Source organism: Pleurodeles waltl, chromosome 9 (assembly GCF_031143425.1).
Source record: "Pleurodeles waltl isolate 20211129_DDA chromosome 9, aPleWal1.hap1.20221129, whole genome shotgun sequence".
In the NCBI taxonomy this organism is placed as follows: domain Eukaryota; kingdom Metazoa; phylum Chordata; class Amphibia; order Caudata; family Salamandridae; genus Pleurodeles; species Pleurodeles waltl.
Window position 1 is genome coordinate 474183194 of NC_090448.1, and position 576716 is coordinate 474759909.

Genomic DNA, 576716 nt, shown 5'->3' on the forward strand with positions numbered 1-576716 from the left:
CACACCAACATCCACTGCCTCCACTGTGTCCCCTCCTCCTCGTCTCTCTCCTCCCTCCCTGTCTCGTCTACACTCACACCTGCATGCACTACCTCTACAGCCACTATGTCCCTCTCCAGCACACCAATCACCACACCCCGCTCACGTGCAGTCACCACCCCCACTACCATTCACACGTCCACTGTGTCCTCTCCCAGTGTGTCTGTGACGCCCCCTCCGAAGATACACAAACGCAGGCACACACTCACCCATCAGCCATCCACCTCACGACAGCCTCCAGCGCATGCACCTTCACCCAAAGTCAGCAAACGAACACCTCCTACAACCACAACCTCTTCCTCCACTCCCAAACCCCCTCCAGCTACCCGTCCCAGTGTGTCAAAAAAACCTTTCCTGTCCAACCTTGACCTCTTTCCCACACCTCCCCCACCCCGTCCGTCTCATAGGTCCCGAACTAGCACCCCAGCCACAACACCTCCGGGACCAGTGGTGCCTGTAGTCACCGGAATCTGGAGTGCACCGGCCACCAGCGCAGCCAGTGTGGCACGGAGCCACAGCACAGACAGTCCCCCACCTGTGAAGCATCAGAAGTTGGCCAGTGCCCGGCGGGAGAGGGGGAAGACTCCAGCCACCAAAGCCGCTCCCAGGGGTCCCGGTGGGAGTGTGGAGTCAGCTGTGACACCTTCCAAGGTGGGGAAGGGCCACAAGAAACCCGGCAAGTCTGGGAAGAGCAGCACAGCGGAGAAGACCGCCATCATCCCCGCTGCCCAGGAGGCCACCGCCAGCACCAGGCCAGCTGCCCAGGAGGCCACCGCCAGCACCAGCCCAGCTGCCCAGGAGGCCACCGCCAGCACCAGCCCAGCTGCCCAGGAGGCCACCACCAGCACAAGCCCAGCTGCCCAGGAGGCCACCGCCAGCACAAGCCCAGCTGCCCAGGAGGCCACCGCCAGCACCAGCCCAGCTGCCCAGGAGGCCACCGCCAGCACAAGCCCAGCTGCTCAGGAGTCCACCATCAGCACAAGCCCAGCTTCCCAGGAGGCCACCACCAGCGCAAGCCCCGCTGGGCCATGAAAGACCGCCAGCACAAGCCCCGCTGGGCCATGAAGGACCGCCAGCACAAGCCCCGCTGGGCCATGAAGGACCGCCAGCAAAAGCCCCGCTGGGCCATGAAGGACCGCCAACAAAAGCCCTGCTGGGCCATGAAGGACCGCCAGCAAAAGCCCTGCTGGGCCATGAAGGACCGCCAACAGCTGAGTCCCTGCAATGGAGACCGCCGTCTCAAGCACCGCTGAACAGGGCACCGCCGCCTAAAGCACCGCTGAACAGGGCACCGCTGCCTCAAGCACCACTGAACAGGGCACCGCCGTCTCAAGCACCGCTGAACAGGGCACCGCCGTCTCAGGCACCGCTGAACAGGGCACCACCGCCTCAAGCACCGCTGAACAGGGCACCGCCGCCTCAAGCACCGCTGAACAGGGCACCGCCGCCTCAAGCACCGCTGAACAGGGCACCGGTGTCTCAAGCACCGCTGAACAGGGCACCGCCGTCTCAGGTACCGCTGAACAGGGCACCACCGCCTCAAACACCGCTGAACAGGGCACCGCCGTCTAAAGCACCGCTGAACAGGGCACCGCCGCCTCACGCACCGCTGGCCCATGATCACCAAGGGCACTGACACTACTGAGTCCGTCACGGACAGAATGAAGCACTCTGGGCACAAGGCCCCCTCCAGAACCAGTGGAGAGATACATCTACTACCTCTGTCCTTAGCAGGATGAAGCACTCTGGGCACAAGGCCCACTCCAGAACCACTGGAGACTGTTATCCACTTGAGAGACTGAGGCTTTGCACTCCCCAGGGTTGAACAGTGGGCAACCCACCCACTGTAGAGACTTGAGAGACTGTGGCTTTGCACTCCCCAGGATTGAACAGTGGGCAACCCACCCACTGTAGAGACTTGAGAGACTGTGGCTTTGCACTCCCCTGGATTGAACAACACTGTAGAGACTTGAGAGACTGTGGCTTTTCACTCCCCAGGATTGAACAGTGGGCAAGGCACCCACTGTAGAGACTTGAGAGACTGTGGCTTTGCACTCCCCAGGATTGAACAGTGGGCAACCCACCCACTGTAGAGACTTGAGAGACTGTGGTTTTGCACTCCCCAGGATATGGCAGTGGGCAACCCACCCACTGAGAAGACTTGAGAGGCTGTGGCTTTGCACTCCCCAGAAATGAACAGTGGGCAAGGCACCCACTGTAGAGACTTGAGAGACTGTGGCTTTGCACTCCCCAGGATGTAACAGTGGGCAACCCACCTACTGTAGAGACTTGAGAGACTGTGGCTTTGCACTCCCCAGGATTGAACAGTGGGCAAGCCACCCACTGTATAGACTTGAGAGACTGTGGCTTTGCACTCCCCAGGATGTAACAGTGGGCATGTGGCCCCCTCGTGGATTTGGCATTGTGCACTCAACCGGCTGAGGTGCCCCCCCTTTCCCTCCCCCTGAGGTGCCTGTTTAGTTGCTGTCTGATGCCCCTGCAGTGTTCTCTCCGTCATGGTCGGGGATCTTGTGTGGGCCTCGCCCATACCGTTTGGGCCCAGCGTTCCACTGACTTAATTGGAGCACTACCTGGACTACTATGCTTGGTATATATTTTGTAAATGATGTATATATATATATATATATATATTTTTGCCTACTTGATTTTAATATATTACAATTGTTACACTCATTTTCTATTGTCTTTGCATTCTTCCGTGGGGGCTGGGGGGTGTAACTGTGATGTATTAATATGCATTAGTGTGTGTGTTGTAGTGGGTGGGGGTGTTGCGTGTTGCGTGTGTATGTCCCTGTTTTTTCCCTCCCCACTCCCCTGTGTCATAGGTGCAGTACTCACCGTGGTCTTCGCCGCCGGCGTTCGTGCTCCTGGTACCTCCTCGTTCCTCGTGGGGTGTGTAGAGGTGAGCGTTTTCCCTTCGGAATTCCTGTTTCCGCTGTGTTTTTATCCGCAGTGAATCCGCCCCGGAAAAGGTGGCAGATTGGCCTGTCATAATAGTGTGGGCGGTACATTGTCTCCCGCCTGTCTGTTGGCGGTGAATACCGCGCTGTTTGTTTGTACCGCCGTGGCGGTCGGAGTGTTAAAGTGTCTGTCTTTGTTGGCGGTTTCCGCCACGGTCGTAATTGCAACATTTTTACCGCCGGCCTGTTGGCGTTCTTACCGACGCTTTAACACCGTCCGCCAGGGTTGTAATGACCACCTGTATTTTTAAGAGGACTTGGAACTTTGTGTGTATGGCTTGCATGAACCCAATCGGAGGACCAGCACACTTCACAGCTGTTGTAGTCACCAAGATAACCTGGAACAGCCCTTTCCAGCGCGGTGTAAGCATGACTTTTTTAATGTTTCTTCACCAGAATACAATTACCTGGACATGTGTCGTGACACTGCTTTTGTGTGGGCTGAACAGTTGCTTCTTCAACCTGGCTAGACAAAGAGCGAACCACATCAGCTAGTCCTTTGCAATAATCCAACACTAAGGGGGTAATTTTGAGTTTGGCAGTCTTGTGGTAAGACCGCAGCGGTGGCGGCGGCCAAAAGACCACCAGTGTTGGTGGTATCCTGCCCACCGTATTAGGAGTCCACAAAGTATACAGCCTAAAAACAGCCACAAATCCGACACTGCCAGGACATAGGAGGGCGGGAAAGAGGCGGTTACACCATCAGCACCGCCACGCCGATCAGATTATGACCCACAAATCGGCCCAGCGGTCTTTCCTTGGCAGAAAACTATTGGAGGTACGAACCGTCGTGCTCAGAACTCACTCCTGTCAGAACACAACACCACATTGGACAGTTCGAATACCCCACACCTGACACACATACACACACCCGACACACCTACTCACTGCACTATATAACACCCCCCACACACCCACAATCCTCTGCAAACAGAAAAACACATACTGACAGCAAAAAACGCACAAACGGAGGACCCAGCACTGCTATACCATAGCCACCATCACACTTCACCCGCATCACACACCACACAACTGCACCAGTAAAACAATACACACATTGCCAGTGCACACAAACACCACGTACAACCAGCGCACACAACAAAACACCCCTTACCCCACCAACCACCCCACACTGCACCCTTGCACACAACACACAACACCACCCACAATATAACCACCATGTCATGTCAAAAGCACCCACCCTTCACAGATGATGAGCTGAGGGTCATGGTTGATAAAATCGTAAGGGTAGAGCCACAACTGTTTGGTGCACAGGTCCAGCAAACAACCATTGCCGTGAAAATAGAGTTATGGCAGAGAATTGTCGACAGGTTCAACTCAGTGGGCAACCATCCACGCACAAGGGAGGACATCAGGAAGAGGTGGAATGACCTACGAGGGACTTTCCATGGCATCACAGCACCAGATAGCCGTTCACAAGACTGGTGGTGGGCCCTCGCTACCTCCCCCAGAGTTCGCATCGTGGGAGGAGAAAGTCTTGGCAATCCTGCATCCTGAGGGCCTGACTGGAATATCTGGAGGACTGGAATCTGGTAGGTAACCATCACTCCCCTGGCAGTAAGTACACCTGTCCAGCATACCCCTCACTACCCTTTCACTCCCCAAGTCACCCCATCTACCACACCACCTAACACCCAGTCACCTAGTACCCCTCCCCTTCATGACACACCATCACCCTGCTGCAATGCCCACAAAGTCCCACCCAAGTGCAAGGATGGCACTGCCAAGAACAATCACTACAACTCGCACAAAGCACCTGTCCATCCACATCAATACCTACTAACAGCACTGCACAGTACAACTCCTGCATGTACAACCATTACACCCCCCACACCAACTGGATGCTTAGAATGAGGACCAACTCATGGCAATGGCAGCAATTCAATCCCCATGGCCCAACATTCAATGTAACATGTCATCTCGCTCACAATCCATTATCCATAAACAATGCCTGCAGTGCTGCATCTGTCATTGTGATAACTGGAAATCTAGTTAAGCCACTGTGTGTATCAGAAAACAAACAACCAATCACAACTTCACCAGTTAACAATCTTCCACTGGCACCATTGACACAGTGCCAGAGACTGCCAGCCTTCCCCAGGATGAAGCCCCAGTTGAGGAACCAGGAAAGATTAGACCCCCACCCGGGGTCTCCTTCCCAGCGGTGGAGGGACACCCTTGTCCTCAGGGTCCTTTTAGCAGAGAGTACACAAATCAGACAGAGTCACCAACTGGAGGAATAAAGAGAAGTTTATTATATGCAAAGAAGAAAGCAAAACCAAGGCACTCAAAGATACAAAAAGTAGTCCGTAGAAGTCCAAATTTCACACGAAGGTTTATTCTTTCGTAAGCAAGGCGTGATGTACTGGTTCAAGAAGTACATAAATCCATATATGAAAACAACAGAAAACAGCCAACACGTGTTTCGTCCTATTGGACTTTTTCAAGGCTGAAAACAAAATGAAAAGGGATCTATTTTTAAGAAATATATATACATTTGCTGACAGTGAGTGTGTACACACATCCAACTATGAATTTAGTAATATACAGAAAAAAGAGATGCACCACCAAGGTGCTCATATTAAAAAGTTGTGTGCACAAACAAACATTAGGAAAAATTAGTCCACTAGATAATTAAACAATACAACAGATGTCAATTTCAGTTGAGAAATTAAAGTATATCTATAAGATAGAATAGAGAAAAGGATGGTGGGAATCAGATACATGGAGTCACCGCGTGTGTGGATGTGACCTATTCTTGATACACACGACGTAACGAAGTGAAATAGTAGGCCAGTTAAAAGAGAACGGGAAAACGTAATAACTAGGAAATAAGAAAGGGACCATGAAATACCTCAGAAAATATAATATAGGTAAAGTGCTGACCATCGATATTATTGCCTCTGGGGTGGCATATAGTGTTAACCTGTATTTATAAGAAAGAATGAACAGGAAGGCAATAAGAATCAATAAATGACAAGGTAAATGTCCAAACCCTAGAAAGTCACTAATGGCAGTCAGCAAACTGCAACAGGACCTACCCAGATTATGAGACACGCCTTAAGGGGGTTAGAGTATGTCATCCAAACAACGGCGAGGGTTCAATTGCCCCTACAAAGTAAGGAGAAGTATGGGAATAATTAAATTACCGTAAGGAAAGTAAAACTGTGACCCAACCCTGTGTATATATAACATATGTAAACAGCTATCACAAGAGATCCCTCTGGGCAGCTAAATATTTACAACATATGTCCATCGAGAGGAGAAATTCTATAAACCCGCAATAAAACCCATTAAAAAAGATCTAACAAACAGAGGAACTTATTTAGGTGCCTATAAGTTACTAGTAAAGTCATTTAAAATATAAAAAACTAAAGCGACCGTGTTCAGTATGGCATTATGTGTCACTGAATCTATGAGTTGGTTGTTGGTCAAACGAAGAAAACTGCGTGCCAGCAGCAAAACCGACATCCAAATTAAATACCTGTATATGATGTATGTCTTAAATAGAGGTACGAGAAATCCTCGGTTGTAAAGTTTTATCGCAGCGTATGGTAACGCTCGTCCTGCGTTCAGAAACCCCGTTCAATGCTGGAGTGGCAGCGTATTATGAACGCGCCCTCCGAAATAAAAGAAGGACTAGGACTGAATTAACTGCAGGGCAATGCGGTGAATCTGTAAGAAAACGGTAGAAGCGTGTTTCTGGGCGCCATCTTGGGGGTATGAGGTGATGCGCGCCTCAGAACTCCGACCATGTAGTGTCGTGGAGGAGAAAATAGAGTAGAAAGGGCAGTTGAAATGCCTCTACCCATATGTCAGATGGATATCAAAAGATAGGAGAGGAGAGATGTATTTACTAGTCCAGAATAAAGATTAGCAAAGTATTAAATGCAAGTCTACCATATTGAGTTACATATATAAAGAAAACAACAGGGCATAGTGACACAAGCTAAACGTTACAGCACACACCAGCAAGTTCAGTAAGAGAATAGTCAATAAATTGAATGACAGCATGAACTACAAGGAATCATAATACAGACAGGATGGTATTAACATACCAGTGAAATATAATTTCTGTTATGAGATGGATTCCACAGTTTAGAGAATTGCAACAATTATGCCATAGAATTCAACACAAATGATGATAGCAACAAAGGAGGTATGTACATTAGTGTTTCCTTAAAATGTGGGGAAAAAAGGAAGGAGACGCCAGATAGTTTAACCTATCTGTCACGTGTAATGTGTTAGTCAAATAACAAGACAAAAGTCAAAAACATGACCTGATCTACAAGGTATGAATCACAAGCTGAAGTGAATCCAATTATAGAAACACATGCAAGTCCTTTTGTACATTAAGACCTAGTTCTACCGCCCGTAGCTTAATGATCCATCTACTTTCCAGGCGTCTAAGGGCCAGAGTACGGTTACCTCCTCGCGGTGTTCTATTGAGCGAGTCAATTCCGTGTATGGTGATATCTAGACGTTCCCTATGTTCATGTGCCTCATTGTAATGAATGGCAAAGGGGTAATTAATGTTAGAGGTGAGTATGGCTCTAAGATGTTCTTGAATCCTCTCTTTAAGTGGTCGAATTGTACTACCCACATATATAAGTCCACACGTACAGACAATGCAATAAACAACAAAGCTTGTATTACAATTGATGAATTGTTTAAGTACATGTGTAACAGAAGTGTTATATTGAAATTTGACTGTCTTGTCTTTGATATATCCACAAATGTTGCAGTGGCCACATCTATAAGTACCAGGGGGTGGTTTGGGCAACCAAGTATCTCTAACCTCAGGTGGTAAGAAACTATGACATAAATGGTCCCGTAAGGTGGTACCCCTTTTGAAAATGATGTTCGGTTTTTCGGAAATGCCCCTTTTAAGTGTATCGTCCATTAAGAGCAGAGACCAATGCTTGCGTATAATTTTTGATACTAAAGGACTCAGTGCACTGTGTTTGATAACGAGAGATATTTGATTGTGCGTATTGTTCTTCTTGGAATTAGTTAGTAGGTCGGAGCGTTTACTTTTTAGGATCTTATTGCACGCTTTTTTGAGGATCTGGGGGTGGTAACCCCTAAGTCTAAATCGTGATTCCATGTGGCGTAGTTCCTCATGGAAAATGTGCTCCTCACTGCAATTACGCCTTATCCTAGTACTTTCCCCATAAGGAATGGCATTAATCTGGGGCCTAGGATGTGAGCTAGAGGCATGTAAGACAGCATTGCACGCTGTTGGTTTCCTAAATAATTTGGTGCAGATTTTGCCGTGTTTGATATAGATGGTAAGGTCCAAAAAATCAATGGAAGATTGGCTGGCTGCATGGGTGAATTTGATGTTAAATGTATTGTTTTTAAGATGTTCAGTAAACAAAGTAAGAGAAGTAGAGTCACCTGACCAAAAAACTAAAATATCGTCAATATATCTGCCCCAGTACAGAATGTGTTGTGTCAAAGTCGGTGGGCATGTACGCCATAAGTGAGTTTTTTCCATATAGCCCATATACAAATTGGCATAGGACGGAGAGAATTTTGCCCCTATCGCCACACCTTGAATTTGACGAAACCAGTTACTGTTGTGCATGAAGATATTATTGTCTAGTACCAAGCTAATCATGTCCAATAGCATATTGGTATGGTCTAATACTGTAGCATCTCTCGTATCTAGAAAATGCTGGATGGCAGAGAGTCCCAAAACTCTTGGGATACTTGTATAGAGAGAGGTCACATCTAGAGTCACTAAGTAATGACCATCCGTCCAGTCAAAGTCCGTTATTTTACACAAAAGGTCTTTTGTGTCTCTGATATATGACGGTAAGTTTTGGACAAGTGGCTGTAAGAAGATGTCTATATACTCTGATAGCTTCTCTGTAGGGGATCCAATACCAGAGATGATGGGTCTGCCAGGGGGAAAAATACCTGTCTTGTGAATCTTAGGTAGAATGTATATGCACGGAATGGTAGGTGTGTTGTTATATAGATATTTAAACTCCATATCCGAGATCAGATTTTGATCCAGAAACACCTGTAGTTTCTGTAGAATGCAGCCAGTAACCTCTGGTATAGGGTTAGAGATAAGTTTCAAATAAGCGGTGTTGTCTGAAAGTTGACGGTCCAATTCTGATACGTAGTCTATTCTATCCATGACAACAATATTCCCACCTTTGTCCGCTTCTTTTATGACTAGGTCCTTGCACCTACCAAGGGCAAATAGGGCTTTTCTCTCAGCTACCGTGATATTGTGTGTAGGGATGGTCTTCTGTCTAAGGGAAAACTGCTCTTCCATGTGATAAAGCTTACGAATGAGCTTTATCACATGGAAGAGCAGTTTTCCCTTAGACAGAAGACCATCCCTACACACAATATCACGGTAGCTGAGAGAAAAGCCCTATTTGCCCTTGGTAGGTGCAAGGACCTAGTCATAAAAGAAGCGGACAAAGGTGGGAATATTGTTGTCATGGATAGAATAGACTACGTATCAGAATTGGACCGTCAACTTGCAGACAACACCGCTTATTTGAAACTTATCTCTAACCCTATACCAGAGGTTACTGGCTGCATTCTACAGAAACTACAGGTGTTTCTGGATCAAAATCTGATCTCGGATATGGAGTTTAAATATCTATATAACAACACACCTACCATTCCGTGCATATACATTCTACCTAAGATTCACAAGACAGGTATTTTTCCCCCTGGCAGACCCATCATCTCTGGTATTGGATCCCCTACAGAGAAGCTATCAGAGTATATAGACATCTTCTTACAGCCACTTGTCCAAAACTTACCGTCATATATCAGAGACACAAAAGACCTTTTGTGTAAAATAACGGACTTTGACTGGACGGATGGTCATTACTTAGTGACTCTAGATGTGACCTCTCTCTATACAAGTATCCCAAGAGTTTTGGGACTCTCTGCCATCCAGCATTTTCTAGATACGAGAGATGCTACAGTATTAGACCATACCAATATGCTATTGGACATGATTAGCTTGGTACTAGACAATAATGTCTTCATGCACAACGGTAACTGGTTTAGTCAAATTCAAGGTGTGGCGATGGGGGCAAAATTCTCTCCGTCCTATGCCAATTTGTATATGGGCTATATGGAAAAAACTCACTTATGGCGTACATGCCCACCGACTTTGACACAACACATTCTGTACTGGGGCAGATATATTGACGATATTTTAGTTTTTTGGTCAGGTGACTCTACTTCTCTTACTTTGTTTACTGAACATCTTAACAACAATACATTTAACATCAAATTCACCCATGCAGCCAGCCAATCTTCCATTGATTTTTTGGACCTTACCATCTATATCAAACACGGCAAAATCTGCACCAAATTATTTAGGAAACCAACAGCGTGCAATGCTGTCTTACATGCCTCTAGCTCACATCCTAGGCCCCAGATTAATGCCATTCCTTATGGGGAAAGTACTAGGATAAGGCGTAATTGCAGTGAGGAGCACATTTTCCATGAGGAACTACGCCACATGGAATCACGATTTAGACTTAGGGGTTACCACCCCCAGATCCTCAAAAAAGCGTGCAATAAGATCCTAAAAAGTAAACGCTCCGACCTACTAACTAATTCCAAGAAGAACAATACGCACAATCAAATATCTCTCGTTATCAAACACAGTGCACTGAGTCCTTTAGTATCAAAAATTATACGCAAGCATTGGTCTCTGCTCTTAATGGACGATACACTTAAAAGGGGCATTTCCGAAAAACCGAACATCATTTTCAAATGGGGTACCACCTTACGGGACCATTTATGTCATAGTTTCTTACCACCTGAGGTTAGAGATACTTGGTTGCCCAAACCACCCCCTGGTACTTATAGATGTGGCCACTGCAACATTTGTGGATATATCAAAGACAAGACAGTCAAATTTCAATATAACACTTCTGTTACACATGTACTTAAACAATTCATCAATTGTAATACAAGCTTTGTTGTTTATTGCATTGTCTGTACGTGTGGACTTATATATGTGGGTTGTACAATTCGACCACTTAAAGAGAGGATTCAAGAACATCTTAGAGCCATACTCACCTCTAACATTAATTACCCCTTTGCCATTCATTACAATGAGGCACATGAACATAGGGAACGTCTAGATATCACCATACACGGAATTGACTCGCTCAATAGAACACCGCGAGGAGGTAACCGTACTCTGGCCCTTAGACGCCTGGAAAGTAGATGGATCATTAAGCTACGGGCGGTAGAACTAGGTCTTAATGTACAAAAGGACTTGCATGTGTTTCTATAATTGGATTCACTTCAGCTTGTGATTCATACCTTGTAGATCAGGTCATGTTTTTGACTTTTGTCTTGTTATTTGACTAACACACTACACGTGACAGATAGGTTAAACTATCTGGCGTCTCCTTCCTTTTTTCCCCACATTTTAAGGAAACACTAATGTACATACCTCCTTTGTTGCTATCATCATTTGTGTTGAATTCTATGGCATAATTGTTGCAATTCTCTAAACTGTGGAATCCATCTCATAACAGAAATTATATTTCACTGGTATGTTAATACCATCCTGTCTGTATTATGATTCCTTGTAGTTCATGCTGTCATTCAATTTATTGACTATTCTCTTACTGAACTTGCTGGTGTGTGCTGTAACGTTTAGCTTGTGTCACTATGCCCTGTTGTTTTCTTTATATATGTAACTCAATATGGTAGACTTGCATTTAATACTTTGCTAATCTTTATTCTGGACTAGTAAATACATCTCTCCTCTCCTATCTTTTGATATCCATCTGACATATGGGTAGAGGCATTTCAACTGCCCTTTCTACTCTATTTTCTCCTCCACGACACTACATGGTCGGAGTTCTGAGGCGCGCATCACCTCATACCCCCAAGATGGCACCCAGAAACACGCTTCTACCGTTTTCTTACAGATTCACCGCATTGCCCTGCAGTTAATTCAGTCCTAGTCCTTCTTTTATTTCGGAGGGCGCTTTCATAATACGCTGCCACTCCAGCATTGAATGGGGTTTCTGAACGCAGGACGAGCGTTACCATACGCTGCGATAAAACTTTACAACCGAGGATTTCTCGTACCTCTATTTAAGACATACATCATATACAGGTATTTAATTTGGATGTCGGTTTTGCTGCTGGCACGCAGTTTTCTTCGTTTGACCAACAACCAACTCATAGATTCAGTGACACATAATGCCATACTGAACACGGTCGCTTTAGTTTTTTATATTTTAAATGACTTTACTAGTAACTTATAGGCACCTAAATAAGTTCCTCTGTTTGTTAGATCTTTTTTAATGGGTTTTATTGCGGGTTTATAGAATTTCTCCTCTCCATGGACATATGTTGTAAATATTTAGCTGCCCAGAGGGATCTCTTGTGATAGCTGTTTACATATGTTATATATACACAGGGTTGGGTCACAGTTTTACTTTCCTTACGGTAATTTAATTATTCCCATACTTCTCCTTACTTTGTAGGGGCAATTGAACCCTCGCCGTTGTTTGGATGACATACTCTAACCCCCCTTACGGCGTGTCTCATAATCTGGGTAGGTCCTGTTGCAGTTTGCTGACTGCCATTAGTGACTTTCTAGGGTTTGGACATTTACCTTGTCATTTATTGATTCTTATTGCCTTCCTGTTCATTCTTTCTTATAAATACAGGTTAACACTATATGCCACCCCAGAGGCAATAATATCGATGGTCAGCACTTTACCTATATTATATTTTCTGAGGTATTTCATGGTCCCTTTCTTATTTCCTAGTTATTACGTTTTCCCGTTCTCTTTTAACTGGCCTACTATTTCACTTCGTTACGTCGTGTGTATCAAGAATAGGTAACATCCACACACGCGGTGACTCCATGTATCTGATTCCCACCATCCTTTTCTCTATTCTATCTTATAGATATACTTTAATTTCTCAACTGAAATTGACATCTGTTGTATTGTTTAATTATCTAGTGGACTAATTTTTCCTAATGTTTGTTTGTGCACACAACTTTTTAATATGAGCACCTTGGTGGTGCATCTCTTTTTTCTGTATATTACTAAATTCATAGTTGGATGTGTGTACACACTCACTGTCAGCAAATGTATATATATTTCTTAAAAATAGATCCCTTTTCATTTTGTTTTCAGCCTTGAAAAAGTCCAATAGGACGAAATACGCGTTGGCTGTTTTCTGTTGTTGTCATATATGGATTTATGTACTTCTTGAACCAGTACATCACGCCTTGCTTACGAAAGAATAAACCTTTGTGTGAAATTTGGACTTCTACGGACTACTTTTTGTATCTTTGAGTGCCCTGGTTTTGCTTTCTTCTTTGCATCTTGTATCTACAGCACATACCATAGATGGTTCCATACTTTGTTTGGTCCACCTGTGGTCTTGTGTACCTATAAAACCCTTTGGTGGTTGGGTTTTCCAAACGGGATTGCACCTATCTCATTACCTGCTTTCGATCACTACAAGACTTTCAACTGTGCTGTGTCAGATGTGCAACGTTAGCATCAACCACCCTGCCCTTTTAAGTAGAAGTTTATTATATATGTTATAGCTCGAGCTAATACAGAGTCCCAGGACAGTCAAGTGACTATCCTACGGAGGCTGCCCCTTCACTCTGGGGCACCTAACCTTATATACACACAAAACTGCTTAGTCAGAGGACAACTCCTCCCCTGGCGTAATCAAGGTCTGTTCGTTGCAACATCTGCGGCCTTCAGAATTTTTCAGGGACACATGTGGTGGGGGAAGGTATAGGCCATTGTAAATCAGAACTACCTTTGGTTCTTTTTCTCCATATATCAGACCAGATAATCGGATCTATGCCATATTTAACATATATATCATGATTCGGAGTCCCGGCCGGAGGAGCGGGGCATGTTTCCTCCAGGCGGGAGTCCGTACTGCAAAGACAACAACATAATTTCCTGAAACAACTGAACGCTGGCATTTTTCAGTATTAAAATTTTAAAAATACTTACATCAGTGGTTTAAATACACCAAATAAATGGCAAACATGCCCTTTGCTTCCTATATATTTAAATGACAACTAGGGTCAGTCTTACCACTGACGTCGATCTTTGCAAAGAGCGATAGAAACGGTACAATACTCACAAACCGATTTTAGACAGGAATCTTTCAACTCTCGTCCTTACCTGACACTTCTGTTATGGTCCGACTGTTGGGGACTCCAGTAGTTCACAGGAAACAGAGACCCGAATTCAGACAGCGCCAGGAGAAGTCGAGCCGGCTGGAAGGCACACAGTGGAGATCCGCAGGTCCACGACAGAGAACGGAGCTCAGAATCTGGTGTGGGGCGCCTCCCTTGGAAGTCCAATTGTGAGTCCTCCGTCACCGGGCCGGTCCCCTGGATGCCTGACTCTGGTCCCTGCTCGGGCACCAACTGAGGAACCAGGAAAGACTAGACCCCCACCCGGGGTCTTCTTCCCAGCGGTAGAGGGACACCCTTGTCCTCAGGGTCCGTTTAGCAGAGAGTACACAAATCAGACGGAGTCACCAACTGGAGGAATAAAGAGAAGTTTATTATATTTGTTATAGCTTGAGCTAATACAGAGTCCCAGGACAGTCAAGTGACTATCCTACGGAGGCTGCCCCTTCACTCTGGGGCACCCAACCTTATATACACACAAAACTGCTTAGTCAGAGGACAACTCCTCCCCTGGCGTAATCAAGGTCCGTTCGTTGCAACATCTGCGGCCTTCAGAATGTTTCAGGGACACACGTGGTGGGGGAAGGTACAGATGCAGCTGCCAGGAGGTGGCAACGACTTGTACGAACCTGTTCTGGCAGTTACTGATTGAGCACGACAATTCTCAGATCTATGATTGGAAAAAGTAAATGGCAGCGATAAGCAGATTGCAGCCCAAGGCTGCGAGCACAAGGTCAAACATCAAAGTTCAGAAGGTTTGCCGATCACATGGCAATATAATAAAGATAAACAGATGCCTAGCAGCTATGGTGTATGATTAAGTTTATGTACATTTTCTCAATCCCTCCTTTTGCCATTGTGAGGCAAGTTTGAACGTCATTCAGTGTCTATGTTAATGGACATAAGGTCTTTTATCTCCTGCTCAAGGGACAGCATAGCCATGTGTTGAAGAGGGCGAGCAGGCCAGGAGGCAAGGGATGCCGTACAGCAACCGCACAAAGCAGGTAGGCACTGTACACAAAGACAACAGGTGAGGAATACAGCAGCGAGCACAAAAAGGAATATTAGTATCTTCCAGCCCCATTGGGAAATCAAACCCCAAAACCAGTCCGTTAAGGACCATGTTCCTTCGTCTTGGTGTATTGTGGAAGTTATCATATGCAACCTTTGAATAGCTTTATACACTGAAGGGGCATTGTCTGGTATATAAACGCAGCAGCTCGATCCGATCAAAGTACAAACTCCACCACGGTCCGCCAAGATGATGTCAAGAACCATTCTGTTTTGAAGAGTAACAAGGCGGTCAGCAGTGAGCTCTGCAGTGATGTTACTCAGAGCTCCTGCTGTTTCATTTATTGTTGCTTCCACGACTCGTGTGAGATGTCTGATATCCCTACTGTTCATCATAGGGCCCCAAAATGGAAGGACTCCTTTAAAGTAGTCCAATGCTTCTTGTGCTGAGGTATCTTCTGCAGATATTACCCCTCTCCGAGTCCTGTGGTGTTGAGGGCCAGCTGTGTAAGTTGGTGGTAGTAACCAAGCAATGTAACACGTGCCGGTCCAGGTGGGTACCAAGGAGGTGTAGGCATTATTACCACAAACAAAATACGAGTTTCGTGATGGTATCATGGTAGGCCAATTAGTTCCATTCAATATTACTGTAGCATTACAGTTGCTGGCACCTACACTTCTATTACCACTTTTCTGAAAACAAAGTGGAGCCTTGACCTGTGTTACAAAAAATCTTCGGCCAATCCAGGGTGTGGTATTAAAGGATAAAAAATATGTCAGTAGACCTATTACGTCGGTCAGCATATTCTGACTTTTCTTCCTTTGTTCCATAAACTCTCGTTCCAGTGGGCCAGCATAACCGGTATAGGTTGGTGACCAATAGTCCAGAATTAGTAGCATCCATTGAGGTAGCCCAAATGGCTGATAGTTCATACCAGGCGCTGCAGGAGCCATCAAAAGAAAAAGGGAATGAAATATATGGCAATCTTCTTTGCACGGAACTCGGTAGCAAGCCACATATCCAACAATTTGTTCTATTTACAGCCAGCTGATGTTGATGTAACATAGATATGAAGGTATTGTTTTCATATTCCTTACGTCGTCCTTCCTCATGGGGTGGTAAGGGAACATGGCTGTGTTCTGGAAGCGGGGACGTAGTTGGTGAGACCTCGGAGTCAGAATCATGTATTACCCACCCAATGCAAGACAGAAGAACCATAAATAGTACTGTTATGGTGAGACAAGCGATACGTGGGCCTAATAGTCTTTTCAGATGTTTTATTTTCTGCTTTTTCCTCTTGTCTTCCTGTATAACACCCATTTCTCTTTATTGCTTGTCCCACTAGCAGTTCAGTCCAACCTATGTGCTGCCCGTGACTGGTGGTTGCTTCACTGTGGGGTGATACCAGCAGTCCTATTGACACACTCTGGTCTGCCCCGACAGACAAAATCACGGCCCTGCAGCTTTCGTCAGACCTAGTACAGGGGACAAGCGATCAGTTCATTGTTCATTTTCTTATTTCGTGGGTGGAAATTGTATCTTGTGGACTGTGGTATGGTATGGTCAGGAAACAATTGTTCAGTGTGACCTAAATCTGAGGAAACCTTCTGCAGCGCACTGTTGTTCTGTTTTTTATCACTCCGCGTAGTGTTGCTGAAACTGTCCTTAGTCGTCGTGTGGTCACCACTTTTTATTTCATCAGAGGGTACGAACAGGGGTACTTTCTTACAGTGGGATGCATGTATCCAATTCTTAGCTCCCTCGACTTTAACTGCTGTTCGAGTAGCAAGAAGGACCTGTCGCGGACCTTTCCATCGAGGTTCGAGACTCTTTTTCTGCTGGAAATTCTTTGTGAGAACCCAGTCGCCAGGTAGTATCTTGTGACCTGGATCAGTGGATACAGATGGGAGTGCTTCACGCACCTGTTGGTGAATAGAACGCAAAGAATTAGTGAGTTCATTTAAATAGCCCATCAAAACAGGATGTTCTAGTTCTGAGTACTTGTGAGGTCGAGGGACCCCCCCAGACATTTGCTGGCCTTCCCATCACTATCTCATGGGGTGACAACCCTGATCTAGAGTGAGGCGTCATCTTGACAGACATTAAAGCCAGGGGCAAAGCGTCCGGCCACTGTATACCGCGTTCTGCGCATATCTTTGACATCTTCAATTTAAGTGTGCCATTATATTTTTCAACTAGTCCTGCTGACTGGGGGTGGTTAGCTGCATGAAACTTCTGTCGGAGGCCCAACCCTTCTCACACCCTTTTCATCACCTGCCCTACAAAATGGCTCCCATTATCTGACCAGACACACCTTGGGACCCCAAACCGTGGGAAGAACTCCTTCAGAAGTACCTTTGCGGTGGTAAGGGCAGTATTATCTTTAGTAGGGTAAGCTTCTACCCACTTACTAAACATACAGACCACAACTAGGACATATTTCAAGTTGTTACACCTTTCCATCTCAATATAATCCATTTGTAGTACTTCAAAGGGATACGTTGAAAAATGGTGATGAAAAATGCCCAGCGGGGACTGAGGCACCCTTCCCTATGTTATGTTATAAACAAATCATGCAGGATTGGACCAGTTGGTCAGCTACTCTTCTTATATTTTTATTAGACCAAACCGGATCAAGCAAATCACAGATACTTTTTGCACTAACGTGTGCAGGACCATGGGCCATAGTCACTACTGGCAGAACGAATGCATCGGGTAACATCCATCTTTCCCTCTGTGACAGATCTGTCCAGCACAGCGTATTTTCATCAAACTTGGCCTTCCCTTCTTCCAATTCCTTTTTCTCCTGTTCAGTTGCCTCATCCTGTATCTTCCTGACACTCTCTACCGTGTTCCCAAATATTTCATGGGGACGAACCTTCTCTGTACTATCTACCACATACATGTGTCCTGTCTTTGCATACGCTGTATCTTTTGCTGTCTGATCGGCTAGGGCGTTGCCCAGTCCAGTTTCATCTGTCACCTTTTTGTGTGCACTACACTTCATGATAGCTATTGTTTTGGGCAATGCCAGGGCAGAAAGTAAGTTAGTTATAAAAGTCCCATGTTGAATATGTTTCCCATGTGAGGTGAGGAATCCTCGTTCTGCCCACAAGCAACCAAAATTGTGTGCTACGCCAAATGCATACTGGCTGTCCGTGTAAACATTCACATTAAGGGCCTGATTCTAACTTTGGAGGACGGTGTTAAACCGTCCCAAAAGTGGCGGATATACCACCTACCGTATTACGAGTCCATTATATCCTATGGAACTCGTAATACGGTAGGTGGTATATCCGCCACTTTTGGGACGGTTTAACACCGTCCTCCAAAGTTAGAATCAGGCCCTAAGTCCTTTACTTAATTCACAGGCTTGTGTTAGAGCTATTAATTCTGCGGCCTGAGCAGAGTTATGTGGTATTCTAGCTGTTTCAACTACAGTGGTAGCTGTTGTAACTGCATAGGCTGCAGAGGTAGTGCCATTGGGTAGCTTGATGCATGAGCCATCTACGTATAATATGCCATCAGGGTCTTTCAGTGGAGTGTCCTGTAAGTCCACTCTCCCTTTTGTTTCATCCTCCGTCCGGAGAATGCAGTCATGTATGTCATCATAAGAATCTTTAGTTTTTTCAGTAATTGGCAATAAAGTGGCAGGATTGAGCGTGTTGCACCATTTTTTATGTTATATGACTAGCTAAAAGTGTTAGTTCATAAGTAGTTAATCGTGCATTAGTAAGATGCTGTGTTTTTGTTTTGTTTAATAGTGCGTCAACAGTGTGTGGGACCAACAGAGTGAGGGGTGAATCCATGACTATCCCGGCCGACTGGCGCACTGCGACCGCTGCAGCGGCTACTGCCCGTAGACAGCTCGGGAGTGCACGGGCCACTGGATCCAGTAGGGCCGAAAAATAAGCACAGGGGCGTTGTTTGCTGCCATGCTCTTGGGTTAACACTGATAGTGAACATCCATTTCTCTCGCTCACATATAACTGAAAATCTTTACGATAATCAGGCGTACCCAGTACAGGTGCTGTGCAGAGTGTATTTTTCAATTCATCAAAACCAAACTGAAAATCGTCATTCCATTCAATTGTTTCAGGACAATCTTTGTGGGTAAGATTGCAAAAACGGTTTTATCAAAAGAGAATAATTAGGAATCCATTGACGACAGAAGGAGGTAATACCTATAAAGGCCCTAACCTCTCTCTGTGTCCTTGGAACCAATATGTCTCGTATAGCTTGTATTCTCTCAGCCGTCAACGTACATCCCTCCTTAGACAGGAGGTGTCCTAGGTGTATAACCTCCTGTCTACAATATTGCAATTTGGAGAGGGAGACCTTATGATGATGGTGTGCAAGATGTTTCAATTAGACTACAGTATCTGTTTTACAATTTTGTTCTGAAGTGGATGCTATTAAAAGGTCATCCACATATTGAACCAGCGTCGAGGAGCAAGGAAAAACAAGGGTATCTAATTGACCCTTGAGGGCCTGGCTAAAAATGCTAGGCGATTCAGTATAGCCTTGTGGAGCGCGACAGAACCAGAAACTGCGACCACCCAGTGAAAACCCAAAGATGTGTCTGCTATCTGGATGAATAGGAATGCTAAAGAATGCATTCTTAAGATCGATAACAGAGAACCAAGTAGCGGAGGCAGGTATCATTGTTAATAATGTCGTAATGTCAGGAACAACAGGGAACTGGGGTATTACAATTTTATTGACCGCCCGTAAATCAATAACAAATCGGAGTCCTGGAGACGCAGTGCTATCAGATAATTTTTTATGAACAGGAAGGACAGGACTGTTGCAATCATTACCACGCGTTTCTTCAATGACACCCAAATCAATCAACTGGGTCACAATATTTTTGAGTTGTTGTTCAATGTGTTGGGATAATTTGTATTGGGGAAGACAGGGCAATTTGGCATTGGCTTTCAGGCGTATGACATTTGGTGGTATGTCCAGACATCCAACATTGTCTTTATGTATGGCCCATAAAATGTCTGGCAAATCTTGAAGTTCGGGTGGAAGTGGTTTTTACAAAAATTGTGACGGGGAAATATTGGGACCTAAAGTGACATCCGGAGAGCAATAAATGGTGGCGTACAATTTCTTTAATAAGTCCAAACCCAATAAATTCTCACTACAGGCCGAGGTAAGAATGAGAGGGGAGCTAATAGTGTTAGGACCTATAGCAACATGCAGCGGCTGGGAGACGGGGTTAGCCACCGGAACACCAGAAAAACCCATAGAGACGTTAATATTGCCAGACAGAGGGACCCCTTGGACCTCTTCACGTTTAACAGAACTTTTGGTGGCCCCAGTGTCTACCAAAACTACTACGTGGCAGTAGAGACTGGCCACGTACTTTCACACAATTTCAATTTTCCCTTTATGTCTGGTAATAAATTGTCAACAAATTTGTCAACAAAGAGTCCTATCCCCCCTTCAGTAGTCATGTCTTGGCCGCTGTAATCAGAAAAGACACCCTCAAACCTTGTATAAAAGTCCGAAACACCCTCGTCCTTTTTCTGTTTACAGGCGGCCAATTTATCCCAATTTATCCTGTGTGGTGCAAGTATGGTCTTCATTAAATCCAAGATACGCAGTGGGAGAGCCAATATAAGTGGGTCTGGTTTCGCTCCCCCAACCCTGCCTCTTTCTGCTGCTTCCAATTGGTTCCACGTGCCCCCCAGTCCAGCATGGTCACGCCTCCGTACTTTTGACCATACTTCCTGCAGGACTACTGCTGCCATTAACATGTCAATATCGGACAACGTCATGGTACAGGATTCAAGAATTTGTTGCAATTCTTTATAATATCCCGCAGGATTCTTACGGGGGTCAGGTAAGGCGGCTTTTAGGGTATATGTTTCAGATCTTTTCCATGGGGTGTGTACCCACATTTGTTGAAAATGCCCTGCGGTAATAACTTGGCCAGCGTTATCCATCACCGGCTCTCGCCAAACCGGCGGAACCTCTCTCATGGGAAACATGGATGCCCTTATAGAAGGGCTACATGTCCACAGGTGGTCCCTATATACGAGAAGAGTAACAACATAATCATGTAGACCAGAACCAAACGGCAGTCCAGTAGAGGCACGTTTTCGGAGGTCCACCAGTCCCGCGGGAGCTGAGGAACCATCATCCTCATATTCTTGTATTATAATGTTACATATAAGGGTAGCTGCATGTAACTGAACTAAACTATCCCATTGTTTCATAGTGTGGACAATGTCCCTGACCCCATAGTCATTCCAATTAGTCATCCACCTCCGTGTCATTTCTTCAATGACATCTTCCTCTTGTGAATTAGAGAACAAGTGTCCGCGGAGGGTGCGCTTTCGCGGGGTCATGGGACGGGGGGTATGGGTAGTGTCTAAACAGGAGTCAGGGGTGGGCCAAACAGGGGCCAGTCGAGGGGTGGGTACAGTCGGGCAGGGTGTATCCTCTATAGGTCTGGTGACAGGAGGGGTGGTGGTGGGAGGCGGAGCACTCGCCTGAGATCCAACCGGGGGTGGCACAATAGGGTCACCTGGTGCAGGTTGAGGATGTAGTGTAGGATATATTGGTGGAGTATATAACGGGGGTTTATCTAGCATATCGTTTAAAAGGGGGTCTTCCTCTTGTGGCCTATCCACTACTGTCCTGGAAGGGTAACACTTATCAGTTTGTAAGTGAAGCCTTCGGTCATGTTCTAAAATTGTCTGTTGATGTTCAGCTACGTCAGAGTCATATATCTTTTCAGTCACCGTCCTGGTCTTATGTCTCTGTAATTCTTTCTCTGCCTTCCTACGTCTTTGGTCTGCTTCTTTCTGCCAAGTCCGTAGTGAATCAAACATCCCTGGTCTACTTTTTGTCACAAACAAATGTTCCTGTAAATAGTCTAATTTATCTTTATCAAATGTCCCGTGAATAGGCCATTGTAAATCAGAACTACCTTTGGTTCTTTTTCTCCATATATCAGACCAGATAATCGGACCTATGCCATATTTAACATATATATCATGATTCGGAGTCGCGGCCGGAGGAGCGGGGCATGTTTCCTTCAGGCGGGAGTCCGTACTGCAAAGACAACAACATGATTTCCTGAAACAACTGAACGCTGGCATTTTTCAGTATTAAAATTTTAAAAATACTTACATCAGTGGTTTAAATACACCAAATAAATGGCAAACATGCCCTTTGCTTCCTATATATTTAAATGACAACTAGGGTCAGTCTTACCACTGACGTCGATCTTTGCAAAGAGCGATAGAAATGGTACAATACTCACAAACTGATTTTAGACAGGAATCTTTCAACTCTCGTCCTTACCTGACACTTCTGCTATGGTCCGACAGTTGGGGACTCCAGTAGTTCACAGGAAACAGAGACCCGAATTCAGACAGCGCCAGGAGAAGTTGAGCCGGCTGGAAGACACACAGTGGAGATCCGCAGGTCCACGACAGAGAACGGAGCTCAGAATCTGGTGTGGGGCGCCTCCCTTGGAAGTCCAATCGTGAGTCCTCCGTCACCGGGCCGGTCCCCTGGATGCCTGACTCGGGTCCCTGTTCGGGCGCCAACTGAGGGACCAGGAAAGATTAGACCCCCCACCCGGGGTCTTCTTCCCAGCGGTGGAGGGACACCCTTGTCCTCAGGGTCCGTTTAGCAGAGAGTACACAAATCAGATGGAGTCACCAACTGGAGGAATAAAGAGAAGTTTATTATATTTGTTATAGCTTGAGCTAATATAGAGTCCCAGGACAGTCAAGTGACTATCCTACGGAGGCTGCCCCTTCACTCTGGGGCACCCAACCTTATAAACACACAAAACTGCTTAGTCAGAGGACAACTCCTCCCCTGGCGTAATCAAGGTCCGTTCGTTGCAACATCTGCGGCCTTCAGAATGTTTCAGGGACACACGTGGGGGGTAAGGTACAGATGCAGCTGCCAGGAGGTGGCAACGACTTGTACGAACCTGTTCTGGCAGTTACTGATTAAGCACGACTATTCTCAGAACTATGATTGGAAAAAGTAAATGGCAGCGATAAGCAGATTACAGCCCAAGGCTGCGAGCACAAGCTCAAACATCAAAGTTCAGAAGGTTTGCCGAGCACATGGCAACATAATAAAGATAAACAGATGTCCAGCAGCTATGGTGTATGATTAAGTTTATGTACATTTTCTCACAGTGACGAGGATGCCTCGACAGTGACGACTCACCTGGCCCGTCGGGCACATCTCATCAGTTCACCACTCCCAGCCTCACCCTGCCCACATCCAACCCCCCCCACTTTGTGTCAAATACAGCACAGCCAACCACTCATCCCCAAACCTGTGTCACAAGGATTGGTCAATCAGTTGTGTGCCCCACAGTACAGGGACCAGAGTATAACCCACAAACATAAGACAATGAATGTCCTGGTGATTCTTGGTGTGGGCACACTGTGCCTGTGGCACAGGCACATGGGGCAGGGGGCGTGGGAGGGCACCTGTAGGCCAGAGGACAGGGCAGCCAAGGGACCCAACTGACCAGGAGGCCATCTACCAAGTCCTGGGTGCATACCAGCAATCCCAGGAAAAGACGGGCCAAATACTCACCATCTTGAGGGAAAACCAAAGACTGCAGAAGGAATACCATCAGGAGGCCATGCAACAGTGGCAGGCACTCAGTGCCTCCATGGACAGCATTGCAGGGTTGCTCAAAGACCTCCCAAACATCCTGCGTTCCCACCTCCAACCACCAGCAGGCACCTTCCACTGGCACCCCCTTATCAGAGCCATCTACGTCAGTGGCAGGCAGTGGACTGGGGGCCTCTGGCCTCTGCCTCTGTAGCTGAGGAACCTCCCCTGCAAACGTGGCCGTCCATCAAGGCATCCAGCTGGAGCTGATGCCAAGACCAATACAACTGCCAGGAAGTGAACCTCTCCTGAACATTCTCCCTTGTGTGCCACTGACACACCCTGTTGACTGTTCTATGTCACCTCTCACCTTTTCCGATGGCCCTTGGACACTCGACCTGTACTACCTATAGCTAGGCTATCTACTCAGATTAAAACATCCACTATGACCCCACTCATCAACTGTAGGATAATATGTGCACAATAAACACTGTAGAGCACAGCATATGCAATTGTGTCTTTTTTTATTGTATGATGTGTAAATGTGACCAAACTGAAATGTCATGTGTCGTAACACCCATCAACCTACAGCCAGTGCAAATCATAGTAGAGGGAGGCATCCACCTCAGGGAACATAGGACACCAGAGATGTCACATTAAATTCTCAAGGAGAGTTAGCAGTCCAGCTACACACCACAGTAGATCCAGTTATCCAATCTGTAAAAAGGACAACATAGGGACACAAATCAGGATGTGAGCCATCGTGCTACCCTATGTACACATATAGTAATCTGTAGCAGTGCCCCTTGTGCTTTGGCAAGGAAACAGGGTACAACACATTATACATCAACATCAAGAAACACAAGAATGATATAACCAAAAACCTGTAGCTGCCATCTGGAAAGGGCTTAACACAATATCTCTAACTGTTAGCAGACCCAATTTGCCATGAATGGCTCAGGCAACAGTTAGGATATGAAAGGAAACCCTGTACAGAACCCATAGATTGTCACACTTCTGGACAGGAGATGACATGACACATATCACACTGCAGGACTGTCCTCAGTAGATGTCAAACTAGCAACCTGCATGTTGTACAAATGGCTGTGTTTAGACCCCTGACAATGCTCCTGACATAAACTCAGTTGTCTATCACCACCCACATATGGTAAGTGTCAAAGTGACATCCCCACTGATATACCTGGCCAGGAAGGGCGGTTTATAGAAGCCAAGTGCAAATATTTTACCTGCAACATTACAAACACAACATACCTGTATGTCATTCGAAGTACTGATTGTTCAGCTCCGTCCTAGACAGTGCTGCACCATCATCATCTGCTTCCTCATCACTTTCCATGTGTCTATCAACACCCTCTGGTCCAGCGGCCATCTCCTCATCTGCCAGTAACGGGATTTGATGTCTTAGGGCCAGATTGTGGAGCATACAGCAGGTAACAATGACCTCCCATTGGCAAACCTTTGGAGATTGTAGAGAAGGGCACCTCCTGGGACATGGAGAAACCGTAATCTTGCCTTGAGTAGGCCAAAAGTCCTTTCTATAACACGCCTTGTCCTGCTGTGGGTTGATTTGTAACATGTCTTGGCATCTGTGGTAGGGTACCTCACTGGTGTCAACAGCCAGGGAAGGTTAGGATGTCCTGAGCCTCCTGTAGGAATAAAAGCAGGACCAGTTGGAAACCAAGGACAGGCACAGGGAAGGCAGTTATTGACAGGTGCAACAACTGAGACACATATCCACACTGATACCTACCAATGAGCCAAGCACTCTCTCTATGTAGACGTGCCATCATGTGTGGGACATTGCTGTTCCTCAATATGTAAGAGTCATGGACAGATCCCGGAAACTTGACAGTTACTTGGGAGATGTACTGGTCCGCCAAACACACCACCTACACGTTAATGGAGTGAAAGTTTTTCTGGTTACAATAGGCCTGTTTGTTGACCCTTGGAGGGACCAAAGCAATATGGGTGCCATCAATTGCACCTATCACATGAGGGATGTGTCCCAGCTCATGGAAGTCAGCCTTCACAATGTGCAAATTCACAGGTTGGAGGAACTTGATGTAACTGTCCAGGTGTTTTAGGAAAGCTGACAGTACATCCCAAAACACAATGCTGAACATGGGCTGTGGCATCCCTGCAGCCTAGCCCACTGTGACCTGAAAGGACCCGGTGGCAAGGAAGTGCACCACTGACAATACTAGGACCATGGGAGGGATGGCATAGGGATTGCAGAGGGAAGGCAGTAGATCAGGCTCCAACTGAGTACAGAACTTCATGATGGTGACATGATTCAGATGATAGGTCTGCATGATGTGTCTCTCTTCCAAGGTGGCGAGGTTGACAACGGACGGAACACAGGTGCATTTCTCCTTATCCTCATTACATGATATTTAGGATGTAGAGGAGAAAATGTAGCAAGTGATGAGCACTCCCAACATGTTAGAAGAGCAATATATCGTGCCACACACTAAACAATGCAGACATGCCTGAACAGGTGACAGTTACTTCATTGTGTATGCAGGAGTATAATTAATGTCATGCGTGCTGGCCATTGATGGGCCTGTACATTGCGCCACCCAATGCATGTGTTATGTACAATGTTGTGTGTATTTATGTGTCCCACGCGGACCATGCATGTAGATATGACAGTGATATAGGGTGCAACACTGCCTATGGGGCAGCATGTAGAGGCAAATGCACTTCAGGTGACACCCTTGTTGAATAGCACATGTATGTGCCCATACATGATGTAAATACATTGGCCTGAGCAGAATTATGGTCATTTCACTCTCACAACACACTTACATTTTATGGAAAATCCCATTAGCTGTAAGTAAAATGGCAGCCACCTGTCCTGCAGCACAGGACAGTTGGATGTGATGCAAGTCCACCGGCGTATGCCGTTATGGCGGTAGGCGGTCACAACAGCTGTGTAACTTCTCATTGGTTAACATTGCTGCCTATGGGGTACTGGAGCCAATGAGGATCACCGTCAGCGGTGATGGTCCTGCCGTCCAGCTCACTTGATTCCTGACACTCCTGCAAGCACCCATCCACGTAAGCGCCCATCAGATGGGGATGTGGCATGCAATCACCAAGCAAGTGCGGACCTGGGATTCCATAGTCAGCGGAGCACCCATTGCAGAGAGCAATGGGAGGACCTGAGACGCTGAGCCTGGAAGATCGTGGAGGCCCAGCTGGGGATGTCCTCCCAACAAGGGAGGGGTGCCCGTCGGACCTTAACCCCACTATTGGCCCCCATTTTGGCGGTGGCCTACCTTGAGGTGGATGAGAACTTGAGGGCAGCACAGCAGCCACAAGGGGGTGAGTACTGACTATTTTCTAACACTTGACAGGGCTTGTGTGGGATTGGGTGGCTTGATTCTGCCATACTGTGAATGTGGACATGGCAGTCACATAACTACGATGGTTATCAGTGACCCTGCCAGGGTACCCATGATTTATGTGTGACAAGACAATTCTGTCAGTAGAGTGCACTCCCAAACTTACCTTGTTTGGGGCTGTTTTGACTACCTATGCTTTGTATCTGAGCAGCTCTAACCATCGCCATCAGTGTATCAGAGCTGTAAAAGCAAATCCATCTGTGTTGGTCTCCTACTGGAACAGTGTATGTATTGGTTTGGTATAGTTGCAGCCTTTGACAGTAAGTGGATCTGCCTTCACATTTCCACCACAAGAAGGGCCTTGATGGGACAGGAGTATTGGCCTGATAGCTGACTATGCAATCATATGTCACCTTCTGTGTTTAGGGATGTGTAGGGACACAACAAAGGGATACTGCTAAATGATCTTACATGAGGGCAGATGGTAAAGCAAGTGCAGCTGTTGTGGATATCAGTGTGTGGACTTGGCATTACAACAATAGGATGGTACTAGATGTGTTAAGTGCCCAGGGAGGTCAGTGAAGTGACAACTTTGTGAATCCATTTGAGATTACATATTCCCCTGCAAAAACCCTGGTGTAATGCAGTGTCACTGCCTCGTCATGTCCATATTCCTACCTGTGTGCACACCTGATGTTAAATGTCCATTACAGCTTTGCAGGTGAAATAGGTATTGGCAGACTTGGAGTGGAATTGCAATGGCATGCCCTGACATGTGATGTAATATGTGATATGTACATGTACATATGTGTTCATGCAAGTTAGGTTTTGACCATTTCCCTACCTATCTTTCTCTCTCCCCCGTCTTTCTCTCTCTTTGTGTGCATCAGCATCATCTGGCGAAGTAGAAGGGGCACTGGCGAGTGGGGAAGTGGCAGCCCACGGGACCCATGAGGCTGAATCCAGCGAGGCTGTGGGACCCAGTGGGACAGAGGGCGAGGGGAGCTCCACAGGGGAGACCAGATCATCATCATCATCCTCGGAATCCTCCTCCAGTGGACACTCCCTGGCAGTTGCAGACCCATTTGGGACCACCCCAGCACCATCTTTGTCCACCACCACCCTTACTAGCACTGCCCTCCCTGAGCTCTCCACCCAGTTGCTCGTGCTTGCTCACCCAAGAGGGTGGGTGTCTCCTTCGCCTCAGGCACCTCTGCCCCTGCCCTGCAGCCCTCAGTGAGGAGGCTGTTGACCTCCAGAGGTCCACCTCTGTGGGTCAGATCACTAATGTGAATGCCATCCTGGGATTGGCATCAAGTGCAACAGAGCAATGCGTTCCTGGAAGGCTTTCATGGTGCCCTGTCTGGCCTGCAGAGATCCTTTCAGGCTCTGGTCTCCTCCCTGATGGCAGCCGGTGTCCCTTTGTCTACCATACCCCTTCCACCTACCCCTTACCAATCCCCTCTCCCAACACCAGTACAGGGCAATCCTTCACACATGCAGGCATCCAAACAAACAGCCACGATTGCACATGACAAACACAAGTACCACAAGACCTGCTAGCGGCATTCACACAGACAACACACACCTGGCGTGTATGTGTGCGTGTTGGTATGGGTGTTTGCATGTGGGTGTCGGTTGCTATCCATCCCGGATGTGTGTGTTGTATGTGCATTTCATCTAATGGCTTTCCCTCCAGTGTGTGCTAGGTGTGTGCACTTACGGTTGTTGTCCTCTTCGTCACCGCTGGTTCTGGAGACGCAGTGCAAGCAGGAGCATTGGGAAGATTTTGAGTTCTGGTTCCATGGCGGCTCCAGATGTGTCTGCGTTCCTGAATGTGATTGTCCCCTTTAATGTGGTTCGTTTCCGCCAGGGTATTGGTGGCAGGGCGACTGCGGCCCTGGCATTGTGCAAGCTCGTAATACGCTCGGCTGAAACATGGTCCCTGCCGGGCTGGAGATGCCTACCGCCATCCAATGCGGTCCATCCGCACTGGCGGTACTGGTGGTGAATTGGCTGTATTTGGTTCAGAAGACCGCCGTGGTCATAATATGCCAGTCTTCTCCACCGGGCTGGCGGTGTTGCGACCACCAAACTCATAATGAGGGCCCAAGTCATCTGAAATGTCCTTAAAGTGCATTTGCAGGCACAGCTGGCAACTCCATAGCATGACCCATGAGTATCTTGAGGGGGGACAGTCCTGTCTGCCTGTCAGGTGTGTTGCGCATGCTCATCAGAACAAGTGGCAATGCAGCCGGCCATTTCAAAGTTGTAGATTCAAACACTTTAGACAGTCAAGACTTTAGAGTTCCATTCATTTGCTCGACCAATCAAGATGCTTCTGTCTGTAACTGTAGTGCAATGTTTGCTCAATTTGTAGTGCCACACACAACAATTTTATGATCTCATTCTTAACATGAGATCCTCAGTCTGATTCCAAAGAAGCCAGTAATCCAAATATAAGTATCAACTCCCTTAAAAGCAGCTTTGCATTGGTGAGGCTATCATTCTTACAGGTTGGGTAAGCCTCTACAGAGTGTGAAAAGTCACACACCACCACAAATATATATCTCAATCCATTGCACGCATGCATTTCAATGAAATCAAGTTGCATTCAATTGAAAGGACCTCCAGAGCTACCTATGTGGTGCAGGTTAACCACAGCACGTTCTCTAAGTTCATCTGTTGACAAATTACATGTCTATGATACACAGCTTCTGCAACCAGTCTGAATCTAGGATTGTACCATGTCTGTCTGAAAGTCCTAATCTGTCAATGTGTGCATGCCACTGACACTAACAAACTATTTGGCAACACTGCTTTTCCTTCACTGGAAACCCAAACATCATCTTCATCTCTTTGAACACAGCCTGCTCTACTTCAACCTCTGCGTTCCTCTTCAGTCACCTCTTCCTCAATCTCTTAACCTCTACCCAGGTATCGATTGCTGTCTTCAAGAAACTTTGGTTTGTTTCACTAGTGCTACGTCCATTGCTTCATTCCTCATGGAGGACACGGTATCTGGACACTTGGTCAGCATAGGCATTGCCTAACGAGAAGTAATCACTTGACTTTTAGTGTGCTACACATTTCACAAAACTGCAATTTTCATAGGCAAATGTATCACTTTCAACAACTGATAGACTTTGTTGCCATTTCGGATAGGTGATCCAGAAGAGGTCATAAAACCTTACTGGGACCATAACCGTCCAAAGTCATGAACAACACCAAACCCATATTTACTATCCATGAAAATGGTCACTTTAAGCTCTTCAGAAACACAGAATGCTCTAGTAAAAGCCACCAATTCAGCTACTTGAACGGAAAAGACTCCTTGAAGCCATGAAGCTTCTATCACTCCTGAGATTGTCCAAACTGCACAACCAGCTCTCAGAGTTCCATCATTGTTTCTTAAACAGGAGCCATCAACGAACATGACATAGTCATTTTCGTCTAAGGGAACATCTTGAATATCAGGTCTTGGTTTGTTGTACAGTTCAGTCACATTGAGAGTCATGCTTCACTTCATCTTGAACATTAACATTTTCAACATTAATGGGCATAAGAGTTGCAGGATTCAACACTCTGCAAAGCTTGATGTTAACATTTGCTGACCCAAGAATTAACTGCTCATAACGGGTCAAACGGGCATTTGTCAAATGTTGCATTTTTGTTTGTGTCAAAAGGCCCTCTACAGAGTGGGGCACAAAAACGTTCAGGGGATGACCCATACCAATTCTTTTGCACTGGGCGATACTGACACCTATGACTGCCACTGCTTTAAAACAGCCAGGCAAAGCAGCAGCTATGGGATCCAGTGCAGCAGAAGAATAAGCCACTGGCCTGTTGGCTCCTCTGTGTAACTCTGCCAAAAGAGAAAGTGCATAACCATCACGTTCACAACAAAACAGAAAAACATTTATTACAATCTGGCATTCCCAGAGCAAGGGCTTGGCACATGCTTTCTCTCTTGGAGAAGGCTTCCATGCTTGTGTCATCAAAAGGTACTGGATCAGACACCTCTTTGTGTGGCAATTTCAACAAAGGATTGGACAACAATGAAAAATTTGGGATCCACTGGTGGCAGTAGCTGACCAGTCCCAGAAACATTCTGAATCCTCTTTGTGTTAGGTGGGGATTCATTTGCATGATTGTTGAAATTCTCTATGGGGCACCTCTCTTGCACCTAATGACCTAAGTACTTCACCTCTCTGACAGTACTGTAATTTTACAGAGGATGCTTTATGGCCATTCTCACCCAAATGATTCAACAGTGCATTGGTATCTGTCCTATAGGCTTCACGTGAGTTTGATGCAACTATCAAATCATCAATGTACTGAACTAGGACTTAATGAAATAGCATGTTCAGGGATTCTAAATTATTTTTCAAAATCTGATTAAAAATAAATGGTGACTCAGAATACCCCTTTGGAGTACGACAACAGAAATATACATGGCTTCCAAATTTAAGTGCAAACAAATATTGGCTGTCCTCATGGAACGGAACGGAAAAGAATGCCTGACACAAGTCAATGAAAAAGAACCACGCCACTTCATAAGAATTCTGGAACAAAATCACAGAAGGATTCAGTACTACTGGACAACAGGGAGCGCCAATCTCCTCCACCTTTCTCAAATCCTGGACTATGCAGTATTTTCCACTGGGCTTCCGCAGTCCTAAAATAGGGGAATTACAAAGACTTCCCATGATCTCTTTCAGGACACCTTGCTCAACAAAATTCTCAATTGCGGGTGTAATTCCTGCAATTACTTCTGGAGCCATATTATAGGGCAGTATCCTTGGAAACACTGTATTTGGCTTCACTGTGATTTTAACTGGCTTAACTCCTCTGATGAGTCCAATATCTTTCCTTGAAAATCCCAAACTTTCACTATAATTGTCTCTTGTAACTCTTCGGGCAAATCTTTAACTGTCATCTTTGGGAACAAGGAAATGAGAGGATACATTTCATCAGTTTTGCTGGATGTCTCATCATCAATATTTGTCTGACTGACTATTCTCCTATGGCTGCAACTAATGGAACAATTTAATTTGTACAACAGGTCACGCCTTAATAAGCTTACAGGACTTGAATCACAAACCACAAATTGATGCAAATCCTCAAATGACTCAATTTTAACTGGGATATGCTCTGTAATCGGGTTGGATACCTGTTGATTTGCTGCTCCTACCACCTGTACTTTCCTTCCTGATGAAGGCACGTTTGGGACTTTGGCGGTTCTGACAGTGGAACGTGTTGCTTCCAGTGTCAACCAGGAATGAAATCCACCTCTAAGAATGCAGCCAGTACACATTGTTCCTCACCTAAACTGGCACTGTTATATATTTCGGGAACTTCATCATCACTAAAATTAATTAGTGTATGATTAACTGATTCACATTTGCATTTTCTGTCTGATTCATGATTTGCTGAGGGACCATCACTTGCTGCTGTTGCATTGGGGCCTGAGGAACCTACATTTTCTGAGGAACTTGAATCTGTTGGGGACCTGCATCTGTTGTAATCCAGTAGGAAGTCACAACTTGAATTCGGGGTCTCTGGACTCTCTGTATTTGAACTTGACTACTGTCCAAGGCTGAGCAACACCACCATTCTGCACCACATTATTCACATTACTATATGGACACTCCCACTTCCAGTGCCCAAAACTACAGCAAGCATGACGTGGGCTCAGTTTCTTCAGTAACTGAACATCAACCGCATTACCACACTTATCTATCCAAACACCATGTCCTATACCTCTAAAAAAATGAGGGACGTTGTTAACCTGCTGTTGCATGACCTGCATTCCACTAGTGTTCACCATCACTTGCAGACTCTGGGGGTTATTCTAACTTTGGAGGAGTGTTAATCCGTCCCAAAAGTGATGGTAAAGTGACGGATATACCACCAGCCGTATTACGAGTTCCATAGGATATAATGGACTCGTAATACGGCTGGTGGTAAATCCGTCACTTTTCCGTCACTTTTGGGACGGATTAACACCTCCTCCAAAGTTAGAATAACCCCCTCTGTGTTCCTTTCTGGGCAGATATAAGTTGCCTCACCTTTAATTTCTCCTTCAACTTTTTCTGCTTTAATTCAATGTTATCACTACAGTTGAATGCTTGCAACAATCTCTCATAGTAAGCATGAACCCCTTTGTCTCTTATGCTGTTCTGTTAATCTTTTGCCAATCAACATATTTTGGGAAAACTTTATTTTCATAAACTCAATCACTTTATAGTACAGTTCCATCATCTCTTCAGATGGCACACCTGTTACTGGATCTCTCGGTGGTTCAAGAGTTGACCAATCCACACTTTGCTTGCATTCAACCCACAAATTGACTGGAACCACAATGTCAAATAAGGTGTTCAAATCTTCCAACGGGTATTTTGAAAGTTTCACAAACCTCTTTGTTTGCTTGTACCACTCTACTGGTTTCTCTATCAATCTTGGGTAATCATTTGTAAGTGACAATCTATCACTACTGCCTCAAGGGTTGTACATAACCTCTACCTAGAATCTCTCTCATTGGCAGCACTCTCATCAGCTTAATTTGCTCCATCCGGAGGCAAATTCTGCTTTGCTTCTTCGTCTGATCTATTTTCTTTGCCCATCTGCCTTCCCATTTATCTAATGCTTGTCATGTTTGAATGTTTGAAATCGATTCTTTAATGTGCTTTCTCATGCTGGGTGACCTCATGTTTGCAATGTCCTTTGAACTGAATTCTAATCTATAAATCCATTTTAAAGGCTTTGATTTCTCTAAATCCACATCATCATTTTCAGCCAATTCCACTCATTTCTCATAAGTCTGTCCTGCATGATTTGTAACATCTTTGCACACGAAGCGCAATTCTTCATTGCACATATCCAATCTTTCTAGCTCAAGTGTTCCCTCAATTCATTTAATTTTAATTTTAATCTTGGCAAATTCAGTGTCACTCTCTGGAGTCTCTTCTGTTCTGCCACTATTGTTTACCACACCTGTTGCTCCACTCAAACTGTCTAACCATTCAGTCAACTGCTGTGCTGCAAATCCTTGCAAACTGATGTTGTTACTCTGTGTCATGTTCAGAGGTGTATTACAAGGTACCCTTATAATCTGTTCTGGCACGAACATGTGCGTAACTGGGGTTCCTGAAGGATATCTCACATCTATTATTGGACCAGTTTAATCTAACATCTGGTTGGTATCTGCAATCCGCATGAGGGTCAAAGCTGGAACAGATGTAGCTAATCTTTCCATTTATGAATTAGTTGAATATACTGATTTCTACGTATCACACAGTGAAACCCTTGCAGACACTGGATTTGAGGTCCAAAGGCTACTCCCTTAATTACCTTGAGGATACATTGGGACAACTGGACTTATGGTTACGGGGACTGTCAATGCTTTGGGTCCTGTCAAAGTTGTCTGATTATGTGGAACCATCATCCCTGCACTTTGATCTGTTAATACTGTACTGAAAGTCTATCCTGATTGTTTCTGGCAATATTTGCAGTTGTCGATACTGGAGAATAGACGGCATTGTCTGTCTCTGATTAAAACTTTGCACAGGTATTTTCACATTAGACCTTGATGCAATCTGAATCATTTTCGTACCTGGCATAATTTGATTCACAACTGGGCTTGTAATTTACTGTGCTGTACTAACAACAGGAACTGCTGGATAAATTGCGAGTACCTTAATCACTGAAATGACAGATGTACCCGGGACTACCTGAATCGGACTCTGAGAAACTGGAGCGGTGGGCACATTTCGAGCTATGTTCTGAAACTCCCAACTGAATGATGTGGCAGGGGACAATTAATCAAAAGCTGATTTATAAACTTGTCTTCTGAGCCACTGTCATGTGAAGCTGTCTTTATATATTATCTGCTGCCTGCTCAGTCTGGTCTGTCGGCTTCTTTTTCGTTTAAGGTTTATCATCCCCATCTTCTGTAATGGATGGAAACATTCTCACTCCATCTAATGTTTCTTTTCTTCACATTTTTTGTTCCTTATCCCATCTAGCTTCTACTAATGTTTTCTCTGCTCTCCTCATTCTGTTCTGAATTTGTTTTGTTTCTTTCTGTCTTGCAACAAGTTCCTAAACAGCAAGAGGTTCAGATTGTGCAGGTCTTGGAGGAGGCTTTAAGTTGCCCAATACTCTCCTTAAGTTTTCTAAGTTTCTTAAATTAAAGGTTCTGTAACATGGAAAAGCCAATGAACTGTCTTTCTGAGTGATCTTTAAACACTGTTTAACCCAAATCCATGCTGAAAGTCTCATTGCCTCCGCCACTTCATATGCTGGTGTTCCTTGGGGTGCTTTCTGCTCACCCTCTTTAACTGGAATACACATCTCCTATCAGTGCAGTTTAAAACTTTGACAATTTTCATTTTTGCACTAATTTCAATCAATAATACAAATTTGAACAAAACCAAGAGGTAAATTCAATTCCACAATTTTTCCGCAAGCTATTCACAACCAATGGCAATGCACTACTGTCCATCAGTTCGTGCATGGCTTCTCACTAACAGACCTATATCAGTGCGGCACAACTAATGTCACACTCACTTCACTCAGCAAGTCGCTTTGCAACTGTCTCTGACACAACTCACACATACACTAAATGCAAAATATTGCGAGCATTAGAAAAAACAAAAACGTGCCTGCTAACTGCGGGTAGGACTCCAACTCTTTGAAAGCTGTAAGGCTTACACATCTGAATGTGGCTTTCACAATTACACAAGTAAAACTTGACCAGCAGATCTCACCCTGGTTGATACGGATCCTTCACGTGCACTCAGGATTCACCAAATACTAAACAATAACCCACACCCACTCAAGGAAAACTACTGGTATTGTCAATGGCACCTCCTGACCAATACCTCACTGCAGACAATAAATTAACCAAGTGTCTCCATGCACTTGTGCGTTACTCTGGAGTCTTAGGCCTCAACGGACCTGTCAAGAACAACATCCTCCATGGCCTTTTGTTTTACCACAAAGCACCATAATCACTTCAAGGACAATGACTCCATAAACACCTCACAACATTACACTTCACCACACTTTATAGCAAAAAGCACTGCAAGCGCAAATCCCTACTTACACAACTACTGCACATTTGTATCACAACCTCTGAAACTAACCACAGAACAACTCTACTCCAAAATTTGTCACCTTTAGCACTCATCAAATAAACGGTTCCCCTCCTTATGAGACTGAACCAACCTCTGCTACCAGCTTCTGCTAGCGCGTTTTCCCCTCACCCTTTGCAGGGTTCGGAAAATGCTTCCTTTCCCTCAGTACGATGGATCTTTTTACTCAGTGAACAATGTGGTTGCCATTTACAACTAATTCATCCCAAGCAACAACTTAAACACCATGACCCATATGGCCACAGAAGAAAACTCCAATCAATAAAAGTTTCAAAGCTTTATTTTTTACCACAAGGCACTAGACCGCTAACCTCAAGTATTAGTGCAGTAAAGTGTCAACATAAAAAAAAATGCTAGTGGTTGTCAAAATGTCTGACTCCCTGGAAAAAGAAGAGAGCAGATACCGCCTGGTCTTAAACAAATTCAAAGTCTATTTGACACTGTTAAGCTGTGGGCCAAGAGGCCCCACACATAGCAGATAACAGGCCGCATGGATGATACTGCCTGGAAAAAATGTCACTAATGATGGAAGTAAGGTGACTAAATGTAATATCAAGAGGTAGATACTGAGAGTGGTGGTCACAGGTCATTGGTAAACCTTCCGACAATAAGTCAATTAGAAGATCTCTATAGTGAGGACTAGGTTTTTGATTTTGGTCCTGATGAAACGTCAGTTGATGTCTAGAGACTTTTATAGGCATGAAACATGGTGACCTACAAACAGGGATAGAAGAAATCCTTTCTTTCCTTCTCTTTTTGCAGTGAGTGCGAATGCATTATCTCTGGCGGCATTCCGACTTTTGTTCTTAACCTTGACATAGACCCTGCAGGTATTAAATAAACACATATGTTTGAGGGTCCTATACTCAATTTTAATGTTCACGTTCCAGTCCTTCATTTTCCTCACCCACAGGGCCAGTATTTCCCTGCACTCAACCAGGCGGCATTGATCAAAAGATCTATGGCAAAGAGCCCCCTTTTGGGGCCTGTTGGGCTTTGCAGCGCCAGTCAGATGACAAGCAGGCCGAAGGATAAAGCATGACCCCCAATGGGATGTGAGAAAGCCCTTATTTCCATTAGTAGAAGTGCCTAGATTGACCTGAGTCCTATTTAGGGGTCCTAATTGGAACTCCATGCCTTCGGAACACGATAATTCTCTCCTTTCTCATGGGAACAGTTCCTTTAAACATTAGTACTACTCTCCTTTCAGTCATTATTAATAACATATCATTAAAGTATGCAAAAGCATTTTATTAATACTGGCAATCTTTGTTAAAACACATTAGGTATGACAGAGATGTGCATTTATTTTTTTGCAAACGTAACTTTAAACTAATAAATCATAAATCATTATAAATTGTGTTAATTTCTACTAATAATAATTCATTTTAATGATTAAAAAAAAATTCAACTTTGTTATATCGTGGTAGCACTTGTCAGTTCTGGTAGGCACAACGTCTGCCATTGCAGGCTCAATGTCTGCCATTAAATAAAAACATGAGTACTTTTCAAATACATATCAATGCAGCTCTCTCTAGGTTAGGCTCTTAACCATGAATATAAATGTTACCTGTGGCTGACTTCTGATGCACAAAAGCATTACTAAAATGTACGCTCCAACACCAGCTCAAACCTTTCAAAAGTTGCTAAAAATACAGCGACATGTGCTGCAGTGCAGTGAAATGCCCTTTGCAAAACTGAATTGGTCACCTTTCTGTAGTCTATTGCTATATTTAGGTGTTGAACTGGTACCAATGAGGTGCAATCAATGTCCAGGCAGTGTTTTCAAGTTTAAAAATGACAAAATAATGAAATAATACTATTACAAAACATGCCGGATTATGAAGCATAATTTGTGTTTTCTTGCTCTATAATTTACACTACCCTGCTACATAATTTGGCCCTCTCTTGCCATGTAATTCCAGTGGTTGTAATCAGGGCCTTAGATTCTCTGTTTAATTATGTGTGAACTGTATGAACAAAGTGCAAAATCTGCATGGAAAACATCTGTTCAGCTGTATTACTGACTGTTATCTTTCTGCAGCCAAGTGTGAGGGATGATGTAGCAATTACAAATCCCCTGGTTCCAGCACCAATGTGTTCATAAAAGTGGTTCAGGTTGTCCTTTTTCATCTGTTGATCTGTTCAACAGACATTCACATTTTTCCTTTATTCAATACGGCATATTGCATGGGGCAAAGGTTTATCCCACTTCAGTATTGGCTCTCTTGCACTGTGACTTGCGGCATTTTGTGTCATTACATGCGCACATCCTCCTAAAAAGAAGTGCCAGGCAGTGCCAGTGTTGGTCCCAATATTCTACTTTGCCAATGCCTTTTTCTTTTCATTCCTTGTCCTTTTTATGCTTTTTGTCAACATCTTTGTATGTTTGAACCATGTCTTCTGTTACAGTAATTCAAAGCCAATAGATCGAATATTCCTGGGAAGGGGATAAAATCATTTAAAAAGGTTTCTACACCTGTTTTGGGTTTATCTACCTGCTAGAAACCATCTATACAGTTTTAATAAAATTACATGTGATGGTTATTTCTTTTTTCACATGCCCAGTCTTTATTGCAAGCATGTGACTGCCATGTTTAGGCGGCAGGATGTTTTTCTTTGTTCTTCTTTTTATTTTTGTGCATATGCTTGCAATAAAAATAGAAAAGAAATGTAATCATCACACCAACTCGCCAAGACCTTACTTTTTGTCTTTGGTGATGATGCTTGTTTCACAATGGCACCAGCAGGGAACTGAAGGAGAATATGGAAAGTGTGACAAGGCTGATACGTCCAGGAGAGTGTGTAAACAGTAAAAATGTGATTTAACTCTAATTATGTTTAAATAGTAAACAATATAAAATATCTTAGGTTGCCATGGACTACTGGAGTACTTTGTTCAGTTTCCATAATCAACTCACTTGATCAGATGACATTTTGAATGTCATGTTTACTGCATTTATACAGCACATTGCTGTCACTTGTGCAGCGTTGAAGCAAGGTCACCTTAACTAGAAAATGCAGACAGGGGTGGCGATATGTGTGCATTGTGGATGTGGGCCAAATATGTCCTCTGGTAAAGTTCCAGTGGTCTTGGTGCAGCATAGGGCTATGGGAGTGGTCGAAAAGAGATGAGTGGACATCTGGCCAAAAACATGCATGTGAGGAAGCGAATAAGGGTGGCTGGCAGTGCCAGGAGCGTAATGCAGGCCTCTGCAGCCCACCCTTCCAGGGGGCCATTAACACTTCAAGGGGACCCCCTTTAGGCCACGTTCAATGAATATCTGTGAGATATGGGAGACTCAGGGGCCCCTCTTCACATTCACCATTGGGGGCTTTCTCATGTTGTGTTATGCCACTGGGTAGTGCTTGAGTACTAGAATGAAGAGTTGTATGTTAATTGTGTGCTTTAAGTGCATTGTGTGAGGGCCAGAGATGTGCTTAAATTGTGGTATTATGTACTAGACCCAGTGGAAAATAGCTGTGGAGGATTCTCACAACAGAAGTGTAAGGTGGCATGTGTGAGAGGCTAGAAGTGCATGACTATGAAAAGATGATTTTTGCGAAGGCTCTGATCACGCCGTATGCAAGATGTGACAACTGGATTTGGTGGTGGAAAGGGACATAGTATGTACCAGATTTAGGGAATAGTGGGAGGTGCCGCCACTTTGTGAAGATGGTGGATGTATGTTTCAAGAGAAGGAAATTATAGATATGCAGAGATATTAGCTAGTATTTGGCTTCATCAAGATAAGGGTTGTCAAGTCTGGAGTCAGGTCTTACAGTAAATACATCACCTGGAAAAAGTGTGCAGAGCCTTGGTAGGTGTCACGGTTAGTATGTAAGCTGGCAATTCTGGACCAGCCAGGAGAGGCCCTGAAAAGAGGGCAAGCAACAGAAACAAAGGCATTGAAGCAACTCAGAAAATAAACTGAACAATCAGCAAGGCAACACGAGACAGATATACTGTGTAGATTTTAATATGAAAGTAGAAGAATGGGGTGGAGACATGAGGACTTTGAAATCTAAGACATGAACACCAGGCCCAGGTCGATCTAAGCCACGAACCAGTGCTGGTGACACAATTGTACGACTGTAAATTAATGTCAGCCTATAACACTTAAGGTAATTCCCCAAGATCTACCACAACGTTTTAGTCGATCGGTGGCTTCTACATTATGAATTATAAATTTATATTTATTTTGTTTATATACTGTGAGATGCAAACTTGAATTGCTTCTAGACTGTATTAGTCAGGAATGAGCAGCAAGGGCAAGTTACATTAGCTATTTTTAGTAACATTTGGAGCTGAATGCTGTTGGGGCTACAGGCTGCTTTCACAATATACACTTTGCATTCATTTTCATGGTTGGCCTAGATATGGTGTGCAATAGAGGTTCCTACCAGAATGTCAGTTTATGGAAATTCCTTGTAAAAGTTATTCATGACTTGCTAACTTAGAGTTCCCAAGTTCTCAAGACTGAATAATTTAATTACTATGAATATCCCAGTGAACACAATGTTTGTTGCTGGTGTTCTAGTGTGTTTTTTTCTCCAGGATTGCTGTTATGGCTTTCATCTTTCACAAGGTTCCTTGGAGCCATGGGCTGGGGTACAGTGGGTTAAAGGAGTGGTCTTTAATTTAACCCAAAAGCCCCTGTGGTTTGACCACCCCAAAGGATGGGGGAAAGGTTGTTCCATCTGTATGGTTCCATGACTGAGCAGTCTTTTTCAAGTCTTTATTTGCATGTGGTTCTAGGGATGTTTAACTTGTTGGCCTGGGAAGAGCAGATACGGCCTTCAGGCTGGTGGGCTAATAATGTGTTCTGTAAGTATCCGGGGTCCAAGCTCTCCAGGTTTTTGTAGGTGAGATACGTAATTTTGAAATTGTTTCTGGCTGATGGGTTGCCAGTGGAGCCTTCTATTTGTCTTCTTAATAATGTATCTATGAATATAGGAACAGTGACAGAAACAAAAACAATTACATAATAAGGTAAATAACAATCATTATTTGATAGTATGTATTAAATATAAAGCATATTTGTGAAGAACGAAATAAAATAAAAAGTAAAAACAATCTACATATAATAATTTGTTAAGAACATTCATATAAGCCCCATATTACCCACCGGATTCATAAAGTTACAGTAAATATGACATATTCCCCAAAGATAGGCTAGCATCATAAACATCAAGAGCTTTCCAAAGCAGTTGATGGAAGAGTGAAGAGTTATGAAGTTTACCTACCAAAAACATCAGTGCCTTTTCTAGTTAAAGCTATTCAGGCCAACCCAGTGTGAACACATAGCAAATTGGCATTCATTGGCTTAACAGCAGGTGAAATGAGGAAATCAAATTATGTCATTTGCATTAGGGATAATGGAAATACAAGTGCACTTGTTTTATAGATAATTCATGTGGAATATTATCTAAAATACTGAAAGTTTTAGTATTTTGTTTCCATATTTGAATCCACAAAACAAATTGGCTATTCATATGATTGAAAGAGTCAATTGGAATCTTACTGTGCAACATATCACATTCGCTAATCATTTGGCTTTAAACAATTAGCGTAGTGCCCACAGACAATTACATCATTAAAATATATGGTATTGCTAACGCGTCCTTTTATGATAATTTGTTACACATCAGGACTCGTTTTAGGCCAATGAATCTTTTGACCCAGATGAGAGACACCTTAGGACGAGATAGCTAATCAATATGTCAATCAATACATCAATAATTTCATCAATATTTATCACGACAATACACTTCACTTTAGTCAAAGTCATTAATCAATTCAAGATTCTACCATGACCTTGCAGCCATGAATAACCACACCAGTTTAGTAGAAGTTTATACGTTTTATTCCCTATTAGTTACAATCTAGAAGCATATGCGTTAATCTCAACACCAAGAAACATAATAACATAGGAACGATATGACAGCTGTGATAAGATTTCATTAATGCGAGAATCACAAACATCAGAACATAACACGGCGTGAACATAGATCAATTTTAGCAGAGTGTCAATAATGCGTCAGTTCAACACAGCATAGTCTCGGTCATTTGTCTATTTGCGTCAGTTTATTGAGCACCTGTCCTAACCACTGATTTGCAAAAGCATGTTGGGCTTCATGCAAAACAATTTCGGACACTAATTTGGAAAACATCTATCTAAGGTCTCTGTCAAAAGTAAGCAGTTGGTACCTAGAAAGGAAAAGCAAACAGACAAATTACAATTTCATTGTCATAATTATCCTCCAAAGTTTAGGTCAGCGCACAGGTTCAGTCTTCGTCTTCAGGACATCAATCAAATCGCCATCAGTCAGAACTCAGCTCCGGGGCAAAAGGGCACTTTCCTCATAAGGAGGTAAAGTGTCACCTGGACAAATCTAAGGGCGAGGATGGTCTTAAGTAAACCACTGAGTCACCAAACAGAGTGACAAAGTTTCTGGATAAAATCAATAGCATTCCCTACCTAATTCTAAATGACTTCCCGTGACATGGGTTTTTATCGCTTTTCCATTATACATTCCCCCAAAATTCTATTGGACATTTGCTATACCCCACTATCTTTAACCTATCAGAAAACACATTAGGTAACCCAACTCTTCACCCCATATTATTTTACAAGTCTTTGATTGGTCTTCATAATTGACGTCTTCAGATGTGGCACTACTGGTATGATTTCATCTTTCTGTAATTCTTTGCACATCTTTTGGTCAGCAGTTCCATTGTCTTCACCAGTTTGAATGACCTTGTACATAACATTAATCTACACTGTTTTAATTTACTTTTAACATTTATTCTGCAAACGAGAGAAAACTGTGAGAAGGGATCTAACATGGTTACATTCATCTTCTGATTTGAAGGAAAAAAAGAATACGCAGGGTCATGTCCCTTTGTGAGTCAGCATACTGAAAAATAGAAAAATGCATTTAATATGAGAGCCAAGCAGCTAAGCTTCGGCTCATGCTAATTTAAGGCCTATGAGGATTTCAGTACAGATTCAATAACGCAAACATTAGTATAAACTTATTTAAACAAAATATAAACATTTTGATCATTATTATTAGTCTACCTATACATTGGTGGCCACTCCCCGTGGTCACAATTCAAGTGCCAATCCGTGAAAGGTGAAAGGTGGGTGAAGAGTGTCCTGGGAATTAAAGTCACTTTCTGATTAAATATAACAAAAGAAAAGACTTAAAGATGAACTTTGTCAAAGCTTTTAAGAGTGCTCTGAAAGGAGACACATACATTTACGGCGAGTGAAGGGGAGCCTACACCGCCTGAAGGAACTCCAGCTTACATTGTTATGGAGGAAAAGGGTGTCGCGCCTTGTTTATGGATGAAACAGTGGCGCAAATTGACAGAAAAAGAGATTTGTTTGGCGTTCCCAGAACATGGGACGTTCAATACGGGAGTTCTAGAAAATTTAAGGTGGATGTTAAGTGTACAGAAACCACCTCCGAGGCCAGCTCAGTATGAGGCTTTAGCAATTTGGGATTTAATGGCTCTTAAACAGAGACAAGAAAAATTCCAAAGGAGAATAAAAAGGGCAGAAAAGGCTTATGCGGAAGCTAGGTGGGATAATGAGAGCAAAATGTGGAGACGGGGAATAGTTGATGGATTAAAATTGTTCCCAGCAATAACACAGGGCGATGAGACGCAGGGAAAGAAAGCCACATGTAAAACAGACAAAGACTCTAGTAAGCCTAAAGAAACTAAGAGATCTCGGGAAGAAGAAGATGATTCAGACGATGAAGAATTTATGGATCGGACATTACATGATCGCCCGCCACCTTATGCGGTAAGCGACAATGTTCCGAGCACTAGCGCAGGTCCTGGGAACCAGACCAGACACAGGAGAAGGGAGTTACCGATACAGTACAGACTAGTGATACAGGTTTGATACAGAATAGTGTCAGCGTACCCACTGCACCAGACCAGATCGAGTGGTACCAACAAACAGATAGGTTTGTGAAGCTTGCGAAGTGTCTCTGGGAAGACTTGAATACCTTGTTTGAGATTATTGTTCCACCCGACTTATGGCTTGAGTGCAAGAGAGGAGTAGACTGGCCGACGCAGGAGCCGGCAAGGGATAAGGTGACCGGAGCACCCTCTGAGGATGTGATGAAGTATTATCATAAAGTGATTGAGTTTTTGAAGCAGAAAGTGTCGCCGAAGGTGACTGATTGGCAGAAAATCGACCGGACCTCACAGGAGGTTAAGGAATCAATGCATGCTTACTATGAGAGGTTGTTGAAGGCATTCAAACATTACAGTGGTACTGAGACAATTAGGACGAAAGACATGGACCATCTTGTGTTCAGATTTGTTGAAGGGTTGAGACCAGAGGTTAGCCAGATGATTAAGAATCATTTGATCTGTTGGCAAGCAAAGCCGACTGATGAGGTGTTGCAGTATGCAAAATACTGTAGTGATGAGATTGAGCTCAAGCAGAAAAAGTTGAAGGAGAAAGTGATGGTGATGCAGATAAGGGCAGCGCAGGCAGGAATGCAAGGAAATGGAATTCAGCAGATGATACAGCAGCAACTGCAAGGGAATGGTGCGTTTCAGGCACAACCAAGAGATCGAGGTCGAGGTTTTGTGAATTGCGGTCTAGATTTGAATACTGTTGTGGTTCAAAATGATGTACAAGGGTTGAAAAAGATGTCACCATGTCACGCTTGCGGGGCGTGGGGCATTGGAAGCAGGAATGCCCAAATGTGGTGCAGGATGGTGTCGTTCAACAAAGCACTAATGTCGGTACATTGCAAAATATGAGAGGTCCAAAATTGAGAAATCAAAACCCGAACTTTCAAAATAACATAGTTCAGATGCAAGGGTTACAGCCCATGCAGCAAATGCAAATACCGCGTGTTAAACCAGCGCAAATGCAGCAAGTACAACAGCAGGTTCCCATGATACCTAGATAGCAAATGCAACTACCAATGGCTCCAATGGGACAGCAACAGGTGATGCTTCCTCAGCAGGTCACAGGTCAAGTGATGAGCCAAAATAATACAGTACAGCAATTCCCATTGCGTGGTGAAGATGGAATCAATGAGGAATGGTCGGATGACAGTTCAGACAGTGAAGAGTGCAGGCTTGCAGCGTCCCTAGAAGTAGATCAGAGGGGACCCTATGTAGAGAGAAAGGTAATGGGTCACAAGGTTTCATTCTTGGTTGATACTGGAGCTACATGCTCCAAAGTCTGGAGTGCAGAGGTTCCGAAATTGCCACTTTCGGGACGTACCATAAGAGTGGTGGGAGTAGCAAACCAGTACTTGACAAATCTGATTACAGATCCAGTGCAAGTTGAGATTGGCAGCTTCCAGGGGCTGCATAAGTTTGTAGTCTGTGATTCAAGTCCGGTATCCCTACTGGGAAGAGACTTACTGTGCAAGACGAAATGCTCGATTACCTGTTCTAATGATGGAATTGAGGTGCAGACAAACAGTGATGATGAAGGGGATGATGGTCAGTTCTCAGAGTTAGAGACAGGAACAGCGAATGAGGATTACCCTTTGATAACATTATTCCTGATGCTTACAGTGACTGACTTACCAGCTGAATTACAGGGAACAGTGACAGAGAAAGTGTGGGATTTGACAGGAAAAGAAGTGGGACTAATAAAAGGAGTGGAACCAGTTAAAGTTCAAGTGAAACCAAACGCAGTGTTCCCCAGGTCCCGCAGTACCATATGGCACAAGATGTCCTTATTCAGGTGTCGCAAATAATTGCAGACTTTGTGAAACAGGGAGTTTTGAAAGAAGTATTGAGCAGCCCATGTAATTCACCGATAATGGGTTTGAAAAAGCCTTGTGGGAAGGTTCGAATTGAGCAGGACTTGAGAAAAATAAACGAGATTGTGGTGAAGTGTTGCCCCATAGTGCCCAATCCAGCAGTGATTATGTTTCAGGTCCTGTGTGATGCTGAATGGTTCACCATTGTAGACCTGTCACAAGCTTTCTTTTTGATACCTCTTCATGAGGACAGCCAGTTTTTATTCAGTTTCAAATTCCTGGACAAGGTGTACAGTTGGTGCAGAATTCCTCAAAAGTTTTCTGAATCACCGTCCATCTTCAATCAGATATTGAAAAAGGACTTAGAATCCTTAGTACTGCCTTTCAATTCAACCCTAGTACAGTACATTGACGATTTATTGATTGCGTCCTGGACAAAAGATGACTGTAAGTATGACACAATTGCCTTGCTGAATTATTTGGGAAAGAAGGGACATAAAGTGTCGCCAAAGAAGCTGCAGTACTGTCAGAAAGAGGTGAAGTACTTAGGACATTTAATTGAGAGAGGGTCCAGGAGAATATCGAAGGAAAGGGTGACAGCTATTTTGCAAATGAACCCCCGACAACAAAGAGAGATGTCAGGATGTTTTTGGGAATGGTGGGCTACTGTCGCCAGTTGATATCCAACTTCTCAATTATCTCAAAACCCTTGATAAAGCTGACAGGCAAAGAGATTAAGGATGAACCGTACACCATAACCCTGTCCAAAGAGGAGCTTGAGTCATTAATGGAATTGAGAGAGTGCATGTGCAGGGCACCAGCTTTGGGTATGCCTGATTACACAAAGCCTTTTCTACTGTTTTGCCATGAACGTAATGCTTGTTCTTTGTCTGTCTTAACACAGGTCCATGGAGGTGGAAACCGCCCTGTAGCATATTTTTCAGCTACCTTGGACCCCGTCGCAGCAGCCTTATCGGGTTGTTTGCACGCAGTTGCAGCAGTTGGTCAAAGACTCACGCAGTGTGAAGGCATAGTGATGGGACATCCCTTGACAGTAATGGTTCCCCATTCAGTTGAAATTCTGTTGACTCGAACCAAAACTCAGCACATGACAAATGCCTGACTTACCAGATATGAGACAATTATATTGGGGTCACCTAAGGTTTCACTGAAGCAATGTACTGTATTAAACCCTGCAACTCTACTTCCTATTGAGAATACCGAGATTAATAATGAATTGGAAGTGGAGCATGATTGTCTTGAGGTAACAGAACTATGTACCAAGCCCCGACCTGACATTCAAGATACACAGTTAAATGAAAATGACTGCATTATGTTTGTTGACGGATCCTGTTTTAGAGACTCAGTCGGAATGCTGAGAGCTGGTTACGCTGTATGTACCATAGCTGGTATCATTGAAGCTTCCTGGCTCGAGAGAGTGTATTCCGCACAAGTGGCAGAGCTAATTGCCCTTACTAAGGCATGCCACGCAGCTGAAAATCTGAGGGTCACTATCTATACTGACAGCAGATACGGATTCGGAATTGTACATGATTTTGGCCAATTGTGGTCACAGAGAGGTTTCATGACCTCCTCTGGTTCCCCTGTGAAAAATGGTGAGCAAATTAAGGATTTGTTACATGCGATTCAGTTACCTCTTGATATTGCTGTGGTGAAATGCAGTGCTCATGTTAAGTCACAAGACTTTGGGGGTGATTCTAACCCTGGCGATCGGTGTTAAGGCGGCGGCCAACCCGCCAACAGGCTGGCGGTCAAAACAATGGAATTCTGACCCTGGCGGGAACCGCCATCACAGACAGCCACTTTAACACTCCGACCGCCACGGCGGTACAAACAAACAGCGCAGCGGTCACCGCCAACAGCCAGGGGGCAGACAATGTACCGCCCACACTATCACAACTCACCAATCCGCCACCTTTTCCGGGGCGGGAGCACCGCCGATAAAAACACGGCGGAAACAGACTACGAACGGGAAAACGCACACCACTACGCACTCCAGGAGGAAGGAGGACAGCATGGAACCCGAATTAAACATCCTACCTGCTCTCGTCTACCTTCTCATCTACCACGAGTACGAAGTCCGGCGCAGACGACAACGGTGAGTACTGCACCTACGACACACGGGAGGGGTGAGGACGAAAGGTTACGGGCACACACATATGCGACCCCCCCTCCCCAACTATGTACACACCAATGCAGAGCAACAAGTCACAGTGACACCACCCAAACACCCCTGAAAAATGCTATGACATAATCAAATTTGGAATAAATATTTATGTACCAAAAAGCTCCTGAAAATTATCGTACAACCATGAAAGATATTTACAAGAAAACAAATGATATACACATCAGTGTATAACTGAAGTAACAAGTCCTGCACATCCTACGAATTCATCATGTCCGTGGGCCAAAGTTTTGAGAAACAAGGGCAAAGCCCACACAGGAGACCTGAGTCCTTTGGAGAGAACACTGCAGGGGCATCAGATGTAAAAACTACAGGCACCTCAGGGGGAAGGGAAGTGGGGGGCACCACAGCCACATGAGTCCACGACGCCAGATCCACGAGGAGCCACCATGCCCACTGTACCATCCTGGGGAGTGCAAAGCCACAGTCTCTCAATGTCTCTACAGTGGGTGGGCTGCCCACTGTACCATCCTGGGGAGTGCAAAGCCACAGTCTCTCAATGTCTCTACAGTGGGTGGGCTGCCCACTGTACCATCCTGGGGAGTGCAAAGCCACAGTCCATCAGGTGGATGACAGTCTCCACTGGTCAAGGAGGAGGCATGGTGGGCACAGTGAACCATAAACAGTGCTTGAGACGGCGGTGCCCAGCGGAGCGGTGCTTGAGACGGCGGTGCCCAGCGGAGCGGTGCTTGAGAAGAAGGGCCCAGCGGAGCGGTGCTTGAGACGGCGGTGCCCAGCCGAGCGGTGCTTGAGATGAAGGGCCCAGCGGAGCGGTGCTTGAGACGGCGGTGCCCAGCGGAGCGGTGCTTGAGATGAAGGGCCCAGCGGAGCGGTGCTTGAGATGAAGGGCCCAGCGGAGTGGTGCTTGAGAAGAAGGGCCCAGCGGAGCGGTGCTTGAGACGGCGGTGCCCAGCGGAGCGGTGCTTGAGATGAAGGGCCCAGCAGAGCGGTGCTTGAGAAGAAGGGCCCAGCGGAGCGGTGCTTGAGAAGAAGGGCCCAGCGGAGCGGTGCTTGAGACGGCGGTGCCCAGCGGAGCGGTGCTTGAGATGAAGGGCCCAGCGGAGCGGTGCTTGAGACGGCGGTGCCCAGCGGAGCAGTGCTTGAGATGAAGGGCCCAGTGGAGCAGTGCTTGAGACGGCGGGGCCCAGCGGAGCGGTGCTTGAGATGAAGGGCCCAGCGGGGCGGTGCTTGAGAAGAAGGGCCCAGCGGAGCGGTGCTTGAGACGGCGGTGCCCAGCGGAGCGGTGCTTGAGATGAAGGGCCCAGCGGAGCGGTGCTTGAGAAGAAGGGCCCAGCGGAGCGGTGCTTGAGACGGCGGTGCCCAGCGGAGCGGTGCTTGAGATGAAGGGCCCAGCGGAGCGGTGCTTGAGACGGCGGTGCCCAGCGGGGCGGTGCTTGAGATGAAGGGCCCAGCGGAGCGGTGCTTGAGACGGCGGTGCCCAGCGGAGCGGTGCTTGAGATGAAGGGCCCAGCGGAGCGGTGCTTGAGACGGCGGTGCCCAGCGGAGCGGTGCTTGAGATGAAGGGCCCAGCGGAGCGGTGCTTGAGACGGCGGGGCCCAGCGGAGCGGTGCTTGAGATGAAGGGCCCAGCGGAGCGGTGCTTGAGAAGAAGGGCCCAGCGGAGCGGTGCTTGAGACGGCGGTGCCCAGCGGAGCGGTGCTTGAGATGAAGGGCCCAGCAGAGCGGTGCTTGAGAAGAAGGGCCCAGCGGAGCGGTGCTTGAGATGGCGGGGCCCTCTTCAGCGGTGCCTATCTTCACGGCGGGGCCCTCTTCAGCGGTGCCTATCTTCACGGCGGGGCCCTCTTCAGCGGTGCCTATCTTCACGGCGGGCCCTGTTCAGCGGTGCTCTTCTGCACGGCGAGGCCCTGTTCAGCGGTGCTCTTCTCCACGGCGGGCCCTGTTCAGCGGTGCTCTTCTGCACTGCGGGCCCTGTTCAGCGGTGCTCTTCTCCACGGCGGGCCCTGTTCAGCGGTGCTCTTCTGCACGGCGGGGCCCTGTTCAGCGGTGCTCTTCTCCACGGCAGGCCCTGTTCAGCGGTGCTCTTCTCCACGGCGGGCCCTGTTCAGCGGTGCTCTTCTGCACCGCGGGCCCTGTTCAGCGGTGCTCTTCTCCACGGCGGGCCCTGTTCAGCGGTGCCTATCTTCACGGCGGGGCCCTGTTCAGCGGTGCTCTTCTGCACCGCGGGCCCTGTTCAGCGGTGCTCTTCTCCACGGCGGGCCCTGTTCAGCGGTGCTCTTCTGCACCGCGGGCCCTGTTCAGCGGTGCTCTTCTCCACGGCGGGCCCTGTTCAGCGGTGCTCTTCTGCACCGCGGGCCCTGTTCAGCGGTGCTCTTCTCCACGGCGGGCCCTGTTCAGCGGTGCTCTTCTGCACGGCGGGGCCCTGTTCAGCGGTGCTCTTCTCCACGGCGGGCCCTGATGTCCCCCATCCGCCAACCCACAGGGATTCCCCCTCTGGTGCAGGTTTTGTCAGTCCTCCATTTTTTGGCAAGTGGGTCATTCCAGACAACAGTGGCCATGTCATCTGGAATGTCTCAGCCTATGTTTTCTAAGATTTTGAGCAGAGTGTTGTCTGCCCTGATGAAACTCATGCGGAGCTACATCATTTTCCCAGAGGAGGGTGACTTGCCTACAGTGAAGGGTGATTTCTATGCCCTTGGACATATCCCCAACATCATTGGTGCCATTGATGGGACCCATGTGGCTTTGGTACCCTCAAAAGACGATGAGCAGGTGTACAGAAACAGGAAAAGTTATCATTCGATGAATGTCCAGGTGGTCTGTTTGGCTGACCAGTACATCTCCCATGTAAATGCCAAATGAATGGTACCTTAAAATCGAGAATGGCAAACCCTTGCAGTAGTCCAACACCATATCATCTGTGATATTCACAAGAGCATTTGCAGGTACTGCGGGCAGCCTCATAGCTCTACCCATAAGGATCTCGTGTGGTGATAGTCCTGTCTTCTTATCAGGGGTGTTCCTCATTAACATCAGCACTAAGGGCAATGCATCTGGCCATTTCATATTGGTAGCTGCGCACATCTTTGCCATTCTCGATTTTAAGGTACCATTCATTTGTTCTACTAGTCCTGATTCTTCAGGACGGTAGCTACAATGCAGCTTCTGTGCAATGTCTAATGCGGCACACAAGAGCTTAATCGCCTCATTGTCGAAGTGTCTGCCTCTATCTTATTCTATAGAGACCGGAAACCCGAACCTGGGTATTAGTTCCCTAAGCAGCAGCTTTGCAACTGTGAGACTGTTGTTTCTACGTGTAGGGTAAACTTCAATCCAGTGGCTGAAAACACACGCAATCACCAACACGTATTTCAATCCTCCACAAAGAGGCATTTCAATGAAATCCATTTGCATCTTGCTAAATGGACCACCAGCTCACCCTATGTGGCTCAAAGTTACCACAGTCCCTCTTCCGGCATTCATCTGTTGACAGATGATGCACCTGTGACAAGTAACTTCTGCGGCATGTCTGAATTTTGTGTTAAACCAATCAATCTTGAATGACCTGATCATTGCATCTCTCCCAAGATGTGCCTGTCCATGGTAAAGCCTCGCGAATTGTGATAGAAGACTGTTTGGCAAAACCAGTTTCCCCTCTGAGACCCATAAGTCGTCAGTTCTTTGTACACATTGCATTCTCTGCCAGGAGCGTTTTTCCTCTTTGCTAGCACAACACTGTTGTGTCTTTAGCTCGTCTAATGTATCAACCACCCTTAATGCAAGGTTCAAACATGTGTAATTTTCGGTTTTCTGTAACAATTCCCACTGATCCTTGAACGATATACAGTTCAATGAGCAAAATCTTGCGACTTGATCTGCATAGCCCTTTCCCATGGACACAAAGGGGGTGATTCTGACCTCGGCGGTAAAATGCCCTTACCGCCGGTCAGAAGACCGCCATAACACCGCCGCGGTCAACCGCCACGGTCATTCTGACCCATAACGGCCAAACCTCCAAAAATCCGTCCTCCACTGCATCCCGCCACATCGGCGGGCAGCGATAAACTGGAGATGACCAAACCTCCACCGTCACGCCAACAGAAATATGCCCATGCCATTACGACCCACGAATCCACACGGCGGTCATTCAAACGCGGTATTCCATTGGCGCTACACACCGCCGCGGTCAGAATACACACACATCACCAAAACACAGCCACATTGGACAATTTGAAAAACACACACCTGATACACATACACACACCACTCCCACACAATCAACCAACTATAAAACACACACCCACATCACCCACAAACCCCTGCGACCCCAAATACTGAGAGAAGGAGAGAGAGACACAGCAGACAATCCAAAGCAAGACACACTGAGGCACACTACACCATCACACACACCACATAGTAGCACAAAGCACCACTCACCAACACACTCCTCATCACATACACCACCCCACACCTCACCCACACCACCCCATGGCACCCCAAAGGCATCCACGCTTTTCGGACCAAGAACTCCGGGTCATGGTGGAGGAAATCCTAAGAGTGGAACCCCAGCTCTTCGGCTCGCAGGTGCAGCACACCAGTATAGCCAGGAAGGCGGAGCTATGGCAGCGGATCGTGGACAGGGTCAACGCGGTGGGACAGCATCCCAGGAATAGGGACGACATCCGCAAAAGATGGAACGACCTACGGGGGAAGGTCCGGTCGATGGTATCGAGGCACAACATCGCGGTCCAGAAGACTGGCGGCGGACCCCCACCCACCCCTCCCGAATTTACATCGTGGGAGCAAGAGATCTTGACCATCCTGCATCCTCAGGGCCTCGCAGGAGTAGCCGGAGGAATGGACTCTGGTAAGTCCCATCTCAACTACTATATCCCCCACACCCCACCAGCATGCCAACCCACACCCCCACCCTCACCCCCAACCCCCCAGCACACATCCTTCCTGACAATGTCTCACCAGCACAACCCACCCATCCCAACACCAACTCCTGCATGCCAACACAAACCATGGGCACCCATCACCTCAGCATGACCACTGCACTAACCCCTCCCCCCCACTAAATACCCTCACAACACCTCCCTCCAGGGAATGCCTGCACTGGGGGACAAGGGCACCCACAACACGCATGCCATTGCACACACAGAAACAATAACCAAACTCTCTTACCCCATGCAGGACCCGAACGACAACACACCAGCCAGGAGGGTCCAGAAGTGTCCATCCCACCACCGGAACAGGCCCACACTGAGGATAGCAGCTCTGTCGACAGTGAACCTGATGAACAGCCCGGACCATCGGGGACCTCTGGGCAGTCGGTTCCCCTCACCCAGACACAGGCCACACCAGACCCGACCCCCTCTGCCGACACCAGCACAGCTCCCACCCAGCGGGCCCATGCCTCTGTCTTTAGGACAGCTCAATCAGCGGTGTGTCCGCCACTACAGGGCACCCAGGCTAACCCGACACCCCAACAACAACAGGGACCTGGGGGCAGTGGGAGCGGGCACACCGGCCAGGGGACAGAGGCCGGGGGAAACCGGGCAGCTCGGAGGGCTGCTGTGCAACAGGGGGGGGAGGAGAGGCCCAGGGAACCCACTCTCCAAGAGGCCCTCACCACCCTCATGGGGGCCTACCACCACTCCCAAGAAACGATGGCGACGGTACTGGCCAGGTTCACTGAGATCCAGGCACAGCAGGAGGAACGCTACATGGGCTTCAGGGAGGAGCTGAGAATCATCGGGACCGCAATGGGGACCATCGTCCTGGCCCTCCACAGGATAGAGGACGCGTTGCGGGACCATGGTGCACCACACAGGGCCCCTGTCACTAGGCTGGACCAGGAACAGCCTACCACCTCCGCCGGCGCTAGTGGACAGGAGGTCCCAACACCTCGACAGCCCCCCAGAAACCCACCTCCTGCTGAAGAACAACCACCCCGTAAGAGGAGCCTGAGACCAAAGAAAAAGACAGAGTAGGATGTCAAGACCCCCGCCAGCAGGACATACCCCCTCAAGTCTTCCCACTGTCCCACATTGCCACCCTGTCCAACCATGAACTGCCTATGCTCCATCCTTCCACAGGCAAAAGAACAATGCACCTGTGAGACTGAGAACTGGACTCTGCCATGGATATTCCTCCACCCCCACCCATCACCCTTAGAATCACATGTACCGGTATCTAGCACTGTAAATAAATCACATTTTGCACACAAACCTGTTTTGAGTCATGCTGTATTATTAACAAAGGGATAACATATTACTGTTCAAATTCTGTTATGTCAATTAGTCATGACAACATACCAATGTCAATACGCTGTATTTCATGGGCGAACCAAGCAGAAGTCAGGTACTGAGTCAGACAGCACTGAGAAGGGAAGGGAAAGGCAGAAATTAATAAAAAACCTCTGTGGGGAACTACAGAAATTATAGATGCAGGAGGCTAGAAGCAATTGTGAAATGGCGTGGGTGATTCTTACCTGGGTGTTACTGGAAATACTGTTGTATCACTCTGTCCCTATTGTCTGTGTCGTCCTCAGAGTCTTCCTCCTCTTCACTCTCCACAGGCTCCACGGCTTCTACAACACCACCATCTGGACCATCCTCCTGCAGGAAAGGCACCTGGCGTCGCAAAGCCAGGTTGTGAAGCATACAGCACGCCACAATGATATGGCACACCTTCTTTGGTGAGTACATTAGGGATCCACCAGTCATATGCAGGCACCTAAACCTGGCCTTCAGGAGGCCAAAGGTTCGCTCAATCACCCTCCTTGTACGCCCATGGGCCTCATTGTAGCGTTCCTCTGCCCTTGTCCGGGGATTCCTTACTGGGGTCAGTAGCCACGGCAGGTTGGGGTAACCAGAGTCACCTATTAGCCACACACGTTGTCTCTGTAGCTGCTCCATCACATAGGGGATGCTGCTATTTCGCATCCCATACGCGTCATGCACTGACCCTGGGAACTTGGCATTTACATGGGAGATGTACTGGTCAGCCAAACAGACCACCTGGACATTCATCGAATGATAATTCTTTCTGTTTCGGTACACCTGCTCATCGTCTTTGGGGGGTACCAAAGCCACATGGGTCCCATCAATGGCACCAATGATGTTGGGGATATGTCCAAGGGCATAGAAATCACCCTTCACTGTGGGCAAGTCACCCTCCTCGGGGAAAATGATGTAGCTCCGCATGAGTTTCATCAGGGCAGACAACACAAACATAGGCTGAGACATTCCAGATGACATGGCCACTGTGGTCTGGAATGACCCACTGGCCAAAAAATGGAGGACTGACAAAACCTGCACCAGAGGGGGAATCCCTGTGGGTTGGCGGATGGGGGACATCAGGGCTGGCTCCAGCTGGGCACACAGTTCATGGATAGTGGCACGGTCAAGTCGGTATCGAAGGATTATATGGCGTTCTTCCATTGTCGACAGGTCCACCAGCGGTCGGTACACGTGAGGATTCCTCCTTCTCATCCCAAGTCCCAGCGGACGGTGCCTAGGAAGGACAACATGGAGCACAGAGTCAGCAAAACCACAGGTACGTACAGACAGCTTGCACAGTTAAAGAATGGCAATGGGTTGAAAGGCGTGTATGTGTGGCAATGCAAGGCCTAGGCCTGTGTGTCGCAGTCAAAATTAAGCCATGTGGGCCCTTGAAATGGCGGCTGCCTGACCTGTGAAGTGGGACAATGGGATGTGAGGTCACTGCGCTGGCGGGGCACACCGTGGCGGTAGGCGGTCGAAGACCGCGGCGCAAAGCCGCATTGGTTAACATTGAAGCCTATGGGTTTCAGGAGCCAATAACGAAGTGCGCCGGCGGTCGCGGTACGCACCGCCGCGGTACGCACCTCCGCGAACGTGACCGCCATTTTCTATCTGCTTAATCACTCGAAACCTGATCATCCACAGGAGAGGACCTATACTGCAAGTGCTGCTGTGACCTCGGTCTGGAAGATACAATGGCTGCTGTGACTGGGGAAAGGGCCCCTGCCTTCACGTCTGAAGAATTGGACAGGCTCGTGGATGGGGTCCTCCCCCAGTTTGCGCTACTCTACGGTCCTCCAGACCAACAAGTGAGTACCCCGGGTGCTAATGGAATGGGCTATGCCTGTGTGGATTGGGGTGGATGTAAGTTGGTGGGGTGGGGTGGGGGGCGAATGAGGAGTACAACGCCTGACAGATGAGAGCATGTGCCATATGGCAAAGTGGGTGGGGGGGGGCCAATTACATCTAACATGCAGGCCATTGATGATTTCCTCCTTTCCACCCTGTACATGTCTAATAGGTCAGCGCCCATCAGAAGATCGATATTTGGCGTGCCATCGCCAAGGAAGTCCGGACCTTGGGGGTCCACAACAGACGGGGCACCCACTGCCGTAAGAGGTGGGAGGACATCCGCCGCGGAACAAGGAAGACCGCTGAAACACTGCTGGGGATGGCCTCCCAACCTAGGAGGGGTGCCAGTCGCACCATGACCCCCCTGATGTCCCGGATCCTGGCGGTGGCCTACCCTGAATTGGATGGGCGCTTTAAGACATCACAGCAGACACAAGGGGGTGAGTATCAGCACATTCTCCTATCTTTCTGCGCAGTGGAGGCGTCTGGGTGGGGGAGGAGGGCTGTGGGTGACATTAGGCCAGGGCGCTTTCTGTAGTGTAGTCCTCTCCCTTAGGCATGGCCCTGTGCCCCCGGCCCCCACCTCTGTAGGGTGACAAGTACAGCCATTGAAGGTCCAGCATCTCCCATGTGCGCGTTTGACGTCTCTTGGCCTGTTGTCTTAGTCAGTAGTACTGAGTAGTGTACCCCGAATGCGCGGCTTAGTGCATTAGGCACCTGTGTCTGTCCTCTCCGCCAACGGTGTTGACATTGCATGCACTCAACCTGGTCTTCTTTTTTCTCCCCCCACCCTTTCTCTTCATCTTCTTGTGCATGTGTGCATTAGCATCATCAGGCGGAGGAGATATGGCATCGGAGCACGAGGGAGCTGCAGGACACAAGGCCCCGGTGGGCCCAGGAACAGACACCGAGGGCACCAGTGATCCGGAGGGCGAGGGGAGCACCACGACGGGGACCGCTGGTGAGAGCAGCGAAAGCGACACGTCCTCGGATGGGAGCTCCCTAAGGGTGGCGGCAACATCCGTGCCCCCCGCCTCTACAGGTACAGCCGCCACCCAGCGCACCAGCCCCGCCCTCCCAGCAGCCCCTCAGTCTTCGCTCCGTGCCGGTTCGCCCAGGAAGGCGCGCGTCTCCTTCGCCCCAGGCACCTCAGCCCCTGCCCCTGTTGCCCCTGCTGCCCTCAGTGCGGAGCTCATTGACCTGGTAAGGACGCTCATTGTTGGGCAGACGACCCTTCTGAATGCCATCCAGGGTGTGCAAAGGGAGGTGCAACAGAGCAATGCGTACCTGGAGGGCATTCATTCGGGTCAGGCTGCCCATCAACGAGCGTTCACTGCTCTGGCCTCAGCACTGACGGCAGCCATTGTCCCTGTTTCCAGCCTCCCTCTTCTGACTGCCTCCAGCCTGTCTCTGTCTCCTGTTCCTCAGCCTATCCCATCCACACCATCAGACCAGCCTGCACACACCTCAACACCCAAGAGCAGCTCATCCAAACACAAGCACCACAGATCCCGCAAACACTCACCCGAGCAACACCCAGATGCAGACATGCCAACAGCCACTGCCACCCCTGTGTCCTCCTCCTCCTCGTCTCCCTCCTCCCTCCCTGTGACGTCTACACTCACACCTGCATGCACCCCCACATCAGCCAGTGCTTCCATCACCACCTCACCCTCCAGTACAGTCCACACTCGTGCAGTCACCACCCCCACTGCCATGTACACGTCCCCTGTGTCCTCTCCCACTGTGTCTGTCACCCCCTCTTCCAAGACACACAAACGCAGGCAGCCACCCACCCAACAGCCATCCACCTCACGACAGCCTACAGCACCAGCACCTTCACCCAATGACAGCACACCTGACTCTCCTACAACCACCTCCTCTACCTCCACTTCCATCTCCACTACTCCTACCCTTTACCTTGGCCCTAAAAAACTTTTCCTGGCTAACCTTAACCTCTTTCCCCCTGATGACCTCCCCCATCCATCTTCAAAGAGTCCCAAGAGCACCGCAGCCACCACCAGCCCAGCTTCGGGTGTCACTGTTGTGCCTGGGTTCTGGAGCCCACCCTTTGCCAGCAGTGACACATCGAGCTGCAGCAAGGACACGTCCAGCCCCCCCCCCGGCAAGAGGACCCGCAAAACCAAAGACCGCCGTGCGAGGACCGACAGGGCTGCCCCCAAGGAGCAATGTGCGTCCACTTCACCACCCACACCATCTGGGGGAGGCAAGGGCCCGAGAGCCCCATCAAAGGAGCGGAAGGGCAGCAGGAGCGCAGAGAAGGTGGACCCCACATGCCACATCCCAGCTGCGAAGGAGGACACTAAGGAGGCCAGGAGTCCGTCCCCGAAGGGTCCAGATACGTCACGGTCCGAGGGCGACTGAACAGGGAGTCCAGGCCAGGTCTGGCTCCCTTGACCTGCTGGATAGGCACCGCTGAACAGGGCCCGCGGTGCAGAAGAGTACCACTGAACAGGGCCCCGCCGTGGAGATAGGCACCGCTGAACAGAGCCCGCGGTGCAGAAGAGTACCGCTGAACAGGGCCCCGCCGTGGAGATAGGCACCGCTGAACAGGGCCCGCGGTGCAGAAGAGCACCGCTGAACAGGGCCCCGCCGTGGAGATAGGCACCGCTGAACAGGGCCCGCGGTGCAGAAGAGCACCGCTGAACAGGGCCCCGCCGTGGAGATAGGCACCGCTGAACAGGGCCCGCGGTGCAGAAGAGCACCGCTGAACAGGGCCCCGCCGTGGAGATAGGCACCGCTGAACAGGGCCCCGCCGTGGAGATAGGCACCGCTGAACAGGGCCCGCGGTGCAGAAGAGTACCGCTGAACAGGGCCCCGCCGTCTCAAGCACCGCTCCGCTGGGCCCTTCCTCTCAAGCACCGTTGATGGTTCATTGTGCCCACCATGCCTCCTCCTTGACCAGTGGAGACTGTCATCCACATGATGGACTGTGGCTTTGCACTCCCCAGGATGGTCCAGTGGGCAATCCACCCACTGCAGAGACTTGAGAGACTGTGGCTTTGCACTCCCCAGGATGGCATAGTGGGCAGCCCACCCACTGTAGAGACATTGAGAGACTGTGGCTTTGCACTCCCCAGGTTGGTCCAGTGGCCAGCCCACCCACTGTAGAGACATTGAGAGACTGTGGCTTTGCACTCCCCAGGTTGGTCCAGTGGGCAGCCCACCCACTGTAGAGACATTGAGAGACTGTGGCTTTGCACTCCCCAGGTTGGTCCAGTGGGCAGCCCACCCACTGTAGAGACATTGAGAGACTGTGGCTTTGCACTCCACAGGTTGGTCCAGTGGGCAGCCCACCCACTGTAGAGACATTGAGAGACTGTGGCTTTGCACTCCCCAGGATTGAACAGTGGGCATGGTGGCTCCTCGTGGATCTGGCGTCGTGGACTCATGTGGCTGTGGTGCCCCCCCCCTTCCCTTAACCCTGAGGTGCCTGTAGTTTTTACATCTGATGCCCCTGCAGTGTTCTCTCCAAAGGACTCAGGTCTCCTGTGTGGGCTTTGCCCTTGTTTCTCAAGACTTTGGCCCACGGACATGCTGAATTCGTAGGATGTGCAGGACTTGGTACTTCAGTTATACACTGATGTGTATGTCATTTGTTTTGTTGTGGATATCTTTCATGGTTGTACGATAATTTTCTGGAGCTTTTTGGTACATAAATATTTATTCAAAATATGATTATGTCCTAGCATTTTTCAGGGGTGTTTGGGTGGTGTCACTGTGACTTGGTGCTCTGCATTGGTGAGTACATGATTGGGGGGGGGGGGTCGCATATGTGTGTGTCCGTAACCTTTCGTCCTCCCCCTCCCGTGTGTCGTAGGTGCAGTACTCACCGTTGTCGTCTGCGCCGGACTTCGTACTCGTGGTAGATGAGAAGGTAGACGAGAGCAGGTATGATGTTCAATTCGGGTTCCATGCTGTCCTCCGTCTTCGTGGAGTGCGTAGAGGTGAGCGTTTTCCCGTTCGTAGTCTGTTTCCGCCGTGTTTTTATCGGCGGTGCTCCCGCCCCGGAAAAGGTGGCGGATTGATGAGTTATGATAGTGTGGGCGGTACATTGTCTGCCGCCTGCCTGTTGGCGGTGACCGCCGCGCTGTTTGTCTGTACCGCCGCGGCGGTCGGAGTGTTAAGTTGGCGGGCTGTGTTGGCGGTTCCCGCCAGGGTCAGAATTCCATTTTTTGGACCGCCAGCCTGTTGGCGGGTTGGCCGCCACTTTAACACCGACCGCCAGGGTTAGAATCACCCCCAAAGTCTTGTGACTTAACATGAGCACTGCATTTCACCACAGCAATTTCAAGAGGTAACTGAATTGCATGTAACAAATCCTTAATTTGCTCACCATTTTTCACAAGGAAACCAGAGGAGGTCATGAAACCTCTCTGTGACCACAATTGGCCAAAATCATGTACAATTCCGAATCCGTATCTGCTGTCAGTATAGATAGTGACCCTCAGATTTTCAGCTGCATGGCATGCCTTAGTAAGGGCAATTAGCTCTGCCACTTGTGCGGAATACACTCTCTCGAGCCAGGAAGCTTCAATGATACCAGCTATGGTACATACAGCGTAACCAGCTCTCAGCATTCCCCCTGAGTATCTAAAACAGGATCCGTCAACAAACATAATGCAGTCATTTTCATTTAATTGTGTATCTTGAATGTCAGGTCGGGGCTTGGTACATAGTTCTGTTACCTCAAGACAATCATGCTCCACTTCTTCTTCATTATTAATCTCGGTATTCTCAATAGGAAGTAGAGTTGCAGGGTTTAATACAGTACATCGCTTCAGTGAAACATTAGGTGACCCCAATATAATTGTCTCATATCTGGTAAGTCGGGCATTTGTCATGTGCTGAGTTTTGGTTCGAGTCAACAGAATTTCAACTGAATGGGGAACCATTACTGTCAAGGGATTTCCCATCACTATGCCTTCACACTGCGTGAGTCTTTGACCAACTGCTGCAACTGCGCGCAGACAACCCGGTAAGGCTGCTGCGACGGGGTCCAAGGTAGCTGAAAAATATGCTACAGGGCGGTTTCCACCTCCATGGACCTGTGTTAAGACAGACAAAGAACAAGCATCACGTTCATGGCAAAACTGTAGAAAAGGCTTTGTGTAATCAGGCATACCCAAAGCTGGTGCCCTGCACATGCACTCTCTCAATTCCATTAATGACTCAAGCTCCTCTTTGGACAGGGTTATGGTGTACGGTTCATCCTTAATCTCTTTGCCTGTCAGCTTTATCAAGGGTTTTGAGATAATTGAGAAGTTGGATATCAACTGGCGACAGTAGCCCACCATTCCCAAAAACATCCTGACATCTCTCTTTGTTGTCGGGGGTTCATTTTGCAAAATAGCTGTCACCCTTTCCTTCGATATTCTCCTGGACCCTCTCTCAATTAAATGTCCTAAGTACTTCACCTCTTTCTGACAGTACTGCAGCTTCTTTGGCGACACTTTATGTCCGTTCTTTCCCAAATAATTCAGCAAGGCAATTGTGTCATACTTACAGTCATCTTTTGTCCTGGACGCAATCAATTAATCGTCAATGTACTGTACTAGGGTTGAATTGACAGGCAGTACTAAGGATTCAAAGTCCTTTTTCAATATCTGATTGAAGATGGACGGTGATTCAGAAAACCCTTGAGGAATTCTGCACCAACTGTACACCTTGTCCAGGAATTTGAAACTGAATAAAAACTGGCAGTCCTCATGAAGAGGTATCGAAAAGAAAGCTTGGGACAGGTCTACAACGGTGAACCATTCAGCATCACACAGGACCTGAAACATAATCACTGCTGGATTGGGCAATATGGGGCAACACTTCACCACAATCTCGTTTATTTTTCTCAAGTCCTGCACAATTCGAACCTTCTCACAAGGCTTTTTCAAACCCATTATCGGTGAATTACATGGGCTGCTCAATACTTCTTTTCAAAACTCCCTGTTTCACAAAGTCTGCAATTATTTGCGACACCTGAATAAGGACATCTTGTGCCATATGGTACTGCGGCACCTGGGGGAACACTGCTTTTGCTTTCACTTGAACTTTAACTCGTTCCACTCCTTTTATTAGTCCCACTTCTTTTCCTGTCAAATCCCACACTTTTTCTGTCACTGTTCCCTGTGATTCAGCCGGTAAGTCAGTCACTGTAAGCATCGGGAATAATGTTATCAAAGGGTAATCCTCATTCGCTGTTCCTGTCTCTAACTCTGAGAACTGACCATCATCCCCTTCATCATCACTGTTTGTCTGCACCTCAATTCCATCATTAGAACAGGTAATCAAGCATTTCGTCTTGCACAGTAAATCTCTTCCCAGTAGGGATACCGGACTTGAATCACAGACTACAAACTTATGCCGCCCCTGGAAGTTGCCAATCTCAACTTGCACTGGATCTGTAATCGTATTTGTCAAGTACTTGTTTGCTACTCCGACCACTCTTATGGTACGTCCCGAAAGTGTCAATTTCGGAACCTCTGCACTCCTGACTGTGGAGTGTGTAGCTCCAGTATAAACCAAGAATGAAACCTTGTGACCCATTACCTTTCCCTCTACATAGGGTCCCCTCTGATCTACTTCTAGGGACGCTGCAAGCCTGCACTCTTCACTGTCTGAACTGTCATCCGACCATTCCTTATTCATTCCATCTTCAACACGCAATGGGAATTGCTGTACTGTATTATTTTGGCTTATCACTTGACCTGTGACCTGCTGAGGAAGCATCACCTGTTGCTGTCCCATTGGAGCCATTGGTAGTTGCATTTGCTGTCTAGGTACCACGGGAACACAATCACAAAAAAGGGGAGTACGGGGTTGTATATAAAGAGGGGGGGTCAATAGTGTACTAATTGTGACGCTAGACCACTCGTAGTCCTCAACTAGAGGTGAAAATTGGGTGGGCTGTGTAGTGATGTTCGGTCTGGGGGGAAGGTGAGGAGTAGGGGAAAAAAACAAGGAAAGGAAAGTTTCCTTTACGGACTAGGTGGTCTCACACACTATATAGTGTCATGCTTCATCATATGACCACCTAGCCCCACCCAGGTAGGACAGTGCCACCTGGGCGGACTCAACCTCGCTGTTAAAAGAACAGGAGGGAGTGCGTAAATTAATCTTATTCCTGGAAATAGGGATCCAGCTAGACTAGGGAAATAAAAACACCTACTCAGGTACCCGGGTAACTTTAATGGGGTCCTGTGTGGTGTGGTTAAAAAGGATGGGGAACCAGTGTGAGAGCAATGACTCACAAGGTCACCTGTCTAAAATGGGGTAGCCGACATGTTTCTGCCCTTATGGTGGAGCTATGGAGAGTCTCTGGGCATTCATCAGGGCATTGGATCCCTGTAGTGATTCCTACTTAAACACTGCGAAAATAATCACATATGGAAGGGAGGGCCTACCTTAACCAAGAAAATATCTGGGGAGGACCTAAAGAAAAAGGGATGAAAACAGACCGAAACATAGTGAATAATAAAAAATAAAACACAGCACACCAATCCACACGTGTCAAAATTCATGCACGCCGCAGAAGTGCTGGTTGCAAAATTTTTAAATCGCAATAGCATCGAGGTAGATAATGCACGGTACGTATTAGGATGGGAAGACAATTTCTTACCCTCACAGTTGAGGCTACTGGCCTCTGGTATCCTGGAGAGGGAGCGTCCCCTTATAGTAAGACTCTAAGGTTCCAGGGGAAAAGGGAGAAGGAACAGGAGAGAAAACCGATAATCATAAAGGTGATTAAAGGAATGCAGGGGAGGGGAAGAGAAGAGGAGAGTGAGGAGAAAGGAAAAACAAGGGAAAAAAAGGGGGGGAAGGAGTAAAAAGAGAGGGGATCCAAGGACAGAGGGAAAGAGGGAAAAAAGGAAATTAGAGGCAAAGATTATAGATCAAGATGGAGAGGAGGAGATAAAAAGGAGAAAGAACAAGAAGAAAAAAGAGGAAGAAGAAAAAAGAAAGAAGAACGAAGAAAAAGAAGAAAAGGAAAAAAGGAAGATAGGAAAAAGGCGGAGAGGAAAAAGGGAAGGGAAAGGGAAGTGGGAAGATCAAATAAGAAAAATAAATTAAAAAATTATTAAAAAATAAAATAAATACAAGGGAACAGAGATGTCTTATCTGTGTCTCCCACGCTGTCTGACTCACTGCATCAAAGGTGGGCGCTCTCTGTGCGCCTATACCGACCTCTCATTCAGGACCGCTTGGATACAATGGTCTGGTGGAGAGGGGTAGATATAGTGGCCTTAATTAGGACAAGAGGCAGCTGATGTGAATCACCGTCGCGGCCCAGGGGGGCGGGGCCGGAAGTCCGGAGATATCCCTCCAAATATGGTCAAGCCCGAAGTGGCCCTTAATGGCTATTAGAGTGCCGGGGGCCGGAACCCATGAAAATCCCCTAGGACGTGCGCCGGGGGGAAAGGAACCTTGTCTCCGTAAGAGGAAAGGCCGGGATGAGGGCGCGTCAGCCTGAACTCCGCTGTCGGCGGCGGCGCTCGCCCCGCGAGTGCCGTAGGGAAATGTAGTTTCCCAACAGCACACGCGGAATGCCAGCTGAGCAGGCCGCCGGAAAACAGAGCCTTCGGGCGGCCTAGTGCGCTCAGAGAGCGCAAACTGAAAACGGGGGGGGGGAAAAAAAGAGGGGAAAAAAGAGAAAAAGGGGGGTAGGGGGAAAAAAAGCGGAAAGGGGTGGGGGGGGGAGGAAAAAAAGAAAAGAAAGAAAGGGGAAGTGGAAGGGAGGAAGGGGAGGGGGAAAGGGGAGAGACCAAGGGCAGGGGGGGAAGAGGATGGAGCTGAAAAAAGGAAAGATTAAAGATGAAAGTAAAAATAAAAATAAAAATAAAAGTAAGGGGATAAAAAGCAAATATATATATAAATTTTTTTTTTCTATACATATAATAAAATACCAAAACAAAGATGTAACTGAAAATAAGAAGGGGAGGGGGGTGGGGAACAGAAGAAGAAAGGATGGGGGAGGGAACAGAAAAAGGGGAGGAGAAAGGAACAACCAAGAGATGAGAAAGATAAAGAGAGAAAGAAGAGAGAAGAGAAGAGAGAGTCCGTGGGCAGAAAAATCTGGGCAGAAAAAGTTCTTCAAGTGGGTTCTAGGGTTGCAGAGAGAACCACGGTATCTCATCATTTAATCCAACCGTGTCTGTGTGCAACCTCCAAATCCAACGTTGCTCAGCCCTAAAAAGTTTTTCAGACATGTTGGTGGTCGAGGGGGAAAATTGTTCCAGGACTGTCCATGACATGTCGTCTGGGGAATGATTTTTTTGTAAGAAATGGCTGGTAAGTTTAGTAGCATCTCGTTTGCACCTGATCGTGCTCCTGTGCTCACAGATTCTGATGCTAACTTTTCTTGTGGTCATCCCCACGTACTGAAGTGGGCAAGGGCATTTGATTAAGTAGATTACGTTTTTGCTGTTACAATTGGTAAATGATTTTTGCACCCAAGGGGTTCTAAGGTTGAGGTTGATGGTGGTGGATTTTTGGGTAAAGGGGCAAACACTGCAGTTGCCGCATGGGTGGTGACCAGCAGGGGGGGCCAATTGCCAGAGTGTGGTCTGTGCGGGTCGCCGTTTCTCCTTTGGTCTGGTGTGGACCACCATATCACGTATATTACTTGCTCTCTTATACGCATGTAGTGGTGGATCAAAGGGTAAGCCACCTGAAGTCAGGATTTTCCAATTGTCTTTTATGATCTTTTGAATTTCATTAGATAAAGGATTGAATGTGGACACACAAACGATCTTGTCCAAATTTGACTTCGGTGCGTGGGGCTGTAGCAGCTGGTCTCTATTGTTATTGCGCGCTCTTTTTAAAGCCCTGCTCACTAGGTGTGGGGGATAGTCTTTGGTGTGTAACTTCACAGTTAATTTGTCTGCATGTTTGCGATAGTCAATCACTGAAGAGCAGTTTCGTCTTAACCGTAGGAACTGCCCAACCGGAAGGTTATCTCTTAGAGCTCGAGGGTGGAAGCTCTGATATTGTAACAGATTATTACAGTCCGTTGGTTTGTAGTATACCTCAGTGGCTAACCCTCCATCATTCTCATAGATAAGTAAATCCAGGAAAGGTAACTTGTTGTCGCCTATGTTCATTGTGAACGTGAGGAAAGGGTTTGCTCCGTTAAGCCAAACTGCAAACGCCTGGGCTTCTGCCCTACTTCCCGTCCATATTAGCAGTACATCGTCGATGTATCGCTTCCAGAGTTTTATCTGGTCACGGTAGGGGTTCTCCTCATTCAAAACAATTTGTCTTTCAAAATGGTCGACGTATAGACATGCTAGACTAGGGGCGAATGTGCTGCCCATTGATGTACCCTGTGTCTGTAAGAAGAAACTATCCTCAAATTTAAAGTAGTTTCTGGTGAGAGCGAGACGTGCTAAGTCCAGGATAAAACCCGGAGGGGTTTGGGATTCATTCATGTGAGTTTCCAGCAGGTCACTTATCACTTCCAAGGTAGCCTCTTGCGGAATATTGGTGTATAGTGACTCCACGTCAAGGGTAATCAGGAGCTCCTTGGTTTTGTCAAAGGTTATAGAATCCAGTAAAAGGAGGACATGGGTGGTGTCCTTCAAATAGGTCGGGATTCTTTTAACTAGTGGTTGTAGAAAGAAATCCACGAATTTTGACAAAGGCTCTAGTGCTGAGCCTAGACCGGAAACTATGGGTCGTCCGGGGGGGGGGAATCTTTTCTTTGTGTACTTTTGGTAAAATATAAAAGTACGGGATTTTCGGATTGGTCTGTATCAGGAAAGATGCCTCATGATCTGTAATCCAGTTGTTTTCTTTCCCTTTAGATACTAGGAAAGTGATTTCTTCTTGAACATCGGTAGTAGGATCGCGTGCCAGACGTTTATAGTGTCTGTTGTTCCCTAGTAGTCGCTCACACTCGTCTCTGTACATTTGTTGTGGGAGGATCACTGTAGCCCCACCCTTATCTGCTGGTTTTATAATGATGGTGGGGTCAGCTGTGAGGCCCTTCAGTGACTCTATTTCGATTTGGCTCATATTGTGGAATATTTTGTTGGGTGCTTTTGTGAGACCATTGATTCTTAGGGATACTGATTTTTCGAAGGCCAGTACCTCCGGGGGCATTTGCCCTGCCGGGGGACAGAAAGTAGATTTGGGACGTAGTCCCGTGTTCTGTGTGGGAGTGTCATATTCCTTCCCAAGGAAGAAGGTCTTTAGGCGGATCTTACGGAACAGGCCCGCTAGTTCTGTTCTAGTTCTGAATAAATCAACCTTCGGGGTAGGTACAAAGTTCAAACCTTTGTTTAATGCTAGAATTTCGGTTTGGCTCAAACTCCGGTTGCTTAGATTGATGATGTTGTTTGTCTTTTCAGGGGCCAGTTTCACTTTGTCTTGCTGGTCCCTGGGACGGGATCCCTGTGTAGTGGATTTTCCGAGGCATCCTCTTTTGGGCGCCACTGTACCTCTTTTCTCCTCCCCCTGTCCCTCCCGTGACCTCTGTCTAAAAAAGGCGGCGGGGGTTCGGGATAGGACCATTGGGCTGGGTGTTGCAGGTAGGGTGCTTGATATTGTTGAGGAGGGCCATATTGATTTGGCCAACCCCATTGTTGGTTAAAGTAAGGCGGGTAAACGGGAGGAGCCGGTGGAAAATTCCATCCTCCTCGACGTTGCCCACGCCGCCCACGGCGATATCGTATGTTTCCTGAAGAGTTACTGTCACTGTCTGAGCTGATATTGCCCCCGGATGAGGTGTCAGAAGTGTTGGTGGAATTCTTTGCTACATAATCAGGTTTTGTGTAGGGATATATCCTTTCCAGGGAAAAACGATTCAGATCTTTTTGGAATTTGGCTATTTTTTGCTGAGTTAGGTATTCTTTATATTCATTCATGTTTTTGTTTACCTCCTCCAGTTTCTTTTTGAAGGAGAGAATACTCACACCTGACTTCAGGTTGTTCTCACTGGTTTTTATCTGGACCAGTAGGGTTTCAGAAAGCCTAGTGGCTGTTTTTATAATTAATATCAGCCAATCTCGAGTGCATTTCCATGCTATAAGTGACCAATCTTTACGAAACTCAAAGTCGTCAAGGAATATGCGGGGCTCATTAGTAACGAGTAGTCCGTTTGGTGCAGAGTTACTACGGAGGTATTCCGTGAGAACGGCTCCATGTAGTATAGTCTTAACTTGGGAGCGTTTTAATTCCACTAGGGTGTCCCAGTCCCCCAGTTGGGACAAACTCTTTGACAGAGCCGTGTCCCCAAGAAGTGAAGGGGCTGCGTGGATAGCTGATACTTCCTCGTCATTGAAGGAGAGACCATCTGCCATGGTGTGGGTGGGGGGAAAAAAAGAAAAGGAGAAGGGAAAAAAAGGATCTGAATGTAGAAGACAGACGCGGGAACCGAAGTTCTAAGGGACGCAGACGAGGTAGGGGTGCTCACTGAGAAACAGCAAGCTATGACTCTCACAATCGAGAGATAAGGATAAGAAAGCTCTCGCAGCCGGGCGGCTGCTCTACTATCACATTACACAAGGGAGAGCGGATGGGAGCAACGGGAAAAAAACCAAACCGTACTCGGCTCCCACAAGAACACAATCACAAAAAAGGGGAGTACGGGGTTGTATATAAAGAGGGGGGGTCAATAGTGTACTAATTGTGACGCTAGACCACTCGTAGTCTCAACTAGAGGTGAAAATTGGGTGGGCTGTGTAGTGATGTTCGGTCTGGGGGGAAGGTGAGGAGTAGGGGAAAAAAACAAGGAAAGGAAAGTTTCCTTTACGGACTAGGTGGTCTCACACACTATATAGTGTCATGCTTCATCATATGACCACCTAGCCCCACCCAGGTAGGACAGTGCCACCTGGGCGGACTCAACCTCGCTGTTAAAAGAACAGGAGGGAGTGCGTAAATTAATCTTATTCCTGGAAATAGGGATCCAGCTATACTAGGGAAATAAAAACACCTACTCAGGTACCCGGGTAACTTTAATGGGGGTCCTGTGTGGTGTGGTTAAAAAGGATGGGGAACCAGTGTGAGAGCAATGACTCACAAGGTCACCTGTCTAAAATGGGGTAGCCGACATGTTTCTGCCCTTATGGTGGAGCTATGGAGAGTCTCTGGGCATTCATCAGGGCATTGGATCCCTGTAGTGATTCCTACTTAAACACTGCGAAAATAATCACATATGGAAGGGAGGGCCTACCTTAACCAAGAAAATATCTGGGGAGGACCTAAAGAAAAAGGGATGAAAACAGACCGAAACATAGTGAATAATAAAAAATAAAACACAGCACACCAATCCACACGTGTCAAAATTCATGCACGCCGCAGAAGTGCTGGTTGCAAAATTTTTAAATCGCAATAGCATCGAGGTAGATAATGCACGGTACGTATTAGGATGGGAAGACAATTTCTTACCCTCACAGTTGAGGCTACTGGCCTCTGGTATCCTGGAGAGGGAGCGTCCCCTTATAGTAAGACTCTAAGGTTCCAGGGGAAAAGGGAGAAGGAACAGGAGAGAAAACCGATAATCATAAAGGTGATTAAAGGAATGCAGGGGAGGGGAAGAGAAGAGGAGAGTGAGGAGAAAGGAAAAACAAGGGAAAAAAAGGGGGGGGAAGGAGTAAAAAGAGAGGGGATCCAAGGACAGAGGGAAAGAGGGAAAAAAGGAAATTAGAGGCAAAGATTATAGATCAAGATGGAGAGGAGGAGATAAAAAGGAGAAAGAACAAGAAGAAAAAAGAGGAAGAAGAAAAAAGAAAGAAGAACGAAGAAAAAGAAGAAAAGGAAAAAAGGAAGATAGGAAAAAGGCGGAGAGGAAAAAGGGAAGGGAAAGGGAAGTGGGAAGATCAAATAAGAAAAATAAATTAAAAAATTATTAAAAAATAAAATAAATACAAGGGAACAGAGATGTCTTATCTGTGTCTCCCACGCTGTCTGACTCACTGCATCAAAGGTGGGCGCTCTCTGTGCGCCTATACCGACCTCTCATTCAGGACCGCTTGGATACAATGGTCTGGTGGAGAGGGGTAGATATAGTGGCCTTAATTAGGACAAGAGGCAGCTGATGTGAATCACCGTCGCGGCCCAGGGGGGCGGGGCCGGAAGTCCGGAGATATCCCTCCAGATATCCCGCCGGAAAACAGCCCCCCCCCCCCGTTTTCGGTTTGCGCTCTCTGAGCGCACTAGGCCGCCCGAAGGCTCTGTTTTCCGGCGGCCTGCTCAGCTGGCATTCCGCGTGTGCTGTTGGGAAACTACATTTCCCTACGGCACTCGCGGGGCGAGCGCCGCCGCCGACAGCGGAGTTCAGGCTGACGCGCCCTCATCCCGGCCTTTCCTCTTACGGAGACAAGGTTCCTTTCCCCCCGGCGCACGTCCTAGGGGATTTTCATGGGTTCCGGCCCCCGGCACTCTAATAGCCATTAAGGGCCACTTCGGGCTTGACCATATTTGGAGGGATATCTCCGGACTTCCGGCCCCGCCCCCCTGGGCCGCGACGGTGATTCACATCAGCTGCCTCTTGTCCTAATTAAGGCCACTATATCTACCCCTCTCCACCAGACCATTGTATCCAAGCGGTCCTGAATGAGAGGTCGGTATAGGCGCACAGAGAGCGCCCACCTTTGATGCAGTGAGTCAGACAGCGTGGGAGACACAGATAAGACATCTCTGTTCCCTTGTATTTATTTTATTTTTTAATAATTTTTTAATTTATTTTTCTTATTTGATCTTCCCACTTCCCTTTCCCTTCCCTTTTTCCTCTCCGCCTTTTTCCTATCTTCCTTTTTTCCTTTTCTTCTTTTTCTTCGTTCTTCTTTCTTTTTTCTTCTTCCTCTTTTTTCTTCTTGTTCTTTCTCCTTTTTATCTCCTCCTCTCCATCTTGATCTATAATCTTTGCCTCTAATTTCCTTTTTTCCCTCTTTCCCTCTGTCCTTGGATCCCCTCTCTTTTTACTCCTTCCCCCCCCTTTTTTTCCCTTGTTTTTCCTTTCTCCTCACTCTCCTCTTCTCTTCCCCTCCCCTGCATTCCTTTAATCACCTTTATGATTATCGGTTTTCTCTCCTGTTCCTTCTCCCTTTTCCCCTGGAACCTTAGAGTCTTACTATAAGGGGACGCTCCCTCTCCAGGATACCAGAGGCCAGTAGCCTCAACTGTGAGGGTAAGAAATTGTCTTCCCATCCTAATACGTACCGTGCATTATCTACCTCTAAGCTATTGCGATTTAAACTTTTTGCAACCAGCACTTCTGCGGCGTGCATGAATTTTGACACGTGTGGATTGGTGTGCTGTGTTTTATTTTTTATTATTCACTATGTTTCGGTCTGTTTTCATCCCTTTTTCTTTAGGTCCTCCCCAGATATTTTCTTGGTTAAGGTAGGCCCTCCCTTCCATATGTGATTATTTTCGCAGTGTTTAAGTAGGAATCACTACAGGGATCCAATGCCCTGATGAATGCCCAGAGACTCTCTATAGCTCCACCATAAGGGCAGAAACATGTCGGCTACCCCATTTTAGACAGGTGACCTTGTGAGTCATTGCTCTCACACTGGTTCCCCATCCTTTTTAACCACACCACACAGGACCCCCATTAAAGTTACCCGGGTACCTGAGTAGGTGTTTTTATTTCCCTAGTATAGCTGGATCCCTATTTCCAGGAATAAGATTAATTTACGCACTCCCTCCTGTTCTTTTAACAGCGAGGTTGAGTCCGCCCAGGTGGCACTGTCCTACCTGGGTGGGGCTAGGTGGTCATATGATGAAGCATGACACTATATAGTGTGTGAGACCACCTAGTCCGTAAAGGAAACTTTCCTTTCCTTGTTTTTTTCCCCTACTCCTCACCTTCCCCCCAGACCGAACATCACTACACAGCCCACCCAATTTTCACCTCTAGTTGAGGACTACGAGTGGTCTAGCGTCACAATTAGTACACTATTGACCCCCCCTCTTTATATACAACCCCGTACTCCCCTTTTTTGTGATTGTGTTCTTGTGGGAGCCGAGTACGGTTTGGTTTTTTTCCCCTTGCTCCCATCCGCTCTCCCTTGTGTAATGTGTAGGTACCACGGGAACCTGCTGTTGTACTTGCTGCATTTGCGCTGGTTGAACACGCGGTATTTGCATTTGCTGCATGGGCTGTAACCCTTGCATCTGAACCATGTTATTTTGAAAGTTCGGGTTTTGATTTCTCAATTTTGGACCTCTCATATTTTGCAATGTACCGACATTAGTGCTTTGTTGAACGACACCAACCTGCACCACATTTGGGCATTCCCGCTTCCAATGCCCCACGCCCCTGCACGCTTGACATGGTGACATCTTTTTCATCCCTTGTTCATCATTTTAAACCACAACAGTATTCAAATCTAGATCGCGATTCACAAACCCTCGACCTCGACCTCTTGGTTGTGCCTGTAATGCACCATTCCCTTGCGGTTGCTGCTGTATCATATGCTGAATTCCATTTCCTTGCATTCCTGCCTGCGCTGCTCTTATCTGCATCACCATCACTTTCTCCTTCAACTTTTTCTGCTTCAGCTCAATCTCATCACTACAGTATTTCGCGTACTGCAACACCTCATCAGTCGGCTTTGCTTGGCAACAGATCAAATGATTCTTAATCATCTGGCTAACCTCTGGTCTCAACCCTTCGGCAAACCTGAACACAAGATGGTTCATGTCTTTCGGCTCAATTGTCTCTGTACCACTGTAATGTTTGAATGCCTTTTAACAACCTCTCATAGTAACCATGTATTGATTCCTTAACCTCCTGTGAGGTCCGGTCGATTTTCTGCCAATCGTCACCTTCGGCGACACTTTCTGCTTCAAAAACTCAATCACTTTATGATAATACTTCATCACCTCCTCAGAGGGTGCTCCGGTCACCTTATCCCTTGCCGGCTCCTGCGTCGGCCAGTCTACTCCTCTCTTGCACTCAAGCCATAAGTCGGGCGGAACAATGATCTCAAACAAGGTATTCAAGTCTTCCCAGAGACACTTCGCAAGCTTCACAAACCTATCTGTTTGTTGGTACCACTTGATCGGTTTCTCCCTCAACCTGGGATAATCATTTGTAAAAGATAGGATGTCTCCTCTGGACCACGGTACATGAATTAAAACCCCACCAACTGTCTCTCTCATTGGTAGCATTTTTACATATTCCGTATCTGGTACAGTTTTAGCTTTACTTAATCCTGAGCTGTCACCTTTCTCTTTGTCTCTTTTCTTAGCCCATCTGCCTTCCCACTTTTCTAATGCTCCCCAGATTTGCGCACTTTGCAAAATTTCCTTTAAAAAGCGCTTTCATTCCGGCAGACCTCATATGAATCAAAGTCTAACCTGTAACTTATTTTCAGATGTTTAGTATTCTCAATATCAATATTGTATTTGTCTGCCAGGTTCGCTAATTTCTGATGTACCTTGCCTACTTCCTTAGTGATCTTAGGGCACAAATATCTCAATTCTGCTTCTGTGTATGACTCTAATCTGTTCACCCCCATTGTTCCGTCCACCAGTTCAGCAGCTTCCAAGCCCAGTCTCACAAAGTTCAGGTACTAATCCCTCTCTGACCTTTCCGGTTCCACTGCAGTTACTGTAGTCTTTTGCGTAGTAAAAGTTTTCTCTAACCACTCATTCATCTGTTGTACCGTAAAACCTTGTAATGAAATGTTCCCTGCATGCATCATCGGCGACTGTGAAGCATTCGTACTTATTGTCTGTGGGGTTAACACTCCTAGCCCTGCCTGTCTCATTGCTTCTAACGGGGCTTCGACTAGGCTAAGGTCTATCAAAGGCCTTGGTTTTTCAACCACTTGCTCTCCTAAGGCCATTAACTGAGGGGTTCCTACGGACCCTCCTCTTATTACATCTTGGGTCATTACTCCCTGATCGCATACCCCAGGCTTACCTTGTGCATGCAATGGCACCGGCGGACCAACAGTAATTGGCAATGATATTGCAGCTGGTGTCTGAGCTGGTCCCAAACCTCGTGGAGCAGTGACCCCAAAGGTCTGATCCAGTGACGCCGGGGCAGGTATTAATGGAGGTCCTGCTGCTGGATTATACCCTGGTATCAGTTGTGGCTGCGGCTGGGGTAGAAATTGCAGAGTTGATTCAGTCTGTACTAACCTCGATTTTGTATTTATCGGGTCTTGTGGCACTATCAGGTTTGTAGTAGTCTCTAGTACCGGGACGTCTGGGTAGATTCTCTGTATCTGCGGTGGAGGTTGCAACTGTATCTGCATGTCTGGTGCAGTGGGTACGCTGACACTATTCTGTATCAAACCCATATCACTAGTCTGTACTGTATCAGCAACTCCCTTCTCCTGCGTCTGGTTCCCAGGACCTGCGCTAGTGCTCGGAACATTGTCGCTTACCGCATAATGTGGCAGGCGATCATGTAATATCCGATCCATAATTTCTTCATCGTCTGAATCATCTTCTTCTTCCCAAGATCTCTTAGTTTCTTTAGACTTACTAGAGTATTTGTCTGTTTTATATGTGGCTTTCTTTCCCTGCGTCTCATCGCCCTGTGTTATTGCTGGGAACTATTTTAATCCATCAACTATTCCCCGTCTCCACATTTTGCTCTCATTATCCCACCTAGCTTCCGCATAAGTCTTTTCTGCCCTTTTTATTCTCCTTTGGAATGTTTCTTGTCTCTGTTTAAGAGCCATTAAATCCCAAATCGCTAAAGCCTCATACTGAGCTGGCCTCGGAGGTGGTTTCTGTACACTTAACATCCACCTTTAATTTTCCCGAACTCTCGTATTGAACGTCCCATGTTCTGGGAACGCCAAACATCCCTCTTTTTCTGTCAATTTGCGCCACTGTTTCATCCATAAACAAGGCGCGACACCCTTTTCCTCCATAACAATGTAAGCTGGAGTTCCTTCAGGCGGTGTAGGCTCCCCTTCACTCGCCATAATGTATGTGTCTCCTTTCAGAGCACTCTTAAAAGCTTTGACAAAGTTCAACTTTACATCTTTTCTTTTGTTATATTTAATCAGAAAGTGACTTTAATTCCCAGGACACTCTTCACCCACCTTTCTTAACCTATTGCCTCTCACGGACGGCAGCCAATCCGTGCGCGACCCCTCTCGATAACTGACCTATCTCAGCGCAGCACCACTGACGTCACACTCACACACTGCAGCAGACAAAGTCTTGCGGCTCGTCCGCAGCCTCGCTGGATTCACACCTCACTAATGCAAATTACTGCGAGCACCTTTAACAACAACACAAATTTGTCGGTTTACTACAGGAAGGGTAACACATTCGCTTCAGAACTTTACAGAGATTTTACTTGAAGCCTCGGCGGCTACTCTCTCCTTCTCAGTTTCCTCACCCGCAAGCAGAATTCGACCCGCAAATCCTACTCTCGACTTGTCAATGGTTCGTCCTAGTGCACTTTAGAACTTGCCAAATCTCCATTGAAGGTTTCACACACACAATTTGACTCCAACTCGGCTTGTCAACCACGCCAGATTGACCTATTAAACTGCACAAATTACAACATAAACCCAAGTGTCTCCTACACTTGTCAATATACTCCGGAGTCTTAGACCACGACGGGTCCGTACATAAACAACCAACCACGTGGATAATTTTGAGCACAAAGCGCCACACTCATATGAAGTACGCCGACTTCCCTACTCTCATACTACGGAGTACGCCCACTCCTACTAAAACAACAATTACCTGGCCTAAAGACACACAAACTTCACAAATCATCTGCGAAATGCATAAACTGAGCAAGCGCAAATCCTACACCACACATGCTATGACGCCGAGAACATTCCCAACTCACTTAGGCAGGCTCCGAGATCCCGGGAAAGTCATGGTGAATTTAGAAACCCATCATACCTCCAATTTGCATTATCTCAGAAAAACAGTCCAAACAATGATTCTCCGTCCTAGGGCCCCCAAAGGGCCAAACCGTCGCTCTGCTACCAGAACTGCTAACGCGTCCTTTTATGATAATTTGTTACACATCAGGACTCGTTTTAGGCCAATGAATCTTTTGACCCAGTTGAGAGACACCATAGGACGAGATAGCTAATCAATATGTCAATCAATACATCAATAATGTCATCAATATTTATCACGACAATACACTTCACTTTAGTCAAAGTCATTAATCAATTCAAGATTCTACCATGACCTTGCAGCCATGAATAACCACACCAGTTTAGTAGAAGTTTATAAGTTTTATTCCCTATTAGTTACAATCCAGAAACATATGCGTTAATCTCAACACCAAGAAACATAATAACATAGTCACAATATGACAGCTGTGATAAGATTTCATTAATGCGAGAATCACAAACATCAGAACATAACACGGTGTGAACATAGATCAATTTTAGCAGAGTGTCAATAACGCGTCAGTTCAACAAAGCATAGTCTCGGTCATTTGTCTATTTGCGTCAGTTTAGTGAGCACCTGTCCTAACCACTGATTAGCATTAGCATGTTGGGCTTCATGCAAAACAATTTGGGACACTAATTTGGAAAACATCTATCGAAGGTCTCTGTCAAAAGTAAGCAGTTGGTACCTAAAAAGGAAAAGCAAACAGACAAATTACAATTGCATTGTCATAATTACCCTCCAAAGTTTAGGTCAGCGCACAGGTTCAGTCTTCGTCTTCAGGACATCAATCAAATCGCCATCAGTCAGAACTCAGCTCCGGGGCAAAAGGGCACTTTCCTCATAAGGAGGTAAAGTGTAACATGGACAAATCTAAGGGCGAGGATGGTTTTAAGTAAACCACTGAGTCACCAAACAGAGTGACAAAGTTTCTGGATAAAATCAATAGCATTCCCCACCTAATTCTAAATGACTTCCCGTGACATGGGTTTTTATCCTTTTTCCATTATACATTCCCCCAAAATTCTATTGGACATTTGCTATACCCCACTATCTTTAACCTATCAGAAAACACATTAGGTAACCCAACTCTTCACCCCATATAATTTTACAAGTCTTTGATTGGTCTTCATAATTGACGTCTTCAGAGGTGGCACGTCCGGTATGATTTCATCTTTCTGTAATTCTTTGCACATCTTTTAGTCAGCAGTTCCATTGTCTTCACCAGTTTGAATGACCTTGTACATAACATTAATCTACACTGTTTCAATGTACTTTTAACATTTATTCTGCAAACAAGAGAAAACTGCGAGAACGGATCTAACATTGTTACATTCATCTTCTGATTTGAAGGAAAAAAAGAATACGCAGGGTCATGTCCCTTTGTGAGTCAGCATACTGAAAAATAGAAAAATGCATTTAATATGAGAGCCAAGCAGCTAAGCTTCGGCTCATGCTAATTTAAGGCCTATGAGGATTTCAGTACAGATTCAATAACGCAAACATTAGTATAAACTTATTTAAACATAATATAAACATTTTGGTCATTATTATTAATCAACGTATACATTGGTGGCAACTCCCCGTGGTCACAATTCAAGTGCACGTCTAATCAAAATTACTATCATTATAGTTTCTATGCAGCATTATCACACATTGATTCATAAACATTTCATGTTAATATAGATTATATAAGCTACGCTCTCTCAGTATCATATGTAAGTGTATTTATTTATTAGTTAATAAAAACCATAAAATGCTCTGTCACAATAAAATCGCACAAAACATTGTTAATACAATAAAATATGACATGATCAGTGCAGTTGGCAGGTTAACTCCTCTTAGCTCTAATTACAGATATAGAACTTAATTAAAAGCATGTTAAAATAATAACTACATGGTTAACCACCCTACCTCCTTCCGACCTATTTCTCTCCCATTAGTCAGCTTTCAGGCATAGTAATATGGTTCATCTCCCCCGGCATTGTTCCTATCTCCTAGTGTTTGTAGGGGCGCACATGGCTTTATTTTGAGGTTTTTTTTGTATTGTTTTTTTTTAGGTCCGAAACTTGGTTTTCATAACTTAGGGTTAGGATACAATTTAGAGAGCATAGCCTCTAACCTATTTCTAGTGATCAGTTGAGTATTGAATAGTTACCTCTTAGCTATAGGATATGTGCTGGCCGATTCATCGCTTTCTGAGGTCCTTGAGTTTTTTGGGGGGGAATTAGTAAAACAAAAGTTTCTGGAAATTGGGCCAGCCTGATGTTAAATATGGTGTTACTTGGGTTAAGTGCCTCAATTAGGGCTTGTCTACAGGATCTGATCCCCAATTAATTTAATTCTTTCTTCAGCATTTGTCTTCTTTGGATGGCCAATGCTGGACAGATGCAGACCACGTGCCCTAAGGTTTCTACTGCCAGATGACATAGGCGACAATTCTGGTTGTCTCTTTGTGACACCATCTTCCATCTTGGCATGAGGTCTAGTGTGGGCATATTGTCCAGCCTTAGCTTTAGAAAGTGTTGTTTAATTTTCAGTGAGTAGGGAACAGCCAATGATGGTGATTCCTTGAGTGCTTAATATGAGTTAAGAACCAACCAGCCGTGAGACCTTTTACTTTTAGTTAGTTCCTCCCTGTCTTCTAGCCAGCTGTGTAGTTTACTCGATTTATTCACTGCTTTCTTAAAAGCTGGGCTAGAGAGCGACTGATCCCATGCATCAACTAGGTTCAAATGTGTTAGGCTTCTTTCCAGATACTTTTTTACAATTACTATTGCCCCTTTCCAAAATAATTTCCTGCCATGCTAAATTGGCCAACGTCCCTTTTGGGGCGTGACGCAATTTGTAACAGGATTTGATGAAGGCCGCGGGTCGTGCCAGTTACTGCTTGACCGGGGATGCCGAACCGAGTAACTTGAAAACATGCTTGTATGCCTTTACCAAATGTTTATCCAGGAGAGCTTCCTCCATCCCCTTTATAATTTCCGTTCCATATGTGAGCGTTGGGAGTAAGTTTGCTTTTCTTATAGCTGTCAATGGATTCAGACTGTGGCCACGAATGGTCTTAGCAAGGGTTCCAAAGGCATGAATGAGCACTTGTGCCTTAGTTTTTATTGCTTCTTTTTAACACGCATAGTTGCATCTATCATAACTCCTACATATCTGCAAGAGTATACTTCCTCCATAGTCTTTCCATTCATATACCATTTACGTTGGTTAGAGGGTCTGCGATTAAGGGCAATCATTTTTGTTTTGTTTTGGTTTATTTCTAGATCCTCTATTCTTGCATATCCTTCTAGGTTGTTCAACAGTTTTTGCATTCCTATTCTGGTGTTACTAAACAACATCAGGTCATCTGCATAAAGCATGTTGGATAATTGATGACCTCCAAGAGTGGGAGAATGGGCTGACTGATTATTTAGCTTTGTAGAGAAGTCTGCTATGTAAAGATTAAAAAGAATTGGTGCCAAAACACAGCCTTGTTTTAAATCAACTGCTGTTTTAACTGCCCTTGATAGATGTGAACCTCCCCCAAGTTTAACCTCCACACATGTATCTGCATAAATCACTCTAATAGCATTTAGAATGGTTGATGGCAGACCTCATTGCTGTAATAAAGGTAACCAGTCTGAAATGTTGCATGACATTATATTGTTCCATTGTTCAAAAGACAATATAGAACAGTAGTCAGCCTTCCACAAATCACAAAAATAATGTTCAGAATATTCAGATTGTTTGTATTATTAGTATGTATTAACATTCGTACATACCTTGAAAGCTAAGTATCCTGATAAATTACATACATTTTAGACAATCCTGGATCAGAAATCTGAGCAACCTATGAAATAGTATGGGATGCATACATCCCATACTATATGTATGTGTGTGTGTGTGTGTGTGTGTGTATATATATATATAATATATATATATATATATGTGTGTGTGTGTATATATATATATGTGTATATTTATATATAAATGTGTGTGTGTGTATATATATATATGTGTGTATATTTATATATAAATGTGTGTGTGTGTGTATATATATATACACACACATATATATATATATATATATATATATATATATATATATATATATATATATATATATATATATATATATTATTTTCAAGCAATCAAGAACACTCAAGTGTATCTGCAGATTCCTAGATACGCTAGACATGAGGGCAGAGTACTGGAAAAATATAGGGCCAGATGTAGCAAGGTTTTGCGAGTCGCAAATGGCCTGATTCGCTATTTGCGACCTCGCAAACTCTGAAATGGGATGCAAAAATCCCATTTCCGAAATGCAAATAGCGATGCGACCCAGCACTGACTCGCAAAAATTGCGACCTGATTTTGCGACCCGCAAATAGGAAGTCGCAAATTGCGAGTCGCAAACCATATGCAAAAGCCAGTCGCAAATTGCGACAGGTCGCAAAAAGACTATTTTGCACATCCAGATTACCACTGATTCAGAGCCGGTGGTAACCAGAACCAAAGTATAAAAGGAGACCCAGAAGGCATCTGGGTGACTCAAAATGGCTGAACTGTACGTGATAACATGGAGGAGGAGAGTCCAGGCCGCCCAGCAGAGGAGGAGGAGGCAGAGACAGGAGAGGATATACCCAGCGAGGCAGACACTATTTCAACAAACTGAGGAGGAGATATATGACAAATATAGACTGAGCAGTGCTGCAATCTTAGAATTAATTGAACTACTGATTCCTCAGCTTGAACGACAGACAATGCGCGGCAGCGCCATCCCTACACATGTGCAAGTGCTATGCTCACTGCACCTCTTGGCCTCGGGTAGCTATCAGGGGGTGATTGCTGTGGCAGGTGGGGTATCCCAAAGTGCACTCTCACGATTCTTTAGATGTTTCCTGGATGCCATACTCACACACATGTCCAGATATATATACCTACCCAGGAATGAGGCAGAAATTAACAGCACCAAGTTGGACTTCTACAGAATTGCCAACTTCCCCCATGTAATAGGGTGTGTGGACGGGACACATATACAAATTTGCCCTCCAGCAAATCTGGAATATGTGTTCCGTAATAGGAAATGTACACACTCACTAAACATCCAGGTGGTATGTGACGCCCATAATGACATTGTAGCTAAATATCCAGGGAGTACACATGACTCATACATATTCAGGCACAGTGGGATACACCAACGCCTAGAACGTGGGGAGTTTGGAGACGGATATCTATTAGGTATTGCTGACTACACCCTGAAGCCATACATACAGGTCACTGTGTAACCCATTGATGCCCTGCTAAATTTGCCTTTTTTATCAAACAGGTGACAGTGCATATGCCCTGAGACCATGGATATTCACCCCCACCTAACATCTGGGAATCAGAACGAGAGGCGATATGACAGTGCACATCGGCGGACCAGAACTGTAGTGGAGAGGACCTTTGGCTTGTTAAAGGCAAGATTCAGATGCCTCCACAAAAGTGGAGGTGCACTCCAGTATGCCCCAGAAACAGCATGCAAGATAGTTGCCGCCTGTGCCATCCTACACAACATTGCCACCAGATGTGGGCTACATCTCACCCCTGAAGACACAGACACAGAGGATGAGGAGCAAGAGCTACCGCACCGACAGCCTGGGGATAGAAGCATCGCAAATGAGGGCAGACAGAGACGGAACCACATTGCAACCCAATACTTTGGCAGGTACGTGGCAACCGTGACCACACTCACTAAGGTCAGACACACATAGCCCAGTTATGTAGTGAAACAAACAAAACCTTTTTATTTCTAAACTATGAAAAATATAGAATAGTGCTGTATGCCACAGTCTTGAATTGTCAATTGTCATTTAAGGCACATTAAATGCATGTGCCTTATTCAGAATCCAGTTTGGTGGCTCACACCCTCCTCCTACTGCGGCCACCATGGCTCATTCCTGGTGGGTCCCCTGACCCCTGCTGTGCACTGCTATTCCGCAGCACATGGGAATCGATGTCAGACACACTGCTTATGGTCGACCCCTCCTCACTGTCCTGCGGAGTATCCCCTGTGCCCCTTGCAGCCTGCCTGCCTGCCACCTTTTGCGAATTACCTCTAGGGTGCGGTGGCTTACCCCAATGGCATTTATTTTTTCTTGTATTTGTTGCCATAATCTTTTCTTCTGAGTGTCTGGGACACTCATTGCTGCCTTTCCAAAGAGTTCATCATGGTGCAGGCAGCACTCTTCTGTAAGGACCTCCAACTCCTTGTCTGAAAATTAAAATGTTCTCCTTCTGCCAGCACTGCCTGTCTCCTCCATGGTTGCTGCAGCTCCTCTCCCCTGGGTGTGGCTCAGTAGTTTGGGATGGGTGTGGTCCTCCCTCCTCCCAGTTCTATTTGGTGACTTCCTGGTTCTGATGTCATCACCAAGAGCCAGGAAGTGGGTTTCCCAACTGTTCTGTTGCACCTGCAGGCAATTTGCGAGTCAGTCGCAATTTGCGACACCCGCAAATTGCGACCTCGCTAAAAACGGAGGTCGCAAAATGCGGTGCAACACCTCTGCGACTCGCAATTTGGTATAGCGATTCTTTCTTGCATTTGGTTATGTGAGTCGGAAATAGCGATTCGCATGGAGTCGCTATTTCCGATTCGCAAAATTTTACCTACCTTTTTACCTACCTACATCTGGCCCATATTTCTTCCCCGGGAGGCCATTGGTTAGTTAAAGAAATTCACTGCAAACTGTCAGAATTCAACAAAATGGCTGCACAGAAGTTAAATTAATAGGTAAAATTGCAGCAGCTAGAGCCTTTGGGGAGGGGAGTACACTGGTAGGCCACTGACTAGAGTCCTGAGACCCATATGGGAGGTGGATAATAGCATATAAAATGCTGTTTGTGAAGGTTACACAACACTTTTAGCATAATAAATTGGCTCATTATAAGTATTATGGACTTTTATTTGTCTCCCATGTACCCTACTCAGAACCTCATATTTCAAATTATCTTAATAGAGGAACTATGGCATTGTTGTGAAACTTAGGGCGTCTCAAAATGATTCATGAGTAAGCCTTGTAAACTCTATTGTTTATTATAATCTTTCAGTTTATCCATCTGTTTTGAGATGATAGCTAGTTGATTTGAAATGTACAGTGCCAATGCATTTCATTAGTTCTTCCAAAATTATGCAAGGAACTGGGAGTTTCGATTAGCAACTATGGGCCTGATTTAGATCTTGGCGGAGGAGAATACTCCTTTCTGCCTGCCATATTACGATCCCAGTATAGCCTGTAGAGATCGTAATATGGCAGACAGGATATCCGTCATGTTTGAGACAGAGTATTCCATCCGCCAAGATCTAAATCAGGCTCTATGATTACAGGGGGCCATGCAATCTAAACTTGTGGTGCCATAAGTCTCTGCTTGTGTCCAAACTGTCACTATTTTGATCTTGGGAATAAAATGGCCTAACTCAGTGAAATAGCTCACAACTACTAATAATGTAGGGTAGCCATCAGATGAAGAAAGTTCTGCAACTAAGTTCATTGATATCGTCACCCATGGTTGATTAAAAGCTATTAGAGCTTATAACAACCCCACAGGCAATCCATGTTACATTTTTTTTAGTACAAAGATGGAACATTGATTAATGTATTCTTAAATTAACTGTGGCCACCAGAAATGTTGTGCCAATAATTCCTTTATTTTCATTTGACACAGGTTGCATGCTGGAGAGAATAGTGGAAACAAAGAATAGCCCTTTCTTGTAAATGTGTTTGTGAATAGAGAGAGTATTTTTTTAATAACAAATTACCCTTTTGCTCCTGTTTCCGAAGCTCTCGAGGCACCTACTATTTGACATCTAGATCTTCTTAAGCCCTTGTTAATTTTGTGTAGAAAAGCCATGAGACAATTTTCTTCTTCTGTTCTTATGCAAAGGAAGCTGCTGGGAGTAGTGGTTCTTGCATATCCCCTGTTTCTCTGAATAGAGAGTCAGCCTTTCCAAATCTATTCCTGATTTTGAAGGTGATGTGAAAATGGAAATGTGAGAAAAATAAGGTACAATGGGCTTGTCATGCATTGGTGTGTTTCATGGAAGTAAGGTATTATTGGTTCTTGAGGTTTGTCTACAAAGCTGATTTTGGGCTCCTTCTAGATTATGATGCGACGTGGTGAATGTTTTGTTAATTGCAATAAGCACCATAGTATAACTTAACTCTGCACTTTTGTGGGTTTCATTAATAATATGATAATAATATGATACATGATATAGACCCCCTTGACTAGGATCATGCATTTTCTTGTTTTTAGTCTACTTGAAAGGTTCCCCTTTTTTAGTTAGTTTGGTGATTGGAATTGTGATCACAGAAATGTCATGTATAAAAAGACAATACAATTTAGAAAATTGTAAGAATCTTTGAATAGCCTTCACAGTTGCTGGTTAAAGCCATTTCATACCTTTCCCTAGGCTCCATACTGAATCGATTGAGGCGGGAATCCTAAAAAGTTGATTTCGGCAACTTCATATTCACGTCTTCTTTGGCATACAATGAATGTTGTGAAAGATTTGATAGGATCTCATGCATGTTTGCTGATTCAGTTGTACATCTTTTAAAAACAGATATTCATCTAGATATATCACTAAAATGTGTCCATTAACTCTCTGAATATATCATTTACAAAATGCTCAAAGGCAGGAGGGATAATGCACAAAAAACGTCACATGACCATATTTTAAATCCACAATGTCCATATCTTAAAAGCAGTCTTCTGCTCACCCTCCTCACAAATTCTTATAAGACTATAAGATCCTTAGGGTTTAGAGAAGACTGCTGCTTTTATTTGGCCCAGAAGAACAAAAATAAGTAGTAAATGATATTGATTATGAATATTTATTGTATTAAGTTTCCTCAAATCGCTGTAAGGACTAGTCTCCCCATTAGGTTAAGTATGAAATTAGTTAACTTTTATTGGTATACCTTGATGTTGGAGTTTGTTAAAGGAAATTCCTGATGCGGGCTGAGAAGGCACGGGAGACAGCCATATAATATTCAGGTAATAGCCCCAAATTGGCTTCATTACATATCAACAAGCAGATAAACGACCTCAGAGTACATTGGCCGTCTTGGTGCATACACACTAATAGGTGGAGTGTGACTTACTCTTATTTTCAGAGCTTGAACATGAGACATATGATATATGTGAAGGCTGGAGAACTGGGGGACACTTCAGTCCAATAAGGATTTAACAAAGGAGCCTACTACAGTGGGGTGATATTCTGTAAAAGTAAGGGTGAGGTGTTGTGAGGAGTTTAAGTTTATGGAATACACATTTAGGCCCTCATTTGGACTTTGGCGGTCTTTTGCGAAGACCGCTGTCGAAGCAAGTGCCAAAAGACCACCAGTGTTGGAGGTCCCAAGACTGCCGTATTACGTGTCACCTAGGGATTTCTGCCCATAAACAGGTGGAAATCCGACACCGTCATCCTGACCGATGGCGGGTGAGAGGCGGTTCCAATGCCAGCACAGCCATGCCGGAAGTAGTCCGCCCGCCATATTATGAGCAGTGATATGGCATGCGGTCCTTGCACGGTGGTGGAACTGCTGACATCCACCCCCTCCCGGACAACCCCCTCGATGTGGGCGCTGTGTGGCCTAGACAGGTAGGTGGGCCAACCGGAAAGGGGTTTGTGTGTGTGTGGTAGGTGCATTTGTGTGGTGTATGCGTGTATGTGTGCGCACATGTGCGTGTGTGTTTTGGAATGGGTGTACATGTGTGTGTGTGTGTGACTGTATGCATGCGTGGTGGTTTGTGTTAATGTATGCGGAGGGTGGGTGTGTTTGTGTGAATGTATGCAGAGGGTGGGTGTCTGTGTGCAAGGTAGTGGGGCTGCATGTCTGTGTGTGAACGAGTGGGGGTACATGTCTGTTTGTGTTCGGTTGGGTGGGGGTGCATGTCTGTTTGCATTTGGCTGGGTAGGGGTGCGTGTCTGTGTTCGGTTGGGTGGGGGTGCATGTCTGTTTGTGTTTGGTTGGGTGGGGATGCGTGTATGTATGCGTGCAGTTGGGTGGGGGTGCCTGTATGTATGGGTGCGGTTGGGTGGGGGTATTTGGATGTATGCGTGCGGTCAGGTGGGGTGTGTGTCAGGAAGTGTGTGGGCGAGTGGGGGGGTGTGTCGACAAGTGTGTGGATGTGAGGGGGTGTGTGTCTGCAAGTGTGTGGCCATGCGTTTCCGCCAGGGTTTCCGTGGCGGGACGACCGCAGCGAAAAGCCTGGCAGTTTGCTGCTTCATAAATGCAGCTGGCGGTCTTAGGCATGCCGCCGGCCCGGAGGAGCTCACCGCTAGCCGTGCAGGTCTGACCGCTCCGGCCAAACAACTGAACTCGTAATGCGATGGTCTTTACTGCCAGGACCGCGGCTATAAGACCACCACCGCGAGTGTGGCAGTCTTCAGACCGCCACAGTCGTAATGAGGGCCTTAGTTATTGTGCATAATAGTACATTGATATTCTCCTCGTCATCTCATGTTACTAGATGGAAACTGTGACATATCATTAATTTACTCACTGTGCCACTAGGGATAGGAAACATCCATATACAAATCAGTGTTGGAGCTGCTCCAAAAAAGATGGGAGCAAAACATGCCAGGACATGAACTACTACACTGGGATAGCAAGATAATCACTGAAGCACAAAACTTCAATTTGCTCACTGTTGGAATTTTTGCTGGACAATTTAGGGGCATTGTTGGTGGAAGACCCTAGGAGTGTTTTAAAAATGATTTGAGACTGCAAGGAAAAGAAGGTTATGGTTTCTCTCATATATATGTCCAGATGTCCACACCAATCCAATCACATTGCCTAATAGTAAGCAAATTGAAGCTCACAAATTATAACACTCTGAAGTCCCAAATAAAGGGCACTCCCAGAGCCAGGTATGCAGGGTATCAGTGCAGTGGCTATTCATGAATAATGGTCTGCTGAACAAATTGCAGGGTCTTTTTTAGTAACTTCAAAAGAAATAAGTAATAGCACTCTCTTGCAAGTATTGTGACCAGTGCCAATCAATGATTTTTGTTTTTATTGTTATTGGCCCCAGTTGATGTGCTTAGAGGAACATTTTGCAATTTGGATCTGCACTTGTACACACACTTTAGGTCAATGTTCATGTATTTACATTTGAATTTACACGTTTCGTTCTTACTTTAGATTTGTTTGTATTCTTTTAGCTTTCTAGGGCTTTTGTTTTGTGAAAATTGGTTGCTGGGATTGAACTAAATGACAATCACTTGCTAGCCAGAGAAGAGTGAGGAGTAAATGGCTTTCTGGATATTCCCTCTCTAAAGTAAGCTACCAACACTGGATAATGGCCCTCATGGAGTAGTAGGCATTTCCTACCTCCCCTAACTTTGCAGTCCTTATTTTTTATAGTTCTGATTATTTAATCCTGATTAGGATTTCTTTACAAAAGAATGCTGACCCCTCGCCAACGCTTGGTGGGATTTTTCATAATTGGATTATTGCTCACTAGCCACTGCTAGTACTTGGCGGGCTCTCTGCAAGCTATTTGTGCAACTGTTTTTGGTGAATGATGCCTGATCATAACAATAAAATAATCTTGAAAATATGAGGGTGTTTCAGAGATATAGGTCCAATAACTGTTAAAGACTAGGAAACCATATTTTTTTTACCAGCTACAAGATTAGAATTGATGTGGGCTTTGTCTCTTGGTCCACAATCAAAGGACCCTCTATTGAGACTTCTTTCCATATTAACCCTACACTTCTACTATGTGTTCTGAGTAGTATAGGAATAATAGGAAAAAGATAAATATATGGCTTGATTCCAGTTTGAAGTTAGGTTGTCCATTTTTATTGTCCCCATTTTCAGGGGGCTGTTAGGATGAGGTACCCTTCTAAAGGGTAAAACCTGTTGTCTCTCCTGCTCTTCTGTCCACTTGCCACCGCTCCCCAGGACCACATTAAATTAAGCAAACCAGTAAAAACATAACTAACAACCTAGTCACGCATTGTGTGGGTGCTCTGACAATTTATTTTGAACATGGAACTATTTTGCTTGAGATAGTAATAATCCAACGGAACATGATAGCACTAATGGGCATATAAATATAGAAGCACCAAATGAAGAACTAAGTTGTAGCATCTAAAAGAGATAATAAGAAGGAGGAGAAGAGAAACAGCCCTTATTACAAATTCCTCCCTCAGAACAGATGCAGTTACTGGGAATTCACTCTTTTGTTAGATGACTATCCAGACATGCAGTGGTCTCCTGGAGATAAGACGTTTTTAATACAACTGATACTGTAGAGACAATTTCTGAATTGAATGGTACTGAATAGGAAGCAACTTTTTGCAAAGTGGGCTCTGCTTTCCAAAGGAACAACTATGATACCCTCATTTAGATATTATTTGCAATCAAAATTCAGATTGTTTATTCTAATCAAACTATGCATCAGATGTTACATTGGCCAACTACTTTTAAAAAATCCTTCACTCCTGAAGGGGTGGGTGGCTCAACCATCAACGCCTTGTCTGCTCAGGCTATAAAAGGAGAACTTTTTCTTGTATACGTCCAGTGTAAAGGCTAGAGTTGAGAAAAGAGGGGAACAGGGAGTGGAGGCAATAGATACGCTCAATTCTTTCTTTAGGCCACAAGAGGCAATGCAACTTCAAATCTCATAAATGAATGTGCTGACTCCCCTGCAAAACAAAATGTCAGTGGTGGTCTGTAGATAACTCTCAGGCAAGATATGGTTTTCACATGAAGATAAAAGCCCACCTCACAGCAAAGCCTCTAATCGTAGTCCATTATATATTTTACTACTTGAAGATAGAGATGACTTGAATCTCTCCCTGTTATGATGGAAGTTCAAATTTATCAATAGCTTAAGGAGGCTAGTGATGTTTACCCCTCTGAAGACAGCAGAAAAACCAAAGCAAAACGTCAAAGGCCAAGAGAGGCAAAAATGAAGATGATCCGGGAGAAGATAATCCAAGAGATTTTCAAATAAAGGGTGAAAAAATCTAAACAAAAGAGAGATAGAAAACCAAGTCTTCCTTAGTTGACGGTGATTTTTATTTGACTAGTGGTACAACAGATATGTTACTGGTGTATAAACAAGTTACAAAATATGAAATCCAAGGATATTTACTTGGTTTCCATTAGGAGGTAGACAAGAAGCAATGATTATTTATTAAACCATTGAAATGGTTTAATGCTAATTCATCCAAGTATCCCGCACCACACAATGTCCAAAAACATCCCACACATACCACCCTTGGGCTTACATTCCAAAACACTAGCAACATACCACCTAGTTGACTGCAAACAGAATGGTATAACAACACCTCCCATTGAAGATTATATAATTTCACTGCAAACCATCACTGCAATATAATTCATACCAAAGAAGTTCCCAACATCCCCATACAAAGGCATAGCTATCCACACTACACCACTAGCAAAACACTATATTATTTCTCTATCAGATGACACTTTTCCTGAATGGCAGGAGGTCTGTATAATTCAGTGCAGTGCACTCTCTTATGTCCTTTTGGTAGTTTACTCCACAGTACTGAAGGATTACCATTTGAACTACCACACCTCAGCTGGCACACCGCTGGGATCACCACATATTCAGAAGTTTCAAAAAGGTTGATAGGTTGGGTTTTTTACAAGAAAGTAGATGAAGTTTTCGAAATGATTGGTACTTTGAACTGAATAACAGGAAGAGTGGGAATAATGGGTAGATTCATGGCTGACATGAGAGAGCTCAATGGGTGACTATAAGAAAGGGAGCTAATTATGCCTGATGCCAAGGTGACTGCAAGTCTGTTACAGTTTCCATAGTGGATTAATTCGAGTTTTTTTTATCACAATCAGACTATTTTGCAACTGCCATTTTGGTTGGTGGCCTAGTTTCTCCATTAGGAGAAGACTATTTTAGGAAGATGGCAATGTGACCGTGGTGTTTGTGATACTGATGTTGTTGCTGCGTTTTGGTGCTCATGGTGCTGCACAGATAAAATAAAATAAAGTATATTTTGCACTCTAAACTCGACTTTTGCACAGGGAACTTTGTATTGATTTTATTCTTTGGAAATGTTTAAATAGAAGGACCATCAGACTATTTTGAAACCGCTCTTTTGGTTAGCAGTCTAGTTTCTCCATTAGGTAAAGACTATTTTAGGAAGACGGCAGCACATCTGCATCAGTGGCGCGCCGACGGTGCACCAAAGGCAAGCCTGTCTGCGCCCGTCCACGCACCAACTGTGCACACCGTCAGCCATGCTGCTGGTGGGCTTACTGAGGCCGGAAGGTTCTTAAATTGTAATACTACAGGTAGAATCTGCTATTCCTTAGATAAGCTCTTAGAAATAGGTCAGCAGTCTACAATGTATCACCCACTACTTTCTTTAAGGGTCCGGACCCTTATCTGTCCCTAATAAAAGTACAACAGATAAAATGAGGTGCGGTTTTATCAATGCGCTATCATTAGTTAAGCACTCCACAGAGATAAACATGTTGTTAGAAACTGATGAATGGGACAGAAACCTGGGCCTCTCAGGACTTACCTGTAGACTTGGGTGAGGCATGCCCACCCGTGTATTCAATTTTGCACAGGCCACAAAGCAATAGGAAAGGTGGAGGAGTAGGTATAATCTTTAGAGAAAAAATTAATTTTACTACTTTCGCCCTGGATGAGTTAATAGGCCCTCAATTAATGGGCTTTTCACTTAATTCTGGGAAAGGATACAGGGCTTCTTTGCTATCGACCTCTGGGCCTCGTAACACCTTACTTGCAGGCACTCATTGAAACTATCTCAAATCTAGTGTTAACATATTCCACATTTTTTTTATATTGGGAGATTTTAACAAGTGGGTAGATGGGGACTTATTACTTTTCTTTAGAGAATTTTCAGAATTCTATTGAAATCCTTGAGATGCAACAGTTAGTGCAGGGCCCCACTCACCAAGATGGTTACACCCTGAATTGTATTTTTGCTCCAGGGGAACTCATTTCTGTGGCCAACATTGTACCTATGTGCTGGACTGACCACGTGTTAGTTAAATGCTCACAGTATAGAACCAACCAAAATGAGTCAGACAAGAGTGTGGCTTAAATTATCCAGACTGATGACAATTTCTGAATATAAGTGAACAGCAGAAGACAACTATGAAGCCATGATGAATGATATTGGCAACTAGATAGAGAAATGCCTTTGATAAATTTGAAAACACGGTGGAGACCATCTGCCGAACGGTATAGTATTACATTAAAACTTCTAAACAAACATGCAAGAAATTGGAAAGCCAGTGGTGAAAATCCTACTCCGAAGAGGATAAAAAGTACTTAAAAATTGCTACCAATGCGTATAAGAATGAGGTCAGTATGGCAAAAGCCAATTACTGAGTAAATGCAATTCTTGAAGCTCCTAATAGTGCTGGAAAGAGCTTTGAGATTGTGCATGAATTGACTAATCCAAAATGTATAAAGCAAGTTATAGAATCCTCTCAGGCTCTATGTGACAACCCTGCAGAGTATATTGACAGTAAGATTAAAAAGATAATTGAAAATATAGGGAATATCCCTATAAATTCAAGCTATGATCCTGCTCAGACCCATGCCAGTCACATTAGTAAGCTGGAAACGTTCGAACCATTGAACAATGAGAGTTTCAGAGCCTTGGCAATGCCTATTACCCTGGTCACCTTTACACTGGATACAATGTAGAATCTGGAATGACATGGCAGAGGAATTATTTTCTTCAATAATGAAAGTTTTAATAACTCTCTGGAATCTGGTGTGGTCCCTCAAGCTTGGAAAAAGGATATATTGACTCTCTTGTTGAAAAAACCTTCAGCGGACCCTTTGGACCTTAGTAATTATAGGCCCCTATCACTTTTGCCTTTTCCGGTAAAAATCTTGGAACCCTGTGAGCAAAAATCATTCTTGCCATCTGAAAGACCAAAATCTCCTAGAGGAGGAGCAATTCTGATTCAGACCAGGTCATGGTATAGAATGTGCTCTGTTCTTAGCCATGGACGAGCTCCAGATGAGGGTGGACAGCAGCCAGTCAGCGGTGCTGATAATGCTCGATTTATCAGCCATTTTTGACACAGTGAACTACAAGATTCAACAAGCAAGACTGGCCAAGATTGAGGTCAGTAGGATGAGCTCCTATTTGTCAGACTACTCTCAAGGGGTCTCTATGTCCCTCATTGCTCTGACTTCAAAATCAGTGAGCATGGAGTTCCACAAGGATCGCCACTTAGTCCTATCCTCTTCAACATCTACATAAGACTCTTGATAACTCTCATAAAGTCACATAACATCAGGCTGCTCAATTACACTGGTGATACCCAATTGATCCTGTCTATTGAAAGTAACAAACTGGATGCTTTGATCGCCTTTTACAATTGCATAAGTGATATTGCAAGAGGGCTGGACTATAATTCTCTCAAATTTGATAGAGACAAAATAAAATATTTTATGCTATTCACCCACAAAAATCCCTGTGAAACTCCCCTCAAACTTTTGGCCACTGACCAAGGAAATTGAGGTAGAACAACCAGAAATGGTCTGCAATTTAGGAGTCACTTTTGATAACAAGCTTACCTTAGAACATCACGTTAATAAAGCAGGGAGCACCTGTTTTACCCTTCTTCAAGGGTTAAGGAAACTCCTACCATTGCTTCCACCATATACAAAGATCTTGATTGTGAGAAGTGTGATTCTTAGCAGCTTGACTATTGTAATGCACTGCTACTCAGAGTAGCAGAGTTTTTATTAAAGAGGTTGCAGCAAGTTCAGGCTTCAGCAGCAAAGTTGTCTCTGAACTGGCCAAGGAGATCATTTGCTTCCAGTGCCATGAGAGAACTGCACTGGCTTCCAATTAGGTAGAGAATAGCCTTTAAATCCATGTGTATAGTTTTTAAAGCACTCCAGGGAAAGATTCCACTACCTCTACAAAAAAGACTGAAAAGGTATGTCCCCAGAAGGTGTCTCCACTCTATAACTGCAAGCTTAATTGGTGCTGCAAAATTCTGCAAGAAAAGACATAGGGGGTCATTCTGACCCTGGCGGTCATGGACCGCCAGGGCCAACGACCGCAGAAGCACCGCCAACAGGCTGGCGGTGCTTCCGGGGGCATTCTGACCGCGGCGGTAAAGCCGCGGTCAGAAAAGGGAAGCCGGCGGTTTTCCGCCGGCTTCCCGCTGCCCCAGGGAATCCTCCACGGCGGCGCTGTAAGCAGCGCCGCCATGGGGATTCCGACCCCCTTCCCGCCAGCCTGGTTCTGACGGTTTTCACCGCCAGAACCTGGCTGGCGGGAACGGGTGTTGTGGGGCCCCTGGGGGCCCCTGCAGTGCCCATGCCACTGGCATGGGCAGTGCAGGAGCCCCCTAACAGGGCCCCACATAGATTTTCAGTGTCTGCATGGCAGACACTGAAAATCGCGACGGGTGCAACTGCACCCGTCGCACCCCTTCCACTCCGCCGGCTCCATTCGGAGCCGGCATCCTCGTGGAAGGGGGTTTCCCGCTGGGCGGGCGGGCGGCCTTCTGGCGGTCGCCCGCCAGCCCAGCGGGAAACTCAGAATGACCGCTGCGGTCTTTTGACCGCGGTACGGTCTTCTGGCGGTTCCCGCCAGGCCGGCAGCATCCGCCGCCGGCGGGGGTCAGAATGACCCCCATAGTGGTCAAGCTTTCATGATCAGAGCTGCCCAACTCTGGAATTAGCTCCTGGCAGCTCTATGGTCCTCTACGGAATTACTTCATTTTAGAAAGGGCCTGAAAACTTGGCTATTCCCAGTATCACCTTAGATCTACAGCTACCCATCCTGAAAACAGTATGAAAACGGTATGCACTTTGTCCATATACAAGCTTTTTAGGGTCAGGATACCTGTTGGGTGGCAGTGTGCTTTATAAATGCTTTAAATAAATAAATAATTAAAAGATTTCACCGTGTCTCCTATCGTCTCCAGCAACACTCTCTCGAAAGACCTTTGCAACAAATTCTCAGAATTCTTCTGTAACAAAATGACCTCGATATACAGCAACTTCAACCCCCAACTGGACATCTTCACTGTTGAAACTCAACTTCCCATCTCAGCCGAAGAAGGAACTCTGAACTTGTGGCCTACCATCTCCACCATCAAAACCACTGCTACAATAAAGATCATCCTCTCAGGGGCCCCATATGACCCTTGCCCCCACTGCGCACCCAAAGGACTCCTCTTGATCAGTGAAGTACTAACACCCATCCTCAATGCCTCCATCGACTCAGCCACATTCCAGGACACCTGCAAACATGCCACTGTCATGCTCCTGCTCAAGAAAACATCTGCTGACCCAGCCATGCTTTCCAACCACAGGCTCAGTGGTGGCTGGTGAAGTTAGAGAGTGGTGGGGCTGGGCTTATGAGGGGGCTAGGAAGCGGGCTGTTTGGGGTCCTGTTAGGGGGCACAGCATTTGTGGGAGCTCTCACTGTACTCAACAGCACAAGGTTATTGAACAATGAACTATGACTGATTTGGCTCTCTTGTCATTTAAATCAATGATGTGCATTTTGCACATATGCTTCACCAACGTCCTCATTAACTTGATCCCCCAACATTTAATCAAATACTGCTTGAAAGCTGCACTAGGCTGCCAGACCCTTGGGGTGACCCAACACTTGTACTTGTCTTGACCATGCAACATTCTGCCCATTAACCCCTAGTGCTATCCCTCTCTGGCATGCGCATACAACTGTCAGTTTCCACTTGGCACTTAAAGTTTGGGATGGGCCCTGAGAGACTGGGTGTTATCATTTCAAGGTGCTTTTAAGCTCCCTCCTTCTGATTTGCACGCACTTCTTTCTACATAAAAAGTGCACAAAAAAGTGAAATCAAAGCCTTAACATAAAGAAAGACAAATAGATAGCTGGTTACTGGTTGAGTTGTACAAAGATAAATCAGAAAACCTGGGTGAATCGCAGTTTCCCTGGTTAAATAGCATGATCTTAGGCAAATATTTTATTTAACCAAAACTCCTTTTTCCTCGTTATTGAATATGAAAGGACTTTCAAATATGACTTCAGAATACCAACTGTCCACAAAGCTATTGTGACGGATTTAAGAGACTAATGATGTTGCTGTATAATAATCTGAGATAAGTACAGAGTTTGCACAACTGTTTTGCCTTGTAGTTCACTCATGGTTTATGTTAAACACTATCCCTTTTCATAAGTACTTCTCAGTGCAGATGTTGCGGACGCCCACATCCTGGAGGGTCACTGTGGCCGCACTATCAATCTTGGGGAAAGCTGACTGCCAACGAAGCAGCTCTCAAACTGACCACTCCTTGTGCCTGCCACACTGCGCAATTTGTCCTCTTGTTACCGACAGGATAGCTCACTGGGTTAAGGACCACGCCCTTCATCATAGCACCCACAGTTGTCATGTTTGAAATATGGTACACTAGTTTATGCATTATTATTCACCTTTTTGAGAAGGAAAAACACTCGTGATTATTTAAGGCCCTGTCCCTTTGCTTGAACAAAAGAGCACACAATCTCTTTTGCTGCAATGAAGATTTAGGCTCCAGACTCTACCAGGTCTTTTTCTTTTTTAGAGAAACTGAATGTTTTCTAAATAGCAATATAACAATCATTTGGAACACAGAGGGATGTGTTTCCTCGGTACAATAAAAATAACACAAGATTAGCTTTATATCGCTTGCCACTACAGAAGACAAGGCACTAAATCACACATGCTTGCATCCACTCCTACTGCGTGACGAATGGGGAAAGTGTGGGATCTACACCTGTGAACAGCAGATGGCTGCCCTCATGCAGGCACGAAGACTCACATGCCCAAAATCATGACGCTAGAAGCGTTACTGGCCTATAGTGAATACTGCCATAAACTACAATGGAAATTAAGGGGTTTAAAGCAGTCAGCCCTGCATCATGCGTCACAGTGTAGAAAGTTGATTTACTGCCTGGGTTCCATCTCATGATTCAAAGCGAGGCATGGCAGGCAGCCTGGGACAGACATCCCAGACTTAAATGGATCGATTTGTTTAGAGTAACGATCGAATCTCTAAACAACTTGATCTATTTAATATTTTTTATATGAGTGTCCAGGAATTTCAGGGGGTGCAGCCCCTCAGTCCTAAAAGAGAAACTACCCCTGCACAGACTCAGCTCCCTCTCACCATTTCCGGCAAAGGTCTTAGAGAATCTAATCACCCAATGCCTCACTGACCGCCTCAGCAACCACCAGCTCCTCAACACCACACAGTCCAGATTCAGGCTCAAACACAGTACAGAAACAGCACTCATCGCTACCACAGATGACATCTACATGATCCTTGGCAGAGGAGACATGGCAGCCCTCATTCTCCTGAACCACTCTAAAGCATTTAATGCAGCCTCTCACCCATACTACTTGTGTCAGGCACCTGCTTAAGAGTGGCATCAACGCACCTGCTTTCCTCTGGATCTGCTATTTCTTAATGGATAGAACACAAGCTGTCAGCCTAGAACCTTACTCTTTGGAAGCCCACAAACTCATCTGAGGAGTGCCTCAAAGTTCATCACTCAGCTGCACCCTCTTCAATGCATACACGATCCTGCTAGCCAACGTCATCTACGCACACAGCATCAACATCCTCTCCTACGCCGAAGACACACAAACCATACTCTCCCTTCTTGGGCAAGACATTCAGCACAAAAAACACGTTAACAACCTGCATGACCGAGGTCATTAACTGGATGAAAGTCAACTGTCTCAAGCTCAACACTGACAAAATAGAAGTAGTTATCTTTGGCAAGAACACCTCACCATGGGACTCCAACTGGTGGCCGACTGAATTCAGACTCACACCCACACACAACACTCCAGCCAGGAACCCTGGAATCCTCATCAATAGCAAACTGCACATGATCTCACAAGTCAACTCCATCACTGATTCCTACACTGCAGATCCTGAGGAAAATCTTCAAATGTCTCCCAAGCTACACTAGAAAAACCATCACTCATGCCCTGATTATCAACAAATTGGACTACGGGAACATTCTGTACACAGGGATCAGCAGGCAATGCACCAGAAACCTATAAACCATCCAGAACTCAGCAGCTGACTCATCTTCATCCTCACACACACATTCAAAGCACTATGCAACTTAAGCCCCACCTGCCTGAACAGTTGCATCTCCTTCCACCAAATACTGACACACCTACGATCCATAAGACTCCTACTTACACACATCCCATGCATATGTAGAACCAGATGAGGAGGATGGGAGTTCTCTTATATCACTCCTAAAATGTGGAATGACTTCCCACTCCTCATCAGAGCCTCATCATCTTATCTTGGATTCTGCAAGAAGCTGAAGCCCTAGCTTTTCAATTATCCAACCTACCATAGGCAAGACAAAGCACACACTCCTGCTGAGTGCCAGTATACATGTGCAGGTGATAGTGTGCTTTACAAATACACATAACATATAACAAGTTCAACTATAAGTGAAGAGCAATCAAGGACACTCATTAGCTGATGGTAAGTGAACCATAGTGTACTAGAGTTGACTTAAGAGCTAAACAAGTAGGTTCAGTATCCTATCAGATCCTGGATGGGCTAAATAAAATGTATACTAATAGGGAAGTCGTTTCTATATAAGATTTAATCATTGACAGTAAGATGAACCAACTGCTCTATGAAAATGTTCATAAATTGCTGTCAATAATTTGCTATCCATAACCTCTATGGGAGTCTAATAAAAATGGAGGAAATTCACATAATCCTGTAAAATACTCACACAGCATGGTTTGATGCATAATGTTGAAGGTCTAAGTATAGATTAAGCTTTCAACCAAAAATACCAGCAAAGTTAGAAGAATCGAAGGAAGTTAAAGTTGAAGTATGAACACTGTTCCATCTGCAGCGTGCTCCTAAGAGACTGAATTGTCTGAAGGATAGAGTGGATGCAAAATTATCACAACATGTTTTAGGAGATGGTATATTTTAGCAACAATGGATGCAAGAACAATAAAGTGCCAGCAATGCATACATAGCTCACTTCTCCCTTATGTTTTTGTCCCGCACTGGAGAACAACAAATATGAATATGATCTAAACGTGCCAATAATGGATAACTATTTGAAATGTGTCAATTCCATAAAACTAAGGTAAGCAATGAGATCAGATGGTGTAAGGTCAGAATATATTTGTTACTGTTTTGAATGGAGAGTAGCCATAATGAACAGCCTGCCTAAGGTCATAAGTCAATTCAATTTTCTAAAATAAAGGCAAAAAATCAACGCTGAATGATTCAGACCCATAGCACTGTTTGATATTACTGGCACAAAGTACACCAGGTGGATCATAGTCAAGATCGAGGAATCAATAACTGAAGGCTATCTACTGCTCTTCAGCTGGGCCAATGTTCAGCAAAACTGCACAATCCTTCATAATTGTCTAGAACAATAAAATGTGTAGTGCTGCCTGAAACAGAAAGCTCTTTCAGCAATTATGATTGGCTGCCATGTGATAATCAGAACCATGGCTATTGTGGATAGTAAAAACTGTGTTTCTGTTTGGCAGAAGTATGCTCCCTGTCCAAGCAGGAACCACAATTTTAGTCAGGGTAAGTCAGATACACCCCCTAAATTAACATGTGCTCACCCTCTGGTAGCTTGGCACAGAGCAGTCACGCTTAACGTAAGAGGTAATGTATTCATTATTTGTGCAACACTTCAAACATTAAAACAGTGAATACACCGGACAAAAAGATATCACACCTGGTTAGAACATTAGAGCTCAATTAATTTAATATATAAAACAAGACCAAAATGACAAAAATCCACTTTGTAGAACTTGAGATACTAATTTTTAAAGAATAAATTGTGAAATAGCACTGAGAAGCAAGAAGTGGCAACCGGGCATATCCGTCACGCTGGTTGGGACAAAGTCAAATGTTCAGCCCGACACCAATGGAGTGCAGACCGGCTATAGGGACCCAGTGAGGACCACTGAATAAAAGCATCTTAATCCTGGTTGCACTGAGGTTGAAGATGCGGGGAGCCGGTTGAAGCAATGTGTTGGTGTGATACTCACAGTGAAGGTGGGGCGTCGATCCTTCCCACTTCATGCCAAGCTGTGATTTTAAATTGTGAATCCATAAACACTGAATTTTGGGAGAACTATATCTTCCCAATTGGAAATCACACTTAAATGTAATAAAGTAATCCCAATTTCATCCTACAGGGGAGAAAGGCCTCGCAGTAGTGAAAAACAAATTTAAGAGATTTTCACCACTAAGACATGTAAAACTTAAACGTACACATCCTACTTTTCAAATACACTGAACCCTACCCTTGGGCTGTCTATGGCCTACCTTAGAGGTAACTTATATGTATTAAAAAGGAAGGTTTGGGCCTGGCAAGAGGTTTAACTTGCCAGGTCGACATGGCAGTTACAAACTGCACATACAGACTCTGAAACTCTGAGACATGTTTGAAGAGTTACTGGAGTGGGTGGCACAATCAGTGTTGCAGGCCCAGCAGTAGCATTTACCTTATAGGTAGTGGACTTGAGTAGGGACTTGTAAGTAAATTAAATGTGCCATTGGTGAATAAGCCAATGTTACCATGGTTTAAGCAGAGGGCACATGCACTTTAGCGCTGGTTAGCAGTGGCAAAGTGCCCATAGGGGTCTGAAGGCAAAAAGTCAGGGGAAACCACACCAAGCATGTGAGTTCTAATACAGGTCACTAACAAATAACACTGAAGTAACTATCCTCCTGTTTGATCATGGACTAATTCATGACTGACTGGAGGGAAGACAGATTGTTAATCTTGCAGTGGTTTGTGGTTCATTGCAGAATATCATATCCCATGTGCTTCCCTCCAATGATTGGAGAAAGTGTATCAGCAGAATTTGTGGTTGTGCAACAAGATTAGATTCACTTTACCACTGAATGAAAAAAATATTTTACCTGACACTGCCCAAAATGAAAAAGTGTTATTTGTGAAATTAATATGTATTTTCCAAAACTGGCAACCTGATGTCTAAGGGTATAATAATTAAAGGTGGTATTAGAATGATAATTCATGTTGTGTTGTGGACAGTCATTGCTGATGTTTAGTTCCTTAATGCTAGAGGGCACTTGCTTGTGTTACTCTTGTTTCATGAGGAGACATTTAATTCTCTACATTGTTATAGCTGTTTACAACGTCATCATTTCTCCACTTTGTCCTAACAAAGTAGATCTAGAGTCCTGAATTTATTATGTGATACATAGGACTATAATTATCAAGTCACATGAAAAAATCCTGGACTTGATAAGGCACACATGTATCAAAACAGGAAGCTTGAGAACTCTGAAAGTTATAGCATTTGTCTGAGTATATAATGAGAAGAGATAGAATGGGCAAATTAAAGGGGTGGAAGTAGATATGAAGAAAGATACTGTATATATCTTGGACAAAATGCTGGGCCTTAAAGGTCAGCACCTCACCATAGGCTATGAACCAGGTTCTCGGTGCTCTCCCTCGAGGTACATATCTATAAAACTAAATGCTCTGAAGCACCCCTGATCCATGACCACCATGCACGTTTAAAGAAAAAACAAAGCACTTTTAGCTCATACATGGAAACCAGAATGCGGGGGGAAGAACTTGAAATACTTGTTCGAACCCTTACAGGGCTAGGGAAGTCTCACAAGAACTGGCGGCCCACCATGGAGGCAGCCTTTACTTAAGGCTGCGCCTATATTATTATATTATGGAAGTTGCTTGATATACAGAGACTGACCTTAAGAGGATTCGCGTCCGGTTGCTGCTCCTGCCTGCTCCATCGCTGAGCCTCCTCCACGCCTGGATACCTAAGTAGAAAAGAAAAGACGAGCATTAGGACAACAGGGAGTAACGAGTAACGCGCTGAGAGTTTAGCACGTAACTAAGACAAATAACAATTAATCATAACTTACTGTGAGCGCAAATATCGTACCTTTTTCCATGTAGAGAAAGAAAGACTAACATTAACCATTGTTTGCCTGGGGCATGTTGCTCATTTACAGTTATGTTTACCTGGACCTTGTTGTTCACTTGAATATTATTGTAATGTATTAATAGAAGTGTATACACATCATAATATTGGTACAATGAATTGTTTGTATTTGATGCTGTGAACTCTGAAACTATTGGAGTTAGAGTATTCCCATAGACACCATAAAATCTTCATGTTTAGGATAAGAACCTGTTAAGTACATCACATTCAGAAAAAAAGGAACATGGGGAGAAAACATAGTGGATTACTTAAAGAACAACTGGAAGACTAATTGCTGACATCTCTATTCAAAGGTCATACTATGATCATACCTAGATAAAGGAGAAAGAGTACATCAACTGCAGGAAAGAGAACCAATACGGGTACACAATAGTTTCTGAGGGGAGAAGGGAGAGGACAAAACTCAGTTTGAGTGCAAACTGTGTTAAAACGACTTTTACTATTGCAGATCACACGTGCCATTAAGAGAAGAAACAGCCAACTACTGCACTGAAGCACAGCACAACGAGAGATCATCCTCCTAGTCCAGGCTTCTCCAACCAGTAGCTCATGGGATCTGTAAGTAGCTCTCCTCTGTGCTGCTTAGCCTACCGCATTAGAAGGTTTTCCTAGTTCAATTATTGTATTTATACCAACATTTAAAAGATTGTAATTGAGATGAAAATGTGTATGTTTTCAGATCTCATTAACTGATTTTGGAGAAAAATAATATTACCCACATAAAAGCATTCCACATTGACAAAGCCTTCCCTGAAGCAGCTGAGTAGCTACCACAATTCACTGCTTCCAAATATTTGAATTAGATGCTACCCATTTACTCTAACATAATCCACACCTGCAGATCTCATAGTTGAGAGCTTACAATAACAGCCATTTAAATGATGACGGTAACCCAGTCAATGCTAGCAGACCTCTACTGGTGTCCTCCTCTCTATGATGCAGCTGACCACCTTCTCCAGTCTGCATATAAATTTAGACTTAGAACATAAAAAAATCATCAACATAATAACAAGTCCTATAGAGCAAATCACAGATGCCAGCACGCTACAAGTCATAAATTGTCTTTTTCTCTCACAACTTTCATCCACATTGTTAAGCACAGCATCTCAAAACAAGCTAAGAGCACCTCTCTGGTCACACACAACATACAAGCCCTCTCATACTGGCTGGCTCAAAACGACACACTTCATCTACAGACCATGCATGGTGTATCATGTAACCTGTGTGGCCAAGTGCTCCAGTGACCTACATGTGAGTGCTAATATAAATGATACAGTACAAGAAATGCACATTCAGAACTTACCATAAAACTATGGCATTTTTTTTTGTTAATAATAATTTGAAAAAAGGTACTTCCTCCAATGATTTTATATGTGGGAAGCTCACTGAATGCCTTGTACAGAGCCAGCATTAGGGCAGTGTGACCATTGCAGCCACACTTTTTTTAACACACACTTTTCAGCATTTTGATATAGGACAATATATGTAAACATCACTGTTCCAACAATGTGTTAGATACAGCTTGACAGTGTTGGTTATTCGCCATACAGACAATAGTAAGAAACATCCACTACAATATGCAATAGATTTTTAACAAACCCAGCCTCTGAACTAACTAGGCGTGTCACCTACTGAGTAATCCGTATAAGTATTCTGGGGGGTGCGAGAGAACATCATGTGTTATATAAACATAAGAGGTCACTACTAATTTATGGTTGAAAATACCTGGCAATCCGGAGTTATGTGCTGGCATCTGCGGGACAGAAACGAAAGACAGGCTCTGATGCAAACACTACAGACGCAGCTGTCACTGGAGAGAATTCCACATCAGTGGGGCCAGCTAGCAGCGAGTCGCCAGTGGTGGGCACTTGCTCTGTTCAGTTATTCTTCTTGTCCAGTTTCTAATGCTTGAGCTTTGTATCTCTCTAGTCGTGTGTCCCATGCCATTAAAATGGGTTACTTACGAAAGCCCCTGTATTCCTCCATTGCAACCACAATTGGTGTGGAGCCTGTGGGTGGGGACTATGGGTGCTGGATTTATAAATAACTGATTGGTCTAAAAGTACCTGCTGTAGAGCTCCTTGTGTGTCCAGCAATTTTCAGGCAACAACAAAACTGTCAATGTAGCTCTTGTGATTAATGTGAATATACAACGGAACAACGAATACTGGAACCACAAACGCCTGAACAATGTGGTCGGAACAACAACCTCATGTTACCACGAACGCCTTACCCACGAATGCCTTAACAATGATTTTTTGTTGTAAAAGCATGCCTGGTAAAGGCATGCGTGGAACGGCATGCATGGTTCCAGCATGCGACCCCCTGCCCCTCATCCCAGCCCCCAAAACAATCCTACCCTGACCCCGACCCACCCCTAAAAACAATCCTACCCCAACCCCCACACCTAAAAACTAAAACTACCCCGACCCCCCACCCCTAAAACTAAAACTACCCCTGCCCCTAAAAACTAAAACTACCCTGATCCCCCGTCCCTAAAAACTAGAATGACCCCCACAACCATGCCCCTAAAACTACAGCGACTCCCACCCCGCCCCTAAACACTAAAACTACCCCGACCCTGCACCCTGCCCCTAAAACTTAAACTACCACGACCCCCCACCCCACCCCAAAAACTGAAACTACCCTGACCCCCACCCCAAAAAACTGAAACTACCCCGACCTCCCACCCCCACCTATGAAAACTAAAACTACCCCGACCCCCCACCCCACCCCTAAAACTAAAACTAAACCTGCCCCTAAAAACTAAAACTACCCTGATCCCCCGTCCCTAAAAACTAGAATGACCCCCACAACCATGCCCCTAAAACTACAGCGACCCCCACCCCACCCCTAAAAACTAAAACTACCCCGAACCTGCACCCTGCCCCTAAAACTTAAACTACCACGACCCCCCACCCCACCCCAAAAACTTAAACTACCCTGATCCCCTGGCCCTAAAACGTAAACTTCGCCGACCCTCCACCCTGCCCCTAAAAACGAAAATTACTCCGACCCACCAGCCTGCCCCTAAAAGTACAGCGACACCCCACCCCGCCCCTAAAACTTAAACTAACCCGACCCAACCACTCCCACCCCTAAAACTAAAAATACCCCGACCCCACACCCCTGCCCCTAAAACTACATCGAGCACCCACCCTAAAAACTTAAACTACCCCAACCTCCCACCCCGTCCCTAAAAGCTGAAACTACCCTGACCCCCCCACCCCCTAAAAAACTAAAACTACCCTGACCGCCCACTCCTGCCACTAAAAACTAAAACTACTCCACCCCTAAAACTACCCTCCAACCCTACCACAGCCCCACTTACCTGACCACGTGCACTCCCGATCCTGAGTCTGTTTTCCTCTGCCTTAACCACGCATGTACTTTGTTCAGGACATGCGTGGTTAAGGTAGAGAAAAAGAGTTGTTGTTCACGAAATCGTTGTTCTGCTTTCGTGGACAATACGCCTCGTTGTTCAGGATTCGTTGTTTAGGCTGTTTCTCGATTGATGTTCCTTCTGGAGAGAGGGGTTTTGTCTAATGGTAGTTTTGACTCAACATAAAGTAGTGCATAGGTTTAATATGCCTACTACAAAGAACATGTATGATGCAGATCTGAGAATTATATTTTATGTGGATAGCTCAGTGGGTTGTCACAGAGATCACCAGTGCCTTGAAACCCTCAAAGGTGAGTACAAATACCGATTGATTGATCATTTTATTACTTGTGTTTCATAAGTTACAATCCTATTATAGCACAGTGACCTCTGAACTGTCATCAAAAAGCAGCCTTGTATAAGGGGAGAATTTTTTCTCCCAGCCTTTCATTATCCTAATGTTGCTAAAAAGGGTTAGTTTGGGTAGATATATAGTCTTATTAGTGTGTATAATGTGTGTGTGATTTGCTCTGACACTGTACACTGGTATGAGTAGCACTATAAAACAAGTGAAATGTGGGTGAGAGGGGTTATGGAGAGGTGAGAGGCACTCTTGGAGGGTGGTAGTGTTAACGTTGAATTTATTAATGAATATTCGTGTATTCTGAGTGTTGAATTTGCATAGAAAATAAATTTAGAGGAAAAAAAAGCACACATTTGAAGGTGCGCCCACCTGAGTGCCCGCCAATGTTCACGCAGTGTCCTTATTAATAGCTTATTAATGTGAAATGTTGAGCTTATGTTTGATTACTGTAGTAATATGTCATATTAAGGGTTATGCATTATGTATTAGCTTTATTAATCGTAGGCCTTAACTTAGCGAGGTCCGGCCTCATGTCAAGCTGCATTAGAGAATTAAATTGTGATTTTCCACTGTGCTGACCAAGTGCTTATAGCTAAAAGTCTTTCTCATGAGAACTGCTTGCAGAAGATGATGTACTAGCTAGGATACTTTGTATATTGTAATGTGTGTAAGACTGACCTTCCCAGGAGAGGACAATGGATGCACTGACTGGAGTATAAGCTGCAACAATATTGATACCTGACAAGCCAAACGATGGCGCAGGAGAAGAGGAGCCAATCATCAACATGTGAACCATGTACTAGCAGAAGTGTAGATTCATGGATTTGTTTTCATTGGACTAAATGTAAACATACTATTCTTTAACCAATAGGGACATGGGAAGTAGTTTTAGAAAATCTAACTCAGCCGGACTGCACTGAGAGGAAGACACCATTTGTCCATTTTTACGTTAGCTATACCGCCATTATTTTCCTGACCATCTCGAGAAGAGACGTGTTGAACTTTATTGCTTCAAGAGACTGCTTTTTCTGAACTTTGATGCTGAAGCCTGATGCCTTGCTGACTGAACTGATGTCCTATTGACTGCCACAGCTTGCTGAACTATATTGAGAACAGGTATAAGATGATGTTACTGATTGTTAGGTATATTTGCTTTTGTTTCTAGGTAGCCGCTACTTTGATAGAGCCATAGCTAGATGTTTTCCACATTTTTGTTGACTAAATTGTTTTGCATGAAGTCCCAACACGCTATTCTGATCTGATGTTAGTTAGGGTTCTCACTGATGATGCTCGCTACATGTAATAACAGTTGATGTCTTATCTTTGCTGAATTCTATATGTATATAGTTTTTGCAGTTATTATTGCTATTAATTTGTACCATAACCTTAGAATGTGTAGTAGCTCAAGCTCTGATTAGATTGCAATTATTTTGCTGCTTTGGTCAGCCAGTGTTGTTTCTGTATGTTTATCATTTGAGTTTGAGACTCAGTTATGTGACATTAATATTGTTAATATAGGAAAATAAACATTCTAACTTTTACATAAGGTGTGGCTATTCATGGCCGTGAGGTCATGGTGTGTGGAAATTACTGACTCCTATTGATTATTGATGTCATTGATTGTTATTGTTATTGATTTATATTGGTACGGGGTTCATGGTCGGAAAAACTCAAAGCGCAGTCAAAAGGTCTATCGGCCTATTCCCCTCTCCTTGTAAGTTTACTTATTAAGGTCTGACGCGCTAACAGTAGTGAGGGAATCTGTGGAAAAGAATATCATGGGGGGGGGGGGATAAAAAAAATTACACTAGGTTCCATGAGCGCTAAAGCCAGCCCTGACTTCATATTACCTTTTGCCCCAACCCAGGAATGTTTTGGAGTGTTTTACAGGACCACCGGTAATATTACACAAATTACATTCATATTTTTATTTTTTATGCAGAGGGAGATTAAGTGATTTGCACAGAATCACAGGATATTGAACTGAGGCAAAGAAGCGAGCCTGGTTCCCCAGTTCCAAAGTCGGCAGCTCCGGCCGCAACACCCTGTTCTCTCACTTTCAAAAGCCCAACAGCGTCAGTTGCCCAGCCTGCTTAGTATATATAGTACTATTGGCTGAATAAACAAACCTGACTGAAATTGACACCTCTTGACATGGTGCCACTTGAGAGCCATATTTATACGGGTACACTCCATGTACCCGCCAACCAGTGACGATCCACTTATCTTTGGAAAGCTTTCATCAAGGTGCCTATCCCCTTGTTTTCGGCTTTACAGCGCGATGCTTTATTTCATTCTACGTATATATATATATATTTTAATTATGTATGTACTTGCTATGTGCGAGCATCTGTTAACATTACCGATTGAAACATTTCTAACAACGTCTTTGGGAAAGAAACCCGCACGCTGTGCATAACCGAAAAAGGCTAAATCTAAGGCAGCAGCCTGGATAGAAAGTGCACTTTAACGGGATCGTCAAATTCACACAGACGTGTGCCATTAGAACACATATGCACACTTAATCCGACTGCTTTGTGCTCAGACTCTCGTCGTCTGGTGAGTTCACAGGAAGCCGTGCATTCCTCCTTTACAGTTACTGCACCAGAGTGTTTTTTTCTCTCGCTCAGAGGCATGGGGCGGGAATCTTCTTTGCCGAGTGCGGCCCATCCCCCATTCTGCCACAAATGGGTTAACGCGTTCACGTGGCCACGTGGCCACGCAGCTACTGCTGAAGGACAAGGGGGTAGATGCTTTCTGTGTTCTCCGTGCATTTGTACGACGAGGGGAGTTGTTTTAATGCAGCTTCACTCAACTGCAAACTGGATGATTTGGACGCCAGGAACACTTGCACTACCGCATACCAGCAGGGTACACAGAGCCCACCGTTGTTTCCCAGGCCTTCACTTGAAAGTCTATGGCAGGGTATCCAATCTTTTCTGTAGCAAGAGCTACTTCTGATCAGTGAAAATCATGGTGAGCAACTAAAGGCTAAAAAAACTCGTACATTATTACCAGACACCCCCTCGCCTGGCTTCCTTGACTTTAAGCTTAGTGTTGATAGAGCCAGATACTATGGTTTGAACAACATTCTTTTACTAGGGGCACTATGACAGGGCTGCCATGCGTTTCAGTGAGAGTGTGCTCTTTGGGGCTTTATGAACATGTGTGCAAATGGATGGGATATTTGTGTATGGGTAACTGAGAGCTTGTGTTGTATGTATTTGTGACGCAGCAACTTTTTGTCATGTGGCAGCATTACATGTATAACACAAACATGCAGCCATTTTTTTAAATGGAAACATTTTAAGTGCATAAAAAATCATGATGTGGAAAAGTTTTTGCACTTTACATTAAAAAAATGACTGTATTTTTCAGATATAAATATGGCACAGTATTCTACTGGCCACTGGGAGCGAGGGGCCTGCTGTTTGTAAATGCTACACTTTAAAAAAACATGGAGTAAATTAAAACTAAAAGTTAATTATAAGGTAACTTTTCATTTGAAATTTGACTGCATGCTTATTTACAAATTAACTCATGGCCACGAGCTACTCTAAAGGGGTCTGGGAGCTACTGGTAGCTAGTGATCGACTGGTTGGAGACACCTGGTTTATGGCCTGGTTACCTCAGTTAAGAGCGAGTTCAACTGGTTCTTCTTTGAAGTCTCTTTTATAGCTGCAAACTGGAATCCTGGGATGTGTGACACCTTCACTATTTTAGACGACCGCTATTTGAGTCCTTACGTGGATGACAAGTTAAATTACAAGTCCCAGAATACATCTTGCTGCTAGATGAAAAAATCCAGACCAGCTGAACGTGTTGCACTTGGTATAGGACCAGTCTTTGCTAGCTTCCTATGTGATAGTTTTCCTTTTCCAACATAGCTTCTTTACCTTTCTTTTGGCTGGCTGACTTTTGGGGAACTACTTCCATCAGAATGGATGTGCTTTCCACTATTCTCCCTCTTGTGTTTCTCTCTACCCCCAATCCCCACCCCCATGCTCTGTTTGCATTGTATCTCTTCTCTCTCTTTCATGGTTACTTTCTGTCTTTCCCTTTCCTGTGTAAATCCTCCCCCGCTCTCCCACCGCTCTGTATTGCGGTCTTTCTGGTACGCTCTATCACACCAACTGTGTTGCTGTCGTTCTGGTGTACTTCTCTCTCCACAATGCTCTCTCCCTTGTGCTCCTGCCCACTCTCCCTGCTTACCCTCAACATGCCGCCAATTCCTCCCTGACCCCTTCACCTGCACCATTCTTTTTTTTTTTAAATGATATTCTTTTGAGGGCCTGATAGCAACTTGCTGCCAACCTACCACAAAAACATTTTTGAATATTAACACATTCTTTTTATAGCTTTAAAGGGGGTCAATGTACCTTCCATACGAATGTTTGCTCTCCACTACGGAAAAAAATGGCTGAACAGAATTACACCAAGCTTAGCTTGCTAGAACATTACTGAAGGAAATTCTTTTGCTTCTGGTCACGCTAGATTAGAATCAGAGTTTGAAGCGTTAGATAAAATTCATACAGTTGATGGCACTGCTGAATCCCTGGATGAGACACACACTTAACTAGACATATACCAAGAAAAAGCACTAAAAAGCACTCAAAGTCCTGGGGAAAGAAGCAAGAGCTAGGATACACGGAGAGGGGGGTAGACCTGGTAAAACATTGGCAGGCCTGCTACGCCAACATAAAGCAAGCTGTGATTATAGACCTCAAGACAGAGAGTGGGCAAAGAGTAAATGAAACCACCAGCATAATAAAAGAGCTCCATAGATATTACACAAACTTATATCCATCCAGAGCCATCCTGGTAATAGCAGAACTAGACCAACACTAGAAACTATAGCACTGATATGGATGGAAACAACACATAGACAGTACCTAGGGAAGTCAATTACTGATGAAGAAATAGCTCACGCTGTTAAGAATTTACCTGATGATAGAGTCTCAGGCCCAGATGAGCTGCCAGCATAGTTTTAGAAGGAATATTTGCACCTTTTGGCACCTGCATTACTAGATGTATACAAAGAAGTACCTTAAAAGGGATGCCAGCCCCCATCCCTTACTACGGATATGATGATAACAGCCCATAAATCTGACAAACTCACAGAAAAAACAGACTTGTATAGACCCTTTTTGCTAATAAACACTGACAAGCTACTGTCCAAAATCTTAGGTACCGAAATATTGTCAGTGTTTCCTAGTTTAATTAGACCGGACCAGTCGAGTTTCATACCTCAGGACGTGCATCCTCAGATCGTTTTTTGCGCTGCTATCCCAACTAGATTCGGGGTCTGAGCCAGCAGCGGTCTTTCTCGACAAAGCAAAAGTGTTTGTCTCCAGTGTTATCTACTAGTTGCGGCAGATGGGCTTCAGTAGGGGATTCATGCTTTGGATAAAGTTACTCCACATACAACCAGTGGGCAGAATACAACAAAATGGAATGGTATCAACCCAGATAAACATCACAAAAAGCATGAGACAAGACTGCCTTTCTCGCCTGTTCTTTTTGCCCTGGTGGTGGGGCCACTAGTGGTACTCTCACTTTATGCTGATGCCACACTCTGTGTATGGAAAACAGACAGCAGTGTGGATCTGTTGGTCAGAGAATTTCTTAAATTTGGTAAGTTCTCTGTCATAAATGTTAACTGGGCCAAATCCACAGTACTGCCCCCACTGACGGTACCCACCGATGCAAGCTAGTGTACCTGCAGCTATGGGAAGAAACCTTACTGAAATACTTGGGCACACAAGTGAGCAGAAACATAAATTATATACACCACAATTACTGTACTGCCATAAAAAAACAGAACAGCAAATAGACAAGTGTGTAAAGTTGCCCATCTTGCTAGACAGGTGGCTAAAATTGGCAAAAGGCAAAAATGGTAATGTTAACGAAAATATCTATATTCGTATCTATATTCGTTCAATAATATACCCATACAGCTAAACACAGCCCTTTCTGCTGGACTGCGATTGTGCGTGATGTGTCTTGCACGGGCAGGTAAACATTCTCGATTGAAATTGGAAATACTGAAGCTTCCCTGCAGACAGGGTTATAGTTGTATTATCTGAGCGCATAGGTGCAATATATACACTATTGGCACCTCCCTACACCACACCAACTGCACATTGTAATCAAAATAGATAATGAGGCACCAATGCAGTTAAGCATCATGTTATGTTCTAAAAGGAGACGCCTAATGACGGAAATAGACACTGTGAGCTGCACAGAATGAGTTTGAAACAAACTCATGAACAGTATGAAATGACTGGTAATGTCTGCCCAAGTGTGCCTCTAGTCTTCAATCCGAGTATCCTCCTCGACAACCCGGATCACTTCACCTTGACCGCATGGGTGACCTTTATCAATGAGGTCATTTTTACAACCTGAGACAGTGTGGAATCAGGGCTGCCAGACAATACTGGACATCTTCCACTAGTCCAAAGTAAGAGATCCCGGTTGTAAGTGCAACGCTGATTTTCCCGCTTCATCACCACTGTTCCGTACTTTAGAACATGTCTTGGTGAACGCCTTTTCTAAGAAGTTAGGCCCATATTTATACTTTTTAGCGCCGCATTTGTGTCATTTTTTTTACGCAAAATCTGCGCAAACGTACAAAATTCAATTGTATTTTGTAAGTTTGCGCCGATTTTGCATCAAAAAACGACACACATGCGGCGCTAAAAAAGTATAAATATGGGCCTTTGTATCCTGCAATGATAAAGCAATACAAGATGGAGCCTCGATATGTCAACCACCATCTAGAAAGAAATGGGAGGAGGAGTTGCAAATGCTGATCATGGACACTCATCGGGAATACTGCTGCACACAAATCGGGGTAAAAAGTAGAAAGTAAGACTAATACACTACAAATTCTATGTCAGGACCGGAGGCTCAGATTATGCTTCTCTATCCATGCTTTATTTTTTAACAGCAGCCAATGAAAACCATGGAAAACAAAGAATTACATATCCCAATACTAGATATGCCATGTGATAACCATAGAGGAGGAAGCCTATAAAGTGTTGCTTCACACCCAGCCACTCCTCTTTCTTTGCTGCTTCGCAGCCAGTTAAGTGGTTTTACTTTATTTTCACATGGCTTGTGTGTAATGTTGCTTGTGTCTGGGAGCGGTGGTTTTCCCTCCCTAAAAGCGACCACTTGGTTCGCTTTCACTTGTGGAGTGGGAGCAGGGGACAGAGGACTCACGCGTCTCCGCGCAGTCCTCTCTTTATTGCCGGTAAGATCAATTTATTATATATTTGTTTAACGCGCTCTGCGTGAACCGCGTCTTTCAGAGTCTGCGTAGCTCCTTTATTGCGCGTCCGTGTACCCGAGAACGAGGATAGTTTTCCCCGAGGGCATCGTTTTCACAGCAGAGCCGCAGGAGCGTTTACTCTGCCCCAGCATTCTGGTGCCGGGCCGAGTTTGGTGTTTTTCTTTGCCCCGGGGGGCCCAATTAACTTGCACTCGTGTCGGAGCGTTTTGGAACATTTCCAGATTTCAAGCATATTCACAGAATTGCACGCTCGTTTGCGTAGAGCGTTTCTCTTGTGCTTTAAAGGTTTTCTCTTGTATTACACGCTCATAGCTGTGCGTCGTTGCTTTAAATAAAGAGACTTCACTGGCTCAGCTCCCCATCTACATCCCAGTGCCTGTACACTGTGGTTGCAATAAATTATTATTGAGGCTGGGCCTGCTCTAAGGGTGTGTTTTGTTTCATCACAGGGCAGCTCCCTCCACGTCCTAAACAGCAAAATTGTCTTTTTCTGCTCTGTTTTTACAACTGTTGATACTGCTCCTCTGGAGCCCATCTGCTGTATTACAGTATGGCTGGCTATGAAGACCAAGCCGAAGATTTGTATTATCTGGATGAACCGGCTGGTTCCTTTGATCAAGATTTGGTATATGCTCTTGACGCAGGAGTGCGTCATACTGTTAATCAAGCTTTAGCTCAAGCCATTCAGCCCATTAAACACCATCTCTTGGGTTTTGTGGAACAACATGGCTGGGTAGCCCCGTCGGGCGCCCAACCCATTGGGGAATCTCCCCTTTCGGCGAACACCCAGGCTTCTAAGCAGAGTTCTAACCCGCATGCTGCAGACTTTGAATCCCTTATCAGAAATATGGCAAGGGAGCATGATTATAATTCGGGATCACAAAAGAAAGCTATAAGTGACCCAGTTTCTTCTTCTTCTGAGCAATCCTCCGAGCAGGGAGATGTTCCCCATCGCAAGCGCAAGAAGAAGGTTCATCATCAGGAAGCGCCTACCCCTAAGGTTCTGACATTCGAGCCGGAAGACATCGTGCACCCCAGGTATTCGCTTTGGTTACCACCCCCTGAAGTGGCGGATTATGTGGAATCCCACATTAGACACAGTTTTGATAAGGAGGTCCGATCTAGGCTGAGGTCTGAATGTCCCAGACCAGATTTCCCCTCCAAGTTTACTGAGACTCACGAATTAGATCCTACTCTTGTCGCTTTTCTCAAGAAATCTGCAAAAGACCCAAAGAAGGGTATAGATTGTGCCTGGCACGGATGCCAGGATAAGCTGTTGGACATCTCCGGTCCATTAACTAAGATTTTGGAGTTGGCTTTTCAGGCCAAGGAGTCAGGTGAGCCTATCAACCCGGACATTCTAGTGGGTTGGGCTCAGAGAGCACTTTGCTTCCTGGGCAATGGCAATTGCGCGATATCTTCTGAATGTCGCAGATCAGTGTTGATGAAGCTAGACCCCAAATTGGCAGACCTCGCTACCTCTGAATCAGGCCCCGTGGCCTAGGGTTTGTTGTTTGGGTCCCCCTTTATGAAGGAATTTTCTAGATTTGTTTCTACAAGGTTCCATCAGAAGAGTGCTGCGTCCACTTTTTAGAGGGGCCGGACGCTACAGAGGGCGTGCCTTTGGCCGCTTCAACAAACAAGGCCCTCAACGTGGTTTCTACCAGCAAGGAAGAGGAGGCTTTCAGGAGTACAACTCCTCCTCTTCTACCTTCTACCCATCGAGACCAAGATCTGGTCGGGGCAGATTCCGCAGGGGAGATCCAAAGGCCATCAATCTTTCTCCCAGGAGTCGAGAGGCACAGGTGAGCTTAGTTGTAAGTTCAGATGTAATGTTGGGGGGCAGAACTCAGAGATTTGTGGGATCTTGGCGTCTGATATCTTTGGATGCTTGGGTTTTAGAGACCGTGCAGGGGTTCAAACTAGAATTTTACGAGTCCCCGTTTCAGCTGTGCCTTCCCAGGCCAGCCTATTTTTCCCATCAAGAACACAGGTGGTCATTACAACATTGGCGGTAAAAGCCGCTTACCGCCGTGCAGAAGACCGCCAATACACCGCCGCGGCCATGGAATTCCACCACAGCTATTATGACCCACATCTCGGAATCCGCCGAAGTTCAGACACCCACACAAGTCTGCCACACCAAAGGTCAGTGATAAACTGGCGAAAACAAATCCTCCACCGTCACGCCAACAGAAACACGCCCATGCTATTACGACCCACGAATCCACGCGGCGGTCTTTCTACCGGGGTATTCCATTGGCGGTACACACCGCCGCGCTCAAAATACACACACCTCCAAAACACCGCCACATTGGACAATTCGAAATACACACACCTGATACACGTACAAACACCACTCCCACACACCCAATTCAATATAAAACACACACCCACATCACCCACAAACCCCTACAACCCAAAATTAGAGACGAAGGCGACAGAGAGAGAGCACAGCAATAGACAACCCCACCACACAGAGGCACACAACACCATCACCCACACAACATCCACGCACAAAACACCCCACACCACTACACATCACCACACTCATCACCACATACACCACCCCACACATCACCTACACCACCCCATGGCACGCCAAAGACACCCCAGGTTTTCAGAGGAGGAGCTCAGTGTTATGGTGGAGGAAATCGTAGGGTAGAGCCACAGCTATTTGGATCACAGGTGCAGCACACCTCTATAGCTAGGAAGATGGAGCTATGGCGAAGAATCGTCGACAGGGTCAACGCAGTGGGACAGCACCCAAGAAATCGGGAGGACATCAGGAAGAGGTGGAACAACCTACTGGGGAAGGTGCGTTCCGTGGTCTCCAGGCACAACATCGCGATTCAGTGGACTGGCGGTGGACCTCCACAACTAACAACATGGGAGGAGCAGGTCTTGACCATTATGCATCCAGAGGGCCTCGGAGGAGTCGGTGGAGGAATGGACACTGGTAAGTCAAATCTTAACTATCATTTCCCCCACCCTACCTGCATGCCATCACATACCCCCACCCTCGCCCTCACCCCTATCACTCCAACTCCTCACAACTGTCCCAATATCACAAACCACCCATACCAACACCAAGCCCTGCATGACACAACAAAGCATGGACACCCATCACTAAAGCATGCCCACTGCACATACCCATAACACCCCCGAACCATCATCACACAAGCCCCCACACAGGAATGCTTGCACTGGGGTACACGCTCACCCACCCATTGCACACCATGACACACACAGATGCAATAATCATGCTTTTATACCCTGCAGGACCACTACATAACGTCACCAGACAGGAGGGTCCAGACATCTCTACCCCACACACAGAAGAGGCCCACAGTGATGACAGCAGCTCTGGCCAACTGGATCCAGATGACCAGCCCGGACCATCGTGGGCCTCGGGACAGTCGGTTCCCCTCGCACAGGCACAGCCCAACACTGACCTTCCACCTTCTGGTAACACCAGCACAGCACCCACCCAGCGGGCCCATACCTCCGGACCCAGGACACGTCAATCAGCTGTGTGTCCACCACTACAGGGAACCCAGGATAACCCACCACCCCAACAACAACAGGGACCTGGGGGCAGTGGTAGTGGGCACACGGTCCAGGGGACTGAGGCCCAGGAACACAGGGGAACTGGGAGGGCTGCTGTGCGACAGGGGGCGGACAGGCCAAGGGAACCCACTCTGCACGAGGCCCTCTCCTCCATCATGGGAGCATACCACCACTACCAGGAGACAATGGCTACGGTCCTGGCCAAGTTTCAGGAGACCCAGCGCATGCAGGAGGAACAGTATTTGGGGTTCAGGGAGGAGCTCAGAACCATCAGCTCTGCCCTGGGCACCATCGTAGGGGTGCTGAAGGACATACAGAAGACCATGAGGGACACCATGGTACTCCAAGGGGCCCCTGACACTAGCCTGGACGATGAACTGCCCACCACCTCCGTCGGCGCTAGTGGACAGGACACCCCGCCACAGGACCACCACACCAGCACCCCACCCCCTGCAGACGGAGAACCACCCCGCAAGCGGTCCCTGAGATCCAGGAACAGGATAGAGCAAGATGGCAAGACCCCCGTCAGGAAATGAGACCACCCTGATTGTCATCCCACTGTCCCACTTTGTTACCCTGTCCAGATTGGAACTGCCCCAGCTCCACTTCCTATGCCCATATGGGCAGTGCACCTGTGAGACTAATAGACTGTACTCTGCCATAGACATTCCTCCACCATCACCCATCACCATTTTGCCACCCCCTCCAATAATTAGCACTTCAATAAACACCCTTGAACCACAAAACAATCTGGAGTCAGTCTGTGATTTTTAAAATGCGTATTATCTATGACAATGACAAAATCCGTTCGAAAATGTAATGTCAACATACCTATTTTACACATCACAAGCCCATGAAGGATGCAAGCAGATGACACACGTTGGTAACCACACCTGTGAAACCGTAATGGAAATGTACCACTCAGTTAGCAAATACTACTTCAAATTGACAGACAGGATAGAGGCAGAAGTGTGAAAGTAAATGTAATAGTAAACAAATTGTTCTCACCTGTGTGTCACTGGAAATATTGCTGTATGACAGAGTCCCTGTTGTCAATGTCTTCTTCCTCTGCTTCCTCCTCATCACTGTCCCCAGGCTCCACAGCTGCCACAACACCGTCATCTGGACCATCCTCCTGCAGAAAAGGCACCTGGCGTTGCAAAGCAAAATTGTGAAGCATAGAGCAAGCGATGATGATCTGGCACACCTTCCTTGGTGAGTAGAATAGGGAACCAACTCTCATATGGAGGCACCTGAACCTGGCCTTCAGGAGGCCGAAGGTGTGTTCGATCACCCTCCGAGTCCGCCCATGGGCCTCATTGTAGCGTTCCTCTGCCCTGGTCCTGGGATTCCTCACTGGGGTCAATAGCCATGACAGGTTGGGGTAACCAGAGTCCCCTAATAGCCACACACGGTGCCTCTGGAGTTGACCCATCACATAAGGGATGCTGCTATTCCGCAGGATGTAGGCATCATGCACTGAGCCAGTGAACATAGCATTTACCTGCGAGATGTACTGGTCTGCCAAACATACCATCTGTACATTCATGGAATGATAACTCTTCCGGTTCCTGTACATCTGTTCACTCCTGTTGGGGGGGACCAAAGCTACATGGGTCCCATCAATGGCACCTATGATGTTAGGGATATGTCCCAGGGCATAGAAGTCACCTTTAACTGTAGCCAAATCCTCCACCTGAGGGAAAACGATGTAGCTCCTCATGTGTTTCAGCAGGGCAGACAACACTCTGGACAACACATTGGAAAACATAGGCTGGGACATCCCTGATGCCATGGCCACTGTTGTTTGAAATGACCTACTTGCTAGGAAATGGAGCACTGATAGCACCTGCACTTGAGGGGGGATTCCTGTGGGATGGCGGATTGGTGACATGAGGACTGGCTCCAACTGGGTACACAGTTCCTAGATTGTGGCACGGTCAAACCTGTAGGTGATGATTAAATGTCGCTACTCCATTGTCAACAGGTCCACCAGCGGTCGGTACACCGGAGGATTCCGCCATCTCCTCACATGTCCCAGCTGACGGTGCCTAGGAAGGACAACAGCGACCACAGAGTCAACCAATTCTGAGGTATGTACCCACAGCTACACAGAACACGACACAAAATACAAAATTCTTCCTGTATGTGTGTTGAGTCCAGGCCTAGGTATGTGTGACGCAGTTGTAAATGAAGCCATATGGGCCCCTGAAATGGCGGATGCCTGACCTGTAAAGTGGGACAATGCGATGTGAGGTAACTGCGCTGGCGTTGTACACCGTCGCGGTAGGCGGTCGTAGACCGCAGCGCAATGCTGCATTGGTTAACATTGGACCCAATGGGTCCCAGGAGCCAATGACAAAGTGCGCCGGCGGTGATGATACGCACCGCCGCGGACGTCACCGCCGCGGACGTGACCGCCATTTTCTATCTGTTCAATCACTCGATACCTGATCTTCGACAGGAGAGGACCTACACTGCAAGTGCTGCTGTGACCTCGGTCTGGAAGAGACAATGGCACGTGCGTCTGGGGAAAGGGCCCCTGCCTTCACTGCACAGGAGTTGGAGAAGCTCGTGGACGGGGTCCTCCCCCAGTACACGCTACTCTACGGTCCTCCAGACCAACAGGTGAGTACATAGGGTGCAAGTTGTATGGGCTATGCCTGGGTGGAGAGGGCTGGATGTAAGTAGGAAGGGGGCAGAGTTCTACGAGCATGAAGGAGTGTGATTGCATGTGCCACATGGCAAGGGCAGGGATGTGGGCCACTCACTTCAACGGTGCAGTTGCTAATGACTTCTCTTCTTCCCCTGTACATGTCATGTAGGTCAGCACCCACCAGAAGAAGGATATTTGGCGTGCCATCGCCAAGGACGTCCGGACCCTGGGGGTCCACCAGAGACGGAGCACCCACTGCCGTGAAAGATGGGAGGACATTCGCCGCTGGAGCAAGAAGACGGCGGAGGCTCATCTGGGGATGGCCTCCCAACGTGGGAGGGGGGCCCGTCGCACCATGACCCCCCTGATGTTCTGGATCCTGGCGGCGGCGTATCCGGAGTTGGATGGGCGCATGAGGGCATCACAGCAGCCACAAGGGGGTGAGTACACTCTCATTCTTCTGACTTTGCGCACAGTGGAGGGGTCTGGGTGGGGGAGGTGGGCTGTGGGTTTCCCTAGGCCAGGGCGAGTTCCGTAGGCTAGGCCCCTCCGGAATGCAGGCTATGTTCCACTCCACCCCACCTCTGTAGAGTGCCAAGTACAGGTATACATGCCCCTGTGTCATCTATGTGGGCAGATGACACTCATAGCCATGTAGGCCATATCCCAGGAACTGCATCTGTAGAGGCCAAGAGCACGGTGTAGTGCAGGGGGCTGCTGTGTCTGTATTGTCCACCAACGGTAGCGATAAGCCATGCACTCAACCTGTCTTTCTTCTGTTTCCCCACCCCTTTTTGCGGTCTCCCTGTTCTTTTGTGCATCAGCATCATTAGGCGGAGGTACAGTGGCACCGGAGCACAAGGGGGCTGCATCCCACATTTGGCCGTGGAGGGCCACACCACGGACTCAGAATACACCAGTGGGACAGAGGGTGAGGGGAGCTTCACGTCGGTCACCGGATCTGCAACCAGCGACTCGGCCTCGTCCTCCGATGGGAGCTCCCTTGTGGTGGCGGCACCATCTGTGCCCCCCACTTCTACAGGTACAGCCGCCACCCCCCCTACCAGCACCGCCCTCCAAGCAGCCCCTCAGCCTTCGCTCCGTGCCCGCTCATCCAGGAGGGTGGGCATCACCTTCGCCCCAGGCACCTCAGCCTCTGCCCCTGTCACCCCTGCTGCCCTCAGTGAGGAGGCCATTGACCTCCTCAGGTCACTCACTGTTGGGCAGTCTACCATTGTGAATGCCATCCAGGGTGTAGAAAGGGAATTGCAACACACAAATGCATTCCTGGAGGGCATTCATTCTGGTCAGGCTGCCCATCATCGAACCCTGCAATCTCTGGCCTCAGCACTGATGGCAGCCATTGTCCCTGTGTCTAGCCTCCCCCCTCCAACTTCCTCCACCCAGACCCAATCCCCTGTACCCCAGTCAGACCAGCCTGCACACACGTCAACACACAAGGGCAGCTCAGGCAAACATAGGCACCACACATCCCACAGGCACTCACACAAGCATCACCCACATACAGACACAACAACATCCACTGCCTCCACTGTGTCCCCCTCCTCGTCGTCTCCCTCCTCCCTCCCAGTGTCGTCTACACTCTCACCTGCAAGCACTACATCTACAGCCACTAGGACTCGCACCAGAACACCCAGCACCACACCCCGCTCACCTGCACTCACCACCCCCACTACCATTTACACGTCCCCTGTGTCCTCTCCCAGTGTGTCTGTGACGCCCCCTCCCAAATTACACAAACGAGGGCACACACACACCCAACATACATCCACCTCACGACAGCCTCCAGAACATGCACCTGCACCCAAATTATCTAAAGTTACACCTCCTACAACCACCTCCTCTTCCTCCACTCCCAGACCCCCTCCAGCTACCTGTCCCAGTGTTCGTCAGAAACTTTTCCTGAGCAACCTTGACCTCTGTCCCACCACCCCCCCTCCAATTCATAGGTCCCATACTAGCACCTCAGCCAAAAAAAGTCCAGTACCAGTTGTGCCTGTTAGAGGTATGTGGAGTGCACCGGGCACCAGGGCAGCCAGTGTGACACGGAGCCAAAGCACTGCCAGTCCACCCCCTGTAAAGCACCAGAAGTTGGACAGGGCCCGATGGGAGAGGGGGAAGACTCCTGCCGGCAAAGCCGCTCACAAGGGTCCCGGGGGGAGTGTCGAGTCAGCTGTGACTCCTCCCAAGGTGGGGAAGTGGCAGAAGAAGTCGCCAAAGTCTGGGAAGAGCCGCACGGCGGAGAAGGCCGCCATCCTCCCCGCTGGCCAGGACGCCACCGCCAGCCCCATTGTCACTGGTCCGGAGACCACCGCCAGAGTCAGTGCCCTGGGGGGCAGCACTATCGTCACTGGTCCAGAGACCACCGCCAGCGTCAGTGCCCAGGAGCGCCCCGGCAGCCACAGCCCCGCTGGGCACTGAGGGACCGCCATGCCACACACCGCTGCACAGGTCAGAGACAGCAAAGTCAAGCCCCGCTGACAGGGCAAAGACCGACATGGCAAGCACCGCTGAACAGGGCAAGAACCGCTGAACAGGGCAAAGACCGCCATGGCAAGCACCGCTGAACAGGGCTAGCACCGCTGAACAGGTCAAAGACCGCCATGGCAAGCACCGCTGAACAGGGCAAAGACCGCCATGGCAAGCACCGCTGCACAGGGCAAGCACCGCTGAACAGGGCAAGCACCGCTGAACAGGGCAAAGACTGCCTTGGCAAGCACCGCTGAACAGGGCAAAGACAGCCATGGCAAGCACCGCTGAACAGGGCAAAGACCGCCATGGCAAGCACCGCTGAACAGGGCAATAACCGCTGAACAGGGCAAAGACCGCCATGGCAAGCACCGCTGAACAGGGCAAGCACCGCCAACTCAAGCATCGTTAGCCCATATGCGGCTGGGACAGTGACGGAACTGGGACCGTCACGGGGAGCGTGATGCACTCTGGGCACCAGTCCCCCTCCAGAACCAGTGGAGAACAGCATCCACTACCTGAATCCTTAACAGGATGAAGCACTCTGGGCACCAGTCCCCCTCCAGAACCAGAGGAGAACAGCATCCACTACCTGAATCCTTAACAGGATGAAGCACTCTGGGCACCAGTCCCCATCCAGAACCAGTGGAGAACAGCATCCACTACCTCAGTCCTTAACAGGATGAAGCACTCTGGGTACCAGTCCCCCTCCAGAACCAGTGGAGAACACATCCACTACCTCAGTCCCTAACAGGATGAAGCACTCTGGGCACCAGTCCCCCTCCAGAACCAGTGGAGACTGTTATCCACTTGAGAGTCTGTGGCTTTGCACTCCCCAGGACCAATCAGTGGGCAAACCACCCACTGGAGAGACTTGAGAGACTGTGGCTTTGCACTCCCCAGGATAAAGCAGTGGGCAAACCACCCACTGGAGAGACTTGAGAGACTGTGGCTTTGCACTCCCCAGGATAAAGCAGTGGGCAACCCACCCACTGTAGTGACCTGAGAGTCTGTGGCTTTGCACTCCCCAGGATAAAGCAGTGGGCAAACCACCCACTGTAGAGACTTGAGAGACTGTGGCTTTGCACTCCCCAGGATAAAGCAGTGGGCACACCACCCACTGGAGAGGTCTTGAGAGACTGTGGCTTTGCACTCCCCAGGATACATCAATGGGCATGGAGCCCCGTCGTGGATCTGGCGTAGTGCTGTCATCCGGCTGAGGTGCCCCCCCTTCCCTTCCCCCTGAGGTGCCTGTTGTATTTCGATCTGATGCCCCTGCAGTGTTCTCTCCGTTTCTGGACAGGTATCGTGTGTGGGCCTCGCCCATGCATTTTGGGCCCAGTGGTCCATGGACATTGAATTGTGCATACCTGCACTACTAATCGTGATGTATATATTTGGAATGTGTATATATTTATGTATATTTGAGCATACTCTATTTAGATACATTACAATGGTTGTACTCATTTCCTTTTGTCTTTGCATTCTTCCTGGGGGGTTTGGGGTTGTTACTGTGATGTTTGGAAATGCATTGGTGTGTGTGTTGTAGTGTGTGAGGGTCGGGGTGGGGGTGTTGCGTGTGTGTGTCCCTGACTTTTGCCTCCCCCTCCCCTATGTCGTAGGTGCAGTACTCACCGTTGTCTTCGGCGCCACCTTGCTGATGTTCGTAGAGGAGCAGGAAGACAAGCGCAGGGAGTATTTGGAGTTCCGGCTCCATGGTGGCCTCCTTCCTCGTGGAGTGTGTTAAGGTGAGCGTTTTCCCATTGCAAAAGCTGTTTCCGCCCGGAAAAGGTGGCGGATTGGCCTGTTGTAATACTGTAGGCGGTACTTTGTCTTCCGCCTGTCTGTTGGCAGTGACCGCCGCGCTGCTTGTCTGTACCGCCATGGCGGTCGGAGTGTTAAAGTGGCTGTCTATGTTGGCGGTTTCCACCACGGTCATAATTCCCTTTTTTTTTTCGCCGGCCTGTTTGTGGTATTACCGCAGCTTTAACACCGTCCGCCAGGTTTGTAATGACCCCCACAGTCTCATTTCCGCAGAAATTTCAGCTCTGGTAAAGAAGGGTGCCATCGTCAAGGTACCTCTTCACCCTTCTGGTTTTGTCAGTCCAGTGTTTCTAGTGGACAAGAAAGGGGGCGGGTCTCGCCTGATTCTAAACTTAAAAGACTTCAACGTTTTTTTACTATATTGTCATTTCAAGATGGAGGGCATCCATTTGTTGAGAGACGTTCTCCAAGAGGGAGACTGGATGGTCCGTTTAGATTTAAAGGACGCTTATCTGACCATTCCTATTTTTCCTCCTCATCGGAGATTTCTCCAGTTCCAATGGGAGACTGAGTATTACTTGTACAAAGTTCTCCCCTTTGGTATGTCTTCCGCCCCCTGGTGTTTCACAAAGGTAATGCGTCCAGTCGTGGAATTCCTTCGTTCCCAAGGGGTCCGGCTAATAATTTATCTAGACGACATTCTGATCATGGCCCAGAATCGAGACCTGCTGCTTCCTCATCTGGAATGCACAGTGTCTTTGCTTCAGAGCCTGGGTTTTATAATCAATGCACAGAAGTCCATTCTGATTCCCTCTCAAAGGATAGATTTTCTGGGCTTCCAGATAGACTCAATACAATCTCAATTGGTTCTTGCCCCGGGAAGATTCATTCGATCAAGAGAGAGTTGAGGTCTCTATTATCCAAACAGACTATATCATTGAGGGCGATTGCCCGCATGGTGGGCCTGCTTTCTTCTTCGATTCAAGCAATTTTTCCGGGCCCCTTCCGAGCCCTTCAACGTTTAAAGATATCCCATCTTCAGAGAGGTCTCAGTTATGCGGATCTGGTTCTCTCTCAGAGAAATCTCGTGCAGAGATGAATTGGTGGTTGGAACATATGGAAGCCTGGAAAGGCAGAGCTATTTGATAGGGTAGTGATAGAGTCCGACACCAGTCGTTGGGGCTGGGGAGCCCTTTGCAGATCAGTGTCCACGGGAGGCAGATGGTCGAACACGGAGCTGAACCTCCACATCAATTGTTTGGAACTCCTAGCCGGCTCATTTGCGATCAAGAGTCTCTCTCCCATCAGGGCGAACTGTTGTGTTCTCCTTCGCTTGGACAATACCTCAGCGGTGAGATATGTCAACAAGTTGGGGGAAACTTGTTCCCGCATTTTAGCGGAGATAGCCAAGGAGTTTTGGCATTTTTGCCTTCAGCACAAGATTTCAGTCATCGCGGAGTACCTTCCAGGGGCCAGCAACATGGTGGTGGACTGGAATTCGCGTCACCTGAGAGACTTCAGCGATTGGAGGTTACACCCCAGAGTTTTCCGGGCACTTTCTGTTCGGTGGGGTCACTTTTCGATAGACCTGTTTGTGTCTCGCCTCAACCGGCAGATCAAACGTTTTTTCAGTTGGAGACCCGATCCGGAAGCATCGAAGACGGATGCCTTTCTTCAGGACTGGTCTCAAGAATGGAGTTACGCCTTTCCTCCCTTCTTAATGATACCCAGGGTATTGGCTCAGATCATACGTCAGCAAGCGGAGTTGGTCCTGGTGACACCTCTTTGGAGATCTCAGGCATGGTTCCCGTTGGCAATGGAGTTGAGTTGCGATCATCCGATCCTACTTCCCTTCCGGGAGAAACTTCTCCAGGACCCTCTGGATCTTTTGCATCCATTGATCCTGTCGGGTCAGCTATCCCTGGTGGCTTGGCGTCTTTCAGGGAAAGATGGAGCATCCCAGGACTTTTGCAAGAGTCTTCCGAGTTCATTGCAGGTTCCTGGTCCTCCAGTACTCACAAGAGATACGCTTCGGCTTGGAGGCGCTGGAGTTCTTGGTGTAGTGCTAGGGGTGCGGATCCTTCTTCAGCAGATTGCTGTCTGGTCCTAAATTTTCTATCTTCTTTAGCGGCATCAGGTTTAGCTTATCGCTCTATCAATAACTATCGGTCTGCTATATCAGCAGGACATTTACCAGTGGAGGGCAAACCCATTGGGGAGTCTCCCATTGTTTGTAAATTGATGAGAGGTATCAGATTGGCTAATCCTCCTCGCCCTCGCTATTCTTCCCTTTGGGATGTGAACATTGTTCTTCGTTTTTTAGAATCATGGCCTTCCAATAGATTTTTGTCTCGGAAACAACTTTCAGCTAAACTCACAATGTTGTTATGTTTAATTTCATGTAAGAGAGTTTCAGATGTTAGAGCTCTGGATTTGGCTGGGAGAGTTTTTTCCCCTCATGGGGTTACTTTTTCTATTTCACGTAGAACTAAATGCAATCTGAAGTCCATTTCTTATCCCTGTTTTGTGGACAACCCCAAACTTTGTGTTGTGCAGTGCCTTAGAGCTTACAAGGTGAGTACAGAAGAGTTTTGTTCTGATATGGGGGTTTAATTGCTCAGTTCCTTGGTTAAGCCTTATCATCCTGTTTCATCAGACACCCTTGCTAGATGGATGCGGTGGTTACTGAATGAAGCAGGCATTGATGTTTCTAGATTTGGGGCTCACTCTTCCAGAGGTGCAATGGCTTCAAAGTCTTTTGCTTTGGGTTCTCGTCTAGAGGACATTCTAAGGGCAGCGGACTGGTCTTCTCCTTCGACTATTAAAACTTTTTATTGTAAACCTATTGTAGATATTGCTTCGGTGGTTGTGAATCAGCTTTGAACAAGCATAATCTGAGCCTCCGGTCCTGACATAGAATAAAACATTTTCTAGCATTCGCGTTAAGAATTTTTCAATTCTATTAAGGACACGGAGGCGAGGATTATCCCACCGCACTGTTGTATATGTTATCTTGTGGTACATATTATTACTATGAAGTTCATGTAAAGGTTTACTGTATTCCAGTGCTAACCCACCCTATTTGGTAGTAGATATAAGTATAATTTTATGATGTTCAGTTTTTATGGCCTGAATTTTTCTTTTCTCCTAGGAAACGATGAGAAGTAAATTTCGGTCCGTTCTGACACCGTTCAAGTTTCCGGTCAAGTTGGATTCCAGTTCTTCCCTTTTTCAGGATTACGTTTACAAGATTCATGTTTAAAACTTTGACTTTATCTGTTGCGAATATTGGACAAAGAAAGAGGAGTGGCTGGGTGTGAAGCAACACTTTATAGGCTTCCTCCTTCATGGTTATCACGTGGCATATCTAGTATTGGGATATGTAGTTTTTTGTTTTCCATGGTTTTCATTGGCTGCTGTTAAAAAATAAAGCATGGAAAGAGAAGCATAATCCTCGCCTCCGTGTCCTTAATAGAATTGAAAAATTCTTAACGCGAATGCTAGAATTTTTTTTATCCCTGCATAGGACATACTGCACGCCAAATGAGTTATATAAAAACAGCGCAAGAGAAGAAACTCGATGTGAGGGATGAGTAGAGGCTGAGGCGTACCTTCTGCATTAAGCCTGGCGATGCCCAGCAATAAATAGCTACTGGGAGGAAAATAGGCAGAGCTACATCAGGCATTACTGCCACCCAACTCAAACTTACCCAGCTCCTGCCAGTGCTGGGACTAGTGAAAAACCTTCCACCTCACACAGAAAACATACTTTGAGCGCTTACTAAACGAAGAGTAGGAATGAGGCCGCAGCCCAGCACTGAAGGTTTCGGGCTGGACTGGCTTCACGACCTGGCATATTGTAACAAGCAATGAGTAGTTGGCCAAATACTGGGAATTAATTCCTCTTCATACCCCACTGAAAGACATATGGGCCCCAGCGTGACAGTATCTATTACAAAATGAGCAACAAGCAGACCGAGGCACCAATATAATGATAACAGCTAAACACAAATTGTATAAAAGCACGTAATTGGTGTGACCACCTTGGCACTGTTGATGTTGAACACACAAGTGACACTCCAAAACATTGCGTATTTAAAGGATTAATGTTGTAGCTGCCCATCAGTATGGTAACTGGCAATAGGTAAATGGTTGGCAACATTATGTATTAAGACATAGAGCGCTACTGTTGAAGAGATGTTGGTATGTTTTATTAACAATCAGTAAAAAATAAATAAGTGCTCTTGTGTGATTTGGGGTCAATCTGGCCAGTAGAGGATGAGAAATTGGTGTTTTACAAGCATTTTGGGGTTAACTTGTAAGGTCTAAAAAGTTAGGAATATCCGACTGTTAGTCTGCGGAGATTCTCAAACTCAAATTTTAAAATTAAAAAATGTGATTGAACAAAGGAGCTTTTTCTCTCATCGACCATTTCTGGATAGGGATCCGAAGCTCTGTTCTTCGAACTGAAGCTCTGTGATTGGCTGCAAAAGCAAGCCTCTGTTACAGGATGTGGGGCTCGGTCCCCATGTTCCTGAAAACAAATGAAGGAACCCTACGGGTATAGTGGACTCATCCTCTAAGGCATAGCTTAAGTGGGGTCCCCAAAAAGATTCCTTTGGGTTCAAAATAAAAAAAGGAGATTTTTTTGCCACGTTTGCAGACCCAAAGGCTTGGCTCATTGACCCACAGCGAGGCTATAAAGTTTTTTCACCCATGACAAAGGATTTTTTTTCCTTGTTGGACCACATGTTGGGTTTGCGATACCTGGCTATGAGTCTGCAAGTACCACACAGACTGTTGGGCCCTTGTTGGACATTCCGTTTTAATTGGTAACTATACCTGTACTTTAACCATGGTTTTTAACGGAAATTTTCTGCAGTTTTTTTAAAAAAAGTGTATGTTTTTTTACACCCTACCAATAGTTATGCTTAGGTCAGAATGAATATACTTTATTGAGGTTAATTAAAGTTAATTGAACTCATGTCCGTATGATTCTCGCACAGCACAGCAATTCTCATACGTTGTACAAACATAAGCCCTGAAAACCGTTCCTGCAAGTTGCAATTTACATACCTGCAAAACCGTTATCTACTACTGAATCATCATTGTTTCCACGACTGCCTCAATTCACCCAAATGAGCAACCAGAATCTGAGTGCCAGAACCTCTATTTTTACATCTTAAGTGATGAAACGTAGATGATTGTTTGCTATTGAACAATGTAATGTGTGCATCACAAACGTACTATTGCTGCTTCCTGTGAAGTTATCTAGAGTTAGTACACGTAATGACCGCTAACATTTGTGGCAGTGACCATTTAGACATCAAATACTGAATCTCTGATTGGCATTCAGTTCTTATTTCTGTTTGAGCAACTGCCCTGTTAAGGGAATCAATCTATAGGTTATCAGAACAATACTTATAGGATTGCCGTTCCTGCCAGAGTTTCAGTACCTGACTCTGCAGCTCTTGCCTGGAAACAAAATCACAAGAAATCACCATGGACCACGCAAGATTGCCTTATAAGGCAAAAGTCCATCCGAATTGGCAAGTGACTGGTGCTAGTTAGGAGCCCAAAAAGTGGTCTAAAAAACGTACAGGTAATGCAGTCCGTTGCATGGCCTGCGTTAGGGCCCTATTTTATATTCACATTTTTAGCTTGATATCTTTTTTCTAATGGTGACTTTTCACTTAGTTTCCTACTAACAAGAGAATGTGCTGCTGACACATTTATTCCTAGTAGGCATTGTTGCCCTGTAGTCTGCAGATCCAGTCCAGGAACATACAATCATTATGCAATGCCTGTTTTCCTTTTTCTGTGCTCGTTAGGAAGGAGACAACCCGTTTTTGCTAGACAAACCAAAGTGGCTGTTCTGCACCATTGTCACAGTACCATAGGGAGAGTTTCTTATTATAGAAACAGTGTTAGATCTACACACATTGAGTGGAGCACTTCATTCCAGCTGATAATGGAACCATTGCGAAAAGTGACTGAGATGCAGCCCTGCTGACTCCGACCTCCATTCTGGTAAGGAAGGTAACCTGTGCACTTACACCGACTTCCTGACACCTTAGACCAAGGTATGGGGTTAGACTATCTCAACTGATCTGGCAGGAGCGTACTCCAGCTATTCATTCTTTAGTATAGTATTAGATACAGATAGTAGTGAGCCAACATTAGTAAGAATTAATTGTTTATTTTGTTTACCATTCTAACAGTGCTGATTACAGTAATATGTCTCATCTTTCTAATAATTGCAGCTCATGCTTTCTCTGAAGAATACTATCATTTCAATAAATGTTTTGAAAATGCATTTTTGTACCCTTCTTGTGTTTACCTTGGACATGCTAGAGTGACCAATCGAAAGGGTAGCTTTGTTTCTACAGATTCCTTGGGTATCTGAGTGCACTGTTCAAGGTTGCGGACAACATCTGTTTCCCTGGTTAGTTTTAGGGGTTTGGATGTGGCACGGTGAGCTACATGCAAGAGAAACAAACACTTACTCAGTATATAGGTAGACCAAGGGCCTGATTTATATCCTGGCGATGGGGAATACTCCATCACAAACGTGACAGATATCCCTCCACCAAGATCTAAATCAGGCCTAAGTCTCTATATTCTGAAGTTATGACATTCCTACTAACCTCGCTGGAACCGTATAACAAGTCAAGCCATGGCTCAAGATCCCCAATAAAAGCTTCCAGACCATAGTTTAAGGCTGGGATAAACTTGGTTCATATCATAACCAGCAGTGAAACTAGGAGTTGGCCTTGACAAATGTTTTATTACTATTACTGTGGCCCATGGAGTAAAGTTGCTTGATGTGCTTGGTGCAAACCTTTATCATGGAATAGCATCTCTAAGCACCTACTTGTCATAGCACTTTCAATCTCTGCTTCTTGACGGATTCATCTTCCAGGCTTAGTTGGTTTGGCACCTAAATACTGCTATGTTTGATTTTGAATGGTACTTTGCTTAAAACCTGATTTAAACGAAGGCAGGAGCCCTTTTGTCTGACCTTAACCCTGTAGATCGTCTAAAGGAAAAGATACTTACTGCTTTGCCTTTACATTAAGAAGAGCTAGGAGCTGAGAATTGCTTTTAGACTCCTTCTGAAGAGAATGAATTATAGACCCCTTTAAAAAAGTCTGAGATGTGGCATAGAAATAGCATTAATGACATAATACTTCTAGGTTATGGTCCCAGAATTGATTGTTTGACATAAAACAAGGTTCAAAACAACACATTTAGGACTGAGTGCTCTTTGTTATTCTTCCTTTAATGCTTGGTTTTGCGGCTCTAATTTGTGGTTGCCTTTGATTATTACTGATTGTAGGGAAATGCCTCCCTTGGCATGGTTACCCGCTAACCTTTTGCCTCTTGTTGATGTCAGTTATGATTTAAATTGTGCTGGGACCCTGCTAACCAGACCCCAGCACCAGTGTTTTTTCCCTAAACTGTACCTTTGTTCCCACAATTTGCACAGCCCTGGCACACAGATAAGCCAGTTGTAAATGGTACCCCTGGTACCAAGGGCACTGTGGCCAGGGAAGGTCTCTAAGGGCTGCAGCATGTTTTATGGCACCCTGGGGACCCCTCACTCAGCACATGCACACTGCCTCACAGCTTGTGTGTGCTGGTGGGGAGAAAATGACTAAGTAGACATGGCACTCCCTTCAGGGTGCCATGCCCACATCCCACTGCCTGTGGCATAGGTAAGTCACCCCTCGACCGCAGGCCTTACAGCCCTAAGGCAGGGTGCACTATACCACAGGTGAGGGCATAGTTGCATGAGCAATATGCCCCTACAGTGTCCAAGCCAAACCTTAGACATTGTAAGTGCAGGGTAGCCATGAAGAGTATATGGTCTGGCAGTCTGCCAATTACAAACCTCACAGTTCCATAATGGCTACACTGAAATCTGTGAAGTTTGGTATCAAACTTCTCAGCACAATAAATGCACACTGATGGCAGTGTGGGATTTATTTTAAAATACACCCAGAGGTCATCTTAGAGATGCCCCTTGAATACCAGTCCAACTCCTAGTGCTAAGCTGACCAGTTTCTGCCAGCCTGCCACAATCAGATGAGGTACTGGACACATGGGGTGAGTGCCTTTGTCACTCTGTGGCCATGAACAAAGCCTGCACTGGGTGGAGGTGCTTCTCACCTCCCCCTGCAGGAACTGTAACACCTGGCGGTGAGCCTCAAAGGCCAGCACCCTGGACATTCCAGCTAGTGGAGATGCCCGCCTCTCTGCACACAGCCCCTACTTTTGGCAGCAAGTCCGGAAGAGATAATGAGAAAAACAAGGAGGAGTTACCTACAAGTCAGGACAGCCCCCAAGGTGCCCTGAGCTGAGGTGACCCCTGCCTTTAGAAATCCTCCATCTTGAGTTTGGAGGCTTCCCCCAATAGATACAGGGATGTGCCCCCCTCCCCTCAGGGAGGAGGCACAAGGAGGGTGTAGCCACCCTTAAGGACAGTAGCCATTGGCTACTGCCCCCCTGACCTAAACACACCCCTAAATTCAGTATTTAGGGGCAACCCTGAACCCGGGAAATCAGATTCCTGCAACTTGAAGAAAGAAGAAGGACTGGTGACCTGAAAGCCCTGCAGAGACGACGGAGACACCAACTGACTTGGCCCCAGCCCTACCGGCCTGTCTCCAGACTCAAAGAACCCACACAGCGACGCATCTAGCAGGACCAGCGACCTCTGAGGACTCAGAGTACTGCCATGCACCTAAAGGACCAAGAGACCCCCGAGAACAGCTGCACTGTTCAGAAACTGCAACAACTTTGCAACTTTGAAGCAACTTTTATAGAGACTCCACTTCCCGCCAGAACCGTGAGTCTTCACACTCTGCACCCGATGCCCCAGGCTCAAGTTTGGAGAGAAACCAACGCTGCAGAGAGGACTCCCAGGTGACTCCAACGACAGGGACACCCTGAGTCAACCTCCCTGCACCCCCATAGCGACGCCTGCAGAGAGGATCCAGAGGCTCTCCCTGATTGCGACTGCCTGGTAACAAAGGAACCTGACGCCTGGACCAAGCACTGCACCCGCAGTCCCCAGGACCGAGAGGAACCACCTACCAGTGCAGGAGCGACCATCAGGCGGCCCTCATCCTAGCCCAGCCGGTGACTGGCCCGAGAAGCCCCTCCCCCCTGTGCCCTGCCTGCATCGCCTAAGTGACCCCGGGTCCCTCCATTACTTTCTATAGCAAATCCGACGCCTACCATGCCTACTACACCCGGCCGCCCCTGTGCCGCTGAGGGTGTGTTTTGTGGGCTTGTGTGGACTAGGACCGGAGCACCCCTGTACTTCATAGGCGCCTATGTGTTTTGGGCCCTCCTTTGACTTCTGCACCTGACGGCCCAGTGTTGCTGGTTTGGTGGCTTTGGGGTTGCCTTGAACCCCCAGTGGTGGGCTGCCTATGCCCAGGAGGCTGACTGTGTAAGTGCTTTACTTACCTGCAAAAACTAACCAAACTTACCTCCCCAGGAACTGTTGATTTCTGCACTGTGTCCACTTTTTAAATAGCTTATTGCCTTTTTAACCAAAACTGTGTGTTCTACTGTTTTATATCAAAGTTCTATACTTACCTGTGTGAAGTACCTTGCATTTTATGTACTTACCTCAAATCTTGAATCTTGTGGTTCTAAAATAAATTAATATATTTTTCTATATAATAACCTATTGGCCTGGAGTTAAGTTTTTGAGTGTGTGTTCCTCATTTATTGTCTGTGTGTGTACAACAAATGCTTAACACTACCCTCGGATAAGCCTACTGCTCGACCACACTACCACAAAATAGAGCATTAGTATTGTTAGAAATGGGGTCTTTGGTTGACAGTCAGGTTACCCCCTGTTCAAGCAAGCACCCTCACTCTAGTCAGGGTAAAAGAGAATCACCCTTAGCTAACCCCTGCTTACCCCCTTGGTAGCTTTGCAGAGCAGTATGCTTAACTTCAGAGTGCTAGGTGTAAAGTATTTGTACCAACACACACAGTAACTTAATGAAAACACTACAAAATGACACAACACCAGTTTGGAGAAATAAGAAATATTTATCTAAACAAAACAAGAACAAAACGTCAAAAATCCGACATACACAAGTCAACTTATGAATTTTCAAAGATTAAACTCAAAAATAGCGCTTAGGAACACAAACTGCTTCGATGAGGTGTCAACACGGCGTCGTGACGGAGTCGTTCCCAACAAGCCGACAACCGTGGCGCCCGACACGGAGTCACGTAGACCCCCAAGTACAGTACCTTTGGTGAAGAGTGAAAACAAGTCGATGCACGAAGTCGGGGACCGCAGCGTCTGTTCGAAACATTGAATCCACGCACTTTGAGCGGTGTCGGTCAAGACATGGTGAGGCAACTTCCATGGAGTCACGGACTTCAGCGAGGCTACAGCGGCGTCGGCCTGCGAAGGTCGTCGAGTTCCAGCGAAGATCACGGAGTCGGTTGCAGGCGGCGTCACCGGATTCAGCAGCGGCGTCGGTCCGAAGTCGTCCGAAGTCGATTTCCTTGGATTTCCACCAGCTTTCCTTTCAAGGGCCCAGGGACTGGATAGGGCACCACTTGTCAAAGCAGGAGTCTCTCCAGAGACTCCAGGTGCTGGCAGAGAGAAGTCTTTGCTGTCCCTGAGACTTCAAACAACAGGAGGCAAGCTCCAAATTAAGCCCTTGGAGATTTCTTCACAAGATGGAAGGCACACAAAGTCCAGTCTTTGCCCTCTTACTCTGGCAGAAGCAGCAACTGCAGGATAGTTCCACAAAGCACAGTCACAGGCAGGGCAGCACTTCTCCTCAGCTGTTCAGCTCTTCTCCAGGCAGAGGTTCCTCTTAATGTCCAGAAGTGATCTAAAGTCTGTGGTTTTGGGTGCCCTTCTTATACCCAATTGCCCCTTTGAAGTAGGCCTACTTCATAGTAAAGTCTCTTTTGAATGTGAAATCCTGCCTTGCCCAGGCTAGGCCCCAGACACTCACGAGGGGCTCGGAGACTGCATTGTGTGAGGACAGACACAGCCCTTTCAGGTGTAAGTGACCACTCCTCCTCTCCCTCCTAGCACAGATGGCTCATCAGGAAATGCAGACTACACCCCAGCTCCTTTTGTGTCACTGTCTAGTGTGAGGTGCAACCAGCCCAACTGTCAAACTGACCCAGACAGGGAATCCACAAACAGGCAGAGTCACAGAAATGGCATAAGCAAGAAAATGCTCACTTTCTAAAAGTGGCATTTTCAAACACACAATCTTAAAATCAACTTTACTAAAAGATGTATTTTTAAATTGTGAGCTCATAGACCCCAAACTCCACAATGTCCATCCGTCTCAAAGGGAATCTACACTTTAATCAGATTTAAAGGTACTCTCCATGTTAACTTATGAGAGGGACAGGCCTTGCAACAGTGTAAAACGAATTTAGCAATATTTCACTGTCAGGACATATAAAACACATTACTATGGGGGTCATTCTGACCTTGGCGGTCCATGACCGCCATGGCGGAGTGCGGCGGAAACACCGCCAACAGGCTGGCGGTGCTTCCTGGGCGATTCTGACCGCGGCGGTAAAGCCGTGGTCGGAAAAGGGGAGCCGGCGGTTTCCCGCCGGTTTCCCGCTGGCCCAGGGAACCCGCCATGGCGGCGCTGCTTGCAGCACCGCCATGGGGATTCCGACCCCCTTCCCGCCAGCCTGTTTCTGGCGGTGTCCACCGCCAGAACCAGGATGGCGGGAACGGGTGCCGTGGGGCCCCTGGGGTCCCCTGCACAGCCCACGCCACTGGCATGGGCAGTGCAGGGGCCCCCTAACAGGGCCCCACAAAGATTTTCACTGTCTGCTGTGCAGACAGTGAAAATCGCGATGGGTGCCAATGCACCCGTCGCACCCCTTCAACTCCGCCGGCTCCATTCCGAGCCGGCTTCATTGTTGAAGGGGCTGTCCCGCTGGGCCGGCCGGCGGTCTTCTGGCGGTCGCCCGCCGGCCCAGCGGGAAAGCCGGAATGCGGTCTTTCGGCGGGAACCGCTTGGCGGGCAGCGACCGCTGACCGCCGCGGTCAGAATGACCGCCTATATGTCCTAACTTAACCATACACTGCACCCTGCCCTTGGGGCTACCTAGGGCCTACCTTAGGGGTGTCTGACATGTAGGAAAAGGGAAGGTTTAGGCCTGGCAAGTGGGTACACTTGCCAAGTCGAATTTACAGTTAAAACCGCACACACAGACACTGCAATGGCAGGTCTGAGACATGATTACAGAGCTACTCATGTGCGTGTCACAACAAGTGCTGCAGGTCCACTAGTAGCATTTGATTTACAAGCCCTGGCACCTCTAGTGCACTTTACTAGGGGCTTACTAGTAAATCAAATATGCCAATCATGTATGAACCAATCAACCATACAATTTACACGGAGAGCATATGCACTTTAGCACTGGTTAGCAGTGGTAAAGTGCTCAGAGTTCAAAAGCCAACAGAAACAGGTCAGGAAAAATAGGAGGCAGGAGGCAAAAAGATTGGGAATGACCCTGCATAAGCAAAAAAGGTCCAACACGACCCTCTACCAGCCTAATGCCAGGGGACAACAATCAATACCTTGATGTACTTCCCTGATTGGGGCGATAGAACAAGGACCTAGGCCCACAACAGCCGGGGCATGTTCCAGTTCTACGCCTTCCTGACTCCAGTTGGATCCCTCTGTCCATACTCTCAGGGCCCACTAAGCTAACGCATGGGGAACCCTTCTCCACATCCGCAGATACCATCTGTGCAGCACCTAACTTTACCTTGCTCACAGATGTATCCCAATGGGCAGATCGTACCACCAGGACCAACACAGTGGTGTTGCACACTCCACCCCCGGGGTGTGACTCTCGTCGCCCCCCAGGGGCAACTCTGTCCACCAGGACAGCAAGTCACAGTGACCCCTGACAACTGTCAGGTATGAGAGCCCAACCTCAAGCCTCTCCAACCACTGTGACTGTGGAGAGTGGGGAGCGGTAGCCCCAAGTGCCTGGCACCCTTTGACCACTCTCCCTTCCACCAGGTCAGGGATGACAACCTGACCCTGGTCCTCCCCTCTGGGGCTCTGTACCCTCCTTCCAGGAGCGGCAACCCCAGAGACAAAAATTGTCAGGGTGCTTGAAGAAGCAGTCCTGCACAATTCTTCCGCCAGTGCAGGGCTGTTAACCTGCAACTGGTCCTCCAACCTGGGGTATGTACCTTCAGGTTGGACCAAAGCCAGGGGTGAGGCTTCCCTCCCCCTGCCCTCTCTTCTGGGGTCCTGCACCCCCTAACTAGGAGTGCTCCCCTCAGAAGACAACATGGTAGGGGCACTGTTAGCAGTAGCCCCTTCCTCCAGGTCAGGGGGGACACCCTGAACCTGGCCTTCCAATCCAGGGGCTGTACCCTTAGATTGCACTGGGCTCAGGGCTGAGTCTCTCTCTCTCCCCTTCCCCTACTCTCAGGGTTCCACCCCCCCCCCCTCAGGGAGAGTACCCCTTGAAATCACACCAAGGGGTTGATTGGGCAAACTGACCCCCCTTTCAGGTCAGGGTTTACCCCCTGCACCTGATCCTCCAGTCCGTGGTCTGTACCCTCAGACTGGACCACTGCCTGGCAACCCAGGACGTCCTTGGGAGCACACCTACTCCCCATCAGGTCAGAGTTTACCCCCTAAACCTGATCATTCAACTCAGAGTCACCACCCTGCGGTTGAACCATTGCCTGGTGCACCAGGACTTCCAGGGGGGCACACTTACCCCCCTCAAGGGACACACCGTCCCCATGGGCCACACAAGAGTATGGCACGCAGGTCTCCTGACCTCTGCCCATCTGACAGAGTCTGGATTCCCCCAACCCAGAAATGGTCTCACCAGGTTTTTCCTGGGGGGCTCTGCTCTCAGAGCTGACCCCTGACCCTCCAGGTTCTCCACTGGGGTCCACAACCCCCTCTCAACCCTCTGTCTGGACTTCTGCACCCCCTCACTAGGAGTGGTACTGCCAAACACCAGAACTGGTGGGACGCTGGCTACAGCTGCCCCCCAAGTTCTCCTGATACTGTGAGATCTCCCTCTTCAGATGGCCCTACAGTACAGACTAGGCTCCCCTCCTGGTGTTCCCTCATGGAACCCTCCAGGACCTGGGACCGGATCTCAGGCACCCTGTGCCTCAGCCCATCCCCATTCCCTCTCCTCGGAGACTGGTCATGGGGTCCCTCACCCATCCCACTACACTGGGACCTACCTGGGACACTACAATCCTTCCCTACCTCACCTCGTTGGGAAATACCTAGACCACTGCTTTGAGGAGCACCCCCAAATGCCTCTTCAGACTCTCTGGCACTCACCCAGAGGTCTGCCTCCAGTGTAAGTTCCCTGTGGTCAGAAAACTCACACTCCACCTGGTGTTGGCGTAACTCTGGAAAAGAAGGACTAGACATATGCTCTCCAGCAATTACATCATACAGCCCATTACGTGAATTAACCAAACTACCCTTCACCCAACCATCCAGTGACTCTGCTTTGAAAAAGCACCCCACATCACCCTCCTGAGACTGGTGAGACAGTACCTGGCTGTCTCTGACACTCAACCCACACTCTTCTGGGATGTCTTCACACTCCATAACCAGGACTTCTACCTGGGGGGAACCCCTCTCCCTGTCACTCTCACCTAGAGTCAGTAGAGTGTCCCTCCCACCAGTAGGAATATGACTCCCCATGCCAGTTCCCCAAACCACCTCAGCTACCCTGTGCATCACTGGAGCTACCTCATACCCCTGAACCTCCTGGCGTGTGTTAACTCCCTCCTTCAAGTAGGGCACCACATCTATGGGCATGTGCACTTCTTCAGCAACACTGGATATGCAATTGTTGCTGCCACCATTCCAGCTGGGCTCAGCCCTCATGACTTCCAGCTCCTTCATTTTGAGCTCATAAGCCCAAATCCTCTTTTTGATCTCTAAGTCCCTCCTCCTTTCTTCCAACTCCTTTTCCCTTTGCATCCTCAACTCCTTGAACTTCATCTGGCGAGCCCTCTCTGCCTGTCTGTCCTGTAACTCTTCAGGAGTCAGACCCTTGGATGAGACCCTGCTACCCCTGCTGGGGACCCTCCCCCCAGGCGTAACAGGTACCTCCACTACACCACTGTGTATCCTCTGCACTTCCCCACCCACATTCTCCTCCTCTGTGTGCCCTCCAGCCTCCTTGACTGTCACCCAGGCCCTCTTTGCCTTTTGCAGCTCCACCTCCCTGGTGGAGCACTCAGTGGGACAGTCAAGATCGTTAAGGAACTGTTTCAATTGAGCAACTGAGCACTCCTTCAGTTTCTCTATTTCAAACACAGATCCAGCTGTTGCATCTCCAGATTGAGACATGATGGTCACAAGTGCAAAGTTCCAAAGGCCGAAAATAAGTTTTCAATGAAGTAAAAAGAATCAGTCAAGGGATCGGCAAAAAAATGGAAGTAGAACAAAAACAGTCCCAAAGAGAAAAAATCAAAGATCACCAAACAAGTAGTATGTGGTCACCCAGTGGTCTGAACTCAAACAGTAGTGTACACTTAATCACTGTATGTCAAGTACAAATACAAGTCCAAATCCCAACCGCTGATCACCAATGTTAGAAATGGGGTCTTTGGTTGACAGTCAGGTTATCCCCTGTTCAAGCAAGGACCCTCACTCTCGTCAGGGTTAAAGAGAATCATCCTCAGCTAACCTCTGCTTACCCTCTTGGTAGCTTGGCAGAGCAGTAGGCTTAACTTCAGAGTGCTAGGTGTAAAGTATTTGTACCAACACACACAGTAACTTAATGAAAACACTACAAAATGACACAACACCAGTTTAGAGAAATAGGAAATATTTATCTAAACAAAAGACCAAAACGACAAAATTCCGACATACACAAGTCAAGTTATGAATTTTTAAAGATTAAACTAAAAAATAGAGCTTAGAAACACAAAATGCTTCGATGAGGTGATAACACGTGTCTTGATGGAGTCGTTCCCAACAAGCCGACACCAGCGGCGCTGGACACGGAGTCGCGTAGAACCCCAAGTACAGTAGCTTTGGTGAAGAGTGAAAACAAATCGATGCGCAAAGTCGGGGATCACGGCGTCTGTGCGAAACGTTGAATCCTCGCACTTCGGGCGGCATCAGTCACGATGTGGTGCAGCGACTTCCACGGAGTCGCGGACTTCAGCCAGCTGCAGGGGTGTCGGGCCTGCTAAGGTCGTCGAGTTTCAGCGAAGATCACGGAGTCGGTTGCAGGTGGCGTCACCGGATTCAGCAGCAGCGTCGGTCCGAAGTCGATTTCCTTGGATTTCCACCAGCTTTCCTTTCAAGGGCCCAAGGACTGGATAGGGCACCACTTGTCAGAGCAGGAGTCTCTCCAGAGACTCCAGGAGCTGGCAGAGAGAAGTCTTTGCTGTCCCTGAGACTTCAAACAACAGGAGGCAAGCTCTAAATCAAGCCCATGGAGATTTCTTCACAAGATGGAAGGCACACAAAGTTCAGTCTTTGCCCTCTTACTGTGGCAGAAGCAGCAACTGCAGGATAGCTCCACAAAGCACAGCCACAGTCAGGGCAGCACTTCTCCTCAGCTGCTCAGCTCTTCTCCAGGCAGAGGCTCCTCTTAATGTTCAGAAGTGATCTAAAGTCTGTGGTTTTCAGTGCCCTTCTTATACCCAATATCCCCTTTGAAGTAGGCCTACTTCAAAGTAAAGTCTCTTTTGAATGTGAAATCCTGCCTTGCCCAGGCCAGGCCCCAGACACTCACCAGGGGGTCGGTGTAGGAAAGTACCATCTTGCCTCTCATGTTACCCCCATATTTCACTGTATATATGTTGTTTTAGTCTATGTGTCACTGGGACCCTGCCAGGCACTCATAAGTATGTGTTCCCTGTGTGATGCCTAACTGTCTCACTGAGGCTCTGCTAACCAGAACCTCAGTGGTTATGCTCTCTCTGCTTTCCAAATTTGTCACTAACAGGCTAGTGACTAAATTTACCAATTCACATTGGCATACTGGTACACCCATATAATTCCCTAGTATATGGTACTTAGGTACCCAGGGTATTGGGGTTCCAGGAGATCCCTATGGGCTGCAGCATTTCTTTTGCCACCCATAGGGAGCTCTGACAATTCTTACACAGGCCTGCTAGTGCAGCCTGAGTGAAATAACGTCCACGTTATTTCACAGCCATTTACCACGGCACTTAAGTAACTTATAAGTCACCTATATTTCTAACCTTCACTTAGTGAAGGTTGGGTGCAAAGTTACTTAGTGTGTGGGCACCCTGGCACCAGGCAAGGTGCCCCCACATCGTTCAGGGCAAATTCCCCGGACTTTGTGAGTGCGGGGTGAGGAAATTCGATTTTTAATACGATCGTATCGACCCGCCATTTTGTGGCCCGCCGCCATTTTATGTTGCCTTCACTCAGGCAGCACAGCGAACGCAGTCCATTCTGCCTTTTCTGCTTATTCTGCAACATGGTGTTCAAAACAGCCTTCTGCCTCTATCTTTACAAGGCTGGTATTAAGGTCTGACCGAGTACACTAATCCCTGTCTGGTTTTCTAATCCTTGTTTCAACTATCTGTAGGCTCACACTATTTTCCGCCGATCTTATCTTATCGTCTGGCCTTCGCTGTCCTTTGCTAGTATTCTCTCATTTCACAACTGTCTTCCAAACGCACACAAACTTATCGCACCACATGCAACTTCGTTGTGGATCGGTTAATGAATTAGTTCAAGGGAGGGGTGACAAACACAGCTGGAGGGGAGGCAACCTTAAGTCACTTGATACTTTGTTTTCCGATTCCTTCTATTGGTGCTGTCTTGTTTTCCGACATTTCTATTGACTCTGTTCTATCTTTACATTATTCTTACTGGCTCCTTTCTATGTGTTCTGGGAGTGTATGTAGTTAATAAATGGTTTTTATACGGTATAAAAGATTGTGCGCCACAAAGTAAAGTGGCAGTCTCCTGAGAACATACCTTGTGTACTTCTTGGACAACTGTACTAGCTGCAGCTAATAAAATCTGATCTTTTACGCCTGACAGAGTGTCCCGTGTCTCTGTTAGTTGAGGCAGGTGAATCCAAGGAGATTTCAGGCGTACCCTGCGCCGCCAGGCCCATAAGGTTCTGGTTCTTCAACTGGCGCCCAACGTGGGGTGGCTTCAGCGGTACCGGTTCTGCCTGAAGGTCGTGAGGAACCCCGCAAGAAAATTCTGGAGGAATCGCGAGCCACGTCAAGCGACCCCTGTATGTCGAAGTGGTCCGAAGGTCTTTTTCAGCGCGGTTACTCCTTCCTGACGGCTACTGACGACTGCTGCCCTGACTGCCGCCCTGCCTTGGCCCTTTCTTTGATGATGTATGGTAAAGCGAGACGATAGACGGGCCTCTGTTGGTGTAAGAAGACATCCTTAGTTAAGTATTTGGTGGGTCGCACCCACAAATTTTGGTCTTTGTTTTGTCCTTAGGTCCTTAGATTTGGCCATTGCAGTGGCCAAAGCCGAGGGGTAAGTGCATTTGTGCTGTGTAAACTGAAAGTTTTACCCCCTTGATGTTTGTGAACAGCCAGTAAAAATCGTGAGATGTCTGGTCTGACTAAGTTTGGAAAACTTTGTTGCTTTGGTTGTAATAGGGACTCCCAGCTTGAGGACTCCTGTCCGATTCCTTTGGTTGGAACTCCCACATATGAGCTCTATTCTAAACATGGTGTTGGTCCTATTGCCTTTAATAAGACATGGACCCGATATACAAAGAAAGATGGTGTTTTAAAATGGCCAGAAAATGGTAGTTTCGAAACTGATGTGCTAGATAATTTAGAAGCAACGTTATTTAAAAGAAAAGCCCGGCCGGCAATGTTTGACTCTTTTCGCCTTTGGCGTAAGGAAGCCAAACAGAGAGAAATTAAACAAGCGAAACGAGATAGGAAAACACAGGGAATGACGATTACACAGGCTGCTCAGCAATTCAAAGATGATGAAATAGATAATGCAATGGAAATTTCAGACAGACAGCATCGAATGGCAATAGATAAATGCTATCCGACGTTGCCTATCTCTTCCCTTGATAAGAGAAAAGATTTTGAGGAAGATTCCTTAATGTCCCACTTATTGAAATTGCCTCCGCCCTATGTACAAGGTGCTAATGCACCCCCGATGTTACAGCCTGTTCAGCCGCCAGTTGTGCTTCCGCCTGCTCCAGCTTTTCCACATTTGCCTCCTCAAGTATTGCCTATGCCAGCTTTGCCTTTAACTCCTTTGCCTTCTGCTCCTTTGGCAATTCCTAATGCTCCTTTAGTTAATTCACCTAATACCTTGTCCCCTATCCTTATGTCAAATTCTCCATCTATGCGTAAGCGATTTACCGATACTGTCTCTGGTCTCTTATCACCTTTCTTTGAAGCTTTAAATGTGTCTCCAGCTTTTTCTCGAAGACAGTCTCGTAGTCAATTCCCAGACTCCGAAGAGCGAGAAAAATTGGACTCACTTGCTTGTAGATGGATCAAGAAGGGTCCCCAATATAGTACGTCTGATATTATGTCCACCTTTCTGCAATGGAATGCACCTACGCAGAGATATGTTTTTAAAGTTATGTGCGATACTCTCGCTAAAGAATGGGAGGATATGAATTTGGGTTCGGTCCCACAGGATCTGTTAGATGTTCAGGCTGACTTTGACAAAGGACTTATTGTGGGTCCTAAGGTTGAAAACGCTGTCAGAACACTTATTTCTTTCAGATCCCTATTGTTCTCACAGACTTTTCCTGATTCTGATCCTTCAGTTAGGACAGCACTGAAAAACTATCCCATGAGAGAGGTTTCTCCAATATGGAAGGAAGAAGTTGCAGCAGCAGGTGCTAATCCAGCTATTCCTGCGCATTTTCAGCGCATATGGATACATGTCCCCTGGAAAAGGTCTGAAGTTTTAGCACTTAAACAGTCACTACCAGATTCACGCAAAAATCCTGCTGGTTACTATAAAGAGTTGTCGCAAACAGTTGATGCATGTACTATGAATCTAGCAGATATTGACATGTTGATGGGAAATGTAGTTCCACAGACAATATGGGCTAAAATTCGTAGAGAGGATCACGCTCAAGAATTAGGCGGCAATTGGAACGCTATTATTGCCGCAGATAGAGGTCAAGTAGGTGGTGCAAAGCCCGACGCTTTGATCTCAGAACTCCCTGGTAGGATTATTACATTAATGAAAACAATGATGCCTGCTTTGAGAGTTAATTGGGATAAGCTAGCAGCATGTAAACAAAAGAAAGATGAAAGTGTTTCCGATTTCTTTACCCGATTCGAGGAGACATTCATTGATCACAGTGGTCAAGATATGGCTACAGAAGGGGGACAGCGATTATTTGTGGATAAGTTCGTATATAACTTGCTTCCTGAACTATCACACAAGCTAAAAGACTCCGAGAGTTCATGGGCAGTTTCTTCTTCCGCCCAGATATTGGCTACTGCACAATATTATGAAAATAGAGACAAAGAAGAAAGGGAAAAACAAGAGAAAAAGACGAAAGAATTAAAAACTAAAGTTCTCTTGCAACAGGCTTATCCTCCTCGTTATGTTCAGCCTCAGTTTCAACAGCCTCCGCAGTTTCAGAGGTTGTATCAAAAGCCTGAACCATTCATTCCAAGACCTTTGCTAGGTCCCAATCAATGTGCTTATTGTAGGGAGGAAGGTCATTTTAAGAACAGTTGTCCGGCATTGTTGCAGCGTAATGGAGCAACATCTGCTTCACGAGGTCGTGGTGGTCTTCAGTCAGCAAATAGAGGTAGAGGTCGAGGTGTGTTAACCCAAGGGCAGTGTTCTTTTGTTCCTCCAAATTCCGGAAATTACTTTGACCAGCAAAATGTTAGGTCTACACAGTATTACAGTGAGGATCAGTATATTGAAGGAGGGAATGAAAGTCTTCATTTTGAATAGGACAGCCATGGACAAAGTAAGGGGGTTACGTCAATTCCAGTGGATCAGAATGGACCTTATGTTAATGTCACTACAATGGGTGTTTCAGAGCCATTTCTTTTAGATACTGGTGCCATGAGAAGCTCTATCATTCATTCTAAACTCCCTGGCGCACCTTTGTCTGGCTTAACGAATGTATCTGTAGGATTTTCTGGCGCCCCTGTTCGCAATCCAGTTTCTTGCCCTTTGCCTGTTTCAATAGGCCCTTATGATTTAGAAGCTCCGCTTCTTCTGACGAATGGTTGTGGTGAAAATCTGTTGGGTTTAGATCTATTAAAAAGAATGCATGCTACGATATATTGTTCACCTTCTGGTGTATACCTCACTCTAGGACAGAAAATGACTAGTCCAATGTACTTATCAAAAGATCAATTCCCACCTGAATTGCTTTCTCTTCCCGAAACGCTTTGGGCTACGGGTCCGAATGACGTTGGTTGTCTTGAGATCCCACCTTATGTTGTTACTCTTAAGCCCAATGCTGAAATGCCACGTATTCCGCAATACAGAATCTCTACTGAAGGTGAGAAAGCACTTCTGGAAATTGTCCATGATTTGATTCAGAAGGGTGTGGTTGAGGAAACGAGAGGAAATACATGTAACAGTCCTGTTCTTCCGATTCTTAAACGCACTGATCCTTCTCAGCCTCCTGTTTATCGTTTTGTAATTGATCTTCGGGAGGTAAACAAGATTGTCGTACCGCAGTTTCCTGTAGTCCCAGATATCACTGCTCTGTTGACGATGATACCTTCTACAGCGACTTGGTTTTCAGTTGTTGATTTAAAGAATGCTTTCTTTAGTATTCCCATCGCCGAAGAGAGTAGAGATATTTTTGGTTTTTCCCTCGGAGGCCGAAGCTTCCGGTTTAAACGCGCACCTCAAGGTTATTGTGAAAGTCCCTCTGTTTACAGTCAAGCTCTAAAATGTCATCTTGATGCCTTTTCCTTACCGTCCGGTGCCGCTCTCATTCAGTACATGGATGACTTATTAGTTGCCGCTGATTCAGAGGAGATTTGCAAAAACGTGACCGTTGCACTGTTGCGTCATTTGTTTGATCTGAATCACAAGGTTTCTCCTTCTAAATTACAATATGTCTGTCGCGAGGTGACTTATTTGGGTCATCTCTTGTCAAAGGAGGGACGACGATTGACCCCTGAACGAATTCAGGCAATTGCACAAATGTCAGTGCCATCCACACAAAGAGAGGTACGTGCCTTTTTGGGCATTACTTCTTATTGTAGACAGTGGATTCCGAGTTTCTCTTTATTGGCTAAACCGCTGTTGGCGCTAACTTTAAAAGATACGCCTCAGCCTCTTCCGTGGACTGACGAATGTCAGAAGAGTTTTACTGATTTGCGTATTGCTTTGTGTTCTGCTCCTGTATTGGGTACTCCTGATTACAGTAAGCCCTTTACGCTCTATGTCCAAGAAAGAGAGGGTTGTGCATTGTCAGTCTTAACGCAGCGTTTTGGAGATCAACAGCGACCATGCGCATATTTCTCAGCTACGTTAGATCCAGTAGCTAAAGCATTGCCTAGTTGTCTTAAGGCAACAGCGGCAGCAGCAATTTCTATTCGACAGTCTGCTGGAGTAGTACTAGATAATACTCTCATTGTTATGGTGCCACATGCAGTGGATATTTTACTAAATAGGACAAAAACGCAGCATCTTACGAGTGCTCGGTTGTCCGGATATGAGCTGACGCTTTTGGCTAGTCACATACACATCAAACGATGTAATACCCTGAATCCAGCTACTTTGTTGCCTCTTCCAGAAGAGAGAGATGTCTCTGAACAGCATGATTGTTTTCTCCGTACTGAAGAAGAGACTAAGGGTAGAATTGACCTAAAAGACACGCCATTAGTGAATCCAGATGGAACACTATGGGTAGATGGTTCTTGTTTCAAGCTCCCGAATGGAGATACAGTTTCAGCCTACGCTATTACCACTTTGCATACGATTGTGGAGACAGCACGCATTAGACATAACTCAGCTCAGGCAGCTGAATTGATAGCCTTAACTAGAGCGTGTGTGTTATCCAAAAGAAAAAGAGTAAACGTGTACACTGATAGCCAATACGCTTTTGGTGTAGCGTTTAACTTTGGGCGCTTATGGAAGGAAAGAGGATTCTTTACTTCCCATGGTACTAAGATACAACATGGTCAATTAGTGACTGAACTTCTTGAGTCACTTACAATGCCTACTCAGATAGCGATCGTGAAGTGTAGTGCACACAAAAAGATTGTGGACGATGTTGGTCGAGGAAATGCATTTGCAGATGAGGTAGCGAAAAAGACAGCCAGAGACAACACAAGTCGAATGTATGTTGCAGGTCCCGCAAACTGCGTAAGAGAAAAGGGAATGTGTGAAGATACAGTAGAGAGTGTGAAATCAATTCAAGGAGAGGCTACGGAGAATGAGTTGAGAAAGTGGAAGGAAAGTACAGGAATGTTAGATGAGATGGGATGTTGGGTTGAATTATCAGAACATCAACGTTGGCTGTTACCAGATGCTTATGTACTACCTGTTGTTACTATGGCACATGGTCCAGCTCACCTAAGTGCAAAAGGAATATGTAAACTTCTGGCTCCAGTGTGGCAAAATGAGGGGATCCCAAAGTGTGCAAATAATGTGGTAAAACATTGTATTGTTTGCTTGATGTACAATCCGGGAAAGGGAACCCCAACTCCAGCAGGTCATTTTGCTCCTCCAACATATCCATTTGAGGTGTTGCAGATCGATTATATTCACATGGAACGATGCAACAACCTCAAATATGTTCTGGTGGTAGTATGTGCTTTTTCTAGATGGGTAGAAGCCTACCCTCTGAAGGACAATACTGCTTTATCAACTGCCAAAATACTTTTGAAAGAATTCTTCCCTAGGTTTGGTTTGCCGCGCATTGTCTGGAGTGACAATGGGAGCGAATTTGTGGGTCAAGTCATGCAAAAAGTTTGTGCAGGTCTTGGCATAAAACAGAAGTTCCACGCGGCAAATCACCCACAGTCGGCTGGTTTAGTAGAATGCTACAATGGAACCTTGAAGCTTAAAATTGCTAAGGTGCAAGCTAGCACAGGACTTAATTGGCCTGATGCTTTACCATTGGCTCTTCTGTCCACCAGAACAGCAGTACACTCTCGTTTGGGGCTTAGCCCTTACGAAGTGATATTTGGTCGCCCAGCTAATGTATGGGGAGTTCCTCGCCCTAAGAAATACTCAGACTTGCCATACCCGATGTTGATTGACTACTTGCATGACCTTACAACTAAATTGCGTGTTCTTCATCAACAGGTTCAGAGTGCTCTACCAGAGGCTTCCACAGACCCAGGTCATTCCATCCGACCAGGTGACTGGGTCTGCACGAAAAATTTCCAACGACAGAGAAATTTGGAGCCCAGATGGAGAGAGCCACGCCTGGTTCTTTTGACCACAAGAACAGCAGTTAAAGTCGAAGGAAAGAAAAACTGGGTGCATGCCGTGCACTGCAAGAAAGTGCCTTTGCCCTTGCCTTTCGATCAGTGGGTCCGTAGAGGCATCAGTGACTCTGAAAGTGAGAAAGTTCCGCAATTTGTGCCATTCAGTGATGCGCGTCTAATTGGAACACTTTCTGAGAAAGAGGACGACGACATCCTTCAAGAAGCAATACCATCGCATCGTCGCTTGAACGCGACAAATCCAGGAACATTGTTTCAAAACCAGACTGCCTCTGGACAGGAACGCTATAATTTGAGACCAAGACCAAAGAACTTGTAAATTTCTCTCCTATGTAGTACTCTATCCCGGTTGCAGGGTCACGGTAGGAGTCTTAGTTACGACCTGAGTAAGTGGCAATAGGCCTGCAGGACCTCACAGTGTCATAGGACGGTAGATAATCGTGACTACAGTGATTGAGGAAGATTGCCGTGAGCATCCACTTAGAAAGATGGAGGCTACATTAGATAAAAGAGAAAGTAAAAATGTAAAGAATAATTGTAAAGAAATATATAGTCGTTGTAGTATTGCTCTATGCGTCATTATATTGTCGTGTATTCTTTTGGCATCTGTAAACTGGATCATTATTACTCTGCAGCAAAAAGTTGTCTCTTCTCCTACCTCTACATCTTCTTCTACTATCTCTCCGCACCTATTTCACACTCTTCCCCAGCATGAACTCATCAGAAGAACTGAATACTTTAACAATTCCTTCGTCCAGTTGTTACATCAACATCAGTTAGTGATCAATACAACTGACTGTTGGGTGTGTGGACTCATACCACATACGGTAGAAAAAGGAATGCCATATTTAGTTCTTCCATTCTCCTATGAAGGTTCCGCTTGGGCTTATTTTGTCATTTTCAATAATGCATATCAAAGTAAAATTAAACAACCTGTCAGTTCACATAGTGTTGGTTCAGATTTCAGTCATAGTTTATTGATAAAGGGAATGGTAGCTATGGCTAAAATCATGGAAAAAAGTGAAGCTTCCATAGATGAAAGAAAAGCATATACCAATTGGAACATAACTAATTACATTTCCAGCCTCAATGATAAGGTTGAGCAAGGAAAATCTCCTCCGATACGGGTCATACCCCAACAAGGAAATTTCTGTCTGCAAATAAATGGTAGAACTCCAAACACCGGACAAAGAGAAAGTTTATGTTCCCATACATATGTTTATTCAGCCCTGAATCCACTGCCGTTAGTACCATCTCAAGGTACATACTTCGTTTGCCACGATAGGGCTTATACATGGTTGCCAGCTGATTTCTCTGGTACTTGTTATATAGCCTTTCTTCTTCCCCCTACATACACCGCTCCTGCGAACCATCATAAAAATAGATATGGCAGAGGGATTGTGGATTCGAAAGACACAGCAGGACAAGAGGGAGGAGATTTCCTCAAAGGATTTCTTCCCTTCTGGGGTCCAATGGCCAACAGCAGAAATATAAGGCAATTGGTTCGTGTCGTAGAAACCACCATAGACATCACTGTAGGAGCTTTAAGTAACATTACAGCTGAACTACAGGCTGATCGTCTTATGACCTTGCAGAACCGTGTTGCCTTAGACTTTGTTCTTGCGGACCGTGGTGGAGTATGCAAATTGATCGGATCAAGTTGCTGTATTTTCATACCTAATGACGCTCCGACAGTATACCAAGCTATCTCTAAGTTACACATAATCTCCGAGTCGATTCATCAGGACGAAGGAGATTGGTCCTTTTCAGAGTGGTTTTGGGAATTACTGTCCAAATGGGGTTGGAAGGTATTGACATTCTTTGGAGTAATTTTAGCTTTTATATTCTCTTGTTGTCTTTGTATGCACTGCGGTCCTGCCATCTGCAACCTATGTGCTACTGCATGTATTCCCAAACCCAAGTCACAAAGAGCAGAGAATATCAAAATGATGGTACAGCAACAGCTTGATGACCTCATGGCCATAGACATCGACTCAGATTAACAGGAGTTTGTGTATCTTGCCTGATTTCTGGCAAAAGGAGGGTCTGAGGAAATTCGATTTTTAATACGATCGTATCGACCCGCCATTTTGTGGCCCGCCGCCATTTTATGTTGCCTTCACTCAGGCAGCACAGCGAACGAAGTCCATTCTGCCTTTTCTGCTTATTCTGCAACATGGTGTTCAAAACAGCCTTCTGCCTCTATCTTTACAAGGCTGGTATTAAGGTCTGACCGAGTACACTAATCCCTGTCTGGTTTTCTAATCCTTGTTTCAACTATCTGTAGGCTCACACTATTTTCCGCCGATCTTATCTTATTGTCTGGCCTTCGCTGTCCTTTGCTAGTATTCTCTCATTTCACAACTGTCTTCCAAACGCACACAAACTTATCGCACCACATGCAACTTCGTTGTGGATCGGTTAATGAATTAGTTCAAGGGAGGGGTGACAAACACAGCTGGAGGGGAGGCAACCTTAAGTCACTTGATACTTTGTTTTCCGATTCCTTCTATTGGTGCTGTCTTGTTTTCCGACATTTCTATTGACTCTGTTCTATCTTTACATTATTCTTACTGGCTCCTTTCTATGTGTTCTGGGAGTGTATGTAGTTAATAAATGGTTTTTATACGGTATATAAGATTGTGCGCCACAAAGTAAAGTGGCAGTCTCCTGAGAACATACCTTGTGTACTTCTTGGACAACTGTACTAGCTGCAGCTAATAAAATCTGATCTTTTACGCCTGACAGAGTGTCCCGTGTCTCTGTTAGTTGAGGCAGGTGAATCCAAGGAGATTTCAGGCGTACCCTGCGCCGCCAGGCCCATAAGGTTCTGGTTCTTCAGGGGACACCATTACACGCGTGCACTATACATAGGTCACCACCTATGTACAGCGTCACAATGGTAACTCCGAACATGGCCATGTAACATGTCTAAGATCATGGAATTGTCACCCCAATGCCATTCTGGCATTGGGGAGACAATTCCATGATCCCCCGGGTCTCTAGCACAGAACCCGGGTACTGCCAAACTGCCTTTCCGGGGTCTCCACTGCAGCTGCTGCTGCTTCCAACCCCTCAGACAGGTTTCTGCCCTCCTGGGGTCCAGGCAGCCCTGGCCCAGGAAGGCAGAACAAAGGACTTCCTCTGAGAGAGGGTGTAACACCCTCTCTCTTTGGAAATAGGTGTGAGGGCTGGGGAGGAGTAGCCTCCCCCAGCCTTTGGAAATGCTTTGATGGGCACAGATGGTGCCCAACTCTGCATAAGCCAGTCTACACCAGTTCTGGGATCCCCCAGCCCTGCTCTGGAGCGAAACTGGACAAAGGAAAGGGGAGTGACCACTCCCCTGACCTGCACCTCCCAGGGGAGGTGCCCAGAGCTCCTCCAGTGTGTCCCAGACCTCTGCCATCTTGAAAACAGAGGTGTCTGTGGCACACTGGACTGCTCTGAGTGGCCAGTGCCAGCAGGTGACGTCAGAGGCTCCTTCTGATAGGCTCTTACCTCTCTTGGTAGCCAATCCTTCTTCCTAGGTAGCCAAACCTCCTTTTCTGGCTATTTAGGGTCTCTGCCTTGGGGATCTCACCAGATAACGAATGCAAGAGCTCACCAGAGTTCCTCTGCATCTCCCTCTTCACCTTCTGCCAAAGGATCGACTGCTGACTGCTCAGGACACCTGCAAAACCGCAACAAAGTAGCAAGACGACTACTAGCAACCTTGTATCGCTCCATCCTGCCGACATTCTCGACTGTTTCCAGGTGGTGCATGCTCTGGGGGTAGCCTGCCTCCTCTCTGCACCAGGAGCTCTGAAGAAATCTCCCGTGGGTCGACGTAATCTTCCCCCTGCAACCGCAGGCAACAAAAGACTGCATCACCGGTCCTCTGGGTCCCCTCTCAGCACGACGAGTATGGTCCCTAGAACTCAGCAACTCTGTCCAAGTGACTCCCACAGTCCAGTGACTCTTCAGTCCAAGTTTGGTGGAGTTAAGTCCTTGCCTCCCCATGCTAGACTGCATTGCTGGGTACCGCGTGATTTGCAGCTGCTCTGGCTCCTGTGCACTCTTCCAGGATTTCCTTCGTGCACAGCCAAGCTTGGGTCCCCGACACTCTAACCTGCAGTGCACAACCTTCTGAGTTGTCCTCCGGCGTCGTGGGACTCCCTTTTGTGACTTCGGGTGGACTCCGGTTCACTTTTCTTCTAAGTGCCTGTTCAGGTACTTCTGTGGGTGCTGCCTGCTTCTGTGAGGACTCCCTACGTTGCTGGGCGCCCCCTCTGTCTCCTCATCCAAGTGGGGACATACTGGTCCCTCCTGGGCCACAGCAGCACCAAAAAACCCTAACTGCGACCCTTGCAGCTAGCAAGGCTTGTTTGTGGTCTTTCTGCATGGGAACACCTCTGCAAGCTTCTTCACAACGTGGGACATCCATCCTCCAAAGGGGAAGTCCCTAGTCCTCTTCTTTCTTGCAGAACTCCAAGCTTCTTCTAACAGGTGGCAGCTTCCTTGCACCCTCAGCTGGCATTTCCTGAGCTCCTGCCCACTCACGACACTGTCGCAACTATTGAATTTGGTCCCCTTGTCTTACAGGTGCTCAGGTCTGGAAATCCACTGTTGTTGCATTGCTGGTGCTTGTTCTTCCTGCAGAATCCCCCTATCACAACTTCTGTGCTCTCTGGGGGTAGTAGCTGCACTTTACACCTACCTTTCAGGGTCTTGGGGAGGGCTATTTTTCTAACCCTCACTGTTTTCTTACAGTCCCAGCGACCCTCTACAAGTTCACATAGGTTTGGGGTCCATTCGTTGTTCGCATTCCACTTTTGGAGTATATGGTTTGTGTTGCCCCTATACCTATGTGCTCCTATTGCAATCTACTGTAACTTTACATTGCTTGCATTACTTCCTTTTGCTATTACCTGCATAATTTTGGTTTGTGTACATATATCTTGTGTATATAACTTATCCTCATACTGAGGGTACTCACTGAGATACTTTTGGCATATTGTCATAAAAATAAAGTACCTTTATTTTTAGTACTTCTGTGTATTGTGTTTTCTTATGATATTGTGCATATGACACCAGTGGTATAGTAGGAGCTTTACATGTCTCCTAGTTCAGCCTAAGCTGCTTTGCCATAGCTACCTTCTATCAGCCTAAGCTCCTAGAAACACCTCTCCTACAATAATAAAGAATAACTGGACCTGGCACAAGGTGTAACTACCTCTGGTACCCATAACAAGCCAGGCCAGCCTCCTACATTGGTTGTGCAGCGGTGGGATAAGTACTTGTAACTACTTACCACTTTGTCATTGTGTACTTTTCATAAGAGAATAATATACAAAACAAGTTCAGTGTATGTACACCTAACCAAAAAGTTTTGCTTTTCTCCTCTTAAACTTTTTACAAAGTTTTGAAAAGTTTCTCTAAACTTCTAAAAGTTTCTAAAAAGTTTGAAAAAGTTCTTGTCTCTTTTCTTTAAAAAGTTCTGAAACTTTTTCTCTCTTCTCACTGTCTCTAAACCTTCTTCTATCATGTCTGATGTATAGTCTGCTCTTAAAATGGTCAATACTACCTATGAGAATTTGAATTACAAGAGCTTAAGGAGTCTCTGCTTAGATAGAGGTTTAGTGATAGGAAAGAACCCTACAAAAGAGTTTCTATACAACATGCTTATTGTCAATGATGAGTCTCTAGGAGGCACTTCAAATGAGAAGTTAATAGATGGCTCCAATTCTGACTCAGGGGATCACCTTGAGGGAGGTGGGGAGGGTTCTGTTCCAAATCTGCCCCTTAGCAGGCCACCTAGTAATGCTGGTAGTAATAGAGATTCCCATCATAGTAGGGGTGTCTTTATTCCTGGAGGCCAGGTTATTAGAGTCCAGTCAGTTAGGGACAGATCTCCCTCGGTTGTTTCCAATTTATCTTCTGTGTCCAAGCATTCCCAACCCACCCACCCTGAAGACAACATGTTAGAAAGGGAACTCAAAAGGTTGAGAGTGGAAGAAACCAGACTGAAGCTTAAACAGCAACAGCTGGCTCTAGATAGGGAATCCCTAGACCTGGAGAAGGAGAGACAGAGATTGGGATTAGGACCCCATGGTGGCAGCAACAGCAGTATTCCTGATAGTAATCCTGTTAGAGAGCATGATTCCAGGAATCTGCACAAGATAGTCCCCCCTTACAAGGAGGGGGGTGACATCAACAAGTGGTTTGCTGCACTTGAGAGGGCCTGTATGGTACAGGTGGTCCCTCAAAGGCAGTGGGCTACTATATTGTGGCTATCTTTCAATGGAAAGGGTAGGGATAGGCTCCTTACTGTTAGAGAAAGTGATGCCAACAATTTTGCAGTTTTGAAGGATGCACTCTTGGATGGATTTGGCTTAACCACTGAACAATACAGGATTAAGTTCAGAGACACCAGAAAAGAGTCCTCACGAGGCTGGGTAGACTTTGTTGACTATTCAGTGAAGGCCTTGGAGGGGTGGTTACATGGCAGTAGAGTTTCTGACTATGAAAGCCTGTATAATCTTATTCTGAGAGAGCATATTCTGAATAACTGTTGTCTGACTTGTTACACCAATATCTAGTGGACTCAGATCTGACCTCTCCCCAAGAAGTGGGAAAGAAGGCAGACAAATGGGTCAGAACAAGAGTGAACAGAAAAGTTCATACAGGTGGTGACAAGGATGGCAAGAAGAAGGATGGTAAGTTTTCTGACAAGGGTGGGGACAAAAGTAAAACTGAGGCTTCATCAGGCCCACAAAAATCCTCTGGTGGGGGTGGTGGGTCCAAATCCTCTTCAAATCAAGTTAAAAAGCCTTCGTGTTATTTGTGTAAAGTCAAAGGCCATTGGACAACTGATGCCAGTTGTCCAAAGAAAAACACCAAACCTCCCACTACCACAACCCCTACTGCAAATTCTAATGCCCATAGTAATAGCAGTGGTGGTGGGAGCAAACCTACTAATAGCCAATCCAAGGGAGTAGCTGGGCTCACTTTTGGTAATTTAGTTGGGGTTGGTCTTGTTAGGGAGACCACAGAGGCTGTGTTAGTCTCTGAAGGTGCCATTGATTTGGCCACCTTGGTTGCTTGTTCCCTTAATATGGATAAGTACAAGCAACTTCCCCTAATAAATGGTGTTGAGGTTCAGGCCTACAGGGACACAGGTGCCAGTGTTACCATGGTGATAGAGAAACTGGTACATCCTGAACAACACCTACTTGGTCACCAGTACCAAGTGACAGACGCCCATAACAACACTCTTAGCCACCCCATGGCTGTTGTGAATCTCAACTGGGGGGAGGGGGGGTTACTGGTCCAAAGAAAGTTGTGGTTGCCTCAGATTTACCTGTAGACTGTCTACTAGGGAACGATTTAGAGACATCAGCTTGGGCAGAAGTGGAGTTGGAGGCTCATGCAGCAATGCTGGGCATTCCTGGGCATATTTTTGCTTTGACTAGGGCTCAGGCCAAAAAGCAAAAAGGACAGGGTAACTTGGATCCTGGAACAATGGACCAAGTGCTCCCTAAAGCTAGGGGTAGCAAGGGTAAGGTATCCTGCCAGGAGTCCCCTTAGGGTGATTCATGTCAACTGCCTAAAACCCTACTATGACAGGGCTGATCTCACCCTGCTCATGGCAACAGATGAAGGACAGGAAGAAGAGAGTGACCCTCTCCCTGATCTCTTTTCCTCCACTGAAGAGGATGCTTTAGTGGAGGGAGTAGTTTTAGCAGATTGTCTGACTGCAGAACAGAAAGACAACTGCATAAATCTCCTTGGACAATTTTCTGAACTCTTTTCAACTGTGCCAGGCACCACATCTTGGTGTGAACACACAACTGATACTGGAGACAGCCTGCCTGTCAAAAGTAAAATCTATAGGCAGCCTGACCATGTCAGGGACTGCATAAAACAAGAGGTTCAGAAAATGCTTTATCTAGGAGTGGTTGAACCTTCTGAAAGCCCATGAGCGAGTCCTGTGGTGCTTGTACCAAAGCCTCACTCAAAAGATGGAAAAAGGGAGATGAGGTTTTGTGTAGACTACAGAGGTCTCAATCAGGTAACAAAAACTGATGCTCACCCTATACCCAGGGCAGATGAGCTCATAGATACACTGGCATCTGCCAAGTATCTAGGCACCCTTGATTTGACTGCAGGGTATTGGCAGATCAAATTGGCTGAGGATGCTAAACCTAAAACAGCATTTTCAACTATAGGAGGGCACTACCAATTTACAGTGATTCCCTTTGGTTTGAAGAATGCACCTGCCACTTTTCAGAGGTTGGTGAACACAGTCCTGCAAGGGTTGGAGGCTTTTAGTGCAGCATATCTTGATGATATAGCTGTCTTCAGCTCCTCCTGGGATGAGCACCTGGTCTACCTTTGGAAAGGTTTGGAGGCCCTGCAAAATGCAGGCCTCACTAACAAGGCCTCAAAGTGCCAGATAGGGCAGGGAAAGGTGGTTTATCTGGGACACCTGGTAGGTGGAGAACAGATTGCACCACTGCAGGGGAAAATCCAAACAATCATGGATTGGGTTCCCCCTACAACACAGACCCAGGTGAGAGCTTCCAGGCCTCACTGGGTATTACAGGAGATTCATTAAAAACTATGGCTCCATAGCAGCCCCACTTAATGATCTCACCAGTAAAAAGATGCCTAAAACGGTATTGTGGGCAGCTAGCTGTCAGAAAGCTTTTGAGGAGCTCAAACAGGCCATGTGCACTGCACCTGTCCTAAAAAGCCCATGTTACTCCAAGAAATTCATTGTTCAAACTGATGCATCTGAATTAGGGGTAGGGGCAGTCTTATCACAACTGAATTCTGAGTGCCAGGATCAACCAGTTGCGTTTATCAGCAGAAGGTTGACCCCTAGAGAAAAGCGTTGGTCTGCCATAGAGAGGGAGGCCTTTGCTGTGGTCTTTGGCTAAAACAAATGAAAGGTGAAAATCCTAAATTGTTGAGGTGCTCCATATCTCTACAGGGAATGGATTATACAATGGAACATAGGCCTGGGAGAACCCACTCCAATGCAGATGGACTCTCCAGATATTTCCACTTAGACAACGAAGACTCATCAGGTGATGGCTAGTCTTGTTGTCCTTCGTTTGGGGGGTTTTTGTAGGAAAGTACCATCTTGCCTGGCATGTTACCCCCATATTTCACTGTATATATGTTGTTTTATATAGAAAAGTACACTGTTCCAAAAGACGACAAACCTATTTACTATATAGGAAAAAAGGGGCGAAGAGAGTCAGAGATATAATTAATATCAGGAGAGCCCTCAAGCACCCAATAGGGTGACAGCTTTCATCATTGGGCTAGCTCCTCGTCAGACCGGTGCTGCAATGTCTGGCGGACCACCCACAAATTGGGATGGTACTCAACCGAAGGCATTTTGCCAGGTGGAGGTCTGGAACGAAAACTGACTAAGAAGATAGAGAAGGATGTGTGAGTGAAGGAGAGTGTGATTAAGATAAAATTGGCTCTGAGCCTAAAACATCACTTTAATGAATCAGAGGAAAGGTTCAGGACAAGATTAAAATCATTCAGAGTCTTAGCGGGAATAATGTCCCGCTGTCCTTTATAAAGAAGGAAGGGTAGTGTGCCTAATCCTGTCTATTTGTGGTCAACATGTTTCGCGTCTTTTTTTGGTCAATAAATGATCCCGTGACGCTTCGTCAGGACCCAGAAAACTACTTCTCCTATTCAAAAAATTATCATGAAGTGCTGGAATGTCACTTACAAACTGAAGACAAATTGTCAGAGTCAGTTGGTCAATCAGTCGCCCTGCATGAAAGTGAAAGACAAGTACAAATTAGTGCCAACGTGCAAATAAGCACACAGAACGGTGCAATCACAGTAGATCCACCCCCAAAGTGCCACATATAAAAATAAATGGAAGGGCTTACCATCCCATATTCGAGATTGAGCTTCCTAGGACCGCGCTAGCCTCAACCAAGGAGGTATTACTACGCATGGAAACAACATAGTGACAAACAACTGCACGTCAATATGTACAAATTAGCAGGTCATAGGGGAAGCGCCAAAAACATCAATTTGAAATGGTCACAACATTCATGAAATAAGATTAGTAATGTCAAAAAATCAAACATCAATCAATAGGAACTATTAGCCTAAAAAAATTCTAATTCCTACATGAGTTCAATCTCAACATTAAATGCAGGTACAAGGTCCCTGTGCATGGAGGAGAACTTACTTAGGAAGGAACGATATGGAGATAGCAAAGCAGAAGGGGTTAAGTAAGCGGCTGAGAGAAGCCTATGTATGCATAGTCAGGTGTAAACAGTCTGCAGAAAAAAGGCGCGTTCATCCGTGTACATATTGAGAAGCAAAACTGCAACCTAATGAGAAAAAGGGAGGGGGGGCGGGCTTCAGAGCCCCCATGGCTCCTGAAGACTTACTTCTACCGTTTCCCGGTCCAGCAGGTCACCTGCCCCGTGCCTGTAGACGCTCGAGCGGCGTCTTCGGGCTCCTTATATATGATTGTAGAGACGCTTCTACTCGCGTCTCGATCCGGAAGCAACCAGCCGGTTGCTTCGGGTTGTGGAAATAAAAGAAGGACCCTTGTTCTGGCCCGTCGGCTACCTTTAAAGAGGCAAAAATGTCTGCGTAAATGACAAAGATCGTGTCAAAACCACGTGAAAACCCGACATTGTAGGATCAGTATTAAATTAAGAACGAGCATGACAGCGCATGAGTATTATCAAGTACAAGTAATGTAAAAAATATAAAAAATGGTAGCCGGGCATAGTAGTCAAGCATAGAAGTCAAGGCACCTAGTGTACTAAAGTGGCGGCCATCTTACCAGAGGTGATTTTAGTTCAAAGCGAAAACATCTGCAATGTCAGGATCAACTTGGAATACAAGCTTAAGTAAACCAATTGTAGTCACCCAACCAAGCAAGTGGCGCATATCTACACTCAAAAATATGGATATTAAGCTCACTTCCAGGGGAGGGGAGTCCGAATCCACAAACAACTCAGAAAACAATTGTCCCCACCGAGTGAGGATATTATGGTATTTTAGTCTTGAGTCATAAAACTGTACATAAGTCATCAGAGAACCGAGGATAGCAAGGAACCAACGATAGGTGGTAAACAAAAAATTGCACATATAGGGGGTCATTCCGACCCCGGCGGTCAAGGACCGCCGGGGCCAGGGATGCGGGAGCACCGCCAACAGGCTGGCGGTGCCCCGCAGGGCATTCTGACCGCGGCGGTTTGGCCGCGGTCAGACCAGGAAAACCGGCGGTCTCCCGCCGGTTTTCCGCTGCCCTGGGAATCCCCCATGGCGGTGCAGCTTGCTGCGCCGCCATGGGGGATTCCGACCCCCTCACCGCCATCCTGTTCCTGGCGGCTCCGACCGCCAGGAACAGGATGGCGGTGAGGGGTGTCGTGGGGCCCCTGCAGTGCCCATGCCAATGGCATGGGCACTGCAGGGGCCCCCGTAAGAGGGCCCCACTTTGTATTTCAGTGTCTGCTTTGCAGACACTGAAATACGCGACGGGTGCCACTGCACCCGTTGCACCTACCCACTCCGCCGGCTCCATTCGGAGCCGGCTTCCTCGTGGGGAGGGGTTTACCGCTGGGCTGGCGGGCGGCCTTCTGGCAGTCGCCCGCCAGCCCAGCGGGAAAGCCAGAATGGCCTCCGCAGTCTTTCGACCGTGGAGCGGCCATATGGCGGCTCCCGCCCGCGGGGGTCAGAATGACCCCCATAGTCTTGTTTTGATCCCTCATCAAATCTCATCATTTAGACCTTCACTATAGGTCTTGAGTCTGAACACCCATCATTGTTCAATTTTAAATAAGAAGTTGTGATCGTTACTATTGTATCTCAATACCTTTCCTCTGATTCATTAAAGTGATGTTTTAGGCTCAGAGCCAATTTAATCTTAATCACACTCTCCTTCACTCACACATCCTTCTCTATCTTCTTAGTCAGTTTTCGTTCCAGACCTCCACCTGGCAAATTGCCTTCGGTTGAGTACCATCCCAATATGTGGGTGGTCCGCCAGACATTGCAGCACCGGTCTGACGAGGAGATAGCCCAATGATGAAACCTGTCACCCTATTGGGTGCTTGAGGGCTCTCCTGATATTAATTATATCTCTGACTCTCTTCCCCCCTGTTTTCCTATATAGTAAATAGGTTTGTCGTCTTTTTGAACAGTGTACATTTCTATATAACAGGTTATTTTGGGAGACCGTACACTGGACCAGTAATCTCCCTCTCCCTCTCTTGTATCTAATATATGTTGTTTTAGTCTATGTGTCACTGTATGTGTTCCCTGTGTGATGCCTAACTGTCTCACTGAGGCTCTGCTAACCAGGACCTCAGTGATTATGCTCTCTCTGCTTTCCAAACTTGTCACTAACAGGCTAGTGACTAAATTGACCAATTCACATTGGCATACTGGTACACCCATTTAATTCCCTAGTATATGGTACTGAGGTACCCAGGGTATTGGGGTTCCAGGAGATCCCTATGGGCTGCAGCATTTCTTTTGCCACCCATAGGGAGCTCTGACAATTCTTACACAGGCCTGCCAGTGCAGCCTGAGTGAAATAATGTCCACGTTATTTCACAGCCATTTACCACTGCACTTAAGTAACTTATAAGTCACCTATATGTCTAACCTTCACTTAGTGAAGGTTGGGTGCAAAGTTACTTAGTGTGTGGGCACCCTGGCACTAGCCAAGGTGCCCCCACATCGTTCAGGGCAAATTCCCCGGACTTTGTGAGTGCGGGGACACCATTACACGCGTGCACTATACATAGGTCACCACCTATGTACAGCGTCACAATGGTAACTCCGAACATGGCCATGTAACATGTCTAAGATCATGGAATTGTCACCCCAATGCCATTCTGGCATTGGGGGGACAATTCCATGATCCCCCGGGTCACTAGCTCAGAACCCGGGTACTGCCAAACTGCCTTTCTGGGGTCTCCACTGCAGCTGCTGCTGCTGCCAACCCCTCAGACAGGTTTCTGCCCCCCCTGGGGTCCAGGCAGCCCTGGCCCAGGAAGGCAGAGCAAAGGACTTCCTCTGAGAGAGGGTGTAACACCCTCTCCCTTTGGAAATAGGTGTGAGGGCTGGGGAGGAGTAGCCTCCCCCAGCCTCTGGAAATGCTTTGATGGGCACAGATGGTGCCCATCTCTGCATAAGCCAGTCTACACCGGTTCAGGGATCCCCCAGCCCTGCTCTGGCGCAAAACTGGACAAAGGAAAGGGGAGTGACCACTCCCCTGACCTGCACCTCCCAGGGGAGGTGCCCAGAGCTCCTCCAGTGTGTCCCAGACCTCTGCCATCTTGGAAACAGAGGTGTCTGTGGCACACTGGACTGCTCTGAGTGGCCAGTGCCAGCAGGTGATGTCAGAGGCTTCTTCTGATAGACTCTTACCTCTCTTGGTAGCCAATCCTCCTTCCTAGGTAGCCAAACCTCTTTTTCTGGTTATTTAGGGTCTCTGCTTTGGGGATCTCACCAGATAACGAATGCAAGAGCTCACCAGAGTTCCTCTCCATCTCCCTCTTCACCTTCTGCCAAAGGATTGACCGCTGACTGCTCAGGACGCCTGCAAAACCGCAACAAAGTAGCAAGACGAATACTAGCAACCTTGTATCGCTTCATCCTGCCGGCTTTCTCAACTGTTTCCAGATGGTGCATGCTCTGTGGGTAGCCTGCCTCCTCTCTGCACCAGGAGCTCTGAAGAAATCTCCCGTGGGTCAACGGAATCTTCCCTCTGCAACCACAGGCAAAAAAAGACTGCATCACTGTTCCTCTGGGTCCCCTCTCAGCACAAAGAACGTGGTCCCTGGAACTCAGCAACTCTGTCCAAGTGACTCCCACAGTCCAGTGACTCTTCAGTCCAAGTTTGGTGGAGGTAAGTCCTTGCCTCCCCACGCTAGACTGCATTGCTGGGTACCTCGTGATTTGCAGCTGCTCCGTCTCCTGTGCACTCTTCCAGGATTTCCTTCATGCACAGCCAAGCCTGGGTCCCCAACACTCTAACCTGCAGTGCACAACCTTCTGAGTTGTCCTCCGGCGTCGTTGGACTCCCTTTTGTGACTTCGGGTGGACTCCGGTTCACTTTTCTTCAAAGTGCCTGTTCAGGTACTTTTGCGGGTGCTGCCTGCTTCTGTGAGGGCTCCCTACGTTGCTGGGCGCCCCCTCTGTCTCCTCATCCAAGTGGTGACATCCTGGTCCCTCCTGGGCCACAGCAGCACCCAAAAACCCTAACCGTGACCCTTGCAGCTAGCAAGGCTTGTTTGTGGTCTTTCTGCGTGGGAACACCTCTGCAAGGTTCTTCACGACGTGGGACATCCATCCTCCAAAGGGGAAGTCCCTAGTCCTCTACTTTCTTGCAGAACTCCAAGCTTCTTCCAACTGGTGGCAGCTTCCTTGCACCCTCAGCTGGCATTTCCTGGGCTCCTGCCCACTCTCGACACTGTCGCGACTATTGGACTAGGTCCCCTTGTCTTACAGGTACTTAGGTCCGGAAATCCACTCTTGTTGCATTGCTGGTGTTTGTTCTTCCTGCAGAATCCCCCTATCACGACGTCAGTGCTCTCTTGGGGTAGTGGGTGCACTTTACACTTACCTTTCAGGGTCTTGGGGTGGGCTATTTTACTAACCCTCACTGTTTTCTTACAGTCCCAGCGACCCTCTACAAGTTCACCTAGGTTTGGGGTCCATTTGTGATTTGCCATAGCTACCTTCTATCAGCCTAAGCTGCTAGAAACACCTCTCCTACACTAATAAGGGATAACTGGACCTGGCACAAGGTGTAAGTATCTCTGGTACCCACTACAAGCCAGGCCAGCCTCCTACAGTCAGAGACTGCATTGTGTGAGGACAGGCACAACCCTTTCAGGTGTAAGTGACCACTCCTCCCCTCCCTCCTAGCACAGGTGGCTCATCAGGAAATGCAGACTACACCCCAGCTCCTTTTGTGTCACTGTCTAGTGTGAGGTGCAACCATCCCAACTGTCAAACTGACCCAGACAGGGAATCCATAAGCAGGCAGAGTCACAGAAATGGTATAAGCAAGAAAATGCTCACTTTCTAAAAGTGGCATGTTCAAACACACAATCTTAAAATCAACTTTACTAAAAGATGTATTTTTAAATTGTGAGCTCAGAGACCCCATACTCCACATGTCCATCCGCTCTCAAAGAGAATCTACACTTTAATCAGATTTAAAGGTACTCTCCATGTTAACTTATGAGAGGGACAGGCCTTGCAACAGTGTAAAACGAATTTAGCAATATTTCACTGTCAGGACATATAAAACACATTACTATATGTCCTAACTTAACCATACACTGCACCCTGCCCTTGGGGCTACCCAGGGCCTACCTTAGGGGTGTCTGACATGTAGGAAAAGGGAAGGTTTAGGCCTGGCAAGTGGTACACTTGCCAATTCGAATTCACAGTTAAAACCGTACACGCAGACACTTCAATGGCAGCTCTGAAAAATGATTACAGAGCTACTCATGTGGGTGGCACAACCAGTGCTGCAGGCCCACTAGTAGCATTTGATTTGCAGGCCCTGGCACCTCTAGTGCACTTTACTAGGGACTTACTAGTAAATCAAATATGCCAATCATGGATAAAGGATATCAACCATACAATTTACACAGAGAGCAGATGCACTTTAGCACTGGTTAGCAGTGGTAAAGTGCTCAGAGTTCAAAAGCCAACAGAAACAGGTCAGGAGAAATAGGAGGCAGGAGGCAAAAAGATTGGGGATGACCCTGCATAAGCAAAAAAGTCCAACAAGTATGATCTAATTTTGCCACTATCAACCTCTAAGGGGAATACTTGGACTCTGTGCACACTATCTCTCACTTTGAGATAGTATATACAGAGCCAACTTCCTACACTGAGCAATAAAATTTGATGGCAGCCACCTGGCTCTACTGAGGTGGATAATTAATAATAACAGAAATTTCCAGTGAATATGAGGATTGGGGCATCAAGAGAGCTGTCAGTTATGACAACATTGTGATCTTGAATGCAGGCAATCAAATCTGGGGCTACAGCATCCTCCGTAGAGATATGACAAGACTGTTTACACTGTTTGTTTCGGGGTTACCAGAGCCTATTTCCAAACTCCAAATAACCCTCTATTTGAAGCCCAGCTAATCTCTGCCATGTACACCCACTATTTGTCTACAAAGGACTTTTTATTTCTTCCCAGGTTGACCACTTTTATTCAGCTTTAATCACCTCAAGCGAGGAGAGAAATTCTTGATTAATGAGAGTGTTTCTTTGTTCTCCTTTAAGCTTTACCAAATGAGTTTTAAGCTTGCTTAAATCAGGAGTAAATTACGTTTTGTCATGTTGAGTTTAGTGAAACGCCCAAAGGAGTTTTGCTTGCTGAGGCATTATCTTAGTTATTAAAGACCATGGAGACTTCTGTCCACTGTTCCACACCTATTTCCGAAAAAAGCACCATATTAGATACTTTGTAGGCCTAATATTGGTTACATTAATTTTACTGTTGGAATCCACCTTAGGCTCTTCATTTGCCACACACCAGCCAAAGCCCCAATTCCATTAACATACTGGAGATTGGACTTATCCAAGTCCTGCATGGCGTTCTTCGGCATGTGCTCACTTATGGGTCTCAATTCAATTTTAAAATCTGAAATGAGCTCAAAGATTCTGTAAAGAGTCAAATGTGTACTCCAAAACAGCAATGTGGCTGAATGAGTAGTGAGTAATATTTTTTTGGACTATCACTAGGAAAATGACCATTTAAGGTGTGGACTCCTACTCCTAAACTGTGCTGTAAGTTCAACAATCAAGAGTTCCTGCTGTTGATAAATTGGAATGGTTGTCATATCGATCATCTAAAGACTTTACAGTTGGATGAAATCACCTGTAATTAGGGTCCCATAATCAGTGTGCTTAGGCAGTAAATCCATCAAGCCTCTAATCTAGTTTAGGATTGTTTCTCTTTTCTATTTGATTGCAGATATTCATAATTAACACTTTTTTATGGCAGCCTATCCCCCCCAGAAATCTTTCCCGGTAGAACACTGGAGAAGCCCATATGGATTGGGGACATCTCCAAGTCTAGACTGGATGAAATAATCACTATGCCATCTGCCGGTTGGCCTTTCCTTTCTTTTCTAACCACTGGAATAGAAAAGTTTTAAAAAGCCTGAAAAGATACATGGCTTCAGTACCATAATTCGTTAATACAATGTCAAGGGCAGTAAAAAAAGTTTAGTCATCGCGTCCTCCAATATACACTCTGCTAGCGCACCTGGTCCTTAGTAAGTAAATTTACAAGGGGACGCGTTTAGGCCGATGAACCTTTTGGATCGCATAGAGTATCCTAGCTATGCGGTAGACTACTGAACCATCAACATCACTAAAAATCAAGGATCAAACATTAATGAAACACAGAATAACCCTATCTAATAAGAAATACCATCACTCTCAAGAAGGTTAATTTTTTTATTCCCTGTTAGTTACAATTCTAATCAGAAACCTTATTTGACTATTATTATTAATCAAGCTTTAGTAATCATCATAGAAATGTTATTCATCCAAGAATCACAAAATCAAAGCACATTAAACTAATACTTTCTCAACACATTTTATAGTAATTCAGCAATTTTTCTCAGTCAATTGTCACCGTCAATGTCACCCCTGTCAGCCTACCTAACCAAGATTAGCATCAGCATGTGGGTCTTCATGCAAAACTAATTTGGACAAAAATTAATTTCGAAAAGTCTAACTAAATGAGAAATTCTATATAACCACACAGTTGGTACCTAGAAGAAAAGGCAAAAGTTAATCAGTTGCATTAGCATAGCTACCTATCCAAGATGGGTCAGCAACGAGTCAGTCTTCGTCTCCAGGTCATCAGAAGTCATCAAAGTATCAGGTTTACAGAGCGGAAGCCCAATTTATCAGCACTTTGGACAGCGTCTCCAACTTTATTCTTTCTGCTCTGATTTCTCTCCCCTTGTCATGACTTTTTATTAGGGTCTGTCAGTCCATCCCACTAATTGCTAATTGGTCAACCTTATCAGAGGTTATGACTCTAACCTACAGTTTTTCTTTACCGCATCTTCACGTCTACTTGGGATTCAAATTCCATTAATCTGATTGGTTCCTCTGTTGATGAGAACATCATCCGGCTCTTTAGGTAACAAAATTGTTGCACACACTCTTTTAGTCAGAGCTTCCATTGTTCAAGTCCTGGGAAAGTACGTTTAGCCTACACTACACATAATTGTATCAAATTGTCTTCATCATCTCCTGTCCCCTGGTACATTGCAGAATGTTCTAGCAGAGTCATCTGAACTCTACGCAGTTCAAGGTCCTCTGCTCCGGTTATCAGTCCTCGCAGGCCTTGTCGCGTCTTTACGTTATAAGCAGGCAAGGCCCAGTGAAACCAGGCCTTCAGTTTGGCTAAGTTAAGAATACGAATTAACATAAAACATAGGTCATACGTCCAAATATGACATATTAATATGATTTACACGAGAATTTCTCATTATTTAGCATCTTGTTAATACACATGGTGACCACTCCCAGTGGGCACATTATGCTTACACACGTTATTTTCAGATATTCGTTTTCTTCATTTAATTTTCTCATTAATAAACACACATTAGTCATTAGACATTTCTCAGATTAGCATATCTGCTCCATCAGACCCTCCTCTGATGACTAAATATGTCATCACTCCTTTCTTTGTCAACATTTCATAAATTCGTCTCAGCTACATTTTGACATCTTCTTGTATTTTCTCTATAAATTCTCCTTCTAGGTTGTTCTTCCCTCCTCTGATTATTTTTACCTCCTTTTAATTTTACTTTTTGCCATATTTTACATGCACTCCATAATCCTAATATGATAATGATCACAATTAGTATTCCTTGGACAATTTTCCATAGTATCCCACCCCAAATTTGACTAAACCAATTTCCCACAGCAACAAATCCATTCCCAACTTTCTCCCAAACTCCTGGTTCTTTTAATTCCTTCGAATCTTTACTCGCATTAGTTAAATTAGTAAGTAAGTCTTTTATCTCCTTATCATTCTCAGGTACATAGGAGCAGCTGTGCCGAGCATTAATCATTTTACAGCAAGCCTATTTTGAAGCGTCATAGCTCTAGTTCAGTGTTTAACAGAAGTATAGCACCTGTAAAGTTTGTCAGCATATTATCCACAATAGTAGACAATTTGTGTATCTTGTTTGCATTTAAAATAACTCCTACAGAAGGAATTATTGCCCCAAAAATATCCCCTACTATTGTAGAGGCGGTTTCTCTTTTTTGTCGCATTTGATGTAATTCAGTCACTTTTGGTATTTTCTTTAAGTCATCTATCTGATACATTTTAGGGAAAACTATCCCTAAATAGCACGTTCCATACCATCCTCTAGGAAGACGGTAATAGGCATTAAGTCCACAAATATAATATATTCCAGGAATCACAGGGTCCGCACCATTCAGCATAAATGTCCACTATACTCTTTGCAAGTTATGCCATAAGTTAGAGGCAAACTATGGTACATACCCCCTTCTTCCACAGAGGAAGGAATTTGTGTACACACAAGACAATTCTTCGCATCCATCGTCTCTACATATTCACTCAACAACCAATAGAAAACGTTAGATGATAGCTCTCCTTGCATTAGTATAATCATGCAAATATTTTTCATCTAACTTAAACCTCTCTAAAGCTGTTAGTGTAGTAGTCTCAGGTACAGCAATAATAGCAGCTTCTTTTATCTCATGAATAGACATTCCTACAATCATTATTATAAACATTATTCCACACACAATTGCCATTCCAACACTCAAATATCTACAATACCTAACATTTCTAATGTTATTATTTAATTCAGCCATGATCTGTAAAGAATCAGAAAGCAGGGATAACTCTTAAGTAAGGTGCAACAGAAAAATCAAAAAACGAAAAATAAAAAATATACTTCTTTCTCGCAATTCAGACTCATACGCAAGACCCCTCTTTCTTCCTTTGTCCAATCAGTTAGCAGCTTGTCTCATTCAGATTTTAAGATGTCATATCAGATTATCAGTGTATCTTCCGGTTAAATTTCGACAGTTTTCTCAATTGCTCTTTTAGATTAGCTCAACAATTCAGTTCATTGATTCCCTTCAGGTTGCATCAAAGTACTGACTCGGAACCTTTCTGTCAAAGCAAAAAGACATAAACTTGTTTTGCCAGTCACTTGTTGCTGCATATGCCCACTCAGGACCTGCACATCTTCGACTTGCTACTCTCTTTCTTTTGACCTTCATTCTCCTGCTAACTCTCCTTCACTTAATTCGTCTTTCCTTGTAGTGTCTACTTCCTCCTCTATTGTCTCATTTATAACCAAGTCTTTCTTCTTCCCTAGTTGAGATTCAGGCTGTAGTGTGGTCAGTTTTACGTATCCTTTGCGCATTAGCTTCAGGCTTTAGGCCTTTGTGCATTTTGCCCTTGATGTATTTTATTCCTTTGCTCGTAGCTTAGAGCCTTTGTGCACTTTGCTTTAAATGCTTTTTATTCGGCTTCGTATTGTTATTTTTCAAATAGCCAGTTCTACGGTTGTGTTTTATATTTCATATCACACTGTTTAGCCTACTTCAGCACTGGAGTTCTCCATAACGCTTTACTCTGTGCTTCAGTCCAGGGTACAGTCTGGTACATTGCCGATAGACGTGGTAGGAGTTTAGTCTTTGGCATTCCTGCGTAGGGACATTTTGTGATCACGCTGACATGTTAGTTATAAAAACACTTGCTTGTCCCAACACACTCGAGAGGGAGATTCCGACCAGGGAACCACAACTAGACGCTGACTGCCTCGTTGCAGATGCTGAACCAGATCACAGGCCTTTGCTCAGGTATGAGGGCTGATGTCTCCCGAGGGATTCAGAAAGGCAAGTTAGAAGCTTAACATGCTGTGCTCGAAATAGAACTAGCAGTGGGAGAGTAGAAATTATTAAACACCATGATAGCGTTGTTCTTATGTTTTACTCTCCTGTGACTATTTCAATCCTACTGTGTTGTATGGTTCTGGTTATTGCGGCTCACACCTTATTATCTAAAATGCAGTTGTTTTATTAAAACATTATATAAAACTTATACTGCCTTTGTCATTTGTATATGAGATCACACTGTAAATGAGAGAGTTGGTTTGGATCTGAGTGACCACGACTTCCCTGAGAAGTTCCAAAGATGTCATGCGCTCGGCTGCCCAATCATCTCTTCCCTTTGGGAGAAATGAGGCACTGCTAGTTAGCCGGAGCAAAACCGGATTTAGGGTGACAGAGGTCCTTCCAAGTGGGTCAGACTCAGTCCCCCACACCGTGAACGATCCTGCTGCCTAGAAATCCAGTAGTCTCATTTAGGATAATGAGAGCCCGCGCAACATGGTGCCGCCAACGATTGGTCTGGCTCTAATTTTTGGGTCCGGCTGACTCTCTCGGTCTCATATATATTTTGACTCCTCAGTTCCGTAAGCGGAGACGTCCGTGGGGCTGAGGATTTCCGCCGCCACGGGATATGTGCATCTTATTACTTAGTGGTCGGTTGTTCAAGCTTGAACTTTGAAAGGAAAAACCCAGTTATTGGTGTGCCTTCTCTACCCAGGTGCTGTTTTTCTATAGATGGCGAATCCTCTAGTGGTGCATGTAGCGCTTAATATGCGCCAACCGCTCACAGGACATCTGTTAACACATGGCCTGACGGTCCAGGGGGGTCCGGTCACTTTTGTGGTGGATGCCCATGCAGCCTATAGAACAGAACATTTTTATTCTTGGGTCGTGTTTCCAGCAGTTGATGGGGGTACAAACACTTTTCACAAATACACTGTTGCGAATGTCCCTGGTCAGTACAGGGCATATGCATACTTAGAGATACCTTTATCTTATCAAGAACACCATAATTGGCTTGATGGCGCCCTCCCACACACAGTAGCACAGGTAAGGTTAGGTCCACTGAGTAATGATGGTCCGACCTGGCCTTTATTGGCTACTTAGACACCATATCCTGCGGTTGCTACTTTGGCAGTGGCTGACGTGCATCGTTTATATATAGACTTAGCAACTACATACAGAAGACTGGTTCAGTTTGTAATGCAGGCATTAAATACTAATGCAGCGCGTGCTGCTCCGGCGCACCCACAGGCAGTGGTTCAGGATATCAATCCGGCCACTGTACACTCAGTTATGGGTAAGGTGCCGGCTAAATGTGAGGAAACTCCATTGTGGCTGGCGCAAAAAATTAATATGCTGGAAGCAGTATTTCCCCATACGGGACCTCAGGATAAACATAAAATATTGACGATGTGTTTGCAGTATGGTATGGTTCCTCCGGTGGACCTTTGTAATACCTGGGGCACGGTGTTTGCCGCGCTCTACACTACAGCACACGGTACACCAACATTAGCTAATGTGCCGGAAGTGCTTAAACAAATTCAAGATGAATATGGGGCTGCCCCGCCTTAGATTTAGGCATGCAGTTGATGGCCAATTTTGCCGCAGTTTCTTCTATTATTTTGAGTAATCTCAAGGGAGAGGCAGTAGCACTAGCAGTGCGTATGCGTCTTCGGGACGTTCCGCAGATTAATCAGCAGCGGGGACTCCCGAGAATAATAGCAGAAACATACTCCAGTATTGGTCGCGATAGCCTAGGGGCTAGACCGCAAAAACCCCAATTACAGGGTAAAAATAATAAATATAATGCTAAACAACAGCAACCTGAGGGTACTAAAAAGCGCTGGGAAAAGAAACAGCAAACACCTAAGAAAGATGGGGGACAGTCTCCGCAACCGGAGACCCCGCAGAATAGGTATAATCTCAGGAATAGGGATAATTTGAAAACGCCTGATAGATATCAATATACTGATACACGCCAATCTCGTTCCTTTCAGGACTCCTTGGATAAGAGAAGTGAGAGAGGCGGACGGTCAGAGCAGAGAACTGAGTACGTGAAACCGAGACAGGAATCACAACGCTCAACGGAGGTTTCTATTAAACAGGAAGAGAAACCACTCCAACAAAAGCAACAATTTAAAAAGAAGAAGGTGGCAGCAGTTTCAGTTAGACATGCCACTCAAGAAGAGAGTTCTCTTGACGAACAAGACTTGGGCGTTGGCACTGTTAGACAGCGCGGCAGAGGCCACAATAGTTCGCCGGAGTCTTCTAGAGCATCTGGAGGTGAAAGCAACTGATGACTTCATACAAGTCGAAACGGCAGATATGCGAGTCTCTGATCCTGATAGAGTATATAAAGTAACTCTGCAATTAGAAGGGGACATTGACCACATTGTACACGCCATCTTTTGGGACCATGTGGTGAAATCATATGATGTTCTGCTGGCCGAACAAGATTGGCCACCTGACTTTGTTTGCGACTGTCCGGTTGGGGAGGACGTTATTACACCTTCATTCTCACCACTTGCTCCGAGAGAACTGGTAGAGTCCTATAGTAAATCATGGGCTCTGGCACAGGCCCCCGCACTATATATAAATAACGTGGGGTGGGATAAACAATCACCTTATAATGTAATTCCAATAAAGGGCGAACCTCAGCCGCAGCCGCAGTATCCTATCAAATTTGAGGCTAGGGCATCGGTTAGGAAAATTCTTACACAATTGGAGCACTAGGGTGTAAAGAACCCTGTGTCTCTCCGATGAATAATCCCTTATTTCCAGTTGCTAAACCGGACCATTCATATAGGATAGTGGTGGATCACAGACACTTAAATGGACATACACGCACATATGCAATACAGAATTCACACAGCGCAGCGCTTATGAATAATATAGTGCGTAAAAAATATAAAACAACATTAGATATCTCGAATGGATTTTTCTGCCAGAATATAGCGCCCGAGAGTTGGGACTATACCAGTTTCAGTGTGTTTGGCTCTCAAAAGAAGTTTTGCCGTCTGCCTCAGGGGTATAAGAATAGCCCAGGACTATTTTCGGCTCGTGTGACTGAAATTCTGCACGAGTTGGACCCTGAAGCATTATCATATGTTGATGATATATATTTGACAGATGATGAGATTCTGCAACATCTAAGGCGTGTAGCATGCATTGTTGTGGGGTTTGCTGAAATTGGCTATAAGTTTAATTTAAAAAAATTAAAAAGATTGCCTTCCTCAGCGTCATTTTCCTGGGATATGAGTTGTCGAATGAGGGCAAGAGCTTAGCGCCACATTTTTTGGAGAAATGTGCTCAATTGCAGCCTCCTAATACGGTTCGGAAGCTCCAGTCATTGTTGGGGTTTCTGAATTTTGGCAGAACTTACATTCTTGATTATGCTACGCGTATAAAACCATTATACGAGTTGATTCCCCCGAATTTTTCGGGTAGATTTTGGACGATTGAGCATACACATATACTACGAGATTTACAAACTGATCTCTTAGCAGTTAAACATTTGCACACACGGGACAATAAAACGCATTTAGTCATCAGGGTTATACCTGGGGCTGTTGGGTTTACATATGTCACCTTTAATGAGGGTGAGACAGTCCCGATAGCATACAAGTCCCACTTGTATTCTGCTGCAGAACAATGCTTTGCACAGACTGAGAAAATACTCACTGCTGTACAGATGGCTGTGATTAAAGAAAGACCTCTTGCCCAGGGCCAACGCATTGTTGTCGTTTCCCCGATTCCAGCCTTGGAAGCTGTTACAAAAGCGAGTGTTCCTAATTCGAAAGCTTTACACCCGCGATGGATACAATGGGCTACGTCTTTGACGGCCACTGATGTAGATTACGTATTTGACCCTAAACTGCAGACTCAAGAATTTCTTCAATATGAAATGGAGTACCCAGTTCCCGCTGGCACATTGCCTATTGACCAATATCGGATGGTCATGTATACCGATGGCTCTGCGCAACCAGCGGTTGGGACTAAACAACAGTATTCTGCTGCATGTGCGGTGTTGAGCGGCACTATGGAGGGGGAAGTGTTCTGCCCCCAACATACTTATACACAGACCTTGGGAGATTGTAAAGCACAGTTGGCTGAGCTCAAAGCTCTATTGTTAGCATTGGAACACGCAGATCCGGCGATACTAACCTTGCTGGTCTGTGACTCCTACTACTGTGTTCAGTCTTTCAATGAATATTTACACTACTGGAGGTTGAATGGGTTCAGAGATTCTAAAGGCAACACCATTAAACACAAATTACTGTGGGGGAAGGTTGCGAATCTGAAGGAAACGCTTCCTAAAGTCCATGTTGTACATACACTTGGACACCAGCGCGTTGGAATACACGTTGCTGGAAATACTTTGGCTGATGAAGCCGCGAAGTCGGCAGTGGCAGTTGCCACTGTGGCTGCAATGACTCGTTCGAGTTCCAAACCAGACATAGAGATTCCGGCTGCCATAAAAGCTACGGCTGATGGCACGCCATTTCCTAAGGGATTCCCTTCTAAATATAGTTACTGCTTGGGTAGTATGCTAAATGCTGTTGTTAAAATTCCAGGCGTTGGTGTACGTGAAATGCCCAATAAAGTTGAGAGACCTCGATTAATATCTGCAGCACATGAGGGGGCGGCATCTGCACATGCTGGTGTGGCTGCCACGATTTCACTTTTACAGGCTCGTTACTGGTGGCCTGGTCTCTATAAGGAGACGAAGCAGTATGTCCTTTGTTGTGACGTCTGTCAACAAATTAAAGCTTCGACGGCTAGACGCCCGCAGCAGACGCCCCTTCTGATTTCAAATAAGCCTTTACAGTGTATGTACTTGGATCATTGTGGTCCGCTGACACCAGATAGTGCATACAAATATATTTTGGTTGCTGTAGATTCGTGCTCCAGATTTGTGTGGGTCTGGCCGCAGCGCTCAGCTGACGCTTGGACTGTTATTAAAGATTTGCGCATCTTTGTCGATACATTTGCAGTTGCGGCTTTCCATTCGGACCAGGGCCCTGCTTTTGCCTCTAAGGCATTCAGGGACACCATGGCTTCGTTGGGGGTCCAACTCCAATTCTCGTCTCCATTTCATCCCGAGGGAAATTCTGATGTGGAGAATTTAAATCGTCATTTAAAGCAATCCTTAACGGCCAGAGTTCTAGGTACGGGTCGTAGTTGGCTAGCCCACCTGTATGGAGTACAGAGAGCACTTAATAACTTGCCTAGAAGGTCCCTGGGGGGGTCGTACTTCATATGAGTGCCTGTTTGGAACACAAATGTATGTTCCTGATCTAGATGGTCCTGGTGTGGAGGCGGCAGATACGCTCTTTGACATAAATGATCGTGTCACTGTTTTGCAGGAATTACAACAATTCAGTGAAGATAACTTTTCTGCAAGTGCTGCCTCCACAGGAATTAAGGATGAGCCAGTAACGCCTACTGGTTGGATACCCACGATTGGGGATCTAGTGCGTGAAAAGGTCGCAGTAAAGAAAGAATTTGGTCCTTCTTATCGAGCACCAGTCCCTGTGTTAAGAGTTAGCGGCACGAGAACTGTAATTTTACCGCCGCTGCACGGGGCCAAAGGAAATCGCTTTGTTTCTATTGATAATGTCAAGTTACAACATGTGGCCGATTCTGCACAGCAGACCAAGGGGGACACCCAGTAGTTCCGGAATCCCTCTCACTACTGGGGAAGAAGTCCCGCTGCAGGTGATTTGCACCGATGCTGTTTCCTCTCTGAGCTTGGGGAGGGTGGAAGATGATCTTGCGATTGTTCCACAGACGACGATTAGTTTGGAGTCTTTTGATCAAGTTGCTGTACGTTCTACTGATATTTCTGAACATGTGGTTTATAGCGTGCCAAGGCGAGAGCCACCATCTGCTTCTTTGTTCACGGTTGCACCTTTTGCACGAACTGCCTCTGGCTGCTTCAACGACACTGATGATGCCGTGTCAGACTCCTCGTCCTCAGTATCTTCAATCCGACATCCACGTAAGCTGCTGTGTTGGCTTAAACACACATATTTTGTTTTTCCTTGGAACTATCTGTGGCTTTTTATGACTGTCATGACTCTTTTCTTGTGGTTGGGATTTGTGGTTACCTTTTTTTTGGTAATACATGGTCATTTTCTTCCTGAACGATCTGACATTAAGCACGTGGAGACGGTGTTGAAACCACATTTTTCATCTCATATGGTTCGAAGAGACTTGTCCAATGTGAACATTTCTGCAGTACCGATTCCGGATGGGATTGTGTGGGATAAAGTGATGTTTGATATATATGGTCCCACTGAATTGATTCAAATACTGTATGTTCTCAAGTTATCAATTAATGATATTGTTATACCAGGCATTGTTTCTGATGATTGGGATGTGAAGACAGTAGATTCTATGCTGACAGAATTGCAATATTATACTGTCTATGACGATGAAGATGCTTACCTATTTAGAGATAATCATGGTGACATGTTTTGCTACAATTATTATGGACACCACTTTATTCATAAAGCAAGTAGCCCTAAGTCGATATTTGATTATGTGCAATGGGAACATTGCCCGACTCCTCCACAGGGGAGTTCTAAAACGTATTATGATAAATTTGCATATTTTTCTGGGCATAATCAACAGAATGCTAAGTCTTACTATTTTAAAGTTACTCCGTATGCTAATAAGCAAATGTTATTGACCGATACTAAATTACTGTATTCGAATTTGTTTGTATCTAAACTTTCGGTTGAGGGGTATGAATATTGGTTTAAGACTGTTGATTTAAAAAGTGTCTGGGGAACGAAAAATTGGCAAATGCAAGGCAGGGGCACATTATTTAGGGCATGTATTATCCCTGTGCAGATGATTTTCCTCAATGACACAGTACAACAGACTAGCTGTTTGGGCTTAGCATCGATTAGAGAGTTGAATTTGCCTGGTATACCTGTCCCTTCCAAATTGAACAATTGGCAGCAATATGTTAATGCCACGTTTAGTGAGTTTACACACTGGGTCCAGAATGGTACGCTTAACACTTCATTGATACATCCGGGTGGGTGGTTATTATGGCCAGTAGACACTAATAAGTGTCATCAACGTTTTGTCACCTCTTCAGGGGGGTTCAGGACTAGTAGGGCGGACCCTCATATAACTACATACAGCGTGGGAACGCTTTGTCAGCAATGGTTAAAATCATCCACGCTGGATGCAGTTAAATCACATCTCACGTTGCTGTCTAATGATACTGACTTACAAGATTTTTTGTCAGGACCAAAGATGCCACGGAAGAAACGTTTTTTATATGAAGAATATAATGAGATTTGGAAGCTTTCACAACAAGAGGCAGCGGCCCAGTTGAGACAAATTGATCAGGAAAATCTGATACAGGCTTTGTCTGTTGTAGATAATGGGATACATACCCTTTCAGACCGTGTTTACACAATTGATAACATTGTTTCCTCTGCTATAGACATTATTAAATCAGATATGTCTTCTTTATGTCATGGGCAGAGTCAGACGCGGTCCATCATGCAGCTGGGTTGGACTCTACAGACCTTGAAGGCAGGTCGCGTCCCGTAGCAGCACATTCGTGCCAGGGAGATATTTGTTTCCTTTAATTTGACTCGTCAACAACAGCTGATGGCTAAAAAGGAAGCGACGTATGTTATGTTAAATATTGAAAAATTGGAGAAACTGCCTTTTACGGTTGCTGAGATTCCGTCAGCTGAGTGGTTGATTCATGGGATTATTAATCTGCCTATCTCCACTCTGCAATTTACTTCTTGTTTGAAGCACATTCTGGTGGGTAGATACGAACGGTTGGGAGACAGTTACATACACGAGGTGTGGGAGCTTCCCTTTCTATACAGATGTATTAATGGTTTGAGGGAGGTTTTTCTTAGCGGTAGCGAATGCGAAACTTCTGTCAGCCATTCCATGGTTTGTAAACAGCTGTCCTTGCACAGGGCGTGTAATGCTTCGATTGCTAACTTAGCTTGTTATCTGAAGGGAGTTCCAGTCCCAGTTATTAAAAACACTTTCCAGGTGCTTTCTAACGGCAGTTACATTCTTCTTAACAGCGAACACTGTTGTGGCATGCGTGCCAAAATAGTTTACGTAGTCGTTGTCACCAAGTCCGTTACGTGCTGCGGGAATGTGTTGTTTCCCCCCACTCAAATGAGGAAGGTAGCAGACATCTGGCCTCATATTGCTACTTCCAAGGTAAATTTTGACAAGTTGAGTCGATTAAAGGCTCTATTGTTTCAAAAGCATGTGGCCCTTACATCTGCTAGTGAGACCTACACACTCCAGGTGGCAAGGTCATCGGCGGAAATACAGTCCCTTTTGAATACTAACTTTCCGAGTCACTTTGGTGAACTTGTGGGACGTATATTTAATGCATCCAGCACTACTGGAATTGCACATTTTTTCAAAGCCATTGGTGTTGGTTTTACTCACACCTTCTCCTCCATATTCGTTTTAATACCTTCGGATATTCACTCTATTTTCGGAAGCATTTTTGGGGGTTTCCCGATTACTTTGGCTTTATTGGCTGGAGTCTTGCTATTGCTGCTGTTCTTCCGCAATGGCTGTCCCGCCACGTCGAGATCCCATATTGATGCTCCCGTCGGCGCAGCTGTGTCGTGAACGCATGATGTAACATTTTGGAGCAACACTCCTGGGTCATTTGGAGTGTGACTGGTCTCTGACATTCCGGCCGGTTTTGGATTGTGTGCAACCCGTGTTTCGGTGCCTCTGGTGCTCGTTTGAACATGCACTGGCTCTCTGTCTCTCACTGCAGCGCCCTCCAGTGGTCCATGCTGATCTGTTGATGTTCCCGATTAGGGCTCATTCCCAGACTTGTGCACTGCGGTTGCGTTTGCTTCGTGAGGCAGTTTATGAGATTCCCTTCCTGGAGGAAGATGGTATTGTCTCATTCATAGGCCCTGCACGGGGTGCTGCCCTGAATGGTTTTGGGGCTTTGGAACACACCTGCTCCATGGTTCTTTTTGGCGTGGGTCTTCCGATATTGACATATATCGAGGTGGAGGAACTCCTGCTTTCTATTGCTTCTGTCTGACAACTGGATTTTTTCTTCTCAATGAAGCAGAAATTGACATTACATTGAATCTGGCTTTATCGTCACATGCTTCCCAAATTTATGACTTTGTTGTCCTCTGACCTTATCGAAATGTATCTTGTTCTGTTTTGATTATATCTGGGGCATATTTTTATTCTTATTGGAACCACTTACTACTGACAAGGGGAGGGTGGAGTGTGGTCAGTTTTACGTATCCTTTGCGCATTAGCTTCAGGCTTTAGGCCTTTGTGCATTTTGCCCTGGATGTATTTTATTCCTTTGCTCGTAGCTTAGAGCCTTCGTGCACTTTGCTCTAAATGCTTTTTATTCGGCTTCGTATTGTTATTTTTCAAGTAGCCAGTTCTACGGTCGTTTTTTATATTTCATATCACACTGTTTAGCCTACTTCAGCACTGTAGTTCTCCATAACGCGTTACTCTGTGCTTCAGTCAAGGATACAGTCTGGTACATTGCCGATAGACGTGGTAGGAGTTTAGTCTTTGGCATTCCTGCGTAAGGACATTTTGTGATCACGCTGACATGTTAGTTATAAAAACACTTCCTTGTCCCAACACACTCGAGAGGGAGATTCCGACCAGGGAACCACAACTAGACGCTGACTGCCTTTGCAGATGCTGAACCAGATCGCAGGCCTTTGCTCAGGTATGAGGGCTGATGTCTCCCGAGGGATTCAGAAAGGCAAGTTAGAAGCTTAACATGCTGTGCTCGAAATAGAACTAGCAGAGGGAGAGTAGAAATTGTTAAACACCATGATAGCATTGTTCTTATGTTTTACTCTCCTGGTGACTATTTCAATCCTACTGTGTTGTATGGTTCTGGTTATTGCGGCTCACGCCTTATTATCTAAAATGCAGTCGTTTTATTAAAACATTATATAAAACTTATACTGCCTTTGTCATTTGTATATGAGATCACACTGTAAATGAGAGAGTTGGTTTGGATCTGCGTGACCACGACTTCCCTGAGAAGTTCCAAAGATGTAATGCGCTCGGCTGCCCAATCATCTCTTCCCTTTGGGAGAAATGAGGCACTGCTAGTTAGCCGGAGCAAAACCGGATTTAGGGTGACAGAGGTCCTTCCAAGTGGGTCAGACTCAGTCCCCCACACCGTGAACGATCCTGCTGCCTAGAAATCCAGTAGTCTCATTTAGGATAATGAGAGCCCACGCGACAAGGCCAGTTGTCTCCTTTTCTCGTTCCTTCTGTTAATAGTCTTTTTAAGATTGGACTTTTCTTCTTTTCCTTTATCTGTGGTGTTTCCTCTTGATGGACCTGCAACGGGTTCAGGAGGAGTCGAATCATCTTGGCTTTGATCCATCTCAGCTCTTTCCCGCTCTTGGTCTGGCACTTGGTCTGCTTGTGCTTTGGCACCATCTACTTCTGGGAGAACTCCTCCTGTGCTTGGTTCTCCTGCCGTTTCCGTTGGATTAGGCTCTTGCCCTGTTTCTTGGGCTTCTGCACCTTTGTCTCTCACTGGTGTGATCGATCCATCTTCCACCAGCTCTGGGTCCACTTCGGGTTCAGCCTGCTCCGGCTCTGGTTCAGGAAGAACCACTTGCTTTGCTGCTGTTGGTGCTCTTAACAACACTTCTTCATGGTCTTGGGGACTCACCACTCTCTTGGTATGGCTCGCGTGTATCCAATTAGGCAAACCAGCACATTTCACAGCTGTTGTAGTTGTCAGCACCACTTGATATGGACCTTTCCAACGTGGTTCTAGGCAAGTCTTTTGCATGTGCTTTTTGATCACAACCCAATCTCCAGCTCTCAAGTTGTGACGTGGGTCATGGATGGGTGGCAGGGTAACAGCTTGTACCTGCTGAGAGAAAGATCGAACCACATCAGCCAGACCTTTGCAGTAGTCCAACACCATATCATCTGTAATATTGACAAGGGCATTTGCTGGCATTGCTGGCAACCTCATTGCTCTACCCACGAGAATCTCATGTGGAGACAGTCCTGTTTTCCTGTCAGGTATATTCCGCATTGACATTAACACCAAAGGTAATACATCTGGCCATTTCAGGTTTGTTGCAGCACACATTTTGGCAATTCTTGACTTCAAGGTACCATTCATTTGCTCTACAAGTCCTGATGCTTCTTGACGGTAGCTGCAGTGAAGCTTCTGTTCAATGTTTAATGCTGCACATAAAAGTTTAATCACTTTGTTATTGAAGTGCATTCTCCTATCTGATTCTAAAGAGATCGGAAATCCGATCCTTGGTATTCATTCTCTAAATAATAGTTTTGCAACTGTGAGACTGTCATTCCTACGTGTGGGGTATGCATCAATCCAATGACTAAACACACACACAATCACCAACATGTACTTCAGTCCAACACATACAGGCATCTCAATGAAATCTAACTGAATTCTGCTGAATGGTCCTCCTGCTCTTCCAATGTGGCTCAAATTCACCACCGTCCCTTTTCCCACATTTAGTTGCTGACAGATCACACATCTGTGGCACACTGCTGCTGCTGCTTGCCTGAATTTTGGATTAAACCAGTCAACTTTCAACATTTGACCATGGCATCTCTTCCAATATGTGCCTGACCATGGTAATATCGGGCCATCTGAGTCAATAAACCGTTTGGCAGTACCATCTGGCCCTCCTCAGAAACCCAAATTTCATCTGATCTTTGAATGCATTTTAATTTCGACCACAACTTTTTCTCTTCCTTGTCTGCATTTTCTTGCAATGTTTTTAACTCTTCTAAAGTGTCAATTATTTTCAAAGCAAAACTTGCACAATTTGTTTCTTCTTCCTGCATTAGTTCCCACTTATCCTTGAATGATATACAGTTCAATGCACTAAACCTTGCAACTTGATCTGCATTTCCATTTCCCAAAGAAATGTAATCTTGTGTCTTTTGGTGTGCACTGCACTTCACTACAGAAACTTCTTCAGGTAACTGAATTGCATACAACAACTCTTTTATCCAGTCGCCATTTCTCACTGGTGTTCCAGTTGAGGTCATAAAACCTTGCTGCGACCACAATTGGCCAAAATCATGAACGATTCCAAATCCATATTGACTATCAGTGTAGATTGGGACTCGTAACCTAGTAGAAACATAGCAAGCTCTGGTAAGAGCAACTAGTTCTGCCACTAGCGCAGAATACACTCCTGAAAGCCATGAAGCCTCCAAGGTACCTGTAATGGTGCATACAGCATATCCTGCTCTCAAGGAGCCGGTCCCATCTCTGAGACATGAACTATCGACAAAGACAATTTGATAATTTTCTTCCAACCGAGTGTCTCTAATGTCGGGCCTTGGTTTTGTGCACAACTCAGTCACCTCAAGACAATCATGTTCAATATCCTCCTCTTTCTCAATTTCAACAGCATCACTTGGAAGTAATGTTGCTGGATTCAACATTGTACATCTTTTCAATGTTACATTTGGAGCTCCCAAGATGCTCGTCTCATACCTTGCCAGTCTAGCCCCGTCAAATATTGTGTTTTCGTTCTCGTCAGTAAAATCTGAGCAGAATGTGGCACCATTACCGTCACAGGGTATCCCATGACTACCCCTTCACTTTGGGAAAGACATTGACTAACTGCGGCTACTGCTCGCAGACAACCTGGTAAAGCTGCTGCAACCGGGTCCAAGGTAGCTGAAAAATAAGCTACTGGGTGATAAGCACCTCCATGGACCCGTGTCAAAACCGACAGAAAACAAGCATCATGTTCATGGCAGAACAATGTGAAAGGCTTTGTATAATCAGGCATTCCCAATGCTGGAGCTCTGCACAAACTCTCTCTCAATTCAGTAAATGCCTTCATCTGGTCCTTGTCTAGGGTAATAGGATCTGCAACTCCTTTGTGGGTCAACTGCTGCAGGGGTTTGGCTATCTCAGCAAAATTCGGAATCCACTTTCTACCGTACCCCACCATTCCCAGAAACATTAGAACATCCTTCCGGGACATCGGGGGACTTCTCTGTAAGATCATTGTTATCCTTTCCCTGGAAATTCTTCTCAACCCTTTCTCAATCTGATGTCCCAAATATTTGACTGACTTTTGACAATACTGTAACTTCACAGGTGAAACTTTATGATCAAATTCTCCCAAATGGTTCAACAGGGCAATCGAGTCATGCTTACACTCGTCCCTTGTTTTGGATGCAATCAATAAATCATCAATGTACTGTACAAGAGTCGATTGGCAGGGTAAATCCAATGACTCCAGATTCTTTTTCAGGATCTGATTGAACAGGGATGGTGACTCCGTGTACCCTTTTGGAAGCCTGCACCAGCTATAGACTTTATCTAGGAATTTGAAACTGAAAAGAAACTGACTATCCTCATAAAGTGGTACGGGAAAGAAAGCTTGTGACAAATCAACCACTGTGAACCACTCCGCATCACACGGAATCTGAAACAGTATCACTGCTGGATTGGACACAATCGGACAGCATTTAACCACCATGTTGTTCACTTTTTTCAAATCCTGCACAACCCGTACCTTCCCACATGGCTATTTCAACCCAATTATCGGTGAATTACATGGGCTGCTCAACACCTCCTTTAGAACTCCTTGTTTTAGAAAATCTCCAATTATCTGTGCCACTTTCATCAGCACATCCTGCGCCATGTTATACTGAGGAAGCTGCGGAAACTCAACATTCGGCTTCAAAGTAATTTTGATCGGTTCTACTCCTTTAATCAGTCCTACTTATTTTCCTGTCAAGTCCCAGATTTCCTCTCTCACAGTTCCCTGTAAATCTGCATGCAATTCTTTCATAGTGAACATTGGGAAAAATTCAATCAATGGGTATTCTTCACAGGCATTATTTAGGACCATTGCAGACGCCTGTTCCTCTTCATCATCACTGTTTGTTTGGACTTCTATCCCTGCATTTGTACAATTTATGGAGCATTTGGTTTTGCACAACAAATCTCTACCTAGTAGGGACACAGGACTTGAATCACATACCACAAATCTATGCAGTCCAAAGTAATTTCCAATTTCAACCTGCACTGGTTCTATGATGGAGTTTGTCAACTGTCACTCCCACAACTTGAACTGTCCTGCCTTAAAGAGGTAAGTTTGGTACTTCTATGCTTCTCACTGTAGAGCTCGTAGCTCCTGTATCAACCAAGAATGAAACCTTATGACCCATTACCTTTCCCGCTTCCAGTGTCCCACGTTTCCGCACAAATGACATGGCAACATCCTTTTCATACCCTGCACATCATTCTGAACAACCACAGCTCCTAAATCTGGACCGCGCATCATATCCATTCCGCGCCCTCTGCCCCTCACCCGGGGTTGAAACATGACAGCTCTTTGTTGCGGTGGCACAGGCGGCACTAAATCTCCTTGCGCTCCTGTTTCGGCTGCCTTAATCTGCATCACCATTGCCTTTTCTTTCAATTTCTTTTTTTTCAATTCAATGTCATCACTACAGTATTTAGCATATTGCAACACTTTATCAATTGGCTTTGCCTGGCAGCAAATTAAATGACTCTTGATCATCTGTCCCACTTCTGGTCTCAACCCTTCGACAAATCTGAACACAAAATGCAACATGTCTTTGGGTCCAATTGCTTCCTTACCACTGTACTCCTTGAAAGCTTTCAACAATCTTTTGTAGTAGGTATGTATAGACTCTTTAGACTCTTGGACTGTTCTATCAATCCACTGCCAATCAATGTTTTTGGGAGAGATTCTAGTCTTCAAGAACTCAATCACCTTATAATAATTCTTCATTACCTCGGGTGACGGCGCACTTGTAACCTTGTCTCTCTCTGGTTCACTCGTTGGCCAATCTACTGCCCTCTTACACTCGACCCATAGGTTAGCTGGAACAACTATCTCCAGTAACGTGTTCAAGTCTTCCCACAAACATTTAGAGAGTTCCACAAATCTCTCAGTCTGTTGATACCACTCAACTGGCTTCTCCCTCAACTTGGGATAATCATTTTGTGAAAGATAGTGTGTCACTCATGTGCCATGGGACATGAATAAATTGACCCCCTGGGATTTCCCTCATTGGAAGCATTTTAAACGATTCTCCTTTGTCCACTCCTTCTGCCCCTTCTTGAGAATCTCGCTTTTGTTTCTCTTTTTTCATCATCCATCTGCCTTCACACTTTTCTAACGCTCCCCAGATCTGTGCACTCTGCAGCAAATCTCTCAAGTGTGTTTTCATCCCAGCTGATCTCATGTGTTCAAAATCCTTTGCCTCAAAATCTAGCCTTAACTTCATCTCAGATGCTTTGTCATTTTAAGATTAATGTCATGTTTCTCTGCTAATTCTGCTATCTTCTGATGTATTTTTCCCACCTCTTTGGTAATTCTTGGGCATAAATACCTCAGCTCTTCTTCCGAGTAAGACTCTAGCCGGTTCACTCCCATTGTTCCCACGACTAACTCGTTTGCTTCTATATTTAATCCCACTCCGTTTAATTGGTCTTCACCTTTAGATGTGTTTTGAAGAGAATTTAGACTTTCTAGTCAATTATTCAACTGTTGTGCTGTTAACCCTTGCAATGAGATGTTACTTGCATTCGGGGCTCGTGTCTGTTGTGTCACTGTGCCCGAAGCTTGCGCTGTCAGAAGTCTCAGACTCTGATTTACATTTGAGACATTCACTGCATCCAGTAGTGCTACAAGAGGACTAAAACCCATAGAAGGTCTAGGTTCATTGAAAGCCTGCCCTGCAGATGATGTCAATTGTGCAGAATCTCCCACTCCCCTTCTCACAAGACTCTGCGACATGTCATTCTGCTCTCCTGTCTCTGTTTTCTTTTGTGCATATAAAGGTACCGCTGGCCCAACAGTAAACAGTAGCGATATTGCATCCGGGGATACTCTAGCAACTGCACCTTGTGTAAGTGCTACTCCCATTACCTGGTTCATAACTGGTGTGAGATCTGTCTGTATTCCTGTCAGAGGTGTAAACTTCGGCAAACCCTGTGCTTGGGCTGAAGGTAACAACATTGGTGCCGGGTCTGTCTGGACCAACATTGGCTTTGGAAGCACCTGCTCCCTCTGCACCATGATATTTGAAACAGTCTAACAAACTGGTACATCTGGATAAATTCTCTGTACCGAAGGTGGATGCATCTGTGCTTGAACTACGGTATTAGTTCCTGCAATAGGTGTACTCTGTACTATCCCTGCCAATTGTCCACCTTCTGCCAGTAGGGCTCCCCCAGCTCCCTGCCCCTGTGCAGAAGTAGCTGTAGGGCAGTAGCATTAGTACCGGGACCCCCTGCATCGGTCGTTAAAGGTGGAGGTCTGTCTCTTAACAATTGCGTAATAAGATCCTCAACATCTGAATCATCATCATCTACATAGGACTTTTTCATTTTCTTCTTTCCTCCACTTTCTTCCTCCTTAGCACTGTCTTCTTTCTCTTCCTCGTCTCCCTCAGTATTGGCAGGAAACATTTTAATCTCTTGCATTGTTGCCATTCTCCATCTCTTTTGCTCCCAATCCCATCTAGCTTCTGCTAATGATTTTTCCACTTTCTTCACCCCTCTATTAAACTTCAGCTCCTGCTGCTGTCTGGCCACTAGCTCCCAGACTGCTAAAGCCTCGAACTGTGCTGGTCTCGGCAATGGCTTCATATCATACAGTGATAATCGCAATTGATCCAAAATTCTCAAATTTAATGTTCCCTGTTCCGGAAACGCTAAAGTCCCTTGATTTTTCGTCAATTTACTCCATTATTTTAACCAGAGACATGGTGCTACACCTCGCTCTGCCATCACAAAGTAAGCTGGAGAATCCTCTGGTGGGGTCGGCTCCCCCACTGATTCCTTAATGTAAGTATTGCCCCTTATTGCAATCTTAAATGCCTTGAAAAACTTCATTTTACCTGTTCTTGTTTACGTTCGAGTCAATAAATGAAATGACTTTTACTCCCAAGATTCCCTTCGCCCGCTTACTCAACCAATTGCCTCTTTCGGACGGCTGCCAATCCGGTCGCGGCTCCTCTTACTAACCAACCTATCCCAGCGCAGCACACTCTGACGTCACACTGACACACAACAGCTGACAAAGTCTTGCTTCTTGTCCTCCTTAACTCAATTCACACAACTAATGCAATTTTATTGCGAGCACCTTAACCAACCAATAACTAAAACAAATCCTACTGGTTTACTACAGGAAGGGACACAATCGCTTCAGAGACCTTACAGATTTCCACTAATGGCTCATCTAGCTAGTCCTCTTTCTCAGTCTCCCACATTTTCAAGCAAAATTCGACCCGCAAATTTTACTCTCAACTGATCAATGGGTCTGTCCTGGTGCACATAGGATCCGCCAAATCTCAGTCAAATTTGTTTTGCTCAATTATCACACACCCCAACTTGTTGACCCCGCCTGATGAACCTACTAAACCAGACAGATTACAACATATAACCAAGTGTCTCCCACACATATCAAGATACTCCGGATTCTTAGACCACGCAGGTTCCGTACATCACCAACAACCACGTGGATAGTTTTTGAGCACAAAGTGCCACACACATATGAAGTTCGACGACTTCCCTACTCTCACACTGAGGGGTACGCACACTCCTACTAACCTTGGCTGGAGTACGTAGACTCCCTACTTTTCCTCCTATACATCACAATTCACCTACAATTTGCTTAAGCCTGTTCAGGTGCAATTCTACCACTTTCATACTACTTCAAAATATGCCGGGAACATACCCAACCTTACTAACAGGATCCAGGATCTCGGAAAGTCATTTCTGGCCTTAAGGGGACATCATCTTTGCTACAATTGCCATTTCAGAAAAATAAAATTCAAACCTCATAAAATACAAACAACTAAGGGGGTTATTCTAACTTTGGAGGAGGTGTTAATCCGTCCCAAAAGTGACGGAAAAGTGACGGATTTACCACCAGCCGTATTACGAGTCCATTATATCCTATGGAACTCGTAATACGGCTGGTGGTAGATCCGTCACTTTACCGTCACTTTTGGGACGGATTAACACTCCTCCAAAGTTAGAATAACCCCCTAAATCTTTACTTAAACTACTACCATAACCAATAGTCACCCCATAACTAGTTCCCCAAGGAAACTAACCATCAAACTGCTACCAAAAACTGCTAACGCGCCTGGTCCTTAGTAAGTAAACGTACACGGGGATGCGTATAGGCCGATGAACCTTTTGGATCGCATGGAGTATCCTAGCTATGCGATAGACTACTGAACCATCAACATAACTAAAAATCAAAGATCAAACATTAATGAAACAAAGAATGACCCTATCTAATAAGAAATACCATCACTCTCAAGAAGGTTAATTGATTTTATTCCCTGTTAGTTACAATTCTAATCAGAAAGCTTATTCAACTATTATTATTAATCAAGCTTTATTAATCATCATAGAAACGTTATTCATCCAGGAATCACAAAATGAAAGCACATTAAACTAATACTTTCTCAACACATTTTATAGTAATTCAGCAAAGCAATTTTCGTCAGTCCATTGTCACTGTCAGTGTCACCCCAGTCAGCCTACCTAACCAAGATTAGCATCAGCATGTGGGTCTTCATGCAAAATTATTTGGACAAAACATTAATTTGGAAAAATCTAACTAAATGAGAAATTCTATATAACAGCGGAGTTGGTACCTAGAAGAAAAGGTAAAAGTTAATCAGTTGCATCATCATAGCTACCTATCCAAGATGGGTCAGCAACGAGTCAGTCTTCGTCTCCAGGTCATCAGAAGTCAGCAAAGTATCAGGCTCATAGAGCGTAAGCCCAATTTATCAGCACTTTGGACAGCGTCTCCAGAAGTCATCAACTTTCTCCTTTCTGCTCTGATTTCTCTCCCCTTGTCATGACTTTTTATTAGGGTCTCTCAGTCCATCCCACTAATTGCTAATTGGTCAACCTTATCGGAGGTTATGACTCTGACCAATAGTTTTTGTTTATTGCATCTACACATCTACTTGGGATTCAAGTTCCATTAGTCTGATTGGTTCCTCTGTTGATGAGAACATCATCCAGCTCTTCAGGTAAAAAATTGTTGCACACAGTCTTTTAGTCAGAGCTTCCATTGTTCAAGTCCTGGGAAAGGACGTTTAGCCTTCACTACACATAATTGTATCAAATTGCCTTCATCATCTCCTGTCCGCTGGTACATTGCAGAATGTTCTAGCAGAGTCATCTGAACTCTGCGCAGTTCAAGGTCCTTTGCTCAGGTTACCAGTCCTCACAAGCCTTGTTGCGTCTTTACGTTATAAGCAGGCAAGGCCCATTGAAACCAGGCCTTCAGTTTGGCTAAGTTAAGAATACGAATTAACATAAAACATAGGTTATACATCCAAATATGACATATTAATACGTTTTACATGAGAATTTCTCATTATTTAGCATCTTGTTAATACACATTGTGACCACTCCCAGTGGGCACATTTTGCTTACACACGTTATTTTCAGATATTAGTTTTCTTCATTGAATTTTCTCATTAATAAACACACATTAGTCATTAGAAATTTCTCAAATTAGCATACCTTTTCCATCAACTCCCACCCTGCTAAGTTCCAAGAGCAACTTTTTAGTGTGGTTGTTGCACTATAAGGCCCATATTTATATTTTTTTAGCGCAGCATTTGCGTAATGTTTTTATGCAAAAGGAGCGCAAACTTCCAAAGTACAATTGTAGTTTGGAAGTTTGTGCCGATTTTGCATAAAAAAAGACGCAAATGCAGCGCTAAAAAAGTATAAATATGGGCCCAAGTATCCTTGTATTGGTTCACCTTGGGGCATTAATAGTGATATTTTTCTGGCAAGCCTTGCTCGAGAAGACCAGAAGTATCATCATGACTTAGGAACTCTGAAAGCCAATTCCAATCTACTGCTTTGTTTACTAATAAGCTTTAAAGTTAACACCTGGTCAGCAATTTCTATAGGGGTCCGAAACTTTTGGTTGTTTCTCGACAGTCTCCATTTCTCTATTTTAATTTACATCCAGTGCCGTCTCAGGAGGCAGAGTATACGGTGTGATTAATATTGTCATGAGGGCCTCAAGATTCATATAAAGGGCTAAATGCTCAGGTAACTCCCAAGCTTTGACCACGGGATCACCGGAGAAGTATTCTTTTTCACTTCTGGTTTAGTGATTTTAGAAATGGGCACATGCACATTCAGAGTTTCCACTAAAATGCTTTTTTTGTTTTGCTAATAACTGGCACCATTTGATGAAGCTGCCTGAAACTTTCCAAAAAAAGTTTATCTAGTTTGAGTTTGACTTGCAGAGTTTCTTCCAGATTTGCCAAGGGGAGATGGAAAATTAAGGAGGGGTCAAAATATCAGCATTTGCCATTTTAGCATCCATTGGAATATTTGCTCTTCACTATAGAATAAAAACGCTGAATGGAAACACATTGAACTTAACATGAAACTAGAACTTTACTCAGGGAAGTGCAGTTGCTTGGCTTGGTGTAAATCCAATCAGTAGTTTTTAGTGTTACAAAAATGTGTCTGAGCTTGAAAGGGTAAATAAATTAGAGATAATTTGACACTTTAAAGTGCCTTTCACTTTTAATTTTAGCAACATTTGACAAATGTTCACAAAATGTTTCAGAGATGTAGTATGTTTACTTACTCTTGGTATTTTTACATTTGCGCAGATTCGAAATGGCAGCACAGTTAACAAGCATTGGCACACAGTCGGTCTTGCCTATGCAAGATGTATTGGCTTCAGGAGCAGCTTACAGTGCTTTGAAGTGGCAGGTAGCTGCGTGCAGACGGGAGGGAATTAATAAAAAAAACAACAACAAAAAAACCACTTACCTTAACTTGCCACTGCAGCCACCACAGCCCTGCGGCCAATCCGAACGCTGCTGTCATGTTGCTGGAAGCATGACAGCAGCATTCAGATTGGCTGGAGTGTCCAGCCAGGGTTCTCCAAGGCAAAGTGAAAGTGTCTGCCTGCTCTCTCCAACCCAAGAACACAGTGCGGGGTTGGAGAGAGCTCAGTGCGCAAGTGCATTTGGCTGGCCTGAGACATACATACATGCACACTGAGGGAAAGTGCTGTGCACTCCCCCTCCAGCTCCGTCATAGCCCATGGCCCTGCTCCTTTTACTATATAATGATTATAAATATAGTTTATTATTGCTTCATAGTAAAGGTTTTGCAGCTGCTGCTGCTGGCTAGGGGACAACGCTTGATTGGCTTTGTCATTTTTTTTGTTAAGTTGCACACTATGCTAACATGGTATGCAATGTTATTATATAGGAAGGATTAAGATGGTATAACTTGTCATTGTTTAATATGGTATGGTGTGGTGTGGTGTGTCATTGTATGGTATATATGCAAAATCAGCATACATCTTCCAGATACTAAAATCTTATAAATTGCTGTACCTTGCATACTTGTCAATATTCACTGATGTTTGTGATCTCGGCTAACAAAAAAATACAAAAGGAATATAATGTAGAAATAGGTATAATGAGATCGACAAAACAGACAGCCTAGATAACCATTAAACTGAACATGTAAAATCACTCTCTGGGGTTCTAAATGACAGAGGGATGGAACACAAAGGTAAAAAGTTAATTGTTTCATATGGTGCAAATAGTGGGCAAATGAAGACAGGACTAGAGAAGGTTTGTGGTTATTTTGCTCTGTATTGTGAAAAATGTCAATTAAACACGTTTTAAAGTGGGTAGTGTGCAGTTGAGTTAATGGCAGTTTTGCACATTACAGAACTTTATTTAACTTTCCCCAGGAGTCGTCTTCTCCTTGCTAGCTCCTTGCTGCCCAATGTCAAGTTATCACTTCTGTGAATACAACAGAGCTGTACCCACAAAGTGTACAAATATATTTTGTTTTACTGTTTTCAATATGACATCACTGCATTGATTGCAGTTAGAGCAATTTATTTCATGCTGCTTGATTCCATGTAGTGCTTTGGTGAGTGTTTTGAATCTAAAGAAGGTGAAACTAAAATCCTCTTAAAGCTGTGATTAGCAAGACCGCAAAAATGAAACCAGCTGCCTCTGACCAGTGAGAGTGCAGTGTTGACCGAGTGTTGACACAGCTGATTCCCTGCAGAGCTTTGGTGTGTGTGTGTCGAATCTAAAGAAGATGAAACCAAAATCCTCCTAAAGCAGTTGGTAGCGAGACCCCTAAAATGAAACCAGCCACAGCTGGCCAACGAAAACAAAAGAAATTAGAGTGATGATGAAGCCAATTAGTGGTAAGTGATAGGCTACCTTTACCTCAAAGCTCTTTTTACCTTGGTTTTTTTTAGAACGAAAATGATCAGAAGTGACAGTGCATGCACTTTCTCAGGCAAGACCTAAAAAGGGTGTCAATAAAGTGTCAATATGCTGTGGCATCATTTGTCACATTTACATTAAGGGCCATATTTATACTTTTTGACGCAAAGCTGCGCCGGCGCAGTTTTGCATCAAAAATTTTACCGCCGGCTAACGCCATTTCGATGCGCCGTGCGGGCATCAAATTTATACTTTGACGCACGGAGGCGCAACCAACAGGTGGGAGTCATTTTTTTTGACGCACACCGCGGCGTCAAGTCGTAAAGGAAAACAACGTTAATGCAACGTAAATGACTGTGGGTCGATTTCCGACAGCGCAACCCGGAAAGCGCCGTTTTTTTTGATGCAATAGCGTCAAAAATACCCAGCGAACCCTGCCCTTTCAGCAGAGGAGAGCCAAAATGGATCCCAGATGCCACTACAGACCCCAGGAAGATGACAGCAGACCAGGAACCAGCCAGGATGATCCATACAGGAACCAGGACATATATATAAAAAAAAGAAAGTGTTGCTTCAGTGCAGAGGAGCAGGATCCTGGTTAAAGAGGTGACGGAACACCAGCACCAACTGTTCATCACCTCTAAGTTGCCAATCAGCAGGAGAGAGGCCATATGGCAACAAATTGTTGACAAGATCAACAGTGTGGCTGAAGTACGCAGGACAGTCACTGAGTGTAAGAAACGCTGGCATGACTGCAAACGTAGGACAAAGGAAAAAATGGCCAGGAACAGGAAGGCAGCACTGCAGACTGGAGGTGGGAGTCCAGCACACCAGGAGGCCCTTGACCACATGGTGGAGATGGTCGCAGCCGTCATCCATGAGGAGATCGTCACAGGGATTCATGGACAGGACAGCGCAGACTACCACGAGACAACGCACATGCAGGGTAAGTCGCATGGGGAATTATAATGCAATAATGTTAACTGCAACCGGGGTGGGGAATCTTTACTACACAATGCATGTAAGTCAGCATATATATGGAGTGGCATGGGTAAAGGGGCACAGCAGGGGGGCATGCCCAGCACAGACAGAAGCTGGGGCACGACATAACACAACACCAACAACAGTCCCATGGGGGCATCCTGTCATGACAACAATGGAGCTAAGGGAAAGCCTCGACAGGTGGGAAGGCCACTACATCAAACTTACATCCTGGCACTCGTCAGTCAAAATATATCCTACATCAATTAGGTCCCTATCAGTAATCCAGTAGCCAAAACAACAACTGCAATGTAACTGCGACAAGAGTTGACACTAACACCTCTGATCTCTGTGCAGCTATAGTAGCCAATGGCAGTAACCTCCCCATGGAACATACATACCTAAATTAGGGGGTGAGGATGACATCTGCAACAATCTCCAGAAATAAGACAAAGGCACCAGTACACTCAAATGTCAATGCCCATAGTTGACACATACATCAGCCAAAGTAAACAGCAATAGGAGCCACACAGCACTAAGGACACACACATGCTGCATACGTCAGGGTCCCTCACATGCCTGGCTAACAAGGCAACATCACAAATGTCATACTGCTCAGACAACAACATTGAGGAGGGGACACATGCAACTGGTCACTGAAATACACCTGCACAGTCAGAGGACCAAATAGGACATTGATACTATAAACAGGGCAATCCAATTAAACACACATTACCCAACATCAGCTGGAAACATTAACAATGTCTACATCCATATCACATCGTAACATTGCCATGCATAGGATATGCCACATAACAATTACAATTAGGTCAATGTGAACAATCAGATTTTGGGGCAGGTCCTGAGAGGCAAGTGTGCTGCCAGGGCAATCACAACACCCACAGCCAGTGAAAGGTCTCACCATACGAATAGATATACACGGAGGGTCGAGTAGGACAAAAAGATGGCTATTCCCTAATTGGTACAAAGCAACACCTAGAGGCGATTAGGCAGACAAGTCTGATAACTCTATATCATACATGTGACACACAGGTGGGCCATAGGCCTATAACAATGCCCATATGAAGGACAGCAGATACCAATACCAAACAAGATCACAAAGTAAAGTCATCCAAAGGCTTGCATGTTACGGCAAAATTGTCACAACACAGACACACTAATTGTACCCTTTTTCATTGCAGAGGAACATGGATCTCCTGCCGATATGCCTGTCCCTGATTTCCCTGATGACATGGATGACGAGCCCATAAACATTCCCTAGGAGACCATCCAAAAGGTCCTTGAAACCCTCCAGACCCCACCTTCAGTCACAAGGAGGAGCACAGAGCAAGCAGCCATCACAGAAGAACCACCCACCACCCCAATTGCAAGACCTGCCAGCTCCTACACAGCTGAGGACTCTGACGACACTGGCACCAGCTTTGAAAGAACTGTAGTTGGTGTACAGCGGGAGCTGGCCAAGGAGGTGCGGGTGGGGATGCAAAATATGGCAGCCAGCCTTGAGGGGGTGCGCTCGTGCATGTTGTCATCTGCAGATCAGGCAGCAGCTATGCAAGCCCTAACATCCATACTGCAAGGACTACAAGAAGCTATAAAGGAATTCACCACTGCAGTAAGGGAGTTGCCACAACACCTCGCACCCCAAACTTTCCACTGCATGCACGAATGCAATCATGACTCCCTCAGGGCCGACCTGGCTGCCTACCATCGTGATGTGGCTGCTATTCTCAAAAACCAGCAGGCCCTCCTTGCAGCAGTACTGCCCTTAAGAACTTCACAGGGAGCAGCCCCCGGGATGTCTGACTCCACGTCTTCTAACACTGAGGTGTGTGTTGCCCCTTCACAACCAACAACAACAAGGACAAACCAGGCAACACACACATCAGAAGAAGAAGACATGGAACAGATCACATTCTCACGGAAGAGTACCCGGAAGCACTAGTCCCTGCACCATGGCCTACTTTGACCAAGGTCCTACGTTTTGTCAAATGCCAGTCTCACTACAACTATACTCAATGACTGTTCTGCTAACCACTGTATGACTTGTCAGCATTGCCAGTGAATGTCTCTCTCTTACTATTCAGCAAATCCTGTCCCTCTGCACTGTCTGTTACATCACCCCAGCATGTCAGGAGCATCATCCACACCCCTTCTGTAGGATCACCATGTAAGAATGCACCAGAACGGACTCAGCAAACATGGACAATGTACATTTTGCACTACAGCACCTATCAATAAATAGCACTTGCACACCTAATATGTCTCTGTGTTATTTGACACATAAACTGTGCAGCAGATAACTCTATAGTGCCTGTGTGACAACCACGTAGCTTGTCAATACAAGTGTCCTGACATCATGTAGTCTGATACATCTGTGCAGTGGCCAGGATTGCATCATAGCCTGACCATCCTGAGGAGAATAACTGATGAAGGGACAAACTACACACAATGATGCTGTGTTGGACAGAATAATGCTCCATCTATAGCAATCCAAGTCAACTAATGGTGGCTGATAAATGTAGGCACCATGCAATACTAAAAAAATTAATTATGCAGCATAATCTAAGCAAACACAACTAAACACTGCATCAATCACCCTTTCTGAGTATACTTCCATGAAGGGAAGTCATGCTGAATTTTTACACACATGATCTATGTCAGCAATGAAGACAACAAGACAAGAGTGTTAACAACACCTCATCTACAAAGATGTCCCTGAACATCACACTGCAGTCCGACCTAATAAATTACCCACAATACCAAGTCTGGAAGCACACTTTGTGATGTAGACTACCTACTCATCAACACAAATCCTTGGTGATCCATGTAAACTACTAATGGTGGGTCTACCAAATGGTGGATACTTACCAAGTTAGCACAGGGGTTGCTGCCATGTTAAACCTCTATTTTCTGTGGTGTGTAGCATAGGACACAAATGTCATAGAAAAACAATCACCTACGCTGATGTCAAGGCCATGATCAAGTAGCAGTTAACGCATAATGCAAAGGGTTAACTATATGTTTATTCCTATGTATTCACACCAGAGGCAACTAAGGGAAAAGTCATACCTACACTAATCTAACCTGACTACTCCTAACCCACAACTGTCCCTAACTAACCTAAGCTAAACTTACTCTACACATATAACGAATCGATCTAAACATCAACCCCCCACCCACCATTATGAGACAGGACACATGCAGGACAACACATACTAACCTACACACATACTATACTATCCTAAACAATCATATATTTTTTTGTATTTTTTTTTTTTCTAAACAGACAGGAATCCCAACATTGACCCCCACCCACCCACCCACCCACACAAAAATGAAAAATAGAAAGTATAAGGACCCCCCACCCTCCTCCCTAACACTAACTAAGCTAACAACCTACACTAACCTAACACTAATCCCCAAAACCCAACTATCATGACAAAAAGGAAAGAGGAGAGAGGGGAGGGATAAATTTAAAACAATCAATAAAGTCCTAGAGGTTGGCCCTCCGTAGGGTCCGCCTGATGGACCGAACCCTTTTCTTAATGTAGGCCACATCCTGGCTTAGCTTGTCCACCTTACTAATAAACTTGTCAATTTTCCTGTCTAAAGCCAGGAATGCTGCAGGGTCAATAGGAGGGGCTGCTGCTGTCTGTGTGCTGGCAGAGGTGCTTGGTGTGGGAGTTGTTGTTAGCCCACTGGACTGTCCTGCAGCTCTGAAATTGCTGGGTCCAGGTCGTGCTGCAGAGGCAGGGTCAACTGTCCCCGCCGTTGCTGGGGCCACTTGGGGAGAACTGGTGGATGTGGTGGTGGTGGCTGTTGTGAGCAATGTTGGGCCACCCTGTGGTGAGGCCCACCATGCTCCCGAGGCCCGATCCGCTTGGTATTTTCGGGCCATCCTTCGGAACCCCGACTGCACCTGCAGAATGTGCCGGTATCTCATTGCCCGCCTTTCAAACTGATGTCTCTGTGCGGCACTCATGTTTGCAGCTGTGAAGAGAAAGGGCAACTATTTACCATAGGAAATGCATTGGGTGGAATAGCACAATGGGTCAATTGCACATTACTTTTACTGTAGTTGTAACAGCTATTTTCACAACATAGATCATTGAAAGTCTCGGAGGAAGTACATGGGAAGCCTGCATACAAAAGGGCATCTCACACCTAGCATATCCATGTCTCTACATGATGGGTGACATCAGCCTAAACTTGTCATCCAAATAATGGGTAATGCAGCTGACATTATGGCTGTACCTCTTCCGCCTACTGACTTCACTACATATGTCACTCTATGTGATAACAATCACAACCCTCAATATCTGCCATTTGTAATTGTTTTTTGCTAATATAGAACTCATGTGCCATAACCGAGTGTGTACACTAGGTTCAAAAAAAAGTTGCAAAAGGTCACAAGTATGTATAACATACTGGTTGCTACAGTCCTAGGTACCCTTTTCCCAAACACATGGCAGTCTTTGAGGGTGGGGTGGGAAGAACAATCAACAATCCCATATTCAATGCACACCCAGGAGTGTATAGAAAGGTCAACAAGTATTTGCCTCCACACACAACACCAATGAAGGGCTAGCAACAAATTGGAGTCAGCTAAACCTTTTCCTATCCAAGGTCCACACATGTCAAAATGTACTGACTTAGGCCAACATCACATACTACCAGTGAGGCATATTTTACCACACACACAGAGGAGCAAGAACACCCATGATCATGAGTAGAATGAACACCTAGGCCATTGCACTCTAGTCCCACACACTTCTAGTTCAACTTGTGGAAGTACAAGCCCCCGGAAGATCCAACCTACAGTGTACTCAGTCCATCCTCAATTAGGGAAGCTGCATATTTCAGACAAGCCTTTTGCAGAAGCTATCTGGGAGAATGTCAGTCTGAAATGCAGACTCAGTCCAAGCCAAGTCCCAGAGCAACTCTTACATTAACCAGTGTATTCCACATGACTCATCCCATTCCCCATAGCGGGCCCGACTGGAATGGCCTACAGACCCAAAATCTGAGAGATGGATAAGCATAGGTCTACTAAAACTGAAGTGATATTTGAAATCCCACTAATGGAACAATACTAATGAATGGGCAGCGCATCAAACCTTGAATTCTGTTGAACACACAGTAGTCCATCATGCATCACCAGCAAACAATAAAAATAGCACACATGCAACACTCACTGTAGGTGTCGGGGTCCGCAAAATGAGCCACCTCTCCCACATTGTACGGTACAGGTCCACCTGTAAAGCATGGAAGGAAGAATATACTCAGAATCAGTGCACTGACAAACAATTGCAATTACAAAGACAATGTGAGAATATGACATGCGTAATGAAACACTTTCACACATGCTCATACTGCATGGAATAATTCTTGAGCAACATTTACATTGGATGAGTCTCCTGCTACAGTTACACACCCTACTACACACATGCAGTGGCCTGGACAGTCATGTGGTGTCAAAGATGCACCTCCATTAGTATGCCCCAACAATATAGAGGTGCATTCATCTCATCATGTGCATCCAAGAGAGACATCCAAAAGCTGGTTACTTGAGGACTGCATGACCCCTCAAACTCAAACAGCCTATGTGGTCATTTTCAACACACACCAGCCAGACTTATGACATATGTATGGACAACATAGCTAACTTCAATTGACGTGAAGGCAGCACTCATTTATAGCATCATATTGGGTTTACAAATGTCAGTCTAGCTATGGCGTCTACATATGTAGGTATGATGTTTCAACATCCATTTTTCACTGGCTATTGTGACCTGTAGAGTTCAAATTGAGGCATTAACGTGTCGCTTGTCTGACACAAAGGCAACACTACATTACATACTGCTACAGGCAACCGGTATGTGTAGAAAACATGAGCTACCTGACTGCTAGCATTTGTCTTCCTTCACATTGTGCACAATTACCCAGTAGGTTTCCCTAGCATTACACACAGTCAGCTAATCATCTAGCAGATTGGGTAACAATCATCACATGTCCCCACACAGCTTTAAATTGTTCACATGTAATTGATGTGTACTCACCAACATGGCCACCAATCCTGGTTCCCAGGTGGTCCAGCAGATCTTGCTCCCTGGATATCAGATCAGCCCAGCGGTGCTTAAGTTGATGGTCATTCCTCAGGCTACCATAGACACGGACCAAGTGATGGCGCACCTTCCCCGCCGGACTTTACGGGCCTCCGTGTGATACCCCGGTATCACACGACCCCCAGCCTCCAGCATGAGTGGGAGGAAATGGCAAACAAGCCATATAAATCCCCCCAATTCCTCCTCACCCATCCTGGCAAGCCGTGGCCTACCTGACATCTCAGCACGAACAAAGTGGAAAAAGTTGGAGAAAAAGGAAAAGGGGGAAATGGGGAAAGGTAGAGTAGTGAAATACAAAGAAAACTTAGGAAGAAGAGCCCAACTAACCCCTAAATTACACTACCCAGAACAGACTCCCACAGACAATAAAAGAAACACTGGACTTGACAAAATTATACAATACAGACTCACACAGTATTCAACAACAAGACAATGATGACAAAAGCACAATAGAGAAGGTACACTGGACACAAAAGCACTAAAACACAGGACAACACTTTCCACACAGCCACATAGTCCAGAATAATCTGAGACTGCAAAGTGAAAGTACACCCACAGTACAGATTCTGTAAACAGGATATCCTATTACATCACATCCTGCATAAAATGGCCGCGTTTTTTTTCCCCGTTATGCGTCATTTTTTCACGCATACAGATAGTGCGTCATATTTTTTGACGCATAAGAGTGCACATAATGCAGAGTCAAAAATGTTTTCATCATTGTTCCCTTATATTTGTTTGAGGCTTATTTTACAGTTCTAGAGTTGAAATTTAAGCCGCTGGCAAATATGATGAGCAAATATGAAAATTTATTTTGACTCTGCATTATATGCACTCCTGTGCGTCAAAAATTATGACGCCCAAGCTGTATGCGTGGAAATATGACGCATTATAGAAAAAAATGGTGGCCATGTAATGCTGGTTATTAATATATTTATTTTAATTGGATTTTTTTGACTCAGCATTATGTGCACTCCTGTACGTCAAAAAATTATGACACCCAAGCTGTATGCTTGGAAATATGACGCATTATAGAAAAAAATGGTGGCCATGTAATTCTGGTTATTAATATATTTATTTTAATTGGATTTTTTTGACTCAGCATTATGTGCACTCCTGTACGTCAAAAAATTATGACACCCAAGCTGTATGCTTGGAAATATGACGCATTATAGAAAAAAATGGTGGCCATGTAATTCTGGTTATTAATATATTTATTTTAATTGGATTTTTTTGACTCAGCATTATGTGCACTCCTATGCGTCAAAAATGATGATGCACAAGCTGTATGCGTGGAAATATGACGCATTATGACAAATATGTCTTTAATTTGTCAAATTGTGAAAAGAATTTTGTCATGACCAAACGGTGCTAAGTGATACACATTTGGGGTTAGCTATGGCACATGTCCCTTATAAGATGTATAGAAGGTATTCACAGTGCAATAGTAATGATTGCTCAAAATGGTTATTACCCATAATTGTACACATATTTTGGGTAATTGCTGATGGCTAATTTCAAATGATGAATGGGATACCAGGATGTATTCCTTAGCAAAAAATGTGTCCACATTTATCACGGTAATCAAAATTATATATAGGCCAAATAGGTAGTGCATTTGTCACCTACACTTTTTATGGGGGTAACCATGTCCTAATTATGAGTTTGTGTATCTTATATGTGTTTTACTTTTGACATGTAGGCCACACATGCGCCTTATGCATGTGTGTACTTCACATGTGCATATTTCATGTATATTTGGGGGGCGGTAGAGGTGGACTTAGGCCCCCAGCACCCTAGGGTTTGCCCTTCCAGACTTGCTAATTTATCCAAGGGTTTCCCTAATTCAGTAATGCTAAACCTGCAGCAGCAGGCTCATGGAAGCCCATATAGGGTATGATTCACTGTTTGCCATTCAATAATCCCATTTGCCCATTTGACTTTTGCCCTATTGATTCTTTGGAGCAATCTGACATACCATTTTGCATTGATATTTTTTGCTAAATCTCAACGTTCCTCATGTGCTGATGACAAATAGGTTGTTGATGTATGTGGCCCTTTATGCATTACCTGGTTTAGTGGCATGTTTCATTCTTCCTGCTAGGTTCCAACTGGGACACTACTGTGATCGGCTGCTTGCAAATATTTTGTTGATTGGATGGTACATGTTTATATGTGTGGTCCAATGTAGATCCACTATCAACTGTCAGGGTGTATGTTGTCACTGTAACTTCCAGGTCTCCTCATGAGTTAGTGGCAGCTAATCTTGTTTCAATTGGGCATTGTTTGTAGCAAAAATGGAGAGAAGCCATTGAGGACATGGTCACCTACACATGGATGGTCCCACCCTGTCACTGAACACGTGTAATGAGACTTTCGAATGGGCAACCTTTTTGTGCTGAGTGAGAGAATGTCTCAGGTGTCTGGATCTGGCATGTGTCATTGCCACATTTCTACTCCAGTTGGCCTCTGTGGATGGTAATGTATCATGAAACATCATAGCCTCTGTGCAGAAGTAAATGGCTGGTATTCAACACACGACTCATCTTTATCATTTGAAAAAGTGTTACTCAGCGTTTTGAACAGTCAGGGTCCTCATATGTGTTGACTTTTCATGGACATTATCTGAGGTTGCTGGCTTTGATGGAGGCCATTTACACCATCATACACTATGGTCCTGGTCCACTGTCACACTTTTAAGTTTAGGCATTAATGAAGGTCAGACAACGGAAGGGCCAAGATTTGGCTATTCATGGGCACTATCACAAGTCTGATGCAAATGACAGTCAGATGATGCACTACTATGTATTTGAGTATACATTGATGAGGATAATGACAAATTAGTGTCTGAGGTACAAAAGGTTTTGGACAGCATGTGTGGTCCATAGGTGGACCCCAGGTATCTGTAGAGTGACCCACGGACAGGTGCCAGTCAGGCTGACAGGATGCTGGGTCAATCAGGAGCAAGCTCTTTCAGTAATCACATGATCACGTGTTCTGACTAGGACTGGTCAGAGGGAGCATTAGACAGTTGAGATGTCACACTGTGTATGTCCTGTGTTGCTTTGAAGGTGACACATGAACCCTGATAAAGTGTTACACGGCAACATTAGTGTCAAAGCTTAATGATGTAATGGCTCACATTCAAACATGTATGCAGTAGGAGGCATCAGCAGGGACGGGGCATGTACATTTGGGTGGTGTGCATGGAGGGGATCACAGGTGTGGCCTCCATCTGTGTCTCACTAGTCCTGTCAGATGGGATTAGCTGATAAATAGCCTACAGTACCTTTCACAGAAGAATCAATCTACAGGTGATACCAGGCCTTATAAACTCCAAGGCAGTGTATTATATGAGCTGTGTTCCATGCAGTGAGATGGTAGTATGACAATGGTCGGCATAGTAAAGGGTGAGGCACACTGGATGACTCTTGTGAGTGTGTGTGTGTAGATGAGGGAATCTGAGTGTACACAAATCGGCATTCCAGGGACCTCTTCAGACAGGTGGGGTGTGAGCAGCTGCAAGTGTGTGTAATGTTTTTAGAAAAGGGCTGACATGTAGATGGGATGTGATGTGCTGGATGCTTGTCATAGGTGTAGCACTTGTGCTGTGTATGTTCTGCTTATGTGTAACTCTAGTGACAGATAGTCATTGCAATGATAGTAAGTAGTTGGAATTACTGTTGCCAAGAGTCTAGTACTACATTCCTGTTCCTGAAGCATTAGCATGTGAACTGCCTGATGTATGAGGCCTGTTTTCCCCTAGTTGAGTGATGGTGTTTTAGTTGTGTGCCATCTGCTGCGATGATCCATGTTTCCTACATGTATGTGAGTCATATGTGTGGTCCTCAGCTATTGCCCTTCAAAGGTGAACTGTACAGGATGTCTGTCATTTACATGGTGTGTGTATTTGACCATTGTATGGTGGCCATTACATTTGTGGTGTATATTTTTTGTGTGATGATTGTTATATCATTATTGCTCAATGAGACGACATTCTTCTTCAGCAATTTCAAACTAAAGGTGGGCAGAAAAGAATAGGCCAAACCATGATGTGGTGTTTGTTATCTGTGTTTATTTACAATTGTGCATTAAGTGGCGATAGTGATAATTAAGAAAATAAATTATTTACAATCTGTTGGCGCCTACGCACTCCAGCAGCCGTGTTTGGTTGTTCCCCCTCCTGTTGCAGGCCAGCACCCTCCTCTTCGTCGTCTTCAGGCATGTATGGGTCTGGTTCCAGGAGGGGAATGTTCCTTTTTACACAAATGTTGTGCAATATGGCACAAGTGAGTATGATCCTACAGACCATCTCTGGGGAATATAGTAGGCTACCGCCAGTGATGTCAAGGCAGCGGAACCTTGACTTGAGGATCCCAAAGGTGCACTCGACAATGCTGCGTGTCCTCTTATGGGCATCATTGTATGCCCGCTCTGCAGCAGTATTCGGGTTCCCAAATGGTGTCATTAGCCATGGCTGGATGCCATACCCCTGATCAGCTGAAAGAAAAACACAGAATGGGATCATGTTGATGTAGCTGGCACTATTGAAAAGACCTTTAATGGCAGTAGTTGTCTTGTGTTGTCTGTGACTCTTTTGTGTACTAATGTGACAACCTATACTTGTAGGCTATACCTTCTGCATTGTGTTTTTTCCTTGGCTGAGCAAGTGTTTGTCTGCTAACCGTTTGTCAGCAGTATGTTTTGGGATTTGCAATAGAGTGTGTCCTCCCTAGCATTGTGACTTGTGATACAGGTGTCCGTGTGTCTTCAGTGAGGGTGAGATGATAGTTCCATGCACATTTAAAATTGAAAGTGTTGTTAACACGTTCATATCAAAGTACCCTGGACATCCCATACCTTGAAACTTATGCAATGTATTAATGTAAAGGTTATTGTGACACTTACAATTTGCAAGGTGACATTTAGGCAACCACACTCATTAATGTCTTCACATTAAGCTGTACAGTAAATTCCAATGTGTGACAGGTTCAATGGTGAGTTAAGAAACATGGCTAGTGATGTGAGGACCTCAGTGTGTTCCTGTCTAGATGTTGCTGTTGTGGTGTATGTGTTGTGTGTTCTAGAGGGTTGCTGTGCAGTGTGTATATAAGTAGGTTTCTGTACTTACCAACAAGTAGTCCATTGCCATACCGTCCATCCTGGAAGTGTTGGTTGATGGTGCTGTGACGGAAGATGAAGGAGTCATGTACACTCCCAGGATATTTAGCCACAATGTTGCTGATCAATCCCTGGTGATCGACTATGGCCTGCACGTTGATTGAATGTGTGTGCTTCCTGTTGCAGTAGAGGTGTTCAGTTGCAGCAGGTGGCACAAGGCGTATGTGTGTGCAGTCGATTGCACCAAGGACGTGTGGGAAGCCACTGATGGCGTATAACCCCTGTTTAGTTTCCTGCTGCTTCTGCAGTGTGTTAGGGAAGCAGATGTGGAGGGGTGTCAGGCGAATGATGGCATCCAGTACTTTTGGCAGAAATGCGGAGAATGATGGTTGTGATATTCCGCCAACCAGGGCACCAGTTGTTTGAAACGAGGCACTTGCCAGCAGGTGAAGTACGGCAAGCAGCTTTGTTTCTGTTGGGATAGTGCGGGGTGTCACCAAAGTGGGGGCCAACTGCTGTTCAATGTTTTGCAGCAGCTGCTGAATGGCCTGCCAGTTCAACCGGTACCTCTGTATGATGTTGTGTTCCCTGAGGCCATGCAGGGTTGTTCTTGGGTGGAATATCCTCTCCTGCCTTCTGCGCTGCCTTTGGGGTCCCTGCTGTTGTTGTTGTAGCTGCTGTTGTTGCTGCAGGGCTCTGCGTCTACGTGCACGCTGGATAAAAATCACCTCCATGTCTCCCTGTTGCTGCTCTGCTGCTCTGCTGCTCTGCTGCTCTGCTGTTTGTTCTGTGTGTTCTGATTAAATACAGGTGTGTTTGCCCCATTTTAACGCTTGCCCTGACCCAGGCGTTAAATTTTGACGCACATCGGGCTTTGCGTCATTTTTTTGCTCCGCCTCCCAGCCGAGAGTCATTTTTGCCCGGAAGCATAAATACGACGCACGGCCGTGTGCGTCGTTTTTTTGGACGGGAACGCCTACCCTGCATATCATTAACGCAAGGCGGGTTGCCGCATCCAGAAAATGACGCACACAGTGGATTTTTGTCGTCCGCGGGCTCGGGCGTCAGGGTTTTAATATGGGGCAACGTTTGCGCTGATTGTGCGTCAAGTTGGGTTCATAGAGCTGAAGACTGTTTGACTGGCTGCAGCAAAACGTTCTGTTGCAACCACCATTACATGTGCTGGATCGTCACAATCTGCAAAGAAAAAACTGAGATGAGTCAAAAGAGGACAGATAGATCATTGTCTATCCCATTGGATCATGAAGATGGTTTCCAAAGGAACTTCACATTTGTTTAAAAAACGCTAAAAAGGACATTTTGACACAGGGTTTCCAGGATAGGGTTCACCAACCTCTAACTGAGAGTCTGGAGTTCACAAACTCTTCTCCTAGTGCATTTTCCCCAAAAAATGGCTCTTGGACACTTGTTGGACCCTTTCCTTGGGTTCAAAGAACTGGGTCTAAGGTTATGCAGGAATACGAGAGGCCCAACAAAAACCCACAAGTATTTAACGACTCGCCAACCCAGAATAGGGTTTGTGCCTTTTGCCTTTAAAACTAATAATACAGAAATAATAATAGTAACTAAAATATATATAAATAATACAACAAAATAAACCAAAGGGGCAAGTGCCTGCTTGTTCATTCGTGCTAGACTGTGGCCAACCCCCGTTGTGCGAATCCAGGTCATGAGTCATGAAAGGAGAAACAGAAGTGCCCCATGATGCCCCTCCCATTCCTCAGAAGTGTTACTAAATATATTGTTACCAAATAGGGATGTGCATACTTTGCTTCGGACGTGCTACAAATAAAATCATTTTAACGAGAATAAGGAATACAAGGGTTTAAATTCATGTCCTGAGTTAAAATCACACTAAATAGATTTCCTATCAGCAGAGTTGTATTCTTTGTTCAAGCCATTGTAACTAGCATTCTTTGAAACAATAAGAACTGTTTTATTATGTCAGTTACGTCATACTGTGGAAATATGGAATTTGACTTTTGTTCTGTAGTAAAAAAATATTTAGTGCACTTGCTTTAAATAAGGTGTTATTGTGCCACCTATATTTTTTATGTCATAGCATACAATTGCATTTACTTAGAAAAACACAGCTAAAGTGCGGTTACGGTTGTGAATAGAAACCGAAAAACCACTGAAATTTCCCAGTTTGTGTCCGCAACCTTGATGTAAAAGATGCAATTAGATACTTTATGAATGATCTTACAGGTCAGATTGCATTTAACCTCAACTAATGAAATGACTAGGAATATAAAATTATTTGTTGATTTGAGTATGTGTCATTATGTAATGATGGGAGTCAGTGTAAATGTAAATTTTATTTTACAGATATTAAAATCCATTACAATTTAAAACCGAGGACAATTGAATAGTGCAAATACAAAAACACACCCATGTCTTAACACATACACAAAATCCCATGCTACTAATAAAACACAATACTAATATCAGACATTATAATCACAATAAAATTGTCAGTTGCATTAAATACTGAACAAAAAAATTTATGAGCTGAAAAGAATGTACATTAGTGTCAAAATTGGAACATTCCAATAATAGCATGAGGTCCAAACTGCGGAATAGGAATTGCACATAATTGTTACTAAAATAACTTGAAGGATCTATAAAGTGCTTCCCTACATACCATGCACCCTTCCCAAGAGCAATAGACGTATTCAATTTCTAATGCTTAAACATGGAGCAGACAACTGCATACGTCTTTAAAGTGCTTAAGTGCTTTGGTTAATCCATCATAAAATAGCAGCCATCAATATGATAAGAAGCATAAAAAACTAAAAACTCAGCAACTGTGGAGAATTGGTTCAAAGCCCGAAAGAGCAAGAGCAGAGAAAAGTTTTCATATGCCATTAATCACTGCTCGCAGTGTCCTTAGCAAACTTGACCTGAGCAACATTGATAAATTCTGTCAACAAAACATTCAACATCATATTATCTGGATCCAATGACTTAATGCCGCCCTGCCAGAAGGAGCGGACCTCCAATTCATTCCACTTGTTCCCCAGCAAGAATCTACACTCCTTCTGCAAAGCTGGACACAGACAGACCACATGTTAAAAAGTGTTTTCCCAGCTACCGCGACCCCTAAACATTTCACCCTCCCCAGGGTTGAGCAACCAGGTGGAAAGCCCAATCACTCATCCTAGGGCCATGAATTTCTCTTTCATATGGATGCCATAAGAGCAGGAGAAATAACCAGTTGGGGTAGCTGGCAGGAACGTATTAGCAAGGAGGGCTCAAGCCAAGTGGAAAGACCAATACTGAACCCTGTTTTTAATACCAAATTTAAAAAGTGACTGTGGTGGATTATTAACCCAAAGTAGCTCATGAGAAAGTTTCAAGAAGGCATCCGCACCTACTGCAAGCTTATCTAAAAGGCCAAATTCCAGCTGAACCTGCGCAGGGGATAAGGATTGCGGTAAACGGAACAGCCTCTTATATATCTTGGTAACCGACCTATTTAGCAAACATGTACCTCTACCCAATCTGACTTCCAGACCATAGGTTAATGAGGGTGTAATCTTTGCTCTCATGACTTCTAATAGCAGGAAGAAAATTGACCCACTGAGGGTTTCAAATAATTTTGAAAGAGACATCTGCAGAGCCACGGCTTTGACTTCAACCTCCTTTCTGTGCCTAACAAAACTACCCCTGGTGTCAAAAGGCACCCCTAACTATTTATAACAGGGATCCGAGATAAGTTTGTTGCTCTTATAATGCCAGTTGCTTCCCAAGAGCCTTTTCCTTCCAAAAGAAACCACTTTTGTTTTTAACAGATTTACTTCCAAGTGGTTTAGGGCTGTGTAAAGTGCAAGTTGGTTTAACAGCCACTCTAGGCCTACCCTGGTATAGCTGAACATTGCCAGATCATCAGGATAAGGCAGGTGACTAAACCGAAGACCACCAATCTTGGGTGGATGAGAATTAACGACAGGAAGAGCAGATGACAAGTTCGTAATAAACAAATTAAAAAGCAAGGGAGCAAGCACACAACCCTGCTTCACACTACGAAAAGTGGAAATTTTCCTGGAGAGGGAGCGTTCATCTCCAAGTTTAATGCGGACCCAAGTGTCGGTATGTAACTCTATTATAGCCCCCAGGGGCACAGATGGGATGCCACAATATTGTACTTTGACCCACAAGGAACCCCTGGGGATCCGATCGAATGCTGCCTTAAAATCCACAAAACAGCAGTGTAGCACCTGATAAAATTGCCATGTCCATCAAAATAGTTAGAGCTAATAAATTGGTGGATGTGCCCAATGCAGCAGAAAACCCCGTTTGGCATATTGGAATTAAGCCCTTCGACTCCGTCCAGGATAGTAGATCTTCTAACAGATGGCTGGCATAATACTTAGCCTCTTTATCAAGCAGTTCTATCAGACTGGAACTGACCTTGAGCCACTTTTATGTAATTGGTGAATTATAGCACCACACCAAGACTCAGGAATTCTTGAAGACATGGCACAGTAGTCAAAGAGGCTCACAAGGTGACCTGCCTAAAAGGTTGTATCCTGTTTGAACAGCGTCTGCGGAAGGCCATTGGGACCCGGGGCCCCAACCCGTTTTGCCCTGGAGATAATGCGATAAAGACGATGCAAAGAAAAAGTAATTACTTCAGATTGAGTGTATGGGGGCACAATAACTGAAGATGGAATTTAATTGGTGCTACTATGGAGGTCTGCACCCTCCATGCCAGGCTGATATTCTTCAGGCACGCTAACAGAAACATGTCTGGCCAAAAAGGATGCCCATTTCCCCTCTGAGATGTTAACAGTACCAAACCCCCTTGACCGTTTGTTGGTTTATTAATAAGGCACCAACATTTTCTTGAATTTTAATCCTTGCTGGCGTTATAAACTATGCCCAAAGAAGGTCAGAGCGTCTCTGTTTTTCTTCATAAATGGCCTTCCTGTAGTATTTCTGAAATTCCTTAAACTTAATCAGTAAGGTCTTTGAGACAGGGCTCTTTCTGATTGCCCTAGCAGTTTTGTTGCGAGCTTTATTTAACTCCTAAGTCTCCCTTGAAATAGCAAACAACATGGTTGGAATAGAGTTATTTGGAGATTTATGAAATCTTAACCATAGGAAGGAGACACAATTAGCCCATAGATTAATTGGAGACGCACTGCCTGCCACTACAGAGTCTAAGTAGTTAACACATTCAGCCATTACTGCGCCACTAGTGGAGAGGCTCCATTTTATGCTCTTTAAAGTTTCAATACATATGCCACCACCTACAGCCCGAGTCATAGCATGGTGATGCAGACCAGATTTTATAACTACGGTCTGGGGGTGTTGATCACTCTCACACTGAGTGGTTTTCGAGAATTTTTCAATGAAGGGGAACATTTCCACATTACAGATGGAATAATCCAAATAGGAACATGTGCGCCCATGGAATCTCGTCTAACTCGAGGGAGTGTCTTGCGGCAAGTGACTGTTCAAAACTTTGAATCCCATGCTATTCAAATGCATTACCACATGCTCACCCAAGGACCTACGAGAGCAGTCCCTTGGCCTTGACTGTTTGGGAACTGACAGATAATTACAAACATCAGGACCCTCGAGCACTTCAGAAGTATTGAACAGATTTGTGTCAAAGTCCCCAGTTACCCAACAATCAGCATGGGGATGTTCACTAGCTAAATCACCCAGAATCTGCATCAGACGATTCAACTTCCCCATTTTTTTTTTTTATCCTGGAGCATTGCAGACATTTATCAAAAAGAGGGTTTGCTGCAATCTCCAACCACTAACCTTAATACCCTGAACCCAGTTTTCCTCCCAAAAAAGTGGCATAATGCAACCTTTTAATTTAACAGCAACATAGATAGATAACCCACCCCTAGCACGGCCACTTTTATACTCTTTGTAAGCAACTTTCCAAATTTCCAAAAACCCTGGCAACGGACAACTTGCCTCTGCCCATGTTTCCTGGAGTGCAATTATTTCGTAACAATTTAAAAACTACAATAGATCCACAGATTCCATCTTCTGAGCAACCCCACTGATATTCCAAGAACATAGTGTCAGGAGTTCGTACTTTAGCAGAGGAGACACCTCCCACAGATATCATTCAGACCGCAGATGTAGTAGGGCTAAAGGCAAGCAATCCCAACTATCCCCCATCTGGTTACCAACATCTGTCCTTCCCATACCACTATGTGTAATAGAACTGCCTCAAGCACCTTTCAAAATTGAAAATGGCTTCAACTCGAGGGGGGCCTTAGGACTTGATGGTTCAGACATCAATACTGGGTAGCCAGGATTCTTATGGGGAATTTTCGTAATACCCCAGGAATTAAATATATCTTCTCAGGCAAGAATTGACTGTGCTAGGGCAACAGAGACCAATGTCTCCAGAGTGGTTTCCCCTGTCTGTAAGCCCTTTTGGGGAAAAAAATAATTGGAAACAATATAGCCAGATCCAAAGCCACTCAACTCTGGAGTAGCTTTGAAAAGTCTTAAAATGTTCCCTCTATTCAAGGTGTCATGGGCACCTCTTGAGCAGTATTTCGACTTAAAAAGTAATTTTGAGCTGTGCACTCAGATAGATACAATGGAAAGCAGAATGATGGCCTTAGATGGAACTGGCCAGCCAGCATAGAAACGCCTCTTGGATCCCCTGGCCCCATTCCCAAACGATCAGCAAAAGGAATAGAATCTTGATGACTTGGAACTGCTGGGGGGAGCTTGCTGCTTTGAATTTTAAGAGGCATCCTAAAAAAGCTATCACCTCTCGGTCTCGCTGTATCACAACTAACTGTTTGCTAAGCCGTAGTTTGATTCGCTGACATTACTATGATATCAACAAGACAGTCTCCCCCAGAACTTGTAGTAGTAGATGCAGCAGAGTGATCAACTATACTTTTTTTGAGGGGGCCCAATACTTCTTCAGACATGATTCTATCCGTGTTAACAGGGCCATTAGTCAATAAACTTTGCACAGGCTCATTTAATGGTAAAAAATCACCCTGTTTAACCAAAGATGGACCAGTTGGCAAGGTCAAATTTGTCACCTCCTTCGGCTGTCGTAAATCACTTTGAGTCAGTTGTTTACATTTATTTGCATTTTCAGCTAAGGAGAGACTCCGCCTTTTGTTCTGTTGTTTTCGGACCCTTTTCTTTTCTCTCTTGCTTAGTGTATGCTGCTTGCAAGGATTTACCTCTAATAAGGATGATTTTAGTAAACTAGTTTATGGAACACAGTGAAAATGGGGAGATCGAACTGGTTCCATGAATTCGACTCCAGATGGGCAACCCTTTTGACAGTTTGAGCTAGCCGAAGCACCTTGCTCGGGAACTTCAATAGCTTCATGCTGGTTTGGTTTAATGTCTGTTAAGCTCTTTACAGGGAGGAAGTAATCGCCCAATGTTTTAATTTTGATTTTCTTTCATGCCAAATCTGGGTGGGGCCCCAAATTCATCAAAGTGGCTGAAGACACTTAACAGGGTGAAAACCTCTTGATTTTGGATAAAACTGAGCGTAAAAGGGTAGGAAGGGATGAAAGGCTTTCTATAATTGGAGAACAGCAGCAGGCTGCTTGAACTAAATTAGCGCTAACATGTGCTCTGATAATTAACTGACTTAAATTATCAAATTTTTGATCAATCCCTGCCACATAAGTGGCTAAGGTATTCAACACTTCAACTTCCACATCCAGCTTGCCAGAGTTACAATTCGAGGCCAGAACAGTATATTCTAAAGTTTGCAAAATCTGATACCAAACAGGGCCACAGGGTTCAGTCATCACATAGGGCACAGGCTTAGGTTGAGTATCTAAGCACTCCACAGATTCTGTTAGAAAACAAGATAGATCTAAGAGCGATTGGTCGTTGGGCTCTCTCTTACTGAACTCTGTTTGAGATTTGCCCCTGCCTGCCCCAGTTAGTAATGGGAAGCATAGGTAAAAGGATGTCGGTTGGACTGCAAGTCTATTGTGCAGCCAGTGGACTAATCAAATGGACCGTACTATTGTCCTGCTGACAAACCTGACTATCGAGATCCTGCACATACTGCAGTGAAAACACTAGTGGGGAAGAAACCCCCTCCAAGGCGTCAAAGGAATGATCACTTGAAATATCTATTGGAGAAATGTCATGCTTCAGTGGAACCACAGACAAATTAGTAACCTGTGACACAAGTGGAGCTATTTTTTCTTTGGTGACTGACACATTTATGTCAATTCCTCGATCTCTAGGGTACTAGCTGGGCCAGAATGATTCACAAAAATAGCTGCTACTGCATGATAATGCATTTGTGCATGTATTTGAAGAGACCGGGTGTAGGAGGCTGGACTGGCTTGTAGTGAGTACCAAGGGGTACTTGCACCTTGCACCAGGCCCAGTTATCCCTTATTAGTGTATAGGGTGTCTAGCAGCTTAGGCTGATAGATAATGGTAGCTTAGCAGAGCAGCTTAGGCTGAACTAGGAGACGTGTGAAGCTACTACAGTACCACTTAGTGTCATATGCACAATATCATAAGAAAACACAATACACAGTTATACTAAAAATAAAGGTACTTTATTTTTATGACAATATGCCAAAGTATCTTAGAGTGTACCCTCAGTGAGAGGATAGGAAATATACACAAGATATATATACACAATAGCAAAAATATGCAGTATAGTCTTAGAAAACAGTGCAAACAATGTATAGTTACAATAGGATGCAATGGGGAAACATAGGGATAGGGGCAACACAAACCATATACTCCAAAAGTGGAATGCGAACCACGAATGGACCCCAAACCTATGTGACCTTGTAGAGGGTCGCTGGGACTATTAGAAAATAGTGAGAGTTAGAAAAATAACCCTCCCAAGACCCTGAAAAGTGAGTGCAAAGTGCACTAAAGTTCCCCTAAGGACAAAGAAGTCGTGTTAGAAGAATAATGCAGGAAAGACACAAACCAGCAATGCAACAACTGTGGATTTCCAATCTAGGGTACCTGTGGAACAAGGGGACCAAGTCCAAAAGTCACAAGCAAGTCGGAGATGGGCAAATGCCCAGGAAATGCCAGCTGCGGGTGCAAAGAAGCTTCTACTGGACAGAAGAAGCTGTGGTTTCTGCAGGAACGAAAAGGGCTAGAGACTTCCCCTTTGGTGGACGGATTCCTCTCGCCGTGGAGAGTTGTGCAGAAGTGTTTTTCCGCCGAAAGAACGCCAAAAAGCCTTGCTAGCTGCAAATCGTGCGGTTAGCGTTTTTGGACGCTGCTGAGGCCCAGGAGGGACCAGGAGGTCGCAAATTGGACCAGCAGAGAGAGGGGACGTCGAGCAAGACAAGGAGCCCTCTCTGAAGCCGGTAGTACCCAGAGAAGTGCCAGAAACAGGCACTACGAGGATGCGTGAAACGGTGCTCGCCGAAGTTGCACAAAGGAGTCCCACGTCGCCGGAGACCAACTTAGAAAGTCGTGCAATGCAGGTTAGAGTGCCGTGGACCCAGGCTTGGCTGTGCACAAAGGATTTCCGCCGGAAGTGCACAGGGGCCGGAGTAGCTGCAAAGTCGCGGTTCCCAGCAATGCAGCCCAGCGAGGAGAGGCAAGGACTTACCACCACCAAACTTGGACTGAAGAGTCACTGGGCTGTGGGGGTCACTTGGACAGAGTCACTGGATTCGAGGGACCTCGCTCGTTGTGCTGAGAGGAGACCCAAGGGACCGGTAATGCAGCAACTGGACAAAGGAAAGGGGAGTGACCACTCCCCTGACCTGCACCTCCCCTGGGAGGTGTCCAGAGCTCCTCCAGTGTGCTCCAGACCTCTGCCATCTTGGAAACAGAGGTGCTGCTGGCACACTGGACTGCTCTGAGTGGCCAGTGCCACCAGGTGACGTCAGAGACTCCTTGTGATAGGCTCCTTCAGGTGTTAGTAGCCTTTCCTCTCTCCTAGGTAGCCAAACCCTCTTTTCTGGCTATTTAGGGTCTCTGTCTCTGGGGAAACTTTAGATAACGAATGCATGAGCTCAACCGAGTTCCTCTGCATCTCTCTCTTCACCTTCTGATAAGGAAACGACCGCTGACCGCGCTGGAAGCCTGCAAACCTGCAACATAGTAGCAAAGACGACTACTGCAACTCTGTAACACTGATCCTGCCGCCTTCTCGACTGTTTTCCTGCTTGTGCATGCAGTGGGGGTAGCCTGCCTCCTCTCTGCACCAGAAGCTCCGAAGAAATCTCCCGTGGGTCGACGGAATCTTCCCCCTGCAACCGCAGGCACCAAAAAGCTGCATCACCGGTCCCTTGGGTCTCCTCTCAGCACGACGAGCACGACGAGCGAGGTCCCTCGAATCCAGCGACGCTGTCCAAGTGACCCCCACAGTCCAGTGACTCCTCAGCCCAAGTTTGGTGGAGGTAAGTCCTTGCCTCACCTCGCTGGGCTGCATTGCTGGGAACCGCGACTTTGCAGCTACTCCGGCCCCTGTGCACTTCCGTCGGAAATCCTTTGTGCACAGCCAAGCCTGGGTCCACGGCACTCTAACCTGCATTGCACGACTTTCTAAGTTGGTCTCCGGCGACGTGGGACTCCTTTGTGCAACTTCGGCGAGCACCGTTTCACGCATCCTCGTAGTGCCTGTTTCTGGCACTTCTCCGGGTGCTACTTGCTTCAGTGAGGGCTCTTTGTCTTGCTCGACGTCCCCTCTCTCTGCAGGTCCAATTTGCGACCTCCTGGTCCCTCCTGGGCCCCAGCAGCGTCCAAAAACGCCAAACGCACGATTTGCGTGTAGCAAGGCTTGTTGGCGTCCTTCCGGCGGGGAAACACTTCTGCACGACTCTCCAAGGCGAGAGGGATCCGTCCACCAAAGGGGAAGTCTCTAGCCCTTTTTGTTCCTGCAGAAACCTCAGCTTCTTCTGTCCAGTCGAAGCTTCTTTGCACCCAAAGCTGGCATTTCCTGGGCATCTGCCCATCTCCGACTTGCTTGTGACTTTTGGACTTGGTCCCCTTGTTCCACAGGTACCCTAGATTGGAAAGCCACAGTTGTTGCATTGCTGGTTTGTGTCTTTCCTGCATTATTCCTCTAACACGACTATTTTGTCCTTAGGGGAACTTTAGTGCACTTTGCACTCACTTTTCAGGGTCTTGGGGAGGGTTATTTTTCTAACTCTCACTATTTTCTAATAGTCCCAACGACCCTCTACAAGGTCACATAGGTTTGGGGTCCATTCGTGGTTCGCATTCCACTTTTGGAGTATATGGTTTGTGTTGCCCCTATCCCTATGTTTCCCCATTGCATCCTATTGTAACTATACATTGTTTGCACTGTTTTCTAAGACTATACTGCATATTTTTGCTATTGTGTATATGTATCTTGTGTATATTTCCTATCCTTTCACTGAGGGTACAATCTAAGATACTTTGGCATATTGTCATAAAAATAAAGTACCTTTATTTTTAGTATAACTGTGTATTGTGTTACTTATGATATTGTGCATATGACACTAAGTGGTACTGTAGTAGCTTCACACGTCTCCTAGTTCAGCCTAAGCTGCTCTGCTAAGCTACCATTATCTATCAGCCTATGCTGCTAGACACCCTATACACTAATAAGGGATAACTGGGCCTGGTGCAAGGTGCAAGTACCCCTTGGTACTCACTACAAGCCAGTCCAGCCTCCTACACAGATAAACCACCTTACCCTGCCCTATCTGGCACTTTGAAGCCTTGATAGTGAGGCCTGCCTTTTGCAGGGCCTCCAAAACTTTCCATAGGTGGACCAGGTGATCATCCCAGCTGGAGCTAAAGACAGCTATATCGTCCAAATATGCTGCACTGAAAGCTTCCAGCCCTTGCAGGACTGTGTTCACCAACCTCTGAAAAGTGGCAGGTGCATTTTTCAAACCAAAAGGCATTACAGTAAACTGGTAATGTCCTCCAATGGTTGAAAATGCAGTCTTAGGTTTAGCATCTTCTGACAATTTGATCTGCCAATACCCTGCAGTCAAGTCAAAAGTGCTTAGATACTTGGCAGATGCCAGTGTATCTATGAGCTCATCTGCCCTGGGTATAGGGTGAGCATCAGTTTTGGTTACCAAGTTGAGACCTCTATAGTCTACACAAAACCTCATTTCCTTCTTTCCATCTTTGGAATGGGGTTTTGGTACCAGTACCACAGGAGAAGCCCATGGACTGTCAGAGTGCTCAACCACTCCTAGTTCTAACATTTTCTGGACCTCTTGCTTTATGCAGTCCCTGACATGGTCAGGCTGCCAATAGATCTTACTTTTGACAGGTAAACTGTCTCCAGTATCTATAGTGTGCTCACACCAAGAAGTGGTACCTGGCACAGTAGAGAAGAGTTCAGAGAATTGATCTAGGAGATTTATGCAATTATCTTTCTGCTCAGCAGTAAGACAATCAGCCAAAACTACACCTTCCACAAGAGCATCTTGTTCTGTGGAAGAGAAGAGATCAGGTAGAGAATCACTGTCTTCTTCCTGTCCCTCATCAGTTGCCATGAGCAGGGTGAGATCAGCCCTGTCATAGTAGGGTTTCAGGCGGTTGACATGGAGCACCCTAAGGGGACTCCTGGCAGTGCCTAAGTCAACTAAATAGGTGACTTCTCCCTTCTTTTCAACAATTGTGTGGGGACCACTCCATTTATCTTGGAGTGCTCTTGGGGCCACAGGCTCCAAGACCCACACTTTCTGCCCTGGTTGGTACTGAACCAAAACAGCCTTCTGATCATGCCATTGCTTCTGGAGCTCTTGGCTGGCCTGAAGGTTTTTACTGGCCTTTTTCATGTACTCAGCCATCCTTGATCTGAGGCCAAGTACATAATCCACAATATCCTGCTTAGGAGCTTTTAAAGGTTGTTCCCAACCTTCCTTTACAAGTGTGAGTGGACCCCTAACAGGGTGTCCAAAAAGAAGTTCAAAGGGGCTGAAGCCCACTCCTTTCTGGGGTACCTCCCTGTAGGCAAAAAGGAGGCATGGTAGAAGGATATCCCATCTCCTGCGGAGTTTTTCAGGGAGACCCATAATCATGCCTTTGAGAGTTTTATTAAATCTCTCCACCAGTCCATTTGTTTGTGGATGATAGGGTGTTGTGAACTTGTACGTTACACCACACTCCTTCCACATGGCCTTTAAGTATGCAGACATGAAATTGCTTCCTCTGTCTGATACCACTTCCTTTGGGAAGCCCACCCTGGAAAATATTCCCAGGAGGGCCTTTGCCACTGCAGGTGCTGTAGTGGTCCTTAAAGGAATAGCTTCAGGATATCTTGTGGCATGGTCCACTACCACCAAGATAAATCTATTGCCTGAAGCAGTAGGAGGGTCAAGGGGGCCAACTATGTCAACCCCTACCCTTTCAAAGGGAACCCCAACCACAGGCAGTGGAATAAGGGGTGCCTTTGGAGTGCCACCTGTCTTGCCACTGGCTTGACAGGTTTCACAGGACTTACAAAATTCCTTTGTGTCCTCAGACATCCTAGGCCAATGAAACAATGGAACCAGTCTGTCCCAAGTTTTCATTTGACCCAGGTGCCCAGCTAGGGGAATGTCATGTGCCAGGGTTAGGAGGAACTTTCTGTACTCCTGAGGAATCACTAATCTCCTGGCAGCTCCAGGTTTAGGATCCCTATGCTCAGTGTACAAGAGGTTGTCCTCCCAGTAAACTCTGTGAGAGTCACTGACATCCCCATTAGCCTGTTTGACAGCTTGCTGTCTGAGACCCTCTAATGTGGGACAGGTTTGCTGTGCCACACTCAGCTCCTCTCTGGCAAGCCCCCCTTCACCCAAAAGCTCAGCAGTGTCTGCTTCCAGCTCCTCTGGTGTAGGTTCTGCACAGGGAGGGAATTCTTCTTCCTCAGAAGTTGAATCCACTGTAGAGGGAGGGATAGTAGGAAGTGGTTTGCTTCTACTAGCCCTAGCTTTAGGGAGCACTTGGTCCATTGTTCCAGGATCCAAGCTTCCCTGTCCTTTTTGCTTTTTGGCCTGAGACCTTGTCAAAGCAAAAATATGCCCTGGGATGCCCAGCATTGCTGCATGGGCCTCCAACTCCACATCTGACCAAGCTGATGTCTCCAAATCATTCCCTAATAGACAGTCTACAGGTAAATCTGAAGCTACCACAACTTTCTTTGGACCAGTAACCCCCCCCCCAGTTGAGATTTACAACAGCCATGGGGTGGCTAAGTGTGTTGTTGTGAGCATCGGTTACTTGGTACTGGTGACCAAGTAGGTGTTGTTCAGGGTGGACCAGTTTCTCTATGACCATAGTCACACTGGCACCAGTGTCCCTGTAGGCCTGAACCTCAACACCATTTATTAGGGGTAGCTGCTTGTACTTATCCATATTAAGGGGACAAGCAACTAAGGTGGCTAAATCAATAGCCCCCTCAGAGACTAACACAGCCTCTGTGGCCTCCCTAACAAGGCCAACCCCAACTAAGTTACCAATAGTGAGCCCAGCTACTCCCTTGGATTGGCTATTAGTAGGTTTGCTCCCACCACCACTGCTATTAGTAGGGACACTAGGTGTAGCAGTAGGGGTTGTAGTGGTAGGAGGCTTGGTGCCTTTCTTTGGACAACTGGGATCTGTTGTCCAATGGCCTTTTATTTTACATAAATAGCACCATGGTTTCTTTTCCTTGTTCTGATTAAAAGAGGATTTGGGCCCACCACCCCCACCAGAGTGTTTTTGTGGGCCTGATGAAGACTCATTTTTAGATTTGTCCCCACCCTTGTCAGAAGACTTACCATCCTTCTTTTTGTTGCCATCTTTGTCACCCCCTGTATGAACTTTTCTATTCACTCTTGTTCTGACCCATTTGTCTGCCTTCTTTCCCAATTCTTGGGGAGAGGTCAGATCAGAGTCCACCAAGTACTGGTGCAACAAATCAGACACACAATTATTAAGAATATGCTCTCTCAGGATCAAGTTATACAGGCTTTCAAAGTCAGTAACCTTACTGCCATGTAACCACCCCTCCAAGGCCTTCACTGAATGGTCAATGAAATCAACCCAGTCTTGTGAAGACTCCTTTTTGGTCTCTCTGAACTTTATCCTGTACTGTTCAGTGGTTAAGCCATAACCATCCAGGAGTGCATTCTTAAGAACTTGGAAATTATTAGCATCATTTTCTTTCACAGTAAGGAGCCTATCCCTACCTTTTCCACTAAATGATAGCCATAGGATAGCAGCCCACTGCCTTTGAGGGACATCCTGTACAACACAGGCCCTCTCAAGTGCAGCAAACCACTTGTTAATGTCATCCCCCTCCTTGTAAGGGGGAACTATCTTATGCAGATTCCTGGAATCATGCTCTTTTGCAGGATGACTATGGGGAATACTGCTGCTGCCACCATGGGTTTCTAAACCCAGTTTCTGTCTCTCCTTCTCTACTTCTAAAGTCTGTCTATCCAAATCCAGCTGTTGCTTCTTGAGCTTCAGTCTGGTTTGTTCCACTCTCAATCTATTGAGCTCCCTTTCTAACAATCTGTCATCAGGGTGGGTGGGAGGGACATGCTTTGAAACAGAAGTATGGTGAGAATGGACAGAAGGAGACCTGTCCCTTACAGAAGCCACCCTAACAGCTTGGCTAACAGAAACATCACTACCAGTATGGTGAGAATAAATGCTTTTGCTATGATGTGAGACAACACTAATATATGGTGTGGCACATCATCATTACCAACTATGCTAGACTGTCTAGTAATGGGCAGGCTAGGAAGTTTCTTTCCTAAATCTTTTCCTGGGGGAGTCCCTGGATCAGATTGAGAACCATTAGCTACTTTTTCAACAGATTGGGCACTTATGGCCTTATCCTGTACTCTAAGCATGTTAATTAACAGTTCTAAGGAAGGATTCTTCCCTACACTCAAACCTCTCTCTATGCAGACTCCTTGCTCCTTTCCAGCTAAGGTGATCATATGCAAGTTTGGACAGATCAACATTTTGGCCTGTGCCAGACATTTTTAGAGAGAGTTAAAGTGATAGTACAAGAAAAAAAAGTTTGTTAGAGCTTTTAGAAAGACAGAGAAAAAAACTTTTTAAACTTTTTAGAACTTTTTAGAAAGTTAGAAGTACTTTTCAGCACTTAGAAAAGAGTGAAAAGAGGAAATGCAAAACTTTTTGGCTATGTGTATATACACTGACCTTGTTTTGTATATTTTTCTCTTATGAAAAGTACAATGACAAGAGTGGTAAGTAGTCTCAAAGTACTTATCCCACCGCTGCACAACCAATGTAGGAGGCTGGACTGGCTTGTAGTGAGTACCAAGGGGTACTTGCACCTTGCACCAGGCCCAGTTATCCCTTATTAGTGTATAGGGTGTCTAGCAGCTTAGGCTGATAGATAATGGTAGCTTAGCAGAGCAGCTTAGGCTGAACTAGGAGACGTGTGAAGCTACTACAGTACCACTTAGTGTCATATGCACAATATCATAAGAAAACACAATACACAGTTATACTAAAAATAAAGGTACTTTATTTTTATGACAATATGCCAAAGTATCTTAGAGTGTACCCTCAGTGAGAGGATAGGAAATATACACAAGATATATATACACAATAGCAAAAATATGCAGTATAGTCTTAGAAAACAGTGCAAACAATGTATAGTTACAATAGGATGCAATGGGGAAACATAGGGATAGGGGCAACACAAACCATATACTCCAAAAGTGGAATGCGAACCACGAATGGACCCCAAACCTATGTGACCTTGTAGAGGGTCACTGGGACTATTAGAAAATAGTGAGAGTTAGAAAAATAACCCTCCCCAAGACCCTGAAAAGTGAGTGCAAAGTGCACTAAAGTTCCCCTAAGGACAAAGAAGTCGTGTTAGAGGAATAATGCAGGAAAGACACAAACCAGCAATGCAACAACTGTGGATTTCCAATCTAGGGTACCTGTGGAACAAGGGGACCAAGTCCAAAAGTCACAAGCAAGTCGGAGATGGGCAAATGCCCAGGAAATGCCAGCTGCGGGTGCAAAGAAGCTTCTACTGGACAGAAGAAGCTGTGGTTTCTGCAGGAACGAAAAGGGCTAGAGACTTTCCCTTTGGTGGAAGGATCCCTCTCGCCGTGGAGAGTCGTGCAGAAGTGTTTTCCCGCCGAAAGAACGCCAACAAGCCTTGCTAGCTGCAAATAGTGCGGTTAGCGTTTTTGGACGCTGCTGAGGCCCAGGAGGGACCAGGAGGTCGCAAATTGGACCAGCAGAGAGAGGGGAAGTTGTGCAAGACAAGGAGCCCTCTCTAAAGCCGGTAGCACCCGGAGAAGTGCCAGAAACAGGCACTACGAGGATGCGTGAAACGGTGCTCGCCGAAGTTGCACAAAGGAGTCCCACGTCGCCGGAGACCAACTTAGAAAGTCGTGCAATGCAGGTTAGAGTGCCGTGGACCCAGGCTTGGCTGTGCACAAAGGATTTCCGCCGGAAGTGCACAGGGGCCGGAGTAGCTGCAAAGTCGCGGTTCCCAGCAATGCAGCCCAGCGAGGTGAGGCAAGGACTTACCTCCACCAAACTTGGACTGAAGAGTCACTGGACTGTGGGGGTCACTTGGACAGAGTCGCTGGATTCGAGGGACCTCGCTCGTCGTGCTGAGAGGAGACCCAAGGGACCGGTAATGCAGCTTTTTGGTGCCTGCGGTTGCAGGGGGAAGATTCCGTCGACCCACGGGAGATTTCTTCGGAGCTTCTGGTGCAGAGAGGAGGCAGACTACCCCCACAGCATGCACAAGCAGGAAAACAGTCGAGAAGGCGGCAGGATCAGCGTTACAGAGTTGCAGTAGTCGTCTTTGCTACTATGTTGCAGGTTTGCAGGCTTCCAGCGCGGTCAGCAGTCGATTCCTTATCAGAAGGTGAAGAGAGAGATGCAGAGGAACTCGGCTGAGCTCATGCATTCGTTATCTGAAGTTTCCCCAGAGACAGAGACCCTAAATAGCCAGAAAAGAGGGTTTGGCTACCTAGGAGAGAGGATAGGCTACTAACACCTGAAGGAGCCTATCAGAAGGAGTCTCTGACATCACCTGGTGGCACTGGCCACTCAGAGCAGTCCAGTGTGGCAGCAGCACCTCTGTTTCCAAGATGGCAGAGGTCTGGAGCACACTGGAGGAGCTCTGGACACCTCCCAGGGGAGGTGCAGGTCAGGGGAGTGGTCACTCCCCTTTCCTTTGTCCAGTTTCGCGCCAGAGCAGGGGCTAAGGGGTCCCTGAACCGGTGTAGACTGGCTTATGCAGAATTGGGCACCTCTGTGCCCAACAAAGCATTTCCAGAGGCTGGGGGAGGCTACTCCTCCCCTGCCTTCACACCATTTTCCAAAGGGAGAGGATGTCACACCCTCTCTCAGAGGAAGTTCTTTGTTCTGCCATCCTGGGCCAGGCCTGGCTGGACCCCAGGAGGGCAGATGCCTGTCTGAGGGGTTGGCAGCAGCAGCAGCTGTAGTGAAACCCCAGGAAGGGCAGTTTGGCAGTACCAGGGTCTGTGCTACAGACTACTGGGATCATGGAATTGTACCAACAATGCCAGGATGGCATAGAGGGGGCAATTCCATGATCATAGACATGTTACATGGCCATATTCGGAGTTACCATTGTGAAGCTACATATAGGTAGTGACCTATATGTAGTGCACGCGTGTAATGGTGTCCCCGCACTCACAAAGTTCAGGGAATTGGCTCTGAACAATGTGGGGGCACCTTGGCTAGTGCCAGGGTGCCCTCACACTAAGTAACTTTGCACCTAACCTTTACCAGGTAAAGGTTAGACATATAGGTGACTTATAAGTTACTTAAGTGCAGTGTAAAATGGCTGTGAAATAACGTGGACGTTATTTCACTCAGGCTGCAGTGGCAGGCCTGTGTAAGAATTGTCAGAGCTCCCTATGGGTGGCAAAGGATATGCTGCAGCCCATAGGGATCTCCTGGAACCCCAATACCCTGGGTACCTCAGTACCATATACTAGGGAATTATAAGGGTGTTCCAGTAAGCCAATGTAAATTGGTAAAAATGGTCACTAGCCTGTTAGTGACAATTTGGAAAGAAATGAGAGAGCATAACCACTGAGGTTCTGATTAGCAGAGCCTCAGTGAGACAGTTAGTCACTACACAGGTAACACATTCAGGCACACTTATGAGCACTGGGGCCCTGGGTTACCAGGCTCCCAGTGACACATACAACTAAAACAACATATATACAGTGAAAAATGGGGGTAACATGCCAGGCAAGATGGTACTTTCCTACACCGGGAGCCCCTTACTGATGCCTCAATGGCACCAGTTGTCAAAGATGCACTCAAACCCATTGAATGCTGAGTGCCACCACCGTCCACATTTTTAACAACTTACGTTTTTTTAAATAAACCAACAAAGGTGACTCACGAAACATCGATGAACTCGGTTGAGGCATATTTGTGGCAGGAGCCAAAGGATTCAAAACTGCAGTGGAGAAGTGTGGCACAATGGTTAGAGTGGCAGACCCTGATGCAGAGATCTGGCCCGGGACCAGCGTTCAATTCCCACCTCGGCGGGTCTTGGGCTCAATTCCCTTGGACCTTAGTCCTCGGTGCCTAATCTAATTAATGGGTCCCACTCTGTAACTCTGGGCAATAGCTTGCTTAATCTCCACAACGGCCATCACAGCGCTTGGATGCCTGACTTCACCCTGGGGCTGTCCAGGAGTGGGCACCTCACAGGGAAAAGCCAGGAGGGGTTCCACAGCAGTATGCGTACAGCACCTTGATATCCTAACGGGTGAGTAGTGCGCTATAAAAGTGCGAAGTTTTACAGTTTATGAAACAGTTCCATATCTTGTGAAGTGGTCCGAGGGGGCCACTGGCGCAGTAGGGCTTAAAGGTGAGGATTGTAGCCCATCTCCTTAATCTGGCAACAGCTAGGCCATGGCATTGTGCACTGCATCACCTTGTTAGCACTTCTTACGCTTTTGGGAGATGACTGGTTCCCTTCTTGCGTTACCAGACGTCATGGTCTTCACAGTTCGTGTGACACCCCCCCTTCAGAGCTTAATCAATGGGGTGTGAAAAAAGGTTCTGCGTACTGCAGGCCCCTCCAATTTTAAGTGGCAGTATTGTGACGCAGCTGCAAGGCAGACGGGGGAGGGGTTAAATTGCTTGAGGATTTGAGGATTTAGGGGGGACAGTGGGGACAGGGCAACCAATTACAGCACAGCCTATGAAAGCCACACTGGCCTAATGCCAGCCACCTCTGCCCAGCGCAAGCTGCCTGCAGCCTAAGCTTCTTCCCGCCCAACCGCCCCCGCTTTCCTTGCACTTGCCTTGAGGCTTCCAACTTCACCCACCAAGGCTCAAGTCCTCCACTATGTAATGATGTTGTGCTTTTAGGTGTGTTTTATTGACATAAATATTGTGAGCATTGAATTTGATGTAAGATTTATATGCTTTGCAAGCTGCTGCATGGCTGTTATGGATTGCAGAGCTAATCCTAACCAGAGAGTTTCACTGACGTTTCAGTTTTAATTCGTAATTGTAACTCCACTTTAACTATTTTTTCTCGCAGTGAATTTCAACTTGTTATGATATACTATGTAGAATGTCTATAAATTATTTAATTTCCTCCTGTTCACAATCATTAGCCAGCCCCTATCTCCAACCCCCAAGGGAAGTGCACAGGGGGGATAGGCCACGAGGCATTGCCTGTTGCCAGCCAGAGCCCCCAATATGTAATAGTGACAAGTTACTTTATCTTTTTTTATTGGTTCCTAAATATTTTTTTTGTGTTTAGGTTTTTGTGGCTTTATTTGGATTTTGTGATTTTTGTGTGTTTTTACTGGTGTTTTTGGTTACATTAGTGGCCCATCAGTTACTTGTAAACTCTTAACCTTTTTTCCCATTGATGTGGTGTGTTTCTTCTCCTACTTCAGATGTTGGTTTTGCACTGCATAATAGAATGCAAAGATTCTGAGGTTCTTCCAGAAACTTGACATTCTCATTTTGATGTTTTGACTTGATGTGGTGTCTCAAGGTGGAAGTCCTAAAGGCATAGAGTATTCTCAGTTCTCTGCTTGGTTTCTGGCTGCAAAGATACAGGTAACCATATTCTGCTGTTGTGTTACCTCCAGATTATTGGGGTTACACCAGGTAGAATTTCCAAGAGCTAAAGGACATTGTCAGAGAAAAGAAAAACTGATAGACAAACCAGGAGTCAGAAAAAACCTGTCAGAAAATCTCTCCTCTAGCGGTTTTTTATAGAACCCATACCATGAAATCATTATGCACACACAATGCAAGGAAGTATGGCTTACTGCTTAAGACTTAGCAGGGATCATACTACTTCAAACCTGCTTGTGCTGAATCCATCTCAGAGAAGGAGAGATGGTGGTCCCTTCATAGTGTCAGTGCTGACAGGTGTGAGGCAGAGCATGTGTGGAGAATGCACTATGTGAATGAGCCCCAAAGACGAACTACATTTCCAGCTGTCGATTAGCTCTTACAGTGTTTGTAGATGGAGGCAGTCGTCTTGGATTATCAGGTGTAACTTCACTCGTATTTCAGAGTGTCCCTGTCAATCAGTTGCAATCCAGGTCACTGGAATTATGTGGCATGAGAAGGCCAAATTATACAGCAGTGTTTACTAAATTATGCAGCAAAAAATGCATATTATGCGGAATAATGCAACACATTTTATAATAGTATCAGTTCATTGTTTTCCCATTGTTTCACTTTTTAACACTACCTGGACAAAGGGTTCACCTCATTAATAATAGTGTACCAACAAAATACAGCAATATGCAACGAAAGGTGAACAGTCCACGTTTGTGAAATGCCGTACGCTGTGCAGCAACTCGTGCTGCAACACTTTTAGTAACTTTAATGCATTTGAGCTAGAGACAATTTTTTGGTTAAAATCTGCAAATCATGCAGCAGATGATGGATTGTGTGGCAAATGCGACAAATCCATAGCTATGTGTAAAATGCCACAGAATCGCATCATTCCATCAGCCCTGATTGTAATACAATGTTGCTGCAGACAGGGTCTTGCTACGTGGATTTAAGATTTTCAAGGGATCATTGCTTTTTTTGAAACTTGTTGGAGGACATTTGAGAATACACAAAAGTATTCTGAAAGTTGAGTAGTGTAGTGAAAACAAACTTGAACTATTTTCACCCCTTCAGTTTGAACATGTCTAAGACTGTAAAAGATGTTGTATTACACTTGGGGGTTGAACCTGCAACAGAAGACGAAACATTCTCTGGACAAAAATAAAAAAAATCATGTATGTATAATGTATTCATAGTTCTTGTAAGGAGTATAACATTTGATAAGATAGGGACCATAGAAAATTAAGGCCTGTTAGTTACCTTTTGTCATGTTACAAGAGTCAGGCAGAAACCAGATACCTCTTCTGCAGGGACGGTATAGTTACGAACCTTGAGGTAGGTATTTTACTAACAAGGAGAAATTTTGCACTTACTGTTAACTCCGCAAGGGCCCTGCAAACCATAACTCACACACCACTTGCAGTGCTTAAGGACTCAAAATATTTATACCAACAACTAACAAAGTAACACCAAACATCTGGAAGCGTTACATCATTCAGTGATAACACAGTCAAACCAATAAAAAATACTGTATTTATTGAGTCTCATTGATAGTGTTAGGTTAATGCTAATGCAATTCCTAATCTAGCCTGTAAGATTGTTAATAATATATGTATGCATGTATTACACAGAGTGGCGGTGTCACCACTGAATATCTATAGTTCGGTCAGAGTTTCTGTAGGAAGAGCATTTTTGTTTTTCATATAACTATGGTGCAGTTTGATGAATCTTCATAAAACTATTTAAAAAAAAAGTTCATCCACCTCAGCTGCTTCGTGGAAAAAGTCGGGATAATCCATCACGTGGAAAGAGAGAAAAAGTGGGGTTCCAAAACGCAATTTACATATGCAATTTCCATAGGGAATTTTAGACAGTACTGCAGCCAAAATAGCTAAACACAATTACACTAAGGCCCTTATTACAACCCTGGCAGTCAGTGTTAAAGCGGCGGTAATACCGCCAACAGGCCGGCGGTAAAAAAAATGGAATCACGACCACGGCGGAAACCACTAACACATACAGCCACTTTAACACTCCGACTGCCACGGCGGTAGCAACAAATACCGCAGCAGTAACTGCCACAGCCAGGCAGAAGACAATGTACTGCCCACCCCATTACAACACGCACATCTGCCAGCTTTTCCGGGGCGGTACCAACGCCATCAAAAGCAAGCCAGAAACAGTACTTGGAAGGGAAACCACTCACCTCTCGGCACTCAAGGAAGAACCACGACGCCATGGAGCCCGAGCTGCACGTCCTGCCCATGCTGGGTTGTCTTCTCATATATCAGGAGTACCAATGGTGGCGGCGATGACCACGGTGAGTACAGCACTTAGTAGACAGGGGAGGGGGGAGGGGGGAGGAAAAAGAGAGTGACACACACACGCAACATCCCCACCCCATCCTCACCCCCAACACCATACACACAAACACATGCAACAACATTACATATATACGCCCCGTAACCCTCTGGAATAACGCAAGGACAAAAAGAATGGAGTAAAATTAGTGTTATATTAGAAATACTCAGAAATGCGTTAATATCTCAAAAACTGAATTTACAAAATATACAATATGTACAAAAGGCGGGACAATGTCCACCCAAAATGTCCGTGTCCCACTGGGCCAAAACACATAGGCCAAGCCCACACTTGACTCCTGCCTCAATACGAAGAGAACACTGCAGGGGCATCAGGTCGAAAACACACAGGCACCTCAGGTGGATGGGGAAGGGGGGCACCTCAGCCTGGAAGATGGGACAATGCCACTGCTCCTGGAGGGGGCTCCATGCCCACAGTGATGTCCTGGGGAGTGCAAAGCCACAGTCTCAAGTGGGTGGTCTGCCCACTGCTTGGTTCTGGGGAGTGCAAAGTCACAGTCTCTCAAGTGGGTGGTCTGCCCACTGCTTGGTCCTGGGGAGTGCAAAGCCACAGTCTCTCAAGTAGGTGGTCTGCCCACTGCTTGCTCCTGGGGAGTGCAAGGCCACAGTCTCTCAAGTGGGCGGCTTCTCCACTGGTTCTGGAGGGGCCTTTGTGCCCAGTCTGCTTCATCCTGCCAAGGATAGGGTGAGTGGATGCCTTTCGCCACTGGTGCTGGAGGGGGCTTTGTGCCCAGTCCGCTTCATCCTTCCAAGTATACTGTGAGTGGATGCCTTTTACCACTGGTTCTGGAGGGGGCTTTGAGCCATCCTCCAGTGTACAGACCCCTGGTGGACCTTGCAACAATGGAGGACAGACACATTATCCCAACATACAGACTTGATCAGGCCACAATCCAAGAACTGTGTGCCCAATTGGAGCCAGACCTGATGGCAGCTATCCACCAGCCCACAGGTATCCCCTCTCTAGTGCAGGTCCTGTCAGTGCTCTATTTCCTGGCAAGTGATTCCTTCCAAACAACAGTGGCCATGGCATCAGGGATGTCTCAGCCAATGTTCTCTAACGTGCTGACTAGAGAGTTGTCTGCCCTGCTGAAACACATGTGCAGCTACACCGTATTCCCCCAGATGGAGGATTTGTCCACAGTGAAAGCTGACTTTTATGCCCTGGGACATATCCCCAACATCTTTGGTGCCATCGATGGTACACATGTAGCATTTATCCCCCCCGGAGAAATTAACAGGTGTTCAGGAATAGAAAAAGCTATCACTCTATGAATGTGCAGATGGTGTGTTTGGCTGACCAGTACATTTCCCATGTGAATGCCAAGTATCCTGGCTCTGTGCATGATGCCTTTATCTTGAGGAATAGCAGCATCCCATATATGATGGCTCAACACCAGAGGCACCGGGTGTGGCTAATAGGTGAGCCCAAGGTCCCCACCCAGTATATGTTGGTGTCTGGGCATGGGGATGTCCCTAAGGGTTAGTGTGTGTCTAACAGTTGTCCCTCAATATTTGCAGGTGACTCTGGTTACCCCAACCTCTCATGGCTACTGACCCCAGTGAGGAATCCCCGGACAAGGGCAGAGGAACGTTACAATGAGTTACATGGGTGAACAAAGAGGATTATTGAGAGAACCTTCGCCTCCTGAAAGCCAGGTTCCGGGCCTCCATCTGACAGGTGGATCCCTGTACTACTCACCCAAGAAGGTGTGCCAGATCATCGTTGCATGTTGTATGTTGCACAACCTGGCCTTGAGATGCCAGGTGCCTTTTCTGCAGGAGGATGAGCCTGGCGATGGCCTTGTGGCAGCGGTGGAGTCTGTGGACAGTGAGGAAGAGGAGGCAGAGAAAGAAGATGTGGACAACAGAAGTAATATCATACAGCAGTACTTCCAGTGACACACAGGTAAGACACTGTAACTTCACTTTACTTTTCAGTTTTCTGTTGGACATTGTACATGGCAGCATGATTTCCCTGTGTCTATGGCCACTTACTGTACCCTTTGGCATCTCTATTTTCAGATCTCTGTGCCCCCCTCTGCTCCTGGTGTGTTTACTTCTGGCCACTACAGGTCATACCAATGTATAAATTGCTGTACATATGAATTGCAATATTTTCAGAATGTTGTACTAATACATAATTCTATCAATTGACAGACTCCAGAATTGTATTTGTTCCAAAGGTGTTTATTTAAGTGCTAATAAGTAGAGGGGGATGTGTAATGGGCTGGGGTGATGGTGGATGAAATGTCCAGTTAGAGTCCAGTCTCTTGGTATTACAGGTGCATTGTCCAATGGGGCATTGGAAGGGGAGCAATGGTAGTTGAAGGTGGACAGGGTGACAGAGTGGGACAGAAGGGTGACAATCAGGAGAGTCTTATTTCCTGGTGGGGGTCTTGGCAATGTTCTCTGGCTTGTGTCTGGATCGCAGGGACCGTTTGGGGGGTGGTTCTCCTTCTGCAGGGGGCGGGGTGTTGGTGGCCTGTTGTTCCAGTGGTGGGGCCTCCTGTCCACTAGCGGCGGCAGAGGTGGAGGGCTGTTCTTCGATGTGGCTAGTGTCAGGGGCCCGTTGTTGTGCCACTGCCTCCCTCATGGTGTTGGCCATGTCAGCCAGCACCCCTGCAATGGTGACCAGGATGGTGTGGATGTGTTTGAGGTCCTCCCTGATCCCCAGGGACTGTCCCTCCTGCAGCCGCTGGGTCTCCTGCAACTTGGCCAGTATCTGGCCCATCGTCTTCTGGGAATGGTGGTATGCTCCCAGGATGTTGGTGACTGCCTTGTGGAGAGTGGGTTCCCTGGGCCTGTCCTCCCCCTGTTGCACAGCAGTCCTCCAAGCTTCCCTGTTGTCCTGTGACTCTGTCCCCTGAACCGTGTACCTACTTCCACTGACCCCAGGTCCCTGGTTGCCTTGGGTTTGTGGGGTTGCCTGGGGTCCCTGTAGTGGTGGACATACTGCTGATTGACGTGCCCTGGGGACAGAGGTATGGGCCGGCTGGGTTGGTGCTGTGGTGGTGTTTCCTGAGGGGGGAGGCTCTGTGGTGGTATGGGACTGTGGCAGGGCAACCGACAGTCCAGAGGTCTCTGATGGGCCAGGTTGGTCATCGTGATCCAGGCGTGCAGAGCTACTGTCATCACTGTGGGTTTCTTCTGTGGGGGGACTGGATGTGGCTGGCATCTCCCCTCTGGTTACGTTGAGTGGGTGTCCTGTGGGGATGAAAATGCAGTGTTATTGTATATGCGTGTGCCATTTTGTGCATAGGTGTTTTCCCTGTATGGTTGTGATTGCCCTGTCAGCTTTGCCTTGTGTGCGTGGTGGTTTTGTGGGCTAGGTGATTCTCTCTAATGGGCATGCTGTGGTGATGGGTGCTCATGCAGGTCTGTGATAGGGGTCCATACATTGGTGTGGCATGCAGGGCTTGGTATTGGGATGGGTGAGTTGTAATAGTGGGGTACGTGTGAGGTGGTGGAGTGATGGGGTGAGGGTAGGGGTAGGAGTTTGTGATGGCATGCAGGTAGGGTGGGGGATATAGTAGTAAAGATTTGACTTACCAGAGTCCAGTCCTCCTGCTACTCCTGCGAGGCCCTCAGGATGCATGATCGCCAAGACTTGCTCCTCCCATGTTGTTAGTTGTGGGGGAGGAGGTGGGGGTCCACCGCCAGTCCTCTGTACAGCTATCTGGTGTCTGGATACCACGGAACGCACCTTCCCCCGTAGGTCTTTTCACCTCTTCCTGATGTCATCCCTTGTTCTGGGGTTATGTCCCACGGCGTTGACCCAGTCCCCGACTCTCTGCCATAGCTCCATCTTCCTCACAATGGACGTCTGCTGCATCTGTGATCCGAATAGCTGTGGCTCTACCCGGATGATTTCCTCCTCCATGACCCTTAGCTCCTCCTCTGAAAACCTGGGGTGTCTTTGGGGTGCCATGGATGTGGTGTGAATGGTATGTGTGCGGATGTGTGGAGTGAAGTGTGGGGTGATGTGTTGTGGTGTGTGCTGTGAGGTGCGTGGATGGTGTATGGGTGATGGTGTTCTGTGGCTCAGATTAAGTGAGTGCTCCTGGCTTGTCTCTCTCTCTCTCTCTCTTTGCAATCTTTTTTTTCGTTGAAAGGGTTGTGGGTAATGTGGGTGTGTGTTTTATATTGGATTGGGTGTGTGGGTGTGGTGTGTGTATGTGTGTCTGGTGTGTGTAGTTTGATTTGTCCAATTTGGTGTAGTTTTGTTAGTGTGTGTGTGTATTTTGAGCGCGGTGGTCTGTACCGCCAATGGTTTACGGCGGTTAAAAGACCACGGCGGTGATTTGTGGGTCCTGATACTGTGGGCGTATTTCTGTTGGCGTAATGATGTGGGTTTTGGTACCGCCAGTTTATCACTGACCTTTGGTCTGGCGGACTTGAGTGGGTGTCTGTATAGTGGCAGATTTCTCTGTGTGGGTCATAATGACTGTAGCGGTATACCGCCGCTGTCACAGTATGTTGGCAGCCGTCAGCACAGCGGTAGGCAGCATTTACCGCCAGGGTTGTAATGAGGGCCTAAATGTGTCAGAAAGCTAGATCTTACCCAGAAAGCATGCTTTTGGTCTAAACCCGTTCTGTAGTTTTTAAGAATTTAGGGGCATATTTATACTTGTTTTGCACCGAATTTGCATAATATTTTTAACGAAATTCAGTGCAAAACTAACTCCATATTTATTCTTTGGCAAATTTATGGAGTTAAGGTCATTTTTGCTAAGTAGGCATTCCTGTGCAAAAAATGACTCTATGGCCTTAGCGTCATATTTACCCCTGTGCTAAAATCACGCACAGGGAGGGATTATGGGTCAAATAATGGTGCAAAGCTTGCTTTGCTCCATTATTTAACGCCTTGGTCAGGGTAGGCCTTAGGGGACCTGTGAGCCTATTTCCATGGTGGAACACCATGGAATGAGCCCACAGGAGCCCTTTCTAGGCACCAGAGGCACCCCCACCCACACCAGAGGGGCAGCGGAGGATGGGGGACCCCATCCCAGGTAAGTATAGGTAAGTACAGGTAAGAATTTTTTATTTTTCTTAAAGTGCCATTGAAGCCCTGAAGTGGGCCCCCTACATGGCACTGGGTGCAATGGTCATGCCCAGGGTCCCCTGGTCCCCTGTGCTGGCCATTGGAGTGATGGGCATGACTCCTGTCTTTTCCAAGACAGGAGTCATGTGGTATGTTTGGTTTTGCGTCAGAAAATGACGGTAGGCTGGTTAGAGCCATTTTGTTTACTCTAACCTGCCTAACGTAATTTGTTGGTGCAAAACCCCCTTCTTCCATACCGCCAACCCCACCCGGCTAACGTCATTTTTTTTTCTGCTAGCCTACCCTTTGCACCGGCTTGCACCATTCCATTAATATGGTGCCTGGCTGGTGCTCAGTAATGGTGCAAGCCAGTCCTAATCGTTTTGGTGCAAAACTGCGTTGGTGCAGTTTTGCATCAAAAAGTATAAATCTAAAGGTACAAAATATATATGTTGAAAGTGTGTTGAAATTCAAAAAATTCAAGCCTTCTTTTTTGGAGCAAGTGCTCTGATCGCAACATGAACAGAAATGTGGCAGCCCTCATTAAATGACTCAAGGACTTGTGGAGGTGCTTGTCGGGTGTTTGTGGGGCCCTCGAGGCTGTCAATGGTAGATGGCATCCTTGGTGTGGCCTGTGGCCAGGATCGTAAGGAGGGGTGTGTAGCCCCCACCTCACCATCTGCACAACTATCTGCTCAACTCCAACCTACCTATGGCTAAAGGTTTGCTTTTACCAGCATAGTACCAGTACAGTGCAGCTGCACAGTGCCAGGATTAACCTTTGAGTAGTGAGCAGTCATTACTCTTAGCTCTCAAACTTTGGTCGTACCTTCCTCCTTATGAACTCACTAGTGCTTGGCTGGCATCCTATATGGATCCTGAATGGTGCCCTACAGTAAAAATAATAGGAGACATAAACTCAAACATAACCTTACTCTAAAGGAAGAGAGGAGAAAGCAAAGGAAACGCTGGCGTACGTTTCAGCGAAGGTTCATAATAAAATCAGTTCATTTAAACTCTGAAGGTCAATTCAATTCAAATAAATTTAAATCAGCTGCCACACTTGCAATCTAGGAGCCCAAATAACAACCACACAAGATGTATGAAGTACATTGGCCATTAGAAGTTGAACTTTTTCACTTTGATGACTGACAAAATCTGAAACTTAACAGAGGTAATCTACTAGGCAGTGCACAATCTGTGCGGTTTACGTCTATAGATACATATAATACTATTTCAGTGATCCATCCACGACACAAGAGCTCCAGAAAACTCAGGCAAACCTGCAAAAAGGCACATTGACACCACTGTGCACTTAAATCATGGCACATGTATGTTAAAATCTGCTTTATGCCCATAAGCCAGTTATTTACTCCAAAGCGATTACCAAAACTGGAATTGGTTGCACTGAAGCAAAGACCCATGACTGAGCTGCCAACTATTATCATATCTAATTTCTCAGTTCACTGTGGGGAGTTTAGGGTCCCTGATGGGTATGCAGGGAGGGAAATGAATGTGGGGGTCACTGCAATTTAAGCTGGTTTACCTTGCGTGGTATTGAATTTAAGCTGTCAAACAATCTGAGAACGTATGTGTCCCATGTCATTGCCGCTGTGCCCCCTCCACACGGTCTACGGTCCTGTATCATGGCATCAGTCTCTGCAATGGCCCATTTGATCGTGGGTGGGGAGCTTTCCAGGCCATGGCTATTAAGCGCTTGAAAAAGAACTAAGGCTAGATCTACTAGGTTGAGATAGTGTTTGGTGTGTTTTGTGACCCCTGAGAGACAAAGGAGTGGGTCCAGTGATAACTAGACTTTGATCACCGTCAATATATTTTCCATGACCTCAAACCACAAGGGCATCAGCGGTGGGCAATCCCATACCTTATGTATAAACGTGGCATCTATATAGCCACATCTCAGGCATTCTGTAGATACCCTTGGAAACATTTTGTGTAGGTGGTGCGGTGTGAGGTAAGTTTGATGCAAGTAGTTAAGTTCTGTGAATTTCAGACGGGCATTGCATGAAACTTGCTTCACTTTCTCCAAGGCCATGGTCCCCTGTTTAGTGGTCGATTCCGTGCTGAGGCCGACATCCCTTTTAGGCATACTCTGAATTAATAAGCCTGTGCACCCCCTGCAGGCTGCATATAGCTCAAAATCAGCTCGACGACCTAGTCCGTGTGTTAGAAGGCACTGCAATCCTAGGTGCTAGACAATCTGTATTATGTTGCTATTTAGTTACACAGCACGTAGTGGACAATTTGTAAGAGACTGCTGCTCAAGCATTAGACACTTTATACAATTAGGAGTAAAACCATTTTGGTTGACCTACAACAAGTGATTTCTTTTATCATTCAGTAGTCCATATGTAAATTTCTATCACATCGTTATGTGCTTATACAAACAGCCAGTACCAACTGGCTTCTAAATCATCCCTCTCCTAATCTCTAATTTCACCAAACAAATGAGCAGGACTCGAGATGTACTGGAGATATTGCAACACATTGTTACTTAAATCACATGGTACTTATTGAATAATTTGTAACATGCAGTTTGTGAATTGATAACATTTGATTTTCCAATAGCACTCTGGTGTTTAACTTCTAAACTGAAATCCTAGTACTTTTTTAGACCAACTTTTAATTTTCAGTATCTTTTTATCTTGTTTTTAAATTGCAATCGCTTTTATTAACTCTATAAATTAAAATTTGTTTGATTATTCGCATGAGTACCACAGGACCTCTGGAAAAAAAAAGAAAAAATGGGGAAAGTCCCTTTTTGTTAAAATTCCTCTGGGGTCGATGTATGTTTTTAGTATTAATGTGGGGAGGAAGTGTGTAGCTTCCTTGGCCCTGCATACACCACCCCTTAGGGCCCAATGTAAGTTAAAAGAGTCCTGGGGGACCTCATGCTTCCAGGACAACACAGTGATGTTGCAAGCAGTTTGCCCAAACCCCACGTCTGTGCCTGGGGGAGTGAGTTGCCCAGGCCAATTTCCACTCTGCCCTCAAGGAGCACAGCAGGAGTAAAAAGAAACTGCTCCCGCTGGCAGTAGCGAAAGAATTAAGATGCGGCTCCCACAGAGCGCAGCAAGCCAGGTGCCCTTGGTGGGGCTAGGGCACCTCACACAATGAAGATTCAGGCTCCTGCAATGTTCAGGGAGCTGGCAGGGTCGTGGGGGCAACCAAACAAATAAGGCTGATTGGTGCCCCACATGGGTCTGGTGCACCATAATAAAAAAAAGGTTAGAGGACATCCAAAAAGGGTAAACATTTTATTAGAAATTCACTTCTCCCAGCCAGAAGCACCCCATAATGCCCTTCGTTATCTGCATTTGTTGCTGCTTTTTGGTGGCCCAGTCTGAGTGAGGGCACCACTAACATGTTCTCAGAGTGTGTGGGAGTCTGCAGGGAGTTGAGCAGCCCCACAGAAATAATTAATTAAAAGTAACTATGTTTCCTGGGGCCTATGGAACGTGACCCAAGGAAAGGTGTGTGATGTTTTCAAGCATTCCCAGACCTGGAGCTTTTGTTCTTTAGTTTGGGATTGCAGGGACCCCGTCTGGTTGGTCTTATGGCTGCAAAGTGTGGCTTGAGGAGTGTAAAAGGAAGACTCTGACACATGTTTATCATTGTTTTGGAAAAAAATACTTTATTAGATTTATAAAGATTTATTGATACACATTGCAATGCTCATTATGAATGAATGCCTTTGTATAAGGTTTCAGATTTTATTGGTTTTAATGTTGAATCTTAACATGTGATTACTGTTTTATTAAGGTAAGGATCTCTTCTCATCTCAATTATGCAATTTCAGATTTTGCTTTGATATTATCAATGATGTCATTGAACATGTCATGAGTGATATATTATGTGAGGTGCTAAGCAGTGCATGGTTAGGACGTAAGTAATAGTTAATTTAATTAACAATAATTGGTGAATTTCAATGTTTTTTGGAATTTAAAAAGTGATGTTTTGACTGACATTTTCAATTAAATGTAAATCACGTTAGCCATAATTTTTTTCAGTGAATTTCTTAGTATTCTTTAAAAGAAAAATAACGTTACTTTCACCTGAATTACTAGTTTTTTTTTTAACCTAAAGCAATATTTTATTACCATATTTAACTATGCCTATTACACGCAGCGCATAGCCTTTGGCTGTGCACAGCGTAGGGGTTGGCCAGGAAGGCCTGGCCTGTAGCCATACTCTGCATGGGCAGGGGGTGCAAGTCAGCATCTCCCATTGTGTTTGCTTCTGGGACAAGAAGATAAATTCCCTATATATACCAGTCCCTGGGGAGATGGGGCCCGCAAGGGCATCTGCCAGTATGGAGAGGGGGGCTAATGCATGCCCTCTCCCCAAATTTGTTATAAAAAAAGAAAAATGTGCAGACCCACACGGGCCCTGGCCCACCCTCAGGGAATATTATAGAAGAATGGTAGGATTACCCTTTTGTTAAAAATGTTTATTGTGGTACGACAGTAGTACCGCTAAATATTTTTTTTGATTTTGCTCCAGGGAGCAGGAAAGGGTACCTTTGGGAACCCTCACCCCTACAAGGTCTAGGTGGCAAAGGTATGCCTACTTTCCCCCTTACTTGTTTTTTCTGTTTTCTTGCTACAATACAGGGGCTGAGTCTCCAAGTCCTAAAATGACTGGTAAACTTCTTTGTTGATGTTGGTGGCAGCCAATCAAATCTTATCTTCTGATCTGCAAGTCCTGCTAACGCAGAAGATTTAATGAAAATTACTAATGAATATTCATGTATTTGCGTGTTGGATGTGCATAGAAAATGTACTATTATAGAGAAAAATAATGTACTCATTTGAAAGTGTGACCACGTGAGTGGCCACCAATGTTCATGAGGTGTATTTATTAATGGCTTATTAATACGAAATATTGAGATTATTTTTGATCAATGTAGTAATATGTCATGTTGAGGTTTATGTATTATGTTTTGGCTTTATTAATTGTAGGCCTTAACTTAGCAGAGGTCTTGGCCTAGTTGGACGGCCTCATGTCAAGCTGTATTCTTAGGCGTTTAATGAAATGTCTGCTTAGAGAATTAAATTGTGATTTCCAACTGTGCAGACCTAATTTGCTCGTAGCTAAAAGACTTTCTCATGAGATCTGTTTGTTAGAAGATGCTGTTCTTACTAATGCAACATTGAAAATGTAATGTGTGTAAGACTGACTTTCCCAGGAGAGTACAATGAAGACACTGACTAGAGTATAAGCTGCAACAATATTGTTACCTGACGAGCCAGATGGATGAGAACAGTACAGAAGGAGCCAATTATCGACATGTGAACTGTGAACAAGTAGAAATGTAGACTTGAAGTTTTAGTTTTATTGGACAAAGTGTGAACATGCGATCCCTTGACCAATAGTGACTTGGGATGTAGTTTTAGGAAATCTAACTTAGCCAGACTACACAGAGAGAAGGCAGCCCATTCTTGTCCATTTTCCATCTTGAGAAGAGACTTTCTTAACTTTATTGCTTAAAGACTTTGCTTTTTCTGAACTTTGATGCTGAATCAATCCTGATGCCTTGCTGACCAGACTGATGTCCTGATGACGAAGACTGTCACAGCTTGCTGGTCCAAACTGAGGATAGGTATATTAACTATGATACTGTTTTCTATGTCTATTTGCTTTTGTTTTTAGGTACCAACCGCGCTATTTAATAGTGCCATAGTTAGATGTTTTTCCAAATTTGTGTTGGCTAAAATTGTTTTGCATGAAGCCCAAACATGCTATTCTAATCTGGTGTTAGTTAGGACCCTCAATAATGAAATTCAATATTTGGAGTAACCTGTAATGTCTTTTCATTGCTGAATCTAAATGTATGTAATATTGTTTGCGCAGTTATTCTATTATTTTGCACTGTAACTTTAGAATGCAAGTAGCTCAAGCTCTGATTAGATTGCGATTCTTTCGTCGCTTTGGTCAGCCAGTGTTGTTTCTGTATGTTTATCATTTGATTTTGAGATTATCTTATGTGACATTAGCATTGTTAATATAGGGAAATAAATATTGTAACTTTTACATAAAGGTGTGTTTATTCATGACTGTAAGGTCATGGTGTGTGAGGTGTGTGACAATTACTGACTCCCATTGATTACTAATGTAATTGATTGTCATTGCTTATTGATTTGCTTGTACAAGATATATGGTGGGAACATCTTAAGCGCAGTCAAAAGTTTCATTGGCCTATTCGCGTCCCCTTGTAAGTTTACTTATTAAGGTTAGACGCGCCAACAGGATGGTAGCAGACTGATGATTCGTAAGAGCTCATTATAGGTGACCGTTACATGGTTTGTCTCATCATGCGGTCCAGAAAGAGACGTAGTAGAGTATTTGGTCAAGGAGACAGTAACAGAAAAATAATAGGTGTCCCCAGAAATGCTAGTAGCTTGATGGTTTTGTCTTTTGAGAGCTCATCATCACTGAGGATTTGGATTTATTTTTTGATGATACAAATTGGAGCGAAAATGTGCCCCTAAGTCCTTAAGATGACTTTCCCAGAATCTTGGAGCTTGCCAATGGTTGTTTGAAAATGTTCTCGGCGTTCTAGTTATAGTGTGGATGAAGTAGGTTGTGCGCTTGCACAGCTTATGCAAATCGCAGGTGAATTGTAATGTTTGTGAGGTTTAGGGAGTTTGCGTACTCCAAATGAAGTTGTAGAAGGAGTGTGCGTACACCGCAGTGTGAGAGTAGGGAAGTTGTCAAACTTCACATGGGTTTGGCGCTTTGTGCTCAAAAATTGTGCACATGGCTGTTGATGTACGGACCCTGCGTGGGCTAAGACTCTGGAGTATATTGAAAAGTGTATGAGACACTTGGTTTTTGCTAATTTGTCTGGTTTAATAGGTCGATTGAGCGTGGTTGACAAGTCAGAGTGTGAGTCAAAGTGGGCGAAATCATTTTTCGACTGAGATCTGGCAAGTCCTATGTGCACCAGGACAGACCCACTGATCAGTTGAGAGTGAAATTTGCAGGTGGAATTTTACTTGCGAATCAGGGAAGCTGAGAAAGAAGCTGCTAGAGCAAAAGCCGTCAGTGAAAATTCCGTAAAGTTTCTGAAGCGTTTGTGTGACTTTACCTGTAGTAAACCAATAAATTGTGTTTTGATTTTGTTTAGTGCTCGAATATCTTGCATTAGTTTTGTGTGAATCTGAGTTTAGGAGGACAAGACGCAAGACTTTGTCAGCCGCAGTACGTGTGAGTGTGACGTCATTGGAGCCGTGCTGGGATAGGTTGGTTAGTGAGAAGGGTCGCTCACGGATTGGCAGCTGTCCATGAAGCGCAATTGGTTGAGAAGGTGGGCGAAGAGAATTCTGGGATTAAAAGTCACTCCCTGATTTGATTTGAATAACATAAAGGTTGAAAAGATTAAATTTATAAAAGCTTTAAAGAGTGCTTCAAGGGGAGATACGTACATTTCAATGAGTATAGGGGACATTACACCGCCAGAAGGTACACCAGCTTACATTGTAATAGAAGAAAAGGGTGTTGTGCCATGCCTTTGGCTAAAGCAGTGGTGACAGAGAAAGATGGGAACTTAGTGTTTCCTGCTAACGGAACATTCAATTTGAAAAGTTTAGAGAATCTGAGGAGGATGCTGTATGATCTGAAGCCCCCTCTGAGACCAACACAGTTCGTGGCATTAGCGATCTGGGAGTTAGTAGCCAGACAGCAACAGCAGCAGAAATTTGAGATGAGAATGAGAAAGGCAGGAAAAACACTAGCGGAGGCTAGGTGGGACAGTGTCCAGAGGCTTTGGAGAACTGAGACTTTCCAGGGGATTAAGTTATTCCCAGCAATTACACAAGACAGTGATAATGAAGGAAGGAAGGAAGGAAAGCTTCCAGAAAGACTAATAAAAGCCCTTCCGAGAGTAGAGAGGCTGGAAGATCTTCGTCGGTGGAGGAAGAGTCAGACGACAATGAGTTTATTGTGCAGTTATTGAGAAATCGTCCACCACCATATGGAGCACATAAGAGTGGTCTGAGTACCAGTGCTGATACTTCGGCTCTGACACAGGTTGATGGGACCACGAGTCCGGTACAGGTTAATCCTAGCCCGACACAAAATCTGATGCAGTGCAGTCTTAATGCACCTATTACTCCAGTGGTACAAACTCAGGTGCTACAGCCAAATGTCCAGAGAACTTACCCTGATGTGCCTATTGTGTAAACTGCCACAAACTTAGTTGTACCTACAGGACAGGTTTTCCTAGGACCGATGTTGTTTCAGACAGAGCCAACTCCACTCTTACTGCCGCAAGTGCAGCCACAGGTAATGCCAAGATACACTCCGACAACAGGGAACAAGACAGATATGTCTGTACTGATAAGCCAAAATATGGGAGCTACGCAACCACAGAACTTAAGCGCCAGGCCAAACCCAGATGCTGTATCTGTACCTGTTACTATAGGTCAGATTGTGCCATTGTTCGCACAAGAAAAACCAGGTGCAAATGGACAGGGAGTCCTGAGTCAGAATTTAACGAGGGGAGGACTTAATGAGAATATTCAAGTAGCCTCTCCTGTGGGACAGACTTTTGATGGATCCAGGTCCTTGCTAGACCTTAGTCCGTTTGGAGTTCCTCTGGATACTGTGATAGGGTGGAATATTAGTCAGAGCCTGAAATTACTGACACCGCAGACCCGGAATGCAGTTGTGCAACAGGTACCACCAGTCCAGGCCTGCAATATTTTGTTGCAAGGTTTGACTGCCTAGCAATTGACCGAAGGGTTGGACAAACTGAATACCCCACAGAGTGCTCCAAAGGGAAAGGAGTACTTGAACTACACTAGACTAAGCATGGAAGTGGGTGAGCTCATCGAGGGAACTATGGATATGAACAGGTTAGATCCTACATAGAAGCAGACTTGAGATATCTGTGCCCAAAAATCACGAGGAAAGTGAGCAATGTGCATCAGAAGCTAGCAGACCTGGCAGATAAGTACGGCATAGAAATAGAGAAAACAAAACATTTGAAAAGGAGGTACAGGTTAGATTTTGAGGCTAAAGATTTTGAACACATGAGGACTTCTGGAATGAAAGCACACCTTAGGAAGTTGCTTCGAAGTGCCCAGACTTGGGAGCATTAGACAAATGGGAAGGCAGATGGGTAAAGAAAAGAAATAAGAGAAAAAGGGATGCTGCTGAGCTGACTGCAAATGCGCAGCAGGACAAGGATCCAGTGAAAATTTTACCAATGAGGGAGATTCCCGGAGAGAATTTTGTTCATATCCCTTGGAGCAGAAGTGACATTCTGGTGGTCATTACAACCCTGGCGGACGGTGTTAAAGCGGCGGTAAAACCGCCAACAGGTCGGCGGTAAATAAATTGGAATTATGACCGTGGCAGGAACTGCCAACAAAGACAGCCACTTTAACACTCCGACCGCCACGGCGATACAGACAAACAGCGCGGCGGTCACCGCCAACAGACAGGCGGGAGACAATGTACCGCCCACAGTATCACAACCTACCAATCCGCCACCTTTTCCAGGGCGGATTCACCGCGGATAAAAACACGGCAGAAACAGCCATTTCAAAGGGAAAACGCTCACCTCTACACACTCCACAAGGAAGAGGGACACCATGGACACGGAACTCCATATTCTGCCAGCGATAGTCTTCCTGCTCCTATACGAGGATCATCAACGCCAGCGGTGAAGAGCACGGTGACTACTGCACCTACGACATAGGGGAGGGGGGAGGCAAAAAACAGGGACACACACAACCAACATCCCAACCCCCACCCCGACCCTCACCCACTACAACCCACACACCAATGCATATCTATACATTACAGTAACACCCCCCAACCCCCCTGGAGGAATGCAAACACAAAAGGAAATGAGTTGAACCATTGTAATATATCAAAATACAGGAAGCAAATATATACACATATACACTATCAACAAAATATACACCAGGTTTAGTAGTGCAGGTGATGCACCATTCATTGTCCGTGGACCACTGGGCCCAAAATGCATGGGCGAGGCCCACACAAGATACCTGATCAAAATGGAGAGAACACTGCTGGGGCATCAGATAGAAATACAACAGGCACCTCAGGGGGAAGGGAAGGGGGGGCACCTCAGCCGGTTGAGTGCACCACGCCAGATCCACGAGGGGGCTCCATGCCCATTGATGTCTCCTGGGGAGTGCAAAGCCACAGTCTCTCAAGTCTCTGCAGTGGGTGGGTTGCCCACTCTACCATCCTGGGGAGTGCAAAGCCACAGTCTCTCAAGTCTCTACAGTGGGTGGGCTGCCCACTGTACCATGGAGTGCAAAGCCACAGTCTCTCAAGTCTCTGCAGTGGGTGGGTTGCCCACTGTACCATCCTGGGGAGTGCAAAGCCACAGTCTCTCAAGTGGATAACAGTCTCCACTGGTTCTGGAGGGGGCATTGTGCCCAGAGTGCAGCACACACCCCGTGACGGTCCAAGTTGCGTCACTGCCCCTGCCGCAAATGGGCTAGCGGTGCATTCCATGGCGGTCTTTGCCCTGTTCAGCGGTCCCTGGCCTGTTCAGCGGTGCTTGCGTTGCCAGTGTCAGACCTGTTCAGCGGTGCATTCCATGGCGGTCTTTGCCCTGTTCAGCGGTCCCTGGCCTGTTCAGCGGTGCTTACCGAGGCGGTCCTTCATTGCCCAGCAGGGCTGTGGCTGGCGATCCTTCATGGGTCAGCTGGGCAGTGGCTTGCGGGGCCCTTCTGGCCAGCTGGGCTGTGGCTGGCAGTGGCCTCCTGGCCAGTGACTCTGGGGCTGGTGGTGGCATCCTGGCCAGTGACGATGGGGCTGGCCTCCTGGGCAGTGACTCTGGCGGTGGCCTCCTGGCCAGTGACGATGGGGCTGGCCTCCTGGGCAGTGACTCTGGCGGTGGCCTCCTGGCCAGTGACGATGGGGCTGGCGGTGGCCTCCTGGGCAGCGGGGATGATGGTGGTCCTCTCCGCCATGCTGCTCCTCCCAGACTTTGGAGATTTCTTCTGCCCTTCCCCACCTTGGGAGGAGTCACAGCTGAGTCGACACTCCCCCCGGGACCCTTGTGAGCGGCTTGGCTGGCTGGAGTCTTCCCCCTCTCCCGCCGGGCACTGTCAAACTTCTGGTGCTTCACAGGGGGGGGGACTGGCTGTGCTGTGGCAGACACACTGGCTGACCTGGTGGCCGGTGCACTCCACATACCTGTAACAGGCACCACTGGTCTCGGAGATTTTTTGGCTGAGGAGCTAGTACGGGACCTATGAGTTGGACGGGGGGGGAAATAGGTTAAGGGGGGCCAGGAAACGTTTTTGGGAGACACTGGGATGGGTTGATGGAGGGGGTTTGGGAGTGGAGGAAGAGGTGGTGGTTGTAGGAGGTGTACGTTTTGTGGATTTGGGTGCAGGTGCATGGGCTGGAGGCTGTCGTGAGGTGAATGGCTGTTGGGTGGGTGTGTGCCTGCGTTTGTGTATCTTGGGAGGGGGCGTCACAGACACACTGGGAGAGGACACAGGGGACGTGTAAATGGGAGTGGGGGTGGTGGTGGGTGTGCTGGTGCGGAACGTAGTGGCTGTAGTGGTAGTGCATGCAGGTGTGAGTGTAGATGAGACTGGGAGGGAGGAGGGAGACGACGAGGATGGGGACACAGTGGAGGCAGTGGATGTTGGTGTGTCTGTATGTGTGTGATGCTTGCGTGAGTGCCTGTGGGATGTGTGGTGCTTATGTTTGCCTGAGCTTCCCTTGTGTGTTGACGTGTGTGCATGCTGGTCTGTAGGTGTGCTTGGGATAGGCTGAGGTACAGGGGATTGGGTCGGGGTGGAGGAAGTTGGAGGGGGGAGGCTAGACACAGGGACAATGGCTGCCATCAGTGCTGAGGCCAGAGTTTGCAGGGTTCGATGAAGGCCAGCCTGCCCAGAATGAATGCCCTCCAGGAATGCATTTGTGTGTTGCAATTCCCTTTCTACACCCTGGATGGCATTCAAAATGGTAGACTGCCCAACAGTGAGGGACCTGGGAGGTCAATGGCCTCCTCACTGAGGGCAGCAGAGGTGACTGGGGTGAAGGTGATGCCCACCCTCCTGGGTGAGCGGGCACAGGGCGAACGCTGAGGGGCTGCTGGGAGGGCGGTGCTGGTAGGGGGGGTGGCGGCTGTACCTGTAGAAGTGGGGGGCACAGATTTTGCTGCCACCACAAGGGAGCTCCCATCGGAGGACGAGTCCGTGTCGCCGTGGTGCTCCCCTCGCCCTCCGTCCCACTGGTGTATTCTGAGTCCATGGTGTGGGCCTCCATGGCCATGTGGGATGCAGCTCCCTCGTGCTCCGGTGCCACTGTACCTCCGCCTGATGATGCTAATGCACACAAGAACACGGAGACCACAAAAAGTGGGGGGACGACAGAAGAAAGACAGGTTGAGTGCATGGCTTACTGCTATCGTTGGCGGACAATACAGACACAGCAGCCCCCTGCACTACGTCGCGCTGTGGGGCTCTACAGATGCAATTCCTGAGATATGGCCTACATGGCTATGGTCGACATCTGCACACATAGATGACACAGGGGCATGAATACCTGTACTTGGCACTCTACAGAGGTGGGATGGGGTGCCACATGGCCTGCATTACGGAGGGGCCTAGCCTATGGAACTCGCCCTGGCCTAGGGAAACCCACAGCCCTCCTCCCCAACCCAGACACCTTCACTGCACGCAAAGTCCACTGAATTATAGTGTACTCACCCACTTGTGTCTGCTGTGATGCCCTCAAGCGCCCATCCAACTCAGGGTAGGCCACCGCCAGGATCCTGAACATCAGGGGGGTCATGGTTCGACGGGAACCCCTCCCACGTTGGGAGGCCATCCCCAGCTGAGCCTCCGCCGTCTTCTTGCTCCAGCGGCGAATGTCTTCCCATCTTTTACGGCAGTGGGTGCTCCGTCTGTGGTGGACCCCCAGGGTCCGGACGGCCTCGGCGATGGCTCGCCAAATATCCTTCTTCTGGTGGGCGCTGACCTACATGACATGTACAGGGGAAGAAGAAAAGTCATTAACAACTGCACCATCTAAGTGATTGGCCCCCATCCCTACCCTTGCCATGTGGCACATGCATTCACAGTCCTTCAGGCACGCAGAACTGTGCCCCCTTCCTTCTTACAACCAGCCCTCTCCACACAGGCATAGCCCATACAACATGCTCCCTGTGTACTTACCTGTTGGTCTGGAGGACCGTAGAGTAGCGTGTACTGGGGGAGGACCCCGTCCACGAGCTTCTCCAACTCCTCTGCAGTGAAGGCAGGGGCCCTTTCCCCAGACGCACGAGCCATTGTCTCTTCCAGACCGAGGTCACAGCAACACTTGCAGTGTAGGTCCTCTCCTGTCGAAGATCAGGTATCGAGTCATTGAACAGATAGAAAATGGTGGTCACGTCCGCGGCGGTCACGTCCGCGGCGGTGCGTACCTTCACCGCCGGCGTACATCGTCATTGGCTCCTGGGACCCATAGGGTCCAATGTTAACCAATGCAGCATTGCGCCGCGGGCTTCGACCGCCTACCGCGACGGTATACAACGCCAGCGCAGTTACCTCACATCCCATTGTCCCACTTTAGAGGTCAGGCAGCCGCCATTTAAGGGGCCCACATGCCCTAATTACCAACTGCGTCACACAGACCTAGGCCTTGTCGCACAACACAAATACAGGCCAAATACAGGCCACATTTTGTGTATGAATGGTGTTCTGTGTAGACTGTGGGTATATGTCTCTGAGTTGTTCTGTGTAGACTGTGGGTACATGTCTCTGAGTTGTTTGACTCTGTGGTTGCTGTTGTCATTCCTAGGCACCGTCTGCTGGGACATGTGAGGAGATGGCGGAATCCTCCGGTGTACCGACCGCTGGTGGACCTGTCGACAATGGAGGAAAGACATTTGATCATCACCTACAGGTTTGACCGTGCCACAATCCAGGAACTGTGTACCCAGTTGGAGCCAGACCTGATGTCAGCAATCCGCCATCCCACAGGGATCCCCCCTCAAGTGCAGGTGCTATCAGTGCTCCATTTCCTAGCAAGTGGGTCATTTCAAACAACAGTGCCCATGGCATCAGGGATGTCCCAGCCTATGTTTTCAAACGTGTTGTCCAGAGTGTTGTCTGCCCTGCTGAAACACATGCAGAGCTACATCGTTTTCCCTCAGGTGGAGGATTTGCCTACAGTGAAAGGTGACTTCTATGCCCTTTGACATATCCCCAACATCATAGGTGCCATTGATGGGACCCATGTAGCTCTGCACCCCCCCCCCCACAGGAGTGAACAGGTGTACAGGAACCAGAAGAGTTATCATTCGATGAATGTACAGATGGTATGTTTGGCAGAACAGTACATCTCCCAGGTAAATGTTATGTTCCCTGGCTCTGTACATGACGCCTACATCCTGCGGAATAGCAACATCCCTTATGTGATGGGTCAACTCCAGAGGCACCGGGACTGGCTATTAGGGGACTCTGGTTACCCCAACCTGTCATGGCTACTGACCCCAGTGAGGAATCCCAGGACCAGGGCAGAGGAACGATACAATGAGGCACATGGGCGGACTAGGAGGGTGATCGAACGCACCTTCGGCCTCCTGAAGGCCAGGTTCAGGTGCCTGCATATGACAGGTGGATCCCTATTCTACTCACCAAAGAAGGTGTGCCAGATCATCGTGGCCTGCTGTATGCTTCACAACTTGGCTTTGCGACGACAGGTGCCTTTTCTGCAGGAGGATGGTCCAGATGACGGTGTTGTGGCAGCTGTGAAGCCTGTGGACAGTGATGAGGAGGAAGCAGAGGAAGAAGACATTGACAACAGGGACTCAGTTATCCAGCAATATTTCCAGTGACACACAGGTGAGAACACATTCCTGCCTACTACAAGTACTTTCACACTTCTACCTCTATCCTGTCTGTCGATTTCAACCAGTATATGGCAACTGAGTTGTACATTTCCCTTACGGTTTCACAGGTGTGGTTTACAACGTGTGTCATCTGCTTAGATTCCTCATGGACTTGAGATGTGTGACATTGGTATGTTGACATTACATTTGAAAACGCATTTTGTCACTGTCATTGCTAATACACATTTTCTAAATCACAGACTGACTCCAGACTGTGTTGTGCTTCAAGGGTGTTTATTTAAGTGCTAAATATTGGAGGGGGGTTGTAACATGGTGAGGGGTGATGGTGGAGGAATGTCCATGGCAGAGTCCAGTCTATTAGTCTCACAGGTGCATTGCCCATATGGGCATAGGAAGTGGAGCTGGGGCAGTTTAAATATGGACAGGGTTACAAAGTGGGACAGTGGGATGACACTCAGGGTGGTCTCATTTCTTGGCGGGGGTCTTGGCATCGTGCTCTGTCTTGTTCCTGGATCTCAGGGACCGCTTGCGGGGTGGTTCTCCGTCTGCAGGGCGTGGGGTGCTGGTGTGGTGGTCCTGTGGCGGTGCCTCCTGTCCACTAGCGCCGGCGGAGGTGGTGGGCAGTTCATCGTCCATGCTAGTGTCAGGGGCCCCTTGGAGTGCCACAGTGTCCCTCCTGGTGTTGAGTATTTCCTTCAGCAACCCTACGATGGTGCCCAGGGCGGAGCTGATGGTTCTGAGTTCCTCCCTGAACCCCAAATACTGTTCCTCCTGCATGCTCTGGGTCTCCTAAAACTTGGCCAGGACCGTTGCCATCGTCTCCTGGGAGTGGTGGTATGCTCCCATGATGGAGGAGAGGGCCTCGTGGAGAGTGGGTTCCCTAGGCCTGTCCGCCCCCTGTCGCACAGCAGCCCTCCCAGTTCCCCTGTGTTCCTCGGCCTCCGTCCCCTGGACCGTGTGCCCACTACCACTGCCCCCAGGTCCGTGTTGTTGTTGGGGTGGTGGGTTATCCTGTGTTCCTTGTAGTGGTGGACACACAGCTGATTGACGTGTCCTGGGGACGGAGGTATGTGCCCGCTGGGTGGGTGCTGTTCTGGTGTTACCAGAGGGTGGAAGCTCTGTGGTGGCCTGTGACTGGGTGTGGGGAACCGACTGTCCCGAGGCCCATGATGGTCCGGGCTGGTCATCTGGATCCAGTTGGACAGAGCTGCTGTCATCACTGTGGGCCTCTTCTGTGGGTGAGGTGGAGATGTCTGGACCCTCCTGTCTGGTGACATTGGGTAGTGGTCCTGCAGGGGTGTAAAAGCATAATTATTGCATCTGTGTGTGTCATGGTGTGCAATGGGTGGGTGACCCTGTACCCCAGTGCTAGCGTCCCTGTGTGGGGGCTTGTGTGATGATGGTTCAGAGGGGTGTTATGGGTATGTGCAGTGGGCATGCTTTAGTGATGGGTGTCCATGCTTTGGTGTTGCATGCAGGTCTTGGTGTTGGGATGTGTGGTTTGTGTTATTAGTACATTAGTGAGGAGTTGGAGTGATAGGGGAGGGGGTGAGGGTGGGGGTCTGTGATAGCATGCAGGTAGGGTGGGGGATGAAGTAGTTAAAGGTTTGACTTACCAGAGTCCATTCCTCCACCTACTCCTGCAAGGCCCTCAGGATGCAGAATCTCCAAGACCTGCTCCTCCCATGTTGTTAGTTGTGGGGGAGGAGGTGGGGGTCTGCCGCCAGTCTGCTGTACCGCCAGGTGGTGTCTTGAGACCACGGAACACACCTTCCCCCGTAGTTCGTTCCACCTCTTCCTGATGTCGTCCCGATTTCTTGGGTGTTGTCCCACTGCGTTGAGCCTGTCGACTATTCTTCGCCATAGCTCCATCTTCCTTGCAAATGAGGTGTGCTGCACCTGTGCTCCAAATAGCTGTAGCTCTACCCGGACAATTTCCTCCACCATGACCCTGAGCTCCTCCTCCGAGAACCTGGGGTGTCTTTGCCGTGCCATGGGATGGTGTAGGTGATGTGTGGGGTGGTGTATGTGGTGATAAGTGTGGTGATATGTAGTAGTGTGTGGTGTTTTGTGCATGGAAGTAGTGTGGGTGATGGTCTGGTGTGCCTGTGGATGCTTGGTAGTAGTTTGTAGTGTCTCTCTCTGGCCTTCACTCTGTAATTGTGGTCGTAGGGGTGTGTGGGTGATGTGGGTGTGTGTTTTATATTGCATTGGGTGTGTGGGAGTGGTGTGTCTATGTGTATCAGGTGTGTGCATTTCGAATTGTCCAATGTGGCGGTGTTTTGTAGAAGTGTGTGTATTTTGAGCGCAGCGGTGTGTACCGCCAATGGAATACCGCGGTTGAAAGACCGCCGCGTGGATTCGTGTGTCGTGAAAGTGTGGGCGTATTTCTGTTGGCGTGACGGTGGAGGTTTTGTTTTTGGCAGTTTATCACTGACCTTTGGTGTGGCGGACTTGTGTGGGTGTCTGCATTTTGTCGGATTCCGAGATGTGGGTCATAATAGCTGTGGCGGAATTCCACAGCCGCAGCGGTGTGTTGGCAGTCTTCTGCACGGCGGTAAGCGGCTTTTACCGCCAATGTTGTATATAGGGCCTCTGTCTTTTACAACTGACAATCCCAGGTTGAAAGAGGAGCCAGTAGAATGGTACCAGCAGACAGACAGGTTAATTAAACTTGCATAGTGCCTGTGGGAGGACTTGAACACTCTATTAGAGATAGTAGTTCCTGCTGATCTGTGGATGGAGTGTAAGAGGAGTATAGATTGGTGGACAAAAGAACCAGAGTGAGATCAGGTTACAGGTGCGCTGTCTCCTGAAGTAATGAAATATTATTACAAGGTGATTGAATTCCTAAAAATTAGAATATCTCCCCAAAACTTTGACTGGCAGAGAATAGACAGGACAGCTCAGGAAGCAAAATTGTCACTACATGCGTATTATGAGAGTTTGTTGCAGGCGTTCAAGCATTACAGTGGGAAAGAAACCATTGAGCCGAAAGACATGATTCATTTTGTGTTCAGATTTGTGGAAGGATTGAGACTTGAAATCAGCCCGATGATTAAGTCATTTGATTTCCTGTCAAGCGAAGCCGATTGATAAGGTGTTGCAGTATACAAACTACTGTAGTGACGAGATTGAGTTGAAGCAGAGAAAGTTGAAGGAAAGGACAATGGTGATGCAGATTAAGGCTGCACAAACGGGGATGCAGGGATGTTTTCCACAACAGCTACCACAGCTACAGCTGGGAAACATAGGCCCTCATTTCGACCTCAGCAGTCTTTTTTAAAGACCGCCGAGGTACCGCCATGCTGAAGACCACCAGTGCAGGCGGTTTTCCGTGCAGCGTAGTATGACTGCTGGCAGCCCGCCGTCCTTTTTCAGACGGAGAGCCGCCAGCAGCCATACTGGCGGTCGGCAGGGAAGTGGAGGCTGCTCCACCTCCACCGCCCGTCTTCAGAACACCGCCCACCGAATCACGTCGCATGATTTGGTGTGGCGGTGTTCTGGTGACGGGGAGCTGACGGCGGAGAAGCCCCCATGGATCCTGCCCCCTCCCGGAGGATCAACGGACAAGGTAAGTTGATCATCCGTTAGGGGAGTGGGGTGGGGAGTGTTGTGTGTTGTGTGCGTGCATGGTGGTGTGCGTATGAGTATGTAGAGGGGGTGTGTGAGTGCATGTATGCATGCAGGGGGTGTGTTGTGTGTATGGGAAATGTGTGCGTATATGTCTGTGTGCATGTGTGTGTGTATGTATGCGGGTATGTGTGCGAGTATGTGTTGTTGTAGTGTATGTGTGCGTGTAGGGGTGTGTGTATGTGCATGTTGGGGTGGGGGTGGGGAGGGGGTGTGTGTATGTGCATGTCGGGGTTGGGGGTAGGGAGGGGGGTCCTGCCACTTTTGGGAGGTGGCAGGGGGCGGGAGGTGTGGGGCGAGGACTCGGGGGTGGGGGAGACCCCTATCAGTGCCAGGGAAGGAATTCCCTGGCACTGATAGTGCCTACCGCAATGGATTTTGTGGCTGTTCCAAACCACCCGAAATCCATGGCGGTATGCAGGGTCCTGATACCGCCGGTGGTCTGGTGACGGTCGCTGGGCTGGAAACCGAAGTCTTCAGCCCAGCGGTCGTCACCGCCCTGGCGGTCGGAGTGGAGAAGTGGCGGATGACCATGGCGGTAACCGCCATGGTCATAATTCCATTTTTTTTCCGCCGGCCTGTTGGCGCTTTTACCGCCACTTCTCCCCAGTCCGCCAGGGTCATAATGAGGGCCATAGTATTTCAAAATCAGATGAGAGGTAGAGGTCATGGAGGTAATGTAAACCGTGGTCCAGACTTGGGTACCATAGTGCTTCAGAATGATGTGCAGGAAATTAAGAGATTGTTGCTTTGTCACACTTGCACAGTGGTCGGACATTGGAAACAGGAGTGTCCAATGATGGTGCAGGAAGGTGTTGTTCAGCTAACCAATGACATCAACTCTTTTCAGAACATGAGAGGATCGAGAATGAGAGATCATAATCTGAATTTCCAAAATAATGTGAATCAAATGCAGAATTTTCAACCCATGCAGCAGGTGCAAATGCCACGTGTGCAAATGACACAGTTGCAGCCAATGTCACAAAAGGTTCCAATGGTACCTAGACAGCAAATTCAAATACCTCAAGCCCCAATGGAACAGCAACAGGTGATGCTTCCTCAACAGGTCACAGGTCAGAGGCTTAACCAAAGTAATAACACAGTTCACCAATTCCCGTTACACAGTGAGATTGGAATAAACGATGATTGGGTGAGCGAGAGTTCTGATGAGGAGGAATGTGAGCTTGCAGCTTTCTTAGAAGTAGATCAGAAAGGTCCCTATGTGAAAGGAAAGTCATGGGTCACAGACTTTCATTATTGGTTGACATGGGAGCTACATGTTCTACAGTCAGATCTGCAGAAGATCCAAACTTGCCCTTTCAGGAAAGACAGTCCAGATTGTACGAGTAGCAAATCAGTATTTGACCAACCCAATTACAGATCCAGTACAATTTAAGATTGGCAATTTTCAGGGATTGCACAAATTCGTAGTCTGTGATTCAAGTCCGGTATCCCTACTGGGAAGAGACTTGCTGTACAAAAACAGGCGCTCAATTACTTGTTCAAATGATGGAATTGAGATACAGACGAATAGTGATGATGAAGATGACCAAACCCCAGAGACAGAGTGTGAGACTACAAATGAGGAATACCCTTTGACTGACTTCTTTCCAGTGTTCGGAGTGAAAGAGCTTCACCCTGACTTACAGGGAACAGTTAAAGAGAAGGTGTGGGACCGGACAGGGAAAGAGATAGGTCTGATAAAGGGAGTTGAAACAGTTAAAGGTTCCATAAAACCAAATGCAATTTTTCCTCAGATTACCCAGTACCACATGCCACAAGATGTCCTTTTGAAGGTCACCCAAAAAATGGCAGAATTGGTGAAACAAGGGGTTCTGAAAGAAGTGTTGAGCAGCCCATGTAACTCACCGATAATGGGATTGAAAAAGCCCGGTGGGAAAGTTTGTATTGTTCTGGATTTAAGGAAAATAAATGACATTGTGATCAAATGTTGCCCTGTGGTGCCTAATCCAGCTGTGATTATGTTTCAGATTCCTTGTGATGCTAAGTGTTTCACTGTTAATGATTTATCACAAGCTTTCTTTCTCTTTTGTTTCAAATTTTTAGACCAAGTTTACTGTTGGTGTTGTATTCCTCAAGGGTTTTCAGAGTCACCTTCCATGTTCAATCAGAACTTGAAGGAGAATTTGGAGTCATTGGAATTGCCTTTCCAATCGACCTTAGTACAGTACATTGATGACTTGTTGATTGTGTCCAAAACGAGGGACGAGTGCAAGTATGACACAATTGCCTTGCTGAACCATTTAGGAAAGAATGGTCATAAAGTGTCTCTTCTTCAATTGCCATACTGTCAGAAGGAAGTGAAATACTTGGGTCACCAAATTGAGAAGGGATCATGGAAAATATCCAGAGAAAGTATCACAATCATATTGCAGATGAATACGCCAGCCACACAAAGAGATGTCAGAATGTTTCTTGGGATGGTAAGTTATTGTTGCCAAAGGATTCCCAATTTTTCAGTCATTTCAAGACCGTTGCAGAAGCTGACTCATAAGGAAGTCACTGATCCCATAGTTTTACACCAGGCTGGTATGAAAGCATTTTCTGAATTGAGAGAGAGTCTGTGCACAGCTCCAACTTTGGGTATGCCTGACTACACGAAACCGTTCACATTGTTTTGTCATGAGTGCGATGCATTTTCTTTGTCTGTCTTGACACAGGTCCATGGAGGTCTAAACCGCCCAGAGGCATATTTTTCAGCTACTTTGGACCCAGTTCCAGCAGCTTTACCAGGCTGTTTTGTGCAGTTGCAGTGGTTAGACAGAGCCTCACAAAGTGTGACGGTGTCGTGATGGGACATCCCCCAACAATAATGGTCCATCACTCAGTTGAAGTTCTCCTTACCCGCACCAAGACCCAATATTTAACAGGTGCAAGGTTGACCAGATACAAGATGAGTATTCTAGGGTCACCAAATGTGTCTTTGAAAGGCTGTACAGATCTGAACCCGGCAACCTTACTTCCAAATGAAAATGTTGAAATTAAAAATTGGAAGACATTGAGCATGATTGTCTTGAAGTAACTGATCTGTGCACAAAACCCAGACCTGACATTAGAGACACCCGACTGGAAGAAAGTGATCAAATTATCCTTGTACATGGTTCTTGTCTAAGAGACAATACAGGGACACTGAGAGCAGGATATGCTGCGTGCACAGTTTCTGGTATCCTGGAAGCGTCTTGGCATCGGGGAGAGTATTCTGCTTAAGTAGCGGAACTGGTAGCCCTTACTAGAGCATGCCATGTTTCCGCTCAACTGAAAGTTACCATTTATATGGATAGCCAGTGTGGATTTGGAATAGTCCATGATTTTGGCCAGTTGTGGTCACAGAGAGGTTTTGTGACCTCTTCCGGCTCACCAGTGAGAAATGGTGAGAGAATTAAGGAATTGTTGAATGCTGTCCAAATGCCCGAAAAGATTGCAGTGGTAAAATGCAGTGCACATGTGAAATCACAAGACTTTGGCGGTCATTCCAACCTTGGCGTTAAAAGGTGCATACCGCTGTCAGAAGACCGCCAACATACCGCCGCGGCCGCGGTAAACCGCCACGGTCATTCTGACCCACAACATGCAAACCGCCAAAATACAGACATCCACAAAAGTCCGCCACACCAAAAGCCAGCGAGAAACTGGCGATAACCAAACCGACACCGTCACGCCAACAGAAATACGCCCACACTATCACGACACACGAATCCACGCGGCGGTCTTTCAACCGCGGTATTCTATTGGCGGTACACACCGCCGCGCTCAAAATACACACACACATACAAAACACAGCCACATTGGACAATTCAAAATACACACACCTGATACACATACAAACACCACTCCCACACACCCAATACAATATAAAACACACACCCACATCACACACAAACCTCCACTCCTAGAGAATCGGGACCACGCACAGAGAAATAGAGATCCGAGCACCCAGATGCGCATCATACCATCACCCAGCAATATTACCACGCACTTCACACAACACACCAATACACATCACCACACTTAGCACCACACAATCCACCCCACACATCACACACACCACCCCATGGCACCGCAAAGACACCCCAGGTTTTCTGAGGATGAACTCAGGGTCATGGTGGAGGAAATCATACGGGTAGAGTCACAGCTCTTCGGAACACAGGTGCAGCACACCTCCATTGCCAGGAAGTTGGAACTATGGAGCAGAATAGTCGACAGGGTCAACGCTGTGGGACAGCACCCAAGAAATAGGGATGACATCAGGAAGCGGTGGAACGACCTACGGGGGAAGGTGCGTTCAACGGTATCCAGGTACAATATCGCGGTTCAGCGGACTGACGGCGGACCACCACCTCCTCCCCCAGAATTTACAACATGGGAGGAGCAGGTCTTGGCGATCCTGCATCCTGAGGGCCTCGCAGGAGTATCTGGAGGAATGGACTCTGGTAAGTCTCATCTTCACTACTTCAACCCCCCCACCCCACCAGCATGCCAACTCATACCCCCACCCTCACCCCATCACACCTACTCCTTGCAAATGTCTCACCATCACAACCCACCCATCCCAACCCCAAGTCCTGCATGCGACCATAAAGCATGGACACCCATCACCAAAGCATGCCCACTGCACATCCCCATCCCCCCCCCAAACCACCGTCACAAAAGCCCCCACACAGGAATGCAAGCACTGGGGTACACGGGCACCCACCCATTGCACACTATGGCACACACAGATGCAATAATCATGGTTTTATACCCCTGCAGGACCCGAACGCCACGTCACCGCGCAGGAGGGTCCACAAATATCCACTCCACCCCCAGAAGAGGCCCACAGTGATGACAGCACCTCTGTCGACCTGGATCTAGATGACCAGCCCGGCCCATCGGGGACCTCGGGACAGTCGGTTCCCCTCAGACAGCCACAGGCCACAGCAGACCTTCCCCCCTCTGGGAACACCAGCACAGCACCCACTCAGCGAGCCCATCCCTCTGTCCCCAGGACACGTCAATCAGCAGTGTGTCCACCACTACAGGGCACCCAGGTTAACCCACCACCCCAACAACAACAGGGACCTGGGGGCAGTGGTAGTGGGCACACGGTCCAGGGGACAGAGGCCCAGGGAAACAGGGGAACTGGGAGGGCTGCTGTGCGACAGGGGGGTGACAGGCCCAAGGAACCCACTCTCCACGAGGCCCTCTCCTCCATCATGGTAAGCCTACCATCATTCCCAGGAGACGATGGCGACGGTACTGGGCAGGTTTCAGGAGATCCAGCTCCTGCAGGAGGAACAGTATTTGGGGTTCAGGGAGGAACTACGAACCATCAGTACTGCCCTGGGCACCATTGTAGGGGCTCTGAATCTGGTAGTCACCACATTGCGGGACACTGTGGCACCACAAAGGGCCCCTGACACTAGCATGGACCAAGAACTGCCTACCACCTCTGCCGGCGCTAGTGGACAGGAGGCTCCGCCACAGGACCAACAGGCCACCAGCACCCCACCCCCTGCAGAAGGAGAACCACCCCGCAAGCGGTCCCTGAGATCCAGGAAGAAGACAGAGTAAGATGCCAAGACCCCCGCCAGGAAAGGTTACCTACCTGATTGTCATCCCACTGCCCCACATTGTCACCCTGTCCATCCTTAAACTGCCCCAGCTCCACTTTCCACAGGCATGTGGACAATGCACCTGTGATACAAATAGTCTGGAATCTGCCATGGACATTCCTCCACCATCACTCCTCACCGATTTGCAACCACCCACCAATATAGAGCACTGTAATAAACACAGTTATTGCACAAAACAATCACGAGTCTGGCTGTGATTCTGAACAAATGTATTAGACATTACCGTGCCAAAATGCTTATTTACATTGTGATGCCAACATACCAATGTCACACACCTGTAGTCCATGGGGAAACAAAGCAGATGTCACACAGTGGGGCCCACATCTCTGAAATCAGAAGGGAAAGTCACAACTCAGTTACCATACACTGGGTGAAAAGGACAGACAATAGAGAGGTAGTAGTGTTTAAGTATATGTAATATGCTGGTGTGTATTCTTACCTGTGTGTCATTGGAAATACTGCTGTATTACTGTGTTCCTGTTGTCTATGTCATCTTCTTCAGCTTCCTCGTCTTCACTCTCCACAGGCTCCACAGCTGCTACAACACCACCATCTGGACCATCCTCCTGCAGAAAAGGCACCTGTCGTCGCAAAGCCAGGTTGTGAAGCATACAGCAGGCCACGATGATCTGGCACACCTTCTTTGGTGAGTAGAATAGGGATCCACCTGTCATATGGAGGCACCTAAACCTGGCCTTCAGGAGGCCGAAGGTCCGCTCGATCACCTACCTAGTTCGCCCATGGGCCTCATTGTACCGTTCCTCTGCCCTTGTCCTGGGATTCCTCACTGGGGTCAGTAGCCATGACAGGTTGGGGTAACCAGAGTCACCAATTAGCCACACATGGTGCCTCTGAAGTTGACCCATCACGTAAGGGATGCTGCTATTCCACATGATGTACGCGTCATGCACTGAGCCAGGGAACTTGGCATTAACATGGGAGATGTACTGGTCTGCCAAACACACCATCTGCACATTCATCGAATGATAACTCTTCCTGTTTCTGTACACCTGTTCACTCCTGTGGGGGGTACCAAAGCCACATGGGTCCCATCAATGGCACCTATGATGTTGGGGATATGTCCAAGGGCATAGAAATCACCCTTCACTGTAGGCAAATCCCCCACCTCAGGGAAAACGATGTAGCTGCGCATGTGTTTCAGCAGGGCAGACAACACTCTGGACAACACCTTGGAAAACATAGGCTGGGACATCCCTGATGATATGGCCACTGTTGTTTGAAATGACCCACTTGCTAGGAAATGGAGCACTGACAGCACCTGCACTAGAGGGGGGATCCCTGTGGGTTGGCGGATTGGTGACATCAGGTCTGGCTCCAGCTGGGCACACAGTTCATGAATAGTGGCTCGGTCAAGCCTGTATGTCAGTATGACATGTCTTTCCTCCATTGTCGACAGGTCCACCAGCGGTCTGTACACCGGAGGATTCCTCCATCTCCTCGCATGTCCCAGCGGACGGTGCCTATGAAGGACAACAGCGAGCACAGAGTCAATCAACCCACAGGTACGTAACCACAGCTTGCACATAACACGATTCTCAATCCATTGAATGGTTTGTATGAGTGTTGATGCAAGGCCTAGGTATGTGTGACACAGTAAAAAGTAAGCCATATGGGCCCCTGAAATGGCGGCTGCCTGACCTGTAAAGTGAGACTATGGGATGTGAGGTAAATGCGCTGGCGTGGCACACCGTGGCGGTAGGCGGTCGAGGACCGCGGCGCAAAGCAGCATTGGTTAACATTGAACCCTATGGGTCTCAGGAGCCAATGACAATGTGCACCGGCGGTCGCGGTACGCACCGCCGCGGTACGCACCGCCGCGGGCGTGACCGCCATTTTCTATCTGCTTAATCAATCGATACCTGATCTTCGACAGGAGAGGACCTACACTGCAAGTGCTGCTGTGACCTCGGTCTGGAAGAGACAATGGCTCATGCGACTGGGGAAAGGGCCCCTGCCTTCACTGCTCAGGAGTTGGATAAACTTGTGGATGGGGTCCTCCCCCAGTACGCGCTACTCTACGGTCCTCCAGACAAACAGGTAAATACACTGGGAGCATGCTTTATGGGCTATGCCTGTGTTGAGTGGGGTGGATGAAAGATGGTGGGGAGGGGAGCGATTGAGGCATGTATCAAATGACGGTGAGAGCATGTGCCACATGGCAAGGGTAGGGATGGGGGGGCCACTCACATTGAGGGTGCAGAAGGTGATGACTATTCTTCTCCCCCTGTACATTTCACATAGGTCAGCGCCCACCAGAAGATCGATATTTGGCGTGCCATCGGCAAGGATGTCCGGACCCTGGGGGTCCACCACAGACGGGGCACCCACTGCCGGAAGAGATGGGAGGACATCCGCCGCTGGAGCAGGAAGACGGCGGAGGCTCAGCTGGGGATGGCCTCCCAACGTGGGAGGGGTGCTAGTCGGACTTTGACCCCCCTGATGTCCCGGATCCTGGCGGTGGCCTACCCCGATTGGGATGGGCGCGTGAGGACATCACAGCAGACACAAGGGGGTGAGTACAATCTCATTCTGCTGACTTTGCGGGCAGTGGAGGTGTCTGGGTGGGGGAGGAGGGCTGTGGGTATCCCTAGGCCAGGGCGATTTCTGTAGGCTAGGCTCCTCCGTAAGGCATGGCCCTGTGCCCCCGCCCCCCACCTCTGTAGGGTGCCAAGTACAGCTATTCATGGCCCTGTGTCATCTATGTGTGCAGATGTCGTCCATAGGCTTGTAGGCCATGTCCCACGGATTGAGTAGTCGACCCCAAGTGCGCGGCGTAGTGCAGGGGGCTTTCTGTGTCTGTCCTGTCTGCCAACGGTGTCGCCAATGCATGCACTCAACATGTATTTATTCTCCACCCCCACCTTTTTTGTGGTCTTCCTGTTCATGTGTGCATTAGCATCATCAGGCGGAGGAGAAGTGGCATCGGAGCACGATAGCATAGCCATAGAGGGCCACGCAACGGACTCAGAATTCACCAGTGGGACGGAGGGTGAGGTGAGCTCCACAGCGGGGACTCGGGCAGACATCAGTGACACCGACTCGTCCTCTGAAGGGAGCTCACTTGTGGTGGCGGCAACATCTGTGCCCCCCGCAACAACAGGTACAGCCGCCATCCAGCGCACCAGCACCGCCCTCCCAGCAGCCCCTCAGCGTTTGGCCCGTGCCCGCTCACCCAGGAAGGTGGGCATCTCCTTCGCCCAAGGCACCTCAGGCCCTGCCCCAGTCACCCCTGCTGCCCTCAGTGAGGAGGTCATTGACCTCCTGAGGACGCTCACTGTTGGGCAGTCTACCATTTTGAATGCCATCTAGGCTGTAGAAAGGGAGGTGCACCAGAGTAATGCATACCTGGAGGGCATTCATTCTGGTCAGGCTGCCCTTCAGCGATCGTTCCAGACTTTGGCCTCAGCACTGATGGCAGCCATTGTCCCTGACTCTAGCCTCCCCCCTCCAACTTCCTCCACCCATACCCTATCACCTGTACCTCTGCCTATCCCAGACACACCATCAGACCAGCCTGCACACACCTCAACACCCAAGGGAAGCTCAGCCAGACATAAGCACCACACATCACACAAGCATCCACACAAGCAACATCCACATACAGACATACCAACACCCACTGCCTACACTGTGTCCCCCTCCTCCTCGTCTCCCTCCTCCCTCCCTGTCACGTGTCCACTCACACCTGCATGCACAACATCTTCAGCCACTACGTCCCTCAGCAGCACACACACCAGAACCCCCCGCACACGTGCAGTCACCACCCCCACTGCCATTTACACGTCCCCTGTGTCCTCTCCCAGTGTGTCTGTGACCCCCTCTTCCAAGATACACAAATGCAGGCAGCCACCCACCCAACAGCCATCTACCTCACGACAGCCTCCAGCCCAAGCACCTGCACCCAAAGCCACCAGACTTACACCTCATACAACCACAACCTCTTCCTCCACTCCCATACCCACTACACCTACCCGTCCCACTGCTCCTAAAAAGTTTTTCCTGTCTAAACTCAACCTCTTTCCACCAACTCCCCCACCCCGTCCATGTCATAGGACTACAGTCAGCACCTCAGCCACGACAAAACCGGCCCCTGTCATCACAGTCTGCCATGGACTGTGGAGTGCCCCACCCTCCAGGGCAGCCAGTTTGGTGCGAAGCCAAGGCACGAGCAGCCCACCCTGGAGAAACATCCCAAGATAGGCAGTGGCCGGCGCAAGAGGGTGAAAACACCAGGGACTAAAACCCCTACCATGGCTCTGGCAGGAAGTGTAGAGACAGCTGGCACACCGCCCAAGGTGGGGAAGGGCCACAGGCGATCAGGGAAGGCTGGGAAGGGCAGCACGCCCGACAACACCGCCATCAGCCCAGCTGGCCAGGAGGGTCCCACCAGCCCCATCCCAGGTGGGCAGGAGGCCACCAACAGCCCCGGCACAGCTGCCCAGGAGGGCCCCGCCAGCCACAGGACAGATGGGCAGGAGGGCCCCGCCAGCCACAGGACAGGTTGCAAATGACCTCCCGGAGCCGGAACCGCTGAACTGGGCCCTTCAGCTCAAGCACTGCTGAACTGGGCCCTTCATCTCAAGCACCGCTGAACTGGGCACCGCCGTCTCAAGCACCGCTGAACTGGGCCCTTAATCTCAAGCACCGCTGAACTGGGCACCGCTGTCTCAAGCACCGCTGAACTGGGCCCTTCATCTCAAGTACCGCTGAACTGGGCCCTTCATCTCAAGTACCGCTGAACTGGGCCCTTCATCTCAAGCACCGCTGAACTGGGCCCTTCATCTCAAGCAACGCTGAACTGGGCCCTTCATTTCAAGCACCGCTGAACTGGGCACGCCGTCTCAAGCACCGCTGAACTGGGCACCGCCATCTCAAGCACCGCTGAACTGGGCCCTTCATCTCAAGCACCGCTGAACTGGGCACCGCCGTCTCAAGCACCGCTGAACTGGGCACCGCCGTCTCAAGCACTGCTGAACTGGGCCCTTCATCTCAAGCACCGCTGAACTGGGCCCTTCATCTCAAGCACCGCTGAACTGGGCCCTTCATCTCAAGCACCGCTGAACTGGGCACTGCCGTCTCAAGCACCGCTGAACTGGGCACCGCCGTCTCAAGCACCGCTGAACGGGGCCCTTCATCTCAAGCACCACTGAACTGGGCACCGCCATCTCAAGCACCGCTGAACTGGGCACCGCCGTCTCAAGCACCGCTGAACTGGGCCCTTCATCTCAAGCACCGCTGAACTGGGCCCTTCATCTCAAGCACCGCTGAACTGGGCACCGCCATCTCAAGCACCGCTGAACTGGGCACCGCCGTCTCAAGCACCGCTGAACTGGGCCCTTCATCTCAAGTACCGCTGAACTGGGCCCTTCATCTCAAGTACCGAACTGGGCCCTTCATCTCATGCACCGCTGGCCCATGAGCGGCAGGGGCTGGCCCGCATCTGTGTCGGGCAGGGCTGCACGAGGCACTCTGGGCACCAGTCCCCCTCCAGAACCAGTGGAGACTGTTATCCACTTGTGAGACTGTGGCTTAGCACTCCCCAGGATGTAACAGTGGGCAGCCCACCCACTGGATGGACTTGTGAGACTGTGGCTTTGCACTCCCCAGGATGTAACAGTGGGCAGCCCACCCACTGTCTGGACTTGTGAGACTGTGGCTTTGCACTCCCCAGGATGTAACAGTGGGCAGCCCACCCACTGTCTGGACTTGTGAGACTGTGGCTTTGCACTCCCCAGGATTGAATAGTGGCCATGGAGGCCCCTCGTGGATCTGGCGTCGTGCACTCATCTGGCTGAGGTGCCCCCCCTTCCCTTCCCACTGAGGTGCCTGTAGTTTTGCTATCTGATGCCCCTGCAGTGTTCTCTCTGTTGGAGTCAGGTATCCTGATTGGGCTTTGCCCATGTGATTTGGGCCCAGTGGTCCACGAACAATGCCTGCTACAATGCTCGGACTTGTACATATATGTATATAAGAGTTTTTGATGGGTATATATATATTTTTGGCAGTAATACAATATATTCCAATGTTTAGAATCATTTCCTTTTGTATTTGCATTCTTCCGGGGGGTTTGGGGGGTGTAACTCTGATGTGTTGCTATGCATTGATGTGTGTGTTGTAGTGGGTGAGGGTGAGGGTGGGTGTGTTGCGTATGTGTGTACCCGTAATATTTTCCCCTCCCCTGTGTCATAGGTGCAGTACTCACCGTTGTCTTCTGCGCCGGCGTTTGTGCTCCTGGTAGAGGAGCAGGAAGACTATCGCTGGAAGTATGTGGAGTTCGGGTTCCATGTTGTCCTGATTCCTCGTGGGGTGTATGGAGGTGAGCGTTTTCCCTTCGTAATGGCTGTTTCCGCCGTGTTTTTATCGGCGGGGCTGCCGCCCCGGAAAAGGTGGCAGATTGGTAGGATGTGATACAGTGGGCGGTACATTGTCTCCCGCCTGTCTGTTGGCGGTGACCGCCGCGCTGTTTGTTTGTACCACCGTGGTGGGCGGTGTGTTAATGTGGCGGTCTCTGTTGGCGGTTTCCGGCAGGGTCGGAATTCCATTTTTTTTCCCACCAGACTGTTGGCGGTTTTGCCGCCGCTTTAACACCGACCGCCAGTGTTGGAATGACCACCTTTGTGTCAATGGGAAATGGATATGCGGATCAAGTTGCAAGGATTTGCGTATTGAACTGTATATCATTCAAGGATAAGTAGGAATTGTTACCTGAAGAAGATGAAGCATGTCCGAGTTTTGCATTGAAAGTAATAGATACATTGGAAGAATTGCGAACACTGCAGAATAATGCTGACAGGGAGGAAATACAATCTTGGAACAAAATGAAATGTGTACAGCAACAGGATGAATTGTGGGTTTCAGAAGAGGGACAATTGATTTTGCCAAATAATCTGTTGTCTCAAATGGCCAGGTTTTTAGCATGGTCAAGCACATGTTGGGAGGGATGCCATGATTGGTTTAACCAAACGGTTAGACAAGTTGCTGAAGCAGTTTGCCATTGTTGCGTCATTTGCCAGCAGATGAACGTGGGAAAAGGGACAGTGGTTAATTTGAGCCACATTGGAAGAGCAGGGGGTCCATTCAGCAGAACGCAAATGGATTTTATTGAGATGCCTATGTGTGGGGGTTTGAGATATGTGTTGGTGATTGTTTGCATCTTTAGTCATTGGATTGAATCGTACCCTAAAAGTAGAAAGACAGTCTCACAGTAGCGAAACTACTGCCTAGGGAACTGATACCACGTTTAGGGTTTCCGATCTCTTTAGAATCAGATAGGGGAAGTCAATTCAACAATGAAGTAATTAAATTACTACATGCAGCATTGAACATTGAGCAGAAGGTGGAATGGATGAATGGTACATTAACGCCATGAGTTGCAAAGATGTGTGAGTCCACGAATCTGAAATGGCCTGAAGCACTGCCTTTGGTTCTGATGACAATGAGAAACACACCCAACAGGAAGACAGGATTGTTGCTACATGAGATCCTCATGGGCCGAGCCATGAGGTTGCCAGCGGTGCCTGCAAATGCACTTGTCAACATTACAGATGACATGGTGTTGGACTACTGCAAAGGTCTGGCTGATGTGGTTCGCTCTTTTTCTCAGCAGGTGGAAGCCACCACACTACCACCGATCCATGACCCAGGGCACAACCTGAGAGCCGGTGACTGGGTTGTGGTCTGGAAATACTTAAGGAAGACGTGTTTGGAGTCTCATTGTAAGGGTCCGTTCCAGGTAGTTCTGACTACTACCAAAGCTGTGAAGTGCGCTGGAGTTCCGAACTGTATCCATGCCAGCCACAAAAAGAAAGTGGCATGTCCTTTGGATAATGAATAAAAGTTGTTGAGAGTACCAACAATGAACAAACAAGTCTCAGAACCGGAAGGAGAAAAAAGAGGAACTGAGACCAGATCTGAGCCCATTGAGGGCGGTTAATTCACTCCTGTGAGAGATGAAGGAGAAGACCTCCAGGAAGGTGATAGTGAGCCTATCTCAATTGAGGCAGCAGGAGAGCCTAGTCAGAGGAGGGCTTTCCCTGAAGCAGATGATATTGAGAGACAAACAGAGCAATTGCCAGACCCCGAGGGGGAAGGAGTTGAGGCAGATCAAAGCCAATGTGGTCTGACTCCTCCTGAACCAGTTGCAGGTCCGTCATGAGAAAAATCGCAGATCAAGAAGAAGTTTCAAGTTCAGCTCTGAAAAGAGCCTTAACCAAGGGTCCACTGAAAGGAGATAAGTGGCCGGAGTCACAAGCAAAGAGAAAGGAAGCAGTTTTTGAGACAACAATCAATGAAGAGGTAGATACAAGGAAAGAAGATCTAAGTGAAGGAGAACTGAATGGGGATTGAAAGCTGAAAAGAAGGAGAATAGCAAGTTGAAGGTACACAGATCCTGAATGGGCGTATGCAACTACAAGTAAATGGCAGAAAGAGTATTTGTCTTTTTGTTTTGATCGAGACATTCCAGGTCAATATTTTGGCACTCGAAGGAAGCTGACGAACTGAACTGTTGAGACAAATTGAATAAAAGTGCAAAGAGACTGTTGGAAAGATACTGGTAAAGACTTTGATGACCTGATTTTCACTGTTGAAAACCTGATTTGAAGCTGCTAAACCGATTTTGTCAAAGGATCCTTGAAGTGAGACTGAGAGCTGTAAATAACTGCTGAAAGAAGATTTTTGTTTTTGGTTTTTGCTGCATTTTTCTAAAATTTCCCTTTTGTTTTCTCATTCTTTACAGACCATGAGTAACATTAGCCAGCAGGGTAGGAAGAACAGGTGCTGTAAATACATGAATATTGGTTTGGCAATTGTGTGTGGGATATTGTTTGTGATTTTGATTGTGGGTATGTCTGTTCTTGACAAAAGGGAAGCCAACAATACTTCAACTTTTGAGACTACTACATTAACAGCTATAGAGAAGTTTGGGTTAGAAGTAGCTACACGTAGGCAGTAATGTACAAGGGGAACTTTCTTCTAATGTCTTCTATCGCTTATTGAGTGAGTACGTTGAGACAATAGATGCAAAACATCTTTTTGTGTGTATGCAGATTCCTTCATCAGCCTAAGAAGGAGTTAATTATCATAGTTTGCCTCTGAATTCCCTGTCACTGATAGTGCCTCCCACCATGGTTTTAGTGGTGGTAAGGAAGCCACAAAAACCATGGCAGTAGGCGGGGTCATGATCCCGTGGGCGCAACAGTCACAGCCGCCGGGCTGGAGATAGATATCTCCAACCCGGCGGCTCTCACCGCCATGGCCAATGGTACATTGGCCAATGTCATAATATGGCGGTAGGTACCGCCAGCCTGATGGCTGTACTTACTGCCATGTTACCACCAACCGCTGGGGTCATAATGACCCCCATCTTATTAGTTAGGGGTTTCTTTGAACCTACATTAACTTTTGGCACAGCTTATGCGCACAGAAATAACTTAACATGCTTGCTTACACCTTTAGAGAAGAGCTTCGTAGATCACACAGATGACAGGAGAAAGGCATTGAAGGAGAATTTAGAAAAAGGCTTAGAGAAAAGGACTTACACGAATGACTCTGCTTTTAGTCCAATAAAAATGCAAGTGAAATTAGCTTTAGTTGTGCAACATGTAGGGGAGCTTTGTGTATATAGGTCTTAATCTTGCACTAACACTTTATTTGTGGGAACGAGTGAAGGTAGACGTGTTTTTGTTTCAGAGTAAATGGACATTTATGTTGAATGGACAGGATCCAGCGATTCCTGGGATATTTTGCATCTGTGGTTCTAATGCTGATTACCATCTTCCAAGAGGATGGTATGGGACATGTTATTTGGGGATAGTTTTCCCAAAGGTTTATCAATTCGATGACTTAAAGAGATTTCCGAAAATGACTGAGTTACATCACATTAGAGAGAGGAGGGACTTTACTCTAGTATAGTGGGAGATATATTTGGAGCAATGACACCTTCAGTGGGAGTTGTTCTGAATTCGATGAACATGTGAAAGTTGTCAACTATTGTGGATAACATGCTGACAAATTTTTTAGGAGCCATACTCCTGATAGATACTGAATTAGCTGCTGACAGAGGTATGACTCTTCAGAGCCGCCCTGCAGTAGACATTATTTTAGCGAAGGATGGCGTAGTTTGCAAAATGCTTGATTCTTGACATTGCTGTTCATTTATTCCTGACAATAGTAAAGAAATTAGACGCTTACTTACTAATCTGATTAATGATAGTGCTGATTTGAAAGAATTGAAGGAACCAGGTGTTTGGGAGAAAGTTGGCAAAGGAATTGCTTCAGTGGGAAATTGGCTCAGCAACATTGGGAAATGAATGTTATTGAAAATTATACAGGGAATATTGGTTATTGTGGTTTGCTTAATTGCAGTATGGGGAATATGTAAATGGTGTAAAATAATCAAATTGAAGAAAACAAAGATTAATCAGCGGAGGACAGAAAAGAAAAGGGAAAAATAGTTTAGGGCAAATTCGAAAGGGGAACGAAGATTTGAAGGGTGTTGAAATGGCAGAATTTTAGCAAAAGCAAAAATTTGTGAGAGGTTTAGTGTGATGACACATTTAGGGCCTGATTCTAACTTTGGAGGACGGTGTTAAACCTTCCCAAAAGTGGCGGATATACCACCTACCGTATTACGAGTCCATTATATCCTATGGAACTCGTAATACGGTAGGTGGTATATCCGCCACTTTTGGGACGGTTTAACACCGTCCTCCAAAGTTAGAATCAGGCCCTTAGTCATCAGAGGAGGGATTGCTAACGCAAAAGATTTAATGAAAATTACTAATGAATATTCATGTATTTGAGTGTTGGATTTGCATAGAAAATGTATTAATATAGAGAAAAATAATGCACGCATTTGAAAACGTGACCATGTGAGTGGCCATCAATGTTCACGAGGTGTACTTATTAATGGCTTATTAATATGAAGTATTGAGTTTATGTTTGATTAATGTAGTAATATGTCATATTGAGGGTTATGCATTATGTATTGGCTTTATTAATTGTAGGCCTTAACTTTGTGGAGGTCTTGGACTAGTTGCACGGCCTCATATCAAGCTGTATTCTTGGGCGTTTAATTAAATGTCTGCTTGGAGAATTAAATTGTGATTTTCCACTGTGCTGACCTAATGTGCTCATAGCGAAAAGTCTTTCTCCTGAGAACTGCTTACTAGAAGATGCTGTTCTTACTAATGCATCATTGTAAATGTAATGTGTGTCAGACTGACTTTCCCAGGAGAGTACAATGAAGACACTGACTAGAGTATAAGCAGCAACAATATTGGTACCTGACAAGCTGGATGGATGAGAACAGTACGGAAGGAGTCAATCATCGACATGTGAACTGTGAACAAGTAGAAATGTAGACTTGAAGTTTTAGTTTTATTGGACAAAGTGTGAACATGTGATCCCTTGACCAATAGGGACTTAGGAAGTAGTTTTAAGAAATTTAACTTAGCCAGACTGCACAGAGTTAAGACAGACCATTCTTGGCCATTTTCCGTCTTGAGAACAGATGTGCTTAACTTTATTGCTTAAAGACTTTGCTTTTTCTGAACTTTGATCCTGAATCCTGATGCCTTGCTGACCAGACTGATGTCCTGATGGCAAAGACTGTCACAGCTTGCTAATCCAAACTGAGGATAGGTATATTGACTATGATACTGTTTGCTATGTTTATTTGCTTTTGTTTCTAGGTTCCAACCTTGTTATTTGATAGAGCCATAGTTAGATGTTTTTCCAAATTTGTGTTGACTAAAATTGTTTAGCATGAAGCCCTAACATGCTATTCTAATCTGGTGTTAGTTAGGATCCTCAGTAATGAAATTCATTATATGTACTAAGCTGTAATGTATTTTCGTTGCTGAATCCAAATGTATGTAATATCGTTTGCACAGTTTATTCTTGCTATTACTTTACACTGTAACTTTAGAATGCGTAGTAGCTCAAGCTCTGATTAGATTGCAAGTCGTTTGTCGCTTTGGTCAGCCAGTGTTGTTTCTTTATGTTTATCGTTTGAATTTGATATTATGTTATGTGACATTAGCATTGTTAATATAGGGAAATAAATATTCTAACTTTTACATAAAGGTGTGGTTATTCATGACTGCAAGGTCACGGTGTATGACAAATACTGACTCCTATTGATCACTAATGTTATTGATTGTCATTGTTTATTGATTTGCATGTACAGAATATATAGTGGTGGGAACATCTTAAGCACAGTCAAAATGTTCAACTGCCTATTCGTGTCCCCTTGTAAGTTTACTTATTAAGGTCAGACGCGCCAACAGTCCTGCTGTACTAAAGCGACCTGAAATATCTATAAAATTTGGACCTTAATTTCTCAAAAACTACTGATTAGAAATACAACAAATCACAGAAAACACATTTTCTGGTTAAGATCTTCCTGCTAAAGTTTGTTCAATTCCTTTCACTCGTTTAGGCTGTAGTCTGGTTCAATTTTCCTATGAAACATTGCATGAGGAAAACACGTTTTGGAACCCTCCTTTTTCTTGGACTTCACTTGACGGATCACCCTGAATCTTTCCGGAAAGAAGCTGAGGTGGATGAATCTTTGATTTTAAGAATGTTTTGTGAAGATTCTTCAAATTACACCACTCTTATTAGCAAACCAAAAATCTATTTCCCACGGGAGCCCAGCCCTAACTATAACTACACCCTTGGCAATATGTATTGCTTCCTCCCCGCATATCAAAAAGAAGAGTTTGCACAATAATGATGTAGCTCAGTATTGAAAATGTATTTCGTATTAAAGTGACTATAAAAACATGTTTCAGCTGCTCAAAAGTCTTGTTCACAATAACCACTATATTGTTTACAGCTATTAAAGATACCACACATCATAGCAGTGGTGGTCACATGGTCCAACAGACAAAGAAAACATACATATCAACAGGAGTGATCATTTTATTATCTCATCAAAAAATAATGGCAGTAATTATTGCTTGATTAAGGATAACAGAAAAAGCACATCAATTTCAGCCATTGCTCACATCACAATATATAAATTAAATTTCACCCTGACTCATAAACATAGAAAATTACTTTGATCGCTTGCATACGCATCATGTCAGTAAATCTCATAATAACCAGTCCTTCAACATACGTCCAAATAAAATACACAAAACAGTAAAAAGTGAATTTGACTGCATGTGCATTTAGTATTCTGCAGTCTACGTAGCTGAAAAATATAGAACACAGTCATATTTCATGAAAGCCAGTCGCTCATGGTACACCCACTTTTAGTGGAACATATTCTCTTTTGTTCCCATTGGTACATGAATAGTGCACTAAGTTTTGTTTACCCAGCATCTCACAGGACCCATTGAGCCCCAGTCGGATTAATCATTGTATCCTATTATAATCTCCATGATCTGGTTGGATTAGAGTCTATTGATCAAGTACTCACACTACCACTTAGTGTATAAAAATAAGAAAAAAGAAGACAAAACTATTGTGAGACAACCAAATGCCCTAATCAATGCTACTTAAAACAACAACTGGTTTCTATTAAAGAAAAGAGAACACTATTAAAATCATAGATGATAAAACAATTCTTCATCCAAATATGGACTACATTATTCCTTAGCACTCACCTCTGGGATATGTCTGGATTACAGTTTACTGAGAATATTTTTTCTATCATCCCCTCAAGCTGATTTAGGGACAGTATCTTTGACTGAAAAGGTCAACAGATTTTAATTGCCGTTTCCTTTCTTATGACTTTGTGCCTATGTAATAATGTGTCTCTAGTTGCTTTCACGCTTCTGGTAGTTAGTGATGGTTCCTTAGGGATGAGTTTGCCAAAAATGCGGTCACCTTTGGCTTGGTGTTTTGTAACTCACATTTTCTTGCTTTCTTTTTGTTCCCTTTATTTGCTTCAGGCTGTCCAGCATGTCTTTGTCCTTCTAGAGCATAGCCTGTTCACCACCTCTTTGACTGGCTCCTTGTATTTTTCCATGAGTACTCCCTTTCTGAGAACCCATTTTGTTTCTTTTTTTGTGAGGCTGTCCAGGAGACTTTGGCCCTCATTATGACATTGGCGGTCTTTTCCAAAGACTGCCGTGGTGACGACCACCAACAGACTGCCGTGGAGGTGGCAATCCGCCCGCCAGATTGTGAGACACAAACACAAAACTGACAGAAAGCAGCCACAACAACAATTCCGCTAGACCCAACGAAGGCGAAAAAATTTCAGACCCACCACTCTTCCAGCTATGCCTGCAGCGGACACTGAACAGTGGTTAGCCATTGGCGTGCAGACCACTGCAGTCGATTTAGCCACTCCACACCAACAAAAGCCAACATTGGCCAGATTACCGACACCTGACACATATATACACACCGTACACACCCACAAACAGCACTATAGAACACCCCCCCACACAACCCACAATTCTTTGCAAACTTTACAATCCTGCTACACATTGCCAACACATACATTGACAGAACTGCACACATACACCACAACCACCTGTACAGCCGTCACGCATCACACACCACACACCATACCTCAACACCTAAGACCCGCTGCACAACACACACACTACACAATAGGCATGTTCCCACAAAAGAACCCCTGTTTCACTAATGAGGAGTTGCGGGTGATGATGGAAGAAATCATCAGGGTAGAGCCACAGCTGTTTGGTGCACAGTTCCAGCAGATATCCATTGCCAGGAAGATGGAGCTATGGTGGAGGATCGTGGACAAGGTGAACTCCGTGGGAACCTATCCATTCACAATGGACGACATTCGAAAGAAGTGGAACAACCTACGGGGGAAGGTGCGTGCAGTGGCCTCCAGGCACCACGTTGCCACCATGAAGACTGGCAGTGGATTCTCATCTCCTCCACCACAGTTGACAGCATGGGAGGAGAAAGTCTGGGCTATCCTGCATCCAGAGGGCCTCACTGAAATCATTGGAGGAGTGGACACTGGTAAGTCACCATTACCACCTCAACACCACTGATACCTGCATGGCTTGTCACCCCCTCACCCTGACTCCCTTCAACCCACTCCATCCCATACAGAGAACCACCCCCATAACTAACCTCAACTGTATACCCCTGGATGTTCTACCCACTGCAAACACACCCCTTCTAGTTTTGCATGCACACACAACAGTAATGCATGGGCAGCATGTAGCACTACCAATCCCACAATCCATCACCATACACGAACCAAAGGTGGAAGGACAACACCCATCCCATAGGGAAAGCCAGAAATGCTGAATATGTAACTGACAATAACTGTAACAAATCCCATACATGTCCACAGGTACCCCAGCCAAGGACAGAGGCCAGCATGTGCCACGGCAACCCAGTCCTCCACCAGAAAAAGCCTTCAGTGATGACAGCAACTCTGGATGTATCGATCTGGATGTTCTCCCTGGCCCATCTGGGACCACTGGTCAGTCGGGCACCACAGCCAACACCCAGTCTACCAGAGGTCCCCCCTCATCGAACTCCAAAACCACAGCAGCCACCCAGCATCCCCAAACCTCTGTCCCAGGACACGACAATTAACAGTGTGCCCACCTGTACAGGGACTCAAGTCGATACCACACAGACATGACAATGAAGGTCCTGGTGTTAGTGGGAGCGGGCACACACTTCAGGGGACACAGGCACAGGGAGCCAGGGCCAGTGGGTGGTTAGTTGTGCACCAAGGGGAGGCCCAACCCAGGGAACTGACTGCCCAGGAGGCGTTCACACATGTCCTGGGAGCCTCCCAGAAATCCCTGGAAAGGATGGGCCAGGTACTTACCATCTTGTAGGAGAACAAGCGGCTGCAGGAGGAACAACACCAGGAGGTCAGGCAGCAGTTGCAGGGCTTAAATTCCAACATGGCCTCCATTGCAGGGGTCCTGGGTGATATGTTGAACATCATGCGTGAGTACACAACACACCAGCAGGCCTTTTCCAATAGCCAGTGTAATCACCAGCCTTCCACATCTGCTGCAGCTAGTGGACAGGAGGACCTGCCGCAAGACTCACAGGCCACCAGCACTCCTCCCTCTGCAGCAGGAGAACCACCCTGCAAACATTCCCTGCGACCCAGACAGACACCAGAGACTGTAGCCAAGACCCATACCACCACCAGGAAATGAGCCCCTCCTGAATGTCTCCCTTGTGTGTCACTGAGACACCTTGTTCACTTTGGACTGCCAATGCTCATTTTCCTATGGCCGCATGGATACTGGACCTGTGCTACAAACCAACTGGGCCACTACACTCAAGATTTCATCTACCATCACCCCACTCTATTGCCCTATCCCTTCCTTTTTGTCACTTCAGTAAACACACTTGAACACAACTGAAGTTTCTGTGCTTTAATTACAACAACATGCAATGTCTTGACCCAAATCATACTGTGCAAATGTCATGTAATTTGTGAATCCATATAATGGTCAGTTTGGGATACACATAACCACTGTGTAAGCATGCCACAAGTCACCATCCTCCAAACTGTGTGAAAGCAGTCTGTAGTCATCACATTAGTTCACAGTTGTGACCACACCAACATCCGCAAAAAGGGAAAGCATCAGTGACAGTCATTTGAGAAGTAAAGGAAGTAGAGCAACATAAGCCCCTGTAACATAACAGTCTATATTCAGCTGGTCACTTCTACTCAGTAATTTGTGGCCCTGCCCCGCCCCGGAAATCCTGGCGATGTGCTGTGTCATAATATGGTAGGTAGGGAACGGTGTTCCGCCAGCCTGAAGATGGCAACCGCCATGGACGATGGCCGGACTGCACTGGCGGTTCAGATGGTAAATTGGCTGTAAATGGGAGGGATCACCACCATGGTCATAATTTGGCAGTCTTCACTGCCAGCCTGGCCACGGAACTACCGCCATCGTCGGCGTGGCGGTCAGCTGGCAGCCAATATCATAATGAGGGCTTATGTGTTTTTAGCTGCCTACTGTATGCTAGTTCACACCAGTAAACATGCTGTATTTCTTTGACAAGGTTTCCTGCCTCCTGTCTTTCTGCTTGACTGATTCTACTTATCTCTGCCAGTACATTGACCTCACATGTCTGTGAGGAACGATGTTCTGCCTAAAAGTAAGTTTGTTTATTTTCATCATATATAGCTCTTTTATAATAGCAGTGCTCTTTACTAATAGCATAACTTAAACAATCCTCTTTCTTAATTTCAGGCCATAGGTACAGGAGAAAGGGGATTGTGGGGGGGCTTAAAAATAATCGTGCTGGAGATCAGAAGTGAATGAGCAATAAACAGGCCTTTACATTTAGTTTTTTATTTTGTTACTGAGCCAATGTGGGATTTATTGAAAAATGCACACAGAGGGGACTTTCAGACGAGTTTCTGACCACATGGGGTGAGCGCCTTTGTGCACTCTAAGGGTCAGAAACAAAGCCTGTCCTGGGTGGAGGTGCTTCACACCTCCCCCTGCAGGAACTGTAACACCTGGCGGTGAGCCCCAAAGGTTCAAGCCTCGTATTACAGTGCCCCCAGGGAACTCCAGCTAGTGGAGATGCCCACCCCCCCCGGACACAGCTCCACTTTTGGTGGCCAATCCGGCTGGAAAATTAGAAAAACAGGGAGGAGTGACCACCACAGCCAGGACCACCCCTAAGGTGTCCAGAGCTGAGGTGACCCCCTCCCTACTAAATCCTCCATCTTGGGTTAGAGGACAGGGACCAATAGGGATAGGAATGTGCCCCCTCCCCAAAGAGAGTGGGCACAAGGAGGGTGTAGCCACTGCCCTCTGACCCTAACACACCCCTAAATCTAGACTTTAAGGGCCTCCCTGAGCCCAGCTCACCAGAGTCCTGGTGACCTACAAAGAAGAAGAAGGACTGCTAAGCTGAAACCCCAGCAGAGAAGGGGGATGACAACAACTGCTTTGGCCCCAGCCCACCAGCCTGCGCCTGCTTCAAAGAATCTGAAAAAAGACAGTGTCCAGCGGGCCCCGCGACCTCTGCCAACTCCAGAGGACCGACCTGCACCCAAAAGGACCAAGAACTCCTGAGGACAGCGGCTCGTTCCTAAAGAAGCTTTCTACCAAGGACTCTCACCTCACTCCCGAGGCGTGAGTCCTGACTCCTGTGCACCCGATGCCCACGTCCTGTGTCCAGGAGGTCCACCCAGCAAGAAAGGGTCCGCAGCCGATTGGGAACAAGAGCTCACCCTGGGTTGACTCCTCCAAGCCCCCATGATGATGCCTGCAGAGAGAATCCAGAGGACCCCCCCCGACCACGAGCTCCGGACGAAGATATCCGACACCTAAAGGACACACTGCACCTGCATCCCCAGGCCTTGGAGAACCTGACCCCCAGTGCAGCAACGACCAGCCAGCATCCCTCTGCCCTATCCGACCATTGGTGTGCGCCGAGACACCCCCCCCAGACCTCGCCTGCAGCCTCTGAGTGACCCCCGGGGTCTCCCCATTGATCTGCATTGGAAATCCAACGTCCTGTTTGCACCCTGCACCCAGCCGCCCTTCTGCCGCTGAGGGTGTGTGTGTGGTGCCTACTTAGTCCCTCCAGTGCTCTCCTAATCCCTTCTGTTTTGCCCTCTATTTGCAGGTAATTACCTTCTGGTGGACCAGATTCCGAGTACCCCCTATCTCCATACGAGCCCATGTTAACTGGGCTCTCCTTTGACCTCTGCACCCGACTGGCCCTGTGTTGCTGGTGGTGGGTGTTTGGGGTTACCTTGAACCCCCAACGTCAGACTACCTAAAACCTGGAGATAAGAACTGTAAGTCGTGTACTTACCTGTTACACTGTTCAATCTTTTCTTCCCCAAGGAACTGTTGAAAATTGCAGTGTCCACATTTTAAATAGCTTTTTGCCATTTTAAAGAAAACTGTATACATTGTTGATTTCATTCAAAGTTCTAAGTATAACTATGCAAAGTACCTTACATCTTATGTACTTACCTGCAAACTGAATCTTGTGGTTCTAGAAATAAATTAACAAAATATATTTTTCTATATAAAAACCTAATGGTCTGGAGTTAAGTCATTGAGTGTGTGTTTCTTCTATTGCTTGTGTGTGTACAACAAATGCTTAACACTACCCGCTGACAAGCCTAACTGCTCGACCACACTACCACAAATAGAGCATTAGTATTATCTATTATTGCCTCCGTCAAGCCTCTTGGGAACCCCTGGACTCTGTGCACACTATGGGGGTCATTACGACCCTGGCGGTATAAGGTGCTTACCGCCATGCAGAAGACCGCAAATACACCGCCACGGCCGCGGTAGACCGCCACAGCTATTATGACACACATCACGGAATCCGCCGAAATTCAGACACCCACACAATACCGCCACACCAAAGGTCAGCGATAAACATGCGGAAACAAATCCTCCACCTCCACGCCAACAGAAACACGCCCATGCTATTATGACCCACGAATCCACGCGGCGGTCTTTCAACCGCAGTATTCCATTGGCGGGACACACCGCCGCGCTCAAAATACACACACCTCTCCAAAACACCACCACATAGGACAATTCAAAATACACACACCTGATACACATACAAACACCACTCCCACACATCCAATACAATATAAAACACACACTCACATCACCCACAAACCCCTACGGCCACAAATTAGAGACGAAGGCCAGAGAGAGACAGCACAGAATAGATAACACCATCACACAGAGGCACACTACACCATCACCCACACAACATCCACGCACAAAACACCACATACCACTACACTCACCACACTCATCAACACATACACCACCCCACACATCACACACACCACCCCATGTCATGCCAGAGACACCCCCGCTTCTCCGAGGAGGAGCTCAGGGTCATGGTGGAGGAAATCATCAGGGTAGAGCCACAGTTATTTGGCGCACAGGTACAGTACAGATCCATAGCCAGGAAAATGGAGCTATGGCAAAGAATAGTCGACAGGGTCAACGCTGTGGGACAGCACCCAAGAAATAGGGAGGACATCAGGAAGAGGTGGAACGACCTACGGGGGAAGGTGCGTTCAACGGTATCCAGGCACCACATCGTGGTACAGCGGACTGGCGGCGGACCCCCACCTCCTCCCCCACAACTAACAACATGGGAGGAGCAAGTCTTGTCCATCTTGCATCCTGAGGGCCTCAGAGGAGTCGTCGGAGGAACGGACACTGGTAAGTCTAATCTTCACTATCATATCCCCCACCCTACCTGCATGCTATCACACACCCCCACCCTCACACCCTCCCCTATCACCCTAACTCCTCACTAATCTACCCATAACACCAACCACCCATCCCAACCCCAAGACCTGCATGACACAACTAAGCATGGACACCCATCACTAAAGCATGCCCACTGCACAGACCCACAAAACCCACAACCATCACCACACAAGCCCCCACACAGGAATGCCTGCACTGGGGTTCACGCACACCCATCCATTGCACACCATGAAACACACACATGCAATAATCATGTTCACATACCCCTGCAGGAACCCGAAGGACCGTCAACACACCAGAGGGTCCAGACAACACCACTCCACCCCCAGAAGAGGCCCACAGTGACGACAGCAGCTCTGCCCTACTGGATCTTGATGACCAGCCCGGACCATCGTGGGCCTCGGGACAGTCGGTTTCCCTTGCCCAGCCACAGCCCAACTCCGAACTGCCACCCTCTGGGAACACCAGCACAGCACCCACCCAGCAGACCCATACCTCCCTACCCAGGACAGGTCAATCAGCGGTGTGTCCACCACTACAGGGCACCCAGGCTAACCCACCACCCCAACAACAACAGGGACCTGGGGGCAGTGGTAGTGGGCACACGGTCCAGGGGACGGAGGCACAGGAACACAGGGGAACTGGGAGGGCTGCTGTGCGACAGAGGGAGGACAGGCCAAGGGAACCCACTCTCAATGAGGCCCTCTCCTCCATCATGGGAGCATACCACCACTCCCAGGAGACGATGGCAACGGTCCTGGACAAGTTGCAGGAGACCCTGCGCCTGCAGGAGGAGCAGTATTTGGGGTTCAGGGAGGAGCTCAAGACCATTGGCTCCGCCCTGGGCACCGTCGTAGGGGTGCTGACGGACATTCAAAAGACCTTGAGGGACACCGTGGCACTCCAAGGGGCCCCTGACACTAGCCAGGACGACGAACTGCCCACCACCTCCGCCGGCGCTAGTGGACAGGACGCACCGCCACAGGACCAACACACCAGCACCCCACCCCCTGCAGACGGACAACCACCATGCAAGCGGGCCCTGAGATCCAGGAACAGGACAGAGGAAGATGGCAAGACCCCCGCCAGGAAATAAGACTACCTTGATTGTCCCCCCACTGTCCCACTCTGTTACCCTGTCCAGATTGGAACTGCCTCAGCTCCACTTCCAATGGCCAGATGTGCAATGTACCTGTGAGACTAATAGACTGGACTCTGCCATGGACATTATTCCACCATGTCCTCTCCCCATTTCACAACCCCCCTACATTTTTATGCACTTCAATAAACACCCTTGAAACCTCAATAATATTGGAGTCAGTCAATGATTGTGAACTTTGTATTGTCAATTACAGTGTTAAAAAAGGTTAGCCTTTGGAAGGTCAACATACCAATGTCACACATCACAAGCCTTTCAAGGGTGCAAGCTGTTGACACGTAGGTCAACACATTAGTGAAACCGAAATGGAAGGGGACAACTCAGTTAACAAATAGGGAGTGAAATGTAGGTACAGGATAGAGGTAGACGTGTGAAATGTAATATAATGTGAAACTTGAAATTGTACTCACCTGTGTCTCATTGAAAATATTGCTGTATGACTGACTCCCTGTTGTCGTTTTCATCTTCATCAGCTTCCTCCTCATCACTGTCCACAGGCTCCCCAGGCTCCCCCCCTGCAACAACACCGTCATCTGGATCATCCTCCTGCTGAAAAGGCACCTGGCATCGCAATGCCAAGTTATGGAGCATGGAGCAGGCGATGATGATGTCGCACACTTTCTTCGGTGAGTAGAATAGGGACCCACCTGTCATATGGAGGCACCTGAACCTGGCCTTCAGGAGGCCGAAGGTCCGCTCGATTACCCTCCTAGTCCGCCCATGGGCCTCATTGTAGCGTTCCTCTGCACTGGTCCTGGGATTCCTCACTGGGGTCAGTAGCCAGGACAGGTTGGGGTAACCAGAGTCCCCCAATAGCCATACATGGTGCCTCTGGAGTTCACCCATCATATCAGGGATGCTGCTATTCCGCAGGATGTAGGCGTCATGCACTGAGCCAGGGAACATTGCATTTACCTGCGAGATGTACTGGTCTGCCAAACAGACCATCTGGACATTCATCAAATGATAACTCTTCCGGTTCCTGTACACCTGTTCATTCCTGCGGGGGGGGACCAGAGCTACATGGGTCCCATCAATGGCACCTATGACGTTGGGGATATGTCCCAGGGCATAGAAGTCACCTTTCACTGTAGGCAAATCCGCCACCTCAGGGAAAATGATGTATCTCCTTACGTGTTTCAGCAGGGCAGCCAACACTCTGGACAAGACGTTGGAAAACATAGGCTGGGACATCCCTGATGCCATGGCCACAGTTGTCTGAAAAGACCCACTTGCTAAGAAATGGAGCACTGACAGCACCTGCACGTCTGGGGGTATTCCAGTCGGATGGCGGATTGGTGACATCAGGTCAGGCTCCAACTGGGTACATAGTTCCCGGATTGTGGCACGGTCAAACCGGTAGGTCACGATGACATGTCGCTCTTCCATTGTCAACAGGTCCACCAGCGGTCGGTACACCGGCGGATTCCGCCATCTTCCAATATGTCCCAACTGACGGTGCCTAAGAAGGACAACAACGAAAAAACTGTCAGCATTCCTCCAGGTATGTACCCACAGTCATACACAAGACTACACCAGACAATTAACCCATCCGGGAAAGGTTTTGAGTGTAGGCCTCGGTATGTGTGACGCAGTAGTAAATGAAGCCATGTGGGCCCCTGAAATGGCGGCTGTCTGACCTCTAAAATGGGACAATGGGATTGTGGGGTAACTGCGCTGGCATTGCACACCGTCGCAGTAGGCGGTCGTAGAGCGTGGCGCAATGCTGCATTGGTTAACATTGGACCCTATGGGTCCCAGGAGCCAATGAACAGGTGCGCTGGCGGTGATGAGGCGCACCGCCGCGGACGTCACCGCCGCGGACGTCACCACCATTTTCTATCTGTTCAATCACTAGATACCTGACCTTCGACAGGAGAGGACCTACACTGCTAGTGCTGCTGTGACCTCGGTCTGGAAGCGACGATGGCTGCTGCGTCTGGGGAAAGGGCCCCTGCATTCACATCGGAGGAGTTGGAGAAACTTGTGGATGGGGTCCTCCCCCAGTATACGCTACTCTACGGTCCTCCAGACCAACAGGTCAGTACACAGGGAGCACGTTGTATGGGCTAGGCCTGGGTGGAGAGGGCTGGGTGGATGAGGGAAGGGGGCAGAGTACATAGAACAGTCATGCATGGGGATGAATGGGCCACAGGGATAGAGTTGGGAGGGGGCCAATTACAACGACGGTGCAGTAGGTAATGACTGTTCCTCTTTCCTTGTGCATGTCATGTAGGTCAGCGCCCACCAGAAGAGGGACATTTGGCGTGCCATCGCCAAGGAGGTCCGGACCCTGGGGGCCCACCATAGATGGGGCGCCCACTGCCGGAAGAGATGGGAGGACATTCGCCGCTGCAGCAAGAAGACGGCGGAGGCTCAGCTGGGGATGGCCTCCAAACGTGGGAGGGGTGCCCGTCGCACCATGGCCCCCCTGATGTTCCGGATCCTGGCGATGGCCTACCCGGAGTTGGATGGGCGCTTAAGGACATCACAGCAGACACAAGGGGGTGAGTTCAACCTCATGCAATGGACTTTGCGTGCTGTGGAGCTGTCTGGGTGGGGGTGGTGGGCTGTGGGTGTCCCTAGGCCAGGGCGAGTTAGGTAGGCAAGGCCCCTCCGTTATGTAGGCCATGTGGCACTCTACCCCAGCTCAAAAAAATGGCAAAATGATGTATAGTAGCCCCTTTGCCATCCATGTGGGCAGATGTCTACCATTGCCATGTAGGCCATTTCCCAGGAATTGCATGTGCAGAGGGCAGGAGCACGGCGTAAAGCAGGGGGCTGCTGCGTTTGTCTTGTCCGCCAACGGTAGCAGTATGCCATGCACTAAAACTCTCTTTCTTCTGTCTCCACCCTTTTTCTGCTCTCCCTGTCCTTCTGTACATCAGCATCACCAGGCGGAGGTACAGTGGCACCGGAGCACGAGGGAGCTGCATCCCACATGGCCATGGAGGGCCACACCACAGACTCTGATTTCACCAGTGGGACGGAGGGCGAGGGGAGCTTCACGTCGACCACAGGATCACCAAACAGTGACACGGACTCGTCCGCCGATGGGAGCTCCCCTGTGGTGGCGGCACCATCTGTGCGCCCCACTTCTACAGGTACAGCCGCCACCTCCCCTACCAGCACCGCCCTCCCAGCAGCCCCTCAGTGTTCGCCCCGTGCCCGCTCACCCAGGAGGGTGGGCATCACCTTCGCCCCAGGCACCTCAGGCCCTGCCCCTGTCACCCCTGCTGCCCTCAGTGAGGAGGCCATTGACCTCCTCAGGTCACTCACTGTTGGGCAGTCTACCATTGTGAATGCCATCCAGGGTGTAGAACGAGAGTTGAAACACGGTAATGCATTCCTGGAAGGCAATCATTCTGGTCAGGCTGTCCTTCAGCGAACCCTGCAATCTCTGGCCTCAGCACTGATGGCAGCCGTTGTCCCTGAGTCCAGCCTCCCCCCTCCAACTTCCTACACCCAGACCCAATCACCTGTACCCCAGCCCATCCAAAGCACACCTACAGACCAGCATGCAGACAAGTCAACACCCAAAAGTAGCTCAAGCATACATAGGCACCACACTCACCATAAGCACTCACACAAGCATCAGACCCATACAGACACAGCAACATCCACTGTCCACTGTGTCCCCCTCCTCCTCTTCTCCCTCCTCCCTCCCAGTCTCGTCTACACACACACCTGCATGCACCACATCTACAGGCACTAGGACTCGCACCAGGACACCCAGCACCACAAGCCGCTCAACTGCACTCACCACCTTCACTGCCATATACACGTCCCCTGTGTCCTCTCCCAGTGTGTCTGTGACGCCCCCTCCCAAAGTACACAAACGCCGGCAATCACTCACCCAACATCCATCCACCACATGACAGCCTCCAGTACCTTCACCCAAAACACCTAAAGTGACACCTCCTACAACCACCTCCTCTTCCTCCACTCCCAGAGCCCCTCCAACTACCCATCCCAGTGTACGTCAGAAACTGTCCCTATGTCAAATTGACCTTTTTGCCCCCACCTCACCCCCCTCCAATTCATCAGTCCCGTCGTAGCGCCTCAGCCAAAATGCCTCCAGTACCAGTGGTGCGTGTTCCAGGTTTTTGGAGTGCTCCGTCCACCAGGGCAGGCAGTAGGACCCGGAGCCAAGGCACTGTCAGCCCACCCCCTGTGAAGGCTCCGAAATTGGAGATTGGACGACGGGAGCGTGTCAAGACTCCTGGTGGTACAAACAGTGAAATGGGATCCAAGGCGATTGGTGAGTCATCTGTAACTCAAAAGAAGGTGGGGAAGGTCCCGAGGAAGTCTCCCCAACCTATTGTGAGTGTCACGGCGGAGAAGTGCGCCATCATTTCCGGCGGTCCAGACACAACCGCCAGCACCCTTGTTACTGGTCCGGAGACCACCGCCAGAGTCACAGCCCAGGAGGGCCCAAGTATCGTTACTGGTCCAGAGACCACCACCAGAGTCATAGCCCAGGAGGGCTCAAGTATCGTTACTGGTCAGGAGACCACCGCCAGAGTCACAGCCCAGGAGGGCCCAAGTATCGTCACTGGTCCAGAGAACACCGCCAGAGTCACAGCCCAGGAGGGCTCAAGTACCGTTACTGGTCAGGAGACCACCGCCAGAGTCATAGCCCAGGAGGGCTCAAGTATCATTACTGGTCCAGAGACCACCGCCAGAGTCATAGCCCAGGAGGGCTCAAGTATCGTTACTGGTCCAGAGACCACCGCCAGAGTCATAGCCCAGGAGGGCTCAAGTATCGTTACTGGTCAGGAGACCACCGCCAGAGTCACAGCCCAGGAGGGCCCAAGTATCGTCACTGGACCAGAGACCACTGCCAGAGTCACAGCCCAGGAGGGCTCAAGTACCGTTACTGGTCAGGAGACCACCGCCAGAGTCATAGCCCAGGAGGGCTCAAGTATTGTTATTGGTCAGGAGACCACCGCCAGAGTCATAGCCCAGGAGGGCTCAAGTATCGTTACTGGTCAGGAGACCACCGCAACCGCCGGAGTCACAGCCCAGGAGGGTCCAGAATCTCAGCCCCGCTGGGCAATGATGGAACGTCATGCCACACACCAATGTCCAGTGTGGAGATCGTCATGCCACACACCAATGTCCAGTGTGGAGTTCGTCATGCCACACACCAATGTCCAGTGTGGAGATCGTCATGCCACACACCAATGTCAGTATCTGTACCGCCATCTTAGGCTACCGCTGCACAGTCCATAGGCAGCCATGGCAAAGCACCGCTGAGCAGTCCATAGGCAGCCATGGCAAAGCACCGCTGAACAGTCCATAGGCAGCCATGGCAAAGCACCGCTGAACAAGGCCAAGACCGCCATGGTGAAGACCGCTGAACAGGGCAAAGGCCGCCATGGCAAAGCACCGCTGAACAGTCCATAGGCAGCCATGGCAAAGCACCGCTGAACAAGGCCAAGACCGCCATGGTGAAGACCGCTGAACAGGGCAAAGGCCGCCATGGCAAAGCACCGCTGAACAGTCCATAGGCAGCCATGGCAAAGCACCGCTGAACAAGGCCAAGACCGCCATGGTGAAGACCACTGAACAGGGCAAAGACCGTGTGGGTATGAATAGTCCGGCACATCAGGCATCGTTCTCCCATGTGCAGCTGGGACAGTGACAGGACAGGTACTTTCACAGGGAGACTCATCCAGTCTGGGCACCAGTCCCCCTCCAGGACCAGTGGAGACCTGCATCTACCTGAGAAACTGTGGCCTTGCACTCCCCAGGATATGGCAGTGGGCAATCCACCCACTGTAGAGACTTGAGAGACTGTGGCTTTGCACTCCCCAGGATGGCACAGTGGGCAACCCACCCACTGTAGAGACTTGAGAGACTGTGGCTTTGCACTCCCCAGGATGGCACAGTGGGCAACCCACCCACTGTCGAGACTTGAGAGACTGTGGCTTTGCACTCCCCAGGATATGGCAGTGGGCAATCCATCCACTGTAGAGACTTGAGAGACTGTGGCTTTGCCCTCCCCAGGATGGCACAGTGGGCAACCCACCCACTGTAGAGACTTGAGAGACTGTGGCTTTGCACTCCCCAGGATATGGCAGTGGGCAATCCACCCACTGTAGAGACTTGAGAGACTGTGGCTTTGCACTCCCCAGGATGGCACAGTGGGCAACCCATCCACTGTCGAGACTTGAGAGACTGTGGCTTTGCACTCCCCAGGATATGGCAGTGGGCAATCCATCCACTGTAGAGACTTGAGAGACTGTGGCTTTGCCCTCCCCAGGATGGCACAGTGGGCAACCCACCCACTGTAGAGACTTGAGAGACTGTGGCTTTGCACTCCCCAGGATATGGCAGTGGGCAATCCACCCACTGTAGAGACTTGAGAGACTGTGGCTTTGCACTCCCCAGGATGGCACAGTGGGCAACCCACCCACTGTCGAGACTTGAGAGACTGTGGCTTTGCACTCCCCAGGATACATCAATGGGCATGGAGCCCCGTCGTGGATCTGGCTTCACATTCATGTGGCTGAGGTGCCCCCCTTCCCTTCCCCTTGAGGTGCTTGTAGTGTTTCTATCTTATGCCACAGCAGTGTTCTCTCGGATTTTGGTCAGGTATCTATTGTGGGCGTCGCCCATGCATTTTTGGACTGTTGGTGCACGGACATTGTTGTGTACATATCTGCACTACTTCTTGTTTGGTACATTTATTTTTGACAGATTTCGTGATATATATCCGTATATTATTTTAATGAGTAGTATATTGGCACAATACAAAGTTTGGGCGCTATTCACTTTGTCATTGTATTCTTCCGGGGGGGTTGTGGGTTGTTACTGTGATTTTTGTGACTGCATTGGTGTGTATGTTGTAATATGCGAGGGTGGGGGTGTTTGGTGGGTGTCCCCGTAACTTTTGCATCCCCCCTCCCCCGTGTCGTAGGTGCAGTACTCACCGGTATGTTCTGCGCCTACGTCGCTGTTGGTCGTAGATGAGCAGGAATGCAAGGGCAGGTAAGATTTGTAGTTCCGGGTCCATGGAGTCCTCGTTCCTCGTGGGATGTGTTGAGGTGAGGGTTTTCCCATAGCAAAAGCTGTTTCCGCCGTGTTTTTATCCACGGTGAATCCGCCCCGGAAAAGTTGGCGGATTGGTGTGTTGTGATGGTGTGGGCGGTACATTGTCTTCCGCCTGTCGGTTGGCGGTGACCGCCGCGCTGTTTGTCTGTACCGCCGTGGCGGGCGATGTGTTAAAGTGGCTGTCTTTGTTGGCGGTTTCCGCCAGGGTCATAATTCCATTTTTTTGTCCGTCGGCCTGTTTGCGCTATTACCACAGCTTTAACACTGTCCGCCAAGGTTGTAATGACCACCTATATCTAATTTTGATATAGTATATACAGAGCCAGCTTCCTACATTATGCACACCTTCTAGAGTAAGTGTTAGGTCCATGTACCAGCTATCAACACCCCAGGCGTGTTTTTACCACTTTTGACCTACAGTCTGTACTCCAGGTTATCTCATCTCTGATCTGCAACATTTAGAGCTCCTGTGTGTTTCTCTCTCCCTTTCCAGTTTTCTCATTTTTTCTCTTGTAGGGTATCCTAACATAATACCTCAGAGGGCATGAGGGATAGCTGGTACTTTTGGTGACTCCACATCTTTCACTGAAGTTTTGACTATACTCAAACCAATGAATAATAGCATTTGTTTCAGAGCATTACGTAATTTCATCTGTATGTTTATTTGAGGTATTTGTACTTGCATCTGTCACATCAAGGGTGAGCTCATGAGCCTTGCATTTGGTGAGTGAGGTATTGTTTGCATGGCTCTTGTGCGTGTTATGGATTGCGATCCTCACCATAACTTAAGAATGTGTATATATTACCCCAGTGGCAGTCCCCACTGGATAGTTATAGTTACTTCAGCATTTCCACAGGAAGTCCCTTTTTTGTTTTACTAATAACTTTGGCTCAGTTTGACAAATCTTCATTAAAAAATCCATATGAGAGCTATTGTGTGCCCAGTTTGTGCAGGGAAAGTGATTCCTCTAGTGGGGGTAGAGGAAACTATGGGGTCCCAAAGAGCAGAATCCTAATGCATTTCTTAAAGACCTTTTTATGAAGCATTACCGCAAAAACTGCTCAACAGAGTTACCCCAAATTTGGCAGGAAGCAAGATCTTGGTCCCGGAATAGTGCTTTTTGTGATTTGGTGTAAATCGGCTTAGTAGTTTTGGAGCTATTAAGCTCTAAAAATATTTGTATATCTGGACGGTTGGGTGAAAGGGTCTCTCGGGGTAGGGGGCACACACACCTCCACCTTATATTAATTTATTTGGCCCTGAGAGATGGGGTCCCCGGTCCTCTTAGGGCTTGAGAAGGGAGCAGTGCCCGCCTTCGCCACTAATAATATATTTTTTAGTTCTGGGGGATGCAGCACCTGGGCCATTTGTGACTTGGGGAGAGTGGTTCAGGGCCTCCTCTTATTTTTTTAAACAAAAAGGCCCTGCAGGCTGGGTCTCTGGGGCCAATAATGGCTTGAGAAGGGGGGCTACGTGTGTTGGTGCATCTTACCTTAATAAGTACATTTACAAGGGGACGCAAATAGGTCGATGATCCTTTTGACTCGCAATTAAGATGTTCCTACCATAGGTCCAGTACAGGCAGATCAATAATCAGTAATCAATCAATAACATCAACGATAATCAATGACATTTATAATCAATGGGGTCAGTAATTGTCACACACCATGACCTTTAAGTCATAAATAACCACACCTTTTAGTAAAAGTTAGAATATGTATTTCCCTATATTAACAATGCTCATGTCACGTATGTTAATCTCAAAATCAAATGATCTAAAGAAATTGGAAACCCAAAACTTGGTATCAGTTCCCTAAGCAGTACTTTCGCTACTGTGAGGCTGTAATTTCTTCATGTAGGGTAAGCTTCAATCCACTGACTAAAAATGCAAACAATCACCAACAAAAATCACAAACCTCCACACACAGGCATCTCAATAAAATCCATCTGCATTCTGTTGAATGGATCTCCTGCTCTTCCAATGTGGCTCAAATTAACCACTGTCCCTTTCCCCACATTCATTTCCTGGCAAATGATACAACAATGGCAAAGTGCTTCAGCAACCTGTCTAAACCTTGGGTTGAACCAATCGTGCTTGAACAACCAAATCATGGCGTCCCTCCCAAAACATGCTTTACCATGATAATACCTAGCCATTTGAGACTATTTGGCAAAACCAATTGACCCTGTTCTGAATCCCACAATTCATCTTGCATTTGCACACATTTCATTTTACTCCATGAATGTTTCTCCTCCCTGTCAACATTATTCTGCAACATTTTCAATTCCTCAAAGGTCTCAGTTACTTTCAATGCAAAATTAGTTTCATCTTCTTCAGGTACAGTTCCCACTTATCCTTGCACGATATACAGTTCAATGCGCAAAACCTTGCAACTTGATCTGCATATCCATTTCCCAATTACACAAAGTCCTGTGACTTCAGATGTGCTCTGCATTTCACCATGGCAATCTTTTCAGACATTTGAATAACACGCAACAGTTCTGTAATTCTCTCACCATTTCTCACTGGTGAACCAAAAGAGGTCATGAAACCTCTCTGTGACCACAACTGGCCAAAATCATGAAGTATTCCAAGTCCATACTGGCTATCCATATAGAAAGTAACTTTCAGTTGAGCAGAAACATGGCATGCTCTAGTAAGGGCTACCAGTTCCGCTACTTGAGCAGAATACACTCCTCGAAGCCAAGAAGCTTCCAGAATGCCAGTAATTGTGCACACAGCATATCCTGCTCTCAGTGTCCCTGTATTTTCTGTGAGACAAGAACCATTAACAAATATTGGCACTCATTCTAACTCTGGCGGGCGGCGGCTGGCGTCCGCCAGGCGGGAAGCGCCATTTGGCCGCCATGCGACCAAAATACCGCTTCCCGCATTCTAACATTCCCGCTGGGCCGGCGGGCGCTAAGCAAGTTAGCGCCCGCCGGCCCAGCGGGAATGAGGGCCGCAACACAGGAGCCGGTTCCGAATGGAGCCGGCGGTGTTGCGGCGGTGCGACGGGTGCAGTTGCACCCGTCGCGCTTTTCACTGTCTGCTAAGCAGACAGTGAAAACCCACCCTGGGCCCTGTTAGGGGACCCCTGCACTGCCCATGCCAGTGGCATGGGCAGTGCAGGGGCCCCCAGGGGCCCCAGGACACCGGTTCCCGCCCACCTCTTCCTGGCGGTGAAAACTGCCAGAAACAGGCTGGCGGGAAGGGGGTCAGAATCCCCAAGGCAGCGCTGCTTGCAGCGCTGCCCTGGCGGCTTCGCCCAGCCGGGGGTAAACCGGCGGGAAACCGCTGGCCCCGGTTTTCTGACCGCGGCTTTACCGCCGTGGTCAGAATGGGCTAGGAAGCACCGCCAGCCTGTGGCGGTGCTTCCGTCATCCGCGGAAGACCGCCAGGGTCAGAATGACCCCCATAATTTGGTAATTCTCTTCTAAACGAGTGTCTCTCATGTAGGGTCTCGGTTTTGTGCACAAGTCAGTTACATCAAGACAATCATGCTCTATGTCTTCCAATTTCCCAAGTTCAACATTTTCATTAGGAAGTACGGTTGCCGGGTTCAGCACTGTACATCTTTTCAATGACACATTTGGTGACCCTAAAATACTCGCTTCGTATCTGGTCAATCTTGCACCAGTCAAATATTGGGTCTTGGTCCTTGTAAGTGGGATCTCAATAGAGTGAGGGACCATTTCAAGGGGTACCCCATCAAAATGCCCTCACATTGTGTAAGGTTCTGTCCAACCGCTGCAATTGCGCGCAAACAACCTGGTAAGGCTGCTGCAACTGGGTCCAAAGTAGCTGAAAAATATGCTACAGGGAGGTTTACAAATCCATGGACCTGGGTGAAGACAGACAAAGAACATGCATCACACTCATGACAAAACAATGTGAAAGGTTTTGTGTAGTCAGGCATACCTAAAGCTGGAGCTTTGCACAGACTCTCAATTCAGTAAAAACTTTCATTCCAGCCTGGTCTAGCACTATGGGATCAGCTTCTGCAATGGTCTTATAATGACTGAAAAATTGAGTATCCATCGGCGACAACAGCTTACCATCCCAAGAAACATCCTGACATCTATCTGTGATCGGGGGATTCACCTGCAATGTGGTCATAACCCTTTGTCTGGCTATCCCCCTCGATCCCTTCTCAATCTGGTGACCCACGTATTTAAGCGGAGACACTTTATGACCATTCTTTCAAAAACGGTTCAGTAAGACAATCGTGTCATACTTGTACTCGTCCCTTTTTTTGGACACAATCAGAAAGTCATCAATGTACTGTACCAAGGTTGATTGGAAAGGCAATTCCAATGATTCCAAATTATTTTTCAAGATCTGATTGAATATGGAAGGTGACTACGAAAAGCCTTGAGGAATTCTGCACCAACAATAAACTAAGATGCACAGAAAAGAAGGCTTGCGACAAATCAATGACAGTATACCACTCAGCATCACATGGAATCTGAAACATTATCACAGCTGGATTTGGTACCACGGGACAACATTTAACCACAATGTCATTTATCTTTGTCAGATCCTGGACAACTCGAACTTTCCCACAGGGCTTTTGCAAACCCAATCCCCGAGAATTACATGGGCTGCTAAACACTTCCTTCAGAACCCCTTGTTTCACAAAGTCTGCAATTATTTGGGCGACCTTCATAAGGACATCTTGTGCCATGTGGTACTGGGGAGTTTGAGGGAAAACTGCATTCGGCTTTACAGTAACTTTAACTGGCTTAACTCCCTTTATCAGACCTATCTCTTTTCCTGTCAGATCCCACACCTTCTCCTTAACCGTTCCCTGCATGTCAAGATGAAGCTCCTTCACTCTGAACACGGGAACAAATTCAATCAGAGGGTATTCCTCATGTATTGTCTCACATTCTGTCTTTGGGGCCTGGCCACCTTCATTATCGTTATTCATCTGGATCTCAATCCCATCATTTGAACAAGTAATCGAGAATTTTGTTTTACACAGCAAGTCTCTCCCCAGTAGGGATACTGGACTTGAATCACAAACTACGAATTTGTGCAATCACTGAGAGTTGCCAATTTTAACCTGAACTGGTTCTGTGATCGGGTTAGTCAAATACTGATTCGCTACCCCTAGAATCTGAACTGTTTTACCTGAAAGGGGCAAATTCGGAACTTCTGCACTTCTCACTATAGAGCGCGTAGCTCCTGTGTCAACCAAGAATGAAACTCTGTGACCCATGACTTTTCCCTTCACGTAGGGACATCTCTGATCTACTTCTAAGGAGGTTGCAAGTACACATGGCTCCTCATCTGAACTTTCGCTCACCCAATCATCGTTTATTCCAATCTCACTGTGTAACTGGAATTGGTTCACTGTGTTACTTTGGTTAAACCTGTGACCTGTTGAGAAAGCATCATTTGCTGCTGTTCCATTGGGCCTTGAGGTATTTGAATTTGCTGTCTAGGTACCATGGGAACCTGCTGCTGCATTGGCTGCGACTGTGTCATTTGTACACGTGGCATTTGTACCTGCTGCATTGGTTGAAAATTCTGCACTTGATTCACATTATTTAGAAAATTTGGATTATGACCTCTAATTCTTGGTCCTCTAATGTTTTGGAATGAATTGACATCATTACTTTGCTGAACAACAACTTCCTGCACCATCATCACACACTCCCATTTCCAATGTCCAACAGCTCCGCAAACGTGACAAAGCAACAATTTTCTTCATTCCCTGCACATCATTCTGAACCAATACAGTACCTAAATCTGGACTGCGATTCACATTACCTCCACGACCTCTCATGTGGGGCTGAAACTCCATGTTTGCCTGCTGCTGCTGTGGTAGCTGCTGTGGAAAATTCAGTTGCATGCATGTGTGAGCAGCTTTAATCTGCATCACCACCGCCTTCTCTTTCAGCTTTCTCTGCTTCAACTCAATTTCATCACTACAATACTTTGCATACTGCAACACCTCATCAATCGGCTTTGCTTGCCAGCAAATCAAATGACGGTTAGTCATCTGGCTAATTTCAGGTCTCAATCCTTTCACAAACCTGAACACAAAATGAATCATGTCCTTCACTTCAATTGTCTCTGTACCACTGTAATGCTTGAATGCCTGTATCAATCGCTCATAATACGCATTTATTGACTCTTTTGCTTCCTGAGCTGTCCTGTCAATTCTCTGCCAATCAATGTTCTTGGGTGAAATTCTCGCTTCCAAAAATTCAGTCACCTTATAGTAATATTTCATTACCTTCGGGAGACGGTGCACCTGTATTTTTATCTCTCTCTGGTTCGCTTGTTGGCTAATGTATACCCCTTTTACACTCTATCCACAGATCAGCTGGGACCTCTGCCTCTAGTAAGGTGTTTAGATCCTCCCACAGACACTTTGCAAGTTTTACAAACCTATCTGTCTGCTGGTACCACTCTATTGGCTTCTCTCTCAATTTTGGATAATCATTCGTAGATTGTCACTTCTGCTCCAAGGGACATGAACAAAATTCCCTCCTGGAATCTCTCTCATTGGTAAAATGTTCACTGGATCTTGGTCTTGCTGCACATTTGCAGTCAGCTCCACAGAATCTCTTTTCCTTTTGTCTCTTTTCTTTACCCATCTGCCTTCCCATTTGTCTAATGCTCCCCAGGTCTGGGCACTTTGAAGTAATTCCCTAAGATGTGCCTTCATTCCGGCAGATCTCATGTGTTCAAAATCTTTAGTCTCAAAATCTAATCTGTAACTCCTTTTTAAATGCTTTGTTTTCTTTATTTCTTTGCCGTACTTCTCTGCCAGGTCTGCTAGCTTCTGATGCACCTTGCTCACTTCCCTTGTAATCTTCGGGCACAAATATCTCAACTCTGCTTCTGTGTAGGATTCTAACCTGTTCACACCCATAGTTCCCTTAATGAGCTCAACCGCTTCCACGCTTAGCCTAGTGTAATTCAAGTACTCCTCTCCCTTAGGAGAACTCTGCGGGGCATTCAGCTTGTCTAACCGTTCAGTCAACTGCTGTGCAGTCAAACCTTGCAACAAAATGTTGCTGGCCTGTACCGGTGGCACCTGCTGTGGAATGGCATTTTGGTTCTGCGGTGTCAGCAATTTCAAACTTTGGCTAATGTTTGACCCTATCGTAGTATCTGGAAGTACTCCAAATGTACTAAGGTCTAGCAGTGATCTTCATATGTCAAAAGTCTGTCCCACCGGAGAGGCTATTCGAATATTTTCGTTATGTCCTCTCCCCATTGCATTCTGTGTCATTACACCCTGTCCACATTGGGTTTCTTCTGTACAAATAAGAGTACGGCCGGGCCAACAGTAATAGGCAGAGATATAGCATCTGGGGTTGGTCTGGTACTCAAACTCTGTAGGAGAGTAACTCCCATACTCTGATTCATCTTTGAAGACAAATTTGACTGTGTCCCTGTTACTGAAGTTAATCTTGGCATGACTTGCGGCTGCACTTGGGGCAGTAAAAGTGGAATTGCTTCTGTCTGGACCAACATTGGTCTTGGAAAAACCTGTTCCGTAGGCACCATTAAGTTTGTAGCTGTTTCCATATCTGGTACATCAGGGTAAATTCTCTGGACCTGTGGCGGTTGCACCTGATTTTGTACCACTGGAGTAGTAGGCTCATTAATACCACCTTGCATCGTGTTCTGTTTCAGGCTAGTATTAATCTTCACCGGACTCACTGTCCCATTAACCTGAAGGATATAGCACTCGTGGTCGGATCACTCTCATGTGCTGCATATGGCGGTGGGTGATTTCCCAATAACTGTAAAATGAACTCATCATCATCTGATTCTTCCTCCACTGTTGAAGACTTTTTAGCCTCTCTACTTTCGGTCAGACTTTTGTTAGTCTTTCTAGTAGCTTTCCTTCCGTCCTTCTCATTGTCTTGAGTGATTGCTGGAAATAGCTTAATCCCCTGTAATGTCTCAGCTCTCCAAAATTTCTGTTCCTGATCCCATCTAGCCTCTGCTAGCATCTCTTCTGCCTTTCTCATTCTCCTCTCGAATTTCTGTTGCTGCTGCTTTCTGGCTACTAGCTCCCAGATCGCTAATGCTTCAAACTGTGCTGGTCTCGGAAGGGGTTTCAGATCATACAGTACCCTCCTCAAATGCTCTAAAACCTTCAAGTTAAACGTTCCATTTGCAGGAAACGCCAAGCTCCCATCCTTCTCTGTCGCTTTACACCATTGCTCTAGCCAAAGACATGGCACAACACCATTGTCTTCCATTACAATGTAAGCTGGTGTACCTTCAGGCGGTGTAGCCTCGCCTATACTCGTTGTAATGTATGTATCTCCCCTTAAAGCACTCTTTAAAGCTTTGAAGAATTTCATCTTTTCAAACTTCATGTTATTCAAAATCAAATCAGAAAGAGACTTTTAATCCCAGAGTTCTCTTCACCCACTTTCTCAACCAATTGCTTCTTATGGACGGCTGCCAATCCGTGTGCGACCCTTCTCACTAAGGGGGTTATTACAACTTTGGAGGAGGTGTTAATCCGTCCCAAAAGTGACGGATATACTACCAGCCGTATTATGAGTCCATTATATCCTATGGAACTCGTAATACGGCTGGTGGTATATCCGTCACATTTGGGACAGATTAACACCTCCTCCAAAGTTGTAATAACCCTCTAACTGACCTATCCCAGCACGGCACCAATGACTTCACACTCACACGTACAGTGGCTGACAAAGTATTGCGGTTTGTCCTCCCAAACTCTGATTCACACAAACTAATGCAAAAATTGTGAACACTAAACCTATAATAAAAACTTAGAGCCTGATTACAACTTTGGAGGAGGTGTTAATCCGTCCCAAATGTGACGGATATACCACCAGCCGTATTACGAGTTCCATAGGATATAGGGGGTCATTCCGACCCCGGCGGGCGGCGGGCGCCGCCCGCCGGGTGGAAACCGCCCAAACACCGACCGCGGGGACCATTCTAACTTTCCCGCTGGGCCGGCGGGCGATCTTCAAAAGATCGCCCGCCGGCCCAGCGGGAAAGCCCCAGCAAAGATGAAGCCAGCTCCGAATGGAGCCGACGGATTTGCTGGGGTGCGACGGGTGCAGTTGCACCCGTCGCGATTTTCAGTGTCTGCCAAGCAGACACTGAAAATCTTAATGGGGCCCTGTTAGGGGGCCCCTGCACTGCCCATGCCAGTGGCATGGGCAGTGCAGAGGCCCCCAGGGGCCCCACGACACCCATTCCCGCCAGTTACACCGCCAGGAACAGGCTGGCGGGAAGGGGGTCGGAATCCCCATGGCGGCGCTGCATGCAGCGCCGCCATGGAGGATTCCCCCAGCCGGGGGAAATCCGGCGGGAAACCGCCGGACCCGGCTGGGCGATCGCGGCTTCACAGCCGCGGTCGGAATACCTGATGTAGCACCGCCAGCCTGTTGGCGGTGCTACCTCCGGCCTCCACCCTGGCGGTCTATGACCGCCAGGGTCGTAATGAGGCCCATAATGGACTCGTAATACGGCTGGTGGTATATCCGTCACTTTACCGTCACTTTTGGGACGGATTAACACCTCCTCCAAAGTTGTAATCAGGCCCTTAATCTGCTGGTTTACTACAGGAAAGGTAGCACAATCGCTTCAGAAACTTTACGGATTTTTCACTGACAGCTCTTCCCGCCCTTACAGCTGCTCCTTCGTTCTCAGTTTCCCTGATTTGCAAGCAACATTCGACCTGCAAATTTTACTCTCAACTGATCACTGGGTCTGTCCTGCTGCACATAAGACTCTCCAGATCTCAGTCGAAATTCTCTTTCACTCACTTTGTCTCACACTCTGACTTGTTGACTACGACCGATCAACCTATTAAACCAGACAAATTACAACATAAAGAAAAGTGTCTCATATACTTTTCAATGTATTTTGGAGTCTTAGACCATGCAGGATCTGTACTGCAACAACCACGTGGACATCCTTTTTCTGCACAAAGCGCCACACACATGTGAAGTTTGACGATTTCCCTACTCTCACTCTGCGGAGTGCGCACACTCCTTCTACCACTTCATTTGGAGTACGCAAACTCCCTAAGCCCTCACAAACATCACAATTCACCTGCGATTTGCATAAGCTGTGCAAGCACAAAATTCTACTTCATTCATACTATCACTAGAACGCCAAGAACATCCTCAAACAACCACTGGCGGGCTCCAAGATTCTGGGAAAGTCATTCCTGGACTTAAGGGAACATTTTCTCTCCAATTAGCATCATTGAACAATAAATTCCAAATCTCAATAATAGTGAACTCTCAAAAGACCGAGGGGGTCATTCCAACCTCAGCGGTAAAAGGCGCTTACCGCCGTTCAGAAGACCGCCATAACACCGCCGCGGCCGCGGTAAACCGCCACGGTCATTCTGACCCACAACAGGCAAACCCCCAAAATACAGACATCCACAAAAGTCCGCCACACCAAAGGGCAGCGAGAAACTGGCGATGACCAAACCTCCACCATCACGCCAACAGAAATACGCCCACACTATCACGACACACGAATCCACGCGGCGGTCTTTCAACCGCGGTATTCCATTGGCGGTACACACCGCTGCGCTCAAAATACACACACACTTACAAAATACAACCACATTGGACAAATCAAAATACACACACCTGAGACACATACACACACCACTCCCACACACCCAATTAAATATAAAACACACACCCACATCACCCACAAACCTCCACTCCTAGAGATTCGTGAACACGCACCGAGAAAAGACATCCGAGCACCCAGACGCCCAATTCACTGTCACCCAGCAATATTTGCACGCACTTCACACAACACAACAATACACATCACCACACTTAGCACCACACAATCCACCCTACACATCACCCACGCCACCCCATGGCACCGCAAAGACACCCCAGGTTCTCTGATGATGAACTCAGGGTCATGGTGGAGGAAATTGTACGAGTAGAGCCACAGCTGTTCGGGGCACAGGTGCAGCACACCACCATTGCCAGGAAGATGGAGCTATGGAGCAGAATAGTCGACAGGGTCAACGCTGTGGGACAGCACCCAAGAAATCGGGACGACATCAGGAAGAGGTGGAACGACCTACGGGGGAAGGTGCGTTCCATGGTATCCAGGCACAACATCGCGGTGCAGGAGACTGGCGGCGGACCCCTACCTCCTCCCCCAGAATTTACAACATGGGAGGAGCAAGTCTTGAACATCCTGCATCCTGAGGGCCTCGCAGGAGTAGGCGGAGGAATGGACTCTGGTAAGGCAAATCTTAACTACTTCTCCCCCCCACCCCACCTGCATGCCTACTCATACCCCCACCCTCACCCTCACCCCCATCACATCCTACTCCTTGCAACTGTCTCACCATCACAACCCACCCATCCCAACACCTAGCCCTGCATGCGTCCACAAAGCATGGACACCCATCACCTAAGCATGCCCACTGCACATACACATACAACCCCCCCCAACCACCGTCACAACAGCCCCCACAAAGGAATGCCAGCACTGGGGTACACGGGCACCCACCCATTGCATGCTATGACACACACAGAAGCAATAACCATGCTTTTATACCCCTGCAGGACCCGAACGCCACGTCACCGCGCAGGAGGGTCCACAAATGTCCCCTCCACCCCCAGAAGAGGCCCACAGTGAGGACAACAGCTCTGTCTCCCTGGATCTAGATGACCAGCCCGGTCCATCGGGGACCTCTGGACAGTCGGTTCCCCTCACCCAGCCACAGGCCACAGTAGACCTTCCCCCCCTGGGAACACCAGCACAGCACCCACCCAGCGGGCCCATACCTCTGTCCCCAGGACACGTCAATCAGCGGTGTGTCCACCACTACAGGGAACCCAGGCTAACCCACCACCCCAACAACAACAGGGACCTGGGGGCAGTGGTAGTGGGCACACGGTCCAGGGGACAGAGGCCCAGGGAAACAGGGGAACTGGGAGGGCTGCTGTGCGACAGGGGGGGGACAGGCCCAGGGAACCCACTCTCCACGAGGCCCTCTCCTCCATCATGGGAGCATACCACCGCTCCCAGGAGACGATGGCGACGGTCCTGGCCAGGTTTCAGGAGATCCAGCTTCTGCAGGAGGAACAGTATATGGGGTTCAGGGAGGAACTAAGAAACATCAGTTCCGCCATGGGTACCATCGTAGTGGCCCTGAATGAGGTAGTCACCACATTGCGGGACACTGTGGGACCTCAAAGGGCCCCTGACACTAGCATGCACCAAGAACTGCCTACCACCTCCGCCGGCGCTAGTGGACAGGAGGCCCCGACACAAGACCAACAGGCCACCAGAACCCCACCCCCTGCAGAAGGAGAACCACCCCGCAAGCGAGCCCTGAGATCCAGGAAGAAGACAGAGTAAGATGTCAAGAACCCCACCAGCAAAGGATACCGCCCTGATTGTCAACCCACTGTCCCACATTGTCACCCTGTCCAACCTTAAACTGCCCCTGCTCCACTTCCCACAGGCATTTGGACAATGCACCTGTGAAACTGATAGTCTGGACTCTGCCATGGACAATCCTCCACCATCACCCCTCACCGATTTGCAACCACCCATCCAATTTAGAGCACTTGAATAAAAACACTTATTGCACAAAACAATCTGGACTCTGGCTGTGATTTAGGACAAATGTATTAGACATGACCGTGCCAAAATGTTCATTCACATTGTGATGGTAACAAACCGCTGTCACACAGCTGTAGTCCATGGGGAAACAAAGCAGATGTCACGCAGTGGGGCCCACAGCTCTGAAAACGGAAGGGAAAGTCACAACACAGTTACCATACACTGGGGGAAAAAGTCAGACAGTAGAGAGGTAGGAGTCTTTAAGTAAATGTAATATGCCGGTGTGTACTCTTACCTGTGTGTCACTGAAAATACTGCTGTATTACTGTGTTCCTGTTCTCTATGTCGTCCTCTTCGGCTTCCTCCTCTTCACTCTCCACAGGCTCCACAGCTGCTACAACACCACCATCTGGACCATCCTCCTGCAGAAAAGGCACCTGGCGGCGCAAAGCCAGGTTGTGAAGCATACAGCAGGCCACGATGATCTGGCACACCTTCTTTGGTGAGTACATTAGGGATCCACCTGTCATATGGAGGCACCTGAACCTGGCCTTCAGGAGGCCAAAGGTTCGCTCGATCACCCTCCTAGTCCGCCCATGGGCCTCATTGTACCGTTCCTCTGCCCTTGTCCTGGGATTCCTCACTGGGGTCAGTAGCCAGGACAGGTTGGGGTAACCAGAGTCCCCTAATAGCCACACCCGGTGCCTCTGGAGTTGACCCATCACATACGGGATGCTGCTATTCCGCAGGATGTAGGCGTCATGCACTGAGCCAGGGAACTTGGCATTAACACGGGAGATGTACTGGTCAGCCAAACACATCATCTGTACATTCATGGAATGATAACTCTTCCGGTTCCTGTACACCTGTTCACTCCTGCTGGGGGGGACCAAAGCAACATGTGTCCCATCAATGGCACCTATGATGTTGGGGATATGTCCAAGGGCATAGAAATCACCCTTCACTGTAGGCAAATCCCCCACCTCAGGGAAAACAATGTAGCTCCGCATGTGTTTCAGCAGGGCAGACAACACTCTGGACAACACCTTGGAAAACATAGGCTGGGACATCCCTGATGATATGGCCACTGTTGTTTGAAATGACCCACTTGCTAAGAAATGGAGTACTGACAGCACCTGCACTAGAGGGGGGATCCCTGTGGGTTGGCGGATGGGTGACATCAGGTCTGGCTCCAGCTGGGCACACAGTTCCTGTATAGTGGCTCGGTCAAGCCTGTATGTCAGTATGACATGTCGTTCCTCCATTGTCGACAGGTCCACCAGCGGTCTGTACACGGGAAGATTCCTCCATCTCCTCGCATGTCCCAGCGGACGGTGCCTATGAAGGACAACAGCGAGCACAGAGTCAAGCAACCCACAGGTACGTAACCACAGCTTGCACATAGCACGATTCCCAATGCATTGAATGTCTTGTATGAGTGTTGGTGCATGGCCTAGGTATGTGTGACGCAGTTGGTAATTAGGCCATGTGGGCCCTTGAAATGGCGGCTGCCTGACCTGTGAAGTGCGACAGTGGGATGTGAGGTCAATGCGCTGGCGTGGCACACCGCGGCGGTAGGCGGTCGAAGACCGCGGCGCTAAGCCGCATTGGTTAACATAGAACCCTATGGGTTTCAGGAGCCAATGACGATGTGCGCCGGCGGTCGCGGTACGCACCGCCGCGGTACGCACCGCTGGGGGCTTGACCGCCATTTTCTATCTGCTTAATCACTCGATACCTGATCTTCGACAGGAGAGGACCTACACTGCAAGTGCTGCTGTGACCTCGGTCTGGAAGAGACAATGGCTCATGTGACTGGGGAAAGGGCCCCTGCCTTCACAGCGGAGGAGTTGGAGAAACTTGTGGATGGGGTCCTCCCCCAGTATGCGCTACTCTACGGTCCTCCAGACCAAGAGGTAAGTACACTGGGACCATGCTTAGTGGGCAATGCCTGGGTTGAGTCGGGTGGATGAAAGATGGTGGGGAGGGGAGCGATTGAGGCATGCATCAAACGACAGATGAGAGCATGTGCCACATGGCAAGGGTGGGGATGGGGGGGCCACTCACATCGAGCATGCAGAAGGTGATGACAATTTTTCTCTCCCTGTACATGTCACATAGGTCAGCGCCCACCAGAAAGTCGCGATTTGGCGTGCCATCGCCAAGGACGTCCGGACCCTGGGGGTCCACAACAGACGGGGTACCCACTGCCGGAAGAGGTGGGAGGACATCCGACGCGGGAGCAGGAAGACGGCGGAGGCTCTGCTGGGGATGGCCTCCCAACGTAGGAGGGGTGCCAGTCGTCAATTGACCCCCCTGATGTCCCGGATCCTGGCGGTGGCCTACCCCGATTTGGATGGGCGCGTGAGGACATCACAGCAGACACAAGGGGGTGAGTACAAATACATTCTGCTGACTTTGCGCGCAGTGGAGGTGTCTGGGTGGGGGAGGAGGGCTGTGGGTATCCCTAGGCCAGGGCGATTTCTGTAGGCTAGGCCCCTCCGTAAGGCATGGCCCTGTGCCCCCGCCCCCCCACCTCTGTAGGGTGCCAAGTACAGGTATCCATGGCCCTGTGTCATCTATGTGTGCAGTTGTCGTCCATAGGCTTGTAGGCCATGTCCCACGGATTGCGTAGTGGACCCCAAGTGCGCGGCGTAGTGCAGGGGGCTTCTGTGTCTGTCTTGTCCGCTAACGGTAGCGGTAATCCATGCACTCAACATGTCTTTATTTCTCCTCCCCCCCTTTTTTGTGGTCTTCCTGTTCATGTGTGCATTAGCATCATCAGGCGGAGGAGAAGTGGCATCGGAGCACGAGGGAGCTGCATCTCACATGGCCATGGCGGGCCATGCAACTGACTCGGATTTCACCAGTGAGACGGAGGGCAAGGGGAGCTCCATAGCAGGGACTCATGCTGATGTCAGTGACAGCGACTCGTCCTCTGAAGGGAGCTCCCTTGTGGTGGTGGCAACATCCGTGCCCCCCGCAACAACAGGTACAGCCGCCACCCAGCGCACCAGCACCGCCCTCCCAGCAGCCCCTCAGCGTTTGCCCCCTGCCCGCTCACCCAGGAAGGTGGGCATCTCCTTCGCCCCAGGCACCTCAGGCCCTGCCCCTGTCACCCCTACTGCCCTCAGTGAGGAGGTCATTGACCTCCTAAGGACCATCATTGTTGGGTAGTCTACCCTTTTGAATGCCATCCAGGGTGTACAAAGAGAGGTGCACCAGAGTAATGCATACCTGGAGGGCATTCATTCGGGTCAGGCTGCCCATCAGCGATCGTTCAACGCTCTGGCCTCAGCACTGACGGCAGCAATTGTCCCTGTCTCTAGCCTCCCCCCTCCAACTTCCTCCACCCAGACCCAATCCCCTATACCTCTGCCTATCCCAGACACACCTACAGACCAGCCTGCACACACCTCAACACCCAAGGGAAGCTCATCCAGACATAAGCACCACACATCACACAAGCATTCACACAAGCAACATCCACATGCAGACATACCAACAGCCACTGCCTCCACTGTGTCCCCCTCCTCCTCGTCTCCCTCCTCCCTCCCTGTGACGTCTCCACTCACACTTGCATGCACAACATCTTCAGCCACTACGTCCATCACCAGCACACCCACCAGAACACTCCGCACACGTGCAGTCACCACCCCCACTACCATTTACACATCCCCTGTGTCCTCTCCAAGTGTGTCTGTCACCCCCTCCTCCAAACTACACAAACGCAGGCAGCCACCCACTCAACAGCCATCCACCTCACAACAGCCTCCAGCCCAAGCACCTGCACCCAAAGACACCAGACTTCACACTCCTACAACCACATCCTCTTCCTCCACTCCCATACCCACTACACCTACCCGTCCCTCTCTTTCCAAATTGCTTTTCCTTGCCAACCTTAACCTCTTTCCAACAACTCCCCCACCCCCTCCATCTCATAAGACTCCAATCAGCACCTCAGCCACCACAAAACCGGGACCTGTGAAGACTGTTGTCCATGGACTGTGGAGTCCCCCACCCTCAAGGGCATCCAGTTCAGCTAGGAGCCAAGGCACGGCCAGCCCACCACCGGAAAAGCATCCTAAGATTGCCAGTGCCCGGCGCGAGCGACCAAAGACCCCAGGGACCAAAATCCCTACATTGGCTCCGTCAGGAAGTGGGGTGCCACCTGGCACACCGCCAAAGGTGGGAAAGGGCCACAAGCGTGCAGGGAAGGGTGGGAAGGGCAGCACGCCCGAGAAGTCCGGCAGCAGGCCAGCTGGCCAGGAGGGCCCCACCAGCCCCATCCCAGGTGTGCAGGAGGACACACACAGGCCCGGTACTGCAGCCCAGGAGGGCCCCACAAGCCACGTCCCAGGTGGGCAGGAGGACACCCACAGGCCGAGAACTGCAGCCCAGGAGGGCCCCGCAAGCCACCAGACAGATGGGCAGGAAGGCCCCGCCAGCCACAGGTCAGGTGGCGAGTGACATCCATGCCTGGGCCGGATCCGCTGACCAGGACACTCATCTCAAGCACCGCTCCGCTGGGCACCGCCGTCTCAAGCACCGCTGAACTGGGCCCTTCATCTCAAGCACCGCTGAACTGGGCCCTTCATCTCAAGCACCGCTGAACTGGGTCCTTCATCTCAAGCACCGCTCCGCTGAGCACCGCCGTCTCAAGCACCGCTGAACTGGGCCCTTCATCTCAAGCACCGCTGAACTGGGCCCTTCATCTCAAGCACCGCTCCGCTGGGCACCACCGTCTCAAGCACCGCTGAACTGGGCCCTTCATCTCAAGCACCGCTGAACTGGGCCCTTCATCTCAAGCACCGCTGAACTGGGCCCTTCATCTTAAGCACCGCTCCGCTGAGCACCGCCGTCTCAAGCACCGCTGAACTGGGCCCTTCATCTCAAGCACCGCTGAACTGGGCCCTTCATCTCAAGCACCGCTCCGCTGGGAACCGCCGTCTCAAGCACCGCTGAACTGGGCCCTTCATCTCAAGCACCGCTGAACTGGGCCCTTCATCTCAAGCACCGCTCCGCTGGGCACCGCCGTCTCAAGAACCGCTGAACTGGGCCCTTCATCTCAAGCACCGCTCCGCTGGGCACCGCCGTCTCAAGCACCGCTGAACTGGGCCCTTCATCTCAAGCACTGCTCCGCTGGGCACCGCCGCCTCAAGCACCGCTGAACTGGGCCCTTCATCTCAAGCACCGCTCCGCTGGGCACCGCCGTCTCAAGCACCGCTGAACCGGGCCCTTCATCTCAAGCACCGCTGAACTGGGCCCTTCATCTCAAGCACCGCTGAACTGGGCCCTTCATCTCAAGCACCGCTGGCCCATTGGCGGAAGAGGCAGGCCCGCATCTGTGTCGGGCAGGCCTGCACGAAGCACTCTGGGCACTAGTCCCCCTCCAGTACCAGTGGAGACTGTTATCCACTTGAGAGACTGTGGCTTTGCACTCCCCAGGATTGAACAGTGGGCAAACCACCCACTGTAGAGACTTGAGAGACTGTGGCTTTGCACTCCCCAGGATTGAACAGTGGGCAAACCACCCACTGTAGAGACTTGAGAGACTGTGGCTTTGCACTCCCCAGGATGGCACAGTGGGCAACCCACCCACTGTAGAGACTTGAGAGACTGTGGCTTTGCACTCCCCAGGATATGGCAGTGGGCAAGCCACCCACTGTAGAGACTTGAGAGACTGTGGCTTTGCACTCCCCAGGATGGCACAGTGGGCAACCCACCCACTGTAGAGACTTGAGAAACTGTGGCTTTGCACTCCCCAGGATATGGCAGTGGGCAAGCCACCCACTGTAGAGACTTGAGAGACTGTGGCTTTGCACTCCCCAGGATGGCACAGTGGGCAACCCACCCACTGTAGAGACTTAAGAGACTGTGGCTTAGCACTCCCCAGGATGGCACAGTGTCGCTTTACACCATTGCTTTAGCCAAAGACATGGCACAACACCATTGTCTTCCATTACAATGTAAGCTGGTGTACCTTCAGGCGGTGTAGCCTCGCCTATACTCGTTGTAATGTATGTATCTCCCCTTAAAGCACTCTTTAAAGCTTTGAAGAATTTCATCTTTTCAACCTTCATGTTATTCAAAATCAAATCAGAAAGAGACTTTTAATCCCAGAGTTCTCTTCACCCACTTTCTCAACCAATTGCTTCTTATGGACGGCTGCCAATCCGTGTGCGACCCTTCTCACTAAGGGGGTTATTACAACTTTGGAGGAGGTGTTAATCCGTCCCAAAAGTGACGGATATACTACCAGCCGTATTATGAGTCCATTATATCCTATGGAACTCGTAATACGGCTGGTGGTATATCCGTCACATTTGGGACAGATTAACACCTCCTCCAAAGTTGTAATAACCCTCTAACTGACCTATCCCAGCACAGCACCAATGACTTCACACTCACACGTACAGTGGCTGACAAAGTATTGCGGTTTGTCCTCCCAAACTCTGATTCACACAAACTAATGCAAAAATTGTGAACACTAAACCTATAATAAAAACTTAGGGCCTGATTACAACTTTGGAGGAGGTGTTAATCCGTCCCAAATGTGACGGATATACCACCAGCCGTATTACGAGTTCCATAGGATATAGGGGGTCATTCCGACCCCGGCGGGCGGCGGGCGCCGCCCGCCGGGCGGAAACCGCCCAAACACCGACCGCGGGGACCATTCTAACTTTCCCGCTGGGCCGGCGGGCGATCTTCAAAAGATCGCCCGCCGGCCCAGCGGGAAAGCCCCAGCAAAGATGAAGCCGGCTCCGAATGGAGCCGACGGATTTGCTGGGGTGCGACGGGTGCAGTTGCACCCGTCGCGATTTTCAGTGTCTGCCAAGCAGACACTGAAAATCTTAATGGGGCCCTGTTAGGGGGCCCCTGCACTGCCCATGCCAGTGGCATGGGCAGTGCAGAGGCCCCCAGGGGCCCCACGACACCCATTCCCGCCAGCTACACCGCCAGGAACAGGCTGGCGGGAAGGGGGTCGGAATCCCCATGGCGGCGCTGCATGCAGCGCCGCCATGGAGGATTCCCCCAGCCGGGGGAAATCCGGCGGGAAACCGCCGGACCCGGCTGGGCGACCGCGGCTTCACAGCCGCGGTCGGAATACCTGATGTAGCACCGCCAGCCTGTTGGCGGTGCTACCTCCGGCCTCCACCCTGGCGGTCTATGACCGCCAGGGTCGTAATGAGGCCCATAATGGACTCGTAATACGGCTGGTGGTATATCCGTCACTTTACCGTCACTTTTGGGACGGATTAACACCTCCTCCAAAGTTGTAATCAGGCCCTTAATCTGCTGGTTTACTACAGGAAAGGTAGCACAATCGCTTCAGAAACTTTACGGATTTTTCACTGACAGCTCTTCCCGCCCTTACAGCTGCTCCTTCTTTCTCAGTTTCCCTGATTTGCAAGCAACATTCGACCTGCAAATTTTACTCTCAACTGATCACTGGGTCTGTCCTGCTGCACATAAGACTCTCCAGATCTCAGTCGAAATTCTCTTTCACTCACTTTGTCTCACACTCTGACTTGTTGACTACGACCGATCAACCTATTAAACCAGACAAATTACAACATAAAGAAAAGTGTCTCATATACTTTTCAATGTATTTTGGAGTCTTAGACCATGCAGGATCCGTACTGCAACAACCACGTGGACATCCTTTTTCTGCACAAAGCGCCACACACATGTGAAGTTTGACGATTTCCCTACTCTCACTCTGCGGAGTGCGCACACTCCTTCTACCACTTCATTTGGAGTACGCAAACTCCCTAAGCCCTCACAAACATCACAATTCACCTGCGATTTGCATAAGCTGTGCAAGCACAAAATTCTACTTCATTCATACTATCACTAGAACGCCAAGAACATCCTCAAACAACCACTGGCGGGCTCCAAGATTCTGGGAAAGTCATTCCTGGACTTAAGGGAACATTTTCTCTCCAATTAGCATCATTGAACAATAAATTCAAAATCTCAATAATAGTGAACTCTCAAAAGACCGAGGGGGTCATTCCAACCTCAGCGGTAAAAGGCGCTTACCGCCGTTCAGAAGACCGCCATAACACCACCGCGGCCGCGGTAAACCGCCACGGTCATTCTGACCCACAACAGGCAAACCCCCAAAATACAGACATCCACAAAAGTCCGCCACACCAAAGGGCAGCGAGAAACTGGCGATGACCAAACCTCCACCATCACGCCAACAGAAATACGCCCACACTATCACGACACACGAATCCACGCGGCGGTCTTTCAACCGCGGTATTCCATTGGCGGTACACACCGCTGCGCTCAAAATACACACACACTTACAAAATACAACCACATTGGACAAATCAAAATACACACACCTGAGACACATACACACACCACTCCCACACACCCAATTAAATATAAAACACACACCCACATCACCCACAAACCTCCACTCCTAGAGATTCGTGAACACGCACCGAGAAAAGACATCCGAGCACCCAGACGCCCAATTCACTGTCACCCAGCAATATTTGCACGCACTTCACACAACACAACAATACACATCACCACACTTAGCACCAAACAATCCACCCTACACATCACCCACGCCACCCCATGGCACCGCAAAGACACCCCAGGTTCTCTGATGATGAACTCAGGGTCATGGTGGAGGAAATTGTACGAGTAGAGCCACAGCTGTTCGGGGCACAGGTGCAGCACACCACCATTGCCAGGAAGATGGAGCTATGGAGCAGAATAGTCGACAGGGTCAACGCTGTGGGACAGCACCCAAGAAATCGGGACGACATCAGGAAGAGGTGGAACGACCTACGGGGGAAGGTGCGTTCCATGGTATCCAGGCACAACATCGCGGTGCAGGAGACTGGCGGCGGACCCCTACCTCCTCCCCCAGAATTTACAACATGGGAGGAGCAAGTCTTGAACATCCTGCATCCTGAGGGCCTCGCAGGAGTAGGCGGAGGAATGGACTCTGGTAAGGCAAATCTTAACTACTTCTCCCCCCCACCCCACCTGCATGCCTACTCATACCCCCACCCTCACCCTCACCCCCATCACATCCTACTCCTTGCAACTGTCTCACCATCACAACCCACCCATCCCAACACCTAGCCCTGCATGCGTCCACAAAGCATGGACACCCATCACCTAAGCATGCCCACTGCACATACACATACAACCCCCCCCAACCACCGTCACAACAGCCCCCACAAAGGAATGCCAGCACTGGGGTACACGGGCACCCACCCATTGCATGCTATGACACACACAGAAGCAATAACCATGCTTTTATACCCCTGCAGGACCCGAACGCCACGTCACCGCGCAGGAGGGTCCACAAATGTCCCCTCCACCCCCAGAAGAGGCCCACAGTGAGGACAACAGCTCTGTCTCCCTGGATCTAGATGACCAGCCCGGTCCATCGGGGACCTCTGGACAGTCGGTTCCCCTCACCCAGCCACAGGCCACAGTAGACCTTCCCCCCCTGGGAACACCAGCACAGCACCCACCCAGCGGGCCCATACCTCTGTCCCCAGGACACGTCAATCAGCGGTGTGTCCACCACTACAGGGAACCCAGGCTAACCCACCACCCCAACAACAACAGGGACCTGGGGGCAGTGGTAGTGGGCACACGGTCCAGGGGACAGAGGCCCAGGGAAACAGGGGAACTGGGAGGGCTGCTGTGCGACAGGGGGGGGACAGGCCCAGGGAACCCACTCTCCACGAGGCCCTCTCCTCCATCATGGGAGCATACCACCGCTCCCAGGAGACGATGGCGACGGTCCTGGCCAGGTTTCAGGAGATCCAGCTTCTGCAGGAGGAACAGTATATGGGGTTCAGGGAGGAACTAAGAAACATCAGTTCCGCCATGGGTACCATCGTAGTGGCCCTGAATGAGGTAGTCACCACATTGCGGGACACTGTGGGACCTCAAAGGGCCCCTGACACTAGCATGCACCAAGAACTGCCTACCACCTCCGCCGGCGCTAGTGGACAGGAGGCCCCGACACAAGACCAACAGGCCACCAGAACCCCACCCCCTGCAGAAGGAGAACCACCCCGCAAGCGAGCCCTGAGATCCAGGAAGAAGACAGAGTAAGATGTCAAGAACCCCACCAGCAAAGGATACCGCCCTGATTGTCAACCCACTGTCCCACATTGTCACCCTGTCCAACCTTAAACTGCCCCTGCTCCACTTCCCACAGGCATTTGGACAATGCACCTGTGAAACTGATAGTCTGGACTCTGCCATGGACAATCCTCCACCATCACCCCTCACCGATTTGCAACCACCCATCCAATTTAGAGCACTTGAATAAAAACACTTATTGCACAAAACAATCTGGACTCTGGCTGTGATTTAGGACAAATGTATTAGACATGACCGTGCCAAAATGTTCATTCACATTGTGATGGTAACAAACCGCTGTCACACAGCTGTAGTCCATGGGGAAACAAAGCAGATGTCACGCAGTGGGGCCCACAGCTCTGAAAACGGAAGGGAAAGTCACAACACAGTTACCATACACTGGGGGAAAAAGTCAGACAGTAGAGAGGTAGGAGTCTTTAAGTAAATGTAATATGCCGGTGTGTACTCTTACCTGTGTGTCACTGAAAATACTGCTGTATTACTGTGTTCCTGTTCTCTATGTCGTCCTCTTCGGCTTCCTCCTCTTCACTCTCCACAGGCTCCACAGCTGCTACAACACCACCATCTGGACCATCCTCCTGCAGAAAAGGCACCTGGCGGCGCAAAGCCAGGTTGTGAAGCATACAGCAGGCCACGATGATCTGGCACACCTTCTTTGGTGAGTACATTAGGGATCCACCTGTCATATGGAGGCACCTGAACCTGGCCTTCAGGAGGCCAAAGGTTCGCTCGATCACCCTCCTAGTCCGCCCATGGGCCTCATTGTACCGTTCCTCTGCCCTTGTCCTGGGATTCCTCACTGGGGTCAGTAGCCAGGACAGGTTGGGGTAACCAGAGTCCCCTAATAGCCACACCCGGTGCCTCTGGAGTTGACCCATCACATACGGGATGCTGCTATTCCGCAGGATGTAGGCGTCATGCACTGAGCCAGGGAACTTGGCATTAACACGGGAGATGTACTGGTCAGCCAAACACATCATCTGTACATTCATGGAATGATAACTCTTCCGGTTCCTGTACACCTGTTCACTCCTGCTGGGGGGGACCAAAGCAACATGTGTCCCATCAATGGCACCTATGATGTTGGGGATATGTCCAAGGGCATAGAAATCACCCTTCACTGTAGGCAAATCCCCCACCTCAGGGAAAACAATGTAGCTCCGCATGTGTTTCAGCAGGGCAGACAACACTCTGGACAACACCTTGGAAAACATAGGCTGGGACATCCCTGATGATATGGCCACTGTTGTTTGAAATGACCCACTTGCTAAGAAATGGAGTACTGACAGCACCTGCACTAGAGGGGGGATCCCTGTGGGTTGGCGGATGGGTGACATCAGGTCTGGCTCCAGCTGGGCACACAGTTCCTGTATAGTGGCTCGGTCAAGCCTGTATGTCAGTATGACATGTCGTTCCTCCATTGTCGACAGGTCCACCAGCGGTCTGTACACGGGAAGATTCCTCCATCTCCTCGCATGTCCCAGCGGACGGTGCCTATGAAGGACAACAGCGAGCACAGAGTCAAGCAACCCACAGGTACGTAACCACAGCTTGCACATAGCACGATTCCCAATGCATTGAATGGCTTGTATGAGTGTTGGTGCATGGCCTAGGTATGTGTGACGCAGTTGGTAATTAGGCCATGTGGGCCCTTGAAATGGCGGCTGCCTGACCTGTGAAGTGCGACAGTGGGATGTGAGGTCAATGCGCTGGCGTGGCACACCGCGGCGGTAGGCGGTCGAAGACCGCGGCGCTAAGCCGCATTGGTTAACATAGAACCCTATGGGTTTCAGGAGCCAATGACGATGTGCGCCGGCGGTCGCGGTACGCACCGCCGCGGTACGCACCGCTGGGGGCTTGACCGCCATTTTCTATCTGCTTAATCACTCGATACCTGATCTTCGACAGGAGAGGACCTACACTGCAAGTGCTGCTGTGACCTCGGTCTGGAAGAGACAATGGCTCATGTGACTGGGGAAAGGGCCCCTGCTTTCACAGCGGAGGAGTTGGAGAAACTTGTGGATGGGGTCCTCCCCCAGTATGCGCTACTCTACGGTCCTCCAGACCAACAGGTAAGTACACTGGGACCATGCTTAGTGGGCAATGCCTGGGTTGAGTCGGGTGGATGAAAGATGGTGGGGAGGGGAGCGATTGAGGCATGCATCAAACGACAGATGAGAGCATGTGCCACATGGCAAGGGTGGGGATGGGGGGGCCACTCACATCGAGCATGCAGAAGGTGATGACAATTTTTCTCTCCCTGTACATGTCACATAGGTCAGCGCCCACCAGAAAGTCGCGATTTGGCGTGCCATCGCCAAGGACGTCCGGACCCTGGGGGTCCACAACAGACGGGGTACCCACTGCCGGAAGAGGTGGGAGGACATCCGACGCGGGAGCAGGAAGACGGCGGAGGCTCTGCTGGGGATGGCCTCCCAACGTAGGAGGGGTGCCAGTCGTCAATTGACCCCCCTGATGTCCCGGATCCTGGCGGTGGCCTACCCCGATTTGGATGGGCGCGTGAGGACATCACAGCAGACACAAGGGGGTGAGTACAAATACATTCTGCTGACTTTGCGCGCAGTGGAGGTGTCTGGGTGGGGGAGGAGGGCTGTGGGTATCCCTAGGCCAGGGCGATTTCTGTAGGCTAGGCCCCTCCGTAAGGCATGGCCCTGTGCCCCCGCCCCCCCACCTCTGTAGGGTGCCAAGTACAGGTATCCATGGCCCTGTGTCATCTATGTGTGCAGTTGTCGTCCATAGGCTTGTAGGCCATGTCCCACGGATTGCGTAGTGGACCCCAAGTGCGCGGCGTAGTGCAGGGGGCTTCTGTGTCTGTCTTGTCCGCTAACGGTAGCGGTAATCCATGCACTCAACATGTCTTTATTTCTCCTCCCCCCCTTTTTTGTGGTCTTCCTGTTCATGTGTGCATTAGCATCATCAGGCGGAGGAGAAGTGGCATCGGAGCACGAGGGAGCTGCATCTCACATGGCCATGGCGGGCCATGCAACTGACTCGGATTTCACCAGTGAGACGGAGGGCAAGGGGAGCTCCATAGCAGGGACTCATGCTGATGTCAGTGACAGCGACTCGTCCTCTGAAGGGAGCTCCCTTGTGGTGGCGGCAACATCCGTGCCCCCCGCAACAACAGGTACAGCCGCCACCCAGCGCACCAGCACCGCCCTCCCAGCAGCCCCTCAGCGTTTGCCCCCTGCCCGCTCACCCAGGAAGGTGGGCATCTCCTTCGCCCCAGGCACCTCAGGCCCTGCCCCTGTCACCCCTACTGCCCTCAGTGAGGAGGTCATTGACCTCCTAAGGACCATCATTGTTGGGTAGTCTACCCTTTTGAATGCCATCCAGGGTGTACAAAGAGAGGTGCACCAGAGTAATGCATACCTGGAGGGCATTCATTCGGGTCAGGCTGCCCATCAGCGATCGTTCAACGCTCTGGCCTCAGCACTGACGGCAGCAATTGTCCCTGTCTCTAGCCTCCCCCCTCCAACTTCCTCCACCCAGACCCAATCCCCTATACCTCTGCCTATCCCAGACACACCTACAGACCAGCCTGCACACACCTCAACACCCAAGGGAAGCTCATCCAGACATAAGCACCACACATCACACAAGCATTCACACAAGCAACATCCACATGCAGACATACCAACAGCCACTGCCTCCACTGTGTCCCCCTCCTCCTCGTCTCCCTCCTCCCTCCCTGTGACGTCTCCACTCACACTTGCATGCACAACATCTTCAGCCACTACGTCCATCACCAGCACACCCACCAGAACACTCCGCACACGTGCAGTCACCACCCCCACTACCATTTACACATCCCCTGTGTCCTCTCCAAGTGTGTCTGTCACCCCCTCCTCCAAACTACACAAACGCAGGCAGCCACCCACTCAACAGCCATCCACCTCACAACAGCCTCCAGCCCAAGCACCTGCACCCAAAGACACCAGACTTCACACTCCTACAACCACATCCTCTTCCTCCACTCCCATACCCACTACACCTACCCGTCCCTCTCTTTCCAAATTGCTTTTCCTTGCCAACCTTAACCTCTTTCCAACAACTCCCCCACCCCCTCCATCTCATAAGATTCCAATCAGCACCTCAGCCACCACAAAACCGGGACCTGTGAAGACTGTTGTCCATGGACTGTGGAGTCCCCCACCCTCAAGGGCATCCAGTTCAGCTAGGAGCCAAGGCACGGCCAGCCCACCACCGGAAAAGCATCCTAAGATTGCCAGTGCCCGGCGCGAGCGACCAAAGACCCCAGGGACCAAAATCCCTACATTGGCTCCGTCAGGAAGTGGGGTGCCACCTGGCACACCGCCAAAGGTGGGAAAGGGCCACAAGCGTGCAGGGAAGGGTGGGAAGGGCAGCACGCCCGAGAAGTCCGGCAGCAGGCCAGCTGGCCAGGAGGGCCCCACCAGCCCCATCCCAGGTGTGCAGGAGGACACACACAGGCCCGGTACTGCAGCCCAGGAGGGCCCCACAAGCCACGTCCCAGGTGGGCAGGAGGACACCCACAGGCCGAGAACTGCAGCCCAGGAGGGCCCCGCAAGCCACCAGACAGATGGGCAGGAAGGCCCCGCCAGCCACAGGTCAGGTGGCGAGTGACATCCATGCCTGGGCCGGATCCGCTGACCAGGACACTCATCTCAAGCACCGCTCCGCTGGGCACCGCCGTCTCAAGCACCGCTGAACTGGGCCCTTCATCTCAAGCACCGCTGAACTGGGCCCTTCATCTCAAGCACCGCTGAACTGGGTCCTTCATCTCAAGCACCGCTCCGCTGAGCACCGCCGTCTCAAGCACCGCTGAACTGGGCCCTTCATCTCAAGCACCGCTGAACTGGGCCCTTCATCTCAAGCACCGCTCCGCTGGGCACCACCGTCTCAAGCACCGCTGAACTGGGCCCTTCATCTCAAGCACCGCTGAACTGGGCCCTTCATCTCAAGCACCGCTGAACTGGGCCCTTCATCTTAAGCACCGCTCCGCTGAGCACCGCCGTCTCAAGCACCGCTGAACTGGGCCCTTCATCTCAAGCACCGCTGAACTGGGCCCTTCATCTCAAGCACAGCTCCGCTGGGAACCGCCGTCTCAAGCACCGCTGAACTGGGCCCTTCATCTCAAGCACCGCTGAACTGGGCCCTTCATCTCAAGCACCGCTCCGCTGGGCACCGCCGTCTCAAGAACCGCTGAACTGGGCCCTTCATCTCAAGCACCGCTCCGCTGGGCACCGCCGTCTCAAGCACCGCTGAACTGGGCCCTTCATCTCAAGCACTGCTCCGCTGGGCACCGCCGCCTCAAGCACCGCTGAACTGGGCCCTTCATCTCAAGCACCGCTGGCCGATTGGCGGAAGAGGCAGGCCCGCATCTGTGTCGGGCAGGCCTGCACGAAGCACTCTGGGCACTAGTCCCCCTCCAGTACCAGTGGAGACTGTTATCCACTTGAGAGACTGTGGCTTTGCACTCCCCAGGATTGAACAGTGGGCAAACCACCCACTGTAGAGACTTGAGAGACTGTGGCTTTGCACTCCCCAGGATTGAACAGTGGGCAAACCACCCACTGTAGAGACTTGAGAGACTGTGGCTTTGCACTCCCCAGGATGGCACAGTGGGCAACCCACCCACTGTAGAGACTTGAGAGACTGTGGCTTTGCACTCCCCAGGATATGGCAGTGGGCAAGCCACCCACTGTAGAGACTTGAGAGACTGTGGCTTTGCACTCCCCAGGATGGCACAGTGGGCAACCCACCCACTGTAGAGACTTGAGAAACTGTGGCTTTGCACTCCCCAGGATATGGCAGTGGGCAAGCCACCCACTGTAGAGACTTGAGAGACTGTGGCTTTGCACTCCCCAGGATGGCACAGTGGGCAACCCACCCACTGTAGAGACTTAAGAGACTGTGGCTTAGCACTCCCCAGGATGGCACAGTGGCCATGGAGGCCCCTCGTGGATCTGGCGTCGTGGACTCATCTGGCTGAGGTGCCCCCCCTTCCCTTCCCCCTGAGGTGCCTGTAGTTTTCCTATCTGATGCCCCTGCAGTGTTCTCTCCGTTGGAGGCAGGTATCCTGTGTGGGCTTTGCCCATGTGTTTTGGCGCAGTGGCCCACGAACAATGGCTGATAGACATATCGGACTGGACAATTTATGTATATAAAGTTATAGATGTGTGATATATTTTATACTCAGTCTTACAATATAATTCTATATTTATAATCATTTCCTTTTGCCTTTGCATTCTTCCGGGGGGTTTGGGGGTGTAACTGTGATGTGTTGCTATGCATTGATGTGTGTGTTGTAGTGGGTGAGGGTGAGGGTGGGTGTGTCGCATATGTGTGTCCCCGTAATTTTTTGCCTCCCCCTCCCCTGTGTCGTAGGTGCAATACTCACCATTGTCTTCTGCGCCGGCGTTCGTGCTCCTGTTAGAGAAGCAGGAAGACAATGGCTGGTAGGATGTGTAGTTTGGGTTCCATGCTGTCCAGATTCCTCGTGGGGTGTATGGAGGTGAGTGTTTTCCATTTGAAATGTCTGTTTCCGCCGTGTTTTTATCGGCGGGGCTACTGCCCCGTAAAAGGTGGCGGATTGGTGGGTTGTGATAGGGTGGGCGGTACATTGTCTCCTGCCTGTCTGTTGGCGGTGACCGCCGCGCTGTTTGTTTGTCCCGCCGTGGCGGGCGGTGTGTTAAAGTGGCGGTCTCTGTTGGCGGTTTCCGCCAGGGCCGGAATTGCATTTTTTTTACCGCCAGCCTGTTGGCGGTTTCACCGCCGCTTTAACACCGACCGCCAGGGTTGGAATGACCCCCCAAATCATTTAGCTACTACCATCTCTGGGAACACCTATGACGGGCTTTTAAGGAGACGAACCATCAATCTCTATCTCTGTTAATACCTGTTATTCTGTACCAGACGTCTGTGATGGGCTCTTAAGGAGACAAACCATCCGTCTCTGCTTCCATCTCTGTTGGCGCGTCTGACCTTAATAAGTAAACTTACAAGGGGACGCAAATAGGTTGATGAACCTTTTGACTCGCAATTAAGATGTTCCCACCATAGATCCAGTACAGGCAGATCAATAATCAATCAATAAAATCAATAATCAACGATAATCAATGACATTTATAATCAATGAAGGTAGTAATTGTCACACACCATGACCTTTCAGTTATGAATAACCACATCTTTTAGTAAAAGTTAGAATATGTATTTACCTATATTAACAATGCTAATGTCACATACGTTAATCTCAAAATCAAATGATAAACATACAGAAACATCACTGGTTGTCCAAAGCGGTGAAAGAAATGCAATCTTATCAAGGCTTGAGCTACTAAACATTCTAAGATCACTGTGCAAGTCAATAACAAGAATAATTGTGCAAACAATATCACATACATTTAGTTTCAATAAAGAAAAGACCTCAAACGTTATTCCCTATATCGAATTTCATTAGTGAGAACCTAAACTAACACCAGATTAGCATCAGCATGTTGAGCTTCATGCAAAACAATTTAGCAAACACAAATTTGGAAAACATCTAACTATGGCTCTATCAAAACGGTGCAGTTGGTTCCTAGAAAGAAAAAGCAAATAGGCATAACAAACACACGGGTAAAAGAATACCTTTCCTCAAATGGATCAGCAAGCTAAGATAGACTTTGTCACCAGGACATCAGTTCGGTCAGCAAGACATCAGGATTCTGCATCAAAGTTCAGAAAACGCAAAGACTTTAAGCAACTCGAAAGAAGAGAGGTAAACCGTCAAGAAGAATGGTGAGAATGGCGATGTCTTCTCTCAGTGCAGTCCTGTTAAGTTAAATTTCCTAAAACTAATTCCCAAGTCCCTATTGGTCAAGGGATCGCATGTTCACACTTTGTCCAATAAAACTAAAACTTCAAATCTGTGATGTCTACCACTACTCCGTTCACATGTCGCTGATTGGTTCCTCTTGTAATGTCCTCATCATCCGTCTCATCAGGTAACAATATTATTGCAGCTTATTCTCCAGTCAGTGTTTCCATTGTTCTCCTCCTGAGAAAGTCAGACTTACACATATTACATTCATAATGTTACATTTAACAAGAACAGCATCTTCTAGCAAGTTGTTCGCATGAGAAAGACTTTTAGGTACAAGCATATTTAGACAGTACACTGGAAAATCACAATTTAATTCTTTAAGACAGTCGACTATTAATCGGTCTAGAAATACAGCTTGACATGAGGCCGTGCAACTAGGCCAAGACCTCCACTAAGTTAAGGCCTACAATTGATAAAGCTAATACATAATGCATAAACCTTAATATGACATATTACTACATTAATCAAACAGATGCCCAACATTTGATATTAATAAGCCATTAATAAGTACACTTCGTGAACATTCGCGGCCACTCATCGTGATCACTTTTTCAAATGCGTGCATTATGTTTCTATGTTATTACATTTTCTGTGCAAATCTATTACTCAGAATACATGAATACTCATTAATATTTTCATTAATACACCTGCGCTATTGCGTGCCCATTCCCTGTTAGTAAAAAGAAGGCCCCAGGGGATGGGATCCTGAAGGCCACTAGAGACTCAGGGAGGGGGTATTATGGCAGATGTCCTGTTTCATCATTAACAAGGGGATGGAGGACTTTGGTCAAAAAGGGACTGGACATTATGGGCCTGATTACAACTTTGGAGGAGGTGTTAATCCGTCCCAAATGTGACGGATATACCACCAGCCGTATTACGAGTTCCATAGGATATAATGGACTCATAATACGGCTGGTGGTATTTCCGTCACTTTACCGTCACTTTTGGGACGGATTAACACCTCCTCCAAAGTTGTAATCAGGCCCTATATCTACTATGTATCGGGAGATGTCATTTAGGATTGGTTGCACACAGTCCATCCAGTCTTTTAGTATAATTGTTTTACACTTTTTTGGTCTCATATGCACTTGATTTCTATTGATGTATTTTGACCTCCATTATTGTATGTTTCCTAATGTAGCCCACTGCAGCATAATGGGGCGATGAGGAGACAGTTAAATCATACATCTGTTGATACACAGGCATTGCATTGGTACACTATGTAACTGTGAATCATATGTATGAACTAGTGTAATTACATGTGAATGACATCTGTGCCTCTATGTTCCCTTATATTTGTATTTTTATGTGAAGTACAGGGTTTATACAGCCGATGACCCCAGGGGAGCAGGGTGCATGCAGCTCGCTGCAGAATGGGCAGCTATATTTACTGCATTCTTGGGCACACCTCCTTAGGACCTATATTTGTTTATAGTGTTGCTTGCCATAAGGGTTTTTTTGTTCCCCATCTCCATTACAAGATGGCACCCGTTTGTATGTGTTTGCACTTGTCCTTTCATATTGTTCATGATGTTTTCAGGTTATTTAGAGGTTATTATGTGGCACTGCTCATGTGATCAAGGCCAGGAGACCGAAACACGTTATGAGTTTTTGCCAAAATAAACTCAGTGCAAAACAAAATTAATATCCAACACTGATCCAAATAATTGATTATGAAATCTCTAAATTTAGGAACTGGAAACTGCTGCAGAGGGACCGAACACTAACAATATGGGGAAAGATGGATTGCAGAAGTCGCAGCCTCAAAGTATTCTGCAGAAGTATTTTTTCCATTATGTGTATTTTTATTGAAACCCTGGTTTTTAAACCACAAAAGTTATCATTAGTTATACAACAAGTGTTAAACTCCCATAAAAATAATATAAAATAACATGCAAAGTCTTCGTATGCAAAAATTATTAAAAACCTTCCCACCACAGAAGTTACATCAAGCAATTGCACGTTATTAATCAGCTGTATTACATCACTTGCTTTTATCACATATGTAATAAAAACAGGTGTTAAAATTGGGAGCCTCTATACAATAAAATATATGCAATCAAACAATATTTGTACAACAGGACTATGTATTCTTAACTCATATCAACACTTCACATTATCATCTAAAATATCATTTACTGCTTCCCAGCGAGCATGGAATAGGTGTAAACCAATCTAAAATTTGAATACGACTGTTCGCATTTGGGATTTGGTTGGCTCTGAGAGATATGGATACACTGTTTTGTATTACCAAGATTCACTCAGATGGCGTGTAAATCTCTTTGTGGCCAAGTAACTCAGGACTTTTAGCCAAGACTCCCTAGAGCAAATTTCACTTAGCTCCTTCTTCGATAAACAAGGGAGGTCATAAACTTTTAAATCACAGTTTTAAAATTCTTAGTGATCCTTTTAAATTTAATTCTTACTTTAGTGCCCACTTTAGTTGACTATGAATTATTTTATTGGTGCAAAGAGATGGTAGTCGCAGCTTAGGAGCAGATAGTTGTTTATACCAAAAGTGCAAACGAAGGTTCATAGCTATTAGGTTCCAAGATTTCATATTGTTTACCACTCTTACCTCTTGGTCCTTTGCACATCATTAGAGGTCTAGCATATTTTAAGGCATTTTCTTTCACTCTTTTCCCAAATACAATGTTAACAAAGTGGGTGCTAGGACGCATCCTTGACGGAGGCCATTCTCTATTGAGATTTTATGGGATAGTGAACCATTCCTGTGTAATTCCACCTTAAGCTGAGTTATTTCTATAAAGCTCTTTCTTTGTAAACTGCTGGGCATGTTAATGTATTCTAATTTATCTCATGAGGTAATTTGATTTACTGGATTGAATGTGGAGCAAAATTACTGGATTGAATGTGGAGCGAAAATCAACGTTAACAACAAAATTAATTCCCTATTGTTTCTAATGTTTTATGTCCATTACCATAGACTAAAACAATGATTAATCATTTAATTCCCCTCCTTAAAACCACCTTGCTAAATCTGGACTACATTTTTGCTCTCTATCTAATAAATAATTTAAATAATGAAGGATAGCATTTGTGGAGATTTTTACTCCCACATCTATCAAACATATTAGAAAGTAGTTTTTAGGCTTAGAAGAATCATTTCTCTTGACAAATGATTTGATAACTGTGCCTTTTCAGCTAACGTGGTATTTGCCTGCTTCAGTGATTGATTGAACACTGTTAAAAAAAAACGACATCACCAATTTTGATTTGTTTTTATAATAACAGTAGTATGTTATCTCGACCCGCAGTCCTTGATCAATTCAGAGTATTTATTATCTTTTTTTAAAGAATTAACTGATAATTATGACCATGAATCCTCCTAAGGCCTATGTCACTCACTGGTACTAAAGTTATTTCTTTTTGCATAGATGTCACTCAAATAATTCACCCAGTGTTCTATGGGGCATAAACACCAAAGTGTTTTCATCTCTTTGAATGATATAATACTAAGCATTTCATCCCAATTTAGTTTGTAATAGAGCATCTTATTTACCTTCATAAAGTGGCATATTTTCCTCTAATTTCGTTAATATTTTTTCACAACTCATCATTTTGGATTAGACATTTTTTGGCTTTAGTTTTCTTAATTTCTGTTTAACTCACCGCACCAGGAATTATACAAGGCTGGGACTTTACCTTTATGGATTTCACTTTGTAATTATTGAGAGTTACTAAATCATTTGTTAGTACCAGTGCACCATATCCCCTTGTTCAAGATGTTTATTATCTATGTGGCTTGTACTGTACTTTGGGAAACTAATTTGCAGATTAAGTAGGTTTCCATTGCCTAAATTCAAGGTCGATTAACGCCCTTAAAGCCCAATGATCAGTTCCTCGATTTTTAATTGCCATGAAGCTATAACACATCTCAGAATACCAGGATTGTAGAAAAATATAGTCCATTGTACATTTCTGATTCCTATAAATGTTTGTCTAGCCGGTCTATATTCCACCCAGGCACCCATTGGGACAGGTAAAACTGCCTTCTGCTAAACCTTATTTGCATCTTCCATGCATTTTTCTGAGTTGTGCATTCTGGAAATACAGCCTGAGGAATATTATGGGATTCAATGCTATCTGTCGGAGCTCTATCTTCCACGGAAGGACACAAGTGTAAATTAAAATGCCTCATAATTAGAACCGAAGGTTAGGATTCGGTGCACTCAGTTTACATATGTTGCTGTTAAACATATGCATTTGCTTTAAACTGGAACAATTATCACTGGGCGCAACATATATGTACAATTGATGCTTTTATAGCTACAAGTGCTTTTGTATAATTCCATTGGTAAAGAGAGCAGTGATCCGTTACAGGAAAAATACTCTAACAACAAATGCATAGAATTACAATGCGTCCATGTATAAACAAAACAATAATAATGTATTTTGAGTAAAGAGTTTAAATACATTATCATTTTAAATTCAAGACAAACAAAACAGAAAATGTAATTTCCATGCAAGCTGTTTTTCATAAAGGCCACGCCATATCATTTTGATACCATACCTATGAATAGACACAGGCCCTGATTTATACTTTTTGATGCAAAACTCAGCTAATGCAGTTTTACATCAAAAAGGTTAGCGCTGACTAGCGCCATTTTTCAACGCCACACGGGTGGCGCAAAAAAATGTTTGGAGTAATTTTTTCCGACGTTAGCCATTGCGCCTTGTCGTAAGGCAAAATTACATTAATGGAAGAAAAATGACTCTAATCCGGTTTATGACATGGAAACACGTCACAAAGCAGAAATGCACCATTTTTGCCTGCAATAGCGTCGAAAACAGACGCTAACAGAGCAAACAGTGCCAAGGAGCCCCAAAATGGATCCCAGAAGCCAGGAGAGACCCCCGGGAGACCACAGTCAATCAGGAACCAGCCAGGATGACAGAGACAAGACCCAGGGAAGGTAGAAGAAAAAGAGGAAGAGTCGTTTCAGCACAGAGGAGCATCAAATACTGGTGAGAGAGGTGACGAGCATCAAAATCAACTCTTCGTCACCTCCAAATTGCCAATTGGAACGACAGAGGCAATCTGTCAGCAGATTGTGGATAAGATCAACAGTGTAGCAGAGGTTAAGAGAACTGTGACTGAGTGCAAGAAACACTGGCAGGACTGCAAGAGAGGAACCATGGAGAAAATGGCACAGAACAGGAAGGCAGCACTGCAAACTGGAGGTGGGAGTCCAGCACCGCAAGACGACATGGATGAGATGGAGGAGATTGTTGCAGCGGTCATCCCGGAAGAAATCGTCACAGGGATACAAGGACAGGACAGGACAGTGCAGAATCCCAGGAAACACCACAAATGCAGGTTAAGTTGCATGGGGGAAATATATGCTTAAATGTCAAGTGCAAGAAGGGGGAGGCACATAGGACTCACACAAAGTATGCCAAAGGAGCGCAGAGGGATAAAATGCACATTAAGCAACTTTCACCATGTGTTGTATTGACAAGGTAGCATTAAGACACTTTTTATGGTATTATGGCCTGGCGGTCGGTGATAAAGTGGTGGTAATACCGCCAACAGACCTGCGGTAACTATAGCCAAATTATGACCATGGCGCAAAGACCTCCGGTAGACAGCCAATGTACCACACTGACCGCCAGGGCGGAAACAACAGCCACCACAACGGTAGCCGCCTACAGCCAGGCGGAAGTCAATGATCCACCCACAATATTAAGACATTGCAAACCGCCACCTTTTCCGAGGCGGTACCAACGACATCAAAAGCCTGGTGGAAACTGAGCTCAGAAGGGAAAGGACTCACCTTTGGAGACACAGGGAGGAACCACGCCGCCATGGAACCTGAACTGCATGTCTTCCTGATGATATTCTACGTTCTGCTCCACCACGAACACCAATGCCGGCGAAGACGACGACAGTGAGTACAGATGCCTAGCACACAAGGGAGGGGGGAGGAAAAAGAGAGTGGCACACGCACGTACAACACACGGAGGGACCTCATGGGGACGGGGGCACCTCAGCCGGGAGGTGTAACAAGACCAGTGGTTATGGAGGGGGCAATGTGCCCTGTGACTGGTCCTGTGGAGCGCAAGGTCAGAGTCTCTCATGTGGGTGTCTCACCCACTGGTTCTGGAGGGACCAACATGCCCTGTGCTTGATCCTGGAGAGTGTTGGGCCACAGTCTGTCATGTGTGGGCCTCACCCACTGGTTCTGGGGGGGACAACGTGCCCTGTGCTTGGTCCTGTGGAGTGCAAGGTCACAGTCTCTCATGTGGGTGTCTCACCTACTGGTTCTGGAGGGGGCAATGTGCCCTGTGCTTGGTCCTGGGGTGTGATGGGCCACAGTCTCTCAGGTGGGTGTCATACCCACTGGTTCTGGAGGGGGCAACATGCCCAGTGCTTGATCCTTGGGAGTGACGGGCCACAGTCTCTCAGGTGGGTGTCATACCCATTGGTTCTGGGTGGGGGGGCAACCTGCCCTGTGCTTGATCCTGGGGAGTGATGGGCCACAGTCTCTCAGGTGGGTGTCATACCCACTGTTCTGCAGGGAGCAGCGTGCCCTGTGCTTGATCCTGGGGAGTGATGGGTCACAATCTCTCAGGTGGGTGTCATACCCACTGGTTCTGGAGAGGGCAACATGCCCTGTGCTTGATCCTGGGGGGTGCAAGGCCACAGTCTCTCAGGTGGGTGTCTTGCCCATTGGTTTTGGAGGGGGCAGGATGCCCAGCAGCCCATGGAGGCAGGATTACATACCGTCCGCTGGTGGTGACGGCTGCACAGTGGTGGTGGTGTTGGTGGGGGGAGGCTCCTGCCCATCCGCTGCAACCTTGGATGGCTGCACAGTGGTGGTGCTGCTGGTGGTGAGAGGCTTCTTCCCATCCCCTGCAACCTCGGACGACCGCACAGTGGTGGTGCTGTTGCTGGGGGAAGGCTCCTGCCCATCCCCTGCAACCTTGGACGGCTGCACAGTGGTGGTGCTGCTTGTGGGTGGAGGCTCCTGCCCATCCCCTGCAACCTCAGATGGCTGCACAACCATGGTTGGGGGGTAGAGGGTCCGTCACAGTTCCTGGTTCAGGTCCCTTGCTCTTCCTGCCTGCTGGTGCAGGCTCCTTGGCCTTTTGGGTGGCAGGTGCAGGCTCCTTGCTCTTCCTGACTGCTGGTGCAGGCTCCTTGGCCTTTCGGATGGCAGGTGCAGGCTCCTTTCCCTTCTTGTCTGGTGGGGCAGTCTCCTTCCCCTTTAGGGTGCTGGTGCAGGCTCCTTCCCCTTCAGGACATGTGGCCTAGATCCCATTCCACCATGAGTGCCTTTGGACTTTGTGGCTTAGGTGCTTGGCTGGGTTCTTCCTACCCTGGCCATACGTGCAGGACGGGGGAGGGGTAGGGAAGAGGTCAGTAGTGGATAGGAACAGTTTTTTAGGGACATTGGGGTGGGAAAAGGGAGAAGGAATGGGAATGGAGGATGAGGGAGTGGTTTTTAGAGGTGTCTGCTGCTTTTGAGTGAAGGTGCATGGGCTGTATGCTGTTGTGAGGTGGCTAGCTGTTGGGTGTCTTAGTGCTTGCGTTTGTGTACTTTAGGGGGGGGCAAACACAGTGGGAGACGACACAGGGGACGTGTGCATGGCTCTTGTGGAGGTGTCTGCCAGTGAGATGTGTGTTCTGCTTGGTGTGGTGATGCTGGTAGTGGATGATGATGTAGTGCATGCTGGTGTGAGTGTGGACGTAACTGGGTGGGAGGTGGAGGAGGAGGAGGAGGGGAGACAGTGGAAAAGGTGGATGTTGTTGTGTCTGCAACTGGGTGGTGTTTGCGTGAGTGCCTGTAGGATGAAGTGTGGTGCTTGTGTTTGAATGTGACACTTTTGGGTTTTGCCTTGTGTGCATGCTCGTCTGTATCTGTGCTTGGGATAGGTTGGGGTTGAGGGGAATGGGACTGGGCAGTGGAATTTGGAGTGGGGATGGTAGGAACCGGGACAATGGCTGCCATCAGAGAGGAGGCCAGAGCTTGAAGCGATCTCTGTTGGGCCGCCAATCCAGTGCGAATGCCCTCCAGGAATGCATTAGATTGTTGCATCTGGGCTGCCAGCCCCTGGATGGCATTCACAATGGTTGACTGCCCTACAGAGATGGATCGCAGGAGGTCAATAGCCTTCTCACTCAGGGCAGCAGGGCTGACTGGGGCAGGGCCTGGGGTGCCTGGAGCGAAGGAGATGCCCCCCCTCCTGAGTGAGCAGGCACGGGCAACACAATGAGGGGCTTCTGGGAGGGCATTGCTGGTACGGGGTGGCGGCTGTACCTGTGGTGGTCACAGAAGTGTCCGTCACTACCAGGGAGCTTCCATTGGAGGAGGTATCTCTGTCAGAAATGTCCCCTCCAGTCTCCGCCGTGGTGCTCCCCTCGCCCTCCGTCCCACTGGTGCCCTCACCGTCCGTGGACTCTGCCTCCTGGGTCCTTTGGGATCCAGCTCCCTCTGCCGCCGGTGCCTCTGCTCCTCCGCCAGATGATGCTAATGCACATAAGGACAGGATGACAAAACAAGAAAGGGGGGAAAGAGACACCACAGTTGGTGTACACAGCACCCTCACACACAGGGAACAGCCCTTTGAAATGTGCATTGCACTACTAGAGAAATAGTTAGCGGCCAAGGCATGGGAGGGGCACACACCGCCAAATGCAGCATACCTGGGACCCACGCCGACCTGACTAGTAGTGGATGCCTACAAGCTAGGTTGCAAGATTTTCCCTTCTGAACCCTAACCACCAGGGGACCTATGCTGCAATGTCAGGCCTGACTTAGGGGCACCCACTCACACACATCCTCCACCCAGATACCACCCTACCATGCATAAGTTGTAATGATGGGCACTGTACTCGCCCCCTTGTGGCTGCTGTGATGCCCTGAAGCGCACATCCAGCTCAGGATAGTCCACTGCCAGTATGCGGGCCATAAGGGGGGTCAGGGTTCGACGGGCACCCCTTCCTCGTTGGGAGGCAATCCCTAGCTGGGCCTCTGCGGTATTCCATGCGCAGCGTCTCGGGTCCTCCCACCGTTTGCGACAGTGGGTGCTCCGCCTTCCATAGACCCCCAGGGCCCGCATCTCCTTGGTGATGGCACTCCATATACCCTTCGTTTGATGGGCACTAACCTGCGAGGCAATAGACACAGGAAAATAGATTTAGACAAACAGTCCTGCCTGTTACACATATGGCCCACTATACCCATTTCCATTACCATTTACACACACATGGCCCAGCACGCAACCTGTACATCGCCCGGAGGACATCCACCCAACCCCAATAAATGAGGCCTTCACAAACACAACTCCATGCTTTCATGCCACATGCATCGTGCTCACAGTGCACTCACCTGTTGGTCTGGAGGCCCATACAGCAGTCCGTACTGGGATAGGACCCTATCCACCAGTCTCTCCAGCTCCTCCGAAGTGAAGGCTGGGGCCCTTTCCCCAGTCACATGGGCCATGGTAGGTTCCAGACACAAGTCACAGCAGCACATGCAGTGTAGGTCCTCTCCTATGGAAGGTCAGGTAGCAAGTGAGGAATCAGATAGAAAATGGCGGTCCCGTCCACGGCGGTGCATACCGTCACCGCCGGCGTAGATCACCATTGGCCACTGTAGCCCATAGGGCCGAATGCTAACCAATGAGGAAATGCACGGCGGTTCCCGACCGCCTCCCGCAACGGCGCACAATGTCAGCAGAATTACCTCACTTCCACCTGCCCCTCCACACAGGACAGGCGGATGCCACTTCAAGGCGGGGGCAGGCCCTGGAATAATGCTGCGTCACATGGTATATTAGGACATACTGGACAAATCACAATGACCCATTACATGTTTACAGGATGAAAAGTTCTGTTGTAACTCCATTGTTCAGTTTGTGACCGGATCCTCACTCTTGTGTCCCTTGGATTGCTACTGCTGCGGATGAATAGGAGATGGAGACATACCCCCGTGTACAGACCCCTGGTGGACTTGGCAACACTGGAGGACAGGCACATTATCCTCAACTATAGACTGGACAGGGCCACAATCACAGAGCTGTGTGCCCAATTGGAGCCTGACCTGATATCTTCGATCCGTCACCCCACTGGGATTCCCCTTCTTGTGCAAGTGCTATCTCTACTCCATTTCCTGGCAACTGGTTCTTTCCAAGAGACAGTGGGCTTGGCAGCAGGATTTTCACAGCCAATGTTCTCAAAAGTGCTGTCAAGGCTGTTGTCTGCCCTGATTCTTCCCCCAGGTTGAAGATTTGTCCACAGTGAAGGCCGAGTTCTATGCAATGGGACATATCCCCAACATAATAGGAGCAATTGATGGGACACATATTGCATTTGCCCTCCCCCCCCAACCAGAATGAACAGGTGTTCAGGAATTGGAAGAGTTTCTAGTCAATGAATGTACAGATGCTGTGCCTTGCGGACCAGTACATCTCCCACGTCAATGCTAAGTATCCTGGGTCGGTGCATGATGCCTTTGTCCTGAGGAATTGCAGCATCCCAAATATGATGGCCCAACTACAGCGGCACAGGGTGTGGCTAATAGGTGAGCCCTGGTTCCCACCCAGTAGCTGTTGGTGTATGGGTATGGTGTGGGCCATATGGGATAGTGTGTGGCTAAATGTTGTCCCTCAATATTTGCAGGTGACTCTGGTTACCGCAACCTATCATGGCTGCTGACCCCTGTGAGCAATCCCAGGACAAGGGCAGAAGGACGTTATAATGAGGCACATGGGCCAACCAGAAGGATAATTGAAAGGACCATTGGCCTCCTGAAGGCCAGGTTCCAGTGCCTCCATCTAACAGGTGGATCCCTGTGCTACTCACCAAAGAAGGTCTGCCAGATAGTGGTGGCATGCTACATGTTGCATAACCTGGCCCTCAGACGCCATGTCCCATTCCTGCAGGAGGAGGAGGCTGGAAATGCCCGTGTGGCAGCACTAGACCTTGTGGATAGTCAGGATGAGGAGGCAGAGGAGGAGGATGAGGACAACAGAACATCTGTGATCTGACAATACTTCCAATGACACACAGGTAGGACAGTGTTACTTCACATTTCAATGACATTTGTTTAAATTTGTGTGGCAATGGCATGCTGATATTTCACACTTATATACCCAGTTACTGTTCCCTCTGGCAATTCATTTTGCAGATGTTGGTGACCTGACATATACTCCTGGTGTGATCACTGCAGCCAGCTACAGGTCATTAATCTATGCTCATTCTTTGTACAGTTGATTTGCAATGTTTGTACCTGTTTCAATGAATACATATTTGATATACATGACATACTCCAAAATTCTTTTTTTTCTAAGGGTGTTTATTGAAGTGCTAAAATATGGAGGGACAAGTGCAATGGGATGGTGTGATGATGGAGGAAAGTCCAGAGTATTGTTCCTGTCTGTTTGTAGCACAGGTGCATTGTCTATGGGTACATAGGAAGGGGAGCAATGGCAGTTCAAGGTGGACAGGGTGGGACACAATGGTGACAATCAGGAGTCTCATTTCCTGGAGGTGGTCTTGGCTCTTTGGCTTCTGTCTGGATAGCAGGGAACGTTTGTGGGGTGGTTCTCCTTCTGCAGGGGGAAGGGTGCTAGTGGCCTGTGAGTCCTGTGGCTGCAGCGAAAGTGGAAGGCTGTTCAGATGTCTGGCTAGTGGCAGGGGCCTGCTGGTGTGAGAGTGCCTCCCTCATAATATTGGCTATGTCTGCCAGCACCCCTGCTATGGAGATCAGGGTGTTGTTGATGGCCTGCAAGTCCTCCCTGATCCCCTGGCACTGTCTCTCCTACAGCCGCCTGTTCTCCTGCACATTGTACAGGATCTGGCCCATTGTGTACTGGGAATGTTGATAAGCTCCCAGGATCTCTGCAAGTGCCTCCTGGAGAGTCAATTCCCTGTGCCTGTTCTCCCCCTGGCACACAGCAGTCCTCCCAGTATCCCTGTTGGCCTGTGCCTTTGTCCCCTGAACCATGTGCCCACTGCCACTGACCCCAGGTCCCTGACTGTCCTGTGTGCGAGGTGTGGCCTGGGATCCCTGTAGAGGTGGACACACTACTGATTGACGTGTCCTGGGGACAGAGATGTGGGTACGCTGGGTGGATGCTGCGGTGGTGTTTCCTGATGGGCGAGGCTCTGTGGTGGTGTGTGACTGGGCCTGGGTAACTGGCTGTCCAGTGGCCCCTGATGGGCCAGGGAGGTCATCCAGATCCTGAAGACCAGAGTTGCTGTCATCACTGTGTGCCTCTTCAGTTGGGGGACTGGATAGTGCTGGCACCTCCTCTCCGCTGACATTGGCTGGGGTATCTGTGGGGATGTAAATGATGTGTTATGGTTTCTGTGTCTGACATATTGTGCATCCGTGGCTTGCCCTCTTTGGTTGGATTTGCCCTGGCAGCTTTCACTTGTGTAATTTGGTGTATGGTGGGATAGTTAGTTCTCTATAGTATGAATGCTTTAGTGATGAGTGTCCATGCTGGGCTGTGAGTGGTGTCCATGCATTAATACAGCATGCAGGGCTTGGCATTGGGATGAGTGAGATGTGATGGTGGGGTGTATGAGAAGTGGTGGAGTGATGAGCGTGAGGGTGGGATATGTGATGGCATGCAGGTAGGGGAGTGATAGTAGTAGAGAGTTGACTTACCAGAGTCCAGTCCTCCTCCTACTCCGGCCAGGCCCTCAGGATACCGCATTGCTAAGACTTGCTCCTCCCATGCTGTGAGTTGTGGGGGAGGAGGTGGGGTTCCACCACCAGTCCTCTGGATGGCGAGCTGGTGTCTTGCTGCAATGGAACGTACCTTCCCCCGTAGGTTGTTCCACCTCTTCCTGATGTCATCCCTAGTTCTTGGGTGCTGTCCCACGGCGTTGACCCTGTCCACGATTCTCCGCCATAGCTCCATCTTCCTAGCTATAGATATCTGCTGCACCTGTGCTCCAAATAACTGTGGCTGTACCCTGAGAATTTCCTCCACCATGACCCTTAGCTCCTTTTCTATGAAACAGGGGTATCTTTGTGTTGCCATGGGTGTTGTGTGAGGGTGTGTTGAGGTGTGTTGGTGAGGGTGTGTTGGATAATGTGTTGGTTTGTGTGATGTGGGGTGCGTGAGTGGTGTACAGGTGTGAATAGTTTGTGGCGCGAGTTGTGTCAGTGGTCTTGGTGTCAATCTCCTGCCAGTAATTGTTGTTTGTAAAGGGTTGTGGGTAATGTGGGTGAGAGTTTTATAGTGGTGTGGGTGTGCGGGTGTGGTATGTGTATGGGGGTCAGGTGTGTGTTGTTTGAAGTATCCAATGTGGTGTTGTTTTGTATGTGTGTGTCCATTTTGTGTCCATTTTGAGCGCGGCGGTATGTACTGCCAATGGTTTACCACCGCTGAATGTCTGCCGTGGTGAATCGTGGGTCATATTGTGGTGGACGTTGTTCTGTTGGCATAACAGTGTGGGTTTTGATATCGCCAGTTTATCACTGACCTTTGGTCTGTTGGATTTGTGTATGTGGCAGTATACTGACGGATTGGTGTGTGTCATAATATGTTGAACGGATATCCGCCATGGCGGTGGTAAGTTGGTGGCCGTCAGCGTGGTTGTAAGTGGGATTTACCGCCAATGTCAGAATGAGGGCCTATGTCACCTTGTAAATACGTAGCAACCTTATCATGACACTGCGTGGAAGGTGGTACAATGGGTGTTGCTGTGGGAGTGCCACAACAACACACAATATACTTCAATGCTGCCTCAGATAAATGGAATATTGTAAACTTGAGGTAGGGCCAAACCTATTACGACAGCCCCAGGGGTGGCATTAGCAGGGTGCAACGAGGAGGAATACATTTGTACCTCCTTCATTACTGAATTCCAATGTCTGCTGCATTCTGCAGCATGCATAGGAAGAGCAAAATGCCAGAAAAGATTGTTTAAGACTGTGAAGGTGTTCCTCCATGCACATAAACAATCATATGTAAATGACGATTTGGCTCTTCCGAGTGTTCTCCATTTTACAGCTCACACAGAAGTGCCAAAGTGCCATTGGTGATTGTTAATGTGCATGAAGGGACACTTTCACTCACATTAACAGTCACACCGCTGAATGCATACATCCTTGCACGATGGTGCAAGGATGCCTGCAATTATGCTGGCAGCTGAATCTTGCACTAGTATGGGGGATAACACAGGGGTGCCCCATAATCACTTGCATACAGTGGAATCTTGTGTCACCAAAGTGAAGCAGTGTGGCGCAGATTATTAATGCACAGCACCGTGATGCACCACTTTTACATCAACATGGGCCTATTATGACAATGAGCCTTAAATATCAAGTCAATGACGTGACTTGTTAACTGCCACAACACAGATAGACTGATTTTACGCCATCTCATTGCAGAGGGTGATGGCTCTCCTGCGGATCTGCCTGTCCTAGAGTACCCTGATGACCTGGATGACCAGCTGGCAACTATCAGCCAAGAGACCCTCCAAGAAGTCCTTGTGAACATGCAGACACCACCTCCAGGCACAATGAGGAGTACTGAATTATCAGACATCCCACAGGCCCCACTTAGGACCCCAAGAGTACGACCTGCCAGCACTGACCCAGCAGAGGACTCCGAGGACACAGGCACCAGCTTCGAGTGGACAGTGGTGGGAGTCCAGCGGGAGCTGGCCAAGGAGGTGTGGGTGGGGATGCAAACAATGGCAGCCAGCCTTGAGGGGATGTGGACGTGCATGGTCACGGCAACAGAACAGACTGCAGCCTACCGAAGCACACACTCCTCAATGAGTAGAGTCCAGGAGTGTCTGAGGGACATAGCTGCTGCCATGAGGGAGAGGCCACAACAACTGCCCTCTCAAACCTGGCAGCAGTGTGCCTGAGGACAATAAAGACTCCATGCACTGGGAATTGGTGTTCCTCAGGGCCGACATGGCTGCCTACCACAGGGATGTTGCAGTTATACTTAAAAACCAGCAGCTCCTCCTTGCTGCAGTAATGCCATATGTAGTGCCACAGATGGCAGCTGACGGGAATTGGGACTCCACATCTGCAAACACTGAGGTGTGTGTGGCCCCCTCTACCTCCCCACTACCACCATCAAGGATGAAGATGTGGAACAGATCATCTTCACCCATAGGAGTACCCGGTAGCACCAGCCCATGCCACATGTGCAGTGTTTTCCTTAGTCCTGTGCTTGACATCATGCCAGTGTTGGCACTCTGACTGATATGCACTCCACCTCAACACACTGTTGATCTCACTGCTATGGACTGCAATAGTTCCTAACTTTCCATTTGGCAATTTATGTACTCCTGCACTGAAAGACAATTTACCTAAGCATGTCCCATTATATGTCCCTCAACCCTGGACTTGTGTAGTGTCCCAATTGGATGGATTCCACAAACGGGGTCACTGACCTGGACATTGTATATACTTTGCACTGTTACACTTGTAAATATACACCACCTACACAACCAGAATGTTTTTGTGTGTTGTGACACTTCTACTGTGCCTAGTGTTTGTGATGTGTGTAACATGTCTCAAGTCACAGAGTGTCAGTACAAGAGTGCATGAATATATGGGCACATATCTATGCACATAGTACCTTCATGTTGTACGTTGATGTTGGCCTCATCGCCCACAATGAAATCACTGAATATGTGATATATGTTGAAAACATGTATTCTACACCCACTACATACTGCAACAATGGGTGTGAATCAGTAATCGGGCAATTTTGTCAGCTGGGAGTACCAGCAGAACACATTGGTGGGAAACAGAGGGACTCAACTCATCCATTATTGCCACTGGTCAGTTTAGCAGGATAGGAATGACTTGTAGGCAGTTGTAACATGTCCCACAGTGCCCAACATCCCAAAGCAAAACACCTACAATGTTAGCTGAATTCCCACACCTATCCTGCTCTATACATGGTCAACATAGTCAAGTTGAGTAGTGGGAACCCTGGATTGCAGGTGCACAGGTAAGTAGATGTGCTGTAGCTGCCAATGTCATAACTAAGTCATAAGGAGGTGTTGAAAATGTCAAGAGAGGGATTTGGATGCAGGACGGAGTCCCCAGGACAACACACAATTTGCACTGTACACCCATGGGAAGATCCTGAGACCCAATCATATGACACATGAAGTAAGGGAGTGCACAATAATATTTATTATGATAATTACATCAATTAAACAATAATAATTAACACCTATCCTAATCTAACCTATCCTAACTATACATAACCCACAACAGACCCTAACTACTCTATGCTACACTTACCTTACACATTTAACTACACACTCTAAACATTCGCCCCCCCCACCCTACTTATATCACAGGACACATGCAGGACAGCATGCACTAAACAACACATTTACTAACTATGACTAAACAAATATATTTCTTTTTGTAATTTTCTTTTTTATATATATTTTTTTTTTGGATAAACATATAAAAGCCCCATCATCACACCCCCAACCACATAGTAAAATATAAAAAGTAGTAAACCCACCCCCAACCTACTTATCCTAAGTAACCCAGTAACCTATTCTAACCTACAACTAACCCCCTAATACACACAAAAAAACTAGAAAAATAGGAGGGAGGGGAGTTAAGGCGGAGGAGTGACATAATGTCATTCAGAGGTTGGCCCTTTTGAGTGTTTTTTTTATATACTTGAGGGCCTTGCTATTCTTGGCCACCTGCTGCTCAATGGAGTCGAACTATTGGAGAACCAGTTGTACATCCCTCTGAAGATTTTTTATGGCACTCATGTTGATGGCAGCTGATGTGGTGACTGTGTGATGGTACTTGTGGGTGCAACAGCTGGAGCAATGTTAATGTTGGCAGCTGTGGGCCACTGCACTGATGTGTACATCACATGAAACTTGATACTGTTATTGTGAGTATGGGATGCTATTGTTTACCATAAGGGTTCAGTGTTGATAGGTACACATGCAAGCCTGATCAAAAGGACTCTCACCTACACAGTGAGCATCACATCTACCTACACATTTGTTGATCCCACCCCCCTGCACCCCCGGGGTATGGCCATGCAGGCCATGCAGATCAACATCTCAACTGTCCAGGTCATCCATCAATGCATGCCCACTCATTCATGGAGTCAGGGGGTGGACCATAATTTGAGTGATGACAGAATATGAAGCTGGTATCCATAGGTCTATCACTTCTACATTCATGTGTCCAGGTGTAGACACCCATCAGAACCTGATCAGCACACGGTTGTACTTAACCTGCATGCACGCCTATCACATTCCATTTAGTTGTCACGTAGGTGGACTATAAGATTGTTGGCACCGTGCTGGTGGACAAATGCCCACACTTTCCTACATGTACATCACAATACAGGGATGCTCCAGTTTGTCAACAAAATGGTGCATCACTGTGTTGTATGACTGACGGTGTGTTCCAGTGCCAATGCATACACAGCGTGCACATCTAAGTCACATAAGGAGCTATATGTGGCTTGTCATCACCTTGTTTACACAATGCTGGCCATTAAGCGCCAGAAGCCTCACAAGATATGACTCTCTGCTCGTGCATGGGGGACCACTTAAATGTGACACATTGTCACCATCCATCCTACTCTGCTTTCTGATCATTTTAAGCTCATCACTCCTAGCATTGGGTACTGAACTCATGACTCACTCACACTAAACACTTCCACACTACACAGGACAGACAAATTCACACTTACTGGATACATCTGGGTCCTCAAATCTTGCCACTTCACCTATGGTATAGGGTGGAAGTCCACCTGAAATATATGGATGGAAAACCATGGTTATTATTGTATCACTGCCACTACTAGTGGACAACATTTTGCAGTATGTTCTATTTCAGAAGAGTGGGGTATTCTTCCAGGTTGTGAACAGTGCAACAGACACACCACTGCATACTCACAATGAGACTGTCACTCTGGTGAATGAGAGCCATACATTTGCACTCTTAGACTGGGCCTGAGACTCATGTAGTGTTACACCCTGCAGCCACCATGTGTGGCCAATCTGTAGAAGATGGAACTCCATGGTATGAAGGGGAGTTGGGTGACAGAAAAATGATAAGACCCTTGTGCTCTGCAAGACAACTGATTCAGGTATTCTGGCTTGTCCTGCAAGGCACATAGAGGCCCTTTGTGGAGGACAAGCGGCTAAATAGTTAGTCTGCAATTTACATGCATTGAGTAATCCATGATTTATTTGTCACAGTTGGCTGATGGCATCACATGGCCCATTGTCAGTGCCCCCTAAGGCGAGTATTCCCCCTTTGTAAACATAATGGCAGGGCTGATGTATGTGAAACTCTGACATTATTGCACCATGCATGGATTGCCGTACTTAGTTATCGCAATCTACTCACAAATGGTATGCTGGCAGTGTTTAACCTTATCATACATGACACAATGCTGGGGCACAAATGTTGCCAAGGCCCTTGAAATGTGTGACTTAGTGATGGATGTGCATGACTATCCTAACTTCGGACTTGCATTGGTTAAATGTTAGGATATGTGAAGCCCATGTCTATACTGGCACAGTGACACTTCATTCTGGTTGCGTGCAACCTTTCCACAAGCATTGCATGCAGCACGCCAACACATCTGCTACTGTCATTCAAGTGCAGTGAACACTAATTAGTTAGCCAATGGGGTACTCACTAACAGGCCCACCAATAACCACACCAAGATGGTCCAGAAGATCCTGCTCCCTTCCCACAGGATCAGCCCAGCGATGCTTCAGCTGATGGTCATTTCGACTGCTGTGGTACACCCTCTTCAGGTGTTGGAGCACCTTTCCCAAACGCAGCCCCCTTGCCTCCGTATGGTAGCCCTGGATCACACGGCCACCCATCTCTAGCATCAATGGGAGGTAGTGGGCTACCAGCCAAATAAAGCCTCCTAGCTCCTCCTCCCCCATTCTGGTCAGCCTCCCCCTGCGAGACATTGCACTGGGGTACAGGTAGAAAAATTTTTTAGAAAGTACAATGGAGAAACAGAAATAATGAAAGGAAACTTAACACCCAAAAATTCACTAACCCACCTATAGAACTAACCCAGACAGACACCCGACAGCACAAGTACAAGGTAAAATACACTAAACACACAAATTCACAGACACTGGGACAAATGACAATGAAATACAACAGTAAACACGACAGGAGGGACAGCACAAGATAGACTAAAACGCAGGAATACACCACCAACACCAAAACACAACCACACAGTCAAAAGAGGCACAGACTGTAAAAAGAAAGTTAAAGTACACCCACTGTACTATGCCTGTAAACAGGATATCCTATTACATCACTCCCTGTGCCCTTGCAACACGATTCTGTTATACATGTATTTTTTTGATGCATCTGATGTTTGCGTGAGTATTTCTGACTCATTACTTACGTGCTTCTATTTACATAGACGCATTACCGTTATGCACCGATTTCACAGTAAATCAGAATTGCGAGGATTGCGAAGGTGTCAAATACGCTAAGGGCCCATGGGTTATTTAGTTTGTGTTTGCAGATATTTCCGGCGCATTTGCATCATTTGTGTTTACTCTAATTGTGATTGCGTGATTTTGAGATTTGTTAATGTATGCATCCTGTATCAACATAATAATTGTATGTGCTGGGCTGCAGTGTGGCATTTTGTGTACGGCCACATGTGGTAGTCCATTGTACAATGTGATTTGTGCATGATTGTTGTGTTACACCAATGTGTGTCTTACAGAATCAACAGTTTGCAAATGTATAAACGTCATGCATATGTCTACATGTGTGACAACAGCGTATCCACATATGTATGGCAGTCAGTACTATGCAAGAGTCATGGTATGTGATTGTGATTTGTGTTCACTTATGTGCTGTGTGTAGTTGTGTTACAGAGCATCACATTTCATACGACATTCACAGCTCAGGGATTGTTGATGATGGCTGATGCTTGCAAATTGGCAAATGTTATGCGACAAATGTCTCCATATGTTGATCTTGAGTATTTAGATGATTTGTGTGTAGACTACACATATGTCTGACATGTGTACATCTTTGCTACATACTTGATTGACTCACTCTGCCTACATTCTAACCATATCATATATTGAACACAATAGACAGTTGAAAATCATAACATTTTGCTTTGTAATTACAATTACTTTTTGGTGGACCTGCAGCCATAGCTGCATATGTTCTCATCCATTCTGATGTGCATTCCTTGGACATGTCCTTGCAAAGTGTGAGGTCATGTGTACCGTGTGACAGGATTGGGTCCCATGGCAGTGGCAGGAGTGATTGCCATGGATGTACTGCACATGCTCCTTTTCTCCCATTGCTTGTCCTACTTGGGCTAATCATGCTAGGCATTGTCACCAATGATGTCCCCACCTTGTCACACATGCTCCATGTAGCCATTGCAAATCTCACACTGAGTTGTGTTAGTGGTATGTTCAAACATTACAGTCTCACCATATTTTGACATCCACTGCCTCATGTGTGGATCCCTTATTTAGGTAATTTTTTACATTTTGTTGTTGTGTGTGATGTGCTATTGTTATACAAGTTGGCAATGTAAATGTAAATTATATGTTGTGGTCCATAAACTGTGTCCTTCAGTTGTCACATTCAAGTGATGGGGATAATAGTGATGTGTGTGATGGCAGCAGTTCACTCTTAGGCTTTACATGTGATTTTGCTACAGTACTCTTCAGATTTGTATTTGTGATATGCTCCCTGAGGTTAGACTCATAATCCTAAATTATATGTTGGAGAGATTGAAGACACCAAAGCCAGATTGTGTGGATCAGTGAGATGTTTACTGACAAAATTTACAAGGTGAGTTACTTGATGATTATGTGAAGAAGTTCTGTACAATTTGCAGTCTGCGGCGTAAACCAGTAGCTGTGTTGTGGTCTTCCCTCTCATTTACTTCTCCACCATCGTCCACCTCCTCCTCAGGCAGGTCATCAACCTACTCATATAATGGTACGTTCATCTGTACACATATGTTGTGCAGGATGGCACAAGTCAATGTGATCTTGGAGACCATTTCTGGGGCATATAGGAGGCTCCCTCCTGTGATGTCCAGGCACCTGAATCTGGACTTCAGGATGCCAAATGTCCTCTCCACAATGGTCCATGTCCTCTGATGCCCCTCATTATATGCATGCTCTGCTGCTGTGCTTGGGTTGTGAAATGGGGTCATTATCCATGGCTGTATGCCGTAACTCATATCCGCTGCAAAAGATTACAGGAGTAAATCATTGAGAGGGCTTGCAAGAGGTAAGTCATGTAGCATGGCAGTTGATATTAGGATCTGGTTGTGGCTCATATGTATTTGTGCTTTGGTGTGAGTTACTAACCTTGTGTGATCTTTCCTCAGCACTAGGTTGTTGGACATGACAATTTTGTGTTTGGGTCAAGGACCTAGAACACTTGATTTTGATTCCACACTGATAGTCATTATGTATGTACCTTGCGTTTTGTAGTGCACTTTTGTATCAGTGTGCTATCAGTAGAAGAGACATGACACATCCTGACAACACAATGGGATCAGATGTGGTGGCAACATGGTAGCACTACAGTGCCTGGACATTACATCCCTTTTGAGATGTGTCATTGCAGATGAGGTGTGACACTTAGGTAATATGAAATTGGTTAGTGTGAATGCACAACATGTCTCCTAAATTGGCTGCTGTGTCCTGCAACGTTTCAACAATGCAAGGATGCCCCATGTGTGACATGTTACTTGGCAACCCTTTGTTGTCTCCTGCACCAGTTGCACATGTGTAGCCGTGCACCAGCGCTACCTATCCTACACCAGGGTACTTGGCTATCTGCCATGTGGAGGTGGATGTATCTGTGCTGTACGGAACACCGCCCTGAACACAAGCTTTTTTGATGGCCAATTGGCTCTTTCTGTACGTGCAGCCGTGTGCAGCATGCATTTGTGCCACATTCATCTGAGTTCATAGGACCGTCTACCTCCTATGTGCAAACTGCATACTGCACCCCTGGGTGGGTAATTTTTTGTTAGCCCTTCCTCAGTTCTTAGGGGACAGCAACATGTGAGTCTGCAACTTCATGCTATGTATCTTGTAGTGACAGACCTACAGCGAGAAACATTGCACACCCCTTCCACGCTACATGCTGCAGTTGTTGCTGTCCTCTGCGCCGTCTAGCAAGCTGTATCAGTATCACCTCCATCTTCTCCTGTGGGTTGTAATGTTGCTTCTGTGTGTTTTCCTTAAGTAGTGGTGTGTTTGCCTCATTTTAACACCTGCCCTGACCCAGGCATTACATTTTGACGCAAATCAATGTTAACATAATTTTTTGGGTCCGCCTCCCACCTGTGTGTCTTTTTTGCCCGGGTGGATAAATATGGCGCTAGGGTGTTTGAGTCATTTTTTTGTACGGTAACGCCTACCCTGCATCTCATTGATGCAAGGAGGTTTCACGCATCTGAAAAATTACGTTAACACCATTATTCTGATGCTAGACGGATCTAGTGTCAAAATATAAATATAGAGTTAAGTTTGAAGCGGATGTTTGTAAAAAAAAATATATATACGCAAATCCGGCACAAACAGAGTATAAATATGCCCCTCATATTTTTCGTACTAGCACAGTAATAATAGTAAATCACTGCATAGTCCAATTACTCAGGCTGTTCATCAAAACACATTGCAGTACAAAATGTACATGTCAATTATAAATAGTACCCATACTCATACAAAAACCATATTGAGAATTTACACCTGAGTCATGGTACAGTTGTTCACGTAGCGTTTCAAACCCCAGAACCTAAATAGACAGGATCAGCATCAGGACAAAAAAATGAGCCAGAGAAGGACAATTTTCAGTGTATTTGCCTGACTTAGACAAATGGGCAAGACTTCCTAGAGGCACCTAAAATAAGATTAGCTGGATCACTAGCAGTCGGGAATTCTTGTAGAAAGTAGCTATGAACATCAATATCCTAAATACCTAAGTAAGGCATCCAAGGCCGATGTGCCTAAAACCCACAGTGTCACGATGTTCCAACTCTGGGCACTGTGTACATAATCCACTGCCCCCAGCATTGGGACTGACCAAAGTTCTATGGCTGCATCAGCATTGATTGGCTCATTGTTTGGGACAGCCTATTTCTGTTGGATCATGGACCAAACAGCGATTCATTCATACTAATTAGTGTCCCTCCGCTGCTCACGCTGTCATTGAGGTACTATTGGTTCTTCTTCCCCTCCTCCCACCCACCCCCATTTCCATAATGCTCTTCCCCCTCCAACCCAACTCTTTTTTCTGCCCTGCTTCTTCCCCTCCCAGCCACCTATTCACTGTCTTGCTACTGCTCCCTAACCCTACACCTCGTTGTCGTCCTTGTTTTCCTGTGCTCCGATCCCTTTCCTTCGTCCTTACTTGCTCGTACCTTATAAAAAAAAAGCAATATGACACGGCTCCAGCGCTTGCTGCATTGAAGTGCTTTTTCTAAACTTTACTTTTAGTCCTGCTGCTGTCCAACACGGCTAAAAGACATTGAAAGAAAATGTGACCCTAACCAGACAGGAATGCAAACCTCTTTCTTCCCTACCTCCACCCAGTTGACCTGCTTTACTTTGTGCCCCTAGGAGGATTACAAAGATTCTTTGGCTTTTAACGTGTTGCAAGGCCCCTTTGTGCTGCTGGTAAATATATTCGAATTTCAGTAGTTAAAGCCTGTGCGTTCGATGCTCTGTAATGGCGTTTTAAGATGTGCACCAAAGACCGATGCAGATTCTTGTAATCTCATATTGTAGAGACGTCATCAGTGTCACAAAACAGGTATGAACAACTCCTTATTAAAATACGTAGTGAGTAAAATCAAAACTCGTGTTTAACTCGTTTGCTCACAGTGCATTCTTCGGCGAATTCCAGGATTACATTTCTGTGGGCTGCTTTAGTAAATCTCTTGCAGTGATGGGCCTGCTGTACACAGTTTGTGAATGCTCGATGTTTCTTTTAGGAGTCTGGATGTTTGTCTTTTCCAGAATGAGCCGAAGATTTTTTAAATATATTGTATTGTGTGTTTTCTTTTCTTAAACAAATTTTTAAGAAAAAACAGATCCAGACAAAATGCCAATATTGCCTGGTTGCGCACATTTTATTACGTCTTAATGCCATAACATCAGCATTCTCATTGGCATACTACATCCTCTACTGTTGATCTCAAATATTTGCAGACATTGGGCCAGATGTACATAGCTTTGGGTTTGTGATTTTCTAATAGCGAATCTTTGCCATTAGGAAATCGCAAACAGCTATGTACAACAGTGTGTTTTACACTGTTTGCGGTTCCCAGTGGGTCGCAATTGACCTACCTCATTAATATTCATGAGGTAAGTTGCAATTTGTGACCCATTGGGAATCACTAAAAACACAGGGATGAAGGCCCGCTGGGGGCAGCAGACCACCATGTCTGTATTTGCTTTTGAATAAAACAATGTTTTATTAAATGCAGCCTGTTTTTCTCAAAGGAAAACAGGATGTATTTCAAAAATAAAAATTAAAAGTTTTTTTTTTATTATTTAAGAGTAGGCAGTGGTCCATGGAACCACTACCTTCTCTTGAAAAATGTTTCTATGACCATTCACAAAGGGGAAGGGGACCCTTGGAGACCCTTCCCATTTGCAAATGAGTTACCACCAAATTGAATATGGTGGTAAAAAAACAACTATTTTGTGACAGCATTTCAGTTCCAAAACATTCATACATACCACTGAAAGACACTGTTAGGAAGGGACTACCTTAACACGCCTATTAAGATAGAGTTCCCAGTAAAGCAGCAGGCGAACACAGGCACTTTACAACGTTGGAGACTTTATTACTGTCTCATGAATGAAAAGGCCCTTGACCGACCTCCTGCACTGCCTGGCACACCAGCAGAATTACCAATATACTGATCGTAGCCAAACAGCCACAGGAACTCAGAAAGCAGGCCTCAATTGAAAGCAAACAACTATACATAATATTGTGTGTGGATCTTGTGGCGCAGCACGAGATACACACTGTATAACCACCAAGACATAATATGTATACATATACAACATCACATTACCTTATAAAAGCTCAATAACAAAACAAAAATGCATTAAAGAATATAACTATACTAGTGAAAAATGATTGTAAGTTATAAACTTTGAATCGGATTGGAATAGAAACATTACGGTATACACTACTGACATTATGTAAAGGACATGTTTCAGCGGTTTCCTCCACATTGACAGGCTCAGAAACAGAAGTGGAATGGACTCTGAACTAGATTCTGCACATATATTATCACTGCCGCAGGACTCTCAAGAATCAGGTCTAGAACAATTATTAGAACATTGGAATGTTTGCGCTCCATTGGAGACAATGGAGTGCTCTGTGCTTTTACTGGCCGGTAAAAGCCCGGAGCACCAACATTCCAATCTTCTTTGTTCACAGCACAGCTGTGAACAAAGCCTCACAGAGCCTGAGGCGATTTTAATGCCCTCTGGTTTCGTGAAGCCTTTGTTTTATTTATTAGATTATTCTGCCCTCTAATGGCAGAATGTTCTAATAGCCTTAGAACCCGCCGTAGTGGGCTCTACCGGCTATTAAAGGCCCTCTCGCTTGTTAAAGGCCCTTGCCTTCAGCTCGGGCCTTTAATGCGGGAGCAGGCCTTTATTAGCCGGTAGAGCCCACTACGGCGGGTTCTAAGGCTATAGTAATCTGTTGTACAGTCTGTACAAGGAGAATCAACGTTCTTATGAAACCAAAATACATCAGTATCAAGCTCATTGAGTGTTGTGATCCCATTTTTTAACTTCTTTAATCTTCTTGGCTTGCTCGGGTAAGGCTTTTACCAAGCTCCTCCTATTACCTTTCACCAATATCGCACCCTTTGAAACCTTAGAAATTCTGAAAGGTAAAGAAAATTTTGACTCCCTTTTTCTGACTTTTTTGGGTTTCTTGATAATTACCAATCACCCACTTTGAATTCAGCTACTTTTGTGTTAGGTTTATTATTAAGTTAGTTCTCAACTGCATTTTGTTTACTTTTAACCACACTTTTTATGTTACATTGGGTATCCGATCCAGTCAGGTTTTGAACTGAATCAGGACCCAGACTACCTCTAAGTAACCTGTTGTGAAGTAATGTAAAAGGTGAAACACCCGTTACACTGTGTGCAGTCACTAAATAGTTAAATGTTTTCTTTCTTAAAAAACTCTCTACCTATTCCCCAGCAGACAAAGCTGTTTGGACCCATTCCTTTAAAATCTGTTATCTGGCTCAACCAGACCATTGGAAGTTGGTAAGCATAAGGCAACTTGCATGTGCTTGATGTTATAGCTGTCTACAAATTTCCTAATCTGATGAGGCTTGAAATGTGTACCATTGCCTGTAGTAAATTCTCTGGGAAGCCCTTCAATATCAAATATCGTACTGAAGAATAAAATAACTTAATTTGTGTCTGGTCAGGTAACAAAAATGAAAGTAGTACCATTTTGAAAAGTAGTCAACCAAAACAACATATACTTTTTTGAACTTGACAATAGATCAAATGGTCCTGCAAAATCAAGGGATCTTTTACCCACGGACCCAGGAAAAGGAACTATGTGTAACATGGTTTCTGATGTTTTCCAATTCTTATTAGATACCAAGCATGTTTCACAATTAGAAACCCATTTGTTCACTTGAGCATCCATATTTGGCTACCAGTAATATTTTTGGAGATTGCGAAGTGTGGCCGTCATTCAAGGTGACCTTTGTGCACAAAATCAAATACAAATGTTCTCAATACTATGGACGAAACCAAAAGATCATGTCTTAACAGGAGCCCTTCCATAATGTACAATTCACTGGCAACTTGAGCAAAGATCTTCAAATTGGATCACAAATCCTTTCTTTGGGCCACCCTTCTCCAACAAATTTGAACATTGAGGTTAGAAGAAAATCATTTTGCAAAGCCTCTGACCAATCTGTTTTTTAAATGGAATTATTATAATTTGTGCATCTATCATCAACTAGCGCCACCACTTATTCCACATAATCCATTTGAACCTCTGACATATCAGCTTCTAAAGGCATGCGGGAGAGGCAGTCAGCTCTGACTTTTTTTTTTCTCCTTGTAGATTCTTAAGAGAAAAGTTGAACTCTTCCAGTTTGTACAGGATTCTCACTAACCTTGCTGATGCCTTAACAGCACCATTGCCATTGAGCATGTAGATCAGCCTCTTGTGGTCCCTAAGTACTTCAAATTGGGTTCCCCACTAAATGACCTAAATTTTGCAGTGGCCCAAGAACAGTCCAATGCTTTGCGTTCGATGGTCCTGTAATTAGATTCGGCAGCTGCGAGGGTTCGAGAAGCAAAGGCGATCGTCCATTTTGATTATCCAACCATTGAGACAGGATATCTCCCAGCCCTATATGGCTGGCATCCACCAATAATACACAAGGTTTACAAGCAGTAAACGCTGACAGTTTGGATGCAGAAGTGGTAAGGGCTTCGATCTTCAAGAACTTTTCATCAGCTTCAGTAGATCACACAAACTTCTGACAGCCTTAATGGTTGTACTAGCTGTGCATATCCATGAATAAAGCATGAATAGTGTTCATAGAGGGGAAACACCCGGAACAACGACTCCGAAACCACAAAGTCGTGGAAAACAAAAGCGAAACAACGGTTTCGTTTTCCACGACTTCCTGGTTTTCGTACCTTAACCACGCATGTCTGAACCACGTACATGCGTGGTTAAGGCACAGAAGAAGGGAGTCAGAGTTGATGCAGTGAAGGAGGAGGTAAGTTGGGCTAGGGCTGGGGCTAGTTTTTTGAGGGGTAGGGTGGAGTGGGGGGCTCTGGTGATTAGGGTTTGGGGAGGGGGGTCAGGGTTTAGTTTTTAGGGGTGGGTTGGAGGTTGGGGTGTTTAGGTTTTTGGGGAGCGGGGGTGGGGACTCAGGGTATTTTTAGTTTTTGGGGTGGGGTGGGGGCTCTGGGTGAATAGGGTTTGGGGGTGGGGGTGGGGGGGTCACAATTTAGGTTTTAGAGGTAGGTTGGGGTCTTTAGGTTTTAGGGGCGAGGTGGGGACTCTGGGTATTTTTAGTTTTTGGGGGTGGGGTGGGGGGCTCGAAGTGATTAGGGTTGATGGGGTAGAGGGGTTCAGGGTTTAGGTTTTAGGGGTGCATTGGGGGTTGGGTGCTTAGGTTTTAGGGGCGGGGTGGGGACTCAGGGTATTTTTAGTTTTTGGGGGTGGGGTGGGGGGCTTGGGGTGATTAGGGTTTAGGGGGGAGGGGGGTCAGGGTTTAGGTTTAGGGGTGGGTTGGGGTGGTTTAGGTTTTAGGGGAGGGGGTTGGGGTTGTGGTAATTTTGGGGGTGGGGGGTTTTGGTGGTTGTGGGGGTGGGGGGTTGTGGTAATTTTTGGGGTTGGGGGCTAGGGGGGAAGCATGCTGGAACCGTGCATGCTGATCACTAATGCCTTTACCAGGAATGCGTTTACAATGAAAAATCGTTGTAAAGGCATTCGTGGTAAAGGCATTAGTGATACCAACAAGTTTGTTGTTCCGAACTCGTTGTTGAGCCGTGGGTGCTTGAAGCACTCGTGGGTTTGAGATATAACCTTCAGAGAGGCCTAGAAAGGAACAAAGTGTGTCTTTGTTTTCAGGAGGATTAGTATCTTGAATAGCCTTGATTAGTGACATTTTAGGTTTGATGCCGTGATCTGAAATACAGTGCCCTAAACAATCCAATTGGTTCACCAGGAATTTACATCTGTCTTTCCTCAAAGTTACACCAATTTCTTGAAATGTACATAACTGTTTCTAAAGTATAAAACTGTGCTCCCTGACCGTCTTTGCAAGACCATCATCCTGGAACACTTGAAATCCAGGAATTCCCATTAAAATGGTGTCCATGAACCTCTGGAACATGCTTGCTGCAGAAGCCAAGCCAAAGGGCATCCAAAGGAATCTGTAAACACCAAATGGTGTGATGAAAGTGGTGAGGTCTTGGCTGTCTGCAGCAAGCGATATCTGTTGGTATGCAGTCTCATATCGGACAAAGAATACATCTTGGAGCACCCTAAATTTGCCAATAGTTCCTGCACCTTTGGTAATGGATGGCAATCCGCAACAATGTTCTTGTTTAATGTACTGAGGTCCACACATAAACAAACCTCACCAGTTTTTTTTCCTTACAATTTAAACTGGACTGACCCACTCAGAGGATTCTGTGTGCTGAATGACACCCTCAGTTTATAATCTATGCCACAAAGTTTTCAATTCAGACCTGACACTTACTGGAAGTGGTCTGACCTTGTGTACCAAAGGTATAACTGATTCTTTGAGTTTAATGCAATGTCCAAATTTTGTCCTATTTCCAATGTTCTTCATGAAAACACCTGGAAATTTGGTGATAATTTTGACAACCATAATCTGTTCATCAGATTCTATGAAGAAGATGTGAGTATTGGGTAATACCACAGGAGTTTCAGAGCCAGAAATAAGCATCATACCACGACTCGCTTGATCTTGCCATCCTATGAGGTTACAACCCCTCAGAGCTACATACATTTTTGTGATAACCTTTCTGCCTAAACAAGTAAGAGTGTCAATAAATACCATAGCACATCTATGCCTTGCTCTCTGAAGTCTTTCAGGTTTGCACCTGTAGCGACTAATAGAGTCTCACTCCATTTGTCATGCTACAGAGGCCAAGATTTATACTTGCTTTGCGATGAATTTGTGTAGTTTTTTTTTTTACACAAATTCGTCACAAACCTAACTCCATATTTATACTTTGGCGCTAGACACGTCTAGCGCCAGGGTTTTGGAGTTAAAGTAATTTTTTGCTTGCGGGAAACTACCTTGCGGCAATGAGATGCAAGGTAGGCATTCCCGTGCAAAAAATGACAATATGGCCTTAGTGCCATATTTATCCATCTTTGCTAAAATCACGCTTGGGGGAAGGGGACTTTAAATAATGGTGCTAAGCTTGCTTAGTGTCATTATTTAATGCCTGGGTGAGGGCAGGCGTTAGGGGACCTGAGGGCCTATTTCCATGGTCAGAGACCCTTCCCTAGCCCCAGGGACACCCCCACCGAAAGCAGAGGGACACAACAGGGTGGGGGGACCCCATCCTAGGTAATTAAGGTAAGTACAGGTAAGTATTTTATATATTTTTCAAAAGTGCCATAGGGGGTCTAACTTGAGGTCCCCTACATGGCACTGGACCCAATGGCCATTCCCAGGGGACATATGGCTGGGAATATGGGTGTGGCTATTGGGGTGGTGGGCATGATTCCTGTCTTTACTAAGACAGGAGTCATGTCCATGGGGGTTTTAAGTAAAAAAAGGACGCTAGTCTGGTTAGAGCCATTTTTATGCCTCTGACAACACTAGCGTCATCCCTTGACACACAACCTTCTGTTCCCCCTACTCCTCCCCCACCCAGCTAGCGCCCTTTTTCATGATACTAGCTGAATCTTACCGCTGGCTACTGTCATTCCATAAATATGACACCCAGCCGGCGTCTTGGAATGACGCTAGCCGGCGATTTACTTTTTCACGCAAAACTGCGTTAGCGCAGTTTTGTGTAAAAGAGTATAAATCTGGGCCAGAGTGTCAATGATAATCATAATCAGTGCCCCTGAATCTGCCATCATACTTAGGGACACTTCTTTAATGTGAGCCACTCACCAAGGTCCCTTGGCTTTACGTGGGGTATCTTCACATTGGAGAGGGGCCGTGCAGCCCCCCTCGTGAAGCCACAGTTGGCCTTGGTGACCGCCACCCCCCTTGGCCGGCTCCTGCTATGTCCTGGTGGTCCCACCTGTTTCAGCCAAGCCACAGCAAACACTCTGCTGTTTGACATCGGGACCTTCAAATCAGGTCCCACTGTCAAACAGCAGAGCTTTCATCTATGTCCCCTGCACGCATGCAGAGGACAGAGATGAAATGCTTCAGCAAGCACGGAGCTGCTGTCAAAGCCTCTCCGTGCTTGCTGAAGCATGAGCACAGCCTTAAGGCTTCCCCTACAGTGTTAGGTAGCCGTGAAAGGCATTTTATTTAAACATTTAAAAAAAAAAAAATATATATATATATATATATATACACACACATATATATATATATATATATATATATATATATATATATATATATAATATATATATATATATATATATATATATATATATATATATATATATATAACAGTAGGGTCTGCGGGGGGCCCTTAAGGGCTCCCTTGCAGTCCCAGATAGCCCATAAAGAGCATTTTAATAACAAATGGTTCTTAAAAAAATCAACAAATTTAGGAGGGACCACGGGTAGCCTTTAAGGGCTCCCTTGCGGTCCCAAATAGAACACAAAGGGCTAAAAAACAAAAAAACACTGTAGCTCAAGTGTGAAGGCCGCAGACCTTCACACTGAGCTTTAGGGGTTTAAGTCCAGCTGGACTCATTTCAATAGTTTTTTTTTATAAAAAAAAGTATTAAAAAAAATTACATTTGTGATTTTAACTTGGAAAAAATAACTCTTTCTAAATATATCAGACATCAAAAACTAAACATTTTTTATCTCTCCCTCTCACTTTCTTTGGATCGCTCTGTCTCTCTTTCAATCAGTTCTTCCACTCACACACCCACTCAGACACTTACGAACCCACTCACAGTCCCACTCAGGCACTCATGTACCCCCTCACAAATCCTCTCAGACACTCACACACCCACTCACACACCCATTCAGACCCTCATGCACTCACTCACAGCCCCAGTAACATCTTCATGCACCCACTCTGACCCACTCAGACAGCTGTGTACCTAATCACACCCCCACTCAGACCATCACACAACCACTCACAGACCCACTGACACCCTAATGCACCCACTCACAGACCCACGCACACACTGACGCAGCCAGTGAAACACTGATATGCGCTCTCTCACACCCAGACAGTCTTTTAGCCACTCTCACTCCCAAATAACCCTTTTAAACCTATTCTCACACCCACAGAAGCTGCGGGCAACTCCCGCTGCGCACAGCCAAAGCGCACACATTGTGGTTTTGGGTGGTTAGGGGGTATTGGCCGCAGGGTCGGGCTCCAGGCCATGTATTGCAAGCAACCTCCCCTGTGCACGGGTGAAGGCTGTGCAGGTGCAAGGTTGGGTGCTTTTAGGGGGCAGTGGTTGTATCAACATAGAGGGGGTTATTCTAACTTTGGAGGAGGTGTTAATCCGTCCCAAAAGTGACGGAAAAGTGACGGATTTACCACCAGCCGTATTACGAGTCCATTATATCCTATGGAACTCGTAATACGGCTGGTGGTATATCCGTCACTTTACCGTCACTTTTGGGACGGATTAACACTCCTCCAAAGTTAGAATAACCCCCATAGTAATTAAAATTACTATACGTTAAAAAAACATAGAAATTCACTGAAAAAAACAAAGGTTACAGGGACGTTATAGCCAGGCTGAGATTTTAACCGTACCAAACCATAGAAATGTACCAGTTAGAGTTAGAGTTACCACAAGTAACTATAACTCGCTCCCTCGCCATGCACTGCCAATTACCACACAAATTACGACAATCGTGCCATCTTTCAGAACATTGTTGATAATATCAGTGTAATATTTGCAGTAAAATTTTGGACGAAAAGACTGTGCATGTGGTTAGAGTGACTTGGTGATTTTTAATAATATTTGGAAGTGTAACATGCTTTGAATTATCTGTAAATGTTGTAATTGAGGACTCACTTAATTAGTGCTGGTAAGGTAACATTGCATAATGCAGTTTGCAAGCAGTCAAAAATTTGTCCAGTCCATTTTTGACTGCTTGTAAACTGCATTATGCAATGTTACCTTACCAGCACTAATTAAGTCGGTCCTCAATTTCAACATTTACAGACTTTTGTTCTCTTAGGGGATTTGTGCTCCATACCCCTACTTGAGTTCCCACAACCTAATTCTTTAATCTCTTACCGGGCATTTACACAGGAAGGAAATCTGGACCTTCGCTACTCATGGTAAAACTGCTTTGAATTACCATTTGCAGGCACTTACTTTGTATATGAATTTTTGAGAGCGCGATACGAAGATGTGGTTCAACGAGGACAACCCATTTCCAAAGTATATTTGTTAGTTTCAAGAAATGTGTTTAGGCTGAATGTTTTGGAATTAATTTATTGCATTTTTTTTACTCTTTTGAAAATTACACTCTCTGTTGTTGTTAAGTTACTATACATATGTTTTATTTATTGATTTTTAAATTTGTATTTTATGAGCAACAGCCCTGAAGAAGTGCGGTGCGTGTGAAACACGTGTTGGCTGTAAGTCTTGTACAAAGAGACTCCGCTGACAATCAAAACAAAGAAAGAATAAGGCAGAATTACAACTGAATCTATATCTCAGTGTATTAATGTATGTCTCAGTATTATAATTCATGATATATACATATATATATATATATATACACATATATATGTACACAATTTAAATACATCTTTATTTTTAAAGACGTAAAAAACAAATATATATAAATATATATATATATATATATATATATATATATATATATATATATATATATATATATATAACCCTATCATCCCACAACCCCAAACCCTAAGAAATCCCTTGCCACACTAAAAATTCCCTCACCACCCAAAATCCCATACAACCCTAAAAATTCCATTGCCACCCAAAACCCCATACCCACCCTAAACCCTAAATAATGTCTTACCACTACAAGACCCATACCCACCATAAACCCTAACAATTCCCTTACCACCCTAACACCCATACCCACCCTACACTCTACAAATTCCCTTACCACTCATAAACCCATACCTGTTGAAACTGGGCCACTCACCTGAAAAGCAGGATGTCTGCAGGAGCAATGGTATGCCCCCGACCTCCTGGAACACCTCTCGGCACTTCCTGGTGGTCACAGAAACCCCAGCAGGTGTCCCAAAAGGAAAGGGGAATGAAAAGAAAGAGTCAAAACACTGCCACGTCTTGCCGGTCCAGCCAGGCACCCTGCATCTTCGGGGGCAGATCGTTGTTGACAGAGTGATAGTAGAGTTAGTGCACTCAACTTCCTTGAAACTGAATCTCTCTTTCTGATATGGGCACAGGAGTGGTAGAAGAACACCAGGATGCTCCAGCACATTTCTTGGATAATAATACCTATTGGCACAATTACTAACACTACATTACCAAACACCCAAACTGAGTACCATAACAATAAGTACTGCGACACTAGGGCTGGCTTCACAGAGATTCACTGTTGCACACTACAATTAGAACTGTGGTTGCACTTATCATGCACCAGAAAGATAAACAAGGGCATTCATTATATCACATATAACTTTCCTGCATGCATAGGGTTCAAACAAAAGGAACAAAAACAATCCAAGAAATACAAATGTCCACTCTGGGTTTAAACAGTTAGGGTGGCACAGTTTGGTTTGGTTTCACTGTGTTTGTGAAAAACCCTTCAAAAGCAAATTCCTCAAACCTGAAACACAGGGGCATGAATGACATAATTTAAATCCAAGAGGTATGCTATTAGAGAAAGAAAAGTCACATAAATGCTGTTTTAAATTTGCACTGTCACTTTTTGTAGTACTTGAGCTCAAGCAGATTTCCTAAAGCACATTTAGGCAAGTAACTACATTAATAATGTAGAATGTTCAGAAATGCATTTGTCTCTTCAAAATAAGCGCTCTGCCAAAATACGAGGTCTGAAATACACCAGTTGTTCTAGTAAAGCGTCAGTAGTTCAGGATGTTGATGGCCCATCAGTCACACCTACGCTTCCTTTGTGTGTGGCTGTCTAGAGAGAATGCACAAGTCCAGCTGCCACCTCACCTTAGGCATGTATTGTAGACAATCTGCAGGCATGCTGGGCTAAAAGCGGGAAAATGCCAAATCCGACTTTACCATTAAAGGTGATTTGCCATTACCCTCTCATAGGTAATAAACATGACAGGTCTATTCCCTCTCAATCAGGAATTACAAGTTATTAAATGTAATAAGGAATTTGTAATACTATCCTATGAGGGGGATAGGCCTCACAGTAGTGAAAAATTAATTTGAGAGTTTTTCACTACCAGGAGATGTAAAACTAAAAAGTATATACCCTGCCTTTTAATTACATAGCACCCTTCCCTACGGGTTACCTAGGACCTACCTTAGGGGTGATGTATATGTATAAAAGAGGAGCTTAAGGCTTGGCAAGGGGTTTTGAATGCCAAGTCGACATGGCAATGTAACACTGCCTTCAGGCTGCAATGGCAGGTCTAGGACATGTTTTAAAGTGCTACATAAGTGGGTGGCAGAATCAGTGCTGCAAGTCCACAAGTAGCATTTTATTTACAGGCCCTGGGCACATGTAGTGTGTTTTACTAGGGACTTATAATCAAATATGTCAATTAGGTTACCTCTGCTGAATCCCACCAAACTCTTTTGCACCTCCCATGACCTATCTACCAGGGAAAGATTTATCTGTTGGCCACACAGCCCCATGTAAGTATTTAGTAACGCCTTTGCTTGGGCTTGCTGTATCTCCTCTTGGTTATCTGTGATTAATCCTATTCCCTTCAGCTATTTCTCTAAAGTTTGAATTAGGTGTTTTACCAGCCGAGAACAGAACCCCGACTTTATCATTTCTCTTCTATTCTTAAGGGTTGGGCATTTCTGGAAAACATATGAAAGATTAAGGGCCTCATTACGAGTTTGGTGGTACCAGGACCGCCATGTTGGTGGTCACTCCGCCAACAGGCTGGCGGAGAAGACCGCCATATTATGACCAAGGTGGAATTCACAACCGAAAATAGCCAAAGCACTTCCGGCACCACCACTGTGGTCTGGCTGCCACGGACGATGGCAGACACCTGCAGGCCGGCAGAGACCATGTTTCTGCTGGACAGATTATGAGGTTGCACACTGCAAAGGTTTCAGCCGTGGTCGCACTACCACTGAAATCCAGGCGGAAACCAACTGTATAAAAGGAGACACTCAACTTCAGGAAACCATACTCGTCCAGAGCCGGAATGGAACCTGAACTGCACGTCTCCTGCTGCTCCTACTTGCCCAGAGACACCGGAATCAATGCCGAAGATGACAACAACAACTGTGAGCACACGCACTTACCTGTCACTGTTGTAAGTTTCCAAAGTTTGTATGCTCACACAACATACCAATAGGGAACTGGGAGCTAGGGCGACACACATACGTAACCTGACACTGATTCACACACTCTCACAGACAGCCACATACACACATGCTTATGCTTAGTACACACACTACGGCCATCACACAAACACACATGTCAAAAACACACACTTACTCCAAGAAACACATTACCAGCACAGTCACACACAAAAACATACAACACCACAAAACATCACTACAACACCACAATCGTAACAGTATTGATGCATTGGCGAGCACCCACACTAGATACTACCCATTGACAAATAACACATACAACACAACGTACCACCAACAGAGAACGAACACACATAATCATGCAAACATACAACGTAGCATTCAACATACTGAGCAAACACACATCACAATGTATCTGACATACCATTCAACAAACACGTACATAGTCAAAGCACACAAAGCACACAGTAGTGCAACAAACACGTCAACACACACACCACTCAATACCATGACAAAAACATGTCCCCAACATACACACGACCACCGCACTACACACAGCCATCACTGGGGGACAAATGGATTGTACACAACCTACATGCTGCCCAGACAAAACAGGTAGCACAAGCACACTTACACACAAATACTCACACACAAACAATGTCAGCCATTCACAATTATGCCCTAAGAAAAGAAATGCAGGACAAATATATAACGTCAAAGTCAACAACTGCTTGGTCCAATTATCTATTAAAAGTGAGAATAAATATGAAAATGTCCAAGGTCATTGGCCAGTCCAAATAGAAGTAGTGTCTCATGCACTTGATGCACATCTGGGTGCCCCGAACTTGACTCCTGTCGCCATGTAACCTCCACAGGTAGGGCCATCAAGGGGGCAGGCAAACACCCCAGGGATTATCAGTGGGGTGGAGGAGAGGCGTTGGGCTTAGGCTTGGGAGGGGGTCCTTTGGGATTGGGCTTGGGGGTTTAGGTCTAGGCTTAGGGGAGGGGAGGGTTCTCTTGTGAGGGGTAGACTTCTTGGCAGGGGGAGGGGCATGGGTATTTGCAGGGGGGTGGGTGAGGCCTAGGAGGTAATAGGAACAGGCCTGGGGAGGGAAATGGAGTGTTTAGGCATCTCACGGGGGAAGAGGAGTAGGAAAAAGTCAAAACATGAAAGGAACACTTTTTTAGACACATGGGGACAGTCATCAGAAGAGGGTTTAGTAGGAGAGGGTGAGGGAGTGGTTGTCTGACGTGTCGGTATAATTGTCGTGGGTGCATGTGTGTGTGAGGTATGCTTGTGGGTATCTGTTGGGTGGGTGAGTGAGGACGTTTATGTGTACAGGACTGGGGGTGGAGGTACTGGTGGATGGATGACTGTCTGTTGGGGTGGTGAGTGCAGGTATGGTGGATGTGCTGCATGTAGGAGTGTCAGTGGTTGTGATGTCTGCGGTTATGATGACTGGGGTGGGTGTCTGAAGGTCTTCTGTGGTGCTGCCTGTGGGTGATTGGTCTGGTGGCTGTATCTTTGAATTTTGGTGGGGTGACTGCAGGTGTGTCACATGTGCTGTCAGTGATGCTAGGGGTAATGGGGGTGTCAGGGCAGGTAGTGACAGTTGCTGTGTGAGCTGGTGTATGTTGCTTGTGTGCATGCCAGTGGTGTGTCTTGTGGTGCTTGTGTTTGTCTGAGATACCCTTGGATGTTGAGGTGGAAGCATGCCTGTCTGTCTGTGTGCTTTGGCTGGGTCGGGGAGGAGGGTTTTGGGAAGAGGAAGGCAGAATGGGGACTGGAGACACAGGGTGACTGGCTGCCATCAGTGTGGAGGCCAGAGCCTGAAAGGATCTCTGTAGGCTAGCCAGTGAAACATGAATGCCCTACAGAAACCCATTACTCTGTTGTATTGGAGATGCAAATCCCTTGATGGCATTCACGATGGTCGACTGACCCAGAGGGATGGACCTCAGGAGGTCAATAGCTTCCTCACTGAGGGCAGCATGGGTGACAGGGGCAGTGACAGAAGTGCCTGCAGTAAAGGAGATGCCTATCCTCTTGGGTGAGCAGGCATGACCATCTGGGTAGGGAGCTACAGGGAGGGCAGTGGTAGTAAGAGGGGCACTGGACTTAGATGGGGCTGGGGTGGTCCCAGATGAGTCTGCCACCATGAGGGAATGACCACTGGAGGAGGATTCCGATGATGAAGACATGGATCATGTCTCCCCTGTGGCACTCCCCTCGCCCTCTGGGCCACTGGGTCCCTCTGTGTCTCAGCACTTCCAGTCCCGTGGCCAGCAGCTTCCCCACTGGGCTGTGCCCGTCTCCTTTACCTGCCAATGCTGATACACAGAAACTGAGTGAGAGAGAGAGAGGGTCATCAAATTTTAACATACACATACATCACAACATACACAACAGTAACAACACATCTATGTCAAGCCCCAAGTAGAAATCATTCAAAGCCTACATCATGTCACACCTAGATACTTCCAATATTCCCATATGACCACAGTCTCATGCACAACATAAGCCAACCATCTGACCCCTACATCACCATCAATTCACCAGTATCTCAAAAGCATTATGCACAAGACGAATTGCCTATAATTAAAATCTCGCCCCATACAGATCATCACTGTCTATAAACAAATCATTTTAAGGAAATGTTGTTTACTGACAACACAATATCATGCCTCCCCCTACTCCACACCTGCCCAGTCCATCACCAGTAGTCATGTTACAAGAAAGTAAACTCATCTTGCTTCAAATACAACACAGCATGTTGCTTTCCAAACACATGCCTAACTTATCATTCTGTACACAACTTGTACAATCTCAAACACTTCAGATAAAGACACTACATATGACATACCCAAACAGTGTGCCTCACAAAATGACATAGCACGTCAATGAAAAATGTATTTGAATATTATGAAAAGATTCATAAAGAGTATCTGGACCCACTTATCTAACTCATTGACACATAGGCCCTCATTACAGCTTCTGCGGTCTTTTAAAAAGAGCACCGAAGCTGCGGGCGCCACTATACCGCCAATGCTGGCGGTATATCTGGCTCCCTATTAAGACTTTTCCGCTGGGCCAGCAGACAGAAACAGCATTTTCCGTCCGCTGGCCCAGCGGTAAAGCCACATACACTTTGCAGCCGGCTCTTAATAGAGCCAGCGGCAATCTTGATGTGCAGCGGGTGCAGCAGCACCTGTTGCGCGCAATGGGGCTGTGCCTGGGGGCCCCTGCACTGCCCATGCCAAGTGCATGGGCAGTGCAGGGGCCCCCAGGGGCACCCCAAGTCCCTCTTACCACCAGCACTGCCCATGCCAAGTGCATGGGCAGTGCAGGAGCCCCCAGGGGCACCCCAAGTCCCCCTTACCGCCAGCCTCTCCATGACGGAGTTTACCACCATGGACAGGCTGGTGGGTGGGGACTCATAATCCCCAGGGCAGCGGTGCTTGCACCGCTGCCCTGAGGATTATGACCGCCAGGTGGAAGCCTGGCGGTATGTTAGAGGGGCAGACGGTATGGCCGTTGCTAATGTGCCACGGTCATAATACGCTGGCGGTACACCGCCAGCCTGTTGACGGTGTTACCACCAGCTTACTGCCGGTCGCCAGGGTCGTAATGAGGCCCATAGACAGCTATTACATGTCCTGCAACAGAGGCCTACTTAGCACACAGGATACATCCTCAGACAACCTCAAGGACCATAGTAACACCATCAATACAATGGACACACACCAAACAATGCACATGAAGGACTCATAGCATTCCACCATACAAAACTGATTACATGACTATACCTAAACACTCTAATCTATAACAACTGTCCAGACATGTGATTGATATTACCTTAGTCCAGAATGAACAGTTAAACAACTAATCACTAAGGTAACCCTGAATGACACATACATCTAGAGTCAAGCTAAATTAATTACAACATATCCCATAACACCAACATGTGTATGTCAAATAGAACAACTTCCATTAAGTCAGGCAGAAATTAGCTGATCCAAAACGAAAACTGTCCAAACAGCCTCGGATTCACAAAGGTAAGTGCGGCAGAGAAGAGGTTTCAACATTACAATAGTCACAAAGTATTAATGGACACATAGGGGGTCATTACAACATTGGCGGTAAATGCCGCTTACCGCCGTGCAGAAGACGGCCAACACACCGCAGCGGCAGCGGAATTCTGCCACAGCTATTATGACCCACAGCTCGGAATCTGCCAAAATCTAGACACCACACAAGTCCGCCACACCAAAGGTCAGTGATAAACTGGCGATAACAAAACCTCCACGTCACGCCAACAGGAATACGCCCACACTATTACGACCAAGGAATCCACGCAGCGGTCTTTCAACCGCGGTATTCCATTGGCGGTACACGCTCAAAATACACACACATTTACAAAACACTACAACATTGGACAATTCCAAATACACACACCTGATACACATACACACACCACTCCCACACACCCAATACAATATAAAACACACACCCACATCACCCACAAACCCTTACTACCACAATTGCGACTGAAGGCCAGAGAGAGACACCACCATCTACAAACTAGCATCCACAGGCACTCAACACCATCACTCACACAACATCCACGCACAAAACATCACACACCCCTAAACATCACCCCACACATCACAACACACACCACCCCACACATCACCCACACCACCCCATTGCACCGCAAAGACACCCCAGGTTTTCTGAGGAGTAGCTCAGGGTCATGGTGGAGGAAATCATCCGGGTAGAGCCACAGCCATTTGGAGCACAGGTGCAGCACACCACAATAGCTAGGAAGATGGGGCTATGGCGCAGGATCGTGGACAGGGTCAACGCAGTGGGACAGCACCCAAGAACATGGGATGACATCAGGAAGAGGTGGAACGACCTATGGGGGAAGGTACGTTCCGTGGTCTCAAGACACCAGATTGCAGTTCAGAGGACTGGCGGCGGACCCCCACCTCCTCCCCCAGAACTAACAACATGGGAGGAGCAGGTCTTGGCTATACTGCATCCTGAGGGCCTCGCAGGACTAGCTGGAGGAGTGGACTCTGGTAAGTCATATCTTTACTATTATATCCCCCACCCTACCTGCATGCTATCACATACCCCCACCCTCGCCCTCACTCCCATCACTTCAACTCCTTACATATGTCCCCCTATCATAAACCATACATCCCAACACCAAGCCCTGCATGCAACAACAGACCATGGACACCCATCACCAATGCATGGCCACTACACATACCCACACACACCCCTAAACATTTAGCACACAAGGTCCTACACAAGAATGCAAGCACTGGGGTACAGGGTCACCCACCCATTGCATACCATGGCACACACAGATGCAATAATCATGCCTTTACACCCCTGTAGGACCCCTACCCAATGTCACCGGACAGGAGGGTCCAGACATTTCCACTCCACCCACAGAAGAGGCCCACAGTGATGACAGCAGCTCTGTCCAACTGGATCTAGATGACCAGCCCGGCCCATCTGGGATCTCGGGACAGTTGGTTCCCCTCACACTGGCACAAGCCACAACACAGCTTCCCCATCTGGAAACACCAGCACAGCACCCACCCAGCAGGCCCATACCTCTGTCCCCAGGACACGTCAAGCAGCAGTGTGTCCACCACTACAGGGAACCCAGGCTAACCCACCACCCCAACAACACCAGGGACCTGGGGGCAGTGGGCACACCGTTCAGGGGACAGAGGCACAGGAACACAGGGGAACTGGGAGGGCTGCTGTGCGACAAGGGGAGGACAGGCCCAGGGAACCCACTCTCCACGAGGCCCTCTCCAACATCATGAGAGCCTACCACCATTCCCAGGAGACAATAGCAACGGTACTGGCCAAGTTTCAAGAGACCCAGTGGCTGCAGGAGGAACAGTATTTGGGGTTCAGGGAGGAACTAAAAATCATCAATACCACCCTGGGCACCATTGTAGGGGTGCTGAAGGAACTCATCAACACCAGGAGGGACACTGTGCCACAACAAGGCGCCCCTGACACTAGCCTGGACGATGAACTGCCCACCGCCGGCGCTAGTGGATAGGAGGCAGCGCCACAGGACCACCACACCAGCACCCCACCCCCTGCAGATGGAGAACCACCCCGCAAACAGTCCCTGAGGTCCAGGACAAAGACAGAGAACAATGCCAAGACCCCCGCCAAGAAATGAGACCACCCTGATTGTCATCCTTTTGTGCCACTTTGTCACCCTGTCCATCCATCAACTGCCCCAGCTACACTTCCTATGCCCCTTTGGACAATGCACCTGTGAAACAAATAGACTAGACTCTGCCATGGACATTCCTCCACCATCACCCCTGACCATTTTAAAACATCCTCCAATATTTTGCACTTAAATAAACACCCTTAAATCACAAAACAATCTGGAGTCAGTCTGTGCTTTCGAAAATGTGTATTTGCAATAACTGTGGAAAACTGCTATATCCATTGTATTGTATTGTATTGTAATCGTATTTATATAGCGCTTACTACCCCTGACGAGGCGTCGAAGCGCTTTTCGATGAGTAGCACCCAACAAGAATTAGTGATGGATTAATATCGTTTAATAATGAGTACAGTTTTAGTAATATTAAGAGTTAATTTGAGCCGCGGATATGAGAGTTTGTTAGTTAGATTGACTGGAGTAATGGAGGGGTGGAGGAGGAAAAAATCCAGAAGTGTTAATTGGGAGTATATCCTTCATTTACTCAACCCAAAGGCTTGGGATGAATAAAGGGGGGCGGAGGGGGAAGATTATGTGGAAGGGTTAGGGAGAGCATAGTAGCAGGGTGAGATGAATGCAGGAGAATTTAGTAGGGTTGTGTTGGAGGTCACAGAGGTAGAGTGAGGTTTGGTGAGTTAGATGTGGAGGTGGAGGGAAGAGCTTAGGCAGAGATATTTAGGAGATGAAAGTGGTAGAAGGGATTTGGGATGAGTCAGAGTGAGAATGGAGGATAGTTTGATAGAGACATGACATAAGAGTGATGAGTAGATAAGTGTGATAAGATGAGAGCAGGAATTCATAGATATCTAGTATAACAACCCAAAACCAGGAGCCATGCAATGATCCACGAACATGCCAAGCACAGAAACAACATATACACATACATACACATATATATATATATATACACACACACACACACATGAATACACACACATATGCACATACAATACATAATTAGAATCAGGGGTAAAAAAAAATACTTATGGGGTCATTCCGACCCTGGCGGTCATGGACCGCCAGGGCCGGGGACGGAGGAAGCACCGCCAACAGGCTGGCGGTGCTTCTGGGGCAATTCTGACCGCGGCGGTAAAGCCGCGGTCAGAAAAGGGGAACCGGTGGTTTCCCGCCGGTTTTCCCCTGCCCCAGGGAATCCTCCACGGCGGCGCTGCAAGCAGCGCCGCCATGGGGATTCCGACCCCCTTCCCGCCAGCCTAAACCGCCAGGAAGAGGCTGGCGGGAACGGGTGTTGTGGGGCCCCTGGGGGCCCCTGCAGTGCCCATGCCACTGGCATGGGCACTGCAGGGGCCCCCTAACAGGGCCCCATTCAGATTTTCAGAGTCTGCAAAGCAGACACTGAAAATCGCAACGGGTGCCACTGCACCCGTCGCACACCAGCAACTCCGCCGGGTCCATTCGGAGCCAGCTTCATCGTTGCTGGGGCTTTCCCGCTGGGTGGGCGGGCGGCCTGCCCGCCCAGCGGGAAAGCCAGAATGACCGCCGCGGTCATTTGACCGCGGTGCGGTCTTCTGGCGGTCTCCGCCCGGCGGGCAGCGCCCGCCAGGGTTGGAATGACCCCCTTAGTCAGACAGGTTTAAAGAGTATGTGTGTATTTTATTGTTATGACAGTAGCAATACATATTTTCCAAAGAAACTATAAATAAATAGAAATATACATATAATCTGAAAAAAATATTTATCCACATAGGCATATGCAGTTCATAGTTGTTTGAAAAAGGTGGTTATGAAGGAAAGAGCCAACTCTTGAGTAGTTTTCTGAAGACAAGAAAGTTATCTGTGGCTCTTATAGTTGGGGGTAATGAATTCCGTAGTTTGGCTGCTTGGATGGAGAAGGATGTACCACCTACAGTCTTTTTCTTGTATGGTGGTGTTCTAAGGCGGGGTGCCAGTCTTGAGCGGAGGGTTCTTTGTTGGATGTATTTGGTAATTTTCTTTCTGATAAAAAGCGGTCCTGTTCCATGTATAGCTTTGTGGGTGATACAAAGCAGCTTGAAAGTGCATCTTCTGGCAACGGGTAACCAGTGTAGTGCTCTCAAGGCAGGGGAGATGTGGGCTTGCGGCTTTATATGTAGTAGTAGCCTGGCTGTGGAATTCTGGATACGTTGTAGTTTTTTCATAACAGATAGAGATGATCCATGGTAGAGGCTATTGGCATAATCCAGTTTGGATAGTACAAGCGAGATAGTAGCTTGCACCTTGTGTGGAAATCCGAGGTGGGGGAAGATGCGTCGTAAAGTCTTTAAGGTGATGAAGCTTGTGTGTGCTAATTTGTCTACTTGGGCATTCATGGTTAGCTTGGAATCCATGGTGATTCCTAGGTTTTTAACTTCCTTGGATAATTGAGGAGGTGGTCCGAGATCGTCAGGCCAGACGCACAGAGGGTCATAATTTTTCCAGTCACCACATATGAGTATTTCTGTTTTGGAGGTATTTAGTTTGAGATGGCTCCAGGTCATCCACTGATCAACGGCTGTGAGGCAACTGAAGATTTCTGAGTTTTCAATGTTTTTGGGGTCTTCTAATTTAAGTAGTATTTGTGTGTCATCTGCATAGTTGTAGCACGTGAGATGGAAATCATTGATCAGTTCTGGTAAAGATATCATGTAGATGTTGAAAAGCAAAGGTGAGATGATTGACCCTTGGGGGACCCCTGCTTTTGTGAGGTAGGGTTCGGACGAGAAGGGGGGCGAGTGGATGATATTCGCTCTTTTTTGGAGATAGGAAGTAATCCAGTCGAGAGCAATCCCTTGTATGCCGGCTTCGTGGAGTCTTTGAGTTAGGGTGTCATGGTCAACCGTATCAAAGGCAGCTGAGAGGTCCAAGAGAAGTAGTGCAGCAACTCCATTTCAGTCGACTGTGTTTTTAAGATCGTCCCAGATTGCCATGAGTGCCGATTCAGTGCTTCTTCCTGGGCGGAATCCAGTTTGGAAGTCTGAAAGTATAGAATTGTCTTCAATGAATTGTGACATCTGGGTGAATGCTGCTCTTTCTATCAATTTGCCCAGGAAAGGTCCATTTGTGATAGGTCTGTAGTTGTTGGGGTCTTGCGGGTCTAGGTTTGTTTTCTTTAATAATGGTCGTATGTATGCCTTTTTCAGGTATGTAGGAAAAGTTCCTGAAGTTAAAGAGTTGTTGATGATTCTTCTTACAGGTGTGGCAGCAGAAGTAAATAGCAGGATGTTCTTGAAGATTTGTGGTGGACAAGGGTCAGAAGGGGCAACCAGATGGTCTGCTTGCTTTGACCAAATCCATAAATTCATCCTGGGATATTTGTTTGAAGGACTGTAGAGGTTGGGATGGTTTTTTCTTAAAGGGTATTTTAGTAAAGGGTTTGGTGCTGATGGTTTTCTTCTGTTTTAAATAGGAGTCCAATGTGTCTGCCTTGGTTGTGTAGTGAGTTGCCAATTTGTTTGTGAAATCTTGAGTGGTGGGATGACTTCCTTCCATACATGTAGGTTTTCGAAATTCATTGAGAATTTTATAAAATTCCTTGGTTGTAGATTGAGCATTTAGAATACTGTCTGAGTAGTATCTTTTTTTAGCTTTTTTTGATTGATGATTTGTATATCCTGTTAAGTTTGTGTAGCTGCAGTTTGTCTTGACTGTTGTTTGTTTTGAGCCAGGTCCGCTGCAACTTTCTGATTGTTGCTTTATCTTTTTAAGTTCTGTGTTTCTCCAAGGTGTTGGTTTTCTTTTGTCGTGTTTAGTTTTTCTGAGTGGTATTAGGACATCAAAAGCTTCCTGTAGCCACTCATAAAGTTTTAGTACAGAATTAATTGTATCTAGATATGTGTTTGCTGTTAGTTGTGTTTCTAAGTGATCCAAATTGAGTTTTCTCCATGTTCGATAGGTGTATGTATGTAAGTGGTTGTGGGGTGTGTTGATTTGTAGAGTTGTCTGTCGGAAAGTTATCAGATGGTGGTCTGATCAGGTGGTTGGTGTGATGCTATGAATAGTAACGAGTTCAGGCTTAGCAAAAATGACATCTAGGATGTGACCAACGAAGTGTGTGGGATTGTGTACAATCTGATGTAGGTTCAATGCGAGTAGGCCAGTGGTGATAGCTTTTGGATGGGGCATATTGGGTTTGTCAAACCAAATGTTTAGATCCCCAAGAATGCATAGATTGTAGTATAGTGTAATAAGGTTTGAGACTGTGTCAAGAAAAGCATCTGGGAAAGTGGAGTTGTTAGGTGGAGGTCCGTAAAGGAGGAGAAAGTTACAGGAGGAAGTTGGAGTAGGGTGGCATCTGGTAAGGAGGGCTTCACAACCTTGTATGGAGATGTTGTCTGTTTTACTGAGGTTCATTGCCTGTTTGAATATAATAGCTAGTCCACCTCCTCTCTTGCCTATACGGTTTTGTGTGATGGTTTGATAGCCCGGAGGAAGGGCTTCGTGCAACACTGGTGCCATGTCATCTCCCAACCAGGATTCCGTAATGAATAGTAAGTCAGGTTGTGTGTCTGTGAGCAGGTCGTAGATGTGGTGCTTGTTTTTTGAGAGTGATCGATCATTTATGAGCTGGCAGTTTAGATAAGGTGTGTTAGTGGTAGTGTTGTTTTGTGTAGTAGAAGGGTAAGTAGTGTAATGTGAGTTTGAAGCAGGAGTGTTGCTAGTTGTGATAACTGTTTGAGGCTCACAATAGTCTTGCTTTTCAATATAGTGTTCCTCTTCCAGCAGGTTAAGGAGGCATTCCACAAACTAGCAAGGGAATTCACACAGTCACGGCAAAAACGATTTTTTTTAAAAACACCACTTTAAAAGAGGCCAGGCTGCCTGAAACAGAGAGTCCACAGTAAAACAAACACTTTTTGAACAAATAATACTATTTAACCAGAAATATCTTTGGGCTCCTTACCTAGGTCTTTTTGCAATCCTTGAACACTGGGCTGTATCAGGACACAGGGGAGATGCACAGAGGAACACAAAATGGAGGTGCCTGTCTTCGGCCTTCCCTCCACAAACTTAAGGAGCCAGAGCAGGTGGGGGGGGGGGGCGGGTCTCAGGTGCAGCAGAGACTCAGGGAGCCAATCAGCTAAGTCCAGTCCCTGTGGGCAGGGGGAAAGGCAACTGCTGCTCTATTCAGTATCTCCTTGGATACAGACAGGTTGAATCCACACTTCCAAGCTAGCAGAGTCTACTTTCCAGGTAAGGGGGAGATTGTTTAAGAGACAAACACTGCAATAGTGCTGGGCGCACACTCTAAAATCGGGCTTTTTTTAAGGCAAAAATACAGGGGGGCAGACAGTTTTTAAGCACAATTTAAATCACACAGATTAAAACAGTCTCCTAAAATCACACTCTGAAAGATGTATGTAGCCTTTTTACTAAGAATAGGGGGAAACAAAGGGGGGCAGGGGGGGGCAGGGGGAGGGGTGCCACAAACTAGCAAGGGAATTCACACAGTCACGGCAAAAACTTTTTTTTTTAAAAACACCACTTTAAAAGAGGCCAGGCTGCCTGAAACACAGAGAGTCCACAGTAAAACAAACACTTTTTGAACAAATAATACTATTTAACCAGAAATATCTTGGGGCTCCTTACCTAGGTCTTTTTGCAATCCTTGAACACTGGGCTGTATCAGGACACAGGGGAGATGCACAGAGGAACACAAAATGGAGGTGCCTGTCTTTGGCCTTCCCTCCACAAACTTAAGGAGCCAGAGCAGGTGGGGGGGGGCGGGTCTCAGGTGCAGCAGAGACTCAGGGAGCCAATCAGCTAAGTCCAGTCCCTGTGGGCAGGGGGAAATGCAACTGCTGCTCTATTCAGTATCTCCTTGGATACAGACAGGCTGAATCCACACTTCCAAGCTAGCAGAGTCTACTTTCCAGGTAAGGGGGAGATTGTTTAAGAGACAAACACTGCAATAGTGCTGGGCGCACACTCTAAAATCGGGCTTTTTTTAAGGCAAAAATACAGGGGGGCCGACAGTTTTTACTTGTCAACATGCCTATGTCACACAGCTCTAGTCCATGAGGAAACAAAGCAGATGTCACACAGTGGGACCCACATCTGTGAAATGGAAAGGGAAAGTGAGAACTCAGTGTCCATACACTGGGTGAAAGTGACAGACAGATGAGAGGTAGGACAAGGGTATCAGATGTAGCAGGCAGTGAAGTCTGCTTACCTGTGTCACACTGGAAGTATTGATGAATCACAGTGTTTCTGTTGTCGATATCCTCTTCTTCTGGCTCCTCTTCTTCTCTGTCCACAGGCTCCACAGCTGCCACAACACCTCCATTTGGACCATCCTCCTGCAGAAAAGGCACCTGTCGCCGCAAAGCCAAGTTGTGAAGCATACAGCAAGCCACGATGATCTGGCACACCTTCTTTGGTGAGTAGAATAGGGAATCATCTGTCATATGGAGGCACCGGAACCTGGCCTTCAGGAGGCCGAAGGTCCTCTCTATAACCCTCCTAGTTCATCCATGGGCCTCATTGTAGCATTCCTCTGCCCTTGTCCTGGGATTCCTCACTGGGGTCAGTAGCCATGACAGGTTGGGGTAACCAGAGTCACCTGCAAAAGTCGAGGGACAACTGTTAGACACACACTAACTCTTAGGGATATCCCCAGACACCTAGTCACACTGTATAGGGTCCATGTCCTCACCTAATAGCCACACACGGTGCCTCTGGAGTTGACCCATCACATTAGTGATGCAGCTATTCATCAGAATGTAAGCGTCATGCACAGAGCCAGGAAACTTGGCATTCACATGGCAGATGTACTGGTCGTCCAAACACACCATCTGCACATTCATCGAATGGTAACTCTTCCGGTTTCTGTACACCTGTTCACTCCTGCGGGGGGGACCAAGGCCACATGTGTCCCATCAATGGCACCTATCATGTTGGGGATATGTCCCAGTGCATAGAAGTCACCTTTCGCTGTAGGCAAATCCTCCACCTGAGGGAAAACGATGTAGCTGCGCATGTGTTTCAGCAGGGCAGACAACACTCTGGGCAACACGTTGGATAACATAGGCTGGGACATCCCTGATGCAATGGCCACTGTAGTTTGAAAAGACCCACTTGCCAGGAAATGGAGTACTGACAGCACCTGCACTACAGGGTGGATTCCTGTGGGATGGCGGATAGCTGACATCAGGTCTGGCTCCAACTGGGCACACAGTTCATGGATTGTGGCACGGTCCAGTCTGTATGTGACAATTACACGTCACTCCTCCATTGTCGACAGGTCCACCAGCGGTCTGTACACCAGAGGATGCCGCCATCTCCTCACCTCCCCTAGCGGACGTGCTCTATGGAGAACAGCGAGCAGAGAGTCAGCCAACACTGAGGTACGAAAAAACAACTTAATTCAACATTTTTTAAAATCCTCTATGTGCTTGTATTAGTGTGTATGCAAGGCCTAGATATGTGTGACGCATTTAAAATAAATGCCATGTGGCCCCCTGAAATGGCGGCTGTCTGACCTGTAATGTGGGACAAGGGGATATGAGGTAACTGTGCTGGCGTTGTACACCGTCGCGGTAGGCGGTCAAAGACCGCGGCGCAATCCTGCATTGGTTAACATTGGACCGTATGGGTCCCAGGAGCCAATGACGATGTACGCCGGCGGTGACGGTACGCACCGCCGCGGACGTGACCGCCATTTTCTATCTGTTCACTCACTTGATATCTGAGATCTTCGACAGGAGAGGACCTACACTGCAAGTGCTGCTGTGACCTCTGTCTGGAAGAGGCAATGGCTCATGTGTCTGGGGAAAGGGCCCCTGCCTTCAGCATGGAGGAGTTGGAGAAACTAGTGGATGGGGTCCTCCCCCAGTACACGCTACTGTACGGTCCTCCAGGCAAACAGGTAAGAACACTGTGAGCATGCTGAATGGACAATGCCTGTTTGGAGTGGTGTGGATGGAAGATATGGGGGGAGAATGAGGCGTGCATGAAACGACGGTAAGTGCATGTGCGTCATGGCAAGGGTAGGGATGCGGGCCAATGACTGTGACGATGCGGACGGTTATATCTTCTCCTTTTCCCCTGTACTATTCCTGTAGGTCAGCGCCCACCAGAAGAAGGATATTTGGCTTGCAATCGCCAAGGAAGTCCGGACCCTGGGGGTCCACCACAAACAGAGCATCCACTGCCGGAAAAGATGGGAGGACATTCGCCACTGGAGCAAGAAGACGGCGGAGGCCCAGCTGGGGATGGTCTCCCAACGTGGGAGGGGTGCCCATCGCACCATGACCCTCCTGATGTTACGGATCCTGGCGGAGGCGTATCCGAAGTTGGATGGGCGCTTGAGGGCATCACAGCAGCCACAAGACGGTGAGTACACTCTCATTCAGCTGATTCTGCGCGCATTGGAGGTGTCTTCTGTAGGTTCCCCTAGGCCAGGGTGAGTTTAGTAGGTAAGGTCCCTTCGTAAGGCAGGCCATGTGGCACCCCACCCCACTTGTGTTCAGAGCCAACTACACCTAGTCAGGTTCCTGTGACTTCCATGTGTGCAGAAATCGGGCATAGGCCTTGTAACTCATGTCCCTGGGACTATTTAGGGAACTCAAAGTGCACGGCGTACTGCAGGGGGCTTCTGTGTCTGTAGTGTCCGCTAATTGTAGCGGTATTGCATGCACTCAACATGTCTTTCTTCTTTCTTCCCCCCCTTTTTCTGGTCTCCCTGTTCTTGTGTGCATTAGCACCATCAGGCTGAGGAGCAGTGGCACCTGAGCAGGAGGGAGCTGCATCCCACATGGCCCTGGAGGGTGACACAACGGAGTCTGAAGCCACCAGTGGGACGGAGGGCGAGGGGAGCTCCACGGCGGGGACAGGAGCTGAGACCAGCGACACAGACTCCTCCTCTGATGGGAGCTCCCTTGCGGTGGCAGGCCCCTCTGTGCCTCCCGCATCTACAGGTACAGCTGCCACCCCCCTTACCAGCACCGCCCTCCCAGCAGCCCCTCACTGTGTGCCCCATGGCCGCTCACTCAGGAGGGTGGGCATCTCCTTCGCCCCAGGCACCTCAGCCCCTGCCCCTGTCAGCCCTGCTGCCCTCATTGACCTCCTCAGATCCCTCACTGTTGGGCAGTCTACCATTTTGAATGCCATCCAGGGTATAGAGAGGCAGGTGCAACAGACAAATGCATACCTGGAGGGCAGCCATTCTGGTCAGGCAGCCCAACAGCGAGCTTTTCAGACTCTGGCCTCAGCACTGATGGCAGCCATTGTCCCTGTGTCCAGAATCCCCCCTCCAACTTCCACCACCCAGACCCAAACACCTGTACCTCAGCCTATCCCAAGCACACCCTCAGACCAGCATGCACACACCTCAACACACAAGGGAAGCTCTGGCAAACATAGGCACCACACATCCCACAGGCACTCACACAAGCATCATACCCATGCAGACATACCAACAGCCACTGCCTCCACTGTGTCCCCCTCCTCCTCGTCTCCCTGCTCCCTCCCTGTCTCGTCTCCACTCACACCTGCTTGCACTACATGTACAGCCACTACGTCCAGCACACCCATCACCACACCCCGCTCACGTTTACTCACCACCCCACTACCATTCACACATCCCTGTGTCCTCTCCCAGTGTGTCTGTGAGCCCACCTCCCAAGATACACAAATGCAGCCACACACCCACCCAACAGCCATCCACCTCACAACAGCCTCCAGCCATGCACCTTCACCCAAAGTCAGCAAACGTACACCTCCTACAACCACTACCTCTTCCTCCACTCCCAAACCCCCTCCATCTACCCGTCCCAGTGTGTCCCAAAAATTTCTCCTGTCCAACCTTGACCTCTTCCTCTCACCTCCCCCACCCCTTCAGTCCCCTAGGGCCCGCCTTTCCAGGTCCCAACCCAGCACCTCAGCCACCACATCAGCGGGAACAGTGGTGCCAGCAGGAACCGGCTTCTGGAGTGCGCCAAGCAGCAGGGCAGCCAGTGTGCCAAGGAGCCAGACCACGGACAGTCCCCCACCTCAGAAGCATAAAAAGTTGGCCACTGCACGGCGGGAGAAAGGCAAAACCTCTGTCACCAAAGGCTCTCCCAGGAGTACAGTTGGGAGTGGGAAGACAGCTGCGCCACCATCCAAGGTGGGGAAGGGGCACAGAAAGAAAGGCAAGTCGCCGCAAACCTGCACGGCGGACAAGACCGCCACCAGCACCGCTGCCAAGGACACTGCCGCCACCAGCACCGCTGCCAAGGACACCGCCACCACAAGCACCGCTGCCAAGGACACCGCCGCTAAAAGCACCGCTGCCAAGGACACCGCCGCCACAAGCAACGCTTCAGAGGACACCGCCGCCACAAGCACCGCTTCTGAGGACACTGCCACCACAAGCACCGCAGGCCAATGAGCGCCGAACGCTCCGACGCTGCTGAGGCCGCCACAAGCAGGATGAATCACTCTGGGCACCAAGCCCCCTCCAGAACCAGTGGAGAAAGACATCCACTACCTCAGTCCTTGGCAGGATGAAGCACTCTGGGTATCAATCCCCCTCCTGAACCAGTGGAGGGATACATCCACTACCTCAGTCCTTGGCAGGATGAAGCACTCTGGGCACCGAGCCCCCTCCAGAACCAGTGGAGAAAGGCATCCACCTCCTCAGTCCTTGGCAGGATGAAGCACTCTGGGCACCAAGCCCCTCCAGAACCAGTGGAGAATGGCATCCACTACCTTAGTCCTTGGCAGGATGAAGCACTCTGGGCACCAAGCCCCCTCCAGAACCAGTGGAGAAAGGCATCCACTACCTCAGTCCTTGGCAGGATGAAGCACTCTGGGCACAAAGCCCCCTCCAGAACCAGTGGAGAAAGGCATCCACTACCTCAGTCCTTGGCAGGATGAAACACTCTGGGCGCAAAGCCCCCTCCAGAACCAGTGGAGAAAGGCATCCACTACCTCAGTCCTTGGTAGGATGAAGCACTCTGGGCACCAAGCCCCCTCCAGAACCAGTGGAGAGATACATCCACTACCTCAGTCCTTGGCAGGATGAAGCAGTCTGGGCACAAAACCCCCTTTAGAACCAGTAGAGACTGTTGTCCACTTGAGAGACTGTGGCTTTGCACTCCCCAGGATAAAGCAGTGGGCAAACCACCTACTGGAGAGACTTGTGAGACTGTGGCTTTGCACTCCCCAGGATAAAGCAGTGGGCAAACCACCCACTGAAAAGACTTGAGAGACTGTGGCTTTGCACTCCCCAGGATAAAGCAGTGGGCAAACCACCCACTGGAGAGACTTGTGAGACTGTGGCTTTGCACTTCCCAGGATACAGCAGTGGGCATGGAGCCTCCTCGTGAATCTGGCATTGTGCACTCATCCGGCTGAGGTGCCCCCTCTTCCCTTCCCCCTGAGGTGCCTGTTTTATTTCGATCTGATGCCCCTGCAGTGTTCTCTCCGTTTTGATCGGGTATTGAGTGTGGGCCTCTCCCATGCATTTTGGGCCCAGTGGTCCACGGACTTTAATGGTGCAATACCTGGACTTGAATTATTGGTGTATATATTTGTTTATAGTGTATATATACTTTTGTGTGTGTCACTCTCTTTTCCTTCCCCCCTCCCCTGTGCAGTAGGTGCAGTACTCACTGTGGTCTTCGCCGCCGGCGTTCGTGCTCCTGGTAGAGAAGCAGGAAGACAAAGGCAGGGAGTATCTGGAGTTCCGGTTCCATGGCGTCCGGATTCCTCGTGGGGTGTGTAGAGGTGAGCATTTCCCCTTCCAAGTCCTGTTTCCGCCGTGTTTTTGTTCACGGTGAATCCGCCCCAGAAAAGGTGGCGGATTGGCCTGTTGTTATACTGTGGGCGGTACATTGTCCTCTGCCTGTCTGTTGGTGGTTACTGCTGCAGTGTTTGTTTGTACTGGCGTGGCAGTCGGAGTGTTAAAGTGGCTGTCTATGTTGGCGGTTTCCGCCACGGTTGTGATTCCATTTTTTTTACCGCCGGCCTGTTGGTGGTTTTACCGCTGGTTTAACACCGACTGCCAGGGTTGTAATGACCACCATAATGTACGCAGGAAATAGTTTTTGTTGTCATGTAGTTGTGGTATTGCCCTATGTAGCACAGACAAAATACATGGACTAAGGAATCAGGAAACTAGCCACCTACCAGCTCAAAATCATTCATATTAGACTAAGAGATGTTAGTACACATGTCAATGTTATGACTTGAAATGTCAATGTATTATTACCAACATGATTTCCACTGTGTAGGATGTACACTGTGTACACCATGATCAAAAGTCACATTTCCCAATATATAAATCTGACCTGACAATGAGGATACCTCCTCAGACCTCATAGGGAGTGTAGCGAGTTTGACATAGCTAAATTCTGCTAGGGATGACAGCCTTACATGGAGTTTCCATCTATTTCAGTATACAGGATTAATTGGACCTGTTCCTCATCTGTCAGACCCAATGTTATGTTGCACATAGAGCAATATCCAGTGGAATAGGACTGATCTGAAACCAAAGAGCTATACAACTGATCAATTGGGCAAATTGACTTGGGAACACTAGGTGGGTAGGATGACAGAGCTGGTTACACATATGTATTGCTGAGTAGAATTACACATATGACACAGTCACATCTCCATCTCCACATGCAATCATATTATTTGGCTAACATAGTTTATGAACATGTCCATATACACAATACTGTGGTCACACCTCTGTTTCTAAATTGCCAACGGGAATACTATGGGCCTGATTACAACTTTGGAGGAGGTGTTAATCCGTCCCAAAAGTGACAGTAAAGTGACGGATATACCACCAGCCGTATTACGAGTTCCATAGGATATAATGGACTCGTAATTCGGCTGGTGGTATATCTGTCACTTTACCGTCACTTTTGGGACGGATTAACACCTCCTCCAAAGTTGTAATCAGGCCCTATGTCTACCTAGGTGACACGTTACCTGTATGACTTACCACATTGTCACAGATGAGATACTTATACATCATACACTGAACTTGCAGAGGCATGTACATGGGTTCAGTCAGTAATTACCCCCTTGTGGCTGCTCTGCTGCCCTCAAATACCCATCCACCTCAGGGTAGGACACTGACAAAATGAGGGCCATTAGGGGGGTCAAGGTCTGACGGGCACCCCTTCCTCATTGGGAGGACCTCCCCAGCTGAGCCTCTGCAGTCTTCTGGGCCCAGCGTCTCAGGTCCTGTAACCGCTTCCTACAGTGGGTGCTCCACCGGCTTTGGACCCCAAGGGTCCACACTTTTTTGGTGATGGCACGCCAAATTCCTTTCTTCTGATGGGCGTTGACCTGCATGGATGACACAAACAAAAGGAAAAAGTAATGTCCGCATGCATCATGCCAATAGTAGTGGATAGAACACTTCAGTGACAGCAAGTAGACAAACATTCCCATCCTCTCAGCTCACACTCACTTAGAAATTGGCATCTGCATGCATCAACACCTTCACTACTCTACATTTCAGGTACACCATCATACACCACAACTATCACACATTGGTTTTGCATTGGACTCACCTGCTCTTCAGGTGCACCATATAGCTGTTCATAGAAGGGTAGGACCTCCTCCATGAGCTTATCCAGCTCTTCGGGGGTGAAGGCTGGGGCCCTATCACCTGCAGGATGCGTCATGATAGCTCCCAGAGGCAGTACAGAGCAGCTCAGGTAGTGGAGGTCTTGCAGGCAGCAGTGTCAGGAGTCAAGTGAGCAATACTGCAGAACAGGGCAGTCACATCTGCCACGTACATGACTGTCACTGCTGGCAGACATCGCCATTGACCCAAGTCCGCCAAAGGCAGAAATGTCTTCTAATGGCAATTTCCACTGTGGTTGTGACCACCTACTGCCATGACGACTTTCGCTGGTGGACTTGGGGCCCCTTCCACATGTCTGGTACGGTAGGTCAGACAGCTGCCATTTTAGGCATATTTTATGTATGGAAGACTTTTAAAATCTGTGTCATGACCTTTACCCGACATTGTGCATTATATCTGTATGTACTGCCTTCATGTTTAGTTGTCCATTTGCGCATCTGTGCAGTAAGTGCTGTGTAACTGGAGGACATGTGGTGATAACAATGTACACCTACTTTGAAGTTTATGGGGGTCATTCCAACCCTGGCGGTCGGTGTTAAAGCGGCGGCCAACCCGCCAACAGGCAGGCGGTAAAAAAAATGGAATTCTGACCCTGGCGGAAACCGCCAACAGAGACCGCCACTTTAACACTCCGACCGCCACGGCGGGACAAACAAACAGCGCGGCGGTCACCGCCAACAGGCAGGCGGGAGACAATGTACCGCCCACCCTATCACAACCCACCAATCCGCCACCTTTCCCGGGGCGGTAGCCCCGCCGATAAAAACACGGCAGAAACAGACATTACGAAGGGAAAACGCTCACCTCTACACACTCCACGAGGAATCTGGACAGCATGGAACCCGAACTACACATCCTACCAGCTATTGTCTTCCTGCTCCTCTACCAGGAGCACGAACGCCGGCGCAGAAGACAACGGTGAGTACTGCACCTACGACACAGGGGAGGGGGGAGGCAAAAAATTACGGGGACACACATACGCGACACACCCACCCTCACCCACAACTACATACACATCAATGCAGAGCAACAACTCAGAGTGACACCCCCAAACCCCCCGGAAGAATGCAAAGACTAAAATAAATGACCATGAAATTGAATTATATTGTACGGCTAAGTAAAAAAATATATCAATCATCTATAAATATATATACATATGTAAATTGTCCTGTCCAAATTGGGTATCAGCCATTGTTCGTGGGCCAATGGGCCTAAACACATGGGCAAAGCCCACACAGGATACCAGGCTCCAATGGAGAGAACACTGCAGGGGCATCAGATAGCAAAACTACAGGCACCTCAGGGGGAAGGGAAGGGGGGGCACCTCAGCCAGATGAGTCCACGATGCCAGATCCACGAGGGGCCTCCCTGGCCACTGGTCAGTCCTGGGGAGTGCAAAGCCACAGTCTCACAAGTCTCTACAGTGGGTGGATTGCCCACTGTGCCATCCTGGGGAGTGCAAAGCCACAGTCTCACAAGTCTCTGCAGTGGGTGGATTGCCCACTGTGCCATCCTGGGGAGTGCAAAGCCACAGTCTCACAAGTGGATTACAGACTCCACTGGTTCTGGAGGAGGCATGGTGCCCAGAGTGCTTCGTGCAGCCCTGCCCGAAACAGATGCGGGCCTGCCCCTTCTGCCAATGGGCCAGCGGTGCTTGAGACAGCGGTGCCCAGTGGAGCGGTGAAGAGACGGCGGTGCCCAGCGGAGCGGTGCTTGAGTTGAAGGGCCCAGCGGAGCGGTGCTTGAGATGAAGGGCCCAGCGGAGCTGTGCTTGAGATGAAGGGCCCAGCGGAGCGGTGCTTGAGATGAAGGGCCCAGCGGAGCTGTGCTTGAGATGAAGGGCCCAGCGGAGCAGTGCTTGAGATGAAGGGCCCAGCGGAGCGGTGCTTGAGTTGAAGGGCCCAGCGGAGCGGTGCTTGAGATGAAGGGCCCAGCGGAGCGGTGCTTGAGATGAAGGGCCCAGCGGAGCGGTGCTTGAGATGAAGGGCCCAGCGGAGCGGTGCAGAGACGGCGGTGCTCAGCGGAGCGGTGCTTGAGTTGAAGGGCCCAGCGGAGCGGTGCTTGAGTTGAAGGGCCCAGCGGAGCGGTGCTTGAGATGAAGGGCCCAGCGGAGCGGTGCTTGAGATGAAGGGCCCAGCGGAGCGGTGCTTGAGATGGCGGTGCCCTGTTCAGCGGTTCTTGACTTGAAGGGCCCTGTTCAGCGGTTCTTGACTTGAAGGGCCCTGTTCAGCGGTTCTTGAGATGGCGGTGCCCTGTTCAGCGGTTCTTGAGATGGCGGTGCCCTGTTCAGCGGTTCTTGAGATGGCGGTGCCCTGTTCAGCGGTTCATGAGATGGCGGTGCCCTGTTCAGCGGTTCTTGACTCGAAGGGCCCTGTTCAGCGGTTCTTGACTTGAAGGGCCCTGTTCAGCGGTTCTTGACTTGAAGGGCCCTGTTCAGCGGTTCTTGAGATGGCGGTGCCCTGTTCAGCGGTTCTTGAGATGGCGGTGCCCTGTTCAGCGGTTCATGAGATGGCGGTGCCCTGTTCAGCAGTTCTTGACTCGAAGGGCCCTGTTCAGCGGTTCTTGACTTGAAGGGCCCTGTTCAGCGGTTCTTGACTTGAAGGGCCCTGTTCAGCGGTTCTTGACTTGAAGGGCCCTGTTCACCGGGTCTTGAGATGGCGGTGCCCTGTTTAGCGGTTCTTGAGATGGTGGTGCCCTGTTCAGCGGTTCTTGACTTGAAGGGCCCTGTTCAGCGGTTCTTGAGATGGCGGTGCCCTGTTCAGCGGTTCTTGAGATGGTGGTGCCCTGTTCAGCGGTGCTTGCCTTGGCAGTCCTTGCCATGTTCAGCGTTGCTTGAGTTGGCGCTCCTTCATTGCCCAGCTGGGCTGTGGCTGGCGCTCCTTCATTGCCCAGCTGGGCTGTGGCTGGCGGGGCCCTCCTGGGCAGCTGGGCTGGGGCTGGCGGGGCCCTCCTGGGCAGCTGGGCTGGGGCTGGCGGGGCCCTCCTGGGCAGCCGGGCTGGGGCTGGCGGGGCCCTCCTGTGCAGCTGGGCTGAGGCTGGCGGGGCCCTCCTGTGCAGCTGGGCTGGGGCTGGCGGGGCCCTCCTGTGCAGCTGGGCTGGGGCTGGCGGGCCCTCCTGGGCAGCTGGGCTGGGGCTGGCGGGGCCCTCCTGGGCAGCTCGCCTGCTGCCGGACTTGTCGGGCGTGCTGCCCTTGCCACCCTTCCCTGCCCGTCTGTTGCCCTTTCCTCCCTTTGCCGGTGTGCCAGGTGGCACCCCACTCCCTGACGGTGCCAGGGTAGTGCTCTTGGAGCCTGCTGTCTTTGGCCGCTCGTGCCGGGCACTGGCTTTCTTGGCTTTTTTTGCAGGGGGTGGGCTGGCCGTCTCCTTACTCCTAGCCGAAGTGGCTGGGCTTGAAGGTGGTGGACTCCAAAATCCTTGGACTACTGTTTTTGTTGGTCCAGGTTTTGTGGTGGCTGAGGTGCTGATTGGAGCCTTATGAGATGGAGGGGGTGGGTCAGTTGATGGAAAGAGGTCAAGGTTGGAAAGGAAAAGCAATTTAGTAAGACAGGGACGGGTAGTTGTAGTGGGTATGGGAGTGGAGGAAGAGGATGTGGTTGTAGGAGAGTGAAGTCTGGTGTCTTTGGGTGCAGGTGCTTGTGCTGGAGGCTGTCGTGAGGTGGATGGCTGTTGGGTGGGTGGCTGCCTGCGTTTGTGTGGTTTGGAAGAGGGGGTGACAGACACACTGGGAGAGGACACAGGGGACGTGTAAATGGTAGTGGGGGTGGTGACTGCACGTGTGCGGAGTGTTCTGGTGGGTGTGCTGGTGATGGACGTAGTGGCTGAAGATGTTGTGCATGCAAGTGTGAGTGGAGACGTCACAGGGAGGGAGGAGGGAGACGAGGAGGAGGGGGACACAGAGGAGGCAGTGGCTGCTGGCATGTCTGCATGTGGATGTTGCTTGTGTGAATGCTTGTGTGATGTGTGGTGCTTATGTCTGGATGAGCTTCCCTTGGGTGTTGAGGTGTGTGCAGGCTGGTCTGATGGTGTGTCTGGGATAGGCAGAGGTACAGGGGAGTGGGACTGGGTTGAGGAAGTTGAAGGAGGGAGGCAGGAGACAGGGACAATGGCTGCCGTCAGTGCTGAGGCCAGAGCGTTGAACGATCGCTGATGGGCAGCCTGACCCAAATGAATGCCCTCCAGGTATGCATTACTCCGGTGCACCTCCCTCTCTACACCCTGGATGGCATTCAAAAGGGTAGACTGCCCAACAATGATGGTCCTCAGGAGGTCAATGACCTCCTCACTGAGGGCAGCAGGGGTAACTGGGGCAGGGCCTGAGGTGCCTGGAGCGAAGGAGATGCCCACCTTCCTGGGTGAGCGGGCATGGGGCGAAGGCTGAGGGGCTGCTGGGAGGGCAGAGCTGGTGTGCGGGGTGGCGGCTGTACCTGTTGTTGCGGTGGGCACGGATGTTGGCGCCACCACAAGGGAGCTCCCTTCCGAGGACGTGTCTGTGTCGCTGGTGTCACCACGTGTCCCCGCTGTGGAGCTCCCCTCACCCTCCGTCTCACTGGTGAAATTAGAGTAAGTTGCATGGCCCTCCATGGCCATGTGAGATGCAGCTCCCTCGTGCTCCGATGCCACTTCTCCTCTGCCTGATGATGCTAATGCACACATGAACAGGAAGACCACAAAAAAAGGGGGGGGGGGTGGAGAAACAAAGACATGTTGAGTGCATGCATTGCCGACACCGTTGGCGGAGAGGACAGACACAGAAGCCCCCTGCACTACGCCGCGCACTTGGGGTACACTACTCAATCCGTGGGACATGGCCTACAAGCCTATGGATGACAACTCCACACATAGGTGACACAGGGCCATGATTAGCTGTACTAGGCAACTTACAGAGGTGGGGGGCGGGGGTACAGGCCCATGCCTAATGGAGGGGCCTAGCCTACAGAAAACGCCCTGGCCTAGGGATACCCTCCTCCCCCACCCAGACACCTCCAATGTGTGCAAAATCAGCAGAATGTGCTTGTACTCACCCCCTTGTGTCTGCTGTGATGTCCTCACGCACCCATCCAAATCGGGGTAGGCCACCGCCAGGATCCGGGACATCAGGGGGGTCAAAGTACGACTGGCACCCCTCCTACGTTGGGAGGCCATTCCCAGCAGAGCCTCCGCGGTCTTCCTGCTCCCGCGGCGGATGTCCTCCCACCTCTTCCGGCAGTGGGTGCCCCGTCTGTTGTGGACCCCCAGGGTCCGGACGTCCTTGGCGATGGCACGCCAAATGTCGATTTTCTGATGGGCGCTGACCTATGTGACATGTGCAGGGGGAGAAAAAAAAAAAACATCACCTTCTGCATGCTCGATGTGAGTGGCCGCCCATCCCCACCCTTGCCATGTGGCACATGCTCTCATCTTTCTTTTGATGCATGCCTCATTCGCTCCCCTCCCCACCATCTTTCATTCACCCCACTCAACCCAGGCATTGGCCACAAAGCATGGTCCCAGTGTACTTACCTGTTGGTCTGGAGTACCGTAGAGTAGCGCATACGGGGGGAGGACCCCATCCACGAGTTTCTCCAATTCTTCAGAAGTGAAGGCAGGAGCCCTTTCCCCAGTCGCAGCAGCCATTGTCTCTTCCAGACCGAGGTCACAGCAGCACTTGCAGTATAGGTCCTCTCCTGTGGATGATCAGGTATCGAGTGAATAAGCAGATAGAAAATGGCGGTCACGCCCGCGGCGGTGCGTACCGCGACCGCCGGCGCACATCGTCATTGGCTCCTGAAACCCATAGGGTTCAATGGTACCCAATGCGGCTTTGCGCCGCGGTCTTCGACCGCCTACTGCCACGGTGTGCCACGCCAGCGCATTGACCTCACATCCCACTGTCGCACTTCACAGGTCAGGCAGCCGCCATTTCAAGGGCCCACATATCTTAATTTCTACTGCGTCACACATACCTAGGCCTTGCATCAACACTCATACAAGCCATTCAATGCATTGAGATTCGTGTACTCTGCAAGCTGTGGGAACTTACCTGTGGGTTGATTGACTCTGTGCTCCATGTTGTCCTTCCTAGGCACCGTCCGCTGGGACTTGCGAGGAGATGGAGGAATCTTCCCGTGTACAGACCGCTGGTGGACCTATCGACAATGGAAGAAAGACATGTCATACTGACATACAGGCTTGACAGAGCCACTATACAGGAACTGTGTGCCCAGCTGGAGCCAGACCTGATGTCACCCATCCGCCAACCCACAGGGATCCCCCCTCTAGTGCAGGTGCTGTCAGTACTCCATTTTTTGGCAAGTGGGTCATTTCAAACAACAGTGGCCATTTCATCAGGGATGTCTCAGCCTATGTTTTCCAAGGTGTTGTCCAGAGTGTTGTCTGCCCTACTGAAATACATGCGGAGCTACATTGTTTTCCCTGAGGTGGGCGATTTGGCTACAGTGAAGGGTGATTTCTATGCGCTTGGACATATTCCCAACATCATTGGTGCAATTGATGGGACACATGTTGCTTTGGTCCCCCCCAGCACGAGTGAACAGGTGTACAGGAACAGAAAAAGTTATCATTCCATGAATGTCCAGGTGGTCTGTTTGGCTGACCAGTACATCTCCCATGTAAATGCCAAGTTCCCTGGGTCAGTGCATGCGAAATAGCAGCATCCCTTACATGATGGAACTACTTCAGAGACACCGTGTGTGGCTAATTGGTGACTCTGGTTACCCCAACCTGTCCTGGCTACTGACCCCAGTGAGTAATCCCAGGACAAGGGCAGAGGAACGGTACAATGAGGCCTATGGGCGTACTAGGAGGGTGATCGAGCGGACCTTCGGCCTCCTGAAGGCCAGGTTTAGGTGCCTCCATATGACAGGTGGATCCCTAATGTACTCACCAAAGAAGGTGTGCCATATCATCGTGGCCTGCTGTATGCTTCACAACCTGGCTTTGCGACGCCAGGTGCCTTTCCTGCAGAAGGATGGTCCAGATGGTGGTGTTGTGGCAGCTGTGGAGCCTGCGGAGAGTGAAGAGGAGGAAGACGAAGAGGATGACACAGACAACAGGAACACAGTAATACAGCAGTATTTTCAATGACATACAGGTAAGAATCAACACCGGCATTTTACATTTACTTAAAGTCTCCTGCTTTTCTACTGTCTGAGTTTCCCCCCAGTGTATGTTGACTTTCCCTTCCAATTTCAGAGATGTGGGCCCCACTCCGTGACCTCTGCTTTGTTTCCCCATGGACTACAGCTGTGTGACAGTGGTATGTTGTCATCACAATGTAACTGGACATTTAGGCACGGTTCTGTGTAATACATTTGTTCAAAAATACAGGCAGACTCCAGATTATTTTTGTGCAATAAGTGTGTTTATTAAAGTGTTAAATCTTGGGAAATGGTTGCAATTCGGTGATGGGTGATGGTGGAGGAATGTCCATGGCAGAGTCCAGATTTTCAGTCTCACAGGTGCATTGTCCATATGCCTGTGGAAGGTGGAGCAGGGGCAGTTTAAGGTTGGACAGGGTCACAATGTGGGGCAGTGGGATGACATTCAGGGGGTATCCTTTCCTGGCGGGGTCTTGGCATCCTACTCTGTCTTCTTCCTAGATCTCAGGCCCCGCTTGCGGGGTGGTTCTCCTTCTGCAGGGGTGGGGTTCTGGTGGCCTGTTGTTCTTGTGTCTGGGCCTCCTGTCCACTAGCGCCGGCGGAGGTGGTAGCCTGTTCTTGGTCTATGCTAGTAACAGGGGCCCTTTGTGGTGCCACATGGTCCCGCAATGTGCTGACAATCTGATTGAGAGCCACAACAATGGTGCCCATTGCGGAACTGATGTTTCTGAGTTCTTCCCTGAACCCCATATACTGTTCCTGCTGCAGTACCTGGATCTCCTGGAACCTGGCCAGGACCGTCGCCATCGTCTCCTGGGAGTGGTGGTATGCTCCCATGATGGAGGAGAGGGCCTCGTGGAGAGTGGATTCCCTGGGCCTGTCCCCCCCCCTGTCGCACAGCAGCCCTCCCAGTTCCCCTGTTTCCCTGGGCCTCTGTCTCCTGGACCGTGTGCCCACTACCACTGCCCCCAGGTCCCTGTTGTTGTTGGGGTGGTGGGTTAACCTGGGTGCCCTGTAGTGGTGGACACACCGCTGCTTGACGTGTCCTGGAGACAGAGGTATGGGCCCGCTGGGTGGGTGCTGTGCTGGTGTTCCCAGAGGGGGGTAGGTCTGCTGTGGCCTGTGGCTGTCTGAGGGGAACCGACTGTCCCGAGGTCCCCGATGGGCCGGGCTGGTCATCTGGGTCCAGGGAGACAGAGCTGCTGTCATCACTGTGGGCCTCTTCTGGGGGTGGAATGGACATTTCTGGACCCTCCTGGGCGGTGTCGGTGCGTTCGGGTCCTGCAGGGGTATAAGAGTATGGTTATTGCTTCTGTGTGTGCCATAGCGTGCAATGGGTGGGTGCCCGTGTACCCCAGTGCTGGCATTCCCTTGTGGGGGCTGTTGTGACAGTGGTTTGGGTGGGGATGGGTATGTGCAGTGGGCATGCTTAGGTGATGGGTGTCCATGGTTTGTGGTTGCATGCAGGGCTTGGTGTTGGGATGGGTGGGTTGTGATGGTGAGACATTAGCAAGGAGGATGTGTGATGGGGGTGGGGGGTGAGGGTGGGGGTATGATTTGGCATGCCGGTGGGTGGGGGGGGATGAAGTAGTTGAGATTAGACTTGCCAGAGTCCATTCCTCCAGATACTCCTGCGAGGCCCTCAGGATGCAGGATCGCCAAGACCTGTTCCTCCCATGTTGTAAATTCTGGGGGTTGAGGTGGGGGTCCGCCGCCAGTCTTCTGCACCGCGATGTTATGTCTGGATACCATGGAACGCACCTTCCCCCGTAGGTCGTCCCACCGCTTCCTGATGTCGTCCCGATTTCGTGGATGCTGACCCACAGCGTTGACCCTGTCCACTATTCTTTGCCATAGCTCCATCTTCCTGGCAATGGTGGTTTTCTGCACCTGTGTCCCGAAGAGCTGGGGCTCTACCCGAACTATTTACTCCACCATGACCCTGAGTTTAGTGTCTGAAAACCTGGGGTGTCTTTGGGGTGCCATGGGGTGGTGTGGATGAGGTGTGGGGTGGCGTTTGTGGTGTTGAGTGTGGTGAGTGTGGTGTTTTGTGCGTGGATGTTGTGTGAGTGATGGTGTTATGTGCCTGTGAATGCTCTGTACTAGCTGGTGGTGTCTCTCTCTGGCCTTAGTCACTAAATGGTGGTCGTAGGGGTTTGTGGGTGATGTGGGTGTGTGTTTTATATTGTGTTGGGTGTGTGGGAGTGGTGTTTGTATGTGTATCAGGTGTGTGTGTTTCAAAATGACCAATGTGGCAGTGTTTTTGGAGCTGTGTGTGTATTTTGACCGCGGCGGTGTGTACCGCCAATGGAATACCGCGGTTGAATGACCGCCGCGTGGATTCGTGGGTCGGAATGGAATGGGCGTATTTCTGTTGGCGTGACGGTGGAGGTTTGGTCATCGCCAGTTTTTCACTGCCCATTGGTGTGGCGGACTTTTGTGGATGTCGGATTTTTGGCGGTTTGCCTGTTGCGGGTCAGAATGACCGTGGCGGTTTCCCGCGGCCACGGCGGTGTTATGGCAGTCTTCTGACCGGCGGTAAGCGCCTTTTACCGCCGAGGTCAGAATGACCCCCTATATGTGCTTTGAAAATGTAGATAATGTGCAACTATGTGTAAGAGTCGGTGGGACTTACAATCATATTCAGTAACAGATTAATATGTATGTGTAGTTCAATAGTTAGTTGAGGGAATGTGCACCAAGGAGGGGGTGATCGGATGCATAGCTATGTGCTGTACTGTAGATGTCAGGGGTTGTTCCTGACCTCGACAACGGATATGTGTGAGTTGTTTATTTAACTTTACATGATGTGTGCATGCTGCATTGTCACATACTATGTTTACATCTTTTCACATAGTTACCCTGCCATGAGGAGAGGAAGACAACCACCAGTGTACCTTCCACTAGTAGACCTGCACACCATTGAGGAGAGACATTGTATCCAGCCATATTGGCTGAATCGTCATACTATCATGGATCTTTGTGATCAGTTGTAGCCAGATCTGATGCCTACCATTCACAATCCCCATAGCATACCTGGGTCTTGTCAGAATACAGTAGCCCTAACTGCAGGGATGTCTCTGCCCATGTTCAGTTTGGTTTTGAAGGATGTACTGTGTGCATTGTTGAAACACCTGGACAGCTACATCAGGCTTCCCCCAACGTGCGGATTTGGCCTATGTGAAGGCAGAGTTTTCTGCTATGGGATACATTCAACATGTGGTTGGAGCCAAAGATGGCACCCATGTAGCCTTGGTTCCCCCCCAGTGCCAATGAACAGGTGTATAGGAACAGGAAAAATAACCACTCCATAAATGTTCAAGTGGTGTGTCTGCCAGACAATGTTCCACTGCTGATGACACGACTTCACACAGAGAGGGACTGGCTGGTTAGTAAGTTACAAATCAAATGTGTATTTGCAATGTATGTCTCCTGCCATCACAATGTTGCATGTTCGACATACATGTTTGTAATTGTTCACAGGTGACAAGGGCTATTCAAACCGTCCTTGGTTGCTGACACCAGTGAGGTACCCAACCACACCAGGGGAAACACACTATAATGAGGCCCACTGGAAGACAACGTTTGTCGTTGTGTGGCCTTTTGGGCTCCTGAAGGCAAGATTTAGGTGCTTGGACATGTCAGGAGGAGCCCTCCTCTACTCACCCAACAAGATATGTCAGATACTACTTTCCTGCTGCATGCTCCACAATCTTGCCCTGAGGCGACAGATACCATTTATAACAGATGAGGGGGAGGCAGCAGAAGCTGTGGGTGGAAATGCAGATTTGCCAAGTGATGAACAGGCAGAGGAAGATGAAGCAGGAGACTCTAGGACAGATCTCATCAATCAGTACTTCAACACACTAAACGTTATGTCAAGTTGAAGTAATGTTGTGATGTAAATATGTAACCTGAAGTAGATGGGTAGCATGTCACCTCCTTTCTTTCATTATCTGTGAGGTTGTTTCTAGATAGCACCAATGCCTATGAGTGAGTTGTGCATGCAGACTGAAAGTTTGTATTGTGTACAGGAGTGGTCTACTTTATCATTGTAAGGAAATGCCTCCTTGGCATGGTTACCCCCTGACTTTTTGCCTTTGCTGATGCTATGTTTTGAATTGAAAGTGTGCTGAGGCCTGCTAACCAGGCCCCAGCACCAGTGTTCTTTCCCTAACCTGTACTTTTGATTCCACAATTGGCACACCCTGGCACCCAGGTAAGTCCCTTGTAACTGGTACCCCTGGTACCAAGGGCCCTGATGCCAGGGAAGGTCTCTAAGGGCTGCAGCATATCTTATGCCACCCTGGGGACCCCTCACTCAGCACAGACACACTGCTTGCCAGCTTGTGTGTGCTGGTGGGAACAAAACTAGTAAGTCGACATGGCACTCCCCTCAGGGTGCCATGCCAACCTCACACTGCCTATGCAGTATAGATAAGTCACCCCTCTAGTAGGCCTTACAGCCCTAAGGCAGGGTGCACTATACCATAGGTGAGGGCACCAGTGCATGAGTACTGTGCCCCTACAGTGTCTAAGCCAAACCTTAGACATTGTAAGTGCAGGGTAGCCATAAGAGTATATGGTCTGGGAGTCTGTCAAACACGGACTCCACAGCACCATAATGGCTACACTGAAAACTGGGAAGTTTGGTATCAAACTTCTCAGCACAATACATGCACACTGATGCCAGTGTACATTTTATTGTGAAATACACCCCAGAGGGCACCTTAGAGGTGCCCCCTGAAACCTTAACCGACTATCTGTGTAGGCTGACTGGTTCCAGCAGCCTGCCACAACCGAGACATGTTGCTGGCCCCATGGGGAGAGTGCCTTTGTCACTCTGAGGCCAGTAACAAAGCCTGCACTGGGTGGAGATGCTAACACCTCCCCCAGGCAGGAGCTGTAACACCTGGCGGTGAGCCTCAAAGGCTCACCCCTTTGTTCCAGCACCGCAGGACACTCCAGCTAGTGGAGTTGCCCGCCTCCTCTGGCCACGGCCCCCACTTTTGGCAGCAAGGCCGGAGGAAATAATGAGAATAACAAGGAGGAGTCACTGGCCAGTCAGGACAGCCCCTAAGGTGTCCTGAGCTGAAGTGACTCTAACTTTTAGAAATCCTCCATCTTGCAGATGGAGGATTCCCCCAATAGGGATAGGAATGTGACCCCCTCCCCTTGGGAGGAGGCACAAAGAGGGTGTACCCACCCTGAGGGCTAGTAGCCATTGGCTACTAACCCCCCAGACCTAAACACGCCCTTAAATTTAGTATTTAAGGGCTTCCCTGAACCTAAGAATTTAGATTCCTGAAACTACAAGAAGAAGAGGACTGCTGAGCTGAAAAACCCCTGCAGAAGAAGAATAGAAGACACCAACTGCTTTGGCCCCAGTCCTACCGGCCTGTCTTCTGCCTTCCAAAGAAACCTGCTCCAGCGACGCTTTCCAAAGGACCAGCGACCTCTGAATCCTCAGAGGACTGCCCTGCTTCAAGAAAGACAAGAAACTCCAGAGGACAGCGGCCCTGCTCCAAAAAAACTGCAACTTTGTTTCAAAGGAGCAGATTTAAAGACCCCTGCAACTCCCCGCAAGAAGCGTGAGACTTGCAACACTGCACCCGGCGACCCCGACTCGACTGGTGGAGAACCAACACCTCAGGGAGGACCCTCCGGCGACTCCAAGACCGTGAGTAACCAAAGTTGTCCCCCCTGAGCCCCCACAGCGACGCCTGCAGAGGGAATCCCGAGGCTCCCCCTGACCGCGACTGCCTGAACTCTAATTTCCCGACGGCTGGAAAAGACCCTGCACCCGCAGCCCCCAGCACCTGAAGGATCGGAACTCCATGGCAGGAGTGACCCCCAGGAGTCCCTCTCCCTTGTCCAGGTGGTGGCTACCCCGAGGAGCCCCCCCCTTGCCTGCCTGCATCGCTGAAGAGACCCCTTGGTCTCTCATAGGAAACTATTGAAAACCCGACGCTTGTTTGCACACTGCACCCGGCCGCCCCCGCGCTGCTGAGGGTGTACTTTTTGTGTGGACTGGTGTCCCCCCCGGTGCCCTACAAAACCCCCCTGGCCTGCCCTCCGAAGACGCGGGTACTTACCTGCTGGCAGACTGGAACCGGGGCACCCCCTTCTCTCCATTGAAGCCTATGTGTTTTGGGCACCTCTTTGAACTCTGCACCTGACCGGCCCTGAGCTGCTGGTGTGGTGACTTTGGGGTTGTTCTGAACCCCCAACGGTGGGCTACCTTGGACCCCAATCTCAACCCCGTAGGTGGTTTACTTGCCTGCTAAAACTAACAATACTTTACCTCCCCCAGGAACTGTGAAAATTGCACTGTGTCCACTTTTAAAACAGCTATTTGTGTTTTATGTGAAAAGTACTTACCTGCAATACCTTTCAAATGAGATATTACATGTAGAATTTGAACCTGTGGTTCTTAAAATAAACTAAGAAAAGATATTTTCTATAACAAAACCTATTGGCTGGATTTGTCTCTGAGTGTGTGTTCCTCATTTATTGCCTGTGTGTATGTACAACAAATGCTTAACACTACTCCTTTGATAAGCCTACTGCTCGACCACACTACCACAAAATAGAGCATTAGTATTATCTTTTTGCCACTATCTTACCTCTAAGGGGAACCCTTGGACTCTGTGCATACTATTCCTTACTTTGAAATAGTGCATACAGAGACAACTTCCTACAATCATGCATTGTTAGCAGATGTAAAGTCACATTTATGGGCATGACTTCTTTGATTTGAGGAGTGTATTTTGCTATGTCCTATCCCTTTTCCCCTTCAATCACATATTTGCCTAGATTCTGTTTGGCACATCATCCTTGGCAAACAACAGACAGTGTCAGAAGCACATAGGCATTGCAGACAGACATGAGAAGTGGACATGGCTGAAACCAGGTACTATTGGTCTTGATTATTTGCAGTGTTACAAACATTGTTAGATTCTCAGGACACTGGGGTGGTAATATGTTTTCCCATCAAGTTCACATGTAGGGTACAGGAGGTCATCAAACAATTTCATTTGTGTCTGGATATGTGTCTGGCAAATGTGTAAATGCAGGACCATAGTCTCTCCCATCACAACTGTTTCTGTAGTATGTAAACTACCTTGAATCTATTTGTCAGTGTGTTCCTACTTTGCAGACCAATGTGCATGTCATTGTGGACTGACATAGGTGAATGACAAGCCCACAGGCATGTGACCAATGTGAGTGAAAGGTCCCAGGACAGGGGACATTAGTACTGATCACTGTCTGTACAATGGGATAGGATATTTGGAAGGTATGGTAGGCTTTACCAGGTGATACAAAGGACCAATCTGTGTGTCTCCTGCATTATTGGCAGACTAACATGACCCTAACTTCTGTTTCTTGTGGTTTAGCATTGTGTGACACCTTAGCAAACATCCTGATGCTACTCTCAGTCATGCTCTAATTGCTGTTTGAATATCTATCAATGATTGTGTGTAGTTGTAGTTTACAACCTTTTAGGAATCTGTCCTGTTACTATCCTATTGTAATGAGTCTCCTGCTGATGGAGTCCATATTTGATTCCATAACAAAGGGTGTACAATACAGAGGGGCATATTCAGATTGGAACTGGCAGGTATAACTATTGTACATGGATGATAAATGACCCATACACAGGACCTGTGTTTAAGTGTGATTTATTGTGAAATTCAAACAACATATGTGAGTATGTAAAAACAAAACAAAAAAACAATGATTGGTTCAGTCATGGTGGGTGGAATTGTTAGGGTAGCTGCTACACCATCAGAATACACAAGTCCAGTATCCTTGCAACATAGGAAAATGAAGAGTGGTTAAAGAACAATCAACAGGGTGCATCTGTGGCACACAAGGGGTACAAGTCAGGAGCGGTTTACTTCCTGGCAGTGGGTTTGGTCTTGGCATCTGCTCCTGTTGGATGTCTGGGTGGATGTCCATGTTTGTGGGAGGGATTCTTCAGCTACAGAGGGTGGGGTGTCTGAGGCATGTCCTTCCCCTGGCAGGGCCTCCATTCCACTAGCGGCTGCAGATGTAGAAGGGCCTGATGTTTCATTGCTAGTGGAAGGGGCCAAATGTTGTGTACAAAACCTACTCAGTGTGGTATTCATGTCTCTAAGCTCCCCTGCAATGGAAGACAAGTGGGCATTTTGTGCCTGCCACCGCTGCATGACTTCCTGGTGGTTGTCCCTCTGCATTTTTTCGGATTTCCCCCAACATGGTGATAACTTGGCCTATCATGCCTTGGGAACTTTGGTAGGCTCCCAAGATTTGGGAGATGGTTTCCTGGTAAGTATTGTCCCTTTGAAACACCATCCTCTGGCCCTCCCACATACCCTACCCCCATGTGCCTGTGACCCTGGCACAGTGTACCCACTCCCAGTGGTGGCAGGTCCATCATTATCAGGGGAGAGGCTCAGGTACCTGTATTGTGGAGTACACAAAGGATGAAACAGTACTTGGAAACAGGTGTGGGGGTGAATGGTTGCCTGTGATGTCGATGCAGCAGGGCTGGGAGGAGTTGATGTGGGCAGAGTGAGGCTGACAGCTTTTGACTGACCAGGTGTCCCAGATGGGCCAGTGTCCAGACATCCATCAGTGTTGTCCTCACTGGGGCCTTCATCCAGAGGGGTAGGGACAGTCTCTGGTATCCTCTCCATGGTGACAATGGGAAGGTTACCTGTGGAAGGAGTGATAGGCAGAGTTCGGGTTAAATTGGGGTTATTGTTGCAGTATTGTGAGATGCAGACATTGCCTTAACATGATCCCCAGCAATGACATTGACAGCTGATACACAGAATAACTTAGTACAACAGACAACTCAGTGATTTGAATTCCATACTCCATGTATTGAGTTGTTAGACTAGGTAGGTACTGTTTGTACTGCTGGTGGCATTTGATATTGTCTGATTATTGATGTGACTGTAAACCTCTGTTACCTAGTGGACTGTCTAGCATGATAGATGGCACAAATAAGAGCTGTACAATGCACATGTTGTGTCCTTGTAGGAACACAGTATGTGAGTAAGCAATGGACATTGATCTGTATCAGGATGTATTGCATGTGCATCTACTCAGCCATCTGAATTTCCAAACCAGGTAAGTATTTTTCTAGCTTGGGATATTCCATCTGTGGCTATTTTAACTTGGCACTCAGCTATAGCTGGGATGCTAGTGTGAGTGAAGCATTGTATTGCTGTCATTGCTGTGTTCTGTCCCACACTGGAACAACCAAGAAGGTGTAGATAGAAAATGAGTTTAACATGCATGACATGTACTATTTGATGCAGTGTCCAGGTTATGAAAATGTTGGGATATTGCATTCTGGAAGTTGTACTGCTATCATTTGCCAGTACATCACATGCCATTTCCAAGGGCTGTGGAACCAGATGAGTTGTGGCATGCCAGAGAGTGGTATTAGGTGATTAGGACAGAGTTGTAGTGAGTGGTGTGTTTATTGGGGTGGGTTTAGGTGGTGAGGGAGCATGCAGGACTAGACAATTGGGTGACATAAATGTTGTGGGTACCTACTAGACTCCACTCCCCTAGGTATTCCTGTCAGGCCCTCAGGATGCAGGATGTCTAAGACTTTCCCCTCCCAAGATGTGAAAGTAGGGGGGCAGAAGGTGGGGTCCCACTGCCAGTCTTCAGTACCAGAAGCTGGTGCCTGGATGTCATTGAACGGACATTCCCCCTGAGGTCTGAAATATGGGTGTTTTTGTGGGTACGTGGTAGTGGCTGTGAAGACGGGGTGGTTGTGTTCAAAGTGAAAGGGTGCAGAGTTTGGTAAATGGTGAGGTGTTGGTGCTGTGATTGGGTGATGGGTGTTGTGGATTGTGTGTGCTACTAATATATGTGTTTAGTATGTTGTGCAGATGTATGGTGTGTGTGTAGTGAAGTGTAAAGGGGTGCCTATTCTTGCTAATTTGAACTCCCTGGATGTTGGTTGTCTATGGCTGTGTGTGGCGTTTTGATTGCAAAGGAGGATTGTGGGTTGTGGAGGGGTGTGTTATGTAGTGCAGTGAGTAGGTGTGTCGGGTGTGTGGATGTGTAATAATGTAGTGTTCAGTGTGATGTGAATTGCGACTGCCTCGGTTCGCACTGCCAATGGTTTTCCGCCATGCAAGAACTGATGTCGTGATTTGTGGATTGTAATCTGATGGAAGGATTTCTATTGGGCTGGCGGTGCTGGTGGTGGGACCTCCTCTTTTCCATCCTCCAATGTCCTAGCGGTTTCAGAAATTTGGCAGTTTTTTGGGAGATTTCACAGTGTAACTCTTAATACGGCGGTCGGATTACTGCCAACATGGTGGTCTTTTGGCAGCCGCCACCATGGCGGTCTTTCTGAAAGACCACCAAACTCTTAATGAGGCCCCAAATCTGTTTAGGGGATTCCATTTTGATTTTTTTACCTTCTGTTAAAATGTCAAGTGCAGACAAAGGTTTTCATCCTGTATCCCATGAGATTAATTCATATCACTTCTCACATTTACAGGAAGATTTTACTAATCTAAATCCACTCCCAGCATATGATCTAATTCTCATGCTATATACTGTTTTTTTAGGTTTCTCCCTATTCTTTGTTACGCAATGGGGGGTCCTTTACATTCCAGACTCTCTCCTAAAATGTTCTTATTTGACTCAGTTTTCTCTTTATTTTGCTGAATAGAGCTTTCTGCTATGGCTATTCTTGGGAGTACTTTTTTAAGCTCATTCTTCATACTCCTCATGCTTGCTAAATGTACATTCCTTCTTCCATTACCCTCATTCTTCCGATTTAAGGTCGTCCTTCCTCTTTTGGAACACCTCAGGCTCCATCTACGAGGAAACAATGGTTAGTTATAACATGTGGGATTGTTTGTCCTTTTTGTCAGCATTGGTCTGCTAAATATTTAGACCCATGGGCTCCCATCATCTTTTTCTCTCTGTTGTTAGCCACCAGTGTTTTTCTCATCACTTCCTGGCTTGAGCATCCGTCTGACTATGGAGGACAGAGCATGCATTTAATTTATTTCAGCACTTGAGCAGACCTGTCTGAGTTTTCATATTATTATTAGTTAACACAACCTCTAAAGTGGTCATAACTTATTTGTCAAGGAGATTGCTTGAGTGATAATCTGGCCCATATTTATACTTTTTTAGCACCACATTTGCGTCATTTCTTTACGCGAAAGCGGCACACACTTACAAAATACAATTGTATTTTGTAAGTGTGTGCCGCTTTTGCGTCAAAAAGTGGCGCAAATGCGGCTCTAAAAAAGTATAAATATGGGCATTTGTTTGTTATTGCATCTCTCCTCTCCTCTTGGTTAAAGCTTGGGAAGGGCATGTGTGATAAACATAGGGAAGAAGATTGGTGAGGTTCTGGATTTTCTGTCACTGAATCAGATTGGAAATGTAATCCCACTAATTGATGAGGTTATACTGTGAATTGAAACATGTTGCTCGTGCAGGTCTTTGGATGTAGGAAACTCACACACAATTTTTTGTCTCAGATGTTTCCCTATGAGATCCCTTATAGCTGATGCTAAAGTACTACGAGGGATGGGGCACATGAGGCTTATCACCTTTATCAGGTTATTGCGATTGAACGCCGAATGCTGTTGACGCTGTGAAAGCCGGCACAGTGTGGCTTCCAGCAAGGAGAGGAGGCAAGGAAAGGAGAAGGGCCAAGGTGCTGCAGGTGCCGCGGGGTGCCGTGGGTGTTGTTGCTGCGCCCACAGCATTGTAGGGGGGCCAAAGCACAAAGTTACGCAGCAAGAGGAGAAGTGCTGCAGTTGCCGTGGGTGCCACTGCATGATACTGCTGCAGGTGAGCCGGGAGCTGCAGCCATGAACATTGGGCTGAAAGCAGAGTGGAGACGACGCTTCCTGCCTGCCTTACCTCGCCTGTTGTCCATCAGCCCACCTACCCATAGCCTGCCTGCCCATTTGCCTGCCTGAACGCTTGGAGCTACGTGTGTTTCCCTATCCCCCTGGACCCACCTCCTGTTTCTGTTCCTGTCATAACCTTGTTGGCCCTGTGGGCCTGTGTGCGGCTACCCGGCCAGGTCTTGACATGCAGGAGAGCAGTTGGTGGTCCAGAGGCTTGGCGAGGATTGGAGTCTCAGTGCAGCAGGTCTAGTCGCCTAAGGGGAAGATGGCGAATGTGGTTCCTGGATGGAGAGTGCTGAGTGTGGCAGTTACGGGACATCTTTGGAGGAACTTCGGTGGATCCCCCCCACACCTCCCAGTCCACTTTGGCTTTGGGCTCATCAACCTTACCGACCACCTGGTTCATCTTTGGCTATTTTTGCATATGTTGCCTCACCGACTCATTGGAGAACATTAGAGAACATTGTGGTACCGGGTCTCCGGGGGTTCTCGATTTGAAACAACGAAGAGTAGACCCTGAGAGAAGCAGAGGGCTGGAGGAGAAGGCCCTGAGGAAGAGGAAGTGCTGAGTGTGGCATCTACTCTGCAGAGAACAAATTAAACGTTTGGGCCTGATCTGGCTGTGATCGTGAACATAAAGAGATATAGGGCTCAAAGAGGGTACAGACCGTGCAAGTGGGGACAAGGCTTGGGGGGTGAACTGTGGATTGTGGAAGCGGTCCCTGACTAGGGGTGCAGCTTGCAATCAGAAAGTGGTGGCAAACTACAATAAACTTTTCTTTCACCACTCCCATTCCCCCTCAACTAACAGATTCCTGCATGCTCGTGCCCCTCAACTGTTGGAGTGTCAAGGTGTGGAGGCACACTCTAGTATACTCAGTATACTTTAGTAATCTAAAATCTCCCCAAGTTTGCAAAAGCTGTAGAGTTATTACAGGTGGAAATTACAGTGTAAGAATTAATAATTCTTCACTTGGGAGAATGCGCTCGGGGATAGAGAGGTCATCTCCCCCACTAGCAAAAAGAAATAAAAGGAAACAAAAGTTCCCCTAATTTGCAATCTGTTACTCAAAGCGATCAAAAATGACTGTGGAAGAGTGCTCGACCTTGATTTCTACCATCGCATGTATGTTTCGGAAGGAAGTGAAGATGCCACATAAATGTGACTTCTTGGCGGACACAGTGGAAGTGCTTTTTTCCACCACCAAAGATCAAAGAGCCCTTCCTCTAGTTCCCCAATAAAAAGTTAATGTAGCTTTGTATATGGAAAGGGGGGTAATGTTGGTTCAGACGTGGTGCAAGGGAAGTCAACAAATACCCAGGGCAAATCTTTCATTCTCCAAATTTTCAAAACCCAAGGGGCACTTCACATACCGATTTCTTCAAATGTAAGTGATTCAACTGGTGCAATCTGAAATACCATCATGGGGATCAACTTGAATCAGAAGTAGATGGGGAGGGGGAATTTGATTGAAACAGTTGGTAAAGCAAATGATTAGGGATCAATTAGTGATTTGGAATTACTCACCTTGAGATCACTGTCTCCACCAGCATCCCCATCTTCTAACAGACCCAAAAGCTCCTTGGAGAGAAGAGACACGATTCCCTTAGAGTGTGACATTATTATCAAGAAGGCTACGGCCACGGAAAACTCCAAAACGTCGATAAGCAAAAAGTTTATGAGGTGTGGTCAAAGATGTTATAACAAGTAACATCCAATTACCCCTCATTCTCTTGAAACTGTGGTCGGACGTCCCAGTGTGGGCAGTGGGAGTCAAGTTAACGACTGTCAGATTGGCACCTATTACTGCTTAGGCAAATGTTTATCCAGTAATTTTAAAATTGGTATCCTATCTGTGCCTGAAAGTACGCAACATGTAGTGCAGGTCAGGTGGCTATTAATCAGACAAATATATTACAAATATATTACTACAAGGTCAAAAAGTTGTAAAAGAGAGTGACTCAACGCAAGTTCAACAATATGACTGTCCCAACCTTGAAGGTCATAGTGAGTGTCGTTGGTTTCCACAGAGCCCATCAGGGTCCATAGAGCAAAATAAAGTGTGGGACATCTTTTTTAATACCTCACAACTAACTCTAGACGCCTTGTCTTACCAATCTACAAAAATGGATTACTAAATATAATGGCTCAATTTGTTTCAGGGATTGATCAAAAACTGGCAGATCTAAATGCTTTGAGCTCAGAACTATGCAGAAAAAATAGAGCATGACTACACCTGCACTCTAATAATTAGCAGGCTAGCTGCTCTTCCAGAGGTCATAAATACTTGGATGTCTGAATTCAAAGCCAATCTTAATAGCTTGAAAAGATATGATGATGAATTAGGGTTGAATGTGGATAAACAGATGGGTAGCGCTAATGGCGAAAGGGAGGGAGTGGGTACAATAGACCAAGGTGTAATGGAGGATTACCAATGCCTTGTAAACAAAGGTATTATGGAGATACCAGCAATAGAGATATTGGAATTCCAGGAAGGATCACTTAATCAGACCCTACCATCCCCTTCTTCACCGTTCTCCTAGTCTTCAAAGACCCAATCCCAAAATGCATTAAAATTACTGGTAACTAAAAGACAAAGAAAAAAGCAAAGAAAAGCCAGGAAAAAGTTGAAGGGTGTCCAGGGTGCCACCGGTGAAGCCATGATCAATATTCCAGCCTTCACAAGTATCAAAATCAAGAAAGGGAAAATATAAAAAAATGACACAAATAATAAGAGTAGTACATCAACGTCTAAGGTGTACCTGTTATTTAACATTCAAAAATGGGGGGATCCACACCCGAGTTTCTAGTGAGTACATTCCACACTCACAGGAGGCAGTGGCTATACCCAATATGGAAACCATAGGTTATGGGGAAATGGATGCTCAAGTGCCCCAAGACCCGGGTGGAAATGTTAAAAACAAGGGTCCGACTCCGAACTCAGGACAGAAGAGGGACAAAGAAGGAATCTTAGAACGATGGTAGCTGAAAATGGTTCTGAAATTGTAGTTCCTATAACAGACGCCAATGTAAACAGGGGAAATGGGTCAGTAGGTAGAGTAATGCCCCCGTAGTGTTTGAGCCCCACAGAGGAGGGGGGTACCCAGAGCCCTCTCTAGAGCAGAATATGATAGCCAGCTCAGACATAGGTCTGGATCAAGACTATCAGCCATCAAATGGTAGAGAATGGTTCCCACCTGCCTTTACGAATGTCCAGCATGGTCAATCTTGTGAAGTTAATCAGGATACCATATTGCAGGGTTATTGTCAGGGTCTACTCGGAAGCAGAAATAAGATAATCTTTTATCCAAGATATCAGACTAGGAGCCCACAAGATATATTAAATCATTGGAATATATTAAAACTTTTGCTAGCAGTACCCCCGTTGGAGAATATCCAATCAGTAGAAATTGACTCCATAGAATTTCTAACCATGGCAGAGACAGCAAAAGGTTCCACCAGAGAATCCACCTTGGTGACTTGGATTTCATCACTTGTCGCCAGCAGGGTCTTTAAGGAGAAAAATGTTTTTCACAAATGGGGAATTGAGCTTAAAACCCCCCAACAGATTGGTTATCCAGAACCCTTGGATTCTAATAATTGGTTGACTGAACTTACTGGAAAGAATAAACCTCAAAAACCATATTCAATTATGAGAACCGCAACTGGAAATTCCACACCGGCCATCTACCATCCACTAAGCTATACACTAGATAAGGGGCACGGAATCTGGGCAATTAAATATTGGATGGCTTTCCGCTGCTCTTCCCAACAGTGGGAGCCCCTGACAATATCTTACCTTATTCAGATATCCCAAAGTTACACACCATCGTAATTTACTAAAAATCTGTCCTGGATTCTAAACTGGATTAGTGCTAACAATCAATGAAAAGATCTATCCCTGTAAAAAGATTTTTAAATTGTGTTACTACAGGAGACCTGGGAAATAAAACTGTAGTGTGGTTAGTTTTACGTATTCATTGCGCTTTAGCTTCAGGCTTTAGGCCTTTGTGCATTTTGCCCTGAATATATTTTATTCATTTGCTAATAGCTTAGAGCCTCTGTGCACTTTGCTCTACATGCTTTTTGTTAGGCTTCGTACTGTTATTTTTCAAATAGCCAGTTCTACGGTGTTGTTTTTTATTCATATCACACTGTTTTGCCTACTCTGCACTACAGTTCTCCATAACATATTTACTCTGTGCTTCAGTCAAGGATACAGTCTGGTACATTGCCGATAGACGTGGTAAGAGTTTAGACTGTGCATTCCTGCGTAGGGACATTTTGTGATCTCGCTGACATGTTAGTTATAAAATCACTTCCTTGTCCCAGTACACGCAAAAGGGAGATTCCGACCAGGGAACCACAACTTGACGCTGACTGCCTCGTTGCAGATGCTGAACCAAGATCACAGGTCTTTGCTCAGGTATGAGGGCTGATATCCCCATAGTGATTCTAATAGGCAAGCTAGAAGCTTAACATGCTGTGCTCTAGATAGAACAAGCAGAGGGAGAGTAGAAACTGTTTGACAATATGATAGCTTTGTTTTTATGATTTACTCTCCTGGTAACTATCACAATCCTACTGTGTTGTATCGTTCTGGTTATTGCGGCTCACGCCTTAATATCTAAAATACAGTCGTTTTATTAAAACATTATATAAAACTTATACTGTCTTTGTCATTTGTATATGAGATCATATTGGAAATAAGAGAGTTGGTTTGGATCTGAGTAACCACGACTTCCCTGAGAAGTTCCAAAGATGTCATGCGCTCGGCTGCCAAATCATTCCTTCCACATGGGAGAAATGAGGCACTGCTAGTTACCCGGAGCAAAAACCGGATTTAGGGTGACAGAGTTCTTTACACGTGGGTCAGACTCAGTCCCCCACACCGTTATCGATCCTGCTACCTAGAAATCCAGTAGTCTCATTTAGAATAATGAGAGCCCACGCGACATGGCGCCGCCAACGTTTGGTCTGGCTCTAATGATTAGGTCCGACTGACTCTCTTGGTCTCATATATATTTTGACTCCTCGGTTCCGTATACGGAGACGTCCGTGGGGCTGAGGGTTTCCGCCGCCACGGCATAGGTGCTTCCTGTTGCTTAGTGGTCGGTTGTTCAAGCTTGAACTTTGAAAGGAAAAAACCCCGATATTGTTGTGCCTTCTCTGCCCTGCGGCTGTTTTTTATAAAATGGCGAATCCTAATGTAGTGAACATAGCGATTAATATGCGACATCCGCTCACGGGACATCTATTGACACATGGACTGACAGTCCAGGGGGGTCCAGTCACTTTTGTGGTGTACGCCCATGCAGCCTATAGAACTGAACTTTTTTATTCTTAGGTCGCTTTTCCAGCAGTGGATGGGGGAACAAATACTTTTCACGAATACACAGTTGCGAATGCCCCTGGACAATACAGGGCTTACGCTTATTTAGAAATACCTCTATCTTATCAAGAACACCATAATTGGCTTGATGGCGCCCTCCCACACACAATAGCACAAGTAAGGTTAGGTCCACTGAGTAATGATGGTCCTACCTGGCCTTTATTGGCTACATATACACCACATCCTGCGGTTGCTCAATTGGCAGTGGTTGAAGTTTGTCGTTTATATACAGAATTAACGGCTACATATAGACGATTAGTTCAGTTTGTGATGCAGACATTGAACACGAATGCAGCGCGTGCTGCTCCAGCGCACCCACAGGCGGTGGTTGCGGGTCTTAATCCGGCCACTGTACACTCAGTTATGGGTAAAGCACCGGCTAAACGCGAGGAGACTCCGTTTTGGCTGGCGCAAAAAATTAATACGCTGGAAGCAGTATTTCCCCATACGGGACCTCAGGATAAACATAGAATTTTGACGATGTGTTTGCCGTACGGGATGGTTCCTCCGGTGGACCTTTGTAATACCTGGGGCACGGTGTTTGCCGCGCTCTACACTACGCACACGGTACACCGACATTAGCTAATTTACCGGACGTACTTAAACAGATTCAGGAAGAATATGGGGCTGCCCCTGCCTTGGATTTGGGCATGCAGTTGCTGGGCAATTTTGCCACAGTTTCCTCTATTATTTTGAGTAATCTCAAAGGAGAGGCAGTAGCACTAGCAGTGCGTATGCGTCTTCGGGATGTTCCGCTGCTTCAACAGGAGCGGGAGCTTCCGAGAATAATAGCAGAAACATATTCTAGTATTGGTCGTGATAGCCTAGGGGCTAGACCACAAAAACCCCAGTTACGGGGTAAAAATAATAAAGATAATGCTAAACAGCAACAACCTGAGGGTTCGAAAAAGCGCTGGGAAAAGAAACAGCAAACACCTAAGAAGGATGATGGGCAGTCTCCGCAACCGGAGACCCCACAGAATAAGTATAATCTCAGGAATAGGGATACTTTGAAGACGCCTGATAGATATCAATATACTGATACATGCCAATCTCGTTCCTTTCAGGACTCCTCGGAAAAGAGAAGTGAGAGAGGTGGGCGGTCAGAGCGGAGGACGGAGTACGTGAAACTGAGACAGGATTCACAACGCTCAGCGGAGGTTTCTATTAAACAAGAAGAGAAACCGCTGCAACAGAAACAGCAATTCAAAAAGAAGAAAGTGGCAGCTGTCTCAGTTAGACATGCCGCTCAAGAAGAGAGTTCTCTTGACGAACAAGACATGGGCGTTAGCTCTGTTAGACAGCGCGGCAGAGGTCACAATAGTTCGCCGGAGTCTTCTAGAGCATCTGGAGGTGAAAGCAACTGATGACTTCATACAAGTAGAAACAGCGGATATGCGAGTCTCTGATCCTGATAGAGTATATGAAGTAACTCTGCGATTGGAAGGGGACATTGACCGTGTTATAAACGCCATTTTTGGGACCATGTGGTAAAATCATATGATGTTCTGTTGGCCGAACAAGATTGGCCACCTGACTTTGTTCGCGACTGTCCAGTTGGGGAGGAGGTTATTATACCTTCCTTCTCACCACTTGTTCTGAGAGAACTCGCGGAGTCCTATAGTAAATCATGGGCTCTAGCACAGGCTCCCGCCTTGTATAGAAATAATGTGGGGTGGGACAGACAATCACCTTATCATGTAATACCGATAAAGGGCGAACCTCAGCCACAACCGCAATATCCTATCAAATTTGAAGCTAGGGCATCGGTTAGGAAAATTCTTACAGAATTGGAGTATCAGGGTGTTATTGAGCCCTGTGTCTCGCCGATGAATAATCCCTTGTTTCCGGTTGCTAAACCGGACCATTCATATAGGATAGTGGTGGATTACCGACATTTGAGTCGAGAGTCGGGACTATACCTGTTTCAGTGCGTTTGGCTCTCATAAAAATTTTTGTCGTTTGCCTCAGGGGTATAAGAATAGCCCAGGACTGTTTTCAGCTCGTGTAACTGAAATGCTGCATGAGTTCGACCCTGAAGCATTATCATATGTTGATGACATATATCTGACAGATGATGAGATTCTGCAACATCTAAGGCGTGTATCGCGCATTGTTGTGGGATTTGCTGATATTGGCTATAAGTTCAATTTTAAGAAATCAAAGATTGCTTTCCTCAGCGTCATTTTCCTGGGATATGAGTTGTCGAGTGAGGGCAAGAGCTTAGCGACACATTTTTTGGAGAAATGTGCTTTATTGCAGCCTCCTAATACGGTTCGGAAGCTCCAGTCATTGTTGGGGTTTCTGAATTTTGGCAGAACTTACATTCCTGAATATGCAACGCGTATAAAACCATTATACGAGTTGATTCGCCCGAATTTTTCGAGTAAACTTTGGACGATTGAACATACACACATACTGCGAGAATTACAGAGTGATCTTTTAGCAGTTAAACACTTACACACTCTGGACAATAAGACACATTTAGTGATCAGGGTAATACCTGGGGCTGTTGGGTTTACTTATGTCACCTTTAATGAAGGGGAGACGGTCCCGATTGCATACAAATCTCACTTGTATTCTGCTGCAGAGCATCGTTTTGCACAAACTGAGAAAATTCTCACTGCAGTACAGATGGCTGTTATTAAAGAAAGACCGCTGGCCCAGGGTCAACGCATTGTTGTCGTTTCCCCGGTTCCGGCCTTAGAGGCTGTTACCAAAGCGAGTGTTCCTAATTCGAAGGCTCTACACCCGCGATGGATACAATGGGCTACGTCTTTGACAGCCACTGATGTAGATTATGTATTTGACCCTAAACTGCAGACTCAAGAATTTCTTCAATACGAAATAGAATACCCTGTTCCTGCTGATACATTGCCTATTGACCAATATGAAGTGGTCATGTATACCGATGGCTCTGCGCAACCGGCGGTTGGGACTAAACAACAGTATTCTGCTGCATGTGCGGTGGTGAGCGGCACTATGGAGGGGGAAGTGTTCTGCCCCCGACATACTTATACTAAAACCTTGGGAGATTGCACGGCACAGCTGGCTGAGCTCAAAGCTCTATTGTCAGCGTTGGAGCATGCGGATCCGGCACTTTTAACATTGCTGGTCTGTGACTCCTACTACTGTGTGCAGTCTTTCAACGAATATTTACACTATTGGAAGATGAATGGGTTCAGAGATTCTAAAGGCAACACCATTAAGCATAAAATGTTATGGGGTAAGGTTGCGGATCTGAAGGATACGCTTCCTAAAGTCCATGTTGTGCATACACTTGGACACCAGCGCGTTGGAATACACGTTGCTGGGAATACTTTGGCTGATGAAGCCGCGAAATCGGCAGTGGCTGTCGCCACTGTGGCCGCAGTGACTCGTTCGAGTTTCAAACCAGACACAGAAATATCGGCTGCCATAAAAGCTACTGCTGCTGGCACGCCTTTTCCTAAAGGATTTCCTTCAAAATATAGTTACTGCTTAAATGGTGCGCTAAATGCTACTGTTACAATTCCAGGCATTGGTGTACGTGAAATTCCCAATAAAATTGAAAGACCTCGATTGATTTCTGCAGCACATGAGGGGGTGGCTTCTGCACATGCTGGGGTGGCTGCCACAATTTCACTTTTACAGGCTCGTTACTGGTGGCCTGGTCTCTATAAAGAGACGAAACAGTATGTCCTTTGTTGTGACATTTGTCAACAAATTAAGACATCGTCGGCTAGACGCCCGCAGCAGACGCCCCTTCTGATTTCAAATAAACCATTACAGTGTGTGTACTTGGATCATTGTGGTCCGCTGACACCAGATAGTGCATACAAATATATATTGGTTGCTGTAGATTCGTGCTCCAGATTTGTATGGGTCTGGCCACAACGCTCGGCTGACGCTCGCACTGTTATTAAAGATTTGCGCATCTTTGTCGATATATTTGCAGTTGCGGCTTTTCATTCGGACCAGGGCCCTGCTTTTGCCTCTAAGGCATTAAGGGACACCATGGCTTCGTTGGGGGTCCAACTCCAATTCTCGTCTCCATTTCATCCCGAGGGAAATTCTGTCGTGGAGCGTTTAAATCGTGATTTAAAGCAGTCCTTAACGGCCAGAGTTATAGGTACGGGTCGTGGTTGGCTAGCCCACCTATATGGAGTACAGAGAGCACTTAATAACTTGCCTAGGAGGTCACTGGGGGGTCGTACTTCATATGAGTGCCTGTTTGGAACACAAATGTATGTTCCTGATCTAGATGGTCCTGGTGTGGAGGCGCAGATACGCCCTTTGACATAAATGATCGTGTCACTGTTTTGCAGGATTTACAACAATTCCGTGAAGATAACTCTTCTGCCAATGCTGCCGCCTCAGGAATTAAGGATGAGCCAGTAACACCTACTGGTTGGATACCCAGGATTGGGGATCTGGTGCGTGAAAAGGTCGCAGTTAAAAAAGAATTTGGTCCTTCTTATCGAGAACCTGTCCCTGTGTTAGGGGTAAGCGGCACGAGAACTGTGATTTTACCGCCACTGCGAGGGGCCAAAGGAAATCGCTTTGTTTCCATTGATAATGTCAAGTTACAACATGTGGCCGATTCTGCACAGCAAACCAAGAGGGACACCCAGTAGTTCCGGAATCCCTCTCACTACTGGGGATGAGGTCCCGCTGCAGGTGATTTTCACCGACACTGTTTCCTCTCCGAGCTTGGGGAGGGTGGATGATGATCTTGCGATCGTTCCACCGACGGCGATTAATATGGAATCTTGTGATCAAATTGCTGTACGTTCTACTGATGTTTCTGAACATGTGGTTTATAGCGTGCCACGGCGGGAGCCTCCGTCTGCTTCTTCGTTCAGAGTTGCACCTTTTGCTAGAACTGCTTCTGGCTGCTTCAACGACGCTGATAATGATGGGTCCGGCTCCTCGTCTTCGATGTCTTCTGTCCACGGTCCACGACGGCTGCTGGGATGGCTTAAACAAACATATTTTGTTTTTCCTTGGAACTATTTTTGGCTGTTTTTGGCCGTGATGACTATTTTATTATGGTTGGGATTTGTGGTTACTTTTTTTCTGATAATCCATGGTCATTTTCTTCCTGATCGATCTGACATTGAGCACGTGGAGACTGTGTTGAAACCACATTTTTCGTCTCATATGTTTCGAAGAGACTTGTCCACAGTGAACATTTCTGCTATACCAGTTCCGGATGGAATTGTGTGGGATAAAGTAATGTTTGATATATATGGTCCCACTGAATTGATTCAAATACCGTATGTCCTCAAATTATCAATGAATGATATTGTTATACCTGGCATTGTTTCTGATGATTGGGATGTGAAGACAGTAGATTCTATGCTAACGGATTTGCAATATTATACTGTCTATGACGATGAAGATGCTTACCAGTTTAGAGATAATCATGGTGACATGTTTTGTTACAACTATTATGGACACCACTTTATTCATAAAGCTAGTAGCCCTAAGTCCATGTTTAATTATGTGCAATGGGAACATTGCTCGACTCCTCCACAAGGGAGTTCAAAAACGTATTATGACAAATTTGCATATTTTACTGGGCATGATCCGCGTAATGCTAGGTCCTACTATTTTAAAGTTACACCGTATTCTAATAAGCAAATGTTATTGACCGATACTAAATTACTGTATTCTAATTTGTTTGTATCTAAACTGTCGGTCGAGGGATATGAATACTGGTTCAAAACTGTTGACTTGAAAAGTGTTTGGGGTAAGAAAAATTGGCAAATGCGAGGCAGGGGCACGTTATTTAGAGCATGTATTATCCCTGTGCAGATGATTTTCCTCAATGACACAGTACAACAGACTAGCTGTTTGGGCTTAGCGACGATTAAGGAATTAACTTTGCCTAGTATACCTGTCCCTTCTAAATTAAAAAATTGGCAGCACTATGTGAATGCTACTTTTAGTGACTTTACACATTGGGTCCAGAATGGTACACTTAACACTTCATCGTTACATCCAGGCGGGTGGTTATTATGGCCTATAGACACTAATATGTGTCATCAACGTTTTGTCACCTCTTCAGGGGGGTTCAGGACTAGTAGGGCAGACCCTCGTTATGTTTCACCAGAACATGCTGATATTATAACTACATACAGTGTGGGGAAGCTTTGTCAGCAATGGTTGAAGTCCTCCACGCTGGATGCAGTTAAGTCACATCTCATGTTACTGTCTAATAATACTGATTTACAAGATTTTTTGTCAGGTCCCAGAGTACCACGGAAGAAAAGGTTCTTATACGAGGTTTATAATGAGATTTGGAAGCTTTCACAACAAGAGGCTGCAGCCCGGTTGAGGCAGATTGATCAAGCAAATCTGATGCAGACTTTGGCCCTCATTCTGACCTTGGCGGTCTTTTCGCAAGACCGCCGAGTTACCGCCGCGGTAAAGACCGCCGACCGCGGCGGTATGCCGCTGCGCGTATTCCGACCGCTGGGAGCGTTCCGCCGGAATACCGCCAGCAGCCACACTGGCGGTCGGCGGGAAAGTGGAGACTGGTCAACCTCCACCGCCACGCCAGCAGAACACCGCCCCCAGAATTACGACCCACATTTCTGTGTGGCGGTCTTCTGTTGGCGGTCTTCTGTTGGCGGTCACGTCCCTATGGCTCCCGTCGCCTCCCGGAGGACCAACGCACAAGGTAAGTTGATCGTCCGTGAGGGGAGGGGGTGGGGGGGTGTTGTGTGATGTGTGCGTGCATGGGGGTGTGCGTGTGAGTGTGTAGAGGGGGTGTGTGAGTGCGTGCATGCGGGCGGGGAGTGCTGCTGTGCCTATGGGCGATGTGTGTAGTTCGGCGGGTGCGCATGTCGGCATGTATGTGTGCGGGTATGTGTCCCCGTTGTGTATGTGTGTGTGTAGGGGGTGTGTATATGTGCATGTTGGGGGTGTGTGCATGTCGGGGTGCGTGTATGTGCATGTCGGGGTGGGGGTGGGGAGGGGGTTCGTACCACCTCTGGGGGGTGGCAGGGGGGTGGAGGGTGTGGGGGGAGGACTCGGGGGGCAGTGGGGGGTGGGGGAGACCCCTATCAGTGCCAGGGAAGGAATTCCCTGGCCCCGATAGTGCCTACCGCCATGGTTCGCATGGCGGTTCCCGAACGCCAGAAACCGCGGCGGTAAGCAGGGTCATGATACCGTTGGCGGTCTTGGGTCGACCGCCGGACCGGAGTGCGCAGACTCCAGCCCGTCGGTCATGACCGCCGTAGCTGTCGGAGTGGGGAAGTGGCGGTCGGTCGCGGCGGTGACCGCCGCGGTCAGAATGCCATTTTTAATACCGCCGGTCTGTTCGCGGTCCGACCGCCGCCTCTCCGCCGACCGCCAAGGTCAGAATGAGGGCCTTTGTCTGTTGTTGATAATGGCATGCATACCCTTTCTGAACGTGTTTACACGATTGACAGCATTGTGTCCTCTGCTATAGACATTATTAAATCGGAAATGTCTTCTTTATATCATGGGCAGAGTCAGACACGATCCATCAGGCAGCTGGGTTGGACTCTTCAGACCTTGAAGGCGGGTCGCGTTCCATGGCAGCACGTTCGTGCCAAGGAGATCTTTATCTCTTTTAATTTGACTCATCAACAACAACTGATGGCTAAAAAGGAAGCGACATATGTAATGTTAAATATTGAAAAATTAGAGAAACTGCCTTTCACGGTAGCTGAGATTCCGTCAGCTGAATGGTTGATCCATGGGGTTATTAATTTGCCTATCTCTACTTTGCAATTTACTTCGTGTTTGAAGCACATTCCGGTGGGTAGATATGAACTATTGGGAGACAGTTACATACACGAGGTGTGGGACCTTCCCTTTCAGTACAGATGTGTTAATGGTTTGAAGGAGGTTTTTCTTAGCGGCAGCGAATGCGAAGCTTCTGTCAGCCATTCAATGGTTTGTAAACAGCTGTCCTTGCACGGGGCGTGTAATGCTTCGATTGCTAACTTAGCTTGTTATCTGAAGGGAGTTCCAGTCCCGGTTATTAAAAACACTTTCCAGGTGCTTTCTAACGGCAGTTACATTGTTCTTAACAGCGAACGCTGCTGTGGCATGCGTGCCGGAATAGTTTACATCGTCGTTGTCAACAAGGCCGTTACGTGCTGCGGGAATGTGTTGTTTCCCCCCACTCAAATTAGGGAGGTAGCGGACATCTGGCCTCATATTGCTACTTCCAAGGTTGATTTCGACAAGTTGAGTCGACTAAAAGCTTTATTGTTTCAAAAGCATGTGGCCCTTACATCTGCTAGCGAGACCTACGCACTTCAGGTGGCAAGGTCATCGGCGGAGATACAGTCCCTTTTGAATACTAACTTTCCGACTCACTTCGGTGAACTTGTGGGACGTATATTTAATGCATCCAGCACTGCTGGTATTGCACATTTTTTCAAAGTCGTTGGTGTTGGTTTTGCTAATACCTTCTCTTCCATATTCGGTTTGATACCTTCGGCTATACATTCTATTTTCGGAAGCATTTTTGGGGGTTTCCCGATTACTTTGGCTTTATTGGCTGGAGTCTTGCTGTTATTGCTATTTTTTCGCAATGGCTGTCCCGTCACGACGAGATCCTGTACTGCTGCTCCCATCAGCGCAGCTGTGTCGTGAACGCATGATGCGGCATTTTGGAGCAACACTCCTGGGACATTTGGAGTGTGACTGGTCTCTGTCATTCAGACCGGTTTTGGATTGTGTGCAACCCGTGTTTCGGTGCCTTTGGTGCTCGTTTGAACATGCACTGGCTCTCTGTCTCTCATTGCAGCGCCCTCTAATGGTCGATACTGATCTGTTGATGTTCCCGATGAGGGCTCATTCCCAGACTTGTGCACTACGGATGCGCTTGCTTCGTGAGGCAGTTTATGAGATTCCCTTCCTGGAGGAAGATGGTATTGTCTCTTTCATAGGCCCTGCACGGGGTGCCGCCCTGAATGGTTTTGGGGCTTTGGATCACACCTGCTCCATGGTACTTTGTGGCGTGGATCTTCCGATATTGACATATATCGAGGTGGAGGAACTCCTACGTTCTATTGCTTCTGTCTGATGATTGGATTTTTACAAAATTGACACTATCTTGAATTTGGTTGTGCTCACATGTTGCCTAAATTTATGACTTTATTGTCTTCTCACCTTGTCAAAATACTTGTTTTAGATTTGGTTTATGTTTAGGGCATCCTTTTATGTTATTGGAACCACTTGCTACCGACAAGGGGAGGGTGTAGTGTGGTTAGTTTTACGTATTCATTGCGCTTTAGCTTCAGGCTTTAGGCCTTTGTGCATTTTGCCCTGAATATATTTTATTCATTTGCTAATAGCTTAGAGCCTCTGTGCACTTTGCTCTACATGCTTTTTATTAGGCTTCGTACTGTTATTTTTCAAATAGCCAGTTCTACGGTGTTGTTTTTTATTCATATGACACTGTTTTGCCTACTCTGCACTAGAGTTCTCCATAACATATTTACTCTGTGCTTCAGTCAAGGATACAGTCTGGTACATTGCCGATAGACGTGGTAAGAGTTTAGACTCTGCATTCCTGCGTAGGGACATTTTGTGATCTCGCTGACATGTTAGTTATAAAATCACTTCCTTGTCCCAGTACACGCAAGAGGGAGATTCCGACCAGGGAACCACAACTTGACGCTGACTGCCTCGTTGCAGATGCTGAACCAAGATCACAGGTCTTTGCTCAGGTATGAGGGCTGATATCCCCATAGTGATTCTAATAGGCAAGCTAGAAGCTTAACATGCCGTGCTCTAGATAGAACAAGCAGAGGGAGAGTAGAAACTGTTTGACAATATGATAGCTTTGTTTTTATGATTTACTCTCCTGGTAACTATCACAATCCTACTGTGTTGTATCGTTCTGGTTATTGCGGCTCACGCCTTAATATCTAAAATACAGTCGTTTTATTAAAACATTATATAAAACTTATACTGTCTTTGTCATTTGTATATGAGATCATATTGGAAATAAGAGAGTTGGTTTGGATCTGAGTAACCACGACTTCCCTGAGAAGTTCCAAAGATGTCATGCGCTCGGCTGCCAAATCATTCCTTCCACATGTGAGAAATGAGGCACTGCTAGTTAGCCGGAGCAAAAAACGGATTTAGGGTGCCAGAGTTCTTTACACGTGGGTCAGACTCAGTCCCCCACACCGTTATCGATCCTGCTACCTAGAAATCCAGTAGTCTCATTTAGAATAATGAGAGCCCACGCGACAAAACGATTCACAATTGATGGCTATCTGGGCTTTTTTTCCCCCAGCCCATAAGGTGAAGAAATGTAGGCGCCCGAAGAGTGGTTTGGCAACTTTTATAGCAGCTGGGCTGAAAGTAACCTGTACACAGCTAAAAGAAGACTATGCAGATTTTATGGTAGTGAAATTGCTAAACTGGCATAAAACCATAGGGAGACCTCTTTTTGATAATAAATGTTTATATACAACCCGATGCCCACTCTAAGAAAATCTTTGTCCTCCAAATTTGTAGAAGTAATTTTAGTCTGGTTCCAAGAACTAGACACCCCGGAGCTATTAATTGCAGGAGATTTTAATATGAAACTATTGCAACCCTATGAAAGAGAGGAACAGATTGTTCAGATCAGAAGGATTTTATATTGTCTGTCCCTCAGCAATCCTTGGGGAACAAAGGTAGCGTCATTATATATGCTAAGGCGGCTACTTTTGTTACGAATTTGGAGGTGTCTGGTCTTAGAATCCTGAACAGGAGGTATCAACAGGACACTCCCCCAGTGGCCTCTTGCTATGACTTCAGGAAGCAATCCCTAATTGATTATGCATTGGTTACCTTGCCACTTTTAGCCTTAGTTGCTTCCTACCGTATCGTAAGGACTGAACTAAGTGACCATGGTTTGCAAAGTATTGAGATTAATCATAGTTATCCAAAGCATAACCCAGCTGCTACCTTTTCCAGGAACCTTGCCTCAACCAATTATAAGGAACTTCGATGGAGTGGAGATTCAATTGAAGTTATTGGAAAAAAGTCAGAGGCACTATTTAACAAATTTAGATGTGATCTAATTGATGATCCAATAATTTTATGGTCAGTATTCTTGGAGCAATTTGCAGTCATGTTTCTCTCTGATACCTCTAATACCCCCCATAAACCTCACCAGTATTATGTGCTAGAAAACATAAGAAACAGAGAAAAAATAAAAACAACAGTGTTATTGTGAAAAAAGAGGAACAGATTATTAAGACTGGCAAAAAAGCACCAACCGACCCTTGTATACATAAAGACTTCTAAGTTATAAATAGTTTATATCGGAAAGAGATGTGGGATGAAAATGCAAGGGATAGGCAGGAATTCTGGGCAAAGGCCTTATTTTTAAGCAAACAAAGGAATTCTCAGGCATTCTGGAAAATTGTAAACAACCTAAACAAAGCCCCTACAATCCTGACCAGATCAGATATTTCTGAATCATCTTGGTATGATTTTTTAACCCAATATTTTAACCAAGATAACAATTGTAAAGAGGTGCTCTGTACTGGGAGGTTGTTAGGAACTCATGGCCAGTAACCTGAAGATAATCTAATCCGCTATAGGCCTACGGAAGAAAATGATCAAATGTTCTCCGTTGCTCAGATCACTAAACTCATTAAGAAAAGCAGGCAGGGTGTGGCACCTGGCCCACATGGGGTCCCAAATGCCTTATATAAAACAAACCCAGGTTTCTGGGAAGAGAAGTTGGTTGCGGTTTATAATAATGCCCTGGAGCTTGAAACTATTCCAAACTCCTGGAAGGGTGGTATTATCCATCCGATCTTTAAAGAGAGTAACCGCATCAACCCTGAGAATCATCGTCTTATTACTTTCACAAGCTCAGAAGCATAATACTATGCTGGCTCTGTTTTGGAAGACCTTCAGTCCTGAGTTATAGGAAATAATATTATTCCGGTCAATCAGACAGGCTTTATTAAAGTTCTGGGAACAGCTGTAAACATCTTATCCTTTACCATCATTATAGACAAATGTAAACAGAAAAAACAATCCCTGTATGTATGTTTTGTGGATGTTAAATCCGCTTTTGACTTGGTACAGCGCAGCCAGTTATGGGCAAAACTAACCTCCTGGGGTATCCCGGTGAAGCTCTTGAAAGCAATACAGATGCTATACACAGATACATGGGTTAGAGTGAAAACTGAGGACGGTACGTTTCTTTCAAGGAAAATTGGAACTGAACGTGGTCTTAAACAAGGCTGCATGCTTGCACCTTACCTTTTTAACCTTTTTGTATCAGATCTGTCCTCCATGTTAGATGAGATAAATGCACGCCCACCAAAGATTGGCGACTTACTCATTTCGAATTTGCTCTATGAGGACGATGTAATCCTTCTAAGTCATACAAAAATTGAACTACAGCGTCTGATAGCGAAATTGTCAGAATTTGCCGTACAAAACTGATTGGAAATAAATGAGAAGAAAACAAAAACCATGGAAATAAGCAGCGGAATACACAAAACAGATCAGTAGTTCCTCCAAGGCAAAAAACTTGAACAAGTTAAATTATACAGATACTTGGGGGTACTATTTGATGAGCTGTGGTCCATTACTCCCCAGAAACTTGACTTAACCCGCAAAGGAAATACCCTGCTGCTTGCTTTCCGTACCCTGCTAAGATCGCTACACAGTCCTAGCTATAGACCTCTGTTATAAGTGATAACCACTTAATTAATTTCAAGTGTCACTTATGGTAGCAAAGCTTAGTGGGCCAGGGACACAGTTACCCTGACTGGGATAATCTGGAAAATTTTCAGAGCCCTTTTTCATCTCCCAGTGAAAGCCTCTGAGGCCCAAATTAGGATGGGGTTTGAATATAGGAACCAAACTATTGCAAGACAGGGCACCTATATTAAAATCTGAAAACATGTACAACAATCTAAGGGAAACGGGTTAAGCCAAGCACGCTGGAAAGAGAGGAGTGTGAACCTAAGGGCCCCCTCACGGTTGTATGTAGACCAGGCCCTTGACGAGCTCGGGGCCCACTCACTGTAGGAGAAGAGTTTACCACCTGATGCTTTTAAAACAATCATTAATCGTATCATGAAAAAAAGTCGTTGGCTGTGGATAAGAATCTTTTTGCTGGTAGATCTCATTCTTGGGTAATAATAAATGAGTATAAAACTCTTAAACGTCAGTCGTATCTGGACTTGGGCTAGACAAAGAACGAAAAAGATTTATTTATCAAATATCCATTTGGCCTTCTTCAGGGAGGTCAAAACTCTGCACCATGGTGTAAGAAAGTACCACCTTTCTTGGCAAGTTACCCCCAATTTCTGCCTCTTTGTCAGTGTGTTTTGCCTGTCTCCCTGGGATGCTGCTAGCCAGGACCCCAGTGCTCATAGTTTGTGGCCTAGCTGTGTTGTCATTATGCTTAACTGTGACAGTGAAGTTCTGCTACCCAGAGCTCCAGTGCTTATGCTCTCTCTACTTACCAAATATGTCACTACAGTTTAGTGACTCCATATTCCAATTCTGATTGGCACACTGGACCCCCCTTATGAGTCCCCAGTATATGGTACCTAGGTACCCAGCGCATTGGGGTTCCAAGGAGATCCTTAAGGGCTGGAGCATTTCTTTTGCCACCCATAAGGAGCTCATACAAACCTTTCTTCAGGACTGCCACTGCACTAAGGGGGTCATTCTGACCCCGGCGGTCAAGGACCGCCGGGGCCGGGGTCGGCGGTAGCACCGCCAACAGGCTGGCGGTGCTCCGCCGGGTATTCTGACTGCGGCGGTACAGCCGCGGCCAGAAACGGAAAGTCGGCGGTGTACCGCCGACTTTCCGCTGCCCATGGGAATCCGCCATGGCGGCGCAGCTTGCTGCGCCGCCATGGGGATTCCGACCCCCTCACCGCCATCCTGTTCCTGGCGGTTCCGCCCGCCGGCATCCTCATGGAGGGCTGTTTCCCACTGGGCTGACGGGCGGCCTTTTGGCGGTCGCCCGCCAGCCCAGTGGGAAACCCAGAATAACCACGGCGGTCTTTTGACCGCGCAGCGGTATTCTGGCGGTTCCCTCCAGGCGGGCGGTTCCCGCCGCCTGCCGGGGTCAGAATGACCCCCTAAGTAACTTATAAGTCACCTATATGTCGAACCTTCATTTACTGAAGGCTAGGTGCAAAGTTACCATGTGTGAGGGCACCATTGCACTAGCAAAGGTGCCCCCACATTGTCCAGGGTCACTTCCCCAGACTTTGTGAGTTCGGGGACACCATTACAAGAGTGCACTACATATATGTCAATACATATGTGTAGCTTCACAATGGTAACTCCGAATATGGCCATGTGAGGTGTCTAAGATCATGGAATTGACCCCCCAATCCAAATTTGGTATTGGGGGCCAATCCCATGCACCCTGGGGGCTCCACCATGGACCCCCCAGTACTGCCAAACCAGCTCTCTGAGGTTTCCACTGCAGCCCCAGCTGCTGCCACCTCACAGACAGGTTTCTGCCGTCCTGGGGTTTGAGCATCTCAATCCCAGGAAGGCAGAACAATTCATTTCCTTTAGGAGAGGGGTGTTACACCCTCTCCCATTGGAAATAGTTGTTACAGGCATGGGAGGGGTATCCGCCCAGAGCCTTTGGAAATGCTTTGAAGGGCACAAACGTTCCCTCCCTGCTTAATCCAGTCTACACCAGTTCAGGGACTGCTCTGGCGTGAACCTGGACAAAGGAAGGGGGAGTGACCACTCACCTGTCCATCACCACCCCAGGGGTGGTGCCCCGAGCTCCTCCAGAGTGTCTCTGGTGTCAAGCCATCTTAGTTTCCAAGGTGTGGGGACCCTCTGGAGATCTCTGATTGACCAGTGCCAGCAGGTGACGTCAGAGACCCCTCCTGATAGGTGCATACCTGAGTAGGTAGCCAGTCCCCCTCTCAGGGCTATTTAGGGTCTCTCCTCTGGGTGTTTCCTCAGATTCGGTTTGCAAGATTCCTCTGGGACTCCTCTGCATCCTCTGCTTCAGCTTCTGACCGGCGGATCAACCACAGACTGCTCCAGGAACCGCTGTAACTGCAACAAAGTATCCAGGAAGACTCATGTGACCTGCAACTTCAGCCCCAGCCAGCAATTGCAACAGTTTCCATGGTGTGCACTCTGAGGACATCCTGTCTTCACTCTGCACCAGAAGAACCAAAGGAATCTCCAGTGGAGTGACAGAGTTACTTCCCTGCTTCAGCAGGCACCTCTCTGCGACAAACAACCGGTAATCTGGGACTCCTCTCCTGTCGACGAGCATGAGCCCTGGAACACAGGTGGTGGACCGAACTGACCCAGACTGCCCAAAGGTCCAGCTGTCCAAATTTGGTGGAGGTAAGATCTTTCCTCCCCCTTCTGCAACAGTACCCCTGTGCACTGCGTCTTCTGCAGCTCCTTGGGCTTCTGTGCACTTCTTCCAAAAGTTCTTTGTTCACAGCGTAGTCCAGGTCCCCAGCACTCCATCCTGCGACGCACAGCTTTCTGAGTTGTTCTCTGGCGGCGTGGGATCCTCCAGTGTAGTGCTGCAACGACCTCACTTTGCATCTCCTTTGTCCCCATGTTCTGGGACTCCCATGGGTGATGCCTGGTCTTCTGAGGGCTCTCTGAAGTGCTGAGAGCTCCATCTGTCTCCTCAGTCTGAGTTTAGAACCCACGTCCCTCCTGGGTCCGGGCAGCTCCTCTTTGACGCAAACCATGTACTTGCTTGAACCAAGGATTGTTGGTGGAATCCAGCGACGCAAACAGCCTGCATCCAATAACTCGACATGGGACATCTCTTGTGCCAAGCAGGAACCCACAGCTATCTTCTTAGGTGCATTTCTATACTTTTCTTCCAACCGGAGAATCCACTTTTGCACCTTCATCCAGGTTGGCAGGGGCTCCTTTTCTCCCTGGACTCTTCTTCGACTTCTGGACTTGGTCTCCTCTCTCCACAGGTCTTTAGGTCCAGGAATCCATTGGTTGTTGCTTGCAGTCTTGCTTGGTTCTTGAATAATTCTTCATCACGACTTGTAGTGTGTTCTGAGGAAACTTGCTGTACTTTATTCCTGCTTTCTTGAGCTCTGGTTGGGGTACTTTAAATACCTTTGGGCTTTCCCTACACTCCCAGCGCCCCTCTACACACTACACTTGCCTAGGGGGGAATTCGACATTCGCATTCCACTATTTTAGTATATGGTTTGTGTTGCCCCAGGCCCATTGCAATCTATTGTACTATCTACTGTTTGCACTATTCTATGACTGTTTACTTACCTGATTTTGGTTACTAGTGTATATATTGTGTATAATACTTACCTCCAGAAGGAGTATTGCCTCTAAGGTATTTTTGGCCTTGTGTCACTAAAATAAAGTACCTTTATTTTTGGTAATACTGAGGGGGTCATTACAACATTGGCGGTAAAAGCCGCTTACCGCCGTGCAGAAGACCGCCAATACACTGCCGCGGCTGCGGAATTCCGCCACAGCTATTATGACACACATCTCAGAATCTGCTGAAATTCAGACACCCACACAAGTCCGCCACACCAAAGGTCAGTGATAAACTGGCGAAAACAAATCCTCCACTGTCACACCAACAGAAACACGCCCATGCTATTATGACCCACGAATCCACGTGGCGGTCTTTCAACCGCGGTATTCTATTGGCGGTACACACCGCCGCGCTCAAAATACACACACATCTCCAAAACACCGCCACATTGGACAATTCAAAATACACACACCTGATACACATACAAACACCACTCCCACACACCCAACACAATATAAAACACACACCCACATCACCTACAAACCCCTATGACCAAAAATTAGATACAAAGGCGACAGAGAGAGCACAGCAATAGACAACCCCACCACACAGAGGTACACAACACTATCACCCACACAACATCCACGCACAAAACACCCCACACCACTACACATCACCACACTCATCACCACATACACCACCCCACACATCACCTACACCACCCAATCGCACGCCAAAGACACCCCAGGTTTTTGGAGGAGGAGCTCAGGGTCATGGTGGAGGAAATTGTACGGGTAGAGCCACAGCTATTTGGATCACAGGTGCAGCACACCTCTATAGCTAGGAAGATGAAGCTATGGCGAAGAATCGTGGACAGGGTCAACGCAGTGGGACAGCACCCAAGAAATCTGGAGGACATCAGGAAGAGGTGGAACGACCTACGGGGGAAGGTGCGTTCCGTGGTCTCCAGGCACAACATCGCGGTTCAGCTGACTGGTGGCAGACCCCCACCTCCTCCCCCACAACTAGCAACATGGGAGGAGCAGGTCTTGACCATTATGCATACAGAGGGCCTCGGAGAAGTTGGTGGAGGAATGGACACTGGTAATTCAAATCTCAACTATCATATCCCCCACCCTACCTGCATGCTATCACACACCCACACCCTCACCCCCTCCCCTATCACTCCAACTCCTCACACATGTCCCAATATCACAAATCACACATCCCAACACCAAGCCCTGCATGCAACACCAAAGCATGGACACCCATCACCAAAGCATGGCCACTGCACATACCCATACACCCCACTAAACCATCATCACACAAAGTCCTACACAGGAATGCAAGCACTGGGGTACACGGTCACCCACCCATTGCACACCATGGCACACACAGATGCAATAATCATGCTTTTATACCCCTGCAGGACCACTACCTAATGTCACCAAACAGGAGGGTCCAGACATCTCTACCCCACCCACAGAAGAGGCCCACAGTGATGACAGCAGCTCTGGCCAACTGTATCCAGATGACCAGCCCGGACCATCGTGGGCCTCAGGACAGTCGGTTCCCCTCACACAGGCACAGCCCAACACTGACCTTCCACCCTCTGGAAACACCAGTACAGCACCCACCCAGCGGGCCCATAACTCCGACCCAGGACACGTCAATCAGCTGTGTGTCCACCACTACAGGGAACCCAGGATAACCCACCACCCCAACAACAACAGGGACCTGGGGGCAGTGGCAGTGGGCAAACGGTCCAGGGGACGGAGGCCCAGGAACACAGGGGAACTGGTAGGGCTGCTGTGCGACAGGGGGCGGACAGGCTAAGGGAACCCACTCTCCACGAGGCCCTCTCCTCCATCACGGGAGCATACCACCACTCCCAGGAGACGATGGCCACGGTCCTGGCCAAGTTTCAAGAGACCCAGCGCCTGCAGGAGGAACAGTATTTGGGGTTCAGGGAGGAACTCAGAACCATCAGCTCCACCCTGGGCGCCATCGTAGGGGTGCTGATGGACATACAGAACACCATGAGGGACACCGTGTCACTCCAAGGGGCCCCTGACACTAGCCTGGACGATGAACTGCCCACCACCTCCGCCGGCGCTAGTGGACAGGATGCCCCGCCACAGGACCCCCACACCAGCACCCCACCCCCTGCAGATGGAGAACCACCCCGCAAGCGGTCCCTGAGATCCAGGAACAGGACAGAGAACGATGGCAAGACCCCCGCCAAGAAATGAGATCACCCTAATTGTCATCCCACTGTCCCACTTTGTAACCCTGTCCATAATTAAACTGCCCCAGCCCCACTTCCTATACCCATATGGGCAATGCACCTGTGAGACTAATAGACTGGACTCTGCCATGGACATTCCTCCACTATCACCCATCACCATTTTACCACCCCCTCCAATAATATGCACTTCAATTAACACCCTTGAACCACAAAACAATCTGGAGTCAGTCTGTGATTTATAAAATGTGTATTAGCTATGACAATGACAAAATCCGTTCTCAATAGTAATGTCAACATACCTATGTCACAAATCACAAGTCCATGAAGGATGCAAGCAGATGACACACGTTGGTAACCACACCTGTGAAACCGTAATGGAAATGTACAACTCAGTTACCAAATACTGCTTGAAATTGACAGACAGAATAAAGGTAGAAGTGTGAAAGTAAATGTATTAGTAAAGAAAGTGTTCTCACCTGTGTGTCACTGGAAATATTGTTGTATGACTGAGTCCCTGCTGTCAATGTCTTCTTCCTCTGCTTCCTCCTCATCACTGTCCACAGGCTCCACAGCTGCCACAACACCGTCATCTGGACCATCCTCCTGCAGAAAAGGCACCTGGCGTCGCAAAGCAAGATTGTGAAGCATAGAGCAGGCAATGATGATCTGGCACACCTACCTTGGTGAGTAGAATAAGGAACCACCTGTCATATGGAGCCACCTGAACCTGGCCTTCAGGAGGCCGAAGGTGCGTTCGATCACCCTCCTAGTCCACCCATGGGCCTCATTGTAGAGTTCTTCTGCCTTGGTCCTGGGATTCCTCACTGGGGTCAATAGCCATGACAGGTTGGGGTAACCAGAGTCCCCTAATAGCCACACCCGGTGCCTCTGGAGTTGACCCATCACATAAGGGATGCTGCTATTCCGCAGGATGTAGGCTTCATGAACCGAGCCAGGGAACATAGCATTGACCTGGGAGATGTACTGGTCTGCCAAACATACCATCTGTACATTCATCGAATGATAACTCTTCCGGTTCCTGTACACCTGTTCACTCCTGTGGGGGGGGGACCAGAGCTACATGGGTTCCATCAATGGCACCTATGATGTTAGGGATATGTCCCAGGGCATAGAAGTCACCTTTAACTGTAGCCAAATCCTCCACCTAAGGGAAAACGATGTAGCTCCTCATGTGTTTCAGCAGGGCAGACAACACTCTGGACAACACGTTGGAAAACATAGGCTGGGACATCCCTGATGCCATGGCCACTGTTGTTTGAAATGACCCACTTGCTAGGAAATGGAGCACTGATAGCACCTGCACTTGAGGGGGGATTCCTGTGGGATGGCGGATTGGTCACATAAGGTCTGGCTCCAACTGGGTACACAGTTCCTGGATTGTGGCACGGTCAAACCTGTAGGTGATGATTAAATGTCGCTCCTCCATTGTCAACAGGTCCACCAGCGGTCGGTACACCGGAGGATTCCGCCATCTCCTCACATGTCCCAGCTGATGGTGCCTAGGAAGGACAACAGCGACCACAGAGTCAAGCAATTCAGAGGTATGTACCCACAGCTAACAGAACACGAAACAAAATCCCAAAAGTTGTCTCTATGTGTGTTGAGTCCAGGCCTAGGTATGTGTGACGCAGTTGAAAATGAAGCCATGTGGGCCCCTGAAATGGCGGCTGCCTGACCTCTAAAGTGGGACAATGGGATGTGAGGTAACTGCGCTGGCGTTGTACACCGTCGTGGTAGGCGGTCGTAGACTGCGGTGCAATGCTGCATTGGTTAACATTGGACCCTATGGGTCCCAGGAGCCAATGACGAAGTGCGCCGGCGGTCATGACACGCACTGCCGCGGACATGACCGCCGCGGACGTGACCGCCATTTTCTATCTGTTCAATCACTCAATACCTGATCTTCGACAGGAGAGGACATACACTGCAAGTGCTGCTGTGACCTCGGTCTGGAAGAGACAATGGCTTGTGCGTCTGGGGAAAGGGCCCCTGCCTTCACTGCACAGGAGTTGGAGAAGCTCGTGGACGGGGTCCTCCCCCAGTACACGCTACTCTACGGTCCTCCAGACCAACAGGTGAGCACATAGGGTGCAAGTTGTATGGGCTATGCCTGGGTGGAGAGGGCTAGATGTAAGAAGGAAGGGGGCAGAGTTCTACGAGCATGAAGGAGTGTGAATGCATGTGCCACATGGCAAGGGCAGGGATGTGGGCCACTCACTTCGACGGTGCAGTTGCTAATGACATCTCTTCTTCCCCTGTACATGTCATGTAGGTCATCGCCCACCAGAAGAAGGATATTTGGCGTGCCATCGCCAAGGACGTCCGGACCCTGGAGGTCCACCAGAGATGGAGCACCCACTGCCGTAAAAGATGGGAGGACATTCGCCGCTTGAGCAAGAAGACGGCGGAGGCTCAGCTGGGGATGGCCTCCCAACGTGGAAGGGTTGCCCGTCGCACCATGACCCCCCTGATGTTCCAGATCCTGGTGGTGGCCTACCCTGAGTTGGATGGGCGCATGAGGGCATCACAGTAGACACAAGGGGGTGAGTACACTCTCATTCTGTTGACTTTGTGCGCAGTGGAGGTGTCTGGGTGGGGGAGGAGGGCTGTGGGTTTCCCTAGGCCAGGGCGAGTTCCGTAGCCTAGGCCCCTCCGTAATGCAGGCCATGTGCCACTCCACCCCACCTCTGTAGAGTGCCAAGCACAGGTATACACGCCCCTGTGTCATCTATGTGTGCAGATGTCCACCATAGCCATGTAGGCCATATCCCAGGTACTGCATCTGTAGAGCCCAAGAGCGCGGCGTAGTGCAGGGGGCTGCTGTGTCTGTATTGTCCGCCAACGGTAGCGGTAAGCCATGCACTCAACCTGTCTTTCTTCTGTTTCCCCACCCCTTTTTGTGCTCTCCCTGTTCTTTTGTGCATCAGCATCATCAGGCGGAGGTACAGTGGCACCAGAGCACGAGGGGGCTGCATCCCACATGGCCATGGAGGGCCACACCACGGACTCAGAATACACCAGTGGGACGGAGGGCGAGGGGAACTTCACGGCGGTCACCGGATCAGCAACCAGCGACACAGACTCATCCTCCGATGGGAGCTCCCTTGTGGTGGTGGCACCATCTGTGCCCCCCACTTCTACAGGTACAGCCGCCACCCCCCCACCAGCACCGCCCTCGGAGCAGCCCTTCAGCCTTCGCCCCGTGCCCGCTCACCCAGGAGGGTGGGCATCACCTTCGCCCCAGGCACCTCAGCCCCTGCCCCTGTCAGCCCTGCTGCCCTCAGTGAGGAGGCCATTGACCTCCTTAGGTCACTCACTGTTGGGCAGTCTACCATTGTGAATACCATCCAGGGTGTAGAAAGGGAGTTGCAACACACTAATGCATTCCTGGAGGGCATTCATTCTGGTCAGGCTGCCCATTATTGAACCCTGCAATCTCTGGCCTCAGCACTGATGGCAGCCATTGTCCCTGTGTCTAGCCTCCCCCTCCAACTTCCTCCACCCAGACCCAATCCCCTGTACCTCAGCCTATCCCAGGCACACCATCAGACAAGCCTGCACATACCTCAACACACAAGGGCAGCTCAGGCAAACATAGGCACCACACATCCCACAGGCACTCACACAAGCATCACACACATACAGACACACCAACATCCACTGCCTCCACTGTGTCCCCCTCCTCGTCGTCTCCCTCCTCCCTCCCAGTGTCGTCTACACTCTCACCTGCAAGCACTACCACTACAGCCACTAGGACTCGCACCAGAACACCCACCACCACACCCCGCTCACCTGCACTCACCACCCCCACTACCATTTTCACGTCCCCTGTGTCCTCTCCCAGTGTGTCTGTGACGCCCCCTCCCAAAGTACACAAACGCGGGCACACACACACCCAACATCCATCCACCTCACGACCGCCTCCAGAGCATGCACCTGCACCCAAATCATCAAAAGTTACACCTCCTACAACCACCTCCTCTTCCTCCACTCCCAGACCCTCTCCAGCTACCCGTCCCAGTGTTCGTCAGAAACTTTTCCTGAGCAACGTTGACCTCTTTCCCACCACCCCCCTCCAATTCATAGGTCCCGTAGTAGCACCTCAGCCAAAAAATGTCCGGTACCAGTGGTGCCTGTTAGAGGTATGTGGAGTGCACCGGGCACCAGGGCAGCCAGTGTGACATGGAGCCAAAGCACAGCCAGTCCCCCCCCTGTGAAGCACCAGAAGTTGGACAGTGCCCGACCGGAGAGGGTGAAGACACCTGCCAGCAAAGCCGCTCACAAGGGTATCAGGGGGAGTGTTGAGTCAGCTGTGACTCCTCCCAAAGTGGGGAAAGGGCAGAGGAAAGTGCCAAAGTCTAGGAAGAGCAGCACGGCCCGCTGCCCAGGACGCCACCGCCACTCCCATCGTCACTGGGCAGGAGACCACCGCCAGAGTCAGTGCCCAGAAGGGCAGCACAATCGTCACTGGTCAGGAGACCACCGCCGGAGTCAGTGCCCAGGAGGGCAGCACACTCGTCACTGGTCAGGAGACCACCGCAGGAGTCAGTGCCCAGGAGGGCTCCGGCAGCCACAGCCACCGCTGGGCAATGAGGGACCGCCATGGCACACACCGCTGCACAGGTCACAGACAGCAAAGTCAAGCACCGCTGAACAGGGCAAAGACCGCCATGGCAAGCACCGCTGAACAGGTCAGAAACTGCAAAGTCAAGCACCGCTGAACAGGGCAAAGACCGCCATGGCAAGCACCGCTGAACAGGTCAGGAACTGCAAAGTCAAGCACCGCTGAACAGGGCAAAGACCGCCATGGCAAGCACCGCTGAACAGGGCAAGCACCGCTGAACAGGGCAAAGACCGCCATGGCAAGCACCGCTGAACAGGTCAGGAACTGCAAAGGCAAGCACAGCTGAACAGGGCAAAGACCGCCATGGCAAACACCGCTGAACAGGGCAAGCACCGCTGAACAGGGCAAAAACCGCCATGGCAAGCACCGCTGAACAGGTCAGAAACTGCATAGTCAAGCACTGCTGAACAGGGCAAAGACCGCCATGGCAAGCACCGCTGAACAGGGCAAGCACCGCTGAACAGGGCAAGCACCGCTGAACAGGGCAAAGACCGCCATGGCAAGCACCGCTGAACAAGTCAGGAACTGCAAAGTCAAGCACCGCTGAACAGGGCAAAGACCGCCATGGCAAGCACTGCTGAACAGGTCAGGAACTGCAAAGTCAGGCACCGCTGAACAGGGCAAAGACCGCCATGGCAAGCACCGCTGAAAAGGGCAAGCACCGCTGAACAGGGCAAAGACCGCCATGGCAAGCGCCGCTAAACAGGTCAGAAACTGCAAAGTCAAGCACTGCTGAACAGGGCAAAGACCGCCATGGCAAGCACTGCTGAACAGGGCAAGCATCGCTGAACAGGGCAAGCACTGCTGAACAGGGAAAAGACCGCCATGGCAAGCACCGCTGAACAGGTCAGGAACTGCAAAGTCAAGCACCGCTGAACAGGGCAAAGACCGCCATGGCAAGCACTGCTGAACAGGGCAAGCACCACTGAACAGGGCAAAGACCGCCATGGCAAGCACCGCTGAACAGGGCAAGCACCGCTGAACAGGGCAAGCACCGCCAACTCAATCACCGGTAGCCTATGTGCGGCAGGGGCAGTGACAGAACTGGGGCCGTCACGGGGCGAGTGATGCACTCTCGGCACCAGTCCCCCTCCAGAACCAGTGGAGACTGTTATCCACCAGAGAGTCTGTGGCTTTGCACTCCCCAGGATGGTGCAGTGGGCAAACCACCCACTGTAGAGACTTGTGAGACTGTGGCTTTGCACTCCCCAGGATGGTACAGTGGGCAAACCACCCACTGTAGAGACTTGTGCGACTGTGGCTTTGCACTCCCCAAGATAAAGCAGTGGGGAATCCACTCACTGTAGAGACTTGTGAGAATGTGGCTTTGCACTCCCCAGGATAAAGCAGTGGGCAAACCACCCACTGAAAAGACTTGTGAGACTGTGGCTTTGCACTCCCCAGGATGGTACAGTGGGCAAACCACCCACTGTAGAGACTTGTGAGACTGTGGCTTTGCACTCCCCAGGATAAAGCAGTGGGCAAACTACCCACTGAAAAGACTTGTGAGACTGTGGCTTTACACTCCCCAGGATTGAACGGTGGGCAAACCACCCACTGTAGAGACTTGTGAGACTGTGGCATGGAGCCCCGTCGTGGATCTGGTGTGGTGCTGTCATTCGGCTGAGGTGCCCCCCTTCCCTTCCCCCTGAGGTGCCTGTTGTATTTCTATCTGATGCCCCAGCAGTGTTCTCTCCGTTTCTGGACAGGTATCGTGTGTGGGCCTCGCCCATGCATTTTGGGCCCAGTGGTCCACGGACATTGAATGGTGAATACCTGCACTACTAATCGTGGTGTATATTTTTGGAATGTGTATATATATATATATATATATGTACATATTAGCTTACTGTATTTTTATATATTACAATGGTTGTACTCATTTTATTTTGCCTTTGCATTCTTCCGGGGGGGTTGGGGGTTGTTACTGTGATGTTTGGAAATGTATTGGTGTGTGTGTTGTAGTGTGCGAGGATGGGGGTGGGGGTGGGGGTGTTGCGTGTGTGTCCCCGTGACTTTTGCCTCCCCCCTTCCCTATGTCGTAGGTGCAGTACTCACCGTTGTCTTCGGCACCGGCGTTGCTGATGTTCGTAGAGGAGCAGGAAGACAATCGCAGGGAGTATTTGGAGTTCTGGCTCCATGGTGCCCTCCTTCCTCGTGGAGTGTGTTAAGGTGAGCGTTTTCACATTGAAATGGCTGTTTCCGCTGTGTTTTTATCCACGGTGAATCCGCCCCGGAAAAGGTGGCCGATTGGCCTGTTGTAATACTGTGGGCGGTACTTTGTCTTCCGCCTGTCTGTTGGCGGTGACCGCCGCGCTGCTTGTCTGTACTGCCGTGGCGGTCGGAGTGTTAAAGCGGCAGTCTATGTTGGCGGTTTCCACGACAGTCAGAATTACCTTTTTTTTACCGCCGGCCTGTTTGCGGTCTTACCGCCGCTTTAACACCGTCCGCCAGGGTTGTAATGACCCCCTGAGTATTGTCTTTTATTGTGTATAAGTACTGTGTAACTATAGTGTTATTGCAGGAGCTTTGCATGTCTCCTAATTCAGCCTTTGCTGCTTGAACAACTGGACCTGGTATAAGGTGTAAGTACATTAGGTACCCACTACAAACCAGGCCAGCCTCCTACACATGGGTAGGCTCTGGTTTAAATTCTCCTTGTTTTCTATGTGGAAGTGGAGTCGGGAACCTATTACATTTGATTTGTATATGTCAAGGTTTCAGACAAGAACGAAGAAAATATCTTAAGGATGCATTTAACCAGAGATTCATACGCACATGCAGGCAAGCCATGATCGCTAGTTTTAATTCCTCAGAAACTACACTGAATACCAGACTAATACAATTTTTAAGTCAGGCCTAAAAAAACTGGGCGCTCAAATGAATATAATTCCAGTTGAGGGTGTGAAATGAGTTTGTGTACTGTCAGTTCATACTTTTATCAAATTTCAGGGATATAGTTAATGAGGTTTCAGCGGACGTATAGCTGTCCTTATTATATATGGCTTCAGTTAATAAATTATTGGTCAGGTCTGGATGCACCTTACACAAATCAATCCTAGAGGACTGATTTTATGATTAAAAGAAAAGTATTGATCGTTTTATATTCATACTACTCAAAGGATATGACAACTTTTCTTAAACCCCTTTAATACATTCCTCCCATACACTGTTTTCCCTTTTCCAAAAGCTATTTGATCCCTCCCAATCCTTTTTTTCAACAAGCATCTCTGAATCGTAAGTATGTTTGTCGACAACAATTTCGATTGTTAGACCACTGCCTTATAAACATTTGGGGGTTGTGTGTTTTTTTTTGTTTTTTTAGTGGGTCAAGAGCCAACAACTGGTTTAAATTGGAAAGGATCCATAGGTAGATCTACTCATTTCCTTATGCCTGGGCAACCTAATTCATGATATTTAATGTCCGTATACTGCTTATTGTTCCCAAGAGTTGAAAGTGATGCTCAATCCTTCCATATTTTTAGCAGTTAGGTCAAGTTGCAATAGGCAAGAAACTCCATTTACATTCTCACCGGTGCTCTGCTGCTGCTGCCACCACCACCCCAAGGACTGTTGAGCACTGCAGACACTTATAGTTTTAGAAAAGAATATAAATACACTGGCAACAATGGGAACCGCTCCCAAGGCTCCTCACAACCTGTCTCACGCCTGCTCCCCCCTCCCACGGCTCCCACAGGGGTCAGGCTCAGAGGCAGGGAAATCGAGGCATGTTCCTTCTTTCCTTTTTGGGTCCAAACTTAACAGCAGTGAAGGGAGAAAAAACATGTGAATCCAAGTATGTATCTTTCAGAGCTTACAGAGTTTTCTGGCAATTTCTGTTGTTAGGAGACCTGCCCAACACTGGCTCCCACTCAGTCAGCTCAGTGTTGATCAGTTGGCGTTTGGAGCATGCAAGCATGGCGCAGTGTTCAGTGTCACACAAGCTGAAAGAGGGAGGAGCAGAATTATGTTTTTCTCAAAGTGGTAACATGAAGGAGCCTCCTGAGACAGACCCACACAGGCTCAACTGGGTCCTCTAGAGGGATCAGGTTCCATTCTTAATAATATGCTTACTGACGTGAAAGAATCTAAAATGATTCTCAAACAGAACATTATCACTGTACCATGCTGGTCTTAATTTGCTGAGGGCTGACTTCCCCATCATTGGACAGAGACAAAGCAGTGGCAGTGGAAAAAATGTCACAAAAAATCTGAAAGTAAATCAACAGGGGACCCTAACGTGAAAAAAATCCAGTAAGCAATAATCACAGCAAAATACCAGATTTAACACAAAATACACATTACAACATAATAAGCGACAAAGTAGATACATGTAACAAACATTCTTGGTGCTTTCATAGGTACGATACACACTAATAAATGTGATCAATGGTGTATCATATGCCAAAGAACAGCACAGCCCCTCGATTGTAATATACAATTCTGTGGGTCCACTTGTAAATCAACAACGTTTCAATCCTATTACAGATCAGAAATCAGGATTGAGTAAGTTAGAAGGCCCAAGAGAGAGTGTTGAAAATACCAAAGAAAGTGGAGTCAGAGACACGCAGGGATGGATCCTCCGGTAAGGTGGAGGAGCGTCTCCCGCTGCTTTCAGCAGAAGAAAAATGAAATGATAATAATGGATCATTATTATCATTTTTGTTTGCTGAGCCAGTATAGGAGGGGGCCAGGTTGGAGGGGCTGGAGGGAGGAGTGATGGTATGTGCACCTTAAGTGCACATGTCTGTTTGGCTGGCCGTGTTGGGCTAGCCAAACAGACATCCCCACTTTGAATTTCTCCACCCGGCTATATTTCACAGCAGGGAGAAGAAAGTGCACAGGGTGCCCCTCGCTCCGTGAGCGCCAAACCAGGCCGCTCGCACCAAGCATGGCACTGCAGTCATGCTGGTGACAGCAGCGTCATGATTTGTTGTGGGGAGTCTGGAAGCCTGTTGCTTCCGGACGAAGAGGAAAACAGAGGAGAAAACCGTGTCTCCCGACCTGACCTGGTGAGTCGGTTTAAAAAAAAAAAAAAAAAAAATGTATCCCCGCCCCACCACCCCCGTTCAGTCCCTGCCACCACTGGAGTCAGGCAAGACCTAAAGAGTACACACAAAAAAACACAGTGCAAACAGTCTGTAAGTCCTTCAAGGATTAGACACTGAAAAGTAGAACAAGAGGAAGAAATATATATCAGAAGATTAGTCACCCTAACCACAAAGGTTGGCAATGGAAACAATTGTGATCAATTGGGGGCAGCACAGATAGCCAAAGCATGGATGCTGTGAGAGCACAGAGGGGAAATGGCATCTCCAGGTATCTGTGGAACACTTCAGGCAAGGTACAAAATATCACGTAAAGGATAACAAAACTGTCATTAGGCACCTTTTAATCTCCTGCGAGTGAATCATTACAGCACCAAATGTGATGGTGAGAAACTAGGACACAATGGTGGTCATTCTGACCCTGGCGGTCTTTGACCGCCAGGGCGGAGGACCGCGGGAGCACCGCCGACAGGCCGGCGGTGCTCCAATGGGGATTCCGACCGCGGCGGTAAAGCCGCGGTCGGACCGGCACCACTGGCGGGGTCCCGCCAGTGTACCGCGGCCCCATTGAATCCTCCGCGGCGGCGCAGCTTGCTGCACCGCCGCGGGGATTCCGACCCCCCCTACCGCCATCCAGATCCCGGCGGTCGGACCGCCGAGATCCGGATGGCGGTAGGGGGGGTCGCGGGGCCCCTGTGGGCCCCTGCAGTGCCCATGCCACTGGCATGGGCATTGCAGGGGCCCCCGTAAGAGGGCCCCTACATGTATTTCACTGTCTGCTGCGCAGACAGTGAAATACGCGACGGGTGCAACTGCACCCGTCGCACAGCTTCCACTCCGCCGGCTCGATTCCGAGCCGGCTTCATCGTGGAAGCCTCTTTCCCGCTGGGCTGGCTGGCGGTCTGAAGGCGACCGCCCGCCAGCCCAGCGGGAAAGTCAGAATTACCGCCGCGGTCTTTCGACCGCGGAACGGTAACCTGACGGCGGGACTTTGGCGGGCGGCCTCCGCCGCCTGCCAAGGTCAGAATGAGGGCCAATGTCCTGTAATTCTATATGAAGTGCTGTACTAGTTGAGAGCAAATGGAGTGAAATTAACCCATGTGACTGGGATAGGGTTGTGATCACTTCGGGTCAAACAAAACAAAAAGAGAGGCAAAATCTCCTCTGGAGAAGGTGGGGAGGCCGAGGATATAAGGACAGAAAGTAGTTCCACCAGTGCGGGTAGGCGTTTCACTAAATGTAATTACTGACAACCTTTGTTATGGAGTGGCCATGTTGAAGTGGGGAAAAGCCAAAAGGATGAAAGGAGATAAACGGTGGGAGAAGATTAGAAATGTAGACTCATAAAAGGAAGATGCAATTATAGAATTATTTGATGTCATTCCTAAGTAACTAATTGGCAGCTGGGTTGGAATGAATAAAAGTAGAGATGAAATGAGGACCAAGAGTAGTAAGCGGCCATGTTGGAGACAAGAAAGCACAAGAATATTGAGAGAGACATATAGAACGCCAATGTGAAAATAGCCTTCTTGAATTAGTATAATATATATGAGAACATAATGGAGACACCTATAGCAAGAGAAAGACTCATGCAGAAGACACAACAGACAGAACAGATCTTAAGAATAAACGTTTGTGCGATCAAAATAATCTAGATTCAGTTACAATTTTTTGGACTGTGTAGTAAAGGGAAAGGCCCATGAAAGGAAGTATGAAGGCAGCAGGAGCATAAAAATGACAGAAATGACATAAACAGCTGGATGTAAGCATCATAGAACAGATCAGGTTGCTGAAAAAACGTAAGAGTTAAAAAATTACGCCTTATCTAACACACAGTTCTTCCGCTTCCTTCAATTACGACATGCCCTATGCGCCTACTTCACTCCAGATGCCCAACTCCCTGACTTCAGCCCACTTGAGCCCAAAATACTTATGGAACGCTTGGGCCAGGGAGCCGTATCTGTCATTTACCACTCCTTGATTATCAATGCTCCCGATGGCTTTTCTTCCCTTTGACGTAGGTGGGAGGGTTGGCTGGATAATGATGATTGGAGGGAGGCATGCCTGGCCCGTAGGGAGCTGACGATGTCTTCATGACTGTGCACGGTCCAGATCAACTACCTACATGCGACTTACCTGTCCCCACACCACATACAACAGATGACCCGTCAGTGCAAACTGCATGTGCACGCTGCGCTGTTTCTGCTGCTGACTTCTATCATGTGTTGTGGGACTGCCCAGCATTATACTCCTTTTGGGGTGGAGTGGGTTGTGAAATCTCTGCAGTTCTGGGCTGCTCAATTGAGCTGGGTCCCTAGATAGCCCTGAAAACTGGGGGGCCCGCGCTTCGAGAGAATCTTTATAGGGCTGGCCTGTATGATAGCCAAAAGAGGCATTGCCAGCCTGTGTGGGCAACCTTCACCCCCCTCAATGCAAGGAGTTCACTGACGCACACACCACGAGAAACCGATATATGAGGCACATGGTTGTTCCCAAAAGCATGACAAAGTATTAGGAAAGTGGCGGGCTTATCATGGGATACCGTCATTGTGGAATCGCTGTTTGAAATAAATATTTCATGTACTATTGTAATCCAGAGAGGCTCTGCTATTGATGATTGTATCAAATTGGAGGATTTCTGCACTGTAAGCATAGTACAAATTATGTTACAAAAAAAAAGAATTCAAAAAGTTCTAAGAATTCAAATTTGTTGAGCCTAGGTCACCATCAACAGTTAAACATAATGTGTGGTGTTATAAATAGTGCCTGGCAAGGGTACAACTTATATTTACCATAAGGCACAAGTTTTATTTACTTGAGATAACTATAGCTGGTGAATTTCATTGTTTTTTTAGATTAAAACATTATTTTGTCTCTGTAATTTTCACCATACTATAATGTAACTTTAATCTTTGTTTTTTTAGTGATTTTATATATATTTTTTTAATGTAAAGTAATATTTTATTACCATATGTAAAGACAACCCACCGCAGGCAGCCAACCCCACCCAAGGCGCAGCCTCCCTACCTCAACCACTTTGGGCCCGAGAACCCATCCTTAGGGCCTTTGTTACTTTATTAAGGGGAGGGGGCTGCATACTCCCCTCCTAGAGCCAATAGTTGTCCCTGGTGACCCCAACCCTGTGACCGAATTCCATTAAGAAGCATTAATAAGGGTAGGGAGCATGCAGTCCCTCTCCTTGAGCCTTAGCATGCTCTGGTGACATCGTCCCCGAGGCAGAATTCCCTTAATAAGGGGAGGGGATACACAGCCCCCCTGAGCCTTGATAGGTCCCTGGTAGACACGAACATCCAGGGCCCCCACAGCTCAAAGCTGGCTCCCTTCATGCTGCATGCTGCAGGAGCAGACACTGCTCCCGCCCAGCAGGAGCAGCCGTTTTTTGCTTCCCTCCACCGGATGGGAGCGAGGTGTGTTTCCCTGCCTGCAGGAATGCGGGCAGGGATAGAAAAGTCTGATACAAACCAGCACAAGCATTTTCAAAGCCCTCAACGAGTGAGAGCAAATATGCTTTCCCTGCCCGCACTCCTGCAGGCAGGAAAGGCATATCTGCTCCCACCCGGCAGAGCTTTAAAAAGGCTCTTGCTAGGTGGGAACAGACATATGTTTCCCTATCCATGCTAATGCAGGCAGGGAAATTACTGCGTCCTGCGGGTGGGCTCCCTGGGACACAGTAAATGAGCCATCCCCAGGGTATCCTTTTCAAATTTGCACCAAACTTTAAAAAAAAGGTATTTGCCCCCAGTGGTGTCCCTCTGAATGCCACCACCAGGCATAGTGGGTCAGGGTATCCCTACCCTGCCCCCTTATGTCTTTTTAAATCTTTTTTAGGACTCTGGACTCCCAAGTCCTAAGATGGCTGCTGCAACATAATTGCTGTTGTGGTTGCAATCAGATCTCACCATGAGATCTGTCGGCCCACCAGATCCTCTTCAGTGTGAAATGTACTACATTTGTGAGCCTTATTTGCTAACAAAACAACTGAATGGGTGCTTTCTGCCAAATTTGGTGTGAATCTGTTCAGCCATTTGGGCTGTAGCTGTGTCTAAATTTCCTATGGAAAAATTAATGGTAAAAATGTGTTTTGGGAATCCCCCTTATTATAGGTCCTCGCTTGACGAATCACTGTGAAATTTTCCAGTAAGGTGCTAAGGTGATTTTTTTTTCTTTTTAAAAGTTTTGTGAAGATTCCTCAAAGGGCGCCCAAGATATAAGCAAACATAAAAATGCTTTTCCTTTTGTAAGTATACCTACCCAGTGGCGACTGCCACTATGTGTTATATGTATATATCTATAAGTTTAGTGGCAGTCGCCACTAGGTAGTTATAGTTAGGACCATGTTTCCATAGATAAAGCATTTTTTGACTTGCCTGTATCTTTGGGACCGTTGGACGAATATTCACTAAATTTTACCCCAAAAATATGCCCCAGTATTTCTTGTTGTGGACGGAAAGTTTCAGGGTGATGAGTCAAGTAGGGGCCGAGAAAAAGGGGGGGGTCAAAAAAGTTGCATTTCTCATGTTAATTCACACAGGACCTTTAGACGCGACTACAACTCAAACCACTGGACAGAATTACACCAAATGTGGCAGAAAGCTAGCTTTTGGTACGCAGATTACACTTTCACTTATTTGGTGCAAATCTGTCCAGTAGTTTTGGAGATAATATAAGGAAAATAAATGTGTGTATCTCTGGACGCAACAATTTCACGAATAATGGCAAACTCATGCAGGAAAATGGACAGCTCTGATTGGCTGTCAACACTTCAACCAGGAAGTGTTGGCTGCCATCTTGGAGCATGGCTTCAGCTGAGTCCCACCCAAAAAAGTAGGCCTGGGCAGAGTTCACAGAGTCCTACTCCACATAATTCCACAGAGCCAGGCTGCCATTTCAGGCCTCTTGTGCCAGTCCTGTGTGCAGACCCCACTTTTTTGCTTCTTCTCTCTTCCCGCTTGACCCATGCAACTTCCCACAGGGATTTTAGACTCAACTACAGCCCAAACCGCAGTATACAATTACATCAAATATGTCCGAAAGCTAGATCTTGGTCCAGAAAGAACTTTTTTTGTAATTTGGTATAAATCTGTTCAGTAGTTGTGGAATTATTAAAGAAAAAAGATTTATGTAAATCTAGAGACGCAAATCCACGTGCCAACAGCAATACCGCAATTGGCTGGCCACAACATGATAGGAAAGATGCAGCCGCCATTTTGCCAATCAGTTCACGGTTCCTGGCAGGAAAAATAAAAGTAAGAAATGATGTAAGGGGTCAGGATAGAGGTATCCTGGCCCCAGAGGACAGATCGAGGGGTCACTGAGGGACCCATCAAGGGCAAGAAATTGACCCAATTTTTTTTTTTGTGGCACATGGTTATCTGCAGATCTACTGCGGTGCTCAGCGGGCCCCTCCATGTGAATTTATGATAGATCCACAGATCCAGACCACAATGAAAATGAATACAACACTCACGGACCTACTCACACATTCACTCACACCCATTCACATACCTACTCACAGACTCATAAAAACACTATCACACCCAGTCACAGATCCACACAGCCACTCACACACCTACTCACACACTATCACACCCACTCACACAGCCACTCACATGCCCTGTCACACACCCACTGACACCCACACACCCATACAGCCACTCATACACCCACTCACAGATCCACAGTGTGGGGTTGGCTGCATGAGTTGGATGTAGAAATTAACTGGAAAAAATCAAAGGTTAGTAAGGAAATAGAATTGAAAAAAACATTAGAAAATCAATAAAAACCGAAAGGTTTACAGGGGCAATATAACTAGGTTCAGATTTTACACACAAAAAAGCATAGAAATTCAGTAGTTATAGCAATACATATATAAAAATAATTATAACTTGTGCCCTAAGGCTACTACAACTTGTGCCTTCGCCATGCACTGCTAATTACCCTACATACTACATTAGTCATGACATCTTCTATGACATCATTGATAATATCACTGGAACATTTGCAATAAAATTATTGAAGAGAAAGCTGTGCATACTCTACTCCACTGTATGACAGTGTACAACACCGTACACTACTGTTTGATGCGCCATTCCACTGCACAACTTGCTGCTTCACTCTATGATACTTGACTCCACTATATGTGACACCAGGGCACTACACTAATTAACACTTTACTACACTGTACAATTCGCTATTACACTCCACTCCATTCCAATCTACAATACTCCATTGTATGACAATAGACTGTACAACACTCTCCTCCACTGTACTGTATGACACTCCACATAACAACTCTCCACTTGCGACACTGGACCCTACGATATGAAACACATTTTTATGAAAAATTGAAAAAAAACATTAAATTCAATGAAAAAATAAATGTTGAAACATAATTATAGTTAAGAAAACCTAAATTTCCTTATGCAAATCAGGTTCAAACTACACAATCTTTAAAAATTCTAAAGTTATAGTTATGACTCATTCAAAATGTATCCACCTCTGCTAATTACCCCACATATTACAACACTCATGACATCTCTGATAACATCATTGATAATATCAGTGTAATATTTGCAGTGAAATTACTGAGGCAAAAACTGTGCATGGCAGGGGCGTGAGTTATAGTTCCCTTAGGGCAAGAGTTATAGTAACTTCAGATAACCATAGCTGTAATTGCTGAATTGCTATGGTTTTGTGTATGTAAATCCAGAACCTAAATATAATGTCCCTGCAACCTCTGGGGTCAGATGTATCAAACATTTTTGTGATTGCAAAAATGCGTTTTGTTATGTAACAAGTCCAATTTGTGATTCGGTAACTTGTTACCAAATCGCAAATTGGATTTGCTATTACTTACAGATTCGGTATTAGGAAGGGGCATGTCAAGGGCGTCCTTTCCTAATACCGAATCGCAGAGATATGTATGATTGTTTTGTGACCGTGAATGCGGTTGCAAAACAATCACAGTTACCACCTACTTCAAGAAGGTGGTAACCCATTCGCAAAGGGGAAGGGGTCCCCAAGGGACCCCTTCCCCTTTGTGAATGCATGCAAAAACGTTTTTTAAGAGCAGGCAGTGGTCCCACGGACCACTGCCTACTCTTAAAAAATGAAAGAAAACTTTTCATTTTTCATTTTTAAACGCATCCCGTTTTCCTTTAAGGAGAACGAGCTGCATTTAAGAAAAAAAAAGATTGCTTTATTGAAAAGCAACCACAGACATGGTGGTCTGCTGAGCCCAGCAGGCCACCATCCCTGTGATTGTAGCCATTCGCAATGGCTCGTAAATTGCGACCTACCTCATGAATAATAATGAGGTAGGTTGATTTGCGAGCCCTTGCGAATCGCAGTATGAAACCCCTGGAGTTTCATACATTCCAATAGCGATTACTTAATTGCGATTTGCTAAAAATCACAATTAGGTAATCGCTATTGTGAAAAATGATACATCTGGCCCTTGGTTTTTTAAATGAACATATATATATATATATATATATATATATATATATATATATATATATATATATATATATATATATATATATATATATGTGATATATATATATATATATATATAAATATATATTATTATATGATATATATATATATAAAGAGAGAGAGAGATTGAAAGCCTCATCAGAGATTTGTATGAAGTCATATATAAAGTCCTTTGATATGTAAAACAACAACACAAATGCATTAAGTGTTGTAGAAAGACGTTGTATAAAAATATTACACATATCTACATCAGTTTTTCTCTCAATTCTGTTCATTAGAGAATCATATATCTTAGAGAAAATTGATAAAGTGCTGCAACGCAAAGTGCACAATATATTATGCATGTTCTCATTATCCAAAACATCATTTGTGCAAATAATGTAATTTGCAAAATGAGGACTTTCAATATTCTAAAGTGCATGATAGATGAAGATGAAGCTGTGCATCCACATTATGTACTGTTGAGATTTTCGTACCGATCAGTAATATCAGTTTCAATTCAGCTCTTCTCAACATAATTTCTTGATTACCTCCTATTGTTTTCTTAGCAATGTGTTGGATTCTATAGTAACTCAGTTTTCTTGTATATTCATTGTGTACTTCCCATATATGTTTTGCAGCAGCATAGAAGAAATCCTTAATTTTGATTGCCTATAAATGTTGTAAAATTCTCAACTTTACCTTGTTGGTTGTGCTTCCTACATATTTCTTATCACAACCACATTCTAATATGTAGACCACAAATCTAGTCTCACAGCCGATATGTTCCTGAATCCTTTTCTTCTGTCCATTTTGAAGATCATAGGATAATTCCACATTCACAAGCTTGAACACTTCCATAAGCCATATTGCTTTTATTGAACAACCACATTTTCTTTAATTTACTTTGTGGCATAAAACTCTTTGTAAGCAGACCTCTCAATGAGACAACCTTTCTATAGGTTATCTATGGTTGATCGGATAACAACTCTCGTGTTTGTCCGAACTTAGTATTTTCCAATTTTTCTTGAGTATTTTTTTCATATAACCACATGACAGATTGTAATCCATGATGTATCGCTCACAGGTTTTTTTTCATCCTCCTTCTCTTTTGTCTCATTACCTAAAGACTTTATTCTTTATTCAGGCGCTCCTCATTGCATTCTACAGAACAACTAATGGATAACCTCTCCGCTGACATCTGATAACGCGTCCTTCTATGTTAATTTATACATTTTAGGACTCGGTTTAGGCCGATGAATCTTTGGACCCAGTGGTGAGACACCGTAAGACGAGGTAACTGATCAATATATCAAGCAATATATCAATAATATTGTCAACATATATCACCACAATATATCTCAATTTAGACGTTAGTTAAGATCGTTAACGCAACCATGACCTTTCAGTCATGAATAACCACACCTTATTAAAGTTTTGTGAATTTTATTCCCTATTGATTACAATCTAATAGCAGATGTATTAATCTCAAACCCAAGAAGCAAAAGAGCATAGTCACAATGCAGCAACTATGATAAGGTTTCAACAATGCAAAGATCACAAACATAAGATAGTAATATGAAGGTAAACAAATCAAAATGCATAGAACCTCATATATGTCTTAGTTCAGCATAGCACCACGTCAGTCACGTCAGTTACGTCCGTCAAGGTGAATGCCTCATCTAGCCACTAATTAGCATCAGCATGTTGGGCTTCATGCAAAACAATTTAGAACATCAATTTGGAAAACATCTAACTAAGGTCTCTAATCAAAAATACAGCAGTTGGTACCTAGAAAGGAAAGGCAAATAAACGAATTTCAATAACAACAGTCATAATTACCCTCCTCGGGATAGGTCAGCATACAGGATCAGTCTTCGTCTTCAGGACATCAGTTGAATCGCCGTCAGTCTATCTAGTCTAAGGGCAGGGGACACTTCCCTCATAAGGAAGAAAGTGTAATGGGGCGACTAAGGGTGAGGATGGTTTTATTAAGTCTCAAGTCACCAAACAAAGTGACAGAGTTTCTGGATGCAATCAATATCATTCCCTACCTAGTTCCTCCGAGTCTCCTGTGTCATGGGTTTTTATCCCTTTTTCATAATACATTCCCCCAAAATTCTATTGGATAGTCACTACACCCCACTATGTGTAACCTATCAAATTATACATTAAGTAATGCATTTGTCATCTCGAGATAAATTATAATATTTTGATTGGTCTTCATAATTGACGTTTTTCGTAGGAGGCACGTCCGGGATTACTTCATTCTCTGGCACGTTCTTCGGGTCAAGAGTTCTCTTTTCCGTGGTTCAATGTCCTTGAAAGTGCCCATATTTTGTTGCAAAGCGTATAACTTTTAGACTAAAGCAGCTAGCATGCAGATGAGAAAAACTAGCAATGTTACATAAAACGGAGAAAAGAACAATTGCTGGGTCATGGCCTTTTGCGAGTCAGCACACTGAAGAAACAGAAAAATATGCTTTAATATGAGAGTTACACAGCTAGTTTTCGACTCACGCTAACTTAAGAGTTATGGATGCTAATAAATACAATCTTCGTAGATGTTAACGTATTCAATTAATCATAGTACAAGCAATTATTTCTTACAGTCGATATTAGTTTATGCATACAATAATTCTTCACGTTTATAGGCATGTTAGAATACATTTCAAATGAATAATATTTTATAACTATTAATGCAGCTTTGTTAATTGTAAGCATTTCACATCTAGATATATAATATTTAAACTACGCTCTCTCAGTCCCTCCTCTGATGACACTCGTCATCACACAATTTTCTTTTTTGATCTTAATTTTTCACCTTGCGCATAATACGCATTTCAACATCTTGCCCTTTATGTGAGCTTTCCCATATTTCATTGAACATTTTCTCTCTTTCACTTTCTTCATTTCGTCGGGCTCTTTTATTCAAATTTCTTTTTACTTTGTCATTGATTTTACATGCCCCCCATAATCCTAATAGACAAACCAAAACAATTAATAGACCTATCATAATTTTTGCAAGTACCCCATTCCAAATGTTGGTAAACCAGCTTCCCACTCGGGCAATTCCTTTCCCAAATTTCTCCCAAACACCAGGTTCTTTCAGATCCTTCAAGTCTGTACTATCTCTAGTAAGGTTAGTAAGCATGCTTCTAATTTTCTTACTGTTATCTGGTATGAATGAGCAACAATGACGCTCATTAAGCATTTTGCAAACACCTCCACTCTTTGCTAAAAGAATGTCTAAAGCAAGCCGATTTTGTTCAGTATCCATCAGGAGTATGGCTCCTGTAAAATTTGTCAACATGTTATCCACTATAGTAGACAACTTTTGAATTTTCATAGAATTCAAAATAACCCCTACTGATGGTATTATAGCTCCAAATATATCACCAATGACAGCCGCCACTGATTCTCGTTTTTGTCTAGAATGTTGCAATTCGGACGTTTTAGGTATTTGTTTTAAGTCATCAATCTGGTATATCTTTGGGAATACTATTCCCAAATAACATGTCCCATACCATCCCTTAGGGAGACGGTAATATGCATTTAGTCCACAGATATAATAGATTCCAGGGATCGCTGGATCTTGTCCATTTAACATAAAGGTCCATTTACTCTGAAACAAAAACACATGTCTGCATTCACTCGTACCCACAAATATATTATCTTGATCAGATTTTGGCCTATATATACAGAGCCTTCCTACGTGTAATGCGTCTATAGCTAATTTGCCTTGCGTTTTGATTGCAGTGTAAGCATAATCATTTGCATAAGTACGTTTTTCTAGTCCTTTTTCTAACCTTTCTTTTAACGCCTTGCGTCTATCATCTGTGTGATCTAAAAAGCTCTTTTCTACCGGCGACAGCAAGCAAGTCAAATTGTTGCGATGTGCATAAGCAGTTCCAAATGTAAGTGTTGGCTCAAAGAATCCTCTAACTATTTTTATATCATGCTCTTTTGCTAATCTATTTAGGAATTCAATCACAGGCACAAAAGAAAACACAACATCCAAGTTTGAATAAAAGTATTGCACATGCTCTTGATTATAGAATCTTGTTAATAGCAAGCTGCAACTAATTCCATAAGTAAGAGGGAGGCTATGATAAGTAACTCCCTCCTGCACAGATGAAGGAATTTTAGTACATACATAACAATTTTTCACATCCATGGTTTCCACATACGCATTTAATAAGCGATAGAAGACATTAGTAGATAGTTCTCCTTTTGCATTAGTCCCTTCATGCATATGTCTTGCATCTTGCTCAAATCTCTCCCACGGTGTTAGTTTAGTAGTGGTAGTTTCAGGTTTCGAAGTTGCATTAATAGTTTCGTTCTCTCTCCATGGCATTCCCACAATCACTCCCACAATCATTACTGCACATACAACACCTATTATAAGACCTAACCAACCACACACCCTACTCCCTTTGCTACTATTCCTATTGTAAGCCATGTTACCTTTTTCGTATGACTGGCATGTATCCAATTGGGAACTCCAGCACATTTCACAGCAGTGGTAGTCGTCAATATTACTTGATACAGCCCCTTCCATCGCGGCTCAAGACACGATTTTCTCACGTGTTTCTTGACAACCACCCAATCTCCAGCTTGCAGAGAGTGACCTGGATCGTCAATCGGTGGCAATGTGTTAGCTTCCACCTGGTGAGAAAAAGAGCAAATTACGTCAGCCAAACCTTTGCAGTAATCCAACACCATACCATCTGTAATATTCACTAGTGCATTTGTAGGTACTGCTGGTAATCTCATAGCTCTGCCCATGAGAATTTCGTGGGGAGATAATCCCGTCTTCTTGTCTGGGGTATTTCTCATAGTCATCAGCACTAGAGGTAAGGCGTCTGGCCACTTCATGTTTGTAGCTGCACACATTTTTGCCATTCTTGATGTTAAAGTACCATTCATCTGTTCAACTAGTCCTGATGCTTCAGGGCGATAGCTACAATGCAGCTTTTGTTCAATGTTGAGTGCGGCACACAGAAGTTTAATCACCTCATTGTCGAAGTGTCTCCCCCTATCTGATTCTATAGAAACCGGAAACCCGAATCTTGGTATCAGCTCCCTGAGTAGTAGTTTTGCAACTGTAAGACTGTCATTTCTACGTGTGGGATATGCCTCAATCCAATGACTGAAAACACACACAATCACCAACACGTACTTCAATCCTCCACAAACAGGCATTTCGATAAAATCAATTTGCATTTTGTTGAATGGACCTCCAGCTCTCCCAATGTGGCTCAAAGTTACCACAGTTCCTTTTCCAGCATTCATCTGTTGACAGATGACGCACCTGTGGCAAGTGATTTCTGCGGCATGTCTGAATTTTGGATTGAACCAATCAATCTTAAAGGACCTGATCATGGCATCTCTTCCCAGATGTGCCTGGCCATGATAGAGCCGGGCAAACTGTGATAAAAGACTATTTGGCAGAACCAATTTTCCCTCTTCTGAAACCCATAGATCATCTGCTCTTTGTACACATTGCATTCTCTGCCAGGAACGTTTTTCTTCTTTGCTAGCACGACTTTGTAATGTTTTCAGTTCGTCTAAGGTATCAACCACTCGTAATGCTAGACTTAAACTTGTGTCGTTTTCAGTTTGTGGTAACAATTCTCACTGCTCTTTAAACGATATACAGTTCAATGCACAAAATCTTGCGACTTGATCTGTATAGCTGTTTCCCATAGACACAAAATCTTGTGATCTGATGTGAGCACTGCACTTCACCACGGCAACTTCGAGAGGTAACTGAATCGCATGTAACAAATCTCTTATTTGTTCACCGTTTTTCACAGGAGAACCAGAGGAGGTCATGAAACCCCTCTGTGACCAGAGTTGGCCAAAATCATGAACAATTCCAAATCCATATCTGCTGTCAGTATAGATAGTGACTTTCAAATTTACAGCTGCGTGGCATGCCTTAGTAAGAGCTATTAATTCTGCCACTTGTGCAGAAAACACTTTCTCGAGCCAGGAGGCTTCGACAATGCCAGTTATGGTACATACTGCGTAACCGGCTCTCAATGTTCCTGCTGAATATCTTAGACAGGACCCATCAACAAACATAATGCAATCGTTTTCTTTTAACTGGGTATCCTGTATGTCTGGGCGAGGTTTGGTACAGAGTTCAGTCACCTCAAGACAATCATGTTCAAATTCTTCCCCATCTTTGATTTCAGTATTTTCATTGGGAAGTAAGGTTGCCGGGTTCAGCACAGTGCATCTCTTTAGTGTGACGTTTGGTGACCCCAGTATAATCGTCTCATATCTAGTGAGACGTGCATTTGTCATGTGTTGTGTCTTAGTTCGTGACAACAGAATTTCAACTGAATGTGGAACCATTACTGTCAGAGGGTATCCCATGACTATGCCTTCACATTGTGAAAGGCTTTGACCAACTGCTGCAACTGCCCGCAAACAACCCGGTAAGGCTGCTGCGACAGGGTCCAAGGTAGCTGAAAAATATGCTACAGGGCGATTTACATCTCCGTGGACCTGTGTTAAAACAGACAAAGAACAAGCATCACGTTCATGACAAAACAACAGAAAAGGTTTCTCATAGTCAGGCATTCCCAATGCTGGTGCCCTGCACATGCATTCTTTTAATTCTACAAATGATTCAAGCTCCTCTTTTGTCAAAGGTATTGTGTATGGCTCATCCTTGACTTATTTTCCTGTCAATTTTATTAAAGGCTTTGAGATGATTGAGAAGTTGGGTATCCACTGACGACAGTAGCCCACCATTCCCAAAAACATCCTGACATCTCTTTTTGTTGTTGGGGGATTCATCTGCAAAACAGCTGTTATTCTTTCCTTTGATATTCTTCGAGACCCTTTCTCAATCAAATGTCCCAAGTATTTCACTTCTTTTTGACAGTATTGTAACTTTCTGGGTGACACCTTGTGTCCATTCTTTCCCAGATGATTCAATAATGCAATGGTATCATATTTACAGCTGTCTCTGGTTTTGGATGCAATTAGCAAATCATCAATGTACTGCACAAGAGTCGAATTAAAAGGCAGCACAAGAGGTTCCAAGTCCTTCTTCAATATTTGATTGAAGATGGATGGTGACTCTGAGAACCCTTGAGGAATTCTGCACCAACTGTACACCTTGTCCAAAAATTTGAAACTGAACAAAAATTGGCTGTCCTCATGAAGAGGTATCGAAAAGAATGCTTGTGATAGGTCTACCACAGTAAACCATTCAGCATCACAAGGAACCTGGAACATTATTACCGCTGGGTTAGGTACCACAGGGCAGCATTTTATCACAATTTAATTTATTTTCCTCAAATCCTGCACAATTCGAACTTTTCCACAGGGCTTCTTTAAACCCATTATAGGAGAGTTACACAGACTGCTCAAGACTTCTTTCAGGACTCCCTGTCTGAGAAAATCTGCAATTATTTGTGACACCTCAATGAGGACGTCTTGGGTCATGTGGTATTGGGACACTTGTGGGAACACTGCATTCGGCTTTATCTGAACCTTGACTGGTTCTACTCCTTTTATCAGTCCTACTTCTTTCCCAGTCAAATCCCACACTTTCTCTGTCACGGTCCCTTGTAGTTCAACAGGTAGGTCGATCAAAGTATGCATTGGGAATAAAGTAATCAAAGGGTAGTCTTCATTTGTCTCTCCTCCTTCCTCTATGAATTGACTCTCATCTCCCTCATCGTCACTATTTGTCTGTACTTCTATTCCATCGTTGGAACAGGTAATTGAACATTTTGTCTTACACAGTAAGTCCCTTCCTAGTAAGGATACTGGACTTGAATCGCATACAACAAATCTATGCAGCCCTTTAAAGTTGCCAATTTCAACCTGCACCGGATCAGTAATCGGATTAGTCAGGTACTGATTTGCCACACCAACCACTCGTATAGTACGCCCTGAGAGAGGTAATCTCGGGACTTCTGCACTTCGAACTGTAGAGCGTGTAGCTCCTGTGTCGACCAAAAATGAAACCTTATAGCCCATTACTTTTCCCTCTACGTATGGGCCTCTCTGATCCACCTCTAGAGATGCTGCAAGCCTGCACTCTTCACTGTCTGAGCTGTCATCTGACCAATCCTCATTCATGCCATTTTCACCTCGTAATGGGAACTGTTGTACAGTGTTATTTTGATTTGTTACCTGGCCTGTGACCTGCTGAGGAAGCATCACCTGTTGCTGTCCCATCAGAGCCATTGGTAATTGCATTTGCTGTCTAGGCACCATAGGAATCTGCTGCTGTACTGGTTGCATTTGTACTGACTGAAAACGCGCCATTTGCATCTGCTGCATGAGCTGTACCCCTTGCATTTGTACCAAATTATTCTGAAAATTCGGGTTTTGATGTCTCACTTTTGGACCTCGTGAATTTTGTAATGTACCAACATTAATGCTCTGCTGAACTGCACCATCCTGCACCATATTCAGGCACTCCCGTTTCCAGTGCCCCACGCTCCCGCACGTGTGACATGGTGACATCCTTTTTACTCCTTGAACATCATTTTGAACAACAACATTATTCATATCCAAACCACGGTTCACAAACCCTCGACCTCGGACTCTTGGTTGAGCCTGAAACACACCATTCATTTGCGGTTGTTGCTGTATCATTTGCTGAACTCCATTTCCCTGTATTCCAGCTTGGGCAGCCCTTATCTGCATCACCATCACCTTTTCCTTCAACTTTTTCTGCTTCAACTGAATCTCATCACTACAGTATTTTGCATACTGCAACACCTCATCAATCGGTTTAGCTTGCCAACAAATCAAATGAGTCTTAATCATTTGGCTAACCTCTGGTCTCAACCCTTCAACGAATCTAAACACCAGGTGATTCATGTCCTTCAGTTCGATAGTCTCAGTACCACTGTAATGTTTGAACGCTTTCAATAATCTCTCATAATAAGCATGTATTGACTCCTTAACCTCTTGAGAGGTCCGGTCGATTTTCTGCCAATCGGTCACCTTCGGCGACACCTTTTGTTTCAAGAACTCGATTACTTTATGATAATATTTCATCACCTCTTCTGAAGGTGCTCCAGTCACCTTATCTCTTGCCGGCTCCTTCGTTGGCCAATCTACCCCTCTCTTGCACTCGAGCCACAAATCAGGCGGAACAATGACCTCAAATAAAGTATTCAAGTCTTCCCAGAGACACTTTGCAAGTTTTACGAACCTGTCCGTTTGTTGATACCACTCAATCGACTTCTCTCTTAATCTAGGATAATCGTTCGTAAAAGATAAAATATCTCCTCTAGACCACGGCACATGTACTAAAACACCACCAGCTGTCTCTCTCATGGGTAAGATTTTTACAGATCCCAGGTCAGGTGACGTCCTAACTTCATTGGACCCTGAACTGTCTCCCTTTCCCTTATCTCTTTTCTTTGCCCATCGGCCTTCCCATTTCTCCAATGCACCCCAAATTTGTGCACTTTGCAACAGTTCTCTCAGATGTGCCTTCATGCCTGCAGATCTCATGTGTTCAAAATCTTTGGAGTCAAAATCTAATCTGTAACTTCTTTTCAAATGCTTAGTGTTTCCGATATCAATATTATATTTATCTGCCAAATTCGCTAATCTCTGATGTACTTTGCCTACCTCTTTGGTAATCTTGGGGCATAAGTACCTCAATTCTGCCTCAGTGTATGATTCCAACCTATTTACTCCCATTGTTCCTTCCACTAACTCAGCAGCTTCTGCCCCTAGTCGTACAAAATTCAAGTATTCATCTTGTTTTTCTTTCTCAGGTTCAATGGTAGTCATTGCAGTCTTTTGTGAGGTACAAGTTTCTCTAACCACTCATTTAACTGCTGTACTGTAAAGCCCTGCAGTGAAATATTCCCTGCATGTATCATTGGGGTGTGTGAGGTATTTGTACTCATAGTTTGGGAAGTTAAAACTCCCAACCTTGCTTGACGCATCGCTTCGAGAGGTGCCCCTACTAGACTAAGGTCCATTAAGGGTCTCGTGGCTCATTTACTTGTTCTCCCGGGGCCATTATCTGGGGTGTTCTCATAGGCCCTCCTCTTATCGCTTCCTGAGTCATCACTCCCTGATCACACATCCCTGATTTACCTTGTGCATACAATGGTACAGGGGGACCAACAGTAATGGGTAACGATATAGCGGCAGGTGCCTGACCTGGACCCAGACTTCTTGGGGCCTCAACACCATAGGTCTGCTCCAGTGTACACAGTACAGGTACTAACGGTGGTCCCGCTACAGGGTTATACCCTGGTATCAACTGTGGTGGTTGAGACATTAGCTTCGGAGTCGATTCAATCTGTATTAACTTTGGCTTTGTGTATATCGGGTCTGGCGGCACTATCAAGTTTGTAGTAGTCTCAAGTACTGGAACATCAGGGTAGATTCTCTTTATCTGCGGTGGAGGCTGCAACTGTATCAGCAAGTCTGGTGCAGTGGGCACACTGACACCATTCTGTATCAAAGCTGTATCGCTAGTCTGTACTGTATCAGTAACTCCCTTTTCCTGCGTCTGGTTCCCAGGATCCAAGCTAGTGCTTGGAGCACTGTCGCTCACCTCATACGGTGGCGGACGATCATGTAATAATCTATCCATAAATTCCTCATCATCTGAATCATCTTCCTCTTCCCAGGACCTTTTATTTTCTTTAGTTTTGCCTGAATCTTTGTCGGTTTTATAGGAGGCTTTCTTTCCCTGTGTCTCTTCTCCCTGGGTTATTGCTGGGAATAACTTCAACCCATCTACGATTCCCTTCCTCCACATTTTGCTCTTGTTGTCCCACCTAGCCTTGCATATGATTTTTCTGACCTTCTCAGCCTTCTCTGAAACCTTTCTTGTCTATGTTTAAGGGCCATCAAGTCCCAAAGCCTCGTATTGTGCCGGTCTCGGAGGTGGCTTCTGTGTACTTAACATCCACCTCAGATTTTCTAGTACCTTTGGATTAAATGTCCCATGCTCTGGAAACGCTAAACACCCTTCTTTTTCTGTTAATTTGCGCCACTGTTTCATTCATAAACAAGGTGCGACACCTTCCTCTTCCATAACCATATAAGCTGGAGTACCCTCAGGTGGTGTAGGTTCCCCATCAGTTGCTACAAGATATACATCTCCCTTTAGAGTGCTCTTGAATGCTTTAATAAAATTAATTTTTACGATTCTCTTGTTTGTATTTAATCAGAAGTGACTTAGTTCCCAGGACACTCTTCACCCGCCTTATTCCATCTATTGCCTCTCACGGACGGCAGCCAATCCGTGCGCGACCCCTCTCGACAACTGACCTATCTCAGCGCGGCACCACTGACGTCACACTTACACACACAGCAGCTGACAAAGTCTTGCGGCTTGTCCGCTCTTCACTGACCCCTACAACTCACACAAACTAATGCAAATGATTGCGAGCACCTTAAAATGACAACACAAATCTGTTGGTTTACTACAGGAAGGGTAACACATTCGCTTCAGAACTTTACAGAGATTTCACTTGAAGCCTCGGCCGCTACTCTCTCCTTCTCAGTTCCTGCATACGCAAGCAGAATTCGACCCGCAAATTCTACTCTCGACTTGTCAATGACTCCTTCTAGTGCACTTTAGAATTTGTCAAATCTCCATCGAAGGTTTCATTCACACGTTACAACTCAAACTCGACTTGTCAACCACGCCCGATTGACCTATTAAACCGTACAGATTACAACATAAACCACATTTGTCTTCAATACTCCGGAGTCTTAGACCTCGACAGGTCTGTACACAACAACCAACCACGTGGATAATTTTGAGCAACAAGCGCTACATTCACATGAAGTACGCCAACTTCCCTACTCTCATACTGTGGATTACGCCCACTCCTGCTAAACAACACTTAATTTGGCCTAAATACACACACATTTTTCACAACCACCTGCAAGATGCATAAGCTTAGGCAAGCGCAAAGACCCTAACCACGCACACTATGGCACCGAGAACATTCCCAACTCATTTAGACAGGCTCTGAGATCCCGGGAAAGCCATGGCGAACTTAGAAACTCATCATATCTCCAAATTGCATTATCACAGAAAAACAAATAAAACAATGAAACTCCGTCCTAGGGCCCCCAAGGGCCAAACCGTCGCTCTGCTACCAGAACTGATAACGCGTCCTTCTATGTTAATTTATACATTTTAGGACTTGATTTAGGCCGATGAATCTTTGGACCCATTGGTGAGATACCGTAAGACAAGGTAACTGATCAATATATCAAGCAATATATCAATAATATTGTCAACATATATCACCACAATATATCTCAATTTAGACATTAGTTAAGATCGTTAACGCAACCATGACCTTTCAGTCATGAATAACCACACCTTATTGAAGTTTTGTGAATTTTATTCCCTATTGATTACAATCTAATAGCAGATGTATTAATCTCAAAACAAAGAAGCAAAAGAGCATAGTCACAATGCAGCAACTATGATAAGGTTTCAACAATGCAAAGATCACAAACATAAGATAGTAATATGAAGGTAAACAAATCAAAATGCATAGAACCTCATATATGTCTTAGTTCAGCATAGCACCACGTCAGTCACGTCAGTTACGTCAGTTACGTCAGTCAAGGTGAATGCCTCATCTAGCCACTAATTAGCATCAGCATGTTGGGCTTCATGCAAAACAATTTAGAACATCAATTTGGAAAACATCTAACTAAGGTCTCTAATAAAAAATACAGCACTTGGTACCTAGAAAGGAAAGGCAAATAAACGAATTTCAATAACAACAGTCATAATTACCCTCCTCGGGATAGGTCAGCATACAGGATCAGTCTTCGTCTTCAGGACATCAGTTGAATCGCCGTCAGTCTATCTAGTCTAAGGGCAGGGGACACTTCCCTCATAAGGAAGAAAGTGTAATGGGGCGACTAAGGGTGAGGATGGTTTTATTAGGTCTCAAGTCACCAAACAAAGTGACAGAGTTTCTGGATGCAATCAATATCATTCCCTACCTAGTTCCTCCGAGTCTCCTGTGTCATGGGTTTTTATCCCTTTTTCATAATACATTCCCCCAAAATTCTATTGGATAGTCACTACACCCCACTATGTGTAACCTATCAAATTATACATTAAGTAATGCATTTGTCATCTCAAGATAAATTATAATATTTTGATTGGTCTTCATAATTGACGTTTTTCGTAGGTGGCACTTCCGGGATTACTTCATTCTCTGGCACGTTCTTCGGGTCAAGAGTTCTCTTTTCCGTGGTTCAATGTCCTTGAAAGTGTCCATATTTTGTTGCAAAGCGTATAACTTTTATACTAAAGCAGCTAGCATGCGGATGAGAAAAATTAGCAATGTTACATAAAACGGAGAAAAGAACAATTGCTGGGTCATGGCCTTTTGCGAGTCAGCACACTGAAGAAACAGAAAAATATGCTTTAATATTAGAGTTACACAGCTAGTTTTCGACTCACGCTAACCTAAGACTTATGGATGCTAATAAATAAAATCTTCATAGATGTTAACGTATTCAATTAATCATAGTACAAGCAATTATTTCTTACAGTCGATATTAGTTTATGCATACAATAATTCTTCACGTTTATAGGTATGTTAGAATACATTTCAAATGAATAATATTTTATAACTATTAATGCAGCTTTGTTAATTGTAAGCATTTCACATCTAGATATATAATATTTAAACTACGCTCTCTCACATCTATCAAACATATCCGTGGCCTGTGCCTCAAAACCTTCCTCTTCAGATCAGTTTTGTCTTGCTCTGATGAACTCTTCCTATGGCACACTCCATTTGAGGGCTTTGGGATGTCCATTATTAGCATGGAGAATGCTGTTACAACTAGTGGCTTTCCTAAGGATTTTGAAACATATCTTTTGATTTTTTTACAGATATCTTGATATTCCAGAAGTTTACAGATTATTCACTGATTTTGTATGTGTTCTTAATTTGAAATCATTATTATTTAAGGAAACAATAAAACTTTATAGATCTCTCCTGGTTCCTTCCCAAATAAAGAGATCATCAGTAAAGCGAACTCTGGATTTCACATGCTCCAATACTTCTAGATTATGATCTGTCCAACCCACTTCAGCTTCCCACACCCCTCTAAATGATATTCACATATGTCAGAGCGAATTAAGTACTAATGGCTGTTGCTTGGTTTTGTATAAATTCATTGCCGTTAAACAAAAACACACTGTGGTTTAGGCAAAGTTTCAAGATATATATTGACTTTGCTGAGTATTCCATGAAACATATTGATCTAGATCTTAAAAAGTATTCACATATATTAATTCCATGGGAATGTTAGATTATCTGCACCTATATTTGCCATAAGATAATTAGACCTCCATGGGATCTCATTAGTCTTATTTAAGAAATCTGAGGAGGCACTATTAGTAGTGATAAGATAAACAGAAATAAGAAAATGCCAATGAATATAGATGTATTCTTCAACAGTCAGCCAACAGACCTAATAATGGGACAACCCTAAGGGTTTTCTACATTTTTCTGGATTTTTGGCATAAAATAGATGGCTGGCATCACAGGATGATCTGTTTTCAAATATTTATATTCATCATCATCCATAAGGTTTCTCTCCCTCCGAACCATCAACATCTGATGATAGATTTTGCATATTCAGTGGTAGGATCCTCTTTCATCTTAGTGTAGTGTAATTGTATATTTAACTTCCGTTCAGTGCCCTCAATGTATTTTTGGTGGTCCAAGATTCCTGTATTCCTTCCCTTACCGGAGGCTTTATTAATTATACTTTGATCCTTTTGTGGATCCTTAATAGGGGACCAGTCCTCATTGATCATGTTTGAGTGACCTTTTTTGTCTCTCCTAGTTGGTTAGTTGAATGAGTTCTTCTGTCATGATTTCCTAAAAAAGATCAGCAGGTAACTGTGGACAAAAGATTGATTTTAACTTACACCCACTATCTGTTGATTCATTAGTGGTGATACCTATTGTCTTGCAGAACTCTACTTCACTTGACTCATTTACAATATCTTGAACACTCATGTCACATGGTTGTGCTTCTAAGTTAGAGATTTAGGCCCGTACTTTTCTAGCGCCGTATTTGCGCCACTTTTTGACGCAAAAGCGGCGCTAATTTACAAAATGCTATTGAATTTTGCAAGTTTGCGCCGCTTTTGCGTCAAAAAATTACACAAACCCGGCGCTAAGAAAGTATAAATATGGGCCTTAATGTGAGGGTTGTCCTTTACTGTTAGAATAGAAATACTTGACTCTTCCTTCTTATGTGTTTTGTTCTTTCTCCATGCAAATTATTTCTTAAACGTTAAGGTGCATGTTTATCAGCCCCTCTGCTTTGCTTTTGCACCACGCAATGTGGTGCAAGAGCGACGTAAATAATAAATGAGATGTATGAAGCCATACAAGGCCACGTTGCGTCGCCCTGCGTGGCTTCATAAATCTCGAGTAACGCAATGCAGTGCACATTGCTGTGTCATATTACTCTGCACCAGGGAGGTGTTTCCATGGGTGTTGAGTGGGTGTTTCTCCTAGCTTTTTCCTCTTCCAATCTGTGCTGTATTCTGCAAAACATTAAGAAAGAGGAAAAAGCCTCTCTAGATTGTTTTTGTAAAGGAAGGTGTCCCTTTTTGCACAAAAACAGTCATGCAAAGGAGACACGCTTGGACCATGCTGCAAGGGAGCCTGCATTGGCTCTAGGCAGCCCATTCTGTGCCAGGGAAGAGAAAAAGACAGGAATGAGCCATATTGCCCTAAATACAGTGCACTACTGCCTTCAGCCAGTGAGGCAGCATGCAGTAGGGTGACTTGTTGTATTACACTGCACCACTTTTTCATAAATATGCCCCTGATTTCCTAGAAAGTGTATATGTCATTTCAAGCATTAGCTACTGGCATTTTGTTATCAGGGCAAAAGTCAATCCTTTGTTTAATATCTGGAGATCTTAGTCCAAAAACACTTTGTAAGATATGTTGATTACCAGTTTTTATTCCATTATAGATCTTTTTATCTTTTCTTTCCTCTTTTTTCCTTTTATGTTGTCTTCTACTTCTTCTGATCTTATTGTTTTTTTGTTAATTTTGTGTGTGTGTATATATATATATATATACATACATATATAAATAAATACATATATAAATATATATATATATATATACACATATATATTACCTACTGGTGGTCGCCAGTAAATAGTTATAGTTAGGACCATGTTTCCATGGAAAAGGCATTTTTTGATTTGCCTATATCACTGGCACTGTTTGACGAATCTTCATTAATTTTTTTCAGAAAGTGTGCTAGTGATTCTTGTTGCACTTGAGAAATTTTGGGGTGATCCATCAAATGGGGGCTGAGAAAAGTGTGTGGGGGTCAAACAACATGTGTTTTCCACGTTAGTTCCCAGAGGAATTTTGAACAAGACTACAGCCCGAACCGCTGAAAGGAATTACACCAAATTTGGCAGAAAGGTAGGTTTCAGTACACAGATTATGCTTTTGGCTATTTGGTATGAATCCATTCAGTAGTTTTTGAGATGATAAAGTTGGAATAAATTTGTATATTTAGGGCAGCGGATCAGTTGCAACGTTTTCGTGATTATCTCGGCCTATTCGCAAATGCACGCACCAACAGAAATGCTGTGATTGGCTGGCCGCAACCCAACCAGAAAGTTGCAGCCACCATTTTAGGTAACTGGACACAGTCCATGAGGCTGAAAAATCAAATAAAAAGTGGAATAAGGGGTGAGGGTATAGGTACCCTGACCTCAGGCCTGTGATATAGGGGTCTTTGAGGGTCAAGTTATGACCTTCAAAATATTTTGTTTCACGCCTTGCGATATTCGCAAATACATCACGATGTTCAGCGCAGTTCCCCATCTATTGTCACAATGAATTTGTGAATATTGGCAAAAAAATGAAAAAGAAACATTCTCAGATTCATTCTTTCAGCAAATCATTCACTCATTGAAGCACTCAGACACTCATGTACCCACTCACAGACCCACTCAGAGAGTCATACACCCACTTTCAGACCCACTCAGACACTCTAGCATCCACTCAAAGACCCACTCAGACCTTCACACACCCATTCAAAGACCCACTTAGACTCTCACCCTCCAACTCAGAGACCCACTCAGGCTAAAATGCACCCGCTTACAGAACCACTCGAACACTGACGCACCCACTCATAAACCCACTCAGACACTTATGCTCCCTCTCACAGACCCACTCAGTCCATCACACATCCACTCACAGAACCACTGAGGCCCTCACATGCCCACTCTCACACCCAGACAGACACTCTCACACTCAGAGACAGCCTCTTATACTCAGAGAGGCAGACCTTTCGGCCCTGCATTGTGCGGGGTTGGGTGGTTATTGGGGTGACCATAGGGCCTGGGCACAGGCAGTGGTTGGATTAATGTATAATAATTAAAGTTACTTTAAGTTAAAAAAGATAGACATTCACTAAAAAACAAAGGTTACAGGGAAGTTATATTTAGGAAATAGGATTTAAAAAACATAGAAATTCACTTAAAAATCAATGGTTACAGGACGTTATAGTTAGGTTCTGAATTTATTCATACAAAACGATTAGATATTCAGTAGTTATAGTGAGAGCTATTTCACGTAACTATAACCTCGGTCTAAGATAACTATAACTTGCACAACCGCCATGCACTGCTACTTACCTTAGACATTACAACACTCATTACAACTTCTGTAATGACATTAAAAATATAAACGAAACATTAGCAGTCAAATTATTGAAGAAAAAACTGTGCACTGCGGGTGCACAAGGTATTCTTACCTTAGGCCGTAAGTTAAAGTTACTTGAAATAACACTAACTATAACTGCTGAATTTCTATGGTTTTGTAAGAGTAAATTCAGAACCTAACTATAATGGCCCTGTAACCTTTGGTTTCCCTGCCTGCATATGTGTGTGGGCAGAGAAAGAGATGAAACCTGTTTCCAGCGGGCGAGGGAAGTTTGTCAACTCTTGCCCACTGGAAGCGGAGTGTTTGCTCTGACTTGATGGGAGCTGTCAAAGCTGGGCATCCTGGGACATAGCAGGAGCTGGCCCTAGGGGATGGGTTGACTCGGGGAGGGGTGCCCAGCCCCCCTCCTTTAATGTTCAGGGCTGGCCCCGGGGAGGTGGTGGTCCCTGGGGTCGTATGTGGCCCAGGACAGGGGCCACGTGGCCCCTCTCCCATTCTTTAGAACATTTGGCCCCGGGAAGTGGTGGTCCCTAGGTCTGCAGGGCCCCCATTACATGTTATTTAGACCAGGGGAGGTTGTGGTCCCCGGGGTTCAGGGGGTCTGTGTGACCCCAATTACTGCTTATTTAGCCCTGGGGAGGTGATGGTCCCTAGGGTTTATAGTGACACCTGTTTTTTAAAATAATGCCCCCAGGACCTGGCCCACCCAGGGGCTGTTTTCAAAACAAGTTAGGGAGCCCACACGTTTTAAAAAATTTCACTGGAGTTAAGGATCCGCAGAGATTTTTGGCACACATAAAAAAAATGCTTTTTTGCACCACAGCTAAGGGGGCAGGGTGTCCCTACCCTGGCCCCTTTTCTTTTATTTACCTTAGGATGGCCGCAAATATTTCCTGGTTGAAGTGTTAGCAGCCAATCACATCTCAGCACAAGATCGGGAGGGTTCGTGGAGCCTTTGTCTCCCTATATATACAAATTTGATTTTTCTTTAATATATCAAAAACTGCCAAATGAAATTACACCAAATAACAAAAAGGGCACTTTCTGGCCCAACAGCTACCTTTCTGCCAAATTTAGTATAATTCCGTTGAGCAGTTTGGGCTGCAGTTGTGTTAAAAAACCCAATTGGAATTAACATGGGGAAAACATGATTTGCCCCCCCCCCCCCTTTCCCTTTTTCTCGGCTCCCACTTTATGGATCGCCCAAAACTTTCCAAACAGCAGCTGAAATGACCATCACATTTTTTCAGAAAATTTTGGGAAGATTCATCAACGGGCGCCAAAGATATCGGCAAGGCAAAAACACTTTTTCTATAGAAACTAGGCCCTAACTATAGCTACCTAGTGGCGACCACCACTAGGTTATATAGCCCTACGACGACAGGAAACATCCACATCGGAATCGAGCGTGGAGAATATATCAGACCTGGAAGAGACCCCGGGCCCAAGCACATCGGTGGGTCAACCTTTTACTACACTGGAGGAATATCGTTTTTTACAGATGAGTTCAAGACCACAGAGAAAACCTCCAAGAGACAAAGGCGAAGGCGCAGAAATAAAAAGATTAGGAGAGGGGGCAGGTCAACAGGACAACGAGAATTTGGTTGGCAGAATTGCACGACAAACCAGGAGAAATAAACAATGAAGGAAAGAGAGCTGACAGTAGTCAACATCTCTTCTCATACTTTATCACAGGATGAACGATCAATATTGGAGTTAGGACTATCATTCTGCCCAACAGCGAATTTTAACTATACGAAAACACAAATTGATATCTTTCACCTGATCAGGAAGTTGAAGTTAATGAAAATCTTTGCACAACAAAAGGACGTAACCATATCACATACAACGGAAATGAACAGATCAGAGTTGGCTTCAGAATTAATGATTAGCGATATAGACGGTTTAGCTGCCTTACGTGAACTGGAGATAGGAGAAAGAACATGGGGAACAGATATGGAGCTACTAGAGGACTTAGACCTACAAACGGATTGTGCCAGCGGTAGCAGTTTCAAAGCTAAATTGAGATGTAATCCAGTTTTACCACATGATAATATTGATGCTTTTCATGAAGCAGTAACTTTGGAGCTGCTTAATTTGTGGAAGAGGACAAAAGATGCTTATGCACGGAATCTAACAGCAGGTCAACGAACAGCACTGACATCTCTTAAGAAAGCAACCTCATTTGTGATAAAGCCGGCGGATAAAGGCGGCAATGTAGTGTTATGGGATGCTACTAAATACCAACAAGAAGTTAAGATGCAACTGCTTAATCCAGCCTGTTATGAGATATCCACAATATCAGCTTACCGACACTCTAAGCAGGTTTCATGATTTGCTCTTTGATGGTGTCAGTAGAGGTTTACTCTCGGATGACGAGTACAAGTTTTTACTGGTACGGAAACCAGTGGCACCTTGCTTCTATCTGCTACCCAAGATTCATAAGGATATTGATAAACCTCTGGGTCGTCCTATAGTATCAGCAAGAGGCAGTCTTTTGGAGAATGTTTCCATCTACTTAGACTATTTTTTGAGTCCGTATGTATTGAATTTAAACTCATATTGCAGAGACACTACAGATTTCTTAACAAAAATACAGGATACTCCTTGGCAAACTAACTATATCATGGTAACTATAGATGTAGTATCGTTGTACACCTGTATCCCACATGAGAAGGGAATTCAGGCGTGTCGACATTTCTTTAGGGACAAACCAATCAGATTGTTGGAACACTCTGAACTACTTCTGAACATGTTAAAATTTTGCTTGGAAAATAATTTTTTCATATATGAGGATCAATGGTATAGACAAATAACTGGGACTGCGATGGGAAGTTGCTTTGCTCCCAGTTATGCCTGTTTATTTATGGGATGGTGGGAAACACAATGGGTGATGGCAGATGAAAAGATGGAATGGTTCCAACATATCATATTTTGGACAGGATATATCGATGATATATTTATGATATGGGAAGGCCCAGAATCAGTGTTATATGATTTTTTGAATTCGCTACCGAATAGGGACCTAAATGTACAATTTTCCTATAAAATACATAAACAGGTAATGGAATTTTTAGACATAGAGGTCTGTGTGAAAGAAGGCACATTACATACAAAACTGTTTAGGAAAAGCACATCAGGGAACAGCATTCTACACGCCACAAGTCACCACCCTCCGAATGTAAAATGGAGCATACCCTATGGGGAATTATTAAGAGCTAAGAGAAACTGTAGTACCCCACAAAGTTTTGAGAAAGAACGATTAACAATGACACAGAGATTCAGATCTAGGGGATACCCATACAGAGTAGTAAAAAAGGCATGCCAAAAGACAGCAGTAGTTCAAAGGGCAGAACTATTGATTCCCAAAAAGAGAGGAGAAGGCACTAATACCCCGAGATTTGTGACAGTCTTTAATGCATATTCGTCAGAAGTCAAAAAGATCCTTATAAAATATTGGCATCTTATCAAGGCTGACAGAATAATTGGGCAGCTAGTCAGCCGTACTCCTTTGATAACTTACAAAAGGAGTAGTTCTTTAAGGGACATTTTGGTACATAGTTATACAAGGAAGAAGAAAGAAACTTTCTTAGATAAATATCAAGGCTTCTATAAGTGTGCCAAGTGTAAAGCATGCAGATACAGTTCAAACCGGAAGCAATATGAGTTACCCACGGGTAGGCAAGCAGATATTAAAAAGTATATCAATTGTAACTCAGATTTTGCTATCTATGTAATAGAATGTCCATGTGGATTACAATATGTCGGCAGCACAATTTTTCCTCCGAAGAAACGCATTCTTGAGCACTGGAGAGCGATATTGAACAAGGATGCTGCGTATCCAGTAGCGAGACATTGTAATCTTGAGCATGAGGGGAAAGTTGAGAAGATGAAATTTTTTGGTATAGACAGGGTCTTGGCCACTCCGAGAGGAGGGGACAGAGAAAAACAATTGAGAAGATTGGAGTCTGAATATATTATTCAGCTTAATAGCCGTTATCCTTGGGGATTGAACAAGGACGAGGAACTTTCTGTTCATATTGGTTAATAGGATGATGTCAAGGCAGGGTCCCATTAGAACAATGTTAGGTCAGATTACCTCTTATTGTTTGATTGAAAGGCCTAAATATTTATTTGATGATTCATTGTGTTACAATAGTGGCTCATCCGATTAGTGATATGATTTTTGGTTAAATAGGAGCATTATACTAAAATGGGAAGAGTATATAAAATGGACATTTAAAATGATATTAGAATGTATATTCCTATGGACATATATAAATATACATATATTAAAAAAAATAAAAAAATTAAAAAAAATGTATATATAGATATATATCTTCTATGTCTATTGATGATGGTATATATAGCAGATGGGAGGGGCCACATTTTTTCTGTTGTATAACTCTGTAAGAAGGGCCAAGGAAGAAGACCGTGAAGGTTGAAACGCGTTGCCCTATGTTCTGTTTTATGGATTTTTTAAATAAATGAAGGCCATTGTTTTGCAAGGAGTGCCAGATTTTGAATTGTTTTTGGCGTGGATATATATATATATATATATATATATATATATATATATATATATATATTCACTGAAAAACAAAGGTTACAGGGACGTTATACTTAGGATCAGATTTTACAGATTTTACACGCACAAAGCCATAGAAATTCAACAATTATAGTTAAACTTATCTCAAGAAACTATAACTCATTCTCTAAGGTGCCTCGCGCCTCAACCATGCACAGTTTTATCATCAATAATTTTATTGTAAATGTTGTAGCTATATTATGAAGGATGTCATAGAAAATGTAATTACTGATGTAATATGTGGGGTAAGTAGCAGTGCATTGCGTTGGTGCTGAGTTCAGCACCACCCTGGCTGAGTACAACTCAGACCGCCGTCAGCCTGCTGGGAACCAATTTCATGGCAGGGACGGCGGTCTCGTGAAAGATCCGCCCGCCAGGGTTGTAATGTGGCAATTTGACTGCCACAGTTGCGGCCATCCAACTGTCACTGAGGACCGCCAGCCTCGTAATCAGGCCCATAGTTTCTTGAGATAAATACAATAGTTGAATTGCTATGGTTTTGTGCATGTAAAATCTGAACCTAACTATAATGTCCCTGTAGCCTTTGTTTTGTCAGTAAATTTCCAAGGCTTTTTTTATGTCTGTTTCCTAGCCATATGGTTTCTGTAACCTTTATTTTTTTCAGGGAATATCTAGGCTTTTTTTTAGTGCTACATAATATTAAATGACCTTACATTAATCCAACCCTCGCTGTGCAAGGCCTTTGGCTGTGCGCAGCAGGGTTTGGCAGCAGGGCCTTTTGGCCAGTTCCCCGATAGGCACCCAACTCCGTGCCACGCACAGCCTTTGGACGTTTATGGTGTGGCTTGGCCAAGCGCCCCTCTTTCCTTGGCCGATTTTGACCCTGGGGACCCTATCCCCCAGGGCCCTGCCAATTTGAAAAATGGGGGGGCACGTGGTACCTCTCCCTGGGCTGATTTTGGCCATGGAACCGCATCCCCCGGCGCCCAGCCAGTTCATGAAAGGGGGAGCAACGTGGTCTCCCTCTCTGGACTGATTTGGCCATGGGGACTCAATTACCCAGGACCAGACCAATTAAAAAAAAAAAAAGATTGAGGGCCATGCGCTCCCCCTCCGCAAACCGATTTTGGGTTTGGCCCCAGGGACCACATGCTCTGGGGCCCAGTCAATTATTGGAAGGAGAGGGCGGACACAAGCCCCTGGGCCGATTTTGGTCCAGAAGACAACATCCCTAAGAGCCCAGCTGTTTCATGAAAGAGGAGGGAACTGCGGGGCCCTGGGGAACACATCCCCAGGGGTCCAGCCAATTAAAAAAAGAAAAAGAGGAGGGTCGACATTGCATCCCTCCCTGTTCGATTTTAACCTTGGGGACCCCATTCCCCAGGGCCTGTCCAATTATTGGAAGGGGGCCACCGTTCAAAAATGTAATGGCCTAAAACAAAAAAAATGACATGGCACCCTGTGCCTGCTGTGCACGTGGCTCGTGGCAGGCACAAAACATAAAATAAATTAATGCCACCCTGGACCCACTTTGTGCCCTGGGGAGGTGGTTGTCCCCTAGGGATAGGGGGTCCACAGGACCCCCCTCATATCTAATCTGTCTGTTGCCTCAGGTAGGTGGTGGTTCCTGGGTCCCCAGGGATCCTCAGGACCTTCCTATTAAATGTATATTTTGGCCCATGGAGGTGGTGGTCCACAGGGTGCGGACCCTTAAAGCACCCGGTATACTATATAAACATAGGCCCAGGGAGGTGGTGGTCCTCGGGGTCCCTGCGGCCCCACCCCAACATATCTGTAGCATATAACCCCAGGGAGCTGGTGGTTCCTAAGGCTTCTCCAAGCCCTAGGAGGGCTCCTATTTTGCCCACAATGCCCCTGGGACCTTGCCAATCCAGGTCACAATTGGGAGACCGTGCTTTTGTTTTTTTTTACATCACTGAGGAATTTGCGAATATTCGTGATTTTTGCTGGGATAAAAAAAAACATAAATCGTTTTAGCCTGGAAGGGGAGTCAGGTCCCCGGGGTAACCCTGAGCCAAGGCTAGTGGGGTAGGATAACAGTACCCTGCCCCCTTTTCTTCTTTTTCATTTTTTTTTTTTTAGACTCGGCTGATGCTGAGTCTCTTAATGGCTGCCCACACTTCCTGGTTGAAATGTTGGCAGCCAATCAGATCTCTGCAGGAGATCGGGAGGATTTGCGAAGTCTTCGCACCTCAAGATATACAAATTCGTTTTTTGTTTAATTTCTCTTAAACTACTGAACGGATTTACACCAAATAACAAAAAGCATAATATGTTTACCGAAAGCTACCTTTCTGCCACATTTGGTGTAATTCTGTCCAGTGGTTTGGGCTGTAGTTGTGTTCAAAACTCTTAGGAGAATAAACATGGGAAATGCACTTTTTTGTCCCCCCCTCCTTTTTCTCGGCCTCCTTTAGAAAGATCGCCCTGAAACTTCCTGTACACAACAAGGTTCTTAGGCACACTTTTTGGGAAAATTTCATGAAAATTCATCAAATGGTGCAAAAGATATAGGCAAGTCCAAAAACGCTTTTTCTATGAAAACTTGGCCCTAACCTTTAACTGCCTACTGGCGACTGTCAGCAAATATATATGTGTGTGTGTGTGTGTGTGTGTGTGTGTATATATATATATATATATATATATATATGATTTACTCTGGGATAATACTGATGTTTTTCATGACATACTGACCAGGGATTTGAATTCACTGTAGAATAAATCAAATATGGGTCTTATACCCAAACAGAGGAAGGCATTATCAGAATTGCATATTATTTTCAATTAATATAGACCATAGTCATAGAAACCTTGAACAAAGAGGGAGTATAGTAGTACTATCACAGGAGAAATATGCACAGCCCCACTCCCTTTAAAGTTGTGTTTAACCCAGGTGGATGAGGTCCCCAGTGCCTTTTAATGCCTCCCCTTTTTAATGACATACAGCCATGAGGGTGGGGTCCCTAGAGCCTTTTAAGGCTCAGGAAGGGGGCCGTGTGCCCCCTCCCCTTTTTTATGCAATTCAGCCCTGGGGGATGGGTACCTGGTAACTAATAAGGCTCGGAGTGGGGAATGTATCACCCTCCCACAAAAAAATATTATGCGCCCCCCCCCTTGGGCCCTGGCCCACCCGGTGGGTTCAAAGTAGCACAGGAGCCCGCACTTTTATTTTTAATTGTGTCACAGATTCTCAGATCCACCTCTAATTTGCAGCATTTTTTAAAGTTTTTGTCTCCTGGTAGGGTGTCCCTCTAAGACCCCACTACCATGCTTAGGGTGTCAGGGTATTCCTACGCTGCCCCTTATATACATCCAGTTTGTTTACCCCTCATAATGCTAGGGAAGGATTAGTTAGAGACTTGTCCACACTTCACCTTTGGGTAATAGAGTACAGCTCAAGAGGAAGATATTACACCAGAAGAATTTGCAAATGCCATAACCCAGATGAAGAAATGAAATACAGAAAATCCCTAGGCCCAAGTGGGCTTCCGGTGGAAATGTTTTAGAAACGAATTTGCATGCTTAAACATGCATGAGAGGAAAGCTCTCTATCTCCAGACTTTCAAAGCCCTCTGCCAACTGTTCTTCAGGTAGACCTATTTCACTTTTAAATTTCAGAAAGGAAAAAAATCTGGGCTCCATATCAGTGAGCACTAAAAGGAACATGACCGCTTGAAGAAATTACAGCTAATTCTGAATGGTAATTTATGTTTAAGATGATCTCCCTCCCCAAGTCTGTGTATGCCTTACAGAATAAGCCATTCTGTGTCCCAAAGACTCTGGGCCTCATTAGGAGTCTGGCGGTCTTAGTAATGCCAGACTTGCAGTAGTGGTCGGACCGCCGCACTCCTGGCCGTCCAACCGCCATAATACAACCCTGGCGGTCAGACCACCGCCACAGCCAGGAACATGGTTCCCGACTGGGTGGCAGCAGTCAGGTTCGTAGTCAGCCACAGTGGTGCTGAGTTCAGAGCTGCTGTGTTGATCACGAGTCCCCTTTCTGCCAGCCTTTTCATGGCAGGGTCCCTGCCATGAAAAGGCTTGCAGAAAGACAGTGCTGGGCTCCCCCCTGCCCAGTACTCTCAGAATGTGCACTGTCTGCTATGGCAGACAGTGCGCATTCTTCTGGAGCAGTGGGCACCCTATGTGCTACGGCATATGCTCTCAGCTCCATGAGGAGCCGATGCCAATGCCGCCACACGGTTTTCACTGGGCTGACTCGCGGAAACCTCAGATTTCGGAGGTTTCAGCTGGTCAACCCAGAGGAAACATTGTAATAGGGCTGGAAGGAGCCTGCCAGCCCACTGGTCTGGCAGTCCGGGTTTCGGACTTCCAGACCCGTTATCAGGCCCTTTGCATATGGATAGATTTGGTAATTCATACCCCACTTTAGGAGAAAGTGTTCCTAAAATCTTACTGCCAACCCTGCTTGGAAGGGTCTATGATGAAGGATTTGTGCTGCAAGTTATTATGAAGTACTACTCAGCCTCCCAAATGACATTGGTAAATACTTAAGAAATAGGATCTGAATGGAATCTCAAAAACAGAGGATGCTTTGTAATGTGGGTGTCTCAAAACATTTGTAGAACTTAAGGAAGCTTATGAACTAGCGGAATAGCAATGAAATAAATACATTCAACTTATACATGCACTTGCCCAACATAGCAGGGACCTGGCTGATTTGCATAGCTGCTCCATGGTGGAACATATGATAACGTCCCTCCCACTCCAGAAGAAAGCACCATCCCAAATGTAAGGACACCTAATAATACACTCAGTACACTTGACTAGTGGAGAGATAGGTGGGAGAGGGATTTGGGTTAATGAGACAAACTTGGAGGCGGCCAGTACCTCTGCTAGGTCAATGGATTCAGACTGGATCAGCTGAACATCAAGTATATATAGTATACAAGAATCCAAAATACATACATTTGGTAGGGCCTACAGTTCACAGTGCTTGAGGGATTTTGGACAAGATGGCTCATTCTTTCACATCATTTGGCACTGTTACGTGATAGAGAGCTTCTAGAGGGCTGTAATGGAGTACCTGGCAAAGATTTTAAATGTTCCTCCATGACACTGTTGTTGGTTATATGAAATGATTTGACGTCCTCGAAATATGGAAAATGATTTTATGATATTGGCCTAGTGGTTCCCAGGAAGGATGTGGCTAGAAAGTGGATAGGGAGAAGTGGGAGAAGGTTGTTCATGAATCTAAGTCTTGCTGTAAAAATATGGGTTGGGGCATCATGACAGAGAGTTGCCTATAACAGTACGAGATGCCCTCACAACTTTAAAAACACCTGGGGAAGTGATAACTGGCACATAGTATTCTATAGCTACCAAACCACTGCTGTGGTGATATGAAGAGGGTTTACAAGTCCCCTTGCAATGTGCCCTGGTCTCTGTCTGAAACAGTTATTTATAACAATTTGGCCCTTTACAAGGATTGTCAGATATTTTTTCCCAATACTTTTCTATTAATATCTCATATCAGTTTACAGTGGATAATGTAAAGCTATGCTAAAGTATACTGCTTATCACATGTATTAGGTTCTCAAATCTAGTGACGATTCTCATGTTTATCCTAGTGTGAATTTTTTTTGCTACCAGCAAATTGATCCATACAGTGCAGTTTCAAGTACGAATACTAGACAAAATGCAGCAACAACATCTATTTGTGTTCAGGTATTCACTAACAAATGCAGCAGAGCTGCATCATATAACACATAAATGTTAAGAAACAAAAAACAAATAGACCAGAACAATTAATAATACGGGTTGAGAATTACTAATATAAGGCAGTTTGTAACTTGTGATGCAAATAGTCAACATGCTATGGGCCTGATTAAAACTTTGGCTGAGGGGGTTAATCCGTCCCAAATGTGATGGATATCCCGCCCACCATATTATGAGTTCCATAGGATATAATGGACTCGTAATACGGCGGGCGGGATATACGTCACATTTGGGACGGATTAACCCCCTCCGCCTCATACATCAGGCCCTATGTCTGGTGTATGAGTTTGGCAGAGAAGGTGTCCAATGTCAGGGTTTGTGAATTCCACTCATCTCAAGTGATATAATTTTATCTGGGAGGGTGTTTGGTCCTTCAACTTGTTTTGGGGGGATCTGGGTATGGAGATTGTATTCTCATGCTTTTTTAGTGGTTCTTGTAGAGTGAAGACTGCTACTCTTAGCATCCTGGTGCTAAGATCACTGGACAGCATTTAACTCAATCATTGTCAAGCAAGAAAGCAGGGTGTAAAGATCCTTTCTGAGAGGAAGGTATGATAAAATTTCTTTCAGAATACACATAATATGTTTCAGTGTTTTCCTGCTATGTAGCTACTCTCTCTGGCTCATGAAAGTGATTACTTTTTTGTTCTTTATTTATCGTACAGCCAGTAAACAACATTAGCTGGTACAGTGCATATCAAGAGCATCAACATTAATACATTGTACATGTTTACGTTTTCCATCTGAGTACAGACATTCCAGAGGCCACACATAAGTAGTTTTAAGAGGAGCAAAGAGAACAAAGAACGTTGAGGATGATCCAACTTACTGCGGCTCCTGCTAATTTGAGATTTCCTCATACATAAGTGCTTCCTGGCGCGCCCTTTCTTCCTATTGGTCTGGCATCTTACTAGGAAGGTATTGTTTCAGGGAAACCCAAACGTCCTTGGTTGTGAAGCTCTGGGTAATACATTAGTATTACCTTTCTGAATAGGTATGGATCTTTCATCCATTTTGCCATAATTGGACCTTTACCTCTGCCCCAGTGTATGGCTACTCTGCATTTTTTCAACAGCAATTTCCCTTTCACTCTTTGGACCTTATTCACATATTCCAATGGTGCCAGCAATGGATCCCCCACCACAGTCAAACCTGTCAGGTTGTTTAGAGTTTAGAAAAGTCTCCCCTAGTAGTAATTGATCAGTGGACAGCTCATGCTAAGTGGACGAAATCCACCTAGGAACGTGACATCTTAAACAGTGTTTGTTATCATGTCCACCAAATTTCGCCAGGGAGATGAATTTGTATAAGAATTTGTAGTGAGCTAGTCTGTTATTACCATTCATGGATACGTTCTTAGAGTATTCACAGCAGTATATCCATTGTTAATCCGATATATGTGTTTCCAGACCACACGACCATTGTGCCCTGGTCCAGCGGGGTTCTAATATCAAATCCCCCATCACTGCACCATATATTAGGGTGACTAGCTTCCTTGCGGTGGGCCTAGCAGCCAATATCGATAGCAGCCCCCGGTTCTGTGGCTCCCTTGGGAACATGGGGAATCCCTTTTTGACCATCACAATTTCCATTAATCTTCATCTATCCACTATAGTTAAGGGCAGTTTTGTCTATTGATATTTGTTGGTAGCAATTTTATCCACTGTTCTGTCGTAATTCTCGCTGATGACAACAGACAACTCTCAAGGAAACAGCACTCCCATATATGTGACCTAGGTCTCCTACCCCCGTAGTGACAGCCATTAGTGCTATCAAGATAGATTTCAGTCAATTAATAGTCAGGCTGGATCAGCCTCCAAATGTCACAATTTAATCGATTATTGAGTGTAGACTTATGTCTAGGTTTTTGACTATTTATAAAACATTGTCTACATATGGAGATATCAAGGGCCGGCGTATGCCAAACTGTTTGCTTCCGTGTCCATGAGATGTAATATACAGGCGAGCAGCTTGATTGCCAGTGCAAAGGTTACCCCTGCCGCTCACTGCGCTGAATTTCAGTAGGGTCAGAAATATGACCTGTTAGAAATGGGGTCTACAGTTGGCAGTGGTTTGCATCCTGTTCAAGTAGGGACCCTCACTCTAGTCAGGGTAAGGGAGCCACACAGCTATGCTAACCCTTATTCACCCCCTTGGTAGCTTGGCACAAGCAGTCAGGCTTATCTCAGAGGCAATACACTGCCAGCAGGCCAGCACAGCAAAGTAAGAGGCAGAGGGGCAGTCCTCCTACAGCATCCAGCTCTTCCCGATAGAATGTCCTCAGTCCAGAAGGATTCTATCTTTCTGGTGTCAGAGGTCCAGTACTTGTATCCATTTCTGTCTTTGAAGTAGGTAAACTTCAAAGAGAAGTCTTTGTGGTATACAATACCATGCCTTTCCCTGGCCCCAGACACACTTGGGGGGTTGGAGACTGCTTTGCGTAAGGACAAGCACAGCCCTATTCAGGTGCAAGTGTCAGCGCCTCTCACCACTGTAGTTCAGGAAGACCCATCAGGAAATGCAGGACACACCTCAGCTCCCCTTGTGTGACTGTCTAGGGTGAATTTACAAGCAGTCCAACTGTCATCCTGACCCAGACGTGTATTCTGCAGACAGGCAGAGGCACAGAATGGTTAAGCAAGAAAATGCCAACTTTCTAAAAGTGCCATTTTCAGACTTACAATTGAAAAACCAACTTCACCAAAAAATGTATTTTTAAATTCTGAATTCAGAGACCCATTCTTTATATCTCTATCAGCTCCCATTTGGAGATTACACTTAAGAGATATTTCAAGGCAATCCCCATGTTACCCTATCAGAATTTTATGCCTAGCAATAGTGAAAAACAAATAAAGCAATATTAGGGCATGAAAAACACACAGGTACATGTCCTATTTTTTAAATATACTGTCCCCCTGCCGATAGGACTGCCTAGGCCCTACTTTACGGGTGACTTACATGTAGTAAAAGGGAAGGTTTGGGCATGGCGAGTGGGTGCACTTGCCAAGTTGAAATATCTGAGATATGTTTACAGGGCTACTCATGTGGGTGACACAATCAGTGCTGCAGGCCTACTAGTAACATTTGATTTACAAGCCCTGGGCACACATAGTGCACTTTGTTAGGGACCTACTAGTAAATCAGATATGCCAATCATAGAGAAACCAATCACCAATACATTCTAGACAGAGAGGATATGGACTTTAGCACTGGTTAGCAGTGACAAAGTGCCCAGAGTCCGAAAGCCAAAAAACAGGTCAGAAAAATAGGAGCAAGAAGTCAAAACGTTAGGGGATAAGCCTGCAAAAAGGGCCAGGTCAAACATGGTCACTGACCCACATTCACGCAACTGGGGAGTAAGTAAGTCACTATGGGGTCATTACGACCCCGGCGGTCGGCGTTAATGTGGTGGTAAGTACCGCCAACAGGCTGGTGGTACTTACCCCCATATTATGACATTGGCGGGCTGGCTGAAGCAAACCCGCCAATGTACCACTCTGACTGCCACGGCGGTAACAGCCACCAGGCTGGAGATATCCATCTCCAGCCCGGAGGCCGCTATTGTTCCGCCTGCAGGATTATGACCCCACCTACCGCCATGGTTTCCGTGGCGTTCGTAACACCACGAAAACCATGGTGGTAGGCCATATCAGTGACAGAGAATTCCTTCCCTGTCACTGATCGGATTCTCCCCCCTTCCTCTCCAGTTACCCCAAGCCACCCTACCTCTCCAAACCCCCCACTCCCTCTACATTCATGCCCCTTTCACACACACACACACGCATGCATACACACACCCATTCCCACATGCTGACACCCATGCATACATCCGTTCGCACACACTTCCAAACATGCACGCAGACACGCATTCACCTTTACAACATACACACACTCACACTTCCATCCATGACACACGCATTCAACACTCAACACACACCTGCATTCACGCACACACATACATTCATCCCCCCACACACAACACCCCCCACCCCACTCCCCTGTCGGAGACCCGACTTACCTGGATCCAGGGGGTCCTCCGGCAAGAGACCGGATGGGGCACTACTACCACCATCAGCACACACCAGCAGAACACCGCTAGGCTGTATTATGGGTCATAATACAGCTGGCGGCTTTCCGCCATTCTTGTGGCGGAAACTGACGGTGGTCATAATATGGTGGACGGCTGGTAGCCGCTGCGACGATCTTTTGACAGCCGTCACCGCGGTGGTAGGCGGTTTTTACCTCCAATGTCAAAATGAGGGCCTATATTCTTTGCAGAATTTACTGGTCAGTCTGTCACCACCAGGTGCTTTTCCAGTTGTCAGGTCCACAATAGCTTTTTTATTGTCTTTCGGTGATCGAGGAGCACAATACGACATCTCAGAAGGTTAAACCCATGCTAATGTAGCTGCCTTTGGGTATTAGTGGATATCATCTGTCTGTTTCGTATAATGTGATTTATAAAGTCTGGTAATATTTTGTGAATGCCAACCTCTCATAAATGGTGTAGAGTATTACCTTCATCCTTTTCAATTGTATTTTCAAATGTCTGTTCTGCCACCAATTTACGTCTGATAAGGCTAGCCAGTGTGTACCCAGGAGGCTAATCTTTACCATATACCATTGCAACTGTGTACTTCCCCAGGCAACGTACCTTACTCTCAGCTTCTTCCCTGTAATCTGTGAGTGTACGCGGAATATGCGTTTTCATGGGATAGTCTTGATCAATGCTATAGTTCCTTTCTAGCACTTGAAGCTCATCTTCCAGTTTATCTAATCTGTCCGAAATAGATTTTACAATTTCATGACCTTTAGCAATTAATTTCCCCCTTCCACAGCCTTAAAAAGCCTTGCAGACCACCCTGGTCCTGCACAGAGTTTTTTTTATTATCAAAGTATGGTTTGCTTGATCTCCTCCCTGATGCCACTGTCTAGCAGCATGAGGGGTTGGAATCTCCATCCAATATATTTCTGGGGTGCACAGGGAAGCAGTGTCAAAACCACTGGTAGTGATTGGAGTATGTGCGGAGTAGATGCTCAATGACACGGTCCAAACCGCCTTTTCTCTCAAGCCTATCCCTTAATGTAATCTAGGGAACGAGCTATGGACTGCTGAGAGAAAGTGTATTTGCATTATAGGGAGCTCTCCATATATCTAAAAGATCATGGTGCTGCATAACTCCAGTTAATGCCAATCTCACCTCCTTCTGTTGCCCAACTTGAATGTTAGTGCTATCAAGTGCGTTGTTGAAAGTAAAATTGTAGTTCTATCCCCATATTATCAGATAGTGTTTCAGTGTTTTACATTTTGCAAAAACCTTAGAAAAAAGTGTGACTCATCATGGTTCAGGCCGTACGTGTTCACTACAGTGACACTAGTCTGGTTCAGTATGCCTTGAACTATCAAATAGTAATCTTCTGGGTCACAAGTAGCAGAGATGATAAGAGATGCGCCCCTTAAGGAACTTTGCTACCACTCTGTAGAAGCCAGAGTTCCCTGATAAATATCTATGTGGGCCTCAATTTCTGGCCACCCTATCACACCTTTTTTTAAGTAAGTGTGTCTCTTCAAGTAAAAGCACATCTATTTGGTGTTTGGCAGTGTAGGCTAATACATGTTTGTGTCTTTCTTGAGTCATTTTTCTGAGTCATTGAGTCCCCTCATGTTCTGTGTCATCAGTCTAATTTGTTGTTGCACACTTTTACACATTATAATATACTGTGTTGTGCCTCAGAAGGCTGTATGGTGCTGCCCACTTTTGATCATGTCTGCACCGCTGCATAGACCATTGTGAAATACATTTCCTACTTTTTTTGTGTGTGTGGATCACAGCTTCCCAGTAAACTCTCCTTTCGCATCCCTTCTCCTGACAACTCAACAACTACGCCCACCCCCCTTTGCAAGTATGCAACCAAGCAATTTCACTTAGGAGGTGACCAAAGAAGCTATGCATGAGTCAACTGCAATATTTGTCCTACCCCACCTGACCAACCAGTCATAAGCTCTGCACATGCCAGGCACACTGTGGGGTGTCTATTCGGTGCTGGCCCAGTTAGGTTGCTTCGTAATTGGCATTTATAGCAGTGAATGCATGTCTCATCCTCCCAAACCCTGGCCAGCATACAATCCATATTTATATATCACTCCCACAGATATCTGATCCCGTCATCAAATCTGTGGCCTCCACATCTGAATGCCTAATGCTTTGCCCTTCAGGCCTCCATTTCCCAATTGTACAGCTCTTGTGTAAGCAACCTCCATAGTATACACTACTTGAGTGTTACTCCACATCACTTAGGCTTTGATTAGGGCTACAGTCTGCTTCTGGGCAGTTGTTGGTGAGCTGCTTGGAATGTTTATTAAAAAAAGACTCCCCCTGGTGGTCTGAGAAGAAATGCTCTTTTTTTCAATCCAGAGAAAAGTGAAGTCTCTCCGAATAGAGCATAGCATATCCAACATCCATCTCATGCCTTCTTTGCTTTATGACAGCAAATTGCCAGCGTGCCTCCTGCACGGCCTCTTTGTTGCTGGGGTAAGACGCTAGATGGCTTCCCTGGTGAGTGATGTCCTACATGTCCCTGGCCAGTGCTAGTATGGCGTCCCAGTCTCTGTAGCTAAGTAATTTGGCCGGGATGTGTTGTAATGGTGCAGCAGGAATCAGTTGAGGACCCAAACTTAAGTGTGCCCTCACTAGGGACAGGTTTGTCCGGCTGAACACTCTGACAAGCAAATTCTCAACATACATTTCAATTTTTCTCATTGCTGTGGATTCGGGCACCACTAGAATGCGTACATTGCTCTTGCGAGAGCACACCTCGAGTTCCTCATTTTTCCGCTCCTCTTTTTTTTAAGTCTGACTACTATGTCCTTCTGTGTTTTGACCACTTCCTTCAGCACACTATCTGTATCAAAGATCAGTTTTTTTAGCCAAAGTGAGATGCTGATCATGTTTTTCTAGCCTCTACTTTCCCATTGATTTTGGCCAGGTTCATTTTCTCCACTGGGACTTTCACCCTATTGTCACCCCCTTTCTCATCCTGGGCACCTGTTGCTCCATGTGTGTCTGCTTTCATGTCTGTTTCTGGGGCACATTGAGGCTTCTTGGATGCAAAGGCTAGTTTGCAGTGCCAAGTGTCCCCATTGTCGTAATACAGGGAGTACCCCAGTCCGCAAATAATGGCAGACTGCTTTTAAAGTTTTAAAGGCTGTGTTCCTCGTTCTCATCTGGACAAATGCCCATTGTCTGTTTTTTTGCTATCCTTGTGAACAAGGGGTTCATGCTACTCACAGGTCTCTGCTTTCTTGAGCAGGCATGGTGGATGTCCTTTGAGAGCCCATATGACTACTGAGGGCACCTCTCTACCTCCTTCTTCTCAGATGTGGCTGTCATCGTTTGGAATTGTGTGTCTGGGCCCGGTCTGGGCAGCATGTAAGTTAATGCTCTGCTGTCCCTGCCAACCTGTACCATGAGCCCCGCTCTGCCTGTGGGGACGCCTACCCACATTAATCAGTGGCCCCACAGGAGGCCCAAGTGGTGGTCAACAGTTCCCGCAGTTCTGCTCCCACAGGGCTCACTTTCTCCAAGCTCTCCATGGCCACGCGGTCTGTGTTCCGAAGCTTCAGCGGGCTTCATCCCTTCCTCAGGGTCCTCTGGGCATCTGCCCACAGCAAAGGTGCTATTTTCTCAGCCCCTCAGCATATTTTGTTGATAGTGCTGCATTCTGCCACCGGATACAAAGTGTGGCCATCTTGTCGGGCTCCCAAGCTGATGCCTCGTGGCCCTGAAAGTGATTGCTTAAACCTAAGGATCACCAGATCATGATTATTAACTGAATGAAGAGGGTGGTTAGTGGTATTCCTCAAACAATGTTCTTTCAGATACTGTGGTCTCCTATTATGAATTGCCAGATGGACCAAACACAGGGACTTAAAAAGGATCTGTTTCTCAACAGACGACCAATGTAGTTGAATACCATTAGATATTTCCTTCCTGTACGTCCGAATAGCAAATAAATTGTGGCATTCAGCAGCAATGAGGTTTCGACACAATGGGGTATTAGTGGGAAAGAATATTTCAGCAACTTAAGTTGTAAAAATCCAGTTTACATGGTTTTATTTATCTGTGTTTTGAGAGATAACCTGTGATCAAGATACACGCCCTAGTTCTTCACCACTGAGATGAGTAACACTGGGACCCCCAATTCCATGGGCAATCAACTACCTAACCAAATCGTCTTGTTTTGACCAAAAGACAAAACCTCTGTCTTATCTGAGTTAAGTTTTAGAACATTATTACAAATCCATTTTGCTGTTGCAGACAGGTGTTCTTTAACCCGTGTCAAGTTATTCCCATGATCTCCATCCATCCTGAAAAACAACTGGGTGCCATCAGAATACATTACAAAATTGAGCTCAAAGGAATGGATCAGTTTGGCTAATAGTGTGACATAAATATTAATATGATCCTTGTGAAATTCCTATTCTTAATAAGCACTGCATCAACTTAGGGCCTGCCCTCCTGCACTCATCTCTGAGGGTCTATCAAGTAGGAACCTGAAAAACAACTGGGTGCCATCAGAATACATTACAAAATTGAGCTCAAAGGAATGGATCAGTTTGGCCAATAGTGTGACATAAATATTAATATGATCCTTGTGAAATTCCTACTCTTAATAAGCACTGCATCAACTTAGGGCCTGCCCTCCTTCACTCATCTCTGAGAGTCTATCAAGTAGGAGCCTCTGAGAAATGGTGTTGATGGCAGCCAACAGATTTTACAGTATGAGGCCTGCATCACCCCCTTAATCCAAAATCCACCTAATCTTATCCACCACTGATGTCAAAGCAGACTCACTGCCATCCATAGCTCTTAACCCAAACAGAGCCGCCTCCAAGGTCTTATTTGATTGTAAGGATGTGGAGAGAAGGCCTTCTCCAACATCCTAATAGGTGAAGAAAGTAAGGACAAAGGTCGGATTTTGTAAAAACAGTTGTATCAGCTGATGTATTTTCTTAGGATAAGGGTGATAATTGCATGCTTCCAACTCAGTGAAACTGAAGTCAATCTTAGAGATGTAGTGGGCAGTTCCCTAAGACTTGGTATCAATGAACATGGTCTGAGTGTAACAATTTAACAGAGCAGCGATTCTTCGGGGATCCTATTTTTACTGAGAGACGTTAATCTACGGTCTCCTTTGGGGACAGAGACTCAAGATGTAAAATCTCTTCTCCGAAGCCTGTCTGAAGTAGTGGGCTTTACCAATCTGGGCACTACATCCTCATGAGAGTTGTTGAATGTCTCACAGAGCTTAAATATTTTTTTATAAAAGGAATGCTGCCAAATTTTTGCAAGTTTCTTGCACATTCTGAATGCTTACATTTAGGTATTCCAGATTAGTGAAAGGGTTCTCGATTTTGAATATTTCCTTAGTGAATTAGGTGGATTCTTAGATTCACCCAGTGAAGTGTTTCCGTCTTCTAGCACGGATCTGCTCTTTTACAAATGTGAAGTTCTTTCATATGTAACTCTTGCTTTTCAGAAACTTAATCTTTGTGCCATGTTATTTCTAGTTGCTTACAATTTTGTTTCTCCTTACTTAATGTGTCCGAGAGCAAAGATGTAGGAGGTTTATTCTGTGCAAGTCTAACTTCCTTAATTGTAGTAACTTCATAAAACGCTGTTGTAATCCATTTACTCACTGATTTGTTCAGAGCCTCGGCATCCGTCTCTTTAAAGTCAAACTGTCTAATTATTTCCTCAGGGGCACCACTATCCTGACCTATTTTTATTCCAGGCCCATCTTACCATCGTTGTAACTGCCTTGTGAGTCCACTCTTTTACACCCACATTCTAAAGAAAGATACATAGACCGTGATTTGTTCATGGAAAAATTATATTTTGAGGCAAACATGCTCTCTTTTGGTTAGAATATCAGGTCTAAAATATGACCCCTTCCAGGAGAGTGTTCCTGCACAATCTGATTAAGCCTTAGGGCACAAGGAAAAGGAAACGTGCCCATAGAATAAAATCACCTAGCACCAATAGGTTAACGGAATTTAAAATAAAAGAGGATAACCAATAAGTGAACTCAGCAAAATGTCAGTCCAACTCTGACGCACTGTGACCAATCACTATCATGTGTGACCAGGAAGGAGATAGAGACGTTTCAACAGTCAAAAGCTCCTGTTGGACTAAAACAATTCTCTGAAAAGAACCACAAGCACAACTTTTCTCATTTGTGCACAGTATTATCTAATGATATTGCTACGTGGTGGGTTCACTGAAACTAAATTTGGGTTGGACTATTCCTGCAAACAAATCTCGGTTACAAGAACATAAAAATCACTCTGTGATTAAGAATGAGATCTGACATCATCATGTGATGTTTAGGGGAGGATCTTAGATTTAGTATGGCTCACCGAAGGCTTAGAAGTGGTGATTTATTATATTACATTTACTCATCTCTAGAACAGGTAATGGGACCCTGGTCTGTGTATTAGTGGGCAGCATGGCTAGCGCTGAGCAGTTGCTGAGCAGGCAGTAAGGGGCGCGGACTGGCTTGCCTTTGGCATGCTGGCTGCACACGCTTGCCGCGCAGATTGCCCCCAACTGCTCTAGCAGTGCTGTAACCGTATAAGCCTAGTGCTTATACTGACCAGACTATGTTCATAGTACGTGGATCACACTGTACCTGGTCATGGTTATTTGTCTCCTAAGTACTATCTCTATCTTTAATGTTTTTCTTAGGAAGCAATAAAACATTTAACAAAAATTCAGAAATTGGTATACATGTAATAAGGATTCATCAGACATTCCTTTATGCATGCAATCTAAAAATCAATTCATCTCTTTTTCTGATATTCATAGTTCCATAAATCCATTTTTATAAAAATAAAAAATAAAGAATGATGTTGAGAATAACACAAATAAACATATGCATCTTTTTTCAATGGGCTTTTGTGTAGTAGTAGTAGTATTGGTAGTATGCCACTTTTTCAGTTGCTGCCATGAATGATGTGTGTTATTGATGTGGCAAGTTATTATTTCAAAAACATGTCTTTCTCTCTCAGTGCCATTTCACGATTTGCACCTCTTCGACATCTTTCTGGCCAAAAATTCCAGACATTTGAATACTTTCACGGATGGGTGTGTCCATTCACGAGGTTCTCTGCCAGTGCTCTAGTTTTTACTTGATTTTTAGACCCTTATGTGTTCTTTCTAATTTTACCTTAATTGCCGTTGTATTGATCACACATTATATAACTTACTAATGCAAATTAAAATATCGAAACAATGAACTATTTGCAATCCATACATTGATTAAATTGTGTGTCTTGCCTTTGTGATTCTGCTGTCTTCCCTGTACATACGATCAACAAATGCCTGATCCACATTTATAACAGTCATTGGGAGCACTGTGTAGTCACATTTTGGGTACATAGAAATTCAGTCACTTCTACAGATTATACTTCTGATTGTTCTGCCCTTTGTATGTGTTACTTTAGGTTGTGTTCCAAAATATTGACAACATTCCTTATGCAGTCTCAAGACACTCCAATATTTTGTACAATATTAAAGATCATATGACTCCCCAATGTACATTTAGTAATACATCTCATCTCTTCGTTCAGTTTCTTTGGTCTCTAAGGAGAGCTTCTTAAAAGTTTATTTCTCAGTCAGACTTTCCTTTGAAAAGCCATGTTTTGGTTTTTTGATCTAATTATGGTCTCTGTTGATGAAGCTACTCAAGATTTGGCAGTAGTTTGGTGCATGTCGCTAATATTCTGCATGCCAATTTTCATGCTGTTCCAAGCACGGTGGAAACAATTATAGAGGGGTCAAAAAGGATATGTTCTGCCCTCCTATCTCCCATTGCAAACTTTGCGCACCAGAAATAGAAGAAACGCTGAATAGAGGTATGCCAAACTTATCATGAAAGTAGACCTTTACTCAGAAAGCTTTACTTGGTTTGGTGTAAATCCGCTCAATAGTTTGTGAAATAGTAATATTTGGAAAAGGCACGGAATGGTTTTCAAATCATTATGTTTTTGTTTAGTTTAAGAGTTGAAAATGCATTTCTGTGATTGATGAAGATGCAGGAAATTTGGCAGACACTTAGGGCCAGGGTGTCGAACCCTTTGTGCTAGGATTACATCACAGAAGTGATGCACACCTACATACATTCTTTCTGTTTGAATTTGAACTGTTACCTGAAAGTGAAGCAAAGCACTGTTTTGCATTACCTTGCATCAAAGGGGTATTCTATAGATGGTACATGAGTAATCCCATACAGAAGCCCACGGTTTTCAGCACAGAACCATATCTACTAAGAATAGTAGAGAGGGTCTTGCATCCAAAATTAGTGCTACTTTGAATCAAGCATTAAAAAGGAGAAATTATTTCATTTCTCCTAACTTTTCCCGCTTTACATGTGTGCTGCACTGTACAGCATAAGTCCACTGGAAAATGTTTTAATGTTAGTCTAAGCATTGTATTTTTTACTGAAAGGGTAAGCATCTAATACAAAACATATGCTAGACTCACACAGACAACTTGGCACTATGGTGCAATGGATTCTGTGTGGCGCTCTGCAGCCTGATTGTGCCAATGCTAGGAGAGCACGATAGTGTCATATCTGTAGATATTGTGCTTTCTTGTTCTCTCCCTGTCATGCAATGAGTACAGCAGCTTTGGTTGCTGTGCTGCATTACAGTTTGGTAAATCTGGGCCTTAGTATGTATAGCTTACTTTTGGTATTTTCAAATTTGTGCATATACATCAATGACAGGCAGTTAAGGGTGGAGCAAAAAGAGTGTTTCTAATAATTTTGGCACTGACAAATCTGCATAATATTTGACAGAATTTTAGAAGGATTAGGTTTTTATTTTATGTCATTTTATGCTAATTCATCAAAAGGGTGGAAAAGTTAAAGATGGGTGATGCATTTTTCATTTGCTAATAACTTTGGCATTGTTTGGTAGTTCTGTGTGAAATGTGTCATGTAGTTTGCAAGTTTCAACCAGTGCAGGGTTTCAAATTCATTAGTTTTCATAGGGATCATACATGGAGGGACAGAGTTAAAGAGGAAGTCCAAAAACTGGCATGGTCTAATATTTATGGAAGGTTGGGTACAAGGCCTAGCCAAAGGTCAGGCCCATTTGGGCAAAACCTTTCTGTACACGGTCAAAGGCAGTGCATAACAAACTTTGTCCACCTGTTGGGGTTTGATGCAAGGCCTGCGGTCAACCCCTGTTGAAGGTGATGTGCTACGTGGAGTGGGAGGATGGTCAATGAATGCAGTACATCACATAAAACCTTAGAAATTAACTAAAAACTTAGGGTTAGTTATGGCTCAGTAAACGCAAACCCAACACAGCCTTGAAATGTGCAAGTCATGGTATACAACGCACACTGAACGCACCATAATTCCTTCTGCATGCCATGCTTAGTGTACAACATTGCGGGGCGGCCGCGCCCTCCCCCAGCAGCAGCTGCTGCAAAACCTTTTCAAGAAAACAATAATAAACTGTGTTTATTATTGTTTTCTTTAAAAGGGGCGGGCATTGGGAGTGGCGAGAACTTGAGCCGAGTGCACAGAGAACTCTCCTCAGAACGCATGTGTGTTTGGCCGGCAATCTTGGGCCGGCCAAACACACTTTCGCAGTAGGTTCTCTCCAGCCCGGCACTGTGTTGCCAGGCTGGAGAGAGCCTGCACAGGCTCCCAGTCTGACTGGGAGCACCCTGGCTGGGCGCTTCCAGCCTATCCTGACGTTGCTTTGAGCAGCATCAGGATTGGCCACAGGGCAGGCTGAGAACCTGTGCCTGCAGCAAGATGGAGAGCAGAGCGGATGTAGCAGCGTGGCGTAGGAAAAAGGTATGTTTTATTTTAATTTTTTTTTAGTCCTCCCTCCACCCTCCCCACCACGCACCTCAATGCCCGCCCCTTTTCCCTCCCACGAGCCTCCCCTGCCACTTTGCCAGAGGCACATGAAGGAAAAGCTGTTAATGAAGAGCAAAATATGGCGCGGGAACTATGGTGTGTGTGTGGGCAATGCGGACCTTACATGGATGATATCGGTGGGAGAGTGTGTGTGTGTGTGTGTGTGTGTGTGTGTGTGTGTGTGAGATTGATTTTACCTTCTAGGTCTATTTCCAGTCTAGTTTTGTGTATGTATATAGAGCTATTTCAGGGAGTCTTGAAGTTTGCCATTTCCCTATCTCCTTGCAGGTACATACTGTGTCTTTTTTGCTGCTGAAATTGTGTCTGGTTGGAACATTTCCCTCTGGAGTCACTGCCTGCTGCGTCACAGGATGGCCTGTAGCAGCAATATTTCTGGTCAAGCCCTTTTCGGTTTCTTTGGAAGCGGACCAGGAGCAGTGTGTCTGTGTTTGCCATCCGCATTTCTGAAATCAGGGATTTTTTATTTTATTTACCTTTGTGCCTGTGTCATCCTATCCTGTTTAAACTAGGCATGAGCCGCACGTGACTGAGATGACTCGTTTACAAATAAAGACAACTAAACTGGCTGCAGATCTATTGATCTCCTGGTAATGTTTCTATGCTGAGAGCACTGCCTCGCTGGCAGTAATTGAGTTTGTGTGGAAATTGTTGCCTTCCTGTCCTACCCTGGTTACATGTGCTGTCTTCTATGGTGATGTTATAGATAAACTATGATGGTGACATTAAAGGAAAGGCCGTCTTTCGCACAGTATCTCACAGCTGCACTGCTTTCGATGTCTGGTTCAAGGGCGTCGCGAACCGCTCCCCACCATTAGCAGCTAAAGCGGTAGTGAGATTCTTTAAAGGCCTCTTCTTTCATCAACTTGAAGACAAAAGTTCATAATTAATGCAGTAAAGGAATGCAGCACCAATGGAAGAACAAGTAGGAGCAAGACTTGAAGAAAGATGGATCGGTAAATAGACAAGGGAGGGAGGGGACACTGAATGGGAGGAAGGGTGAAAGGAAGGAATGATGGATAGGGGAGTGGGTGGATGAATGTGTAGTAACTGGGTGAAAGGTTGAGTGCATGGATAGGTGGACGGACAGGTGTAAGGATAGTAGAATAACGGGATAGCTGGATGGACGGGGTGAATGGACAAATGATAGGGTGGCAGGGTAAGGGGTAGATTGTCAAGTGGGTGAAACGATGAGTGAATGGATGGCAGAGTGGGTGTATGGATGACAAAATGGATGAATTGATGAATTAAATTAATGGATTTCAGAGTGGAATGATGGATGGCAGAATGGATGGGTGGATGGCAGATTTGAGGAATGGATGAATGAATGACAGCGGATGGAAGGCAGAGACGATGGATGGCAGAGCAGATGAATGGATAGATTGCAGAGTGGATGGATGGCAGAGCTGATGGATGGATAGTTGGAAGAATGGATAGATGGATGGATGGCAGAGTGGATGCATGGATTGGGTATGGAAAAAGCTACTGATGGATGAAAGGGGAAATAGTGGATATTCGCGGGTGGATAGAACAGTAAAATGATGAATGGATAGATGTTTGGACTGAAGAGAAAAGGGAGCTGTTTTAGGGAGGGTTTTATGGAGGGTTGAGTTGATTTGTTTCGTTCGATTAATGCTTTAGTTCAAAGTGGGGGTATTTTAATTCCCTTGCTACTCCCTTGGTCTGCTTCCTTAGTGCGTTTGGATGAGAGCTTTCACTTTTGTTTGAGGTAGTTTCGTTTTTATACAGAACTAGTGATAAATCGTTTTCTTTATTTCGTAAGAGTCATAAAAAAATAAAAAGACCAGTAATTTATATCATTAAAAAAGTCCAATCTACATGTAAAAACACAAAGGGCCAGATGTAGCAAGGCATTAGCGCCTCGCAAACGGCGAAAAACGCCGTTTGCGAGGCGCTAATGCCTGTGCGCGATGCAGAAACACATTTTGCGAGTCGGAACCGACTCGCAAAATGTGTTTCCGACTTGCAAATAGGAAGGGGTGTTCCCTTCCTATTTGCAACTCGCACCGCGATGTAAGTTGATTTGTGACCGCAAAAGCGGTCACAAATCAACTCGCAGTTACCATCCACTTGAAGTGGATGGTAACTCATTCGCAAACGGGAAGGGGTCCCCATGGGACCCCTTCCCCTTTGTGAATGATCACAAAAATAATTTTTCAGAGCAGACAGTGGTCCAATGGACCACTACCTGCCCTGAAAAATACCGAAACAAAAGGTTTCGGTTTATTTTTCAAAGTGCAGCTCGTTTTCCTTTAAGGAAAACGGGTTACACTTTGAAAAAAAAAACCTGCTTTATTGAAAAGCAGTCGCAAACATGGAGGTCTGCTGAGGACAGCAGGCCTCCATGTTTGCGAGTGCCCATAGTCGGTATGGGGCCGCAATTTGCGACCCACCTCATTAATATTAATGAGGTGGGTCATTGCGACCCCATACCGACTCGCAGAAGGTGTCTGAGACACCTTTCTGCATGTGGTTTTGCGAGTTGCAATTTGCGAGTCTCTATGACTCGCAAATTGCAACTCGCAAAACCATACTTACCTACATCTGGCCCTTAATCACTAAATCAATTCATGGCAGCCTTGACAACAAGTCTTTATTTTAGTTATTGGTACTATTTTTCACTCTTTAGAATTCACCATTCGTTGTCTGAACATGCCGGCTCAGTGACCAAGGCATCCACTCCCTCGATCTGTACTCTACCCCATTTTACGTTATAGAGGTTTGATGAGCGCATTATCACCTGGGAGGGTATCCTGATCCTGAGAAAATGAGAGGCTTGCCAGACCTGCAACCTAGGGCCAGATGTAGGAAAGAAGCAAATTGCGACTTGCAATTTGCGAGTCTGTGCGACTCGCAAATTGCAAGTCGCAATTTGCTATGCAGAAAGGTGTCTCAGACACCTTCTGCGAGTCGCTATGGGGTCGCAAAGACCCACCTCATTAATATTAATGAGGTGAGTCGCAATTTGCGACCCCATAGCGACTCAGGGCACTCACGGGGATGGAGGCCTGCTGGGAACAGCAGACCTCCATGTCCGTGACTGCTTTTCAATAAAGCAGTTTTTTTTTCCCCAAGTGTAGCCCGTTTTCCTTAAAGGAAAACGAGCTGCACTTTGAAAAAAAAAACGAAACCTTTTGTTTCGGATTTTTTCAGGGCAGGTAGTGGTCCCTTGGACCACTGCCTGCTCTGAAAAAATAATTTTGGGTCCAGTCACAAAGGGGAAGGGGTCCCATGGGGACCCCTTCCCGTTTGCGAGTGGGTTACCATCCACTTCAAGTGGATGATAACTGCGACTCCATTTGCGACCGCGTACGCGGTCGCATATGGAATTGCATACCACTGCGACTCGCAAATAGGAAGGGAACATTCCCTTCCTATTTGGGACTCGGAAATGCATTTTGCGAGTCGGTTCCGACTCGCAAAATGCATTTCTACATAGCAAACATGCATTTGCGACTCGCAAACGGCGATTTTCGCCGTTTGCGAGTCCCAAAGTGTTTGCTACATCTGGCCCCTAGTGCTTTATTAGCGATTTACGAGAAGGCTCGACCGTCGAATCTGGTTTTCTGTTCGAGTAGCATTGACACCTGGCCGGTTTTATACCAGCATAACCAGTATTTTATTGTCTCTGGTGGTACAAAAATTAGAAAAATCACGTAAAGCTGTTTTCCCTCATATCACTGCGTAAGCTAAAAGTAAATATTAGAAGAAAGCACTTTATAAGATGTTCCACAGCTAGCCTAATAAGTCCTTACTTGTTAGTGCATGTGAATAAGGTCATGTTAAAAATAGCTAAATAAAACCTGGATAGATGGCAGGTATTATTATCTGGGAAAGGTGGCAAACCTACATATGCATGGAATGTGTGTTACTAGGTGTCTGGGCGAGTGGATGTGTCTGGAAGGTTTGTGAAAGCAGATGCGACTGTTGAGTTATGCCCAGCCAGTGTTTCGTAGTGCCTTGAAAGCATAGGTGAAGAGTTTGAATTGTGCTAATTTGTGTATTGGGAGCCAGTGGAGCTCCTTCAAGTGTGGTGTGATGTGAGTGTGTAGTGTAAAGTTGAGAGTTATTCTGGCTGCAGGGTTCTGTCTGCAGCCTTTCTGATGAGTTTTTTTATATCAGAAATACAGGGTGTTTCCATAGTCCAGCTTGCTTGTGACCACAGTGTGCATGACTATTTTCCTGGTGCGGTTTGAAAGCCATTTGAAAATCTTCCTCAGCGCCTTCAGGGTACGGAAGCAGGAGGCAGTGGTGGCATTGACTTGTGCATTCATGTTGAGTTTGTTGTCAATGACAATCCCAAAGGTTTTTGGGCTGGGTATCAGTCATAGCTCTGTTGGCTACCAGGTGGAGTTCTACTGTGAAGTACTCTTCCTGAAGGTCATGATTTCAGTCCTGTCAGTTTTCAGCTTTAGACAGTTGGTCTTCATCTAGTGGGCGCTTTCAGTTATCCAGGTATTGAACTTGATCTGGGTACTGGGCATCTTATCCACAAGGGAGAGAATGAGTTGTGTGTCATCAGAGTAGGAGATGTTTGTGCAGTGAGAGCTGGCTAGACAAATCATGTATATGTTAGAGAGTTTTGGGCTCAGGAAGGATCCTTACACAACTCCACAGAGAATGTTGTGGGCACCCTAAGTGTATGGTGCCAAGCAGACTGACTGTGTCCTTCCAGTCAGAAATGCACAGATCATTCGTAGTGCGTGCCTTTGGATTCTGATGTTGTTTAGGCGTTGAATGAGGATGGAGTGAGACACTGTGCTGTGGAGAGGTTTAGAAGGAGGAGGGCCCCTGTGTTTCCTGTGTCCAGAGCTATGTGGATGTCATCTGTGGTAGCAACACAGGCAGTTTCAGTGCTGTGGTTGGGTCTGAAACCTGGCTGAGTGGTGTTGAGGAGTTGGTGGACATTGAAGTATTTGGTGAGGCATATGTTGATGATTTTCTCTAAGGCTTTGGCCAGGAATGGTAGCAGGGAGATCGGTCTATAGTGGGTTAGTGGTTAAGGGTCTGCAGAGGGTTGCTTCAGCAATAGGAAGGCAGTTGCATGTTTTCAAGCATCAGGGAAGATTCTAGAAGAGGTGGAGGCATTCAGAATGAGTGCGAGCATTTGCTCTGCTTGGTTGCAGCACTGATGGGTTGCAGTCCTCTGGTGTAGGTGTGGGGGGTCAGGGGACCAATGTGGCCCCTGAGTTGACAGACTTCATGGTGGTGGTTTCTTCTGAGATTGATGGTGTCTGCCAGAGCGGCACGTTTGGTTGTTTGGATCATTTGGTGGTAGCATTTCAGGGCTATTTTAATGTGCTCCTCTATGTATTAGCTTATTCGCCATTTGTGCTTCAGCAGTTTGCAGTGGCATTTCATCAGTCTGAGTTCCTCCATGTACCAACTGGCCTGGGGTCTAGCTCTCTTTGTAATGCTGTGATTGAGGAGTGCCTGGAAGTTGCTGCAGGAGGTGATCCGATCCATTTGTTGAAATTGTTGATGGCTTTGGTGAAGTTGTTCCTGTGTTTGGGTTGGAGGATGATGCGAGCATTGTTCCAGTTCTTGTCAGTGATGCTGTTCCAGGTATGGTGGGCTGGTCTGGCGGTGGTGCATGTGTGTTGGAACAGGTCCGGGATGCTGAAATTAACAAGGGTTTGGTCTGTCCAGGAGACTGGTGCGGGCGTGTCAACTCTGATGCTGTTGACGGTGGTGAAAATGGGTCCAGGAGGTGGGTCCCTCAACTTCTTGGGTGAGACCTAGGCTTCCCAGGTCTTCTATGAGTGCTTTTGAGTTGGGGTCACTGTGATCTTCCAGATTGAAGGTCCAGTCTCCAATTAGGATGTAATTGCTAGCATTGAGGGTGAGTGGTGTGACAAAGTTTCTGATGGTGTCAGTGAATTTGGTTCATGGACTTGTTGGTTTGTAGGTGAGAGTGACACTTAGGGTGAAGTTGGCTGTGATGTGGAGAGTCAACGACAGGTGTTCCACGTCGAAGGATGATGTGCCCATGGAGGTGGTGCAACTGATGCAGGGTTCAGGCAGGTTTCAGTGCGGAAAAGTAGGTCCGGGTGTTGTTGTGCAGCAGGTGGCAGATCTCTGTGGTATATTTGATGAGTGAGCGGGTGTTGAAGAGCATGCTTGCGAGTGCAGAGTGTTGTGTGGGTGTTTGCATGACTGTGTGAGTATGATAGAGTGGGTTGTTGGGTGCTGTTGGGGCGGTTGCAGTGAGTGTTGAGTGTGTGTAAGTGCATGAAAACATGCAGAAAGCAGAGGAGAACGTTCCCTTAGTGTTATGCAGTGTGTCAAGGCAAAGCATGTGGGACAGTGGCGGGGAGTGAAGGCACAGAGTGTCTCAGTGGAGTAGCAACAGGAGAGGGGAGGATCAGGGTTTCTGGCACTTGGTGCAGTTTATTTGCAGATGGGCGCAAATGGGCTTGCCTTTGGCATGCCAGTGGTGTGTCCGAGCTGTAGTCACCATAAAGTAGGTCCTGGGAGAAGGGAGGAAGGATACCACTTCCTATGCAGATAGATGATGGTAAATCTAGTTATGTCACTTCCTGTGCAGATGAATGATGAGAAATCCAGTGATGACACTTACTGCGCAGATCAATCATGGGAAATCCAACGTCATTTTCTGTGCAGATGGATGTTGATAAATCCAGTGATGTCACTTCACTACATATGGATGATGGGAAATCCAGTGATGTCACTTCCTGTGCCAGCAGATGAAGAAAATAAGTCCTCTTGCTTGGCTTCTTCTTTTAAAGACAGTTTTGGAGAGAATCCTGTTTACAGTTTTGTTTTCACACCAACAAAAACTACTCATCAACTGTTGGAAGAATAATATTAATTACAAATATGATTCATCCCATGATAGCAGGTACTCACCCCCACTCAGTCTTTCATCTTTCTGATGTGTTAGATGAGTAACAATGATTTGTGTAATATCAAACATGTTGCCAAAGACTAGTCATGCTAAAGCCTAATCCTGTAATTTTTAGAAGCCATCTTGTATTAAGCCTCACTAATTCATTACCTGAGACCACCCGCCTAGCAGTGAAACAAGGTTTATATTTACTCAATGTCAAATACTTGGTTTTGACGAAAATCAAATGCTAACACAGTACTGGGGTCATATAAATGGAGTCTCCAGCCTGGGTCCTGATTATGCCAGAAAGTGGCTTTAGGAAAAACAGAAACACTCATGTCATCTGACAGGCACTCAAATCTGTGATTAGGCTGTAAATAGAAACTATATCCCCCAACTTCCTTACTCCGGTATGTAAAAATTTGGGTGTCGAAACTCTGTCTTTAGACGGGCAAAAGTGTGCACACTCTAATGAATGCTCAATGTGAAGGTTTAGAACCTGGAGCAACAGAAAAAGAAAGTGTGCTACCTAATGAAAGTGTGTAACATTTTTAAGAAGCTGGGGAGAGCACCAACCAGGTTTCTCCTTGAAATAATAGCGAGTAGGAAGCATGGCAAAGCAGCGTAGATTTTGCTGCAACCCCTGATGTCACAATCATGACCTATGTGTATTCATAACCTGACAATAGATTGTGTGTTTCACCATTACACTAATGGAAAGTGGTGCTCTTGACTTCATTAATAAAGTGTATTCCCTGTAGTTTTCGGAAAAACTGTGTTCAGTGTGCCTTAATTTTAGTTATATAGCGCTTACTTCCCCTAATTGGCGACAAATATCTTCTTCAGCGTGTAGAACAGTACTCCCGAACCCAAAAGGATTAGTGGTGGAATAGTATAGGGAAATATGAGTTAATTTGAGCATTGGAGATGTGAGCCGGTTGACTGGATTGAATAGAATAATGGGGGGATAGAAGAGAGAATAATCCAGAAAGTGTTAATTGGGAGATCAAAGTGATAAGATGATGTTTGGGATGAGTAAGAGGACAGATGGAGGAGGGAAGAGTCTTTAGAAAGGAATTAGGGAGATCATAGTAGTAAAATGAGGTTTGGGATGAGTCAAAGGAGAGATACCTAAGGGAATGATTTAGCAGGGTTGTTTGGGAGATGATAGCAGTAAACTGAGTTTCGGGTGAGCCAGGAGAGATAGAGGAGGGAATAGTCTAGGAAGGGCTGTTTTGGAAACCATAGTAGTAGAATGAGGTTTGGGATGAGTCAGAGTGTCGATAGAGGATAGATTGGAAGCGTTCTAGGGTGAGACAGAGTAATGCATTGCAGAGAGTGATTTTTTTCCTTTGTACAGTAGGAGTAAAGTAATAGATACATGGTTACATAAAAAGGGAATATATGTATAAGGAAGATAATATACTGAGATTTAAAGGTGTATTGTATAAACACAGACTTTCAAGTGTTGCAATATGTGAAGGTAATTTATTTGTGTTTTTATAACAATGTTTTTTATCTTTTTCTAAATTTTTCAATAGTGAAGTGCTTGTAGATAAGTAGTGATGATAATATTTAGCTATTGAGATAGATAAATAAAACGAAGACTCAGAAGCACATAAGCATCTAATCAAACAACTTATATAGAAACTATGAAAAGACGTATGAACATGTTAAGCATAGAAAATATAAATATATATATATATATATATATATATATATATATATCTATATATATATATTGAACCATAAGTAATATATACATTTGTTAAGCAGGCCTAAAGAGTATATATATATATATATATATATATATTTTTTTTAAAGTATTAAACATATTTATACAAAGAAAAACGCATATTTAGATATATACATATAATCAAACTATAAATGTTTATATACACAGGTATATGTTGTACATTACTGATTGAGTATAGTGGTTATGTAGTAAAGAGCCAACGCTTGAGTAGTCTTCTTAAGATAAGAGAGTTATTCGTAGATCTTTATTTGGGGATAATGGATTCCACAGTTTGGTGGCTTAAACAGAGAAGGATGCACCACCTATTGTCTTTTTCTTGTATGGTGGGGCTTTGAGGCACCAGGAGTTGAGCTGAGGTTTCCTTGTTGAATGTATTTGGTGATTGTATTCCTGATGAAAAGTGCTTCTGTTCCATGTATTGCCTTGTGGGTGATACAAAGCAGCTTGAAGGTGGATGTTTTGGCAACCAATGTAGGGCCCTTAAGGCAGGGGAGATGTGGGCATGTGGTTTTACATGTAGGAGTTGTCTGGCAACAGAATTCGGAATCTGCTGTAGTCTTTTCATAGTTGATAGAGATTATCTGTGGTAGAAGTCGTTGGTTAATCCAGTTTAGACAGTACAAGAGGCATAGTGGCCTGGGCCCTGTATGGAAATCCCAGGTAAAATGCATTGCAGGGTTTTCATGGTGATGAAGCTTATCATGCTAATTTGTCCTCTTGGGCAATCATTTCTAACTTGGAGTAAATGGTAATTCCAAGGTTTCCTATTTTCTTAGATACTTTAGGAGGTTGTCTCAGATTGGCAGGTCAGGTGCACAGTGGGTCATAATTTATCCATTCGCCACCTGTGAGTATTTCAGTTTTGGAAGCATTCAGTTTGAGATGGCTCCATGTCCTCCATTGAGCAACAGCTCTGAGGTGACTGAAGATTTATGAGTTTCCAATATCTTTGGGGCTTTCCACTTTAAGGAGTATTTGTGTGTCATCTGCATAGTTGCAGCATGTGAGCTGAAATTCATTGATCATTGCTAACAATGACTTAATGTACATGTTGAAAAACATGGGTGAGATGATTGAGCCTTGCGGGACCCCTGCTTTTGTGAAGTATAGTTTGGATGAGAAAGGGGGAATATTGATGATGTGTTCTGTTTTGAAGGTAGGATGTAATCCAGTTGAGATCTGTCTTTATGACGGCTTCGTAGAATCTTTGTCTGAGAGTGTCATGGTAAATTCTGTCAAAGGCAGCTGAGCAGTCCAAGAGAATAAGTGTAGCAGCTCTTTTGCGGTCTACTGTGTTTTTAAGGTCATCTCAGATGGTGATGAGGGAAAATTATGTGTCTCTTCCTGGGCAGAATCCAGTTTGGTGGTCTCAAAGTATGATATTATCTTTAATGAATTATGACATCTGGAGGAATGCTGCTCTTTCTATCAGTTTGCCCAGGAAAGGTCCATTGGTCCATTGGTAATTGGTCTGTATTTGTTTGGTCATGCGTGTGCAGGTTTATTTTCTTTAATAATTGGTGTAAATATGCCTTTTTTAGATCTTCTAGAAGAGTGGTTGCCAACCTTTTGACTTCTCTGGACCCCCACTTTATCTTTACTGGAACCCGGGGAATCATTATTGGAATCCGGGGACCCCCACTGAGTCATTACTGGAAGCCAGGGACATAGGCCTAAACATGGTCTACCATTTGAATTGCAAAACAATGCACAAAAAATACAGAAATAAACATTTCAGCAAACACATACACAAATTAATTTTAATAGGAAGGTTGGAGCTTTTCTAAATTCAATTGAAGACCCACATTGTCCACACGGTGGGGGTTATTATGACCCTGTCAGTCGGTGGTAATGTGAAGGTAGTACTGCCAACAAGCTGGCGGTACATCCCGCCACATTATGACATTGGCGAGTTGGCCAATGTACCACTCCGACTGCCATGGCGGTAGCAGCCGCCGGGCTGGAGATAAGAATCTCCAGCCCAGCGGCCCCTATTGTACCGCCTCAGTATTTTGACCCTTCCTACCACCATGGTTTTCGTGGCGCTCGTAATGTTGCGAAAACCATGGCGGTAGGCCTTATCAGTGACAGGGAATTCCTTCCCTGTCACTGATAGGAGGCCCCCAACCCCCCCAACAACTCCCCAGACATCCCCCACCCCCCTCCATCCACGCTCCCCCCTTCCTACCCCCTACACACACACATGCAGACACACACCACGCATACACACACCCACTTACACAGGCATACATGCATTCATACACACATGCATCCATTCATTCATGCACACATCTGCACCACATTCACACTGACACGCAGACACACATTCACATATCCATACTTACATGCATTCTCACACATGCATACACGTACGCACACAACACTACACATACATTCGTATTCACGCACACACTTACACACTCATGCACACACACCCACACACACAACAACCCCCACCCCTTACCCTGTCGGAAACCTGACTTATCTGAATCCAGGGGGTCTTCTGGCAGGGGACGGGTCTCTGCTACTGCCAGCAGCACCTGCCAGCAGAAGACTGCCAGGCCATATTATTTCTCATAATACAGCTGGCGGCAGTCTACTGGTGTGGCGCTGCTGGTGGTAGCAGCACCACCTTAACACCATCCGCCAGCATGACCACAGCCGGATTTCCACCCTTCTTGTGGCGGAAATCCAGCTGTGGTCATAATTTGCCAGCCGGCTGTTAGCCGTGGCAATGGTCTTTTTGGTGGCCGTCACTGCGGCAGTAGGTGGCATTTACCGCCAAACTTATAATGAGGGCCTCTATTGTGTTTGATGCACCTGCACCTGCTCCCACAAATCAATCTGAGGATACTAATGTAATTTTCACCCTCTGATTTCAAATTCTTTGGCATTTACAGTACATTTAAAAAATTTCAAATGTACATTTAGCCACTGTATTCATACACACTTTATTTATGTTTTGTTTTTGTGCGGTAGTGAGGAAAGATATTGATGTAGTGGTTTTCTGATAAGGACTTGTATGTTGCCCGTGTGCTGGTGAGTGGTATTTGAATTGTATAGGGGTGGTGATGTGATGCGGGGAAGAGTATTTGTGGTATGTAAGAGGGGATAGACATGAGTTATGAGTGCTTTTGTTAGATTTGATCACTGGAAAGGGTAATATGTGTGGCAGAGTGGAGTGTAAGGATTGTTTGGCTGTTTGAATTTGGTAAAAAGAGATGGACGCTGTTGGTGGATGATATGATGGAAGGCTGAGTATAGGTTTGGAGGTGAATAAAAGGGCTTTGTTAGGTGGAAGTAGAGGATAGAGCTGGTGTTTCGTATGAATAGGAAGTGTGTGTTTGGATGCATTAAAGGTATGTATAATATAGTTTTATTGGTGATGTGTGGATTTGTTAGTGGTATAGGACAGAGTGGTGTTTTGAGTGAGAATGAAGGTGCCATAGTGTTGTAGTTGGAGTAGAAAGTTCTTTAGGTGTGGTTTGAGGGGTTTTGTAGTGGTTGTTGAGACACTGTAATGTGGATAGAGTTTGATTGTTCTAAGTGAGTAGTGTGTATTTGCTGGGAGAGTGTTACTATGTTTGTAGATGTGGATGGCTTAAGGTAGTTTCTGGTTAAAGGCAAAATGGGCAGAACATCTGTCCCTAGACCCTGACCTGAACAGGCCCAAACAGGCAACTGCCCTTATCCTCTCCACCTATAGCCTTGAGGCCCAGGCTGGGATGCCCTTAATTAACCATAGGCTTAAATATCCCTATTGGACAATGGGAACTCTAGCCCTAACCAATCAGAACCATAGCCCTAGTGAAAATGGGAGACCTGTCCCTATCAACCAATCACAGCCATAGCCCTAACAGCCAATCAACCGTCAAACCCTAAGCTGTTAGCCCAATAGACACCCTAGACCTAGCAACCAATCAGAACCATAGCCCTAACATCCAATCAGCTCTCTAACCCTAAGCCCTTAGTCCAGTAGAACCCCTAGCCCTAGCAACCAATCAGAGCCCTAGCTTTAACAGCCAATCAGAACTCAAACCCTAAGCCCTTGGTCCAGTAAAAATGTAATAAAGGGCAAGTGACCTTAGGCACAGGCTTCTGGGGCAGGGAGGTCCTCCTGATTTCAGAATCTCGTTGGATACAGAGAGGCTCAATCCACACTTTGTAACTTCCTGACTCAGCTCTACAGGTAAGACCCAATTCTGAAGCCACTAAAATACTGCTTTTTCACGCACTTAAACGAATTACTTTTTCATGCCAAAAACGAGGGCTACATGTGAACTCTAAACACAGTTTAAAACTTAAGGTGGTGGAGCAGCCCCCTTGGAACCTGTTCCCAACCGGACGACCGGGCGACCACTGAGGCAGGTAAGGTGATCGTCTGACAGGGGAGGAGGGTGGGGGGGTGTTGTGTGGTGTGTGCATGTATGGGATTGTGAGTGTTTAGAGGGGGTGTGGGTGCGTGTATGTATGCAGGGGGTGTGATGTGTGTAGGAGGATGTTTCGAGTATGTATGTGTGCATGTATGTGCGCGTGTACGTGTGTGAGTGGTGTGTGTGTGCATGAGTGGGGGGGTAGGGAGTATGTCTGGGGGGCCCATGGAGGTCGGGGGTGGGGGATGGGAGGGGGCCCTACCACCTTTGTGGGTGGTAGGTGGGGTCGTGGCTGTTGGGGGTGGCCTCTGGGGTGGGGGGCGGGGGAGACCCCTATCAGTGCCAGGGAAGGAATTCCCTGGCACTGATAGTGCCTACCACCATGGTTTTCGTGGCGGTACAAAAACCTCGAAAACCATGTCGGTATGCGGGGTCATTATCCCACAGGCGTACTAATGAACCTTTAGAGAACCACCTGAACCTTTAGAGAAGCAGACAACGTTGTTGTTGAAAAATTGCTAGCATTTGTTCTTGTGCATAGATTATTGAGTGAGAGAGTGATGGTGAGGGACGTTGTAAAGGAAGGTGAGCTGCTGCAAGGATTTCAATTAACATCACATAGTGCCGCACCGGTACAGGTCAGTTGGTGCAAAGCAGCGCTGGTATTAGTGGATTACATCATAGAGAGAGGCTCTAGTATTGGTTAAACTGAGGATTGTGGGTGCTTCCTGGTTGCAAACGAGATTCGTTGTGAAAATTGAAATTTGCTTGAAAAATAAAATTCTTCAAAGCTGTGCGAAGTTTGATGAAGTGAGATGTAATTATACCTGTTAGAGTGGGAGAGGAGATGCCTCCTGAAGGTACGCTTGGTCGGATTTGGTGACGAAGGCACGCATTACAACTCTGGCGGTCGGTGTTAAAGCGGCGGTAAGACCGCCAACAGACCGGCGGTAAAAAAAATTGAATCACGACCATGGCGGAAACCGCCAACTTAGACAGCCACTTTAACACTACGACCGCCACGGCGGTACAAACAAACAGCATGGCGGTCACCGCCAACAGACAGGCGGAAGACAGTGTACTGCCCACACTATTATGAGAGTCCAATCCGCCACCTTTTCCGGGGCGGATTCAATGCGAACTAAAACACGGCAGAAGCAGGACTTGGAAGGGGAAACACTCACCTCTACACAACCCACGAGGAACCAGGACGCCATGGAGGCAGAACTCCAAATACTCCCTGCGATAGTATTCCTGCTCCTCTACCAGGAGCACGAAAGATGGCGGTGACGACCACGGTGAACACTGCACCTACAACACAGGGGAGGGGGAGGGAAAAGAGAGTGACACACACACGCAACACCCCCACCCTCACCCTCACCCACAACAACATGCACACAAATACATGCATCAACATTACATTTACACACCAACCCCCCCTGGAAGAACGCAATGACAAAAGGAAATGATTGTAACAATTGTAATCAATAAAAATCCATTAGTCAAAACTTTAAATACAGTATAAACAATTATGTACACCAACTATTCAAGTCCGGGTAGTGCACCATTCATAGTCTGTGGACCACTGGGCATAAAATGCATGGGCCAGGCCCACACTCGATACAAGACTCGAAACAGAGAGTACACTTCTGGGGCATCAGATCGAAATGAAACAGGCACGTCAGGGGGAAGGGAAGGGGGGCACCTCAGCCGGATGAGGGCACGACGCCAGCTCCTCAAGGGGGCTCCATGCCCCTTGATGTATCCTGGGGAATGCAAAGCCACAGTCTTGCAAGTCTTTTCAGTGGGTGGGTTGCCCACTGCTTTATCCTGGGGAGTGCAAAGCCACAGTCTTTCAAGTCTTTTCAGTGGGTGGGTTGCTCACTGCTTTATCCTGGGGAGTGCAAAGCCAAAGTCTCTCAAGTGGATAACAGTCTCCACTGGTTCTGGAGTGGGCTTTGTGCCCAGAGTGCTTCATTCTGCCAAGGACTGAGGTAGTGGATGTGATACTCCACTGGTTCTGGAGGGGGCTTTGTGCCCAGAGTGCTTCATCCTGCCAAGGACTGAGGTAGTGGATGCCTTTCTCCACAGGTTCTGGAGGGGGATTTGTGCCCAGAGTGCTTCATCCTGCCAAGGACTGAGGTAGTGGGTGTGATACTCCACTGGTTCTGGAGGGGGCTTTGTGCCCAGAGTGCTTCATCCTGCCAAGGACTGAGGTAGTGGATGCCTTTCTCCACTGGTTCTGGAGGGGGCTTTGTGCCCAGAGTGCTTCATCCTGCCAAGGACAGAGGTAGTGGATGTGATACGCCACTGGTTCTGGAGGGGGCTTGGTGCCCAGAGTGCTTCATCCTGCCAAGGACAGAGGTAGTGGATGTGATACTCCACTGGTTCTGGAGGGGGCTTTGTGCCCAGAGTGCTTCATCCTGCTTGTGGTGGCCTCAGTAGCGTCAGTGCTTTTAGCGCTCATGGGCCTGCAGTGCTTGTGGCGGCGGTGTCTTTGGCAGCGGTGCTTGTGGCGGCGGTGTCCTTGGCAGTGGTGCTTGTGGCGGCGGTGTCTTTGGCAGCGGTGCTTGTGGTGGCGGTGTTTTTGCCAGCGGTGCTTGTGGCGGCGGTGTCCTTGGCAGCGCTTCAGCTGCTGGCGGTCCTGTCTTGGGCAGCGGGGCTGCTGCTGGCGGTCCTGTCTGGGCCAGCGGGGCTGCTGCTGGTGGTCGCCTCCTGGGCAGTGGGGCTGATGCTGGCGGTCCTGTCTGGTCCAGCGGGGCTGCTGGCAGTCGCCTCCTGGGCAGCGGGGCTGATGCTGGCGGTCCTGTCTGGTCCAATGGGGCTGATGCTGGCGGTCCTGTCTGGTCCAACGGGACTGCTGGCGGTCGCCTCCTGGGCAGCGGGGCTGCTGCTGGCGGTCCTGCCTGGGGCAGCGGGGCTGCTGGCAGTCCTGTCTGGGCCAGCGGGGCTGCTGCTGGCGGTCCTGTCTGGGGCAGCGGGGCTGCTGCTGGCGGTCGCCTCCTGGGCAGCGAGGCTGATGCTGGAAGTCCTGTCTGGGCCAGCGGGGCTGCTGCTGGCGGTCCTGTCTGGGGCAGCGGGGCTGCTGCTGGTGGTAGCCTCCTGGGCAGCGGGGTTGATGCTGGCGGTCCTGTCTGGGCCAGTGGGGCTGCTGGCGGTCCCCTCCTGGGCAGCGGGGCTGATGCTGGCGGTCCTGTCTGGGGCAGCGGGGCTGCTGCTGGTGGTAGCCTCCTGGGCAGTGGGGCTGCTGCTGGTGGTCCTGTCTGGGGCATCGGGGCTGCTGCTGGCCGGCTCCTGGGAAGCAGGGCTGATAACGGTCTTCTCCGCTGTGCTGATCTTCCCAGACTTGCTGGGTTTCTTGTGCCCCTTCCCCACCTTGGAAGGTGTCGCAGCTGACTCCACACTCCCACCTGTACCCCTGGGAGCGGCTTTACTGGCTGTTGTCTTCCCCCTCTCCCGCCGGGCGCTGGCCAACTTTTGATGCTTGACAGGTGGGGGACTGTCCGTGCTGTGGCTCCTTGCCACACTGGCTGCCCTGCTGCCTGGTGCACTCCAGAATCCGGTGACTACTGGCACCACTGGTCCAGCCGATGTTGTGGCTGAGGTGCTAGGTTGGGACCTGGAGAGTCGGGCCCTAGGAGACTGACGGGATGTGGGAGGTGAGGGAAAGAGGTCAAGGGTGGACAGGAAAAGTTTCTTAGGAACACTGGGACTGGTAGCTGGAGGGGGTTTGGGAGTGGAGAAAGAGGTTGTGGTTGTAGGAGGTGTACGTTTGGTGACTTTGGGTGAAGGTGCATGCGCTGGAGACTGTCATGAGGTGGATGGCTGTTGGGTGGGTGTGTGCCTGCGTTTGTGTACCTTGGGAGGTTGCGTCACAGACACACTGGGAGAGGACACAGGGGATGTGTGAATGGTAGTAGGGGTGGTGACTGCACATGAGCGGGGTGTGGTGGTGGGTGTACTGGTGATGGAAGTGGCTGTAGATGTAGTGCATGCAGGTGTGAGTGGAGAAGAGACTGGGAGGGAGGAGGGAAACAAGGAGGAGGGGGACACAGTGGAGGCAGTGGATGTTGCAATGTCTGCATGTGTGTGATGCTTGCGTGAGTGCATGTAGGATGTGTGGTGCTTATGTTTGCCTGAGCTTCCTTTGTGTGTTGAGGTGTATGCATGCTGGTCTGATGGTGTGCTTGGGGTAGACTGAGGTACAGGGGATTGGGTCTGGGTGGAGGAAGTTGGAGGGGGGAGGCTAGAGACAGGGACAATGGCTGCCATCAGTGCTGATGCCAGAGTCTGAAAAGCTCGCTGAAGGGCTGCCTGACCAGAATGAATGCCCTCCAGGAATGCATTTGTTTGTTGCAACTGTCTCTCTACACCTTGGATGGCATTCAAAATGGTGGAGTGCCCAACAGTGAGGGACCCGAGGAGGTCAATGGCCTCCTCACTGAGGGCAGCAGGGGTGACTGGGGCAGGGGCTGAGGCGCCTGGGGCAAAGGAGATGCCCACCCTCGTGGGTGAGCGGGCACGGGGCAAAGGCTGAGGGGCTCCTGGGAGGGCAGTGCTGGAGGGGGGGGTGGCGGCTGTACCTGTAGATGCGGGGGCACAGATGGGGCCGCCACCACAAGGGAGCTCCCATCAGAGTACAAGTCTGTATCACTGGTGTCAGCTCCTGTCCCTTCTGTGGAACTCCCCTCGCCCTCTGTCCCACTGGTAAAATCAGACTCCGTAGTGTCGCCCTCCAGGGCCATCTTGGATGCAGCTCCCTCCTGCTCCAGTGCCACTGCTCCTCCGCCTGATGATGCTAATGCACACATGTAAAGGGAGACCACAAAAAGGGGGGGGACAGAAGAAAGACATGTTGAGGGCATGCATTACCGCTACCGTTGGCGGACACGACAGACACAGATGCCACCTGCACTACGCCGCGCACTTGGGGTCCACTATTCAATCCCTGGGACATGGCCTACAAGGCTATGGCCAATATCTGCACACATGGATGTCACAGGAGCCTGACTAGGTGTAGTTGGCACTATACCCAGGTGGGGTGGGGTGCCACAGGGTCTGCCTGAAAAAGGGGACTTAACTAGCACACTCGCCCTGGCCTAAGGAAACCCACAGCCCACCTCCCCCACCCAGACACCTCCACTGTGCACTGAATCAGCAGATTGAGAGTGTACTCACCCCCTTGTTGCTGCTGTGATGCCCTCAAGCGCCCATCCAACTCCGGGTACGCCACCGCCAGGATCCTGAACATCAGGGGGGTCATGGTGCGACGGGCACCCCTCCCACGTTGGGAGGCCATCCCCAGCTGGGCCTCCGTCGTCTTCTTGCTCCAGCAGCGAATGTCCTCCAATCTTTTCCGGCAGTGGGTGCTCCGTCTGTGATAGACCCCCAGGGTCCGGACGTCCTTGGCGATGGCACGCCAAATATCCTTCTTCTGGTGGGCGCTGACCTACATGAATTGTACAGGGGAAAAAGAGAAGTTATTACCAACTGCACCGTCACAGTCATTGGCCTGCATCCCTATCCTTGCCATGTGGCACATGCACTCACCGTCGTTTCATGCACGCATCATTCTCCCCCCCCTATCTTTCATCCACACCACTCCACACAGGCATTGCCAATACAGCATGCTCACAGTGTACTTACCTGTTTGTCTGGAAGACCGTAGAGTAGCATGTACTGGGGGAGGACCCCATCCATGAGTTTCTCCAACTCCTCCGTGCTGAAGGCAGGGGCCCTTTCCCCAGACGCACGAGCCATTGTCTCTTCCAGACTGAGGTCACAGCAGCACTTGCAGTGTAGGTCCTCTCCTGTCGGAGATCAGGTATCGAGTTATTGAATGGATAGAAAATGGTGGTCACGTCCGCGGCGGTGCATACCGTCACCGCCGGAGTACATCGTCATAGGCTCCTAGGACATCCACTACTTCTGTCCTTGGCAAGATGAAGCACTCTGGGCACCAAGCCCCCTCCAGAACCAGTGGAGATTTACATCCACTACCCCTGTCCTTGGCAGGATGAAGCACTCTGGGCACCAAGCCCCCTACAGAACCAGTGGAGACTGGTATCCACTTGAGAGACTGTGGCTTTGCACTCCCCAGGATTGAACAGTGGGCAAACCACCCACTGTAGAGACTTGTGAGACTGTGGCTTTGCACTCCCCAGGATTGAACAGTGGGCAAACCACCCACTGTAGAGAATTGTGAGACTGTGGCTTTGCACTCCCCAGGATTGAACAGTGGGCAAACCAGCCACTGTAGAGATTTGAGAGACTGTGGCTTTGCACTCCCCAGGATACGGCAGTGGGCAACCCACCCACTGTAGAGACTTGTGAGACTGTGGCTTTGCACTCCCCAGGATTGAACAGTGGGCATGGGGTCCCCTCGTGGATTTGGCGCTGTGCACTCATCCGGCTGAGGTGCCCACCTTTTCCCTTCCCCCTGAGGTGCCTGTTTTATTTCTATCTGATGTCCCTGCAGTGTTCTCTCCGTCATGTTCGGGTATCTTGTGTGGGCCTCGCCCATGCAGTGTGGGCCCAGTGGTCTACGGACTTTAAGGGTGGAATACCCTTGACTAATATTCTTGGTGTATATATTTGTAAACAGTGTATGTATATTATTTGACTACTGAATTTTAATATATTACAATCGTTCACCTCATTTCCTTTTGTCTTTGCATTCTTCCAGGGGGGTTGGGGGTGTAACTGTAATGTATCATGCTGTATTAGTGTGTGTGTTGTCATGGGTGAGGGTGGGGGTGTTGAGTGATGCGTGTGTGTGTCACTGTTCTTTCCCTCCCCCCTCCCCTGTGTCGTAGGTGCAGTACTCACTGTGGTCTTCGCCGCCGGCGTTCGTGCTCCTGGTAGAGGAGCAAGAAGATAAAGGTTGGTAAATGTGGAGCTCTGGTTCCATGGCGTCCTGGTTCCTCGTAGGATGTGCAGAGGTGAGCGTTTTCCCTTCGAAGTCCTGTTTCCGCCGTGTTTTTGTTCGCGGTGAATCCGCCCCGGAAAAGGTGGCAGATTGGTAGGTTGTGATACTTTGGGTGGTACATTGTCTCCCGCCTGTCTGTTGGTGGTGACCGCCGCGCTGTTTGTTTGTACCGCTGTGGTGGTCGGAATGTTAAATTCGTAATTCAATTTTTTTTTTTGCCAGCCTGTTGGCGGTCTTACCGCCGTTTTAACACCGACCGCCAGGGTTGTAATGACCCCCATAATCTGTTTCTGAGGGTTTCACCTCGACCGTATGTAATGCAGGGTTTGGTTCTGATATGTTTGGATAATGGGTTGTTCAGTCTAAGTAAGTGCCAATGTTTACATAGAATCCTGTACACAAAATGATTATTTGTATGGTACCTAGTAATCAAATTAAGACGTCCGTCCCACCTCTTACTGGTACACTTGGTCTTAAGTAAGGAACCCCGTGTTTTTTAATTAATCTTCGTTCTTATTGAGAGATCAACACAGAATGTGAATAACCCCTTTGTTTGAATCGTGTTGTCAAACTGTCCAACCCGTATTAAAAAATCCAGTCGTCATTGCAGTTGCCTCTAAATCGTGTCATTTCCCCCAGTGGAATGGAGTTGATCTTTGTCTTTGGGTGGCTGCTTTGCACATGTAGTAATGCATTGCATGATGTTGACTTTCTATAAATTCTGGATATTATTTTGGAATCCTTGAAGTATAGAATAACTTGCAAAAAATCAACCTGTTTGGGGTCTGTATGGTAGGTAAATCTGAGATTATATGATTTGCTGTTTAAATGTTTGAGAAGAATATTCAGTTCAGAGTCACTTCCTGACCAGATTATGATGATATTGTCAATGTATATTGTCCAATATACTATGCTGTCTGTAATACTGGGGGGACTGGCCAACCGTAAGTGGTGTTTTTCAAAATGTCTCATGTATGCATTTGCATACATGGGAGAAACTTTTGTCCCCATCGCCACTACCTATATTTATCTGTACCAGTCACTATTGTGTGTGAACACATTGGTCTCTAATACCAGCATTGTTAAATCCTATAACATTTGTGTATGTTCCCATAGATTAGCATCATGGGTGGAGAGGGTCGTCATTAATGCTTCAAGACCTTTATCCAAAGGTATACAAGTATACAGAGAATTTACATCAAGAGTTACAAATGTATATTCATCAGTCCATTGTACATCGTAATTTATTGAGCAAATCCCTAGTATCGTGGATTTGGGAGGCAAAATTTTGCACAAAGGGCAAAAAAATCAATGTACTCTGAGATATGTCCAGTGGGAGAGCCGATACCCGATATAATGGGTCTACCTGGAGGGAAGGATGCCTTTTTGTATATCTTGGGAAGGATGTAAATGCATGGGGATCTGGGTGGGGAGTTCAGCATGTACTTAAACTCCAAGTCAGAAATAAGACAAGAGTCACGCCAAAAGGTTAATTTAGATTCTACTATTCTAATGACCTCCACCAAGGGGTTACCTATGAGTTATTGGCAAGCCTGTTGGTCAGAGAGTTGTCTGTTGATCTCTCCCATGTAGTCAGTGTTGTTCATAATCACAATATTACCCCCTTTGTCTGCCTCCTAGATTACAATGCCAGTTTTGGTGGCTAGCAAATGTAACGCAAGCATTCCTGCTGCATTAGGTTATGTTTGATATGGCTTTGTCTATTGGTAAGTTGGTCCTCCAGGTTGTATAAATCCCTTGTAACTGTTTCATGGAAGACATCTATTTTATTATCTCTGGGAAAATTTGGAACAAAAGTAAATCTAGGTGTCAGACCGCTGTCCAAACTTAAGTTAGAGGATATCCCCAATTCTGATAAAATGTCTGTCATAGAAGGCGGAGCAATGTCACTTTGTTCGACAGATGGTAACAGTTGTGTACCTTTCATTTCCTGAATAGTCTAATGGAACAGCTCAGGTGAAAGAGCACATGGAACAAGACGAGGAGGATTTGTTTCAAAGTATTTTATACATTTTATACGATGAACAAATTTGAAAATATTGATATGCAAATTCACAAAGTTAGGCATGGACGTTGGACAAAAGCCTAATTCTTTTTGCGATATGTTGGTCTGATCCCTAGACAAAACCACATCCGAAAAATTGATAATAGATATCTCAGATGGATCCATCACCCTGTTGGACATAGAATCAGTGTTGCTTATATTGATATTCAGTTTCTCTGGACCCGAGACACTGACCCACTGACCTTGTTACCATGCCTCCTCTCGTTTTTTCGGTTATTTCTGCCTCTCCTTGTCTTGCAACGTTTAAAACCTGTCTGTTGTAATTTATTTTTTGTCCTTTTTTGTACCTTGCCATCTCCACTAAAAAAGAGGAAGAGGTGATGATATTTGAAGAAGTACCCTCATTTGCAGACCCATTGTCCTGTATGTCACTCGTAGTGCTAGCAATACTGGACACGTCTGATTCACTTTTTGTTCCATAATCAACTGATTTTATACCCTATTTGTTTTTTATGACATTTTTATCATCAAAGCTTTTGGCATAAGTAAAAACCCTTCTCTTCAGAATTCAGCTGTTGGCTCAACCAAACCCCCCTCAGAATGAATGTGTGCTGTCCCACTCTCTTGTTCGTCCACAACAGCTTGACTAACCTCCTCCCTTTGTCTCACTGTAACCGGCCCTTCAGGGACAGGTGCTGTTGTGTCATCTAGGGAACACATTACTCAAGGAGTATGCTTCACAGCAGTCGTAGTGACCAATATCACCTGGAATAGGCCTTTCCACTGTGGCACCCAGCATGTCTTGCGCACATGCTTCTTCAGCATGACCCAGTCACCGGGGCAGAGGTCATGGCACTGTTCTTCTTGCGGCTGAGCTGTAGCCTTCCAACCTGATGAGATACAGGACAAACCACACCAGCCAGTCCTTGCAGTAATCAAGAACCATGTCATCTGTAATGTTCACAAGTGCATTTGCAGGCACAACTACTAATCTCATTGTTCTTCCCATGATTGTTTCATGGGGGAGACAGTCCTGTTCTCTTATCTGGAGTACTGTGAAGACTCATCAACATAGGAGGCAATGCATCAGGCCATTTCAAAGTAGTGGCGGCACAATCTTTAGCCAGACTGGATTTCAGTGTTCCATTTATCTGCTAAACAAGACCAGAGGCCTCTGGTCGATAGCTGCAATATAGTCTCTGCTCCACTTGCAATGCTGCACACAGTAATTTCAGGACCTCATTATTGAAATGAGACCCTTAGTCTGACTCCAGAGAAGTCGGGAACCCAAAATGTGGAATAAGCTCTCGTAACAACAACTTCGCTACTGTGAGACTGTCATTTCCCCTAGTCGGGTAAGCTTCAACTCAAAGTGAAAAAATGCATAAAATAACTAAGACGTGTCTTAATCCATTGCACACAGGTAACTCAATTAAATCTAACTGCATCCTGTTGAAAGGTCCCCCAATCTCCCTATGTGAGTCAATGTTGCTGCAGTTTGCTTGCTTATATTCATCTGTTGACATGTAACACATCTGTGCCACCATGACTCTGCCATCAACCTAAACCTAGGATTAAACCATGTCTATTGAAACAATCTCACCATCACGTCACATCCTACATGAGCCGGACCATGATAATGTTGTGCCAGAGACGGTGACAAGCTATCTGGCAACAAAGTACATCATTCATTTGAAACCCAAATATCATACTCATCTCTTTTGACACATTGGGGGTCATTACAACATTGGCGGTAAAAGCCGCTTACCGCCGTGCAGAAGACCGCCAACACACCGCCGTGGCTGCGGAATTCCGCCACAGCTATTATGACACACATCTCGAAATCCGACAAAATTCAGACACCCACACAAGTCCGACACACCAAAGGTCAGTGATAAACTGGCGAAAACAAATCCTCCACCGTCACGCCAACAGAAATACGCCCACGCTATCACGACCCACGAATCCACGGAGTGGTCTTTCAACCGCGGTATTCCATTGGCGGTACACACCGCCGCGCTCAAGATACACACACTTCTACAAAACACCACCACATTAGACAATTCGAAATACACACACCTGATACACTTATACACACCACTCCCACACACCCATTACAATATAAAACACACACCCACATCACCCACAAACCCTTACGACCACTATTACAGAGAGAAGGCTAGAGAGAGACACCACCATCCACAAACTAGCAGCCACAGGCACTCAACACCATCACCCACACAACTTCCACGCACAAAACACCACGCACCACTACATATTACAACACTTATCACCACACACACCACCCCACACATCACCTACACCACCCCATGGCACGTCAAAAACACGCCAGGTTCTCTGAGGAGGAGCTCAGGGTCATGGTGGAGGAAATCGTCTGGGTAGAGCCACAGGACACACAATGAGGGGCTGCTGGAAGGGCGGTGCTGGTAGGGGGGGTGGCGGCTATACCTGTATATGCGGTGGGCACAGAGGGGCCCGCCACCACAAGGGAGCTCCCATCAGAGGAGGAGTCGATGTCGCTGATCTCTGCTCCCGTCCCTGCCGTGGAGCTCCCCTCGCCCTCTGTCCCACTGGTGACGTCAGACTCCGTTGTCTCACCCTCCAGGGCCATGTGGGATGCAGCTCCCTCCTGCTCCGGTGGCATTGCTCCTGTGCCTGATGATGCTAATGCACACAAGAACAGGGAGACCACAAAAAGGGGTGGGGGGAAGAAAGAAGAAAGACATATTCAGTGCATGTAATACCGCTACTGTTGGTGGACATTACAGACACAGCAGCCCTCTGCACTACGCCATGCACTTGGAGTTCCCTAATTAATCACAGGGACATGGGGTACAAGGCCTGTGCCCGATTGCTGCACACATGGAAGTCACAGGAGCCTGACTAGGTGTAGATTGCTCTTACCACTGGTGGGGTTGGGGTGCCACATAGCCTGCCTCACAAAGGGTCCTTGCCTACAAAGCTCGCCCTGGCCTAGGGTAACCCACTGCCCACCTCCCCCAACCAGACACCTCGTAATGCGCGCAGAGTCAGATGGATGTGACAGTACGCACCCCCCAGAGGCTGCTGGGATGCCCTCAAGCGCCCATCCAACTCCAGATACGCCACCGCCAGGATCCGGAACATCAGGGGGGTCATGGTGCGATGGGCACCCCTCCCACGTTGGGAGGCCATCCCCAGCTGGGCCTTCGCCGTCTTTTTGCTCCAGCGGCGAATGACCTCCCAACTTTTACGGCAGTGGGTGCTCTGTCTGTGGTGGACCCCCAGGGTCCGGACGTCCTTGGCGATGGCACACCAAATATCCTTCTTCTGGTGGGCACCCACCTAGAGGTGGCTACTATACAAGGGAAAACAAAAAAACTTTAACCGTCTGGACCGTCACAGTCATTGTCCAACGTTCCCACCCTTGTCCTGACGCACATACACTCACCGTCCGCTCATGCAGGCCTCAGTCCCCCCGTATCTTCCATCCACACCACTCCAAACAGGCATTGCCTATACAGCATGCTCACAGTGTACTCACCTGTTTGTCTGGAGGACCGTAGAGTAGCGTGTACTGGGGGAGGACCACATCTACTAACTTCTCCAACTCCTCCGAAGTGAAGGCAGGGGCCCTTTCCCCAGACACATGAACCATCGTCGCTTCCAGACACAGGTCACAGCAGCACTTGCAGTGAAGGTCCTCTCCTGTCGAAGGTCAGGTATCAAGTGAGTGAACAGACAGAAAATGGCGGTCACGTTCGCAGCCGTGCGTACCGTCACCGCCGGCGTACATCATCATTGGCTCCTGGGACCCTTAGGGCCCAATGTTAACCAATGCAGGATTGCGCTGCAGTCTTCGACCATCTACTGCAACGGTGTACAATGCCAGCGCAGTTACCTCATATCCCCTTGTCCCACATTACAGGTCAGGCAGCCACCATTTCAGGGGGCCACATGGCAGTATTTTTAAATGTGTCACACATATATAGGCCTTGCATACACACAGAGACAGGCACATAGCGGATTGACAAATGTGTGCAATAAATTATTTTTTTACTACCTCAGTGTTGGCTGACTCTGTGATCGCTGTTCTAGTCCATAGGGCACGTCCACTGGGGCAGGTGAGGAGATGGCAGCATCCTCCGGTGTACAGACCACTGGTGGACCTGTCCACAATGGAATAGAGACATGTAATAGTCACCTACAGACTTGATTGTGTCACAATCCATGAACTGTGTGCCTAGTTGGAGCCAGATCTGATGTCAGCTATCCGCCATCCCACAGGAATCACCCCTCTAGTGCAGGTCCTGTCAGTACCCCATTTCCTGGCAAGTGGAGTCTCTTCAAACAACAGTGGCCATTGCATCAGGAATGTACCAGCCTATGTTCTCAAACGTGTTGTCCAGAATGTTGTCTGCTCTGCTGAAACACATGCGCAGCTACATCGTTTTCCCTCAGGTGGAGGATTTGCCCACAGTGAAAGGTGACTTCTATGCCCTGGGACATATCCCAACATCATAGGTGCCATTGATGGGACACATGTGGCCTTGGTAACGCCCCCCCCCGCAGGAGTGAACAGGCGCACAGAAACCGGAAGAGCTACCATTCAATGAATGTGGAGATGGTGTGTTTGGCTGACCAGTACATCTCCCATGTGAACACCAGGTTTCCTGGCTCAGTGCATGACACTTACATTCTGAGGAATAGCAGCATCCCTTATGTAATGGGGCAACTCCAGAGGCACCATGTGTGGCTAATAGGTGAGGACAAGGACCCTATACCCTGTGAATAGTTGTCTGGGTCAGGGGTTGTCCCTAAGGGTTAGTGTGTGTCTAACAGTTGTCCCTAGACATTTGCTGGTGACTTTGGGTCCCCCAACCTGTCATGGCTACCGACCCCAGTGAGAAATCCCAGGACAAGGGCAGAGGAACGCTACAATGAGGCACATGGGTGAACTAGGAGGATTATAGAAAGAACCTTTGGCCTCCTGAAGGCCAGGTTCCGGTGCCTCCATATGACAGGTGGTTCTCTGTACTACTCACCAAAGAAGGTGTGCCAGATCATCGTGGCCTGCTGTATGATGCACAACTTGGCTTTGTGATGACAGGTGCCTTTTCTGCAGGAGGATGGTCCAGAAGGAGGTCTTGTGGCAGCTGTGGAGCCTGTGGACAGTGAAGAAGAGGAGGCAGAAGAAGAGGATATCGACAACAGAAACGTGATCCAGCAATACTTCCAGTGAGACACAGGTAAGAAGACATCACTGCCTCCTGCATCTCATACAATTGTTAGACCTATCATATGTCTGTCACTTTCACCCAGTGTATGGACCCTGACCTGTCACTTTGCCTTTCCATTTCACAGATGTGGGTCCCATGTGTGTCCTCTGCTATGTTACCTCATGGACTAGAGCTGTGTGACATAGGTATGTTGACAATACAATGAACATTGCTATTTTCCTCAGTTATTGCAAATACACATTTGTGAAAGCACAGACTGACTCCAGATTGTTTTGTGATTCAAGGGTCTTTATTGAAGTGCAAATTAGTGGAGGGGGTTGTAAAATGGTCTGGGGTGATGGTGGAGGAATGTCCATGGCAGAGTCCAGTTATTTGTCTCACAGGTGCATTGTCCAAAGGGGCACAGGAAGTGGAGCTAGGGCAGTTTAAGGATGGACAGGGTGACGAAGTGGGACAGAAGGTTGACATTCAGGGTTTCCTCATTTCTTGGTGGGGGTCTTGGCATTGTTCTCTGTCTTGTGCCTGGATCTCAGGGACCGTTTGCGGGGTGGTTCTCCATCTGCAGGGGGTGGGGTGCTGGTGTCGTGGTCCTGTGGTGGTGCCTCCTGTCCACTAGCGCCGGCGGAGGTGGTGGGCAGTTCATCATCGAGGCTAGTGTCAGGGGCCTCTTGTTGTGCCACAGTGTCCCTCCTGGTGTTCACAAGGTCCTTCAGCACCCTTACGATGGTGCCCAGGGCGGAGCTGATGGTTCTGCATGGGCTGGGTCTCCTGAAAATTGGCCAGGACCGTTGCTATCGTCTCCTGGGAGTGGTGGTATGCTCCCATGATGGAGGAGAGGGCCTTGTGGAGAGTGGGTTCCCTTTGCCTGTCCGCCCCCTGTCGCACAGCAGCCCTCCCAGTTCCCCTGTGTTCCTGGGCCTTCGTCCCCTGGACCGTGTGCCTACTGCCACTGCCCCCAGGTCCCTGTTGTTGTTGGGGTGGTGGGTTATCCTGGGTTCCCTGTAGTGGTGGACACACAGCTGATTGACGTGTCCTGGGGATGGAGGTATGGGCCCGCTGGGTGGGTGCTGTGCTGGTGTTACCAGAGGGGGGAAGGTCTGTGGTGGCCTGTGCCTGTGTGAGGGGAACCGACTGTCCCGAGGCCCACGATGGTCCGGGCTGGTCATCTAGATCCAGTTGGACAGAGCTGCTGTCATCACTGTGGGCCTCTTCTGTGGGTGGGGTGGTGATGTCTGGACCCTCCTGTCTGGTGACGTTGGGTAGTGGTCCTGCAGGGGTGTAAAAGCATGATTATTGCATCTGTGTGTCTCATGGTGTGCAATGGGTGGGTGAGCGTGTACCCCAGTGATTGCATTCCTGTGTGGGGGCTTGTGTGATGATGGTTTAGGGGGGTGTATGGGTATGTGTAGTGGGCATGCTTTAGTGATGGGTATCCATGCGTTGTTGTTGCATGCAGGGCTTGGTGTTGGGATGGGTGGTTTGTGATATTGGTACATTTGTGAGGAGTTGGAGTGATAGGGGTGGGGGCGAGGGTGGGGGTATGTGATAGCATGCAGGTAGGGTGGGGGATATGGTAGTTAAAGGTTTGACTTACCATAGTCCATGATTATTGCATCTGGGTATACCATGGTGTGCAATGGGTGGGTGACCGTGTACCCCAGTGCTTGCATTCCTGTGTGGGACCTTGTGTGATGATGGTTTAGGGGGGTGTATGGGTATGTGCAGTGGCCATGCATTGGTGATGGGTGTCCATGCTTTGTTGATGCTTGCTGGGCTTGGTGTTGGGATGTGTGGTTTGTGATATTGGGACATTTGTGAGGAGTAGGAGTGATGGGGTGAGGGCAAGGGTGGGGCTTTGTGATGGCATGCAGGTAGGGTGGGGGACATAGTAGTTAAGGTTTGACTTACCAGAGTCCATTCCTCCAGCTACTCCTTTGAGGCCCTCAGGATGCAGAATAGCCAAGACTTGCTCCTCCCATGTTGTTAGTTGTGGGGGAGGAGGTGGGGGTCCGCCGCCAGTCCTCTGAACCGCAGGGTGGTGTCTTGAGACCACAGAATGCACCTTCCCCCGTAGGTCGTTCCACCTCTTCCTGATGTCATCCCTATTTCTTGGGTGCTGTTCCACTGCGTTGACCCTGTCTACTATTCTTCACCATAGCTTCATCATCCTAGCTATGGAGGTGTGCTGCACCTGTGATCCGAATAGCCGTGGCTCTATCCGGATGATTTCCTCCACCAAGACCCTGAGCTCCTCCTCAGAGAACCTGGGGTGTCTTTGCCGTGCCATGGGGTGGTGTGGGGTGGTGTGTGTTGTGATATGTGGGGTGATATTTAGTGGTGTGTTGTGTGAGGTGTGTGGATGTTATGTGGATGATGGTATTGTGTGCCTGTGGATGCTTGGTTGTAGATTGTAGTGTCTCTCTCTGGCCTTCTTTCGCAATTGTGGTCGTAGGGGTTTGTGGGTGATGTGGGTGTGTGTTTTATATTGTATTGGGTGTGTGGGAGTGGTGTGTGTATTTTGAATTGTCCAATGTGGTAGTGTTTTGTAAATGTGTGTGTATTTTGAGCGCAGCGGTGTGTACCGCCAATGGAATACCGCAGTTGAAAGACCGCCACGTGGATTCGTGGGTCGTGATAGTGTGGGCGTATTGCTGTTGGCGTGACGGTGGAGGTTTTGTTATCGCCAGTTTATCACTGACCTTTGGTGTGGCGGACTTGTGTGGGTGTCTCAATTTTGGCGGATTTCGAGCTGTGGGTCATAATGACCGCAGCGGAATTCCGCTGCCACGGCGGTGTGTTGGCGGTCTTCTGCACGGCGGTAAGCGGCTTTTACAGCCAATGTTGTAATGAGGGCCTATGTGCTATTTACATCTCTCCCATCTCACAAGGTACAACTGGGAATTGGTTACCAGATAAACCCAAAGGTTTCTTTAAATGCTCTCCACGTAAGATGTGCAATTTTGCCCTTGATAAAAAAACTGTGTTCAGCTATAACAGTGATGCAACATATACTACAAAACAATTCATTAACTGCAATACTACATTTGTTGTCTATTGCATCATATGTATTTGTAAATTGATTTATGTTGGGAGTACTATCAGACCTTTTAAGGAAAGAATCCAAGAAAACATAAAAGCAATCAGGAATAAGGATTCGAGGTATTCTTTGGCGGCACACTATAATGCCACCCATAAAGGAATGGAAATTTTGGATGTCAAATTCCATGGACTGGACTCAATAAGAAACAATCCGGGGGGGGGCAACAAACTGGAGGCATTGCAAAAATTGGAAAGCAAATGGATTATTCAGGTACAGGTTGTGGAGAAGTGAGTGGATACAGACAAGGAAATACATGTCTTTTTATAATGACTCAATGCATTGTTATTGTTATAACACTTTTTATGTTCTTATGTGCTTATACAATAAGTTAATGTGTTATGACAATGGATTTTTATGATTGCACTGTAATTATCATAACGTATGACACTGGTATGTTTTTTCTGCTTTTTGGCCTCTCTTGACTACCATGTTTGTAACTTATCATGACCTTACTGTACTTATCATAACGTATCAGACCTGTATGATCATGATGCAATTTGTCCTCTCCTATCTACTGCAATTTTTTTGTCTTTGTCATTGACATGTGCCACCACACTATGGGATTAAGGGGACCACGTAAGGATCTGCTCCTAAGTACTCACAATCCATGCAAGATTAAGCCTACAGACCAAATGTTGGTCCATCATATTTGTTACTATTGCATGTTTTAACACTTTTCCACCCTAAACTTACCATGTGTCTGTTATCATGTGGAATTAGGAACTGGGACACGGTATGGTACTATAATAGGCCTTGTTCCAACCATTTGGAATCGTGCCTACATGGCTAATACGGCTCACATTTTATAGGACACAATAATTGCTAAGTAGTTTATCCTTTGTGCCTACCATGGCGATTTATTGGTGTTGGTTTCCCTCTGTTATCAACTCATGTTTGGGGTAATGGTCTACAAGTAGTTGATGAATATTGGATTCTATTTACATTTTGTCTTAATATCTTGATTCTTCATATTGGGAGGTCTTCATTATTGGTTCTAATCTAGGGCTTTGACATAGTTGTAATACCTTTGATCTCTGGGTTTTTATATCCAGTTGCCCATATATGTGCCAAATATGGCTGATGCCTCACATACCCTCACAAACATTATATGGTGTCTCTTTGATCTTTACTACAATGCTCAGTAGTTAAATAAGTACGGACTGTTAGCATTGATCTTACTCTGTCATTACCTCACGCTTGGGAGATTGCCCCTGAGTAGTTGAGGAATTTTTTATAATCTTGCATTAATATTGTTGACTTTTTACCTTGGTGATGGTTGTCACTGCGCTTAATTTTAGGGCTACGACAGAGTTTGAAGAATTTGAAGAATATTATATGGTTCTCTAGCTAGTACTCGTCAGTGTGGCCGAAGCATGTCTCAGTCCTTAGAGTAGAGTCCTTCTTTCATGTTCACCAAGGCATTCTGATACGTCATGGAAAAGGGCGACTGAGTATGGATTTCCCTCAGCATTAGTTTACGTTCAGGGAGGCGCTGCCTGACGAACCCAAAGATATAAGATATTTTACTCAGGTGTTGGTTGTCACTGCGCTTAATTTATGGGCTAAGATATAGTTTCAATAATATTAGATGGTCCTCTATGTTGATAATTGTCAGGCAAACATGGCGGAAACCTTTCATGCTTCAGTCTTAAGCATTTAGTCCTTCCTTCATGCCCATCAGGGCACTTTGTTCCGTTATAAAACGGGCGGCTTACTAGGGATTTCCCTCAGCATTATTCTACTCTCAGGGAGATGCTGCCCGACAAGCCCAGGGAAATCAGGTATTTCCCTTAGGAATTCCATTATTTTCACTTCTGTGGTTTACGGGGCAGATATGCGCATCATTTTCATCAAATGTTTTGAATTCCTTGGAGATGGGGCCAACGCGGCCGTCTTTATGTACTTCTTAGGTGTAACAATACTTGACGTTACGCGGATTGTGTTCCCATTTAACCTTTTCAGTTTTGATTTAATGCTTTCAATTCATTTGAGATAGAATTCACCATGATGCTTCTGAGCCATAATTTGGACCTGTTTACCAACTTTTTGGATAAATACCTCACACTTGGGACATTGCCCAATTAGTTTGAGGAACTTTAGATACATTTGGTGTTTGGTGTGCACCTTGGACCACTTGATATCATTAGTATTCTTTCCATCTTAGTTTTTTTGTAAGAAGAGGACATTTTTTAAGACTAAGGCATCCATTGTTGACAGTTTGGGGGTCATTCTGACCCTGGCGGCCGGTGACCGCCAGGGTCACCGACCACGGGAGCACCGCCAACAGGCTGGCGGTGCTCCCAAGGGCATTCTGACCGCGGCGGTTCAGCCGCGGTCAGAAAGGGTAAACCGGCGGTCTCCCGCCGGTTTACCGCTGCCCCATTGAATCCTCCATGGCGGCGGAGCGCGCTCCGCCGCCATGGGGATTCAGACACCCCCTACCGCCATCCTGTTCATGGCGGGAAACCCGCCATGAACAGGATGGCGGTAGGGGGTGCCGCAGGGGCCCCCGTAAGAGGGCCCCACAAAGTATTTCAGTGTCTGCTTTGCAGACACTGAAATACGCGACGGGTGCAACTGCACCCGTCGCACCCCTGCAACTACGCCGGCTCAATTCTGAGCCGGCGTCCTCGTTGCAGGGGCATTTCCGCCGCCCCAGCGGAAATGTAAGAATGGCCGCCGCGGTCTTTTGACCGCGGTGCGGTCATTTGTCGGCGGTACCTTGGCGGACGGCCTCCACCGTCCGCCAAGGTCAGAATCAGGGCCTTTGTCTTTTACTCTTTGTGACCCTTTCATTATTTTGTGTTATTGTTTGCAGTATTCTAGTTCAGACTATTTACTTATTACTTTTTTCTTTCTCCCTATTTTCTATTAAGTTAGGGCACAGACTTATCAAGGTTTGAATGTTTGTCCTTAAATTTATGTCAATACTACACCTTTTCATTCAACTTGATGGAAGTATTAGAAGTCTTCATAGACATGTAACATGGGGGGTCATTACAACCCTGGAGATCCAAGACCGCCAGGGCTGTTCTGATGGAAGCACCGCCAACAGGCTGGCGGTGTTTCCCATGGTATCACGAACACGGCGGAAGCACCGCGGTCGCACCGCCAGGACCGACGGTTTACCACCACGTTTGTCCCGGCGGATTTAATCCGCCAGGTCCAGCCTTTTCCTGGCGGTTTGAACCACCAGGAAAAGGTTGGCGGTACGGGGAGTCATGGGGCCCCTGGGGGCCCCTGCACTGCCCATGCCACTGGCATGGGCAGTGCAGGGGCCCCCTGCTAGGGCCACGTGCAGCTTTTCACTGTCTGCTGTGCAGACAGTGAAAAGCGCGACGGGTGCAACTGCACCCGTCGCACAGCCGCAACACCGCCGGCTCCATTTGGAGCCGACTTCTGTGTTGCGGCCGAGATCCCCGCTGGGCCGGCGGGGATCTCCTAATGGCTGCGGCGGGAGTGTGCCTGCATTGGCAGCCGCCCGGCGCCCGCCAAGGTCGTAATGAGGGCCATGGTCTTTTATGATGGTATGAGGTTGAATTTACATGACATCAATGTTTCCTTATACATTATTTTCTAGTACAACAATTTTCTATGCATTGTATGCCTGCTTGAGATATCTTGTGATGGGGACTCACACTTACAATGACTTGTTAGTACCTCTAACCAGACAGGTCCTTCATTCCTCTAATTACATATCAGCATTTGCAACGTCTATGGAGCTTTTGTGGTCAGTCAGGTTAACTCTTCTTATTATCTTAACAACAACAGCCATTTTACCCAAACAGCATGGTCCACATATCACTCTTACTATTATTGTGAAGCATGCTGGGTTTTCCATAAATTACCATGGCATAAAATAATGATTTTTATATCTTTCCTTTGGGTTTTAACACACCAGTATTTGTTTCACTTTGGTAACTTTCACCTTATGGTTCATTCTTGAAATTCTGGTTTTAGGAAATAAATATACAAAACTTTTCACTGGCATGCTCTAATCTTCCTTATTCACTTCACTATCTTTAATTGTATACCCTCTTTCTCTTCTCTCTTTTGGTAGTAAGTTAAGTATGCATTTATGTATTATTGTATATTTCTTATCTCTGTCACCTTCTTTTTTGGTATTACAAGTGGAATCTTTTTATGTACTTTTGACAGTCTTTAAAAAGTCACAGTAAGTGATGAAACACGTGCCTGACGGGTGTTGGATCTTTATGCAATAAACGGACTGATTACATCCCAATTCTCTACACATCCTTACTTTAGCAGGATTGCTTAAATACATTGTGTACTCTCTGAAATGTATGCAGGAGGTTTATGTTATCATATTCAGAGATGTTGACTGTGCAAAACTCAGAAGCTGACAAATGACTTAGTGCTATAGAAAACCGAGTTGTGCTGGCAGGCCAAGAGAACAGAAATTTCCTGCAATATGAATTCCACATACTATTCCAGAACAGACTGAGCAGTCTGGCCAAAGTGACAGTGTTAGAGACGGGCTAGTAGTGCAGAGATCAAAGAGAGCAAGGGTACACTGCCAGAGGTACTTCTCACCTGAATCAACGCATCTTGCTACTAATTACTGGGACAGAGACTTTGGAATCTTTTGTTATAACAGTTGAATCTAGCTGAGCCTCCTTGAACTGAATCTTGTGGCAGAACTGAGTTTTAAAATTGCATTGCCGCTAGATAGACTGAGACATTTTATCCTGGATGTGATAATTGATGAATTTTAACTGTGCAGTTACTAGAGACATTTGATAGACTATGCAGAGAATAAAGAAGAGTACCAAGATCTGAGTCTGCAGAATTAATTGTTGTTTGTCAAGTAGAAGAACACAGAGTAGGGGTAAGGAAGACTAACGAAGATTGTAATTAACCTTTGAATTTTGTTGCAAGGACAATTGTTTGCTGCTATTTTGCCTAATTAAGAGACTAAAGAGACTATTGCCACTGCTGCTGCATTATATTAAACAGTCTGAATTTAGATAAATCATGAACCTAGAAACAAGAACAGTAGTTGTAGATACATACTTGCAGGAGTGCTAGTTGTAACAGTTTTAGTAATGATTGCTTTGCTTATAGGATTAAGTTTATCTACACACGCTAGCGTAGAAAACATTAGATCCACAAGTGCCCCTGAAACCCCATTTACTACTGATGATAGAATGCATTTACTGAGTGAGAAAGAACAACAAGTAGACACTTCTATTAATTATGTAATTGATATTTAATTATGTAAATTGTATAATTAATTTATTGTTTAGTTAGATTGTAGGTGTGGGATGTGGGGGTTGTAGCAATAAAGGGTGGGAAGTTAATTATAATTAATGAACAGTTAATTTTCAATAAATATTACTTTTTTAATTGATAATTATGTAAATTGTGTAATTAAGTTATTGGTAAAGTTATATTTCAGGTTATATTTTGGGTTGTTGGGTATGTAAGGGTAAAGGGTAGGAAGTTAATTAAGAAAACAATTATTCACAATTATTAATTTATTATTAATTATTTAATTTATAATTATGTGAATTTTGTGAAATTATCATATTTGTTAAGTTGTATTTTAGGTCTGTGTTTAGTTTGTATAGGAATAGGGTGGGAAGGTATTTAAATAATCATAAATTAAAAGTTACTTATTCATAATCATAAATTAAAAGTTATTATTCAGACTGCCAAGCTGGCTGTGGTCAGGACCGTCATCGCGAGGCTGGCAGTCTCAAAAACTCCTCCTCCAGCCCATAATCTTTATATTTAAAATTTTATACTTCTGGGTATTTAAGGGAGTTGTTAAAAAAATATGTTATTTGTTTGAAGTGAATTACTCTCTCGCTACTGTTGCACTTAATGGAGTGGGAAGAGTAAATTTTACCCCGCCTGAGTCCAACGCTTTCCCTACTGTTGCACACACTGGAGAAGGAATAGTAAATGTTACCCCTCCTGAGTCCAATGCACACTTGAGTGCGAATAGTAAATGTTACCCCTCCTGAGTCCAATGCAGTCCCTACTGTTTCACACACTGAAGTGGGAATAGTAAAGTTTACCCCTCCTGAGTCCAACGCTCTCCCTACTGTTGCACACACTGGAGTGGAAATAGTAAATTTGACCCCTTATGAGTCCAATGCTTTCCCTATTGCTGCACCGACTGGTGTGGTAATAGCACATTTTACCCCTCTATAGTCCAATGATTTCCCTACTGTTGCACCGACTGGAGTGAGAATAGTACCTGTTAACTGACCGGTGTCCAACGCTTTCCCTACTGTTGCACAGACTGGAGTGGGAAAAGTAAATTCAACCTTTCCTGAATCCAACACTTTCCCTGCACACATTGGAGCGGGAATAGTAAATCTTACCCCTCTTGAGTTTAATGCTCTCCCTACTGTTGCACTGACTGGAGTGAGACTAGTAAATTTTACCCTTCCTGAGTCCAACAATTTCTCTACTGTTCTGCATGCTGGAGTGGGAATAATAAATGTTACCCCTCTGGTGTCCAACGCTTTCCCTATTGTTGTACCGACTGGAATGGGAATAGTAAATTTTACACCTCTTTAGTCCAATTCTTTCCCTACTGTTGCACCAACTGGAGTAGGAGTAATACATTTTAGCCCTCCAGTGTCCAATGCTATTCCTTATGTTGCACTGACTGCAGTGGAAATAGGAAATTGTACTCCTTGTGTGTCTAACACTTTTCCTACTGCTGCACACACTGGAGTGGGAATAGTGAATTTGACCCCTCCTGAGTCCACCGCTTTCCCTTTTGTCGCATACAACTAGAGTGGGAATAGTAAAATTTACCCCTCCTGAACTCAGTACTTTCTCTACTGTTGCACACACTGGATTAGGAATAGTATATTTTACCCCTTCTGCATCTAACGCCTTCCCTACTGTTGCATACAGTGGAGTGGGAATAGTAAATTTCACCCCTCCTGAGTCGAATGCTTTACCTACTGTCGCTCTAACTTAAATGGAAATAGTAAATCATACCCCTTCTGCGTCCAACGCTTTCCCTATTGGATATTTATTAATATTATTAAGGTTTGTGTATTTAATGTTATATTTTTAATATACATACGTTTATGTAATGTTTAACATGTTTAGTACAACATTTTTATCTATTGTTAGCTTTTTATGTATAATTACATTGGAAATATGTCATTTGTTCCATTTTTTATTTTATTTTATTTTTCGCCATCAGAGGGGAGACTGGAGCAGCATAGATAAGTACATATATATATATGCACTTGTCATTTTAGTTTATTTACAAAACTGGAAAATTATAATATAAATTACATTTATTATGTTTTATAATAGTTCATGTTATATATGTATATAACTTTACATACATATATATGTGTTTGTTGAAATAAGAATATATTAATATGGATTTTTAAATCTAATTTAAACAGTTAATTTATTTCATATTAATGTTATGTGACGAAATATTTAAGATTTACTGTTTTAACTATATATATATATATATATATATATATATATATATATATATATATATATATATATAAATATATACATATACAAAATATATTTTTGTATATATTTGTCGATTTTAGTGTAAAAGGGAAAAAAAATTCCAATATTTTTGTACTTACCTAATATGTATAGGATAACGTTATTTTTTTGATCATTTTTGACACAATATTTTTGTATTACGATTTTCTTGGTTTAGATGTTATGTCAGTGAACCGATCCTGAGTGGGAAGCATACACCAGAACAAGGAGAGGTGCCAGTGGTTCAGAAATTGTGAGATGTATTTTTAAGGCATTGATAACATTTGTAGGAATGATTTTGAATGACGTCAAGACAAGAAAGTTGTTTACCATTGTAAATAAACTATCCGCTAGTACAGTGGGTGCCTTATTGATTGTCGATACTGAGATGGTTGCCATAAGGTCAATGGTTTTGCAAAACAGACTTGCGTTAGACATCATTCTTGTGAAGGAGGGCTATTGGATGTTAAATGTTCAACAATGCTGTGCTTACATCCCGGATAATAGTAAGGAATTGAAGAAATACATTAAGATCAATGGTGACTTGAAAGGAGATTTAAAAGAGCTGGAAGCAATGGGTGCATGAGAAGCTATAGGGAGTGTTTTTTAATCTGTCGGCAAATGATTTGGAAGTCCAGCAGAATTGTTGTAAGTATCTTGAGACCTTTGCCGATAATTGCTCTTTGTGGATTAGTCATATTTAGACTTTACATGAGAAGCAAGGGAGTACAGATAAAGAGGAGAGCAAAGGAGCGGAGAACTAGAAACTAGGCAAAGTATATATTATGCTGACATGAAGCAGTTAGAGCAATCCGGTTAGCGCAATCCAAAAGATCTTTCCTGGATCAACCTCTGAGATTTTAATTTGCCTCTCTTATAAGAGATTATCGTTTTCTGTGATGGCTTGATTCACCATCAGAGGGGAGACTGGAGCAGCGTAGATTTTTCTGCAATCCCTGACATCACAATCATGACCTATATGTATTTATAACCTGTTAATATATTGTGGGGCAGATTGAAGAGCCCCTTGTGCTATCTAACAACACATTTGCGTAATTTATTATGCTAATGTGGCATTAGATGGCCAAAAATGCTGCGTCAGATTTACATTTGGCGCAATGCATGTATTGCACCACTTTGTAACCCTTAGCGATACATCATGCATGTGCCATGCATAATGTATTCCAAGGGGGCATTCCACCACGGGGGGCGACAAAATGGCACAAAGAAATCTAAGAGATTTCTTTGGATCAGTTTTTTCAGCACTCTTAACGCCTGCTCAGAGCAGGTCTTTAAAGGAGGCCCACCATTATTCATAATGAGCCTCATTGGGCCTTGCAGGATTTGCGTCAACATTTTTGACGCTAATCCTGCAAAGCTCCGAACTAGCATAAAAAATGTTGACGCTAGTTCCCTGACTACTGTCATGGTGCGCTGTATCTTACATACAGCACATGCATGGTGGCATTAGGGGGGGCACTAAGGGGCGTAAGAAAAGCGGTGCTGCACGGGGTGCATTGCCACTTTTCTTAAATCAGGCCCTGTGTGTTTTAAAATTACACTAATAGAAAGTAGTACTCTTGGCATCAATATTAAGGTGTATTCTGTGTAGTATTAGGACAAACTATATTCAGTGTGCCTTAACTTTATTAAATAAATGAAATTAAATTATTAAATGTATTTTCATAACCATTCTCATGTTATTTGAATGTATTTGTATTAGAAATAATAATGATTTATGTGATTTGTGTCCTAATGCTCATAGCTTAACATTCAGAAATGTAGTTCTCAAGCACACTTACATTCATGCATTTTCAATTGTATTTCATTTATATTGACAATGACAAGAAATTTAAATTGAGAAAATGCAATCAACATTATTCAAATGTAGAAATTAATATGTGCACATTATAAAGTGGAATTAAATATGCATTAGAGTATAATATTTTAACATTGACATGACAAGGCCTGAATTTAGTTAAACATGAGAAACAGTTTTCTATTTTCTGCTAAGGTGTAATTTCATTTCAGGTGCATTCACAAGAAATGTTAGTTTGGAAATAGATGTGCTATTGTTTTACCTATAGAGAGCCTGAGAAAAAGTCCTTGATAAAAAGAACGTGGAGAAACCAACTCTGAGATGACTGTCCCATATACATACATGTTACAAACGATGTCCAGAGGGCCAATACAACAGCGTTCTGAGGACTGGTATGAGAAAAGGAGAAGGTGTTACAAGTTGCACTGTGGGACAGGAGAATACAATGCAGGTTGTGATGGCCTGATTGGAGGTGTTACCTACTTGGATTTTGTGGTATTTACTAGGGCTTTCACAGATTGATTTTAGGACACTTTCCCCTAGCACTTGAAAGTTACAGACTTCTGACTTTCTCTTTTGTTCCCCATGCTTTACTGAGTTTGAGTTAGACTTACACTTAACTCTCTAAGAAGACTCTAGACCGAGCTTCTGAAATGCTGACACCTTCCCATACACCTTCCTTTTCAATTTCCCCATTCATTTCTTTGCATTATTTTTTGTTCCTCACCTTTCCATCCTTATGCTATTGGTAACGCGTCCTTCTATGTTAATTTATACACATTAGGACTCGTTTTAGGCCGATGAATCTTTTGACCCAGTGGTGAGACACCGTAAGACGAGGTAACTGATCAATATGTCAAGCAATATATCAATAATATCATCAACATATATCACCACAATATATTTCACTTTAGACATTAGTTAAACCGTCGGCGCAACCATGACCTTTCAGTCATGAATAACCACACCTTTATTGAAGTTTTGTGAATTTTATTCCCTATTGATTACAATCTAATAGCAAATGAATTAATCTCAAAACCAAGAAGCAAAAGAGCATAGTCACGATATGACAACTGTGATAAGATTTTGACAATGCGAAGATAACAAACATCGAAACACTAGTATAAGATATACACAAATCAGAGTACATAGAACAACATTACGTCTCAGTTCAGCACAGCACAATATCAGTCACGTTCGTTGCGTCAGTCAAGGTGAACCCTAACCTATCCACTAATTAGCATCAGCATGTTGGACTTCATGCAAAACAATTTAGAACACCAATTTGGAAAACATTTAACTAAGGTCTCTAACCAAAAATATACAGCAGTTGGTACCTAGAAAGGAAAAGCAAATGAATTAATTTCGAGAGCAACTGTCATATTTACCCTCCTCGGAATGAGTCAGCATACAGGATCAGTCTTCGTCTTCAGGACATCAGTCAGATTATCATCAGTCTATCTCGCCTAAAGGCTGGGGACACTTCCCTCATAAGGAGGAAAAGTGTAATGGGGCAAACTAAGGGTGAGAATGGTTTTATTAAGTCTCAAGTCACCAAACAGAGTGACAGAGTTTCTGGATGCAATCGATATCATTCCCTACCTAGTTCTCTCGAGTCTCCTGTGTTATGGGTTTTTATCCCCTTTTCGTAATACCTTCCCCCAAAATTCTATTGGTTAGTCACTACACCCCACTATCTTTAACCTATCAAATTATACATTAAGTAATGCACTTGTCATTTCATGATAATTCATAACACTTTGATTGGTCTATATAATTGACATTTTTCGTAGGTGGCACATCCGGGGTTACTTCATTCTCTGGCACATTCTTCGGGTCAAAAGTTCTCTTTTCCATGGTTGAATGTCCTCGAATGTTTAGGTAAATGTTGCAAAAACTTATAAAACTTATACTAAAGCAGCTAGCAAGCGGATGGGAACGGTGCATGACTTGTTACATAAAACAAAGAAAAGAACACATACTGGGTCATGGCCTTTTGCGAGTCAGCACACTGGAGAAGCAGAAAAAAATATGCTTTAATATGAGAGCTACACAGCTAATTCTTCAACTCACGCTAACTTAAGGCTTATGGATTCTAATAAATACAATCTTAGTAAATGCAAACAATTATTTCTTATAGTCGACATTAGTATATGTGTACAACAGCAACTTCACTTATAATTGCGTTAAGAATACATTCAAGCGAATAATATTTTGCGATCGTTTTGTATGCAGCATTAAGTATAAGCATTTCACATCTAATATGTAATATTTAAACTACGCTCTCTCAGTCCCTCCTCTGATGACGCTCATCATCACACAAATCTTTCTCTTTGATCTTAATTTTTCACCTTGCGCATAATACGCATTTCAACATCTTGCCCTTTATGAGAACTTTCCCATATTTCGTTGAACATTTTCTCTCTTTCACTCTCTTCATTTCGTCTGGTTCTTTTGGTCCAATTTCTTTTTATTTTATCATTTATTTTACATGCTCCCCATAATCCTAATAGATAAACCAAAATAATTAGTAGACCCATCAATATTTTTGCAAGAACCCCATTCCAAATGTTGGTAAACCAGCTTCCCACTCGGGCAATTCCTTTTCCAAATTTTTCCCAAACACCAAGTTCTTTCAGATCTTTCAAGTCTGTACTATCGCTAGTAAGGTTAGTAAGCATGCTCCTAATTTTCTTACTGTTATCAGGTATGAATGAGCAACAATGACGCTCATTAAGCATTTTGCAGACACCTCCACTCTTTGCTAAAAGAATGTCTAAAGCAAGCCGATTTTGAAGAGTCATAGCTCTTTCTGCAGCAAGTTCAGTATCCATCAGGAGTATGGCCCCTGTAAAATTTGTCAACATGTTATCCACTATAGTAGACAACCTTTGAATTTTCATAGAATTCAAGATAACCCCTACTGATGGGATTATGGCACCAAATATATCACCAATGACAGCCGCCACTGATTCTCGTTTTTGTCTAGGATGTTGTAATTCAGCCGTTTTAGGTATCTGTTTTAAGTCATCAATCTGGTATATCTTTGGGAACACTATCCCCAAATAACATGTCCCATACCATCCCTTAGGGAGACGGTAATAAGCATTTAGCCCACAGATGTAATAGATTCCAGGGATCGCTGGATCTTGTCCATTCAGCATAAAGGTCCATTTACTCTGAAACAAAAACACATGCCTACATTCACGTGTACCCACAAACAAATTATCTTGATCAGATTTTGGTCTATATACACAGATCCTACCTACGTGTAATGCATCTATAGCTAGTTTGCCTTGTGTTTTGACTGCAGTATAAGCATAATCATTTGCATAGGTACGTTTTTCCAATCCTTTTTCTAATCTTTCTTTCAGTGCTTTGCGTCTTCATCTGTGTGATCTAAAAAGCTTTTCTCTACAGGTGACAATAAGCAAGTCAAATTATTGCGATGTGCATAAGCAGTCCCAAATGTAATTGTTGGCTCAAAGAATCCTCTAACTATTTTTATATCATGCTGTTTAGCTAATTCATTCAAAAATTCAATTTAGGAATTCAATCACAGGCACAAACGGAAACACAACATCCAAGTTTGAATAAAAGTATTGCACATGCTCTTGATTATAGAATCTTGTTAGTAGCAAACTGCAACTAATTCCATAAGTGAGAGGGAGGCTATGATAGGTAACTCCCTCCTGTACGGACGAAGGAATTTTAGTACATACATAACAATCTTTTGCATCCATTGTTTCCACATATTCGTTTAGTAAGCGATAGAACACATTAGTAGAAAGTTCCCCTTTTGCATTAGTTCCCTCATGCATATGTCTTGCGACTTGCTCAAATCTCTCCCATGGTGTTAGTTTAGTAGTAGTCTCAGGTTTTGAAGTTGCGTTAATAGTTTCTTTCTCTTTCCACGGCATTCCCACAATCACTCCTACAATCATTACTGCGCACACAACACCTATTATAAGTCCTAACCAACCACACACCTTACTTCCCTTGCTACTATTTCTATTATAAGCTATGTTTGTATAGAATCAGGATAGTAGATCAACAATCAACTTAAGAATAAACCTCTGCAGTATTTTACAGCGTCTTCTCTCACTCCAGGACCTTCTTTTGTCAAGTCAGGTTAGCAGCTTGTCGTAATCAGGTTTCTAAAAGTCAAAATTCGGTTTTCTAGTGTCACTTCCGGTAGTTTCTAAAGTCTCTTTCTTTTCAGTTTTTCTGAATTTTAATTTTAGCCAGGTTTTCTTTGAATTCCTTTGCAGGTACCGTAGTATTGACCTGGTACTTCTCGATCAAAACAGAATGCCAGGAATTCTTGTTGCCATTCAGAGGTTGTAGCATATGCCCATTCAGGACCTGTATATCTTCTGTTTGCGATTCTTTTTCTTTTTAATCTTCGTTCACCTTGTTGTTCTCCTTCACTCAAATCGTTTGCTTGTGAGGTATCACTCTCTTCTATTATTGTGTCATTCGATACCTCCCTTATCTTGGTGTGTTGCTCGTCTGGCCAATTGTCACCTCTATGTGTCTTGGTTCGATGTTTTCCTTCAGGACGTTGGACAGCGCCCTCCTCTTGTAATATGGTGTTTTCTCTTGACGGACCTGCAACAGGTTCAGGATACTCTGACACGCTTTGATTCGTATCTATAGTTTCTACTTCTCTTTCTTCCTCTTGTTTAGTGTTGGGTTCAGATTCTAACCCGTATTCGTCTACTTCTGAGAGAACCTCACCTTGACTTAGTTCTCCTGATGTCTCAACTGAGATAGGCACTCTGTCACCTCCTTCGAACTCATTGACTGTTTGAGGGACAAGGCTATTCTCAGTGGGCTCTCCAATAGTCTCAGTTCCTTCTTGACTGTTCTCTGACTCTGAGACTTCTCTTCCTGAAGTTGCTGTACCGGAAGCTTCAAGTTCCTCTTCAACAGGACACGTTACCTTTTTCGTGTGACTGGTATGTATCCAGTTGGGAACCCCGGCACATTTCACAGCAGTGGTAGTCGTCAATATTACTTGATACGGACCTTTCCAATGTGGTCCTAGACACGATTTTCTCACGTGCTTCTTAACAACCACCCAATCACCGGCTTGTAGCGAGTGACCTGGATCGCCAATCGGTGGCAACGTGTTAGCTTCCACCTGGTGAGAAAAAGAGCAAATCATGTCAGCCAAACCTTTGCAGTAATCCAACACCATATCATCTGTAATATTCACTAGTGCATTTGCAGGTACTGCTGGTAATCTCATTGCTCTGCCCATGAGGATTTCATGGGGGGATAATCCTGTTTTCTTGTCAGGGGTAGTTCTCATTGACATCAGTGTTAGAGGTAAGGCATCTGGCCACTTCATGTTTGTTGCTGCACACATTTTTGCCATCCTTGATTTCAGAGTACCATTCATCTGCTCAACTAGTCCTGATGCTTCAGGGCGATAGCTACAATGCAGCTTTTGTTCAATGTTGAGTGCGGCACACAGGAGTTTAATCACCTCATTGTCAAAGTGTCTTCCCCTATCTGATTCTATAGAAACCGGAAACCCGAATCTTGGTATCAGTTCCCTGAGTAGTAGTTTTGCAACTGTAAGACTGTCATTCCTACGTGTGGGATATGCCTCAATCCAATGACTGAAAACACACACAATCACCAACACATACTTCAATCCTCCACAAACAGGCATTTCAATAAAATCCATTTGCATTTTGTTGAATGGACCTCCAGCTCTCCCAATGTGGCTCAAAGTTACCACGGTTCCTTTTCCAGCATTCATCTGTTGACAGATGACGCACCTGTAACAAGTGATTTCTGCGGCAGGTCTGAATTTTGGATTGAACCAATCAATCTTAAAGGACCTGATCATAGCATCTCTTCCCAGATGTGCCTGTCCATGATATAACCGGGCAAATTGTGACAAAAGGCTATTTGGCAAGACCAACTTTCCCTCTTCTGAAACCCATAAGTCATCAGCTCTTTGTACACATTGCATTCTTTGCCAAGAGCATTTCTCCTCTTTGCTCGCACGACCTTGTAATGTTTTAGTTCATCTAAGGTGTCAACCACTCGTAATGCCATATTTAAACGTGTCGTTTTCAGATTGTGGTAACAATTCCCATTGTTCCTTAAACGATATACATTTTACTGCACAAAATCTTGCGACTTGATCTGCATAGCCGTTTCCCATAGACACAAAATCTTGTGACCTAATGTGAGCACTGCACTTCACCACGGCAATTTCTTGAGGTAACTGAATCGCATGCAACAAATCTCTTATTTGTTCACCGATTTTCACAGGAGAACCAGAGGAGGTCATAAAATCTCTTTGTGACCAAAGTTGGCCGAAATCATGCACAATTCCGAATCCGTATCTGCTATCAGTATAGATGGTGACTTTCAAATTTACAGCTGCGTGGCATGCCTTAGTAAGGGCGATTAATTCTGCCACTTGTGCAGAGAACACTCTCTCAAGCCAGGAGGCTTCGACAATGCCAGTTATTGTACATACCGCATAACCGGCTCTCAATGTCCCTGCTGAATCTCTTAGACAGGACCCATCAACAAACATAATGCAGTCATTTTCTTTTAACTGGGTATCCTGTATGTCTGGGCGAGGTTTGGTACAGAGTTCGGTCACCTCAAGACAATCATGTTCAAATTCTTCCCCATCTTTGATTTCAGTATTTTCAGTAGGAAGTAAAGTTGCCGGGTTCAGCACAGTGCATCTTTTAAGAGTGACATTCGGTGACCCTAGTATGATCGTCTCATACCTAGTGAGTCGTGCATTTGTCATGTGTTGAGTCTTAGTTCGTGTCAACAGAATTTCAACTGAATGTGGAACCATTACTGTCAGAGGGTATCCCATGACTATGCCTTCACATTGTGAAAGGCTCTGACCAACTGCTGCGACTGCACGCAAACAACCTGGTAAGGCTGCTGCGACAGGGTCCAAGGTAGCTGAAAAATATGCTACAGGGCGATTTGCATCTCCGTGGACCTGTGTTAAGACAGACAAAGAACAAGCATCACGTTCATGACAAAACAACAGAAAAGGGTTTTCATAGTCCGGCATTCCCAATGCTGGTGCCCTGCACATGCATTCTTTTAATTCTACGAATGACTCGAGCTCCTCTTTTGACAAGGTTATAGTATATGGCTCATCTTTGACTTCCTTTCCTGTCAGTTTTATTAATGGCTTGGAGATGATTGAGAAGTTGGGTATCCACTGACGACAGTAGCCCACCATTCCCAAGAACATCCTGACATCTCTTTTTGTTGTTGGGGGATTCATTTGCAAAACCGCTGTTATCCTTTCTTTTGATAATCTTCTGGACCCTTTCTCAATCAAATGTCCCAAGTATTTTACTTCTTTCTGACAATATTGTAACTTTCTGGGCGACACTTTGTGCCCATTCTTTCCCAGATGATTCAGTAACGCAATGGTATCGTATTTACAACTGTCTCTGGTTTTAGATGCAATTAACAAATCATCGATGTACTGCACAAGAGTTGAAATAAAAGGCAACACAAGAGGTTCCAAATCCTTCTTCAATATCTGATTGAAAATGGATGGTGACTCTGAAAACCCCTGAGAAATTCTGCACCAACTGTACACCTTATCCAGGAATTTGAAACTGAACAAAAATTGGCTGTCCTCATGAAGAGGTATCGAAAAGAAGGCTTGTGATAGGTCTACCACGGTAAACCATTCAGCATCACAGGGAACCTGGAACATTATTACTGCTGGGTTAGGTACCACAGGGCAGCATTTTATCACAATTTCATTTATTTTTCGCAAATCTTGCACAATTCGAACTTTCCCACAGGGTTTCTTTAAACCCATTATGGGAGAGTTACACGGACTGCTCAAGACTTCTTTTAGGACTCCCTGTCTGAGAAAATCTGCAATTATTTGTGACACCTCAATGAGGACGTCTTGTGTCATGTGATATTGTGACACCTGTGGAAACACTGCATTCGGCTTTATCTGAACTTTGACTGGTTCTACTCCTTTTATCAATCCTACTTCCTTCCCGGTCAAATCCCACACTTTTTCTGTTACTGTCCCTTGCAACTCGACAGGCAAGTCAATCAAAGTATGCATTGGGAATAAAGTAATCAAAGGGTAGTTTTCATTTATCCCTGCTTCTTCCTCTATGAATTGGCTTTCATCTCCCTCATCGTCGCTGTTTGTCTGTACTTCAATTCCATCGTTGGAACAGGTAATTGAACATTTTGTTTTGCACAGTAAGTCCCTTCCCAGTAGGGATACTGGACTTGAATCACATACAACAAATCTATGTAGCCCTTGGAGGTTGCCAATTTCAACTTGTACTGGGTCTGTAATCGGGTTAGTCAGGTACTGATTTGCTACTCCAACCACTCGTATTGGTACGCCCTGAGAGAGGCAATCTTGGAACTTCTGCACTTCTAACTGTGGAGCGTGTAGCTCCTGTGTCAACCAAAAATGAAACCTTATAACCCATCACCTTTCCCTCTACATATGGGCCTCTCTGATCCACCTCTAAGGAAGCTGCAAGCCTGCACTCTTCACTGTCTGAGCTATTATCTGACCAGTCCTCATTCATGGCATTTTCACCTCGTAGTGGAAACTGTTGTACAGTGTTGTTTTGATTTGTTACTTGACCTGTGACCTGCTGAGGAAGCATCACCTGTTGCTGTCCCATCGGAGCCATTGGTAATTGCATTTGCTGTCTAGGTACCAGGGGAATCTGAGGCTGCACTGGTTGTACTTATATCGAATGAAAATGCAGCATTTTCATCTGCAGCATGGGCTATACCCCTTGCATTTGTACCAAATTGTTCTGAAAATTCGGGTTTTGATGTCTCATTTTTGTACCTCGTGAATTTTGTAATGCACCAACATTAGTGCTCTGCTGAACTGCACCATCCTGCACCATATTCAGACATTCCCGTTTCCAGTGCCCCACGCCCCCGCACGCGTGACATGGTGACATCTTTTTCACCACTTGAACATCATTTTGGACAACAACATTATTCATATCCGAACCACGATTCACTAACCCTCGACCTCTGCCTCTTGGTTGTGCCTGGAACACACCATTAATTTGCGGTTGTTGTTTTATCATCTGCTGAACTCCATTTCCCTGTATTCCAGCCTGTTCAGCTCTTATCTGCATCACCATTACCTTTTCCTTAAACTTTTTCTGCTTCAATTCGATCTCATCACTACAGTACTTTGCATACTGCAATACCTCATCAATTGGTTTAGCTTGCCAACAAATCAAATGATTCTTAATCATTTGACTAACTTCTGGTCTTAAGCCTTCGACGAATCTAAACACAACGTGATTCATGTCTTTTGGTTCAATTGTCTCAGTACCACTGTAATGCTTAAATGCCTTCAACAATCTCTCGTAATAAGCATGAATTGACTCTTTAACCTCTTGAGAGGTCCGGTCAATTTTCTGCCCATCAGTCACCTTCGGCGACACCTTCTGTTTCAAAAACTCAATCACTTTATGATAATATTTCATTACCTCTTCGGAGGGTGCTCCGGTCACCTTATCTCTCGCCGGCTCCTTCGTCGGCCAATCTACCCCTCTCTTGCACTCGAGCCACAAATCAGGTGGAACAATGATCTCAAACAAAGTATTCAAGTCTTCCCAAAGACACTTTGCGAGTTTCACAAACCTGTCAGTTTGTTGATACCATTCGATCGGCTTCTCTCTCAGTCTAGGGTAATCGTTACTAAAAGATAGAATGTCTCCTCTAGTCCATGGCACATGCACTAAAACACCACCAGCTGTCTCTCTCATAGGTAATATTTTTACCGAATCCAAATCAGGTGAGGTCCTAGCTTGATTAGACCCTGGACTATCATTCTTTCCCTTATCTCTTTTCTTTGCCCATCTGCCTTCCCACTTTTCTATTGCACCCCAAATCTGTGCACTTTGCAGCAGTTCTCTCAAGTGTGCTTTCATGCCTGCAGATCTCATGTGTTCAAAATCTTTTGAATCAAAATCTAATCTGTAACTCCTTTTCAAATGTTTAATGTTTCCGATATCGATATTGTATTTGTCTGCTAAGTTTGCCAGTCTCTGATGTACTTTGCCTACCTCCTTGGTAATTTTGGGACACAGGTATCTTAATTCTGCTTCTGTGTATGATTCCAATCTATTTACTCCCATTGTCCCTTCCACTAACTCGGCAGCTTCTGCCCCTAGTCGTACAAAGTTCAGGTATTCATCTGGATTTTCCTTCTCAGGTTCAACTGTAGTCACTACAGCCTTTTGTGAAGTATAGGTTTTCTCTAGCCATTCATTTAGCTGTTGTACTGTAAATCCATGCAGTGAAATGTTTCCTGCATGTATCATTGGAGAGTGTGAAGTATTCGTACTCATGGTTTGGGGAGTTAGAACTCCCAAACCTGCTTGACGCATTGCTTCGAGAGGTGCCCCCACTGGACTAAGGTCCATTAAGGATCTCGGTGGCTCATTTGCTTGCTCTCCAGAGGCCATTATCTGTGGAGTTCCCATAGACCCTCCTCTTATCGCTTCCTGAGTCATCACCCCCTGATCACACACCCCTGCTTTACCTTGTGCATACAACGGTACGGGTGGACCAACAGTAATGGGTAATGATATGGCGACAGGTGTCTGTCCCAGACTTCTTGGAGCCTCAACTCCATAGGTCTGTTCCAATGTACCCGGAACCGGTACTAATGGCGGTCCCGCTACAGGGTTATACCCTGGTATCAACTGTGGTGGTTGGGACATTAATTTCAGAGTCGATTCAATCTGTATCAAATTTGGCTTTGTGTATATTGGGTCTGGTGGTACTATCAAATTCGTAGTAGTTTCAAGCACCGGGACATCAGGATAGATTCTCTTTATCTGTGGTGGGGGTTGCAACTGTATCGGCATGTCGGGTGCAGTGGGTACACTGGCACCATTCTGTATCAAAGCTGTATCGCTAGTCTGTACCGTATCAGTAACTCCCTTTTCCTGCGTCTGGTTCCCGGGATCTAAACTAGTGCTTGGAGCGCTGTCGCTCACCGCATACGGTGGCGGATGATCATGTAACAGTCTATCCATAAATTCTTCATCGTCTGAATCATCGTCCTCTTCCCAAGATCTTTTATTTTCTTTAGATTTGCCTGAGTCTTTGTCGGTTTTACTAGAGGCTTTCTTTCCCTGCGTCTCTTCTCCCTGTGTTATTGCTGGGAACAATTTCAACCCGTCTACAATTCCCCATCTCCACATTTTGCTCTCATTGTCCCATCTAGCCTCTGCATAGGATTTCTCTGCCCTTTTCAGCCTTCTCTGAAATCTTTCTTTTCTATGTTTAAGAGCCATCAAGTCCCAGATCGCCAAAGCCTCATATTGTGCCGGTCTCGGAGGTGGTTTCTGCGTACTTAACATCCACCTCAGATTTTCTAGTACCTTTGGATTAAACGTCCCATGTTCTGGGAACGCTAAACATCCTTCTTTCTCTGTTAATTTGCACCACTGTTTCATCCATAAACAAGGCACAACACCTTTTTCTTCCATAACCGTATAAGCTGGTGTACCCTCAGGTGGTGTAGGTTCCCCATCGGTTGCAACAATATATACATCTCCCTTCAGAGCGCTCTTGAATGCTTTGACAAAATTCATTTTTGCGATTCCCTTATTTCGTATTTAATCAGAAATGGCTTAGTTCCCAGGACACTCTTCACCCGCCTTTCTCAACCTATTGCCTCTCACGGACGGCAGCAAATCTGTGTGCGACCCCTCTCAACATCTGACCTATCTCATCGCGGCACCACTGACATCACACTCACACACACTGCAGCTGACAAAGTCTTGCGGCTTGTCCGCTCTTCACTGACCCTTACAACTCACATAAACTAATGCAAATTATTGCGAGCACTTTAAATAACAACACAAATCAGTCGGTTTACTACGAGAAGGGTAACACATTCGCTTCAGAACTTTACAAAGATTTCACTTGAAGCCTCAGCCGCTACTCTCTCCTTCTCAGTTCCAGCATACGCAAGCAGAATTCGACCCGCAAATTCTACTCTCGACTTGTCAATGACTTCTTCTAGTGCACTTTAGAATTTGTCAAATCTCCATCGAAGGTTTCATACACACATTATAACTCAAACTCGGGTTGTCAACCACGCCCGATTGACCTATTAAACTGCACAGATTACAACATAAACCACATTTATCTTCATACTCCGGAGTCTTAGACCTCGACAGGTCCGTACACAACGACCAACCACGTGGATAATTTTGAGCAACAAGCGCTACATTCACATGAAGTACGCCGACTTCCCTACTCTCATACTGTGGAGTATGCTTACTCCTGCTACACAACACTTAATTTGGCCTAAATACACCCAAATTTGTACAATCACCTGCAAGATGCATAAGCTTAAGCAAGCGCGAAGACCCTAACCATGCATACTATGGCGCCGAGAACATTCCCAACTCATATAGGCAGGCTCCGAGATCCCGGGAAAGCCATGGCGAGCTTAGAAACCCATCATACCTCCAAATTGCATTATCACAGAAAAACAAATTAAACAATGAATCTCCGTCTTAGGGCCCCCAAGGGCCAAACCGTCGCTCTGCTACCAGAACTGGTAACACGTCCTTCTATGTTAATTTATACACATTAGCACTTGTTTTTAGGCCGATTAATCTTTTGACCCAGTGGTGAGACACCGTAAGACGAGGTAACTGATCACAGCTAATTCTTCAACTCACGCTAACTTAAGGCTTATGGATTCTAATAAATGCAATCTTAGTAAATGCAAACAATTATTTCTTATAGTCGACATTAGTATATGTGTACAACAGCAACTTCACTTATAATTGCGTTAAGAATACATTCAAGCGAATAATATTTTGCGATCGTTTTGTATGCAGCATTGTTAAGTATAAGCATTTCACATCTAATATGTAATATTTAAACAACGCTCTCTCACTATTTTCTAGATAGACTTTTCCCTTAGAGAATTTCCCTAATGATACTTACATTAATTTAGTTAGATGCTTTTAACTTTCAATCATGTGTAACAGAAATGACCAGTGATTGTTTTCTCCACACAAAAGTTTGCTATTGATTTTCTGTATCGCTGTAACAGAATTTTTGGTTTGTCTTATGCTAATTTGTCTAAATGTCTTCAGAAGATTTAGCTATCCAATTGGTATTCTGTATCTTTAGAGTATGTTTTTGGGATTTGTTTACATTAATCTGAGTGTTAATTTGTATTGGGTGTGTACTGCTCCCAGACCAGTTAAACATGAACAAAAAGTGTGTCTAGTGGACCAAAAAAACGGGGGGAGGAGGAGAAAGTTTCTCATTATTGTGTATCGAAGAATGCTTTTTTTAGGATGTAAACCCTCACCCACCCGAGGGTGGCATGCTTTATCACTGGGCTCCTTCCTCACACCAGAACCAATAAGTGACTACTGTGGGTTACAAATCTCCTACGGAGAGGAGCTTAGGAGTTTTTGTTTTGTTGATGAGAGACAGAGTAGCTAGATACAGTGTGATGAGTCTAGAACTATCTCCTGATAGGCTAAATAACAGTTTTATTCTGGTGCCCCCAGTGGAAAGAATTAAAAACAGGATGAAGTGACTGGAAGTTTGAAATAAATGCTCCATGTTTCAGCCTTAGGATCATCTGGCTCAGGGTTCTGGGGCATTGGTCAGGACAAAAATGTACAATCACTCTGAAATTAACAGAAAATGTATCTTGCTGATGTTGGCGTCTTTATTGTAGGCCAACTGATACAGAAGATGGCCCACTCTATTTTTGTTACTGGTGTCCACTATTGTACTAAATCAGAAGGAAAACAAGGGTATACAACTAAAACAAGAAAAGGAAAGCATTCACAACAGTCACAATAATCATCAATCAATTGCTAAAATGATGTATACACACCTTTATGAAACGTATGCCCTTCACCAAAGAGCATAATAATAATGGGGACAGAGTGAAGAGCTAATTTTCTGATACGGTGGGAATGTTGTTCACTCTCAAGCCATAAAAAGGTTGCCTCGACCACGACTGCTACAAAACACAGTCATAAAAAGAAAACTGTCATCAGTGGTTGTCAAATGCACATGATAGATATAGGGCAATAAATCTAAAGCCCAATAAACAGAAATGTGTTCTTTCAAATTTAAAACTGAAGGGCAGTGGTGGATGGTGAAGTTTGAGAGTGGTGGGGCTGGGATTTTGCAGCTTGGGGAAGAGGGGGGCGAGTTCACGTTCGGTGGGCTTGGATTTATTTGGTAAGCCAGCCTCGATTCCCCATGCTTTTTTTTAATGCGATAAAATGGTTCATTTCCAGCACAATCTTTTATGTTAATGAATTAAAAAATTTTTTACTTCTACTCTCCGTGTGTTGCTTTGCTAGCAGCCAACATCAATTATTTGCCATGAAAAAAATACTAAAACAATAGTGACTGTTAACTATGCCACATGTCCATCATAAATGAGTATTTACTTACCAAAAGCTCTCGCCTGTCCACTTAAACACATGCACAGCAGCATAAACCAGGGTTCACATGTATCCATCTTGCACTGGAAACGGGTAAACCCATTTAAAGCGTAACTGCATGTGTAAAAACATCCATTACAGGAGCAGGCAGCAGTTCTGATGGAGGCGCGTGGGCTCAGGCTGCTCTGTCATGGACCAGAAGCCCAGGGAGGAGGACAGACGCATCAAGATTGGTTTCAGTACCACGCCACATATTGCTCCATTGGGAATGCGCGGGTCGTACTCTGCATTCAAACAAGCGCCGGGGTCGGGTTTTTAGTGCATCGGCTGCTCAGACAGTGGGGCAGCGTTGCGAGGGTGTCATCTCTCACCATCACGGGCTCACTGACCTTTGCTCCGCCACTGGTATTGGCACCACCGTAGCTGGCCTGGCACTAGTCTGGCAGTAAATAAATCATGTGTCTGAGCAGAAACGTGCACGCTGGCGCTACAATGGAGTCCAGGACTAACTCACACAGGAAGCAGTCACAGACACCTCAATGTAAGTCTGCGTAATGTGTCTTACCACACCCTTTCCCACCTCGTCACAGGGTGAGTCCCACCCCACCCTGTGACGAGGTGGGAAGGTGGGGTGACGATACTCTCTCCACTACCTGATTGACGTGGAGGCTTAGCGCTTCAGGCCTTGGGTCTGAAGCGCCCAGGGCTAACTTTATCCCCACGTCCTCAGGGGGTGGAGACTGTCCCTTGATGCTAGGTCTTTGCCGAGCTGATGACCTCACAGACCTCAGGGCTGAGAGATTGTCAGCCCGTCAAAATACTCTCTAGACTCTGGGCCCGCCCACCAGGGGAGCAACTTGCAAATTTATAAAAAGCGGCACACCGTGATGCACTAGTGTCACAACATAATGGTGAGTGGCAGTCTGGCAGAGAAAAGCCCCTCGTTCAAGTTTCTGTTTGTAAGGGTACAAAACAGGTTGAAAATGACACAAGCACTGGGAAGTCAGAAATTTGGAGGACCCATAGGAATTTGGACTCTTTTTTAGTTTGCTGTCCTCCTCCGAGCTGAACTTGTTGGGACATTAATGAATCTTCACTAACCCTGAAGTTATTATGTAAGGGTAGTTATGTGATTCTCTGGACACAAACACGTTGTATTCAATTCTCCGATGTTTGTAACCTCTCTTTGTGTTCAGGCAAAACCAATTTTGAATGTATTGTCTGAGCCTATGTTGTTTCTATCACTGTGATTTTATCTATATTATAGTTGTGTACATAATCACATTTTGAGGTTCTCTCTGTGTATAATTTAAATATATAAATTTAAAGAATATGATGAGATATAAAATAGTTAAACTACACTCAGAATTGATTGGCTGTTTTGTTTAGGAAAAACAAGTAAAGTAATAGGTAAAGGGGGTCCTTATACTCTGTGGTTTTGTTTTGATCACTCCCCCTAAGGCTTTATTGGATGAAACCCCAATTCCTATCTGGTCAATTCAGAGACAGCCCGATGTATGCCCAACCCTTTGACCACACCCATGCCCCATGCTCTGAAGGTATACCTACTAATCTTTTGAATTGGGGAAAAGAAACCTGCCCCTTGACCCCCGCCTTCACATCTTACCTGAAGAATGGTCTGTATTGGGACCAGCAGTCAGCTCTGCTAAAGGTTTAGCGGGTTAATGGTGGGATCCCATTAGTCTGCCCCCAGATTAGTACACGCACAAGACAAAGACATTTGTATTGTAGACTTATTACACAAATGAATACACATCATATGGGACAAAATAATTATTTTGGCTTTTGTATATCATATTTCCTACAAACCCAATTACCAATTGCTAATAGCTAGTAATCTGCCATAATAATAATGAAATAGAGAAGCTGCATACCTGAAACAAGGCTTAATACAACCAGTTAAAACAGACTACAAATTGCACGAGCCAGTGTCTGGCAAAGATGAATAAAAATGTTGGAGATGTTAGTTCCTTTGTGGATAATCTCTTCCCTGCGTGTTCAACATGGCAGGGTGTACTTTTGTTGTGATTCTTATATGATGGAAAAAATGTGTGAGAATGGGTTCCTGTTTTTGTGACGTGATAAGCTGTGGTGACTGTGAGACTCTGTGGTGGGAATGTGGTAAATTATAGGACTAATATACTTATTACAACTGTCTCTTTTACCTTCTATTAAAGTTCACCAAATTGTGCATTGCCAGTATACAATGGTACAATGCATGTGCAGTGCATACATAGAACAAAAGCAAACTGGTATGTTAACTTTACAATGCATATTTTACCATGATCTACATTTGTAACACATTATTTACTACGGGTGTTTATAATGCATGCCTTCACAACGCATTTGTTTACAAAGCATAAGGTATGGTAAGTAATATGGTATGAAAAGGTAAGTAATAAGATTGTTTTAAAGTTCAGTCTTTTTGGGAACAGCTTTACAAGGTTACACAAAGAGGGGTTGGGGTATTTACCCACCCCATTAAATTATTATGGAGACATTTAAGTATTTTTGGTAATGGTTTGAAATGGTAAAAAGGGGTGTGTGTTTGAGGAGATTACTTTGAATAAATGATTCTAGAAATGTAACGTATTTTCTGGACATTGTTTGGTACGTAAACAAGGGAGTTGAGGGGTTTACCATTCCCCCTCCACAATAAATATAAGAAATTGTGGGGTGAGTTGTGATTTTATATGTTTTAAAAATGTGCTTGAGGGTTTAAAGCAAAAACAATAAAAAATAAGGGGTTTGATTGTGCTATTTTTATTATCATTATTTGGTGCAGGATGTTAAGGTTGTTGGGGAAATAAGGGTGGGGGTAATTCAATTTTTGAGGTACATTTATATATTATTTGTAAAAAGATGTGTGGGAGTCTATTTTCATTTTGGGGTGCAGGTATTTGTACATTTATTAACAGTATAGAGAATTCAAAATCATTGTTGAATATTATAGTTAAGACCATACATTTCTGTAGGAGTAGGATGGATGTAAGGGTTGTAGGGCATAAGCGTGGGGAGCTATTTTATTTGGGAGTACATTGTTTGTTTAGAAAAAGAGGTATGGGTGTCATGTTTTTTAGGAAGAGGCTATTTAAAGAGTTTTTTTATAAGGGTGTAGAACACTGAAATTATTTTTTAAATAATTTAGTTTAAGATCAGACGTTTTTTGAGCAGATTATTAGGGTTGTAGGAGTTAAGGATGATAAGTAACTTAATTTTGGGTAAATATTTATTTTTAACAAACTACAAATGGGTGTCTGTTTCTTTGGTATGTTGTACTTATAACTTTTATTTAGAGTTTATAACACTGAAATATTTTGTTGATATTTCTGGCTAATGATAAATATAAACATTTCTTAATAAAATACAATGTGTTCTTATACATTGTTCATAAAATGTACATTGACCATGTATTTTAAAATTAAATTATTAGTGTCACTTAAAGTAAAAAATAAATAAGTACACATATTCTATCACAAAATATATATTTTATTAATGATGAAGTAAGAAAACAATAATGGTTTAAAGGAGTTTTTATTAACATATATAGAAATATTTATAAAACACTAAAATGTGATTTGTATTTTTTAATAGCCTGTTGAATAATAATACATTTTTTTAAATGTGTTTACAGGAGTTCCCATAGTTTCCTAAGCATTTCCATCGAAAATACTTTCCTTTTTTTATTTTTAAGGCAATTTTTTTTAGGTCTGCCTAGTTTCGCATCTATTTTAACATTCATTAGGGGTTCACGGTCAAGGAAGGATGGATGTGGGAGGTGTGACTGAGGGCACACCAAGATGGCCACACACTAGCAGAGCTGCGGAAGCCACTGAGAAAACCTGGGCACTATTGGATCTCGTGGACTGCCAGGGGACGGGCAACTGAAGGCCCTGTCTCTGGTGGTGTTTGAGCTCCAGCCGCGGTGCTGGACTCCAGGGAGGTTGTGTCACGGTCCCAGATGGTGGCCGGATGACTTGGGATCGGGTGAGGAGAGGGTCGTGAATAGCTGGCTACTGGTGGAGTAGTGACCTGGGCTCCGGGCTGTCAAGACATCAGAGGCTGCCAGCCCTGTCCCTTTGGGGGTGAAGAAGCTGCATTGGGCATGGTAAGCAGTGGTCATGCACCGGCTGGGGTGCCAGACTTTTGTGAGGGTGTGGTGTGATGGGGACCAGATGGCCCACGATCGGGTGAGGAGTCTGGCTACCATGGGAAGGGCTCTGCAAAGAATACAGGAGGAGGCCTACCCCCAAGTGTAGCAGCCCTGTATACTTTGGCTGGGGAGTCCTTGCAGAGACTGCAAAGCAGCTCGCCATGTTCCTGCACCCCTGGGCTGGGCCCTGGGCTTTGGCAGCTACCTCTCTCTGGGATCTGGAGGAGGGAGATTGGGTGGAAGAAGGGGGGCTGCCTAGCTGAGGTGAGGTGCCTGGGTGAAGGCAGCACCAGTATAGCTTGTTGTACAGAGGTGCCCTCTGTGACCTTCTGAAGACTGGCTCTTTCACCAGCGGGCACTGGAAAGACCAGAGGCGCAGAAGCGTGTTGTCAAGTGAAGGGAATGCAATGAGAAAGCACTGCTGGACAGACCAGTACCTGGCCCATACTTTCATTTGCTGGCTAGGGGTCACAGCCTTATGTATGACCAGGAGCAGATGAGTGGGGGCACCAGTGATAATGTTTTTGACACACCGCAGCAGGGAGCTGGGACAGTGCACAGTGTGGTCTACTGGAAGAGACCTGAGAGGCAGATGCCTGATAAAGCCATCCGTGAGCAGAGTTGTACTGGAGGTGCCTTCATGGCTGGTGTCATAACTACTTGGATACAATGAGGTGCAGAAAATGTTCAAAAGAGGCAGCGGGTTCCCCAGAGGCTGCTAATGACATGCAGGAGGACAGAGTGGGTCAGCCAACTCCCCCTTCGGGTAAGCTGGACTTGATACTCAGTGCCATGAATGCCACCAGGGAGGTATTGGAGATTAAAATCAACAAGGTATCTGTTGACCTGTGGATACTGCAAGAAGACCGTTGGAAGCTGGCAGACAATGTCAAATGACACTTGAAGGTACTGGAGGGTATAGAGCCTATGGTGCAGGGGCTGCAAGAGAAGGTGACTGAATAGCTACACTGAGTAGAACTCCTTGATTACTGAGCAGATGATGCTATCCATTGACAGTGTATATTCTAAGCCCTTGGGTCATGCCACAAGTGTAACCTCTTATCGTCTTCTTTCAGAGCTGAATCTTGATTTTAAAATAGTAACAACATCGACATTGTGGGCCTTCTGAAAAAGCAGAAGGCCCTAACTTGTTCTCATTCCTCGAGACCTGGATGTCCACAGTGGTAGTCACTGGTGGCTTGTTGCGTTTTTTCACCGAGTTCCTGCAAGGCCGCTTTGGCTGGGAGCATCACGTAGGCCAGGTAAGCCCAGCGATTTTGGGTAGAGAATGCAAATCTAACAATCTTTCCAGTCTACACACTGGTGGTGCAACAGCATAGAGCATCTTTTCTCGCTGTTAAGAAACAACCGAAGACGAAGAAATCCATTACAGGTTCCTGATCCCTGTCCACATTAAAGTCTTAGTTGACATTTGTACACTGTTTTTTAGTGACCCACTAGCGGCTAGGGACTGAATGGAGACTTACAAAGCTAACGTGGATCAGGAACTTGGGCCCTCAAAACCAAAGCAGCTGTGTTGGGTGACCCAAGGCAGGGCTGGCAGTGGACATCCTTTGCTACAACAGACAAAGAAGGAGAGAGTGGCAGCGAATGACGCAGTGTCCTCACAGCGAACGTCACTGGAGCAGATCCCTAGGGAGGCAGGCTCATCATTCTCCTCCAAGAATATGGACTCAAATAGACACATCATCTCACTGCTGGGCCGCTGCTGACACCAAGAGCGGCACACGACCTCTAAGATGCATACATTATCACAGGTCTGAGACCTTTTTCTTGTCCTATGTGTTAAGAGGGAAGGGGGCATTTGACCTGTATTATTCCCCTCTCCTTCCCCATGCGAGTAGATTGGTTGACATGAGGCTTGGACTGTAACACCAAGGTGTGTGTGAAGAGGCAGTTGAGCTCCAAAGGAGAGAAATCCAACATAATCCTTGTGTATGAGAGTTAACTCAGGTTGGCCTCCCTGCCGGGCATTGGGTCAGCCATCTCGCAATTAAACCCAGATATGGTGTAATTGCACACTGGGTTTGGTTACTACAGCTTGATTTGAAATATTGTTTTGGCTAGTTGGCTGTTGCTTCTTTGACCTGGGAAGTAGGAGCTGGGATTTGTTTAATTGTTGTTGGCTTGTTCTGGAATTAATACGCTCTAAGGCAGTCTTTGGTGTGTGGGTGGGATTGAGGGGGATGGGAAGTAGGAACTAAGGTGAACCAGGGGGCTGCATTTTATGATGCCAGTAATAGAAACACTAAAGCAATTCTCCATCTTTATTTGGAGCGTCCGCTGGCTGGACCATGTTGTTAAGCGATATATGGTCTTAGCCTACCTTAGGAGCAGAGGGTGGATATAGCTCTCCTCCAGGAGACTCATTTGATGAGAGGAGATGTGCCCAGGCTTCAGAGGTGTTAGAGGGGCCTACTACTTAGAGTTCTTTAGGAGAGCACTGATTGGTACCCAAACAAGAATCCCCCTGGAGATTAAAAAGAAACACATAGCCAAAGAAAGCCAGTAAGTACTCTTGTTTGGGGGGCTTAAGGGGATCCACCTACTCACTGATAATATGTATGCCCCAAATATGTGGCAATTACCATTCTTGAATGTTCTATCTCCAGTCCTTTAACAAGAGTCACAGGTCCTATACTCCTAGGGGGTGACTTGAAATGTGTTGCAGATACAGACCTGAACTGATCCTTACCTTCACTGGCTGAGAAGCATGGATTCTGTGAGTGGCTAGCTAACTGGCAGCTTGGGGAGGTGTGATGGCTTTGAAACTCGGACTGTAGGGAATTCTCCTTTTACTTTCCATGTATGATCTGCACGTGCAACTTGATCAAGTGCTGGGAATGGTGGACCTGATGGCTGGGGTTACTAGGTCACAATACTTAGGTCACACATTATCTGATCATAATCTGCTCAAGGTGGACTTTCGCTGGGGCAGGTGCGTGGTGCCCATCTTGTAAGAGGCTGGCTCTCTATATAGTGTACAAAAATAATGTGCACTGTGCAGAGAGTCCGAGCAAACCCCATGTTGGTTTACAGAGGTAAAAACTAGACCACCTAATGCTCTAATTTTTGTGGTAGCTTGTTTGAGCAGTTAGGACAATCTTGGAGAATGCTAAGCATTTGTTGTAATACAGGATAAAAAAATGTGGACACACACAAAAGAATAACTTGAGACAATTTACAAAAATACATCAGATTTTTATACATTTTAAAGACCAATATCATCAAAACCGGGTAAGTACTTTCTAAGTTATGATTTTTCAAATTTTAGCAAAAATGAGCTTTTTGTGCGTAATTATGCACCATTGGAAATAATGGGAGAAAAGTTTAAAAATGTGTATAAAATCAGGCAATGCTTTCACAAATGGCACCTTCTGTTTTTAGGACGTGGTCATCAGGATATTCTGTGGGCCAGCAAGAGAAGTTCAGGCGGTTCCCAGTTCAAGCAGGAGCCTCGGCTGAGAGTCGTGGAGCTGGTGCAGGCAGGCGAGGGGGAACACTTGGAAATGCACTGCACAGACAAACTTAAAGGTGAGTTCAGTGGGTCCCCTTGGACTGTAGAGGCTGCAAGGGTTTAGGGACCCCTAGAGCACAGCTGGTTCCTCGATGCAAGGGCCAGGGAGGCTGGCTGCAGTTCAGATATGTCAGCCAGGAGCCGTGCGTAAAGGAGCCTTTGGAACCACAGGGCAGGTCATTTGGAGGGTGGCTTGCAGGTCAGCAGGGCCACTCTGGGGGTGATTCTTGGGTGTCCTGAATTCCTTCGGCTTGTGCTTGCTTCTGGTCCTCAGAAAGCTCAGAGTGGACTTTTCTTCTAGGTGTCCAACATCGGGGGCCCATTACCCCTGGCTATTGCACGGTTCAGCCACTGGAGTTCTCAGTGCCACCATACTTGGTACACTTGCAGGGGTTCTCCTCTAGACCCTTTGGGTGGAATTGGGTCTGGCTGCTTTGTCTGGTTCGCTAATCAGTGGTAGGACAGTTAACTGGACTTCTCTGGTTTTTGCTTCTTGGTTGCAGGGATTGATGCCTTCACTCTCCAGGGATGTCCTTGGCAATTTTTAGAAGGTTGGAGGTCCTCTGGGGTTTCTTAGAGTCCATCCGATGTGCGGTCGATCCCTCAGCGGTGATTGTCGAGTCCTGGGTGCAGCAGGCAGTGTTTGGCGGACCTCTGTTCTTGAGCCTTGTATCTTCTTTGTCACTGGCCTTCTTGTGTCCATCAAATCTGATCTGCAGGTCTAAGGATGCACACGAAATACTGCACTTAAGGGGCATTTAGGGGAGTACCTGGTAGTGACCAATGGGGCATGTACCTTGAGGTGGCTACACCCACTATGCAACCTCTTCCTTTGGGGAGAGGTCACATCTCTAACCCTGATTGGCTTTTTTTCCTACCATGCAAGATGGAGGTAAATGAAATGGTGAGGGAACCTCGGCTGCTACCCCTCAGGGGTGGTACAGGCAGAGGGTGGCCACACTAGTTTATATGCACTTTCCCACCATTTCTCCTGCAAAAGTGGGGTTTTGCTATGGAGGCAGCCATCTGCTGCTAGCAGCAGGGGTGGGGTCGAGTTTAAGGGCGGCAGGCCCTTTGAAGCTCGCAGGCAGGGCAATGCACATTCCTGGGGGTGAAGGTGTAACACCTCTGCCCAGGAAGGGCTTAGTTTTCTGGTCCCAGAGAACAAAGGCCCTCACCCCAGGGAGCCAGAATCTTGTCTGGTGGTGGTAGGCTAGTTGGGATCGGCCAGCAACCATGCCAGAGATAGTTAGCTTTGCAGGTGTCACCTTTAAGGTGGCCCCATGGATACATTTTGCAATAAATCCAATACTGGTACCAGTTTGGATTTGTTGTTCTGAGTTGTTTGATGCCAAATAACCCAAGGCTCAGAGTGGCCATCATGAAGCTGTGAAATTCTTACTGATCAGTGCCAGCATGTGCATTTAAAATGTCTACTCTGTACACTTACGATTTCCTAGGTTTGGCAGGGACACAGTATGGGTATATTGCTCATGCACCTATGCCCACACATGCATTATAATGCACCCTGCCTTACGGCTGTAAGGCCTGCCAGAGGGGTGGCTTACCTATATTGCATGCAGTGTGTAGTGGACAGGTCATACAGGCTGTGTGCCATGTCATGTTTGCATTTTAGGATTGCATCAGGACACTCATCTTGCAATGGCAGTTCTGAACGCATTTGGATGTTGGGTCCCTCAGGGTGGCACAGTCTGTGCTGCTATCCTTAGTACCCCATGCCCTGAGTACCTAGCTACCATTTACTAGGGACTTATAGTGGCAGCTAAAGGTGTTACCAATTGTGCCAATGCATCACAACAGTTTTGTTAAAGAGATCTGACTCTGGAAACCTATTTAGCAGGGGCCCAGGGCACTTACAACTTTAAAACCACATCATATACCAAGCAAAAAGTGGGGGGCTAACCATGCCAAAAAGGCACTTTCTTACACATCTCCACTTGGAGGCTTAACCCAGGTTACCTTTGTGAACCCACACTCCGGAACACTCTTGGTGACCAAATACTCAATTTTTTGAGGCCAATGAACACACAGTCTCCCATGCTAAGGTTGAATGGGACACCTTTAAGGTGGTTGTCAGGGAATACTGTGTTGGCCAATCAGTTGGTGTACGAAGGGCGCCCTGGGCAGAATTGACCTTCATAGAGGATACCATCAGGCACCTTTATAATGAGATTCCGGGGCATGCTGAGGCTAAACTGACTCTTTGTGAGGCACTGAAACACCACCTAGAAGTGTCAGAGAGGCTTCATTTCCTCTGTAGATGAGAATATCTAGTGAACGTCCACCAGACGGCAGGCGGACGGGCCAAATGTTGGCCTGGTTGGTCAGATGTGAAGGTTGGGAGGCCTCTTTTACAAAGGTGGTGAGACAGACTGGAGACCTGGTATACTCCCAGAGAGAGATCCATGGCGTCTTCACAGCACACTACAAAACTGTACATAAGCCAGGTGCCCCATCCCCGAAGCAGAGTTCGACTTGTTTGCTAGCAGAGCACCCTTCCTGCAGCTCTCTGCAGAGGAACAAGGTACGCTGGGTGCCCACATATCTGAGCCGGAATTAGAGTGGCAATTAAGAGTTTAGCTCATGGCACAAAGCATGGTACGGATGGCCTCCTGGTGGAGTTTCATCACATGTATGCTTCGCAATTAGCTCTAAGCCTCGTTGTGCTGTATCCAGCAGCTGAGGACTGAGGTTGGCTTCCTTATACAACCTGGGAAGCCTTACCAGTGTCCATTGTTGCTACCAACTCAAGTGCTATGCTAATAAAACCAAAATTGTGTTTTGGATGGCGCAATCCTACCCCCACCCCCTGACCACCAAGAAGGATTAGTAAAGAATCTAGGGTTCAATTTTGATGATAGTCTATCTTTGAAATGTCAAATTAGTTCTGTAGTTTAGTAGGTGCTTTGGGGTAATGTGCTCACTGCACAAATGTGTACACTTTTTGTCATTTTCTGCAAAACAGTTGGTGATCCAGGACTTGAATATCTAAAGATCGGACTGTGGTAATTGCTTGAATCTTAGGATACTAGAACAACAACTAAACTGACCCGAGTAGTCCAAAACGTCACAGCCTGCCTTCTGTTAAACTTGCCAACCAGAACACGGATGTCCCCCCAGTTGCTCCTAATTAAAAAAAGAATCCTGTTCAAAGCTACATGATACATGGTGCCCTATACCAGAGTGGTGTTGGTTACCCCAGAGCTAGGTTTAGCTTTTATAACCCCCAGGAAACTTTGAGATCAGCAAACAAACTGTTAGCCTCTATTCCCCAGATTTGTCGAGACAGGACCGGGGGTCGATCTCTGGCTTATCAAGGGCCACTGGCATGGAATAAGCTCCCTCTGGAGCTTTGGGTTCTTAGCAACACAACAGTGTTTAAAAAGAAGCTTAAGACCTGGCTTTTCTGTGCACATTTAGGGCCGCTATGTGCTTTAATTAGACTGTCAGGGTCCAGTGGCATAATGAAATTTGAGGGGGCCCTCCTGCAAAGTACATGGTGGGAGTCCCCCCTTCTGACTCACTCAGGAGCTCTTGGACTATGGTACTGTGCTGATGGGCCACTTGGAGCTCGGGGCACCCTGCACCGTGGGGGCCTTTGGTACGCCACTGGAAGGATCACACCGGGACATTCTTACGAGTAGCTGTGCCCACTATAAGTTGCCTCATTCTCATCATCATTCTAAGCCCACAGGTGATAATGCAGACGTAGCCTCATATCGCCAGCTTTTAATGCTGAATCTTAATTATAAAATACTTAGCAAAATCTTAGCCACTAGGCTTCAACTGTATCTTCCTGCTCTAATTCATGAGGATCAAAAAGACTTTCTTCCTGCGCATAGCACCTTGAATAACATCCAACATCTGTTTCTTGTTCTGGAGACAGCAGATACAATGTGATTCTCTGAGGTGCAGGTTCTTTCTCTAGATATTTGGAAAGTCTTCGATACCATTTGCTACCATACAGCCGGTCATGTTAAAGATGTCCTTAGGTAACAGCTGGAAGGTTTGGGTCAACCTGTTGTACGAGGAGGCCTGGGCACAGGTGCAAACAGGTGGGTGAATTTTTGACCCCTTTGATGTTGGCCAGGGTACTCAGCATAGATGCCCCCTCCAAGTCATTTGCCTGCATGCTCAGGCAAAAAGAAGACATGGGGATCCCACTTTGGGACAGGGAGCATGTGGTCTTGGTTTATGAGGACATGCTTATCTAGCTAAGAGATGCAGAAGTGGGGGTACTGTGAAGCATCATCTTTCTGGGGGAATTTGGGTTGATAGAGGGCCTCCACGTACATTTTTGTGTCCTTTTCCGATCTCAGGGGGGCTTGAGAGACCACAGGCGGCGGTAGTGACAGTTGGGATCCAATGGAGACCCCTGGTATTGAAATATTTAGGGTCAGATTGTATCACACAGATGCTGACATTAGGGAGAGAAATCTCTGGGAGTGATGCACTGCCTTGGGAGCATTGTGACTTTTTAGAGGTCTTTGCAGCTCCTCACCATTGCACATATAGGACTGACAAAAATGTAGATACTCCCAATCGTCGTATATCATTTTGTTAGTCTCCCGATATGGGTACCAAAAACCTGATTTAGATTCCCAAGGTATTAATTCAAGAACTGATCTCGCATGGCGGCTGCCCACAGGTGTCGCAGCGAATATTGCAGAGGCCATTGACTGGGAGTGGCATGGAAGTTCCTGACTATGAATGCTGCTAATATGCAGCCCACCCCCATTGGTTGCTCCAATGGCTGGCAGGACACAGTCAGGAAGAGTTGGAAGAGTATGGCGATCCTCGCAGAAAAGGGTGTTATTGGATCTGCTTTTGGGGGTTAAGATATCCTCACCTCAATCACCTAGACTTCCTCACATTGCCCTTCGGAGCTGAATGGCGGCCTGCTGCCAGGTGAGCCCAGTGGTGCTCTGTGCTTCAGAGTTGCTGTTCTTGGGCTGGCCGACCACATGCGGAGGCCACTTCACTGCCAGCCACTTGTCATCCTGGCGATAAGGTCCATTGAAGACTGTTACTCATAGGGTTTGTCTCAGTCCTTGGAGATGCTGAGGATATAGGATGGCTTACCTGGTACACAGTTCCTGATGTACGGGCGATAGCCACAGCAGTGAGTTGCTTTTATGGGGCGCTTGTACCGAGCCCTCTATCTATGCCCTCCACCAAACTGTCTTGATGATTGGAGAAGGCTGACATTTGGTCTCATGGTTGTTTAAGGCAGTGTTAGCCATGTGAACTGATTTACCTTACTTGAGAACTAGGTGGGAGGGCATCATAGGCAGGTCCTTTTGAGGTAAAGAATGACCCAGTGTTCCTGAACGCACTTACACTTTCATGCGCACAACTAGATTCAAATACACCCAGTTCAATTACTTAAGTTGCACGTACCTCACCTCTCATCAACTCAACATTATGTTGCAAATGGAGGATCTGAGGTGTCCTAGATGTGCATGAGCCAACACAGACTTTCTTCACATGGTATAGGATTGCCAGATTGTGGCACAATTTTGGCTCTATGTTATGAGGGACCTGGAGTGCAACCTGAACCATGAGCACTTATGCACGGCCAAAATTTGCTTCCTTGGCTTGTACAAAAGACTCTCCAAGCATAAAGTAGACAACAGATTTTATGACCTTCTGATGGGAGTGGCCCGCAAGGACATAGCCCGTCAGAGGGAGTCTCCTAATGGACCACCTCAAAGTAGTTAAAGTGCTGAGATGAGAAGCTGGGCAATGGCTGAAGGGAAGAGTTAAAGGCCGAGGCCTATAGAGGGGTGTGCAGACATTACTAGCTGATCTGTGGGAGGAGGTGGTAGCTTGTTTTCTAGAGGTCAGACAGTGATGGTGATCCCTTGGAGCTCCGTGACCGTTCTGGCTCCACCAATCAAATGGAAAGTGTGGTGCTCTTCTACAACCCAATCTGCTTAGATGGCCAGAAGGGGACCATTTTTTTTCTTTTTGGTTGTAATAATCTGATTTCATAATTTCAATGTAAATGTCATCTACATCTAGGTAAAAAGACTGATGCAGTTAGTGTTTTTTATACCAATTGTAGTATGCTATCACTCATGTAATCTCCATCTCTGAATGTTTTTTTAAATATTTTTGCCTGCTCAAAGGAAACAAAATCCTTGTAATTGTGTTGTAGGCTATACTTTTAAATTACTGTGTTGATGTCAATTCAAAAGCAATAATTATTTGTTTGGGGATTTTTGCACCAGTCTTTTCATTTGTTGTAGTCAAAAGCTCTGCATATGTGGAAGATTGCCTGTCTGGTAGCAAACAATACATAATAAGTATAGTACTGTGATTTGTTCCCATGCATGGTATATTTTTGAAATAATGGATGGGTAGTATATTTAAAAGTACAGTGCTTCTTTCAAATATACCATTTTCTAAGTTACTACATTATTTTGTGTTCCAAAAATTATTATTCTCTTTGGAGGACTTCTATTATCATATAGAAGAAAAGTTACATTTTAAAGGCACAGGTAAATTCTTCAGGATTGTTATTGTTTGAAAAGATTTTGGGTAGTCCAATTTGTATGTTACTCGCATTTTTTTTTGCTTGAGATCATACGTTTTAAAAATATAATTCACTGACATTTGTCCAGCGACATGCACAGGGATATTTGCAGAAACCTCAATTAGAAATTAACTCGAAGATTCATTGTAGGTGGAAGCTAGAGAATTAGGGCTTCATTAGGAATATGACCTTCCCACCACAGGAAGGTCAAACTTGCAGGGAGGACTTCACTGCCATGTTGGTGGCGTCCCCCCTGCCCTATTATAAAGTTTCCGCTGGTCTGACCGAGCTGACCGACGGAAACCTTGAAATAGAGCATTCCTGCCAGTTATAATAGGAGGAACAGTGCTCCGAGATAGTACTTGGCTCCAATAAAAGAGGCGAGTGCTATCTCACAGCACAGCAGGAGCAGAGAGGCACCATTGGGATGCACACTGTCTGCAAAGCAGACGGTGCTGTGCGTGGGCAGTGCTGGGGCCCCCTGTGGCCTCCAGCAGTTGCTCTCTTCCAGCCTTTTCATGGTGGGGACCTCGCCATGAAAAGGTTGACAGAGAACAAGGTTGTAATCAGCCAGGGCCCTCTGGGCGGTGTAGAAAATTAAAATGTAATAGTGTAAATCTATTATTACAGGATACTGTCTTCACCAGGGTGCATGCTTGTTCCCAATTGGCATAATCAATGGTACCGGCCCCTCTAGCCTTGTATGTGGGCTTTGCCAAGTCTGCCCAGGTTGCTGCCTAGAACAATAATATTTAGTGTCTGCCTTCTCCCCAGCGGAGTAGACCTCTCAGCATTAGTGATGGTGGCACGGCCTCCGGGAATGTATGCCAGATCTTTTTAATCATGTTTTTTAGTTTGGCACATTGCAAGATTTGCCCTCTTCCCACTTGAAAGGTGTCCTGTGCTTCCTGGAATGTGATGAATCCCGTTGCCGGGACAACCCCCCTCCCTCCACTGTATCATGGACATGTCTTCCTCTATAGCCCTAAAGGGTGCGAGATCCAGATATTTTATTTCTTATCATATGGAGCTCTACGCAACATTTTTTTCACTGCTTTTTCCAAAACTCGCATTGTGCGCTGAACCAGGTAGGGCAGCAAGATATCCAAGCGAACCCCTCTCATAAGGATGTGTGGTATGGCCTCGTTCCAGGTTAGACCCTGTAGGAGCCATTTTTCCCAGTTATCCGTGGTCGTTAGCCACCAGGAGGCGTGCTGTAAGTGTACTGCATAATAATAAGAATGCAGATCTGGGATCGCCAATCCCCCTTCTTTCAGTCATTCCTTCAGAGTGGACAGAGCTTCTCTGCTCCTGCCCCCGTCCATATTAAAGATACCAGAAGACTGACAGTCATACGGAAGAACCTCTCTGAAATTGGGAATCTTGCGTTCCATATTAAGTAAAGGCATTGGGGCAAGAACACTATTTTTGCCACTAATGCCCTTCCCATCACTGACAATTGTAAGGTATTGCAGAAGGCGACCGAGTCTTGAAGGCCCTACAGTACCTTTTCTACGTTAATTCTCCAATGTTCCTCTGATGTCCTGGTGACCACAATCCCCAAATATCTAAAATGATCTAGTTCACAGTGGACTCCCAGGTTGGGCAATTGGGTCAGTGGTGTTGCGGCCAGGCCTCCTAGTGGGTATAGCAGTGTTTTTTTGATGTTCACTCGTAGTCCTGATACCATCCAAATTTTTCCAGATTTCTTAACATTATGGGTATTGCCTCCGTAGGTTTGTGCAGGTACAGCAGACCACTGTCTCCCCAGGTTGCCAGCATGACCGCCAGAGGCTCAAGTGCCAAAGCGAAGAGAAGCAGCGAGAGAGGGCAGACCTATTGGGTGCCCCGCTCCACCATCCATGTCCACAGCCGCATTGCTCTCACATTGACTTGGGACATCGGTTTCGTGTAGAGTAATCAGGCCTGGACCATTCCAACTTCTTGAAGAACCAACCGGAGGTATTCCCATCCCACTGTGTCAAATGCCTTCGCTGTGCCGATTGACACCAGCACCATCTCCTGTTCAGATTCCAAGGTGTCATGAATCACATGTGTAAGCCTTCTTAGGTTTAGTGCTGTACTGTGTGCTGGCATAAAGCCACACTGGTCCTCTTGTATAAGACCAGGAATCTCTACTTGTCGTTGTTTTGCAAGTACTGTGCATAATATTTTAACATCTGGGTTAATCATGGTTAAGGGACAGTAAGAGGCGGGGTCATCCGGGCCCCCCTTGTTTTATGCATCAGGCACAGTATTCCTTCGTGCCTGGTCTTTGGCAATATCCCACATCTATGCGATTCCAACTACACTTCAAGTAGTTTTTCTGTCAGTGTTGTTGCGTATCTCTTATAAAATTTCAGGGGGAAGCCATCTTATCCCAGGGCCTTAGCTTTATTCAGTTCGCCCAGAGCCACCCTAAGTTCTTGTACCGTCAGGGGCTCATCTAATGTTCGTGCTTCCTCTACAGTGATATTGGTCATAGTCAGTTCCCCAAGGAATTCCTCTATTACATATCAGGGAGGGGCTTCGTCTGCCTGGTATATCCTCTGAAAATGTTTTTTCAGTATTCTCTAAGATATGCCTCCTTTATGTTATCAACTTCCCCCTTTCGTCTCAAAGTCAATGGATAGGTGGGCTATCTCTTTCCCATCTCAACAAACACAGCAAGAGGTGAGATGGATTTATCTCCCTCTCTATGGAGGTGTTGGCGATAGGAACAGAGCATATGTTTATCCAGGGGGGCCCAGGCCTCCTGTAGTTGTCATTGTGTTTGTGCACTTCGGCCCCTGCTCTCAATAGAGTGGGGCTCCATCTTCTGGAGTCGTGTGAAGGTCCGCTCTCCCCTCTGTATGTCTACCACAAACTGTCTCCTCACTCCACAGTCCAGCCCTATGCATTTCCCTCTCATGACGGCTTTTAGCACCGCCCATTCCATGGCCCTTGAAGTGGTGTTGCCCCAGTTACCCTGATGATACTGCTGAAGCTCTTCACCCATCGCTTCCCCGCTTGCTGTGTCTGTGAGGATGTCTGGAGGAATGCGCCAGGAGTGCTCCAAGCCCACCTGTGTCGTGCTCCATGTCAAAGATATGAGTACTGGGGCATGGTCAGATAGGTATCTCCCGATGTGTGTAGTTGACTGGAGGGACTCAGAGTCTAGTCCTGCCATAAGGATTCTGTTCAGTCTGCTGTATGTATTATTAGTCAATGGGTAACACGTGTAGCCCCAGGTCTGCGGGTGGACAGCATGCCAAAAATCTATGAACCCTAAATTTTGCATCACCTGTTGAAGGGAGTTTGTCATGTGTGGTTTGGTGCCAGATTTTGGTGTTTGTCTATCATTGAGTCCATCAAGGTCATAGTTAAAGTCTCCTGTTCAGATTAGCGGGGTACCTGTGTTGTCATCCATTGGTCCCTGCATGTTACAGTTAAATTGGCGATCATCCGTGTTGGGGCTGTATGGGTTGAGAAGGGTTAACGCTCTCCCATTACCGCTCTCCCATCCAGCGTGCCCTGTAGTAGTATATGTCTGCCTCGCTGTATGTGTGGGCAAAGGGCACTCCGGGTGCTATCCATATCACTACACACCGGACATAAGATGAATAGGAGGCAGGGTATAATTGGCCTTTCCTCTTCCTGGCTAGTTTTTGGACGTCTGACCCCATGAGATGTTTTTCCTGGAGACACGCTATTTGAATCTTGTGTCGTCATAAAAAGGAGGGCATCCTATTATGTTTTGTGTAGTCCATCAGCCTTCTGACGTTTCATGAGAGAATATGTATAGTGTCAGCCATGGAGAAGCATTTCTTGACCCAAAGGATGGCCCCATCTATCTGCCCTGGGAGGCCACCCAGGGGAACCTCCCTCAGCATGCTTATTCATTCTGCATTCCATCCATGCACCATAACCTGTGAAACACACTCTGCAAACGACAAGGTTGTAGGAAGGTAGCCTCTTTCTAGCCCCACTTTTGGCCTGTTTGTGAGTATATGTCAGGGTGTTTTTACTGTCTCACTGGGATCCTGCTAGCCAGGGCCCCAGTGCTCATAGTGGAAAACCTATGTTGTCAGTGTGTTTGATATGTGTCACTGGGATCCTGCTAGCCAGGACCCCAGTGTTCATAAGTTTGTGGCCTGTATGTGTTCCCAGTGTGGTGCCTAACTGTATCACTGAAGCTCTCCTAACCAGAACCTCAGTGTTTATGCTCTCTCTGCTTTTAAAATTGTCACTGCAGGCTAGTGACTAATTTTACCAATTCTAATTGACACACTGGAACACCCTTATAATTCCCTAGTATACGGTACCTAGGTACCCAGGGTATTGGGGTTCCAGGAGATCCCTATGGGGTGCAGCAATTCTTTTGCCACCCATAGGGAGCTCAGCCAATTCTTACACAGGACTGCCACTGCAGCCTGAGTGAAATAATGTCCACGTTATTTCACAGCCATTTTACACTGCACTTAAGTAACTTATAAGTCACCTATATGTCTAACCCTCACTTAGTGAAGGTTAAGTGCAAAGTTACTTAGTGTGAGGGCACCCTGGCACTAGCCAAGGTGCCCCCACATTGTTCAGGGAAATTTCCCTGGACTTTGTGAGTGCGGGGACACCATTACACGCGTGCACTACATATATGTCAATACCAATATGTAGCGTCACCATGGTAACTCTGAACATGGCCATGTAACATGTCTAGGATCATGGAATTTCCGGGGTTTTCTCTGCAGTTACCGCTGCTGCCAACCCACAGACAGGTTTCTGCCCCCCCGGGGCCTGGGCAGCCCAGTTACAGGAAGACAGAACAAAGGATTTCCTCTGAGAGAGGGTGTTACATCCTCTCCCTTTGGAAATAGGTGTTAAGGGCCTGAGAGGAGTAGCCTCTCCTGGCCTCTGGAAATGCTTTGAAGGGCACAGATGGTGCCCTCCTTGCATAAGCCAGTCTACACCGGTTCAGGGATTTCCCCAGCCCTGCTCTGGCGTGAAACTGGACAAAGGAAAGGGGAGTGACCACTCCCCTGACCAGCACCTCCCAGAGGAGGTTCGCAGAGCTCCTCCAGTGTGTCCCAGACCTCTGCCATCTCAGATGCAGAGGTGTGAGGGCACAATGGACAGCTCTGAGTGGCCAGTGCCAGCAGATGATGTCTGAGACCCCTCTTGATAGCTGCTTACCTTTCTCTGTAGCCAATCCTCCTCTGAGGGGCATTTAGGGTCTTTCCTGTGGGTATCTCATCAGATAACAAATGCAAGAGCTCACCAGAGTTCCTCTGCACTTCCCTCTTTGATTTCTGCCAAGGATCGACCGCTGACTGCTCCAGGACGCCTGCAAAACCACAACAAAGTTGCAAGAAGAGTACCAGCAACATTGTGGCGTGTCATCCTGCCGGCTTTCTCAACTGTTTCCTGGTGATGCATGCTCTGAGGGCTGTCTGCCTTCACCCTGCACTGGAAGCCAAGAAGAAATCTCCCGTAGGTCGACAGAATCTTCCCCCTGCCAACGCAGGCACCAAACTTCTGCATCACTGGTCCTCTGGATCCCTACTCATCTTGACGAGCATGGTCCCTGGAACACAGGAGCTGGATCCAAGAGTCCCCGACAGTCCAGTGCCCTTCTGTCCAAATTTGGTGGAGGTAAGTCCTTGCCTCCCCACGCCAGACAGTAATCCTGTGTACTGCGTGAACTGCAGCTGCTCGAGCTTCTGTGCACTTTTGCAAGACTTCCTTTGTGCACAGCCTAGCCCAGGTCCCCAGCACTCCTTCCTGCATTGCCCAACTCGCTGAGTTGGACTCCGACGTCGTGGAACCCTCTTTTGTTGTTCTGAGTCGACTGTCATCCTCAGATCTTCTGAACACCTGTTCGGGTGTTTCTGCGGGTGCTGCCTGCTTCTGATGGGCTCTCTGTGTTGCTGAGCGCCCCCTCTGTCTCCTCCTACAAGGGGCGACCTCCTGGTCCTTCCGGGGCCCTGGCAGCACCCTAAATCCTCAACTGTGACTCTTGCAGCTAGCAAGGCTTGTTTGCAGTCTTTCTGCATGGAAACAACTCTGCATCCTCCAGCACGCTGTGGGACATCTTCTGACCAAAGGAGAAGTTCCTGGCACCCTCCGTTGTGGCAGAATTTTTGTCTTCTTCCACCCAGAGGCAGCCCTTTTGTACCTTCATCTGGGGTTTAGTGGGCTACTGCCCCCCTGGAAACTTGTGTGACTCTTGGACTTGGTCCCCTTCCTTTGCAGGTCCTCAGGTCCAGGAATCCGTCTTCAGTGTTTTGCAGTCAGTTGTTGTCCATGCAGAATCCCCTATCTCGACTTTAGTGTCTGTCTGGGGTAGTAGGGTAACTTTACTCTTACTTTTCAGGGTCTTGGGGTGGGGTATCTTGGACACTCTTAGGGGGTCATTCCGACCCTGGCGGTAAAACCCGCCAGGGCCGTGAACGACGGAAAGCACCGCCAACAGGCTGGCGGTGCTTTCCTGCCAATTCTGACCGCGGCGGTAAAGCCGCGGTCAGAAAAGGGGATCCGGCGGTTTCCCGCCGGAATACCCCTGGCAGGGCTGAACCTCCATGGCGGCTCTGCAAGCAGCGGGAACGGGTGTCATGGGGCCCCTGGGGCATGGGCAGTGCAGGGGCCCCCTCACAGGGCCCCAGTATGATTTTCACTGTCTGCATAGCAGACAGTGAAAATCGCGACGGGTGCAACTGCACCCGTCGCACCCCTGCAACACCGCCGGCTCCATTCGGAGCCGGCCTCTGTGTTGCAGGGCCTTTCCGGCTGGGCCGGCGGGCGCTCCTCTGGCGGGCGCCCGCCGGCCCAGCGGGAAAGCCAGAATGGCCTCCGCGGTCTTTTGACCGCGGAGCGGCCAAATGACGGTGACCGCATGGCGGTGTCAGAATGACCGCCTTAGTGTTTTCCTACACTCCCAGTGACACACTACACTAGACCGGGGGACCATTCTTGGTTCGCATTCCAATTTTGGAGTATATGGTTTGTGTTGCCCCTAGGCCCATTCTTCCCTATTGCATTCTATTGTGTTTAACTGTTGACTTACCTGATTTGGTTTGTGTGTGTATATTTTGTGTATATTACTTACCTCCTAAGGGAGTATATCCTCTGAGATACTTTTGCCATATTGTCACTAAAATAAAGTACCTTTATCTTTAGTAACTCTGAGTATTGTGTTTTCTAGTACTAAGTGATATTAGTGGTATAGTAGGAGCTTTGCATGTCTCCTAGTTCAAACTAAGCTGCTCTGTTACAGCTACCTCTATCAGCCTAAGCTGCTAGAACACCTCAAATCTACTAATAAGGGATAACTGGACCTGGCACAAGGTATAAGTACCACAAGGTACCCACTATGGGCCAGGCCAGCCTCCTACATTGGTGGTGCAGCGGTGGGATAGGTACTTGTAACTGCTTTACCACTTTGTCATTGGTGCTTTTCATGAGAAAAACATATACCAAATACTTCAAGATATACAAATTGAACTAAACAGTTTAACTTTCCTTCTCTAAAACTTTTAACAAAGTTTCTGAAAACTTTTAAATGTTTTCAAAAGTTTGAAAACATTTTTTTTGTCTGTTCTTTTAAAAGTTCCAAAAACTTTTTCTCTCTCTGTCCTAAACCTTTTCTCTCATGTCTGCAGTAGAGCTTACTCCCACAGTTGTTCAGGCAACATATGAGAGTTTAAACTTTAAAAGTGTGAGGGGTCTCTGCATAGAAAGAGGTTTAAGCATTGGCAAGAATCCTACCAAAGACTTTCTCTTTAGCCTTCTACTAGAAAATTACCAGAACCAGTCTGGCTCATCCCAGGAACAGGAGGTAGAAGAGGGGGGTACCCAGCCAGACTCAGAGGAGTCCCCTGAGGATGCTGGGGAGGGTTCTTCCAAAGACCTGCCAGCTAGCAGGCCACCTAGTGACACTAGTAGTGGGAGGGGGTCACACATTAGTAGGGCGCCTTTCACTCCTAAAGGCCAGGTAACTAGGGTCCAGCAAGTTAGGGACAGGTCTCTCTCTGCCAATTCCCATATTTCCTCTATGTCTCACAATTCCCAAGCCTCCCACCCTGAAGATAACTTAATGAAAGGGAACTCAGAAAGCTGAGGTTGGAAGAATCCAGGCTGAAGCTTAAACAGCAGCAGCTGGCCTTAGACAGGGAATCTCTGGATGTAGAGAGAGAAAGGCAGAGATTGGGGTTAGTTCCCCACGGTGGCAGCAGCAGTGTTTTTGATAGTAATCCTGTTAGAGACCAAGATTCCAGAAACCTGCATAAGATAGTCCCCCCTTACAAGGAGGGGGATGACATTAACAAGTGGTTTGCTGCACTTGAGAGGGCCTGTATAGTACAGTTGGTCCCTCAAAGGCAGTAGGCTGCTATCTTGTGGCTATCTTTCACTGGTAAGGGTAGGGATAGGCTCCTTACTGTCAGGGAAAGTGATGCTAATAACTACAAAGTTTTGAAGGATGCACTCTTGAATGGATTTGACTTAACCACTGAACAATACAGGAGTTAGGGCCAGATGTAGGTACCAAAAAATGAGCGACTCGCAATTTGCGAGCATGTGCGACTCGCAAATTGCGTGTCGCTAATAGGAATACAGGTACAATTTTCGGGGACAAATTGCGACTCGCACCCGGAGTCGCAACGCAGATAGCGAGTCCGCTGTCTGCGAGGTCGTTTTTCGCGACCGCGCAAAAAACAGACACGCAATTTGCGAGTGGGTGTCGCAAAAATTGCGATTATCATGAAAATTGATTGCAGGTGCTGCAGAACACTCCAGAAACCACTCCAGAACACTCTGGAAACACTTCCTGGCACATGATGATGACATCACAGCCAGGAAGTTTACAAATACACCTGGGAGGAGGTAGGACCACACCCTTTTTAACAGCAGAACTGCAAACAGAGCAACAGCAACAATGGCTGACACTCCCAGAAAGAGAAAATTGAAATTTGCTGAGAAGGAGCTGGAGGTGCTGACAGAGGAATGCTGTCAGCACCATGATGAGCTATTTGGGAAGGCAGCACTCAATGTGCCAGACTCTACGAAAAAAAGAATTTGGCAGGATATTCAGGAAAAGGTGAACTCCCTGGGGGTCAGGCACAGGAGTGTCGATGAGATAAAGAAGAGGTGGTATGACCTCCGCTCCCGGACCAAGGAGAGGGTGGCAGAAAGGCTCCAGGAGATGAGAGGCACAGGAGGGGGACCATCATCCATACCACCACCCACACCCCTGGAGGAAAGGGTGGAGGAGACCCTGGAGCAGGAGGCTGTAACAGGATTCGGAGATCTGGACACCTCTGAGCCCAGAACATCAACCGTTGAGTACCATGTGATATGCCTGTACCCCCATCAATGCCATACCCCCACCCACCATGTACACAGGGGCATGCACAACCAAGATAGCTCCATTTCAGGGTAGCATATACCAGCATGATGCATTATGGGCAATGTAGTCAAGTAGGCAGTCAATAGGCAAATGTTTATTAGGAAGTGTGCAACAGATAGTAGACACTGACAGTCTGTTCCCCATGTCCCACAGGTCTCCCACAAGACCCTACCACCAGCCACAGCAGCCAGGTGCCAACAGTCAGCCAGCCCCATGAGGAAAGCACAGGAGCTGCTACCACTCCCACCTGCACCACCAACACCATCCACTTGATGACAACACCTGCTGCAACAGTGGTTCCGGAGGCTGCACCAGCAACAGCCAGGAGTGCCACGGCACATCTCACAGGGCATCCACCGCTGCGCAGGCGACGCAGGTTGAGGAGAGCAGGGCTGCAGGCAGAGTCAGGGCGTCCATCCACCACCATGACAGAGGCACAACTGCTACGTGGTCAGCGCATGCAGAACCAAATGTTAGGGAGGATTAGTGGGGTTCTGCACCACTTTGTAAGGAGCAATGAAAACAGCATGCAGCAGCTCCATGCACAACTGGACGTAATAGGTAACAACACTGGGGACCTAGCCCTGTCCATGCGTGAACTGGTGGCTGGACTGCTGTCACAGAGCGAGGGTGGGCGGCGCAGGGACTGCCAGCTGCTCCAGAGGCTGGACAGGATGGCCTCCTCAATTTGCAGACTGGCAGTCAACACCACTGGGCTGTCAAGAAGAACAGTCGGCCTCCAGGTGGAAATGGGCCACTTTGCAGGTGATGTGGCAAGAGGCCTGGGCCGGATCACCCATGTGATCGACCTCATGGAGGCACGGCATGTGTCCAGGGGTACAGGGGACACCCCACAGGACAGCGAAGAGGGCTCCACTGTGAGCAGTGTCTCTGCTGGTGACACCAGGGTGCTCCGGAGTGGGAGTACGAGGCAGAGCACTGCTGAACAACCTGGGACCAGCCAGGCTGGCAGAGGCCGCCGTAGGCCATAAACTAAACACTGTCCCTGATGTTGGGGCACCTGATGGCAATGTGCCCCATGCCTGGTTGGCTTTCTGAATGCCCTGAACAGTTTGTCATTGTAAATAGTTAAATTTCTGCACATATTAAATAATTTTTTTGTTCCACTTAACAAATGGAGTTTTTGGTCAATAGGTGAGTATGGTTGAAGTTGACACGTACCTTCCAAAGTATTGGGCTGCGATGTGTTGCCGTCTCAGTCTGCCTTGATTTGCGATGCTCCGATCCCCATGATGGCGATGTGGTTGCTCTTGCTCTTCATCCTCAGAATCTGGGTCTGCAGGGGTGAGAGGTAGCCCACGTTGGGTGGCAATATTGTGCAGGATAGCGCATGCGACAACAATTTTGAATGCCGTAATGGGGGTATACTGGAGGGCACCTCCACTTCGGTGGAGGCATCTGAACCGTGCTTTCAGCAATCCAAAGGTGCGTTCAATCAGGTTCCTGGTCCTCTTATGTGCACTGTTGTATTGTCTCTCACATTCATTGCTGGGTGTTAAATACGGAGTCATTATCTATGGCCGTAGTGCATATGCACTGTCACCTGTTGGGCACAAACAGTACACTGTTAGAAAGTCCTGGTTGGTGTGCACATTGATCTGTGTGTATGTCTACAAGGTGTTTTCAGCTCTACCTAGGAGGTATCCGTCTCCAAACTCCCCACGTTCCAGGCGTTGGTGTATCCCACTGTGCCTAACAATGTACGAGTCATGAGTACTGCCTGGAAATTTCGCTACAATGTCAGTGATGACATAATGGGCGTCACAAACAACCTGAATATTGAGTGAGTGGGTACACTTTCTGTTGCGGAACAGATATTCCAGGTTTGCAGGAGGGCATATTTGAATATGTGTCCAATCTACACACCCTATTACATGGGGAAAGTTGGCAATCCGGTAAAAGTCCAACTTGGTGCTGTTAATTTCTGCCTCATTCCTGGGTAGGTATATGTAGTGAGACATGTGTGTGAGTATGGCATCTAGGAATGCCCTGAGGAACCTTGATAGTGCACTTTGAGATACCCCACCTGCCACAGCAATGACCCCCTGATAGCTCCCCGAGGCCAAGAGGTGCAGTGAGCATAGCACTTGCACATGCGTAGGGATGGCGCAGACGCGCAGAGTCTGGCGTTCTAGCTGTGGTTTGAGTAATTCAATTAATTCTAGTATAGCTGCGCTGCTAAGTCTGTATTTGTCATAGATTTCTTCCTCAGTTTGCTGAAAAAGAGTCTGCCTTGTTCTGTATATCTTCTCCTGTCAGTGGCTCCTCCTCCTCCTCTGCTGGGCTGCGTGGACTCTCCTCCTCACTGCTATCAGGTATATCTCCGCCATCTTGAGTAACCCAGATGCCTTCTGGGTCTCCTTTTATACTTTGGTAATGATTACCACCTGCTCTGAGTTAGTGGTAAATGGGACATGCAAACTGGGCTTTTTGGTAATGGCTCGCATCGCTTTTTGCGAGTCGGTAATGGGATTTTTGCATCCCATTTCCGATTTTGCGGAGTCCCAAATAGCGATTCGGGCCATTTGCGACTCGCAAACGTTTGCTACATCTGGCCCTAAGTTCAGAGACACCAAAAAAGAGTCCTCTCAAGACTGGACACACTTTGTAGACTGTTCAGTGAAGGCCTTGGAGGGTTGGTTACATGGCAGTAAGGTGACTGACTATGAAAGCCTGTATAATCTAATCCTGAGATAGCATATTTTGAACAATTGTGTGTCTGATTTGTTGCACCAGTACTTGGTAGACTCAGATCTGACCTCTCCCCAAGAAGTGGGAAAGAAGGCAGACAAATGGGTCAGAACAAGAGTGAACAGAAAAGTTCATACAGGAGGTGACAAGGATGGCAAGAAGAAAGATGGTGAGAAATCTCAGGATAAGCATGGGGATGAGGGTAAAACTAAAGATCCTTCTTCAAATCTTAAACACTCTTCAGGGGGTGGGGATAAATCAACTTCTTCCTCTTCTTCACAACCCACACACATTAAAAGGCCTTGATGCTATGTGTTTAAAAATAAAGGTCATAGGCCAGGGGATAAGTCCTGCCCAGGTAAACCCCCTTAGCCTACCACCACTAATACATCAAACTCTAGTGCCCCTAGCAGTAGTGGTAATAGTGGTGGGACTGCTGGCAACAGTCAAAATAAGGGTGTAGTTGAGTTCACTTATGGGTCCATCATAGAAACTGGGGTAGTCAGTCCAGAGACAGTTTATGTCACACCTAGTGGCATTGGCCTTGCCACCCTGGCTGCTTGTCCCCTTACAATGGATAAGTACAGGCAGACAATTTCAATAAAATGGTTTTGAGGCTCTGGCCTACAGGGACACAGGTGCCAGTATCACTTTGGTGACTGAAAGCCTAGTGTCTCCTGCACAACACATAATTGGACAACAGTACAAGATTATTGATGTCCGTAACTCCACTAAGTTCCTTCCCTTAGCTATAATTCAGTTTAGTTGGGGTGGAGTAACTGGCCCTAAGCAGGTGGTAGTATCACCTAGCTTACCTGTAGACTGTCTCTTAGGTAATGACCTAGAGGCCACAGGTTGGGCTGAGGTAGAGTTTAATACCCATGCAGCCATGCTGGGTATCCCTGATGAATTGCTTCCTCTCATTTCAGCTGATATGAAAAAGCAAAGGAGAGAAAAAGGCCTGAAAACTCAGGATCCTTCTCCAACAGCAGGTAAAAAGGGCATCAAAGTATCACCTAACCACCCTGCCATTCAGGATACCATTCCTGTGGTGGGAGAAACCTCTCTTGGGGTGGCACCTGTACCAAGGGAATCATCAGCTAACACAGCTGTACTCCCTGAGGTGGAAGTACCTCTCTGTGGGATAACTAATATTAGTGAGAACAAGTGCACCACCTTAGTTAACTTGGAGCATCCCTCCAGCCCTCCCGGATAAAGTTTAGTGCAGCAACCCTGCACCGCCTCACAACACTTAGGACAGCAGCCCTGCTGTAGTGTGGAGCTCATAGGACCCTGCTCCACCTCAAGAGAAACAGCAACCCTGTTCTCTCTTACAGCCATATGGACAAAGTTTTTGCCCAGCTATGGCTTTACTGAGACAGCATCCCTGTCTGGCATTCTCATCACTTGATATAGGTCCAGTGGACAATTCCCACTGCTTTAAACATAAACATACTGATAGGAACTCTGAGAATATAACTTCACATTGTTGGCTAGCTAACAAACTTCAAACAGGGTGGTTCACATCCCCACAGGGAAGTAACCATACAGTGGATGATAAAGGGAGTAACCAATCTATTGCAGAGCTACTCTCCAATTACCACCACTTAGACAATAAAGACTCAACCTGCCAAGGTTAGCCTTATTGTCCTTCGTTGGGGGGGTTGTGTAGGAAGGTAGCCTCTTTCTAGCCTTGTTACCCCCACTTTTGGCCTGTGTGTGAGTATATGTCAGGGTGTTTTTACTGTCTCACTGGGATCCTGCTAGCCAGGGCCCCAGTGCTCATAGTGGAAACCCTATGTTGTCAGTGTGTTTGATATGTGTCACTGGGATCCTGCTAGCCAGGACCCCAGTGCTCATAGGTTTGTGGCCTGTCTGTGTTCCCTGTGTGGTGCCTAACTGTATCACAGAGACTCTGCTAATTAGAATCTCAGTGTTAATGCTCTCTCTGCTTTTAAAATTGTCACTGCAGGCTAGTGACTAATTTTACCAATTCTAATTGACACACTGGAACACCCTTATAATTCCCTAGTATATGGCACCTAGGTACCCAGGGCATTGGGGTTCCAGGAGATCCCTATGGGCTGCAGCAATTCTTTTGCCACTTATAGGGAGCTCAGACAATTCTTACACAGGACAGCCACTGCAGCCTGCGTGAAATAATGTCCACGTTATTTCACAGCCATTTTCACTGAACATAAGTAACTTATAAGTCACCTATATGTCTAACCCTCACTTGGTGAAGGTTGGGTGCCAAGCTACTTAGTGTGTGGGCACCCTGGCACTAGCCAAGGTGCCCCAACATTGTTCAGGGCAAATTCCCCGGACTTTGTGTGTGCGGGGACACCATTACACGCGTGCCCTACATATAGGTCAATACCTATATGTAGCATCACCATGGCAACTCCGAACATGGCCATGTAACATGTTTAGGATCATGGAATTGACACCCCAAAACTATCTGGTTTTGGGGGGACAATTCCATGCATCCCCGGGTCTCCAGCATATAGCCTGGATGCTGTCAAACTAACTTTCCGGGGTTTTCTCTGCAGCTACCGCTGCTGCCAACCCATAGACAGGTTTCTGCCCCCCTAGGGCCTGGGCAGCCCAGTCCCAGGAAGGCAGAACAAAGGATTTCCTCTGAGAGAGGGTGTTACATCCTCTCCCTTTGGAAATAGGTGTTAAGGGCCTGAGAGGAGTAGCCTCTCCTGGCCTCTGGAAATGCTTTGAAGGGCACAGATGGTGCCCTCCTTGCATAAGCCAGTCTACACCGGTTCAGGGATCCCCCCAGCCCTGCTCTGGCGTGAAACTGGACAAAGGAAAGGGGAGTGACCACTCCCCTGACCAGCACCTCCCAGGGGAGGTGCCCAGAGCTCCTCCAGTGTGTCCCAGACCTCTGCTATCTCGGATGCAGAGGTGTGAGGGCACAATGGACAGTCTCTGAGTGGCCAGTGCCAGCAGGTGACGTCAGAGACCCCTCCTGATAGGTGCTTACCTTTCTCTGTAGCCAATCCTCCTCTGAGAGCTATTTAGGGTCTCTCCTGTGGGTATCTCATCAGATAACGAATGCAAGAGCTCACCAGAGTTCCTCTGCAGTTCCCTCTTCGACTTTTGCCAAGGATCGACTGCTGACAGCTCCAGGACGCCTGCAAAACCACAACAAAGTAGCAAGAAGACTACCAGCAACATTGTAGCGCCTCATCCTGCCTGCTTTCTCGACTGTTTCCTGGTGATGCATGCTCTGAGGGCTGTCTGCCTTCACCCTGCACTGGAAGCCAAGGAGAAATCTCCTGTATGTCGATGGAATCTTCCCCCTGCCAACGCAGGCACCAAACTTCTGCATCACCGGTCCTCTGGGTCCCCTCTCATCTTGACGAGCGTGGTCCCTGGAACACAGGATCCAAGTGGCCCATCTGTCTAAATTTGGTGGAGGTAAGTCCTTGCCTCCCCACGCCAGACAGTAATCCTGTGTACTGCATGAACTGTAGCTGCTCGGGCTTCTGTGCACTTTTGCAAGACGTCCTTTGCGCACAGCCTAGCCCAGGTCCCCAGCACTCCATCCTGCATTGCCCATCTCGCTGAGTTGGACTCTGACGTTGTGGGACCCTCTTTTGTTGTTCTGAGTCGACCGTCATCCTCAGATCTTCTGAACGCCTGTTCAGTTGTTTCTGCGGGTGCTGCCTGCTTCTGTGTGGGCTCTCTGTGTTGCTGAGTGCCCCCTCTGTCTCCTCCTTCAAGGGGCGACCTCCTGGTCCTTCCTGGTCCCTGGCTGCACCCAAAATCCTCAACCGTGACTCTTTCAGCTAGCAAGGCTTGTTTGCGGTCTTTCTGCATGGAAACAACTCTGCATCCTCCAGCTCACCGTGGGGCATCTTCTGACCAAAGGAGAAGTTCGTGGCACCCTCCGTTGTTGCAGAATCTTCGGCTTCTTCTACCCAGAGGCACCCCTTTTGCACCTTCATCCGGGGTTTAGTGGGCTCCTGCCCCCCCTGGACACTTGCGTGACTTTTGGACTTGGTCCCCTTCCTTTGCAGGTCCTCAGGTCCAGGAATCCGTCTTCAGTGTTTTGCAGTCAGTTGTTGTCCTTGCAGAATCCCCTATCTCGATTTTAGTGTCTTTCTGGGGTAGTAGGGTAACTTTACTCCTACCTTTCAGGGTCTTGGGGTGGGGTATCTTGGACACCCTTAGTGTTTTTCTACACTCCCAGCGACCTTCTACACACTACACTAGGTCTGGGGTCCATTTGTGGTTTGCATTCCACTTTTGGAGTATATGGTTTGTGTTGCCCCTAGGCCTATTCTTCCCTATTGCACTCTATTGTGTTCTACAGTGTTTGCACTACTTTTCTATCTGTTTACTTACCTGATTTGGTTTGTGTGTGTATATTTTGTGTATATTACTTACCTCCTAAGGGAGTATATCCTCTGAGATACTTTTGGCATATAGGCCCTCATTCTGACCTTGGCGGGCGGCGGAGGCCGCCTGCCAAAGTCCCGCCGTCAGATTACCGTTCCGCGGTCGAAAGACCGCGGCGGTAATTCTGACTTTCCCGCTGGGCTGGCGGGCGGTCGCCTTCAGACCGCCCGCCAGCCCAGCGGGAAAGAGGCTTCCACGATGAAGCCGGCTCGGAATCGAGCCGGCGGAGTGGAAGCTGTGCGACGGGTGCAGTTGCACCCGTCGCGTATTTCACTGTCTGCGCAGCAGACAGTGAAATACATGTAGGGGCCCTCTTACGGGGGCCCCTGCAATGCCCATGCCAGTGGCATGGGCACTGCAGGGGCCCCCAGGGGCCCCGCGACCCCCCCTACCGCCATCCGGATCCCAGCGGTCGGACCACCGGGATCTGGATGGCGGTAGGGGGGGTCGGAATCCCCGCGGCGGTGCAGCAAGGTGCGCCGCCGTGGAGGATTCAATGGGGCGGCGGTACACTGGCGGGAGCCCGCCAGTGGTGCCGGTCCGACCACGGCTTTACCGCCGCGGTCGGAATCCCCATTGGAGCACCGCCGGCCTGTCGGCGGTGCTCCCGCGGTCCTCCGCCCTGGCGGTCAAAGACCGCCAGGGTCAGAATGACCACCATAGTCACTAAAACAAAGTACCTTTATTTTACGTAACTCTGAGTATTGTGTTTTCTTATGATATAGTACTAAGGGCCAGATGTATCAAGCCTTTTTGCATTCGCAAACGGTGCGAATGCCCGTTTGCGAATGCAAAAATGCCTTTCAGTATTTATGAAAGGCATTCGCAACGCAAATTTAAGGAATCGCTAAAATAGCGATTCCTTAAATTTGCGAGCCTGTTTAGAGAATCGCAAATTGCGATTCTCTAAATAAGAAATCGCAAATAAGGAGTCCTTATTTGCGATTTTTAAACCACATGTAACAAGCAATTCCTTAATGAGAATTGGGCATTAAGGAATCGCTATTACCACCAAGTTCACCATGTGCAAATTTAAAAAATGCATTAAAAATGCATTTTTAAAATTGACATGTAACTCACACATGCCCCTTTGGCATGTGTGCGCCTTATGTCCTTAAAAAAATTCTTGGGGTGCAGCAGAGGGGGCCTTAGGCCCCCAGCACCCTGGGGTTTGCATTTCCCAAATTTGCGAATTCCAGTTAGGAATTTGTAATTTGGGAAATTCAAAATATTCGCAAATATGGGCCTACAGGCCCATAGGTGCCAATGGGGCCGGTATCGCAATTTGCGATTCGGTAATAGCATTTGCGATTTTTAAGAAATCGCTATTACCGAATCGCAAATATGATACATTGCATTTTGCGAATCAGAAATAGCGATTTCTTAGAAATCGCTATTGTCGAATCGCAAATGCCTTTTTTGTTACATCTGGCCCTAAGTGATATAGTAGGAGCTTTGCATGTTTCCTAGTTCAGCCTAAGCTGCTCTGCTATAGCTACCTCTATCAGCCTAAGCTGCTAGAACACCTCTAATCTACTAATAAGGGATAACTGGACCTGGCACAAGGTGTAAGTACCACAAGGTACCAACTATAAGCCAGGCCAGCCTCCTGCAAAGGTAAACAAGGACGAACTACAATTTAGCCCCCCACCGAAACCCAGACATGAAAAGTCGAACTTGCCGGCCACAACAAGGAGGCTAGCCACCCTCCCACCATTCGTGTTGGTGCGAGCCACTGCCTAGCAAACATATAGCTCTTACAGTGCCTGTCCTGCCCGAGGATAATTCACCACCCTTGTCCCTCTAGTGAGGACTGCCAGAAGAGTCACCATGGGTAAGTGAACAAATGCAGTATCATTTGTACATAGAGGAGTTCCTAAGTGTGCCCCCTCTTTTTAACCAATGTGTCCCAGCAGTTGTTCAACCACCAGAGGACCTGGTGGTGCACCCCACTGGGAGTCCTGCATCTCCCCCATGATGTCCACTGCCATGGTCCTATCTTCTTTGACCACAATGCAACCACTGTTTACTCCATTCATACTCTTCTCAGTGCTGCGAAAGTCCAAGTCGACTCTGGACCCCCCTTCAGTGTCTGTGGGGCGCTTTGCTGTACGTGACAGCCTACTTCCCTTGCCCCTTTTAGCTCTTGGAGTCTTATCCCATATGTCAAGTCATTGCCCCACATCATCCGGGGACTCGAAGAAATTAGATTTACAACTGGAAATCATCCACAGTCTGGCTGGGTATAATAACATGTATTTGAGTCACATGGCACGTAGTTTGGTCTTGACGTCCAGAAGTTCGCTCTGTTTTCCTGAACTTTCTGAGTGTAATCAGGGAAGATGGAGCTCTTATGATTTTCATACTGGGTATTCTTGGTTTCTCGTGCCGCCCGCAGGATACTGTCCCTGTCTTTATAATTGAGGATGCTAGTTATTATTGCACATGGTGGTGCACCCGGTCATGGTGGGGGCACCAGCACATACTGCTTCCTTTCAACTGCAAAGAGTGGTGATAGTCCCAAAGGGCGCAGTGTATCCTTTATCCAGTGCTCTAGGAAAGATTCTGTCACAGTTTCCTACGCACGTTTTGAAAAGCCTAACAGGTGTAAATTATTGAGGTGTGATCTCCCCTCCACATCTTCCACTCTGAGCTTTATTTTGGAGGTCTTGGTTCTTTCTGCCACCCTCACCTTATTGAATACTTTTTACAAATCTGCATGCAGGAGATTCACCTCTATGGTTACGGTTTCTATATTGCCTCCCAGGGCTCTTTTGTTTCGGATTCCATGTGTCCGTCTTTACACCCTGCACCTTGCCTTGTGTGCCGCTGGGTTGTGGGGGTCACCGTGGCATACTCGTCCACATTGTGTTACCTTGTGTAGGGGCATGATATAGGCTCTTGCCCATGTTGGACCTCCCCTGCTTATATTGCCTCCCCCGCTTATGTTGCCTCCCCCGCGGGGAGGGTAAATTGGTGATGACCTGTGTTACAGTGTTTATATTTCAGCATCACACTCCACCAAACGCCCCTGTGCACCCCACGCCTGGGCTGTGCAATGCTCAGCAGGTCCCGTCCAGCACCAGAAAAAAAGCAGGGTTTTTACTTAGAATCACTCTTCTCTGATGGCAGTAGATGCCTGGTACAGCAAAGAACCTCGAGTGGAAGTCAATTCTGCCCCCAGCGGGAAGTGTCACGTCCCTTTGGGTAGTCCAGGGTGTTGGTTGCATGGGGACAGTGCCCTTGCCTCACCTTCCTCATAGGAAGGGTATCAAAGGCAGTGATCATGCGGCCCGCGCCACCCCACTTCCCACCTCACTTTCTCAGTCACACAGGAGCCTTATGTTGTGCCCTGTTGCTGCTGCCGAATCGGGCTGTGCGCAGTGCCAGGGCAGCCCAGCAGCCCAACTCCACCTAGGATCCAGACTCCCGGGCAGCTCTACTGACTCGGCAGTGGAGGCATCCAGGCCACCGCTCCAACCGCTGCGCCTTCCGTCTCTGCCCCCCTAACCTGCAACTGTGAGCGGTGCTCCCAGTGGCTATATTACACGTCTTCTGCTCATAAGGGGGGTCAGCGGTGAGGGGGGCAAGCAGGAGTCCCTTGTTATGGGGTTAGTCATCCTGGCGCTCTTCCAGGCAAAGACGCCCCCACATATTCAGGCCTTTGGGCCCGCCTCCATGCTCCAGCCCAGCTCTGCACTCTCCGGCACCCCCAGCCGCCAATAGTGATACATGAAGTGGCGAGAGGTGTGAGCAATCACCTCCCCATTGATTTCCTCTCAGTTAGGCACTGTTTAAAAGCAGGATGATGGGATGGATGCGGAGCCTCTTAGAAGCACGTCCTGTTGGCTATCTTGCATGGCAACACTCCCCCAGGGTCTCTCAATCTTATAAATGTACTTGTACCATTCACTATCCTGAAAGTGAGGAAAAGTGGAGCCCCAGGAGGTGTATGCTAGAGGATATGAGTTCCAGGTGGAGGCTTGATCAATGTTTCAAGTCAAGCATAATAGTACATCAAAGGTAGGTTCAACCAGAGGTTTCAATAAACTGGATAGCATAGGCATCAGTAGAAAAATTCAAACAGAAAGGAATTCTAAATGAGAAGGGAGACTGAGAGAGCAACAAAAACCAATAAATGCGCAACAAATGAAAAGGTTGGTGCAAACTAGGACTGACACCGAAAATCCCCCTAACATGCTTAATTACGAAACAAGAAAATGAAGCCCAGTCTGCATTTAAACTGCTCTGCCACTCATAATCTGGAAGAGGAAGTAAACTTATGGGGGATGCTATCATGCAATGGGTTGTTTCACTTTTACAGAGAAGTGGTCAGAAAGAATCTGTCTTTTCCACTGATCTTGCTGTCCCCAGCCTACCAACCACCATGAGTTGCCTAGATTAAGCCTGCTCCAACGTCGTCCATGATATTGACCATGCCACTTCTGACCTGCCCCTACCAGCCCTCAACCTCCCCTTTTGTCTGGATGTGGGACCTGAGCCAACTTTTAGGTGAGTTCTGACAATGCTCTCTCTAAAATGCCCCTTGTTTAGATGGGAAGCAATTGTGGAATAATCAAACCAACTGGGGAACACAGACAAAAGAAGCATATTCCCAATATCAATCAGAAGGGCCATAAGCCTTCCAGTCAACAAGATACTGTAACAGACGATGACACCCATCTGGAATCAAGGTTTGCCCAGACCTCATAATCGGGGTTATTGCCCTGTAACCCTGGAGGGGGAGGAAGAGGTGTGTTGTGTTCATATGAGTGAGTACCGCTTTGTGAATGGATTGTAGAGAGCATACCATGGCCTGGGCAGCAGGAACTGAGCTTGATAGTAGGTTAATGGATAACATGCAAAGGCAATAACTAAAAGAGCAGAAAAATTGAATGATTCGAGGGGGCTATGTATTGAGTTGTTGTAGACATATTTTGCAACTAGAATATATTGTACCCAATCATCTTGGGATTGTATGAGGAAACAGTGGAGGTATTATTTAATGGGTTGGTTAACCTGTTCATTCTGCCCATGTGATTGTGGGAAGTAGCTAATTGATTTATTGTTCACAACACCCAACAGCTCATTAGGGCAGACCAAACCTTTGAAGTAAATTGACAACTACAATCAGTGACACAAGTAGTTGGCAGTCCATGGAGTCATACAATGTCCTGCATAAAGTGCTGAACAAGAGAGTGGGTTGTTGGGAAGGATTTTAAATGTAGAAGAAGTCGCAATTCGGTGGATGATTCAGTCACTGCACAAATGACAGTAAGAAAATCGGATGATGGAATATCTACAATAACATCTATGGATATAGTGGTCGAAGGTTGTGAAGATGTAGGAAATGGCTTTAGCAATCCTGTGGGTTTCATGTGAGAGGATTTGGTTTGAGTACCCATGATATATGGCTTTACATATTATTGCACAGTCTTTCAGAGATTGCACCAGCATAATATACAGGAAGTTAACTCCTCAGTTTGGCTCCCCCCAGGAATGCCTGCCATGGGGCATCATGATACCAATGGAGTTCTTTAGTTTGAACATATAGTTTGCCTTTCCTGTATAAAAACAGTGATTCATATTTTGGGCTTGAGGTTTTCACTGCATTAAACTGTTCTCTAAAATTCCTTGTTGAGTTTTTCTAGTTCTTGCTGGAGTATGTCTGGGAAAGCAAAAGTAATCACAGCACCTGGTAAGATCTTGGAAACTGGAATCTTATGACACAACTGGTGAGTTCTCAATAAGGTATCAGCTGTTATGTGTTGTTGGCTTGGATGAAAGTTTATGAGAAAATTAAAATGGGAAAAGAATATCATCCATAGGACATGGTAGTGTTTTTTCCAACTTCATGCTCTTACAAAGCCCACTGTTTTATGATCTGCTCACAATTTAGTTGATAGTTAACTCTCTCAGTATAGTGTTGCATTTGCCTAAATGCACCCTTCATAGCTAACAGTTTGTAATCACATATGCTGTACTGCTGTTTCTTAGTGGTCAAGGCGCTAGAATAAAAAAACTACAGGATATAATTATTGTGAATCTTCATCTCTCTGGGAAAGAATCGCCCCTATCACTGTAGCCAAGGCATCAATTTCTATAATAAATGGAAGACAAACATTTGGGTGACAGAAAATAGGAGCTGCTATGAAAGCCTTTTTAACATTTCAAAGACTTCCTCTACTTTTGGTCCTACTACAAGGGCACTCTTTCTGAGTCAGGTGAGTAATTGGTGCCGTGAAGATGGAAAACAAATGTCTAAACTGGAAATTAGTGAATCCAAGAAGACAATAAATCTCTTTTACATTAGTTGGTTTAGGCCACTACAGCACTCTTTCTGTCTTAACTGAATCTATGCTTATGCCAGATGCTGAACTCACATGACTCAAGAAAGTGACAAATGTAGTTTCAAACATGCATTTGGAAAGTTTGGTATACAAGATGTTTTGACATAATCAACCCAAGACACCCTGAAATGTTGATGATGTGGTGGTATGGTGGGCAAAATCAGGATATTGTTGAGATACGCCACTATGTACTGATCTAGTAAGTATCTCAGGATATCACAGAGGTTTTTTTTTAATATCTTTTTATTGGCATTCATCAGAATGATAGAGTTCACAAATTACGATATATTGTTTACATTTGTAGTATCTATTCAAAGTGGTAATGAATTAGACATGGCTTTTTCATATTTTTCCCTCAATAAAGTAATGTCTTAAAGTAACCCTCCCTCTGGCCAGCTCTAACTTGTAATACATCCTGGATACCATAAGGCACAGTTACTCACCAGAATAATGATTTGCCGACCCAGTTTTCCAGACTAAAATTCAAGTTTGGCCTTGGACCACAGAATCCCCCCATAAGTCTCATTTGCCCCCGTGTCCATTTAGTAGCGACTGGGTAGAGATTCAAGAAATAGTGTTACAATGGTGGAGAGGTCAGGGTGGATGTGTCTTATCTTTAATGGTTTGCGCCTATGCATCCACCAGGGAATCCCAGTCATGAGGAATGGGATGCCTACGTAAGCCTGCATTTTCCTTCCTGTGGAGGTGAATACTCTTGGCTGTTAATTAAGGGGTGGTTGTCTGTACCCACAAATGCAGTGTTCGTTGGGTAGGGTTTTTCCATTTTATCGTATCATTATATTTTGCCAGCAAAAGGGCCAAGTCTAAGAATTTATTCAAAGACCTTGAGGGAAAAGGCCTAGAATTAGGTGTTCCAATGAATTTTTCAGAAGACGCACTATAAGATGATGGAATAGCTCCACAACTGTGGTCCTTAATACAAAAGCAACCCAAATCAACAAAACATGTGAGGTAGGTCCACATTAGGGGACCTGCACTGGGGACAAAGTGAGGAAGCTCCCACTCAGATCTTGGAGACGCAACAATGTGTAAATATGCTCTTTTAAATATGTTGAATTGCATCCTTTTAAATAACAGATAGCGTGATATCTTATGCATGTGTGACAGAATGTGATGCCATTCCGAGTCATGCTGTAGGCAGCTAATGTCACCCTTCCATTTCCCTCAGAGAGACACCCTATTCTGATCCAAGAGCTGTAGATGCACTTGGTAGAGCCACCAAACCTAGTGTGTACAGTCTCCTAAGGTGTATGGTGCTTTAATGACTGCCTTGGTAGTGGGTTTAAAGTCTTTTGACAGGGAAATAATGGTCAGAATTTTTTTAATTTGGGCATAGTTGAGGAAATGGCCAGGGGGAATCATAAAGAATCTCTCCATGAATAAATGTTCACTATTTCAAGCAGGATGTTATGCAAAAGACCCCAATCATGCCTCTTTTTAAGAGTGAGTGTTGGAAATTCCTGGCAGTTGTGAACCCTGCCTCAAAGAGTGCCTGCTTGGCCATGATACAAACATAAGTTTTCCTTTTTTCTACACTCCTTTTGTGCAGGAGTGATTTTCTTTCTAACTGCTCCTAATTATATTGTCTTTTCTGTGGATGATTCCTGATTTGGGAAAATAGGAGTGTGTTAGACCTGTCAGCCTTAGGGTGGTCTTCCTCCGAATGTTTTGCCTACTTACATCCATTTTTGTGCTGCAATTCATTGGTTTTGTGCAAGAAATTAGCCTCTTTCTAGCATTGTTACCCCCATTTGTAGCCTGATTGTCAGTATTTGTCAAGGTGTTTTTTCTGTCTCACTGGGATCCTGCTAGTCAAGATCGTAGTGCTCATAGTTTATGGCCTATATGTGTTGTCAGTATGCTTGACTGTGTCACTGGAGTTCTGCTAACCAGAACTCTAGTGCTTATGCTCTCTCTCTTTACCAAATTTGTCACTATAGGTTAGTGAGTCCATATTCCAATTACGATTGGCATACTGGAACCCCCTCATAAGCCCCTAATATATGGTACCTCAGTATCCAGGGCATTGTGGTTCAGGAGATCATTATGGGCTGCAGCATTTCTTTTGCCACCCATAAGGATCTCATACAAACAATCCTTCAGGACTGCCACTACAGCCTGAGTGAAATAGTGCACACACTATTTCACAGCCATTTTCACTGCACCAGGTAACTTATAAGTCACCTATATGTCTAACCTTCAGTTACTGAAGGCTAGGTGCAAAGTTACTGTGTGTGAGGGCACCCTTGCACTAGTAAAGGTGCTCCTACGCTGTCCAGGACAATTTCCCAGACTTCGTGAGTGCGGGGATACCATAATAAGTGTGCACTACATATATGTCAATACATATATGTAGCTTCACAATGGTAACTCCGAATATGGCCATGTGAGGTGTCTAAGATTGTTAAATTGAAACCTCAATCCAAATCTGGTATTGGGGGGGCAATTCCATGCCCCCTGGGGGTTTCACCCTGGACCCCAGTACTGCCAAACCAGCTCTCTGAGGTTTCCACTGCAGCCACAGCTGCTGCCACATCACAGACAGGTTTCTGCCCTCCTGGGGACTGAGCAGCTCAATCCCAGGAAGACAGAACAAAGCATTTCCTTTGGGAGAGGGGTGTTACACCCTCTCCCATTGGAAATAGGTGTTACAGGCATGGGAGGGGTATCCTCCCAGAGCCTCTGGAAATGCTTTGAAGGGCACAAACAGTGCCCTCCTTGCATAATCCAGTCTACACCGGTTCAGGGACCCCCAGTCCCTGCTCTTGCCCAAAACTGGACAAAGGAAAGAGGAGTGACCACTCCCCTGTCCATCACCACCCCAGCACTGGTGCCCAGAGCTCCTCCAGAGTGTCCCTGGTGTTAGCCATCTTGGATTCCAAGGTGTAGGGACCCTCCGGGAGCATCTGAGTGGCCAGTGCCTGCAGGTGACGTCAGAGCCCCCTCCTGGTAGGTGCACCTAGGTAGGTAGACAATCCCTCTCTAAGGGCTATTTAGGGTCTCTCCTCTGGGTGTTTCCTCAGGTTCGGTTTGCAAGACTGCACCAGGACTCCTCTGAATCCTCTGCTTCAGCTTCTGACCATCGGATCAAACACAGACTGCTCAAGGAACCACTGTAACTGCAACAAAGTATCCAGGAAGGCTACTGTGACCTGCAACTTCAGCTCCAGCCAGCAACTGAAACAGTTTCCAGGTTGTGCATGCTCTGAGGACTGCCTGTCTTCACCCTGCATGGGAAGAACCAAAGGAATCTCTCGTGGAGTGACGGAGTCACTTCCCTGATTCAGCAGGCACCTCTCTGCGACAACGACGAGTACTCTGGGAGTTCTCTCCTGTCGACGAGCATAATCCCTGGCACACAGGTGGTGGACCAAAGTGATCCTGACTGTCCAAAGGTCCAGCTGTCCAAATTTGGTGGAGGTAAGGGCTTGCCTCCCCGTGCCAGACAGTACCCCTGTTCATGGCTTCCTCTGCAGCTCCTTAGGGTTTCGGTGCACTTCTTCCAGAATCCAATGACGCAAAAAGCCTGCATCCAACCACTCAACGTGGGACATCTCTTGCACCAATCAGGAACCTGCAGCTATTCTTCTTCTTTGGTGCATTTCTGTACTTTTTTCCAACGGGAGAATCCACTTTTGCACCTTCTTCTATGTTGGCAGGCGCACCTGTTCTTCCTGGACTCTTCATCAACTTCTGGACGTCTCCTCTCTCCACAGGTCGTGAGGTCCAGGAATGAATCCATTGTTGGTTCCTTGCAGTCTTGCTTGGTTCTTGCATAATCCTTCACCACGACTTCTAGTGTATTCTCAGGAAACTTGCAGTACTTTACTCCTGTTTTCCTGGGCTTTGGGGTGGGGTACTTTACTTATCTTTGGTGTTTTCTTACACTCCTAGCGCCCCTCTACAAACTACACTTGCCTAGGGGAGAATCCAACTTCTGCATTCCACTATTTTAGTAATGGTTTGTGTTGCCCCTAGGTCTATTGCAATCTATTGTGTTTTTCACTGTGTGCACTATTCTATGACTGTTTACTTACCTGATTTTGGTTACTAGCGTGTATATTGTGTATAATACTTACCTCCAGTAGGATTATTGCCTCTAAGATATTTTTGGCCTTGTGTCACTAAAATAAAGGACCTTTATTTTTGGAAACACTGATTATTGTCTTTTATTGGGTATAAGTACTGTGTAACTATAATGGTATTGCAAGAGCTTTGCTTGTCTCCTAGTTCAGCCTTGGCTGCTCTGCTACAGCTACCCCTAGACAGCCTAAGCTGCTAGACACTGCCTACATTTCACTAATAAGGGTTAACTGGACCTCGCATAAGGTGGAAGTACCTTAGGTACCCACTACAAACCAGGCCAGTCTCCTACATTTTGGACCTCATGACTCTGTGCACTTTACCTCTGCTAATCAGTGCGAAAGTGCTTGTGCTCACTCCCCTAAACATGGTTTGGCTGGCTTCCAGTTGATTGGCATTTTAAATTTACTTATAGATCCCTTGTAGAGTAGTATACCATATACCCAGGGCATGTAAATTAAATGCTTTTAGAAGGCCTGCAGCACTTATTGTGCCACCCACTCAAGTGGCAGCTTAAAACATTCCCAACCCTGCTATTGCAGCCTCAATGCAGTTTTAAACTGCCAATTTGACTTAGCAATATAGCCTCTTTACCAGGTCTTAAACTCCCCTTTTATTGCATATATGGCATTCATATGGTAGGCCTTAGGTAATTCATAGGGCAGGGTGAATTGTAAATAAATGGTTGAGCAAGTACGTTTAAGTTTTACATTTCCTGGTACTGAAAACCCCTCAAATTTGTTTTTCTCTGCTGTGAGGCCCACCTGTCCCAGAGGATAAGATTGGGTTGCCTAATTACATTTAGGAAGTGCTAACTTTTGATTGATTGGGATAGACAGTTTATGTTTGGTATCTATGAAATTGTAATGAAAAATCCTTTGTAATGGTAAAGTTTGATTTTTAAATACAATTTTAAAAATGCCACTTTTAGAAAGTTACTAATTTCCTGCCCTTAGCCCCTTTGTCCCTGCAGGCTGCCTTGGGTCACATGACTGGGTGTAACGTACAGTTAAACCTGCCTGACTAGGTCATCTGCTGGCAGAATGAGTATGGATCTAAGCACAGCCCCACTTGCAACTGAATAGGCTGTGCTCTGCCTTCACACAAGGAACCTGTCACCTCTACATTGTCACTGCAGCCAGCTAGGAGCCAGGGCAAGGGAGTCAAGAAAGTCCCTGCACTTCAAAAAACCTTTCTAGAAGCCTTTCCCACCTTCCAGTGGAAGGGCACCAGCGTATAAAAATAGGACCTTCAGACCCACTCTTCAGTTCATTCGTAGGCCTGCTGAAGGAATCTTAAAGGACTGCCAACTGCTGTGACCTGATGTACAGTCTGAAAGACTGCTTTGTTGCACCTGGTTGGACTGCTTTGCTGCATGAAGCCTGGCTTGAACCTTCCCTCAGAAGCCAGCCTTGCTGTTGAGCCCTGCATTTTCACCTTAACCCAGGACTATCAGAGTGACTCCAAGGGTTAGTTTGCTGGCCTCCTACACAGATCCACGGGGACACAAAAGGCTCCCACCATCTTGAACCCATAAGTGGACCTAGCTTGAGTGAGTCCTGAACCCCCACGTGGTGTCCCACCAATCCTGGACCCTTGGTTGCGGTTCTAAAGGTGCCCAGATGGACAAAGCCGAAAGCTGAGGACCTGGAAAATTGTTGCCCAAAAACAGCTCTGAAAATTAGAACGAGACTGGGACCAACCTGCTCTCTTACCTGCCCAAGGTTTAGTGCAGGTCGGTTTGACTTCATGGCCTCTCCTATTATATCCTTCTCCCCAGCAGCAATTCCTGTTCAGCCATACTTCACCAAAGCGGTGTCTGAACCTCTGGAGCTGTCTTTGGCAACAGCTTTCTGCCTCGTTGCGCTTGAGATTTCCAGCTTCCAAAAAAGAGACTGAGGGCCTGATTTGGATCTCAGCGGAGGGGAATACTCTGGCACAAACGTCACATAATGGTCACATTATATCCCATGGAGATCAAACTAATGGGGACGGGATATCTGTCACATCTGTGCCATCCCCTGAGATCTAAATCAGGTCTTAAGTCCGAAGGTAGAAATCTTCACTGTGGCTTCAACCCAAGGCTCCCCAACGATGATGCTCTCTTTTTAAACACCTCCTGCAGCCTTTCCCCACTGAACTTTAGCTTCTCAGAACATTTTTCTCGAAATTTCTTCTATGTCCGAAGGTAAGTGGTGACAGGATCCAAATCAGCGCCTTGTATCTGAACCACGCTCAGTTGAGGTCAGTCATATTTTTCAACTTTGACATGGTCTCACATGACTAGATGTCTGCAGTCCACACTTTGTAACTTTTAGGCACTAGTTTTTATTAAAAACTTTAAAAATTCATAACTTCGGTCCTATTATTTTGATTTTTGTCATTTTATGTTTATTTAATAAAATGTACTCTCTTTTTCTTAATTGGTGTGGGATTTTTCTTCTTTTGTATTTTCATTTTATTACAGTTTGTGTGTTGTATAAGTACTTTACTCATTGCTTCTAAGTTAAGCTTGACTGCCAAGCTACCCAGGGTTAAGCACAGATTTATTTAGTGACTTTTTGTGGTTCACCTTGCAAGGAATCAGGGTTGTTGCTTGACCAGGGCTCACACTTCAGTCAACCAACAACCCAATTTCTCACAGAGTGGTCTAGGAACATATATATTTATATATCCCTCTCCTCTCTTTTCATGTTGTCGACTTGAAAGTTGTTGATTAGCTAGCAGAACTAAGTCAATCGTTTTCTTACAATTAGTGGACCTATCAACCACATAAATGGCTATATCTTTTAATTCTTCTTGCAGGCCTTTGTAGAAGGCAGCAACTATGGCTTTATCAGTCAACACTGCTTCTACATGCAGCCCTTGCAAAGTAGTGACATAAGGAACCCGTTCTTGACTATGTCGCAATAGGAAAAGACCTGGACGAGCATCTAGTCCAATGTCCCTTATTTCAAACACTACCCAAAATTCACATAGGAAGATATCATATTGATTTACACAAGAGTAAATCCTCTTTATTAAAGGGGTAATCCAGGTAGGTGCAACCTATGACAAAAAATAAAGCATAATGGACAATGGGCAAGAATTGCTGAGAAGTGTTTGGGGTTACCCCAAAACTTTTCTGGGGTGCCAGACACATGATATGGTTGCTAGTAACTGGAAGAGTAGGAACAGTAGACTTAGTGGAAGATTTCCTATTTGATTGTATCGAGGGCTGCAAAGCAACCATATGCTGCATTCATGACTAGCCTGGCAATCTGTTGTGACCACCTATGCAAGGATTGAAAGCAGACATCCCATCTCCTTCCCTGTGCCCTTGTAAAAGTGCACAGTGAGTTAAAACAATACAGGAATCCAGACTTAGCAGAAACAGGGGGAAAGCTTGTACAGGATTGTTAGGGTGTTTATATAACATGAACCTAGCAACAGAGGGCAACAATGCACTTTTTAATGGTAAGGAGAATATGTGCCATTTAGGTCACCAAACGTTTTGCTACTTAAGAATCAAACCTAGTTCTCTACTGTGGTGCGCAGATGTCACGGAACCACGTCCAACTCCATAAAATGAGCTTCTAATGTCTATGTGTATAAAGATGCCGCTGCATATACTGATTTATTTAACAATTCTTATAATGCACAACACAATGTATACCATTGCTTCATTATATCCAAAGTAAGTATTCATATAACTTGAAATGATTATGTACATTTAAGCAATAAAACCACTTCATAGCACACCAGCGAGAGAAGTGAAATGGGGCATTAGAGATTAGAAGGTGGGAAAGAAACTGTGTATTAGGCAGTAGAGAAGAACATAAGAGAAGATGATTAGCTCAAAAGATAGTGCAGAGGATAGCAGAAAAATAGAATACTAATAGCTAAAGAGAACAACCGCTACTTCAGATGTAATTTGAATAAGAAAGATTTTTTTTTTTTTTTTTATTTATTTAAGTAGTGTTTCTGAAAATCTGACATCAACAGAGTTCCATAGTGTTGGTGCAGTCCTTGAAATTGATTGGTATGCTGATTCTTTAGTTCGGTACTTCTTAGTTACTAAATTTAGATTTTGGAGACTTCTTCGGTTTCTTCTTACTCTGATAACTTGAGGGCAGCGTGAAGGTAGCTTGCTTGATGGAGATATACAGCTTTATAAGTAAGTCATGAGATCTTGAATTTAATCTTAGCTTCTAATGGTAGACACAGCAAATTGCTAAACCTGCTGCCATATTTTCTTGAACCCGATATCAACCTGGTTCCCGATTGAAGAACAACTTTAATAGGCTTGAGTGATGAAGCTGAGGTACCCATGAGAAGAGTATTTCCGTGGTCAATTCTAGAGACTAATAAGCCTGGACCACGAGGCAGAAAAGAAGAAAAGACTTACGTTTTTTTTAAAGAGTAGTTTAAAGCTCTGGCTTTCGATGCAACCTTTTCAATCTGAGTAGCAATAGACAGGTGAGAATCTGTCCAAAGCCCCAAAGATTTTATCTTTGGACAATGTGAGTTTGAAACTGGTACTGTACAGTTTTGAGAGCCATTCTGTTGTGAAATTCACATATTGAGGGCGATAGATTAAGATAAATGTTGTTTTATCAGGATTAAGCGTTAGAAGATTTACTGGCATCACGCACTGGAGCATCGTTAAGTAGTTTTAAGCTTTCATCGTTAAGTTGTCTTAAGAAGTTTTAAGCTTGCGCTGCATGCCATGCCAAGGCCCAAACAACCATGTGGTTCTTGTAGTTTTGCTAGCTGTGAGTCCAATTAATGTTTGCCTCGTCAGCAGCCAATAACTGTTGTACTGCTCGTATCACAGAATATGGATTTGATTTGAACATGATGAGCTTTACTTACATTATGTTTTTGGGACTTGAATTGATCTAGTTTCATTTTAACTAGTGAGCGGTAAGTGTCAGGGCTCACCTGAAATCTGTCTCAGGTCTCACGTCCAAACAAAAAGGTGTTTATGAGGGCAAGCCAAGGTATGGGCTGGTGCACATAGGCAGGTTGTGGCTTGCAGTGGCCACTCGCCAATGCAGGCATCATGGCTCTGTCCTTCTTTAAGCAGTAAAATAAAGAGGTCAGTGCCAGCTGCCTTGGAGATGGTAGTGCTGAGGCCTGATGCTTCATATGCACATACGCATGTGGATGTGCCAGCTGAGCCTTTGCCAGGCTGACAATCTCACAGCCCAGATAGCTTCTGCAGAGAGGACCACCTTGTGAAGAGACACAGTCCAATTTATCCCTGAATCCTTCCACCGCAAGCCAGAGACAGGACCCTCAGCCGTTCCATCCTTACACAACTTGTCACAGGGTGGGATGGGGTCAACAAATTCCCTGACCCTATTCCAACATTTCACCATCTCCCATGATGAGTTGTGAAAGGGTGGGCTTTATTAAGGAGAGGCTGCAAAAAGGAAGTTGGAATATAGGTGCTCCCAGCTTCTTGTGTTTCGATGAACTGGAGGGCCACCACAGACGTGTACATGTAGTGGGCGAAAGCCCAACCAGAAAGGATGAAAATGCTGTAGCTGTCCTACTTCCAACACTCAGAAGGATTCTACTATGCTGGTAAGATACCATCGCAGAATGTGTGCTCACTGCAGAGATTAGGGTGTTGCAGTTTAGAACCACGACTGGATCGACTCACTCTGTGACACTTAGAAGGATCATAACTGTTGACAATAGACAACATAGTTTGTAGTGTAATGTATATCAATGGCAAATATTTGTATTATTGCAGACTTCCAAAGAATAGCTAGTTTTCTTTAAAAAAAGCAACTGGGTAGAATGGGCAGCAATGGCAAGTAATTAACTCAGTTTTTTCTGTATGTTATCAATTTAGGGAATGTAGTTGTCTCTTGAAAGCACATTGAATTCATAAGCAGCAGTAAGGGAAACTTCGACTAAAGATCCCATGCACTATCGGACAATGCCAGCAACTTGAAAATGTAAGAACTGCATATACAAAGCTCTAATAATTTAGGGGTGCTGTGTTTCAAGCACTGATTGCATTTTGGCCTCGGATGTCAGATAAGCAGGCAATAAAATAATTACTTTGCTTTAAATGCTATTGATTCCTGTCTCTGAAATTAAACCTTTCTTGTCCACCAGGACCGTTACATGAACAGAGAGGTTAGGAAAGAACAGCAGTGGTAAAAAAACCGTGGTCCACTTCTAGCGAGATCTCCCAATCCTAGGTTGTAGTGGCTGAAGGTCAGAAGAATACCTTCAAGCGGTCACCTTCTGATGACAGGACAGAATATTGCAAATGGGTGGCATAGTGCAATGTTATCTGTGTCACAACGATGCAGGGATAAAATGCAATGCAATGGAAAAATTGCAGAGAATTACAAAAATAGATCAGAAATAATATCAGGCCATATTCCTTGCGGGCATTGCTTAGAAGCTAAATACACAAAATGTGCCCATGATAGGAATTGTGTCTTCTAGACAATTTGTATTTTTCCTGATCTTGTACATTGTACATTTACAATGCTAGAATCTCAAGGGTTCAAGAGATGGCTGGGAAGGATGAGCCAAAGGGAGGGGCGCCAGGAGGCAGAAACAGTTAGTAATTATAAACCTTACACGGAGCCCATGCCTAGCCCACTCGGATGCTCTATTTGCTTCAAAGAGTTACAGGCACCCTAACCCTTTACTGTAGACCAGACAGGCTTTATTTTGGGTAGGAGTACGATGTTTTACACAAGGAGGCTAACACATCATGAATTTGTTAGCAACTTCAAAGGATGGTTATGGAGTTGTGTCTCTTGATGTAGAACAGCCATTTGACGATGTGGGCTGTACATCTGGGCAGCCCCGCAAGGCATGGGCTTTAGACATAACTATGTTAGCTCGGTTAACTTTGGCACACAGACCCTACAGCTAGTGTACGTACAGGGCGATTAATTTGGGGTTTGTGGGGTTTAGAAAAGGGAACTAGACAATGGTGGCTGCTCTCCCCTGTGCTTTTTGGGGCTAGCAGTTGAGCAGAGTTCCATTCATGGGGATCCGGATTGGAACTGTGACTCACATTGCCTTGACGATGCTCTGGTCTACTTAGGGGACTTCCTCCATGTGTACCCCACTTGCTTTGAGCTTGAGAAATTTGGTGAGTTCTCGGGTTCAAGAACTACCTGAAGTAAATCTAAGCTATTCCCCCTGGGAAGTTTGGGGTGAACTGCAGATGCTCTCCCCTCAGATCTGGGGCTTGACTGGGAGACAGACAGTGTTGATATCTGGGAGTTTGGGAGATGCTAAGTCAGGTAGCCCCATGTACCCTTAATATAGAAAGGGTGGTGGGTGGGTTTAATCGATCAGTTGACTTTTAAAATTCACTACCCCTTTCCATTAGGGGTTGCATTGCCTTGGTTAAGATGGTCTTTTTTCCTTGATACCCATATGTGCCCTAGCACCGCTAGTACAATGGTCTGGCTGGAGATTCTGATGTTTGCCCCGGTCTTGGCGGGGAAGCACAGCTGTGTAATATTAGCCATGATAAAGTTGACATGGTTAGGAAGTGGATTGGTTATGCCTGACTTATTTTTATATGATGCTGAGGCACAACTACTGCACGCAGTCCACTGGTTTGAGGAGGACCCTAATTGGGAGACGAAGGTTCATGTGCACCTTACATGTTGCCTGAGTTCTTTATGATCGGACTGGGTGCGCCACTGGAACTGCCTTATTTAATCTGGCAGATAACAGGGGTATGGCACAAAGTAGATACCAAAGTGTTGAAAAGATCTAATTTTGCTTTAGATATTCCCTTTGGTCCATTAAACGTTTACAAGCCATGTTAAACAATATGGGCCCGATTCACACAGTAACTCTCTGCAGTATGCAGTGTGCAGACTCTGCCCCGAGTGCGGAGACTACACCCGAGTGGGGAGATTCCGCCCCAAGTGCGGAGACTTCGCACTCATAACTTTATTACTCGTGAGTTACCTTTATGGATCGGGTTCTAAGTCTCTCCTCAGATAGGGAGAGGGAGGCTGTTGCTGTGAGATTTCTTTCTCGACAACAGATCAGATTTATATCCTTTCCACAGGATGAGGGACAGTTAAGAGCGAGCTTGGGGTGATTTTAACAATATGCAAAGGTAGTGAAGTCTGTGAAAACACTGGGCAATGAGACGAAAGAAGTAGGCACTGAGGATAGCACTTGCGAAAAGAGGACTGCGCTATACTGGATGTACCCCAATGCCTTGAGAGAGGGCTTTGGGAATCGAACAGCAGATGAATGCTTCACGGATGGGCAAAAAAGTAACAGAGGATCTCATTGAGTGGGCAGAAATGCTGTCCAAATTGTTTGACCCTACGTATACTAATCATTCTTGAAGTGGAATGGTGGTATGGGTGGAATGATAATGGTAGCACCTAGCTGGACTGGGTAGACATTGATATATGCTGACACTGGCCATATGCTTTCCTGTTGATGTGGTGCTTACGTAGATTCCATGCAGTTGGTGAGCAGTTGGTGTAATGTTCTTGATTTTTGTGTTGAAAAAATTATAAAAGGGGTTTTTAAAAGAGAAACGGCCTATTTGTACCCTGGTGGCTGAATGCAATTGTTAAGTTCAAATAAATTCAATTTCGAACAACTGCTGCAATAGTAAGTACTCTGGAATAGAACCAAGTGAGACTTTTAGTAATATTGTACTGCTTTGTTTTTAGTTTTGATTTTTTGTTGAGGCCTCTTAGTTTCTCTTCGTCTAGACTGCTTGTGTAGTGGGGTACGAGAGGGGACTGGACTACTGGGCACTTGTCTGGTTGCCCAAAAGGTTGAACGCTTGAATTGGACTCCTGGAAGCAGCAGCCTTCACCCTTCCAA